The 517,086-nt window shown below is 41.6% G+C and overlaps 2 protein-coding genes across 12 annotated transcripts; both read left to right on the top strand.

Moving 5' to 3' along the window:
- The first annotated feature begins 4,158 nt into the window (after positions 1-4,158).
- LOC139448502 (peripheral plasma membrane protein CASK-like) lies at positions 4,159-487,320 on the top strand. 11 transcript variants are annotated; one of them, XM_071230056.1, is made up of 26 exons: positions 4,159-4,309; positions 23,261-23,348; positions 142,498-142,610; positions 173,835-173,940; positions 223,724-223,801; positions 234,648-234,823; positions 237,281-237,337; positions 241,249-241,424; positions 243,087-243,209; positions 244,393-244,473; positions 245,352-245,451; positions 245,739-245,857; positions 247,063-247,122; positions 399,338-399,427; positions 408,810-408,896; positions 462,276-462,467; positions 469,143-469,221; positions 469,982-470,067; positions 473,283-473,360; positions 476,429-476,527; positions 477,250-477,397; positions 477,920-478,060; positions 478,622-478,702; positions 479,270-479,472; positions 480,781-480,861; positions 485,153-487,320. In XM_071230056.1, the coding sequence occupies exons 2-26, from the start codon at positions 23,281-23,283 to the stop codon at positions 485,327-485,329; spliced, it is 2,799 nt and encodes a 932-aa protein (XP_071086157.1). In that variant the 5' UTR covers positions 4,159-4,309; positions 23,261-23,280; the 3' UTR covers positions 485,330-487,320. The 11 variants fall into 11 exon arrangements, with proteins under 11 accessions (XP_071086157.1, XP_071086153.1, XP_071086158.1 ...); XM_071230052.1 differs by lacking the exon at positions 480,781-480,861 and adding an exon at positions 481,519-481,614; XM_071230057.1 differs by lacking the exon at positions 473,283-473,360 and adding an exon at positions 473,428-473,496.
- On the top strand, positions 18,016-19,161 carry LOC139449033 (RNA-binding protein 25-like). Its single transcript, XM_071230510.1, has one exon. The coding sequence runs from the start codon at positions 18,016-18,018 to the stop codon at positions 19,159-19,161; it is 1,146 nt and encodes a 381-aa protein (XP_071086611.1).
- Positions 487,321-517,086: the final 29,766 nt, after the last annotated feature.

Consider the following 517,086-nt stretch of genomic DNA (forward strand, 5'->3'; position numbering starts at 1 on the left):
ACAGGTCTCCGTTATATTATAGTAGCTGGAATACTGCTGCTAACAGAAAACTCACTCACTCCACATATTTGACCTGCAGACCGGGTGAGTGAGAAGGTTGCGTGGAGCGCGGCTATTTGCCGGAAACGAGAAATCACTTTTGTTATTTACCAAGGACACAATTGTATATGCCGGCTGAGCTCAAGTGTATGTGCATGTTCACGGGATATACAAGTAAAAGCACCTTCCATTGAGATATATGTGCAATGTGATACAAACACGAACTTGCTTAAGATAAATGTGTGACAAGGTACATGGACTTACGGAGGCCTTTTGGGGTCATTTGTGTTTTTATTTTTTCCCTTGAAATTTCAAGATACTAAGTTGAAATTTCAAGATACATACTAAGTTGAAATTTCAAGATAATCATCTTGAAATTGTAAGATAAGTTGAAATTGTAAGATAACTTGAAATTTCAACTAAGTATCTTGAAATTTCAAGGGAAAAAATAAAAATGCTATGTTGAAATTTCAAAATAATGATTTTTAAATTTCAAGATGATAAGTTGAAATGTCAACATACTTAGTTGAAATTTCAAAATATATACTTGAAATTTCAAGAACACTATCTTGAAATTTCATTTAATTTTTTTTTAAATAAATGGCCCTAAACGGCTTCCGTATGGACATGTAACATTTCGTTTTGTTGATTGTACACATGCAATATGGTTTCTGAATCTGAACGGACTATAAAAACTGGACTTTTACAGTCAGTTAACTCCCTTGCCTCGGGAAGATGAGCTTTGCCGTGAGTACTATCCAATTTCAGTTTGGGAGAGAGTGAGTTGAACAGTATTCCAGTTATTCCGGCTGTGTCAGACAAAGCCCACAGTCATACAGGTCTCTGACATTTACCACTTTGGTCTTACCCTAGACTGATATTTAGTCTAAGAAATAAAGTTATCTTTTTTAAAAAATATATATCTACACAATGAACAAAATCAAATCAAAATGGAGCCCAGAACAAATCTTAATTTCAGGAGGCAATCTAGACTTGCCAAATCATTCTAGACTTGAGTTGGCCCCTTTTTCAAAATAAGCAAAATCAAATCACAATGGAGCCCAGAACAATTCTTAATTTCAGGAGGCAATCTAGACTTGCCAAATCATTCTAGACTTGAATTGGTCCCCTTTTTCAATTTATTCTCTAGGGTCTGGGAGACAGACTAGTGGTACCCACGAGCACAGAATGGTCCTCAAAGACCGGACCATAATCATGTAAACAAAACATCTGCATGGGATTCCAAACATAATCGGACCGTAATCAAGGATTCGGATCATAGTCATGAAACATCTGGGATTCAAACCCACGATCCGCGGATCCTAGCAACACTCGGCTACGGCACTGATTACCGGTACTGCAGATCGTGGGTTTGAATCCCAGATTAACAAACACTGGGACAGCGTCATTGACGTATTATTAACGTAATATTTTGTGACGTCACGGAAGCTCGTGGCGTCACATTCGTAACTCCATTGTTATAACTAGTTATTTTGGACAATTTTTAAGTAAACGACTCGTGGTCGTTGTTTATCGTACAATAAAACACTGCAGGGAGAATGAACCATGAGGGGTGCAGCCTCTTTAAAAGATGTTAATAAAATGTACAAGTTTTAAAAATATTTACCTGTATAAAATAGTGATTACTCCGACCTCGGCATTACCACATAAGTCCATTTTATGTTTGTTTGTGTGTAGTTTACGCCGCACTCAGCAATATTCCAGCTATATGACGGCGGTCTGTAAATAATCAAATCTGGATCAGACAATCCAGTGATTATATCATGAGCATCGATCCCCGCAATTGGGATACAATGACATGTATCAACCAAGTCAGCGAGCCTTACCACCCGATCCCGTTAGTCGCCTCTTACGACAAGCATAGTCGCCTTTTACGCAATGCATAGCATTGTATCTCAATCTTTATTCAAATTATCAGTAAAGTTGTTATATGATTTTTGAGTATTAAACAATCATGCGAGTGTTTTCCAAATTTGAGTATAAGGCCTATCGTCAGTGGCCCATATAGCTACAACACTGCAGTCTGTTCATATTGACTCTGGACCAAACAAACCAGTGGCTCATATCATGAGCAATCCACACTGGGTCCGACCCAATCACCCAAATGACATTAGCATCCGAACCACCATATTTAATTCAACTTCGGTAATTTTGAGAGTGAGGTGAAATGAGTTTTAGCGTCGCCTTCGAGAGTACAATGACTATATTTCACTTACATAGCGACGTGCATGCACGTGTGTGCATGGCTTCTTGTACCAGTCCCGACTAATGCTGGTTTTATGGTGCTAGTCAACTGAGATACCATGCTGCAGTTTTAACATAAATACCCCACTTAGACACAAACTGACGCCCCTAAATGCCTAGCGCCAGGCAGGGTAACGTTTAACGTAGTTTGGTAGGACGCGACCAGGGGATCGAACCACCAAACTTCTGTTCTCCGGGCAGACGCTGTATCCACTGCACCACTGAGGCGGTGTGTTTTTAAGGAGTGTGTGAGTGAGTTGGGTTTTACGCCGCTTTTAACAGTATTCCAGTTATATCACGGGGTGTCAGCTTAATGTGGGAGGAAAGCCCGAAGTGATGCAGGTCTCAGACGTTTACCACTTCGGTGAAACCCACGAGCACGGGTATGGTGCTGACAAACCTAGAAACATAATCGGGGCGAACCGGGATTCGAACCCACAATCATAGGTTTCTGACGTGCCCAAGGGACGCAACTCTGCACAGCGAATCGCGGCGCCTTAGACGACTGGGCCACCCGTTCCCCCTGTTTTTAAGGAAAGTGTGAGAGGTCTCACTATCTGTTATTATTCCATATCATATTTTTGGGAGTGATTTTGTTTGTTTCTTTGGTAAATGCCGCATTCTCCAATATTCCAGCAACATGACGATGATCTGTAAATTATCGAGTCTGGACCAGGCAATCAAGTGATTGACATCATGAGCATCAATCCACGCAATTGGGATACGATGTCAGGCAATGAACCAAGTCACCGAGCCTGACCACCCGACCCTTTTAGTCCCCTCTTACGTTATGCATAGGTTGCTGGCGACCTTAGTCCTTTCCTGGGACCCTTACGGGTGAGTGAGCACTGTTTTACGCCGCTTTTAGCACTATTCCAGCAACATCACGGCGGGGTACACCAGAACCGGGCTTCAAACACTGTCCCTCGGTAGTGAGTGAGTGAGTTTGGTTTAACGCCGCTTTTAACAGTATTCCAGTTATATCGCGGCGTGTCAGCTTAATGTGGGAGGAAAGCCCGAAGTGATGCAGGTCTCAGACGTTTACCACTTCGGTGAAACCCCCCTCGGTAGTGAATGGGGCCCGGTTCAGGTCTTTGGTGTGACGGGGGCGGTCGGGTAGCCTAGTGGTCAAAGCGTTCGCTCGTCACGCTGAAGACCTGGGTTCGATTCCCGACATGGGTACAATGTGTGAAGCCCATTTCTGATGTCCCCCGCCGTGATATTGCTGGAATGTTGCTAAAGGCGGCGTAAAACCATACTCACTCACTCACTTTGGTGTGACGAGCGAAGGATTTAAGCGCAATGGAATATATATGAATTATAAAATAGACCGGCACACTTCTACTCTCGACTTAATTTACTCTAAAGACAGGAAAGGGATATATATGGAAACGTTTAGTCATGGAGAAAATTAGGGAGCTATTTTATCCCAGAATGTGTTTATGTATTGATTTTCTTCAGAGACAGCTGTACTTCATTTATTCTAGCCTACAAAAATATGGAGAAAGATTTCGATAATATCATCATCAAACAGTCGGTATATTGAAAACTTATGTTGGGTTGGCAACAAAAATAGTTACTCTTAAAAAATCAATATCGCTGAATCCAAAAGCAAGCTAGTTGAATGAAAGTTCACGAGTCCGCCTGACAGTTGAAAGTTACTCACCGCCGAAGATATACACAAAAAGTAACATTGTCATGCTTCTCCGACTCGTTCGGAATATTATTGTAAGAAGTTTGTTAAATGTATCACTTTACAAAAGATCAAGGGGTAACTGACAGTCGCCGACAAATTGTGCGCAGACCATCTCGACTCGTGAGGGTCACAAGACCTACTTCCGGTTACAAGTCAGTCTATGGCGGAAGAGTACGAGAGAGGGACTGTTTTACCCGACCACCTACGTTGACCAGCTATCTGTGTATTTTGTAAACAGTGCCTACTCATATCTGCATTTAAAGACAAAGTTTGGCATCGGATTATTCTGTAAACTTTCACATTTGCCAGGTAAGGATTTTGCAAGCCTGGAATTTGACCCCAGCCCAGTCCGAAAGAGCCAAGTTTTAGCAGAAGCGTGTCCATACCCCTCGGTCGCGCGCTTGTGTATGAACCCCCGATGCGTGATATATTGATAGGTGATAATGAGTGATATCGCACTGTCACGTTGCATGGAGTAAAGTGGTTGTTATTAACATGTATCGCTCGAAACATGTTTCGGTGTGGTTTGACAGTTCCGTGATAAAGTAGTGTTGGTTTGCAAAGAAGGATCAAGGATTTAGATAAACACAAGTGAGAATGATTTGTTACGTTTTGTCAAAAACAACAAAACTCATTTTCTGAAGTGCACATTTGTGCAGCAGATACTATGGGTGCACTTTGTAGTTGAGGTTGATATTTATTAAACAGCATGTGGTTGTATTTTGAAAACGTGTGAACCGCTGTTGTCAGTCAGCAGTTGCCTCCCTTGGACCAATGTTTTGGCGTGTGTCCATAATGTTTATATACACCAAACAGACGCTCTGTTAAAAGTTTGCTGAAGGGTCGGTATGAAATGAAATTGTTGTATAAGATCCATAATCGTTGCTTATTTCTCATGAACGTGATGAAGTAGCATCAAAAGACGAATAGTCATTACATCATGAACATTAATGTGAGAGAGCTGGTTTTAACGCCTGTTTCAACAGTATTCCAGTTATGTCATGGGGTGTCAGCTTAATGTGGGAGGAAAGCCCAAAGTGATGCAGGTCTCAGACTTTTACCACTTCGGTGGAACCCACGAGCATGGGTATGGTGCTGACAAACCTAGAACCATAATCAAGGCGAACTGGGATTCGAACCTACAATCCTAGGTTTCTGGCGTGCACAAGGGACGCAACTCTGCACAGCATATCACAGCGCCTTATACAACTGGGCCACCCGTTCCCCCCGTTTTTAAGGAAAGTGTTAGAGGTCTAACTAGGTTATTATTCCATATCATATTTTTGGGAGTGATTTTGTTCGTTTCTTTGGTAAATGCCACATTCTCCAATATTCCAGCTATATGACGATGATCTGTAAATTATCGTGTCTGGACCAGGCAATCAAGTGATTGACATCATGAGCAACTGAGCCCCAATGAACATTAATAAAATGTTTAATTGCAAACTTTATTTACAAATCACATCGTTATAACTTTTACCTTTAAACTCATCCTCTAAAGCCCTCATGTCAGTACAGAAATGCCAATTATTGACGCATGTTGGGCTAATTATAGATCGGAAACATATTAAGGTGATGTTAGTTACAAAAAAACTTACAATAATGAAAATTAATTTCTATGTGACGATTTATGTTTACTATATATCAATAATTTTTTATCAATACATCTTAGATATTTGAAGAATCATTTTGTGCATTGCTTTATGAGGATTCTGGCACAGAGCAGTTTGCCTGTAGCCATTGTTCGTTGAACGATGAGGATGGGATTATTTTGATAACCAAATTCGCTGAGATAAGGTCATTGTCCACATGCAAGTCCACACACAGTTTATGTCATCTAGTCCCTGATTCAAGTCTGTCCTTGAGGTTTGTTAACATTACTACACGTTTTGACAAAAGACTTGACCTTACACGATCTGCAACTTCAGCCACTACATAGCATTAGTTTCGAAAAATTCTGTTGGGCCTAAAAGCTCAGCTAATAATAACTAGTCCATGTAATAAGACTGGTATCAGCTTAACATGCTTAAAGGATGATAAGAAGCATGTTTGGACTTGTGAATGAGTGAGTCAAAAAGTCTCAGCCATACAGGGCTAGTAGATTCCAAAGGTTTTGATACTAACTGCAAAGTTTTTAAGAGTCTGGAACTTTGCAGTCTTGTAACGCTATGGTTGTTGTGTTTTGCCTGGCCCAGACAGTGTTGTTTGCAGCCTGCTGTGATTTATAGTGTTATCTGTGATATATATGTCACAGGGATTTACTGGATGCAAAATAGAGTACACAATACAAACATACACGTTGAGAATGGATGCAAATAATTTAAACGGCACAAAGTATGGCTGTTTGAATCCTTATATTAAACTGTAGACTGCATGTTACATGTAACATGTAACTGGCTTTCCTATTGTCAAAAATACACTCCAGAGTTCAGGGTGTCTGTGGATCATGTCTTCAATTCAATATTAAAATCCCCATCTATGACTGGCTAAAGACTTCTGAACACATGCAATGATATGATGTCAGTTTGCTTGTTTAAAGCCGCATGCAGCAATATTCCAGCTATATGATGGCGGTCTGTAAATAATCGAGTTTGGACCAGACAATCCACTGATTGACATCATGAGTATCAATCCACGCGAATGGAATACGAAGACACGCATCTATGCTTGTCTTAAGAGGTGACTAAGATCATGTTGTCAGGCTCGCTGACTTGGTTGATGCATGTCATCGATCCCAATTGCATTGATCAATGTCATGGTGTCAGTCACTGGATTGTCTGGTCCAGACTTGATTATTTACAGACCGCCGTCATATAGCTGGAATATTGCTGAGTGTGGCGTTAAACACAAACAAACCAAAACCAACATGATGTGTGGGTGCACCGTAAACAGTGTTGCAAAAACAGCATTCAACATGGTATAGAGTACTCAAGCTATAAATTATATTGCCCCACCTGACGACTGTATGTTCACAGTGTTTATTTATGGTCTGTGCTGGGATCATCTCTTGGAGTGTATAACATGTATATACAATGATTGTTGCATCATATTGTGGCTGCTAGTGGGGCCGGGAGTTGACTAGGTTGGTGAGTTATTTGCCTTATACCATGATTGTCATGTTTATCTTACCATTTGTTGAAAATTTGACAGAAAATAGGCTGGAAAAGCAGATAAGACGAGTTATTTTGTTTGTGAATACAGATGACCTATGGATTATGGTGCAGTGAAAATGTAGCAAATACGGATGAGTGTTTGATGATGCTGTGAGTAACTCAGTGGTTCATCCTCGTCATCATCATGAAGTTATTTTGTATTTTTGTATATCCTGTCGATATGTTAGTGATGAACGGTTTGAACATGGATTAGTTTTGACTTGCATGATGTCGTTAGCAAATTAGTAGTAGCAATTAAGCCACACTTTTTTCTTTTATGTTTCACGGCTTTATTCCAGCTTGACTACACAAAATAAAATACGATGACATGCATCAACCAAGTCAGCAAGCCTGACCACCTGATCTGAGTGAGTGAGTGTATATTTAATGCCGCAGTCAGTAATATCCAAGCTATATCAGAGCAGACAAACCAGTGATCAACAGCATGAGCACCAGTCACACAATGGATCATGATGACAAACAATTTGTTCCCAGGATGGCACACAAGCCAGGAGACCCATGTATATCTGAACCTATCATGCCTATTGTAAACTATAGGCAAAAGTACAGGGTTGGTTGGTTTGTTGTTTAACGCCGCACTCAGCAATATTCCAGCTATATGACGGCGGTCTGTAAATAATCGAGTCTGGACCAGACAATCCAGTGATTGATATCATGAGCATCGATCCACGCAATTGGGATTGATGACATACTTCAACAAGTCAGCGAGTCTGACCACTCGATCCCGTCAGTCGCCTCTTACGACAAGCATAGTCACCTTTTACTGCAAGCATGGGTTGCTGAGGACCTATTCTACCCTGGATCTTCACGGGTCCATAAGTACAGAGAGCAAGTTGAGCATTTGGTGTATAAATACAGAGTGGTTCTAACAAAGTCACCTCATTTGCATATTTATTAGACTGTGTTACCAAGTTTACCGTTTACTGGATTGGTTTATTGCACCAATAACAGTGTTTACTGTATGATAAATGAATTTATTGGAAAAACGTACGTATGATGTTGACAGCAGTATGACATTCTGGTTGCTGAGCTCAAATTGTATCGTACGACAGACAGTTAAGTCTGTAATTGAAAACAACTTGATGATGTTTGCATGCACTGTTGAAGGCCTTTTTCAGCCAATCAGTGAACAGCAGACTACGGTTGATCATTAGTTCCTTTGAGCGTAACGAAAATAATTGCCATCAGAAATAGTGCACTGAGAATCGTATCAGTGTGAAATTATTCATTAAAATTAATGAGTTTATGTGTTTTAGGTTTAAACTGTACAGCTCACTGCTCTTGATGGCAGTGTCTTGATACATTGTACGCAGAATCGCAGATAACCAGACTGTTCCGCAAGGCAGCAAGCGGCAATTGTGAATATTCATAACAGGGGTTACAGAGTGTGTTGTGTATTACTACGTTTGATTTGTTGTCAGTTGAACCTCATCACTCATTCCTTCCTGGTAAGGGGCGGTGGGGTAGGCTAGTGGTTAAGGCGTTAGCTTGTCACGCCGAAGACCCAGGTTCGAATCCCCATGTGGGTACAATGCATGAAGCTGATTTTCCGGTGTCCTGTGCTGGAATATTGCTTAAAGCAGCGTAAAACTATACTCACTCACTCACTCACTCCTTGATATGCAGATTTCTTTTCCAGGACATCCTTTATGGAGTCCGATCCCCAGCAACCCATGCTTTTCGTAAGAGTGACTTAATGGATCGGGTGGTCAGGCTCGCTGATTTGGTTCATTGCATGTCATTGTATCTGAATTGCATGTATATGTTTATGATGTCATTCACAGGATTGTCTGGTCTAGATTTGGTTATTTACAGACCGGCGTATTGCTGGAATATTGCTAAACTTGCTGAGTGCAGAGTTAAACAAGAAACATACAATCTAACAAACATCGTTCGATCCATAGAGTGTCATGAATATAAAATGGTAATTGTACTTTTTACTTCAACTAATTCGTTTTGCAATATTAAAGGTTGGCAGTGGTATTTTCATGGGAGAAATTTTTTGTGTATTAAAACAATACCATATTCGACGTAATAAGTGCCCTGCTCTAATAAGCGCCCATGGCAATATTTGCTAATATATTGAATAGCCAGTGAACAACCCCAATTAGCACCCCTTCTGATTGATCAATGTACACAAGACTTATTTATTGGTGTATAATACACACTCGTGTGTTATATGCAACCTTAATTATGGGCAATTAAATTCTGGAAAAAATATCTGTCGTGTATAAGACTTTTTTGGTATCATTTCAGGCTGTTAGCATAAACCACAAAATTTATGATCTTTCAACTCAGTTTTTTTTCTCACCTAAATTATATTCTAATAAGGGTCCCCTATTTCTAATTTTGAGTGCGCCCTGGGCACTTATTATGTCGAATACCGTATTTCTACCATTGGCCTACTGGAGTTTTTATTACTGAAGCAAGTAAAATTATTCCATATAATACTCAATTTCTACCATTGGCCTACTGGAGTTTTTATTACTGAAGCAAGTAAAATTATTCCATATAATATCTCAATTTCTACCATTGGCCTACTGGAGTTTTTATTACTGAAGCAAGTAAAATTATTCCATATAATACTCAATTTCTACCATTGGCCTACTGGAGTTTTTATTACTGAAGCAAGTAAAATTATTCCATATAATACTCAATTTCTACCATTGGCCTACTGGAGTTTTTATTACTGAAGCAAGTAAAATTATTCCATGTCAAGATTTAAGTTTTATGCAACATTTCGGAAATTTAGGTTTGGGTTTGATAGTCTGTAAACAATGTAAACAGGACCGTCCCCCCCCTCACACCAAGTCAGTCTATAACTAGTGATGATCCCGGGGTAGAATAGGTCCTTGTACGAGGTGACCAAATGGATTGGGTGGCCAGGCTCCGTGACTTGGTTGATTATGTGTCCGGTAGCCTAGTGTTTAAAGCGTTCGCTCATCACGCCGAAGACCCGGGTTCGATTCCCGACATGGGCACAATGTGTGAAGCCAATTTCTGGTGTCCCCCGCCGTGATATTGCTGGAATATTGCTAAAGCGGTGTAAAACCATACTCACTCATTGTACTGCTGCGCCGTGGATCAATGATCATGGTGTCACTAGTTCAGAGACACGATTATAGAGCTGGAATATTGACGAGTGCTGTGTTGAGAGAAGTGTCCTAACTGACCATAAAAGTCCAGCTTCCACCCTTGCCGAACTTGGCTGGAATTATGGAGTTATATTTTGGCTGGGATAACGAGCCCATGCATAGTCCAATCAAAATCTCGTAATGAAATAGACATTCTGTTTGTAAACAAAATGGATTTCAACGTACAGAATTTGGTCAACTGCGGGATTTACAAATGATGTGTATCGTCAAATGGGCGTCGGCAGATATTTCCCAAATCTTTTCATGTTTTTAATCAAGGTGCTCAAGTGGTTTGATGAACTTTGTGAGGTAAGACCTATTTTATTACAATAATGAATATAGATCTTGATCATCGTTCAGATCGTCTTGACTGGGCTGGCCATTTTGTTTGAAGCAAATGCAAGTGATGAGAGGTGGAATCTGATTGGTCAGCAGGAGGATTGTGCCCAGAAATCCCAGCCTATACCGGCAAGGGTGGAAACTGGACTACTAGAGTCAGTTAACTAACTTGCCTCGGGAAGATGTGTTTAATGAGGTACATGTTTCGAAGAAAATACTGCAAACTTTGTCATTATTAAGTGGAGAAAAAGCCTTTGACGCCTGACAGATACATTTTATCATTTTGCCCTTTGCCCAAGGACAAGCAAGTGTTAAGAGTTTCACAGATGTCTAAACGTTGATTTACAGAAAAAACATGGACTTTCTGCAACTCTTGACCTTAATCCGAATGTTGAGTTTTCGTAAATGTTTTTTTAGACTTCTTGAAGGCCGAGAATAGTTCCTGTGATGAATGTCGTGTCTTGTCAGAACACTGATTTCTTCAGCAGCAGTACCTATGGGCGTCAACTGACACCATCATCACACTATTGTTGCTTCTTAATTTTCCTATTTTGTGAACTTTTCATATATTTTTTCAGGTGTTTTGTGTAATTCCTTCAAACTTTTATAAAGATTTCGTGGAGAGCGATGCACGAGATTGGTCACTGGAGAACACTGAGATGTTTCTTTTCCTGATTCCGGTACCTCAAATTACTCATCTTTCAGTGGCACGTTCATGTGAAAGTAAAACGCTCTATGTATTTTTTTAAGCGGGGTAATATTTTAATATTGTATAATTAAAAGTTAAGAGACAAAATCATTTTCATAATTCTAAAAAATCTCTCTTTTGGTTTGGTTTGGTTTGTTGTTTAACGGCAATAACGCTGCACTCAGCAATGTTCCAGCTGTATAATGGTGGTCTGGAAATAATCGAGTCTGGACCTGACAATCCAGTCATTGATATCATGAGCATCAATCCATGCAATTGGGATCGATGACATGCTTCAACCAAGTCAGTGAGCCTGACCACCCGATCCCGTTAGTCGCCTCCTATGACAAGCATGGTCGCTTTTTATGTCAAGCATGGGTTGCTGAAGACCTATTCTACCTCGGATCTTCACGGGTAACTTCTTTAAGGGCCTGTTGTTTAATTCTGACTGTATTATGAGCCTGTGTTTGTGAATCACTATCAAACAGTGATCATACCAGGTGTTTCTAAACAGGTGAGCATATCCTGACTTGCTGGTGTCACCCACTGCAAACACATGCAAAGCCAAGTCAATTGTTCACCTATACAACACAGGAATGTATGGTATGAGGCTAAATAGGGACTTGCATCAGACATAATGTTTTGGAAATATCCTCCACATAACTACCATAAAGTGTTTTGCAAGCTTTACTAAGCCCTTGAATGTGACTCTGATCGAACAACTTTTGAACAAGAGCTGAATGACACTCTTGGAAATCTCCAAGGAAAGAGGATGCTCGATTGTACCTCAAGAGTTGTGAAATGTAGACACCAAAGGATGGAGCTGCTGCAGTAGTGCTAACATTAAAGGAAAGGTGGCTGCTGGAAAGTTGAATTCAATCCTCTTGTCAAAAAGTCTTGTGGAGAGTGTTTTGTCGCTCTGAGTTTAATGATGCTCTTCGAAATCTCCGTAGAAAGAGTATGTCCATGATATTGTATCCTGCTCCATTTAGCTTCAGGGCTGAACAATCCCAACTTCACCACGCAGTTAACAACCAATTTACATGAGGAGTGGGTGGTGTAACCATTGATTGAATTATCGATCTCGCTTGTCCTTTGTCGATGATATGATTTGATGACGGGATGAAACAGCAGTCGTGAATATCGATCACTCACTCACTCAACAAGAAAAAGGGAAACTGCTGTTTGTCATCAATGTTTCCATTGGCATTGATCCAAACTACGCCTTTCTTGCCGAGGCTAAGTCATGTGGGTGTCCATTAAAATGACATTTGTAAACTTATGTCGGACAATAATGACAAGTACTTCCTTTTACTCGCCGACAACTTCCTGCACTATTTTGAATTGTCATATCGAATGTATCCAATCAAAATATTATTGCAGTTGATCAATGCTCATGATGTCAATCACTGGATTGTCTGGTCCAGAATCGATTATTTACAGACCGCCGTCATATAGCTGGAATATTGCTGAGTGCGGCTTAAACAACAAACCAACCAACCAATAAACTTATACTAAAAATGTTTGAAATTATTGCGAAAGTAAAACACACCTTTAATAAGAGTCATTGGAAAGCCTTTGGATTTTTGGGTTAGTTTACAAGGCCGACCGACCGACAAAAAAGCCCTCAATAATTTCAATGACTTTCGACAAAAAGATTTTTGAATGACTCCATTTTGCAAACAAACAGCCTTGAGATTTCATAACCGTGGAAATAGATATGTAAATGTTTATTCTGAAAAATACAACAATTGATTATCTTCTTTCATTCATTAGTCATGTTAGTAGCAGTACTGATCTGGTAGTTGAAAAATAGTTTTTTTCTTCGACCACATACATTGACTTTTGGGCCAGATCTTTTGTGAACAAACAAGCTCGATCATAGTACCACCAGTGACTGTTACAAGTTGTGTCCCTTCTATGTCCCTCGTGTTGACCAATCAGATTCCATCTCTCATGCCACTTGCATTTGTTCCTACAATATGGCGGCGCCCAGTCAACATGGTCAAGACGCCCAATCGATAATCAAAATCTGTATTGTGATTAAAATGGGTCTTACTTTGCGAAGAGCATGAAATCACGTGTGCACCTTGATTAAAAACATGAAAAGATTTGGAAAATAGCTGTTGATGCCGAGTTGGCTAGTACACCTGTTTTACAAATCATGCAATCAACCAAAGTATGAACCAACTGGTTGTCGATTTCATTACACGATTTTGATTGGATATGCATAGACTTGTTAGTCCAGCCAAAATATAACTCGATAATTCCAGCAAGAGTGGAAATTGGACTTTTATAATTGCCTTGCCTCGGGACGATGCATCCCTGCTGAATGTGGTGAATTGTTGCTCCTGCTATTGGCCACTTGTTCCCTTGGCCTAGAAAACAGGTTAACTCAAGACTTGACTCCAGCATTTGTCGACATTCTCACTCACTCAAGTCTCTTAGGCACACCAGAAACCTATCAATGTGGGTTGGAAATCCCCGATTATGTTTCTAGGTTGGTCAGCAGTTGGGCCGGGGGCACGGGTGGCCCAGTTAGACCGTCTAAGGCGCCGAGATTCGCTGTGCAGAGTTGCGTGCTCGTGGGTTTCACCACAGTGGTGAACGTCTGAGACCTGCATCACTTTCCTCTCACAGTAAGCTGACACGTCGGGATATAACTGGTATACTGTTCAAAGTGGTGTTAAAAATATCTTTCTCACTGACTGCTACATACCCAAGTCTAACCTTTTTGTATTAACCATGATTCCTTTTCTGTTTGTGTAAGTGGTATAGTGTCCTCGTGATCATAGGTATTGCTAGTCTCCGTGTGGAGTTGTGTCCCTTTTAGTGTCAGGATATGTGGGTTTTATTCTATAGCTGGTGATAATCCTTGGTGTGCTTGTGGGCAGGAGACGTACCTCCTGGCCACTCATATGAAACTGATGCTTCACCCACTCCGCTCCACCCCACTCCACTCCGCTCCGCACCGTTCTGCCTCGCTCAACTCCACTCTCCTTCTCTCCACTCCACTCATTTCTGCTCCACTCCACTCATTTCTGCTCCACTCCACTTCTCTCCACTCCTTTCTTCTCCACTCCACTCCCCTCCACTTCTCTCCACTCCACTCCTCTCCACTCAACTCCCCTTTGCACCTTTCTGCTTCACTCCACTCCACTCCACTCCACTCCACTCCACTCCACTCCACTCCACTCCACTATACCCCACCCCTGTGGGCTTCATGACCCACTTCATCACCAACTCCGTCCACTCCCCTCCACACCCTACTGCTCTGCTCCTCTCAACCCTTCCACACTGCTCCACTCCACAGCCTTCCACTCCACTCCGCTCCACTCTGCTCAAGATGGCTCAGTGGAGACAATTTCAAGAAAAGTAAATTTGAGAAAATGCAATTCCTCCGATCCTACTTCAGAAAAGGGATTAAATTCTAATTGATTTATTGCAGCCCAAAGTTTCAATGTCTGTATCTTTTGTCTCCCCCACTGGACAATGGCATTACTTCAATTAGTGGTGAAGCTTCCAATGGGATCTTCTAGTTTGGAGAAGCATCTTTATCAGACATTTTTACACGATTGAGACAGCACTATTTTTTTTGTAAATAAGAGCATGAACGGTGTGATGTCAGTATTTGTTTTCTTTCTTGCCAAAACCGTGTAAACTCACAAATCAATGAATGTTGAAACTTCTGATAAAACATCTTGTGAATGATGTTGTGCAGCACTGTAGGCTGTGATTCACTGTTGTACACTGATGTAGGCTGTTGTACACTGATGTAGGCTGTTGTACAAAGTTGTACACTGATGTAGGCTGTGATTCATTGTTGTACACTGATGTAGGCTGTTGTACACAGTTGTACACTGATGTAGGCTGTTGTACACAGTTGTACACTGATGTAGGCTGTTGTACGCTGATGTAGGCTGTTGTACAAAGTTGTACACTGATGTAGGCTGTTGTACACAGTTGTACACTGATGTAGGCTGTTGTACACTGATGTAGACTGTTGTACACTGATGTAGGCTGTTGTACAAAGTTGTACACTGATGTAGGCTGTTGTACACAGTTGTACACTGATGTAGGCTGTTGTACACAGTTGTACACTGATGTAGGCTGTTGTACACAGTTGTACACTGATGTAGGCTGTTGTACGCTGATGTAGGCTGTTGTACAAAGTTGTACACTGATGTAGGCTGTTGTACACTGATGTACACTGATGTAGGCTGTTGTACAAAGTTGTACACTGATGTAGGCTGTTGTACACTGATGTAGGCTGTTGTACAAAGTTGTACACTGATGTAGACTGTTGTACACTGATGTAGGCTGTTGTACAAAGTTGTACACTGATGTAGGCTGTTGTACAAAGTTGTACACTGATGTAGACTGTTGTACACTGATGTAGGCTGTTGTACACAGTTGTACACTGATGTAGGCTGTTGTACACTGATGTAGGCTGTTGTACAAAGTTGTACACTGATGTAGGCTGTTGTACAAAGTTGTACACTGATGTAGACTGTTGTACACTGATGTAGGCTGTTGTACACAGTTGTACGCTGATGTAGGCTGTTGTACACTGATGTAGGCTGTTGTACACTGATGTAGGCTGTTGTACAAAGTTGTACACTGATGTAGACTGTTGTACACTGATGTAGGCTGTTGTACACAGTTGTACACTGATGTAGGCTGTTGTACAAAGTTGTACACTGATGTAGGCTGCTGTACACTGATGTAGGCTGTTGTACAAAGTTGTACACTGATGTAGGCTGTTGTACAAAGTTGTACACTGATGTAGGCTGCTGTACACTGATGTAGGCTGTTGTACAAAGTTGTACACTGATGTAGGCTGTTGTACAAAGTTGTACACTGATGTAGGCTGTTGTACAAAGTTGTACACTGATGTAGGCTGTTGTACAAAGTTGTACACTGATGTAGGCTGTTGTACAAAGTTGTACACTGATGTAGACTGTTGTACACTGATGTAGGCTGTTGTACAAAGTTGTACACTGATGTAGGCTGTTGTACACAGTTGTACACTGATGTAGACTGTTGTACACTGATGTAGGCTGTTGTACAAAGTTGTACACTGATGTAGGCTGTTGTACACAGTATTTAAAGATTTGCTTGAAACATCTATGTTTTGCCCTTTGACATGTTTGATATCATAGATATGGACCGTTGTTGAAGCGTGTGTCCGAGAATTTATTGGGGGGGGGGAAGGGGAATATTGAATAAATTATTGATCTATTGATAAATTGATAAAATATGATAACTTGAAATGAAATATGTATTTCAGACATTGTGAAATGTGATAGATTTAATAAATGAATTATGTGTGACAGGTTGGTAAATAAAATTACTCATAATTTTGACGTGGCTACGGCTTGGCCTGTACTGGTCTGCAGTGTCTGAAGACTCATGATGTCTTGGCCGGTACAGCCGGGGTCCCTGCCTGCGGTGTTGAAAGAGTTAAATACTTCCTACTCATATTGAGATGACATAACAGACATTCTATAAGCTCACTCCACGAGGGGGTGGTGGTCAGAACTGGGTCAGGTAACTTGGGTGCTACGGTCGGGTGTGTCCTGACCCGCGGAACAACCGGGACTTGTGGCTAGTCAGTCATGTGATATATTGTTTAACAACATTAACAAAGAATATATTTTTCACAGAGCTCCAGTAAAACAATTCCCAATCGGACATTTTGTGCCCAACTCTTGAAACCTACAGCAGGTACCTGAGTAGGGTCGGTTAATATGGTGTAGGGCACTTGGGCAGTAAATTTGAACTTAAATAGACTGAGCAGTAGAGGACAAACTTAGGTCAAATATGTATGAAGCTGAAACGTTTTAGATACGTACTAGTCACTGGGCAATAATATACCCCTTCTGTGATGCAGGTTTCTGTTAAACAAATCGGCAATATACTCAAGAAAATGTTGTCTTGTAACATGATGTAAATTTCCAGTCTTGGTAAGGAGCGTTTACATTATTTGCCCCGTGAAGATTCTTGGTTAGAATAGGCCAACAACCCAGCACTGTAAAAGGCGACTATGCTTGTCGTAAAAGGCGACTAACGGGAGCAGGTGGTCAGGCTCGGTGACTTGGTTGATTCATGTCATCGTATCCCAATTTTATAGATCGATGCTCATGATGTCAATCACTGGATTGTCTGGTACAGACTTGATTATTTACAGACCCCATCAAATAGCTGGAATATTGCTGAGTGCGGCATTAGATAACAAAGAAACAAAACATACAATCTGGTGTTGCAGTTGGCCGGGGATGCTTAATCATGTAAATAAGGTGTATATGATATTTTAATTGTTGTCTTGTAATAACATTTTCTGTATGTTTGGGAGTTTGTTTCTGCAAGGCACAATGAAATCAGCAAGGTTACCTTAAAGGTATGACTCTTCTTTGCTTTATATCGGCGACATAATCAGATAAAAGTGCCTCAGATTCTGATGAAGTAATTTTGTAGAGATAGCTGGGGGCAGATAGGTCGGCTTATTGCAAGATAGAGGATTGCTCATCATTAAAGGAAGACATGTTTTGAGATAAGAAAATTAACTTTGTTTAGTTGATATCATGATGAACCCATTGTTGGAGATTATTGGAGTGGCTGCAGCAAGCAAATTGCTTTTGCTTAGTTTCTTGTTCCTTCTTTCAGTGATTTTACTTCCCCATGGGAGAGAGAGAAGGAGAGAGAGAGAGGGGGAGAGGGAGTAAGAGAGAGAGGGGGGTGGAGAGAAGGGGAGAAGGAGACAGAGAAAGAGAAGGAGGGAGAGAGGCGGGAGTGAGAGAGAGAGGGTGGAGAGAAAGGGAGAGAGGGGAGGGAGAGAGCGAGAGAGAGGGGTGGAGAGAAAGGGAGAAAGAGGGGGGAGGGAGAGAGGGAGGGAGAGAGCGAGAGAGAGGGGGTGGAGAAAAGGGGAGAGAGGGGGAGGGAGAGAGAGGGGGTGGAGAGAAGGGGAGAAAGAGGAGGGAGAGAGGCGGGAAGGAGAGAGAGAGGGGGTTGAGAGAAAGAGAAGGAGGGAGAGAGGGGGGAGGAAGAGAGCGAGAGGTGGGGAGAGAGCGAGAGAGAGGGGGTGGAGAGAAAGGGAGAGGGGAGGGAGAGAGCGAGAGAGAGGGGTGGAGAAAAAGGGAGAAAGAGGGGGGAGGGAGAGAGGGAGGGAGAGAGCGAGAGAGAGGGGTGGAGAAAAAGGGAGAAAGAGGGGGGAGGGAGAGAGGGAGGGAGAGAGCGAGAGAGAGGGGTGGAGAAAAAGGGAGAAAGAGGGGGGAGGGAGAGAGGGGAGGGAGAGAGCGAGAGAGAGGGGTGGAGAAAAAGGGAGAAAGAGGGGGGAGGGAGAGAGGGAGGGAGAGAGCGAGAGAGAGGGGTGGAGAAAAAGGGAGAAAGAGGGGGGAGGGAGAGAGGGAGGGAGAGAGCGAGAGAGAGGGGGTGGAGAAAAGGGGAGAGAGGGGGGAGGGAGAGAGGGGGAGGGAGAGAGGGGGAGGGAGAGAGAGGGGGTGGAGAGAAAGGGAGAAAGAGGAGGGAGAGAGGCGGGAAGGAGAGAGAGAGGGGGTTGAGAGAAAGAGAAGGAGGGAGAGAGGGGGGAGGAAGAGAGCGAGAGGTGGGGAGAGAGCGAGAGAGAGGGGGTGGAGAGAAAGGGAGAAAGAGAAGGAACGAGAAAGGGGGGAGGGAGAGAGCGAGAGGTGGGGGAGAGAGAGAGAAAAAAAGGGGGGAGAGAGAGAGAGAGAAAGGGGAGGGAGGGAGAGAGAGAGGGGAGAGAAAGTGAAAGCGGGAGGGAGGGAGAGAGAGAGGGGAGAGAAAGAGGGAGGGAGGGAGCATGGATGAACAATCATTTACATAATTCTAGTACATATATAATGAATATGTATAAGGACATATAATTTGTCTATTTCAATATACGATTAGTAAGACAAATAAATAAATAAATGAATAAATAGATAAATTAATAACCCACAATCCTACTTTTGAAGTATTTGTTATATCCACTGTAAATTAAATTGAGAATTTGAATAGCACATTTTCCAATTTACATCTGCTCAAATGCGCCCAGACCACTATTGATCAAGTCAAAGGCTTTCTTTAAGAAACAGGTTTTGAGTGTCTTTTGAAGTTTGTCAGTTTTGTTTTTTCTGAATTCTTGTGGCAGATTGTTACAATAGTTACCATAGTGACAATGTAAGAAACTCAAGCACCATATTTTCTGTGTTAAGGGCCAGGGTTCTTATTCATTTGAGTACGCTTCAGATCATCACAGGGTCCAGCTGTGTTCCCAGTCCTCTGAGTATACAGCTAGCCCTACTTGAACCAGACAAAAGTATTTACTAGATCTACATTTTCTGTCTGTTTTATTCAGCTCCAGTTTGTAGCAAAATTGAAGCATTGAAAACTGGTTCAGAATTACAGCCCTCAACTCCTGCTTGTCAGTGAGGACTAGCATCACTGGATTTTTACTTCTCCTCAGCATGATTTAGTTGTCTGCAGACTTGCGTGAATTTCGAAAGTTGGATTGTGAGACATCATCAGACCCACTTCCATGTAATCCTGGGGCTGATTTCAAAATGCTGTCTCTTGTCCCAACCCCTAGAACTATTGAGGCCTGACAAGCACTATTGAGGCCTGCCTTGCACTAGTGAGGCCTGCCTAGCACTAGCGAGGCCTGCCTAGCACTATTGAGGCCTGCCAAGCACTATTGAGGCCTGCCAAGCACTATTGAGGCCTGCCTAGCATTATTGAGGCCTGCCTTGCACTATTGAGGCCTGCCTAGCATTATTGAGGCCTGCCTTGCACTATTGAGGCCTGCCTAGCATTATTGAGGCCTGCCTTGCACTATTGAGGCCTGCCTTGCACTATTGAGGCCTGCCTAGCACTATCGAGGCCTGTCTAGCACTATTGAGGCCTGCCTTGCACTATTGAGGCCTGCCTAGCACTTTTGAGGCCTGCCTTGCACTAGTGAGGCCTGTCTAGCATTATTGAGGCCTGCCTAGCACTATTGAGGCCTGCCTTGCACTATTGAGGCCTGCCTAGCACTATCGAGGCCTGTCTAGCACTATTGAGGACTGCCTAGCACTATTGAGACCTGCCAAGCACTAGTGAGGCCTGCCTAGCACTATTGAGGTCTGCCTAGCACTATTGAGGCCTGCTCCTAATAAAGACAAGCTCAAACTTAACAGACGAAATATGGTATATTGTTGATCTATTGTTGCAAAACTTGTCATCCAAAGGTAATATTAGCATTGAGGTCTCGATACCATAGCTCGGGCTTGTCACAAAAGATGTTTCATGCCAGGTAACAGTGATTGTGCACGTTCCAACTCTGTCTGTAAATATCTGGTAAATTACCTACTCAAGTGATTTGTTTTCTGACCTTTGTGTAGTGAGATAAGTTTGAATGGGAAAGCCATATTTTTCAAATTCAGAATCTTATCAGTTGGCACTCGATGTGTTAAGCACTTTTCCATTTCTCCTGTGTCGGTGTTTCCTTGAGACGAGAGTTTTCATCATCCTGGAAATAATGCAGTGGTTAGGCTATTTATGAATCTCAGCCGTATTTCACACGCTGTTTACTTTTGAAAAAAATAGTCTTTAGTTGTTTGAGCAATATAACCTTCAGCATGTTTCAGGCTGTAAGAGAGGTGTTTACACATCTGGTTCACTTTCATCACTGCAAGGGGCGGTCGGGTAGCCTAGTGGTTAAAGCGTTCACTCGTCACGCCGAAGACCCGGGTTCGATTCCTGACATGGGTACAATGTGTGAAGCCCATTTCTGGTGTCCCCCACTGTGATAGTGCTGGAATATTGCTAAAAACGGCGTAAAACCATACTCACTCACCCACTCACATTCATCACTGCAGAGATGCAAACTGGTTGGCAATGAGGCTTGGGAAAAATGTCTTTAACTTTACCGTTAGGTTCCAGTGTGTGCATCGTGGTGGTTTACAAGTGTGCTGTTTGTTTGTTTGTTGTTTAACGCCACTCAGCAATATTTCAGCTATATGACTGTAGTCTGTAAATAATCGAGTCTGGACCAGACAATCCAGTGATTGACATCCTGAGCATCAATCCACCCATTTTGGATCGATGTCATGCATCAACCAAGTCAGCGAGCCTGACCACCCGATCCCGTTAGTCGCCTCTTATGACAAGCATAGTCGCCTTTTACGGCAAGCATGGGTTGCTAAAGACCTATTCTATCCCGGATCCTAACGGGTCGCAATGTGCAGTAATGGTTGAGTGGGGCTGTGAATTATGGGGTGGGTGGGTGGGGAATTAAGTTTAGTTCAGTTTGGTGATATGTACTGTTGAACCTCATGTCGAACTTTGATGTGTTGAATGTGTTTTCTCGAACTCATTTGGAAGACCCAAGTTTTTAAATTTAGCCTAAAATTCCCCTGATGTCCTCAATCCTGGTTAACCTAAACCATTTCCAAGGTCCCCACGATTTCGACACATTGAGGTTAGACTGTTCTACTTGCATGGAGTCATGTACAATACTCCATGCTAGTGGCCACGTGAAGATACGGAGTAGAATTGGTCTTCAGTAAGTCATGCTGGTAAGAAGTGACTGACGGGAACGGGTGGTCAGGTTCATAGACTTGGTTGATGCACAATCATTTTGAACCTTGAATCAGCATAAAATTATCCTTAGTCTTTCAGCATCTTACTCACCAAGCCTGCTCACTCGTTCAGTTACTTACTTACTCAGTGGTTGCCGTCTGTGTCAGTTTGGACTCACTCACTCACTCACTCACTCACTCTGCTGTCTGTCAGTTGAGACTCACTCACTCACTCACTCTGCTGTCTGTGTCACTTTGGACTGACTGACTGACTGACTGACTGACTGATGATGTCAATCACTTGATTGTCTGGTCCAGACTCGATTATTTACAGACAGCTGTCATAGAGCTGGAATATTGCTGAGTGCGGCGTTAAACAACAAACAGACAGACACAGACAGACAGACTCACTCACTCACTCACTCACTCACTCACTCAGCATACATGACATAACACCTGGAATTATTATCAGTCACGTGTCTTTGTCAGCTTGAACTGTTTCTTCTCACTTCAAGCCTGTATGCCTTAATACATCACTGACTTACGTTCAACTTGTTCAGAGTGGCGTGAAGAACCAGCTCATTGCCTTCCATGAAGCTGATCATGCTGATATAGGCATTGTTGTTGAGGAAAGATGAAATGTTTTGTACGTATACAATGGTGGGTGGGAGACCCGGTGGTTAAAGTGCCTTTATTCACTCTCTTCCTTCATCTGAAAAGGGGCAAGAAGTGGTCTGAAACCGTGGAAAAGTCTTTACGAACAATAAAAAAGTGTCATGGGTTCATCTTTCTGATGCTAGTTTGATTTGATTTGAGGTCAGTAGTGAGGTCAGTCAAGTGTAGAATTATAACAAAGTTTGTTTGAAAATAACATTTCGATGTTTTATGACAACTCGTCGTGAGTGTTACACCATGTTTTCTGATATTGTCCCTTTAAAGCTTGGGTTGTATACTCCCCAGTGAGCTGAGAATGAAAATCGAATGCTCACTGATCCATTGACCGGGGTAATTATGTTGTAGCACTTTGAGCATCCACTTGGTGAATGGAATCTGGCGCATTACAAATGCTCTTCTTCTTCTACTTCTACTTCTTCCTTCTTCTCCTCCTCCTCCTCCTCCTCCTCCTTCTTCTTCTACTTCTTCTTCAACACAAGGTTGACTTTTTCAGTATTAACAGAATATAAATCAGTAATTGAATTCAATTGAAAAATTTATAAATTTCTCTTTCTGTTTACCGTTTAATACAAATGGCAAGAAACAGGTGTTATAGCTCGACCTTCGGTGGTCATAGCCTGAAGTGTTGTCAATACTCTGTTTGAATATAGTGTTGTAATGGATGTTAAATAAAAGTGAACATTTTTGTTTTTCAGTCCATGTTTGACTAGCTGCAATGGCGGAGGACACAGCGGCTGAGGTGCTGTTTGACAACAAGTATGACCTCTGTGAAATCATCGGAAAGTAAGTCAAACATTTTTACAAAGGGTGTAACGATTCACATCTGGCATGCAATCTTGAAATTGTTTTTTCAAAAAGTTGAATGATTGTGCTATTAATGTAATACTTCAAAATTGAGACCACCTCCGTGGTCTAGTGGCAGAGCGTCCGCCCGGAGAGTGTTAGGTCCGGGGTTCGATCCCCGACCGCGTCATACCAAAAGACGTTTAAAGATAATACTTGTTGTTACCCTGTCTGGCGCTCGGCATTAAGGGGCTAAAACAAGGACTGGTCGGCTCGGAGTCGGTATACTGTGTCTGAGTGGGGTATTCATGTTAAACTGCGGCATGGTATCTCAGTGAGCTAGCACTATAAATCGGCATCAGTCCGGACTAGTACAAGCAGCCACACACACACACACACGTACATGCACGTCGCTATATAACTGCAATAATCTTGGACGCGACGTTAAACCCCATTTCACCTTTTTCAAAATTGGATGTCTACTATTAACAACAGTTCAAGATAAAACCTTAAAATGAATTGAAATGTTTGTTAGAATCGGAAAAGTAGCTAAGTGGAATAAGTGAACACCCGTGAAGATCCGGGGTAGAATACGTCTTCAACCCATGCTTGTCGTAAGAGGCGACTATGCTTGTCGTAAGGGGCGACTAACAGGATCAGGTGGTCAGGCTCGCTGACTTGACTGATGCATGTCATCGTATCCCAATTGTGTAGATCGATGCTCATGATGTGAATCACTGGATTGTCTGGTCCAGACTCGGTTATTTACAGACCGCCATCATACAGCTGGAATATTGCTGAGTGCGGCGTTAAACAACAACAAATTAAAACAAACAAATTACGGTTAAGACATAATGAAGGTAGGAGGCTTAACATCGTCTTTTTTGTGATCGAGGAATAGAGGATGAATATAATTTTGAACTTTTGATACTATTAGAAATAAATACCTACAGGCAATGTACAAAAGACATATCACTGATGTATTATGCATAGTTTTTAATTGCCACAAATGAACCTGAACAAATAAAATCCTCACGCTTGATTATTTTCAGAGAGTAGCTTTTTTCAATTATGAGCAATGCCACTACCATACTTGTATATTGATATTTGTATCTGGGCCTGTGGCCTTAATACTGAATAAAGTATTGATTGATTAAAACAGCTGCTTGCTGGAAGCATTGACCAAAAAACATACGCCATCAAATTTTCTGAATCGTTGCACCCTATTTATTTATCAGATATTGGATTACTGTTTGAATATTACTCCTTTTCAGCTTTTTTAACAATACGCAGCATGGTGTCATTGAGCAATGAATTATATAGGCGGCGGGCATGCATTTGTTGGATGTCCTTGAAGAAGACCTGTTGTGATTGGGCAAAGAATTGTATGTGGGGGGCATTTGATTGGATGCCTTTGAAGAAGACCTGTTTGACTGGGCAATGAATTGTCAGCAGGGGCATTTGATTGGAACTCTTTGAAGGAGGAGTGTTGTGATTGGGCGATGAATTATCAGTATGCGCTTGTGACTGGATTTGTTTGAAAAAGGCCTGTTGTAGTTATGGTGTGACTTGTGGCATATGATTGGGTGTTGAAATGGGCCGGGGGCACGGGTGGCCCAGTCGTCTAAGGTGCCACGATTCGCTGTGCAGAGTTGCGTCCTTTGGGCACGCCAGAAACCTCTGATTGTGGGTTTGAATCCTGGTTCGCCCCGATTATGTTTCTAGGTTTTTCAGCACCATTCCCGTGCTCGTGGGTTTCACCGAAGTGGTAAACATCTGAGACCTGCATCACTTCGGGCTTTCCTCCCACATTAAGCTGGCACGCCGTGATATAACTGGAATACTGTTAGAAGCAGCGTTCAACACAACTCACTCACTCACTGAAATAGGCCATCTGATTGGATTTCTGTGGAATATGTTTGTAGGTTAATATTTGCTTCTTTGAGAAATTTGTTTCGCTATGTACATTTATTCTATACAGTAAACTATGTGTGTAACAAACATACTTATAGCAAACTGATGGATATAACAAACTATTTTTTGTCCCGGCCATTTGCTGTATATATGCTGTATATATGCTTATAACGAACTACGGTTATAACGAACTAGAATTAGTGCTCCCTTTGTGTTCATTATTATCGTAGTTTACTGTACTTTGGTAGAGTGATTATGAAGTGTATTCAATATGGGGGTGATTTTATATATCTTACTTGTTTTTATGATGTAACAGCATTGATGAAGATACAATGTAGACAACACGGGTCTGTATCAACCAAGGGTGGCAGAACATGGACCTGTACATTCTCAGCCATGGGAGAACCATGCAGTTATGTCACCCCCTACACCCTAACGCACACACACAATGCATGCAACACCCACGCACACAGACACACGCTTGCATTCACGCACCTGTGTGATATTGCTGGAATATTGCTAAAAGAGGTGTACAAAGCAACTCATTCACTTACTCACTCGACTGTAACTGTTCTTGGACCGCCTCCGTGGTCCAGTGGTAGAGGGTCCAACTGATAGTGGAAGGTCTTGGAATCAATCCCTGGCTGTGTCATACGAAAAGACGTAAAAAAATGGTACTTGTTGTTACTCTGCCTGCTGCTCGGCATTGAGGGGCTTAAACAAGGACTGGCTGGCTCAGTAGTTAAACTGTGGCATTGTATTTCAGTGGGCTAGCACTATAAAATGGGAATTAGTCCGTATGAGTTCAATCAACCATCCACATGCATGCACTATACGTGCAACAATCTTGAACGCAATGTTAAACCCACCTCACCTCACCTCACCTCACCTCACCTCACCTTGTGTTGCTGACGTTGACAAGCTCCATGACCCTTTAGAGATGGGTCAGTGTAAGTCTATAGTCAGTCAAGAGAATTTGCTTTGCATATCTGGGTACAGATCTAAAACTGTAGCTAAACTGTGACAGGCCGAATGGCTCCCAGAATAATCTTCAAGGATCCAAACAATAATGGGAATGCACTTGTCTGAAGTCTGAGAGGCCAAACAGCATCTTTATCTTATAGCAGCATCATTAAACCTGTATTCCAGTTCTCAAACTGCCCCATAATGGTCAGTACATTGATTTCCCAACAACATAATGTCTATTCTTCTAGCAGCAGAAGTAGTCTGCTATTATTACATATGTCTTGAAAGAACCTGCCATGAAGAAATTCTCCAAGACTTCCAGGAACCATTTGGCACTGAAATCAACATGAGCAAAGAATTAGTTGCCAAACCAAAAGTTGGTACCAACTTTGATAGCTTGTATGATTGCAGCCACCCAGATAATCTAGATAATCTATTTGCCATCAGGTAAGCATTTTTGCTGAATCAGCGCTTCACACTGTAATTGATACCTTTCAACCTCATGGCTCGACGGTGTAAAATTTAAAGATGTTAATTCCTTCTATTGAATGGTAGGAAATTACTAGCCATGATGATAGAGAGACATGCAATCAGCGTTGAAGTATGGATCCAAACGAGCTTCATGAATACAACGATTCAACAGAAACAAACTGGCAACAGTTTATACCCCATATGATATGAGACTTTGGGGGCGGGATACAAGCAGCCAGCCAACCTTCTCGTCTCAGGTTGCAGTGTTTTTACACGGGTACAACAGGCGATATTGATCTTAACACATGTCAAATTTGGGTTTGTCAATCACATTTTGCAATCCGTTCTACGGACCACGGATTATTTTAAAAAATATGATTTATTGCATTTTTTGGTTGAGGGCACATCAATCAGGCTACCTCCACAGAATTGGGAGTGATGGCATACTGGTGGATTTGGCTTTTGTTTGAAGCCATCACAGAAAGATATTGATTAAAGACAGTGTTTGAATTTGATGATTGAAATTTTCAAAAAATGATTTGAAAAATAAATCTTCTAAATTTCAGTTTAGGTTTGATTGATCTTGGCTGGGAACAGAGGTTCAGTTACTCTGATTGAAAATTTGAAATAATCGGGTGTTATTTTCTCTACGTATGTTTCAGGGAAAATATTTGTGTCAAATAGGAATAGGAAATAAAGAGAATAATTGTTGTTAACTCATAACGACAAAGCAATTTGTCTTAAGCATAAGAAGTCACTGATAAAAGCAGAGTCTGTTGTATGGTACAATGAAATAAGAAATAGATTTAAAGATGAACTGCTTTCTGCCTATTTTTCATTATTTACTTCTGCTCTGTGTGAGTTTTCCTACCTGTAATATTTTGATGATAACACCAAAGAGTAATGTAATTATCATTTCTCAGTTATTTCTTTGATCTGAGGATCTGAGGAATTATTTGTCGATAAGGTAGGTGGGTTTCCACACAGTTCTTGCTGAGCTGTTGGATATCACTTGATAGGGCTGTTGGATATCACTTGACATAGTTGTTAGATATTACTTGACAGAGCTATTGGATATCACCTGACAGATGTTGGATATCACTTGAAAGAGCTGTTGGATATCACTTGACAGAGCTGTTGGATATCACTTGACAGATGTTGGATATCACTTGACAGAGCTGTTGGATATCACTTGATAGAACTGTTGGATATCACCTGATAGGGCTATTTGACATTACTTTATAGAGCTGTTGGATATCACTTGAATAGCTGTTGGATATCACCTGATAGAACTGTTTGACATTACTTGACAGAGCCTTTGGATATCACTTGACAGATGTTGGATGTCACTTGACAGAGCTGTTGGATATCACTTGACAGATGTTGGATATCACTTGACAGAGCTGTTGGATATCACTTGACAGAGGTGTTCGATATCACTTGATAGAACTGTTTGACTTTACTTGATAGAGCTGTTGGATATCACTTGATAGAGCTGTTTGACGTTACTAGACAGAGCTGTTGAACATTACTTGACAGAGCTGTTGGACATCACTTGACAGGGCTGTTGGATATCCCTTGATAGAGCTGTTGGACATTACTTGACAGAGCTGTTGGACATTACTTGACAGGGCTGTTGGATATCACTTGACAGAACTGTTGGATATCACTTGATAGAGCTGTTAGACATTACTTGACAGGGCTATTGGATAGAGCTGTTGGACATTACTTGACAGAGCTATTGGACATTACTTGACAGGGCTGTTGGATATCCCTTGATAGAGCTGTTGGACATTACTTGACAGAGCTATTGGACATTACTTGACAGGGCTGTTGGATATCCCTTGATAGAGCTGTTGGACATTACTTGACAGAGCTGTTGGATATTACTTGACAGAGCTGTTGGATATCACCTGACAGAGCTGTTGGATATCACTTTACAGAGCTGTTCGATATCACTTGATAGAACTGTTGGATATCACTTGACAGCTGTTGGACATTACTTGACAGCTGTTGGACATTACTTGACACAGCTGTTGGACATTACTTGACAGCTGTTGGATATCACTTAACAGCTGTTGGACATTACTTGACACAGCTGTTGGACATTACTTGACTCAGCTGTTGGACATTACTTGACAGCTGTTGGATATCACTTAACAGCTGTTGGACATTACTTGACACAGCTGTTGGACATTACTTGACTCAGCTGTTGGACATTACTTGACAGCTGTTGGATATCACTTAACAGCTGTTGGACATTACTTGACACAGCTGTTGGACATTACTTGACTCAGCTTTTGGACATTACTTGACAGCTGTTGGATATCACTTAACAGCTGTTGGACATTACTTGACACAGCTGTTGGACATTACTTGACTCAGCTGTTGGACATTACTTGACAGCTGTTGGATATCACTTAACAGCTGTTTTACATTACTTGACACAGCTGTTGGACATGACTTGAGAGCTGTTGGACATTACTTGACAGCTGTTGGATATCACTTAACAGCTGTTGGATATCCCCAGTAACCTTTGCTGATCTGGTCCGGTGTTGGTGACATGGTTGCTGATTATGCCAGCCACTCACAAGCCTGGTCTAGACTCTATTATTCACGGGCCGCTGTAATAGTATTGGAATAGTGCTGACAACGGCACAGTGCAGCAGTCACTCTAGCTCTATCTAACCACGTCCACGACTTAAGCTATGGTTTACAACCCAAGTGAGATGACGGACATCGAACATTATCTTAAATGGATGACACAACCATCCCATGTCAAACGTTTGATATCGCCCAGATGACAAGGGTATATGATACAATATACCTGATGTGCAGCCACCGACGATCAATATGCGGTAATCTCAATATGATGACCAACACCGATGAGTCTCAATCACATTGCAGATTGTATTACTTCCACAATGTGGTCGTCCTCCGCCTTGGTCAGCGTCCTTATAATGATGTTTTGTTCATGATTTACATGATATGTTATGGTCTCCTTCCAATAATAAAACACGTAAATAAGGGGGACAGAAGATGTACACTTTCATCGGCCACACAAATTGAAAAATTAATTGTCAACGGTTAATCGAGCCGTCCACGATAAATGAATGGTCCTTTTGAAGTCGAGCATATATCAAGAGTTTACGTTAGTATACAATGGTAAAATGGTATTTTGGGATGTTGTATGCAGACAATGGAGCTGCTCGCTAGTCTCGTTGAGAAGTTGCAGACGAAAGCATATGCTCAGTAGCATGAAGGTTAATGTTCCTCTGAAGACACGAGGGCAAAGGTTAACTCCCTTAGCTGTATCAGGAGCTGCTTTCTAGTCAGGAAGGGAAGTTACATCTCTAGGTATACACCAGGTTGCATAAAGGTTAACATTCCCCTGAAGACTCAAGGACACAGGTTAAGTCCTTAGCTGCACCAAGAGCTGCTTTCTAGTTGCAGGTTGTCTCCCTTAGCTGCTGCAAGAGCTGCTTTCTAGTTGCAGGTTGTCTCCCTTAGCTGTACCAGGAGCTGCTTTCTAGTTGCAGGTTGTCTCCCTTAGCTGTACCAGGAGCTGCTTTCTAGTTGCAGGTTGTCTCCCTTAGCTGTACCAGGAGCTGCTTTCTAGTTGCAGGTTTTCTCCCTTAGCTGTACCAGGAGCTGCTTTCTAGTTGCAGGTTGTCTCCCTTAGCTGTACCAGGAGCTGCTTTCTAGTTGCAGGTTGTCTCCCTTAGCTGTACCAGGAGCTGCTTTCTAGTTGCAGGTTGTCTCCCTTAGCTGTACCAGGAGCTGCTTTCTAGTTGCAGGTTGTCTCCCTTAGCTGTACCAGGAGCTACGGATTATGGGTTTGCTCCTGTGGATTCTGGATCAGAATAGACCTCCAGCTTGCCTACTGAGATTAGGATTATAAAACTCTGTGACTTCATAACACAATAATGTGGATTGTCATTCAGGCTTTCAGTCACTGGTTGGGTATACGTTGTTATTCTCCAGCTGCCGTTTATTCTCCGGGCACTTTGGTAATTAGTTAATATACTTTTTTAGTGAGAGAACGCTGAAGCAAACTGTTGTATATTCAACTCGGGGATATGGCGATCAGCATGACCGCCCTCCATCAGCCACCCATTTTCCGTTTCCGGAAACTCCAAAACCGTTGAACATTTCTTGATGAAACTTGCTATACAGATCGGTCTGATAGTGAACTGGTGATCAACATGAATTGGGATTTTGAAAAATGCTGAACAGCATTATATTTTTCTTCACTAAAGTGAAGGTATATGAACCAAAAGTGGGTTAAAGTTGCAAAACTACATCCCGGATTGCACCAGACCGAGGGAGATGTCATCTCCTGATGGCTCTTATTCAATATATACATGATGCAACAGGTTGGATAGACATGATAGAAACAGTTTGTTTGACATGTTTATGTACGAGTTAAAGAAATATGGTATTCACAACTGGTTTTATGTCGGTTAATGCGATGACTCAATTGGTTGCTGAAATGGGATGCTTGTCATGTTGTGGAACAGGTGGGCTGTTGACAAGGCCAGCGAGGTTGATGAGTGACAAGCTGTCTGTCAAACCTCCAATCACTGTCCCTCTGCATTTCACAAATGGAGCACAATGTTACCCTATGCGTTGATTTCACAATGTTGCACTGTTGATATCACAAGGTTATACAATGTCTGTGTTCATTTCACAATGTGGCATAATGGTGTGTTGTGTTCACAAAGTGGCATAATGGTGTGTTGTGTTCACTATGTGGCATAATGGTGTGTTGTGTTCACAATGTGGCACAATATGTGTTGATTTCAAAATGTGGCTCAATGGTGTGTTGTGTTCACAATGTGGCACAATATATGTTGATTTCACAATGTGGCACAATATGTGTTGATTTCACAATGTGGCACAGTATGTGTTGATTTCACAATGTGGCACAATATGTGTTGATTTCACAATGTGGCACAATATGTGATGATTTCACAATGTGGCACAGTATGTGTTGATTTCACAATGTGGCACAGTGGGGTGTTGTGTTCACAATGTGGCACAATATATGTTGATTTCACAATGTGGCACAATATGTTGATTTCACAATGTGGCACAGTATGTGTTGATTTCACAATGTGGCACAATATATGTTGATTTCACAATGTGGCACAATATGTGTTGATTTCACAATGTGGCACAATATGTTGATTTCACAATGTGGCACAGTATGTGTTGATTTCACAATGTGGCACAGTGGGGTGTTGTGTTCACAATGTGGCACACTATGTGTTGATTTCACAATGTAGCATAATGGTGTGTTGATTTCACAATGTGGCACAATATGTGTTGATTTCACAGTGTGGCACAATATGTGTTGATTTCACAATGTTGCACAATATGTGTTGATTTCACAATGTGGCACAATATGTGATGATTTCACAATGTGGCAAAATATGTGTTGATTTCACAATGTTGCACAATATGTGTTGATTTCACAATGTGGCACAATATGTGATGATTTCACAATGTGCCAAAATATGTGTTGATTTCACAATGTTGCACAATATGTTTTGATTTCACAATGTGGCACAATATGTGTTGATTTCACAATGTGGCACAATATGTTGATTTCACAATGTTGCACAGTATGTGTTGATTTCACAATGTGGCATAACGGTGTGTTGATTTCACAATGTGGCACAGTGGTGTGTTGTGTTCACAATGTGGCACAATATGTGATGATTTCACAATGTGGCACAATATGTGTTGATTTCACAATGTGGCACAATATGTTATGATTTCACAATGTGGCACAATATGTGATGATTTCACAATGTGGCACAATATGTGTTGATTTCACAATGTGGCACAATATGTTGATTTCACAATGTTGCACAGTATGTGTTGATTTCACAATGTGGCATAATGGTGTGTTGATTTCACAATGTGGCACAGTGGTGTGTTGTGTTCACAATGTGGCACAATATGTGATGATTTCACAATGTGGCACAATATATGTTGATTTCACAATGTGGCACAATATGTTATGATTTCACAATGTGGCACAATATGTGATGATTTCACAATGTGGCACAATATGTGTTGATTTCACAATGTGGCACAATATGTGTTGATTTCACAATGTGGCACAATATGTGATGATTTCACAATGTGGCAAAATATGTGTTGATTTCACAATGTTGCACAATATGTGTTGATTTCACAATGTGGCACAATATGTGATGATTTCACAATGTGGCAAAATATGTGTTGATTTCACAATGTTGCACAATATGTTTTGATTTCACAATGTGGCACAATATGTGTTGATTTCACAATGTGGCACAATATGTGATGATTTCACAATGTGGCACAATATGTTATGATTTCACAATGTGGCACAATATGTGATGATTTCACAATGTGGCACAATATGTGTTGATTTCACAATGTGGCACAATATGTGTTGATTTCACAATGTGGCACAATATGTGATGATTTCACAATGTGGCAAAATATGTGTTGATTTCACAATGTTGCACAATATGTGTTGATTTCACAATGTGGCACAATATGTGATGATTTCACAATGTGGCAAAATATGTGTTGATTTCACAATGTTGCACAATATGTTTTGATTTCACAATGTTGCACAATATGTTTTGATTTCACAATGTTGCACAATATGTGTTGATTTCACAATGTGGCACAATATGTTGATTTCACAATGTTGCACAGTATGTGTTGATTTCACAATGTGGCATAATGGTGTGTTGATTTCACAATGTGGCACAGTGGTGTGTTGTGTTCACAATGTGGCACAATATGTGATGATTTCACAATGTGGCACAATATGTGTTGATTTCAAAATGTGGCACAATATGTTATGATTTCACAATGTGGCACAATATGTGATGATTTCACAATGTGGCACAATATGTGTTGATTTCACAATGTGGCACAATATGTTGATTTCACAATGTTGCACAGTATGTGTTGATTTCACAATGTGGCATAATGGTGTGTTGATTTCACAATGTGGCACAGTGGTGTGTTGTGTTCACAATGTGGCACAATATGTGATGATTTCACAATGTGGCACAATATATGTTGATTTCACAATGTGGCACAATATGTTATGATTTCACAATGTGGCACAATATGTGATGATTTCACAATGTGGCACAATATGTGTTGATTTCACAATGTGGCACAATATGAGTTGATTTTACAATGTTGCACAAAATGTGATGATTTCACAATGTTGCACAATATGTGATGATTTCACAATGTGGCACAGTGGTGTGTTGTGTTCACAATGTGGCACAATATGTGATGATTTCACAATGTGGCACAATATGTGTTGACTTCACAATGTGGCACAATATGTGATGATTTCACAATGTGGCACAGTGGTGTGTTGTGTTCACATTGTGGCACAATATGTGATGATTTCACAATGTGGCACAATATGTGATGATTTCACAATGTGGCACAGTGGTGTGTTGTGTTCACAATGTGGCACAATATGTGATGATTTCACAATGTGGCACAATATGTGATGATTTCACAATGTGGAACAGTATGTGTTGATTTCACAATGTGGCACAGTGGTGTTTTGTGTTCACAATATGGCACAATATGTGTTGATTTCATGATGACACAATATGTGTTGATTTCACAATGTTGCACAATATGTGTTGATTTCACAATGTGGCATAATAGTGTGTTGTGTTTACAATGTGGCACACTATGTGTTGATTTCACAATGTGGCACAATATTTTACTATTGTATATTTAAAACCATGTGTTTATTTCATCTGATTTAATTGGTAAATCATCATGTCTAGGGATGTTTTATCTCAAATTTCAAATTTCCCTGAATTCACTGAGGGGATACAATGTTATTTTTTGTCTGCGGAAGCCAAACATGTTTTAATGTAAATGTAGGGATTGTGTATGTGCTGGTGATGTGCTTCATTCCGATTCACTCCATAGACGGGGTATATAAATTAGCATTGATTTTGAAGGCGTGTACTTGGGGTCGCGTTATAGATGGGGTCGCGTTACAGACACCGAATTACAGTATGTGTTGTATTTATACAGCTGGTGTTAGATCGTAGTCCATAAATGTTGTCTGACCCAATCATATACCGGCTGCTCTGATATACCTGGAATATTGCTGACTACGGCATAAAACAATATGCACTCCTCACTTCTGTTTCTGTTTTTGAACATGCTACACTTATATTTTAAGAATGATAATTGAGAAAATTTGGGCATTTATGTTGTTTTGTCCAATTCATAGGCTAGTCTAATGTAGCTAGTGTATTACTTGCCGGTACTGGGGCTAGGATCGATTCACTGAGACATGTGTCAGTGCTGGTCGAATTGCTTGATGTGTCACACGGACATACTGTAGTGATGCCAAATTGTGTCCTTTGGTTCGAAATCTGTTTGTGATAAATACAGCACGTCAATCAATCTGTCGACCACAATGCCTTGCTGAAATTTCCCGTAGTCTTAATTTTTTAAAATGTTTTGATTGTTGTTATTTATGCATTGATGGCAATCCCTGTCGCTATATGAGTTTTACTATTGTACTTCAGATGGGAGGTATGGGATGCAAATTATGAGGTGTAGATTGTCTGTAAATTGGAGAATTATTCATCCTTGGTGGTAAATTATTCGTCTGTGGCGATATTATCCACAGTAGCGTGTAGGGGCAGGATGTACAGAGTAGTAATTGGTGTGGTTTGTGACTTCCTGTTGCTGTCGGCGCTGGGGGCTGTTTAGAGGGGCGGAGGTTCATGGCTTCATGATCTGTGTGCAACTGCCTTGGATTCTCTTAATCTCTCACTCACTGTGTGCTCACTCACTCCGTGCTCACTCTTTCACTCACTCACACACTCGCTTCCCTACATGCATGCTCACTCACTCACTCACTCACTCTCTGAAACCCACACACACACACACACACACACACTCACTCACTCACTCACCCAAGACTCACTCACTCACTCACTTTCACTCACTCACTTTCACTCACTCACTCACTCACTTTCACTCACTCACTCATCCACTCACTTTCACTCACTCACTTTCACTCACTCACTCATCCACTCACTTTCACTCACTCACTCACTTACTCTCAAACCCACTCACACACACATTCACTAACTCACTCACTCTCTCTCACTCACTCACTCACTCACTCACCTGTGTACTCACTCACTCACTCACTCACTCACTCACCCACCCAAGACTCACTCACTCACTCACTCACCCAAGACTCACTCACTCTCTCACTCACTCACTCACTCACTCACTCACTCACCCAAGACTCACTCACTCTCTCACTCACTCACTCACTTTCACTCACCTGTGTACTCACTCACTCACTCACTCACTCACCCACCCAAGACTCACTCACTCACTCACCCAAGACTCACTCACTTGCTCACTCACTCACTCACTCACCTGTGTACTCACTTTCACTCACTCACCCTACCACTCACTCACTCACTCCATGTACATAGATAATTTAGGATTTTGTTGTGGCATGGAGACGTTGCCATCCAATCTTGACATCAATTTGTTACAAACAAGCTCTTCCCTTCAAGATAAGTGGATTAAATGAGGACTTATTTTCACTAAATCCTTCTCCCTTAGATGTTGTGTGAGATGCATGTTCACTTGTAATTACAGCTCTGGGATGTGCAGGCATCGTCTTGGATTTCGTGATTAATGTTAAATCCCCAGGGGTATTAATTGAATTTCGATTGTTGTACATGTTTCAATCAGAGCAGGAACAAAAATGAGAGTTATCTCCCCTTGGTTGTTTGGAAGCAGGCAGAATGGATTTAGGTGTTTGGGGCAGTAATTCATCTAAGATGTTTCGAGCTCAAGACCACGAAATACTGATTTCAGTGGCATTTATCATTGGGTGATGCCATATCGTAGAATGGTACATGTGATTGAGGGTTTCCCTCAAGTCAGCCGAGGAGCCCTCTCTTCAATTAGTGTGGTAGTTCTTAAAAGGTCTTGTCAGCGTATTGTTTGCAGTTCATGTTGATGAATCCACAGTGTGAGTGACTTTGCTAATGCATCGTAATTTTTTTTAAAAACAGCCAAGCCTGATAGTGTTGATTTCAACCAATTGCTTCAAGAGATTGAACACTGACCGCACTCTTGGTGTTATTTTTAAAAGATTTTGAGATTGCAATAAGTCTTGTTCTCCTCCGTGTGAGTGAGTCACGTGACATTCAGGACCCTGAGTGGCGTGGTTTCTTCTGGTGAAGATTTCTTTGGCATAAATTGGAGTTTAATGCAGAAATTTGGTTATTGAGGTTTGAATAGGTTTAAAAATCTCAAACCTTTGGTTCTGGTTAGGTGTGCTTTGAAGTGATTGGAATTCGGCTGGTTTGATCTTGGGATTCTGTTTTGGTGTTGGAGAAACAGGTTTGGAGGGAATCATTAGCAGTGGCTGAGTGGTTCAAGCATTCACCAGTGAGGCTGGCTTTCATTGATGAAATTCTTAGTGCCAGGTCCCACTCACTCACTCACTCACTCACTCACTCACTCACTGTGTGTGTCATCGTATCCCAATTGTGTGGATCAATGCTCATGATGTCAATCACTGGATTGTGTACTCACTCACTCACTCACTCACCCAATTACTGACCCAATCACTCAAGTGTGTCATCGTATCTACTGTCTGTCAGTTTGGACTGACTGACTGACCGATGCATGTCATCGTATACCAATAGTGTAGATCGATGCTCATGATGTCAATCACTGGATTGTCTGGTCCAGACTTGATTATTTTCAGACTGTTGTTATATAACTGGAATATTGATGAGTGCAGCGTTAAACAACAAACAAACAAACAAACAAACAAAGCCTGTATACTCTCTCTCACTGACTCACTTGTTAGACAAACAAACATTCCACCTATAGTGATTCCACTAGAACAGGTTCCAGCGCTCCTGCTTGTTAAATGAACATGAGGCTCTGGTGGTTATGACGAGGATGTCACTGAAACCCAACAGCTGATCAGTCAACATGCTATGGCTCCTGAGATGCTACATGCTTAATACACCCACAAATTCTTCCACTTACTGGGGGCGGTCGGGTAGCCTAGTGGTTAAAGCGTTTGCCCATCACGCCGAACACCCGGGTTTGATTCCTGATATGGGTACAATGTGTGAAGCCCATTTCTGGTGTACCCCGCCGTGATATTGCTGGAATAGTGCTAAAAGCAGTGTAAAACCATACTCACTCACTCCACTTACTGGACGGGACTGGGTGCCGTTGTACAAGGCGATCGTAGATCTGGACTGTCGTAAGCCTATGTTAAAGTATGGGAGTCATCTTGCTCTTTGGAACAAGCCCAGACTTTAGATAGGGGCATTGGATCTTTCTATTCTTAGCTAATGATCTTAAAAGGTAACAATACTCCAACTCACCAGTGCCTCGTTAATTAGCCCATGTAATCACCAGATGCCAATTAGCGCTGAACAAAAGTCAAACCAGTGGCGATTACAGTCCATAATAAGCAAATTATGAATCTGCAAAAAAAAAGCCGTCAATGTTTCAATCCTTTCAAAGTGTGTTGTTGCACTTTTAGCTGTTGAGATTATAGCATTAAGTGATTTATACCGTGTCTCTGCCATATTTGCTGTTTCTCGGGTAGGCGGGTTTGATATATTGACTTTTTGAAAAAAGTTTTGCAACGCTCCCAACAGAAGGTCAAACTAATACTTTGTGGTGTCGTCTTGACATGTGACTAGGTGGTCATGTGACCAGATAACACGAGTGTGATTGAAGACCAGAGGCGTAATCATATGTTACCAGGGTCAGAGCAGGATTGTTTCCACATTGCTCCAGATTCTTGTTGTATCGGCATATTGTATGGATAAACTCGCCTAATATGGACCATGTCTATTTATAGAAGAAAACATTCTTCAAAACATTGTTAAACTTCTGTTTACCTGCAGGAGCATGGGTGGCCCAGTCATCTGAGGCGCTGCAATTAGCTGTCCAGAGTTGCCTCCCTTGGGCACATCAGGAACCTATGATTGTGGGTTTGAATCCTGGTTCGCCCCGATTAAGTTTCTGGGTTTGTCATCAGCATACCCAAGCTCATGGTTTTACCGAAGTGGTAAATTTCTAAGACCTGCATCACTACGTGTTTTCCTTTCACATCAAGGGGACATGCCGTGATAAAACTAGAATAGTGCTCAAAGTGGCAATAAACCCAACTCACTCACTCATTGTTGACCCGATACTGTATCAGCCATTACGTTCCTAAACAGGAATAGGTCATTTTGTGTCAGCAGCAAATAGAGTTCCTCCCAATCCTGCATTGTCATTGGCTAATAATAACACACTTAAATTTTCTCGTCTCGGTTATGTTTACGTTGGTTTGGCACCAAAATCTGAATGTCTTTCAATGATGGCGGCGCAATATCATACCAGTAATCATCAGTTCTACAAACGAACAGTACAGTACTTATTGGTTTGAAAACATATGTCTCGTACTGTACAGCTGACCAGTACTGTACTCATAGGATTGAAAATTTATCTGGAGTGATGTTTGTTTGTTTGTTTATTTGTTTAATGCACACTCTCCATGTTCAGCTAGTAACTGAATCTGGAACAAACACTTCAGTGATTGATATTATGATCAACGATCCATGCCGTTTGGTGCTATGACACACAATCGACCAAGTCATCCAGACTGAATACCTGATCTATTAAGCCGCTGCATACAACCATCGTTTGCTGGGAAAATTCTGACCTGGTACAGCTGTAGATGTACTGCATAACTAGTTTGTCGATTTGGAATTATCGTGATTTGAAACGACAAGCTTTTGGAGAAAGTTATTATCTTTTGTGCACTTTGCCAGCCTCTATAAGAAGAATGACTGGTTTCAAGATATTTTGTTGTATATGTCTATGTGATATACAAGTTATATCACCATTGTGCCAGAAAGTATTGATCCACAATTACCATTTAGACTGGTTGTATCAGCTGATTATACTCCCTGATGGTCACATGACCAAAGGTAAGCGAATGAATATATTTATATATGCGTGTATATATATATATATATATAGTGAGTGAATATATTTGTGAAACACAAGCAATTTTGCAGCAGTTTGCAGCGCACCAAAGATAGGATTTGGAATGATTGATAAAAGTATCATATTTTCTTTTCATGTGTGTATTTTTGAATTTTGTAATTACATTTTGATGCTGTGACCTCTGTTATGATTATATGGAATCTAAACAAGAATCTGACGCGTGAAGATCCGGGGTAGAATAGGTCTTCTGCAGCCAAGGCTTGCCGTAAAAGGCGACCATGTTTGTCGTAAGAGGCAACTAATGGGATTGGGTGGTCGGGCTTGCTGACTTGGTTGATGCATGTCATCGTATCCCAATTGCGTGGATTGCAATCACTGGATTGTTTGGTCCACTCACTCACTCACTCACTCACTCACTCACTCACTCACTCACCTTAATTTACTGTGATGGATGCCGAATCATTTCTTTCAGTCTACAAATTTACAAAAGAAGGGAAAAAAACAAAAGTACAAAATTGTTCAATAATTCAAACTGTTTTACAGTTAAAACAAATATGGTACTATTGTCTTAAAAATTAAATGGTTTTATGGATATGTCGCCAGGACCGAATAAACTGTAAAACCTATTACCACATAATGGGCAAATATCTTTTGATGAAATGCCAAATGGCTCTAACAAGTATTTTGTGAACTCCGAGAAAAATGTTGCACAGTGATAAAAAAAACATAAGATAGGCTCCCTAAGGGGCAATTCTGCACATGCAATTTCCGTGTCATTACTCAATCTACACGAGTGCAGTTGTTGTGAGGAGGACAGTTTCTAATCAACTGGCGAATAATTTCTTTGCTGAAGTTGGGGAAATCAATGTACACAGTTATTTCAACAGACTCATGGAAGTGGGAAGATTAAGCTTGTTAGAGTTGTCTCCCTTCCTTGCATCAGCTAAAAAGCTCCTTCCCAGCGCCTGACACCTTCGTTACACTCTCGGTAACATCGCTGCCACCAGTGTGGGCGTGGCCATTACAAGAATCTTGAAATTTGCCCTCTAACCCCATATTAGTAACGTTTATACTTTTGTTTATGTCTTTGAGAATGCCATCATATTTCATTTTGAAAAGGTTTACGACTGACCATGTTTTCCAGATGAATTTACTTCGTTGTTTTAATAATCAGATTGGTTCGAGATTGCAGACTAACGGAAAATCAACCAACTTCTCCCTTACATTCTTACTATATCAATTAAAGATGATTCTTTTTATGAAATAGAAATTGAAATTGAAATTGACAAACAAAGTAAGTAATTTATCAGCGGTAAGTGTATTTGGCGTCATGACAGTCGTCACTTGTTTGTAAACATAACGGCCATTCAGTTGCGAGTTCAACTCCAAGCATGGTTGGAGCCACCTATCACAGTGGGGAGGTTTCACTGGTGGCAGCGATAATATAGAGAGCTCCGCGAACGGACTATTGCTGTGAGGAGCTTGCATCAGCTCACACTGTACTGGGGTACTGAGTTTAGATCTTTACTGTGAGTGTCACACATCACTCCCTTGTGATGATAAATGCTTAAGAACGAGTAATTAAAAAAAAAAAAATTAAAATTAAAATTAAAATTAAAAAATAAACCAAAAAGGATGGGAAAAGAGTTTAATTATTGTTACTTTTACTTAAGTTGTAAAATAATTGCAGGCCTCTTGGAAAACTAGTGATGAACCACATAAAACTGTTTTGGAGAAAATTATGTTGATACTTTGCAGGGAGAAAAACTCTGAAATCAGTTTTGGGAGAAATAAAATGTTTTACTTGTCAACTGAAGTTTATTCTATCTTATCTTATAAAAAGGATCCAGGATGGTAGGGTAGCCTTGTGGTTAAAACGTCGGCTTGTCATGCCGAAGACCTGGGTTCGATTCCACACATGGGTACATTGTGTGAAGTCCATTTTGTGGTGTCCCCTGTCATGATATTGCTGGAATGTTGCTAAAAGTGGCGTAAAACCATACTCACTCACTCACTACAAAAAGCATCCAGCATAAAGTGTTCATAAAATTCTATATATGTGAGATGTTTAAAGATACCAACTGTTTCAAGATACAGGGGTTTATCATGGTCTTCCCAAAATGCAGTCATCCTATTTCCTGAAGCTTCAAGAAGTCACAAAATGTGGAAATGAATGTGGAATTCCCTCTTTTGTTGGAAGATTGTAGAAAGGGTGTGAAAACATACTCACTCACTCACTCACTCACTCACTCAATCTCACTCACTCACTCACTCACTCACTCACTCACTCACTCACTCACTCACTCACTCACACACTCACTCACTCACTCACACACTCACTCACTCACTCCACAAGATATAAGATGTCAATTTACAGCAGTTGTCCCAAGGTTCTGCCCTTTAGGAATGTTAGAAACCTGTGATCGTGGTTTCTAATCCTGGTCGCCCTGATAATGTTTCTAGGTTTGTCAGCACCAAACGTGTGCTTGGGAGTTTCACCGAAGTGGTAAACATCTAAGACCTGCATCACTTCAGGCTTTCCTCCCACAAGCTAACAAGCTGTGATGTAACTGGAATACTGTTCAAAGAGGCGTTAACCCAACTTACTCATTCAAGTTACGGCCCTAACAAATTGGACTCTCTCCCTTAAAATCAGAAAATCTGACTGTGAAACAGGACAATGACATATAAAGGTTCAGCCACAACCAGATATTTACACAGATTACCCGTGTCTGTTGTCTAATATATTCGCCATCATACGCAAAGTCAATTAGACGGATTTGATTTTAGGTAAAACAATTAGTAATGGACCCTCAAGGTTTGTCTTTCTGAGAGAGGTTTGTTCTCTATACATTTACCTGATGCTAGTTGTGTGTACTCTTCACCATCAGAAGCGATGCTGTTGATTGGCTGATTGGGATGCTCCAGTCTCTCGGCAAACAAGAATTTATGGCAAGGAGTGCTGTAGTGCCGCATGAGGACGATAACGTTATCGGCACCGAGGAGTGATCGTTACTTTTTTTTAGGCTATTAAGTGACTATTATATGAATAATCCGATTCATTGATTGGCTGCAGTGTGTTGCACCATACTTTAGGGGCAGTGAGGTCTTGTGATATTTGCTCGAGGTTGAATATACCTAAGACATACTGTCATAGCGAGGGAGGGAAAGAGAGAGAGAGAGAGAGAGAGAGAGAGAGAGAGAGAGAGAGGGGGAGAGAGGGGGAGAGAGGGGGAGAGAGAGAGAGAAGAGAGAGAGAGAGAGAGAGAGAGAGAGAGAGAGAGAGAGAGAGAGAGAGATCAAACCTGAGACAATATTTGTTCTCGCCATATTTTAGGGATAAGAATTATATGCAGGATTTCACAGATTTTGTGACATTAAGGCTTTGGTCACTTTTTTGATTCATGCCGTTACAAAAAACACTTAGATCTTGTAGTCCCCGACCCCAGCAAACTTTCAGTGTTTTCTTTAAAACACATTCTCCTCCCTGAAATATGATCACACGCTGTGACTGAATGTACAGGTACAGGACAACTAGCCATGACTGTTCTGTTTGCTACGAAATGTAAGTATATGAATTCCAGGAAATCCCAAGAAAATAGTTAGAAATTTCAGTCTGGAATTGATGTCTCTCCATTTGGGATTTCATACAGTTGACAGTTTGTAAATAATTTATCTGTCTAACTGGTTCAACAAACTGAAAGTGGCTACCTCCCCCAAATAATTTTTTGGCAAAATCTCATCACCCAACACTGAAACTGTATGGTTGCACCGAAGGACAAAGAGAGAAATTAGAACAATTACAATTAGAAGCTGCACGCATTGTAACTGGTCTACCTAAATATGCCCCCAGGCATTCATTATATTACGAAACCGGTTGGGAATCCTTAGTTGTTCAAAATTAATCGTAACATGGCCCCTTCCCTTCTAACAGATATTCTACCCAAAACCGTGGCTGCAAGAAACTCATACAGTCTCAGAAACTCTGAAAACATCAGTGTTCCTCTCACAAGACTAAGACACTCGTGTAAACTCTTTTACCCATCGTCTATCCGATTGTGGAACTCTATTCCGTTATCAGATTGAAATTCTACGATTTCTTGTTTTAAAAATTCTTTACAAAAGCACCACCCCACGTCACCTGTGTACTTCACATATGGAAAAAGAAAATACAATATCTTACGCACAGAACAGAGATACATGCGCAGATGTCGCTCATTTTATGTATCCTCTATAGTGCTGTATGCAGATATATATGTATATATATATATATATATATTGAATTTGAAATTGTGAAATTTTGTAAATACCAGGGAGTGGGCATTCATTCTAAGTTGGAAGAATTTGTCCCCCAATCCCGTTCACTCCTTGTGAATAAATATGTTTAAATCAAAATCACTGTATTGCTGGCTCGGTGCTGTAAAAACTAAAACTAGAAGTGCATCTAGCCACTCATTCTGAAAGAAGGTTAATAACACTTCCAAGACAGAATGGCCAACTGTTTGTATAGATACGGAAAAAATACATTGATGCACAGCTTTGACAGATTTGAATTGTAAATTTGTGAATCCCCTGCTGTGAGCTATATTGAATTCTTTTTCTAGTCGTTCTTTCTAAATGAGTTGTTACATGTTTATGTAATGCATAAACTTGCATAAACTGATTGAGGGACTGTGTCAAAAACATATTAGCTATTATGCAAGGATAATCAGTAATTGTTTTAAGTTTTTAATGTCAAGATTTGCTTGTCTGGACTACAGAATAAAAGAGCAATTTGTCCAAGAATATCTATGAAAAATGTAGATTAAGCTGATGTTGAATGTGTGTCAGGAAATTGTACCTGAAAACTGTCTATACATACAGCTTGATAAGACATTGTTGGAGATTGTCTGATGGAATAGGTTTGGACTTATTCTTGGGATGACTGAATTAATATCCCCAGCATCCCGTGCTCGTCTCCATGTAGGGATTCCGGGGCAGAATAGGTCCCCAGTACCTCATGTGTTCCCTGTGTGAAAGTATCCCATGCTTGTCTATCTGTGGGGATTCCAGGGCAGAATAGGTTCCCAGAATCCTATGCTTGTCTCCCAGTGGGGATTCCAGGGCAGAATAGGTCTCCAGTACCCCTGCTTGTCTCCCAGTGGGGATTCCAGGGCAGAATAGGTCTCCAGTACCCCTGCTTGTCTCCCAGTGGGGATTCCAGGGCAGAATAGGTCTCCAGTACCCATGCTTGTCTCCCAGTGGGGATTCCAGGGCAGAATAGGTCTCCAGTACCCCTGCTTGTCTCCCAGTGGGGATTCCAGGGCAGAATAGGTCTCCAGTACCCATGCTTGTCTCCCAGTGGGGATTCCAGGGCAGAATAGGTCTCCAGTACCCCTGCTTGTCTCTCTTTGGGAATTCCAGGGCAGAATAGGTTCCCAGAATCCCATGCTTGTCTCCCTGTGGAGATTCCAGGGCAGAATAGGTTTCCAGAATCCCATGCTTGTCTCCCAGTGGGGATTCCAGGGCAGAATAGGTTCCCAGAATCCCATGCTTGTCTCCCTGTGGGGATTCCAGGGCAGAATAGGTCTCCAGTACCCCTGCTTGTCTCCCCATGGGTATTCCAGGGCAGAATAGGTCTCCAGTACCCCTGCTTGTCTCCCCATGGGTATTCCAGGGCAGAATAGGTCTCCAGTACCCCTGCTTGTCTCCCAGTGGGGATTCCAGGGCAGAATAGGTCTCCAGTACCCCTGCTTGTCTCCCCATGGGTATTCCAGGGCAGAATAGGTCTCCAGTACCCCTGCTTGTCTCCCCATGGGTATTCCAGGGCAGAATAGGTCTCCAGTACCCCTGCTTGTCTCCCCGTGGGGATTCCAGGGCAGAATAGGTCTCCAGTACCCCTTCTTGTCTCCCCATGGGTATTCCAGGGCAGAATAGGTCTCCAGTACCCCTGCTTGTCTCCCCGTGGGGATTCCAGGGCAGAATAGGTCTCCAGTACCCCTGCTTGTCTCCCCGTGGGGATTCCAGGGCAGAATAGGTCTCCAGTACCCCTTCTTGTCTCCCCGTGGGGATTCCAGGGCAGAATAGGTTTCTTAGAATCCCATGCTTGTCTCCCTGTGGGGATTCCAGGGCAGAATAGGTCTCCAGTACCTAATGTCAGATATACATCATAAGATCTGTCAATGTTGTAATATGGACTATTATACACAGTTCCTGTATATCAAATACACAACATAAGATCTGTCAATGTTGTGATATGGACTATTACACACAGTTCCTGTATATCAAATACACAACATAAGATCTGTCAATGTTGTGATATGGACTATTATACACTGGGTTCCTGTATATCGGATACACATCATAAGATCTGTCAATGTTGTGATATGGACTATTATACACTGGGTTCCTGTATATCAGATACACAACATAAGATCTGTCAATGTTGTGATATGGACTATTATACACTGGGTTCCTGTATATCAGATACACAACATAAGATCTGTCAATGTTGTGATATGGACTATTTTACACTGGGTTCCTGTATATCAGATACACATCATAAGATCTGTTAATGTTGTGATATGGACTATTATACACTAGGTTCCTGTATATCAAATACACAACATAAGATCTGTCAATGTTGTGATATGGACTATTATACACTGGGTTCCTGTATATCAGATACACATCATAAGATCTGTTAATGTTGTGATATGGACTATTATACACTGGGTTCCTGTATATCAGATACACATCATAAGATCTGTCAATGTTGTGATATGGACTATTATACACTGGGTTCCTGTATATCAGATACACATCATAAGATCTGTCAATGTTGTGATATGGACTATTATACACTGGGTTCCTGTATATCAAATACACAACATAAGATCTGTCAATGTTGTGATATGGATTATAGTACACAGGGCTGCCTGGCTATCAGATATATGTCATCTTAATGCACTTGTTTCTCCAGGCGCGGTAGGCTTCGTTGCATGGGCCCCCATTAACTTGATAAAACAGCCTCTAAATCAGCCTTGTGTTGTACGGAAGCATTGATTGGGTAGAGTTTGTAGGATATAAAACAACGGAATCCAATAAAACATACGCTTATTTCCTGCGAATGCCAATATCCGGTGGCTTGTCTACATTAATGCTATACATACATGCTTTGTGAAAATGTAACCAAAAAAGGCAAATCCATAGTTCTGTAAAGTTTGGCACTGGAATAACTTCATTTCAATGCGAGGAAGAATATTCTGCTCCAGCTCTAGAGGAGATGCCGAACCTGGAATTAGTGATGAGGATGATTGGTAACTTTGGAAGAACGGCTGTCCATGACATATAGAATATTCATCTGAATCGTGTTCTCAGCTGATTGGTTTCGGAGGCTGTTTTACCAGCAGACATGGGGAAGTGGGACGACGTGCAGGTCAGCGATCTGGTCATGTGAGTCGTTTGTACATCTTTCTGATTCATTAATTACTGGGGAACTTTGTTTTGTGTAAGCAGACGAGGTCTTGTCTCAGTTTGTACGTACGGATTGACGGATGACGGGAGCTCTTCGTCTTCGCGTTTCGTTTCTCCTCATGATAATCATGGGATCAGACAATTCCATAACTGTGTGAAAGTGCTGATGTCTGATCTGCTTCACTTTTGGCTTTTTTCTCCCACATTAAGATGTCATGCCATTGTTCAACTGAAACTATATTGGTTTCCTCCCACGTCATGCTGACATGTTGTGATATAGATGAAATACTGTTGCTTGCTCACCCACAATGCCCTGTGCAGAGTTGCATCCTTTGGGCATGCCAGGAGCCTATGATTGTGGGTTCGAATCCTGGTTTGCCCTGATTATCTTTCTAGTTTTGTTAGCACCATTCCTGTGTTCATGGGTTTTGCTAAACGTAAACATCTGAGACCGACATCACTTTAGGTTTTCCGCTCACATGATATAATTTGAAAACTTTTCCAAGAGGCATTAAACCTCACTCACTCACTCACTCACTCACTCAGAAAATAACACTGACCGACCTAATTAATGGTTGATTGGTTTAGGCTGGCCAGTGATAACCATTTGTTGATGATTAACTCCAAACTTTAGTTAAATCCAAGATTTTGAAAATATTGAAATAGATCTACCAAAGATCAGATATTACAGGTTTTAGATTGTAATTTGTTTAATTTTTTTAGCTATGTAGCTTTCCCAATAATTGAGTGAGTATGGTTTTACGCTGCTTTTAGCAATATTCCAGCAATATCACGGGCGGGGGACACCAGAAATGGGCTTCACACATTGTACCCATGTCGGGAATCGAACCCGGGTCTTCGGCGTGACGAGCCAGCTTTTCCAATAAAGGTGATAACTTTACCTGAAATGACCATCAACACTAAAATAAAAAATATTGTTGAAACAGTGGACGACACGAGGCCGGTGATGAAGAAATGAATTTGTTGTGGTGTTAAATATATCAGTAGTAATTTAATTTTCAGGATAAAATACATACTTTTATAAATAATTATAATTGATTCTAGGGCATTTGATTAGCTATGCAATTTCTTTCATGTATGTTTCCATAATCCTTAAAACAATTAGGCCACACCCACTAAAAGAATACTGATTCCTGATTGGCTGATAATAGAATGGGTAGGGTTTGTATCAATGCACTGAATGTGGTTTTGATTTTGTACAGTTTATAGTATTAATGATTAAGTGAGCTGTATGTTTTGTTAACTTATATATTTAAAAAAAATTTTAGTTGAATATTTTTTTGCGTTTATGGAGGTACCGTATACTAATGATATAAGCTTAGGTAAACATTTGATTTCTCTGGTTGGGTTGAGAGGGAATGAATGAAAATATATAAAAAAATGTCTGAGAGTCTTCAAAACTTAAGTTGTATTTTCATAGTAATTGTATAATGACATGTAAGATTTGCTTTTTAAATTCAACGCAACAGTTAATTTTAATTTATATTTGTAAAATAATAATGTAAAAATATTCTGACTTTGTGTGAACCCCATTTTGTAATTGTCAAGAATGCTGAATTGTGAGAGAATTGTGTGGATGTGTAAGAGTTACTTCCCTTATACCATTACCCCATCAGGCAAAAAGCATGAATGGAAAGCATATGTCCTTAGACCTACCAAGGTATTGTAGGTTCAATATTCAGTAGAGTACTTGACACATGGATGACTTTCGACGATTTTCTTTATTTAATTTTGTGTGTGTGTTATTTTGCATAAATGCTGACTTCTGTCTGTGAAAGGGCATCTCTGCAAGTCTATAAATTCAAAAGTTATGTTAGAACATTTTAAGAACAAAATATACTGTATTCGACGTAATAAGCGCCCAGGGCGCTCTCAAAATTAGAAATAGGGGGCTCTTATTAGAATATTATTTTGAAAGAGTTGAGTTGAGTTGAAAGATAGATTTCATGGTTTATGCTGACGGCCTGAACTGTTTATATACGACAGATATATTTTTCCAGAATTTAATTGCCCATAATTAAGGGTGCATATAACACACGAGTGTGATTATACATGAATGAATATGTCTTGTGTGCATTGATCAATCGGAAGGGTGCTAATTAGGATTGTTCAGTGGGCGCTTATTAGAGCGGGGCGCTTATTATGTCGAATACGGTAAATAAAGTATTCACAAATATATTGTTTATTCAATGTTCATCCAATTTTTAAAATTGCGAGGTGAGAGATATTTTTTTGAAATAATTCTTTAAACAAACTGTTCTAGTTATCTGTGTAAGTTGACAGTCAATGGATGTGATTCCCAAGAAGCATGAACTGTGTGTAGGGTGTATTTAATCAAGTGAAGAAAGAGCGAGTGAGTGAGTTTGGTTTAACGCCGCTTTTAACAGTATTCCAGTTATATCACGGTGTGTCAGCTTAATGTAGGAGGAAAGCTCGAAGTGATGCAGGTCTCAAATGTTTACCACTTCGGAGAAACCCACGAGCACGGGTATGGGGGTGAACCGGGATTCGAACCCACAATCATAGGTTTCTGGCGTGCCCAAGGGACGCAACTCTGCACGGAGTTAAGAAAGAATGGAACAAGCATAGGCATTTTCTTCGTCTGTACACAAGAAATAATGTCCCATACGGTTTGGAGTCCAAATTTACTCCCTGGGTACCTGACCCCTATTACCCAACCCTTCCCAGGTACCTGCTGTAGTAGGTCTCAAGAGATGGGTACTAAATATCGGCACTGGAACTGTTTTACCACAGCCCTGGCGACCCGTGAAGATCCTGGGTAGAATAGGTCTTCAGCAACCAATGCTTGCCATAAAAGGAGTCTATGCTTGTCGTAAGAGGCCACTAACGGGATTGGGTGGTCAGACTCGCTGACTTGGTTGATGCATGTCATAGATCCCAATTGCGTGGATCGATGCTCATGATGTCAATCACTGGATTGTCTCGTCCAGACTCGATTATTTACAGACTGCCGTCATATAGCTGGAATATCGCTGAGTGCGGCGACAACAAACCAACCAACCATTGGTCCATGACTTCAGTTGGTCCTGACATTTGCTGGGCTGGATGTTTCGTGAGGAAAGTGACCGTACTGACCTGTATAATGTGGAATTGTATACCAACTATACTCAAGAAAATATTGTACACAATACACTACATTACTTTTAGTTGTGATTAGTACTCGGGGAACTATTGGCCTTAAGCTGACTGTTGGCTGTATGCCCGAACATTGTCACGACCAGGCGAAGACGTGTCACTCCCTGACTGAGTGTCCATCATCAGCCAATGACAACAGTGTTTTATAGCCATTAGTCAATTGAACTGTCCTATGTTCCAGACAAAAGGCAATGAATAATTGAGTCCTTGCAAGTCATCACCAGCTATTGTGTTCATAACACTCTTCTTGTGTTTGTTTCGGTTCTATTATATTGGTAGTTTTATGGAAAGAGTATCAAAATAAATCTATCACTAATATATAAAAATGTTCATTTTTGTTCATTCTCTTTTGTTTGATGTTATGTTATTAGTTGTATGGTAGATAGTGTCAAATGAGAAGTATTTAAGGCTCATTTGCTTGTGATTGTGTTTGTGACGTGTGTGTGTGGTTCTCTTTCATTACTGTTGTATTAGTAGTTGTCAGGTAGATTCAGTCATATACTACTCAAACGCGTTAAGGACCACACGATTGTTTTCATATTACAGGAGTATAATACCTCAACGTGAATTGGTACAAAACTTGTTTGTATATCATTACAAATGGTTGCAGAAAGCTTTGTCATCAGTTGTGAGGGTGTGGAACTCTCTCACTCAGTCAACCATTCAGTCAACCACTCACTCACTCTCTCACTCACTCTCTTTTACTCACAACCACCCAGACATTCACTCACACAACCACTCACTCACTCACTCACTCACACAACCACTCAATCACTCACACAACCACTCACTCACACAACCACTCACTCACACAACCACTCACTCACTCACTCACACAACCACTCACTCACACAACCACTCACTCACTCCCTCACACAACCACTCACTCACACAACCACTCACTCACTCACTCACACAACCACTCACTCACACAACCACTCACTCACTCACACAACCACTCACTCACTCACTCACTCACTCACTCACTCACTCACACAACCACTCACTCACTCACTCACACAACCACTCACTCACACAACCACTCACTCACTCACTCACACAACCACTCACTCACACAACCACTCACTCACTCACTCACTCACACAACCACTCACTCACTCACTCACACAACCACTCACTCACACAACCACTCACTCACTCACTCACACAACCACTCACTCACTCACTCACTCACTCACTCACTCACACAACCACTCACTCACTCACTCACACAACCACTCACTCACACAACCACTCACTCACTCACTCACTCACACAACCACTCACTCACTCACTCACTCACTCACTCACTCACACAACCACTCACTCACTCACTCACACAACCACTCACTCACACAACCACTCACTCACTCACTCACACAACCACTCACTCACTCACTCACTCACTCACTCACTCACACAACCACTCACTCACTCACTCACTCACTCACTCACTCACACAACCACTCACTCACTCACTCACACAACCACTCACTCACTCACTCACTCACTCACTCACTCACTCACACAACCACTCACTCACTCACTCACACAACCACTCACTCACTCACTCACTCACTCACTCACACAACCACTCACTCACTCACTCACACAACCACTCACTCACTCACTCACACAACCACTCACTCACTCACTCACTCACTCACTCACTCACTCACACAACCACTCACTCACTCACACAACCACTCACTCACTCACTCACACAACCACTCACTCACACAACCACTCACTCACTCACTCACACAACCACTCACTCACTCACTCACTCACTCACTCACTCACTCACTCACACAACCACTCACTCACTCACTCACACAACCACTCACTCACTCACTCACTCACTCACTCACTCACTCACTCACTCACACAACCACTCACTCACTCACTCACACAACCACTCACTCACTCACTCACTCACTCACTCACTCACACAACCACTCACTCACACAACCACTCACTCACTCACACAACCACTCACTCACTCACTCACTCACACAACCACTCACTCACTCACTCACACAACCACTCACTCACACAACCACTCACTCACTCCCTCACACAACCACTCACTCACACAACCACTCACTCACTCACTCACACAACCACTCACTCACACAACCACTCACTCACTCACTCACACAACCACTCACTCACTCACTCACTCACTCACTCACTCACACAACCACTCACTCACTCACTCACACAACCACTCACTCACTCACTCACTCACTCACTCACTCACTCACTCACACAACCACTCACTCACTCACTCACACAACCACTCACTCACTCACTCACTCACTCCCTCACACAACCACTCACTCACTCACACAACCACTCACTCACTCACTCACACAACCACTCACTCACTCACTCACACAACCACTCACTCACTCACTCACTCACTCACTCACTCACTCACTCACACAACCACTCACTCACTCACTCACACAACCACTCACTCACTCACTCACTCACTCACTCACTCACTCACACAACCACTCACTCACTCACTCACACAACCACTCACTCACTCACACAACCACTCACTCACTCACTCACACAACCACTCACTCACTCACTCACACAACCACTCACTCACTCACTCACTCACTCACTCACTCACTCACACAACCACTCACTCACTCACTCACACAACCACTCACTCACTCACTCACTCACTCACTCACTCACTCACTCACTCACACAACCACTCACTCACTCCCTCACACAACCACTCACTCACTCACACAACCACTCACTCACTCACTCACACAACCACTCACTCACTCACTCACACAACCACTCACTCACTCACTCACTCACTCACTCACTCACTCACTCACTCACTCACTCACACAACCACTCACTCACTCACTCACACAACCACTCACTCACACAACCACTCACTCACTCACTCACTCACTCACTCACTCACACAACCACTCACTCACACAACCACTCACTCACTCACACAACCACTCACTCACTCACTCACTCACACAACCACTCACTCACTCACTCACACAACCACTCACTCACACAACCACTCACTCACTCACACAACCACTCACTCACACAACCACTCACTCACTCACACAACCACTCACTCACTCACTCACTCACACAACCACTCACTCACTCACTCACACAACCACTCACTCACTCACTCACACAACCACTCACTCACTCACTCACTCACACAACCACTCACTCACTCACACAACCACTCACTCACTCACTCACACAACCACTCACTCACTCACGCAACCACTCACTCACTCACTCACACAACCACTCACTCACTCACACAACCACTCACTCACTCACTCACACAACCACTCAATCACACAACCACTCAATCACTCTCACACACAACCACTCACTCACTCACTCACTCACACACAAGGTATAACACCTGACATTATTCACTCTGACGATTCATGACTTTAACCAATTCATCACAAATCGTCTGTTATTAGTCTGTCCTCATCGATTGTCTGAATGATGCTTCTTCAAAATTAATGACTGTACGACATCTGCCTTTGGCTGCCAATAGGTGGCGCTGTCGAAGCCCTCGCCAGCCCTGTCTGTCCTTGGCTTTGATTCTCATGAAAATAACTTCAACAAAGGGAACAATGATATTATTAATGATCAGATCAAACAGATATGGCAATAACTCATTAGCCCACTTTGTCATTAATTACCTCCCCTTGTGTGGAACACTGCTTGTCTCCATGACGACGTTTAGCCTCATGTCAACAGTTCTGACTCTTCAACATCTGTTTTGGCAGGAGCTGTTTTCATAACAAGCTCATGCCTCTTGTGTTAATTTGATGCGTTCTTGTTCAAGTTCCGGAATCCTCTTTTGTGTGTTATCTCGACGATATTGGACTGAAGACTAGTTTTATATCTGAGATCATTGGGACTCAAAGAAGGCTTTATTTCTTCATCGCCGCTTACTGTCAATATTGTTTCTTTTTCATAGTTTTGGATCAGATTAGGGTGGTTTGGAGTCTGAGGTCCAGAATCATGGTTTGTTTTATTGTTGGAAATAGTATTGTTGTAATATTTGGTGCACGCTCTGATAATGAATCTGGGAATTAGGCAGGATGTTTTCACAGGTCTTGGGGTGGTCGGGTAGGCTAGTGGTTAAAGCGTTCGCTCGTCATGCCGAAGACCTCGGTTCGATTCCCGACATGGGTACAATGTGTGAAGCCCATTTCTGGTGTCCCCCCGCTGTGATATTGCTGGAATATTGCTAAAAGCGGCGTAAAACCATACTCACTCACTCACTTTCACAGGTCTTGATGGTAAGAAATGTTGGAGGTAATTTCTCTGAATGATCAATAGCTTTTTTATAGACATCAGGACATGTTATTTTTCGTTTCAGATTTATATTTTATTGAAGGGTTAAAATGAGGGCTTAATTTGTGACTGATATTTTTCAAACTTTGTTTGAATTCATACTTCTTTTTTTCAAGTTAAGCATTACGTTGTATGCTGTATTTTATGATTGACATATGGAATTATCTGTTGAAACTTATAATGTCAGGTTCCTTGAAATTGAATGCAGGAAGTCCCTTCCCAAAGGGGAGGGGTGTAGCCTAGTGGTTAAAGCATTAGCTCGTCATGCCAAAGCCCTGGTTTGAATCCCCACATGGGTACAATGTGTGAAGCCCATCGCTGGTGTCCCTACCGTGATATTGGTGGAATATTGCTAAAAGCGACGTCGAACCATACCCACTCCCCTTCTTAAAGGAGGTGGGATAGTTGGGTGGCCGAGTGGTTACGGTGTCCACTCATTTCACAACGGTCCAGGTTCTGTGGTACAGTTAGTGAAAACAATTCCAGGGGTCACCTGGCGTGTTGCTGGCTTTTTGTTTGTGTGTTTTCGTTTTAGTACTCAACAATATTCAGCAACGGCTCTGAACGTACGCGGTTAATTAATTGGTGTCATAAAATTTTCACTTCCTTGACTTTAGTTATTTTCTAAATCATCGCCCACTGAGACATGTTGAAACAACAGAGATATTAACTAAATTTGACGTTTTGTAAACAAGAAGTGAAATGACACGAAAAGTCACACTTTTTGAATGAAGCGTTCTGTCATCGAGTGCTGTCTTTTTAAAGTATTTATGTGCCTGGTTATTTTCGGAATGGACCTCAAATTTGTGCAAACAGTTTACCCTTTAAAAAATTACTTTTCAATTCACTCTGAGTAGTCCAGCCCTGGGTTTTGAATTGAGGCCGTAAACTGTGAGTGTGTGTTAGGTTGGCAAGATAAATGTTGGATATCCGGTTTAGACAGATTTTTCCGAATTGGAGGCCTGTTTCTTTCGAGAGTGCATCTGTCTGTGAATACTGTTTATTCATTTTGGTTTTTGTGTTTCAAAGATATGTGACATTTCCTCATGTAAAGTCTATCTATATGAATCAGTTGTCTCTCATTCTCTCTCTTTCTCTCACTCTCTCCTCTCTCTGCTCTCTGTCTTGCTCTTTCTCTTTCTCTCTCGCTCGCTTGCTCGCTCTCTCAGGTTGTGCAATCAACTGACTCACAGAATTATCACCACGATGCTGAAGGCAGATGTAACAAAAGCCTTTGCCGAGGAGAAGTAAGCATTTGTGTGAGGATTCAGGAAGTTGTATTGTCCACAAATCAATTATTTCAAATCTTGCCACTTACTCAACAATGCGGGATGGAAGTCATGTGACCACAGTGTGACTTTGTGACCACACTGCAGCCTGATTCTGCATGATTGATAATTAGCATCTCTCTTGTGTAAGGGAGATAACCCGGTATTGGCAGGTCTGAAGCTGGTTCCTGTGGGTAATTTCATAAAGAAAAGTTACAGCTTTGTAATGAGGGCTTCAAAGCAGAGAACTGAATCGCAGTAATTGGTCCTAGCTAGTTTGGCGAATTCATGTTTGATATGTGGGGAGTTCGTTGATCCAAGACTTAAGGGGCGACTGTCTTTGGTAGTCAGGTCTCTGTATTTCATGGTTGTCGTCAGACATAGGAACTTTGACATTTGCCTTTTATTCACAATGGATGTTTCGACTGCCATAACCTGTATGCAGCCACTTGCTGCACTTGTAGAAGAGGCGCTGTTAGCTGCACTATTCTGTGATGTTAGCTGAAGATGAAATAATTTCAACCAAAAAAGCATATGTTAATGCTCTAATTAAATACTGAAATTATTTTTTTGTTCATGATTCCAAACCCTGAGTGTTGTAAAGTGTTTTCCATTTGGCTCAGCAAATAAAAGTCCACACAAGGATTCATCTAGATCTACTCAGCCCCAAGCTCCTCAGTAAAAATTGCCAGATTAGAATTAAAAATTCCCAATTCATGTCAATAGTCCCACCAAATTTTGTGACTGTGAAGAGGTGACTTGTTTTTCACCGATAGCGGGACCAATAAATAGGGGGAGGGTTTAATACTCACTTTAACATTATTGTAATGTTAATATACCTCTGAATTTTTGACCGCCTCCGTGGTCTAGTGGTAGAGTGGCCGCCCGGAGAGCGGAAGGTCCGGGGTTCGATCCCCGACCGCGTCGTACCAAAAGACGTTAAAATATAGTACTTGTTGTTACTTGTTGGTACTTGGCATTAAGGGGCTTAAACAAGGACTGGTCGGCTTGGAGTCAGTATACTGTATATAAGTGGGGTATTCATGTTAAACTGCGGCATGGTATCTCAGTGTGCTAGCACTATAAATCGGCATCAGTCCGGACTAGTACAAGCAGCCACACAAACACACACACGTACATGCAAGTCGCTATATAAGTGCAATAATCTTTGACGCGATGTTAAACCCAATTTCACCTCACCTAATATACCTCTGGATTTTGGAAACTTGGAACTTAAAAAAAATCGCAATTTTAAACAAAATTGTGATTCCCCCCCCCCCCCTAATTGCCTTCCCAGGGCACTTATTTTAGAATTCTTGATAAATCCCTGCTATGTTTTGAGTGTAAAAGCAACTGAAAGTGATTGTTGTTAGGAGCCAAGTTTTTAGCACTGACTCCATGTATGTCATTGTGATTGATTCGAATAGGACCCAGCACCCCAGGCTAGTTGTAAGAGTTGACCAACAACAGACTTTTTTGTGTTTTTATTTAGATTGGTGTACAGATTTGTTTATCTCAGGTTAGTTAGGGCGAATAAATAAAATCAAAACTAATTTCAAATATATTGTTTTGTTTTGTTTTCCTCTCTCGATTCGTCATAATTATTTGTGTTTTAATTTTTTTACAATATTTTTTTCAACAAGGTTTGATAATAGTATTTTAAAACATGAATTTTATTTTCGTAATGACAGTTATCATATAAGATATTTTCCTTATTTCTTGTTGGCAGAATACAGAAAGTGAGTGAGTTAAAATTTAACGTTGCATCAGCATTACAAAAAATACGGTTTTTCATAGAGATATATCAATATTGGGACATTTCAAATTTGTAGAGTCTGCAGATTTGTAATCCAAGTTTAAAGAAAAGTCTGGCCAAATGAGGATCGAATGGTTACAATGTCTGGCCTGTCTGAGTGAAAGGTATCATCGTGACATTGAACACTGGGTTCTGCATCACATACACATTATGTCCATTTTGAGTTCATTTGACACCCCTTTTAGCAACATTCCAGCAATATCAGAGCAGGGGACACCAGAAATGGGTTCAAACATTGTACCCAGGTGGGGAATCGAACCTGGGCCCTCGGCATGACGACGACCACTTTAGTCACTAGGCTACCCGACTGCATCATTGGTCTGGGACCTGTGAAGATCCGGGGTAGAATAGGTCTTCAGCAACCCATGCTTGTTATAAAAGGCGACTATGCTTGTCTTAAAAGGAGACTAACAGGGTCGGGCGGTCAGGCTCGCTGACTTGGTTGATACATGTCATCGATCCCAATTGCGTGGCTCGATGCTCATAATATCAATCACTGGATTGTCTTGTCCAGACTCGATTATTTACAGACCGCTGTCATATGCTGGAATATTGCTGAGTGCGGCGCTAAACAACAAACCAACCAACCATTGGTCCATGTCTTCAGTTGGTCCTGACATTTGCTGGTCTGGATGTTTCATACGGAAAGTGACCGTACTGACCAGTATAATGTGGAATTGTATGGATAGTTCCATAGTTCGTAACTCAGCAACCATTTTATCTTTTCTTTATCCAAAAGTGGAGAAAACTATCACGTTTTCTGTGTCTCAGAGCCAAAGTTTGTTTCCTGTAAAATGGCTGGTAGCTGATTAATGATGGTGATGGCAGGAGCTGATAGTTGCATGTTTTCACAAGGTGGCCGTTTTTAGTGGCCTACGGTGTCCGTGGAAACAGCAGAGATGGATGCAGATTGTATTTGTTTTTCATCAACTTTGTAGACAGCGGAAATGACCAGATTGCCTAAATGGTGGAATTCGCTCTGATTAGATGGCTGACAATCAGTTGCTGCAAATAGCATAGAAATTGCCGATGGGACGTTAAACAATATTCACACACCTTGCACTTACCATGCAATCAAAGGCTACTTTAGGATGGGGGAGTGGATGGTGTTGTGTGGGGGCTGGAGGTATTATCTCCCCACACAAACGTGAGGTGAAATGGTGTTTAATGTTGTGTTCAAGAATATTGCACCTATATAGCGATGTGCTTGCACGTGTGCGGGAATGTTTCGTGGGGGCTGGGGGCTGTTTGTATTAGTTCAGGCAAAATGCCCATTTTATTGTGGTCACCCCACTCGGACACATTATGCGGACTCTCGGCCCTCCCGCATCCATTTTGGGATCTCTGGGCAGATGCTTCATCCTCCAGGCCATGGATACGAGGGAGATATTTTCACGTGTTATTTCTGGAGCATAGCTCAGAAACTGTTTAATATTTTATTACCAAATGTTGCATATCCATCAGACATGTGCTAGACTTGTTCGTTTCCCTAACCAGGGATTTCTGACTATATATTATGAATGTTTTGTTCCATTAGAATCCTAAGGCAACACAATATATTTTCATGTCATGATAGCACTTGTGTGTGTTGGAGATATTCATATGTTACTTAAGATATATTTAGTTTAACTCTTTATGATAACATGATTTGGCCATCACATGACTTACGATAACATCATGAAGATCAACTGTTGGCCATCACATGACGTGGGATAACACCAGGAAGATCAACTGTCGGCCATCACATAACGTGTGATAACATCAGGAAGATCAACTGTTGGCCATCACATGACGTGGGATAACACCAGGAAGATCAACTGTCAGCCATCACATAACGTGTGATAACATCAGGAAGATCAACTGTTGGCCATCACATGACGTGGGATAACACCAGGAAGATCAACTGTCAGCCATCACATAACGTGTGATAACATCAGGAAGATCAACTGTCGGCCATCACATAACGTGTGATAACATCAGGAAGATCAACTGTCGGCCATCACATAACGTGTGATAACACCAGGAAGATCAACTGTTGGCCATCACATAATGTGTGATAACACCAGGAAGATCAACTGTCCACCATCACATAACGTGTGATAACACCAGGAAGATCAACTGTCGGCCATCACATGATAACACCAGGAAGATCAACTGTCTGCCATCACATAACGTGTGATAACATCAGGAAGATCAACTGTCGGCCATCACATAACGTGTGATAACATCAGGAAGATCAACTGTCGGCCATCACATAACGTGTGATAACATCAGGAAGATCAACTGTCGGCCATCACATAACGTGTGATAACATCAGGAAGATCAACTGTCGGCCATCACATAATGTGTGATAACACCAGGAAGATCAACTGTCCACCATCACATAATGTGTGATAACTACCAGGAAGATCAACTGTCTGCCATCACATGATAACACCAGGAAGATCAACTGTCGGCCATCACATAATGTGTGATAACACCGAGGAAAATGAACTCTCCATCATCAAATGACTTATGATAACACCATGAAGATCAACTGTCTGCCATCACATAACGTGTGATAACACCAGGAAGAGCAACTGTCCACCATCACATAACGTGTGATAACATCAGGAATATCAACTGTCGACCACATGACATTGGATAACACAGACATGGGATAACACAGACATGGGATAACACTAAAACATTGACACAATACAATGTCATACATAGAGGACATGCTAGTTCAGATACCATCATCCTACTTTTTTGTCAAACTGTGCCCGGGGGAACGGGTGGCCCAGTCGTCTGAGGCGCCGCGATTCACTGTGCAGAGTTGCGTCCCTTGGGCACGCCAGAAACCTATCTTTATAGGTTCGATTTCCGGTTCACCCCGATTATGTTTCTAGGTTTGTCAGCACCATACCCGTGCTCATGGGTTTCACTGAAGTGGTAAATGTCTGAGACCTGCATCACTTGGGGCTTTCCTCCCACATTAATCTGACACGCCGTGATATAACTGGACTACTGTCAAAAGCGGCGTTAAACCCAACTCACTCACTCACTCAGTCAAACTGTGCCCATGTCTCTGATGTGTAGACATAATGTGATCAGTTATATGGCTGTCTTGAAGCCTGTCTCGCCTGTAGCAGCCAGGAACTTGATTGTCCAGTTGACAGACACAAATGAATTGCTTTGACATATTTTATCTCTGGAGAATGTCTCTGTGAAGATGCCTCAATTGACGTTGGAAGCGGAGCATATTGTGTCTGTCTATGCAAGTGATGAAGCCATAGGACTAATTGACTGAATATTGTTGAGTGAATATTGTTTAATGCTTCAAGAAAGATGCTCAATCAAAATGGTGATATTTCCATTAATGTGAAGTCTTATGAGGCAGTGTTGAAGGTCACTCACTCGTTAAACAAGGGGAGGTAACTACATCTGTTACTAAACTGGAATTCCACGATTGCACTTTGGTTGTCATTATCGGTTATAAAAGCGACAACCTTTTCTATAATCATGGGAAATCTCTGGTGAAAGCTGAGTCCATTGTACAATTATCAAGAAGTGTGTTATGTGTCACTGTTAGTCTGTTATACAGATCCTGAAACAAATACTGTAAATCGTGAAATTAACGCGAGCGTGAATTAAATGCAAAAAAATGTGAGTGGTCTTTGCTCGCCTGACTGACTGACTGACTGATATAGAAGATTTAACGTGCGCTTTCCGACTGTAGCGTATTTCGCACACGGGCCTGGCCAGACCATTTAGTGTATTCCGAAAAGGTTGAAAGTGGTGTGTGCAACCCAAGAGGGGGCTTTTAGGGGTTGCTTAATCATATTGAATTTTTGGAATTTTTAAATTTGGAATAAATGCCGAGGTGGGTGGAGGAGGGAACTAAGGGAGCCGGGTGAGGTGGGTGTTTGTATGTTTATTGGATTTTGGATTGGTAGATTAATTAGTTTTTAGATGCGCTTAATTAGGTCTGTTTTGGTTAGGAATACGCCTAGGGCCTTGAAGTTTTCTAGTTTATTTTGAGGGTTTAGTATTTCATCTAGAGTAGGAACCTTATTTAGATTGAGGGTGGTTTGTAGTGTGGTTCTGTGTGTTTGGTAGTGGGTGCCGTGGATGAGTGCGTGTTCTGTGGTTTCGGGTTGTTTGCAGTGGGGGCAGTTGCCTGTTGTGTGCCTTTTAAGTTTTTTTAGGTGGTTATTTAGGTTAGTGTGTCCTGTTTGGAGTTTTGTAATTAATCTGTCAATTTTTTTTGAGGGGTGTAGGATTTTAGGTTTCGCTAGTGGTTTTCTGAGCACTTTTTTGATTTGGCTATTTGAGTTTTGATATTGATAATGCCATTTTTTGGTTATTTTTTGTTTGTTTACACTTTTAATTTCTGATTTTGAGATGGGTATTTGTAGGCTTATTTCTGGTATTTTGAGAGATAATTTAGCTGCTTTATCGGCGCTTTCGTTGCCGTAAATTCCTACGTGGGCGGGGATCCACAAGAAGGTTATTTGTTTGCCTGCTTTTGTTAGGTTGAGAATTGAATTTTATTGTTGTTTTTAGATTGTTGGTTAAGCAGGGCTGAGGCCATGCCCATAAGTTCGGCCGTGAATATAGATTGGTTGTTAGGGAGTCGGTAAGATTGTGTGGATATAACTGGTTGTGTGGTATGGACTCCGAAGCCTGTGTGGTTGGAGATCGGGTCTGAAGATCCGTCAGTGTATATGTGACACCAATTTGGCCAATTTCCGTGTATGTATGCGAGTGTGGTGGTTTTAGCTATGTTTCGGTCGGTTTGTTTATTTATTTGGTTTGCTAGCGTTGTGTCTATTTTGGGTATTTTGAGTTTAGGGGTGAAGATATTTGATTTTTTGCAGTTTTGTTTAAGATTTTGAGTTTGGTGTTCATTGAGGTAGTTAGTTATTCTTGGGTGTTTGCGAGCTAGAGCTTGGTTTCTTCGGCTAATGTTTTGGTTAATTAAGTTTTGGATGAGAGGGTTTGTTTGGGACGCGGCCCATAAATTAAGGCTTAGATGCTCCCCTTAATAAACATCACATTCATATCAACAATAAGATGGATGGATGGATGGATGGGATTGGAGATTTTACGTGGGCTTTCCGACTGTAGCGTATTTCGCACACGGGCCTGGTCGGGCCATTTAGTGTAGTTGAAAGGGGAACAAAAGGGTTTGAAACCAGAGAGGGGGGTTTAGTGGTTGCTTATTTAATATTTTGAATAAATTTGGAATAAATGCCTGGGGGGGGGTGTGTGGTTTGTGGACTAAGGGAGTTTGGTAGGGTGAGTTTATTGGTTTATGTGGTTTTGCTGGATTATTTTTAGATGCGATTGATTAGGTCTGTTTTAGTTAAGTATACGCCTGGGGCTTTAAATTTTTCTATGTTATTATGTGGGTTTAGGATTGCTTCTAGGGTAAGAGCCTTATTTAGTTTTAGGTTTGTTTGTAATGTTGCTCGGTGGGTGTGGTAGTGGGTGCAGTGTAAGAGTGCGTGATCTATTGTTTCTAGGTGTGTGCAGTGTGGGCACTTCCCGGTTGAGTGTTTTTTAATTTTTAGGAGTTGGCTATTAAGTTTGGTGTGGCTTGTTTGGAGTTTGATAATTCTATCGATTTTTTTGGAAGGGTGGAGGATTTTTGGTTTGGTAAGGTTTTTTTTGAGGATTTTTACGATTTGGGTGTTTGTTTTTTGATAGAGGTTATGCCATCTTTGAGTGATTTTACGTTTGTTGATGCTTTTGATCTCTGATTTAGATATTGGTAGCTTTAGGCTTATTTCGGGTATTTTGAGGGATTGTTTGGCGGCTTGGTCAGCGTTTTCGTTTCCGTATATTCCTACGTGGGCTGGGATCCAGATGAATACTATTTGCTTGCCTGCCTCTGTTAGGTTTTTTGCGCTTTTGAGTATTTGGTTTATGAGTTTAGGCCGGTTTTTGGTGTTTTTATTTTGGAGGGCCTGAAGTCCACTTAGTGAGTCTGTGACTATGAGAATTTTTTTAAGGTTTTTAGTTTGCTGATTATGGAGGGCTGAGGCCATGCCCATTAGCTCTGCTGTGAAGATAGATTGATTGTTTGGGAGTTGGAAGGATTGTGTATTCCTGTTTGGTTGTGCTATGTGGACTCCGAAACCTGTGCGGTTTGTGGTCGAATCTGAAGATCCGTCTGTGTAAATGTGACACCAATTTGGCCAGTTTTGATGTATGTAAGCTAGTGCGGTGGATTTAGCTATATTTGGATTGGTTTGTTTATTTATTGAGTTTGCTAGAGATGTGTCTATTTTGGGGATTTTAAGTTTTGGGGTGAATATGTTTGATTGTTTGCAGTTTGGTTTTTGGTTTCCTATTTCGTGTTCGTTTAGGTAGTTGGTTATTCGTTGTGATATTGGAGTAAGTAGAGGGTGTTTCCTAGTTAGAGCCTGGTTTTGAGGACGTATGTTTTGGTTTACAAGGTTTTGGATGAGGGGGTTTGATTGGGACGCGGCCCAGAAATTTAGGGTTAAGTGTTGCCTACGTAGGTTTAGTGGCATTTCTCCTGTAAGGGCCTGAAGTGAAGTGAGAGAGGTGCCATGTTGGGTACGTGTGACTAGTTTAAGAGCCTGGTATTGTATTGAGTCTAGCTTTTTGGTTAAGGTATCGTTTAGAGTATCGTAGATGGCACAGCCGTAGTCTAGTTTGGATCTAATTAGAGAAGTATAGAGTGCGAGGAGGGTTTCTTTAGAGGCACCCCAGTTGGAGCCGGTGAGAATTCTTAGTGTGTTTAGGTCCTTGCTGCATTTGGTGGTTAGGTTTTGGACGTGGGCATCCCATGAGAGATGTTCTTCGAAAATTAGGCCTAGGAATTTAGTTTGTTTTTGGAACTTGATTGGTTTGCTGTTTAGTTTGAGGTTAGGGGTGGCCTGTCTCATACTTTTATGTTTGAATACTATTCCTGTAGTTTTTTCAGAGTTGAGGGAGAAGCCCCATTTATCTGCCCATTGCTGGATTTTGTTTAGGGATTTTTGGAGTAGATCTTGGGATGTTAGCATACTTTTGGAGCGGATCCAGAAGGCTCTGTCATCCGCAAATTTGGAAGTATTTATTTTAGGGGATAGGCCCTCAAAGAGATCATTTATCATTATGTTAAATAGTGTGGGGCTAAGAATACTGCCTTGGGGGGTGCCATTTTCTAGGGGACACTGGTCCGACAAGGCCTGGTCTATACCCACTGTAATTTTGTGGTTTTTTAGAAAAAAATTTTGGATGTAGTTTACGATTTGACCTTTTAGTCCTATTTTTTTGAGTTTTTGGATTAGCCCGTTGTGCCATACCATATCAAATGCTTTTGAGAAGTCCAGAAATATGCCTGTTGTGTATTGTTTGTTTAGTTGTCCTGTTTTGATATCCTGTTCAAGACGGGCGAGATTATCTAAGGCTGAGCGGCCAGGAGTGAAACCGCTTTGGTCTGTGCAATAAGACATTTTGGTTAGCAGAAATACCAACTTTGACATACGCTAAAAACAAGCAACTTTGTATTCCACATCACTGTTTATTGAGCAGCACTTGTAACAAGTATATAAACAATGTTATTCAAGCACTGATTACATCCTTTGAATTGTCAGTGCTGGGGCCAAGACAAGAGTTCTACTCATTTATGTCATCACTGATCACACCTGCAAGTCCAGACAGACGCCACCCACGCAACTTCCTTAATGCCAGTTAACAGAATAAACACAAAAAGTATATGTTGTTCTTAGGAAAACACTGTGTTGTTTCAGCGGAAGTACTCTACTCAGCGCTAATAAGCGGGACTATTTGGTGTGTGATTGGATTAAGGTCAGGTTGGATTAAGGTCAGGATTCTCCTGTAAACCTGACAGAAGACATTTTATTTGTATAGACTGATTCTGTAGAGGGGGGGATGTCGCATTCATATTGAGTCACATCTTTGCTAGGGGTCAGTGGTCGCATTCTTTTGGAGACACATTAGTTTCACGATTTACAGTATATCCAATACAGCCCATGCAAGTCTATTGTATTTGGCAAGGCTAGATCACTCCCGTATCAGGTATCTGAAAATGAAAGTCTCTGGTCTCTTTTTAAATATAATTCATAACTATTATTTAACAACTATTTATCTGTAAAATATGTTCATTTCAGAGACTAGATGTAAGTCTAGAGTCACTGTCAAATAGTGATGACATCAGGTGTTAATGATGTGTGAGCTTATCCTTCCTCAACCAGTAGCATCCATCACAATCACTTGCAACTGATATAACGTTAAAAGCCGAATGAGAACGACAAGATTTGTTTATGGAAAGTCTGTTAGCAAGCACAAGATAAATGATACCAAATTGAAAAATTTGCTCTTCTGATCCAAATGAGAACCAATCTTATAACAGTTGTCAGCGAACGTTACCATCCTTTAATTGACAGGTCTGGTGTAGTAGCATACATATTTCCTGTGCTTTTAGGTACTACTTTCCTCTCAACTGCTCTTATATTTAGTCTCACCTTTGCTCATAAGTGTGCATCAAGACCTGTATATGTCTGAAACTATTCCTGGAAGGATTGTAGTCTACAATATTTCAGTCTGTCAGTTGGGTTTTCTGGTACTGTCCTTTCAGAACACTTATTTTCCAAATTATGGATAAGGTTTTTGATGCTTAAAACAAATGTAATGATAAAAATTGTCTTGTTTCAATAAGTTGTGTACCTTTATGATGATAGTGAACACACACATGAAGTTTTAAGTTTCGTTGATACTTGGTCAGAACAAATTATTATGTCAGCCGGAAAATGATTAGTTTGTTTGTTTGTATGTTGCGGTTTGCATCAACTAAGTCAGCGAGCCTAACCACCCGATCCCGTTAATCGTCTCTTAACAAGCATAGTCGCCTTTTAGGCAAGAATGGGTTGCTGAAGACCTGTTCAAACCAGTATCTTCTCAGAGCTAGCTGGAAATGAAGACAAAAAGATAAGTTTCGTATGGACCCTAATTTACAAAATTTATATGGGATTACTGTTCAGAAACCTTTTAAAAGTATTGTTTTAGGTTTATGGAAAGACATATACAAATCCAGAGGTGTGTTCAGTGTGTGTGGTGGTTTGGGGGTTGGGGTGTGTGTGTGTGTGTGTTGGGGGGGTGTTGGAGGGGTAGGGACCACCCCTTCGTCATGATCTAATCATGTTGATGTATTCTGAAAACATGGAAGTAAATCATTTTGTGACATAAATAACAATTGATCGACTAATGTTTTGCTTACAAACTTTTCCTGGAATTATATGCTATCATGTGTGTTTTGTGCTTCACTCATTTTAGCCATTCTTGTCTTGTCAAAAGTATAACAAACAAACAAGGCTTGTGTTCAGCTGTTAAAACATGTGTGATCATTTTCATACATATATGTCAGAGATTTTGTAAATAATAACTTGCTGTTTCCAGTTGGCCCAAAAGATACCTTATATATCATCGTTGAAGCAAATCTGTCACAACCACATCCTTGTACAGCTAAGGGACACAACCCAGTAAGGTTAACAACACTGGACAAGCTGTGTCATGTTATAAAATGGAAAAGTACTTTTATGTAAAAACATAGGCACATATGTTTACAAAGGCAGCTTGTTTACCATATAGTGGGTACAAAATGTCCATTCATGTCCCGTGAAGATCCGGGGTAGATTTGGTCTTCAACAACCCATGCTTGTCGTAAATGGCAACTATGCTTGTTGTAAAAGGTGACTAACGCTATCGTGTGGTCAGGCTCGCTGACTTGGTTGATGCATGTCATCAATCCTAACTGAGTGAATCGATGCTCATGATATCAATTACTGGATTGTCTGATCCAGACTCGATTATTTACAAACCTCCGTCATATAGTTTGAATATTGTTGAGTGTGGCATTAAACAACAATCCAACCAACCAACCATTCATGGTGTCCAGACAATATTGATGCAGTTCTGTAAAAATGGTCTCAGTTCCTTTGGAATATTATATGTGGCACTTGAAACACTTTTTGTTTCCTATTTACAAGTTATGAGTCGTCCCGCATTTAATTCACGCTCGCATTAATTTCAAGATTTGCAGTATATCAAAGTCTTCCTGTTCAGAGATTAGGTAGCAGCAAGTAGAGCAGCAATTACCATCAATGAAAATCAGTTCAAGAAACAAATGTGAGAAAGTCACCAATCAACATCATCGTCAAGCAATAAAAAACCTTGATGAAGAGCAAGTGGCATTTGTTGTGGCTAGATGTCAAGTTGGCTGTGACACGGTTGTCAAACCGGCAGCCATGTCCAGTTGCCAAAGGTGGCGATGATCTAGACCCATTAACGCAGCCACGGAGGTTGTGTGGTGGTCGTGAGCTGATAGCTGTTTCCTAATGAGATCATAATTGCTCCTAATGCCCTGGAGAGAGAGAGAGTTATGTTTGTAAGTTTGCCACTAGAGGGGAATACGGCTTCGTAATTACCCCACTTGTATGAGAACTATTATTGCCTGGCTGTCATGGTCTGTTATTTTGGGATATTCTTTTAAAAAATATTTCTTTTTCACGATTATGGAGGCAATGTTTGGAGAGTTCGTTGTGGATCTGTGATGAAAGTGATAGAAAAAGCCACCAGTGTCATTGGTTCATAAATACAGTTAGATAATCGAAGCAACCTATGACGTAATAGGGATCATTGCTAAAATGGTTAGAATTATCATTAAGCCGCCCCATGTCATCAGAAATGAGTGGGCCACGGTAACTTGATAATGCCCTCATATTGCTTGATGACCAGCCATTATCACGCCCATTGTTAGGTGACGTCATAGGGATTGGTGACGTCACGTTCAATTGTGACGTCATCTGGTTTGTTTTTTGATGTTTCCATATCTGTAAAAGTGGGTCAGTGACATTCGTGTTGATTGCAGTAAATGTTTCAAAACCGATAATGTTGTTTCTTTTTATTTGACAACGAATTTTATTTATTTTAGCTATAATAATGGTAATGATATTTTTCAGAGCATTATCATTTGCAGAAGCTTGAGGTCTTCCATTAACTGCCCGACAAATTTACTTTGGATAACAACTGAGTCCTGTCTGTTGGGTGTTTCTAAACCAATGAGTGGAAATATTTCTAAATGACCCTGCTATGAGCCAGGTGAGGTGAAATGGGGTTTTAGTGCCAGCCCACTGAGATACCATGCCGCAGTTTAACATGAATACCCCACTCAGACACAGTATACTGACTCCGAGCCAACCAGTTCTTGTTTTAGCCCCTTAATGTTGAGCGCCAGACAGGGTAACAACAAGTACCATCTTTTATCGTCTTTTATCGTCTTTTGGTATGACGCGGCTGGGGATCGAACCCCGGACCTTCCGCTCTCCGGGCGGATGCTCTACCACTAGACCACGGAGGCGGTCTGACCCTGCTGTAAGCTAACATCAGATGACCAATGTCCATCTGTTTTATCCTGCTTGCTGTGGTTGGTTGGTTTGTTGTTTAACACGGCACTCGGCAATATTCCAGCTATATGACAGCGGTTTGTAAATAATCAGGCTTTTTATTTCGAAAAAATCTTTATTTCAGTATAAATTAGCACCTAAGACAATAAATAGATCTTAATTGTGCATCCCCCCTTTTCAAAAAAGCTGTATCGCCCATGCACCCGATCCCTTTTTTTGCCTCTTACGACAAGCACAGTCTTCACAACAGTTTACAAGGGTGGAAACTGGACTTTTATAGTCAGTTAACTCCCTTGCCTCAGGAAGATGTGGGTTTCCCTGCACCAGAGGTGTTTTAGCACCATTCACTATGCTATATATATTTCCTCAAACATAGAAATTATGTTCTTTATGGTTAAGATTTGCATTCGTCTCTGCAAAGGCATCTGAAGTTTTGCAAACGGGAGTATTATGAGCCGGTATTTATCGGAATACAATAACTCATGTTGTCAAATGATTCTTCATGGTTGACATTTGTCTGACATGGCGGCAAACAACTTACTTGTTACAGCACTGCCCTCTAGTGTCAATCTGTCTTGTCGGAGGATGGGGTGATATTTGCATCGGTGGATCTGTTTTTGTGGTTGCTAATCTCATATTGAGATGCATACGTGGCTGTTTTCTATTGATCACACAAGTTGATGTCTACACATATCGGCCCTGGATCTGGAGCTGGTGGGCAGTGAATTAGGGGGCACTGTGTTACCAGTCTGCATGGAGAGTCGGGTATTACCGCTGATGTACATACTCTTGCAACTGATGCAGTTAGACAACTGATACTTCCAGACTTCCATCTTGGTCATCTCCAAGATTCTGAAACACTCAGCGCCAATCCATGGTAAACAGAAATAAAAGGCGACTGTTCCTGCTGTGAAAGGCGACTGTGGATGCTGTAAAAAGCGACTGTTCCTGCTGTAAAAGGCGACTGTGCCTGCTGTAAAGGTGACTATGCCTGCTGTAAAAAGCGACTGTGCCTGCTGTAAAGGCAACTGTGCCTGCTGTAAAAAGAGACTGTGCCTGCTGTAAAAGGCGACTGTGCCTGCTTTAAAAGGCGACTGTGCCTGCTTTAAAAGGCGACTGTGCCTGCTTTAAAAGGCGACTGTGCCTGCTGTAAAAGGTGACTGTGCCTGCTGTAAAAGGCGACTGTGCCTGCTGTAAAGGTGCCTGTGCCTGCTGTAAAGGCGACTGTGCCTGCTTTAAAAGGCGACTGTGCCTGCTGTAAAGGCGACTGTTCCTGCTGTAAAAGGCGACTGTGCCTGCTGTAAAGGCGACTGTGCCTGTTGTAAAGGCGACTGTGCCTGCTGTAAAAGGCGACTGTGCCTGCTGTAAAAGGCGACTGTGCTTGCTGTAAAAGTTGACTGTGCTTGACTTAAGAGGCGACTAATGGGATCGGAGTTGGGTGATGCATGTGATCGTATCCTAATAGTGTGGGACCTGTGAAGATACGGGGTAGATTAGGTCTTCAGCAACCCATGCCTGCTGTAAAAGGTGACTATGCTTGTCGTAAAAGGCGACTAACGGGATCGGGTGGTCAGGCTCGCTGACTTGGTTGATGCATGTCATCGATCCCAATTGCATGGTTTGATGCTCAGGATATTAATCACTGGATTGTCTGGTTGGGGTACCCGGATAGTAAATGTAGACTAGTCCCAGCCCATGTTTGTTTGTTGTGTAATGCTGCACTCAGCAATATTCCAGCAATATTATGGTCTATAAATAATCAAATCTGGACCTGACAATCAAGTGATTGATATCATGAGCAACATGAGAGAGAGAGACACAGAGAGAGAGAGACAGACAGACAGACACTAATATATATATATTTATATAAGTGCAATAATCTTGAACGCGATGTTAAACCCCATTTCACCTCACCTATTATCTGCATGACCCATCAATGATGAGTATAGTTTGTGATGAGATACAGTTTCGGTTAATGTAAGCATCATATATAGAAGTGTGGCACATGTGACAATGAACAACGGAGTTATTACACCCTTGAGAATAGACCCGGGACATCTACATGCTATTGACGGGGAATTCCCCATGAGAACAGTCAATGCTTGTATTCCTTATTCCACCTCTAAATCCCACATTAGCTCTGCCTGTTACAGAATTATTCAAATGGGGCCGCGGTAGATTCTAGGGTCCCCATTTCAAAACACTTCGAGCAGGATGTTTTACGACAAACATGTTAAATACATATGGATGCTGTAGTGCTATCTTCAAACTGACGTTGACGACTATGTTTACCATGGTTACCATGGCAATGAGTTGCTTACAGGAATAATTACAGAAATTGTTGTCTCAGCAGATCCTCGTCTGTGCATCTCGTGATGGTGTGGTCCATGAGGACTTGAGTAATAGAGTGTTATAATGCCAAGTGGTCGCTTGACTGTGGTTCCCTTGGTACCATCATACTGTTGCCATGACGATGATTTATTCCTGGTCATAATTACACAAATTAAGGTTTCCCTAGATTAGCTATTGACCTGAAGCTCAAGTCAGTATGATGGTGGAATATATCATAAGGTCATTGATTTCATTTGTCAATATCAGTTGAACAAGTACTTGCTGTGATTTTTCAGTTGGTTGTCGTTTTTGTTTATTATGTAAGCTTCCGAACCACATCAGGTATGAAAATGTCTTCTCATTTGTAAACATCTGCAGATTTTCTGCAATTGATAAACTTGGCTTCAATAACTTTGAGTTTTGCTGCAGATATTCTTTGAGTCCTGTTTCAAATCAACAATTTGACCCATTTGCAGAGTTGTGTCCCTTAGTCTTGCCATGATCTGCTGATAGTGGGTTTGGTGAGCCAGATCCAACCTCACGGTATTGCCTTCAGCAAAGTGGTGATTGTCTCTTACCTGCATCACCCTGGACTCTCTGCCCACTAATCTGTGTGTGTGTGAGTGAGTGAGTGAGTGAGTGAGTGAGTGAGAGAGATGGCAATTTATAGTCGTAGCCCACTAAGATACCATGTCGCACAGTATAATGACTCCGAGTCGACCAGTCCTTGTTTTAGCCCCTTAAAGCCGAGCGCCAGACAGGGTAACAACAAGAACCATCTTTTAACGTCTTTTGGTATGACACGGCTGGGGATCGAACCCACGACCTTCTGCTCTCTGGGTGGACACTCTACCACTTAACCACGGAGGCGGTCTGGTGTTTTTGGGGACACTGATGTAGGTGATGTAAGCCAAGTGTGCTCACTGTTGTTTACGTTCATAAATGCAAAAGCATATGAAAGTAAATTATTATTAATAAACGGCCCTTGAAGATCCGGGGTAGAATAGGCCTTCAGCAACCCATGCTTGCCGTAAAAGGCGACTATGCTTGTCGTAAGAGGCTACTAACAAGATCGGGTGGTCAGTCTCGCTGACTTGGTTGATGCATGTCATCGTATCCCAATTGCGTGTATCAATGCTCATCATATCAATCACTGGATTGTCTGGTCCAGACACGATTACTTACACACTGCCGTCATATAGCTGGAACATTGCCAACAAACGAACGTTATTAATAAAATGTCAACAGTCAGAACTTCACAGACTGCTTATTTAATCATGAACACAAAACAAAATGTGAAATCAGTCATATCTTTCAGTGCAATAATGCCACACAAGCTCTCCCATTCTTAAATTAGCCAATCAGCATGATCAGTAAGCAGTAGTCATGTGGACTATGACAGTCTTAGCAGGCTTGTGTCTTGAGCCTTTGTTGTGAAATTACTGGTACAAGGTCGCATAAGACATTAGATGTAATGCATCAGAATTTGACACTTGTCATGTTAAAGAGTCTTAGTCAAAGATTAAAAATCATCAGCTAAAGTAGGATTCAATGGATGAGAATTCTTTAATACACCAGAAAAAAAGTAAGTTAATATTATTTTCAAACATGTACCCTTCATAGACAAACAGGTTATCAGTAATAAGTGGCCTCTTTGAAAGGGTAAGACAACACAGTGGTGTGCTCATAGATCATTATTACCCTGGACAATGGATCGGCATGCATTCCAATTATTTCTCAGCTCCCTGGGGAGTATACAAACAGAGTTGCCTGTTAGGTGCATACCAGCGGGTACCACGCACTACTTGGTAGACGAGGCACATTTCATGGATTGGTTGTTGCTGTATGTAATCTATATTTGGGACAAATTGCTTCAATGAACTTACACCTGGGAAGATCCAGGTTAGAATTGGTCTTCAGCAGCTCATGCTTGTCGTAAGAGGCAACTAACGGGATCGGGTGGTCAGGCCTGCTGACTTGGTTGATGCATGTCATCGCATCCCAATTGCATGGATTGATGCTCATGATATCAATCATTGGATTGTCTGGTCCAGAATTGATTACTTACAGACCTCCGTCATATAGCTTGAATATTGTTAAGTATGGCGTTAAACAACAAACAAACAAAACAAAACACACAAATAAACAAATGGCTATAAAGGTACTGACGGGTATAAGGTCTGATCAATCAATTTCTTTTTTAAAATATAATCCAAGAAATACTTCTCATAAGGTTATTTTGTCTATTTGTGTGAGTGAGTTACAGGTACTGTCAGTGGCGCGGGACATGCTTGCCTTTTTTCGAACACCTGGTGTCTTCTCTGATTTTCAGTGATCCACCCATTCATATCATTGCGAGCATTACGTGTCTTTTTGTGCCCAGTGGGATGTTTTGGCAGATGATCCAGACTGGATGTTCTCTGGACCTTATATATATATACTGTGCATAATGCACACTCAACATTTTGGGTTCATGTTTTTTTGTGTTCATTTAAGACTTTGCTGGAGTGAGCTGGAGAAAACAGAGGTCAAAATGTAAATCTAAACTGTAAATGGCTAAAATGTAAACTGTAAATGGCTAAAATGTGAACTGTAAATGGCTAAAATGTAAGTCGCTAAACTGTAAACTGTAAATGGCTAAAATGTAAACTGTTAATGGATAAAATGTAAATTGTAAATGGCTAAAATATAAACTCTTAATGGCTAAAATGTAAACTGTAAATGGCTGATAGTGATGGGCAGTGTAATTACATTGGTCTGGCCTAATGTGGATGTCCAGGTCAGTTTTTTAGATCCTTGGGTAATATTTAATCTCATGAAGCCAAGATGTCACAATGACCTATTGACTTCTGGTAATCATGTGTGTGAATATCAGCTCTCCATCACAGCAGATATCGATAGTGCTGATGTGAATATCGGCTTTCTATCACCAATGATATCACCAACGCCTCACCCTGTCAATGAAGAAATTCAAAAACATGACAACACATGCGATATAAAAAGAATAATTGTTAAACCATGGCATACGAGCCAAACTCAAATTAACACCATCTTGCAAACTATCGAAAGACAGCAAAACAAGGTTAACTCATGTACAACATGGGGAAGAAATTCTGCACACAAAAAAAATATATGGCTTCCATGGAAACCAATATTGCCTGTCACCATGGCGGCGCTGACCAGCTGACTGGGGTGGGGTCGGGGGTGATGATGGGGGGAGCAAGGGCAGCCAACATGAAGTCACCATTGGGGATGTCTGAAGCGAAACCTGTCGCCATCGCTTGGTGTTTGCTGCAGGCCTTGACTGAGTAGAAGCCATGCTGGACGCTTGTGTTGGTGTAGCGGTTCTCGGCCGTCACTCAGACACCTCTTGGAAAGTTATTAATGGAATTATTACATAAAGATTGAAGAAAAAAGCGGAAATTGATCCTCTTCTCTTGAGATTGTGTTCTGGGTTTGTGAGGTTTGCCTGTTTGAGTGATACGTACACCATGGGTGTCTGTTGTAGCTATCAGATTTATCTTTCTTAATGGGCAGGCACTTTGCTTTATATTGAAAGCTTTGGCCTTTACGTAAAATGACTTTGTTATTTACACCTCTTTTGAATTATTGTCTCATGGAATTTTGTGTTCATCAAGGCTGTCAACTTCAGCCGTTTTGTGTTGCATGAAATTGATTATGTCTCAAATTTGGTGCTCTCTTACATTAAAGGCCAAAAATAACTTTCATGTTGAAGCCTATATATCGGTCCATCCTTCAATCCACCTTTCCACACATCCATCACCCACCTTTCCATCAATCCATCCATCCATCAATCTCTCCATCCATCCATCCATCCATCCATTCATCCACCTTTCCATCCATCCACCCACCTCTCCATCCATTCACTTTTCCATCCACCCACCCACCCTCCTCTCCATCCATCTATCCATCATCCATCCATTCATCCATCACCCACCTTTCCATCCATTCATCCATCCACCCTCCTCTCCATCCATCTATCCACCCACCCACCTTCCTCTCCATCCATCCACCTTTCCATCCACCTTTCCATCCATCCACCCATCCACCTTTCCATCCATCCATCCATCTATCCATCCATCCACCCATCCACCTTTCCATCCATCCATCCATCATCCATCCATTCATCCATCCACCCTCCTCTCCATCCATCCATCCACCCACCCACCCTCCTCTCCATCCATCCACCTTTCCATCCACCTTTCCATCCATCCACCTTTCCATCCATCTTTCCATCCACCCACCCATCCATCCATCCACCTTTCCATCCATCTTTCCATCCATCTTTCCATCCACCCACCCATCCATCCATCCACCTTTCCATCCACCTTTCCATCCATCCACCTTTCCATCCATCTTTCCACCCACCCACCCATCCATCCACCCACCTTTCCATCCATCTTTCCATCCATCCACCCACCCATCCTCCCACCCATCCATCCATCCATCCATCTTTCCATCCACCCATCCATCCATCCATCCACCTTTCCATCCATCCACCTTTCCATCCATCCACCCATCAATCCACCCATCCATCCACCCATCCACCTTTCCACCATCCATCCATCCACCTTTCCATCCATCCACCTTTCCACCATCCATCCATCCACCTTTCCATCCATCCATCCATCATCAATCCATCCACCACCTTTCCATTCATCCATCCATCATCAATCCATCCACCACCTTTCCATCCATCCACCTTTCCACCATCCATCCATCCACCTTTCCATCCATCCATCCATCATCAATCCATCCACCACCTTTCCATTCATCCATCTTTCCATCAATCCATCCACCTTGCCATTGATCCATACATCCATCCATCCATCCACCTTTCCATCCATCCATCCATCCACCTTTCCATCCATCCATCCATCCATCCACCCATCCACCTTGCCATTCATCCATACATCCATCCATATACCTTTCCATCCATTGTTCCACACAGTCACCCAACCAACCACCCACCCACCCATTTCCAAACATCCATCCATCAGTCTATCATCCCCATCAACTTATAGAACTATATGCTCATTGAATAAACAGATAACACGAGCAGTACAGGAATAGCTAATCCTATTTTGCAGGTAATCCTCTACAAATATCCCCCATGTGAAGGTGATTCTGTCTGATTGAAGTCGACAGGTCTTGTATCTGATGTCTGCAGCCTGTTTTCATAACTGACAAAAGTGATTTCCTTTTCTCCAAATACCCTGCGAACTGTCAGAGTAAATCTCGGTACATGCGCATTGACATTCGGATTCTCTGACCAATAACTAGTTAGTATATGGATTCTTAACTCCCTTCAGACTTCATCCAACATGAATCTGAGTTGATGGAGGCAGAAGTCAAGTCTTTATCCACCAGCCAGAAAGCCCGGCATTGTGCGTATTGCACAGAGCTGCTACTTTTAACTCGTGTGTAATCATGGTATTAACAGAGGAAAGTCATGTTTTAAAGAAGTATGGCTTTAGTTACTTAAATGAACAGATTTGGCTTGGGCTGTCATACAATCCTACAGGGAGCATTGGTGGCTCAGTCGTCTAAGGCACTGCAATTCGTTGTGCAGAGTTGTGTCCCTTGGGCACCTGTGATTGTGGGTTTGAATCACGATTAGCCCTGATTATGTTTCTAGGTTTGTCAGCATCATACCCATGTTCGTGGGTTTCACCAAAGTAGTAAACGTCGGGGAGCTGCATTACTTCCGGCTTTCCACCCACATTAGCTGACATGCCGTGAAATGTCACTTGCCCACTTGCTCACTGTCCTACAGTATGTGTGGGGGGCATGGGTGGCCCAGTCGTCTGAGGCGTGCGATTCGCTGTGCAGAATTGCGTTCCTTGGGCACGCCAGAAACCTATGATTGTGGGTTCGAATCCCGGTTTGCCCTGATTATGTTTCTAGGTTTGTCAGCACCATACCCCTGCTCGTGGGTTTCACCGAAGTGGTAAACATCTGAGACCTGCATCACTTTGGGATATTTTCCCACATTAAGCTGACATGCTGTGATATAATAACTGGAATACTGTTAAAAGCGGTATTAAACCCAACTCACTCACTCACTCACTCACTCACTCACTCACTCACTCACCAGATTGGCAACCCATGAAGATCCGGGGTAGAATAGGTCTTCAGCAACCCATGCTTGCCGTAAAAGCCAACTATGCACATCATAAGAGGCGACTAACAGATGACTTGGTTGATGCATGTCATCGATCCCAATTGCGTGGATCGATGTTCATGGTGTCAATCACTGGATTGTCAAGTCCAGACTCAATTATTAACAGACCACCGCCATATAGCTAAAATATTGCTAATTACAGCATTGAACAACAAACAAACAAACAAACAAAACCAGATTGGTTTTGCAGCTGTCAGAAAAGAATGACTAGAATTTCAGTGGAAAGTCTTTTGCAAGTCTTAGTACAAAATAATTGACATTGAAACTTGTCAAGACAGGTTTGCTTGGATAGAGTAGATCTTAATGTTCAGCTACTGTCGCTCTCTAGACTATTTCCACCTTTTATCTGTCGTACATGTCTGAGCTCTCGTGGTCCGTGTGATAGGATCGGCTCGTTATCTCGGCGCCAGGATGATCAGCTCACCAGGGGGACATGCCTTGTGGCAGATATAATATACATGTGTCTCAGAAACAATAGGAGCATGATGGCTCTACTGTTAAATAACTGTTTATTTTATTGTTGAATGCATAGAGAATGGAATATGATTTATATGCAAATGGTGCTTTTTTAAGGTAAAGGTTTCACAGGAAAGAGTCGAAATGGGACTATGTAAGATTCAGATTTTAGAAACAATGGCTGGATGCTACAGCCTCTTCAAAATATATTTGTTTTATTTTGCTGACAATAGGATTATTTCATAAGAGTTTTCAAGGTTGTTTTTTTTGGTGTTGACCAAGAAAATCAGTGGTCATTTAAAACATCATTATTGTTTGTTGTTAAACGCCACACTCAGCAATATTCCAGCTACATGACGGCGGTCTGTAAATAATCGAGTCTGGACCTGACAATCCAACTCAACTTCAACAGTTTCAATTGGGATCACTCTTAATTCTAGGCAGGTTTTCAACAGGTGGCCAAGTATGTTTTTCTAAGGAGCTACAATTAACTGTGCAGAGTCGTTGCCCTTTGTTATGCCAGGATTTGCTAATCATGGGTTTGAAATCCAGGTTGGTCTGATTATGATCCTTGATACCTTTGGTTTCATTAATTGCTAAAGCATCTATGACTTACACTCTGGGATTTCTTCCCAAGACAAAATGTTGGGACGTGACCAAAATTACATCTGATTGATTTTATTGTTTTCCATGGTTAGTTTAATTTGCCGGGTGGAGAAAATCGACTTTTTAATCACAGGAAAGGAATTGAGAAACATAAGAGAAAACATACATAGGGATACATACTGGCACTAACTCGATAGCCTGAAGGGCGGTCGGGTAGCCTAGTGTTTGAAGCGTTCGCTCGTCACGCCAAAGACCCGGGTTCGATTCCCGACATGGGTACTATGTGTGAAGCCCATTTCTGGTGTCCCCCGCCGTGATACTGCTGGAATATTGCTAAAAGCGGCGTAAAACCATACTCACTCACACACACTCGATAGCCTGAGTCAGTTTGTCTAATGTTAATGGTAACCAAGGGTTGGTAGAATTTCATGCTTGTGTAAAGGGATCAGCATGTCCATCCACTGTCCGTTTTCCGTTTCCTGAGCAGAACTCCTAAACTGTTCAAAATTTCTTGATGAAACTTAGTCCACAGATCAGTCTGGTGGTAAACTGGTGCCTTTTGATGAATTGGAATACTATAGTGTATAAGTAACCAAGCTCCATTTCCAAATTGCAGTGGGGGGATATGTCATCTCCTGATAACCCTTGTAGTGTATCACTATTCCAGCGGGTAAATGTTACAGGATAATTTGCTTCCATGACATATTATCAAAATGGAAAATGATAAAAAATAAAATGACATGTCTATTTGTATCGGTCTAAAAGATTAAACCTTGACAGGCGAATAAGTATGAAAATTGGTCCCTAATTTGAAATTGCGACCTTAACAAAGTGAACTTTTAAATTTTCACAAAATAATTAAAACTGTGACGTGAGGTGATTGCTTGGAGCAGCCTCTGAGGGGAGTTGTTCACATCCTGAAATTGTTAGTTGACAGATACAAATGGACAGGACGAAACCGAAATTGAGCGAGTGGAAGGAATGAGTTGGGAGTGCAACGAAAGCTGTGCACTATTCCCCCGAGAACTATATCTCTATTAAATCACTATAGAATCATTTCCAACATGTCAAGTTACAATAACTAGCTATTACTGCGTATTGCATTTCCCATGCAACTACTTGTATTCATGGAGTGACATGGCCAAGATTCGCATCCTGTGAAGACTCCTTCATGAAGATTACGATCAGTCTGAATTATATTTCATCCAAAAACGATGTCAAACAACTGTAGGTGGGTTGAGGAGAGCATGATGGGTATTCTCCATCAAGTCCCCCCCGAGACCATCCCCGTAACGAGTGTTCTCACCCCGACAGAAATCTGGAGCCGTGTGAGGCTTATATCAGTATGGCTGTGGTGGTCAGGAAGACGCAATATTTACACAGTGGTCAGGAAAGCACTATTTGCATGAAGTTTACTCTCTGGTGATTTGTGAGCAGCATTATATTTGTGGCTGTGTTATTGACTTACGGCTGTTTTTATGTGATGGTATTAATGAAATGTCTGTCGCTATAGTGCTGATGATCATAAACCAGTATATGGTCATTTTCTGATCAGTTTTAAATGCTTTGATGGGAGTTGTGTATTTGTGAGTGTCTCTCTGCTGGCGTATTGAAAGGTTCATTTTGACCTTAAGCTGTCAATATTATTGATGAAAATATAGTACGGAGTGAATATGTGGCTTATGTGAGATGAAATTTGTATTATTTGACATTTTGGTTGTGTTTCGTTTTGAACATCTTTTAGGTGGTGTTTCTGGCTTGGAATTGGTCCCCAACACCCTATGCTTGTTGTGAGGGGTGATTTTATACATGTTCTGTCATTGTACCTTGGTAGCTCTTATGGCTGCTTACAATATTAACCCTTGTTTTGTCTGGTGCAGATATTACAGGGTGTGGTGTGAAACTAGGACAACAAAACAACAACAAAAACAACAAACTCTTCAGAGAATTTTTTCATAATTTGATTAGGTGAAGGTGTCTTTCTGTTATATTCTGATCTGTTATGATCTATTATGATCTGTTATGGTTTCTTAGATCATGACTGCTTGTGGTCAAAGCGTGCATTTCGTTTTTTGTTTTTCTAAGATCCGGGGTAGAATAGGTCTTCAGCAACTCATGCTTGCCGCTAAAGGCGACTATGCTTGTCGCAAAAGGCGACTAACAGGACCGGGTGGTCAGACTCGGTGACTTGGTTGATGTCATCGAATCCCAGTTGTGTGGATTGATTTTCATTATGTCATCACTGGATTGTCTGGTCCAGACTCGAGTGCAGTGTAAAACAACAAGCAAACAAAGTTAAGTGGCATAAAATGAGGATCATTTGGCCACAATGTATCGTCTGACGGTGCTCATACTCTCAAGCTCTAGTTTATCTAGCCCAGGAAATACCCACAGACAGGCTTCATCTAAGATACCGGTTGTTCCTGTCTACCACTCACTTGTCAGAAGGGAACACAAACATATGATCTTGACTACCGGTAGTCGGACTTCCATTTTATGTGTAAGCCTCGGTGGCAGAGTGGGTTAGATCGCTGACTTTGTGTGCTAGCGATTAGGTGCCTCACTCTGGAGTGTGGGTTCGAATCCCAGAAGAACTCAACCTAAAAGGCACTAGAATTTGTACTTTACTAAGAAAGTGTTAGGGGCGGTCAGGTAGCCTGGTGGTTAAAGCGTTCTCTCGTCACGCTGAAGACCCAGATTTGATTCCTGATATGGGTACAATGTATGAAGCCCATTTCTGGCGTCCCCCGCCGTGACATTGCTGGAATATTGCTAAAAGCGGCGTAAAACCATACTCACTCACTCAGTGGTACTACTGCAGTTCCAGGGAAAAATACATGATCCTCACTCACTCTCTATGTCAAATGTTTAGGAAAGTGCTTCAGATCATATAGCTATTCATAAGGTGAGTGGGGGCACGGATGGCCCAGTCGTCTAAGGCGCGGTGAATCGCTGTGCAGAGTTACATCCCTTGAGCATGCCAGAAACCTATGATTGTGGGTTCGAATCCCGGTTCGCCCTGATTATGTTTCTAGGTTTGTCAGCACCATACCCATGCTCGTGGGTTTCACCGAAGTGGTTAAGTTAACGTCTGAGACCTGCATCACCTCCCACATTAAGCTGACATGCCGCTATATAACTGGAATACTGTTAAAAGCGGTGTTAAACCCAACTCACTCACTCATAAGGTGAGCTTTATCAACTTGTCCATTTTCTCGAACACGGAACCATACATAACGTGATTTAAAGAAGTTCATGCCTTTGTTCATGATATGAGTGAAAAGTTGGAAGGTGAGCTCCAGGACCTTATGCACTCAAGCAGCAGTGATGGACAGAGTCGTGCCCTGCTGCCATGCAATGTCTAAAAGGTCAGTGTGTAGAATTAATCGTTGCAGGTAGCTCGGCGAATTATTGACGGGATCGCCAATAGCTGTCACTCACTTATATGGCTGGGCGACCCGAGCAACTCTGCTTCCTGGCACTGGTCCTGCCTATGCCTCTAACACAATCTCAAGTTTAACTCGCGATTCAATAACTAGTCGTTCATTTTCAATTTGACAGGAGTGATCTTGTGATGTAAAATCAACAAAAAATCAAGCTACTTTAAGTGATATTTACTTTCCTGTCAGCAAATTCTGAAGCTTACTTGAATATCTCTGCTAACATGCCTATCAGTGGTGATATAACATATACTTACGTCAGCCACGTTACAGGGTACTGTATTCCTCACTTGGCTTGAGAACATAACCCAGTGTATGATATTGATCTGTTCTGCCCAGTTGGTTAAAGTACACGGCCCAAAGGTTGATATTCAATATCATCAAGTACGTTTAAAAACATGACCCAGTAGCTGATATTGTATCATGAGGCCCAGTTGCTTCGAGAACATGGCCCAAGCGTTGATGAGATTTTCTATCATCCAGCTGGTTTAAGAACAGGACCTGAGGGTTGATATTGTTTTTTTTTTATCATTCAGCTAATTTGAAATACATGACCCAAGGCTTGATACTGTTTTCTCTTGCCCAGCTTATTTATTAAACATGACCCAAGGGTTGATATGGAACGTATCCTGTAACATGTTTAGAAACATGACCCAAGGGTTGATACCGTTTTACCTTGCCCAGATGGTTTATAAAACATGACCCAAGGGTTGATATTGTTTTATATCATCCAGATGGTTTAAAAAAGATATAGCCCAAGGGTTGATATAGTTTTACCTTGCCCAGATGGTTTATAAAACATGACCCAAGGGTTGATACCGTTTTTTGTCATCCAGTTGGTTTAAACACATGACCCAGGGTTGAAAATGTTGTATATTTTCAGCTTGATTTAAAAACATGACCCAACGTTTATGTATTATCATCTTGGCTTAAAAACATGCCCCATTAAGAGTTGAATTTATTGAATTTGGCCCAGATGGTTGAGTAATATGACCCAGCGGTTGATAATGCTGTATATCCTCCAGCCTGTTTAAAGACATCACCGACATGGTTGAATAATACGACCCGCAAGTTGAAAGTATTGCCACGTAGCAACCTGTTGGTTCAATACATGACCCTGATGTTGAGTGGGAAAATTACACACATTATCTGAAAGGAGTTTCTTGTTCATGGATTGTAAAATGTATGAATTCCAAGAGGGGCAATTTCATCTAATTTCGTGCTACTGCTTCGGAAGAAATCAGCCTGCCGCACAACAGAATTGGCGCTTTAGTTTCAGTTCCTGTTATGTCGATCCTGGGACAATTTCTGTGTAACAGCGTTTGTGACAAGAAATTTATATCAACTGAATTGACCGCGTCAGGGTCAGTAGCTGTGAAAAAAATCCTGTGTTCACATTAGGCTAGCATAACTGATGATTACTGGAATCAATGAAACTGTTTGGTATGACAACATGTCCCAGAGCTTTCAAATGCTGGAAGATCTCTTGGAACACTGTTCTGTTAGCAGGGAGATATGAAGTTTTGATTTGTAATCCATTTCTGAGAAACCTGCCAATCATTCCTCCTTCAATATAATGTTAGTGTTAGCTGTCGGAGATGCAGGGGAGCCTTGGCTATTGCCTCCTGGGTTACAAACTACTCATGGTTTGGATGGGGTTTCTGACAATCAAGAATGTTGTAATATGACTGGCATTTCATTGTTCCATTTGACTGACTTTTTTAGATTCATTTGCAGTTCTTAGATTCATAATCATTTGAAATATTTCTGTCGTTTTCTGGGGCAGAATAGGTTCCCAGTACCCATGCTTGTCTCTCTGTGGGGATTCAAGGGCAGAATAGGTCTCCAGAATCCCATGCTTGTCTCCCTGTGGGGATTCAAGGGCAGAATAGGTCTCCAGAATCCCATGCTTGTCTCCCTGTGGGGATTCCAGGGCAGAATAGGTTCCCAGTACCCATGCTTGTCTCCCTGTGGGGATTCAAGGGCAGAATAGGTCTCCAGAATCCCATGCTTGTCTCCCTGTGGGGATTCAAGGGCAGAATAGGTCTCCAGTATCCCATGCTTGTCTCTCTGTGGGGATTCAAGGGCAGAATAGGTCCCAAGTACCCATGCTTGTCTCCCTGTGGGGATTCAAGGGCAGAATAGGTCTCCAGTATCCCATGCTTGTCTCTCTGTGGGGATTCAAGGGCAGAATAGGTCTCCAGAATCCCATGCTTGTCTCCCTGTGGGGATTCCAGGGCAGAATAGGTTCCCAGTACCCATGCTTGTCTCCCTGTGGGGATTCAAGGGCAGAATAGGTCTCCAGAATCCCATGCTTGTCTCCCTGTGGGGATTCAAGGGCAGAATAGGTCTCCAGTATCCCATGCTTGTCTCTCTGTGGGGATTCAAGGGCAGAATAGGTCCCAAGTACCCATGCTTGTCTCCCTGTGGGGATTCAAGGGCAGAATAGGTCTCCAGTATCCCATGCTTGTCTCTCTGTGGGGATTCAAGGGCAGAATAGGTTCCCAGTACCCATGCTTGTCTCCCTGTGGGGATTCAAGGGCAGAATAGGTCTCCAGTATCCCATGCTTGTCTCTCTGTGGGGATTCCAGGGCAGAATAGGTCCCAAGTACCCATGCTTGTCTCCCTGTGGGGATTCAAGGGCAGAATAGGTCTCCAGAATCCCATGCTTGTCTCCCTGTGGGGATTCCAGGGCAGAATAGGTTCCCAGTACCCATGCTTGTCTCCCTGTGGGGATTCCAGGGTAGATTACGTCCCCAGTACCCCATGCTTGTCTCCCTGTGGGGATTCCAGGGCAGAATAGGTCCCAAGTACCCCATGCTTGTCTCCCTGTGGGGATCCCAGGGCAGAATAGGTTCCCAGTACTCATGCTTGTCTCCCTTTGGGGATTCCGTTACAGAATAGGTTCCCAGTACCCATGCTTGTCTTCCTTTGGGGATTCCAGGGCAGAATAGGTCCCCAGTACCCCATGCTTGTCTCCCTGTGGGGATTCCAGGGCAGAATAGGTCCCAAGTACCCCATGCTTGTCCCTGTGGGGGTTCTAGGCAGGAAAATTCCCAAGTACCCCATGCCTTACTGTAAGAATGTAGGACAGAATCGGTCCTTTTAACCTCAGAAACTAGTTGTCTGGTAGCGAAGTTCCCCGAAGTTCAAACTCCTTCACAACAGTAACAATCGTTTTTACATCTACAAAAAAAATTGTGTTTCTTCAAATCATTTCCCTGAAGTCAGTTTTGTCCTTTACATCTTTTTCTCCATTTTCACTCTGTTGTGCTATCTTTTCATCAACCTTTTTGTTGATTAATTCACTTAAAATTTATTCATGGTTAAAAATCTGAAGGAGATTAGTGTGAATGCAAATGTGATCTGGAGAGTGACAGGCCCCTGGCCTGACTGGGAAGACTGCCTTTGTGGGGCCTGGGTTCCGATTGGACTTGCAGCACAAATGATGGTTTCCTGCAGGACTCCTTTGAACATCTGAGGCCAGTGGAAAGTGTGGACTTTGTCAGCATCGGTAATTGGATTAGGTATGTTTCTGTTAAAGACACTTTGAACAGCTGTGAGCCTTGCACAACCAGGGCAGCCGAGATGTCTTTAGGCTAGAATAGGTTTAAGTGTAAATCGGAAAGATTGGGGTAGCGCCAAGTGGTGTGTTATGTTGAGGATAGAAGACTTTGTGGATGATGATGATGATGATGATGGTGATGGTTACAATGATGGTGGGGTAGTAGGGTAGCCTAGTGGTTGAAGGGTTCGATTCCCCACATGGGTACAATGTGTGAAGCCCAAGTGTCTAAAAGTGGCGTATTGCTAAAAGCAGCGTAAAACCATACTCATTCACTCACTAAAATGATGGTGATGATGATTGTTATGATGATGGTGGTGGTGATGATGATGGTGTTGGAGATGACGACGATGGTTGTGATGATGGTGATGATGATCGTGATGACGATGATTATGATGATGGTGATGACGGTAACGATGGTTATGATGATGGTGACGACGATGGTTATGATGATGGTGATGATGATTGTGACGACGATGATTATGATGATGGTGATGATGGTAACGATGGTTAAGATGATGGTGACGACAATGGTTATGATGATGGTGATGACGATGATTATGATGATGGTGATGATGGTAACGATGGTGATGATGATGATGGTGATGATGGTGACGACGATGGTTATGATGATGGTGACGACGATGGTTATGATGATGGTGATGATAATTGTGATGAAGATCTTGATAACACAATCCTGTAATCAGTATTGTGAGCAACGGTCCATGCCTCAGGCTAGGAGGACATGCCACAAACCAAGTCACCGAGCCAGACCACCCAATCCACATATGTCCACCCTCATGACCAGCATCAGTTGCTGAGGACCTAATCTCAGCAGAAAAACCCACGGGTCCCCAATACTCACTCACACAGCCTGTGCTTGTAAGTATGACTTGGTTGGTACGGAATCACCTTTCAGCAGTCGTGGTACCTGTCGCGAGTTTGCCTGTTCCCATAGTGACTGAAATACTGGGTCAGTCGGGTAGCCTAGTGGTTAAAGCCATCGCTCATCATGCCAAAGACCCGGGTTCGATTCCCCACATGGGTCCAATTTGTGAAGTCCTTTTCTGGTGTCCCCTGCCGATATTGCTGGAATATTGCTAGAAGAGGGCGTAAAACTCACTCACTCACTCACTCACTCGATGTTACCCTGTCTGGGGCTTAACATTAAGGGGCTAAAACAAAGACGGGTCGGCTTGGCGTTAACACCTCTGCGTCCGAGAAGGGTATTCATGTTAAATTGTGACATGGTCTAGTTCAATAAAACTAGCATTATTCAGCACTGGCATAAGCAGCCACACAATATACACGCAATAATCTTGAGTGTGACTTTAAAACCATTTCACCTCGCCATATGTTACATACGATCTCAACATGAATTCATAAACCCTTAATCCTACAGTAATTGTTGGGATTTCTTGAAATCACGAACTCGCTCTCTCAATACGTTATAGACATGAACCTCCAGTGCAATCATATCTTCCATAGTATTTTGTTTTAAAAATAGATGTAACAGTGAATTTTTCAGCACTTATTCCAATAGTTGTCATGGGAATTGTAGAGGCTTGAAGACATTTATGTGACATTTGCCTGAAACTATTTTAAGACCCATATTTACCGAGCTGAGACATGCAGACAATGCCTTTACAAGGATGAGGTTGTTTCCCATTTCACTCGCGAATATTAATGGATGTGAAACGATGAACTTTCGCTAGAATTCCCCGGACATTAGGGCTGTTGCTGGGAGTCTGTGAGAGAAGTAGTTTATTAGTTTTTTAACACAATTCAGTTAAGATGTTTTGCTCTCTAGTCTTCAGCTTCCTTGAATACCTTCTCAACAGTTTCCAGTCAGTGTCGTAAGGGGATACCATCTCAGGAAAATAACAACATTCGTTGTATAGAAATTATTTCGTTAGCATGCACGTTTCACGTAAAAGGTTTGGCATTAAGGGAGTGCTGGACTTGCATTGTTTATTTTTTAACCCCTTGGGGTATCAAGTCGTGAGTAGGGCTGGTTACTGAGAACCTGGGTGAAAACTGCGTCAGAATTATTTGTTGAGAGATGCTTTGGAGATGAAGCAGACACCACTGGATAATTCGTGTAGGGGAGACCTGTGAAGATCCGGGGTAGAATAGGTCTTCAGCAACCCATGCTTGCCGTAAAAGACGACTATGCTTGTCATAAGAGGCGGCTAACGGGATCAGGTGGTCAGGCTCCCTGACTTGGTTGATGCATGTCATCGATCCCAATTGCGTGGATCATTGCTCATGATATCAATCACTGGATTATCTGGTCCAGACTCGATTATTTACAGACCGCCGTCATATAGCTGGAATATTGCTGAGTGTGGCGTTGAACAACAACCAACCAGCCATGAAAAAAACCTATTTGATTCCCTACGTTTTGAAACCATTTCCTGGTAACTATACAATCGTAGGATTCGATTGGCTGATTAAGTTTGACCAAACAATGTGTGTTAAGTGGAGGACAATACACACCTCAATTCCTTTAAACCCCAAAGTTCTGAATTTTCATTTCATGTTTAGAAATAACACCACTGGTGCTAAAAAACCATTCAGACAGCGACGTGTGAGCAAAACTTTCATCCATGATCAAAGAAGTTTGTGTCGATGTGAAGTGTTTTCCTAACATGGGATAAATGAATAAAGTATTCTGGAGATTCATTGTGTGATAATTTGACATCTGATTGCTATCTCAACAAAATAGTGCTGTTTGATTTAATATCAGGTTCCTCTTTTGTTAGCAAATTGGATTGTTCTGTACGTGAACTCTTCAGTTAGACATAAATAATTCACATCTTGGAGAGATGGTGCTGCAATTAAAATCACCTCTTTGTGGAATAAAAGCCATAATTTCATAAATTCACAGATAAGATTTAGTGTGCAAACTTTACAACTTGGCCGAGGTGTTTTTGCTTTTCATTGCTGAAGTGAAATGCTGAAAGGGTTTCTTGAAGCAGTAAGTTGTCTTTGGAATGCTTTGCTGCTTGCTGTGATCGCATCCAGCTGTTGAATAGAGAGGTGACGTTGAACCTCTTTTGAACCCGAGGGTCATTACGACTTGCCTGCATTTCTTTCATTGGTGATATTTTTTGTGAATTATGGTGCGTCAAACTTTAGTTGAGATTGATTTGATTTGGTTTGTATAACTTAGATCTTAAAGTGTTCGTTTGTCACCACGATGGCCCAGGCTTTTTGAAATCACAGACAGAAACAAAGACACAAAGAAACACACACACACACTGTCACATGCATGCATGCACTCACACAGAAAACACATTCAAACACACAGACAGACAGACAGACAGACAGAAACAGACATATTTTTTTAGACACAAATTAACACACACAGATGGCCACAGAGGGTCACTGTCGAGACACAGATGCACAGACGGACACTGACGACACACAGATGCACAGACGGAGCACTGACGAGACACAGATGCACAGACGGGCACTGACGACACACAGATGCACAGACGGGCACTGACGAGACACAGATGCACAGACGGAGCACTGACGAGACACAGATGCACAGACGGAGCACTGGTTGCAAGAGACAGCTGGAATGAAGCAGGAGCCAGTGACTTGCTTGAGTTGATGCTCACAATATCAACCATTGGATTGTCTGGTCCAGACTTCGTTATTTACAGACCGCCATCATATCGCTGGTATATTGAGGAATGTGGCATTTAAACAAGACACGAACAGACAGACACTGAATATAGCCAAGATATTTCTAGATGAGACTGCTCACACAGATCCAGACTCCAGATTCTATAAGAAGGTTTGTTGAAGTCCAGCATTTTCCACACAAACTCTTTCTGCTCAGTCCAACAATTAATAACTCAAGGCTGGAGGTGTTGATGTTTACTTGTAATTTAATTATTATAATATTAAGAATAAACATACAGTTCATTTATTAATATTTCAGGGGGCACGGGTGGCCCAGTCGTCTAAGGCACCGCGATTGGCTGTGCAGAGTTGTGTCCCTTGGGCACGCCGAAACTATGATTGTGGGTTTGAATCCCGGTTCGCCCTGATTATGTTTCTAGGTTTGTCAGCACCATACCCGTGCTCGTGGGTTTCTCCGAAGTGGTAAACGTCTGAAACCTGCATCACTTCAGGGTTTCCTCCCACATTAAGCTGACACGCCGCAATATAACTGGAATAGTGTTAAAAGCGGTGTTAAGCCCATCTCACTCACTCACTATTAATATTTTAAGCGCCCTCATAATGGTTCTAGTAATATGTTCGTGAAGGTAATGACTTCATATCAAGATGTGAGAGGTCTGAAAGAGCTGTTGCGTGTGAAATTTTACACCAGTGTAATTGTTGAAGGAAATCAGAGCAATCATTTATGTCGGGGATTGATTACCGATAATTGTGGCATCTCTTTGAGGAAGATTAAAATTCTTTGATCAGAAGCGTTATTAAATACAAGAGTTGCCCTGTGCACATTCTGATTCTACAAATCAGACATGCGTGTGATAATAGGAATATCACATGATCAACATCAGTAAAATATGTTATAGCTTCCTTATATCACCGGTCGGTAGGGTAGCCTAGCCTTCACTCGTGACGCCAAAGACCTGGGTTTGATTCCCGACATGGGTACAATGTGTGTAGGCCATTTCTGGTATCCCCTGCCATCATCTTGCTGGAATATTGCTCAAAGTAGCGTAAAACAATACTCACCCACTCCTAAAATCACATGACTGTCTCATTGTTTGTTGTTTAACGTCACACTCAGCAATATTCCAGCTGTATGACGGCGGTCTGTAAATAATCGAGTCTGGACCAGACAATCCAGTGATTGATATCATGAGCATCAATCTACGCAATTGGGATACGATGACATGAATCAACCAAGTCAGCGAGTCTGGCCCCCCGATCCTGTTAGTCGCCTCTTACAACAAGCATAGTCACCTGTTACGGCAAGCATGGGTTGCTGAAGACCTATTCTAACCCGGATCTTCACGGGTCGCGTCTGATTGTACTCATGTGGAATATGCAATATATATATAGCAGTATCCTGCTCAGACTAAAAAACAAGATTCCCTTTTAAATAATATAATGTTGTTAAACATGGCACCTGTTAATTACAGGTGTAACAAAACCTCAGTTGTTGGCAGATATCTGACAGGTGCAAACATCAAATACACGAAAATATCATTCATGTGTTTGCTACCAACATTACAGTGTCACTGTCAGTTCAATCCAAGAAATCAATACATAGGTTGTATGTCACACAGGCTAAATAAAATTGATATATGAATTGGTTCTGATGTTTGTGCTGCTGTAGATCCCTCGAAGATCCGGGGTAGAATAGGTCTTCAGCAACACATGCTTGCCATAAAAGCCAACTATCCTTGCCGTAAGAGGCGACTAACGGAATCAGGTGGTCAGGCTCGCTGACTTGGTTGATGCATGTCATCGATCTGAATTACATGGATCGTATTCATGAAATCAATCACTGGATTGTCTGGTCCAGACTCGATTATTTACAGACTGCCGTTATATAGCTGGAATATTGCTGAGTGCGGAATTAAACAACAAACAAACACATCTGCTGTAGACAGGCTGAACATTGTGTTCCTTTCTATAATACCAGTATTATCTTTTTTGAGCGAGTGAGTGAGTATGGTTTTACACCGCTTTCAGCAGTATTCCAGCAATATAACGATGGGCAACACCAGAAAATGGCTTCACACATTGTACCCATGTCGGTAATCAAACTCGGGTCTTTGGCATGATGAGCGAACACTTTAACCACTAGGCTACCCGACATCGCCATCCCATATAGATATGTCAATATATGACACCTCCCTTATATCACATGGATACTGGTATATAATGATTTTTATTCTAAAAAAAATTCCTCCAGGGACACATTATGTGTTTGTGAAACTATTTTTCCCACATGCAGACAAATTCTGAATTAATCAACCATGAAAACAAAAACATAACTGTTTCATGAAAAAGATCATCAAATATTCATGGAGCATTAAGAACAAGGACTTGTTTGCCAGGTTTCATTAAAAAAGCCTTGATCCTAAACAATAAAGTACATGGCAAAAAATGAAAGCCTTGTGTCCAAACTCTTGTCACAAACCACGCAAGTCTTCGTCTTGAACATGTATGTATGTTGCCTACATGGGCCTAGATGAATGGACGAGGAATATGCAGGCTATAGCCTGCGGGGAATATTGATCTGTACTGATCGAAGATTGTAGGCGATTTTATCACTGTATTGTTTTCACTGGGTCTGTATCAGATATGAATTACTATCAAAGAAACATCAGCTATCAATCTATACGTTTTCTGTCGTCGTTCAGGAGGAACCCATTCCTTGTCTTGTTTTTGAGCTTTCACAGGAGATAAAAATGTGCTGTCAGGATTAATGGAACAATTGATTATACAGAAGAGAAATGAAACTAAACTTGTAAGAATTCAAGGTATAATTTTTGTAATACCTGTTCATAAGAGACTGCTTGATCTATTTTCATAAAGTGTTAAAAAATTTGAAAAAGAAATGAAGAATTTGAAAAATGAAATGACATCAATTTTTCTTCTTTTTGAAAAATTTAGAGTAGGCGCTGTTACTCATGATTGGCCTCTCCTATAAAATGAAAAAAATATTGTGATGTGGTTCAAAAGTTCTGAGTTTTTGGAACTGTATTTAGAGAAATGGATGAGAAATACTTCCTGAAGATGCATTTATGGTGTTTTTTTGAGTATTTTAAAACTTTTATAGTTTTGAGGAAAAGTACAGTGATTGGCTTGTGAAGTGGATAAAGTGTTCACTTGTTTCACAGCAGAGTCTGGTTTGATTCCAATATCAGAATAACATGTGAAGACTTCTTTGGGTCCCAGCATCTGCTAGAGGGTTGTCAGTGTGTATTAGTGAGTGACTGAGTGAGTTGTGTTTAACGCCACTTTTAACAGTATTCCAGACATGTCATAGCGTGTCAGGGGGTGGTCGGGTAGCCTAGTGGTTAAAGCGTTCGCTCCTCACGCAGAAGACCCGGGTTCGATTCCCAACATGGGTACAATGTGTGAAGCCCATTTCTGCTGTCCCCCGCCGTGATATTGCTGGAATATTGCTAAAAGCGGCGTAAAACCATACTCACTCACTCACTCACTCATAGCGTGTCAGGTTAATGTTGGAGGAAGGCCGAAGTGATGCAGGCCTCAGACGTTTACACAACCTAGAAACATAATCACAAGAAACCCGGATTAGAACTCTCAAGGCTTCTGGCTTGCCCATGGCTTGCCCAACTCTGAGATACCATGCTGCAGTTTAACATGGAAACCCCACTCAGACACAGTATACTGACTCCAAGCCGACCAGTCCTTGTTTTAGCCCATTAATGCCTAGTGCAAGGCAGGGTAACAACAAGTACCATCTTTAACACCTTTTGGTATGATGCAGCCCAAAATCAAACCACCGGCCTTCTGCTTTCGGGGCAGACGCTGTATCCCCGTCACCATGGAGGCGGTCCAGACTAAGTTTAAATAATTTTACAAGCGGCAAACTATTATGGAGTGTAATGTGTAACAGAAAAATCAATGAAATTAAAATTGGAGGATATTCGTGTTTAGAAGCCTCACAATTTATAAACATCCTTGACTTATGTTTGTGAATGAAAGTAATTCAATAATTTTATGAGAGTTTTATTAGAGGTTTCATGAGGCTGAGTCAACAACCAGAGAACTTGTTGAAAGAAGTTTGTATTTCATACTTATTGAACATTGTATGAAATTTTGACTGAGCTATTTTGGAATATCAATACGAAATCAATGGTGTCCATACGTTTCACCAATCTTTCTCAGAAGCCCAAATTGAGCCTTCATATTTCAATATGGTCATTAATCGGAGACTTGTGGCTTCGAATTTTCCTGCATAAACCTTTGGACTTTCTAAAGAATGAAGTCGATTTCTGTTGGATGTGATTACAAGAAGTCCTAACTGGAGGGGAGATATTGGTCGTATTGCTTGGCGGTATTGGTCCAGGGGTGGATATTGGAACATGTAGGGCTCCATACAAACTGCAGGAAGTCTTTAAGTAAGGAGGAATGCCTCAATTACAAGATACTGGAGGGACTGCATCAAAGGACGGGAATGACAGTAACTGGACTTAAATTAGTTATTTCAAAACAGTTTGGTAAAGGTTAAGATGAGAGAGATCGTGTGTGTTAATCAGGTCCCAGTTGAATGTATAAATGATAAGGAGCAGGAGGGAGTTCTCTGTCAACACAATCTGTCCGGGGTGTGTTGTGCCATGTCTTCGTTGTGTAGAGGGTTGTGATGTCTTTGGTTGTGATGAATGAAAGTTGTGCTGCTTTAGAAGGAATGGTTAGTAAAAGTTAGGATGAGCACCGTTGTGCGAATTCTGCCTATCAGACAAAGAAAATGCTATTTGCATCTATGAATAATATACCATTGTTAATGTGACCACGGGATTAGACAGAATATTGTAGATGCGTTAAGCAATATTATCACATCCAAATTGCATAGATTGATGCTCATGATGTCAATCACTGGATTGTCTGGTCCAGATTCGATTGTTTACAGACTGCCGTCATATAGCTGGAATAATGCTGAGTGTGGCATTAAAAAACAAACAAAAACTTGCCTTATTGAATGATTTTTAGCAGGGAATACGGTTCATTAATACTAACTTTGAGAGGATAGTTTAGTTAATTTCTTCTAAGTTGTGGGGGCACGGGTGGCCCAGTCCTTTAAGGGGCTGCGATTCGCTGTGCAGAGTTGCGTCCCTTGGGCACGCCAGAAACCTATGATTGTAGGTTCGAATCCCGGTTCGCCCCGATTATGTTTCTAGGTTTGTCAGCACCATACCCGTGCTCGTGGGTTTCACCGAAGTGGTAAACGTCTGAGACCTGCATCACTTCGGGCTTTCCTCCCACAATAAGCTTACATGCCGTGATATAACTGGAATACTGTTAAAAGCTACGTTAAATCCAACTCACTCACTCACTTCTAAGTTGTGTCAGATGTGTAAACTTTTGTGATGGATTATAGTGTAAAGGGTTCCATGCTGGTGGGATATCATTGGTATCACATAGCACCACCTGTCATAGCACCTGGAAGTACTGCCTCTGTCTCTAAGTAACACATCCATCACACAACACTAGCTGAGTCACCAGACACACGAGCCCTTGCATGTCAGACATGTATATATACTCAACAACAAAAGTTCCTAGGACACCAATATTTAAGTGTATTTTTGAAACAAGTAAACACAGATATATCCAACAGGACTTTGTGCGACGCCTGGTCCATTCCATGAGACGAAGGTGTGTTGCTTGAATCGTAACCAGAGGTGGACACACGCGCTATTGATTTGTAAATTGACATTTTGGCATGTTCATGTTTTTTTTATGAAATCACCCATTTTCTGAAGTCAGTATGGCAAATTAAACCATTTGAACACTTACAGGAGTCTTTTATCTGTCGCAGACCAAAATTGTTTCCGATTTGGTAAAAAACATAACTTTGCATTAAATCTTATTCAATGTCACAGGAACTTTTGTTGTTCAGTATACATTCTTAAAGCATCAAACAGTACTGAAAAGATTGGTTAGGCTTTGATAAATGTGACTACAAATTATTCAAGAATAACTCGGCTCCTAGCATTGTAGTGAGAGATTGATGAAGTAAAACCATCCTTTATGGCGATACTAATATTATCGCCAATCCCAGGCAATAAGTTTGTTGTCATTTCAGTATAGAATTAAGACAAGCCGTGAGATAAAGTGATCGGCTAATGTGGGAGTGATACAGGTATTTATGTACCACATATAAAGCATGCATGTTTCTGGCTGAGAGTATCGTACAGAGAGCTGGTCAATAATCAATGACTTCAAGGATGCTATCTGTCGCTTGACGAGAGCTTTTCCAAGTGAAGGGAGAAATGTTTGACAGTGTCACAGTTATAGAATTTAATTGCCGACTTCCCGCCTGCCATAATGAGTCAATTATGTTTCATAGGTCGCCATCGGTTTATTGCACACAGTTTGGGGTAGGAATTATTGGACAGCTTGACCTGCTTTTGAATGAGTCAAATAAACATTATGAACTTACCATGTGTAGGATTTAATTGAGCTGCTGGGTAGATGCTATGCGACAGTGCATCGCGGTGGTCATGAGGAATAACAAGCAGAACTGTTGAACCAGTATACAGCGCTGAGCCGGTGCCACTGTGAGAGACAGGTAGTTATACAGCGTATTGCACAGGGCGAAGTGTTCAGCGCCAGTCCTTCCTTCACTCCTCCGTGAAGCTTCAGCCTTAGGTGTCAGTCGAGGATACCATGGCCAAGTGATGATGTGATTTCCGTTGAGCAGCGCCCAGGAGTTTTTACTAATTATTATGGTTGTATCGAAATTGGAGTACCGTATGTGCGTGGCAGATTGGCAGAAGTTTATAACTGTGATGGATACCGCGTCTTTGATGGATTTCCGTCGCCCCCCGGCCCCCTGCACGTGTTCGGAGACGCTCCACACCTGTCTTGGGTAGGTGGAGAGTAGTGCTGGTGTTAGCATTGCACATTGTAGAACACTTGTCATCCCTATGAAGTTGTCACTTACAACATTGTATTGTCATTACAACATTGTATTGTCACTTACTACAGTGAATTGTCACTTGTTCTACATTGTATTGTCACTTACTACATTGTATTGTCACTTACTACATTGTATTGTCACTTGTACTACATTGTATTGTCACTTACTACATTGTATTGTCACTTGTACTACATTGTAGTCACTTGTACTACATTGTATTGTCACTTACTACATTGTATTGTCACTTGTACTACAATGTATTGTCACTTGCGACATTGTATTATCCCTTACTACATTGTATTGTCACTTGTACTACATTGTATTGTCAGCTACAGTTGCTGTCATGGTGTGGGATTAAGTGATCATACAGAATGGTTTGAAGTAATTGTTACACTGTATAGATCATCAAAATTTGTATATATGTTTATTGTTGTGTGTTGTTGTGTTTGTTGTTTAACAACGCACTCAGCAATATTCCAGCTATATGACGGCGGTCTGTATATAATCGAGTCTGGACCAAACAATCTAGTGATTGACATCATGAGCATCAATCCACGCAATTCAGATGCGATGACATGCATCAACCAAGTCAGCGAGCCTGACCACCCGATTCTGTTAGTCCCCTCTTACGACAAGCCTAGTTGTCTTTTACGGCAAGCATGGGTTGCTGAAGATCTGTTCTAACCCGGATATTCATGGATGTCCAGCTATATGACGGCGGTCTGTAAATAATTGAGTCAGTTGGTGTTATTTTGTATAATATTATTGTGCGATGTAAATTTATTCATATAATAGAGGCAGACGAACATGGCAAAATTATTAATTTGAAAAATGAATTAATGAAGTTAGTTTAAAACATTGATTGTCACAAAACATAACTGCTTTCTTTAATTAATATTTGAGTTGTTTTTCATTTCTGAGAGGATACATATTTCATGACACTATTTGATATTCATGAAATTCAATCTGCTTCTGTCTAATGGAGCTTGATGTTATATAAATATTTATTGTTAATTGACATGAATAGTTTTAAGTACCGTCAGCAGGAATAGGTTTTGCCTTTAATTCCCAGAATATTAGGGATATAGTTGTGTATGTATTTCTCTTACATTCTCTTGTCAAGGTGAAGCCCTGTGTTCAATTCCCGACATTCACACCGTCTCTGGTGTCCCTGCTGTGATAGTGCTGGAATATTGATAATTGAGTGAGTGAGTTGGGTTTAACGCTGCTTTTAACATTATTCCAGTAATATCACGGCGTGTCAGCTTAATATGGGAGGAAAGCCCAAGTGATGCAGGTCTTAGACGTTTACCACTTCGGTGAAACCCACGAGCACGGGTATGGTGCTGACAAACCTAGAAACATAATCGGGGCGAACCGGGATTCGAACCCACAATCATAGGTTTCTGGCATGCCAAAGGGACGCAACTCTGCACAGCGAATTGCGGCGCCTTAGACGACTGGGCCACCCGTGCTCCCAGCATATTGGTAAAGGAGGTATGAAACCTCACTCACTCACTCACTCACTCACTCACTCACTCACTCACCTATTACATCATTTCATTCAAAACAAAAGTTAATAAGTTTACGTTCCGAAAAGTTTGAATCATCTATTAATAGACTGGGAAATCCCAAAGAAGATTCTGCGATTGAGTAACATTACACCATGTGTTGTATTATTGTCAGTCTTCATAGCAGATGTGCGTTGTAGGGTTCAGTTTTGTCAAACTATGACAGTGACTAAAATGGTTTTTTTCATTGGATTTTTTCTGTTCAGAGACTAAATCTCTCAAATGACGTGGTTTTAATTGGTTTGTAAGATACAGTTTATGTGTACATGAAACCATATATGGCTATCCAATAACCTGTATAGTTTGTTGGTTTGAATCTGGATTCAAATTGGTGATGATAAACAATGTGTAAACTGAAATGGTTTCGGAATAGATGTTACAACTTGACAATATGAGAAAATGCAACATTGAAGCAATGGAACTGTATCACTTGCAGAGGAAAGAGTTCAGTTCCCTTTTTGGAAAGATGGCGTGACGTAGATGATCACTTGGCGGAAGATACAGTTTACTTCAGCAACCCATGCTTGCCGTCAAAGGCGACTATGCTTGTCGTAAGAGGCGACTAACAGGATCAGATGGTCAGGCTCGCTGACTTGGTTGATGCATGTCATCGATCCCAATTGTGTGGATTGATGCTCATTATGTCGATCACTGGATTATCTGGTCCAGACACGATTATTTACAGACCGCCGTCATGGGACAAGTATAATGGGCTGCATCAGTTTTCTGCATAGGATTACAATTGTCATTACCTACCGCCTCTTTGGTCTGGTGGTAGAACATCATACCAAAAGATGGTACTTGTTGTTACCCTGGCTGGCGCTCGGCATTAAGGGGCTAAAACAAGGACTGGTCGGCTCGGGTCAGTATACTGTGTCTGAGTGTGGTATTCATGTAAAACTGCCACATGGTATCTCAGTGCGCTAGCACTATTATATGGGCATTTGCCCGCACAAGTTCAAGCAGCCACACACGCATGCTATATTAGTGATAAAATCCACCTCACCTCACCTCACCTCACCTCACCTCACCTCACCTCACCTGAACCCCCCTCCCAGAACTATGTTTTACGAGACTCATAGACGTATTGAGGGAATTAAGCCACAGTGTATATCTGACATGACCAGCAGAAGGCCGTATATCCAGGATTTGTAGGTAATGAGCTGTTGTACGGAGAGTAGCATCTGTACCCAGAACATAGCGATGGAGATGGAATCATACACTGCCTACTGATTGGCGGACAAGGTCGGATCAAACGCCAATACTGTATGTATATATGAATAAGCTACAGGGCCCTTTGGCATTTCTCTGTGTCAACTGTGGCATCAAAGACTCTTTGTCAGCTGGACATAAATTGTTATATTCAATATTTATGGATGGAATAATATATTTGTTGGCAGAAAGCTGGGACAAATTATGTTTTTTTTATCGGTTTAATACGAGTAGGCATTATGTGAAAATAGAACTGGTAGAATTCATTTGTGTTTATCATCCCAATCTGGCTCCCAGGGAGCTATCAAGCGATATCTCCATTGTAAAGAAATTGCATCAGAATGCTTTGCAGACCATTGTGACATCACTGGTTACCATGACGTAACAACCAAATGACATCACTAATGGCTCTGCTACTGAAGCTGTTAGCAGTACCTTTTGAGACACTGCTTATTACTGTCTACAAACTGAAAAAGTTTGAAGGTTGATGTTGGATGATAAATAAAATTTCAGCCTTGTGTCTTTTAATATCAAATGGGGCTGTCGGGTAGCCTAGTGGTTAAAGCCTTTGCTCGTCATGCCGAAGACCCGGGTTTGAACCCCGACATTGGTACAATGTGTGAAGCCCATTTCTGGTGTCCCCCGCTGTGATATTGCTGGAATATTGCTAAAAGCGGCGTAAAACCATACTCACTCACTCAATCAATAGACACTCTGGTGGAAACTTGAAAGGATACGTCAAATGATACAAAGAGATTCATACGGTACATGTTTAATGTCTTAATATGTATATTCTGATACGCTGTCTCCGTGATACACAATTTGGTACACTGTCCTAAATGTTTATAATTATATCCTTCGTGTAAATCCCAAGCTATTTAAAAAAGTGGTGAAACCTAGCAATTCTTTCTGTTTCCGCCTCTGACTGAACACATTACCAAGTAAATGTATTTTAATGCACCTGTATGCGTTTCCATGGAAACAGATATTAACATGAGAAAAGAAAGTTGATAACCAGGTAATTATCCATCATGTCCATGGCCTTCTAAATGTCACTCAGCTCCTCGGGTCCTTGTAATTAATGTCTGGTTGTTATGATTGACTCAGTTTAGTTCAACACGAAGGTTCCAGGGCTCAATGATTATCATGGCGAGTGCCCGTGTCAAGTAACATTTTGTATTGGGCAAGTTTGTTCATAAACGGACCTTGACCATGATATATGTGGTTTGTGCATCTGGTAGAAGAACGGCAATACTGTTTGAAAGGAAAATGGGGAAAAATTATTATTTTGTACCATGTACCTTGACCACGATATATGTGGTTTGTGCATCTGGTAAAAGAACAGCAATATTGTTTGAAAGGAAAATGGGGAATAATTATTATTTTGTACCATGTACCTTGACCACGATACTGTGGTTTGTGCATCTGGTAAAAGAACAGCAATATTGTTTGAAAGGAAAATGGGGAAAAATTATTATTTTGTACGATGTACCTTGACCATGATACTGTGGTGTGTGCATCTGGTAAAAGAACGGCAATACTGTTTGAAAGGAAAATGGGGAAAAATTATTATTTTGTAGATTTAAAAATAAATATGTGCATTTGGTTAAGGAATGGCAATATTGTTTGAAAGGAATATAGGGAAAATGTTATTGTATATATTTTTTAAGACATGCTTATAATATTGGTAATTTATTGATTTAAAAACAGGGGTGTGCTTATAATATTGTTATTTGATCAACTTATGAAAAAAATGCTTGTAATATTGTTATTTTATTGAAAATTTTAAGATATGTGCTTTCCGAAAGTGTGTTTTAGTATGGCAACTCTCTTTACAAGAGGTGTTTGACAAGGTAGTTAGCTGGAGTGACGTAATTATCTTGAGTGAAGCATTTGCAGTTAGTTGCCACATGTGACTCACAACAAGCAGACCCGTGAAGATCCGGGGTAGAATCGGTCTTCAGCAACCCATGCTTGCCGTAAAAGACGACTATGCTTGTCGTAGGAGGCGACTAACGGGATCGGGTGGTCAGGCTCTCTGACTTGGTTGATGTATGTCATTGATCCCAATTGTGTAGATCGATGCTCATGATATCAATCACTGGATTGTCTGTTCTTGACTCGATTATTTACAGACTGCTGCCATACAGCTGGAATATTGCTGAGTGCAATTCTATCCCAGACTCTCCACAAGAGAGACTAGAATTGGTTGCTGGGAACAAATTCTAACCTAGATTCCTTCCCTACAGGAGAGACCAGAATAGCTTGTTGGGACCAATTCTATCCCGGAATCTCCACAGAGAAGACCAGTATAGGTTGCTGGGACCAATTCTATCCCCGATTCTCCACAAGGGAGACCAAAATAGGTTACTGAGGACAAATTGTAATCCTGAATCACCAGAGGGGTTGATATTTTGGGCAACATAAGGATATGATGACAATCAAATCACCAAGCCTGCAAACCGATGAAATTAAGTGTCCACTTACGATTGGCATAGTTTACAGGAGAACTGATTTAACCCAGATTCCCCCCTGGGGTTCTACCATGACAAAGTCAGGACATCGTGGGTGGTCATCATGATCGCTAGCTGTCTCAGTCACTGTACCATTCCCATCAACTTATTGTGTGTGAATTGGGTTTGACATCATGAGCATCAATTGCATGATCGATGCTCATGATGTCAATCACTGGATTGTCTGGTCCAGACTGGATTATTTACAGACCGCTGTCATATAGCTGGAATATTGCTGAGTGTGACGTTAAACAACAAACCAACCAACCACAGCAAGCAGGATATAACAGATGGACATTGGTCATCTGATGTTAGCTTATAGCAGGGTCAGACCGCCTCCGTGGTCTAGGGGTAGAGCGTCCGCCCGGAGAGTGGAAGGTCTGGGGTTCGATCCCCGACCGCGTCATACCAAAAGACGTTGAAAGATGGTACTTGTTGTTACCCTGTCTGGCGCTCGGCATTAAGGGGCTAAAACAAGGAGTGGTCGGCTCAGTCAGTATACTGTGTCTGAGTGGGGTATTCATGTTAAACTGCGGCATGGTATCTCAGTGGGCTAGCACTAAAACCCCATTTCACCTCACCTGGCTCATAGCAGGGTCATTTAGAAATATTTCCACTCATTGGTTTAGAAACATCCAACAGACAGGACTCAGTGGTTATCCAAAGTAAATTTGAAATACCCAGTGCTCTTGCTTTGGTTGTTTGTCCAACGCCGCACTCAGCAACACCCCAGCTATATGACGGCGGTCTGTAAATTATCGAGTTTGGACCGGACAATCCAGTGATTGATATCATGAGCATCAATACAGCGGCATGGTTATCAGCATTATAAATTGGCATCAGTCTGGACAGTACAAGCAGCCACGCACACACACACACACACACACACACACACACACACACACACACACACAGCACACACACACACACACACACACACACACACACACACACACACACACACACACACACACACACACACACACAGACACACACACACAGACACACACACAAACACACACACACACACATGCATGCGCGTCGCTACATAAGTGCAATAATCTTGGACATGATGTTAAACCCCATTTCACCTCACTTCAATACATGACATGACAGATGAATTTTAATAATATGAAAGAATTGGGGTAGCATTTAAATTCTTTTGAGTAGTATTTATAGACAAATCAATGTTTATCAGTCTCATTGACCGATAAACTTCAATACCCTTGATTTGTGAAATTATTTAGCTCTTCTCTCGCAGTCACTGCACATGGCTCAATATGACAGCATCTGTCCAGAATCCGCTAGTTGGCTCACAGCAAAGTTAACTAGCGATGGTTTATTACAAATGTTATGATTGAAGAATAAACAAATGAGAAAGTTATTCTGCCCATCTCCCGGACCAGTTAGATTATATATGCTTTGTCCTCATCATGAACTAATCACATGGCCTCGCTGATGATCTTTGCTGATCATATCTCCATCTTGTGCTGCGAGGATTCATGTAATTTACCATCCTGCCTGCTGAATGATTCCTAATGAGAGTGAATTAATGGAATGTTTTTGCAAGGACTAAAGATCTATAATTATGCCGATCAGCATTAATGTTTTCCTTTTTCTGCTCATGTTTGATTATTGGTTTCAAGTGTATGTCGTGATGTCATTAGAGATGGCGGTCGACAGTGCATCAGCTGCTTGGTGGGTCTCTGGACGGATCAGGGTGCTGTTGTACAAAGCGATCTTAGCGCTAAGGTGATCATAACTCCCATACCTTAACATAGACTTACAAAGTCGCAAGAACGTAAGGTTCAAGAAAAGAACATGGGGTTTAAAACAAGAACATAGGGTCTAAGGCAAGAACATAGGGTCTAAGGCAAGAACATTGGAGTCCAAGACAATAACAGGGGTTTAAGACAAGAACATAGGGGTTCAAGACAAGAACATGGGGTTTAAGGCAAGAAGATGGGGTTTAAAGCAAGAACATGGGGTTTAGGGCAAGAAGATGGGGTCTAAGGCAAGAATAAGGGGATTCAAGGCAAGAACATGGGGGTTGAAGGCAAGAATATGGGAGTTCAAGACAAGAATATGGGGGTTCAAGACAAGAACATGGGGGTTCAAGTCAAGAACATGGGGGTTGAAGGCAAGAATATGGGGGTTCAAGACAAGAACATGGGGTTTGAAGGCAAGAACATGGGGGTTCAAGACAAGAACATGGGGGTTGAAGACAAGAATATGGGGGTTGAAGACAAGAACATGGGGGTTGAAGGCAAGAACATGGGGTTCAAGACAAGAACATGGGGGTTGAAGACAAGAATATGGGGGTTGAAGACAAGAACATGGGGGTTGAAGGCAAGAATATGGGGGTTCAAGACAAGAACATGGGGGTTCAAGACAAGAACATAGGGGTTCAAGACAAGAACATGGGGTTTAAGGCAAGAAGATGGGGTCTAAGGCAAGAACAGGGGTTTAAGGCAAGAACATAGGGGTTCAAGACAAGAACATGGGGTTTAAGGCAAGAAGATTGGGTTCAAGACAAGAACATAGGGGTTCAAGGCAAGAACATGGGGGTCCTAGGCAGGAACATGGGTTTTCAAGGAAAGAATATGGGGGTTGAAGGCAAGAATATGGGGGTTCAAGACAAGAACATGGGATTTAAGGCAAGAAGATGGGGTCTAAGGCAAGAACATTGGGTCTAAGGCAAGAATAAGGTGGATCCAAGACAAGAACATGGGTTTAAGGCAAGAAGATTGGGTCTAAGGCAAGAATAAGGTGGATCCAAGGCAAGAACATAGGGGTCCTAGGCAGGAACATGGGTTTTCAAGGAAAGAATATGGGGGTTGAAGGCAAGAATATGGGGGTTCAGGACAAGAACATGGGGTTTAAGGAAAGAAGATGGGGTCTAAGGCAAGAATATGGGGGTTCAAGGCAAGAACCTGGGGTTTACGGCAAGAACATGGGGATTCAAGGCAAGAACATGGGGGTTCTAAGCAAGAACATGGGGTCTTAGACAAGAACATCGGGTATCAAGGAAAGAATATGTGGGTTCAAGGCAAGAACATGGGGTCTAAGGCAAGAACATGAGAGTTCAAAGCAAGAACATGGGGTCTTAGACAAGAACATGGGGTCTTAGACAAGAATATGGGGTTTCAAGAAAAGAATATGGGGGTTCAAGGCAAGAACATTGGGGTTCAAGGCAAGAACGTGGGGAATCAAGACAGTGAGTGAGTGAATGTGGTTTTACGCCACTTATTATGTGACGAGCTAGCACTTCATTCACTGGGCTACCCCACTGCCCCTCTGTAGATGGGAATTTCAAAACAATATTAAAGAAAAACAACCATCACCACCTTGAACTTTGAGTGTTTTTCTTCCTGGAATAAACAAATACAGTAATATGTGTAACATGCAGTCTACAATTTGGTAAATTCATTAATTCAAACAGCCATACTGTTTTACATCCCACAAAACTTTTTGTGTTCATTCATATTTCATAGGGGTTTAGGACGCACTATTTTCCCGGAAAAACCCAGTCAGTGTGTCACATGCTTGGGTTGGGTGGGGGGACAGTGGGTGAAGCTCTAGTCCATGCTGGGAACCCTGGTTCGCTGACAGTAACATTACTGACAGGTTTTGTCTGAGCCAGGTCTGATATTATGTTGCTGGCTGCTTTCATATAATAGCTGAGACTCTTTTGGAAGTAACACCACTTTCACTCACTCACTCACTCACTCTGCTGTGAACCGTGAAGATCCAGGGTAGAACAGGTCTATGCTTGTTGTAAGAGGCAACTAACAGGATCGGGTGGTCAGACTCGCTGATGTGGTTGATGCATGTCATCGATCCCAATTGTGTGGATTGATGCGCATGACGTCAATCACTGGATTTTTCTGTTCCAGACCTGATTATTTACAGACCGCTGTCATATAGCTGGAATATTGCTGAGTGGCGTTAAACAAGGAAGCAACCAACCAACCAACCAACCACTGTGCTGTGTTCCTCAAAACTACATGTAGTGATCTGGCTGGTCCAGACATTATGACACCGTGCATGGGTACCAACTGTGACATGGAACCTGTCATGTTATTGATGGACTGGGGCGGTCGGGTAGCCAAGTGGTTAAAGGGTTTGCTCGTCATGCCAAAGACCCGGGTTCGATTCCCGACATGGGTACAGTGAGTGAAGCCCATTTCTGGTGTCCCCCTCCGTGATATTGCTGGAATATTGCTAAAAGTGGCGTAAAACCATACGCACTCTCACTCACTCACTATTGATGGATGACTGATACATGATTTCACTGGTCATGTGTGATATAGCTGACTTTGCGTAATACCAGTGAAAGCTAATTAGGGTATGTAGGCTGTGGGAAGCTGACATTGCTCCAAACCTGTCAAACCTGATTAAAATATGTAGGCCGTGTGTGATATAGCTCACCTTGAACAAAACCTGTTAGATTAGGGACAATGGCAGGCTCGGACTGATTATGATGTGCAGGCCGTGTGATATACATGAAATACAACTGATTAGGAGGATAATGATAATACTAGACCTGTGATATGGCAAACAACTCTACACTGCTCAGTGGATCAGGGTGCATTTCTCCTGAATTATCACCACTTTCTCTCTTTCCAACCCATTCTCTCTTTTGCTCTCTCTCTCTCTCCCCCATTCTCTCTCTCTTGCTCTCTCTCTCTCCCCCATTCTCTCTCTCTTGCTCTCTCTCTCTCTCTCTCTCTCTCTCTCTCTCTCTCTCTCTCTCTCTGTCTCTCTCTCTCTCTCCCTCTCTCTCTCTCTCTCTCCCTACCACCCACTGACCCATGTCAATATTGCTCCGAAGCCATGACCATGTTCCTTGTCATCAAGTAGTCTCTGTCCTCTAAAGGGTCCTAATATTGATTGTCTTTTAAGTTTATTGATGGTCTTGGGGAGTGTTAAACAGGCCTAACATAATCGTCACAAAGTTATTGAACTTTTTGTATTTAATCCTTCATTTCAGCAGTTAAGAATTTTCCATTTTGTTTTTCAATTTGGAGGCTTATTGATCAGGTATTAAGCTACTTGACTTGTCCCACTCTCACTATTAAGCTTTCACAAATCCTGTAGTTGTGTTCGGACATAATTGTGTCACCATTGATACTTTCAATTAAAAAGAAGGAAGTGAAATGTTGATTTGTCAAATTGTCCAGGCTTTAGGGGGGCTAGGAAATATTTTTTATTCTTTTTACTCTGTATGCAGTGTTGGCTCTAAGCTTTGCATTAATACTACCTCGGTCAGTGGATCAGTGTGCTCTTGATTAATCATTCTCAATCCCTGGGGACCGCCTCCGTGGTCTAGTGGTAGAGCCTCTGCCTGGAGAGCGGATTGAGATTGGGGGTACAATCCCCAGCCGCATCATACCAAGTGACGTTAAAGATGGTACTTGTTATTACCCTGCCTCAGCATTAAGGGGCTAAAACAAGGACTGGCCAGCTCGGTATCAGTATGATGTGTCTGACATTAAAAGATGGTACTTGTTTTTACCCTGCCTGGCTCTTGGCATTAAGGGGCTAAAACAAGGACTGGTCAGCTTAGCATCAGTATGTTGTGTCTGACCTGAAAAGATGGTATTTGTTTTTACCCTGCCTGGCTCTTGGCATTAAGGGGCTAAAACAAGGACTGGTCAGCTTAGCATCAGTATGTTGTGTCTGACCTGAAAAGATGGTATTTGTTTTTACCCTGCCTGGCTCTTGGCATTAAGGGGCTAAAACAAGGACTGGTCAGCTCACTATCAGTATGTTGTGTCTGACGTTAAAAGATGATACTTGTTATTACCCTGCCTGGCTCTTGGCATTAAGGGGCTAAAACAAGGACTGGTTGGCTCGGAGTTAGCATACTGTGTCTGAGTGGGGTATTCATGTTGAACTGCGGCATGGTATCTGTGTAGACTTGCAGCATGACTTGAACATGACATTAAACCCCATTAAACCCCATTTCACCTCATCTACCTCAGCTCCCTGGGGAGTATACAACCCAAGCTGCCTGTGAGCAGTAGAAGGTTAGCAGGCATATTGCCATCTCATCTTACTGGGTACCCAGAGGCATATTTCCAACAAAGTCACTTGCCTAAAGAGACATCACATGTTCAATATGTGTTTCAGCTTGGGGCTGGACCAAAGCCACAGATGCTTGTCGTAAGAGGTGACTAACTGAATCGGATGGTCAGACTTGCGCAAATGGTTGATGCATTTCATCGATCCCAATTGCGTGGATCGATGCTCATGATGTCAATCACTGGATTGTCTGTTCCAGACTCGATTATTTACGGACTGGAATATTGCTGAGTGCAACGTTAAACAACAAACAAAGAAACCAAAGCCCTAGAAACTCCTAGTGACCAAGCTGGCGAACATGGTCACCCATTCAACGATTCTCCGCGACCGACATTACTTAATTTCACCTGATTTGCGAGCTGTACACAGGACCACGTGTCACCACACTGTTAGACAAGTCAGACTTATTACTTGACGAGTTTATTTGCCTATGTTTGACACTGGGTTTTCTGAATTTTGTAGTGTAGGCGACTAACAGGATCAGGTGGTCAGACTTGCTGTCTTGATTGAAGCATGTCATCGTAACCGAATTGCGAGGGTCGATGCTCATGATGGCAAACAATGGATTGTCTGGAGACTTGATTATTTACAGACCGCTGGAATATTGCTGAGAATGGGATTAAACAACAACAACAACGACAAACAACAACAACAAACAACAGCGTCTCAGGTGGTCAGGCTAAGTGATATGGTTATTTGAGTCATTGTATGCTGACAGTCTGGACCGCTGCCCATAACATCAAAAACTAGATTGTCTGGTACAGTTCCAGTTATTTGCAGGCAGGGTCATTCAGCTGGAATATTGCTGAGTGCGGCATTAAACAAAAAAACCCAACCCAACCAAACCCTCATTCTTGTGGGTTTCCTCAGCGTGGTAATTGTCTACCACCTGTGGCACGTTGGGCTTTCCTCCGACATAACGCTGACAGGACTTGATACATCTGATATGGGTTTTTTATCAGAAAGTCTATTTCACTGTCCTCCATCATTGTGACTGGTCGAATGTGTTTCGTGTTCGACGGACGCTGTCACTGGTGAATGATCACCGTGGACAAGCATGGAATGTATGGGTTAATTTCAACAAACCAAGCTGTTCTGAAGTTGTCAACTATAATCGACTGTTGAAGTTCCTCCTGAAAATTGAATGTGTCTGTGTGTGTTGATGTCATATGCATCAAATGTATGACATTGCAATAGTGTAGCACTAGAGGTGAAAACCTATGGTTATTATTTTGTAAAGGATAAAACACGCCTCCGAGATTTTGTTTGAAACTGTAAAACTGCGAGCGAGGGTTAAGCCTTTGACTCTCGGGGTTTTCCCTCAAGTGCTTTTAAATTTTCAACCAAAACCGCAGGTTCATGTTTTATCCAACTTATGAACTGTCTAAATGCAAGAAATATCAGAAAAAATAAGGAAACATTGCCATACCTTATAGTGAAACAATACAGTGTATCATGGTATAAAAGGAATTTGCTCAAAGTGTGCAAGAGAAAACCACTTGCAGCATGGACTAGCTGGAGTCATGACATGTTAAACTGAACAACTTCTCATCACCTGCCTCGGTAGCTCAGTGGGAAAACAGTGGGATACAAGACTTAACATGATATTTGAAGTTGCGGGTTTGATTCATGTTACAGACATTTCATGTTAAAAAGAACTGTGACTCTTAACCAATCATCAAACACAAATGTGTTAACATCGAGAGGCAAGCCTATAAAATGTTAATTGTCAAACCTAGGTAGTACAATTGAAATGTATTCATCAGGTCCTGGGCATAATCAGAGGTTTATGAGTCTCGCTTGCTCACTCACTCGACATTCTCTTGTGAAGCCCAGTGTTCAATTCCTGACATTCGCACCGTCTCTTGTGTCACCTGCTGGATATTGCTGGAATATTGATAAAAGAGGTATAAACCTCACTCACTCACTCCCACACTCACTCACTCACTTCCACACTCACTCACTCACTTCCACACTCACTCACTCACTTCCACACTCACTCACCTATCCACTCACCCACCCACCCACCCACTCACTCACTCACTCACTCACTCACTCACTCACTCACTTCCACACTCACTCACCTATCCACTCACCCACCCACCCACCCACTCACTCCCACACTCACTCACTCACTCACTCACTCACTCACTTCCACACTCACTCACTTCCACACTCACTCACCTATCCACTCACCCACCCACCCACCCACTCACTCACTCACTCACTCACTCACTCACTCACTCACCTATCCACTCACTCACTCACCCACCCACTCACCCACCCACTCACTCACCCATCCACTCACTCACTCACAAGAATCTCCTAGACATGCTTCTGAGAGTCGATCTTCAGTGTAACAAAACGATGACTGGCAGAACATGGTCGGTGATTGTGTTAGCTCCCAACTGGCCAACCCAGTTAAGGCTTGAATCAATCTTTATAAAGTTGGTGTCAAGAGCAGGGGCCATAGTCTCTGATTATCTGTTTTCAGTCACTATCGGGCAAATTGGGGAGGGATGGGAGGGGGAGGAGGATACTGAAGAGGTGTGTTGGGGGAATGGGACGAGAGAGATGTGGATGAAGAATAGCAAGGATAGAGAGATGGGAGAAAAATGGAGAGAGAAGGGGAAAAGCCTTGGTTGGACATTTGAGTTGATTAGGGAAGGTGATGGATTAGGTATATTATGGACATTTGAGTTGATTAGGGAAGTTGAAGGATTAGGTATATTATGGACATTTGAGTTGATTAGGGAAGGTGAAGGATTTGGTATATTATGGACATTTGAGTTGATAGGGAAGGTGAAGGATTTGGTATATTATGGTTCTGTACTGATGTACAAAACCTTCCCAATGGCGTGCTGGTTTTCTTGGGGGAATTATTCAGCAAAGAGCTGGAGTCACAGGAGACTAATTACAAGTTTATTTACAAGAAACATGGACAATATCTTTACTATAGCTGTGGATGCCACAGAGAGTCGGAAGAGAGAGGTCTGCTTGGTATCAGCGCTAAGCCCCTTCTGCTTAACATTTTGCTTCTGTATGTATTTAACAAAACTTAAAACAATAAGGAATATGATTGGTTGATACATGATGGGGTGTGCCCTATGATTAATGAAAGGCCAGACAGAAGGGAATACTTAATCCTGTTAATCCTGTTGGACTTGAACTAATCTTGTTTGTTCGTTGTTGTTTAATGCCGCACTCAGCAATATTCCAGCTATATGACGGTGATCTGTAAATAATCGAGTCTGGACCAGACACTCAACTTTCTATTCATTCTTCCACTTTTCTTCTCCCAGGTATATTGAGAGAAAGAAAAATGGAAGAATGAATGAAAAGTTGAGAGAGTGCAGAAGGAAGTAGTGCAACTTTTACACTTAGTGGTATTGAAGCTGATTTATTTGGTCAGTTTGTGTGTAAATCTGGACAGGTTTTTATCAAGACCAGTACATATTATTTATTTTATCCAGACTGATTGAAATCGATCCTGTTTTATTTTGGGTTCAACAGATCTTTTGAAATATATCATGATGTTATTACTTTCATCAGATCATCTGAAATAGATTGTGATGGATTCGACTTCAATTTTCTCTGTACATCACTCCAGAATGTTGTCGGAGGCAAAATTTGATTCCTGCCCAGTTATTTGTTTTCTGTAGCATGTAGCCATGTTTCCAAGTTTACCAGTTTGACGCATCAGTGACAAAAATACAATTCCCCATTTTCACTTTACCTTATGTTGCCGTGAAAAATTCAGTTGAACAGTTGACTTGCCTTTGCATGTATTTGTGATGGTGCCACCAGAGCGGCAGGATACGCTTTTCGCGAACACCTGATGTCATCACTGTTTGATAGTGGTTCATGGTTCAAGTCTGAATAGTACAATGGACTCATCATTTAGCAGATATTTCTTATTAAAATGAAAGGGGGCGGTCGGGTAGCCTAGTGGTTAAAGCGTTTGCTCGTCATGCCGAAGAACCTGGTTCGATTCCCGACGTGGGTACAATGTGTGAAGCCCATTTCTGGTGTCCCCCGCCGTGATATTGCTGGAATATTGCGACAAGCGGCGTAAAACCCCACTCACTCACTCACTCACAGTAATATGAAAGGGTTTTGTCTGAATTGTTTGATAGGCATTACTTACAAGTTGACGGATGACAAGATAGACACAATTTTATGGATAACAACTTCTTTAATACTGTAAAAGGCGACATTTCGGTATAGATCCTTATACCGTTGTCAAGCAAGACTGAATGAGGGACATAGTGCAGAATATATATAGCAAGTGGAGTATTAAAGAAGTGAAAAATTCAGTTGAACAATTGACTTGCCTTTGCATGTATTTGTGATGGTGCCACCAGAGCGGCAGGATACGTATTAAAGAAGTTGTTATCCATAAAATTGTGTCTATCTTGGGTTTTGTCTGGTTTATTGACATGGGATCTTAGCCTCACCAGAGGGATCTTGATGGAAAGATTGCTCTCTGACTTAGGATAGTTGTAGAGCTAAAACACAATAAATGATCTTTTTTTGTACTTGGACCGTCATGGCTCTTAGAATTTACTGTAATTGTTGTGCCGAGGTAGCCTTGGTCATGTGGGTGTTGTGCCACAGCATTCAAAGTGATCTTAGCACAACAGGGATCACATGGTCCGGCTCGCTGACTTGGTTGATGCATGTCATCATATCCCAAATGCGTGGATCGATGTTCATGATGTGAATCACTGGATTGTCTGGTCCAGACTTGATGATTTACAGACCACCGTCATATAGCTGGAATATTGCTGAGCGCGGTGTTAAACAACAAACAGACAAACAAATGGTGATATTAATAGATTATTGCTAAGTGATCTTAGATCTACAGTTTACTGTTCCTGGAGATGGGGACCGCCTCCGTGGTCCAGTGGTAGAGCGTCAACCTGGAGAACGAAAGCTCCGGGTTCGATCCCCAGCCATGTCATACCAAAAGTTGTATAAAGATGGTACTTGTTGTTATTGAGTGGGGTATTCATGTTAAATTGCGGCATGGTATCTCAGTGTGCAAGCACTATGAATCGGCATTAGTCTTGACTAGTATACGAGCAGCCACACACACAAACATGTGCATGAACGTCGCGATATAAGTGCAATAATTTTGGACGCGAAGTTAAACCCCACCTCAACTCACCTCACCTCACCTCACCTCACCTCACCTCCTGGAGATGGGTAGTGGTAGCAGGGTGGAGCAGGACCCTGGGTGTGTTCGTTTGTCATGATCTCAATGACATTGGGATCTTGGAAGGGCAGTCTTTTAGATGAGAAGAATTAAACGGTTGATTAAGTATTCCTGTCGTGCAGGGACACTAACGAGGGACACCAGCGAGGGACAAGAGGAAGACCAATTGCCAGTCCGAGCAAGCATTCAAGTCATTCAAACCCACTTTGTTGTCGGCCATCTCAGATGTCGTCCATTCGTCCAGGGAGCGAAGTCGCGATGATTTGTTAAAATACTGGTCTCCACCGATCCATTATGTGTGAATCTTTAATAGGTAGCCCAATCTCATTCAAATCCGGGGGCACGGGTGGCCCAGTAGTCTAAGGCACTGCGATTCGCTGTGCAGAGTTGCGTCCCTTGGGCACGCCAGAAACCAATGATTGTGGGTTCGAATCCTGGTTCTCCCCGATTATGTTTCTAGGTTTGTCAGCACCATACCCATGCTCGTTGATTTCACCGAAGTGGTAAACGTCTGAGACCTGCATCATTTCGGGCTTTCCTCCCACATTAATCTGACACGCCGTGATATAACTGGAATACTGTTAAAAGCGGCGTTAAACCCAACTCACTCACTCACTCACTCATTAAAATCTGATCTTGTACTCCCAATATGATACGGCATCAGACCAGTTCTGGGATTGGGACACCAATGTGATGAGGGTCTACAAGAGCATCACTGTAGGGTTCCACCAGTAGCTGACTTGGCATTGTGTGGCTGATATCAGTGTTAGAAATTGGCACTAGTCCTGTGGTCCTTGCCAAACGGCCCAAGAGGTAAGGTATCATAAGACTTGTAGAAAGTTGCCAATTTTAAGTTTTTTCTCTATGTTATCATAATAAGGACCAGTGGGCTCAAAATGTTGTTTCTGCTGCTGCTTATATGTTGTTCAAGGTGGCCGAAACAACCACTCACTTTTAGTGCGAGGATGCTCAGGTCATTGACCTCTGGGGAAAAACTGATATAAAAATGAATGAAAAGAAAGTTGGGGATGATGAATATTTAGGGGGTATCATTCTGTGGAGTAGTCTGATCTCACAGTTTCAAAAGGCGACTACGCTTGTCGTAAAAGGCAACTAATGGGATCGGGTGGTCAGGCTCGCTGACTTGGTTGATACATGTCATCGATCCCAATTGTGTGGATTGATGCTCATGATATCAATCACTGGATTGTCTGGTCCAGACTCGATTGTTTACAGACCACCGTCATATAGCTGGAATATTGCTGAGTGCGGCGTTAAACAACAAACCAACCAACCATAAATGTAATCCGAAAATATTCATGTTCCCCAACTTTTTTTGTTCAGTATCTATCAGTTTCCTGATGCTAATATTTCTGATGCCATTATTTCAGAAGTAACTGTGTCACTTGACTGAAATGTGCTGACATCAATCTGAAGCTTTGCAATGGGTCAGTTCACTTTGTTGGCATCTTACGTGCCAAGTTTAATGTCATCTTCCAATGTTATTTAGGGAAGTTGATTTCTCTGCTTGATGAGATGGGTATGTTATTGGCGCCAGCGTGGTGTGAATACCATTCTGGATGAATGTTAAATTCTTAGTTTAGAAAGCTACTTCGAAATAGTTCTATGACCATCGTTTAATGGTTGTGACGTCTTGTTGTGTGATCTTGAAATAAGTGTATTTGTGAAGAAACTTACCAGAATTCAAATTATGTGCGTTGACGTTTGCAGTCACGGTTATTGTGCTTCATGGACTGGTAGCTTCGTGAGAGACAAGGTCTTCAAAAGGGGTTTAACATCATCTTCAACGTTATTGCTCTTATACAGTGATGTGCATTCATGTGTGTCTATGGCTGCTTGTACTAGTTTGAAGTCATGCCGAGTTTATAGTGCTAGTCCACTGAGATACCATGCCGCAGTTTCAACATAAATACCCCACTCAGACACAGTTTTCTGACTCCGAGGCAATCAGTCCTTGTTTTTTTCTCTTTATGCCGAGTGCCAGGCAGGGTAACAACAAATACCTTTTAGTGTCTTTTTGTGTGACGTGGCCAGGGATTGAACCACCGATCTAATATATATTCAGGAGACAGACCCTCAGTTCTCTAAGGGGGCGGTCGGGTAGCCCAGTGGTTAAAGCGTTCGCTCGTGCCGCCGAAGACCCGGGTTCGATTCCCGATATGGGTACAATGTGTGAAGCCCATTCATGGTGTCCCCTGCCGTGATATTGCTGGAATATTGCTAAAAGCGGCGTAAAAACATACTTACTCACTCAGTTCTCTAAGATGCAGGAGAAGTATGTTTGCAAGAAAAGTAAGCACTATTATTCAACAGAATTGATCTTGGCAGTCATCATTTACTTTTTTATTAAATGCAACTGTTACAGCATGGATGATTACTGTCATTGATCGTGTTAACATTCGGACACTTTCTTTAAGTCCATACATACATTCACAAAACACAAATTGAAAAGTATGAATTTATGCAATGACTGTTTTGCAAGTATGTCTCTGTAATGGTTAAGTAAGTATATTGTACCATCTCACTAATGGAGGAATCTGTAGTTTATCATTGTAAAGTCACAACGCTGACATTACACTTTTATCTAAGGGACCGACCTGGTATTTTATTGAGAAAACCCAGAAAGTGTCCGCCACAAAATTTCATTGTTGCAAGGTGTTTTTATACAAAAAATATTTAGTCTCAGAGTTTTAATCAAAATATAAATCTTGTCTTGCAGCCGTAACTTAAAAAATATCTAGTCACCATACGAAATCTCCGCCCCCCTCTCCCAGGCTAATCAAATGATCACTCCCTCAAGTTTGTGTTGAAGTACAGTTCCGTATATCGCTGTCTATAAAGCGGCCCAATGTATAAGGCGACCCCCCTGTACAATCCTTTAAAATCGATGATAATTTATATACATCGTCTTTTAAGCCAATCGGAATGAAGCATACATACACGATCCCTACATTTGCAATAAAACGTATTTGTTTTCCGCAGAAAAAAATTACATCGTATCCCTTCAGCGAATTCAGGGAAAAAAACAGATCATAAGAATTAAACTTGGTCATTACAAATTTAAAAATTGTGATAAAAAACACTAGACATGATGATTTAACGATTAAATTGAAATTGTATTTCCGGGTCTGAAAAGCATTGTTTTATATGCAGAGGTTAAGATAAGTGTGTGTATTGCTTTTCATACCCCTTCACTTGATGCAGTGAATGACGACACTCGCTTCTTATCAGAATGAATGATTGTGGCAGTGATCTTGTCTTGCTTGAACAGCTGATGTGTGTTTTCTGTGGCTCCAGGAGGAGTCGTTGTACACAGGAGAGGGGATGATACAGAATTCCTTGTTGTATATAGTCTTGAGAAATACATTTCACATGGAAAAAGTTGTCCCGAATTTATAAGTTCATGGACAATTAGCAAGAAAGTTCCTGGACAATTAACTAGAAAGTTTATGGTCAATTAACAAGAAAGTTCATGGTCAGTTAACAAGAAAGTTTATGGTCAATAACAAGAAAGTTCATGGTCAATTAATGAGAAAGTTCAGGGACGTTTATCAAGAAAGTTCATAAACGTTTAGCGAGTAAGTTCTGGGACTATTTCAGGACAGAGCCTGGTGAGGAATGGATCCGTTTGACTCCAAATGATGATTGGACAATGATTAGGAGTGTAAGAACAATAGGGCCAGTTTGGATCAGAGAGGAATGGATCCGTTTGACTCCAAATGATGACTGGACAATGATTAGAAGAGAAAGAGCAATAGGGCCAGTTGGGATCAGAGAGGAATGGATCCGTGAGACACCGAATGATGACTGGACAATGATTAGAAGAGAAAGAGCAATAGGGCCAGTTGGGATCAGAGAGGAATGGATCCGTGAGACACCGAATGATGACTGGACAATGATTAGAAGAGAAAGAGCAATAGGGCCAGTTGGGATCAGAGAGGAATGGATCCGTGAGACACCGAATGATGACTGGACAATGATTAGAAGAGAAAGAGCAATAGGGCCAGTTGGGATCAGAGTGGAATGGATCTGTGAGACACTAAAGGACCATTGGCTGGCTAGTTCAGATCAGAAAGGAATGGATCTGTGAGACTCCGAATGATGACTGGACAATGATTAGAAGAGAAAGAGCAATAGGGCCAGTTGGGATCAGAGTGGAATGGATCTGTGAGACACTAAAGGACCTTTGGCTGGCTAGTTCAGATCAGAAAGGAATGGATCCGTGAGACTCCAAATGATGACTGGACGATGATTAGAAGAGAAAGAGCAATAGGGCCAGTTTGGATCAGAGAAGAATGGATCTGTGAGACACTAAATGACCATTGGCTGGCTAGTTCAGATCAAAGTGGAATGGATCCGTGAGACACCGAATGATGACTGGACAATGATTAGAAGAGAAAGAGCAATAGGGCCAGTTTGGATCAAAGAGGAATGGATTCGAGAGACACTAAATGACCATTGGCTGGCTAGTTCGGATTGGAGAGGAATGGATGCGTGAGACACCGAATGATGACTGGATAATGATTAGGAGAGAAAGAGCAATAGGGCCAGTTGGGATCAGAGTGGAATGGATCTTTGAGACACTAAAGGACCATTGGCTGGCTAGTTCAGATCAGAGTGGAATGGATCTGTGAGACACTAAAGGACCATTGGCTGGCTAGTTCAGATCAGAGTGGAATGGATCTGTGAGACACTAAAGGACCATTGGCTGGCTAGTTCAGATCAGAGAGGAATGGATCCGTGAGACACTAAAGGACCGTTGGCTGGCAAGTTCGGACACCGAATGATGAGTGGAAGAGGATGAGGAAGGAAAGTGGGGAAAGGAAGTTCATTGAGAATTATGGGTCCCTTTGGACGCCCGATCAGGATTACCCATTGCAGGAAGGAAGCAAGACAAACGTCATGTCACACCACTTCTTTAACATGTCAGGGATGTCAGTTTGAATTGTGGACTTCTGCATCTAGGTTGGAGCAGGACGTAGGATTTATTAAGACATCTATAAATAGCCTGTCTGAGATGGATTGAAGTTTGTCCGGAAAACGACTTTCAAGATCACACATTTTGTCACATTGGCTGAAGGGCAGTGACAAGATCCATACCTGCCTACACAGTTTGCTGATAAATTCAGGAAATGAGTTTCTGTGAAGTATTTTTTGTACCATGTGCTTGTAACCCACCTTTCCATGGGTTAGATCTTGAAACGAGTCTTGACTTTGTTGATTGTGCCTGATTGTCTTTTGTGATAGGCGTTAAGAAGTCTTAATTTAGATGATTGTATGCGACGTCCATGTTTAAAAATCTTTGAAAAAAGTCTTGATTTTTTTTTAATGAATTCAATTTATGATTAGTGTATTATTATCAATTTTATATTTTTCCATTTTTTTGTTTATAAAAAGTAGCTGTTACACAAAATAGGCTTCAGCCCCGGTTAGCAGAAAGCCAATGACATGAAAAGAATGTTTCACGACTTTTCAGGACATCTGAGGATTTTGACTAAAATAACATAGTTCTCACTCCAACATTGACTCTAGTTATACAAATATGTCATATATGCATAGACTATTAAAGCTTTTATATTATTTTGCAGTGTATTAATTCTCAAACCTTAAGTTCTAAAGTGTAAAACTAAATTGAAAGTAGAAGCTGTTTCTAATTTTCGAAAAGTTTATGATAAGGTGTCCAAGCTCCAGAGGATGTTTGCTGATTACCTGTCTTGAAAGCAACATCTTTAACTGAAAAAAGTAGAAATCTTGATTTTGTTGAATTGTTCATGACATCCATGTTTACAAGTTGTGATACGAAGTTGAATGTTTCCGAGTGTCTGTCTTGGGCAGAATGGATCCCCAGTACCTGATTCTTGTATTAAAATTTGAGGATTGGGTGGTCACAATGATCGACATGGATGATTATGGGTCATCCTCATCCATTTGTGATGTTTCATGCTCATGCTATCCACCACTGGTTTGCCTGCCCAGTCGCGATACTGCTGGAATATTGAAGCCAATTTCTGGTGTCCCCCGCTGTGATATTGCTGGAATGTTGTTAAAAGCGGTGTAAAACCATACCCACTCACTCACTCACTCACTCACTCACTCACACTTCAGGGGTAGCTGACATGGGGACAATGTGTGAAGCCAATTTCTGGTGTCCCCTGCCGTGATATTGCTGGAAAATTGTTAAAAGCGGAGTAAAACCATTACTCACTCACTCACTCACTCACTCACTCACTCACTCACTCACTCATATAGCTGAAATATTGCTGAGTGCCTCGTTAAACAACAAACCAACCAACCAACCTGCCACCAGTGGCTGGTGGCACATGACACGAACAGAGACACATTAACCTTTAAAACAGCAAATTTCAAAATGAAGATTAAAATTTGGAAAAATGGTTTTCTGCACATTTGAGAACTTCTCAGATCACATAGCATTTCATCAAAGGTTGTTTCTGTTTTCAAAATGAAGATTAAAATTTTAGCAAATAATGATGTCCTGAGAAAAAAGGGGTATGAGTTATTTTTGTTTTTGTTTTGTTTGTTGTTTAATGCCACACTCAGCAATATTCCAGCTATATAACGGCGGTCTATAAATAATTGTGTTGACCAGACAATCCAGTGTCTTAACATCATGAGCATCGATCCACCCAATTGGGATACGATGATATGCATCAACCCAGTCAGCGAGTCTGACCACCCGATCCTGTGTCGCCTCTGACGACAAGCATAGTCGCCTTTTATGGTAAGCATGGGTTGCTGAAGACTAAAATAGGCCGTAACTTCTTTCACAGTGCACTTTTCCATGGGATCTATTCAGTATTCAATAGACCATATGAAGAACTGGTGGTATTTCAGAAGGCTGTATCTTGTCATTGATCATATCCTCATGTGCAAATACCAAAGGGGTCACTTTATGGAAAGTCAATGCAATGAGTGGTTTGTATATGGGCCTCGCAGTGCTTTACGGTACTGCTTGTCAAGTGCCTGTTATTGCCCGGCAATGAGGGGAGAATCTGATTGGTCGCGAGATAGATGTTGCAGATTGGTCCTTAGCGGCATCGGGAAGAAGGCATCGGTTATATACAAAAGACATAAACTGTGAAATTTGTTTCTGCTTGGGGGCAGCGATGTCATCGCCTAATCAAACATCATTTGTGCTGCACATGATGCCAAGCCTGAACTGTGTCGACCAATCAATGGACGCAGTGAAACGAGCGAATTGTCGGCAGCGACCAGGCTAGGTTATATGTGTAATGGGTTTTAAGAGGTCAAGTCATTTTATCTTTGAAAAATGTCAGAAAAAGTAAACAATATTCAACTTTGATCTTATCATTGGGAACAATGATCTTTTGATGATTTTCAAAATACATCTAAAAGTGGTTTTCTGCACATTTGAGATCTTCTCAGATCACATAGCATTTCATCAAAGGTTGTTTCTGTTTTTTGTGTCTGAATGAAGTTCAGGGAGGATAAATTACCATTAATTAGTGATAATAGATGGGGAGGATAATGAAATAAATGAGTCATGGCCTTTAGATGTTTAAATATTGTGTAAAACTGATTTCATCTCTACTGTACAGGAGTTCTCATACTTGTAAATATTCTCCTTGTATAACAAATGATAGAATATTGTATTAGAGTGAATATTGCTTATAGGCCTACATCGACATTTTTTAGCTTTTCATGTCCGATAGTATTTGTGAAAATAGAACGTATTCTCATGTTGGGAGTCAAACCTAGAAGGTGGCACAGGTTGCCGTTGTGCAGAGTTGCATCCCTTGGGCACACCAGAAACCTATGATTATGGGTTCGAATCCCCATTCAGCCCGATTATGTTTCTAGGTTTGTCAGCACCATACCCGTGCTCGTGGGTTTCACCGATTAGGTAAGCGTGAGACCTGCATCACTTCGGGCTTTCCTCCCACATTAAGCTGACACGTTGGATATAACCGGAACACTGTTAAAAGCGGTGTTAAACCCAACTCACTCACTCACTCATAATAAAACGTATATGATTCACAAGATAATCGAGTTGTAAATATTGCTAGAATCTGATCAGACACAACACATAAGATAATAACATTGTACGCCAAATCTAGGCCTTCTTCAAGTGAGGAAAAAATATTCAATTATTCAGCTAACTCCAGAGGCAAATGATTGAATAAGGAGTGTTCTTTGCCAAGTTGTGAATACTGGAAAAGATCCTCGAGGTTTTCGCAAGTTATAGCCCTGAGTCTCTGTACTCGACAACATTCTCGTTAAATCTATCCGGATCTCTTCTAATGATTTGCTTGGTTTGGGTAAAGAACTCCAACAAAAAACGCCCAACAGCAACATTTTCGACGGAAGGATTGGATGAAAAAATGCCCCTAGGACAAAAACATAAAAGAAGACTAAAGTAGAAAATGAAAATCTTTTTGACATGTTTGAACTGAATAAATGACTATTTGCTTTGTCTGTAATCTTTGTCGTATTGATTTGGTATGACAACACAACACATGATGATATTGGAATATATCGGGGAGATGTGTTGATATTGGGTGCGCAGGAATTAGGCAGGGCCCATGATGCAATGTTAATTATTTCTAGTTGCTGGGACTTCCTGTCTAAATGTAAATATTGGTGCAGTATATGCTTGTGCTTGCCATGTGCGTTGTGAATTAAAATTGGTTGCACTAGTTCACAGAAATTCATGATAATTATTTTATTTAGTGTGGAAGGAAAGTCATGTAGTTGGTATGAGTTCAACTGATGTCATAAAGATTTGCAATATTTTTCCGTTTTGTGTGGAAATAATGTTTAGTGAGTGATAGTGAAACAGGCTTTACATTGTGTGATGGAGGTGAGGTGAAGTGAAATGGGGTTTAACGTCGTGTTCAAGATTATTGTACTTATATAGCGACGTGCATGTACGTGTGTGTGTTTGTGTGGCTGCTTGTACTAGTCCGGACTGATGCCGATTTATAGTGCTAGCTCACTGAGGTACCATACCACAGTTTAACATGAATACCCCACTCAGACACAGTATACTGACTGAGCCGACCAGTCCTTGTTTTAGTCCCTTAATGCCGAGCGCCAGACAGGGTAACAACAAGTACCATCGTTTAACGTCTTTTGGTATGACGCAGCCGGGGATCGAACCCAGACCTTCTGCTCTCCGGGTGGACGCTCTACCACGAGACCACGGAGACGGTCTTGTGTGATGGAGGTTGGCCGAGTGGGGAAAGTGTCTGCTTGTCACACTGAAGGCCGGGTTTGATTTCCCACATGAGTACATATGAGACAAGGGAATTTGTTTATTGAAAGGTATTGATCCCCCACATTCAGGGACATGGTTGCCCAGTCCTCTGAGGCACTGCAATCCGATGTGCAAAGTTGTGTCCCTTTGGCACACCAGAAACCCATTGTCATGGATTCGAAAACCAGGTTTGCCTCGAATGTTTTTCTCTTTTGTCAGCACCATATCCATGCTCGTGGGTTTCATCAAAGTGGTAAACGTCCGAGACCTGCATCAGTTCAGTCTTTCCTCCCACATTAAGCTGACAAGCAGTGATATAACTCAAATACTATTCCGAGCGGCTTCAAACCAAAATCACTCACTCACTCACTCAACCACTCACTTAACCACCTACCCACCCACCCACCCAAAATGCAGTTTCAGGTTTTACATATAAAATTTTTAAAAATCGTTCGCTTGACTTGCTGCCTGGTCTGAGAGTAATGTGTTGTAGTTCCCCCTAAACCATCTGGCTCCACTTTAGGAGAATTGTTTTCGTATGCCTTGAAGCACTAGACTGAAGAAATATACCGTCTTAAACAAAACCCATACACGCCCCTCAAGGTTTAGCATCTTGTAGGGAGGGAGGATGATGTTCTCCTGTGTCCAGCCAGGCTCCTTTGTAAGCAATTGTACGGCTCAAATCAGATTACCTGCCGTCTTTAGTGATAGCAACTTAATTCTTGGACACTTTCAACTGCATTTTCTCCAAGAGAATGCACTAATTGATTGGCAAAGATGTGAATTGAGTTTAAGGGATGAGTGGAGGATTGGAACAGGAAAAGGAGAGGCTTTTGTCACCAAATATAATTTGTATCTTCATTGCCAGGAGAGTACTCCAGAGTACGTCAGCCATCTTGGGAAAGTGATTTGTGCCCATGTTGTAATGAATCTTGGGAACCAAGTCATGGAATAGTTAAAGACAATTACATAGTTTAATGTTCTGATTTGATTCAGTTCAGTTTGTTCAGTGAGTTATGGATTTGTTTGTTTGTTTGTTTGTTTAATGTGGCATTCAGCAATATTTCAGCTATGTGATGGTGGTCGTTAAATAATGAAGTCTGGACCAGACAATCCAATATCCAGTGATATCATGAGCATCAATCAACGCAATTGGGAAATGATGACAAGCATGAGCCAAGTCAGCGAGTCCGACCAGTCGATCCTGTGAGTCGCCTCTTACGACAAGCATATTTGCCTGTTACAGCAAGCATTGGTTGCTGATGACCTATTCTTACCCGGATCTTCACGGGTAAGCTGGATGATGGGTTGGCAAAGCTTGTGTTTGTCTATCCAAAAGATATGAGTTTGATTCCCCACAAGGAACAATGTCTGAACTCCGTTCTTGATGTACCCTCACTCATTCAGCGGGCTGGGGGTAGCCAAGTGGTTGCTCATAAAGCTTTCGTGCTTGATGCCAAAGGCCCGGGTTCAATTCCCACAAACCCAGTTCTGGTGTCCCCTGCCTTGATATTGCCCATTGAGCAGGTTCAGATACATCTTTGAAAACAGGATGAAGTGAAAATGTTGACTTAACAATTGTAATGTATCGACAGCATCAGTTGTCACACCCTTCGAGTCGCTGGAAGGGCGGTCGGGTAGCCTAGTGGTTAAAGTGTTAGCTCGTCACGCCGAAGACCCACATTCTATTCCCGACATGGGTACAATGCGTGAAGCCCATTTCTGGTGTCCCCCGCCGTGATATTGCTGGAATATTGCTAAAAGCCGCGTAAAACCATACTCAATGACTCGAGTCGCTGGACTTCAGTGGGGTTTGTTTATGGCAGCATTGTGTCACACGTCACGTTAGTTGCTGGCCCTGAACCTTGGAACTATGTATTATCAACTATCCCCTGAAGAGGTTCCAAATCCCTGTTCCAAAGGCTGTGCAGAACATACTTTTTGAGTTGCACATCATATTTATAGAGTTAATCTGTTGTTTCTACAAATCAACACAAACTTGTATTATTACTTGCCCGTGAAGAGATCACCCGTTTAATAAACATACAGCTGTATTACACATTGTGTTATACCAAAACGCGTGCTTATGTACTCTCAGAACACGTTTCGCGAAAAAATATTGAAAGCTCTCAACATCCCTTGGCTTATTCAACGACATTGCGTATGGAGATGATAGATCACTGGGAGGAGCTTGTGCACACTCGATGACCCCAGCAACCTTGTTGCTAGGCTGACGTCACATGGCATTGTTTCGCCGATGGATCTTGCAACAAAATTCCACAAATTACATTATCTTAGGTATTGTGACGTGATTGTAAACTTTGAGGTGCAAGGCCCCTTTCCACAAGGCGATCGTACTCTAGCGCAACGACAGACTAACTAAGTTAAAGTATGTGAGCTGCGATAGCCTTAGCGCTACGATAAGTTTGTACGGATGCCTGAATTCTAAAGGTGGACCGTTGTATGATATTAAATTCATACGTTTCAACTTTTGACGTGTTTGAAGTATTATTATGTTGAACTCAATTGGATTATACCATGGATCGTGTAGGTGTCAGCCTATTCACACTCAACAGTATAATTCTAAAAATGTTTTAAATGGCAAGTAATAAAAAAAATACTAAACTCGCTCCCGTGTAAAACCAATTTTATGAAACTCGTGAATAGTTGTTGTATCTGACTCGCTTTCGCTCGTCAGATACCAGAACTATTCACTCATTTTATAAAATTGGTATGACAAGGGAGCTCGTTTAGAATTCTATATATATTAGTCAGGCCAGTTTAGTTTCATTCGGAGTAGCACTGTCACCGCAATTTTCTTTGCAGAGTTATCTCCCTTAGTCTTGCCAAGATCCATTAATGATAGGTTTGAATCCCAGATCTGTCCTGATAATGATCCCTTGTTTGTCAGCACCATACCAATGTGGTTTGGTTGACTTTGGGATTTCCTCCCTCATTAATAAATAACTGAAATATTGATAACAGTAGCATGACATGCAACTAACTCTCTCCAAAACTTGCTGCAGTCTTACTAAATGTGGCATTTGCTTGTTTCATTCTCACTCACTCATTCACTCACTCACTCACTCACTCACCCAATCACTCACTCACTCACTCACTCACTCACTCACTCACTCACTCACTCTGATATGCCCATAGAAATACAATGAAATCGCTTGTTATAACTACGGACCTCGTATTTCTACCTGCCCCGGGAGTCGGGAAATGGCAAATTTCCACCTCCGGGGTGGCATTGATTGGTCATGTTGCTTAAAATACGGAACACAAGAGTTTTGACCAGCACTATACGCATTCATACACATTCATACAAATATAGATACACATTCAAGCCAGATTAATTGGTTTGATACGGTTACTTGATCCGAATCAAAAGGAATGACCGCCGTGTTGTGACAGCAACTACATGTGAGTTGACAGTGTCGCCTCAAATTGGATTGCCCACTAATTAAGAATATAAACTTCGCTTGTGGTTCTCTTTTATTGCATGCATGCGCTTCTAAGATCAAAGGATGTATAGTGTGAAAAGTTAACTAGTTGAACAATCATATTTCCGGGACTTGCCGCGGATGTTTTCAAACAGATTATTAGAACTCCATTCAGCGATAAACGGTTGATTATGCAATGAGAAGCGTTATGTGCAAATGAACAACGAACAACAATACAATTATGTCTGTGTAAAACTCTCAGTATTAAAAGCGTACATAAATTTTGGGAGTCATGCGTTACCGCGCGTAGTAACCGAGGTAGCGCTTTATCGAAGAGCACAACAGCGAGGGATCACTGTAATTCTAAAAACAGAAGCCTTACAAATTCAACTGGAGTATTCTGTTAACTGTAGGGGGCACGGGTGGCCCAGTCATCTAAGGCACCGTGATTCGCTGTGCAGAGTTGCGTCCCTTGGGCACTCCAGAAACCTATGATTGTGGGTTCGAATCCCGGTTCGCCCCGATTATGTTTGTAGGTTTGTCAGCACCATACCCGTGCTCGTGGTTGTAAACGTCCAGGAGACCTGCATCACTTCGAGCTTTCCTCCCACATTAAGCTGACACGCCGTGATGTAACTGGAATACTGTTAAAAGCGGCGTTAAACCCAACTAACTGTTAACTGTAATAGGTGCGCATGCACTTTAAATTTCAAAAGGGGGCTTATTTAAACAAAACATGATGTAAGAGATACCATTTGATATCAACTTGTGAGTTATATATGCATGTTCAATATTTTGTACAAATATGTACAAAAGTTTGAACAGTCGTGTAACTTTTTCAGCCTTAATGCTGTCACTTATAAATATTACTTGCTGGTTGGTCTGAATGCTGGTAAGTGAGTGCTTATTGAAACAGGGTGCTAAATATGGAAAATACGGTAATATTGTGCAATAGATTTAAACAAATTAGGTAAACTCAGCAGAATACACCTCCAATAGAATAGTATGGTGTCTTTAACCAGTGGTTCTTTTTAAGGGAGATGATGTCAGCGGCTTTATGTCTTTGACAAGAGAGTCTTGGATTTAATAACTAATAGGAAGTCTTGTGTTGGATCTTAGCTTGTTTGTGCTCTGAAAAAATATTGCGTCTCAAAGCATAGAAAAGAGTCGTGTTATTTGAAAGGTTCAGAATTTCGTCAAATAGAGATTTTCTCAAGGGAGGCTCTTTTTTTATCAGATTTCAATTGTCTATAAAAAGGCTGTTTTAAGAAGTGAAGTGGCGATTGCAGAAGCAGTTTATGGGAAATTGGTATAGATTGACGTATAATGGGGTCGTATGGAGGCCCGATTGCAGGTCTTTGTCTTTTAGCGAGAGGTGTAATTGATTATTGATTGGCAGTGGAATGACAGACACCCAGTCAAGCATGCTGGCAGAACAGACACTTGTAATGGAACTACCCCAAAACGTCCCCAGCACATGGTGCTTCTTGCTCTCAAGATCAAACTGGTGTAGCTGGCAAACTGTCTTTTTCGCGATCCTGTCATGTCGTCCTCGATATGGTCTCATCATGTTAACTGGAATTTTAATTTACTTAATTACATGATCTGAAAGACCTTGATGGTTTGAAGTTAAGTTTAGGCAGCTTGGAGATGATTGATGTCAACGGGGAGTTAGTGTTATAATGAATAGCGTTATAATGAAGGGGCCTGAGTGAGAGAGGTTGATGGCGATTGGTCCGATGAGACTTTCTTTCACATGAAGGGATAATGTTGTTAGTGGAGTAGTAAAGTGGGTGTTAACTCCGATATCTCACCTTTCATCATACTCACACGCTATTGATGGGCAAATTTGGTAGATTTGATGATCTGTGGGTCAGCTTTCCTGAATAAAGATTTAATCTGCGTGCCCTTTCTCTGATGGTTCCCGAGTCAGTGCTGTATAATATTTCTTCTAAAGCAGTATGGTTGAGGTAACATTTAATTGGTTCTTAGTGAGAATGTGTTGTGTGGAGAATAGTATTTATGGTTATTTTAATTTGATATAAGTTGTGAGTAAATTTCTATTGGTGAGGCATTAGGGATTCTCTTATTGAGAATGTGTTGTGTGGAAAGTTGTATTTATGTTTATTTTAATTTGATGTAAGTTGTGAGTAAATGTCTATTGGTGAGGCATTGGGGATTCTCTTAGTGAAAATGAGTTGTGTGGAAAGTAGTATTTATGGTTATTTTAATTTGATATAAGTTGTGAGTAAATTTCTATTGGTGAGGCATTGGGGATTCTCTTAGTGAGAATGTGTTGTGTGGAAAGTTGTATTTATGGTTATTTTAATTTGATATAAGATGTGAGTAAATTTCTATTGGTGAGGCATTATGGATTCTCTTAGTGAGAATGTGTTGTGTGGAAAGTAGTATTTATGGTTATTTTAATTTGATATAAGTTGTGAGTAAATTTCTATTGGTGAGGCATTAGGGATTCTCTTAGTGAGAATGTGTTGTGTGGAAAGTTGTATTTATGGTTATTTTAATTTGATGTAAGTTGTGAGTAAATTTCTATTGGTGAGGTATTGGGGATTAAAATGCTTGTGCTATTATGATTTAGGGAATTTAGGAGAGTTCTCATCTATATCAATCATAATATTTTTTATTTGTCATAATTTCTGGAAAATATAAGAATTTGAAATAAAATGACATTTATGCTATTGCCTAAATTTAAGTTAAAAGTGTCCTAAGGTTTCGGGTGTAGTGGATGGAGTGTATATGGCTGAAATTATGCCGATGCGACGTTAAATTTTAACTCTCTCACTTGATAGGGTGTCTGCCTGGGCAGCGGAAGGTCAGGGGTTCGATCCCTTGGCTGTGTCATACGATGGTACTTATTGTTACCCTGCCTGGTACTCGGCGTAAAGGAGATAAAAGCAAAACTGGTTGGTCCAGAGTCAGTATACTGTGTCTGAGTGGGGTATCCATGTTAAACTGTGGCATGGTATCTCAGTGGGCTAGCACTATGAAACCGGCTTTAGACCAATTTAGTACAAGCACACACAGGCGTGAACATTGAAAGCAATGTTATGTTAAACCCCATTTCACCTACCTCGTCTCAGATGTGAGTGAAATACCAGTGATTCTGATAATGAACCATTAATGACCGTGATGAAAATTTGAGTTGCTACTGGTTTGGAAGTGTCATTAGTTGTTAGGGAACTACAACTAGTGATATTAGTGTAAAGCAAGTTGTGAGGAAGGTGGCACAAGTTGTGGAATGATTGATGTGAGTGTCAGTCGAGTTTTTTTAGCTACTCGTTCATTAGTGACTGAGCAGAACAGTGCCTCAACTCACAGGAGAGTATTCACTGCTGTGTGGTTTTACAGCTGACTTGCAGGGGGTATTCTGCTGACATATCGCATTAATTACCCATAATTCTCATTCCTCTTGTTGGTTCCCTTTGGGTTTTCTTCGGGTGAAGGGTTCCCGATGCCCCATACTGAAATGATGATCACATGGACAAAATGGATGCTTGAATGGCTGGTACTTGGGTGGGTGATCTGGCTTATCCCTGTCCTGCCAGTTCTACAGTGACGAGATAAGTAGTAGAGTCAGTACACCTCTACTACGTCCTCTACGACCACTACGACCACAGTTGTCCCCTCAGCCTGTCCTGCCAGTTCTACAGTGACTGCTTTAGCTAGTAGATAAGTAGTAGAGTCAGTACACCACTACTACGTCCACTACGTCCACTACGACCACAGTTGTCCCCTCAGCCTGTCCTGCCAGTTCTACAGTGACTCCTTGAGCTAGTAGATCAGTAGTAGAGTCAGTACACCACTACTACGTCCTCTACGACCACAGTTGTCCCCTCAGCCTGTCCTGCCAGTTCTACAGTGACTAGATAAGTAGTAGAGTCAGTACACCACTACTACGTCCTCTACGACCACAGTTGTTCCCTCAGCCTGTCCTGCCAGTTCTACAGTGACTGCTTGAGCTAGTAGATAAGTAGTAGAGTCAGTACACCACTACTCCATCCTCTATGACCACAGTTGTCCCCTCAGCCTGTCCTGCCAGTTCTACAGTGACTCGTTGAGCTAGTAGATAAGTAGTAGAGTCAGTACACCTCTACTACGTCCTCTACGACCACAGTTGTCCCCTCAGCCTGTCCTGCCAGTTCTACAGTGACTCGTTGAGCTAGTAGATAAGTAGTAGAGTCAGTACACCACTACTATGTCCTCTACGACCACAGTTGTCCCCTCAGCCTGTCCTGCCAGTTCTACAGTGACTGCTTGAGCTAGTAGATAAGTAGAAGAGTCAGTACACCACTGCTACGTCCTCTACAACCACAGTTGTCCCCTCAGCCTGTCCTGCCAGTTCTACAGTGACTGCTTGAGCTACTAGATAAGTAGTAGAGTCAGTACACCACTACTATGTCCTCTACGACCACAGTTGTCCCCTCAGCCTGTCCTGCCAGTTCTACAGTGACTGCTTGAGCTAGAAGCTAAGTAGTAGAGTCAGTACACCACTACTCCATCCTCTATGACCACATTTGTCCCCTCAGCCTGTCCTGCCAGTTCTACAGTGACTGCTTGAGCTAGTAGATAAGTAGTAGAGTCAGTACACCACTACTCCGTCCTCTACGACCACAGTTGTCCCCTCAGCCTGTCCTGCCAGTTCTACAGTGACTGCTTGAGCTAGTAGATAAGTAGTAGAGTCAGTACACCACTACTACGTCCTCTACGACCACAGTTGTCCCCTCAGCCTGTCCTGCCAGTTCTACAGTGACTGCTTTAGCTAGTAGATAAGTAGTAGAGTTATTACCACAGATTGCTACCTTGTGTGAGTGGATGTTCTATCCTACTGTGTTTGACCACCATTAACTCCGCTTAATCACCCTCACCTTCATACTCCTGAGATAGATTCCTCCGCAGGGACCAGAAGTAATTGTGTAGTGTATTGTGGACATGTTGTGTGGCTGTATGGGGACAGGGATCCTTGCCCTCACTGATCAATGGACAACCCTGGCTCCACACACAGCAGCCGTGGAACGAGGATTACACAATGATGTCCACAATGCCAGCAATCACCTCGTCCACTGAGTGACATTATTAATACACACCACGGTGCTACTCACATGAAGTTGAAGACACCCAATTCTTTCCTATTACAAGAGTTAATCTGTCATGGCTACAGATTAGCTTCAGTTATATGAAGGAATTGGGTGTTCTTTAACTATTGAAAAGGAAATACTGTAGCTTATGTATGGACTGCCATTCTCCATCCGTGTTTGTCCTTGTGTAATAGGTAAAGGATCATTGAACTCTGAGGGGCGGTCGGGTAGCCTAGTGGTTAAAGAGTTCGCTCGTCACGCCGAAGACCCAGGTTTGATTCCCAACATGGGTACAATGTGTGAAGCCCATTTCTGGTGTCCCCCGCCTTGATATTTCTTGAATATTGCTAAAAGCGGTGTAAAACCATACTTACTCACTCTCTCATTGAAGTCTGACGAACGATTTTGATTGGACTGTGCATAGACTCGTTAGTCCAGCCAAAATTTAACTCCATAATACCAGCCAAGTTCGGCAAGGGTGGAAACTGGACTTTGTAGTCAGTTAACTCCCTTGCCTCGGGATGATGCCAGGAACCTTCTTGGTGATGAAATAGAGTGGTAAGATTGATTACATGGTTTGCTGCTTACAAAATAAAATCACTGGAGTGTCTGGTTCAGGTTAGATAAGTTACAGGTCACTGTCATATTTCTGGAATATTGCAGTGTTGAAACCATCTCTATGTTGCTGACTTCAATATAAGAGAACAAACACAACCTCTTGAGTATCAAGTTGAGACTTCAAATTTACATGCAGGGAAATCCCAGAAATTAACTGACCCGTGGCCATGAAGATCTGGGGTAGAATAGGTCTTGAGCAACCCATGCTTGTCCACCGCGAAGATCTGGGGTGGAATAGGTCTTCAGCAACCCATGCTTGCCGTAAGAGGGGACTAACAGGATTGGGTGGTCTAGCTCTCTGACTTGATTGATGCATATCACCGTATCTCAATTGCATGGATTGATGCTCATGATATCAGTCATTGAATTATCTGGTCCAGACTCAATTATTTACAGACCGCCGCCTTATAGCTGTAATATTGCTGAGTGTGGCGTTAAACAACAAACCAACCAACAACCAACTTAATCTTGCCAACTTCTTTCTTTTTACACAGCACACATTTTAAGAGACTAGGATTACTGGGAATGTGGCTTCTAACCAATTGCTCTGCATGCTGGGAATCTGACACTTCCTGTGTGCGTGTGTGTGGTTTTCCCTTCTTCTCTCATGCGTATATCATTACACAGGCAAATCAGTATTGACATACTCATACACTGCATGGTGGGAGCTATGGCCATTATACCACCATGTAATACCAGATGATATCAACAATCTACTGATATCGTCTACAGAGAATGAATCATGTATTGACTGAGATTATGTCTTCTGGTGCTCTATGGATATTTTTAACATGAGTGGATTGAACGCAGTCCTCGGAGGCTTTTGGTAATTTACCGAATATTCACAAACACAATCACTTCCTATGAAATATGGAATATAAAAACTACATGCTTTAATGATTACAGTGGCAGGGTCGTAATGGAGTCGGATGGTTCCTGGGAATATTATGTCACTCCGTGCAGGACGTCCCTCACTTTAATATCTGGCTTTGCACTAAATGAAATGGACAAGACGATTATTTTGTCTGTTTAACTACAGCTGTTCTGCAGTGTGATGCAGTGTTGCCAGAATGGTTGTTTTCATATTTTGTTTAAAGACATGATATAGATGAGTGAGTATGGTTTTCGCCTCTTTTGGCAATATTCCAACAACATCACGGACACAAGAAATGGGGGGTATCGAACCCGGGTCTTTGGCGTGACGAGCGAAGGCTTTAAGCCAGGCTTTTTTTATTTTTAGGATTACGTTTTTTTCAGCCCCAAGTCCAGGGTTGGAGGAAGGAAAAAAAAAGAAGAAAAAAGCCAGAGGCATTTTTTTAAATGCAGAATGCCTCTGGCATACTTTATGAACATATTCTGTGCTCCATAGACCACCATTTGTGAAGATAAATGAAAATTCTGCCACTTACAACACAGACAATTGTCAAGGGAGGTTATTCATGTTCGGCTTCGAGATCAATAAAGATCGATTATGTATCTTTTTACTAGTTTACAACGGTAAGTTCATATGTTTTTTTTATTAAAAGTTGATGATAACAAATTAAATAACTGACTCTGGGGCTATCAGCAGGGGAAAAAAATGGAAATCTGATATATATTTTTTTGCAAATTTTCTAAAAAATTAGAGTCGGCGGGTCCGTAATCCGAAAAATATAAAACACCTGGCTTCACTACTAAATAATGCTACCCTACTGCTCCTAGATAAATATGAATAATATTCGGCATGATGAGTGAATGCTGCCCCACATCCCCAAGATAAATATGAACAATATTCAAATAATAACCCAGTGGTTACAATGGCACAGCTACCAGTTTCCACCATACTGTTCAGGGTTCAATCCCTACCTAGTGTATATGTGTGTTGTTACGAGTCGATTCCCAAATTGAAATGTGAAGTATATATGTGTGGCTGCTTGTACTAGTCCGGACTGATGCCGATTTATAGTGCTAGCCCACTGAGATACCATGCCACAGTTAACATGAATACCCCACTCAGACACAGTATACTAACTCCGACCAGTCCTTATTTTAGCCCCTTAATGCCAAGTGCTAGACAGGGTAACAACAAGTACCACCTTTTAACGTCTTTTGGTATGACGCGGCTGGGGATTGAACCCTGAACCTTCTGCTATCCAGGCATACATTCTACCACTAGACTACAGAGGCGGTCAATTATATTGAAACTGGAATAGGTCTACAGTCATAAAATGCTGTATAATGGGTTAAATATGTGGAAGCAGCAGCAGCAGTAGTAGTAGTAGTAGTAGTAGTAGTAGTAGTAGTAGTAGTAGTAGCAGCAGTAGCAGTAGTAGTAGCAGCAGCAGTAGTAGCAGCAGCAGCAGTAGTAGCAGCAGCAGCAGTAGTAGCAGCAGCAGCAGCAGCATAAAATAAGCCCAATTACATGAGTCAGTGTGGCGGTCAGGTAGCCTAGTGGTTAAAGCGTTCGCTCGTCACCTCGAAGACAAGAGTATGATTCCCGACTTTTGTACCATGTGTGAAGCCCGTTTCTGGTGTCCCTGCCATGATATTACAACGGAGGAACCTTTCGAACAAAGTCACCTCTCTTAAGAACACACCACATGTAACGTGTGTCGGTGTCATCCCAGCCCATGAATCAGGTGAGCTACAGCTTCTGTGAGTCAACCGTGGTAATCGCAGGAAGTCCGCTCTAATACAACACACATCTTAAACTTTTGGATGATGTGTCTCTGCAGGAATGACTTTCTGCCTTAGTTAATATCATTTGTTCAGTGTAAATGCCCTTCTATTAGCAAGGCTTGAATGAAATACAGCATTTGTATGCACTGCATGTAATTGGCAAATTCTTACTATCTTCTCTTGCGCTTTCGTGCTAAATTGTCAATTTTCTTCCCTGTGTGGTGAAATATATTTTCCTGTGAAGTTGAAATGGTTTAAAGAGTAAAGGGTTGTAGGCGAAAAAGTGTGTAGTTGGTTAGCTCACTGAATGAGGGACCAAATGCTCGTTGTTTAATTAGACTTTGCAGTTGTTGAATATTTAGCTCACCTGAACAGAGATCTGATGTTTGTCCAGACATTGGTGAGATATGATATTAAATTTGAAGATGTATGACTGGCATGATGTGAAATAGATGTTGATGTTAACTTTGTAGATGTGTGATAGACATGTTAACTTTGTAGACATTAATGTTATATTTCTAGTTTGTAACAGACATGTTGAAGTTGTCTTCAGCAACCCATGCTTGCCATAAATGGCAACTATGCTTGTCATAAGAGGTGACAGGCTCGTTGACTTGGTTGATGCATGTCATCGTATCCCAATTGCATAGATCAATGTTCATGATGTCAATCACTAGATTGTCTAGTCCAGACTTGATTATTTGCAGACTGCTGTCATATGCCTGGAATATTGCTGAGTGTGGCATTAAACAAACAAATAAACAAACAAACAAACAAACCTAAAGCCGTGTCCTAGCTTGTAATGGATATGGCTCTATGTCCATCTTCCTTTTTGTACATCGTCAACATCAGTGCCAATTAACTCGCATCGGTCAAGTAGAGGAGCAGGATGACTTGGTCAAATACTGCAAGCATCACAAGTTTACTAGAGATCACAGATTTATGGCAAATCAATTCTTGAGCTGTTATGATTGATATGGAATTGAACTTATTCTGACTAGTTGGTGTGGAAGACTGGCCATAGGTGATAGCTGCACACATCTGTCATCTGGACATGGCCTGAATGCTGCAGTCGGTCTCTTTGTTTGTTTGTTTGTTGATTAACGCCGCACTCAGCAATATTCCAGCTATATGACGGCGATCTGTAAATAATCGAGTCTAGACCAGACAAGACCTGACCAGACAATCCTGTGATTTACATCATGTGCATAGATGTACACAATTTGGATACAATTTGCTTGGTTCTTTCCCAAACCCCAATATCTTCTTGAGACGGAGAAAATTTGTGAGTGACAATTCAAACCTGGTTGGTGAAAATCTATTTACATGGGGTAGCCTTGTGGGTCAAGTGTTTGTGTGTCACATCAGAGGGCCAGGTTCAGTTCCCCACATGGGTACAGTGTTCCCTGCCATGATATTGCTGCTATATTGCTCCCTCCCTCTTTCACTCGACCGACTGAGACCCACCCACCCACCCACCCAATCGGGGTGGTTGGGTAGCCAAGTGGTTAAAGCGTTTGCTCGTCACGCAGAAGACCCGGGTTCGATTCCCTACATGGGTATAATGTGTGAAGCCCATTTCTTGATATTGTCCCCTGTGTCCCCTGTTGTGATATTGCTGGAATATTGCTAAAAGCGACTTAAAACCTCACTCACTCACTCACTCACTCACTCACCCTCTCTCTCACTCACTCACTCACTCACTCAAACACCAACCCACTCACTCACTCACTCTGACCCAATCACCCACACTTTGATCGTAGCTGTGTTACAATCATTCGTTGATTCTTGTGTGTTACTTTGCATATGCAAGCTTCCAGACGGCCTCCGTGGTCTTGTGGTAGAGCGTCCGCCCGGAGAGCGGAAGGTCCGGGGTTTGATCCCCGGCTGCGTCATACCAAAAGACGTTAAAAGATGGTACTTGTTGTTACCCTGTCTGGCGCTCGGCATTAAGGGGCTAAAACAAGGGCGAGAAGGACTGGTCGGCTTGGAGTCAGTATACTGTGCAGCATGGTATCTTTGAGGGCTAGCACTATAAAATTGGCATCAGTCCGAACTAATACAAGCACACAAACACACAAGCGCATGCATGTCGCTATATAAGTGCAATAATCTTGAACGCGACGTTAAACCCCATTTCACCTCACCTTGCAAGCTTCCATGGGATGCCATTAATAACACCGTACATTCTGCAGATACAGAACTTGTCACCAAGATTCAAAACATTGAGGTGTGTTGTTCACATAATAGGAACAAGTGGCTCATTTAACACTCAGTTAACCAAGTGCAAAATGGGATACGATCACTTGCCTCTTCATAATGGTTCTCACCATGTCCCTTAGAGGTCCTCGGACACTAATCTGACTGTGATCGGTTGTGTGCTGATAGTATAACGCAGTTGTCGATGCTTTATGCACTTGGTGTTCAACCAGAGTCGGCATCATAGAGACGTAAAGGGTTTATCCTATTTAGTGGTGTTTTGAACCCCTTTATGTCGTATTCATTGTCCCTTAGATTCTATTGAGTGCATTATCGGTGAGTATTTGTGTATATCCGTCCAGTGTTAGTTGATATTGAATCTCACAGTAGATTTGACAGAGTGCTGCCCAGTAATTGTCAAGTTGGTGATTGATTGGAGAATAAAATGGGTTGGGAGAGGCATCCCGGAAGTGCTCGATTACAGAGATGGCGATAAGCAGCTGGATACCTGTATTGCATTGTGGGACACTTGATGCCGGAACATCATTTAGACACAAGACGGAACCCAAGCTTGATACAGTGAGTGAGTTGATACTTAACGTCACATCGGCAATATTTCAGCCATATTGTGACCGCCCTTGATACAGTTTGATACTGTCAACTGTATGAAGAAAATTGCTTAAACTTTGAAGAAATGTTGTCATATCCTATTGTTTTCGACAATGTCCCTTCACCGGATGAGGCAGCATTGAGAGTTACTAAAATAGGGTCAAGTTTTTTACATCAAGAGCTGAGGGATAGAAAGGGATTGGAGTATTTTGCAGGTTGTCGTTCAACAGGGGCAATGATAGAAATATGCCACTAAACATATCGTGTGCGTGCGTGCGTGCGTGCGTGCGTGCGTGCAAGCGAGCGAGAGAGAGAGAGAAAGAGAGAGAGAGAGAGAGAGAGAGAGAGACAAAAATTGGCAAAAATACGATTACAAACCTCTGTTTGAACTTTATATCCTCACTGACCACCTCCGTGGCCTAGTGGTAGAGCATCTGCCTGGAGAGCACAAGATCGAGGTTTGAACCCCTTCCACGCCATACCAAAACATGGTACTTGTTGGTACCTCAGTGGGCTAGCACTATAAAATGGACATTGTCTCTCTCTCTCTCTCTCTGAATGCTCTGCCATGCTTTAAAAGTTGCATTTGAATTGAAATGAACTGAAAGTAAATTTGACTGTCATGATCAATTTTGTTCGAATAATGGTGTTTACTTTTCTCAAAAACATCCTTGTCTCCACTTGTCGTGTGATCTCTCACTTCTGTGAAAGGAACAGAAGAAAATACCATCTGCAGCAAATATTCCAATGATGCAGGTTGGGTTAACTGAAGATGAGGACTCCATTTGTTGACGCACAAGGTCACGAGGTCTCCGAACGTTCATTAGCATTGTTGGCAACTGATTGGATCTGTACTAGACATTGCTTGGATTGGTCGTGTGTATTGTCTTCAGTGATTAGATTATGTGAAACTGGCATTGCTGGTGTCGCTGGGATTTATAACTTTCCGGGGAAGAATAGGTCTTCAGCAATCCATACTTGCCGTAAAAGGCGACTAACGGGATCGGGTGGTCAGGCTCGCTGACTTGGTTGATACATGTCATCGATCCCAATTGCGTGGATCAATGCTCATGATGTCAATCACTGGATTGTCTGTTCCAGACTCGATTATTTACAGACCGCCATCATATAGCTGGAATATTGGTGAGTGCGGCGTTAAACAACAAACAAACAAACAAACAAAACAAAAAGCACTGGCTTCTGTGACGTGTTCACCTCAGCTGAATGTTGTTGATGGGGTCGGCCTTTCCTCAAGGTATACCCTTTACAAAGTAGATTATGATCCCTGGGGCCGTTGTACAAAGCGATCTCAGCGCTGAGGTGATCGTAACTCCCATACCTTAACATAGACTTATGATAGTTGTAGCGCTAAGGTTGTTTTGTGCAACGGCACCCTGGTCAGCTAATTTCCAGGTGATATATGTAATGTGCAAATATCTGATTTGTTTTTTGTTCTTTGAGGTGTGAAAAACAGATGTGCAAACTGTATGAATCCGTGAAATAATAGAAGTATTTCCCTGCTGTGGGCGTGGCTTCATTTTTCCATTCATTGGCCAATTGAATGCAATAACATGTGACTAGTTCAGCTAATCAGAATGCAGGAATTACAATGAACAAAACAAACCTTTAAATATTTGTTCTCCACCTCTATGTTGCTTGTGGTGAGACCCAGCTACAGTGGGGATCGGGTGGTCAGGTGATGTGATGATGTTTCGCCCCGTCATTGTGGTTGTTGGTCTTGTGACATTGTTTCCATTTACAGCATCATAAAGCTGGAATATCTCTGACGGTAACCTGAAACAACAATCAATCTCAAATTTTGTAAAAAATTGGATGAAGGTCGCTTTTCAAGATTATTGCTCTCATATTGGAAATGTCATATTCACTAAGCATTTGTAGGGGTGCAACGTTACGTAAGGCTATAACATTATACGATCTTCATCCACTGATCACAATATGATACAATCTTGATACTCTGGTCATGATGCTAAACGCATCTCGATACACTGATCACGATATGATATGTATCTCGATACACTGATGACAATATATGTATCTCGATACACTGATGACAATATATGTATCTCGATACACTGATCATGATATGATATGTATCTCGATACACTGATGACAATAAGATGTGTATCTCGATACACTGATGACAATATATGTATCTCGATACACTGATCATGATATGATATGTATCTCGATACACTGATGACAATAAGATGTGTATCTCGATACACTGATCACGATATGATATGTATCTCCATACACTGATGACAATAAGATGTGTATCTCGATACACTGATGACAATATGATATGTATCTCCATACACTGATGACAATACGACACCCAGGAATAGCAACACAAAGGTTATAAACTACAAGACTCTAGCTATTCCAGGAAAAGTGAAAAAGTGTTGACCGACTTCCTTGGTAACTGTTCTGAGACCATGGGAATCTCAAATGATCCCAAATGGCTGATTTGAAGGACACTGTTGGTTTTAGAAGCTCATGTGTATCCTTATTTACATCTCAAGGCGGTATAAATGTACACAGATTGACACAATGTGCACATTTTTTTTAATGTATATTCCTCCATAAATGGAAAAACAGATTTTAAGGCAATTCTTATAAATAAATTACTTCAAAGACTGCTTTTGTAATCATGAAAACAAAAAACTGAAGAGAACAATGCAAAATCAGTGACATTATTCAGTCCCGCCAAACCGTATCAACCAATCAGAAAAGATTAGACCAGTTGTAAATGTGGATTAATTGTTTTTTTTCGTTTTTGTGAACATAACTGATTTTTTTTCCGTGGTTAGCCAATCAAATGTCATTGAATAAAATACAATTTGTTTATTCTTTTGTAAAGTAAAAAATCTGTATTTTGTTTCCACATGTATTGTGGTACAATCTGAATGTATCATGTATCATGTATCATGTATCGCATCTAAGGCCATGTAGCATGGTTATTTAGAGGTTTGGTGTGTCATTTAATGCCTAATTATAAGCAATAAATGGACCCCTAAAAAGTGTTTATATTGCTGGAGACAAATTTTAAGTGCGCCTCAGTTTGTGTTGCGTGGTGTGCAGTTTTGTTATAAGAGTTGCTTCCCTTGGCATATGTCTACCATGCCAGTTGTAATAAACGCTGAAGTTTTTATCTGAGTTGTCTATGACTATCCAGACATGTGTACAACACACAGAGCACATAACAGTTTGCTCTGCAGAGTTGCGTCCCTTGGGCACACTGAAAACTGATTCTGGGTTTGAATCCCAGTTTGCCCCAATTATGTTTCTAGGTTTGTCTGCACCATACCCGTGTTCATGTGTTATACCGAAGTGGTAAACATCTGAGACCTGCATCACTTCGGGCTTTCCTCCCACTTTAAGCTGACACGCTGTGATGCACATTTTGAAACTGGAATACTGTTAAAAGTGGCGTTAAGCCAAACTCCTTACCCACTCGGACCGCCTCCATGGTCTAGTGGTAGAGCGTTCGCCCGGAGAGCGGAAGGTCCGGGGTTCGATCCCCAGCTGCGTCATACCAAAAGACATTAAAAGATGGTACTTGTTGTTACCCTGTCTGGTGCTCGGCATTAAGGGGCTAAAACAAGGACTGGTCGGTTCGGAGTCAGTATACTGTGTCTGAGTGGGGTATTCATGTTAAACTGCAGCATGGTATCTCAGTGAGCTAGCACTATAAATCGGCATCAGTCCGGACTAGTACAAGCAGCCACACACACACACACGTACATGCACGTCGCTGTATAAGTGCAATAATCTTGGATGCGACGTTAAACCCCATTTCACCTCACCTCACCCACTCACTATGTCTTCTGTGTCAGTGTCCGAGAAACACTCGGAAACTCTAAGGTTAATGGCTGCTCTGGCTGCCCTTTAAGAAATGCCATCATCTAATTTGATTCAAAGTCAGAAATACATCTTTCATTAATCTGTATTGAAAATGGATAGCTTTGCAATATATGTGTATTGATCTGAGTGAAGATTGGTTTGATATTCACATCATGATTTAAGAAAGGATATGATATATGCCATGATATTGATTTTAAACACATTTAGTTTTACAAGCTCCTTCCCAGCGTGTAACACCTTCGTTACACTCTCGGTAACATCGCTGCTACCAGTGTGGGCATGGCCATTACAAGAATCTGGAAAATTGCCCTCTAACCCCAAATGCTGTAACGTTTATAGTTTTGTTTATGTCTTTAGAAATGCCATCATAGAAAATTTAGAAAAGGTTTACGACTGACCATATTTTCCATATAAATTTACCTTTTTGGGGTTTGATCAGATTGGCAGACGGCAACCATCACTTGTTTTTAAACATAACGGTCGTTCTGTTGTGAGTTCAACTCCAAGCATGGTTGTAGCTGCCTATCAAAATGGGGAGCTTTCACTGGTTGCAGCATCCCTTGCAGCAAACCTATGATTGTGGCTTCGAATCCCCATTCACCCCAATGATGTTTCTAGGTTTGTCAGCACCATACTCGTGGTCATGGGTTTCACCGAAGTGGTAAACGTCTGAGACCTGCATCACTTGGGGCTTTCCTCCCACATTATGCTGACACGCTGTGATATAACTGGAATACTGTTAAAAGCAGCGTTAAACCCAACTCACTCACTCACTCGCTAATGACGTATTGCTGTAAAACGTAACAGGAACATGCGTACATAATCTTGAAGAACCCACAGTTTGATGACATGAAGCTCAAGGAAGCATGACAAATTACACATGATACAGGGATTAGTGGTGTAGTGTGGTAAATTAACTTTAGAGGTATTGGGTGTGTTCAAAGATGGATTTTGTGTGGCCATGTAAGGGTTAATCAGACTCAAATTTATATTTTCTTATACTTACACTTGTTGCATGTTGACATAAATATCAGGTTTCATTTTTCAAATAATAGGTTGCATTGTGCATGTTTTATATAGGTTATTTGAGCCCTGGTTTGATGTGGGATTGAACTAACAAGCAGCATACCTGAAGTAAAGTATGGAACTTGTCCGCCTTGAAGATACTTCTTATTCCTGATGGGGCGGTCGGGAAGCCTAGTGGTTAAAGCGTTCGCTCGTCACGCCAAAGACCCGGGTTCGAATCCCGACATGGGTACAATGTGTGAAGCCCATTTCTGGTGTCCCCCGCCGTGATATTGCTGGAATATTGCTAAAAGCGGCGTAAAACCAAACTCACTCACTCACTCATTTATTCCTGGTTCAGACTAAGGTCAATACTGCATGGGGGAAATATAACAAGATTTGAAGAAGATCGGAGCTTGTTGTATTGTTCGCTCCTACAACTGGTCATTGTCTTGCACAAGATTTATACAAGGCACAGGAGTCGGGTTCAGGATTGATGAGCTATAAAAAAATCCTTTAGTATTACAAGAGCACACTGTATTATTATCAGAGATAAATCTGTTTTAAGGATGAGGCCCAGACCCTCGTTTCATGTGTAAATTATTGTGTTTCAGGGGGCCTTTCAGTGTGGTACGAAGATGCCTCCACAAGGAGACCGCCCAACAATTTGCCGTCAAGATTGTGGATGTCGCCAAGTTCACTTCCAGCCCTGGCCTTGGAACAGAAGGTGAGTGGGAGGCTGCTTGTCTCATCCTGCCTTAGGCCCGACTTATTTGCATCTTGTTTTGTGTTTTGTGATTGCTGTCAGGTTTGCAAAATCACTTTCAAAATACATGCTGTGAAAATATTGTTATTTTAGAAAAAAAATCTTTTAAGTCTTTTGTTTCAGGGGTTTTAGGAAATTAATTTCATATCAACCTCCACGATATTTATTTTTATCATTATGCTTCCTGTTGACTAAAAATGATCTGTAAAAGTAGTGATTGGCCTTGGGCTGAAGAGATGTAAGGCTGCATGGGATTTTATGCCAAAGAATTAAACACACAAGAAGCCAATATGATCTTGGGTTGGAAGCCTGATTTCTCGGGTTAGAATTGGTCTTCAGCAACCCATGCTTGTCTCCCTGTGAAGATCCGGGTTAGAATTAGTCTTCAGCAACCCATGCTTGTCTCCCTGTGAAGATCTGGGTTAGAATTAGTCTTCAGAAACCCATGCTTGTCTTCCTGTGAAGATCCGGGTTAGAATTGGTCTTCAGCAACCCATGCTTGTCTCCCTGTGAAGATCGGAGTTAGAATTAGTCTTCAGCAACCCATGCTTGTCTCCCTGTGAAGATCTGGGTTAGAATTAGTCTTCAGCAACCCATGCTTGTCTTCCTGTGAAGATCCGGGTTAGAATTAGTCTTCAGCAACCCATGCTTGTCTCCCTGTGAAGATCTGGGTTAGAATTGGTCTTCAGCAACCCATGCTTGTCTTCCTGTGAAGATCCGGGTTAGAATTGGTCTTCAGCAACCAATGCTTATCTCCCCCTGTGAAGATCTGGGTTAGAATTAGTCTTCAGCAACCCATGCTTGTCTCCCCCTGTGAAGATCTGGGTTAGAATTAGTCTTCAGCAACCCATGCTTGTCTCCCTGTGAAGATCTGGGTTAGAATTAGTCTTCAGAAACCCATGCTTGTCTTCCTGTGAAGATCCGGGTTAGAATTGGTCTTCAGCAACCCATGCTTGTCTCCCTGTGAAGATCGGAGTTAGAATTAGTCTTCAGCAACCCATGCTTGTCTCCCTGTGAAGATCTGGGTTAGAATTAGTCTTCAGCAACCCATGCTTGTCTTCCTGTGAAGATCCGGGTTAGAATTAGTCTTCAGCAACCCATGCTTGTCTCCCTGTGAAGATCTGGGTTAGAATTGGTCTTCAGCAACCCATGCTTGTCTTCCTGTGAAGATCCGGGTTAGAATTGGTCTTCAGCAACCAATGCTTATCTCCCCCTGTGAAGATCTGGGTTAGAATTAGTCTTCAGCAACCCATGCTTGTCTCCCCCTGTGAAGATCCGGGTTAGAATTAGTCTTCAGCAACCCATGCTTGTCTCCCCCTGTGAAGATCTGGGTTAGAATTAGTCTTCAGCAACCCATGCTTGTCTCCCCCTGTGAAGATCTGGGTTAGAATTAGTCTTCAGCAACCCATGCTTGTCTCCCCTTGTGAAGATCTGGGTTAGAATTAGTCTTCAGCAACCCATGCTTGTCTCCCCCTGTGAAGATCTGGGTTAGAATTAGTCTTCAGCAACCCATGCTTGTCTCCCCCTGTAAAGATCTGGGTTAGAATTAGTCTTCAGCAACCCATGCTTGTCTCCCCCTGTGAAGATCTGGGTTAGAATTAGTCTTCAGCAACCCATGCTTGCCGTAAAAGTCGACTTAAATGCTTGTCGGAAGAGGGGACTAACGGGATTGGGTGGTCAGGCTTGCTGACTTTGTTGATGCATGTCTTCGTATCCCAAATGCATAGATCAGTGCTCATGATGTCAGTCACTGGATTGCCTGGTCCAGACTTGTTTGTTTACAAACGGCCGTCTATAGCTGGAACAACATTCAACAACAACAAACAAAATATCATCGCAGTTTGCAAGACATGCATTGGGTGCTGGGTACCTATCCTGACCCAGAAGCTGTGTCTCTTTGTTGGATGCGTGTCAGTTGTCATGGAAACAGACAAGAAAACCTTATAAAGATTCTTCTATTTTTGCTTCCGTCCCAATGAAAAAACATGTGAATCCCAACAGTGACATGAGGATTTATGTTTCTCAATATGTTTAAAAAACAGCAGCGCTGTGAAGAACGTTCCATCATAATGTCACACTGTGTTACAATGAAAGACAAAAACATCAATCAGAGTTTCAAGAAGAGTTTTATCCTGGGAGTCAAGAAAGACATGAAGATTATTACTTTTGCTTACTGCAAGGTAGTCGAAGCTTTGGTGCATGAAATATGTGGACAGACCCAACTTAAAGAGTGGGTGAATGAGTATGGTTTTACGCCGCTTTTAGCAATATTCCTGTAATATCACTGCGAGGGAACCAGAAATTGTCTTCACACATTGTGCCCATGTGGGGAATCGAACCCGGGCCTTTGGCGTGACGAACGAACGCTTTAACCACTAGGCTACCCCACCGCCCCCCTAACAAAGAGACCCACCATTTAGTATACTGTGGGATGGTTGCTGTGGCATTTTTGTTTGAGGCAAAATATTTTTTCAGTCTCTGCTTAAAAAGTCAGTAGGTGTCATCGGTTCCCATCAATAGTGTCGGATAAAGTCGAGTGTCTGATTAATGAGACTTGATTGCAGATATTATGTCCCTTACATGGCCAGTCCTAAATCCTAGATTCAGACAAATTTACAACTTGTAAGCCTCTTGTGGAAGGTTCCAAAGATATTTTTGCTTTGTAAAGTAAGCCACAAAATCCAGATTTACAGCGAGATGATCTGGACAGCAGTGGTCCTTGGGACAGTTTGGATGTGGCATGCTCACACATGACCTTCTTGTAATCTTTTCTTATTGTGGGAGATTTTAATACACCAATAAGGATTTGAGAAATCACATGAGACTTGTTATCTTTGTTCTTGCGTGTGCTGGTATTTAATGGGACTGTGAGGATTTAGTTGGTCTTAGAATTAGTATTGTAATATCATCAGTTATAAGCCCATGGGAGAGTACCTGTTGAGGTTGTAAGTTTAGATCAGATATACAGCAGCACTAATGACGAGATCAGATATACAGCAGCACTAATGACGAGATCAGATATACAGCAGCACTAATGACGAGATCAGATATACAGCAGCAGTAATGACGAGATCAGATATACAGCAGCACTAATGACGAGATCAGATATACAGCAGCACTAATGACGAGATCAGATATACAGCAGTACTAATGACGAGATCAGATATACAGCAGCAGTAATGACAAGATCAGATATACAGCAGCACTAGAGACAGTCATGTTGTTTAACTGGTTTTATGAAACGGTTACTTGGAGAACCTTGGTAAGCCCCCGAGCCATTTGTTCCAGATCAGATCAAATACACAAAATGAAAGGAACCTGACATGAGTTGTATAATTCCGGTCAGTGTCGTGAAGCTATCAAATCATGGTCTCCATTTCAATGTCCACTTCATCTTCCACGAAGAGACGGCCATATTGAAAAAATGAAGCGATTATGTTTGACCCCACTGAATGCGTTCTGACACACAGTCAAAATTAACCATCTGTCATCATTACTTTCTAAAACTCATCTAATAAATCCTCAACCGTTCTTGGTCCTTGTGCCAAACATATTCAGAGAAGTTTATCAACATGAAGAGAATTTTCCAAGAAAATGATGACAAATTACCTTCCTATGGTTCGCCATGTCAAGATAAAGTTGACATTTCAGTGAAAATTTTAAAAGATACTTAAGGTAAGAATATTTGCTTAAATATTTTGTGGTATTGAAACCTAACCTTCAAGAGACTTAAAGACTTGTCACAAAAAATGCAGTCTTGAAATATAGTTATTAACCCTTTATAACCAGTGCTGTATCAATAATATCAGATTTTGAAATATAGTTATTAACCCTTTATAACCAGTGCTGTATCAATAATATCAGGTTTTGAAATATACTTTTTAACCCTTCATAACCAGTGCCGTAACAGAGACATGATTTTGAAATATATTGATTAACCCTTCATAACCAGTGTGGCTGTGATAATGTATGATCTCGAATACATTTTATTAACCCTTTTGTATCAATAATCCCATCTTGAAATATATTTTGTGAACCCTTTACGAGTGTGCAGTATTAAGAATATCAGATCTAAAAATGTTTTTTTTATTAACTCTTTGTAACCACTGCTGCATAATCAAATTTTGAAAAATGTTTATTTCCCCAATATAACCACTGCTAACATTAGTGGTGTATTGGTGAAGTCGGATGTTGAAATCTAGTTATTAACTGTACTAGTAATGGTGTATAGCGGGTCATCATAACCTTGTGGATAGTTGCTCATGACATCAATCACTGGTTTGTCTGTCCAGACTCAATCGTTTAGCTGGAAATATTGTTCAGTGCTGCGTTAATCAACAAAGAAATGAGTGATGATTATCAATATCCCATTTATTTTGCATGATAATAGGGGCAAACTGGGATTCGGACCAACAATCATAGGTTTCTTGCATGCCCAAGGGACACAACTCTGCACAGCAAATTTCGACACCTTTGGACGACTGGCAACCCGTGCCCCTGATATGGGTTCAAATCCCTGATTTTTTATCCCCCAGGTATATATGGGGATATAGCGATCAGCCAGTCAGTCTGTCTGTCTGCCCATCCGTCCGTCCATCCATCTGCTCGTCTGTTTGTCGGTAATCATTTCCTTTACCGGGGCAGAACTCGAAAACCTTTCAGTGAATATGATCAAAACTTGGCAAATCTATCAGTCACATACTGAAGTGGTGCCTTTTGACATTTGGGGATTTTTCGATTTTAAATTTTTATGGGAAGGAGTTGGACAGAGACTCCATTGGGGATGGGGTTCGTTTCCAGTGCAGAATTCGAAAACCATTCAGTATATTTGATCGAAACTTCAAAGATGTATCAGTCACATGCTTCTGATGACTTGTGTTACTGATTATGATTCTCGGTTCGTCATCACCATTTGTGAACAATTTTGTCCAAACAAAATCAACTTACCATTTGTATCCATAACCATAGACAGTAGTAGTTTACTTTCATTTTCCCCTATTCCGCTCCCTGCTCCCTCTGAAGCTGATCGACCGCCTCCGTGGTCTAGTGGTAGAGCATCCACCCGGACGTCATACCAAAAAAACGTTAAAAGATGGTACTTGTTGTAACCCAGTCTGGCACTCGGCATTAAGGGGCTAAAACAAGGACTGGTTGGTTTTGAGTCAGTATACTGTGTCTGAGTTGGGTATTAATGTTAAACTGCGGCATGGTATCTCAGAGAGCTAGCACTATTAATCGGCATCAGTCCGGACTAGTACAAGCAGCCACACACACACACGTACATGCATGTCGCGATATAAGTGCAATAATCTTGGACGCGATGTTAAACCCCATTTCACCTCACCTGAAGCTGATCACATTAACGAGGACCACAAAAGTACTATGACTGATGCGACAGCCACTGCTGAAAAGGACGCTGTTAGAGCATCTGTCGTTGTTGGCTTGCCGTGTCTGGCGTGGGATTGGCACAAATGCCAGTTCTTTTGAATGATGCCTGCAAGCCAACATCAATCTATCTCATACTTCCGGATTGTGCCAAAAATAGTCTTCAAAAACGCCTCATCCCAGATTATTGGCTGAAATGAGTATATGGAGGATTTTATGACTGCTTCGGTGGTTGATGTATTGTTTGCAGTTCCATAAAATCCTGACAAACAATGGATGATGTTTGTGTTCAGGTCTGAAAGAGTGAACAGACTTGCTGTCATTGAATCAGTTGATTTCAGTGTTTCTAAATCCAGGGAATGATTGTGAAAATATCAGACATTATTAGATGACCATGTGTTGTGAGGACCAATGTTTTTGAAAAATTATTTACATATATGTGTTTCATGAGTGTACACAAAGAGGTAATCCTTCTTAATATGAGTCTGAATTTTAGTTATTACCTTGAACCTAATGATATGTAACACTCAGTCACTCACTCACTCACTCACTCACAAACCCATACACTCACTCACTCACTCAGTCACAAACCCATACACTCACTCACTCACTCACTCAAACCCACCCATTTACTCACTCATTCACTCACTCACTCACTCACAAATTCACTCACTCACTCACTCACTCCACACACCCACCCACCCACTCACAAACCCATACACCAACTCACTCACTAGGCAATTCCTACACCAACTCACTCACTCACTCGAGATTTGAGTTTGTTACATGTAGCTGTAGTAATGTACTAAAACAACTCAATGCTGTCATGTACATATGCACACCCACACCAACTCACACACTCACACACTCACACACTCACACACCCAAGCATGCACTCACACACCAACTTCACCTACCCAAAGTTTTATATCAGGACATTGGAGAGTCGTCATATTACAGTTGACAAAGTACACCTAAACCAGCCATGACTGTAGCACAATGTATGATATCCACTTTAGCACAACACACACAAGGTAAAGATTTCAAAACTTGATCCTGTCCCTTTAATACCGAGTTCTCAGCCTACTTATCAACTCCGAGTCCAATCTGGTTTTGTATTTCTAGACTGATGGCATTCTCGCACCGACATTTACAAATGGCTGAGTTGTGTGCGTGCGTCTGTACAAACAATCACGATGTATACCAGGGTACCCTGCTGCTTTTATTGTCTGCGATTACCATCATTGGCAGAATGTGATATGCTTATGTGACACCTGTCAGCAGATCTGGATAGAATCCGATCATATCTGAACATCGATGGATATGTTCAGGTGGTAATCTTCAAAGAGCTGTCAGCTATGTTGTCAAGGGATAGGTCAGGTTTAGGTGCACAGTTAAAGTTCCTTAGCTGTCATCAGAATGACAGCACTGTGAAACATATCAAATCCCAGACCATCTACAGTGAGAGATCATCAGTGAGTGAGTTGGGTTTAACGCTGCTTTTAACAGTATTCCAGTTATATCACGGCGTGTCAGCTTAATGTTGTAGGAAAACCCAAAGTGATGTAGGTCTCAAACGTTTACCACTTCGGTGAGACTCACAAGCACGGGTATGGTGCTGACAAACCTAGAAACATAATCGGGGTGAATGGGGATTCGAACCCACAATCATAGGTTTCTGGTGTGCCCAAGGGACGCAACTCTGCACAACAAATTGCGGCCCCCGAGAGATCATCAACTGTGAGTCCATCGAACACAAACAGGCAGTTGGTAGCAAGCAGTGCTGAGATACAAAGTGACAATTGGAATGTTTTAAAGCTGCATATAAAATTAATTTTTGTCTCAAGAGTGAATGGTGGTGGGGCTTTTTTATTTTCTGTATTTGAATAAAAAAAAACTTGAGGCAAGAGGAATACTTATTATTTTTTACCCACCAAGAATACAAATAAAAACAACTTGGCACACATTGATTCCAGCTCTTTAATACCATGTCGTTTTTGGATAAGGGATTCACATGCTTCATATAACGTGGGAAATTTGAAATATAATTTTTATGTTGGCAGCAAAAGTGACTGACATGCCGGATTTAGAGTGATGCATCGATGCCTAGGAGATCACGTTAATAAAGTTCGAGATAATAAATGCCAACTGTAACGGTTCTTGGGGAGAAAAAGAATTGTGCCCCATAAATGACCGAGAGTTAGTAGTAATTTCGATGACATGGACGATACGGCATTAGAGATTGGCAAATCCTCCAAGTCTTGTGCACAGCACTAACGGTTGTCAAAATAGCATTGTGTCACTGGAGATCATTCCATTTTTTTTTCATTCTCAAATTTTGTTCCGTTTCAGTTCTATTTTTATGGTAATTGAAAATAACCAGAAATTTAACCAGTACATATGTAAGTTGCAATGCAGCATTATTCTTTTAAATATATAATTTGATCAAATTTGAATTTTTACAAATTGAAAGTTTTTATTACGCCTCTATTCAGCCAAATTTAACACAAGTAAAGTTTAATCTCTTCAAGGATCGAAATACATGCACGTGTGAGTTTTTAAATCAGGATGTGATCAATAAGCTGATGTGCGCAGTTCGGTTTTTTATCTCCTGTTTTAAAAATTAGAGATCCCAGATAGGTTCAGATTGGAAGTTCAAGTTCTGACATTTCCAGCAATACTAGCTCACGACCATTATTTTGCTTAAAGTGGATAAAATCTTTTTGGAATAATCATGTAATATTCCAATGTCGTTCTCAATCAATAAGATACAAAAGTTTAGCTGTGTGATTTGCGACTGCCACCGTGGTCTAATGGTTGAGTGTCTGCCCGGAGAGCGGAAGGTCCGGGGTTTGATCCCTGGCCGCGTCATACCAAAAGAGGTTAAAAGATGGTACTTGTTGTTACCCTGTCTGGCTCGGCATTAAGGGCCTGAAACAAGGACTGGTTGGCACGGAGTCAGCATACTGTGTCTGAGTGGAGTATTCATGTTAAACTGCGGCATGATATCTCAGCACTAGAGCTAGCACTATAAATCGGCATCAGTCCGGACTAGTACAAGCAGCCACACAAACACACGTTGCTATATAAGTGCAATAATCTTGGATGTGATATTAAACCCCATTTCACCTGACCTGACCTGTATGATTTGCTAAAGGCAAGGGGACACAGTCGACCCACGTGCTGCTAAGAGTTACCTCCCTTATAAAGCTGCCATCATCTGCTGTTCATTGGTTTCATTTCCAGATAAGTCCAAATAAGGATCCTTGGTGTGTCAGCATCATACTATTCTCATTCGTTTTCATTCTCTGATAACAGCCACATTACTTTTAAGTCTTCATCCTTAAGGGCAGTTGTTAGGAAATGTGGATTTGCCATAATTTTTTACCAGCCTTCATTCATATGAGCAGTTGTTAGGAAATGTGTCTGCGCTACACTGCATCCCAAATCCAATCGCTGACTTGGTTGATGCATGTCATCGATCCCAATCCCGTAGATCGATCCTCATAATATTAAGCACTAGATTGTCTGGTCCGGCACCGGCAGGTCATAATTGAGGCTAGGGGCACGGGTGGCCCAGTCGTCTTAGGCGCCACAATTTGCTGTGCCTAGTTGCGTCCCTTGGACACCACGCCAGAAACCTATGATTGTGAGTTCGAATCATAGTTTGCCCCGATTTTATTTCTATATTTGTCAGCACCATACCCGTTCTATTGGGTTTTACTTCTGGCTTCCTCCCACATCAAGCTGACACGCCGTGATAAAACTGGAATACTGTTAATAGGGGTGTTGAACCCAACTCACTCACTATTAAGGGTGGTCAGGTAGACCAGTGGTTAAAGCGTTCGCTCGCCATGCCGAAGACCCGGGTTCGATTCCCGACATGGGTACAATATGTGAAGCCCATTTCTGGTGTCTCCCGCCGTGATATTGCTGGAATATTGCTAAAAGCGTGTAAAACAATACTCACTCACTATTATACTTAAAAATTTATGTCAGCATTGTTAGTGTTTATGGAGCATAAATGTGAAAAAAATGTTCAAACTGTGAACCCTTGTGGATTTACACAGCATATTCAATGACATTGCGTGTAGAGATGATAGATCACTGGGAGAAGCTTATGCACACTCCATGACCCCTGACGTGACAGGGCATTGTTTCGCCAGTTTGACTGGAACAAAATACTACAAATTACGTCATAGGGTATGATCACGTGTTTGAAAAGTTTGTGGTACTGTATTCCAAAGGTAGGCCAATAATTCCCTTGTTATACTTACAACAAAACCCCTGAGTTACCACACCTTGCACTATCAATGGCCAAACCCTTTAATATTTTGATTGGTTTGTTGTTTAACACCGCACTCAGCAATATTCCAGCTGTATGACGGCGGTCTGTAAATAATCAAGTCTGGACCAGGCAATTGGGATACAATGACATGCATCAACCAAGTCAGTAAGCCTGGCCACCGTTAGTAAGTTGCCTCTTACAACTAGCATGGGTTGCAGAAGACCAATTATAAACCAAATTTCAGAAACTGTAGTCCATCGGCGGAAGTGGCCTTATTTTTTTTCGCTTCACGGAAACATACACACCCATACAATTGCTTGGTGTGCCATTTAAGTGCAGTGGAATCACTATTTATTGTTGATTAACAGACAGTAAAACGACAAACAGCACCCGGGCGACTGCGTAAAGAGGCATAAAATAGCCTTAGCTCCATTAAAGGGAGGTTACTCTTCTGCCCCCAAGCACCTGCCCTGCCAAATGCTGCACCTGAGTCAGATCAATGAATTCTGTGGGAGGGAATCAGATGTTTAAAGTCCTCGCTGGGAACGTCAATGATCCTGGTCTTGATAAAAATCAATTAGTTAAAAATAGCCTGTTTCATGTTTGAGATTTTTTTCTCTCTGAGAAGAAAATGCGTTTGTGATCACTGATTTTGAATTTGTTTGAGAAATGATAAAGATTTTAATGTTGTGATACATGCTTTGTGCTAATTGGCATTTATCAGGTGTTTAGAAATACTTTTTGCAGTTTGTCATTGGTTTTCGATGACTTCATGACATTTGTCAAAATGACGTATTGGAAATCAACCAATTAATAGTTGTAAGCAGAAAATGGGTCTCAAAACCCCCCACTTTCATGTGAAATGAAAGGGGAATAAAAATACAGTGTTTTGTTATAGATATTATCATTGGTACATGTCATCATTTACTGTAAAAAGCGACTTTCGGTTAGTGTTGTCAATTCCTATTCGGAAATACGTCAACAACTTCATATGTGATTTCACTCAGCAATATTCCAGCTATGTCATGGCTGGACTGGACCAGACAATCCAGTGATTGATATCATGAGCATCAATCCACGCAATTGGGATACGGTGACATGCATCAACCAAGTCAGCGAGCCTGACCACCCGATCTCATTGGTCACCTCTTACCACAAGCATAGTTGCTGAAGATACATTCTACCCCGGATCTTCACGGGTCTTTAACCACAGTACCGCCAGTACAGTATAGCAATGTTTAATAAAAATAATGATAAAAAGTCCATTAATAATGTGCCAAATTCCACTCAAGTGAATATCCCAGCTATGTCATAGCAGGACTGGACCAGACAATCCAGTGATTGACATCATAAGATCGATCTACGTGATTGGGATACGATGACAGTTGCTAGGACAAGCATAGTCGCCTTTGACAGCAAACATGGGTTGCTGAAGACCTATTCTACCCTGGACCTTCATGGGTCAAGCAAGGGTTGCTGAAGACCTATTCTACCCAAGATCTTCACAGGTCAGGCATGGGTTGCTGAAGACCTATTCTACCCTGGACCTTCATGGGTCAAGCATGGGTTGCTTCACCTATTCTACCCTGGACCTTCACGTGGGACAAGCATGGGTTGCTGAAGACCTATTCTACCCTGGACCTTCATGGGTCAAGCATGGGTTGCTTGACCTATTCTACCCTGGACCTTCACAGGTCAAGCATGGGTTGCTGAAGACCTATTCTACCCTGGACCTTCACGGGTCAGGCATGGGTTGCTGAAGACCTATTCTACCCTGGACCTTCACAGGTCAAGCAAGGGTTGCTGAAGACCTATTCTACCAAGGACCTTCACAGGTCAAGCATGGGTTGCTTCACCTATTCTACCCTGGACCTTCACGTGGGACAAGCATGGGTTGCTTCACCTATTCTAACCTGGACCTTCATGGGTCAAGCATGGGTTGCTGAAGACCTATTCTATCCCGGATCTTCACGGGGATATTCTGATTGAGGAAAGAACAAAGAATGCTTCTTGTTTTGGAAGAACTTTCAAACACTCCAGTTGACTCGAGTTATATTAGCAGACAATAACACAAGGCCTAACCTGATCTAAAGTCCTGCAATGAACAGATTCATGGTCATGATCGGTTGTTCATCTCTTTCATCTTCCACTTGGGCAGTAATTGATGGGTAATTCAATAGGAAGTGTATCGCCATGGAACAACTCCAATTAAGAAACTACCATAAAAGGTTTCATGGCATCCGTGTAAAAGGTAACTGGACTGAGGTGTTGCACATCAAAGAATACTTTAAAAAATACATTTTTCATTTTATTTAAGTAGGTGTGAGACACTAAATTTCACATTTATTTCAAAATTAGAAAGTTGGTAATTTTGAAAATATTTCGTTTTTAAGCAATTTCAAAGTTTTGAGAGAACAAAGGGAGTAGTCATTTGTTTGATGTTGATTTTTGACTGTTGAAAAAGGTCACCCCTTCTGCATGCATGTAATCTTTTATGCATCTTGACGTAAATACTAGTGCATGTTAGGTGAAAATGGTCCCTGCGAAGCCATGTATTAAAGCTGAAAAGGTCAAATGTCACATTTTGTTATTTAAAATTTTAACAGGTTTCTCATTTGTTTCTGAAAGATCTCTGACCTATTTGTACTTGACATCTATTCTTGTGGCATGTTTTAAAAGTGCATGTACATGGCTGTCCCCCAATACTACGTGGCCGATGTGTATGATGGCATCAGGCTTGAGGGCTGGGTATGAACTGGATATTGTTCACAGGAAATCATGGGTGATACTTGACCACCGAGAGCAACTTCCAGGAACCAGGAGGTGTGTGATATGATTTCTGGCTCATCAGAGATGGTATTATCTTGTATCTGCTGGCGGTCAGGGGATGGGACTCCCGATCTCGACACCAACCCCCCGGACAGTGCTGTGGTCAGTCAGTCAGAGATCAATAATCCAACTGCCAAACCACTGTCTCTCATGTGGGGGAGGAGGGGTTGCCTTGAGTTATGGCAGTAGTGCAGTGTGGCGGTGCTCTGTCGCTCACTCACGCACTCACTCACTCACTCTCAACTACACTTCCTCACTCACTCAAACACCCACCCACTCACATAACTGAACTCTCATTCACTCACTCAGTCACTCATTCACTATCAACTATACTCGGGACGGTCAGGTAGCGTTAGCTCGTCAAGCCGAAGACCCGGGTTTGATTCCCGACATGGGTACAATATGTGAAGCCCATTTCTGGTGTCCCCCCGCCGTGATATTGTTGGAATATTGCTAAAAGCGGCGTAAAACCATACTCACTCACTAACTCCACTATACTCTCACTCTCTCACTCACCCACACACCCACCCATTCTCTCTCTCTCTCTCGAAGCCCGAAGTGTTGCAGGTCTCAGACGTTTACCACTTCCGTGAAACCCACGAGCACGGGTATGGTGCTGACAAACCTAGAAACATAATCGGGGCGAACCGGGGTTCAAACCCACAATCATAGGTTTCTGGCGTGCCCAAGGGACGCAACTCTGCACAGCGAATTGTGGCGCCTTAGACCCCTGGGCCACCCGTGCCCCCAGCCTCAATTATGGTCTGCCAGTGGTGTTCCATGGTGTATGCTGAGAAGCCATCATGATAGGATGTCATACAATCGACCAGTCGCAGAGCTGGTCCACACAGTCACCATCTAGTCTCTGAAATGAACAGGGGCAGTCGGGTAGCCTAGTGGTTAAAGCATTAGCTCGTCAAGCCGATGACCCGGGTTTGATTCCCGACATGGGTACAATATGTGAAGCCCATTTCTGGTGTCCCCTGCTGTGATATTGTTGGAATATTGCTAAAAGTGGTGTAAAACCATACTCACTCACTCACTCACTGAAATGAACATATTTTACAGAAAAAAACAGTTGTTAAATTATAGTTATGAAACATAATAAAAAGGAGCCCTGAGACATTTTTCATTTTCAGATACTGCAGTAATCTAGACTTGCTAAACACTATAGATTTGCATGGCCCGTGTTGGATATATTTGTTTCAGGGTCTGTATGACAGACTAGGGACCCAGCCTAAGTCAGAATCCCTACTTGGCCGAGGGCTATAGATATGTAGTCTAGAGCTCTGGAACCAAGTTACTGCCAGGAGAGTAAGCACTTTGGTGGCGATTTGGTCACAGATAAGTTGCCTTGAAGAGATCTGTACCAGGTCATTGCTTGTCCAGTGGACACTTCGATGCCATTTTGGTGGAGAAATAATGATGTTGTCTGCGAGAGCTGAATGGGGGACCTATATTTTGGCAATAATTCCTATGTAGGTTGTGATTGTGATATTATCACGTTGGTCACAAGATGTGTTGGGGCTTTTGAAAGGCTTTACATGCTTGTCTACTGTCAATGTTTTTGTGTGATTGGTTTGGTTTGCTTGCTCCAGGCCTGAACACAATCTGCAGATGTGCTGATTCAGCTGAAACACATCTTCCCGAGGCAAGGGAGGTAACTGACTATAAAAGTCTAGTTTCCACCCTTGCCGAACTAGGCTGGAATTCCTGGGCTCGATGGGAGTGCCACCAGTGGCTATTACCAGTTATGTGGCTTCTATGCCTCTCCTATGGACCAATCAGATTCCACCTCTCGTATCACTTGCATTTGTTTCAAACAAAACGGCGGCGCCCAGTCAAGACAATCTGATCGATAATCAAGATCTATATTGTGATAAAACGTGTTTAACATTGCGAAATGCATCAAATCACGTGAGCAACTTGATTTAAAACATGAAAAGATTTGGAAAATATCTGTTGACAAGTAGTTAGCGGTGCACATGTTTTGCAAATCCTGCAATCGACTGAAATCTGTTTGACAGTTTACGAACCGGATTTCGATTTCGTTGGGCGATTTTGATTGGACTATGCACAGACTCGTAACTCCATAATACCAGCCTAGCACGGCAAGGGTGGAAACTGGACTTTTATAGTCAGTAAACTCGCTTGCCTTAGGAATATGCTGAAACATGGCAGAGACGAAGGGTAGAAGCTTTTCAGGAACAAAATCTAAAAAAACCAACATAGATTACAATTCTCCTTCATTTTTGAACCAGAAATATACTTGCAGTGGAATCTTGTGAAAGCAGACTATTTTATACCTCCATCATACCAATACCATCTCATTTCATAGAGACCGCCTCCGTGGTCTCCTTGTTGACCGTCTGCCTGGAGAGTGGAAGGTCCAGGGTTTGATCCACGGCCGCGTCATACCAAAAGACGTTAAAAGATGGAACTTGTTGTTACCCTGTCTTGCACTGGTCTGGTCTGGTCGGCTCGGAGTCAGTAAAATGTGTCTGAGTGGGGTATTCATGTTTAAACTGCAGCATGGTATCTCAGTGGGTATCAGTCTGGACTAGTACAAGCAGCCACACACACACACACACATGCATGCACATTGCGATATATGTGCAATAATCTTGGACGCGACGTTAAACCCCATTTTACCTCACCACCATTTCATAGAGGTAAAGATGAAATCAATTTCCACCATTGTTATATTAAATGTGTCGAAAACGTGACAAAAAGATTTTTGTCCTAAACTAAAACATCAATGGCCATGACTATGCATCACTAACATGGCTGGTCTCGGAGTATATGCTTACTCCATCAAATAAAGGAGTAAGTATATACCCCTAACAGCTGTTGTTCTCATAATAAAGAAGTTGACATCATTAAATTCTCTTCTTATGTGTATCCCTTCTAAATGCCTTTCAAAGACTTGATGGCTGGTTTCGTAAAGAGCTAAAAACTCAAATTGAATCACAATAACTTCATTTTCGTGTTAACCACATGGGATGAGTAAATGAGTCAAATATAGTGATGGAATAAGAGATTAATGATGCTATTCTCAGTCTGTGCTTCTGACATGATCACTGGGACTGAAATTGGTAACATCGCTAACATCCAGCTGCGTCTAAATCCAAGTGAGTCTTAGCTCACCAGAACGACATGCACTTGGTTTGTACCTGGTGTCCCATGCTTGTGATATTGTGAGTGAGTGAGTATGGTTTTACGCCACTTTTAGCAATATTTCAGTAATATCACGGCAGGGGACACCAGAAATGGGCTTCACACATTGTATCCATTGTGATATTGTAGGAATAATGGCAAAAAAGGTGGATAACAATTGTTTTGCTGTTCAACACCACCAATCTCAATTTCGCCTCATGTTTCTGGGTTTGTCAGCACCATACTCGTTCTCATAGGGTTTTGCCAATGTGGTTTCATCACTTTGGGCTTTCCTCCCACACCATGATATAGCCTAAACACTGCATGAAACCCAACTCACTCACTCACTCATTCAGACATTCACAGCAGGCCTCTGCCATTTCTACTGGACACAGACCAACAGACCATCGGTTTAGTTCACTAAAGCATTCACTGATGATTGGTCGACTGTTTGAATCAGCAAATTGTTTAGTAGTTTGCCCCAACTTATATAGGTGAGCTACGTCGCCTGTCTGTGCTGTTTATCCTGAATGCAAATTTGATATGTATTCCTGAAAGGACATTTGCTGTCAGGATGCTAGAGACCAGCTATGATTGATTCGCCTTTAAGGAATCAGTGGCAGATATATTGTGTTTTAACATCTGCAAGCTTGCAGTGCAAAGCTAATGATCTGTGTGGCCCCGAGTTTAATGTCACTCGTGGTTATTTCATTTATGATGATTCAGGGGTTTCTCTATTAACTGATACCATCATCCAGCAGATCCGATAGTGGTGTGTTCGGTAAGTCTCTTCCCACTATTCCGTGAACATGTTTCTTTACCATCCAGTAGATCAGAGAGTGGTGTGTTGGGAATCTCTTCCTGCCATTCCATGAACATGTTTCTCCACCATCCAGTAGATCGGATAGTGGTGTGTTCGGGTAGTCTCTTCCTGCCATTCCATGAACATGTTTCCACCATCTAGTCGATCTGACAGTGGTGTGTTCGGGTAGTCTCTTGCTACTATTCCGTGAACATATTTCTCCACCCAGTGGATCAGATAGTGGTGTGTTCGGTAAGTCTCTTCCCACTATTCCGTGAACATGTTTCTCCACCATCCAGTAGATCGGAGAGTGGTGTGTTGGGGAGTCTCTTCCTGCCATTCCATGAACATGTTTCTCCACCATCCAGTAGATCGGATAGTGGTGTGTTGGGGAGTTTCTTCCTGCTATTCCATGAACATGTTTGCACCATCCAGTGAATCGGATAGTGGTGTGTTGGGGAAGTCATTTCCCACTATTCCATGAACATGTTTCCACCACCCAGTGGATCAGATAGTGGTGTGTTCGGGTAGTCTCTTCCCACTATTCCGTGAACATGTTTCTCCACCCAGTGGATCAGATAGTGGTGTGTTGGGGAGTCTCTTCCCACTATTCCGTGAACATGTTTCTCCACCCAGTGGATCAGATAGTGGTGTGTTGGGGAAGTCATTTCCCACTATTCCATGAACATGTTTCCACCACCCAGTGGATCAGATAGTGGTGTGTTCGGGTAGTCTCTTCCCACTATTCCGTGAACATGTTTCTCCACCCAGTGGATCAGATAGTGGTGTGTTGGGGAGTCTCTTCCCACTATTCCGTGAACATGTTTCTCCACCCAGTGGATCAGATAGTGGTGTGTTTGGGGAGTCTCTTCTCGCCATTCCATGAACAAGTTTCCACCATACAAAACCATCAAGTGGATCTGATCTCATTAAACTCAGATGTTTCAACCAAGTCATCAAGCTTTTCACCCAATCCATTTCATCCTCCTATCTACTGGTTGCTAAGAACCAGATGTAGCCTGGAATCCCAATGAAGGCTGTATGATGTGAAACATTAGTTTGTTTGTTTGTTGTTTAACACCACACTCAGCAATATTCCAGCTATATGACAGCGGTCTGTAAATAATCAAGTCTGGACCAGACATTCCAGTGATTGACATCATGAGCATCGATCCACGCAATTGGGATCGATGACATGCATCAACCAAGTCTGTGAGCCTGACCACCCGATCCCGTTTGTCGCCTCTTACGCCAAGCATAGTCAATTTTTACGGCAAGCATGGGTTGCTGACGACCTATTCAATCCGGATTTTCCGGGGTCTTTTAAGCATTAAGATGACACATTGTAATATTCACAGAAACTCACCCTAGTGCCTATTATATATATATCAGTTATGTCAACACAAGGTTTGTTGAGGAATTTTTAACTTTTATCGACAAGAGTTTATACATTTCATGTCAAGGTGAGATTATATTTATCATCCCAAATCATTCTTCCATCTTTTTTTGTTTGTAAACAGTAATATCAGTGTCTTGGGTGGAAAGAGTACAGCTAACCAGCTTCAGTGGCAGTAAGATTAGTGATGTCATTTGATTGTGCCGTGATGTCATTTGATTGTGCCGTGATGTCATTTGGTTGTGCCGTGATGTCATCACAATCGTCATAAAAGACATGGTCATCAATGGTTTCATGAGCCTAAAAAAATGATGAAAGTCCAAATTATTATTTTAAACAAAATTTATCGTTCGAGATGAGATTAGCTGGACATTAGGAGAATTCACATGAAGTGATATCATTTTATCCAACCTTATAGCTTGGACAGAGGACTTCAAAATAATTGTTTTTCACTTGCAATACACAGAGGAAAAAGACATATGCATGTTTCTTTAAGATAAGATATAAATATCACAGTAATCAATTGATGGAAGGAGAACCGCTCCCTTGGTGCGCTGAACTACACAGGGAAAATTGACTAAATGCCAACACTGCCTTTCAGAAAAGTCATCACGCCCCGCACATTAGTGGTTCATAGTGCGGAATGGCAATTTGGAGATGTTCCTGAAAGTGGCCCTGTGATGAACGCCGTACGGAATCAGTTGCTCACTGTCCCATGGACACCCAGACAGCCATTGGAACGTGAATACTGTCTTAACTATCAGTATTCTGCCAGCCACCTGCCTCATGGGTTCTCCATAGCTAGGCAGGAAAAGCCTGTTGGAGAGACAGACCTCTGTGGTCCAGTGGACAAAGTGTCTGCCTAGAGAGTGGAAGGTCGGTGGTTGGATCCCACGTGTCCTGGGTTCTCCATAGCTAGGTAGGAGAAGTCTTGTTGTGGAGACAGACCTCTGTGGTCCAGTGGACAAATTGTCTGCCCAGAGAGTGGAAGAGGTGGTTGTTACCCTGTCTGTCACTTGGGATTAATTGGAGAATATGACTCATCAGTTCAGAGTCAGTATACTGTGTCTGAGTGGGGTGTCCATGTTAAACTGTGGTGTCTCGGTGGGCTAGCACTATAACACTGGCATATGTCCAAACTAGAACAAGAAGCTCTCTCTCCCCTCACCCCCCTCCCCCCCCCCAAACACACACACACACACATTGCGCCATGCTCTTACATTCTCTCATTAGGTTAATTTGACTCTGTAGACTTCTTCTCTGAATTAGCAAGACTGAGTAGACTTTGAGTAGACTTTGGCATGTATTGTTCTTCAAATGATGAGATCATTTTGTTTTCAAATTATTGGATTTTAGGGTTGTTTTTTGCTCCAGTATTAATACAGAAAATACTTGAATACCAATGCCATCTGCTACCTTTGTCATGTGACTATTTTTGTTGACATTTGTCTACAAACCCAGTTGAACTAAAAACCCACATTTTTATTTTCAATGACTTTTGACTTTTGAAAAAGGAAAAAGTTTTATGGAGTCCATTTTCAGCCCTTTTAAAAACACTGGTATACTTCAAAAAGAAGGAGGAAGTTTGAGTCAGAATCCATTCAGTAAGAACATAATCAGAGCCACTTTTGCATGAGTGCACTTCTCCTGTTTTCAGGGATATTTTTCCATGACACACGAAACTGATTCTCATTATTTTTGAAGTCAAGTAAAATATTATGGCAATTCTTTGATGTTGACATAAATAAGATAAGTACAAATATATCTCAAGAGACACTAAGTCCATAGAGTTCAGAACCAGAGCCTGCCAATGATTGAACAAAAGATACAATGTCCAATCTCAAGTTTAATAAATTGCAGAATTGTGAAAGTTTCCTGGACACCTGGGTGCCGTTGTAAAAAGCGATCTTAGCGCTGTGATCATAACTCCCATACCTTAACGTAGACTTGCGTCAGTCGTAGCGCTAAGGTTGTTTTGTACAACGGCACCCTGGTCTTGGTTGGTGGGGAGAGGTCTATTTTGAGTTGTATTCTATAACTTGTATACCATCAGATTTTGAAGGAATCATTTCCTTCTCAACCAATGGTGAGTTTTTCTCATGTCTGCTTACCGCTGTTATATAGCTGGAATATTGCTGAGTGCGGCGTTAAACAACAAGCAAACAAACAAACATCATGTCCGCTAAGCAGAGGTTGTTAAAAGCATATCCTTCAATGGACTTCTTCCAAATGTCTCTGGAGAATTTCTTTGGTAATATTCATATGGTCAGAGGTCAAGGTCATGATAAGAAAGAAATTCCGAAGAAGAGTTTGCTGATTGCACTTTCTCAGATTCATAAACAGAAATGGCAGAAAAGGCTGCTTCTTGTTCAGTGGTACTGGCAAACACTTTCAGTGCTGTCCTTTTCACTTGGTTTACAAAAAATTAAGCTTCTTGACCCACTCCGTGGTTTTGTGGTGGAGCATCAAACTGGAGAACGGAAGGTCCGGGGTTTGATCCCCGGCCACATCATACCAAAAGACGTTAAAAGATGGTACTTGTTGTTACCCTGTCTGGTGCTCGGTATAAAGGTGCTAAAACAAGGACTGGTCGGCTCAGAGTCAGTATACTGTGTCTGGGTGGGGTATTTATGTTAAACTGCCGCATGGTCAGGGTTAGAATTTAATTTTTTTAGGCACAAGCAAATTTTTGCTTGTGGTTTTAAAAGTTACAAGCAAAATAAAAAATCAACAAGCAATTATTTTTTCTCAACTCAAAACTTCCAAATATATATCACAAGATTGCATGATCATGATTTATGCTGCATATAAATAATGGCTGATTATGCATGTTATGACATTCAGATAACAAAGTAATTAAATTACACTCATAAAACATTTATCAAAGAAAATATCTGCATGTGTGTAAAACATCTTTGCTACCACATATTATACACCATTTCAAGTTCCAATCCTATTGTTTATAAAATATGTTATGTTTATCACATTATTTAGATAATGCATTTACAACTTAATTATGTTCGTTGTAAATAAAGAAAATGTAAGCTAACACATTCATAACGTCCAGATTAAGGACCAAGGAAGCGCAAAATTGACGATTTTCGCAAACAGAATCTATAAGATTTCATAAAAAACGCAATTGGAAAAATATTTTAAAAAGAATTGTAAATAGATCTGGTATCTGCCATCACCCATTTCCCGATATCTGCGGCTGTTCGTTCAGTAACATGAAGAGATACCTCCGTTTTCGAATAACATGGTCGTCGAAGACTGCCATGTGACACATCGCTAGAAAGCTTCGATAAAATTGGTTTCTAATGACGCTTTCTTTGCCGAAATCTGCTACAAGGTTCGTGACTGGTCAAATCTGAACACGTGACCTAAGTCAGCCAATCAAATTACATCTGTGGTCTGATAAATTTCAGAATTTGACGAAAGACTTTTGTTAAATCATGTTATTCTGAACGTTTTAAGCAGGAAATTGCGATCTATATTAAAAATATGGAACTTCATAGATGTATCGTGCCAGGTTACGAGCTGTGACAAAGATTTTTCATGCTTATATTTTTGCATTAAACATCGTCTCCGAACCTAGGAAATTGAGACGACGAAAGCCGAGATGTCATTTGACTTACATTACACACGATCGCACGAAAAGATGGAAATAATAACTTAAATGTAAGTTTGACAACTTTAAGATATATTTTTAAAATTTTATCTGTTACTTTGTATAACATATAGCTTGAAACGTCTTTACATTGCTCTTTTACATGTTCGATGTGGATCCCGTTGTCGAAAAGCGTTTTCGAGATTTTATTTTCAATAACATTGCGGGACATAGTGAATAGTTTTTTAATTTATCGATAAGAAATGATAAATTGAAATGGAATACGTATTTCAGACATTATGAAATGTGATAGATTAAATAAATGAATCATAGGACAGGTAGGTTAATAAAATTATATACTATTTTGACGTGACTACGGCTTCGTCAGTCAACCGGCCTCCGGGTGTCGTCTGGGATTCGAGGATGGCATGTCATCTTAAAATATGAAACGACCTTGGGTCAATTGAATAAATTACCGATGACATAGTTTTTACGGCATTTGATTGGTCTCCCGAAAATAGACATACGTCATTTGCATAATATTAATCTCCGTGCTATATGTTCATTGGTCAAAAAGAGCTCGGAATAGTCCGTGTTCACGAAAGTTGAAAAGAAGTAAAAGTTTTTCCCGGAAACGCGAATGGGGAGGTAACTCTAAATTGGAGGTAAACAAATCAAGGAAAATCTTCGCGAAATCAAATGTTATCACAGTGAATTTAGAAATTTAGGTATTTCTCAACCAATTGTTAAGCGGAAAAAAGCAAGACGCAAAAAATATCGTCTTTATTTTGATTTATAGACGCAAAATCATAAATTAAGACGCATTTTGCGTCTTAGCGTCCCTTAATTTCGAACCCTGATGGTATCTCAGTTGGCTAGCACTATAAATCAGTATCAGTCCGGACTAGTACAAGCAGCCACACACACACGTGTATGCACGTTGCTATATAAGTACAGATTCTTGTACCTTTTTGTAAACTTTGGTGGCTGAGTGGGTTAGATCGCTGACTTTGTGTGCTGGCGATTAGGTGCCTCACTCGGAGAGTGTGGGTTTGAATTCCGAATGGGACTCGACCCTCAAAAGTACGAGTATCTCTACTTTACTCAGACAGTGTTATCCTAAATATGACATTTGTTACATCTGACCGCTTTCTAATGGCATTAACTATAAACTCAATATGTTGTTTGGCTATGATGCTGTGAGCATCCTCAAAATATCCCCTCATCAGCAGGCAGGGAGACAAAGAAAACAGTCTTGATATCAGGTGATATCAGGTGATTGCTGCATGTTTGCCTTCTGCGGGTTGGAGAAAGCTCCATGTTGTGCCAGAAACGTCTCACCTTCCTGATATTAATAGCCATGAATTGTCTTACTTGTCTTAGGAAAGATATGCTGTATATCTTGAAATTAACGCGAGCGTGAATTAAATGCGAAAAACGCAAGTGGTTAAACATCGCATTTATATCAACAATATGACATTTTGGATAGCAGAAATATCAACTTAGATATATGCTGAAAACAAACAACTGTGTATTCCACATCACTGTTTATTGAGCAGCACTTGTAACAAGGATATTAACAATGTCATTCAAACATTAACTACATCCTGTGAACAAGTTGTTCTTACTTATGTCATCATTGATCACACCTGCAAGTCCGCCACTGACACAACACGGACAGCCTCCGTGGTCTAGTGGTAGAGCGTCCGCCCGGAGAGCGGAAGGTCCAGGGTTTGATCCCCAGCCGCGTCATACCAAAAGACGTTAAAAGATGGTACTTATTGTTACCCTGTCTGGCGCTCAGCATTAAGGGGCAAAAACAAGGACTGGTTGGCTCGGAGTCAGTATCCTGTGTCTGAGTGGGGTATTCATGTTAAACTGCGGCATGGTATCTCAGTGAGCTAGCATTATAAATCGGCATCAGTCCGGACTAGTACAAGCAGCCAAACAAACACACACACGTGCATGCACGTCGCTATATAAGTGCAATAATCTTCGATGCGACGTTAAACCCCATTTCACCTCACCTCACCTCACAAAACACAGTGTCTTTGTTCTTTGTGACTGTGTCAAAGGCTGACACAAGCCAGCACACATGGATAGGCTTCATCACACTAATTTTTAGATTGACAGCGTTTGTTTTGTCACCCGTCTTTCAGTTTGTTGACACTTTCTCTGCACTTTCTTCCTTTGAACTTCCTTAATGCCAGTCATCAGAATAAACAAAAAAAAGAGTCTGTTGTTTTGAGGAAAACACTATGTATTGTTTCAGCGGATGTACTCTACTTAGCGCTAATAACGGTGCTATTTGGTATGTGATTGGATTAATGTAAGCTAAGTTGGATTAAGGTGAGGATTCTCCTGTAAACCTAACAGAAAACATTTTCTATATGTGCGAGGGGCGTTCAATAAGTTTTGCAACTTCAATATAAGACCAAGTCGCAGAATATCTTTTGCACTTTTGCACCCAGTGGTGGATCCGTGTTTCATCACCTGTCACTAGACGAGAAAGAAATCCGGCTTCATCAGCAGTTTGGAGATCGAGGTGGACTCAACAACTTTCACCTCTCTAATGGCGATCTTGAGCTTTGAGGTTTCTAGGTACCCATCTCGCAGATACCTTGGACAAACCAAGATGCTCATGAATAATAGTTCCAACTGTTCCAACTGATGTTTGGAATTCCCTAGAAAGTTCAGATACTTTCACTCGTCGGCCAGACAAAAATCTTCTTTCTATAGCAGCAATGGTTTCCGGTTGGGTGGCATCTGAAGGCCTGTCTGACCTTGGGTCATCTTCTATGGACTCCCTACCCATTTTCAACTGTAGAGACCAACGGCAAACTGTGGAATAGTCAGGAGCATCCTTACCCATCACTTTACACATGCGATCATGGATTTCTTTTGCTTTGCATCCCTCCTTGGTAAGAACCGTCTCCGTGGTCTAGTGGTAGAGCGTCCGCCCAGAGAGCGGAATGTCCGGGGTTCGATTCCTGGCCCAGTCATACCAAAAGACATTCAAAGATGGTACTTGTTGTTACCCTGTCTGGTCTTCAGCATTAAGGCGCTAAAACAAGGACTGGTCGGCTAGGAGTCAGTATACTGTGTCTGAGTGGGGTATCCATGTAAAACTGTGGCATGGTATCTCAGTGAGCTAGCACTATAAATCGGCATCAGTCCGGTCTAGTACAAGCAGCCACACACACACACACACACACGTACATGCATGTTGCTATATAAGTGCAACAATCTTGGATGTGATGTTAAACCCAATTTCACCTCACCTTGCCTCACCTCCTTGCTAAGGAACTTACTTATTACAGCGCGTTGTTCATGTTTGAGAGAATCCATGATTGTGACCACCCTTAGGTGGGTGAATGGAGCCATCACATCTAACTTATTGTTGTGTCTGGAACTTGTTATGACACGTGTCAACCTGATGTTATGACTAGTGTCACACCTGCCACAAGTTGACATTGTTAGTATAAACTCAAATGCCCAAGTTGCAAAACTTATTGAACGCCCTTCATATAATTCCACTGATGCATTTTTGGCTAGGGGCCAGTGGTTGCATTCTTTTGGAGACGCATTAATTTCACGATTTACTTTATGTTGTCTGTGATAAGTACTGGCTGGGGATGTAAGTAATGTGCGATTCTTGGCAGTTTGTGTTGAGACATCAAAGCGGAGGTTTCATATAGCTTCTGATCTTCCTGAAACATACCCTCCGTATCGGTTTCACCAAAATGGTAGATGTGTATGACCTGTGTCACATTGACTTGAATCACACGTTGAACTGACAGGCCAAAGTAGTGTAAGCCCCAACTCACTCACTCACTCACTCACTCACTCACCCTCTCACTCACTCACTCACTCACCCACCCACCCACCCACCCACCCACCCACCCACCCACTCACTCACTCACCCACCCACCCACCCACCCACCCACCCACTCACTCACTCACTCACTCACTCACCCACCCACCCACCCACCCACCCACGCACCCACCCACTCACTCACCCACCCACTCACTCACTCACTCACTCACTCACTCACTCACCTACCCACCCACCCACCTACCCACCCACCCACCCATTCACTCACCCACCCCACCACCCACCCACCCACCCACCCACTCACTCACTCACTCACTCACCCACCCACCCACCCACTCACTCACTCACTCACTCACTCACTCACTCACTCACTCACTCACTCACTCACCCTCTCACTCACTCACTCACTCACCCACCCACCCACCCACCCACCCACTCACTCACTCACTCACCCACCCACCCACCCACCCACTCACTCACTCACTCACTCACTCACCCACTCACCCACCCACCCACTCACTCACTCACCCACCCACTCACTCACTCACTCACTCACTCACCTACCCACCCACCCACCCACTCACTCACCCACCCCACCACCCCACCACCCACCCACCCACCCACCCACTCACTCACTCACCCACCCACCCACCCACCCACCCACCCACCCACCCACCCACCCACCCACTCACTCACTCACTCACTCACTCACTCACTCACTCACTCACTCACTCACTCACTCACTCACTCACCCAACCTACCATCCACCCACCCACCTAAGTTATTAGGAATTAATGATCCATACTTTTTGCTCTCTGCATTTTGGGCAAATCTTAATTTGACTGCTCCAGTGCTCTTTGAGCAAACAGCTTGATTGGTTCCCATTGCTGGATTAATGGCCAGCTTTGATGCTCGTTTGCTTCATTAGCCTCCGCTGCCGTTTTGTCATCATTTGTTTGATAAGAACATTCTCAATTAAAAGTGTAATAGTGTCATATGTTTATTGAATCACGTATCAAACTCTTGTAATGACAGCATCAATATTAATATGAAATTGTTCATCTGATAGTCTTGTCATATTTCTTTTCAAAGTTCCTTGTGGAAAACAAGGGCAGCATATTATGACAGCTGTTATTCATGTCAGTTTCTTTTCTTAATCTCATCACTTCTCGTTGACCTTGAGTCAAGATGACAAGTTGAGTTATCTACTTCTTGTGCAAGCCTAACATGACACCAATGGTGCCAGGACTTTCTTTCCTCCGCCACTGGAGAGCTCCAAGTAGCTTTCATCACACTGTAGCAGTTACCTTATTTCCTCTGGCACTGAAGAACTCTAAGTAGATGTCACCATACAGGAACTGCCTCTTGGAGTGGACCGGAATTACGATGCCGTGAGGGTGGGCTGAAGATGATGAATGCTCACCAGAATATTGGCATCGATTGTGTCTAGGTGTTCTGTTCCTGTCATCACTGAGACAATGATGGACGTTCGAGTGTATAATTGAAGATATATGCGGGATGGGACTGTAGGTATTGCCTAGTTAACGATGCCTTGTCTGTAATCTGCTACCTGTAACCCGTCCGATCGAGTGCCCGTCACGTCCTTGCTTCGATCGAACCTGGTGATCGATCACACACCCTGCTGATGATTTCTGAAATCAATTAATGGTAAAAGATGAGTTCTAAGAGATGCAGAGGCTGCGGTTGCGCAGATCAATCTTTTTAACACATCTGGTACTTACTATGTGTTTTGTATTGATTTTGTCTGTTAGTATTGATTATGTGGTTCAAGGTATTGTCACCCAACCCAACAGGAGTAGATGTTCCATTGCTCATTTCAACCTGGAGGTCACTTTGGACAAGTTGTTTTTGCAAAATAACTAGATTTTGGAAGAAAAGAACAAGGAGCTCAAGATTTTAACTTATCACAGACAGACGGACAAGTGGCCGTGTCTAACCCTGCCCTCACTGAGTGAGGGTTCACAACCTGCTCAGATGTTCACTGTGTTCACAAACAGTTTTCGTTCACTAGTCCGTATAATAATAACATACAGCAAAGCCCTTAAAAATGGCAAATTTCTAATAGTCCTCATGAAACCATAACTATTAGGCAGTTTGGCAAAGACTATTGGACAAGTGCCAATTTCTATCGCTGGTTCATGCTATCAACCACTGGTTTTCCAGGACCAGTTGAATTGCAGGCCTCTGTGACAAGTCACTCTTTGCTCACAGAATGGTTCATCAGTTTCCTGGCCCTAATGCCTGCAACAAGATGAAACTCTGTCAAACATCGAGAGCATGGAATGGTGGTCATGCTTTCAGTCATTGGTTTTTCTAGTCCAGACTCAATCAATGGTTAACGTGTTAATGCTGGAACATTGTTGACTGCAGCGTACAACAACATGCATTCACCCCATCACAGCATTTCTCTACTTAGTGGCTCCTTGAATATCCGTGGTAGCTATAGAATAGGTCTTCAGCAACCCATGCTTGTCCCCCGTGAAGATCCGTGGTAGCTATAGAATTGGTCTTCAGCAACCCATGCTTGTCCCCCGTGAAGATCCGTGGTAGCTATAGAATTGGTCTTCAGCAACCCATGCTTGTCCCCCGTGAAGATCCGTGGTAGCTATAGAATAGGTCTTCAGCAACCCATGCTTGTCCCCCGTGAAGATCCGTGGTAGCTATAGAATAGGTCTTCAGCAACCCATGCTTGCTGTAAGAGGCAACTATGCTTGTCGTAAGAGGCGACTAACTGGATCGTTTGGTCAGGCTCACTGACTTGGTATAATGCATGTCATCTTATCCCAATTGCGGGGATCGATGCTCATAATGTCAATCACTGGCTTATCTGGTCCAGACTCTATTATAAAGCTGGAATATTGCTGAGTGCTGCGTTAAACAAGAAACAAACAAAACAAACAAAACTTAGTGTGATCTCATCTGGTGAAGATTAGGTTGTTGGTTCGATTCTAGCCTGTATCAAACCAAAGATTTAAAAAAAATGGTACTTGTTGTTACCCTGCCTGGTGCACTGCATTAAGGGGATAAAACAGGGACTGGTCGCCTGGGAGTCGGTATGCATCCATTTGATTTGTAGGGGTGACTTTATTTTAGAACATTATATTTTTTCCCAGCTCTATCAAACAATTTATTTACTGAGCACAATCAAACAATCTTATAATTTTCACAATTAACACAAAAAATTGATGTTTGGGTATTATTTTCACCACTGCCAACAAACAATTTTACACACACCCCCACCCCCACCCCCACCCCTAGAAATCGAATGGATGCTCCCTAAGGTTTCCCAACGATTTAAAATTTAAAAAATTGTTAATCATATGTCGAACTTGTGATGTGCTGATCATCGATAATAATTGAGATATGATTGGTCGTAATGGCTGTAGAAGCCCATAATCGATATCTGGGGGAAAATATCATTTAATATTTAATGTTCATTTCATGATCGACCGTTCATTAAAGCTGCATATAGGTGCAATAATCTTGAATGCAACGTTAAACCCCATTTCACCTCACATTGAAGAGAAATTATGTTCCATGGTCTAGTGCCCAGTACCAGACATTGTGATTAATACAATGTGGGATCTGAGACATGGTCTCGGAGTGATTAGAGTCATCATCAACCACAAGATTGGTCTTCCTCATACAATGTCAGGTTGTAGACAGGTCATTTTGTGCTTAATGACTTGAATCAAGCTTGCTGCGACGACGCATTGGCCCGAGTCTTACAGCCATGAAGATGACCATCTGTGGTCAGCGATGCTCGGATCATCGTGCTGACTGGACATGGTCTTCTGTGAGAGGCTGAAATGGCGCCAATGGACGTTAAAAATGGGCAGTGTTCCTTGGTTGGGTGTCGGGTAATTAGTCGCCAATTATTGGCAGATTATCATAGAGCCAACAACTTGAGTTGGCCGTTCAATCAATCAATCTGGGTTATCTATAAGTAGGTCAGGGGCCTAGTTAATTATTTTTATGGGGCATTGAAGCAGATAAAACTCTTGTACGTTATTGACGGGGGACTTCCTGGCAACCTATTTAAAGAGATTCCAGGATGCACTGGTAGCACACGTTTCTGCACACTGACGGGATACCCTCTTTGGTCATGGACAAGGTGTCTCAGCTAGGATAAATAGGACTCATATTTTTCTGGCCGCTATACACTGTATTTTTTCCAGTCTTGTTCTGACATTTTGATTGCTGCCGTGTTGGAAACTAAAGTAGTCATTTGGGTGATCATAGGGTCTGAGGTTCTATTTATCATCCAAAATCAGTAACCAACTTTTTCAGCTTGTAAACGTTAGTAACCAGTGTCTTGTGTGTAAATAGTACAGTTAACCTGCTTCAGATGCAGACATGTTAGTGATGTCATTTGATTGTGACATCATGGAAACCGATGATGTCACTATTGTCTGCAAAGCATTGTGATGCAATCGCTTGATCTCACCCAAGCCATATCTCCTGTGGAAGCCAGTCTAGGATGATAAAATAAAATTTGATTTTGGAGCCAAAGTATGTTAGAATCCCAAGGTCAGCCAATACATCCATTGTTTCCAAGTCTTTCCCTCCTTGATGCCCCAAACATGGACTTTGCCTGGCAGTGTTACATGTGGCCGTGAAGATCTGGGGTAGAATAGGTCTTCAGTAACCCGTGCTTGTCGTAAGAGACGACTAAGGGGATTTGGTGGTCAGGCTTGCTTACTTGGTTGATGCATATCATCCCAACCTAGCGCAGGTAAACGCCGGGAGTAACCATGACTCTCTTAACCTCACAACCTGTGCTCTTGGGTTTCACCAAAGTGGTAAACGTCTGAGACCTGCATCACTTCGGGCTTTCCTCTGATATTAAGCTGACACGCTGTGATATAATTGGAATACTGTTAAAAGTAGTTATAAACCCATCTCACTCTCACAACCACGATTCATATTTTATTCTGGTATGTACGGTGGCCCATAAGGGACATGGAGTCTGTTTTTCCATATTTTGATATTTCACTTACATTTATCGTAACCTTTTGCAAATTAACACGATTTGTCTTACAAATATGTGATAAATCATGTTTAAAGAAGATATTGAATCGCTGAAAAACGAAACGAAAATGTCAAAAACTAAAATGAAAATACAGAAAACTATTTCCACCGCGGTGATAATATTCCCACTGCGGTGATAATATTTCCACCGCGGTAAAAACTATTTCCACCGCGGTGATACTATTTACACCGCGGTGGAAATAGTTTACTGTGTATTCATTTTAGTTTTTGACCTTTTCGTTTTGGTTTTTGACATTTCAATTTTAGTTTTTGACATTTTCACTTCACATTTCAGCGACTCAAAAGCTACTTAAAAGTACATTTTCTATGTTTTCAGATGTTTTTATACATGGTTTATCACATATTTGTATGGCAGATTGTGTTAATTTGCAAAAGGTTCAGATAAAAGTAAGTTAAACATCAAAATATTGAAAAACAGACTCCATGTCCCTTATGGGCCACCGTAGGTATGGGACCGCCTCCGTGGTACTTTTTATATTTGTAGATTATTTCAATTTGGAATATGTCAAATACTAAATATTCCTGCTTCAAGCAAAAAGTTTGTATTACTAATGTTTTCCAGGTTGGAATAGATTGCGTTTCGCCCAGTAGGCAAAATACAGACAATAATTGAAATTTATCCTTGTGTAAAAATTTCAAACCACCTCCTAGGGCTTTGCCCTATTAAGACTCAATTTCCAAATTATCCAGCTCAACAGGGTACAGTGTTTGATGAAATGGAAGGAATGGAATATTCAAGTGTATAAACCATCCTGATGAGATGATACGGAGGCAGAGATAACTCAGGTGTAATGCTGCTGCTCTTGTGTTGTAGATCTGAAGCGAGAGGCCAGTATCTGTCACATGCTGAAGCATCCCCACATTGTGGAGCTCCTGGAGACCTACAGCTCGGAGGGCATGCTGTATATGGTCTTCGAATAGTGAGTATTGTTTGTTATCACATAGGATATATATGTTCTCCATGCCTGAGTCCAGGTGTGTGGTATTGGACATGGTCAGTATTGGTTGTTATCACATAGGATATATATGTTCTCCATGCACTGTCCATGAGTGTGGTATTGGACATGGTCAGTATTGCTTGTTATCACATAGGATATATATGTTCTCCATGCACAGTCCAGGTGTGTGGTCAAGGACATGGTCAGTATTGGATGTTATCACATCCGGGGCAGAATAGGTCTTCAGCAACCCATGCTTGTACCCCATGAAGATCCGGGTAGAATAGGCCTAAAAGGCGACTTTGCTTGTCGTAAGAGGAGACTAACGGGATTGGGTGGTCAGGCATGAGCTACGTATCTATCATTAAGATGCTCATGATGTCAATCACTGGATTGTCTGGTCCAGACTACGTTATTTACAGACTGCCGTCATATAGCTGGAATATTGCTGAGTGCAGTGCTAAACAACAAACAAACTAACATTCATCTGGACACGTTTCTCCTGGATGACTGGCATGACTTAAGGGGGGGCGGTGGGGTAGCCTAGTGGTTAAAGCGTTCGCTCGTCACGCCGAAGACCCGGGTTCGATTCCCGACATGGGTACATTTTGTGAAGCCCATTTCTGGTGTCCCCCGCCGTGATATTGCTGGAATATTGCTAAAAGCGGCGTAAAACCAAACTCACTCACTCATGACTTAAGGTCACACATGAAAAGTCGCACTGTAAGGTTTTTGGTTCATAAAACATCAAGACTTTTCCAGCATTTACGCTTTATCAAACAAAACAAGCATTCTAATGGAATTGTACAACATCATTAGTATTTTAAATTAGATACAGAAATTCTACAATCTAGCTATATTCAATTGCCTGTGAGAAAGATACAGAGAGATCGGTCTGATAGTTCGTGTCATCCCTGGGCAAGGGCTATGCTAATGCAAGCACCTGATTTGATGTAAAGATTCAGCGTGGCGAAGTGAAGCCAGTGGATAATATTTGGTATGATACCTAGACTTAATTAGCGTGACTTAATTTGCTTGTAGAGGCTTGGCCATCAGTGCTTCATTCAACGTATAATTTAGGGCCATGTTTGCGGAAGTGTTGATGAATGAACATGACTGCATGGACAGATTACTCGATCAGAAATAATTCTCCATCATACAAAACGTCTGTCTGGCCAAAGACATCCCAAGATAGGAACAATAGTTTACCATTATGGTCTTTGAACACACAATGCCATTTGGAAAGCGGTCAAATGTAACAAATGTTATATTTGGGATAACACTTTCTGAGTGAAGTACAGATTCTCGTACTTTTTTGGGTTGAGTCGCATCCGAGATTCGAACCTACACTGCCAGGGTGAGGCAACTAATTGCCAGCACACAAAGTCAGCGATCTAACCCACACAGCCTTGGTACTGAGGCTTCCACAAAAATGAAAGTCCGACAACTTGTAGTCTAGATCACGTACGTTGAGTACCCCTCTGACAAGTTGAAATTGGCACAGCTCCCATGGCTGAAAGCTATGAATTCACAATGCCATTTAGAAAGTGGTCAAATGTAACAAATGTTGTATTTGGGATAACACTTTCTGAGTGAAGTACAGATTCTCATACTTTTGGGGGTTGAGTCCCGTCCGGGATTCGAACCCATCCTGCAAGAGTGAGGCTCCTAATCGCCAGCGCACAAAGTCAGCTATCTTACCTACTCAGCCACCAAAGTCCGACCCCAAAAAGTACGAGAATCTGTACTTTACTCAGAAAGTGTTATCTTCAATATAATATGTGTCACATCGGTGTGTTTTTCAGAGTTATGTAAGAATTTACATCAATATTTGCGTGGTTCAACTGCACCTCGTCCTTTGCTCTTTACCTTATTTGCATATTAATCGTCCATGTCCTGTCATCGAAGCCTAATGGAGAGCTAACGATATATACAGTCACTTTGAGACGAAAAGAATTTGTCATGCACCTCACAGCATTATGTAGTAGAATATCTATATAATTATGCAAAACAATACCCGTCTCTGAGGTAAAAACCCATGACTGAAGGAATCGGTACTTACAAACCATGAATCATTATCATTACCAGTCAGGGATTCAAACCCATAACATGAGGAAACCACTCAATTTCCAAGTAACCTGAGAACATTCTGAAAAACTGCTGCTAATAAATGGGTCAAAGGAAATTCATCCATCATGACATGTTGATAAGAAATTTAGCATCCTATACCAAGGACACAAAATTACTACAAACTCGCATCTGCTTGGAATCAGTGTCGGCTTCAAACAAAGCACAGTCGCCTTTAGGAAAAGGTAAAATGAATATATAGAAAGTGATTCCGTGGCATTTGATTGGCTATGAAGAATTTTTCCACAAATTGAAAAAGTGAAAGCCGATTGGCTGATTGGCTGATTGGTTGGTAAGCATCTCCGCACCAGTCAAGGGAGTTAACTTCCTGAAAAAGTCTAGTTTCCACGCTTGCAGAACAAGGCTGGAATTCTGGAGTTACATTTTCGCTGGACTAAGAAGTCTATGCATAGTCCAATCAAAATCCTATAACATCAAGGATTTGAACTTGCATATTTCAGTCGACTTCACGATTTGTAAAGGATGTGTATAGTCCACTTTTAACCTCCTTGCCTCAAGATGGCTGATATCGGAATGGGCAGGGTTTGGCTTGTATTCTTACACTGATGGTACTTGTTGTTACCCTGTCTGGCGCTCGGCATTAAGGGGCTAAAACAAGGACTGGTCGGTTTGGAGTCAGTATACTGTGTCTGAGTGGGGTATTCATGTTAAACTGCGGCATGGTATCTCAGTGATCTAGCATTATAAATCGGCATCAGTCCGGACTAGTACAAGCAGCAACACTCAAAGACACATGAGCATGCCTGTTCCTATGTAAGTGCAATAATCGTGGACGCAATGTTAAACCCCATTTCACCTCACCTCCGTGATTAGCACGTCAGCATATACAGTGGATACCTTGTAGAAATGTCACTTTTTCACTTTCCACTCCAGGCCCACAAACCCACTGCTCTGTAATTCTTGAGCAGCATTGATGTGTAAGCTTGAAGTACGTTATTGGGATGTGATTGTAGTACATGTGACCCAAGAACCGAATGCCCATTGGCTCCTCGCCTTTTCTAGTGCTCTTATATCTAAAATAGTCTTTTGCTGATGGCTGTTGCTGTGGCAATGCCCTCTTAGTCAATCCTTCCAAAATGAAACATTCACTGAAACTAAAAAAATGATTTGTTCTGAGGGAAAAGTTTTCAGAATGCTATATGAGCATCATTGTGTCTTCGTCATCACTGTTGCTGAAGTAGGAAGGTGTTTTTTCCTGACTTGTTCTGATTGGTTCATGATGTAGAACAGTTGACCAATGTTTGCTGCTGTTGTGTGCCGAGAACACGACACTGTTGTTGAGAGTGGAAGCGTATCAGCAGTGGCTGTAAAGAGCTGCTGATGATTACATGACAGGAAGCCTCACAGTGTGAGCTGATGCTGACTGTCACACATGCCTGTTTGTGTGTGTGTCAGTTGAATGGGAGATAAGTTAGTCCAGTCGGTGACAATCCAGTACCTCATGGATGTCGTCTTGGTATCTGGGGTGGAATTGGTGTCCAGTACGTCATGGTTGTCTTCCTGTGGGTATCTGGGTTGGAATTGGTGTCTAGTACGTCATGGTTGTCTTCAAGTGGGTATCTGGGTTGGAATGGGTGTCTAGTACGTCATGGTTGTCTTCCTGTGGGTATCTGGGTTGGAATGGGTGTCTAAGAAGTCATGGTTGTCTTCCTGTGGGTGTCTGGGTTGGAATGGGTGTCCAGTAAGTCATGGATGTCTTCTTGTGGGTGTCTTGGTTGGAATGGGTGTCTAAGAAGTCATGCTTGTCTTCAAGTGGGTGTCTGGGTTGGAATGGGTGTCTAGTACGTCATGCTTGTCTTACTGTGGTATCTGGGTTGGAATGTGTGTCCAGTATGTCATGGTTGTCTTACTGTGGGTATCTGGGTTGGAATTGGTGTCTAGTACGTCATGCTTGGGTGTATACACACAGACAAACAAATAAACAAATACACAAACAAACACACAAACACAAACATCCCAGAAAAAATGTCAACTATTACCCTTTCTATCAAATGCAGTCCCTTGGGAAGAGAACAAAAGCCTTCTCCGAAGTGAAGACATGTGCATGTGACTGTATACCAGATATCTAGCTGCATCCTGAGATGATGTTGATCTTGTAGCTACCGACACAGTCAGTCTCTATTACAATGGATTGTAAGGCGACTACTTTTGTCATAACAGGCGACGAATGGGATTGGGTGGTAAGGCTTGCTGACTTGGTTGATGCAAGTGATTGATCCCAATAGCATGGATTGATGCTCATGTTGTCAATCACTGGATTGTCTGGTCCAGACTCGATTATTTACAGACCGCCGTCATATAGCTGGAATATTGCTGAGTGCGGAGTTCAACAACAAACAAACAAACAAACAATGTATTTAGGTGCCCAGATATTAAGAATCTTGAGTTAAAGTCAGGGATGTTAGTGAGCCCTGCTCACTTTTCCCCTTGTTATTATTGTTATTGTTATTATTATTTTATATGATGATGATGACGATGATGATGAATATTCTAAATAACTTTTAGGACAAACCTCTCCAAGACCCCCTAGGCCTCTGTGTCAGGTACAACGATATTCTGTAGTGAATGGCCGTCATATAGCTGGAATATTGCTGAGGGCGGCGTTAAACAACAAACCAACCGTAGTGTAACATGTAACCTGAATGTGAGACATCTTGTTATCAAGGTCCCAAATAATGCTACAATCTCAGGCCATCTATTTCATACATTTCTAAAGCCGTGTCGCTGTTGTTGCTGTTGTTGCTGTTGTTGCTGTCAAGGTGCACCAGTTTCATATATTGACCCACTCAAATATTGATTCCAACCATGTGCCAAAATAAGCCCATTGACAATTTGATGTGTGGATAATGTTGATGCTCGGTGCGTGAATTGTGTCAATGAATTATGACTGCCTCCCAGCCCAGTCACACGACTATGGGTACCCCAGAGCGCTGTCTTGCCGCGGACGTATTTTGACAAGAATTTTAACGTAATGCTCATCGATTGGATTATGTTTTGATTGGACATTATTTTCGGAAGATGTTTATTAGCTTGGGTTTAGTCATCATGTAGTGATTGAAGCAATCCGATTAGCTGCCATTTAAATTTTCTGGTTAAGTGTTTTGGATAGAAAATATTGAAGTTTGTATTTTTTGCAGTGTTAATATTTACAAAGTGTGAAATATGGATTAGAGGACAAACAGGCAAGTGATGTGTCTTGTCGTTTGTCACCAAACACCTTGATTAGGTTATTTCAAATATTTAACTTCAAACAATAAACATGACGTTTTTAGTTTATTGGAAATTGAATTTATTTAACAGGTGAATAATATTTGAAATTCGATGTAACAGAATTCGAGTGTTTACTTTAATTTCATCTCAAGTTTTTCTTGGACTCAAAATACGTGACATTGTTTTACTTCTATTAAGAATCTTGCAATTCCGTTGGTTAATCCATACCATTTAATGAAACAATACATTAAATGTAGACACCCAAATCATGTGACTCTGATCTCGAATATTGACTTGTCACATGATCAGTGTTGACCTATCACTTGATGAATAGGTGGTCAGGCTCGCTGACTCGGTTGATGCATGTCATCGTATCCCAATTGCATGGATCCATGCTCATGATATTAATCACTGGACTGTCTGGCCCAGTCTCAATTATTTACCACTATGATGAAACCCACAAGCACGGGTATGGTGCTGACAAACCTAGAAACATAATCGGGAGAGAATGGTTGTGGTTTGATCACATTTTCAACCAGATTGTGGCAGTGGTCATTGAACTCATGTGAGGAAGTGAATCTGTGTCTTCAGAGAGGGACAGATCCGTGGGGTCCTTGGTTGGACTTGTCCCCAGCAGTCCATGCTATATTGTTGGATAGTTAATTCTTAGAGGTAGATGACTGGCAAAGTAGACCCAGTGTATGGACAACAACTTCTTTATTTTATAAAGTAGACACAATTTATGGATGACCGTTGTCAAGCAAGACTGACTTATTAATGCTGATCGAATTCTTTATTTTTATTTTTCGCCTTTGCAGTAGTATTATGAAGTTGTTATCCATCAATTGTGTCTCCTTTGCAATCTGGGCTAGTTGTAAGATGCAGCTTAGTGTATTGGGAAGCATGACTGAGGCTCACTGACTTGGTTGATGCATACCAATGTATCCAAGATGTGTAGATCGAAGCACATGCATGATGCCAATCACTGGATTGTCTGGTCCCAACTTGATTGTTTGCAGACTGCTGTCATATAGCTGGAATATTGCTGAGAGTGGCGTTAAACAACAGACAACTAGCACTAGATTGTCTGGTTCAGACTCGATTATTTACAGACCGCTGTCATATTGCTGGAATATTGCTGAGTGCGGCATTAAACAACAGACAAACAGACAACTATCACTAGATTGTCTGGTCCAGACTCGATTATTTACAGACCGCCGTCATATAGCTGGAATATTGCTGAGTGCGGCATTAAACAACAGACAAACAGACAACTATCACTAGATTGTCTGGTCCAGACTCGATTATTTACAGACCACTGTCACATAGCTGGAATATTGCTAAGAGTGGGGTTCAACAACAAACAAACAGACTGAGGTCCCCAGTTTGTCCGAACCAGACATGTTGTATTATTATAACCAAAATGACCAACGCAAATTGAGGAAAACCTATGAAAAATGAGGAAACTGTTTCCTTCTTATTGTTCCCGTTTTTCTTTCCAACAGTATAGCTTCTGTTTGACGACTGATTTCAGAATTGGATGCTTCTCTAATGAAATGTTATGTTGGTTGGAAACACATCCCGACATTATCCCACCTTTGTATTCTCTGTATTGGATAACTAGATTATTCCATGGGTGGTGTACGATCTCAAACGCCTTCCAGCAGAAACACTGTGCCCATTGTGACGTAGTCGACAGTTGCCGTCTCCTTTCCTTGGAAGTAGCGATCTCGTGACTGTATTAACAGACTGTCAAAGATTCCCTTTATAATCAACGACGCCATTGTTCATGAACAAAGAAGAAGTTATAAGATGAAAGTGTGGAGTTGATTAAACCTTAATGGAACGGTAATGATACCATGTGGCAGCCTCAGAAATTTGGTATTTTTAAAGACTAGTCTATAGGATGTTGGTTGGCGGACGGATAGCCTGGTGGTTAAAGCATTGGCTCGTCACGCCGAAGACCCAGGTTTCGATTCCCGACATGGATACAATGTGTGAAGCTTATTCCTGGTGTCCCCTGCTGCGATTTTGCTGGAATATTGCTAAAAGCGGCGTAAAATCATACTCACTCACTCAGTGTAGGATGTGTGTAAACCTTCTTTTTCTCATCTCCAGAGTCTGTATTTTGTCCTTTTTCAACGAGACAAATATGTTAACTACAGTCAAGGCGACTATGCTTGTCGTAAGAGGCGACTAACGGGATCGGGTGGTCAGGCTTGGCGAATTGGTTGATGCATGTTATCGTATCCCAATTGTTTAGATTGATGCTCATGATGTCAGTCACTGGTTTGTCTGGTCCAGATTCGATTATTTACATACTGCGTCTTATAGCTGGAATATTGCTGAGTGCAGCATTTAAAACAAACAAACAAACAAAACTACAGTCAAGCCCCATTGTCTCGAATTTGGGGGGGTAGGTGGAAGCTGTTTGAGAAGCAAACTATATCATTTGATTGTTGACCACCGTGACATGACTGTCTAAGTGTGTTGATGGTCATCTTATGGTCAAACAGACACTGATAATCAGTCATTAACAAATAATGAAAAACAGCTTCACTACCATTGTACCATTCAAGGGTAAAATAGACCCCATTAGGGGGCCTGGCTTGGATGGTCACAATTTTGTGTCCTGGCCCAGTGACTCCATTCCGCCATGGTGATTCCATTGCCATTTCCGAAGTGGTAAATGTCTGAGACCTGCATCACTTTGTGCTTTCCTCCCACATTAAGCTGACACACCGTGATATAGCTGCAATGCTGTTAAAAGCCGTGTTAAACTTTTGGGGTATTTTCCACAAACCAAACTATTCATTTTTCCCACCAGTACCTCCTGATTGTTCCCCAGTACCTCTGATTGTCTCCCAGTACCTCCCCAGTACCTCTTGATTGTCCCCCAGTACCTCCTGATTGTCTCCCAGTACCTCCTGATTGTCTCCCAGTACCTCCTGATTGTCTCCCAGTACCTCCCCAGTACCTCCTGATTGTCTCCCAGTACCTCTGATTGTCTCCCAGTACCTCCCCGGTACCTCCTGATTGTCTCCCAGTACCTCCTGATTGTCTCCCAGTACCTCCCCAGTACCTCCTGATTGTCCCCCGGTACCTCCTGATTGTCCCTCAGTACCTCCTGATTGTCTCCCAGTACCTCCTGATTGTCCCCCAGTACCTCCTGATTGTCTCCCAGTACCTCCCCAGTACCTCCTGATTGTCCCCCAGTACCTCCTGATTGTCCCCCAGTACCTCCTGATTGTCTCCCAGTACCTCCCCAGTACCTCCTGATTGTCCCCCAGTACCTCCTGATTGTCTCCCAGTACCTCCCCGGTACCTCCTGATTGTCCCCCAGTACCTCCTGATTGTCCCCCAGTACCTCCCCAGTACCTCCTGATTGTCCCCCAGTACCTCCTGATTGTCCCCCAGTACCTCCCCAGTACCTCCTGATTGTCTCCCAGTACCTCCCCGGTACCTCCTGATTGTCCCCCAGTACCTCCCCGGTACCTCCTGATTGTCCCCCAGTACCTCCTGATTGTCTCCCAGTACCTCCTGATTGTCTCCCAGTACCTCCCCGGTACCTCCTGATTGTCCCCCAGTACCTCCTGATTGTCTCCCAGTACCTCCCCAGTACCTCCTGATTGTCCCCCAGTACCTCCTGATTGTCTCCCAGTACCTCCCCGGTACCTCCTGATTGTCCCCCAGTACCTCCTGATTGTCCCCCAGTACCTCCCCAGTACCTCCTGATTGTCCCCCAGTACCTCCTGATTGTCCCCCAGTACCTCCCCAGTACCTCCTGATTGTCTCCCAGTACCTCCCCAGTACCTCCTGATTGTCCCCTAGTACCTCCCCGGTACCTTCTGATTGTCCCCCAGTACCTCCTGATTGTCTCCCAGTACCTCCTGATTGTCTCCCAGTACCTCCCCGGTACCTCCTGATTGTCCCCCAGTACCTCCTGATTGTCCCCCAGTACCTCCCCAGTACCTCCTGATTGTCCCCCAGTACCTCCTGATTGTCCCCCAGTACCTCCCCGGTACCTCCTGATTGTCTCCCAGTACCTCCCCGGTACCTCCTGATTGTCCCTCAGTACCTCCTGATTGTCCCCCAGGACCTCCTGATTGTCCCCCAGTACCTCCCCAGTACCTCCTGATTGTCCCCCAGTACCTCCTGATTGTCTCCCAGTACCTCCCCAGTACCTCCTGATTGTCCCCCAGGACCTCCTGATTGTCTCCCAGTACCTCCCCGGTACCTCCTGATTGTCCCCCAGTACCTCCTGATTGTCCCCCAGTACCTCCCCAGTACCTCCTGATTGTCCCCCAGTACCTCCTGATTGTCCCCCAGTACCTCCCCGGTACCTCCTGATTGTCTCCCAGTACCTCCCCGGTACCTCCTGATTGTCCCTCAGTACCTCCTGATTGTCCCCCAGGACCTCCTGATTGTCCCCCAGTACCTCCTGATTGTCCCCCAGTACCTCCTGATTGTCCCCCAGTACCTCCCCAGTACCTCCTGATTGTCCCCCAGTACCTCCTGATTGTCTCCCAGTACCTCCCCAGTACCTCCTGATTGTCCCCCAGGACCTCCTGATTGTCTCCCAGTACCTCCCCGGTACCTCCTGATTGTCCCCCAGTACCTCCTGATTGTCCCCCAGTACCTCCCCAGTACCTCCTGATTGTCCCCCAGTACCTCCTGATTGTCCCCCAGTACCTCCCCAGTACCTCCTGATTGTCTCCCAGTACCTCCCCGGTACCTCCTGATTGTCCCCCAGTACCTCCTGATTGTCCCCCAGTACCTCCCCAGTACCTCCTGATTGTCCCTCAGTACCTCCTGATTGTCTCCCAGTACCTCCTGATTGTCTCCCAGTACCTCCCCGGTACCTCCTGATTGTCCCCCAGTACCTCCTGATTGTCCCCCAGTACCTCCTGATTGTCTCCCAGTACCTCCCCAGTACCTCCTGATTGTCCCCCAGGACCTCCTGATTGTCCCCCAGTACCTCCCCAGTACCTCCTGATTGTCCCCCAGTACCTCCTGATTGTCTCCCAGTACCTCCCCAGTACCTCCTGATTGTCCCCCAGGACCTCCTGATTGTCTCCCAGTACCTCCCCGGTACCTCCTGATTGTCCCCCAGTACCTCCTGATTGTCCCCCAGTACCTCCCCAGTACCTCCTGATTGTCTCCCAGTACCTCCCCGGTACCTCCTGATTGTCCCCCAGTACCTCCTGATTGTCCCCCAGTACCTCCCCAGTACCTCCTGATTGTCCCTCAGTACCTCCTGATTGTCTCCCAGTACCTCCTGATTGTCTCCCAGTACCTCCCCGGTACCTCCTGATTGTCCCCCAGTACCTCCTGATTGTCCCCCAGTACCTCCCCAGTACCTCCTGATTGTCTCCCAGTACCTCCCCAGTACCTCCTGATTGTCCCCCAGTACCTCCTGATTGTCTCCCAGTACCTCCCCAGTACCTCCTGATTGTCCCCCAGGACCTCCTGATTGTCTCCCAGTACCTCCCCGGTACCTCCTGATTGTCCCCCAGTACCTCCTGATTGTCCCCCAGTACCTCCCCAGTACCTCCTGATTGTCCCCCAGTACCTCCTGATTGTCCCCCAGTACCTCCCCAGTACCTCCTGATTGTCTCCCAGTACCTCCCCGGTACCTCCTGATTGTCCCCCAGTACCTCCTGATTGTCCCCCAGTACCTCCCCAGTACCTCCTGATTGTCCCCCAGGACCTCCTGATTGTCCCCCAGTACCTCCTGATTGTCCCCCAGTACCTCCCCAGTACCTCCTGATTGTCCCCCAGTACCTCCTGATTGTCTCCTGGAGCGCCTCCTTGGTCTAGTGGTAGAGCGTCCGAAAACAAAACGGAAGGTCAGGGGTTCGATCCACAGACGCGTCATACCAAAAGACGTTAAAGGATGGTACTTGTTGTTACACTGTCTGGCGCTTGGCATTAAAGGGCTAAAACAAGGACTGGTCGGCTCGGAGTCAGTATACTGTCTGAGTGGCATATTCATGTTAAACTGCGGCATGGTATGTCAGTGAGCTAGCACTATAAATCGGCATCAGTCCGGACTAGTACAAGCAGCCATACACACATATACATGCACGTCGCTATCTATATAAGTGCAATAATCTTGGATGCGATGTTAAACCCCATTTCACCTCACCACACCTCAAGTAACACGCAGGCAGGATGACAGATGCCGTTACTGAGATGACACCTCGAACTTCATTCAGGCGCTCGTATCACCCACTTGGTGTATAAACTCTATACATCTTTGATGGCTAATAATTGGCCCAAACACTTCTCTTATCACAAGTCTGATGAACATGTCAGAGAATTCCCCAAGACCTGACAGTAAATCAGCCTCATACTAGTTTACCTGATGAATTGTGACTGTGTTGGGACACTCTTAACAACGTACCGTATTCGATGTAATAAGCGCCCAGGGCGCTCTCAAAATCAGAAAAAGGGGGCTCTTATTGGAATATTATTTTAGTGAAAAAAAACAGAGTTGAAAGATAAATATCGTGGTTTGTGCTGACAGCCTGAAATGTTTATGTACAACAGATATATTTTTCCAGAATTTAATTGCCCATAATTTAGTGTGCACATATCACACGAGTGCGTATCATACGCGAATAAATAAGTCTTGTGTACACTGATCAATCGGAAGGGTTGCTAATTGGGATTGTTCACTGGCCAATATATTAGTAAATATCACCGTGGGCGCTTATTAGAGCGGGGCGCTTATTACGTTGAACACGGTATAGTATTGTATTTACATCAAATGAAATCCTGTTCCCTGCATGGCTAGTTGTAAGACAGCAACATTGTGGCAATGGTGAATCTCCCCTTGTATTTGAGCCAATGACATTCTGACAATGGTGAATCTCCCCTTGTATTTGAGCCAATGACATTCTGACAATGGGGATACTCCCCTTTCATGTGAGACATTGATATGGCGAGATTCTTCAGGTCAGTGGCACTGAATCTTATCTAGGGACTTGAGATTTCCTCCCTAGTACCAATGATTGGCAGGAGTAGAAACAGCCACAAACATCAAACAAATAACTTGTTGCTTTGTGGTGAAAAAAACAAATCCCTTGCTAGTTTCAAGCTGTTTTCACCTCTCAGGCAAAACATAACTGATGGTATGGACAAATAAATCTGGATAATGTACCACTGGCAGATTGCGTCAGTGATTTCTTACCCATCTAACACAGGGGCAGTTAGTTATTGAGTTCGGTAATTTCTCCCTTCATGCTACGATCTCGTAAGTCTAAGTTATGGGGCATTTTTGCTTCCTGTAATGTGTTCCCTGAAAATGATGATATCACAAGAACTATGTATGGAATTCAAGCCCATGTAAAGCTTGTATTAATCAGGTTTCTATGGGATAACATCTCCGCCAAGTGATTGCAGCAGCAGCTTCTGACATTCTCGTGATCAATGTTGTTAAAGCTTTAAATATAGACTCAATTTTCGGAACGTCAAAAACGTTCTTCAAGGATCATGGTCGTGACATACATAACTGGCCTTTAGAAAGGTCAGCGTTGTCTTACGATGTTTCTTGTTCAAGAGAGGTTTTTTGGCGATTTATGAAACATTTCCCTTTTTCCTTCATATGAACGTATGGATATCGAGAAGAAATATGCCCAAAGTTTGAAACTAATTTGATATTGCCGAGCTTGCTTATGGCTTCCTAATTGTAACAAAATGATGGATGGCACATTGTATCCTGTAGCTATTCAGGCTATTTCTAGCATATTTCCCCAAGCTTATGTAATATTAAGCTATATTTACCTTTTTTGACACCAGACCTGCTACTGATCGTGAAGGCCACTGTGGATTGTGTGGTTATGCTGAGGATATACTTCACAGTCAATCCATCATTTAGGGGGCGAATTATTGGTAAAAAGAATCCATGTCCATGATATAGGATTCCCATAAGGTAATGGAGAAGGATTACGGTGATGGTTATTGCAGTGTGATATATTGATAGGAGTGCTGAGTGAAAGTTCCGTCAGTATCTGTGGTGACTGCAAAGGGAAGCAGTTGTGTGGAGCATATGAGGTCAGTTTGACTGTAAGTGTTGTTGCATGTTGAGTTTGCTTTCTAGGGAAATCGTACGTTTTTTGTTGTTTTGGGTTTTTTTAACGCCCCACTCAGCAATATTACAGCTGTGTGACGGTGGTTTGAAAACAATCAAGTCTGGACCAGACAGTGCTATGTTTGACATCATGAGCATCGATCCACGCATTCGGGATGTGTCAACCAAGTCAGCAGACCTGACCACCCGATCCCGTTAGTCGCCTCTTACGACAAGCATTGTTGCTTTTTACATGAAGCATGCGTTGCTGAAGACCTATTCTACCCCGGATCTTCACGGGTCGAGTATGTATGTAAGCACGTTACACCATTGTAATCAATGATCAATTAACAATTACATCATATACATGTGATGATGAGGCAATATTGCCTATATCATATCACGCCGTACACATTGTTACCATCTGTGTTCACTCTTATTCTTATATTTCAGTGTGGTACTGCATTTTTTAACCATTAATATATGTCCGTACATGTTGTTGTAATAGTGACGGTTGCAACCATTTAATAACACTGTTTATGACATGGGTGCAACTGTCAGCATGACATACATACCGTATTCGATGTAATAAGTGCCCCGCTCTAGTAAGCGCCCAAGGCGATATTTGCTAATATATTGGCTAGTGAACAATCCCAATTAGCACCCTTTCCGATTGATCAATGTACACAAGACTTATTTATTCGCGTAAATACGCATTCGTTTGTTGTATGCTCCCTTAATAATGGGCAATTAAATTCTGGAAAAGTATATCTGTCGTATATAAACATTTCAGGCTGTCAGCATAAACCACAAAATTTATCTTTTAACTCTGTTTTTTTTCACCAAAATTATATTCCAATAAGAGCCCCCTGGTTCTAATTTTGAGAGCAACCTGGGTGCTTATTACATAGAATACGGTATATATATTCTAGCACTGCTAAATGGATATCCTCATGGAAAAAGGTGATATGGAGTTATCACATGGTTGCAACTGTTGCTATGACAACAACATATCTTAAAATGTAGCACTGCTATATCTATATTGAGCTAAAAAAGTATAGATGTTAAATATTTTCAGGATATCTTAATACCGTGAAACTGAGTTTCATATTTACTTTCACGCATAAAAAATATATTAAAACTGTTTTTGTTTACCATGTATGATAACAGTTCTACATCTGTAGTAGTGAATGCTGCAACCATATGATAACAGTCCTACAGCTGTAGTAGTGAATGCTGCAACCATATGATAACAGTCCTACAGCTGTAGTAGTGAATGCTGCAACCATATGATAACAGTCCTACAGCTGTAGTAGTGAATGCTGCAACCATATGATAACAGTTCTACATCTGTAGTAGTGAATGCTGCAACCATTTGGTAACAGTCTGTCTCACCCAGTCATATCCACCTGAGTATTTCTGCTGTTACACATTATCCTACAGCTGTAGTAGTGAATGCTACAACCATATGATAACAGTCTGTCTCACCCAGTCATATCCACCTGAGTATTTCTGCTGTTACACATTATCCTACAGCTGTAGTAGTGAATGCTACAACCATATGATAACAGTCTGTCTCACCCAGTCATATCCACCTGAGTATTTCTGCCTTTACACATTATCCTACAGCTGTAGTAGTGAATGCTACAACCATATGATAACAGTCTGTATCACCCAGTCATATCCACCTGAGTATCTCTATTGTTACACATTATCCTACAGCTGTAGTAGTGAATGCTGCAACCATGTGATAACAGTCTGTCTCACCCAGTCATATCCACCTGAGTATCTCTGCTGTTACACATTATCCTACAGCTGTAGTAGTGAATGCTACAACCATATGACAACAGTCTGTATCACCCAGTCATATCCACCTGAGTATCTCTGCTGTTACACATTATCCTACAGCTGTAGTAGTGAATGCTACAACCATATGATAACAGTCTGTATCACCCAGTCATATCCACCTGAGTATTTCTGCTGTTACACATTATCCTACAGCTGTAGTAGTGAATGCTACAACCATATGATAACAGTCAGTATCATCCAGTCATATCCGCCTCAGTATCTCTGCTCTTACACATTATCCTACAGCTGTAGTAGTGAATGCTACAACCATATGATAACAGTCTGTATCACCCAGTCATATCCACCTGAGTATCTCTGCTGTTACACATTATCCTACAGCTGTAGAGCTGAATGCTACAACCATATGACAACAGTCTATATCACCCAGTCATATCCACCTGAGTATCTCTGCTGTTACACATTATCCTACAGCTGTAGAGCTGAAAGCTACAATCATATGATAACAGTCTGTATCACCCAGTCATATCCACCTGAGTATCTCTATTGTTACACATTATCCTACAGCTGTAGTAGTGAATGCTACAACCATGTGATAACAGTCTGTCTCACCCAGTCATATCCCCACAAGTATCTCCCACTCCTTCACTCAATTTCCGAGGATGATTATGGGGAGGATTAAATGAAGCCGTCAATGGCTGAGCGTTGACTGAGAGGTATGGAGCGACAGCGCTGTCAATAGATGCTTAATATGCTCAACACTCATCCGTGTGCGTTACGGATGCACAGACGCTGTCTCCATTGTGTTCTCATTCTATAATTGTTGCTATGGATGCACATGGATATTTCAGCAAGCAGGAAGTGTGATATACAGCATTTATGGCACGTGTGTCGTGGAGTTTGGTGGACAGGCAAGTTATTTATTTACATCGTGATTGATATTGAACGTAACGGCACCTCTGTGCAGAACATTGAAGTAGAAAACTTGTCCCTATCTTGGAATCACAGTGTGGAGTTATTTCTGTATCTGTAAACTGACATTGATGTATGAATTCCATTCCTTGACTACAATCAGAATAGTGCTATTTTGGTCCTAGTAGTTATTGACAACAGGACTCGGTGGTATATGTACTAACATGTGGACTCAACTGACACATGCATGGACTCACCTGAGACGTGCATGGCCTCACCTGAAACTTGCATGGACTCACCTGAGACATGCATGGACTCACCTGAGACGTGCTTGGACTCACCTGACACATGCATGGACTCACCTGACACATGCATGGACTCAGCTGAGACGTACATGGACTCACCTGAGACATGCATGGACTCACCTAAGACCTGCATGGACCTACCTGAGACGTGCATGGACTCACCTGAGACGTGCATGGACTCACCTGAGACATGCATGGACTCACCTGACACATGCATGGACTCACCTGAGAGGTGCATGGACTCACCTAAGACATGCATGGACCTACCTGAGACGTGCATGGACTCACCTGAGAGGTGCATTGACTCACCTGTGACATGCATGGACTCACCTGACATGCATGGACTCACCTGACACATGCATGGACTCACCTGAGAGGTGTATGGACTCACCTGACACATGCATGGACTTACCTGAGACATGCATGGACTCACCTGACACATGCATGGACTCACCTTAGACTTGTATGGACTCACCTGAGACATGCATGGACTCACCTGAGACTTGCATGGACTCACCTGAGACATGCATGGGCTCACCTGAGACTTGCATGGACTCACCTGAGACGTGCATGGACCCACCTGAGATATGCAGGTACTCACCTGACACATGCATCGACTCACCTAAAAACCCATGTACCTCGAGTTATCCTGCTGTAACAAATTTATCTTACTGACATGTTTTAATGTGACATTGTGAAAGAATTAACACAAATTCAAAATTGATAAAAAAAACAGCTGTGAGATTGATCCGAGGTTAACTTGTGCTATGTCACATCACTTCCATTGACTCAGATAAAGTGTGCTTTGAAGCAGGGTATAAAGGATATATTCTGCCTTTAAGAATCCATGCGCAGCCTGTATTGCATGGGCGGGGTATAAGAGATTTATTCCCCCACTGAGAAATTTATTCCCCTCCAAGGCGAGTTGCACAGCATTTTATCAACATCTCCTGGACCAATCAGATCTCATCATTTAGGGATGATAATGCCTGTTGAAACACTGTATTCCAAGCAACAGGTTATGCTTGTATTATGTAGCGCCGGTCATCAGCTGACAATGCAGGTAGGACCTGAGCTGGGGAGGAAAATAACAAGCCATTGTGGGTAAATAGCATTATTGCCCAGGATACCCCTAGTCAGCACTGAACAGTTACAAGAGAGAGCAATTCCACTAATGAGGGAATTAATCATATTGGTCCCCATTCAGTTATTGGAGGGAATATTTGGAAGGTTATTGTCCTCTATACTATTATTATGGGAAAGTCAATATCAGTGTTTCAAGTAATCAGAGCACTGGCGTTTATGCATGTCTTCAGGCAAGCCATGTTGCATGATTGGATCAGATGGACATATTCCTCTGTGAGCTGTAATCAGGTATATGCATTTGTGGTTTTTGCTTCTAAAAATCAAATTACTAAATTTGTCTCGGGTGATTGTCATTCTTCTGGTAGTATAATGGATTTGTCATTGCCAACGCTGCTATGTATTTATGGTGAGGTAAAATGGGGTTTAACGTTGCGTCCATGATTATGGCACTTATTTTGCGATGTATGTGTGTGTGTGGCTGCTTGTACTAGTTCGGACAAATGCCGTGTTTATAGTGCTAGCACACTGAGATACCATGCCGCAGTTTAACATGAATACCCCATTCAGAGACTTGCCCACTCCCTAAACAGACTCCAAGCTGACCAGTTGACCAGTCCTTGTTTGAGCCTCTTAATACTTAGTATGAACAAGAACCATCTTTTTATGTCTTTTGGTATGACACGGCTGGGGATCGAACCCTGAACCTTCTGCTCTCTGGGCGGACGCTCTACCAGGAGACCACAGAGGCAGTCTGCTTTGAATTGGGCTGAGTGAGCACATTGTTTGGAGAGACGTTGTTGTTGTTGTGAAATTTGTTTGATTATATTTGACTTGGAAAAACAGTTTGAAGATGAAAAATTAGAATTATTGAAGCCTGCACAGAAACATCCTGAATTACATCATTCTACAACTGTCGTAAACCTATGTTGTAGTGTAGGACAGCGTGGCAAGACAGCTAGTGGATCGGTGCTCATGATGTCAATCACTAGATTGTCTGGTCCAGACTCGATTATTTACAGATGGCCGTCATATAGCTGGAATATTGCTGAGTATGGCGTTAAACAACAAACAGACAAAAGTAATCTTTAACGCTATGATAAGATCCATTTTTGCCTCACCACTCCTGCTGTGAACCACTCCTGCTGTAAACCACTCCTGCTGTGAACCACTCATGCTGTGAACCATTCCTGCTGTGAACCACTCCTGCTGTGAACCACTCCTGCTGTGAACCACTCCTGCTGTGAACCACTCCTGCTGTGAACCACTCCTGCTGTGAACCATTGCTAAGTTCCTTTCATGGGCTGCCATGATATAGGTGTAGTATATGACAGTGCCATAAAACAACATTCACTCATCAAATATCCAACTACCAGTAGGCAGATATTTTATGTCCCTGGACACAATTATCTACCCTCTTCCACAAAGTGATCTTAGCGACATGATGAAAGACCTTGTTTAATGGGGGATAAAGAGCGTCTTATCGCTAAGATAGCTCTGGTTAGCGACGTAACCTTGGACTGTTATATTTCAATTATGCAAAGTACCCAATCTTTTAACCCTTTAGGTATTGCAGTGTAATTAACTGTGTGTTTCTTTGCAAATCGTTCTGTCCATGCTTGAAGCAAGTTGAGAACGCCTCCGTGTTAGAGCGACCTCCCGGAGAGCGGAAGGTCCGGAGTTCGATCGCCGGCCACGTCACACCATAGTATGTTAAAAGATGGTACTTGTTGTTACCCTGCCTGGCGCTCGGCATTAAGGACTAAAACAAGGACTGGTCGCCTGGGAGTCAGTATGCTGTGTCTGAGTGGGGTATTCATGTTAAACTGCGGCATGGTATCTCAGTGGGCTAGCACTATAAATCGGCATCAGTCCGGACTAGTACAAGCAGCCACACACACACATACGTGCATGCACGTCGCAATATGTTAAACCCCATTCCACCTCACCTAAAGCAGGTTTAATATGATGTGTCACTGTTTATCCCTTTCTGAACCCAAGTTAGCCGGACAAGGAGTTGCCTTGGGCGTAGTTTCACGGAATTGAAAGATCATAGTCCTGTTCGCTGTTAACTCTTTCAACACCCAGTGAGTCAACCAGATGTTTTTTCTACTATCACACCGAGTTCCCAGAGGGGTGATAGATGAAATTATCAGCTTGTAAACATCTTAGCTACAGCATGTTATACACCATTTAAAAGGTATAATCCTAATATTTAAATATGAAAGTTTTTAAAAAAATGTAAAATTAAGCACCAGGGAAGTGAAATTATGATGATTTTCGGCAATTGTAAAATTTTATAATATCCACTAACTTATTTTTTTAAATTTTCATTGTTTAAATAACCGGAAAATGAGAAAAAAAGAACTGTAAATACTTTATTTCACACTTATTTCCTTGTTATAGTGGGTTTCGCTATAGTAACATGAGAAAATACTGGGAAATATCTCCGTTTTCGAAGCTTTGTATGAATAACACGGGCAAATATTCCTTCGATGTTTGATGTTGTTGGAAAGCCCTGAACATCAATAGCGTTACTGTAACCTCACCAGGAATTGTTGTAACTGCGATTTTATTGGATAGAAATTGGTTTCTAATGATGCTGTTTTGCCGTAATCTACTTTATTCTATTGGTCAAATTGTAGCACATGACATGAAGAAAATCAAATTACTGCAATGGGTACCGTCCTCATGCATGATATATTTCAAATTTAGACTTTGCTGAAATCGTGTTATGCTGAACATTTTCAGCATGTAATCGCAACCAATGTTAAAAATGGAACTTCTTGAACATAAGGTACCAGGTGATGTCTTGTGACAATTGAGTGAGTGAGTGAATATGGTTTTACGCCGCTTTTTGCAATAATCCAGCATTATCACGGCAGGGAACACCAGAAATGGGCTTCACACAATGTACCCATGTCGGGAATCAAACCCAGGTCATCGGTGTGACGAGCGAACACTTTAACCACTAGGCTACCTGACCGCCCCGTCTTGTGTCCGAGTCTTAAAGTCAAGGTGACAAATGCCGAGATTACACGTTAACATGGAAATATTAACTTAGATGCATGTTTAAAATATTGTTTTTATTTTATACAGTCAAGTCCTGTTAATCCAACATGGCTGGTTGCATATGATTATGTTAGATTAACGAGTATGTCGGATAAACGAATTTAAGCTGTATCAGTGTTTGTGATCGAAAACCGGACAACTTCAAGATAGATAATGAAATAAACACGTAACAAAAAAAAATGAAAAATGAAATATTCATATTGTTATGTTACATTGTTTGCGGAATATGTTTTCTAATCATGCAAACTCTAAAGCTTAACACAAAACTCGGCTACGAGCTGTATGAAAGCATAGTCTGGAATGGAAGTCGCCAGTTTGAAACTAGAGCCTCAAAGCTCAAGAAAGCTGCTTTCTTAGTGGCTAATGACGACTTCCTGTTAGTCATTTCATTGGTCGGTCGAAGTTCACAAATGTTCGTTCTGACGTGACCTGTAATGAGATGTCCTCAGCGGTAGCGAGAACTTGTATCTAATGTTAATAAGATTGAGGTAATCTAAGCATGTGATTAATCCTGTTTTCTTTATTCAAAGCATTAATTGTTTATTGTTATGCAAGTTTATCTCTGCAGCCGTTGTTATATGCTGCTACTAGCCGACTCGTCTCGCATCAAAACACGGGCTGGGTACTCTCGGGCAGATGACCACTGATCACTGTGTCGGATTAACGAGGCTGATTAATGAGTGATTTCGGTAATTGGTTGCAAATTAGGTGTGTTGGATTCGGAGTGCGAGAATGTCGGATTAACAGGTCTAAATAGCACTGATTTAATCGGTTCCCATCATTAGTGTCGGATAAAGCCGATTGTCAGATTAACGAGACTGATTAATGAGTGATTTCGGTAATTGGTTGCAAATTAGGCGTGTTGGATTCGGAGTGCGAGTCTGTTGGATTAACAGGTCTAAATAGCACTGATTTAATCGGTTCCCAACGTTAGTGTGGGATAAAGCCGATCGTCGGATTAAAGTGTGTCGGATTAATGTGAGACTTCAGTGTATAAAACTTTATTTAAATCTTTTAATGAGTTGCTTGAAACGTCTTTATTTTACCCTTTGCAGTGTTTATTATGGACCCATTGTTGAAGTACGTGGCCCAGAAGAATTTCAATAACGTTTTGGGGAATAGTTCCCAGTCCATCGATAAAATATGTTAAATTGAAATGAAATTTCAAAACAATGTATTATGAAAAGTGATAGATTTAGTAAATGACTGAAAAGTTCAGGGCCCCGTTCCACAAAGCGATACGACAGTCATAGCACTAAGATCACTTTGAGGAACGATGCCCAGGAAACTGTCTAATTATTTTCACGTGGCTACGGCCTGCAGTATTAAAGGACTCATCACATCATCCCCTGCTTGACGTAAAAGGCGACTATGCTTGTCGTAAGAGGCGACCCTGCTTGTCGTAAGAGGCGACTATGATTGTCGTAAGAGGCGACTCTGCTTGTCGTAAAAGGTGACTGTGATTGTCGTAAGAGGCAACTCTGCTTGTCGTAAGAGGCGACTCTTCTTGTCGTAAGAGGCGACTCTGCTTATCATAAGAGGCGATTAACAGGATCGGGTGGTCAGGCTCGCTGACTTGGTTTATACATGTCATCAATCCCAATTGCGTGGATCGATGCGCATGATGTCAATCACTGGATTGCCTGGTCCAGATACGAGTATTTACAGACTGCCGTCATATAGCTGGAATATTGCTGAGTGCGCCGTTAAACAACAAACAAAAAAACAAAAACATATCATGGTTAGTGTACCGGCCAGCAGGGTTGAAAGAGTTAAACTATGCAAATAACTATTGCTAAAATTGCCAAGTCTTCAGTCTTTGAAACAGGGCCTGACATCTTGTATCCACATATGTAAAGCATGGCTTATTGATGGATTGTGTAACACTATAAATAGCCATGTTGCACTGTCTATCGATGCGAAAATGTTACAGGTTTTGACAGTCTCAAACAGAAAGTAACAAAGTTGCAAAAAGTGGCAGTTAGAAGTCGTGTGGTGAACTTGACGTTCTTCAAGTGCGTGCGTCGTGTCTTGCAGACCGTGAGTCCCACGGAGACGGAGGAGGGGATATCTCTCAAGGGTTAATATCGACAGAAAGCCAGGATGCTCAGTGATCTCGGGGAAATGAGGAGACTCTTAAGTTGACAATGAATATCATGAAGATGGAAATTAGGTCTCAAATGCTTTTTGTAATTCTTCAGGTTTAAAGTTAATATGCTGTGGTTTCAATATGCACCTTGTCTAAAAATAGGGCTGTGAGAGATGTAATTTCCTCTGGGCCCCCAGGCTGCTCTAAAGAAGCAGGAATTGAACCAGGCTGCAAAGTCGGACCTGTAAGCCTCGAAACAAAGCGCCATCTGGAGACAGGTGTTCAATTAGTCTGATGCCTTGTGATGATGGAACCTTCACCGTCAACGCCTTTAAGGTTTCCTATGCTTGGTCTGGCTGTATCTCAACAATATAAATCTCGGGAATAAGCCAGCGTGGCTTTCGATGATGTTATCGTTAAGATGAGTTCAGTGTTAAACATGGCACATGTGTTTCATGGCAGTAGATAACATGGAAGAAGCTTTTCGAGTAATAATATGTTTTCTGGTGCAAGATGATGACAGTCCACATTTTTTTTTTTTTGTGTGTGTGTTTTATGGATTTGGACGACCAGAGCCAAAGTCCACAATCCTAAAAGAGATAAAGAATAAAGAAGCACTGCTGGTATTATTAGCAGTATTTCATAATCTTCGTTTATTTGCACTGTTCTATATTTGATGGATAAAAAACAGTGAAATATCTGACCACTAAAATCATTACAAAAACGGAGTAACTATTTATTATTTTATTTTTTATTTAATCAAATGCATTTTTATATCTGCCCATTGCAATCTTCAGCAGAAAACCATTTTTGAAAAGCTTGTTAAACATCCGGGGCGGTCGGGTAGCATAGTGGTTAAAGCGTTCACTCGTCACACCGTAGACCCGGGTTCGATTCCTGACATGGATACAATGTGTGAAGCCCATTTCTGGTGTCCCCCACCATGATATTGCTGGAATATTGCTAAAAGCGGCGTAAAATCCAACTCACTCACTCACTACAATGGGTGAAACCCATTTTGGTGTCCGCCGACTTGACATTGCTGGAATATTGCTAACAGTGGAGCAAAAACAAACTAACTACTAAACATTCTGAGCTTTAAGAGAGAATTACCATATATGTTTCCCACTAAAATGACCATCCCAAACCAATTCATGCTGAATAAAATAGATATGATAAACTCAACAAGGCTGAATGGTTTGCGGAAACTCATAAACAATGAACGGAGGTGTCCTGACATGAAGCCTGTGTTCATTTTCCCCTGTGGGCATTCCGGGGCAGAATGCGTTGCCTGGTATTGCTCAGAGTAGGAGATTATGGTGGTGTATTCTTTCATATCTCATTCTGCCTGGAGATCGGCAGGCATCAGGGTCATTTCAGCCAGTTGGTTATCCTGTGGTGTTAGTCTTCATGGTTTGGTCAGTTTGTTATCCTTTGGTGTTAGTCTTCATGGTTTGGTCAGTTTGTTATCCTGAGGTGTTAGTCTTCATGGTTTGGTCAGTTTGTTATCCTGAGGTGTTAGTCTTCATGGTTTGGCCAGTTTGTTATCCTGTGGTGTTAGTCTTCATGGTTTGGCCAGTTTGTTATCCTGAGGTGTTAGTCTTCATGGTATGGTCAATTTGTTATCCTGTGTAGTAAGTCTTCATGGTTTGGCCAGTTTGTTATCTTGTGGTGTTAGTCTTCATGGTTTGCCCAGTTTGTTATCCTGAGGTGTTAGTCTTCATGGTTTGGTCAGTTTGTTATCTTGAGGTGTTAGTCTTCATGGTATGGTCAGTTTGTTATCCTGTGGTGTTAGTCTTCATGGTTTGGTCAGTTTGTTATCCTGAGGTGTTAGTCTTCATGGTTTGGTCAGTTTGTTATCCTGTGGTGTTAGTCTTCATGGTTTGGTCAGTTTGTTATCCTGAGGTGTTAGTCTTCATGGTTTGGTCAGTTTGTTATCCTGAGGTGTTAGTCTTCATGGTTTGGTCAGTTTGTTATCCTGAGGTGTTAGTCTTCATGGTTTGGCCAGTTTGTTATCCTGAGGTGTTAGTCTTCATGGTTTGGTCAGTTTGTTATCCTGAGGTATTAGTCTTCATGGTTTGGCCAGTTTGTTATCCTGAGGTGTTAGTCTTCATGGTTTGGCCAGTTTGTTATCCTGTGGTGTTAGTCTTCATGGTTTGGCCAGTTTGTTATCCTGAGGTGTTAGTCTTCATGGCATGGTCAATTTGTTATCCTGTGTAGTAAGTCTTCATGGTTTGGCCAGTTTGTTATCTTGTGGTGTTAGTCTTCATGGTTTGGCCAGTTTGTTATCCTGTGGTGTTAGTCTTCATGGTTTGGCCAGTTTGTTATCCTGAGGTGTTAGTCTTCATGGTTTGGTCAGTTTGTTATCCTGAGGTGTTAGTCTTCATGGTTTGGCCAGTTTGTTATCCTGAGGTGTTAGTCTTCATGGTTTGGCCAGTTTGTTATCCTGAGGTGTTAGTCTTCATGGTTTGAAATTGGCTGTATCCTCCAAGCAAGAAAACAAGATATGGCCAAGCTATTAGATGAAGTATTTATTGTTTTATGCCACACTGGAGTCATAATTATTAAAATTTTAGTTAATATGTTTAAAGTTTGTACATTTGATCAACATCCTTAAGAGGCTGAACGTAATGTTGATTTCTCATATAAAAAATAAACGACTCGTGGAGTGTTTTATTATACGATAAACAACTCCCACTCATCCTTTTTGTCTTTAGTACTTAATTGTGAAACACTACATTCGCCCATAAAGACTTGTTGGAAATGTGTTTGCCTTGTCACCCGATCCCATTAGTCGGGCAGCATAGTCGCCTTTTACGGCAAGCATGGGTTGCTGACGACCTAATCTACCCTGGATCTTCACGGGTCTTGTTGTGTTGAGTTGCTTCATATAGGAGTACCCGTGCTGGAATGTTTGTTTCAAGGTTTTTGAGCACCCTGACCTTGCTTGTGGCACTCACTCACTCACTCACTCACTCACTCACTCACTCACTCACTCACTCACTCACTCACTCAAGGGGTGGTGGGGTAGCCAAGTGGTTAAAGTGTTCGCTCGTCACGCTGCAATCCTGGGTTTCATTCCCGACATGGGTACAGTGTGTGAAGCCCATTTCTGGTGCCCCCCCGCCGTGATATTGCTGGAATATTGCTAAAAGCAGCGTAAAACCTCACTCACTCACTTTATGGTAATTTCGGCTAAAGATATAGCGACCTTTTCTTGTCACACGATGGATTGAGTGGTCTGCCATTTGCCTAGATCGATGCTCATGATGTCAATCACTGGATTGTCTGGTCCAGACCCGATAACTGACACAGACTGCCATCATAAAGCTGGAATATTGCTGATTGTGGTTTTTAAGAAAACCCAAACAAATCTCGTTATCCTCAAAGACGTTTTTGCGAGCATGACATCCGTACATCCTAGCTGGCAATGTGACCGGGAGAAAAGCACAGATTGTAATGTTGACTGCTTAACAAGAGGATCGCATTAACGTTAATACCAACATGCTGCAATAATACTCCTTTGTGGCCAGGCGATACCTTGTGGCCAACTATAGATTTCCTCTGACACAGTACGCCAACAATACAGGGAAAGTAATTATATCTAGCCAGACAGTATCGGCTGCTCTTGTTAGGGCTGGTAATTTGGGTGTTAATTCGGAGCCCATTTTGGTCTACAGACTTGCATGGTGTCCTCATTAGGATTCCGATGCCTTGGCACTTTCCAGCCAACCGATGAAGAACTGGCTTCTGTTCTTGTACACCTGGTCACATTGTCATTGGACTGATCTGATAGATTTGTTTTGTCACTTTGATGGTTATAGGAATTAGGGAGCATCCATTTGATTTGTATGGGGGTGGGTGGGACTTTTTTTTTTTTTAACAATCTACTTTTACCCCAACTGTATCCCCCGAACTATTTTTTGGCTGTGGGGTAGTGTAGCCTAGTGATTCAAGCGTTCATTCGTCATGCCGCAAGCCCATCTTTGATTCCCCACATGGGTACAATTTGAAGCCCATTTCTGGCGTCCCCCGCCATGATATTGCTGGAATATTGTGAATAGCAGCGTAAAACAATACTGACTCACTTTACTTTCGGGTATTTTCCACAAAACAAACTATTCATTCCCCACCCCACCCCAAGTACCTCCCCAGTACCTCCTGATTGTCTCCCAGTACCTCCTGGTTGTCTCTTAGTACCTCCCCAGTTCCTCCTGATTGTCTCCCAGTACCTCCTGATTGTCTCCCAGTACCTCCTGATTGTCTCCTAGTACCTCCTGATTGTCTCCCAGTACCTCCTGATTGTCTCCCAGTACCTCCTGATTGTCTCCCAGTACCTCCTGATTGTCTCCCAGTTCCTCCTGATTGTCTCCTAGTACCTCCTGATTGTCTCCCAGTACCTCCTGATTGTCTCCCAGTACCTCCTGATTGTCTCCCAGTACCTCCTGATTGTCTCCCAGTACCTCCTGATTGTCTCCCAGTACCTCCTGATTGTCTCCCAGTTCCTCCTGATTGTCTCCTAGTACCTCCCCAGTTCCTCCTGGTTGTCTCTTAGTACCTCCTGATTGTCTCCTAGTACCTCCTGGTTGTCTCTTAGTACCTCCTGGTTGTCTCCCAGTACCTCCTGGTTGTCTCTTAGTACCTCCCCAGTTCCTCCTGATTGTCTCCCAGTACCTCCTGATTGTCTCCCAGTACCTCCTGATTGTCTCCTAGTACCTCCTGATTGTCTCCCAGTACCTCCTGATTGTCTCCCAGTACCTCCTGATTGTCTCCCAGTACCTCCTGATTGTCTCCCAGTACCTCCTGATTGTCTCCCAGTACCTCCTGATTGTCTCCCAGTACCTCCTGATTGTCTCCCAGTTCCTCCTGATTGTCTCCCAGTACCTCCCCAGTTCCTCCTGATTGTCTCCCAGTACCTCCTGATTGTCTCCCAGTACCTCCTGATTGTCTCCCAGTACCTCCTGGTTGTCTCTTAGTACCTCCCCAGTTCCTCCTGATTGTCTCCCAGTACCTCCTGATTGTCTCCCAGTACCTCCTGATTGTCTCCCAGTACCTCCTGATTGTCTCCCAGTACCTCCTGATTGTCTCCCAGTACCTCCTGATTGTCTCCCAGTTCCTCCTGATTGTCTCCTAGTACCTCCCCAGTTCCTCCTGGTTGTCTCTTAGTACCTCCTGATTGTCTCCCAGTACCTCCTGGTTGTCTCTTAGTACCTCCCCAGTTCCTCCTGATTGTCTCCCAGTACCTCCTGGTTGTCTCTTAGTACCTCCCCAGTACCTCCTGATTGTCTCCCAGTACCTCCTGATTGTCTCCCAGTACCTCCTGATTGTCTCCTAGTACCTCCTGATTGTCTCCCAGTACCTCCTGATTGTCTCCCAGTACCTCCTGATTGTCTCCCAGTACCTCCTGATTGTCTCCCAGTACCTCCTGATTGTCTCCCAGTTCCTCCTGATTGTCTCCTAGTACCTCCCCAGTTCCTCCTGGTTGTCTCTTAGTTCCTCCTGATTGTCTCCTAGTACCTCCCCAGTTCCTCCTGATTGTCTCCCAGTACCTCCTGATTGTCTCCTAGTACCTCCTGATTGTCTCCCAGTACCTCCTGATTGTCTCCCAGTACCTCCTGATTGTCTCCCAGTACCTCCTGATTGTCTCCCAGTACCTCCTGATTGTCTCCCAGTTCCTCCTGATTGTCTCCTAGTACCTCCCCAGTTCCTCCTGGTTGTCTCTTAGTTCCTCCTGATTGTCTCCTAGTACCTCCCCAGTTCCTCCTGATTGTCTCCCAGTACCTCCTGATTGTCTCCTAGTACCTCCTGATTGTCTCCCAGTACCTCCTGATTGTCTCCCAGTACCTCCTGATTGTCTCCCAGTACCTCCTGATTGTCTCCCAGTACCTCCTGATTGTCTCCCAGTTCCTCCTGATTGTCTCCTAGTACCTCCCCAGTTCCTCCTGGTTGTCTCCTAGTACCTCCCCATTACCTCCTGATTGTCTCTTAGTACCTCCCCAGTACCTCCTGGTTGTCTCCTAGTACCTCCCCAGTACCTCCTGGTTGTCTCCTAGTACCTCCCCAGTACCTCCTGATTGTCTCTTAGTACCTCCCCAGTTCCTCCTGGTTGTCTCCTAGTACCTCCCCAGTTCCTCCTGATTGTCTCCCAGTACCTCCTGATTGTCTCCCAGTACCTCCCCAGTACCTCCTGATTGTCTCTTAGTACCTCCCCAGTACCTCCTGATTGTCTCCCAGTACCTCCTGATTGTCTCTTAGTACCTCCCCAGTACCTCCTGGTTGTCTCCTAGTACCTCCCCAGTACCTCCTGATTGTCTCTTAGTACCTCCCCAGTTCCTCCTGATTGTCTCCTAGTACCTCCCCAGTACCTCCTGATTGTCTCCTAGTACCTCCTGATTGTCTCTTAGTACCTCCCCAGTTCCTCCTGATTGTCTCTTAGTACCTCCCCAGTACCTCCTGATTGTCTCCCAGTACCTCCTGATTGTCTCTTAGTACCTCCCCAGTACCTCCTGATTGTCTCCCAGTACCTCCTGATTGTCTCTTAGTACCTCCCCAGTACCTCCTGGTTGTCTCCTAGTACCTCCCCAGTACCTCCTGATTGTCTCTTAGTACCTCCCCAGTTCCTCCTGATTGTCTCCTAGTACCTCCCCAGTACCTCCTGATTGTCTCTTAGTACCTCCCCAGTACCTCCTGATTGTCTCTTAGTACCTCCCCAGTACCTCCTGATTGTCTCCCAGTACCTCCTGATTGTCTCTTAGTACCTCCCCAGTACCTCCTGATTGTCTCTTAGTACCTCCCCAGTACCTCCTGATTGTCTCTTAGTACCTCCCCATTACCTCCTGATTGTCTCCTAGTACCTCCCCAGTACCTCCTGATTGTCTCTTAGTACCTCCCCAGTACCTCCTGATTGTCTCCCAGTACCTCCTGATTGTCTCTTAGTACCTCCCCAGTACCTCCTGGTTGTCTCCTAGTACCTCCCCAGTACCTCCTGATTGTCTCTTAGTACCTCCCCAGTTCCTCCTGGTTGTCTCCTAGTACCTCCCCAGTACCTCCTGATTGTCTCTTAGTACCTCCCCATTACCTCCTGATTGTCTCCTAGTACCTCCTGATTGTCTCTTAGTACCTCCCCAGTTCCTCCTGATTGTCTCCTAGTACCTCCCCAGTACCTCCTGATTGTCTCCCAGTACCTCCTGATTGTCTCTTAGTACCTCCCCAGTACCTCCTGATTGTCTCCCAGTACCTCCTGATTGTCTCCTAGTACCTCCTGGTTGTCTCCTAGTACCTCCCCAGTACCTCCTGATTGTCTCTTAGTACCTCCCCAGTACCTCCTGATTGTCTCTTAGTACCTCCCCAGTACCTCCTGATTGTCTCCCAGTACCTCCTGATTGTCTCTTAGTACCTCCCCAGTACCTCCTGATTGTCTCTTAGTACCTCCCCAGTACCTCCTGATTGTCTCTTAGTACCTCCCCATTACCTCCTGATTGTCTCCTAGTACCTCCTGATTGTCTCTTAGTACCTCCCCAGTTCCTCCTGATTGTCTCCTAGTACCTCCCCAGTACCTCCTGATTGTCTCCCAGTACCTCCTGATTGTCTCTTAGTACCTCCCCAGTACCTCCTGATTGTCTCCTAGTACCTCCTGATTGTCTCTTAGTACCTCCCCAGTACCTCCTGATTGTCTCTTAGTACCTCCCCATTACCTCCTGGTTGTCTCCTAGTACCTCCTGATTGTCTCTTAGTACCTCCCCAGTTCCTCCTGATTGTCTCCTAGTACCTCCCCATTACCTCCTGGTTGTCTCCTAGTACCTTCCCAGTACCTCCTGGTTGTCTCTTAGTACCTCCCCAGTACCTCCTGGTTGTCTCCTAGTACCTCCCCAGTACCTCCTGGTTGTCTCTTAGTACCTTCCCATTACCTCCTGATTGTCTCCTAGTATCTCCCCATTACCTCCTGGTTGTCTCCTAGTACCTCCCCATTACCTCCTGGTTGTCTCTTAGTACCTCCCCAGTACCTCCTGGTTGTCTCCTAATACCTCCCCAGTACCTCCTGGTTGTCTCCCATTACCTCCTGGTTGTCTCCTAGTACCTCCCCAGTACCTCCTGGTTGTCTCCTAGTACCTCCCCAGTACCTCCTGGTTGTCTCCTAGTACCTCCCCAGTACCTCCTGATTGTCTCCTAGTATCTCCCCATTACCTCCTGGTTGTCTCCTAGTACCTCCCCATTACCTCCTGGTTGTCTCTTAGTACCTCCCCAGTACCTCCTGATTGTCTCCTAGTACCTCCCCAGTACCTCCTGATTGTCTCCTAGTACCTCCCCATTACCTCCTGGTTGTCTCTTAGTACCTCCCCATTACCTCCTGGTTGTCTCCTAGTACCTCCCCATTACCTCCTGGTTGTCTCTTAGTACCTCCCCAGTACCTCCTGGTTGTCTCCTAGTACCTCCCCATTACCTCCTGGTTGTCTCTTAGTACCTCCCCAGTACCTCCTGATTGTCTCCTAGTACCTCCCCAGTACCTCCTGGTTGTCTCCTAGTACCTCCCCAGTACCTCCTGGTTGTCTCTTAGTACCTCCCCAGTACCTCCTGGTTGTCTCCTAGTACCTCCCCAGTACCTCCTGGTTGTCTCCTAGTACCTCCCCATTACCTCCTGGTTGTCTCCTAGTACCTCCCCAGTACCTCCTGGTTGTCTCCTAGTACCTCCCCAGTACCTCCTGATTGTCTCCTAGTATCTCCTTAGAACCTCCTGGTTGTCTCCAAGTACCTCCTGGTTGTCTCCTAGTACCTCCTCAGTACCTCCTGGTTGTCTCCAAGTACCTCCTGGTTGTCTCCAAGTACCTCCTGGTTGTCTCCAAGTACCTCCTGGTTGTCTCCTAGTACCTCCTGGTTGTCTCCAAGTACCTCCTGGTTGTCTTCAAGTACCTCCTGGTTGTCTCCTGGTTGTCTTCAAGTACCTCCTGGTTGTCTCCTGGTTGTCTCCTAGTACCTCCTGGTTGTCTCCTAGTTCCTCCTGATTGTCTCCTGGTTGTCTCCAAGTACCTCCTGGTTGTCTCCTAGTACTTCCTGATTGTCTCCTAGTTCCTCCTGATTGTCTCCTAGTACCTCCTGATTGTCTCCTAGTACCTCCTCAGTACCTCCTGATTTTCCAAGTACTTCCTGGTTGTCTCCTAGTACCTCCTGGTTGTCTCCAAGTACCTCCTGGTTGTCTCCTGGTTGTCTCCTAGTACTTCCTGGTTGTCTCCAAGTACCTCCTGGTTGTCTTCATGTACCTCCTGGTTGTCTCCTGGTTGTCTCCTAGTACTTCCTGGTTGTCTCCAAGTACCTCCTGGTTGTCTTCAAGTACTTCCTGGTTGTCTCCTGGTTGTCTCCAAGTACCTCCTGGTTGTCTCCTGGTTGTCTCCAAGTACCTCCTGGTTGTCTCCTGGTTGTCTCCAAGTACCTCCTGGTTGTCTCCTGATTGTCTCCAAGTACCTCCTGGTTGTCTCCAAGTACCTCCTGGTTGTCTCCTGGTTGTCTTCAAGTACCTCCTGGTTGTCTCCTAGTACCTCCTGGTTGTCTCCAAGTACCTCCTGGTTGTCTTCAAGTACCTCCTGGTTGTCTCCTGGTTGTCTCCAAGTACCTCCTGGTTGTCTCCAAGTACCTCCTGGTTGTCTCCAAGTACCTCCTGGTTGTCTCCTGGTTGTCTCCAAGTACCTCCTGGTTGTCTCCAAGTACCTCCTGGTTGTCTCCAAGTACCTCCTGGTTGTCCCATTGTAAGGATTATGTGGTCCTGTGTACAGTGCACAGGTCACAAATCAGAAGTGAACAACATTGGTCCTGAAAAAAGTGGTTGGATGGTTGACTGTTGGGCAGCTTGACTCCTGGCAGTGACACAGGGATCCATTTTCCGGGGTTATAATCATGTAGCGCCATGAGCATTCACTCGGAATGGAATCTGGCACATTATAAATGGACTTATCATTAATAACAGGCCGTCAGTGCCCCTGCCTGATTCCTTGTGGGGCTTCCAATGCTGAACAGATACCACTACTTCCCTATGGGGATTCCAATAGAATGGCTTCCCGTAACCCATGTCTGTTGCCTATATAGATCATTGACCTGACAGGCAAGGGGTTAGCTGGTCACAATTTGTGACCTGGCTTATAGGTTTAAGAGAAAACATGTCTGTTGCCTATATAGATCATTGACCTGACAGGCAAGGGGTTAGCTGGTCACAATTGGTGACCTGGCTTATAGGTCTAAGAGAAAACACGCCTCTAAGGTTTGGGTTGAAAATGTTAAGGATTTCCCGACTCCTGAGTATTTACATTTTCAACCAAAACCGAGGGGTAGTGTTTCTCTGGCTTAAATTTATAAACTGTCAAAAGAGCTGAATTTAAACAAAATATCCAATTGACATTTGAGGCAGGGGGACACGGGTGGCCCAGTCGTCTAAGGCGCCGTGATTTGCTGTGCAGAGTTGCGTCCTTTGGGCACGCCAGAAACCTATGATTGTGGGTTCGAATCCTGGTTCACCCAGATTATGTTTCCAGGTTTGTCAGCACCATACCCGTGCTTGTGGGTTTCACCGAAGTGGTAAACGTCTGAGACCTGCATCACTTCGGGCTTTCCTCCCACATTAAGCTGACACGCCGCGATATAACTGGAATACTGTTAAAAGCGGGGTTAAACCCAACTCACTCACTCACTCACTTAAATTTGCGGCAGTATAATGAGACAATTAATAGTTAAGGATAAAAGGACTCCGAAGTTTTGGTTGAAAAGGTAAAAACATAACCGAGGGGTGTTTTATCCAACTTATGAACTTTCTAAATGCAAGACATACCAGAAAAAATGATAAAAAATTGGATACCTTTTCGTGAAACAATACAATATGTCGCTGTATAAAGTTAATTCGATCAAAGCATGTGAGAGGAAGAACTTTTCAGCACTTGCCCCAGTGGGAAAACAGTCAGTTACAATACTAAACATGCTATGTGAGGCTGCAGGTTCGATTCCTGTCATCCAGAGTGAAAACTTTTCATTTACTGTCCTCAATTTCAGAACATTGAAGGTTTAAAACACCAAGTACAAATTTCATCAACTACTGAACACATCAGGTCTTAGTAGGAAAAAGTAAAACCTCATGCCAGGTCTTGCTAGGAAAAAGTAAAACCTCATGCCAGGTCTTCCTAGGAAAAAGTAAAACCTCATGCCAGGTCTTGCTAAGAAAAAGTAAAACCTCATGCCAGGTCTTACTAGGAAAAAGTAAAACCTCATGCCAGGTCTTACAAGGAAAAAGTAAAACCTCCTCCCAGGTCTTTCGAGGAAAAAGTAAATCCTCATACCAGGTCTTACAAGGAAAAAGTAAAACCTCCTCCCAGGTCTTTCGAGGAAAAAGTAAATCCTCATACCAGGTCTTACAAGGAAAAAGAACCCGGGAAGATCCAGGGTAGAACAGACCTTCAACAACCCATGCTTGCCGTAAAAGGCGACTATGCTTGTCGTAAGAGGCGACTCAAGGGATCCGGTGGTCAGGCTCGCTGACTTGGTTGATGCATGTCATTGTATCCCAATTGAGTGGATCGATGCTCATGATATCAATCACTGGATTTTCTGGTCCAGACTTGATTATTTACAGACTGATGTCATATAGCTTGAATTTTGATGAGTGCGGCATTAAACACCAAACAAACAAATACCAGGGAAAAGTAAAAACCTCCAAAGAGGTTATTACAAGATAGGAAGATGCATACAATACAATAGGCAATAGTGGCAGCAGGTTTATAGTTTGTAACCACTGTTACAGCTGCCATGATTTAGCCAGAGCTACAGATAAGCAGCGTATTTGCATAAAATAACCCCTAAATATATTCAAAACCCAATTACTTTCAATCAACTTGCGTACAGAAATCTAGCATTAAATGAAAAACTCAAAAGTATAAAAACAGCACGCATAAATACCCAATGAAGCTTTTTCAGCATGCGTACAAAGGAGCTAATTTCCAAAGCACAATTACAAGCTTATTTACTTTCCGATTCAAGCCTATATATTTAGAACAGTTATATACATCTACTACATTATTTCATTTTTTTAAATCTTAAAATGTTCACTAATTTTAGAAAAACCCAATAGCGTGATGAATAGATGAGTGAAAAACTATTGGCGACCCAATGGAAAATGTTATAACCCAATCAAAATCGAAACCCTAGAGTAAAAACTCAATTGCTCCAAGAGCTATCTGCAACTCTGTTTTGCCCTGATATTTCTGGACTATTGCTTACTGTGATACGGGTGTGGTGTGGTGTGGTGTGGTGTGGTGTGGTGTGGTTAAAGCATTCTCGGTCACACCAAAAACCGAGGTTCCAACATGGGTACAATGTGTGAAGCTCATTTCTGGTGTCCCCCGCCATGATATTGCTGGAATATTGCTAAAAGAGGCGTTAGACAATACTCACTCACTCACTCATTCACGATGGCGGTGAAACAGGACGACTGTGAATGGTGGGATGAGAGTGGCATTGCAGCCAGTGAGGATGTCCTGGCATGTTTTCTGGGAGCAAACATTTGGTACAAATTAAGTCTTCAATTTGATTTGGTATGGACGTAACTTCGTTATGGTGACAGTTATTGGGGATGAGTTATAAATAATTTTTCTTTTGACCACTAGATCGCTGTGTATGGTTGGCTTGCAATCATACGACCATTGATTACCATGGCCAACAGTTTTTCATTCTAAGGTTTGTGGATACGGCTGACCGGAGTCAAACATTGCAGTCAGAAAATAATTTTAATTAGAGCGTCACTCGAGTTTCTTTTGTAACGAATATATTGTTACTAGTCGATAATAGTTTAAAACTCAACTCTTTGAAATTTTTATCAAAAATTGATATCTAAGGAGACAAGGTGTGATTCTATCATCAAAAATCATTCTTCCAAATTCTTCCAATTCAAAGTCTTGAGTGTAAAAATACAGCAATTATTTATTGTGACGTCATGGTAACTGATGACATCGATGACCAAAGCATTGTGATGTTATTTCATTGTAGCGATACCAGAATTTCTTCTATGGAAGCCGGTTTTGGATAATAGATTGTTTTACCTGTCCATATTGCATCATCTTTAATAACTGATCAGAAGGATGAAAAATGATTCAGCTTAAACAACTTACAAAAACTGACTTCTACCTCTGGATGATACTTCAACAAAGGCTTCTTATATGTAGGTCTTCTAGAACATCCAGTACAGAGACTGGCAACAATGCAGTATAGAGTCTGGCAGCAATGCAGTATACGACCCATGAAGATTCCGGGGTAGAATAGGTCTTCAGCAACCCATGCTTGCCGTAAAAAGCGACTATGCTTGTAGTAAAAGGCAACTAACGGGATCGGGTGGTCAGGCTTACTGACTTGGTTGATGCATGTCAGCGGACCCAATTGCGTGGATCGATGCTCATGACATCAATCACTGGATTGTCTGGTCCAGACTGGATTATTTACAGACCGCCGTCATAAAGCTGGAATATTGCTGAGTGCGTTGTTAAACAACAAACCAAACCAGTATACTGGGTGTAACTTACAGGACTTGCACAAATTGGTTCAGACTGCCAGCTTTCAGTGGCATTCATTTCACAGATCTCATGTGCCTCTTCGATCCTTTGGGTCAGTTGTGTTAGGGCAGGTTACCCCAACTCTATCCTCAGCCCTTGGATCCCCTTTCTGATCAGCCACCTCTTCACGATCTTTGTGGTAGGGCACCATTTGCCCCTTTACGATCCTTAGAATTAGACACTACTTTACGATCCTAAGAGTTAGGCACTACTTTACGATCCTTAGAGTTAGGCACTCCTTTATGATCCTTAGAGTTAGACACTACTTTACGATCCTTAGAGTTAGGCACTCCTCTACGATCCTTAGAGTTAGGCACTACTTTACGATCCTTAGAGTTAGACACTACTTTACGATCCTAAGAGTTAGGCACTACTTTACGATCCTTAGAGTTAGGCACTACTTTATGATCCTTAGAGTTAGGCACTACTTTACGATCCTTAGAGTTAGGCACTACTTTACGATCCTTAGGGTCAGGCACTCCTTTACGATCATTAGAGTTAGGCACGCCTTTAAGATCCTTAGGATAAGGCACTCCTTTACGATCCTTAGATTTAGGCACTCCTTAATGATCCTGAGGATAAGGCACTCCTTTATGATCCTTAGATTTAGGCACTCATTTACGATTCTTAGAGTTAGTTCCAAGTTATGGGGTGGGCTATCCATCTCTTTTAACAAATTAATCCAATGTGATTTGAGGAAGATCTATATAAATTTTATCAAGTCCTAGTGGAAGAAATGGCTACAACAGATGGACATAAAGGTAAACAGTAAAGGTAAACAGTTGGGTGCTGATGACTTGGTAAAGGATCACTAATTATTTTTGATAGCTCCACTGGTCCCAAGGTGAAGCGTTGGCTAATCAGATTAACTCATTAGCTAAGTTTAGCTTCAAGCAGTCAACTTAGTTTGATTCTCGATGCAGAGCTAATTAAGATCCTGGAAAGTGCGCCCGGTAAAATTCAATAATCGCCAGAAAAGAAAACCTTCTCTTTTTTCATGATACTCTAAGAGTTGCAAACAACATGCTCCGAATCAGTGATTATTTCTCCCACTTCCAATGGTACTAAACAACTTTGGACCATGACGTTAAACAAATATGGACCTGTTTGGCCTCCTTTAGCTGATTGGTTAGAAAAGAATCTGTAAACTTATATATAGAAAAGGTATAGTCTTATACTCAAACAAGAAAATTGGTTGAACATTTTTGAATGTTTGACCATTCTTGTCGGACTGTAGACCAACTCAGCTTATTGCGTGTCATTGTAACCTGATGGCGCCGATTTTTGCTTATGTTTTGTGCTTTGCTTTGTTCAGTATTTATTTTTATAAAATTGTGGTTTTTGTTAAGATTCAAATTTTCTTTAATGAACATGATCATAGTGAATAAAAAAGTTTGGGATCCAGAATATTTTTATGGAATTGTGTCTTCAGTCTTCACTTCAAAAATATATTCCCCAAAAATTCATGATTTCTAACTTTTTTGGTGTAGTATAGAACCACGTCCCAAAAATTGGACAGGAAAGGAATATGCCAACCATCTTAATGTAAACAGGGGCATGGGTGGCCCAGGCGTCTTTGGCGCCGCAGTTCGCTGTGCAGAGTTGCGTCCCTTGGCACGCCAGAAACCTATGATTGTGGGTTCAAATCCAGGTTCGCCCCGATTATGTTTCTAGTTTTGTCAGCACCATACCCGTGCTCGTGGGTTTCACCGAAGTGGTAAACGTCTAAGACCTGCATCACTTTTGGCTTTCCTCCCACATTATGCTGACACGCCGCGATATTACTGGAATACTGTTCAAAGTGGCTCACTCTTCATGTAAATTATCATACTTAAGAGTCAGAACTAGGGCTTGGACGGGTAACTCAGGTACACGGGTCGGGTGGGTACTGAGTATGACCCGGGTACCTACAGGACTACCCAGACCCGTGGTTAGTCACGTGATTTATTGTTAAATGACAAAAGGTATCTAAAACTCTATGTTTAAACTACAAGTCACTAATGTTCGCAGTTCATCCTGACTACTACGCCCATTCCTTCTGACTTTTATATGTTTGAATAAAAATAAAACTTCAGTGTATACACCAGATCGTTTCATACATGTATCTTAACACATTTTACCAGAGCTACGGTCAAACTTTTCCCAATCGGACAGTTTGTACCTACCTCTTGAGACCTACAGCGGGTACCCGGGTAGGGTCGGGTTACAGGGGGATGGGTACCCGGGTAGTAAATTTGGACTTGTCACAGCCCTAGTCAGAACATATACCTGTGCCCTAACACTTCTAATGCTTGGTCCTGAGTTGATTATTAACTGGCTGCTGTTCCATAAGACCCATGAAGATCCGGGGTAGAATAGGTCTTCAGCAACCCATGCTTGCCGTAAAAGGTGACTATGCTTGTTGTAAAAGGCGACTAACGGGATCGGGTGGTCAGACTCGCTGACTTGGTTGATACATGTCATCGATCCCAATTGCGTGGATCGATGCTCATGATATCAATCACTGGATTGTCTGGTCCAGACTCCATTATTTAAAGACCGCCGTCATATAGCTGGAATAGTGCTGACTTGGTGTAAAATAGTTTCCCTCTCACTTGACAGCGTAAAACATTCTCTTGGTGAGTCCAGGAAAGAAAATTGAAACAGTGGAATGCGATCAAGAGGATTTAATGTATTGGTCCACTGGGAAAGAGCACCACTTGCTTGTGTCCAGGGCATTCTTCAACGAGATATAAATGACATATTTGACATCCCGGCTTGTGTGTGACAGGAATAGATCCTGGATCAAGAAAACAGCACATTATGTTTAACTCACAGGTTTTTTAAACTCAGTTGACATTTTACTCGTCTCAGGATATTTTTTGGAGCGTGGATAGATTAGTGGATTTATGTCTGGCTGATGGAAGGCTGCAACGAATACGCTGTGAGGCGAACACAATTCGTATCACAAATATAGAGTAACCAATACGATTATTTAACTCATGAATACAACAAGTCGGCAGCTGATGTATTATTTTTTATATTCAATGAAACAATAACATAAATTATTTGACATGGTTTGTTATATATATTAAACATTTCTATACTGCACTTATCCAGGTACTAGTATCTGCTCAGATGCGACAATGACCAGTGACCACAATACTGTTAAATTAAATAGTATAAGAGTGTTGTCTTTGAAGAAATCTATGCATATAATGTTCTTATGGATATTTTTATGTAAATGCACATAAATATTCGATTCTAGTGGCCACTAATAACAAATTCAATTCATGAATGGATACAGTTTGATTCACCGAATAAGCGAGTGAATCGTAACAGCCCTTGTCAATACTAAGGGTTGTTAATGACATGTTTGTTAATGACATTAGTGTTAATGACATTAGTGTTAATGACATGTTTGTTAATGACATGTTTGTTAATGACATGTGTTAATGACATGTTTGTTAATGACATGTTTGTTATTGACATGTGTGTTAATGACATGTTTGTTATTGACATGATGACATGTGTGTTAACGACATGTGTGTTAATGACACGTGTGTTAATGACATGTGGGTTAACGACATGTGTGTTAATGACATGTGTGTTAATGACACGTGTGTTAATGACATGTGTGTTAATGACATGTGTTTTAATGACATGTGTGTTAATGACATGTTTGTTAATGACAAGGGCTGTTTATAATGTGCTTGTTGATGTCTAGGGTTCATTTGTTACCAGGGTTTGCTGATAATGATGGTTAGTGTTTAAGGGATTTGTAAATTGCTAGTGAATACTGATTAGGGGAACTAAGCAAGTCTACATTTTGTTCATACTGTCAACCACTGGTTTAACAGCTCCGGACTGGAACACAATTGGGAAACCAGTGTGTTGAATTTATGCAATGTCACAGTGTCTGTTTTAGTATATCAATTTATTCTGGCTGTGGTATACAAAAAAACATTTAAGTTATTTGTTGTTACCCTGCCTGGCATTTGGCATTATGGGTCTAAAACAAGGACTGGTGGCTCGGAGTCAGTATACTGTGTCTGAGTGGGGTATTAATCATTACATTAGTGCAGTAAACTTGAATGCCATTTCACCTCGACTCACCTTGACTCATCTCACCTTGACTCACCTCACCTTAATTTGACTCACCTCACCACACCTCGACTCACCTCAACTCACCTCAATCAACTCACATCACCTCGACCCACATTGACTTACCTTGACTCACCACCTCGCCTGACCTTGACTCACCTCAATCGACTCACCTCTGATTGACTACTCCATACTACCACTGTCAAATCTCCTGACAATATTCTGAAATATTTCAAATTCGAATAAGCATCATGCAAGAAATACAGCGAGCTGTAATTGATGAAGTTGTTTCATCTTGGGGTGTTTGGGCATCACTGCCTTTGGCGTCAAATAAGACATTGAATCATTACAGTCTGCCGAAAGGACGTCTTATTTCTAGCGCTGTCGATTATCAGGCAACAAGCAGTAGAGATGAAGGGCAGGAGAGTCTTTGAGAAACAATGCCATTGGTTTCTTTGATGAAAAAACATCTTCGACTAGAATAGTCAAGATGATTATTTTCTAAACCAAATAACAGAAAAATCAATCATGTATTTATTTTGGAATTCCTTGTGTGAAGAATAATGATGTTCACTATTCAATGCCAAGGATGCAAACAACGCTCTCTAGTTCACTTAATTAGTTGGTAATGATTTCATAAATATGATTTCATAATGTGTAATAGACAGATGTGACCTGATTTTGTAAAAGTTAATGGTTTATGTTTAAAGCTTGTGGCAACCTGACGTCAGTTGAATGCAGTGTTGCAAATAATTAAAGGTGACATTATTTATGTTCTTGGTAACATCTTCCATTGTTAATGATGACATCATCCATTGTTCAAGGGGACATTGTTCATGACATCATCCTTTGTTAATGATGACATCTATTGTTCAAGGGACATTGTTCATGACATCATCCTTTGTTAATGATGACATCGATTGTTCAAGGAGACATTGTTCATGACATCATCAATTGTTCATGGCATCATCCATTGTTAATAATGACATCAACCATTGTTCAAAGGAACATTGTTCATGACATCATCCATTGTTCAGGGGCACACTAGGCCCAGTCGCCTAAGGCGCCACTATTCACTGTGCAGAGTTGCGTCGCTTCGGTCAGAAACCTATGATTGTGGGTTCGAATCCTGGTTCGCCCCGATTACGTTTCTAGGTCTCTCTGTTGCCAGCATTGCTTTGTTGGACCTTTGCTATATTCACAGGACAATGTGCCACCAGTAAACCAACCCACAGTGTACACTTAGAATTCCTTCATATAGTGACCCATGAAGATCCGGGGTAGAATTGGTCTTCAGCAACCCATGCTTGCTGTAAAAGGCAACTATGTTTGTCGTAAAAGGCGACTATCAGGATCGGGTGGTCAGGCTCGCTGACCTGCTTGATGCATATCATCGTATCCCAATTGCATCGATGCTCATGACGTCAATCACTGGATTGTCTGGTCCAGACTTGATTATTTTATAGCTGAATGCGGCATTAAACAACAAACAAACAAACAAACAAACAAACAAAACGCACGCCTAAGGGGTGGAGCTGTTATACCATCTGCATGGCAAACTGATTGTTAAGCAATTGTGTTTACGATGATCCGTCGTTATGATCCATCAATTTACTCTTACTTCTTCAATCTTATCCCCCGAAAGTATTCCCAACCAATTTTGCTTCTCTATTCTAAAACTATTTGGTACCTCCCATAATGATCTTGTTGAGATGTGGCTCTGATTTGAAAGATCGTTGCCTGGGTCAAGACTGACATTCTAATTATCTGTAAATTAGTGTAAGAATGGGATTGTATGAAGTTGGTCCCAGTGGTGTATTTAGCTGCAATATATCAACATAGGGCCGCTTGGATGTGCTCTTGGTCTTAATTGTTTCAATTTGTTAAGAAAGTTGGGTTAGCGGATGAAAGACTTTGCAGAGACACGGGGACTGTTTTAGCCTTGTTCTGAATTGTTGCTAGGTGAACAGTATGTTATTGCTTTGCCAATAACTGGTAAATGTGACATGTTTACTTCTTTGAGATGTTATTGATTTGTTCTTGCCTCTCTGATTGGACTGATTGAATCTGCTCGTGTGTATTTGAGTGAGTGAGTTAATTACGATTAAGTCATGCCGCTTGTAGTGTGATTACGTGGACGGGCGGATGATAATGTCAGCAGGACCGCTTCTCTCGTCTTTTGAAAGAGCGTCTGTCCGAGAGCGGAAGGTCTGTGGTTTAATATTAACGCCAGATGTGTCGTACCAAAAGATGTCACCTGGCCAGGCGCTTGGCTTTATGGGGATAAAACATGTACTGTTTGGCTAGGAGTCCGTATACTGTGTCTGCGTCAGCTATCCAAGTAAACTGCGGCATGGTGTCTCGGTGGACACGTGCACATCTTTAGCCTAATTTTACCACATTTTGGTAATTTTAGCATGGGCCGTTGACCATATAAGCTGTGGTTGGTGATATATGTTGTTGCAGAGTGATGATGCTCAAACCTTAGTAATATTGTACTCATCCATTCCTTAGCAGCAGGGGGCACGGGTGGCCCAGTTGTCTAAGGCGCTGCGTTTCGCTGTGCAGAGTTGCGTCCCTTGGGCACGCCAGAAACCTAGTGGTAAACGTCTGAGGCCTGCATCACTTTGGGCTTTCCTCCCACATTAAGCTGACATGCCGCGATATAACTGGAATACTGTTAAGAGCCGTGTTAAACCCAACTCACTCACTCACTCACTCACTCCTTAGCAGCATGTGTACAGAGATTTTGTTGACAGGACAATGACAACAAAACCAACAAACAAACAACAAGAAGCCCAGAAACCTATGATCATTTCACTCTTCTTGCATCAATTAAGGGGTGGGGATGGGGGGTAGGTTAGTGGTAAAGTGTTCGTTCAGAAAGGTCAAGGCCCGAGTTTGATTCCTTAAATCAGCCAAAACCAACACTCACTCTTGCATTAATGCTTCTAGCCTGAGAGACCCATGAAGATCTTGGGTTGAATAGGTCTTCAGCAACCCATGCTTGCTGTAAAAGGTGACTATGTTTGTTGTAAGAGGCGACTAACAGGATTAGGTGGTCAGACTCGCTGACTTGGTTGATGCATGTCATCGATCCCAATTGCGTGGATCGATGCTCATAATGTCAATCACTCGACTGTCTGGTGCGGACTCAATTATTTACAGACCACCATCATATAGCTGGAATATTGCTGAGTGTGGCGTTAAACAAACAAGCAAACAAATCTAGCCTAAGAAAATATGAGATTGCTGTCTAAAGACAGACAGAACAAGCTTTTCAGTCATTTTATATCAAAGACAAGATAACAATTACATCTAAAAACAATGTTTTGTGGTGAAAAAAATATCCATCAATTACAGACTGGTTTTGTTTCAATTTGAATTCAGTGATTTTTGTTAGTTCTACAGGTAACAGCCTGACAAAGTATAATTGGTTTATTGCCCGAAGGCTGACATTGATTTTGTTGTCTCAGGACATAAGTGTATTTTCTGATTCAGAAAATATTTTGTTGTCACGTTAATATCAGTGTCACCTCAATCATACTGACATCAGTTAAGATTCAGGGTCGAATAGTCTTCAGCAACTCATGCTTGCCGTAAAAGGCGACTATGCTTGTCGTAAGAGGTGACTAATGGGATCACGTGGTCAGGCTTGCTGACTTGTAAGGTCGTTTGGTGGGGTGCAGATTTTGGATTTTGGTGCAGTGGATATTGATTATCCTTATTGATAGTTTCATTGGTGGTGTTGAAATGCAGCATTTAGATTACATGTGTCTGGTGTTACATTGCTGGTGTTAAACTGTTGGTGTTATATGCAGTCTTTTTATGACTGCAGATTGCTATTCTGGGTTATAGTACTGTCAGGTTACACTGGGTCAGACAGGCATAACTTACTCAAGACTTACGACAATTGACAAGCATGGCTTACTCAAGACTTATGACAAGCAAAAAGCGTGTCATTTTCTAGACTTTTGACAAGTGTGTCCTACTGAAGACTTATGACAAGCGAAAAGCATGTCATTTTCTAGACTTATGATGAGTGTGTCTTACTCAAGACTTACGACAATCGACAAGTGTGTCTTACTCAAGACTTACGACAATCAACAAGCGTGTCTTACTCAAGACTTACGACAATCAACAAGCCAGTCTTACTCAAGCCTTAGACAATCGACAAGTGTGTCTTACTCAAGACTTACGACAATCAACAAGCCTGTCTTACTCAAAACTTACGACAATCAACAAGCCTGTCTTACTCAACACTTTCCACAAGTGTGAATTACTGAAGACTTATAATGAGCGTGACTTTCTCACGACTTACAAGTGTGATTTTCTTAAGGCTTACTGCAAGGGTGATTTACTTAAAACTTATGACGAGCGTGACTTTCTCACGACTTTAAAAAAGTGTCCATTACTCAAGACTTACTCAAGACAAGGGAGAATTACTCATGGCAAATGACAAGCATGACTTCCTCAAAAGACCTAATCTGTCTCTGTTTCATCCACAACACCTGTCTCACTGAATGTCAAACTGTTTCCTCAGAAGTGTGAGGTGTCTGTTTAAAGATGGGATAAAGATTTTATGTTCTCGTGTCAGAATTTTCATAATAAAAATGAAAGTTAACCAATAGGACAGTTTTAAGTTTGAATTTCTATTTTTCCAAAGATTATTCCCAATATTCATTGCATTAACTACAAGAAATTAGGCAGGCTTCAAAAGTCTGAAGACTCCTCTAGCGGCCATGTTTAATCCTTTGTGAGGCAATGTCCGTCATGATGGATGGGAACAGAAGGTTTTTAGGAAAAGTTGAACCTGCGGCCAAATCTATTGAAATGCATGTGACAGAACGAGCGCTGATGACGAAGAACCCGCCGTCAAGGACAATTCCTATAATGGAGAGGAGGATGCTAAAATAGCCCTGTCAGAGCGAAGAGGGAAATGCTTCGTTGGACTTTCGACATCATGCCAAAGAATTCTACCCCAAAAAAGAATGAAATTTGAATTCGTTGTTTTTGTCTGGTTTAAGTCTTGAAGGCAATTTTGACAATCCCAGGGGGGTTTAATCAAATTTGCAACCGAGTCACATGTTGTCTTTTATCCGTGTTCAAAGGGGGGCGTTTTTTAGAGGAAATATATTTGAAGGTTGGGGATGGTAACCCTCCACAAGGCCGTGCTGCCTCCTCAAGCCCTTGATTTACGATACGTGTATTTCTGAACGTAAGTTGAAGACTAGAAAATCCATTTTAAGACCGCTAATGTTAGAATCTGTCAGCTGGTTTCATCAGGAGCTTTTTTTCTTCCGACTTAAGACGTATGTACTTGATTTCGGAATTAATGTCATCAGGATTTTGAGGTGATGCTGTTGTGGCTAATCATCTGTACCCGTTGGCATTACAATTAGTTTCAGAATAAAGTTTGTGATGCAAGGTCAATTATGAACATGAATCTTGTTCCAGTTTTTACCTATGCAAGCATTTGGGCTGTAATTCCAGGAACTCTTCAAACGGAATAAAAAAATTTTACATGGACATCATTATTCTACTTTTTCATTTTGTTTCTTTTTTGGGGAGAGGCACAATCTTTGGGTATTGACACAGTTCAGGGGGGAGACATCATTGTCTTTTGTTATTATGGTACACAACACGGCGGCCATTTTGAAAAAGCAACCTTGGGTCATTCCTCTGCCATTTCTTTTTCATTTGTAATTTAATTTGGTATTTTTAAGTTGGATGTGAAATACAACACATAGGTTCCAGGGGTTTTGTTTTTGCAGTGTTTTGAATTTAGGCCTTGTTTAGAAATTCTCTCAAAAAACTTATTAGCCTCTGTAACTTCTTCTCAGCAATTGTCAGACTGAGGGAGCTGAACTTTTGCACGTGTCTTCCTTCTTTTTATAAGGACCCGTAAAGATCCGGGGTAGAATAGGTCTTCAGCAACCCATGCTTGTCGTAAAAGGCGACTATGCTTGTTGTAAGAGGCGACTAACGGGATCGGGTGGTCAGGCTGTCTGACTTGGTTGATGCATGTCATCATATCCCAATTGCGTGGATCAATGCTCATGATGTCAATCACTGGATTGTCTCTTCCAGATTCGATTATTTACAGACCGCTGTCATATAGCTGGGATATTGCTGAGAGAGGCTTTAAACAACAAACAAATTAACCTTGTTGGATTTGTTGACAATATGCATCTTTTTTCAAGATCCTTTTGTGGGTAGTGAAATCAAACATTGTTAGAATTGTCCATGTGTCCGTCCATGTGTCTGTAAACAATCCAAATCTGAAGGCTAATAAGCAGCAGTTTGTGCAAATGGTTTCAGAGTTGCATCCTTTGTTTCATCAACTCCTGTTTCAGCAGCAGGATAATTGGAAGTTTTTTTCATCAGAATCACTTGGGAATATCAGTGATATTCTATTAAATAGATTGAATTTTAAACCTTGGGTCTCAATTAGTTTTGCTGCCAAATGTACTGGAAATTAATAGTATGACATTTCTAGTTTTTGTTAAGCTGTGAATCAATTTTGTGAATTTACGGAAAAACATTGCTGATCTTTTTAACGACTAATTGATCAATTCTATAATTATTCTGACAATGTAGACACTAAATGTCTTCTCACACATGTAGATAGTATTGATTGTCCACCCACATTATATTGACAACTGGTTATGCTATTGATGTATGGTGACCAGCCTTGGAGATCACTTAATGTCAACATTCCCTGTCAAGATCAGGGGTATAATTGGTCTTCAGGAAACCATGCTTGTCGTTATGGGCAACTAACGGGATCAGGTGGTCAGGCTTGCTGTCTTGGTTGGAGCAGGTTATTGTGTCCCAATTGCATGAACGATACACTTGGTGTTGATCACTGGATTGTCTGGTCCAGTCATAGCTGGAATGTTGCTGAGTGCGGTGTTGAGCAACAAACAAACAAACAAACAAACAAACAAACAAACAAACAAACAAACAAACAAAACAATGATGTCAAGATGAACCCAACACTGCGAGGGCACCGGCGCCCATTGTATTGGTATGTTTATTAATCTCAGCAGCAAGCTAAACGAGTGAACTGTCATGCACTTGTCTATATTCAAGGGTTGTAATATTTCCAATTAGTTTCCAGTGACTTTTCGATTTTCCCATATGTAGTCACTTTGTTACAAGTCAGTATTCCAACAGTCTGATGTATACTCCTGTACTTTGTCAATGAAGTGACTTTCATGCTGTGACTGTCCCTACTCCTTAACGACCCGTGAAGATCCGGGGTAGAATAGGTCTTCAGCAACCATGCTTGCTGTAAATGGCGACTATGCTTGTCCTAAGAAGCTACTATTGGGATCGGGGGTTCAGTCTCGCTGACTTGGTTGATGCATGTCATCGATCTCAATTGTGTGGATCCAATTGCATGGATAGATGCTCATGATATCAATCAATGGATTGTCTTGTCCAGACTCGATTTTTTTACAGACCTCGTCATATAGCTGAAATATTGCTGAGTGCGGCGTTAAACATCAAACAAACATAACATAACATAGGCTTACAGTGTAGATTTATGATATCGATAGATGACACAGACTTTTTGTAGTCTTTTGGCTTTATACCTTCTCCTTGTGACTGTCATGACTCCCTCAGCATAAATATTTCTAAATTTGTGAAAAATACTCTCTGTTCTAAAGTTAACCACTGTTGCCATTTGATCACGTTGTATTTTTGTATATATGTATGTTATTATGTTGCTCCTAATGTTGCTCATATATCACCGGCTGTTTGGTTGAATTCATAAAGAAATACTAAAGAAACATCGCCATGACAGTTAAATAAAGAAGTTATTGTCCATAAATTGTCTCTACTTTCTCCCTTAGCATAGACTTACAATATTTTTAGTGTTATATATGTTGGTCCTTTCACTGACTTAACTTCGAAGACTTGCAAAAGACTTGCAAAATTCTTAGAGCTTCATATCGCTTACCTTTGGAATTTGAAACGGAAGTTGCTGACTGTTCATATTTTATAAAGAAGTAAAATATGTCTTTGTGGCTCAGTCTGAAGTTTGAACAAAAAAGGAAGGTCCAATAAACAATTAACAGATTACTGGAAAGAAAATTGCTTTTTAAAATAGCGGAGACGTGAGACACCTGAAGCCAGCTTCTGAAGACCAATGTTCCTGGAATAGTCGCACGAGCTTGATGATCATATTTTCTGCTCATTTTGTTCAAAGAAGTTCGCATGTCCCAATTTGGTTTTAATGGTTGTTTGGTCGAGGATAACTAATGTTCGTCTGAATCGTGTTGTTGCCGATATAATGAAGCTGCTTGCAGCCTTCTGCTTGAAACACACCTAATGACAAGTTTCTCGAGTCTTTGTGACTACACGACTGGGGAGACCAAGTGGGTTCTTTTTCAGGTTTTGTCAAACACTCGATTTTAATTCAGGCGTTGTGCAATTAGAAGCCGGCTACGAGAACAAAGGGAAATACAGTGCACAGGAGACTTCCATTCTGATTTTCATTCTGACTTTTTGGGGCGGTCGGGTAGCCCAGTGGTTAAGGTGTTCTGTCGTCATGCCGAAGACCCGGGTTCGAATCCCGACATGGGTATGATGTGTGAAGCTCGCTCGCTCGCTCGCTCACTCACTCACTCACTCACTCACTCACTCACTCACTCACTCACTCACTCACTCACGTGTATCTCCCTTTGTTCTTGTAGTCTGCTTCTTCTTGAGCAACGGCTGAATTAGAATTGAGGATTTGATGAAACCTGAAAAAAGACTTTGTCCCATAGTCAGCTGCAACAGCCTTGACGTTGTAATTAATGTTTCTTTGCCTAATTAGGGCAACTATTAAATTCTAGATTAAACAACATCATTAACTGACTTGAGTCTCTAATTTGCAGAATAGACCAAGCTTTATCACCCTTTAAGGATTATTTTCTTAGTGATGTGACCGCATCCGTGGTCTAGCCACGTCATACCAAAAGACGTTAAAAGATGGTACTTGTTGTTACCCTGTCTGGCGCTCGGCATTAAGGGGCTAAAACAAGGACAGGTCGGCTTGGAGTCAGTATACTGTGTCTGAGTGGGATATTCATGTTAAACTGCGGCATGGTATCTCAGTGGGCTAGCACTATAAAATTGGCATCGGTCCGGACTAGTACAAGCATGCACATCTATATATCCAATAATCTTGGATGTGATGTTAAACCCCACCTCGCCTCACCTTGGTGATGTAAACTTTGTGAAGGAAGCATGGTGTTGTGTTGTGACACACCCCTGGAATAAGAAGAGAAAATATTGATACATTGATATTGCAGCCATCAACTCGCAAGAAGTGCTTGGAGAGGCAGAATCAGATAGTTCTTAGAATGGTGATAATGATGAAATATGATTTCTATTTTTGATTTGTTTGTTTCAGTATGGATGGTGCTGATCTATGTTTCGAAGTCGTTAAACGGGCATCGGCTGGATTCGTCTACAGCGAAGCAGTCGCCAGGTAGGTTGTGAGAATCTATAGCAGTGGTAGTCGGGAGTTACCTTATTTGACGTAATAAGCGCCCAGGACGCTCTCCAAATTAGATCAGAATGCTCTTTATAGAATATTATTTTGGTGAAAAAAAAAGTTGAAAGATAAATTTCGTGGTTTATGCTGACAGCCTGAAATGTTTATATACGACAGATATATTTTTCCAGAATTTAATTGCCCAAAATTAAGGGTGCATATAACACAAGAGTGCGTATTATACACGAATAAATAAGTCTTGTGCACATTGATCAATCGGGAGGGGTGCTAATTGGGATTGTTCACGAGCCAGTATATTAGCAAATATTGCGTGGGCGCTTATTAGAGCGGGGCCCTTATTACGTTGAATACGGTAAACATTCCTATTGCTGGCTGGAAAATGCTGATGCGACAAATAAACTAGCGATTTCACTTTTTCTTGGAGGAATATTATATGTGAAATGACAATACGGACTTAACTTGATACCAGGATGTGTATCATGATACTGCAGTTGTTGGAGCATCTTGATTGGACATTGAGAATTTCTTATTCATTTTATGGATCTAAAAATTTCAAACTTCAAAGAGGCCATAAGGAGAGTGTCATCCAACTGATTTGTCACAAAAAGCAAAGTCAAATTTTTAATGTTGTATTCTATTTCATCACTTTGATATATCTTTAAAAAAATAAGATTTGTGTATATTTATTTTGGATATAGTACACCACTTAATGTAAAAATGCCTAAACAAACAAACATTTGCTTTGAGTCTGAAGAATTTTTGTTTGTTATAAGATGATGTAAGATTATTGAATGATTGCAATATAAATATTCCTTTGTCTGTGTGAGACTCATTGTCTTCACCTGTGTTATGGGTATGATATGTACATGTGAGTGGGTGAGTGAGTGAGTGAGTATGGTTTTGCGCCGCTTTTAGCAATATTCCAGCAATATCACTGCGGGGGACACCAGAAATGGGCTTCACATATTGTACCCATGTCGGGAATCGAACCCGGGTCTTTGGTGTGACGAGCAAACACTTTAACCACTAGGCTACCCGACCGCCCCGATATGTACATGTATACAACAGAGCAATATTAAACCCATATGAACATCCGGGGTAGAAAAGGTCTTCAGCAACAAGTGCATTTCATAAGAGGCGACTATGCTTGTCGTAAGAGGCGTCTAACGTGATCGGGTGGTCAGACTTGCTTACTTGGTTGATGCATGTCATCAATCCAAATTGCGTGGATCTATGCTCATGATATCAATCACTGGATTGTCTTGTCCAGACTTGATTTTTTACAGACCACCGCCATATAGATCGAATATTGCCGAGTGCTGTGTAAAACAACAAACAAACAAACAAACCCATTACGTAACATAGGCTTACAATGTAGATTTACGATATAGACAGATCACAGAGACTTTTGATAGTCATTTAGCTTTATATAATGCTTGTCATAAGAGGCGACTTGTGGGATCGGGTGGTCAGGCTCGCTATCTTGGTTGATGCATGTCTTTATATCCCAATTGTGTTGATCCATACTCATGATGTCGATCACTGGATTGTCTGGTCCAGACTTGATTATTTACAGACCACCATCATACAACTGGAATAGTGCTGTGTGTGGTGTTAACCTTTAGCCTGCTTTCATAAGACTTTCATCTGAATGAAAGAGTTTTTCATTTGTCATTTTCCGTTTAATACAACTAGAGAAAAACGAAAACAAAGATCATGAAATCTGACAGCAATATTTTAGTAAGTGCAAAAGTCACCAGATGTGATGTCACTGACAGGGTTATAGGCTGCTGATAATCTTTCATCACAAAACATTTACAGTACATTTGGAAAAACTTCGCCTGTCACATACTAAATGAACACAAATCACTACATTATATCTGCAGTCACATTAATATGAGTCAACAATTCGACTTTAACATGTAATTGGCATACTATTAAATCCATTTGACCTTGTATGCTCCTGTGTCCCAGGAACAGTTGCAGTGAGTGAGTATTGTTTTACGTCGCTTTTGGCAATATTCCAGCAATATCATGGCGGGGGACACCAGAAATGGGCTTCACACATTGTATTCATGTCGGGAATCCAACCCGGGTCTTCGGTGTGACGAGCGAATGCTTTAACCACTAGGCTACCCGACCGCCCCAGTCACAGTTGTAGATTAGCAACATACCTCATGCAAGTTTCTCAGTATCTTTTATTTGAACTTCTGTTGATATATCAGTGGATGTTATAAATATAAAGGGTGAGGTGAAATGGCGTTTAATGTCGCGTCCAAGATTATTGCACTTATATAGCGACGTGCATGCATGTGCGTGTGTGTGTGTGTGGCTGCTTGTACTAGTCTAGACTGATGCCGATTTATAGTGCCAGCACACTGAGATACCATGCCGCAGTTTAACATGAATACCCCACTCAGACACAGTATACTGACTCCGAGCCGACCAGTCCTTGTTTTAGCCCCTTAATGCCGAGCGCCAGACAGGGTAACAACAAGTACCATCTTTTTACGACTTTTGGTATGATGCGGCTGGGCGGACGCTCTACCATTAGACCACGGAGGCGGTCGAATATAAAGGGAGATGATTCACGTAGCTGTGATGTACATGCTGATGATTTTTTGTTGTTGAAATAATTGTGTTCCCCGCAATACGTCTAGAGATATTGTCGATATAAAAAAAATGAAAATGGGTTGACAAATGCCTTTTAAGATAAGTCATGCCTTGCCTAATTTGATAAGATATGTGTAAATGTGTGGTGCATATATATTGATAAAATACATATTTTCCGTAGTGTCACATGAAACTGGAGATATTTTAATAAATTTAGCTGTTATGACACATTTCTACATTCTAGAATGATTTTAGAACAACTTCACAAAAGATTAATGAAAATACCTCCATGGTTGCGTATTGATGATAGTTGTTTTAATGCTTAGTTATTTACAGCTGTTAACACCTCCACCATGACACTAAATATTGATCAATGCATCAGCACAGTGTAACTGATCAATCTTTATTGATTACCTTTCATTTGAACTGCAATTGTGTGAAAAAGTAACTATTTTGATGTCACTATTTAATTTTGATAGTCCTTGAATAATAGATATATATATAGATTACATCAATAACATATACACATTCAAAACTCATATTGACATTCATGTCAAATTATATAATAATTTTGGTTTTCAATAAATAAAAAAATATATAGATAACATCAAAAATATATACATTCAAAACTCATACTGACATTCATGTCAAATTATATAATACTTTTGGTATTCAATGAGTAATAAAAAAAATTGATAACATCAAAAATATATACATTCAAAACTCATTGACATTCATGTCAAATTATATAATACTTTTGGTATTCAATGAGTAATAAAAAAAATAGATAACATAAAAAACATGTACATTCAAAACTCATATTGACATTCATGTCAAATTATATAATAATTTTGGTATTCAATAAATAATAAAAAAATACATCAAAAACATGTATGTTCAAAACTCATATTGACATTCATGTCAAATTATATTATAATTTTGGTATTCAATAAGTAATTAAAAAATGCATCAAAAACATGTACTTTCAAAACTCATATTGACATTCATGTGTAGTAAGTGGCTTGTTTCCAAACAATGCTAAAATAGAACTAATAACAGATTTTTGTCTATCAATCAAAGTTATGTCCAAAAATTAAATCAAATGATCACCAGCACTCGATCTGACATCTTTGTTCAGCTGACTGGCTTCTCCAACCTCCTACCCAGAGTTCCATGCGACCAGCATAGTACCTCTGCCACAGGCCAGTGCCATGTGACGATTTGTCACATCTTACACAGTCCATTCAAGATATTGCATCTGTTTTTAATGTGTTTCATTTTTGACAAGTCTACATATCTAGACAAACATCATAGAATGGTTAGACATGTGAAAATCTGGGGTAAAATGGGTCTTCATCAATCCATGCTTGCCATAAAAGGCGACTATGCTTGTCGTAAAAGGCGACTAACGGGATCGGGTGGTCAGGTTCACTGACTTGGTTGATGCATGTCATCGTATCCCATTATATTAGTCACTGGATTATCTTGTCCAGACTTGATTATTTACAGACCGCCGTCATATAGCTGGAATATTGCTCAGTGCGGCGTTAAACAACAAACCAACCAACCAGTCATAGAATGTAGATTTTGTATAATAAACAACTACCACGGGTCGTTTATATCTTATATGAGATGTCAACGTTATGTACAGGTTAATTTAGAATGTTGATAAAATGCACAAGCTTTAAAAATATTTACCTGTATTTTAATAATGATGACTCCCTGATTACACTCCGGCCTCAGAAATGTCGGAGAAGTCCATTTTACGAACAGGTGGGTTAAGTTTGGTGTACCTCAATCCTCTGTACCTTTTCTCCGACAACCGATTGTCGTATCTCTCCATCTTTTGGATGTGATCATTCAGACACTGGCTCATTTTTATGAAACCTGTACAAGAATTTCACAATCTCATTAAAATCAGATCTTAGTTCTCGCTACCACTATGTAGTTCTGCCGACATCCCATCACAGATCCCCTCACAACAACCTATCATCTGACCAATCAGAGCGTCGCTTACCAGATTGGGAAAATGACAGTTGGAATGTGTTTTAGAACTAATCATTAAACGTCGAAAATGTTCACACGGGGTATTCCGAATGACTGTCAGTTATGGGCTGTACGACTGGTTCCGTCAAATCACCGTTTATCTTCCTTCAATGGAATAAACATTTGAAACAATAGAGACTTTCCACAGCCCATGGGAAGCACTGCCTTATAATCTTATACATCTATTAGACATTTCAGTATTTTATTTTGTTTAGATTTCAAATTTCGAATCCAATATTTTGTCAAAATAGTTTAGAATGGTATGGAAATTGACAGTTTTGAAAACTGCTTTCTGATTGGCTAATGCCGACATCTTAGTAATTTCATTGGTAGGTCAAAGTTCGTGAAAGGTCGGTCAGATGTGTAATGGGATGTCCTCAGATCTCTGTGTAGAAGTAGCGAGAACTAAGACCTGATTTTGATGGAACTAATGAATTTCAGTAATGATTAATCACCATGCTCTCTCAAGTTGCGAGAAGGAATTACGTTCGAAACACAACCCCATCCATGTGAACATCAGTGAGGTTTAATGAGAGCCAAACATGCAAAACCTCCTCTAACAATGTTGTAGGGTGAAAACAGTTTTACCCAGACGACATGCAGAGCTAATACTGTCTTCCTGACAACCTAACAAATGAGAGACAATTACAAACTAGGAAACCACGAGACTGAACATTAACTGGCGACAGTACCCACTTATGGAACAGGAAAGTGGCTTTCTTAATATTGCAGGTTATTTGATCGAACAGAAAGAAAATCTCAAAACAAAAGGCAATTTGGCAAGCGAAAATGGCCTGGTCAAAGATGAAAGTTATTGTCATGGTTCAGAAATGATGTTTTTAGACTTTCAACAGAGCTTTGATAGTTTTTATGCAAGCAAGGGACATACCAGCGGGTTTGAAGTTCTCTTGTGAGCTAAGAAGACTCTTTCACAACTGTAGACCAATCTCATTAAAATCAGATCTTAGTTTTCGCTACCGCTAAACAAAGATCTGAGGACATACCATTACGGGTCACGTCAGAACGACCTTTTGCAAATTTTGACCGACCAATGAAATGACTGACAAGAAATCGACATTAGCCAATCAGAAGGCAGCTTTCTCGAGCTTTACAACACTAGTTTCAAACTGGCAACTACACTTTGAAACATATTTTGGCGTATTCTTGATTAAAAAAATTAAAACTAAAAAGAAGAACATTCTGGAATGGCTTATAGATGGCCTAGATTGTATGGATATAATCATAAAACCTGTAACTGTCGTTCGGTATACCCTGTATTATATATTTTGTGGTTGCATGATTAGAAAACACATTCCGACTGTCACTTTCATGATCTGGTAAGCGACGCTCTGATTGGTTGGATGAAAGGTCGTTCTGACGTGACCCTTAATGGGATGTCCTCAGATCTTTGTTTAGCATAGCGAGAACTAAGATCTGATTTTAATGAGATTGAACTGTAGACTGTCTCACAGTCTCTGAACCATATTATTTTCCCTTCCGAGAAGCCTTTAATATAAAGCTATGGTCCTAAAGTGAAGCAAGTCTCCATTTTTACCAGGTTCCTATGTCACACGGGCTCCATTTCAGTTTAGATGTAGTTGTTTGTTTTTATCCAAATTATATAGTTTCAGAGACTAAGTGTTGGTCTGGCACCATGCCAGCATTGTTGTTTGTTTGTTTTACACAGTGAGCACTAGCCAAGCTAAGTCACGGCAGCCGTTAACAATGTTTCTTGGCCAACCAAACCAGCTATTATATACTATTCGACCCGTGAAGAACAAGGGTAGAATAGGTCTTCACAGAGACCATATACCGATATGGTCTCTGGTCTTCAGTAACCCATGCTTGATGTAAAAGGCGTGTTGTTAAGAGGTGACTGACGGGATCGGGTGGTCAGGCTGGATATCACTGGAATGTCTGGTCCAGACTCGATTTTTTTGTACAGAAAAAATCATATAAACTACGATTATAACGAACTCAAAGGGACTACTAATTTTAGATCATTATAACCATAGTTCATTATTAGCATTTATAAAGCATAACTACAGCAAATAGTCGGGATCAAAAAGTAAGTTCATTTTATCTGTCAGTTCGTTATAAGCATGTTTGTTATAACCGTAGTTTACTGTAGCTGGAATATTGTGGCGTTAAACAACAGACAGACAGACAGACAGACAGACAGACAGACACCAAGATTTCAAAACAATTTTGTTCAAACAGTTACGGTTCTAAGGTATTGTGAATATTACCCATGGTCTATACAAGGCCATATGTCTTACTGTAGACACAAGGAGGGGAAATTGCTGTGACCGTGACTGACCACTTCAGGTTTTGTTTTTTTTATCAGCGTAGCATTGGTCCCTTGTCACTGGTCATGAGAGGTAACGATAACTGTAATGTAATGATATCAGTCACTGGTTTGTCTGACGTACATGTGTCACCCATTGGAATATTTCTGACTGTGGAGAAAAACAACTTCCAAAATCTTTGGACCTTTACACAATAAGCTCCTTCCCACCTCTTCTTCTCTCTCTCTCTCTCTCTCTTCCCCCCCCCCCCCCAACTGCTGTGCTGTGATATTTCATCTCTTGGTACTTGGAAGTATTAACCTGTGACTGGCTGTGATATTTCATCTCTTGGGACTTGGAAGTATTAACCTGTGACTGGCTGTGATATTTCATCTCTTGGGACTTGGAAGTATTAACCTGTGACTGGCTGTGATATTTCGTCTCTTGGGACTTGGAAGTATTAACCTGTGACTGGCTGTGATATTTCATCTCTCGGGACTTGGAAGTATTAACCTGTGACTGGCTGTGATATTTCATCTCTTGGGACTTGGAAGTATTAACCTGTGACTGGCTGTGATATTTCCTCTCTTGGGACTTGGAAGTATTAACCTGTGACTAGTTCCCCCTCAACTGCCATGCTGTGATATTTCGTCTCTTGGGACTTGGAAGTATTAACCTGTGACTAGTTCCCCCTCAACTGCCATGCTGTGATATTTCGTCTCTTGGGACTTGGAAGTATTAACCTGTGACTAGTTCCCCCTCAACTGCCATGCTGTGATATTTTGTCTCTTGGGACTTGGAAGTATTAACCTGTGACTGGCTCCCCCCTCAACTGCCATGCTGTGATCGTGCAGACACAAACCCAACCGACTCACTCACTCATTCTCTGTGTGTACTGGTGTGATGATGGAGTAATGTGATTCAGGCTGGACAAGGACAAATTGCATTCATAAGGAGTAATGAGTTGTCGGAAATTGAACTCTCATCTTCGCCTCTCATCGACTATGGCTATTAATGTCGCTGTGTGTCGCTGATTGTGAAGTCGGCATAGATATCAATTAGGGCAAGATGGGAAAGATGGTATAGATCATTGGTTCTGACAGAGCTCCTTCAGTGGAAGCTGCTTGCCTTAGGAACTAAGTGTTGGAAGCACTGTTAGTTAATACCAATCAATTATCTAACATTGCTGATATTATATGGGTAACATGTTGGTAGGCGTGCACTTTTTATCAGTTGTGGACCGAGAAGGTTGGAGGTTATCAAGCTTGAAATCAGAGCAATCAAGATATGATGTATACTGCTGAAAAGAAGTTAAGAACACCTTATTAGGGGGTAGTGGGATAGCCTTGTGGTTAAAGCATTTGTTCGTCACGCTGAATACCTTGGTTCGATTCCCCACATGGGCACAATGTGTGAAGCTCATTTCTGGTGTCCTCTGCTGTTATGTTGCCGGAATATTGCTAAAAGCGGCGTAAAACTATACTCACTCACTTTCTCTTTTGAGTAGTATGTTTCAAGGTTCATGCAGGCTTGGAAAAGCCTTGAATTTTAGTGTCAACCTGGAAAAGCCTTGAATATCACCGAAATAGCTTGAAAAGCCTTGAATTTGAACAAAATGGTCCATGCTTATAAATAAGAGTATTAAAAACACAAAACTATTAAAGTATTCGACGTAATAAGTGCCCCACTCTAATAAGCGCCCACGGCGATATTTGCTAATATATTGGCTCATGAACAATCACAATTAGCACCCCTCCCGATTGATCAATGTACACAAGACTCATTTATTCGTGTATAATACTCACTCGTGTGTTATATGCACCCTTAATTATGGGCAATTAAATTCTGGAAAAATATATATGCCGTATATAAACATTTCAGGCTGTCAGCATAAACCATGGAAATCTGGGTTTTTCGACAAAATAATATTCTAATAAGCCCCCTATTTCTAATTTTGAGAGCTGTTATTACGTCGAATAAGGTAGGTATGCGCCAAGGTTGTTTCAAGTGTGATTTATCACAGTAATATGTTGGACACTTTGCCAAACACCTTGAAGAATTCATTACATTGATAAAAAAAAATAAAAATTTGTTGGTTGTGAAATCAATCTTGTTTGAAAATTTGCTTGTTCAGACTTACGACTCATATTTAGTTTGGCCTTATGACTAATATGTACAGTATGCCTTGAAAAACCTTGTGAAGGCCTTGAATTTTAGTGTTCCATTTCTGTATGAACCATGTAATTCTCAATACTTTAGTGGGCGGTTGGGTAGCCTAGTGTTAAAGTGTTGCTCGTCACGCCGAAGACCCGGGTTCGATTCCCGACATGGGTACAATGTGTGAAGCCCATTTCTGGTGTCCCCCGCCGTGATATTGCTGGAATATTGCTAAAAGCGGTGTAAAATCATACTCACTCACTCAATACTTTAGTCGTGAAGTTAGTGAGTGAATAATGTCCAATGCAGTAGTCAGCAATATTTCAAGCACATCACAACGGCGTGTGAATATAGGATAGAACAGACAGTGATGATGCTGTAAGCAGTGTCCAATGGTGTTTGGGTATGATGCCATGCAGTCAACCAAGTCACCACGCCTGACAGCGTATCGATCCATTTCAGTTGTCTATTAGGAGACCAGTGAAGATCCGGGGTAGAATAGGCCTTCAGCTACCCATGCTTGCTGTAAAAGGCAACTATGCTTGTCGAAAGAGGCGACTAACGGGACCAGGTGATCAGACTCGCTGGCTTGGTTGATGCATGTCATCATATTCCGATTGTGTGGATTGATTGTCAGTCACTGGATTGTCTGGTCCAGACTCAATTATTTTCAGCCACCGTCATATAGCTGGAATATTGCTGAGTGTGGCGTTAAACAAACAAACAAACAAACAAAAAACAAACGTCCCTTAGGACAAGATGGATATTGGGTTCCAGGGTATTTAATATAGAATGGAGATATTATACCCTGGATAATCGAGGATGGTGGAAGCCATGCTTGTGTGTTCTGATCATTTAAACAGCAAAAGATAACTCCACTTGAACATACATGAAATATAGTACAAATTATCTATTGTGACATTACCCAATAATTGCCACATGATTTAAGTACTTTGGTGACCATTTTGTTTCTTAAGCAGAATATGTTATCTCTGGCGGTTGCTTGATTCAAGGAAGAACATGGTGCCTTGATTTAGGAATATTCTGGAATAAACTGCAAGTTGATGAAAATCAGGTTAAGCATGTATGTCTGACTTGCGAAATATAATCGGATTGGTCAAAAGTTTGAACAGCACAAAGGATTTAGCAAACCAATGATTGACAGCATGAGCAATATAGTTGAGGTTGGGGTTGTCAGGGTTTGAAGACTTGCAGAAAACGAGGTAAACACTGTGACCAACCAAGATAGCTCCACAAAGTGGAATGGGGATAGGAATGGGCGCTGTCCTTCCATCCGTCCGTCACATTTCGTTTTAAAAATAACCAAAAAACCATAATAGATATCTTCACCAAAATTGGCACATGGATAGGTCTAGTGGTGAACTGATGCCTTTTGATAGTTTGGGATTTTCAAAAAAATTGTTTTTGAGTTTCCATGGCAATGACTTGAGACTTTGACTGAAAATGGCAGAAGTACTCGTTCCGGAGCAGATCTTGAAAACTGGACAAGTCCTATTAGCAGGGGATATGAGCACTGAATGCGGGAAGGTAACTTTGAAAATGAGCAGGCAATAGTTATGGAAAACCTGCCCGACTGTCTTATTGAGTTTTAAGATTATTTCAAACACTGAATGATGTAACTCACTATTTGTTAGTTACTGCGTAGCACGTCATTGGATATGTGTTTACCATATGACCTTATTTTCCTTCTGCAGTCATTACATGCGGCAGATCCTGGAGGCGCTGCGATATTGCCATGCCAACCAGATCATACACCGAGACCTCAAACCTCATTGTGTCCTGCTTGCTTCCAAAGAAAATTCAGCACCTGTCAAACTCGGCGGATTTGGGGTTGCTATGCAACTTCCTGAAGATGGCAAAGTTTCTGGAGGTAAGGGACACAACTCTGTATGATTATTCTGAAAACAAGGCACATAACTCTGTATTACTATGTTTGCACCTGAGATATGCATGAAAGTAGGAATTTATGGAGTCATAACAGTTGAATTTAGGAGGATCGGGGAGTTTTTGACTTCATATCTGTAATTAAGTGCATGGTGAATTAAGAATTGACCTGTGATTGCGAAATAGAGGTATAAATGTAAATAAAAAACGGTGTGCACCCGGGGTTTAATGAGCATAAAACACAAACTCAAAATAATATTGAAGTCAATTGTTATATCTAAATAAGTCAATAATAATATCTTAGATTAATCAGTAACTTAAAAAACTATAATGAAACTTTAACGATGATAAAAATCAGTGACATTGAGTGAGTGAGTGAGTGAGTATGGTTTTATGCCGCTTTTAGCAATATTCCAGCAATATCACGGCGGGGGACACCAGAAATGGGCTTCACACATTGTACCCATGTCGGGAATCGGACCCAGGTCCTCAGCATGACGAGCGAACGCTTTAACCACAAAGCTACCCGACCGCCCCCGGTGACATTGACCACAACTAGGGCTGGGACGGGTAACTCGGGTACTCGGGTCGAGTGGGTCCTAAAAGGGCCCAGGTACCCACAGGACGACCCGGACCCGTGGTTAGTCACGTGATATAATCTTTAATGACAAAAATTATCTAAAACTCTATGGTTACACTACAAGTCACTAATGTTCCCATTTCTTTCTGATGATGCACCTTCCTTCTGACTTTTATATATTTGAATTAAGATAAAACTTCATGCAGTAAACTTCAGTGTATGCATGACCAGATCGCTTTACACGTGTATCTAAATACATTTTGCCAGGGCTACGGTCAAACTTTTCCAAATCGGACAGTTTGTACCTATTTCTAGTTATCTACAGCGCGTATCCGAGTAGGGTCGGGTCATAGGGTGATGGGTACCTGGGTAGTAAATCTGGACACGTCCCAGCCCTAACCACAACAAACCCTCTGTCAGTCTGGGAAAAGTACACGCATACAAATTGTTTGGGTAGCTAGTCAGATGCCATGGAATCACGCATCTCTCCCTGGTGGTTTGTGTCATGTGATGTGTTGTAAAATTATTATTGTTTTTACTAATATATTTATTTTCAAGATTAATATTCATAATCACATTTATTTACTAGTTGCATGAAGTCTATTGAGCATGAATTGTAGATACTTGTTGCATGGGAATCTTCGAGCCACAATTATATAACATTTCTGTCTGAATAGGACACTGGGCCTGGGATGTCCTCTTGACCAATGTAAAGAAAATGAAATAAACCGTCTTTTTGTCATGACCAAGATATTCAATTGAGGCCTCAGTTCTTTGATGAACTGGGGGCAAGGGTGGCCCAGTCGTCTAAGGCGCCGCGATTCGCTGTGCAGAGTTGCGTCCCTTGGGCATGCCAGAAACCTATGATTGTGGGTTCGAATCCTGGTTCGCCCCGATTATGTTTCTAGGTCTGTCAGCACCATACCCGTGCAAGTGGTAAATGTCTGAGACCTGCATCACTTCGGACTTTCCTCCCACATTAAGCTGACACGCCGTGATGTAACTGGGTGTAATATACTGGGTGTAATGGGGATAAGTTTTCTCAGAAACTAATAAAGTTACGTGGAAGAAACTTTGCATGCTTATCTGGGAGATTCTTGTCAAGACTGAGTTTGAAATTTGTTACTGTAACTTCCTTTTTTACTGAGTTAAGGCCCTTGCTACATGTTTTAAGATTTTGTTCCGACACAGTTACTTTTGTTTTAAAAGAAGATTTAACAGTTATTTGTGAACAATGGGTAACACTTTTTATACTTTTATTATATTGAAGTGTGAACATACTTGTGAAGTGTAAAGTGGTGCTGTGGTAGTGTTGACCATTTTAGCACAACAATGAGGCAATAATCTGTCAACTTTTATAGCACAACAATGTGGCAATGATGTATTGACTATTAATAGCACAACAATGTGGCAATGTTGTGTTGACTAACAACAGCACAACAATGTGGCAATGTTGTGTTGACTATTAACAGCACAACAATGTGGCAATGTTGTGTTGACTATTAACAGCACAACAAGGTGGCAATGTTGTGTTGACTATTAATAGCACAACAATGTGGCAATGATGTATTGACTATTAATAGCACAACAATTTGACAATGTTGTGTTGACTATTAATAGCACAACATTGTGGCAATGATGTATTGACTATTATTGCATTGTGTTGTAATATTGATTATTATTATTATTGCATAGCACTGTTGTATTGATTATTACTGGATAGCACTGTTGTAATGATAATTATTGCATAGCACAGTTGTATTGATTATTATTGCATAGCAATGTTGTAGTATTGAATATTATAGAACAACAATGTAGGAATGGTGCATGTGCATGTGTTGATCCTGATGTTGGTGGTTGCAGACTCCCTATTAAGCCTTGATGTTGAACCCCTGTTAGACTTACGGGATGATATAGTGGGTAAGAGGGCTTCCTTTGCCTCTAGACTACTAGAGTAACCTCCCTTTCTTCTCACATTACTAACACAGACGTAGTGTTCAGGTTTGGTCTGTGGCAGTGGGATTTATGGCACTCCAATTTTCTGTGCAGAGTTGCTTCCCTTGGTCATGCCAGGAACTGCTGGTCCTGATTGGGATCTCAATCTGTTCTTGTGTGTGTAGGATTCACCTCTGAAATGCTGACCTGTGAAGGGGCAGAATAGGTCTTCAGCAACACATGATTGCCATAAAAGGCGACTATGCTTGTCGTAAAAGGCAACTATGCTTGCCATAAAAGGCGACTATGCTTGTCTTAAGAGGCGACAGGCTCGATGACTTGGTTGATGATGCGTGTCATTGTATCCCAATTGCGTGGACCGATGCTCATGATGTCAATCACTTGATTGTCTGGTCCAGACTTGAATATTTCGAGACTGCCGTCATATTGCTGGAATATTGCTGAGCATGGCGTTAATCAACAAACAAACTTACAAACAAGATCCTTGTCCAGGATCCTGGTGATTGTAATTCACTTCAAGTAGCATGACATTCAACAACACATACTAACAAGTCCAGGATCCTGGTGATTGTAATTCACTTCAAGTAGCATGTCATTCAACAACACATACTAACAAGTCCAGGATCCTGGTGATTGTAATTCACTTCAAGTAGCATGATATTCAACAGCACATACTAACAAGTCCAGGATCCTGGTGGTTGTAATTCACTTCAAGTAGCATGACATTCAACAACACATACTAACAAGTCCAGGATCCTGGTGATTGTAATTCACTTCAAGTAGCATGATATTCAACAACACATACTAACAAGTCCAGGATCCTGGTGATTGTAATTCACTTCAAGTAGCATGACATTCAACAACACATACTAACAAGTCCAGGATCCTGGTGGTTGTAATTCACTTCAAGTAGCATGTCATTCAACAACACATACTAACAAGTCCAGGATCCTGGTGATTGTAATTCACTTCAAGTAGCATGACATTCAACAACACATACTAACAAGTCCAGGATCCTGGTGATTGTAATTCACTTCAAGTAGCATGACATTCAACAACACATACTAACAAGTCCAGGATCCTGGTGATTGTAATTCACTTCAAGTTGCATGTCATTCAACAACACATACTAACAAGTCCAGGATCCTGGTGATTGTAATTCACTTCAAGTAGCATGTCATTCAACAACACATACTAACAAGTCCAGGATCCTGGTGATTGTAATTCACTTCAAGTAGCATGTCATTCAACAACACATACTAACAAGTCCAGGATCCTGGTGATTGTAATTCACTTCAAGTAGCATGTCATTCAACAACACATACTAACAAGTCCAGGATCCTGGTGGTTGTAATTCACTTCAAGTAGCATGACATTCAACAACACATACTAACTTGTCCAGGATCCTGGTGATTGTAATTCACTTCAAGTAGCATGTCATTCAACAACACATACTAACAAGTCCAGGATCCTGGTGATTGTAATTCACTTCAAGTAGCATGTCATTCAACAACACATACTAACAAGTCCAGGATCCTGGTGATTGTAATTCACTTCAAGTAGCATGACATTCAACAACACATACTAACAAGTCCAGGATCCTGGTGATTGTAATTCACTTCAAGTAGCTTCTATTACTTTGCTGGTGCTCTTCCTTTTGTTTTTGTTCAATAATGATTGTAAATATAAGTTGTCATGGAAACATAAATATATACCTCTTCCAAGATGATTATTGAATTTTATTAAGGTTCAGGTAAGAAGAGTTTCCTGTAACATTCATGGCCATCCTTGTATGGTCATCTAGCTGTTTCCATCACTAACCTTGTGGTTAAAGCGTTCGCTTGTCATGCCGAAGACCCGGGTTCGATTCCCGACATGGGTTCAATGTGTGAGGCCCATTTCTGGTGTCCCCATCCGAAGTATTGCTGGAATATTGCCAAAAGTGGACTAAAACCATACTCACTCACTCACTCACTCACTCACTCACTCACTCACTAATATTCCACTGCATGCCCCTGTATTCTTCCCCACATCTGTCACAATGACTGACACACATATGAATCAAGGATACAATAACTAGATAGAGCTGTAAGGAAGAGAATTTTATGGATGTCAACTTCTTTATCATGAGGAAAACAACGTTTCAGAGTATATGTTTACTTCTTCATCATCTGAATGATACAATTCCATAAAATTCTCTTGCTTATGTGTATCATTTCTAAATGCCTTTCAAAGACCAGATAGAGCTGATTGATAGAGCTCAGGACCTGTGTCTACATGATGATTCCAGAGTAGAATAGCGACTCAGGACCTGTGTGTCTCCATGATGATTCCGGGGTAGAATAGTGACTCAGGACCTGTTTGTCTCCATGATGATTCCAGAGTAGAATAGTGACTCAGGACCTGTGTGTCTCCATGGTGATTCCAGGGCAGAATAGCAACTCAGGACCTGTGTGTCTCCATGGTGATTCCAGGGTAGAATAGTGACTCAGGACCTGTGTGTTTCCATGGTTATTCCAGGGTAGAATAGTGACTCAGGACCTGTGTGTCTCCATGGTGATTCCAGGGCAGAATAGTGACTCAGGACCTGTGTGTTTCCATGGTGATTCCAGGGCAGAATAGCAACTCAGGACCTGTGTGTCTCCATGGTGATTCGTGGGCAGAATAGCAACTCAGGACCTGTGTGTCTCCATGGTGATTCCAGGGCAGAATAGTGACTCAGGACCTGTGTGTCTCCATGGTGATTCCAGGGTAGAATAGTGACTCAGGACATGTGTGTCTCCATGGTGATTCCAGGGTAGAATAGTGACTCAGGACCTGTGTGTCTCCATGGTGATTCCGGGGTAGAATAGTGACTCAGGACCTGTGTGTCTCCATGGTGATTCCGGGGTAGAATAGTGACTCAGGACCTGTGTGTCTCCATGGTGATTCCAGGGTAGAATAGTGACTCAGGACCTGTGTGTCTCCATGATGATTCCAGAGTAGAATAGTGACTCAGGACCTGTGTGTCTCCATGGTGATTCCAGGGCAGAATAGTGACTCAGGACATGTGTGTCTCCATGGTGATTCCAGGGCAGAATAGCGACTCAGGACCTGTGTGTTTCCATGGTGATTCCAGGGTGGAATAGTGACTCAGGACCTGTGTGTCTCCATGGTGATTCCAGGGTGGAATAGTGACTCAGGACCTGTGTGTCTCCATGGTGATTCCAGGGTAGAATAGGTACTCAGGACCTGTGTGTTTCCATGGTTATTCCAGGGCAGAATAGTGACTCAGGACCTGTGTGTCTCCATGGTGATTCCAGGGTAGAATAGTGACTCAGGACCTGTGTGTGGCCATAGTGATTCGTGGGCAGAATAGTGACTCAACAGGGATTCCAGGTCACAACAAGTCTCAAAACCTGGTTTAATCTGCACTAGAATTACCTGCACCCGCAGTCTGTTCAGGCACTCACTCACTCACTCACTCTCTCACTCACTCTCTGACAAGCTGCAGGAGAACCTTGCCTCCCCAGTGTGAGGTGTCACTGTTCTGAAAACATATTCAACACTGTTGTCAGAACCGAGCCTTGAGACTGTTGTCTTTTTACGTTTTTTTGCTTCTTCTATTAATAGATTAGTGAAATATTAACATTTCTGTTTATTTCAAATGTTTGTAAAAAACTTACAGTCTGAGATTTTGTTTCATATATCTCCCAATTGTGATGTAATATCTTTGGTTTGACAACTTTTTGTGTTTTGACCGCAGTTGATCTAATATAAATAACTTATCAGTCTTTCTATGTACATACTTGAATTTGCTTCATATTATTGAAATGCAGGTAAAAATAATTGTTTTTTTTAAAATATCAGCATGTTGAATTTTTTTCTTTCTGTAGGCCGAGTGGGTACACCCCAGTATATGGCGCCGGAGGTGATCAAGCGCGAGCTCTACGGGAAGCCCGTGGATATGTGGGGGGCTGGCGTCATGCTATTCATCCTTCTCAGTGGTTATCCCCCTTTCTGTGGAACCAAAGAGAGGCTCTTTCATCTCATACTCAAAGGCAGCTATCACGTAAGTAAAGTGTATTGGAAGTTTGGTGTTTACTCTCTTTTTTTTTATCAAAGTTCATCTGGTTGATGTCTTCCTGAGCAATTCTTGACAATATGTAAAGCTCTGTCATACCTTCCTGCTTCAATGCCATTCCAAATTGTCTGAGAAATAATTTGAAAGGACCAGTGATGCAATCATGTCAAATATATCTGGTTCGGGAGCTCAAAGGCCGCCTCCGTGGTCTTGTGGATAGCGTCTGCCCGGAGAGCGGAAGGTCAGGGGTTCGATGCCTGTCCACGTCATACCAAAAGACGTCAAAAGATTGTGCTTGTTCTTTCACTGCCTGGCGCTCAGCTAAGGAGATAAAACAAGAAATGGTTGGCTCAGAGTCAGTCTCATGTGTCTGAGTGGGGTGACTACGACATGGTATCTCAGTGGGGTAACAATATTAAGCTGGCATTAATCCGGACTAGTACAAAGAGCAACACACACACACACACACACACACACACACACACACACACACACACACACACACACACACACACACACACACACACACACACACACACACACACACACACACACACACACACACACACACACACACACACACACACACACACACACACACTCGTTCGCCCCGATTATGTTTCTAGGTTTGTCAGCACCATACCCGAGCTCGTGGGTTTCGCCGAAGTGGTAAACATCTGAGACCTGCATCATTTCAGGCTTTCCTCCCACATGAAGCTGACACGTCATGATATAACTGGAATACTGTTAAAAGCGACATTAAACACAACTCACTCACTCCAACAAACACTTGCGCACACACACATGCATGAATGTCGCTATGTTAGTGCAATAACCTTGAACACAACGCTAAGCCCCATTTTATCTAAACCTCAGGCAGCTGAAGAGTATTATGAACACACTCCTTCATAGGGATCGCCGCCAGTACCTCGTGCTGGCCAATAGGTGATCATATCATGGTTCATTGCTCGATCAGCCACTGGTATATTGGCCCTGTCTTAATGTTTACAGACCACTTTTGATAGAGCGAGAATATTGCTGTTACTTAATTGAGCAGTGCTAAACTCAGCGATCAGACAATGCCATTAGGGTAGCCAAGTGGTTAAAGTGTTTGCCTGTCACTGCGACCTCACTCTGCGTCCACCCTGTGGGGATTCTGGGTTTGAATAAGTCCCCAAAAACCAAATGATTCAGGTGGTCGTGCTCGGTAACTTTGTAGATTGTGTGTCTCCGTCCCTGATGGTGTGAATCGTTGTTCACAATATACGTCACAGGATTGTCTGGTCATCACCAACATATTTGCTGGCTGCTGTGATATAGCTGAAATTTTTGAGTGAGGTGTTAAACAGCAAACAAACAAACAAACAAACAAACAAACTCTCCTCAGACCAGTGGGGTAGCCTAGTGGTTAAAGCGTTTGCTCGTCAAGCCAAAGACCTGTGTTCGATTCCTCGCATGGGTCCAATGTGTGAAACCCATTTCTGGTGTCCCCCGCCGTGATATTGCTGGAATATTGCTAAAAGCAGCATAAAACAATACTCACTTCTAAGTTCAACTGAATTGTGAATGCAGACAGTTTACCCCCAAGTGGGACTTCTATGCTGATTTTTTAGTTCTATGTTGAATTTTTTGTTCTGTGCTTCAATGCAGATGAGACCCAAACAATGGAGTGGTATATCAGAAGGAGGCAAGGATTTAGTGCAACAGTTGTTAGAGCTCGACCCCGAGAAGAGAATAACTATTGACGATGCCTTGGAACATCCATGGATAAAGGTAAGAGTTCTCTCCCTTATACCAGTCAACCTGGCACATCAAAGTCTAAAACGTTATGGGATTTATTGTTGGAACAAAAGCCGATTCCAATTCCCCTCACGTCATGTGACTTCCTGGGTCTAAATAAATATTTTTTTAATACTTTGTTTCCTAATGTATCTTCAGCAAATATCTTGCATCTTAAACCTTTTCTTAATTTTAATGAATAAAGTTTGTTTGGTGTTTTGTTTTTAAGTATTTTTACTGAATTCTTTAACATGAGGTTGTCAATACCCTGAGCACCTTACAGAACAATTTCACATATTTGCTTCAATACAATTGACTAAATATTGATTTTCGTGCTTTTCGATTCTAAAGAAGATCGAGATGGGATGCACATAAGAGAGGCAAATAAAGAGTTTTTTATATATTCTTGGAAAAGAAAAATGTTTCGTGAATGGATTCAAGAATACAGAAGTGTTTTGTAAATATGGTCAAGCAACGAGTCAGAAACAGGCCCTGAATCAGTGGTGAGGGATTGTTTGGTCATGTCTGGAGAAATATATTACAAGTAATTACATGGCATTTGATTGGCTAACCCAGTATTTGCTTTTGCATTCGGTTTCCGTGAAGAAACAAAAATGATGTACCTCACCCACTAAGGACTACTGTTTCCTGATTGGCTGATAATAGATAGGGGCGGGGTTTGTGTTGCATTATGAATGATGTCACTGATTTCAGACAGTTTGTGAAGTTATTGTTGTGACACATTTATTCAAACGACTTGACTTCAATATGTTTTTGCATTTATTGAGATATAAATGTTAAAAACAGTATGCACACTTTGCATATTTTTGTGGAATTACACACTAAGCAATACCTTTTATTTAAAAATAATCTGACTCGCCCATAATTTATATTTATACTCCTTAAGACGATTGACTGAGTGAGTGAGTGAGTGTGTTTACATTTAAAGAAGCCATGTAAAAGCAACATTGCCATGTTTATCAGGCTTGTTCTCAGTCGATATTCCTTGTTTTATGATGAAATGACTTGATGCCGGATATCGACCTGTGAGGAGGCCTAGATAAATCCCTGTACATTTCCAAATATGTACCTTCTCTGTACCTCGTGCGTACCTCGTGTGTACCTCGTGCATAACTCCTGTGAACCTCCTCCTATTTTCCCTGTATCTTTGTTTCAGGATAAGAAGACAACTCCAAAAGTTCATCTCCATGAAACAGTGGAAGCACTGAAAAAGTTCAATGCAAGGAGAAAATTAAAGGTGATAGTAACTCACTTGAGACTTTTCTGAATTTAAGTCCATGTCCTGTCCTGATCTCACAAAGGATATCAAATGTAACTGGATGATTAAAAATAACGTGTATATTCCTGAGGATGACTTTATGGGATTTTATGAATGCTTCCAGCTAATTCTTATGTGAAATGATTGCGTTGTTCTTGACTGGATTATTGATACATAATGATGATAGTTATAACACTGAGAGTGTGACTGCATGCAATGGAACTGATTTATAATATTACTGGGCCTACCCAGTACATTGATGTGTGATTTGTTTGTTTGATTGTTTGTTTGTTTGTTTTTTGACGCTTCTCTCGAGTCTAATCGAGTCTGGACCAGGCAAACCAGTGGTTGACATCATGAGCATTGATCCTCGCGTTTGGGATCGATGACATGCATCAATCAAGTCAGCGAGTCTGACAACCTGATCCAGTTAGTCGCCTCCCACGACAAGCATAGTTGCCTTTTACAGCAAGAATGGGTTGCTTAAGACCTATTCTACCCCAGGTCTTCTCGGGTCTATCAACATGAATATCCGGGTCTTCAGCAACCCATGCTTGTGTCGTAAGAGGCGACTAACGGGATCGGGTGACCAGGCTTGGCTGATGTACGTCTTCGTATCCCAATTGTGAAGATCGCTGCTCATGATGTCAGTCACAGGATTGTCTGGTCTGGTCTATCTACAGACCACTGTCATACAGCTGGAATATTGCTGAGTTCGGCATTAAAACAAACTGATGCATGATATGATTATAGATATGTCCTACAATGTTTCTGTGGACTGACAAGAGTGGTCACAGTGTTTGTCACATTGATCTCTTCGAGTGGAACAGTGTTTTGATATTCTGGTTTCTTGGCAGGGGGCCATCATGGCAGCAGTGTCAAGTTCAAAGTGGACCAACTTTTACAATGATCCAACTCCGGCAGAAGAAAACAGCGAAGAGGAAGTCACATCTGCAGGTGAGAACATCAAAGTGATTGAATGAAGCTGGGATGACTTAGGGTACCCGCACTTGTAATACACTGGCTGTCCAAGGCGCTGTAATTCATAACTTCACACTCTGTTGAGGAGCTGTCGGGTGGCCTAGTTGTTAAAGTGTTCGCTCTTCACGACGAAGACCCGGGTTCGATTCCCGACATGGGTACAATGTTTGAAGCCCATTTCTGGTGTCCCCCGCTGTGATATTACTAGAATATTGCTAAAAGCGGCGTAAAACCATACTCACTCACTCGTACTCTGTTGGCAGCAGTGTCCCAGGTCCTAGACTCGCTGGAGGAAATCGAGTGTCTGGCTGATTGTACAGAGCAGGAGAAGGACTTCTTCGAGAGCGTCTTCCAAGATACAAAACTACATTCTCTTCTTGAGGTAAGGCACCTTTAATCTGTCCCTTCAGAAAGATGGTTGTACAATTTATTGGCTATTTTTGAAGCCTGATATCTCTAGATGTAGGCATATTCTCTGCAGTTTCGATATAAGGTACTGATCACATTTGAAATTAGTAAAGTGGTCATTCATTCACTCATGATTTTCTGGATTTTATTCTCCAGAAAAGAGTTATTCAAGCTAACACTTTGGTTCGCCTGTCACTGATGTATTCATTGGTTGCAGTGGCTGTTATTTTGGCCAACCGATGCCTATGCACCACATCTTGTTCTTTTATGCCAGCAACTAAGAAATATCAGGACTTCAATCCTGTCAAGAGACACTTTGATTTCAGGACCAGCTTGAGGAGAAACAATATTACATGCAAGAAATTGTTGATTTGAATGCATGTTGATTATCTTGACTGCTGTGTGTCATAATTCAAGGGAGTTGATTGTTAAATATAGCCATTATGTCTTCAACTGCATGCACTATTTCCCTCTGTATTTATTGCAAAATATGGCCATTGTGAATCAAGGGAGATAATCCCCATGTACACAGCGTTCCCGTTTACCGGTAATTACCAGTTTTTCACCAGTAAAATTAGGCTTGATATTTCAGGCCGTAAGCATAAACCACGAAATTTATCTTTCTATTTATTTTTCACCAAAATGATATTCTAATAAGAGCCCCCTATTTCTAATTTTGAGAGCACCCTGGGCACTTATTACGTCGGATACGGTATGTCCAGTCTCACAGTGAATAAATGCTACGGGGTTGAGGTCTCAATTGCTATGCCTTGTATTAGGGAGTGAATATTGCTAAAAAAGGTGTAAAACCATACTCACCCATCCACTATTGTTCATATTACACATGTGTCCATTGACACATATGTCAATCAACAAAAGACGACTTATGCACGGTAATGGTATCGTCTAATACAGTTCAATAATGTTTTGATTTCCAATAACTATTGAATTATTTAAATTTTATGTAAATATTTTGATTTTTTTTCAGATTCAGCTTATTGATGTTTTAGGAATGTGTGTTTGTGTCTGCCATGTTTGATATTAATATGTGTACGTACTTTATAATCAACAAAATTTCAGATTGTGTGACTGTTTTCAGCATTATATTACAGAATTTGAATACACAGCCAAATTATAGCCAGCATGACACACTGAACATAGTTTTTCCATTATTCATAGCAGGAAAAAGAATTTTTGGAAAGAGTTCTGGAAGATACAAAACTACACGCTCTTTTGTCTGTGAGTACAGGTGCATCATGGGAGTTAACGTTTGTTAGCGTTAGTTTTGTATTTTCGATAACCTGTTACTCTCTTTGACCCTGTGTGGAGAATTTTTTCAATCTGTATTTCCAGTTTTAGATGACCCATATTTTGTTGCTAATATGACCTAGTTGTCTGAGTTACTTTGGGACTTCAGCCGCCCTAATATATCGCGGTCTGTAATAGGATGTCGTCTGCAGCATGGTCGTCAACATTAGGACTTTACTTCTTTCACTCACTCACTCATGTACTGATGTATTCAAACATCTTCCTGAGGCAAGGGAGTTAACTGACTATAAAAGTCCTGCTTCCACCCTTGCTGAACTAGGCTGGAATATTGGGTTATATTTTGGCTGGACTAACGAGTCTATGGATAGTCCATTCAAAATCATGTCATGAATTCGACATCCGATTTGTAAACTGCCATGCAGATATCTGGCAATTGCAGGATTTGCAAAGCATGTATTCTGTCCATTTACCGTCAGCATATAGATTCCAAATCTGTTCATGTTTTTAATCAAGGTGCTCACGTGATTTGATGCACTTCGCAAAGTAAGACCTGTGTTTTTAAATTTATGATCATGATTATCAATCAGATCATCTTGGCTGGGCGACACCCATTTGTTTGAAGCAAATGCAAGTGATATGACAGGTGGAATCTCATTGGTCAGCAGGAGGGACATAGAAGGGACATAACTCTTAATAGCCACTGGTGACGCAATGATCGACATTCCAGTCTAGTTCGGCAAGGGTCGAAACTGGACTTTTACAGTCAGTTGACAACCTTACCTCTGTAAGGTGGTATTGAGATGGTATATTTGAGCAGGCCTTGATAAATTATTTAATAATAAATAAGATCCAATCCTATCCGAAATCCTAGGAAATGAAATGATCGAGCCTCAAAAGCTCACTCCAGCCAAGAAAAAAACACTGAGTCCTCCCGCTCCCAAGCTCAGGATGCCATGAAAGCAATAACTTTAATAACACAATAGCTGTGTCATGCACTCGAGTGTCCATTAGGAGATTGAGAAGCAAGATGTGCGCCATCGGGTGATAAACCGTCACAGTCATTCAGTCGTTTCCGTGATCGACAAGAAACCTGGACAGTCGACCACTAAGTGTCCCCTCAGGCAAATAACACAACAAGCATTTGCACAATCTCATTAAAATCAGAACTTTGTTCTTGCATCCGCTAAACAAAAATCAGGGAACATCCAATTACGGGTCACATCATGACCTTTCATCCGACCAATCAGAGCGCCTTTCCAGATCGTGCAAGGAACAAGCTGAACGTGATTTCCCATAGTACAACCTTGAAAAGATTAGCACGACAGTAACAGGCAGTTATAGGCTGTATGACTGATCATTGTTAAAATCGTCTATCTTTTCCTTTAATGGGATAAACATATTTTGAAAGGAAGAGACAATCTCGACCATCTGTTTGACATTCCAGAATTTGCTTTCAGTTTTAAAATTTTGGACAGAGAACTTTGTCAAAATATGTTTCAAGGTGTGGTCTGGAATTGAAATCTCCAGTTTGAAACTAGTGCCATAAAGCTCAAGAAAGCTGCATACTGATTGGTTAATGTCAACCGCTTGTTGGTCATTTCATTGGTCGGTGAAAGTTAGTGAAAGGTCGTCCTAACGTGACTTGTAATGGGATGTCCTCAGATCTTTGTGCAGCGGTGGCAAGAACGATGATCTGATTTGAATGAGATTGGCATTAGCACAAACGTATTATAGTGATTTTGTCCCAAAGTAATTTCCTTTCAAATTGTTTGATTTAAGTTGGATGTGATCTTGAGTGTCATTTAGGAGTTTGATATGTAAATACTGACAAAATAGTATTGATAATCGTCTTCTTTAAAAAAATAGCGGGGCAGCAGGGTAACCTATTGGTTAAAGCATTCTCTCGTCTTGCCAAAAACCCGGTTTCGATTCCCTAGATGGATAAAGGTGGCATAAAACCAAACTCACTCACATAATTGTAGCAACGTTTCAGTGTGTATTCTAAAACCATTGTATTGTGGGTTCGAATCCAGGTTCGCCCTGATTATGTTTCTAGGTTTGTCAGCACCATAACCGTGCTCGTGGGTTTCACCAAAGTGGTAAACATCTAAGACCTGCATCACTTCGGGCTTTCCTCCCTCATTAAGCTGACACGCCGTGATATAACTAGAATACTGTTAAAAGCGGCATTAAACCCAACTCACTCACTCACTCTAAAACCATTGTGAACATCACTGAAACCTTGCTACAATTGTGCAAGAAGGTGATCATCTGTACTATTTTGTCATTGATAACTTAGATAGTCTTAGACAGGAGCTCCCCTAGACAAGCATCTTGAGATGTAGCCTTGTATTCATGAACAGACAACCTCACCCAGTCCTGGCCTAATCGCATCTAGTGTATAGCGGTGTGTGGAGCATGTTTCTGTGTCCGAAATTACCGTACACTCATTTGTCATAATACCATATGTTGTCCTATGCTCAATCTGAGTAGCCTGTGTATGCTCAATATGAATAGCGTTGTATATGTGATATGAATAGCAATGTGAAAAGAGGTCGGTGGGTGGACATGGGTTGAAAGCATTTGATGGTGCGAACAAAGGTCTGGGTTCGATTCTACACATGTGTGCAATGAGTGTTCCCACCATGATATTGCTTTGCATGGCTAAAGGGGGGCACAGGTGGCCCAGTCTTCTAAGGCGCCGCAATTCGCTGTGCAGAGTTGCGTCCCTTGGGCACGCCAGAAACCTATGATTGTGGGTTCGAAACCCGGTTCGCCCCGATTATGTTTCTAGGTTTGTCAGTACCATACCCGTGCTTGTGGGTTTCACTGAAGTGGTAAACGTCTGAGACCTGCATCACTTTGGGCTTTCCTCCCACATTAAGCTGACACGCCATGATACAGTGATCGCTCGCTATTGCGCTCTTCGATAAAGCGCTACTTCGGTTACTACGCGCGGTAACGCATGGCTCCCAAAATTTATGTACACTTTTATTACTGATAGTTTTACACAGACATAATTGTATTGTTGTTCGTTGTTCATTTGCACATAACGCTTCTCATTGCATAATCAACCGTTTATCGCTGAATGGAGTTCTAATAATCTGTTTGAAAACATCCGCGGCAAGTCCCGGAAATACGATTGTTCAACTAGTTAACTTTTCACACTATCGACCTTTGATCTTAGAAGCGCATGCATGCAATAAAAGAGAACCACAAGCGAAGTTTATATTCTTAATTAGTGGGCAATCCAATTTGAGGCGACACTGTCACACACATGTAGTTGCTGTCACAACACGGCGGTCATTCATCTCGTAATCGCGCTTTCGTAACATCGCCTGTTTTTTTCCGTAGTTATAACAAGCGATTTCATTGGATTAAAATTTGTTTCTAATGACGCTTTCTTGCCGAAATCTACTACAAGTTTCGTGATTGGTCAATTTTGAGCACGTGACCTCAGGCAGCCAATCAAATTATAGCTGTGATACCAAGCTCGTGTTTGATAAATTTCAGAAGTTGGCGAAAGATTTTTTGTTAAATCGTGTTAATCTGAACGTTTTAAGCAGGAAATCACGATTATATATTAAAAATATGGAACTTCGCCAATGTATCGTGCTAGGTTACGAGTTGTGACAAAGATTTTTCATGCATATATTTTTGCATTAAACATTGTGTCCGAGCCGAGAATTCAAGGCGACGAAAGCCGAGATGTCATTTGACTTACATTACACGCAATCGTACGAAACGATGGAAATAATAACTTAGATGTAAGTTTGATTACTTTTAGATATATTTTTGTTGATTTTATTTATCACTTTGTATAATATATTTAAAGATTTGTTTAAAACGTCTTTATTTTGCTCTTTGATGTGGACCCGTTGTCGAAATGTGTGTCCGAGAATTTTATTTTCAATAACATCGCGGGAAATAGTGAATAATTGTTTAATTTATCGATTAAAAATGATAAATTGAAATGGAATACGTATTTCAGACATTGTGAAATGTGACAGATTTAATAAATGAATGATATTACAGGTAGATCTAGGTCCATAAAAATATATACTATTTTGATGTGACGTGAGATAAACACATATTGATGATTTGAGATTTTCCGAGCGCGCGCCTCGGCCTCGGTTAAACGGCTCATCGTCTATAACGCCCACCAGTTATTTGGACCCCATTGGTAGCGTTATAGCGAGCGATCACTGTATAACTGAAATATTGTTAAAAGCGGCGTTAAACCCAACTCACTCACTCACTCACTGCATGGCTAAAGACAGTACTGCCACACTTTATGAGTATAGCTCTGTGTATGCTCTGTCTGAGTAGCATTAAATATGCAACTGGATACATTCGTGTGTGTTTCCTCCGTGTACCAAGACTGGTGGATGCTCGTAACCGGAAACCGTCTCCAGTTTTCTCTGCGTTGATACTTTGTGGTGCATTTTCCAGACGTACATGAAATGTTGTTTTTAGTCGTCCTACATGTGCCAACTTGCATAACCTTTTGGATAATGTCAGACTAGATTTCTTTTTGGGGATGACGTGACCTCCGTGGTCTAGTTGGAGAGAGTCTGGTTGGAGAGCGGTAGGTCGGTGGTTCAATCCCCAGTGGGGTCATTCCAAAAGACGTAAATAGATAGTACTCGTTGTTACCCTATCTGGCGCACAGACACAGACAGACAGACAGACAGACAGAAAAACACACACACACACACACACACACACACACACACACGTCGATATATAGAACACATTTTGGATTTATTTTTTTTTATTCCTTTTTTCATTCCTGATGAAGTATGGCCCATGAATAGGCCCCATTTTACCTTTTGGCTCAAATAGAACAACTGTTTCAAGATCATCTATGGCCTGGCTTGCCATATAACTACGGAACATGTGTGCTGTCTTCATCCCTGTCAAAGGACACATTATCAATAGCACTATAGTTTAAGTCCTAAGGAACATATAAAATGGTATCCTCTTCAGCTGAAGGGGCGGTCAGGTAGCATAGTGGTTAAAGCGTTCACTTGTCACGCCGAAGACCCAGGTTCGATTCCTGACATGGGTACAATGTGTAAAGCTTATTTCTGGTGTCCCCCACCATGATATTGCTGGAATATTGCTAAAAGTGGCGTAAAACAATACTCACTCACTCCTTTGCTGACGTACCTTATCCCTAATCATAAGAGTTATTGACAAGAGATATGACCCATGCATGGAAATTTGAGTCAGCTTTATCAATGCATACATGAACTTTATTTGCAATTCTTTGAAGATATCTTCACTGGTGCATGCCGTTGCCATCGTCATACTGTGATTTTTGTTACGATATCGACAAGACGTCCAAGTGATGTAGAGTGTTGTAACCATTAGATGCAGCACAGCGGAGGGAGCGCGACCAGATCAATAGGAGTGGTGTCGTTGTCTGGACAGATAGTTGTAGGCAGTACACATTCATGTATACACGACCACATGGTCGTTATGGTGAAGTTACCCACACTCATGTACACACAATCACAAGGCCGTTACAGCAGAGCTAGCTTGGATGGCCTTGTGTTTGTAGACAGTACACACTCATGTACACACTATCACAAGGCCATTACAGCAGAGCTAGCTTGGCTGGCCTTGTGTTTGTAGACAGTACACACTCATGTATACACTATCACAAGGCCGTTACAGCAGAGCTAGCTTGGCTGGCCTTGTGTTTGTAAACAGTACACACTCATGTACACACAATCACAAGGCCGTTACAGCAGAGCCGTAACAGCAGAGCTAGCTTGGCTGGCCTTGTGTTTGTAGACAGTACACACTCATGTACACACAATCACAAGGCCATTACAGCAGAGCTAGCTTGGCTGGCCTTGTGTTTGTAAACAGTACACACTCAAGTACACACAATCACAAGGCCATTACAGTAGAGCTAGCTTGGCTGGCCTTGTGTGAAATTGCTGGAATATTGCTAAAAGCGGCATAAAACCATACTCACTCACTCATGGGTGGTCCAGTCTTATAAGACACTGTAATGCGTTATGTCCCTCGGGCATGCCAGGAACCTGTAATTTTGGGTTTGAATCCTGGTTTGCCCCGATTATATTCCAAGGTTTGTCAGCACCATACCCATGCTCGTGGGTTTCACCAAAGTTGTAAACGTCTGAGATCTGCATCACTTTGGGCTTTCTTTCCACATTAAGCTGACATGCTGCGATATAACTGGAATACTGTTAAAAGTGGTGTTAAACTCAACTTACATGTTTAAAGTCATACATGTACAACTCAAAATTTAAAGAACACCCAATTTTTTCATATGACTATAGTTCATTTGTCATGGTGTGACTAGTCATTTGAAAAACTTTGGGTGTTTTTTTTAACTTTTTGAGCAGTATAAATCAAGATCAGAATATGTGCAGAAGAAACTTTTCAAAAAGTTTTGTCTGAGCTATCAGTAGGGGCTCAAGTTTTGTCTGAAAAAAAGATATCTTTTGCCATCAAAAGGAGTAAAATAAATCTTCATGCCAAAAAATTTAATAAGACTTCTTTTAGATGTGAATATCCTCATTACTTGAGCTTAGGAAGCTGAAGTCAGCGTCCATGGTGCGGACAACCTCATTGCAGCCAAACCTGACATGCTAGGCCATACTTCCTGTCTTAACATGACTGATGTCTGAATCCGCAAATCCCGATATAATTTGATTGACAGTGGGTAAATTGTGCCAATTTAGTCTGAAGATAGAGTGTTCCGTTCCGAAGCAACCATGTCGAGAGACTAATGGACTCAGAGACGATATTCTCAGCGAGATTTATTCCTGCTGGTGTCATATCCCTGTGTAACCTTAAAGATGTCTGTGGGATGTCTGCTATAGCTCTTGGAGGCTTGTTATTATAAAAAGTTCCAGGTTTGGATCTTTTGTTTGTGAAGAAACTGACAGGTTTACTTGAGAATTTAAAAACATTCAGAAGTGTTCTGTAGAATTTTGCGGGCCTTTTACTCCTTTAGTAGTGTAAAAACATATTCCCTCACTCACTCTGCAGGAATCAAATGAATGGAGCAGGCATCTAGTGAACCAAACCAGCTGTGAATATATATGTTGTGTGATATTTAAGGGAGGTAACAATGGTTCGATAGGGATGTGACATTGATGTGATATATCAAAGGGAGGTAACAATGATGTGATATATCAAAGGGAGGTAACAATGATGTGATATATCAAAGGGAGGTATCAATGATGTATCAAAGGGAGGTAACAATGATGGGTTATATCAAAGGGAGGTAACAATGATGTGATATATCAAAGGGAGGTAACAATGATGGTTTATATCAAAGGGAGGTAACAATGATGTATCAAAGGGAGGTAACAATGATGTATCAAAGGGAGGTAACAATGATGTATCAAAGGGAGGTAACAATGATGTATCAAAGGGAGGTAACAATGATGGGTTATATCAAAGGGAGGTAACAGTGATGTGATATATCAAAGGGAGGTAACAATGATGTGATATATCAAAGGGAGGTAACAATGATGGGTTATATCAAAGGGAGGTAACAATGATGTGATATATCAAAGGGAGGTAAAACTGATGTATCAGAGGGATGTAACAATGATGTGATATATCAAAAGGAGGTAACAATAACAGACTCCCTACATAATCCTCCAAAGAGTAATACCCAATTTCTGAAAATCAACTAAATCTATGAAAAAACTCTGTTTGTGAGGTGATATTTCATCGAGATTATTGAAGAGTCCCCTTTCATTCTGGAGCTGGTAGTATAAGTGTGAAGAGAGGCTTGGTGAGGACAGGTAAACACCCTATGGGGAATTGTGGGAAATGGAAAATATGCTGAGGAAATTGGAAATTTTGATGTAAAACTCTTACAACGTTAGCTTGTATTGACCTCAACACTCCATGGACAAGAAGTCATTTAAAATTTACTATTTCTGATTTCTTGTCAATATTTCACAAGAATCAACAAATTTCATCTTTGCCATGTATACGCATCTTCGACAAAAATATGCCTCTTGAGTAATGTGGGGAGAGTCTTTGACATTTCTTTTCTGTTTTGAGACGGTGATGAGAAACGTTATGTTAAGCTGAAAGAAAATAGCGATTTTCCACTTTGTAGATAATAATGATATTTGACTAAACGGGAGTTTTCTTGTTATTATTCAGCCAAGTGTGAAGGTCGTGTTGTGGACACTGATGAAAGGAGGTCGGGTGATATGTTTCCATGTTTTATCTGAATAACAACTAGGTGCCAAAATAACCTCATGAGGATTTTAGCCATAGTTTTTTTAACATTGTGTAATCACAGATTGAACATAAGTCTCCAAGGTCTTTGAGAAATGATCTGTTGATTCATGTTGTTTGAAGAAGGTGAAGGTGTCCCCATTTGGGTCAGCCTTGATGGGATGTGGGTCTTGCAGTGACAAATGGATGAAAAATTGTTCCAACTTTGGCAATGAATATGTTGTCAGTGACAAACCAATCTTTCCAAGTCGCCTTCCGAGTCTTTTGTATTCATAAAGACCAACAAAGTATCCATGACTTTGACAAGTGGTATTAAGATGTTTAATGAAATCTTCTGTAAATGTGCATACATTTAAAAAAACATGAATTATTCATGTCTGTTTTCAGAGCTTTTCTTCTCAAAGAAGATACTTTCGTTTCAGTAAATGAGGAAATGGCTGGTCTAAGAGCTTTGGTTGCTATGGTTATATTAGAGCTGATGACTGTTTTTTAAGCTCACCGTGACAGAGTTAAGGAATAACTATAGAGTATGTTCACAGTCAGATCTTAAATTTGATCCTCTGTATTCAAGATAGGTGTGAATACCGCTTCAGGACCGCTTCCGTGGTCTAGTGGTAGAGCGTCCGCCCGGAGAGTGGAAGGTCTGGGGTTTGATCGCCGGATGGTCATACCAAAAGACATTAAAAGATGGTACTTGTTGTTACCCTGTCTGGTGCTCGGCATTATGTCTCCCCCAGAATGGAGGGAGACATATTGTTTTTGGCACGGTTCCCGTCGGCGTCGGCGTCGGCATCGGCGTCGGCGTTCCCACCGTTTCCGGGCCATAACTCAGAAACCGTTTAATATTTTTTCGCGAAACTTTGTATACACAGCACTGAAGTGGTGCCTTTTGCTATTTAGAGATTTTTGACATTTTTATTTTTTCTCGTTTCCATGGAGATAACTTGAACATAGACTCTGAATGGGGGTAAGCTTTGTTTCCTAACCATAACTCAGAAACCGTTTAATATTTTTTCGCGAAACTTTGTATACACATTAACCCAGCACTGAAGTGGTGCCTTTTGCTATTTAGAGATTTTTGACGTTTTTATTTTTTCTCGTTTCCATGGAGATAAGTTGAACATAGACTCTGAATGGGGGTAAGCTTTGTTTCCTGACCATAACTCAAAAACTGTTCAATATTATTTCATGAAGTTGTAACATATTAACCAAGTCCTGAAGTGGTGCCCATTAGTTGTTTGAAATTTCTAGGAGTTCTATTTTTGTCTCTGTTATTTAGTAATGGAGGGTGGGAATGAAGAGATGGGGTTTAACGTGAAGTAAACGAATGAATGGGGGTTAGGGGAGTGGGGGAAGACATATGTTTTTACGAGTAAAAACACTTTCTAGTTAAGGGTTAAAGCAAGGACTGGTCGGCTCAGAGTCAGTATACTGTGTCTGAGTGGGGTATTCATGTTAAACTGCAGCATGGTATCTCAGTGGGCTAGCACTATAAATTGGCATCAGTCCAGTCTAGTAAAAGCAGCCACACACACACACACACACACACACACGTGCATGCACGTCGCTATATAAGTGCAATAATCTTGTACGCGACGTTAAACCCAATTTCACCTCACCTCAAGATAGGTATCACAATATCGTCAGAGAAATTGAGCGAAGTAGAATGTAACCAACCAACAATCCCCTGGAGAATCAAACCTGGACCTTCGCCGTGATGAGTGAACGCTTGAACCACCAGGCTACCCCACCGCCCCTTGTTACTGGTCGTTGGAAGAAGACAGACAGACTCAGACAAAGCCCTCATGTTGCAATGGGAGTATCTTGACCAGATGACATACAGAAAACAATATGACTGTCAACAGAAACACATTTGACAATCTGCCGTTTAGCCTTTTTTTAGCTTGGAATTTGTTCAGAGTAAATGACACATGTTTTCTCATCATGGGATGAAAGCCAATATTTGTGTGTCATCTTGACTTGATGATTGAAGCAGGAATAGCAGTAGGCTGTTAGAATGGTCGTACATTGTCATCTTGCTCCAGGAGCCTTAGGATGATGTTCCTTTGATTGTCATCTTGTGGATGTAGGTGGCATGAGAAGAGCTTTAGGCTGAACCATTGACTCGGTCAACAGTGTTCTGTCCTCAGCTGAATTAGTGTCACACTCTATTAATCAGTCTGACTTAAAGGTAAATTCCCTGTGGAGACTCTTTCCCCTGCAACCTGTGTTGGTTGTAAGAGGCCGCTCTGTGGTTTGGGTTGTCTGGCTCGGTGACCTGGTTCATAGCTTGTGATACCGTTGGATGTGCTCATGACATCAATCACTGGTTTGTCCAGTTCATACACAGTTATTGGCAGGACAACGTGACGTTAGAACACATGTGTTGACTGTTTGAGATTGGAATCGGTCATGCATAAATATTACAGAATATTAGTAGATGGGGTAGACTAGTGGTTAAAGCATTTGCAGGGTTTGATTATGGCTATGATGGCTTGATGTCCCATGGCTAAAGTGTTCCGAAAGCTGTGCAAAATCTAAGTCACTGTCTTAACTCATAGCAGTAACTTATTATGTGACAGGACGGTCGGATAGCCTAGTGGTTAAAGTGTTTGCTCATCATGCCGAAGACCCGGGTTCGATTCCCGACATGAGTACAATGTGTGAAGCCCATTTCTGGTGACCCCCGCCATGATATTGCTGGAATATTGCTAAAAGCGGCGTAAAACCATACTCACTCACTCACTATCATGTGACATTCTTAGCACTGTAATTGGTCCAACAAAAAAGTGTTCCAACTTCAGATTTTTGGCAACAACCAAATACCACATAAACTCCAGCTCATTTCTCTATTGTACATCAGTTGTTACCCAGGCAATTACTTGAGCAGGACAGACATGCCATTTTGATCTGGGGAATAACTTTTCGTAACTTTCAAAGAGACATTACCAATTCCAGAAGGGATGGTTCATGGCGGCAGTTGCCTCCTTGGCGGCACCAGAATAATCTGTGAAATAACTATGACTGACATTTAAGTCTGCATTTGAATTCCACGCAGCATTTGTTTGACGGATTGTTCATGGGTGGTATCGTAGCTAGGGCTGACAGATCTGCCTCCAGCAGGGAGTGGATTACTTCAAGGTCTGGCAGAGGTGTTGTGAGACCTGATCAGAATGAAGATGACATGAGATGTTTTTTAAAACCCATTGTTCTTGTCTTCTGTTTTGGAAGCATGGAGAACTGCGAATACTCTTGCAATGATTGTTTGATTCCTGGGCACATGTCATTGTATGCGAAGACGTGCAGCCAGTCTTGGCAAGCAGTTGCTGGGAAGATACTTTAGTGCAACTTCCTCTGTATGATTAATATTTGTGCTTTTCCAATATCTGAAGCATGTGCTCTCAGTGCACTTTTATCTAAACCAATCGGATTGTGGTTCTAGTCGCCTTTGGCGATCTCCATGTCTGGACGCTCAGATTTGATGTGAAAGTATCAGTTTTGACAGATTATCAATAAATATAAAAGGATTCAAGAAAATTGAACATGTTCTTCCATGAAATTGACCCCATGTAGGAGAGTGTTATTTATGACCGGGGGCATGTAGTTTGTGTCTTCGATCATGAGTGGGGCACAGGGCTGGTGACACAGTGGTCTGACACAGAGTTGTCTCCCTTTGGTGCCAGGATCCAGTGGTCATTGGCAAAATTCCAGATTGTCTGCTGTTCTGGTCCTTGGTCTGTCTGACGAGCACTACACCTCTCCATGGGTTTATCAAATGGAGTAAGGTCAGGAATCTGTGACATTTTGAGCTTTTCTCCAATTAAACTGACACACCATGAAAACCTGACGTAGCTGTTTTATAATATGGCACATGCAGTTTGCCTCACTCACTCATGCCATCCCTCACATTTTACACAAAGCCATTTTAGTGCTATGATCAAGTCTATGTTAAAATATGGGTGTTATGATTGACTTGCTCTTATAATCATCGTATGTCTATGTTAAAGTATGGGACACTCTCAGAACAATGATCATGCTAAGCCTGTGTTAAAGTATGGGAGTTACGATCAACTTAGTGCTACAATCATCGTAAGTCAATGAAATAACCTGGGAGATAGGATCGACTTTGTGCTACGATCATCGTAAACCCTGTGTAACAGTCTTGGAGTTTTGATCAACTTGGTGCCACAATCATCTAAAGCCGATGTGATAGTCTGGGAGTTACGATCGACTTAGTGCTACGATAATCGTAAGTCTATGTAATAACCTGGGAGATAGGATCGACTTTGTGCTACGATCATCGTAAACCCTGTGTTACTGTCTTGGAGTTTTGATCAACTTAGTGACACAATCATCTTAAGCCGATGTGATAGTCTGGGAATTATGATCAGCTTTGTGCTAAGATCATCGTAAGTCTGATTTGAGATGGACTTGGTGCTACTATCATTGCAAATCTATGTTATAATCTAGGGGTTATGGTCGACTTTGTGCTAAGATCATGAGCCTGTGTTATGGTCTGGGAGTTACGATCGACTTTGCGCTAAGATCATCATAAGCCTGTGTTATGGTCTGGGAGTTACGATCGACTTTGCGCTAAGATCATCATAAGCCTGTGTTATGGTCTGGGAGTTACGATCGACTTTGCGCTAAGATCACTTTGTGGAAGGGGACAAGGAGTGGGACCAGGAATGATCCTCCCTCAGGTCAGTGTACATGACCCAGTAGACCTGTGAAGATCCGGGCTAGAATAGGTCTTTAACAACCCATGCTAGCCGTAAAAGGCAACTAAGCTTGTCATGGGAGGCGACTAATGGGATTAGGTGGTCAGGCTCGCTGACTTGGTTGATGCATGTCATCGATCCCAATTGATCGGATCGATGCTCAAGATATCAATCACTGGATGATCTGGTCCAGACTCGATTATTTACAGACTGCCGTCATATAGCTGGAATATTCCTGAGTGCGTCGTAAAACAACAAACAAACCAACCAACATGAACTAGTAAAGCAGACAGACTCTCTCCCGAGGGCACAGATGGAACCTACTGCGACCTACTTAACATCAGCCTTTAATCTGCCATTCTCATACATATGCACGCACACATTTGTTGGGATTCTAGCAAATTAGCAATAATAAGATTAGTGATTAATTTATCTTAATATTGGACGACGTTGGATTTCAATTTATCTCTGTCTGCATCTTGGATGAGGACACTAACAGGGTCGTGGACGACATGATGTCTGATGTTGCCGTCAGCGTTCCATGCGTGTATATATCTGGCAGGTAGCTTTGGAACTTTGGATGAGAGTTTTCAATTCACTTTTTTTGTATCACGATACAAAGGTGGTGGAATAATAATTGAAAAAGATATAAGTACGAACTTGAAAAGAGTGCCCCAAACTTGAAATGGTGGTAACAAGATCGCATCTAGCATCACTGTTTCGTATTTTTTAGTTTAGTCTATCAAATAACGCTGAAGTGAAATATCTCAAGCTTTTGAAGATCAAAAGTTACCATTAAACATGAAAAAGCATCTATTTGAATTGCAAACATAAAGCACTTTAGAATCTCCTTATGAAGTGTTTTGTTAAAGTAGATGTTGAAAAATATTTTACGTAATTTGTACATTTCTTTCACTTAAACATTACTGTAGGAGGTTTTGCTGCATGTTATCTTGGCTTTGAGTGATGTTCACAAACATCATGGAGTACTTACAAATGAATGTCTGTAATATTGATTGGTGTTTTATTCATCTTCCAAACTAAGAGTCTTGCTCTGTGCTGTCGAGATGTGCTGGCCATGATGTCAGCTGACAGGACTCGACACTCTATCATGCCTGCAAATACTGACACAAGAGGGATACAAGTTTATCAATCAATGCAGTTCCTACATTTAGACATTCCTTATGTGGCTTTATTGGATGAGAGTGTCAAAAAACTGCTTTGTGGAGTCTTTAATCAGGGCTTAAACAATGGCATCCGAAATCAGACTCTGACAACTTTCTTCTTCAAACTTCCTGGATTTTGATTGAACTTGTATTGTCCAAACCAAAGTAGAATGTTTCTCTGTTAAGATTCTCAGGGGTCAGTTGTCTTTGGTCTTTGAAATAAAATTGATGCCATCATTATATTACCGTCCTTGATCTTTACAAAGGATATTTTCGTTTGGAACAACAACAACAAATTACAGTTGCAGGCTGTGAGGTCGCCCCTGCATCTTCCTCGTGATGGTGATAGATCTGGTGAATTGATCATTGGGACGTTGTGTCATTGTGTGTGATCCATGTAGGTGTTTGATTCTGGTGTAAGAGCCATGTGTTTGATCCTGTCAGAATGTTTGATCATGGTGTCAGTGTGTTTGATCATGGTCACTGTTTGATCCACAGAAGTGTTTGATCATGGTGTCAGTGTGTTTGATCATGGTCAATGTGTTTGATCCACAGTAGTGTTTGATCATGGTCACTGTTTGATCCACAGAAGTGTTTGATCATGGTCATTGTGTTTGATCCACAGAAGTGTTTGATCATGGTCACTGTTTGATCCACAGAAGTGTTTGATCATGGTCATTGTGTTTGATCCACAGAAGTGTTTGATCATGGTCACTGTTTGATCCACAGAAGTGTTTGATCATGGTCACTTTGTTTGATCCCCAGAAGTGCTTGATCATGGTCACTGTTTGATCCCCAGAAGTGTTTGACCCTGGTCAGTGTTTGATCTTTGTTGAGAGAGAAGGCTGCCTTGAGGACTTAGACTTAGGCGGCTGGACAACGACCTTTAACGACCATTGTCTAGTCTTCCCATGAAGTTAATGGGGGTCGTCAGTAGATGGCAGGGATTGACTGTCTCAAGACGAGCAGTCAGTGCTTGCTGCAGAAATCTCCTTGTTGTGTCCTCTAGGGAGGAATCGGAGCTTCTTTGGAAAAAGTAATGGTATAATATCTTTTTTAATAGCTTGATTACTGAATGTTTGGAATAGAATTTTCTTAAGTTCTTTAAGAAATCTGTACAGTTTTCAGTGCTCTAGATAATAATGAAAGAAACTTAAAGGTATACAGGTAGGCAAGTTAATTACAGGTATTAAGGTAAGCTAGTTAATTACAGGTATATAGGTAGGCCTCTTAATACAGGTAGGCTAGTTAATTACAGGTATAAAGTAAGGCTAGTTAATGCAGGTGTAGCGTAAGCTAGTGCAGGTATTTCCCACAATCCAAATGGTTGATGTCATGCCTGATGACAAATTATGGAGATTCCATTGTGTAATAAGAATCTTACATTTATTTTGAGTTTATGATAATTGTTGTTATGAAGATCTGATAAAGCTATTCTGAAAGAGATGATCTTTCCATTTGTTTGATGATCAGGGTCTCAGAGAATATCACTTGCAATTATGTCACAATTTCAAACTGCAAAATCCATTTCTTTACAGTTGGATTATTTGTGTTACCATGGTTACAATGCTCGTCAAACATGTAACAATCTGTCACTCTGCCATCTCTACTTTCGTCTTTAAGGCAAACAGAACAGCCATGTTTCTCTGTTGAGATGGGCTGATGATAATGAAAGTACAATGTACTGAATTGAATTTCACACAACCACATGAAGAAAAGCCACCACATCTACAGTGTTGGTCACATTTTAACATCCTGTTGTATTTCATGTTATGCAATCAGGGATGTGTATTTGGCTGTAGATGTGGAGGCACAGGTTGTCAAGTGCAGAGTTGTCTACCTTTGCTGTCAGGATCTGCCGTGTTGCTCAGATTCCAGATTTGTCCTGATTATGATCCATTGTCTGTCAACCTTTCCGGGGGCACGGGTGGCCTAGTCTTCTAAGGCGCCGCGATTCGCTGTGCAGAGTTGCGTCCCTTGGGCACGTCAGAAACCTATGATTGTGGGTTCGAATCCCGGTTCGCCCCGATTATGTTTCTAGGTTTGTCAGCACCATACCCATGCTCGTTGGTCTCACTGAAGTGGTACATGTAAAACCTGCATCACTTCGGGCTTTCCTCCCACATGAAGCTGACACACCGTGATGTGACTGGAATACTGTTAAAAGCGGCGTTAAACCCAACTCACTCACTCACTGTCAACCTTCCAGAGCCCCATTCCATTCCGCGATCTCAGTGCTGAGGTGATGGTGACTCCTGTCCTCCTACGTAGACTTATGTAAGACTGTGGTAGTTCTACCATTGCTGTGTGAATCAGGCTCGAGTGATTTTGAGTTTCACCAAAGTGGTGCACAGCTAAACATCTAAGGCTTGAATTACTTCGGGCCATCTTCAACTGTTGATCTGCAGCGATGTGATCGAAATACTGTTCAAACAAGCATTTTAAACCCAACTTGTAGCCTTGTGGTTAAAGCATTTGCTTGTCACCCCGAAGACAGCCGTGATATTGCTGGAATATTACTAAATGCGCTGTAAAACCATACTCCTTCACTCACTCACTCACCCAACTTGCTCACTCACTCACTCGGGACTGTCGGATAGTCTAGTGGTTAAAGCGTTCGCTCATCACGCCGAAGACCCGGGTTCGAATCCTGACATGGGTACAATGTGTGAAGCCCATTTCTGGTGTCCCCCGCCGTGATATTGCTGGAATATTGCTAAAAGCGGCATAAAACCAAACTCACTCACTCACTCACTCACATTTCCTATGCCGATAAAGGATCCATATGTTTAATATGAAACATCAACAACAGAGAATAACCAGTCTCAATTATCTGCTGAAACCGACTTCATTGGGCGTAAAAGGCATAATAGCAGTGAAACTTTTATGAATGGATCACTGAAAATCAGGGATGACACTGGGTGATTATGAAAAGGGTAAGAAATGTATTTCTAATTCTTTTCCTTCAGCTTTTTGGCTTATGTAATCAGATATAAAATCATTAACATAACGTGAATCTGTACTTGCATAAGGATAGCAAACCATCAGTCTCTGTCAAAGTGACCTGACACCAGGAATTGAAGTATTTTATGTGTGTGGAAGTCGGTCACTCATGTCATCTTCGAAAGAGAAATCAAAATAGATTGATATTTTTTTTTATTGTTGCAATTTTGCCATGCTCTATTAGGGACACTGGAGGTGAGGTGAAATGGGGTTTAACGTCGCGTCCAAGATTATTGCACTTATATCGCAAAGTGCATGTACATGTGTGTGTGTGTGTGGCTGCTTGTACGAGTCAGGACTGATGCCAATTTATAGTGCTAGCTGACTGAGATACCATGCCGCAGTCTAACATGAGTATCCGACTCAGACACAGTATACTGACTCCGAGCCGACCAGTCCTTGTTTTAGCCCCTTAATGCCGAGCACCAGACAGGGTAACAACAAGTACCATCTTTTAACGTCTTTTGGTATGACGCGGCCGGGGATCGAACCCCGGACCTTCTGCTCTCCGGGCGGACGCTCTACCACTAGACCACGGAGGCGGTCAGTGATACTGGAAATACTCAGTGCTAATCCTGCACTGGACCCGTGAAGATCCTGGAAGATTAGGTCTTCAGCAACCCATTCTTTCTTATATAATACTTGACGTAAGAGGTGACTAACGGGATCGGGTGGTCAGGCTCGCTGACTTGATTGATGCATGTCATCGTATCCCAATTGGATCGATGCTCATAATATCAATCACTGGAGTATCTGGTCCAGTCTCGATTATATACAGACTGACATCATAGAGCTTGAATATGGCTGAGTGCGGCATAAAAAAACAACAAACAAACAAACAAACAATAATCCCACGCTGATCTCATGTGACTGGTTCTCTGAGTTGCCTGCTGTAATTGTGTGATGATTTGATGAAAGCCCTGTTAGTATTTTATTCTTGAAAAAGATATTTAATTGTCAAATTTGTGAACAAGAAAATCTGACTGTTTAAGCTCTAAGAGGTAAGAAGATCTTGAATGGGCTTGATAAGGAGATACAGTGTTGTATCATTCGGATGTTTTCTAAGACAATACACTAAACCTTCTTGTATTTTCTTATTATTTGGACTATGGTTCCAAGTCAGAGGCAAGATAGGTTCTTTAGAACTTTCATCTGTTTTACCTATGAAGTCAAGTACAGTTGGCGAAAGATTGGTTTTATTGGTTGCCAAACACGAAAACAATGTGTGTTAGAGACATTATCGCCGATTTCTGAAAAAGTTTCAGGTCAGAAAAAAGTTCATAGAATAATAACTAGAATATGACAATATACAAATTTATGAAATCTTATAACTTTGTGTTAACCAGATTAGTTCCTAGTTTATTGTGTTGAATTTATAAAATAATAAATTCTTAAAGTTATTTTTTTTAATTTTATAACTTGATGTTTACTGTACTAGCTGCTTAGTTAATGTGTGAGATGCAGGGGTGGTGTAAAAAACATGAATCACGTCGACAGTTTATGTTTTGTGTTAAGGTAATAAAGTTCTATAACACATGTAGTGCAGATTAGACAGAGATCAGTCCCGATTTCATTAATCTGGAACTGGCAAATGTGGTCCGGAAGTTGGGACAGGACTTCAAAGACAGGGAATGGAAAGTGAAAGATGCTCAGGAGAAGTGTAGGAGATAGCACCTCGCTGAAAGAAGGATGGTTGTACTGCACAATGTTTCTCTGACAAGAGTAGCGTACTGTATACTCGTTAAAAGCCGTGATCGGAAGAAGGATTGGAATCCATGGAAACGAGAGAGAATGAGCATCATATTGAGGCGACAATGTTGGAGTGAGGTCGGTTTGTGTATGTTCTAGACGACAGGTGAGACTGGTTCGTTAGCACCTGGATCCTGGACCTCAGGTGAGATTACGCTGGTGTATTGGGAGTTACCTTGACCTTCCTGTTGATGTAAGACGGAAGATAATTATCTTTGGGTTGTAACTGTTGTGATTTGGTTTACAGTGAGGACCACTTTCCTAGAGAACATAAACTGAATGTTTTCATCATGTCAGTTGATACTGTTACAACTGTTGGGGTAGAGGGAGATGTATCGTCATGAATATTTCTCAGATTTTCCCATAGTTTCATGACAAATTAATTCTAAAGAGAGAGCTGTGATTAAATCATTATGAGATAAATTTATTCATAAAAGAATAAATAACTTTCTGCTGTTTTAAAATGAATTCAGATTAAAGTCTCTGCTTCAGACGATACACATTTTTTAAGAAGTTGTCTATTTTCTTTCCGAGTCAAACAAAGTCAACATCAAATGTTAAAAATTCCTAATTTGGATCTTATGGTTTCCCAGCTCATGTTACAAATTAATTGATAAAACAAAAAAATTATTTTTTGGCCTTGTGGAAGTAACCTGTTTTCACTTATAACAAGACCAATAAATAGGAACAGGTTTCAATCCCTGTAAGTTATTGCATTAAATGTAATTTCAAAATGCATCTGAATTCAAGAAAACGTGAAATTTTCAAAAATCCCCATTTTTAACAAAATAACAATTTATTTTTCAAAATTTGCTTGCCAGAGGCACTTAATCTCTTTTTTTTCATGATCCAAATAGTTCTTCTACTCTAAAGTGAAACAGAATTTTAAATATTAATTTTTTTTTATATTGTGGTTTATTAATGTTAATTCTTGAAACAATTTGTTTTTTCAGTTTTCATATACCTTGTTATTACTGTTGAAAAGATAATCAATTGAGCACCTTTTCCCTTGAGCAATAACGTATGATGGATTCTCTGTCAGAGAAAGCTTTAAAAACATAACTTTCTGTTGGCTGGATAGATTTGTGATCCAAGGTCCGTGGGACCGAAAGAACATGAGTATGACCGAACTTACTCTCCCAAAGCTTTTAACATCAATCCATGATTTCATATCAAATTAAAGTGAAATAATTTTTTCAGCTTTGATAAAGAAGTAAATGTTTGAATGCTAGCTTAAAAAACAGCTATGAACATGTGCAGTGATTAGAATCAATACAATAACATTGTGTGTATAACTTCGTAGACATGTCACGTCAGGTGAAATGTGGACGAGACCAGAGTGATGTTATCGAACAAAGCTATATTATCTTGACAGCGGATGCGAATTGATGTTAGTTTCCAAAGAACTGTTGTGCATTAGTGATCTATTCAGACATCGGTGTAATTCCGTAGGTTGACAATCTAAGAAAATCAAAATATAGTACTGATGTGTGTATATCCATCGATCTCTGATGGAGAATAGGTTTGTGGTATAATGACGGGTGTTTTGTCACAGACAGGGGAGAGAGGTTCTTGTCCCCGTGGACTGATCGCTGAGGCTAGGTGACCTGTAGTGGTGGCACCAGATTGGCAGGTGAAGAAGCTGCTGGCTGAAGACACAGCACGGGAAAGCAGTTTTGGACAATTGCTGAAATTATTGATCATCAATTTTGATGAAGATTGGACAATAATTGTTTGATCACTGTGATTTTCTCAAGTCAGATGGAACTGATGTCGCCGCGGCTCTGATTGTTTCTTTGAAAACGGACAGATTTAAACGGCTGTGCACTTAAACTTGCTGCCTGCCCATCACATTTTCATGGAGTGTGCTGAAATGACATGACTGTTTTAGGCAACTCGGCCAATGTCATCAAACAAACCCCCAAATTTATCACAGCTATCTTGAAGTTCCCTTTGAAAGATCAGAATCGTCAAGTGAAATATTTCCGGAAAATTCAATTTAAATCCATTATTGTTACCATGGCAACATGAAAAACATTTTAGTAGTTGAGGTTGCGGAAGATTGATCCAGATTGTCGTTACATAAACAGTTCTCCGCGAGGATGGTATTGTGACAAGTACATACTCCAGCGTGTAAGTCCTGTCACCGTTACTATTGACTACCGTATAAACTTCAGAGGATTTTCACTGTTGTCAGACAGCCATTTTGGATTTGTGGTTATTTTGGTGTGTGGCAAATTGACATTTTAAATCCCGACTGCAACGTCTTAGCGGATTAGTCGTTTTGCCCTGATGACATCTAATGAGCCTGGTGACACAGTAGAAAGGCTTCTCACAAAGTTCTTACATCGAGCGTTCAGTGAGAAGATTATCCCATATATACTTTTAGGACATTCTAAAAATATCTTTTGGAGACTGAAGACCTCGTGTTTAGAAGTCAAGGGAGTGTTTATGACTTGAGCTGATCGGACAAGAATTTGTCTTATTGTGAAATATTTAAACTGTCAATTTGCAGTATCTGTTCAAATAATTCAATTGAACAGAGACATCCATCAAAACTGAATCGTCATGGAAACTGATAATTGAGTTGAATTGAGAGACACATCTGAAGAAATCGGGAATCTGTAGCATTATTTGATGTAAACTAAATACATTGGCCGCAAGGAGGCTTGGACTCGAGGTTTCTTCTGACCAGAGCTATGGAGAAACTGCAGAAGATTTGTAAGAAAGTCTTTCTCCTGGTGAAACTCCCCTGGAAGAGGAGAAAGAAGAGGAGAAAGGCGAAGGTAATATTGTTTAAATCCGATTCAGCCTGTTGTGATTTTCTCAATGATTGCATGCAAGCTAACATTAAATAAACGGGAAGTAATTTCATTCTTAAACAGGGTCTGAATAGTCCGGGTTTAGGATCTAACAGATAATCTTTATGTAATGAGGCCGTCACAGATAGTCAGATCTGAACCTTAACTGAAATTGGCCACGGGGCCAGTGGGACTTGCATCCCTTAAAGGGTTCCATCAGATCACTTGTGTAATCATTTGATTGTAACATCTTCAAGGACAAGGGATTCCGAAGAATCATGTGAGTGTAATGAGGGTTTGTCTGATTGTCTTGCAGAGACATATTGTCATTGAATAACGGATCAGATTTTAATAAGATTGAAGAGAGAACGGTATGGTTGAACTATGAGAAGGCTTAGTGTGCCATTGATGATGTCATAGGCTGGGCCGCCTTGATGCGGTAACTGCTTGCTACTCCTTAGTTTTATCCCGGTGTTCCCAGAAGATGATATTCATCCCTACGTTACGTTTTGGCAAAAATTCCAAAATTGGAATTAATAGTTTAAAAGTTCAGGTGATTATTTTATACAATGTTTTAGTTTAGGATGAGTAAAGGAATGTTTACATTACTGTATTTTGATAGCATCACTGGATTATCTTGTCCAGACTATTATTTACAGCTTGCCATCATATAGCTGGAATATTGCTGTGTGCTGAATTAAACAATTAACAAAATATTATTGTATTTTACGCAATTTAAGATTTCTGAACTCAGGAAATAAAGACTGTCACACACTTAGCAGCAATGTCTCGGTGTATCACTGCTCTGAAATACATGTACAAGGTACACACTTGGTTCTTATGTATCGTGAAGATGTCCGATTTTCTATCACATACGTTGATCATACCTGATTACGTTTACCCCACATACTCATTAATCCGACATAATCATATGCAACCAACCTTGTAGGATAACAAGACTTGACTGTACTTGAATATGTGTTTTGCTATTAAACAAAGGAACTATTAGATCACAAATAGAGTATTACATCTTAGAAGATTCCAGCATCTGGGTTCCAGCCCATGCTTCTGTTATTAAAAAGGGAGACGGCAACAAGCTTCAAGAAGTTATGGATTATGTGTCCAGACTAAATGAAGTCCGGCGCCATCGGCAAATGACCTACAGTAGTCAGAGGACAGATAATCTGTAATTCCACCGACCTACAGTTGTCAGAGGACAGATAATCTGTACTTCCACATTTAGAGTTGGCTGTTCTGTGTGGAGAGAATTTCACCCTTGTGTCTTTTGGTATCAAATATATCTCACCCGTGAAGATCCAGGTTAGAATAGGTCTTCAGCAATGCTTGTCGTAAGAGGCGACTAATGGGATCGGGTGGTCAGGCTCGCTGACTTGGATGATGCATGTCATCGTATCCCAATTGCGTGGATCGATGCTCATGTTGTCAATCACTGGTTTGTCTGGTCCAGACTCGATACTTACAAACCGCCGTCATATTGCTGGAATAATGCTGAGTGCGGCGTTAAACAACAAGCAAAGAAACAAAAATGAAACATATCTTGATAGGTTTATAGAAGTTTAAGTTTGAGGCTTTCAGTTTGTAAACAGCAATAAGCAGTGAAAGTGTAAAATGTACTGCTAACCATTTCGGCAGCAGAGAGATTAGTGATGTCATTTGATTGTGACGTCATGGTAACCAATGACATCACAATGACCTGTAATGCATTGGGATGCAATTTCATTGCAGCAGTATCTGCTTGGAGAGATCCTTGATCTTGCCTTAGTGCCATCTCCTGTGGAGGCCAGTTTGGGATGATAGACTAAGACAATGTTACATTTTTAGATAGAAACTGAAATGGTATGAGATGGGTACCTTCAGAGAAACAGCACTAAAGGCAGGCTATTGCTAAAATGTTGTGATGTAACTAATTTGTGATCCCATGAACAGAGAATGATGTGATGTTTGAAGGTAGAACCAACTTTTTATACATAGATGACATCTTGCCCCTTGAAAGTGCCTATTTTTTTTCACACTTTGCTACTTGGAGTCTGGTAGACTAACACTTAGTTTCTGAAGATGTATAATTTTGATGGAAACAAGTAAAACCTTTTAAATTGAAAAGGAGCCCCAGTGAGATGGGAGATACAACCTGAACTTGAGGAAAATCTAGACTTGCTTCATTTGGGAATTTGGTAAAACAGGAAGGGCTGGGCTGAAGGGAAAATAATAGGGTTCAGGGACTGTGAGACAGACTAGGAGTGTGGTCGCTTAATGGTTAAAGTGACCATGTCTTGACTAGATTGGGTTTAATTTAAGATTCTTTTTTCCACAATTCCAACTGATCATTATGCCATGTAGATTTAAAAATGAAAAAATGACGAGGACATCTCCTCCTTGAGGCAGTTTATATATATGTTTTCCATCAGTAGGAGGGGCGTTGGGGTAGCCTAGTGGTTAAGGCGTTCGCTCTTCACACCGAAGACCCGGGTTCGATTCCCGACATTGGTAAAATGTGTGAAGCTCGTTTCTGGTCTCCTCTACAGTGATATTGCTGGAATATTGCTAAAAGCGGCGTAAAACCATACTCACTCACTCACTCACTCATTGGTATGAGTGTAGAACCCTGACATCACTTGCAACAAAAGGGAGATAACTCAAGTTACATTTCACTAAAAAAAGGAACTCTTCCTCCAACTTATAATTGTGTGTTCATAGGATACATTCAGCGACAGGAACTGCGGTGAAGCTTGCAGATTGTTCCGACACATGTTATCAGCTGTAGGGATTCGTCTGGAGTGGATCAGTCCTATGCAGTTAGATCACTTAGGCTTTGTAATTCCCTAGCTGGAAGAGAAATGGTTGCACACTCAGCCTTGTTTTCTTAGTCGAGACGCACTGACAAGCTGCCAAATACCTATTTGGTTCTACTGTTTACCAACATCATTAAAGATGATTCGTGATGTACCAAAGTCATCCCTGAGGGAAACACCAGCAACTGCTGGATTTGTCCTGCTTCTTGCCCTGCTTCTTGCCCTGCTTCTTGCCCCGCATGTACATAGCCAGCCTGTTGAGATGCTTGGGAAAAATAGGTTCAAGTTTGACATAAATTCAGAACACTAATTACTTATATATATTTTAGACCCTTATCAAGCATACGTAAATCAGTATTGTAGAATGTGGAAAGACTGTAGGTATCAAAGTTAATGTTTAGTGTGTGGAATACAGTTGATATATCACAGTCAAAGTTTAATGTGTGGAACACAGTTGATATATCACAGTCAAAGTTAACTATGTGGAATACAGTAGATATATCACAATCAAAGTTAAGTATGTGGAACACAGTTGATATATCACAGTCAAAGTTAAGTATGTGGAATACAGTAGATATATCACAATCAAAGTTAAGTATGTGGAATACAGTATATATATCACAGTCAAAGTTAAGTATGTGGAACACAGTAGATATATCACAGTCAAAGTTTAGTGTGTGGAATACAGTAGATATATCACATTCAAAGTTAAGTATGTGGAATACAGTAGATATATCACAGTCAAAGTTAAGAATGTGGAACACAATAGATATATCACAGTCAAAGTTAAGTATGTGGAATACAGTAGAAATATCACAGTCAAAGTTAAGATTGTGGAATACAGTAGATATATCACAGTCAAAGTTAAGTATGTGGAATACAGTAGATATATCACAGTCTAAGTTAAGTATGTGGAATACAGTTGATATATCACAGTCAAAGTTTAGTGTGTGGAATACAGTTGATATATCACAGTCAAAGTTTAGTATGTGGAATACAGTAGATATATCACAGTCAAAGTTAAGTATGTGGAATACAGTAGATATATCACAGTCAAAGTTAAGTATGTGGAATACAGTAGATATATCACAGACAAAGTTAAGTATGTGGAATACAGTAGATATATCACAGACAAAGTTAAGTATGTGGAATACAGTAGATATATCACAGTCAAAGTTAAGTATGTGGAATACAGTAGATATATCACAGACAAAGTTAAGTATGTGGAATACAGTTGATATATCACAGTCAAAGTTAAGTATGTGGAATACAGTAGATATATCACAATCAAAGTTAAGTATGTGGAATACAGTTGATATATCACAGTCAAAGTTAAGTATGTGGAATACAGTAGATATATCACAGTCAAAGTTAAGTATGTGAAATACAGTAGATATATCACAGTCAAAGTTAAGTATGTGGAACACAGTAGATATATCACAGTCAAAGTTAAGTATGTGGAATACAGAGAAAATATTTAAACCTGTAGTGATTAACGAGCATCATTCTGCAACTATCGTCTGCTTGATAGAGTGCATTCAAGTTATGTTATAAAAAAAACATTAATATTTTTTAACTCACAGATAACAACATTAATTTTTAAAATTTGACATTTATGTTATATATTTCCATGAATATCCATTGTATTCTCCTTAGGCAGCTGCAGAAGTCATTGGGATGAAGTGATCCATGGACTGGGGTAATAAAGCTATTGCTCATTTGGCACCAACTCTTCATCTGTATATGATGACTGTTTGTAGCATCATTCTTGTTGAAAAGGGAATTAGCATCTAGTGCCACTGTTTGGTAATTTCTGAGTTGGGATCAGTGTTGTTGGATATATTGTGGTGTGAACGTTAGGTTCAAATTTTGTGAACCAATTCTTGAAGCAATTACTCCATATTCAGCAACCCATGCTTGCCGTAAAAGGTGACTATGCTTGTTGTAAGAGGCGACTAACGGGATCAGTTGGTCAGGCTTGCTGACCTGGTTGATGCATGTCATCGAATCCCAATTGCGTGGATCGATGCCCGTGATGTCAGTCACTGGATTTTCTGGTCCAGACTCATTTATTTACAGACTGTGTCATACAGCTGGAATATTGCTGAGTGTGGCATTAAATAACAAACCACAAATTCATGTAAGGAAGCCATCAGTGATATAGATGATATGTTTGTTTCTTACAAAGAAATTCGTCCCTGTTAGTTTGGTGCTCGACTCCCAGCCCAGCACAACTTGGTGTTAAACAACAACAATTAGTCAGAGATCTGAAATGTTTCCAAACTCCCTTCTCCCTTGTGTTTGACAGAACCCGTTCAGCCTCAACCTCACTGGATGATAAACTCAGGTATTAGGAATTTGATTCCACAGGGTGGCATATGCAAAAAAACGGATGTTTTTCCATGTTTGTTTTCAAGGGGAGTCTGGTATCCTGATTTCCATCTGTTCTGCAGTCTCCCCACTTGAGGTTAGCAAGGTGTATGTTCCCTTGGACTGTGTCACCCCGCGGAGATTCCCACCCCTTCATTCACACATCGTAATTTGGTACAATTTCCTATATTCATATGCAGGTTATGCTTGATACACATACATGCATCACATAGTCAGCCAGCTGCTGGTTGAAGAGTAAATATACCAGTCACGTACAGGATGTGTGTTCACACCTCCAGCCGCCGACCAGTCTTTGATTTCATGTATATTTGAGTACTAAAAATAATAACGGTTCTGGAAAGGTATGTCGGAGCGACAGATGTTGTGTGTGTGTGCATGACAGTCAGAGTTGGTACGGAGCCTGCAGTGGAGATGTGCTCGCAACATTTGGCAAAATGTTCAGTGAAAATGCTGAAATTGAGGAAGGGAGGGTTTAACGCGAGAATGCTGTGATTGTGCTTAAGTTTACCCGATGGAACTATGGGATAGGATACGATGAATCCAGAAAGCTCCAACTCACTATATCATCAAATCTACACCCTCCTCTGGTTCATGGGGCCTGGTTTCAAGGTAAGGTCTATTGTGTTGCTAACGGTAACTGGCTTTCCTAATGATACATTTACAGGTCTGTTGGTGGAGTTGGTTTTAAAAACATGCTGATATATACCAATATTGAGATGTTTGCCAGTCGCAGTATTGAGATGTGAAGGAAAATTGGAAATTTACCTGTAAGCTGCATTAATCGTCAGGAATGTTATCGAGTGGAATCTAGTTTAGAATAATTACTTTTATGAGTGGTGTATTTTGAGCTTGCATGTAGTTGATGTACCGTTTATTGCCTAGGGCTGGAATATTGTTGACAAATGTCGACTGGTGTTGACATTGTAGACGATGACGTATCTTGTGCTGATTGTGTTGCTGGGGCATATTGTTGGTTGTTATATTGTATGCGAGGTTGATAACAGGAATTATTACCTGTGTCCTCGCTCACACAGACCTTGAGTGACCTTTGTGACCGGATGACCAGCAGAGGTTACCGTGTTCCCATTCACCCATTGTGTCTCTCAGCGTGAACACAACTTACCGTATTTCCTCTCATAAGCGCTGGAGTGCTGATTTTTTTGTGCAGCTTCCAAACCCAGTGGGTAATGGAGATTGAGTTATTAGAAACCTGGTACTTAATATTTGGGACCTTCGTTTCTAAGCATTTGTTTACTCCAGAGAGAAGTAATTTTAATCTAACATCCCTCTCTCAGAGACCAGTGCGTACTGTGTTCATAGCTGCTTCATTGTTAACAGTTATTGGAAGTCGGTACCTTTTACAGATCTGGGACATAATGTGTGTGTATAAACATGAGAGTACTCGACGTAATAAGTGCCCCACTCTAATAAGCGCCCAAGGCGATATTTGCTAATATATTGGCTAGTGAACAATCCCAATTAGCACCCCTTCTGATTGATCAATGTACACAAGAAAAAATATGGAAAAAATATCTTGTACATTTACATTCAGCATAAACCACAAAATTTATCTTACAAGATTCTAATGAGGGCCCCTTCTAATTCTGAGACCTGTATTATCACGTCGAATACGGTATGTGAACTTTCAAACATTGTGTTAATAATCCTACGTTTTAAGTAATATTATTGACACACTATTATAATTTACATAAAACACAATGCACTCCTTATTCAGGTGAGCTACATGTGTTAGTTTTAACTTTATCTTAGGGATCAAAACATTAGTCCCTCCCTGTGGGTTTTTCAAGTTTGAAGAGGCTCTCATAGTCTATGATATGAAACACAGTGACAATAGTCATTGCTTAAGAATATTTTAGACACATATTTTGAATTTACTCTTCATGTGAGCAGTGTGGCCAATTTAAGGGAAATCCGAGTTAGACTAGGTCTTTAATAACCTTTGCTTGTTATAAGAAGCCATTTCGCCCGATTGTGTTTAAAGGTTTGTCAGCACCATACCCATGCTTGTGGGTTTCACCAAACTTGTAAACGTCTGAGACCAGCATCAATGCAGACTTCCTTTCCAGCTAACATGACGTGATATTACTCAGGGATACTGTTCAAAGTGGCGTTCAACTCAACTCAACTCAACTCAACTCAACTCAACTCAACTCAACTCAACTCAACTCAACTCAACTCAACTCAACCGTACCCAACCCAACCCAACCCAACTCAACTCACTCACTCACTCACTCACTCACTCACTAACTCATACACTCACTCACTCAAGTAATCGACACAAGTGATTGACATCATGAGCATCGATCCACACAAATGGGATACGATGACATGCATCAACCAAGTCAGAGTGCATCATCACCTTTCGTGGAAATAGTCACTTGTCTCGTTGCCATGACATTCTCATTGGAGATCTCCTATACCTACAGACCCACCTTGGTCAGGTCATTGGATAACAATAATAATAACATGTATACCGATCCAGGTGATCCTAGTCTGTTAAAGCATCGATCATTCAATGAGCTACATATTGTTGCAATAAATTAGTCAACACCTCAGAAACGAGGCTTTCCTATTGATCGCCCAGCTGGCTGGAACACTATATAGCAATGTCTGACATTAACAAAGCAATATGCTGTTTGACTTTATATGGTCTCATGCAGAATGTCAAGCACCTGTCCTCGGGGCACAGCTTCCTGACAGTTAGAATGACGGGGAAATTACCCAGTAGAGTCTGTGTAATGAGCTTTTCTTGTAAGATCTTCCAAAAATAACAGATATTCCCTTAAGTGCTCCTAGAAATTTATGATCGTAATTGCATTTTCAAAAGATAACGGCTGTTGTGGTGTATGGTGGTTTGATTGATAGGAGTGAATGAGTGGGTTGGTGGATGGGTGGGTAAGTGAGTGGGTTGGTGGATGGATGAGTGAGTGAGTGGGTTGGTGGATGGATGAATGAATGAGTGGGTTGGTGGATGGATGAGTGAGAGTGGGTTGGTGGATGGATGAGTGAGTGAGTGGGTTGGTGGATTGATGAGTGAGTGAGTGGGTTGGTGGATTGATGAGTGAGTGAGTGGGTTGGTGGATGGATGAGTGAGTGAGTGGGTTGGTGGATGGATGAGTGAGTGAGTGGGTTGGTGGATGGATGAGTGAATGAGTGGGTTGGTGGATGGGTGGGTAAGTGAGTGGGTTGGTGGATGGATGAGTGAGTGAGTGGGTTGGTGGATGGATGAATGAATGAGTGGGTTGGTGGATGGATGAGTGAGAGTGGGTTGGTGGATGGATGAGTGAGTGAGTGGGTTGGTGGATGGATGAGTGAGTGAGTGGGTTGGTGGATGGATGAGTGAGTGAGTGGGTTGGTGGATGGATGAGTGAGTGAGTAAGTGGGTTGGTGGATGGATGAGTGAGTGGGTGGGTGGGTGGTTGGGTGAGTGAGTGGATTGGTGGGTGGTTGGGTGAGTGAGTGAGTGAGTGAGTGGGTTGGGTGTGTGGATGGATGGGTGAGTGGGTTGGGTGAGTGAGTGGGTGGGTGGATGGGTGGGTGAGTGAGCGAGTGAGTGAGTGAGTTGCTTCTGCCACAATCAGCAATGTTTCAGCTGTTTAGTGAGTAATCAAGTCTCGGCAAACATGTGGTTGACAGTATGAGCAATGGACGACATGGTCGGGGTATGATGATGGTCAGGGTACGATGGTGGTCGGGGTACGATGATGGTTGGGGTACGATGGTGGTCTGGGTACGATGATGGTTGGGGTCGATGGTGGTCGGGATACGATGATGGTCGGGGTACGATGGTGGTCAGGGTACGATGATGGTCAGGGTACAATGGTGGTCGGGGTACGATGGTGGTCGGGGTACGTTGGTGGTCGGGGTACGATGGTGGTCGGGGTACGTTTGTGGTCGGGGTACGTTGGTGGTCGGGGTACGATGGTGGTCGGGGTACGTTTGTGGTCGGGGTACGTTGGTGGTCGGGGTACGATGGTGGTCGGTGTACGATGGTGGTCGGGGTTCGATGATGGTCAGGGTACGATGGTGGTCGGGGTACGATGATGGTCGGGGTACGATTGAGGTCGGGGTTAGGTGACTAACTGAGACCATCTTCATTAGCCTGTTCCTATGACAAGTGGCTGGTACTGCCAAGCCAACATAAGTCAGGACTACTCCTAGAAGTCACACAGAGAGAATCTGAGTGATATCAGCTGTCTCAACATGAGTCAAAAACGTTCAAAACTCGGAGACATTTTTCAGTTTGTAAACAGCAAACCACTGACTTAAGTTAACCAGCTTCAGTGGCGAAGAGATTAGTGTTGTCATTTGATTGTGATGTCATGGCAACCGATTGTGATGCACTTTGAATGTACTTACATCTCCTTGGAGGCATTGCTTCATCACCAAGTGATATAAAAATTATGATGCCCATTCCCTACCAACTTCAGTGGTGAAGAAATTTGTTATGTCATGGTAACTGATTGTGATGCATTTTGGTATCGCTTCATCTTAGTAACCCAAGTGATTTAAAAATCCCTGAGGCCCATTCTCTACCGTTATCATCCTGTTATTTTGCTTTTTACAGTGTTACACCCTACTCACTCACTCACTCACTCACTCACTCACTCACTCACTCACTCACTCACTCACTCACTCACTCACTCACTCACTCATGCTATGTATAATTTTTTTTTTTATAAAACTTCAAACTATAATTTTCTGGACATGTAACACTGTATATATTGTAAGGAATTTGTGTGGTGTTCTACTCATAGAACACACTTATTTGCGGGTCATAACACACTTGCATAAATGCTAAACTTGAATAAACTTCTGTCCAAAACACACCAAAGAAACTGAATGCCTGCCAATTATAAATGTCTTGTCAAACATTGAATGGAAAAAGAAACACTTGAACAGAATTGTAAGAAACTGGATGCAAATTCCTCTCGGTAAAATAAAAGCCTTTCTAACAAATCATGTCAATTGTAATTATGTAAATGCCTAACAAATTCAAGTTTTGTTTGTTTGTTTGTTTGTTTGTTGTTTAACGCCGCACTCAGCAATATTCCAACTATATGACGGTGGTCTGTAAAATAAACAAGTCTGGACCAGACAATGCAGTGACTGAAATCATGAACATCGATCCACGCAATTGGGATCGATGGCATGGATGACAAGTCAGTGAGCCTGACCACCCGATCCCGTTAGTCACTTATTCAAGTATTTACGGTATGTCCCAGGAGTACATGGATGACAAGTCAGTGAGTCTGACCACCCGATCCCGTTAGTCACTTATTCAAGTATTTACGGTATGTCCCAGGAGTACATGGATGACAAGTCAGTGAGTCTGACCACCCGATCCCGTTAGTCACTTATTCAAGTATTTACGGTATGTCCCAGGAGGACAGTATAAACATCCTCTTCCAGTTGGCTGGAGGAAAGATGCAAACCTACAGCCAACACTAATTGGGATGTATTACCTGATTGGAAGTGCCTTGCCTCTGACGAAGATAACCCGTGTGTTGGATGGTGGAGATAAACCCGGCTCCAGTGTTGGAAGTGAAGAATTAATGGTTCTTGTTATAGTCCTGCTCCCAGTTCCACAAAGTGATCTCAGCACTACGACTACCGTAAGCCAGTGTTAAAGTATGGGACTTATGATCACCTTGGCGCTAAGATGGCTTTGTGGAACGGGGCCCTGATGTGTAAAGTGAAAGGTTACCTTGATTAGCAACCCATGCTTGCCATAAAAAGCAACTATGTTTGTCGTAAGAGCGACTAACAGGATCGGTTGGTCAGACTCGCTGACTTGGTTGATGCATGTCATCGATCCTAATTGGATGGATCTGTGCTCATGATGTCAATCACTGGATTGTCTAGTTATTACAGACTGCCGTCATATAGCTGGAATATTGTTGAGTGCCGCGTTAAACAACAAACAAACAACAACAAAACAAATAACATGCTGCTTAGTTATGCAGTGAACACAAACTTGGTAGATTCTGTGTTAGAAAATGTCACTGCTGGTCGGTAGAGGCTTCCAAATGGATCGGGTGATCTGGCTGGGTGACTTGGTTGTTCACAATATCAATCACTGGATTGGCTGTGCTCCTGGAGATTTGCCAGGATCCGCTGAAATTCCCTGACTATGATCCTTGGTCTGGCAGCACCGGATACCTCACTCACTCACTCACTCACTCACTCACTCACTCACTCACTCACTCACTCATGCTTGACATAAGAGGCGACTGACTGTATCTGGTGGTCAGGTTCGCTGACTGGGTTGATGGATGTCTTCGTATCCCAACTGCGTTGATCCATGCTCATGATATCAATCACTGGATTGTCTGTTCCAGACTTGATTATTTGCAGACTGCCGTCATATAGCCGGAATATTGCTGAATGCTGCATTAAACAACAACAACAACACATACACACACTCATAACAACAACACCGGCGTGCACGAGCACGCAATCACACACGCATGCATGCTGGCACACACACACACACACACACACTCTCCCACACACACCATCGCCCACACACACACTCAGCCACTCAATGTCCACCCCAGCGTGGACACACAATGGATACATGATCCCCCGTTTTCCCTTTCTCTCATATAATTTGATAACAACAATTACTCCTTTCCCATATAGCTGGAATATTGGCCTTAGAATAGAAACTTTTGGATATTTTTGGTCAAAATACAAACCAATTTCAAAGATGATTGATTTTACCTCAGGAAGTATTCCGCCTCATTTGTCACCCGATTAGCTCCTCCAGGAGACATGGGCTGGGAACAGTTATCTCCCTTAGACTGTGAGGCACGTGTCGATCTGTATTCCGATCAGGGGTCTCAAGTGAAGTTTTCAACTGGAATTGTTTGGAACAGGGACAGCTATGTTGCAAATTGAAGCTGAACTAAAGATGTTGATATGCATGGAATGTTTGAGCGTGAGCCGAAATAGAGAGACGTTGAAACCAGTGTTCCTTTTCTAGGATAATGAATATAAAGTATTTATTCATAAGGATAAGTGTTCTGGCAAATTTGCAAATTGGGATATCATATTCTTTTGTCTACAATTAGAAAAAAAATAACATCAAGATCCTTGTTTTCTTAGAATCATATTTTAAGATTTATTATGTTCAGAAGCAAATTAATAATAAATGTTTGTGTGTCCATACCATGGCTTTGACCAAGTTAAAAGACGTTACATAAAATTTATGGAATATTTTAACAGGAATGTATGTGCCATTTTTGAAAAAGGAGTTTTATTTGGATTTTGTGAGGGATAGTTTGGTTTTATTATAAAGTAAAATATTTAAAGTTGAATAGAGGTTAAATGGATTGTTTTTTTTAAATCTTGTGTGGTATTTTCAATTTGATGGGTAGGTAAGTATAGACGGAGTATAACTGACCCCACATTGAGAGTCTTGTCTAGTCACTATTTGCTGTCAATCTTTGATGTGTTTACAACCTTTGAATATATTTTCAGACTTAAATGAAACTTGTTTTCAAGAAATTTGATAGATATTGGCTCAAGACGATCCTAGGAATTTCTGATTTTTATATATTGCTTGACTTTGTACTCACATTTGAATGAAATTGGTTTTTAAGTGTTTACTGGAGAGGTATTGATATGAAACATCAAGTACATGTGGGAGACTTTCATCTCCACATGACCTAATGAATTTAACTTCTTTCTGTATTTCAAAGAATGATTTTAGACAGCTGCAATTTAGATCATATGTAATGTTGCCACGACGAAGATCTTATAAGAATTCAATCATGCCCACACAGGAAGGCCAGATAGATATAAGCTCACCGGAGACGTATTCCCCGCCCAGTCAATACGGTTTATAGATAGCAGCTCTGGGCCTATTACATGTGATGCTTTATTGTATTCATAACTGATCAGGTGCTCTGTGTTATGATTGTGTAGCTGAAGAGATAGCGCGTCTGCTCCTGACGTCTGCCGCGGCTGTCTGCTACAAACTGAACGTGGCAGATAGAGCAAGCATCAAGCTCCTTTGCCCTTTAACACAGATCAATATTGGACATTAGATGTTTTGCTTTCCCTCATAATGTGGCTATATCCTCCCGTAGCCTACACTTGTATGAAGGAAACAACATTGTGACACTGTAGCTCACCTTGTGTGACTGACGCTTGTTTATGTCCTCTACAGATCAATATTGGACATTAGATGTTTTGCTTTCCGTCATAATGTGTCTATATCCTCCGTAGCCTACACTTGTATGAAGGAAACAACATTGTGACACTGTAGCTCACCTGGTCTGATACTGCCAAATCATTTCATATTTAAAAGCCTTTACAGATGGATATTGGACATTAGATGTTTTACCTTCCCTCATAATGTGTCTATATCCTCCCGTAGCCTACACTTGTATGAAGGAGGGGCGGTCGGGTAGCCTCGTGGTTAAAGGGTTCGCTCCTCACGCCGAAGACCCGGGTTCGATTCCCGACATGGGTACAATGTGTGAAGCCCATTTCTGGTGTCCCCTGCCGTGATATTGCTGGAATATGATCCATTATAAATTAACTACCGCAATAATATAGCGTATCATCCTACACGGTCGCTCAATTTAGCGGGTCACTGTTACCACGTTCTGAAGTATACCCTTGATCTGCCTGGGTATTTTTAGTTTGACACAAGGTCAGGATATTTTCAACCAATCAGCAAGCTAAATTAATTACGACTATATCCGACTTGCTTGATATGTGGCACCTGTTTGGCTGAAGCAAAGCTACGGACCATGCCGAAAATTAATACATGCAAAACCGACAATAGATATAGGTCAAGAAACCGGTTTGGGTATTTGTCATAAAAAGGGAGAGAATAATGAAACTGGTTTGGTTTAGCAAACGGAAGTGTTAATCAACATGCTTCGCTGTCTTGTTTGGCAACAAATACCTTCGCGCAAAGACGTACATCTTTGATTTACGATAAGTGTGTCAATTCGATATGAAATTAATATAGCCCCAGTCACTGCATCCACGAGACCCACACATGTTACGCAGGAGCGTTCAAACTTATTTTTGTGCGTCCAAGACGCAAAAACGCGCTCTTCAGCCAACACTGCTTTAAGGTTAGTTAGCCACCCAGGCTAGCGTTCTGCAGATGTTCTTAGCCCTGTAGGAAATACTCTAGCCACGGGCTAACGGGCAAGCGTTAATTTCGAACCCTGCGTCTAAGGCGCCGCGATTCGCTGCTCAGAGTTGCGTCCCTTGGGCGCACCAGACACCTATGATTGTGGGTTCGAATCCCGGTTCGCCCCAATTATGTTTCTAGGTTTGTCAGCACCATACCCATTACTTTGGGCTTTCCTCCCACATTAAGCTGACACACCACGATATAACTGGAATACTGTTAAAAGCGGCGTTAAACCCAACTCACTCACTCACTCACTCACTCACTCACTCATACACCCACCCACCCACCCACCCACTCACTCACTCACTCACTCACCCACCCACTAACATAATAAGATAAGATTGTTGGCATACTTTTAGGTTTCTAAGTTACAGTTAATATTTCAGCCATTAAATCTTCAAATCCTGTATTTCCAACATAATGTCCTTTTGATTAACTCTGATGATTCTCATAATGATTTATATCCGCTTCATCGTCGGCCAAGTCTTGAAGGTCTTCAAACAACTTAATTATAAGGTTTCTCCGTCCCAGACACTAGGGGATGGCTTCAGCAACTGGTTTGAACTGGATTCATTGGTCGGAAATGATTCAATGTTAAGTGGTCATTGCACTTTCTGGGGTGAATAGTACCGGCTGTCTTTCATGGGTTGGGAATATCTTGTTGGCGTACCCTTTGTTTTGTAAATCTTCATCTGAAGGAAAAGTTTATTTTTAGCAAATTCTGCCAATGTTGAAAAATTTCAGAAAAGGTCACTTGAAGGTCAGACAGGCTTCAGTAACTGTTGAGTCGAAACTGAGATTTTATCACAAGATTAAAGGCCTATTTCAGTCTATCCTATTTAAAGAAAATTCATTTTGGTTCTAATTTGTGGCTGTTTAAACATGTTCTTTTGCCAAATAAGCATGATCGATCAGTGAGACAGAGGGGATTTCCACAGGCGCTAATGAAATGGTAAGAAGTTTATTGACTCTTTTGCTTCAAACGTTTTACCCCTGTGTGCATGGTGTAGACAAATATACTCAAAAAACTCATACACCGCACCGCCAAGGATTTTCATTTTCTCATCTCTTGTGGATAAAATTGTTTCCTGAATGAAAGATTACGTGGCTTCAGAGGATCTGAAATATTGTGGATTCAGCAGAAATAATGAAGATATTGGCTTAGATTGATCTAGGTTTTCTGTTTCCTTTTTTTGAATTGTTAAACATTTACATGTCATTGAAATGGAAAACGATACATTTGAAGCTGGGTCTGATAATCTTCACGTTGGGAAATTATCAACTAGCTTGGTGATTTGTTCCGCCGCCAGACTTGCCGATATTTGAGATTGTTATGTTGAAAAATGGAAACAGCTTGTATTGATTTATGAAAAGAATTTATTGTGAAATTAGAACGTCAGCTTGATGAAAAATGCTGCATCCACAAGCGGAGAGGGTGTTGAAGCAGACGCGGTTAAGAAGCAGGCGCGTTGTAGAAGCAAATCTGTCGGACAACAAGATGGTGGTCTCATTGATTAAATTTCACGGAAAAACAACTGAGTTGATTAATCGTTGCTGTCATTATCTCTCCATTACAGCAGGTAAACTATTTTGTTCCTTGCGTAATCCCCACTTGCAGCTATCTTCGCAACTACTTTCCTTACAACTGTTGCTATAGCTACAAAACGGAGGCTTCAGACAGAATTTGATGACAATTGTTTTACAAAATGCGATCGTTGTATTATGGAAAATAGCAATAATACTTCTTCATTATCTGACAAAATATATTTTTCAAATGTTTTGATTTGATATTATTTTATTTCATTTTATTGATTTTAATAATTTTACACACAAAAATAGGTTTGATGTTGAAATTCTTCAGAGCCTGTAAACACATTGAGGTGAAGGAATGGTGATATGTAGTGCAGCGGAGGATGTGGTTGCTTGCCCGGCATCACCGTGGTGGAGGTTTGTTCCTGCAGGGGTGTGCCTTGATATAAGGAAATACTGTTCAAAGCAGCATTTAACCAAATTCACTCACTCACTTCTTCAGCCGTGTATCCAGAGATAGAATTTGTCACAAGCTTTCTTCTCTGGGTTTGTTTAATGTTAAGAGTACTGAAGAATTTGGCTTTTTGTAGGGTGTCCTTATATGTATGATTGTTTGTTTGTTATTTAATGACGCACTCAGCAATTCTCCAGCTGTATGATGGCAGTCTGTAAATAACTGAAACATATGGGATCAAACCCTAACTCACTCACTCACTCACTCACTCACTCACTCACTCACTCACGCAGACAGTTGAAGGAAGAGTGCATGTTGATATTAACAATATTCCAGCAGTATCACTACGGGGGACACCAGAAATGGGCTTCCCACATTGTACCCATGTCGGGAATCAAACCCAGGCCTCGGCGTGACAAGCGAACGCTTTAACCACTAGGCTACCCGACCGCCCCTGGTACATGAATATTGCTAAAAGCATTGTCAAAACATATGTACTCAGTATGTGAAATATTTTTGGAGCCTGAGTAGCGCACTAGGCCAGCTAGATGATACTCTCCAGCCGATTACAGATTGAAGTCACCAAGGTTTTTTTTCACACTTTCAAATACCAGAAGGTATTTGGTTTAAGAGAGAAACAATATTTTTCATGTTTCAACAAAGCTAGAACTTCAATCTCAGTCACTGTCAGTCACCTGTCAGTTGCAGAATTAGAGACAAGGGACCATAGAAGCATGACAGTCACTCACTCACTCACTCACTCACTCACTCACTCACTCACTCACACACTCACACTCAACTCGATCACTCACTCTCACTCGATCACTCACTCACTCACTCGATCACTCTCACTCACTCACTCACTCACTCACTCGATCACTCACTCACTCACTCACTCACTCACTCGATCACTCTCACTCACTCACTCACTCACTCACCCACTAGGCTCCTCTATCCACTGTGTTCTGTGTTGGTGTATTTTCAAAGTGTACAAGTTCCAGTGCCAATATTCACAGGCATCGCCACAACTTTGAAAGTTTGCATTCACATTTGTATTCCCTCCATAGCACCTGCATCAGACCTCAATCAGACTTCACCACACACTCACACAAAAACCACAACAAAAGCAGCCCAAGGTCTGAACCCCACTGATTCAATTTACGTATTGACATCCTTCACTTCTCGTCATCAACATTAGTAATACCCCAGCGTTCATTCTTTAGACATGTAACGAACTGAATTCAGAATAAGCCAACTTTGCCGTTTCCATCTCCGTATGCATGTAAAGTCCACTGTTTCATCACTCAGCACGAGGTATTAGCATTTAGAGGGTTAATGTCTGTCAGATCAAAGTGATCGGTCGCTCTCATCTCAACAGAAGTGCAGAGCTGTTATGCATTTCTGACATGAAAAAAATTCAAAGTCACAAATTTTGTGATTAGGACATGAAGCAGAAGACTGACATCCTACACAAAAAAACCTAGACAAGAGAGTGTCTCCCGCGCTCTCTCGACGCTCACTGCAAATCTACTTGGTCTAGTTAAGGTCAAGACCATTTCTTTCTTCAGGGGATTTTGGGACAAAAGGGCTGTTTTCGAGGTCTCCGATACCACCAATTAAGTTTTGAATCAATCTGGAGAACTCACGGCCTGGTCCTGATCCAACTATTGCGTGAATGACTTCAGACAGACGACACAGCCTCTCCATTTAAAACGATTCCACATCTTCTATCTAACCAAAAGCCCCAATTTCCTATCTCTGCATGTTTTTGTGGGGAACCCAGCAATCAGCCACAGATCCTGAAAATCGGCTTTTGGGACCTGTCCCAATTACATGTGTTGTGGTCTACGGACTAAACTGGTCTTGCTTGTAAGGCAGTGAAAAAAATTTGTGCAGTCACATTTCCTTTTAACAGTTAGAATGTCTTGAGATTCGACCCTGTTCGTCCGTCTAGGTATGCTTGTCACTAAATTTGCTCCTGTCCGGACCGATCGAATCCATGTTCATGAATAGTTAAATTGGAGCAGGATTAATGAGGAACCCTCTATACTCCCTGCATAATAGGCAAGGACTGGGAGGTGTTTGCTTAGGGAACGCTACTGATGGAGATACAGTCATCATCACACAACTTGTCCTGCAGAAGACCATTGTCTCAGATAAGCTGAGATTGATGGGAAATTGCCCCACATGTTTTAGCCTTTAGGTATTTGCGGATCGGAAAATGTTGGTATCTGTCTCCAACTCTTTATAGGCCCCATTGTTTTTCAAAGTTCATATTTCTTTGATACTTTCAGCTTCTTTGACTAAAAGGGGTGGACAAATCGTGGCAAAATTAATTCTTGTACTGTGGAGATTGTAAGAGGAAGAGCACACGAGACCAGTTATAACTGATTTCATTGTTTGTTCAGCCTTTTTGGGAAGGTCGGGTAAACTAGTGGTTAAAGCGTTCGTTTGTCATGCCGAGGACTCGGGTTGGATTCCCGACATGGGTAAAATGTGTGAAGCACATTTCTGGTGTCCTCCGATTTGATATTGCTGGGTTATTGCTAAAAGCGGCGTAACATTATACTCACTCACTTACTCAGCCCTGTGTAGATTCTGAATAGGTTACTTGCAACCAGTGCTTGTCATAGGAGGCGACTTGGTAGATCAAGTGATCAGGCTTGGTTGATTGCGTGTCAATTATTTATAGACAGTTATCATATAGCTGGAATATTGCTTGGGAGGGCTTTAGAACAAATATTGTTTGTGCCTTTGTTGAGGAAATGATGTCTCTCAAGAGGAAACCTGAAACATTCAATCCCTGATCAGTGGTGATGAAGAAGGAAGAAGAGTCCTGTAACCTGACAAGATGTTTGTGATCCTAGATTCTGAAAATTTCCTCAAATTCTGATGACCTCTTGAACTGTTTATCGGGCACGGGTGGCCCAGTCGTCTAAGGCGCCACGATTCTCTATGCAGAGTTGCGTCCCTTGGGCACGCCAGAAACCTATGATTGTTGCTTCGAATCCCGGTTCGCCCCGATTATGTTTCTAGGTTTGTCAGCACCATACCCGTGCTCGTGGGTTTCACCGAAGTGGTAAACATCTGAGACATGCATCACTTCAGGCTTTCCTCCCACATTAAGCTGACACCCTGTGATATAACTGGAATACTGTTAAAAGCGGCGTTAAATCCAACTCACTCACTCACTCACTCACTCACTCACTCACTCACTCACTTGAACTGTTTATCAAGTGAAAAGGGTAATAAGTTACAGCAAGTTAGTGAAGACAATATTCATGGGAGTAAGTGCGGCTCGTTTATAGGATACATGCCAGGGCAGCTTGTTACGACAGTTTCGCGTGTCAGGTACATACAGAGATGGCTTGGATCAATAGAGGAAACCACATACTCTCTGCCCTTTGGTCTGGCTAGGAAACGAGGAACACATCAGACAGACAAGGACAATGTAGGACAATGTAGGACAAAGAAGGAAAAAACCCAGACAAACAAGAACACTGTAGAACACAAATGGAAAAATGGACATCAAACATGGACAATGTAGAACAAACAAGGTCAATGTAGGACAGTCATAGACAATGTAGGACAATTATGGACAGTGTAGGACAATCATGGACATTGTAGGACAATCATGGACAGTGTAGGACAATCATGGACAATGTAGGACAATCATGGACAGTGTAGGACAATCATGGACAATGTAGGACAATCATGGACATTGTAGAGGGACAATCATGGACATTGTAGGACAATCATGGACAATGTAGGACAATCATGGACAATGTAGGACAATTATGGACAGTGTAGGACAATCATGGACAATGTAGGACAATCATGGACATTGTAGAGGGACAATCATGGGCAGTGTAGGACAATCGTGGACAGTGTAGGACAATCATGTACAGTGTAGGACAATCATGGACAATGTAGGACAATCATGGACAGTGTAGGACAATCATGGACAATGTAGGACAAACATGGACAATGTAGGACAATCATGGACATTGTAGGACAATCATGGTCAATGTAGGACAATCATGGTCAATGTAGGACAATCATGGACATTGTAGGACAATCATGGACAATGTAGACAAATATGGTCAATGTACTGGTAGGACAATCATGGACAATGTAGGACAATCATGGACAATGTAGGACAATCATGGTCAATGTAGGACAATCATGGACAGTGTAGGACAATCATGGACAATGTAGACAAATATGGTCAATGTACTGGTAGGACAATCATGGACAATGTATGACGACAATGTAGGACAATCATGGACATTGTAGGACAATCATGGACAGTGTAGGACAATCATGGACAATGTAGGACAATCATGTACAGTGTAGGACAATCATGGACAATGTAGGACAATCATGGACAGTGTAGGACAATCATGGTCAATGTAGGACAATCATGGACAATGTAGGACAATCATGGACAATGTAGGACAATCATGGTCAATGTAGGACAATCATGGTCAATGTAGGACAATCATGGACATTGTAGGACAATCATGGTCAATGTAGGACAATCGTGGACAGTGTAGAAAAATATGGGCAATGTACTGGTAGGACAATCATGGTCAATGTAGGACAAGGAAGATAGACACTGTCACTCCTACTTTGTAGTCTGGAACATGGCAACAACCAGAATCAAACGTAGCACTCCATCATGACACTCTCCACCTCTGGGCCACAGTACATCCTCCTTGTCAAACTTGATAACTTCCTCTATCGTTCTACTGATGTGCTGCTGTCATTATTATTTCTGGAGAATCCATGGTACAGGGACCAAGCAGCCAGGGAACATGTATAACCATTGTGTCAATACAGCAGTAAAGAAGATTGGATCAGGCAATTAGTACAATTTGTTCAGTGTCATGGAAATTGTCTGTAAATATTTAAATGAGTTTTAGATAAGGTGTCAAAGTTTAATTATCTGGCTTTGCTCCAACCTCAAACATCAACACCAAGGAGAAGACTTGAAGCTTGTACTTCTTATTGTTTCATCCGTCACAGCCACCACATCAACTGTCAGCTGATTGAAAGGTGCTTCTACGGCTTCAGTGTCTTTAGGGGCACGGGTGGCCCAGTAGTCTAAGGCGCCGCGATTCGCTGTGCAGAGTTGCATCCCTTGGGCATGTCAGAAACCTATGATTGTGGGTTCGAATCCTGGTTCGCCCCCATTATGTTTCTAGGTTTGTCAGCACCATACCCGTGCTCGTGGGTTTCACCGAAGTGGTAAACGTCTGAGACCTGCATCACTTCTGGCTTTCCTCCCACATTAAGCTGACACTCCGTAATATAACTATAATAATGTTAAAAGCGGTGTTAAACCCAACTCCCTCATTCTGTGTCTTTAGGGAGTGACAATTTTTTATTCTGGCAGGGAGGAGGGGGATGTGATTTATGGGGGAAAAACGGAAAAAATAATGTGCCCCCAGGCTAAAAATATATACAAATTTTCAGGGGACATTCTGAAAAAAGTGTCGTGATCATATTGATTTTGGCCCTCCTATTTGCAGGAAATGTGTGTCTTTTGAAGGATTGACCAAAAACTAAAAGTCCGTCCCAGCACCCCACACCAGCTGCATCTTAATAGTAAATACTATCGACCCGAGAAGATCCGGGGTAGAATATGTCTTCAGCAACCCATGCTTGTCGTAAAAGGCGACTATGCTTGTCGTAAGAGGCGACTATCGGGATCGTGTAGTCAGGCTCACTGACCTGGTTGATGCATGTCATCGTATCCCAATTGCATGGATCGATGCGCATGGTGTCAATCACTGGATTGTCTGGTCCAGACTCGATTATTTACTGACCCGTGGTCATATAGCTGGAATATTGCTGAGTGCAGTGTACAACAAACAAAGAAAAGTAAATACTCAAATAGTATTTATTTTGATCATGTGACTCTTGGAACGGTTCCTGAATCAATTTCAGTTCCCTTTTCATCTTGTATTTAATTTCAGTAGAATGTAATGAAATCTGTGATTGATTATTATACCCCCGACCTAAAAGGGAGGGGTTATATAGTCAACCAATGAATTCTGTCCGTCCTGAGAACATTTTTGTGTATGACCAACAACTTGAAAACTACGGCATGGATTCTTTTAAAATTTAGCGAACAGTTTCAATACTGATAGAAGAGATACAGTTCAAAGTTTGATTTTGAGATGTGGATTGTCTGAGAAAATATTGCTTATTGATGTTTTGAACTTCGAAATATGTTGGGAGTCAAAGTCAGGGGTATTAGTGAGCCCTGCTCACTTTTTGCTTTGTTTTCCAATTGTTTTATTAATTATACGTAAAAATGCCATTGATCAGTCTATTGCATTTACAAACCAATAATACGTCGTAAATTTGCAATCAATTCCAAATGTTAGGGTTGTTGTTACCACCCTGTAGTTATTGGTGAGTTTTTAATTAATCATGTTCGCCATATGTCTGACATTGCCAGAATGACATCAGTTTTAACTCTGACATTAAACATGTCTCCGTATCCGCTTCCTATTAATTAAAGTCCCTTTTCCCAATTCCAGTATAGATGTAATCAAGAAAGCGTTTCATTTACTTTCCGCAGTCTCAAATTTGATAATAAGTTGTGAGGACGATAGTGTACTATCCCACCTTTGGGTCTTACTGGATGAAGTAGCTGTGGTATGCTGTAAATAACATTACTGATTAAGCCAGACGGATCTGTGGTCAGTTGATCTCAATGAAGGTATCAACTGTTTTACAGATGGGAAAGAAATAGCCTCTAAGCACAGCCATTAGAGCCGAAAGGCCCAGCGTGTTAAGGTTGATGTATAGAAGGTTGTAAGTTCTGGTGACCGGTTGTCGATGCTGTAGCTGCTGTAGCAGATGGAGTGGTGGCTGGTTTACATGGTAGTCACGGGGTAGCCAACCAATTAGCGCATCGATTCCTAATATTTACCAGCCAGACCCAGTCTGATTGGTGAGGAGAGTCTGGTGATTGCCAGCATCTGTGGCGTCGGCTAAACATGGCGATACTGTTTGATTGTTGATACGTGGCTTAACTGTTTGACTCTTGACCTGCTCACCTTTCACTTAACCGTTTGACTGTTACCTATGTGTTAACTGTTTGTCTGTTGACCTGTGCGTTCTCCATTAATTGTTGACCATATATTTACTGCTTGACTCGACCTGTGCTTTCTTGTTGACCATATATTTACTGTTTGACTCGACCTGTGCGTTCTCCATTGATTGTTGACCATATATTTAGTGTTTGACCAGACCTGTGCATTCTCCATTAATAGTTGACCATATATTTACTGCTTGACTCGACCTGTGCTTTCTTGTTGACCATATATTTACTGTTTGACTCGACCTGTGCGTTCTCCATTGATTGTTGACCATATATTTAGTGTTTGACCAGACCTGTGCATTCTCCATTAATTGTTGACCATATATTTACTGTTTGACTTGACCTGTGCTTTCTCTATTTATAGGGGACCTACATATTTGCTGTTTGTCTGTTGACCTGTGCATTCTCCATTAATAGTTGACCATATATTTACTGCTTGACTCGACCTGTGCTTTCTTGTTGACCATATATTTACTGTTTGACTCGACCTGTGCGTTCTCCATTGATTGTTGACCATATATTTAGTGTTTGACCAGACCTGTGCATTCTCCATTAATAGTTGACCATATATTTACTGCTTGACTCGACCTGTGCTTTCTTGTTGACCATATATTTACTGTTTGACTCGACCTGTGCGTTCTCCATTGATTGTTGACCATATATTTAGTGTTTGACCAGACCTGTGCATTCTCCATTAATTGTTGACCATATATTTACCGTTTGACTTGACCTGTGCGTTCTCCATTAATTGTTGACCAAAATATTGACTGTTTGACTGTTGACCTGTAGCTTATCCATTTACTGTTGACCTGTAGGTTTCTGTTTGACCTGTGGCTTGGACAGATATATTGGCGGGCCATGGGTTAATGATTTGACTGTTGACCTATGGGTAACAGTTTGACTGATGGATCAATGATTTGATAATATCTCTGTGGCGGTTTGCATATGTTTTCTTTAAACTTAATTATATTAATTAATAAACTGACTAATCAGAAATAAGGTACAAAATATGCTATAAAAAAAATACTAAGCGTCAATTATGGGAACTTGTCCATTGGATTCAAATGGCTGTGATAACATTGCCTGAGAACCTTCAGTATGTGTTCCACCTTTGACAGTCAACTAACAATCAAACAATCAAACGGCATTTTATTACAAGGAGTCTGAACTGTTATTAATCCATTGCTGTTATGTTTACTGTGGGTACCTCAGCATCATGTTTACTCAGTCTCTGTGATTCCTGCAAGTCTGCTGGAGTATCTGATAGCAGCTAGGGAGATATCACACGTATCCCATGCAAGCGTGGATGTGATTGTTACAGACATGGACACATGGTCTCCCGCAGATTGTCCTGTAAGAAGCAGATGAATTGCTTTTCTGCGTAAAAATTGTTGTGATTTTTCCCGCCCAAAACATTCTTTGCAGGATGCGGTGGAGTTCTTCACGTCGCCAGTTGTCATGGTGCATAGGGCTGTTTTTGGATGCTGAGAGTGTAAATAGTTACATTGTGTTTTTTGTAAAAAGAAAATATGAAGCAAGATATATCAGAGGTTTAACAGTCTCTCTGTTAAGAGGAAGAAAGGTTTTAGTTTCAGTGAAGGAATATTTTTGTTCGACCCACAGGGGACTGAAACTAGAAGGTCTTAAAAACAGAGAATGAGGAATGATTCTGCCATTTATAGGTTTTAATTGTTGTTATTCCAAGGATTCCAAACCGTTGCCCAAAAAAACCAAGCTCTAGGTAAATATGGAATTTTGGTTGCCTGTTGAATATTTATTGTTGAATGTGAAAGGTAGTTATCACTTTGTTGATTTATGAAGAATGAATGCGTGAATTGAAATTGATTTTGTTAAATATGATATTAAATCTTAAATATAGTGGTTGGACATTAAGATCAATGTTTAACAGGTAAGTAAGGATAAGGTATATGGATGAACAGCTTTTTTATTACAATTAGGAGCGACATTTTGGTGATGTAGAGAGTATGGTCATATTACGGTCATAAAGACGTAACCAGGGTATGTAAGGATAAGATGTATGGATGAACAACTTCTTTATTACAATTAGGAGTGACGTTTTGGTGTAGGTTCAAAACTTGTTTTCAAGCAAGTGATTAACAGTGTATGGTTGACAAGAATATATTCAGGTTGGAGGCAGTGTTTATACAGTAGAGTAGATATCATATGTAGTTTCAAGGCAGTGGAGAAGCCTGTTTTGTACACAAAAGGGTTGTAAACACACTGATCGGCAAAGTCGGTAATAGTGAGTGAGTTAAAATTAACGTCGTATCGGCATTATTCCAGCCACATAGCAACGAGACCAAGTTCATATATTTACAATTCAGTCATTTATGCCAGTAATATGACCATACTCTGTACATCACCAAAACATTGCTCCTAATTGTAAAAAAGTTGTTTATCCATGTATCTTATCCTTACTCTGGCGGTCGGGTAGCCTAGTGGTTAAAGCGTTTGATCACAACGCCCAAGACCTGGGTTCGATTCCCGAAATGGGTACAATGTGTGAAGCCCATTTCTGGTGTCTCCCGCCGTGATATTGCTGTAATATTGCTAAAAGCAGCGTAAAACCATATTCACTCACTCACTCACTACTCTTTACTTACTTAGTAAAGCTCGAAGTGATGCAGGTCTCAGACATTTACCACTTCGGTGAAACCCACGAGCACAGATATGGTGCTGACAAACCTAGAAACATAATTGGGACGAAGCGGGATTCGAACCCACAATCATAGGTTTCCCCCAAATCGGTAATTAAATGTTACCTTTGTAAAATAATGTTTAACATTGTCTAGAGACCCAACCAAAACCATTTCACCCGTGTGTGTAGACCATGCATCCGACCTGTGAAGATCCGGGTATCAAACAAACAAAACAAACCATGCAAGCATAATACTTTCGGTTGTTTTAATATTTCACATCGTTATGGACATTTGTAGCAAGGGAATTATGGCACTGACCTTAATTCAGCTCTGTTATCATAGGATGAATATTGTATCTTATTTCAGAGTAAATGTTTCCTTTCCCCGACACTGGGATAAGTGTGCTGCAAGTATTTGCTGTGTGATTGATGCATAAACATAGATAAGAACTTGAATAAAAAAGCAAAATGAATGATAACATTTAGCTTCTATCTTTAGAAAGTTTTGAGACAGTTTGGACACATTCTTGTCTAGAATAGATGAGAGTCTGTGTAATGATTTCAAAGCTGTATGTCTAAATATAATTCTGAAAGCTTTCATTGGCAAAGCTATCAATCTTTAAACGTCTGAGACCTGCATCTATTTGGGCTTTCCTCCCACATTAGGCTGATATGCCATTGTATAATAGGTTACTGTTCAAAGCAGCATTCTCCCTCCCTCCCTCCCTCCCTCACTCCCTCACTCACTCACCCAGCTCCCTCCCTCCCTCACTCACTCACCCAGCTCCCTCACTCACTCACTCACCCACCCAGCTCCCTCCCTCCCTCACTCACTCATCCAGCTCCCTCCCTCCCTCACTTACCAAATCCCTCACTCACACTCCTTTCCTCATGCACTCACGCACTCACTCACTCACTCACTCACTCACTCTTGCTCACTCCTCTCGCTCATTCTCGCTCACTCACTCACTCACTCACTTACTCACTCTTGCTCACTCCTCTCGCTCATTCTCGCTCACTCCTCTCGCTCATTCTCGCTCACTCACTCACTCACTCACTCACTCACTCAAAGGCAGAAACAGTCCCCAGTACCCCTTGCTCCTAATAATAGGATGGTTAAATTGTGTAGCCTGGCTGTCATTGACTGGCTGCATACTTCATCTATCAGTCACTGGCTAGACTGACCAGTTAAGATCCGGGATAGAATAGGTCTTCAGCAACCCATGCTTGTCACAAGAGGCAAACATGCTTGTTGTAAGAAGCGACTAACAGGATCAGGTGGTCAGACTCGCTGACTTGGTTGAAGCATGTCATCATATCCCAATCGATCGATGCTCATGATGTCAATCCCTGGATTGTCTGGTCCAGATTCAATTATTTACAGACTACAAACATATAGCTGAAATATTGCTGAGGGCGGCATAAAACAACAAACGAACACTGGCAACCCGCCCCCACTCAACTATTTGCAGACAGCCATGATATAGCTAGAATATTGCCGACTGTGTTCATAAACAAACATTCACTGCCGTGGTCAGACCTGGTGATCAATGCTTCTCCCGCTGCAGTTCTGTAGCCGAGGAAAATAAACTTGTCGTAATATCTGTCCTGCCACTAATAAGTGTCCTGTATTTATTCCTGGAGAAGGTAATTGCACATTGGCCTCCTCAATACTGGGACTTGGGGCAGTGACTTCAATATATCTTTGTATTTGTGGAGGTATTAGCTTCGGAATGTAGTGCACACTTTCACCACGAAAATATATTTTATCTACAATAGTTCAACCAAAAACAGTTGTATATATCAAAGCAGACAAAAATGACAAGATTGATAAACATATCAGGTTTGCGGTTTCATTCCTTCTCCGCCTTCGGTTTCAAAGGGTAGTTTGGACAATGAATATGCATGAATGTCGCTAAATGTCCCACTGCCGTCATATAGCTGGAATATTGCTGATTGCGGTGTTAAACAACAAACGAACTAATTGTCCCGTGCGTGACGATACACGTGAGCAGAAAGGGAATTCCCTCGACTGTAATATTGGGATTTCCATACATTCCACAGTGGGCGTGGCGTAATTATTTTACATTCTTTGGGAAATGAATACAATAACACGTGACCAATTCAGCTAATCAGAATGCAGGAATTTCAATGAACACAACGAAAATTTAATTATATAATATAATAGTCAACAATTATAATTTCACAGACTGCTTTTTCAACGCTGACAAAAAATTACGAGACAACAATGTGAAATCAGGGTAATTTTCCAGCACAACACAAGCCTCACTCCCCACTCTAATATCAGCCAATCAGGAAACAGGTGTGGCCTAATTCATTTTAAGCTCTATGGAAACGAAAACGCTAAAAAACATACTTAGTGTTTAAATTTTCTGTATTATTTCACCATATTCACTCAAGACTTCATGGACTCTTTCCCTAAGGTTGATATAAGACTTTATCATACCTCCATGTCAGAATGATGTCTGATTGGTCCACGTGATCTTGATAAAATACAATGTATTCCACCTTAGAGAGAAATAAATTTCTCAGCGGGAGAATAAAGCCATTATACCCAGCCATGAACAAGTAAGTGTGCACGTGGATTTCTGAGAGGCAGGATAAATCAAAACAACCCGGTATCGAAGCAAAAAGCCACATACTTTTTCCAAGTAAAACAAGGACTGGTCGGCTTGGAGTCAGTATACTGTGTCTGAGTGGGGTATTCATGTTAAACTGCGTCATGGTATCTCAGTGAGCTAGCACTATAAATCGGCATCACTCTGGACTAGTACAGGCAGACACACACACACACACACACACGCACACGTACACATGCACACACACGCACATGCATGCATGCATGCATGTCGCTATATAACTGCAATAATCTTGGACGCACTGCACCGTTAAACGCCATTTCACCTCACCTCACTGATTGACACCACAAAATATATTTATGATCACTAATGTTTCAAGAATAACAATTTGTCTGATCCTGACTGGAATCTTGCTGATTATGGCATAAAACAGTGTTCACTCTTTGGTATAATAGGTCTCTGTGGTGTTAGTTCTTCCTCACTCACTCACTCACTCAAGTACACCTCCTTCACTTCCTGCAGTGACAGGGGCGGTCGGGTAGCCTAGTGGTTAAAGCGTTCGCTTGTCACTGAAGACCTTGATTCGATTCCCAACATGGGTACAATGTGTGAAGCCCATTTCTGGTGTCCCCTGCTGTGATGTTGCTGGAATATTGCTAAAAGCAGTGTAAAACCTAACTCACTCACTCCTTCAATGACATTTACTGATGCCTTGGTGTGGAAAACTAGACCTAGTTTTCAAGTTCTAAGTGAAGATTTAGCAAGTAATTGTGCTATATCATTAAATGGGAGCTTTGATAAAATCTATATGCATCTTTCTCTGATTATGATTTTCTTGCGCAATTTGAACGTTCCGAAGAATGCAAAATCGACTTTAACATAAAACCAAGCACCAGGGTTCCTTTGGGGTCAGATTGTTCTATAGAAATTTTTTTTAATCTGTTGTGGCAGTGTGTAATCCGTTGTGAGGAGTAATGATTTGGCATGCCTCGTCCAGGGGTCTTGTTTGGCGTTTCCAAAGCCCCTGATCATGATGGCTTCAAATATTGCCAAGTCGCCCAGCTAATGGTCCACTGTGTTTGAACAAGGCAGATACGAGAAGTGTTCTACAGATATTCTGTTTTATTCCTAGCTTGGGTTTCTTCAGTATTTACAGATGTTATCAGCACTGCTGACGGACATTGCCAGCCAATTTCCATGGAAAGGAATTGGGGTATCTACTGTTAGAGGATTAGATTATTTGTCGGGAGAGTTTCAGGGAGTCAAATCACTGTTGTGGAGTTGCAGAATTCAACATCACACTAGCATCGGCTACATAGTTCACTTTCGTATCTCCCAGTAACAGTTACAGTGTTCTACTAGACAGGGGATAGTCGTATATGCTTCAGCGTTACGTTTTGTTTAACCCCAGTCTAATACAATGTTTTGCTTCACCAGTTCAGTGTTTCTGCTTCATATGCTACCCCCAACCAAGTCCAGGTTTTGTGCATTGCCCAACCAAGTCCAGGTTTTTTATATTGCCCAACCAAGTCCAGGGTTTGTGTATTGCCAAGTATATGTATTGCCCTACAAAGTCCAGTGCTTTGTATATTGCCCAACCAAGTCCAGGTTTATTGTATTGCCCAACCAAGTCCAGGTTTATTGTATTGCCCTATGAACCAAGTCCAGGTTTATTGTATTGCCCAACCAAGTCCAGGTTTATTGTATTGCCCTATGAACCAAGTCCAGGTTTATTGTATTGCCCTATGAACCAAGTCCAGTTTTATTGTTTTGCCCTATGAACCAAGTCCAGGTTTATTGTATTGCCCTATGAACCAAGTCCAGGTTTATTGTATTGCCCTATGAACCAAGTCCAGGTTTATTGTATTGCCCTATGAACCAAGTCCAGGTTTATTGTATGTGATGTTACCGAGAGTGTACCAAAGGTGTCACGCGCTGGGAAGGACCTTGCCCCGAATCCCCAAGGGGAGACAATCAGGGGAGGAAGAAATTTATTTTGGCTGTCATCACACCATAAAGTCGCTATATATTCAACTGACATCCTCTTCACTACTAACTATCCCAGGGGCGGTCGGGTAGCCTAGTGGTTAAAGCGTTCGCTCGTCACGCCGAAGACCCGGGTTCGATTCCCGACATGGGTACAATGTGTGAAGCCCATTTCTGGTGTCCCCCGCCGTCATATTGCTGGAATATTGCTAAAAGCGGCGTAAAACCATACTCACTCACTCACTAACTATCCTACACTTAGTCTTTAGGTAAACACTATCCTCATTCTAATGCAACTGCGACTGCGCAAGGCGGGAATACATCTCTGTGCGCTGAGTGAACACCCCAAGATTTCTTTATTATTTGTTTATTTGAAATTGTCATCCTTGCAGCTTTGTGAACTTTGATCAGATCCTTTCAGATAAGGATACATTTTCAGAAATTCCGAAATTACAAACTGATCTGAATAAAGACTACATTTCAGACCTGGTTTACATATCTGTGAAATTGTCAGTCTTCATACAGCAGGATTGTTTTGACTCCAAATAAATGGGAGAAAAGCGGTTCGGAGATTATTGATTTGGATAATTACTGTTTGTAACTTCTAAAAAGAGATTTAGGAGAAAAGTGTTGGGTGGTCAGACTGGCGGTTGACCTGTCTGCTCAACTTCCTGTTGTGTGTCCCCAGCTGATTAAATGACGGACTTGCGACATTGACCGACCTGAAGGTGATAAAATGAAATAAAATCGCCAGCAGTGGGATGACGCCTTTGTCCACATTTGCATGGCACTTTAATGAAATTGCACATTTTTCCCAAGTGATGGATGGATTCATGTTTTTTTTCATCCAATTATTTGATAGGGATTGTGTTAGTTTGGTTTCATCCTGCATAGGTAAATCAAGTTTTAGAAATTTATGTCACGTCTGCTTCGCCACGTTGATTAATTGAGGCTGTCGTTGAAAGTTCGTTTGTGGGCGCAGTTTGGCCGCGAATCGGTTTGGGTAATTTTTGTTGAAGATTTTTGTTTGTTTTGTGAGAGAGCTTGCCAATATTTCAAACGACCCTTTCTTCCCATTCAGATGATTAACACTAGTCCCTGCATAGCTTTTACATCCCGCTGTAGCTTGATGGACATTTAAGCGCCTCAGCAGCCTCCCCATCATTTGCAATGTTGCATTATGGGACTTATTACCGTTAACCCATGCATCGGTTTCACATCCTAATGTCTTCATGCTAACATTTTCGTACAGCTTTGCGGATGTCCTATAATCCTCCCCATGCTGTTTGGCATTATGGAGCTGAGTTAAGTTAGCTGTACATGTAAGCTGTTTACCAACTAGACATTTCATTGGATCTTTCGGAACAGTTTAAAAATACCATCATGCATTGCAGCAGTGTGTTACGAATATTGTTTTGTGTCGGCCGTTAAGATAGTCTCCGGTGTACAAATATACCACAAACCTGATAAGAAAGAGAATTTATGGATGTCAACTTTTTATTAGGAGGAACACGTTTCAGAGTTATATAACTTACTCCTTCATCGGGTGACGTCATTCTGATGTGTTTCCACCACAGCTCTGTTTGTTTGTTTGTTTGTTTGTTTGTTTGCTACACACAGCAATATTCCAGCTATATGACGGCAGTCTGTAAATAATCAAGTTTGGACCAGACAACCCAGTGATTGATATCCTGATCATCAATCCACACAATTGGGATATGATGACATGCATCAACCAAGTCAGCAAGCCTGACCACCCGATCCCAATAATCGCCTCTTAAGACAAGCATAGTCGCCTTTTATGGCAAGCATGGATTGCTGAAGACCTATTCTAACCCGGACTCACTGTATGAGTATAGTAACAATGTTCTTCAGCAACAAACGATGGAGGCCAATTATGTTCTGTGTAAACAGTCTTGGAGCCGTGTCAGAAAAATACATTTATTTTGATCTATGATAGTTGTCCTCTCGTGATGGGCATTAATGCCACACAGCCAATAAATACTCGCACATTATTCATGAAGTTTAGTCGGCTACTGCTCACAATTATCTCCTGTTGTTTCTTGGAGTTTTTAGATGCTGGTTTGACGTCCGAGAAGTGTTCTGGTGGCGGTAGTTATTCCTAACCACTAAACACAGCGCCAAGTTTGGAATTTTTTGTCGTGATGGAAAATGAATGGAAGTTTTAGAATTCAATATTCGGCTGATTTAATTTAAAAGTTTGATATATTCTGGCCTGAACTGAAACAGTATAGACTTGTTCCCACTTTCTTATGGTGTTATTTATATGTTTTTTATGCATCAACTCTGAGTTACACATTCAGTGTTGGCTGTGGGTCAGTTTGGCTTGTATCTGGTGGGTTAATTCCCCAGATACATGATGGTGGATGCATCAACTCTGAATTACACATTCAGTGTTGGCTGTGGGTCAGTTTGGCTTGTATCTGGTGGGTTAATTCCCCAGATATGTGATGGTGGATGCATCAAGTCTGAGTTACACATTCAGTGTTGGCTGTGGGTCAGTTTGGCTTGTACCTGAGGCGTGTTGATGAAGCGGGTGGGCATTCCAGGTTAGAACTAGTTCCCAGCAGCCTCTGCTGGTAGTCCAGAGAGACTTAGTGGATCAGATGGTCGGGCTTGGTGACTTGTCTGATTGATTGATTGAATTATGCACTGCGCAACCTTACTGATAAAAACATGGCATTATAACCAGGAATTATGCACTGCGCAACCTTACTGATAAAAACATGGCATTATAACAAGGAATTATGCACTGCGCAACCTTACTGATAAAAACATGGCATTATAACCAGGAATAATGCACTGCGCAACCTTTCTGATAACATGGCATTACAAACAAGGTGGCATTATAACAGATTTATGCACTGCGCAACCTTTCTTATAAAAACATGGCATTATAACCAGGAATTATGCACTGCGCAACCTTTCTGAAAATAACATGGCATTATTATCATGGGTATATATAATAGTCAGGGAGGACTTGATGTAATACAGAGAGTGTCCTGCAGAACACTGGTATTGTACATCAAACAGTGTTCTCTTCCGAAAACTCTACCCATGCACAAGGCCTTTCAAAGGGATGAAGTGATCCTACAGAAAATCAATACAATTTCATGTTTGACATTTTAGACTGAAAATAGTTGATAGAGGCTGCCTAATGCAACTGGTGAAACAGGGGAGTGGTCAGGACGTACAAAATCGGGACTGGGATGCAAGCGGAATGAGGATTTCTATTATCATGGCAGTGCCGTTGTCTGCGGCGATTTTCTTACAGACGCTTCCTTACAAAAACAAAAGGACCAAGAGTGTTGGGAAAATAATAATCTAATTGAATTGTGGACATAGTCTGTTAACTTCATTTTGCGAAGTGCTGTCAGGGAATTACCTGTTTAGCTCTGTTCTGGTCTTGTTCTCTCATCCCGCCTCCGAATCCCCGAAGAGTACTCGGGTTTCACCCACAATTGTTAGATTCCATTAAAGAAGACAATCTCGAAGAGAACAATTGTCTCAGACTGGCCCTGAGGAATTATATCATTTCCATGGAAATATGTCCTCCACCATTTCGTAAAATTCGTCAGGAATAGACTATTTGCTCTTGTTCCCTGGAAAGAAATGATCTTCAGCGATGTGCTTCACAAATGGTGTACTGAGGTTCAGATAACTCATTGGAGAGACGAACATTCTTCCCCGAGCCAATATTGCAAATCATAAATTTGTTTTAGGGTTTTTGTTCTGTGAACATAAGTAATTTTGTTTCTGCTGATATGGTTGTTGTAGGTTTTTTTTGTTTTGTAATGAACTGTCTATGAAGCATCATAGTGAGTGTCCCTCTTTGAGTTCCAGCCTGGGTTTGTGGCAGCTTGTCAAGATTATTTCTTGTTCCTCCTACTGTGTTTTGGGGCACCAATGGCCTAGTCGTATAAGGGCTGTTCCTTGTTCCTCCTTCTGTGTATGGGGGCACTGATGGCCTCGTCGTCTAAGGGCTGTTCTTTGTTCCTCCTTCTGTGTATGGGTGCACCGATGGCTTTGTCGTATAAGGGCTGTTCCTTGTTCCTCCTACTTTGTATGGGTGCACCGATGGCCTAGTCTTATAAGGGCTGTTCCTTGTTCCTCCTACTGTGTATGGGGGCACCGATGGCCTAGTCTTATAAGGGCTGTTCCTTGTTCCTCCTACTGTGTATGGGTGCACCGATGGCCTAGTCGTCTAAGGGCTGTTCCTTGTTCCTCCTACTGTGTATGGGGGCACCGATGGCCTAGTCGTCTAAGGGCTGTTCCTTGTTCCTCCTATTTTGCATGGGGGCACCAATGGCCTAGTCGTCTAAGGGCTGTTCCGTGTTCCTCCTTCTGTGTATGGGGACACCGATGGCCTAGTCGTCTAAGGGCTGTTCCTTGTTCCTCCTTCTGTGCATAGGGGCACTGATTGCCTAGTCGTCTAAGGGCTGTTCCGTGTTCCTCCTTCTGTGTATGGGGGCACCAATGGCCTAGTCATCCAAGGACTGTTCCTTGTTCCTCCTACTGTGTATGGGGCACCGATGGCCTAGTGGTCAATTCACTGTGCAGAGTTGCAGCCCTTGTATATGCCAGAAACCTATGGTTGTGGAATAACCCCCATTATGTTTCCAGGTTTGTCAGCACCATACCCTCGCTCGTGAGTTTCACCGAAGTGGTAAATGTCTGGGATCTGCATCACTTCGGGCTTTCCTCCCACATTAAGCTGACACCGTGATTAAACTAGAATAGTGTTCAAAGCTGTGTCAAACCCAACTAAATCACTCTTCCTGTGATTGTCCTTTGTGCCTCCACATATGACTGTTTTTTGTATTTTAAAAACAGTGTTCAGCTACTCCTCAAGGGCTTGTGAGATAGCCCAGCGGATGAAGTGCTTGCTTAGCAAGCTGTAAACCTCTGTTCTAGTTCCAGTCTTGTATTGATTTAGACCTGCATCACTGCAGTGACACACACACTCACTCACACTCCCACCCAATAGAAATAGCCAGATTCAGCATAAAACATGCCCTGACCGTGGTTTCAAGCACCTTGCCCCTCACGTGCCGGGTTATTGCTCTTCCATTGAGGCTGAAGTAAATGAGGCATTATTTCATTGAATGGGACACGCGCTTCTGCAGAAGAAGTTATAGAAAGCCCCGAAATAAATACTATATTCAAGAATTCATTATTGTGAAGTCTAAAAACAGCCCATTCTTCCATTTATCGGTGTACTAGTGTCCCTCGTAAACCCAGCACACCAAACAGAGGCTGCCGTTGATTGCGCTAATGCCGTTTTACGGTGGATTTGCGGCGCTTGATAGACTAGTGCCAGTTTTAATACAATTAACGCGTTTGTTGATGACTTCCATGCCTCCAACTTACAGAACATTATGTACACAGGCTTATTGGGAAGTTGAGAGGATTTGAGTCGAAAGAAGTTTGTGTCAATATCGTGGCAATTTCATAATGGACGACACACTATCTATAGGAGCTTCCTGTGCACTGTAAATTGAGAAAAAATTACCCCTTCCTGAACCAGCTTACTTTTTGATCAAATCATATTTGTAACTCATAAATTCTGCTTGACAGAAAGTTGTTGTGTGTGTTCAAATGGAATCTTTCGATGTAACTCCAAATCGGTTTCTTTAGAAAAATCATGAAAATTGATGTAGTCTCGGACAGTGATGAATGGGTTGAGGGAAAGGAAAGGATTGGTTGGAATCAAAAGCATCCTCTCTGCTCCTGTCGACCAAACTTTCCCTAGCTTTTGCCTACAGTCTGACATCCCGTTCCTTTGATTGTTGAATGGAAGCTTTGCCCCACATGGTCCTTGAACCGAGCCAAGCGGGAACCACCAGTCCTGCAGTTACTGCTTACAAAGTCGACTTCTCTATGAGCTGATGAAATTGGCTTGCTGAAAAGTAGTTTCTTCTCATTCAGATAGCATAATGATGCGTTCTGAAAATATCACAATTGGCCAGTAAAGACATGCATTTGCAATTGCTTTCTGACGTCCTGGATTTAAGAAACTATTGTGTATGTAATCATGTTCCTGGCTGTTGTCTGACTGCATGGGGTTAGAGGAACGTTGAGCTGGAAGACTTGATAACATGATGGGTGTATCAATTGGACATTTTATAGTGGGTTATTGGTTGAGGTTAATGTTAGGGTCTTCATTTGGACTATATCAATATATGCTGCTCCAAAGACGTTAAAGAACCCCTGAGTCGGTTTTTGTGTTGTGTGTATGATCTGATGCCGGTGCCACTGGGGATATTGCTGCAAGGTCTGAATGACCTGTAGAGAAGATGCTCCATTCCTCATCACATGTTGGTCAGTTGACATAGGACAACCTTTTTCTTAAAGGTTGTTTGTTTGTTTGTTTGTTTGTTTGTTGTTTAACGCCACACTCATCAATATTCCAGCTATATGACACGGTCTGTAAATAATCAAGTCTGGACCAGACAATCCAGTAATTGACATCATGAACATCAATCCACGCAATTGGGATCGATGACATGCATCAACCAAGTCAGCGAGCCTGACCACCCGATCCTGTTAGATAATTCTTACAACAATCATAGTCGGCTTTAACGGCAACCATGGGTTGCTGAAGACCTGTTCTATCCTGGATCTTCACAGGTCCTTTGGTTCATGAAAACAGGACTGAATACGAGCCTTGGAAGTGCTAAATCTTAGACTTTGGGCATGAGTGTTACTGAGTTAAAATTGAATGTGGCATCTGCATTATTTCAGTCACATAGCAACCTGTGACTTTTTAACATAGTAATGTTTAGATGGGACTTTCCAACAGAGGAACATCACCACATATACAGACTGGCAATTCCTTTTTTTGCAATAGTTGGATTCATGTCCTTGACCTTCCAATAAGGTGTTCAGATCTATGTCCTTGACCTTCCAATACCGAGTTCAGATCCATGTCCTTGACCTTCCAATACAGAGTTCAGATCCATGTCCTTGACCTTCCAATACTGAGTACAGATCCATGTCCCTGACATTTTCAGATGGAGTTCAGATCTAGCACTATAAAATAGCATAAGTTCAGATAAGTTCAAGCAGCCACACACTCAAGTGCATGGCTCATTGCCTTTTAAGTAAAATATTCTTGAATTGGCTGTTCAAAAACATTTCACCTCCCTACCAATTTATGGTGATGATCTTCAAGGTCAAGGTAAGGTTTTTAGGCATGAGCTTAAAAAATATCCAGTGTGATCCAGGCTTCTGGCCCAAGATGCTGCACTCCTTCCTTGTATTGTGCAATGGCAATTACTTGATGAAGTCTAACAAGCACAACAATTTTGTCAGCCGGACGCCCCAGAACACAAGCATTGTTATAAATTCATTACAAACTTCGAGATCATCTTACTCAATAATCAAGGAGTCTTAATGACCTCTGATTGCCCATCGCCATCTTCGGGGATGCTTTCAAAAGTCATCTCGGGGTAACCATGGGATATTCATACAGGCATAATTGTCCAAATTACATCGTTTGATGCGGGAACTTGTGATGGGGAATGGTTGTATTGTGTAGCGAAATTCCTCATCTGCGAGCAGAAGTATTCAGGAAACTGCTACACTGTGTCGGTGGCTGGAAGACAATGAGAGACCAGCTACTGCGGAGCGTGCTTCATTAAGCCAGTCTCAATCCTCCCTCCACTGTTTTATCTGAAGTACTTTCGGCAACATTTACAACCAGTCTATGCCCCTTATTAGATTCCTGGCGTTATTTACCATCAATGGGAAAATTGTGTGGAGTTATTCCAATTATGTACAGGTTCTAGACAATGGTGATTAATGGTGTCAGGTGAGGCAAGAAGTCTAGAATAGATAAACTCCAACTTTTAAACTTATCCTCCCTAAAGTGTTATTGGGTACACTCAATACCAGTGTAATCTTATGTGACGAGGGATGCTTTTCAGTTGGGGAGATATTCACGAGATGTGAATGTCAGAGGTTAGAATTAAGTTTGGATAGACGGGATAACTTGAAGATGGGTAGAAATTATTTTGTTGGTCATATAATTATAATGTGTCATACCTCTTAAATTGTGTTGAGGTGAGGGTAAACATGGAAGACCCGTGTTCGATTCCCCATCATGCAATGTGTGAAGCCCATTTCCGGTGTTCTCCGCCATGATTTCGCTGGAATATTGCTAAAGCTCGTAAAACCATACCTTTTAAAACTGTGTTCATCTCTGAAAATAGAAACATTGTTTTCATATAGATAAGAACTTGAAAGATTAGTTGGAAATATTTTATACCTGAAGTGAGTAGGAAATATTTTAAAGGCAGATTGCAATTTAGGTACTGATGTTTTATGCAAATTATGCGAGTGGCAGATGCTCCCCGAAGAGAAGAATCTGCATACCCAGGTGTCAGCACTGACTTTCTGTGATCAATTTATTTAATTTTCTAAGAGGCGAATAACGGGATCGGGTGGTCAGGCTCACTGACTTGGATGATGCATGTCATCGATCTCAGTTGTGTGGATCAGTTCTCATGATGTCAATCAGTGGATTGTCTGGTCCAGACACGATCATTTACAGACCGCTCTCATTGGCTGGAATATTGCTAAGTGCGGCGTTAAACAACCAACCAACTAACCAAATTATTTAATTTTCACAGCTATTTTGTCTTTTACTCTCAATGGAATCAGTTTCGGTGGATAATTGAGACTGGTTATTCTCTGGCATTGACGTTTAATATTTGAGATCCCTTAGTCCTGCAGAAGTGTGTTAAAGTGTCATGAGCTAACAGCCAGGGCTGTACAATGTGTGAAGCTCATTCTTTGTGTTCCCGGAGGGCCTGACAAAAAGTTCTTGAACCTAACATGTCCTGAAGGGCTAAAAAATAATAATTTGTAATCATCCTGCAATATTTTCACTTGCCCTGTGAAATTTCCTAAAATTTTATGTTCTCAGTTTTTATTAAATCATCAAAGATATATATAATAAAAATAAAATAAAATGCTCCATCTACATTCATCTCTGCACATTCAAACTTATTCAACCTTGTGAAGGGCACAGTTCCTTTTATTTTTTCGGCCTGTTTGTGAATTACCGTATTCAACATAATAAGCACCCCGCTCTAATAAGCGCCCAGGGCGATATTTGCTAATATATTGGCTAGTGAACAATCCCAATTAGCACCTTTACCGATTGATCTATGTACACAAGACGTATTTATTCGTGTAACATCACACTCGTATGTTATATACACCCTTAATCATGGGCAATTAAATTCGGGAAAAATATATCTGTCGTGTATAATACGCACAGACTTTTCTTTTGTGAAATTTACGATAAGTCAAACTGTTTTCTTTTCACCAAAATTTTATTCGAATGTTTTAATTTTGGGAGCGCCCTGGGCGCTTATTACGTCGAATACGGTAAGTCATGTTTTTTGTCCTTAACCCCACCATTCCCTATCAAAAAGGTCTGTATGGTATTTCCCTTACAAAATCAATCATCAGCTGTTTGCTATCACTTTGACATTTGAGCATCAGTAACGAGTCGCTGACTACAAAAATAATGTTTTAATTATCTCCCCTTAAAAACTAGTTTTGATACCTGCTGCGCAAATGCACTTCCTGTTTATTTCTGTAACAGACAGTTGCCACGCATGTTGCTGTTTATCATATGAGTGACAAGTATTTCGTTATTACTTTGATCATGCAAGGGATGAAAACATACTTTAGGTTAGAATTTATCTTGTAGATTTTATCGAAAACGATTAAAATATATGTACTCACCAGTAAACAAGCGTTTCTTCAATTCTTTCCCACCCTGCCTATGCTACCATTGGTCAATACGAGCAGACAAGTGGATTTTTCGAGTCCTGCCTTCATCTTTGTGGAATTAGGCTAAAACATCACTCACCCACCCACCCACCTTCCCCGCCCTGACTCCAAGCAACCTGCTTCATTCCCTGGAGTGGCCTGCCTAGCTAATATTGCTAAAAGCATGGGTAAATATCACCCACTCACTCATTCCATCGCCATGTGTTATGTTGTCCCACTCAAGAATGTTTCAGACCCTGAGAAAGGAGCTGGCAACGTTTTGTTGTTTTTTGCTCTTGAAGCAGGTCTTTGATGTTTTTGCATGGTACTGTAGTTGCAGAGGATATTGAACAAATGAGATGGAGCTACCTGAAACCGGGATGTTGGACATGTCTACTGGGTGACTGGGCTCTGATTTTGCTCAGAAAATATCGGGAGATAAATCAGACCTTGGGAAAAAAGTCAATTGTCGGCGGGGAAATGAAGGCGCCTTGATTTTCATGATGGCTTGCATTTTATTCGGTCCTTCATTATGCTGTCACTGCTAATTCAGTGTCAACCGTCGTTGCCGATAGCAACCTTGACCCCTGCAAGAATCCCCAGGCAAACTGGGTCCTTGTTTTTCACACTTTTCCCAGTTGGGAAATCGCGAGAAATTACTTCCCAGTATTTCATATACAGAGTAATGGGTTGCATTACATGTTGCAAGTGTCTGTGAGTGTCTTTGTGTCTGCTTTTTCTAGTCCTGATGGTCGGTCTGTCAGCCTTGGTCTCGCCGAAGACCTTGGTTCAATTCCCAACATGGGTACAACGTGTGAAGCCCATTTCTGGTGTCCCCTGCCTTGATATTGCTGTAATATTGCTAAAAGCGGCGTAAAACCATACTCACCCACTCAGTCTAGTCCTGACTTACGTCGGTCCACAAAGTACCATGCTGCAGTTAAACATTGATACCCAACTCAGACTCAGACTCCGAGCTGACCAGTCCTTGTTTTAGCCCTTATTGCCGAGTGCCAGGCAGGGTAACAACAAGTACCATCTATTAACACCTTTGGTATGACCCTGACAGGGGATCGAAACACAAACCATCCTCTTGCACGTCAAATGCTCTATCCACTACACCATGGAGGTGGTTCGATCGTTGGGATGAAGCTGCGAATTTTGCTGACACAGCAATAAACACCTTTCCCTCACATCCTCGCTCTAAGGGGCGGGGGTAGCCTAGTGGTTAAAGCGTTCGCTCGTCAAGCCGAAGACCCAGGTTGATTCCCAACATGGGTACAATGTGTGAAGCCCATTTCCGGTGTCCCCCGCCATGATATTGCTGGAATATTGCTAAAAGCAGCGTAAAACCTCACTCACTCACTCACTCACAGCCTCGCTAAGTTTTTATAGTTTCATTGTCTGCCACCCACACCTGCCAGACATGGAAAACATTTGCATATGATTGCACTTATCGTGTTTGGTTAAAGCTAAGTCTGTTTTATTTACAGATAACACAAGATCACTTTCTTACAATCACACAGATTCCGTCACAAAGATAGCTGTTTTCGTAAGAACGGTAATTCTGAAATAAGACTGCGCAGGGATGTTGCACAAATTTCCTTGATGAGTATAGATTCCTGATATAAGCAATTATCTTCATAGTAATGTGATACAACCTACCAATCGCAGTCTTATTTTTTAGAGAGGCAGGGAGATATAGTGATTTATATCACGCAGGGAATTACGTTTTATTATCATATAGTATCCGGCTGGTGTGTTTGTCTGCAATAGACCAGGAACTGTTTGCATGCAGGAGAAAGATGATTGCTTTAATCATCTCTGAAAAGCAGAGAGAAAATTATAAAACAGCTTCCTTGCAGCCCAAAGTTTTTTTCCCAGCATGAGGAGAGCATCCATTGGAACATCTTGAAGTTCTGTGCTTCAACATCATTAGGAGATAGAACCAGGTTGAGTTCGGTCCATAGAACATTAATGATAATTTTGGACATATTTATCCTGAATCTTTCAATTCTGGGTTTTCAGGAATTCCACATTCCGAGCTATGAAGTTTGTGATGCTTTTGAAATGTCAAATATTTTAAATAAAACGAGATGAAATTATTTGCGTACAACTGTGCTGATCAAGTTCAGTGAGAACTTTAAGAATCTTTGTTTCAATGCCTGCAGGCAGAATTTTCGCTCCACACACTCACTCACTCACTCACTCACTCACTCACTCACTCGGGGGCACGGGTGGCCCAGGCTAAGGCGCCGTGATTCGCTTAGCAGAGTTGCGTCCCCTGGGCACACCAGAAACCTATGATTGTGGGTTCGAATCCCGGTTTGCCCCGATTATGTTTCTAGGTTTGCCAGCACCATACCCGTGCTCGTGGGTTTCACCCAAGTGGTTAACGTCTGAGACCTGCATGACTTGGGGCTTTCCTCCCACATTAAGCTGACATGCCGTGATATAACAGGAATTCTGTTAAAAGCGGCGTTAAACCCAACTCACTCACTCACTCCTTGAGAAACTTCTCCAAGATCCACATTCCTTCACTTGTTCATAACCATCCCAGAATACAATGAAAGAAAGCAGGTTAGTGGTCGAAAGGTAAGAGTTAAATCAAGGGCATTCTTCTTTTGAATGATTGGTGTGAAATTGGATCGAAAACTGTTGACAACTAATCCCATCTAATGATGAGAGTGCTTAGCCCTGTGATGAAAGCTGGAATCATCATCACACAGCATGTATTTTGCTCGGATTGTTTTTAGTAGGTGTCCCTAGCAAATCTTCAGCACCAAGTTTTGCTTATAATGTCCACCGTTTGGGAACATACCGTTTTTGACGTAATAAGCGCCAATGGCGATATTTGCTAATATATTGGCTGGTGAACAATCCCAATTAGCACCCCTTCGGATTGATCAATGTACACAAGATCTATTTATTCGTGTATAATATGCACACGTGTGTTATATGCACCCTTAATTATGGGCAATTAAATTCTGGAAAAATATATCTTTCGTATATAAACATTTCAGGCTGTCAGCATAAACCACAAAATTTATCTTTCAACTCTTTTTTTTTCACCACATTAATATTCTAATAAGACCCCCCTATTTCTAATTTTTAGAGCACCTTGGGCCCTTATTACGTCGAATACGGTAATCCTATTTAATTTGATAGAAAATATGATCAAATTCTGTTCACTTCTAGCTTCATCATGTGTGAAGAATGTGATTTCACTATCTCTTTAAAAGTAAATCAGGATTGTTTTTCACTCTATTTGATGTGTCCACATCAAAGACAGGCCAGTGTCATGCTTAGTTGGAGGAATTGCTGTCATGAAGCTTCCGCAGTATGTTTGTAAAAGACTCGACCTCACAGGTTTCATGTACAATAATACACTGTTTGTGGTTTGCCTGTACCAGATCTGAACTCAGAGGCTTTGTGTAGGTGTATAATTCATGGTTTGTCTGTACCAGATCTGAACTCAGAGGCTTTGTGTAGGTGTATAATTCATGGTTTGTCTGTACCAGATATGAACTCAGAGGCTTTGTGTAGGTGTATAATTCATGTTTTGTCTGTGCCAGATTAGATGTAGATCTATCATTCATGGGTCATCTTTACCAGATCTAAACTCAGGTTTCATGTAGAATAATTGTTTATGGTTAATCTGTAGTTTGGCAGAGGCTTTGTGTTAGTATACTATTCATGGTTTGCCTGCACCAGATCAGACTTCGGGTTTCATGTAGATCTATCATTCATGGTTTGCCTGCACCAGATCAGAGCTCGGGTTTCATGTAGATCTGCCATTCATGGTTTGCCTGTCCCAGATCTCAACTCAGGTTTCATGTAGATCTATCATTCATGGTTTGCCTGCACTTGATTCGAACTTGGGTCTCATGTAGATCTATCATTTGTGGTTTGTCTATACCAGATCTGAACTTTATCCTTTAGATATCATTCATGGTTTGCTTGCTTCAGGAACAACTTTTTGAGTAGGTTTGAAACTTCTTCCCTGTGTCTACGTTGTTCCAGCTGAAGTGTTGATGTGATAGCACCGAGCAGCTCCAGCTGATCCGACATCTAGCCGAACGTTGCCGCCACCGAGACTTGTTTGTCGTGTTGATCCTCCAAGAGGACTGGACATACAATTCAATTCCAGCAACATTCCGCAATTAGGGACATTTTTTCCCCACCGTATTTGTCTGCTTGTTGGGTCCAGCGCCTGCACCGACAGGGATGGGCCTGTTTTCGCAGACACTGGTTCAGCTTGCATCATTTTTCACAGCTGTCGGGCTGCTGATGAAATAAGGGAGCCAGGAGAATAGAGGAGGTATTGAACTGGAGGTTTGAGCAAAAGATTAAGCAATAGGTTGCATGAATCAAGGAACAAGGCCAAAGGAAAGAAGGCGATTCAGCATTAAAATCTTCAGAATAGGGATCGGTTGGAAGTTTACAAGAACCTTCTCAGCTGGATGTTGTGTAGGAAGGTTGTCTGGTGGGTCATGCTCCTTATCAGGATATTAACCCTTTCAAGCTCATTACCTCGGTTGCAAATTCTTCAAAGACGTTTCTGTTGATAGCCTCACAGAACAGTCCGACATGACAAGAGCTTTTTCTCGAATCTGTCGAATATGAATGGCCACTCATTGGGTTCCGTTTCAACTTCTGATCTAGATGACCGAATTCCTCAAGCTCTGAATAACCTGTTCTAATAGATGTTCTTGCCTGGTATGTGTCGGGAACGGCGCTAACCTTTTGCTGACAAACCTTGTTTCAAACTTCGACTTCAATAGCTTCACTGTTCTAAATTGGCTGATCGTGAATGAGTGAAATAGAACAGCCCTCCCAGTGGGGAAGCTGACATCAATAATTTTCTCACTAATTTCTCACTAGTCTACACTGAGATGCCAGCAAGCTGTGGAATCCCTGAATGTTTATAGGTGGTGGAGACAGGACTTGACAATAGCCTTCTATACATATAATTAATTCAGGATAGGTTTTGGTTTCTCTGGAATTCTCTTTGTTCTGCTTGAGTTGGTAAATTGGAGACGCTTGGTAAGATGTAAGTTAAAATTGAAGGAGTGACCTTTGAGCTGTTTTGTGTTGAAAGTGGCAGGCCAGCTGAGTGGGAGGTGTTTTAGGCTCGGTGTATGTGTTGACAAGCGGGGTTTCGGAAGCATCCTGTTAAAAAGCAGGATTCTGGAACCAGTTGCCCCGGAGATGTTGCGTGGGGATGTTGTGAAGTGCTAGCAGGTTAGAATGATTGCCTGGTCACATAGTGCCAGGGCTGTCAAGCCTTTGCTGAGATGATTGAACGAATACTGTATGTTTTGCTGTTTAACACTGAATTTAGCAACATTCCAGCTCTGTGATAGAGGTCTGTAAATAAACGATTCTGGACCAGACAATCCAGTGATTGACATCATGAGCATTGATCTACACAATTGGGGTACAATGAAATGCCTCAACCAACATAGTGAGTCTGACATACTACTTGAAGACAACTACTCTTTGCTATATTAATTGTCGGAGTTGTTTTGCATAAATTTGTTGCTCGTCAAGCCTTTCTTCGGAGTATGTCAGAACTGTCAAGCCTTTGTCTGAATCTGTTAGAACTGTCAAGCCTTTGTCTGAATCTGTTAGAACTGTCAAGCCTTTGTCTGAATCTGTTAGAACTGTCAAGCCTTTGTCTGAATCTGTTAAAACTGTCAAGCCTTTGTCTGAATCTGTTAGAACTGTCAAGCCTTGGTCTGAATCTGTTAGAACTGTCAAGCCTTTGTCTGAATCTGTTTAAACTGTCAAGCGTTTGTCTGAATCTGTCAGAACTGTCAAGCCTTTTGTGAATCTGTCAGAACTGTCAAGCCTTTTGTGAATCTGTCAGAACTGTCAAGCCTTTATTTAAATCTGTCAGAACTGTCAAGCATTTGTCTGAGTATGTTAGACCTGTCAAGCTTTTGTTGAAGTATGTCGGGGACTATCAAAACCTTTGTTGAAGTATGTCAGGACTGTCAAGTGTTTGGGAAAATGTTAAGCCTTTGTTGAAATATGTCAGAGCCATCAAGCCTTAGTTCTTATATGTCAGAACCATCAATTTCTTTTAAGCATGTCAGACCTGTCAAGCCTTTGTTCTTGAAAGTCACAACCTTCATGCTTTGGTTTCAGCATAACAGAACTATCAAGCCTTTGCTTAAGAAATTCAGAGCCATCAAGCCTTAAAAAAGATATTATTATTATTATAATCATTTTTATTATTATTTTTATTATTATTGTTATTAACAGTAGTAGTATTCCTTTGTTTGTGTTCTGGAAGGCTTATTCCTATAAAAAGTCTGGCTGTTATGATATGGCAGCAATTTTCTTTTCAGAGAACTCTTTAATGATTTTATTTAGTAGGAATAATAACATAAAATGTAATGTTATATTACCTCTTCCATACAGGGGAATAAACCTTGATCATGAAACACATCTTGTTCAAGCCACACTCCAGAAATAGCCTTAGTAGTGATAGCAGAATTAATGAACCTACCCAGACCATCAATAACCTGAACAGAGAAATCGTTTTAAGGGTGGAAATTGAAATGTTGATATGGAATGTGGATTGTTGGGTTAGCATGTCGTACGTTGTCTCATTGCATCCGAGCCTGGTTGAGTGGGTCAATACAAGCGTACATGGAAGTTAATTATGTGCTTCACATAGAGAAGATCAAAGCAAGCAATCTGTCTTTCAACCTGCTTAATGATAGAGGATCCTTTATAAGGTTGAGAAAAACAAAGTTGACGTAACCGGCCTTTAGCATATACCCGCTCACGGCTAAATGATGAAGCGATTAATGCGTGTTTACATTGCGAGAATTAGTTGAAGACACCACAGACTCGGACATCTTTTGACGAAGTTCAGAGGTCTCTTGAAGCATTAAAATTATAAATTAATTTCATTGGTTAATATTTCTGAAGGCAGTTCGTGTTGTGACTTGGTTGTATGCTGTAGTGTACAGTCATTATTTTCACTGATTGTTTGTCTGCTTGAATCAGTGTTTTCCTCGGATATGAAGTGATTATCTGCGTGTTCATTTAAGAGCTATGGAACCTGGTTGTGTGTACTTGAAAAGGCCATAATGCATATTTCCTGCCAGGCTCCTCCATCTTCAGGAAGCATTACCTGTTATGACCACTTTGATTAATGAGTTATACCAAGGTTTATATGGTGCAGTGTTCCTTCGTGGAAGCAATTTGATCAATAAGTGGTATATAAATATTCCGATCCATTCGCGTGAGCGATGTAATCAGTTCGACTGGAAATACCAACACTGTGTTTAAATGTGTGAAATATTGCATAATTTATTTTATTTATTTTTTTAAATATTTAGGTCTGGGCAGATGTCATTTGAGTCATGCGTGTTAATGTAGACGTGTTATATCGGGCAACAAAATAACGTAGATACGACTAGACATGTAAATCGGTCGCGATATCCCAGGATGCCTCCCTCATAACTAGGAGGCAATCCACAAGTTACTTCCTACTCTTGTTGAATTATTCAATCGGTGACATTTACTGTTTTGGCACAGATTCTCAAATGCCATCAATTTTATTCGCCAACCTATTTCAGTGTATTGTATCTTTGGCTGAGGTATTCAAACGATGTTTGAATAAATGCTTTTGAAATTATCTGACATCTCCAATTTGCAATGCAGCCGTATGCATGGATTATGGGGAATTTGGGCGTGCTTTGTTGCACAATGTGGTAATAAAAACATGCCCCTGGAAACAAACAACATAAAAATGAAAATTGTGAAAATGGTATAGAAATGTAGTTGCTTCTTTTGGAAGTGGGATTCCTGTTCGACCCACACTCAAGAAGAATCATCAAATATAAATGTAGGAATAGTACGCTCTCACAAATGCAGGAAATTCAGTATTTTATTTAAAATATTTTGGATTATGTTGAGTAGTTGTTAAGAAAATATTTTTCATCACATTTAAAGAAATTATCACCAGTATGTGTTGGTCAGGAAGATAACAGACAACTGGTCTATTACATGTTATGAATCTATCTCCCTAAGGACTAATGTAGAGTCATAAATAATAATGTTACAAGTCAACAGGATCCAGGTATTAAAAGACACTAGTATCAGTAATATCCGTAATAATATTGTCAAGCATTGTTGGGGGGAAAAAAAAATATTTGAATTATTTAAATGTCTGTTAATCCCTTCACATGCACTCTCATAAATCTGGTGTTGACAACTTGAACATAAGAAATGAATATTTCCAGAAAGACCGGATCTGTTCCTTTAAGTTTTGTGGACATTTCTAGAAAATGTTGACAATATTAAAATTGACATGAGACTCCAGTGCCCTAGTTTTGTGTTGGAGGCTGGATATTTGTGAGAAGTGCACAGAAGTGAGAATGAGAAGTGAATATATTATTTATACCACTCTAAAGGTGATACACGTTGTAGCAGTTTTTCCACCCTCCCTGTACCGTGGCTTGTTGGGAGTTCTGAGACAGTCGTTGTTGCAACAAGACAGAGACACGGAATTATGTAATCAGGATGTGCCGACTCAGAGTGATGAGCAGTTCCGAGTTGACATGAAATGGATGGTGAATATATCAGTTATCATATAACATCTCACGCCGAAGCGGACAGTAGTTGGATGTATTGCTCCCCATGTGAAAGCATTGATATCTCCATGCTATTTGGCTGTATCAGTGGAGATATGCTAGGTTGTAAGGAATTACTCCGTCCACCGTCCGTCGTGGGTGGTTTTGCTCCCAGAACGTTGAAGGCAGCGGGAGAATGTGGTCCGGATCAATAAGAGGGGAACAAGGTCTTCAAAACTAGAGAGCGTCTCACGTTGATACACCTGGCTTTCGCCTGCATTACAAAACAGCTCATCGAAGACACCGTCTTGCCCGAAGGAGCACAAACACTGTCTATTGCGTCTGCTCGGGATGCGTCCGTCGTGATGGCAAGACTGTAAAGGCATCACCTAGACTGATTACAAAATATCGAGCTTTCAGATAGAGACAGGCAACCCGTTCATCCAATCTGACAACTTTCGAAATTGTGTTTTCGCTTATTTGGGAAGAAAATATAGTTTGGAGGTGGTACAATTTGTGTAGACTATCTAGTGCAGAAGGCAATGGGTTAGGAAACAAGATGAGATCTCCTAGTATGTCCAATTGGATACTAAATTGCAGGCTATGCTTACAAAGGCCTCTTAAATGGCTGTTTCCTATTGATTATGACAGGTTGGTGGTGGTGAGGAATATGTTATCTCCACACACACCCCTGAAGCTGCTTTATTAAACTTTACTCACTTCCATTGATCAAGATGCACCATTTTTACCCTTTTTTCCTCAAACTTGATACAACCTCATTGATTATTTGTAAATCAAATTTTGAGGGGGCAACTTTCTTACCGTGCAAAGAGGGCACTCTCAGTACTAGCTAGACAACAGCGTACTATGGTGGTCCCATCAACCTACTGCTATGCAATAACTTTTATGTGGCGATGCTTCTACTCTATCTAGATGGGATCTGTACCTTCATCTCACTGGCTTAAACTCACAATTTGGGCTCTATGCAAACCAGCGCTGTTTCAGCTGGTGACCGAGCATGTATGAGAGAGTTTTCAGGGAGCTAGTACCAGCTATCTGATCAGTGTTGGATCTACCTTTATCTTTCATTGGCAGCTGGTCAGGAGATAACATCTTCTTCACAACTGCTTTTGTGTGTGAGTTCTGCTTCCAGACTTCAGCTGGTGACACTTATATTCCTCTAAACGGCCATGTGGTAAAGTTCAAAAGTGGATTATTTGATGGTGTATGTGAAAAAATCAGGGATTAAAGGAAATCAAGTTTTTTCTATTTTCAAAGGCTATATTTCCTGGAATGTGGCTTTGAAAGTGTTTTATACAAGGTTTCTGCTCGATTGATGACTGGTTTAAAGATTTTTGCCTTAAACCCAATAGCAATATTATATTTCCAATCTCAATTGATTTTCAGCCGTGGCTTTGCCATCATCAAATGTGAGCCACTTTGTGTGTAAATAGACCGTGTAACAAGTTTATAAAGTTTACAATATGGATGTGCAGTCTATGTGGTGTTGAAGGTTTTCGTGAAAAACCTCTTCGGAGTCCTGCATTACACTCCCGGAGGGGAAATGGAATATATACCGACAACTTTGAGTGAAGATGCAAAAAGCTTGATTGTTTTTAGTCGAAGGAAGTACATTATTAATAAGGTCACCATTGATCCTGAAAGAAAATCGTTCAAAGCCATGTGAAAAAGTGTCTATTTACATGTGTTTAACACAACTGCTGATGTCTCTATGCAAGAAGGAATATACGTACTGTGATCGTCGTTTGTGATGTTTCGTGTGTTTCTTACAATAAGTCAATGAGCGGTATGATGGTGAGCCACCTCCACAACATGATAGAGAAAGATCGTTACCGTGTCTACCTGGGGGGAGGGCGGGTTCACACCATGCCCCTTCACCTTCGACCCATGGACACCCTCCTTATCAAGAAGGGCTGGGCTCTTCCGAACAACCCCCGCCGGATTCTCCACTACGACATGTATGACAACCAGTGTTGGGTAGGTATAGTGTAGGTCATAAATAACTCCCCTTATTGCTGCATGAACTGTTGTGCTGTTTTGTTCAGTATTTTTGTCTCATGTTCATCTTACTTTCATCAGAGAATATTGAAAGGTGCTGAGTTATGTCCCTTAGCTGTGCCAGTATCCGCTAATGTTGGGTTAAAATCCTGCTTGCGCCGTTCAATGATCCTTGTTTAGGATAAGATTCAAACTATTAAAACAAGAAACAGATCTGGTAAAGTGTTCAAGAATTCATTCAACCTTGTTATTTCAAGTATTTCCATGAAGTTAATCTATGATATTTATTTCCATGAGTTCATTCAAACAGCATTTTGTCCACTTGTTAAAATTGTATGCATATCGATGTAGTCGTTAATGATTCGCCTAATTACATCGAGTACATGAGACTAATCACAATGGTAGATACTTTAATCTTAAAGGGTAGGGAATGGGTGGCCGAGTCGTCTAAGGCACAGCGATTCGCTGTGCAGAGTTGCGTCCCTTGGTCACGCCAGAAACCTATGATTGTGGGTTCGCCCCGATCATATTTCTAGGTTTGTCAGCACCATACCCGTGCTCGTGGGTTTCACCAAAGTGGTAAACGTCTGAGACCTGCATCACTTCGGGCTTTCCTCCCACATCAGGCTGACATGCAGCGATATAACTGGAACACTGTTGAAAGTATAAACCCAACTCACTCACTCACTCTTAAAGGGTTTTTTATCAAGAAGTTAATACCAGAATGTGGATGGTAGGCCATCTGTTGAGGACCTTGCTGTGATGATGTTGTGATCTTGTGATTTAATGGTTGATGAAGGAGACTGAGGTCATATAGGACTTGCTGTTGTTTTATGTTGTATTTATTGTTGTGTAACACCATGAGGAGATGCTTACCATACATATTTGAACATATTTGAATAATAATATAATAATAATATAATAATATGTGGCCAAGCATTTGGAACCTCATTGATATTAAGGGACATTAAAAAATTGAGTTCCTATTTTGTACTAACAACGACTGTCTCAGAACTCCCTACAAGCCACGGTACCAGGAAGGTGGAAAAACTGCTACATGTATCACATTTTGAGTGGTATAAATAAAATAATCACTTCTCATTCTCATTCAAATATGCATCACGCACGCACGCACGCACGCACGCACGCACACACACACACTAGAATATTGACTACTACTTGTTACGGCCCAAATTTCATGACATGGAGGGGACTTAGGTGGCCCAGTCGTCTAAGATGCTACAATTCACTGTGCAGAGTTGCATCCCTTGGGCACGCCAGAAACCTATGATTGTGGGTTCACCCCAATTATGTTTCTAGGCTTGTCAGCACCATACCCGTGCTCCCGGTTTTACTGAAGTGGTAAACATCTGAGACCTGCATTATTTCCGGCTTTCCTCCCACATTAGGCTGACACACTGTGATATAGCTGGAATACTGTTAAAAGCGGCGTTAAACCGAACTCACTCACTCATGAACGACATAGAAGTGGCCAAATGGTCTGTGCTATGCAGAGTTATCTACCTTGCTGCTGGGATCTGTCAGCCAGTTCATTACCCTGAATACAGTTCCAGGTTAACAACCGCAAACCCAAGCTGTATGACTTCAGTCAAGTTGGATGTCCTCCACCATTTACATGACAAAAAGTGGTATGATAAGCTCTCTCTTCCCCCCCTCTCTCTCTCTCTCTCTCTCTCTCTCTCTCCCTTCCTCTCTCTCTCCCCCCCTCTCTCTCTCTCCCTCTCTCTCAAACTGGTATAAGCTCTCTCTTCCCCCCTCTCTTTTTCTCTCTCTCTCTCTCTCTCTCTCTCTCTCTCTCTCTCTCTCTCTCTCTCTCTCTCTCTCTCTCTCTCTCTCTCTCTCTCTCCCTCCCTCCCTCTCCCTGTCTCTCTCTCTCTCCCTCTCTCTCTCTCTCAAACTGGTATAAGCTCTGTCTTCCCCCTCTCTTTTTTCTCTCTCTCTCTCTCTCTCTCTCTCTCTCTCTCTTCCCCCCTCTCTCTCTCTCCCTCTCCCTCCCTCCCTCCCTCCCTCTCCCTGTCTCTCTCTCTCTCTCTCAATATTGTGTCAGAGTATCCCACTGGTTTAAACGGTGTCCCACTGAATTGATGGGGTTGATACCTCATCAGTGTTTGTAGTGGAATCTGGATGGCCCTGACCCAAATCTCATTGTCTTAGCCTGTCTCCTCCACCCACTCACCCCCAGAAAGGTTCCTCATTCCGGGAACATCATGCAGCATTCATCAGCACATGTGTTATGCATTAGCAGCTCGGAATATAGATATGTTTTCAGGACAAGGTGCCAGAGGTGACTACATTGCCAGCTAAGCCACATAGTATGCAAAAAACAATCCAAATCAATGAATATATACTTGGAAGTACAGTTTAAAGCAGAATTAGCTTCCCCCAGTGAATGGGCCCTGTGCCATGGAGGGCAATATTATAGTTATACCATAGTAGCCTTTAATGAACATGGGGGTCAGTGTGACAGAGTCATTCTCTACTCAGAGTTATGTACCGTATTTGAGGTAATAAGCGCCCAGGGTGCTCTCAAAATTAGAAATAGGGGGCTATTAGAATATTATTTTGGTGAAGAAAAAAAGTTGAAATATAAATTTCGTGGTTTATGCTGACAGCCTGAGATGTTTATATTTGACAGATATATTTTTCCAGAATTTAATTGCACATAATTAAAGGTGCATATAACACACGAGTACGTATTATACGCGATTAAATAAGTCTTGTGTACATTGATCAATTGGAAGGGGTGCTAATTGGGATTGTTCACTAGCAAATATATTAGCAAATATCGCCATGGGCGCTTATTTGAGCGGGGCGCTTATTGCGTCGAATACGGTATTTTGTGGTTCCTCGCTAAAAGCATCACTGACATATAGCAGCTCTTGTTATCAGCTAATCCCTCAATTTTACCCTTTTAAGTTACACTCCATCCTGTTTGCTTTATTGATGTATACTTGTTGAGACTGACGATCCCCTAAGTTCAAGCTGGTCCTGTTTGGCAGATTCAAACTTACTCAGACTGCCAATCCCTTAGACCCCCAAGTCGGTCCTGTTTTCTTGGTGGCAGATTCAAACTCACTCAGACTGCCAATTGTCAAGAGGTTGACCTGAGTACTTAAACTTAGCCAGGCTGCCAATCCCTTTGATACCCAAGTCGGTCCTGTTTTCTTGGTGGCAGGTTCAAACTCACTCAGACTGCAAATTGTCAAGAGGTTGACCTGAGTACTTAAACTTAGCCAGGCTGCCAATCCCTTTGAAGCCAAAGTCGGTCCTGTTTTCTTGGTGGCAGAATCAAACTTACTCAGGCTGCCAATCCCTTTGAAGCCAAAGTCGGTCCTGTTTTCTTGGTGGTAGATTCAAACTTACTCAGACTGCCAATCCCTTTGAAGCCAAAGTCAGTCCTGTTTTCTTGGAGGCAGATTCAAACTTACTCAGACTGCCAGTCCCTTTGAAGCCAAAGTCGGTGCTGTTTTCTTGGTGGCAGATTCAAACTTACTCAGACTGCCAATCCCTTTGAAGCCAAAGTCGGTGCTGTTTTCTTGGTGGCAGATTCAAACTTACTCAGACTACCAATCCCTTTGAAGCCCAAGTCAGTCCTGTTTTCTTGGTGGCAGATTCAAACTTACTCAGACTACCAATCCCTTTGAAGCCCAAGTCAGTCCTGTTTTCTTGGTGGCAGAATCAAACTTCATCAGACTACCAATCCCTTTGAACCCCAAGTCAGTCCTGTTTTCTTGGTGGTAGATTCAAACTTACTCAGACTGCCAATCCCTTTGAAGCCAAAGTCAGTCCTGTTTTCTTGGAGGCAGATTCAAACTTACTCAGACTGCCAGTCCCTTTGAAGCCAAAGTCGGTGCTGTTTTCTTGGTGGCAGATTCAAACTTACTCAGACTGCCAATCCCTTTGAAGCCAAAGTCGGTGCTGTTTTCTTGGTGGCAGATTCAAACTTACTCAGACTACCAATCCCTTTGAAGCCCAAGTCAGTCCTGTTTTCTTGGTGGCAGATTCAAACTTACTCAGACTACCAATCCCTTTGAAGCCCAAGTCAGTCCTGTTTTCTTGGTGGCAGATTCAAACTTACTCAGACTGCCAAATGTCAAGAGGTTGACCTGAGGACTCAAACTTAGCCAGGCTGCCAATCCCTTTGAAGCCCAAGTCGGTCCTTTTTTCTTGGTGGCAGATTCAAACTTGTTCAGCCTGCCAATCCCTTTGAAGCCCAAGTCGGTCCTGTTTTCTTGGTGGCAGAATCAAACTTACTCAGACTGCCAATCCCTTTGAAGCCCAAGTCAGTCCTGTTTTCTTGGTGGCAGATTCAAACTTGTTCAGCCTGCCAATGGACCCCAGCTTGGTGCTCCTTGAGGCTGTGATTTCTCTGCTGTCATGACTGTTCCCCCTGTGAGATGCTGAGGACGATGGGCCCATCAATCACAGCCTCCTGACTTACCTGTAATGACAAGTACACTGATTGCTTCCAGTCCCCCTGGTTCACAGGCCATTGTCCAGGGCCCCATTCCACCAAGTGATCTTAGCGCTAAGTCAATCGTAACTCCTATTCAGAATGATTCTTTAACACTGTCTTACGACAATCGTAGCGCTATAATCGCTTTGTGGAACGGGGCCCAGGCAGGTCCAAGCCTGTGAGGTCACTAATCACTAATGGGGTACGAATAATTTCTGGCGACTGGATTAAGTTCCAAGTGGGGAACTTTGGCTTGCAAGGTGATCAGTAATTCTGATGAGTTGTTGAAATTTATTGGAGTGTGTCGTTGAGAACCCTCTCGTGAGAGTCAGGGTCTTTGATAACCTAGGGTATCATAATCCTGTCCTATCATGGTAATTATCCTGGATGCATACAAATTATCTGGGATTACGTCTTAGCAAAGGGGCACAGGTGGCCCAGCAGTCTTAGGTGCTGCAATTCACTGTGCAGAGTTGTGTCCCTTGGGTGCACCAGAAACCTATGATGAAATCCTGCTTCGACCGATCAGGTTTCATGGTTTGTCAGCACCATACCTGTGCTCTTGGGTTCCACCCAAGTGGTAAAAGACTGGGATCTGCATCACTTCTGGCTTTCTTCCCAAATTAAGGTGACACGCCATGATACAACTCACTCACTCTTAGTAAAGTACAAATTCAAGTACTTTTTGGGTTGGAGTCCCATCTGGGATTCGAACCCCAACTCTCTTCGCCTGCACACAAAGTCAACATTCTAACCCACTCAGCCACCGAGGCTTCCACAAAAATGGAATTCTGACAAATGGTAGTGTAGATCACATACTTTGTGTACCCCTCTGATAAGCGTAAATCGGCACGGCTCCCTTGGCTGAAGCTATGAATACACAATGCCATTTAGAAAGCTGTGAAATGTAACATACGTTGTATTCAGGATTACGCCATCTTAGTAAAGAAATTGCCATTGACACTTTTCAGAAGTCGCTGACTTTCTGTACTCGTGACTTGGTGTCTCAGCCTGGAAAGAGGGGGCACGGGTGGCCCAGTCGTCTAAGGCGCCGCGATTCGCTGTGCAGAGTTCTGTCCCCTGGCCACGCCAGAAACCTATGATGGTGGGTTCGAATCCCGGTTCGCCCCGATTATGTTTCTAGGTTTGTCAGCACCATACCCGTGCTCGTGGGTTTCACCGAAGTGGTAAACGTCCGAGACCTGCATCACTTCGGGCTTTCCTCCCACTTTCGGCTGACACGCCGTGATATTACTGGAATACTGTTTAAAGTGGCGTTAAACCCAACTCACTCACTCACCCTGGAAAGTGTGGGTTTCAAATCCTTGATGGGATTCCTGCCAACTAAGTGCTAAACTTTTTTACTTCACTAAGGTGTAATCCCATATAGAATATGTGGCCCACCAGGAGAAGGGGGACCTTATGGGTTAGGGGGGGATGGGTAACTCGGGTATCCGGGACGGGTGGGTACTGAGTAGGACCCGGGTACCCACAGTACTACTCGTACCCGTGGTTAGTCACGTGATATATTGTTGAATGACAAAAATATCTGGAACTCTATGGTTACACTACAAGTCACTAATGTTCGCATTTCTTTCTGACTATGCACCCATTCCTTCTGATTTTTCATATGGTTGTATAAAGATAAAACTCAAGTCAACTTCAGTGTATGAATGACCAGATTGTTTAATACATGTATCTAAATACGCTTTGTCAGGGCTATACTAAAAATGTTCCCAATCAGACATTTTGAGACATCTCCTAACATCTACAGTGGGTACCTGGGTAGGGTCGGGTAATAGGGGGGTGGGTACCCAGGTAGTAAATTTGGACTCGTCCCAGCCCTGTTATGGGTGCTGGGATACAATTGTGCTGTGATGTCATAACATGTTTGACGTCAGTTAACTTCAGTAAAGATCGCCATGTGTGCGGACTGTACTAAAACATCTTATTTCTCTCTTGTTAGTTCGTAAGGTAATAAAAACATCATATCAAATCTTTCAGCCAACATGTCTACTTTCAAATGAGTAGACTAAGGCCTCGCGATTCGCTGTGCAGAGTTCCGTCCCTTGGACACGCCAGAAACCTATGATTGTGGGTTCGAATCCTGGTTCGCCCCGATTATTTTTCTAAGGTTGTCTGCACCATACGCGTGCTCGTGGGTTTCACCGAAGTGATAAACGTCTGAGACCTGCATCACTTCTGGCTTTCCTCCCACATTAAGCTGACACGCCGTGATATGACTGGAATACTGTTACAAGCGGTGTTTAACCCAACTCACTCACTCACTCACTCACTATCATCCAAAACTGGCTTCCACAGGAGATACCATTTGACTGAGATTATTGTGATATCATCAGATACCATGACATCACAATCAAATGACATCACTAACCTCTCTGTTACTGAAGCAGATTAACTACTTTCTACACTCAAGCCATTGATTATGACTGTTGGGTGGGGTAGCCTCGTGGTTAAAGCGTAGGCTCGTCACGCCGAAGACATGGGTTTGATTCCCCACATGGGTACAATGTGTGAAGCCCATTTTCCAGTGTCCCCTGCTGAGGTGTTGCTGGAATATTGCTAAAAACTGCGTAAAACCATACTCACTCACTCACTCACTCACTCACTCACTCACTCACTCACTCACTCACTCACTCGGGGGCAGGGATGGCCCAGTTGTCTAAGGGGGCGCAATTCGCTGTGCAGAGTTGTGTCCCCTGGGCACGCCAGAAACCTATGATTGTGGGTTCGAATCCCGGTTCGCCCCAATTATGTTTCTAGGTTTGTCAGCACCATACACGTGCTCGTGGGTTTCACGGAAGTGGTAAACGTCTAAGACCTGCATCACTTCTGGCTTTCCTCCCACATTAAGCTGACACGCCGTGATATAACTTGAATACTGTTAAAAGCGGCGTTAAACCCAACTCACTCACTCACTCTTCACAAAGAATCATTTTGGATGAGAAATAGAATGTCACCATGCGTCTTCCAAGCCAAAATATTTCAATACTCACTGATAAAAGTAAGCAATTTGATATTTCTGTTTTTTATCAACTGGCTTTGTTATATATATTTGATCTTGAAAGAAACATGGGAGAGGCTCTCTGCATCTTTGGCATTTGACATCAACTTTGTGACATCAGAAGAGCTAATGTCAAGGAGCATGACATTATGATCGCTTGCCGGTACTTTCATCAAAGCCGTAATTTATGTAGTAGCCAATCAAATATAAGTAAAAGGGGTCATGCCCCACGCATTTGTGTTAAAGTCCAGTGAACAAGTTCTTTCTGTGCCCACGTTGATGACGAGTCCTGACAGAACCATGGTCCTGCTTGTCTGAGATAGAGCTGACGCACACTACGCTTGTTATTCCAATAATAGTGTACAGGAATGGCTTCAGATTGACCTCAGTTGACCTCAGATATAATTGTTCAATGATCTTGTCACTCCCCCGTGCTTGTCCTACCTATACAAACCACAACATGAATGGCTTCAGATTGACCCCAGTTGACCTCAGTTATAATTGTTCAATGATCTTGTCACTCCCCCATGCTTGACCTACCTATACAAACCACAACAGGAATGGCTTCAGGTTGACCTCAGTTATAATTGTTCAATGATCTTGTCACTCCCCCGTGCTTGTCCTACCTATACAAACCACAACAGGAATGGCTTTAGATTGACCCCAGTTGACCTCAGTTATAATTGTTCAATGATCTTGTCACTCCCCCGTGCTTGTCCTACCTATGCAAACCACAACAGGAATGGCTTCAGATTGACCTCAGTTGACCTCAGTTATAATTGTTCAATGATCTTGTCACTCAACCGTGCTTGTCCTACCTATTCAACATGAATGGCTTCAGATTTATTAATGTTACTCAAGATGTTATAGTCAAGAATATTTCTTGAGATTACTCCATGTTTGTCATACCTACAACAACCGATACAATGACAGCTTGGTTTTTTGGCTCCCTTTGAGCTACGTTTGGATGGTCCCTCGACACTTGACAACATTACCTCTTGTTTGTCGTTTCCATGGCAACAGACACAGGATTTACTTCAAATATAATTACCCACTTTAAGCAGTTAAATGATCGCTGTGAGGTGTCGCACCTCGATACTTGCTGACATTTTCCCCGTTTGTCGTTTCCATGGCAACAGACACAGGATTTACTTCAAATATAATTACCCATATTAAGCAGTTAAATGATCGCTGTGAGGTGTCGCACCTCGATACTTGCTGACATTTTCCCCGTTTGTCCTTTCCATGGCAACAGACACAGGATTTCCTTCAAATATAATTACCCATATTAAGCAGTTACATGATCGCTGTGAGGTGTCGCACCTCGATTTCTGCTGACATTACCCCCGTTTGTCGTTTCCATGGCAACAGACACTGGATTTACTTCAAATATAATTACCCATTTCAAGCAGTTAAATGATCGCTGCGAGGTGTTGCACCTCGATACTTGCTGACATTACCCCGTTAGTTGTTGACTGACACACACATTTCTCCGCTGACCAGGAGCACCCCGGTTGCTGATGTCCCAACTGTGTATTTTTCACCCGCATCATTAGTTTCACACCATCCCGTGTCATCCATCATTCAAAATGTACAGGGAAAAAGGTGTGGACCGATATGACGAAGTGGTAGGTGGGAAGTCTTGATGAGGTCGGACATGATGTTCTGCGGAGACTGCCAATCAGGAGGGACATTTCATGTCGAGGGACAAATTGTCTCATTACCATCCTCCAACATGCAGTATATTGCTGCAGGTCTGTCAAAAGTGTTCGTTTATGTCAGATTTAAGAGCATCAACTGGGATTCCAAGGTCACCTGACCAATAAATTGGTTTTCAATATTCACGACAGACTGAACTAAATTATCCAGTTTCCTCGTTCAGCCCATCTTCTCAAACCCATCGAAGTTTGCTTCGTTTTTGAGCCAATTATAGCACACATGTTATGGAGAGGTGACCTTTTAAGTCCTTGGAATCAACGACCACCCTGCTGGCGAGGTTGAATAATTTGACGCATAATTTAAAAATTTCACGTAACGAGGAATTAGAAACTTTTGTGGTATGGGAAAATCGTGAACAACAATTTCAGGAGCTAACGCTTAATACTGTGTGGGGTTATAATCCCCCCCCGTTTCCTACAAAGATGAAAAATCCATCATAGTAATTGGCCTACCTCTTAGGGTAAATTCAAGTCTTATTTCATAATTAGGCAGTGATTTCCTTTGGCTGACATTGTCAGATGTCAATATGACAAGCTGCTGGTATTTTGGTTGGTAATATATCATTCTGAGGTTACAAAATTACGAATTAGGATAAATGTCCATGCATCCCATTTCTGTGACCCAATGGAGGATGTCATGATACTTCCCTGACAACTGATCCTACCTGGTCAGCATTATGTCAAGAAACGTGAAGTAAATCGAAGTTGTTTTGAAGAATTATTTTCATACTTTTTTGATCATTTAATAAATGCAGTATCCATTTTGCCAAGCCAACTGCCATATTTTTTATTATGAGTCAGACACACAGGCTTATGGTGTAGTGTGAATTGTACAATGAACTCTTGTCCTTATTCCTTAAGATTATAGAAAGTGTGTTGTGTCTGTTTCATATTTGGGACCCCAATTATGTTTCTAGCTTTGTCAGCACCATACCGTAGCTCGTTGGTTTCTCCGAAGTGGTAGACGTCTGAGACCTGCATCATTTCGAGCTTTCCTCCCACATTAAGCTGATACGCCGTGATATAACTGGAATACTGTTAAAAGCGGCGTTAAACCCAACTCCCTCACTCAGATTTGGGAAAACCAAGAAAAGTAAAAAGCACTGGGAATATTGTGTTCCTGTGCCATTTCCGAAGATTTTTCAACCAATCAGATTGCAACTTAAATAAACTTAAATAAACTATTAAAAAGATGTTACTGACCCCCGATTCGTTCATGTTGACATGACTGATAACGTATAGTAATATGAAAGTATCGGGTGGTGCTTAACTTCTTTTGAGTAGCATATAAGGAGAAATAAACTGACCGACTCCCTGACCACTGTTGGTGGGGGCACAGGTGGCTCAGTCGTCTAAGGCGCCGCGATTCGCTGTGCAGAGTTGCATCTCTTAGGCACCCCAGAAACCTATGATTGTGGGTTGGAATCCTGGTTCGCCGCAATTATGTTTCTAGGTTTGTCAGCACCATACCCATGCTTGTGGGTTTCACCGAAGTGGTAAACGTCTGAGACCTGCATCACTTCGGGCTTTCCTCCCACATTAAGCTGACACTTGGAGATGTAACTGTATATAACTGGAATACTGTTAAAAGCAGCATAAAATACAACTCACCCACTCACCCACTCACCCACTCACTCACTCACGCACTCACTCACCCACTCACTCACCCACTCACGCACTCACTCACCCACTCACCCACTCACTCACTCACCCACCCACTCACTCACCCACTCACTCACTCACCCACTCACTCACTCACCCACCCACTCACTCACCCACCCACTCACTCACTCACCCACCCACTCACTCACCCACTCACCCACTCACTCACTCACCCACTCACTCACTCACTCACCCCACTCACTCACCCACTCACTCACCCACTCACTCACCCACTCACTCACTCACCCACTCACTCACTCACCCACCCACTCACTCACCCACTCACTCGCTCACCCACTCACCCACTCACCCACTCACCCACTCACTCACCCACTCACTCACCCACTCACTCACCCACTCACTCACTCACCCACTCACTCACTCACTCACCCACCCACTCACCCGCTCACTCACTCACTCACCCACCCACTCACCCACCCACTCACCCACTCACCCACTCACTCACTCACCCACTCACTCACCCACTCACTCACCCACTCACTCACCCACTCACTCACTCACCCACTCACTCACTCACTCACCCACCCACTCACCCGCTCACTCACTCACTCACCCACCCACTCACCCACCCACTCACCCGCTCACTCACCCACTCACTCACTCACTCACTCACCCACTCACTCACTCACTCACCCACCCACTCACCCACTCACCCACTCACCCACTCACTCACCCACTCACCCACTCACTCACTCACCCACTCACCCACTCACTCACTCACTCACTCACTCACTCACCCACTCACTCACTCACTCACTCACTCACTCACCCACTCACCCACTCACCCACTCACTCACCCACTCACTCACTCACTCACTCACCCACTCACTCACCCACTCACTCACCCACTCACCCACTCACTCACTCACCCACTCACTCACTCACTCACCCACTCACTCACCCACTCACTCACCCACTCACCCACTCACTCACTCACCCACTCACTCACTCACTCACTCACCCACTCACTCACTCACCCACTCACTCACCCACTCACCCACTCACTCACTCACCCACTCACCCACTCACCCACTCACTCACCCACTCACTCACCCACTCACCCACTCACTCACTCACCCACTCACTCACTCACTCACTCACTCACTCACTCACTCACCCACTCACTCACCCACTCACTCACCCACTCACTCACCCACTCACTCACCCACTCACCCACTCACTCACTCACTCACTCACTCACTCACTCACCCACTCACTCACTCACTCACCCACTCACTCACTCACCCACTCACCCACTCACTCACCCACTCACCCACTCACTCACTCACTCACTCACTCACTCACTCACTCACCCACTCACTCACTCACTCACCCACTCACTCACCCACTCACTCACCCACTCACTCACCCACTCACCCACTCACTCACTCACTCACTCACTCACCCACTCACCCACTCACTCACCCACTCACCCACTCACCCACTCACTCACCCACTCACTCACTCACCCACTCACTCACTCACTCACTCACTCACCCACTCACCCACTCACTCACTCACTCACTCACTCACCCACTCACCCACTCACTCACCCACTCACCCACTCACCCACTCACTCACTCACTCACCCACTCACTCACTCACCCACTCACTCACTCACTCACTCACTCACTCACCCACTCACTCACTCACTCACCCACTCACTCACCCACTCACTCACCCACTCACTCACCCACTCACCCACTCACTCACTCACTCACTCACTCACCCACTCACCCACTCACTCACCCACTCACCCACTCACCCACTCACTCACTCACTCACTCACTCACTCACTCACTCACCCACTCACTCACTCACTCACCCACTCACTCACCCACTCACTCACCCACTCACTCACCCACTCACCCACTCACTCACTCACTCACTCACTCACCCACTCACCCACTCACTCACCCACTCACCCACTCACCCACTCACTCACCCACTCACTCACTCACCCACTCACTCACTCACTCACTCACTCACCCACTCACTCACTCACTCACTCACTCACTCACTCACCCACTCACCCACTCACTCACCCACTCACCCACTCACCCACTCACTCACCCACTCACCCACTCACTCACTCACTCACTCACTCACCCACTCACTCACTCACTCACTCACTCACCCACTCACCCACTCACTCACCCACTCACCCACTCACTCACTCACTCACTCACTCACCCACTCACCCACTCACTCACCCACTCACTCACCCACTCACCCACTCACCCACTCACTCACCCACTCACTCACTCACCCACTCACTCACTCACTCACTCACTCACCCACTCACCCACTCACTCACTCACTCACTCACTCACCCACTCACTCACTCACTCACCCACTCACCCACTCACTCACTCACTCACTCACTCACCCACTCACCCACTCACTCACTCACTCACCCACTCACCCACTCACTCACTCACTCACTCACTCACCCACTCACCCACTCACTCACCCACTCACCCACTCACCCACTCACTCACCCACTCACTCACTCACCCACTCACTCACTCACTCACTCACTCACTCACTCACTCACTCACTCACTCACCCACTCACTCACCCACTCACTCACCCACTCACCCACTCACTCACTCACTCTCCAACTCTCCAACTCACTCACTCACTCTCCAACTCACTCACTCACTCTCCAACTCACTCACTCACTTCAATCACTCTCCAGCTCACTCACTCTTCAACTCACTCCTAAACTCGTTCCTAATCGTACTCACACACTGAAGGGATGACCTAAAAGTATTCCAGTGTCAGACCCTGGATTGCCTCGGTGAGTTGATACAGGTCTCTAAGTCTGCCACGTTATTCCCATATGCCTTCTGCATGTAATGGTAAAACCTTGTGCGGGTATTTCACGGAACAGTATATTGTCTACTAGAACCACTCAGGGTTGCTGGTACAATGGAGGGTTTATGGCTTCTCCTCGCCTACAACTCATTTCCATATTATCTGGTACTCTGGTTGTCTTGGGCGATTGTTTCCACTCATGTTGAAACGATTAATGGCATCTGACTGGCTTATGTTAGCATTGAGGAAGATTTCCCCACCTTCAGGTATACTGGAAACTTCAGGAACGATCCCCAACCATCCCGGATGCAAAAGCATTGTTGGGATTCTAGGTCAGTGTGGGTCTGTTGTTCCTCATGCTTGTCAGGGGGCACAGTCTGGATTCTGGGTCTGAGTGGGTCTGTTGTTCCTCATGCTTGTCAGTGGCACAGTCTGGATTCTGGGTCTGAGTGGGTCTGTTGTTCCTCATGCTTGTCAGTGGCACAGTCTGGATTCTGGGTCTGAGTGGGTCTGTTGTTCCTCATGCTTGTCAGTGGCACAGTCTGGATTCTGGGTCTGAGTGGGTCTGTTGTTCCTCATGCTTGTCAGTGGCACAGTCTGGATTCTGGGTCTGAGTGGGTCTGTTGTTCCTCATGCTTGTCAGTGGCACAGTCTGGATTCTGGGTCTGAGTGGGTCTGTTGTTCCTCATGCTTGTCAGTGGCACAGTGTGGATTCTGGGTCTGAGTGGGTCTGTTGTTCCTCATGCTTGTCAGGAGCACAGTCTGGATTCCGGGTCTGAGTGGGTCTGTTGTTCCTCATGCTTGTCAGGAGCACAGTCTGGATTCTGGGTCTGAGTGGGTCTGTTGTTCCTCATGCTTGTCAGGGGCACAGTCTGGATTCTGGGTCTGAGTGGGTCTGTCGTTCCTCATGCTTGTCAGGGGCACAGTCTGGATTCTGGGACTGAGTGGGTCTGTTGTTCCTCATGCTTGTCAGGGGGCACAGTCTGGATTCTGGGTCTGAGTGGGTCTGTTGTTCCTCATGCTTGTCAGGGGGCACAGTCTGGATTCTGGGTCTGAGTGGGTCTGTTGTTCCTCATGCTTGTCAGGGGGCACAGTCTGGATTCTGGGTCTGAGTGGGTCTGTTGTTCCTCATGCTTGTCAGGGGGCACAGTCTGGATTCTGGGTCTGAGTGGGTCTGTTGTTCCTCATGCTTGTCAGGGGCACAGTCTGGATTCCGGGTCTGAGTGGGTCTGTTGTTCCTCATGCTTGTCAGGGGCGCATTTGGGATTTAAGAAATACAAGACATGCAAAAAAGAAATTAATTTCAAGATAAATTTGAAATATGCAATTTTCAATTAAATCTCAGAAAAATTGCATATCCAAATTAGGGGCATATATTCATTTGTAGATAAAGGTAAAACTTACCACCTATGTTTAGATTTGGGCCTGCCAGAAATCATGGGATCTCAGTGTGCCCCAATGATGTTCCTAGCTTTGTCAGCATCATACCCATGCTCACAGTTTTCACTGAAGATGTAGGGTAGCCCAGTGGTTAAAGCATTGGATCGTCACGCTGAAGGCCCGGGTTCGATTCCCAACATGGGTACAATGTGTGAAGCCCATTTCTGGTGTCCCCCGCTGTGATATTGCTGGAATATTGCTAAAAGCGGCGTAAAGCCATACTCACTCACTCACTCACTCACTCACTGAAGCTGTGGGGTAGCCAAGTGGTTAAAGCGTTCGCTCGTCACGCTGAAGGCCCGGGTTCGATTCCCAACATGGGTACAATGTGTGAAGCCCATTTCTGGTGTCCCCTGCTGTGATATTGCTGGAATATTGCTAAAAGCGGCATAAAACATTACTCACTCACTTAAAACAGTGTTACACCCAACTCACTCACAGAATGATAGATCGTAATTACAAACATGAAAAGTGTCTGTGTGGCCCTTTCAGTAGACTAGCTAGCTCAAGTGTTTCAGATAAATCAAGAAATGTATTGATCTGGAAAAGAGATCTTGCAGAGGTATCATGGTTAGGACAACGAGGAGAGTCTTGTGGGGTTTGTCCTTCTTCGACTAAGTCAAGGATTGATTCCACCATTGATTAGATGGTTTCAAGAATTCTGTTTAATGGCTGTGAAGGCTCGCAGAGCTATTTTATTCCCTAGTTTCGTATCCATCATTAGGTTATCAAATATAATAAAACATAACTGAAAAGGATAAAAGATATAATTTCTTTCATTTGATTTTGAAAATTGATCTTTTCTTTTTTGCTCTGACTGTTTCATGTGTTTTCATAATATCCAAACGGTTGTTGTTGAGAATTTCAATTTTGTCCTCCCAGATTGATTGAATCGCATAAAATGATATCACTAACGAAAAAGATATCAATGCGCATAAAATTTCTTTTTGACAGTGTGTTTTGGCCCTATTTCATTAAGTCACACTAATCATTGACTAAAGCGCTCTTAAGGCTATCACCCTTGACTTGACGGAAGCATCAATCGAAGTGTAACATCTCTTATACAAAACGCTGCAGTTCAAGCCAACACGACCCTGATAAATTCCTTCTACTTGAGAACGCTTCTCTCATCACCCCCGGCTCGCAACATTTGCATTCTCCCATACATCAACAGGTCCCCCAAACTTGACAAAAGCTGCCACATGTCAGCCAGTACTCCCTCATGGCCCGGGAGATGATGGGGCCAGGAGCCCGGTCAAAGAGATCTGGAAATAGGTAATGCACTAGCGTGTCCTTGCTTTAAGAGGAAATTAAACTGCAGTTAAAGTTTCGGGTGACTTTCGGTGGTTATATTACTTTTGCAAGAGAATCAGTATGCAACTTCAGACACTATTCTTAGGCCCTAGTCTATTGGTTTTTTATTGGTTTTTTTTTTTTTTTAAGGGGTGGGTTGGGGGGTATTTTATAAAAATAGAAGATTTTTTATGGTCACTGCTCTGTGTTTGTTTTATTTGTTTGTTGTTTAACGCCGCACTCAGCAATATTCCAGCTCCATGACGGCTGTCTGTAAATCATCGAACCTGGACCAGACAATCCAGTGATTTTTATCATGATCATCGATCTCCGCAATTGGTATATGATGACATGCATCAACGAAGTCAGCGAGTCTGACCATCCGATCCCGTTAGTTGTCTCTTACGACAAGCATGGGTTGCCGGAATTTTCATGGGACTACACTGCTCTGTGAAATGATCCAACAGCCAGCATCCTAATATCAAAATATTCTGGATTATTTCTTTTAAAAAATGTCCCAGGCCCCTGACAATATTTTTAGATGTTAAGTCACATATTATCACTAAAATCTATTTAAATTGGCCAAGAGTGAGTGAGTGAGTATGGTTTTACGCCGCTTTTAGCAATATTCCAGCAATATCACGGCGGGGGGACACCAGAAATGGGCTTCACACATTGTACCCATGTCGGGAATCGAACCCAGGTCTTTGACGTGACGAGCAAACGCTTTAACCACTAGGCTACGGACCGCCCCGGAGGCCAAGAGAATTTAGGGCAAGAAGACTGAAACATTTTTGGCGTAGATTATATTACATTCCGTCCATGGGTTTAGATACAGATCCAAGAAAATTTCATGGATGAACGATTTGTTCTGTTATTAATGACTAGTTCCTTATTTGCTTTCCTGGGTACTATTGAGTGTAAGTGGTGTATGTTTTCCTCTTTATTTCCAGAAATCTACATTCATCTCTGTGGCATCTTCTGTAGTGTAATACTAGACTGTCTGTAGCTGTGCATAAACTGCTACCATGGTATCTCCTGGAAAAAATCAATTGTGAATCTCACTTTTGAGGGACTTGTGGGTAGAAAATGTAGGTAACAACCCAATAACTGTCATTCTAGAGGGCACATGTCCAACAAATGTCCTCTCAAAGTTAATCTCACGTACACTGATAACGTGTATTTAACGAGGAAGGAACGGGTCTGGGCGTTTGACTGTGTGGTGTCTGGTGTTCCCCAATCTCCGTGAGGAAAAGCCAATATGTTGCTGAAGTTACAAGAACTGTTATGTTTGACTGAAGGTTTCTCGTTATATTGAAAGGTGCCCTGACAAGGATGTAGTGATCCTAACTGTTATTGCTGGTTCCTGGACTCTGCAGTCATGTAGTTGCGACTGGATTAGAAGTTGATTTTTTTTTTTTTTTTTTTTTTTTTTGGGGGGGGGATCGGGTGGTCAGGCTCGCTGACTTGGTTGATACATGTCATCCATCCCAATTGCGTGGATGGATACTCATGATGTCAATCACTGGGTGTCTGGTCCAGATTCGATTATTTTACAGACCGCTGTCATATAGCTGGAATATTGCTGAGTGCAGCGTTAAACAACAAACAAACAAAACAAAGAAGTTGATTTTTGGAGAAAAAAATTCAGTTATGTTCTGATTAAAGTATCAGTTCAAATTGTGTGTTGCAATTATGCTTTGGAAAAAAGTAGAAATAATGTTCATGGGTAAAGCGATATTCACTCACTCACTCACTCACTCGGGGGGGGGGGGGGCCATGGGTGGCCCAATTGTTTATTAGTTGCCGCAATTCGCTGTGCAGAGTTGCGTCCCTTGGGCATGCCAGAAACCTATGATTGTGGGTTCAAAACCCGGTTCACCCCGATTATGTTTCAAGGTTTGTCAGCACCATACCCATGCTCGTGGGTTTCAGCAAAGTGGTAAACATCTGAGACCTGCATCACTTCGGGCTTTCTTCCCACATTAAGCTGACACACTGCGATATAACTGGAATACTGCTTAAAGCGTGTTAAACCAAAACTTACTCACTCACTTTATTAAAAATGAACCCACTTGGTCTTCCACGAAAGGTGAAACTTCAAATACTTTTTTCGTGTTTGAAAATCAGAGTTGCTTGGGTGAATCTGATGTATATTTCTTCTTGTCAACGTCATTTAGCTGGAACATTGCAGAGTGCTACGTTACACAACAAACAATCAAACAAACAAACAAACAAACAAACAAACTCTTCCCTCATTTGGCAGAAAAAATCGGCAAAATCCAGTTATAATTGCCAGACTTCAGGTCAGATATGCTGTGAACTGGAGTAATGGTCACTTCGGTACCACTGGGAGATATTTTCTATTGCTGTTGTTTGTTGTGATAGAAATCATTTAGTCGAGAATGAGATGTCGGTCTCTAACTGTCTCTCTGAGGGTTGGCAATGTCATCTTCGATCTCATTTGTACATAGTATCCTAATATCACGCCAGATCTCTGCCTATATGTGAAGGCAATCGCTGATCATAACAGACAGGAAATAGGGCCGCTATTGGGGCTGTTGATGGTGAACTGCACAGTGGAAAAATATATTTAACATTGTCATGTGATATTAACACCTCAATCCAAAAAAAAGAAACTAACTTACAACCGTTAGCATTGCTTGTACATGGAATTGGCAAGTAGCATAATTTGTGAATATTAAATTTATGATGTACTGTTGTAAGGTACCCTCTTCGAGAGCCTCATAGTTTAGCCAGTTGTAACAGTTGTATTGGGCAAGCGATTTACTGGGGGTGTGCCAAACTAGAGTGAATGTGATCAAAACTGATACATTTTGCTTCACTGGGAGAAGTGCTACATCAAGTTTATGTGCCTTTTCTAAATAAATAGTAGTTTGATTAGTTATATATAATTTTATGATCGATCAACTTCATGATATTAGCACATAATTTTGGCTGTAAGTAGAATTTTATGAATTTTCTCGGCTAATAAACCCTTCTATCCGCTCTGCGTTGGTCCTTTGGCAAAAGGTTGCCTAGAACACTTAGTACCCCCGCTGATCATGCTGCAATGTTCCTGATGCTAGATCAGTTGATTTGATATGTAACTCTGTCATGTTACGATGAACCATTTATTGCTACAGTAATGCTTACAGTGTAGCACTTACTGTTTCATCGTAGTTACGATGTTGCACTTACAGTGTCCATAGTTACGATGTAGCACTTACAGTCTCCATAGCTACGATGTAGCACTTACAGTGTCCATAGTTACGATGTAGCTCTTACTGTCTCCATAGTTACGATGTAGCACTTACAGTCTCCATAGCTACGATGTAGCACTTACAGTGTCCATATTTACGATGTAGCACTTACAGTCTCCATAGCTACGATGTAGCACTTACAGTGTCCATAGTTACGATGTAGCTCTTACTGTCTCCATAGTTACGATGTAGCACTTACAGTCTCCATAGCTACGATGTAGCACTTACTGTCTCATCATAGTTACGATGTAGCACTTACAGTGTCCATAGTTACGATGTAGCACTTACAGTCTCCATAGTTACGATGTAGCACTTACTGTTTCATCGTAGTTACAGTGTAGCACTTACAGTCTCTCCATAGTTACGATGTAGCAGATACTGTTTCAACGTAGTTACAGTGTAGCACGGGTCTGTCCTAAGAATTGTTTGAATGTTTTACGGAGCATATCCAATCTTGAGTAATCGTGTCAGCTCTCTCACAATCATGGTTTGGCAGATCTACAAGACGTATTAAATCAGGAATACTTTGATGTGAGGAGTGCTTACTTTGGATCTACACTATCAGCCAGCTTGTGTATAAAAAATATATTACGCCATGATAATGTTGCTGTTAATTGAAGCCATATTTTTGGCACCTGGAAATTATGACAAGAAGCCACTGGTGTGCTAAGAATTAGGTGCAGTTTCAGAAGCCACACCACATGGACCGATATGTTGCAGTGGTTTTTTAATCTAGTTAGCCCTAAGGGGAGTCTCTTTTCAAGACAAGTTGTGTTTGTTTGGTCATTTTTTTTAAACAAGTAAATTTTTCTTTCTTCCAGAATCACATAATGAAATGTATCCAAATTACAGTGACAGCTCCTCTCATCTGGCAAAGTATTTTTTAGAAATGGAAAATAGAACAAATGATTGTATTCCTGTTTTTTCGCCGACCATATTCCCCATGTCTTCCTTCTGTCCTCGCTTAAGGCATTGCACTACAGGACGGTCTGGTAGCCTAGTGGTTTAAGCATTCGCTCGTCACGCCGAAGACCCGGGTTCGATTCCCAACATGGGTACAATGTGTGAAGCCTATTTCTGGTGCCCCCCGCAGTTGTATGGCTGGAAAATTGGTAAAAGCGACGTAAAACCATACTCACTCACTCATTACACGACAATACAAACATGACGTTTAAAGTGCTGTGTGTATTTGAACATTTAGGTGAGATCAATGTATTTTCTTTGATTAATTAATCCAGGCATTGTTTGTAAGTCTGATGGAGTCATTGGGAAATTGTGTACAATAAAAGAGACAAAACCCTTTTCATATTCATTGGAAATCGCTTGATTGTATGATTCACGCGATATGAAGCGCATCTGTTAATGAATCACTATCAAATATGGAGGATATCAGGTGTTCGCGAAAAGGTGAGCCAAGCCAAGCCATTCTTGGTGCCTAGAGTGTGATGTGACTGAGTTCTATAAATCCTGAAATTCTTTTGTCTTGGGTCTCTTTTTGAGGCTTGGTAATGTACCATGATATCGCTGATGTTGCTCTACTCACTCACTTACTCACTCACTCACTCACTCACTCACTCACATCAACCCTCTTACTCATCTACCTGTTCACATGCCCTCACTCACTCACTTAGATCCCGATCCGTGAAGATCCAGGGTAGAATAGATATTCAACAACCCATGCTTGCTGTAAAAGTCAACTATGCTTGTCGTGAAAGGCGACTTATGGGATCGGGTGGTCAGGCTTGCTGACTTGGTTGATGCACGTCGCCGATTCCAATTACATGGATCGATGCTCATGATGTCAATGACTGGATTGTCTGGTTCAGACTCAAGTATTTACAGTCATATAGCTGGAATATTGCTGAGTGCGGCGTTAAACAACAAACAAACAAACAAACACTTGGATCCCTGTGGTGATCGGGTGGTCAGCCTTGCTGACTTGCTTAATGCTTGTCATCAGATCCTAATTACGTAGATAGATGCTCATGATGTCAATCACTGGATCGTCTAGACCAGATTATTTAGAGACCGCCAACATGTGATTCGAATATTGCTGAGTGTGGCAACAAACTTGGACCAGTCTGTATTCGTCGTGTCAAACGGTCAAGATAGTCACTCCAATCTTCAAGATCAAACATGTCGAATATAAAAAATTAATCATCGTCTTCATCATCCAGGAGAAACTTCATTACGTTATTTCACGTCATGTCTCTCCCGCAATTACGGGCTCCATATGATGAAGATGATGATGATGGCAGGTCAGAAGGCCACCAGTTTTCATCAAGCATCACGGAACATCAGGAAGATGTTTTTCACTACAACAATAGTAAAGATATTCTATTGTGGTTTTCTTAATCATGATCTGTGTGTCGTGTGTAGTACCTCTCGAACAATCACGTTGCTTATTACCGCCCATTGTTGGTTGGTTTAACAACAAATTCAGCGTCTGATTAATTGAACCTGGACGATTTCACCCCTGGCTTTTCAGCCTCCATTTCTTGGTTTCTTCATCAAAAAGTCAGGGCGGACTATTTGTTTTTTGTTTAATGGCTTTTCTTGGACAATTAAGTGCCAAGAAGAAAAAGGACTAGAATGAAAAATAAAACAACTGTCCAAGTTTGTTTCCTGAAAGTACCCTCAAGAACACAAAAACATAAATACGTTGAAATAAGTAACCTAGCAACAAAAAACTTGCATTTGTGTTTTGCTTTATTATTTATGGTTCTGTATTTTCTAGGGCAGGTTCGTCGCTAAAACACAACCGTCGATCACCCTAAACAGTATGCTTACCTCTAGACACAAAAGCTCAGACTTTTTTCATTGCCTGTTAATACAACTGTGGAATTTGCAGTAATCAATAAAACATTATTCTATATACAGCTCCCACCGAGCAAATTTCACACTTGGTGCCATCTTGTTAAATGCAGTGTACCATTGATTCGGACTCGACAACTTGGCACCTTAAACACCTTCCACCGAGCTGAAGTGATCAAAACGAGGAGACCATTTCAGTTTTGTAGTGCAATATTACCAGTCAAATTTGCTGAAGATGATTTTGCCATGTTAATGATCTGGTACCCTTGTACAAGAGCAGTACAATTGGTTAATTCCCAGTGATTGGTCGGAGGAGATGTACTTGGTGCCCTTGACAGTGCTGATAGAAGGCAGACGATATCACTCATTTTCCACCGGCCGTTCCTTCAGTCCCAGGTTCCTGGCTATTCAAGTTTCGCTTGAATATTGTCCTGAAGGTATTATTATATCCCCAACCATTAAGGATGGGGGTATTAAGTTATACCAAAGAATTCTGTCCGTCTGTTCAAGGAATTGGGGCGGTGGGGTAGCCTAGTGGTTAACGCGTTCGCTCGTCACGCCAAAGACCTGGGTTCGATTCCCGACATGGGTACAATGTGTGAAGCCAATATCTGGTGTCCCCAACTGTGATATTGCTGGAATATTGCTAAAAGCGGCGTAAAACCAAACTCACTCACTCACTCCAAGGAATTCTGTCCGTCCTTCTGAGGAAATCTTTTTGTGCCACCCATAACTTGTAAACTACTGAATAGATTCTTTTCAAACTTTGTGAACACTTTCTATACTAATAGGAGAGGTGCAGTGTGAAGTTTGAGTTCAATATTTGGATTTTCTAAAAAAATACAGCCTGTTTTCATTTTATACTTAAGAGTTTTTTTTATTGAAACCAGAAGGAGAATTTATTCTCAAACATCTAAGTCTCAAACAAGTAGCCTTTGTTTCCCGCCAAAACTCTACAGCTAATGAATATTTCTGTATAAAGCCCTTATCTTTCCTGGCTAATTTGCTCTTATTGTTGTTTAGATTTGCAAACATATTAATAGTAACAACTTGAACTAATGTATCCAAAAAAGGAGGGGAGAGACATGTTTTTGAGTAAAAACACATTCTAGTTCTGGAGTAGAATTGATCCCTGGACATCAGGTTCCTGTGGGTGGTTAAGTAGTGGATTTGGTCCAACAACTGTCAGGTGGTTCTGATGTAGGGGGCGGTCGGGTAGCCTGGTGGTTAAAGCGTTCGCTCGTCACACCGAAGACCTGGGTTCGATTCCCGACATGGGTACAATGTGTGAAGCCCATTTCTGGTGTCCCCCGCTGGGATATTGCTGGAATATTGCTAAAAGCGACGTTAAACCTCACTCACTAAGTAGAATTCGCATCAAACCTGCACGGAGTAAATGAGCTGAAATGAGCTGAAACATGCTGAAACATGCTGAAACATGATTCTTGAATAGAATTAATGCAAGTCACCATGTCTTTTTTTGTGATTCCTTCGTTAAATTGTTTCACGACGATGTTCTTGTTGGTACATTAATATCTACGACTTTTTTCAATTTGGGCGTTTCATCCTCCAGTGGACTGACTCAGCATGATAAATCTGAAGTCCTGTTGTAGCGGAATTAAACCCAACGCATTCTCACATTCATCGTCAGTTCCTACATCTTCATCGACTTCCTCTGTTGAATAAAGTTGACCCAAGTTTGAACAGAAGATCATATCCATCACTCTAATTAGACAAATTGACTTCTGCACTCAGCTAGAATGGTGTCAGCTACTGCCATCAAATTTTGATGAGATGCCTTTCACAGCAACAATGGAGTGGTTTCAGACGGGTAGTACCCGTTGTCCATGGTTAGTACGTGTATCCGTTTACAATTCCCAATCAATAGCTGCAGTTGAAAACATTTGATTAAACTTTCATGTGGCCCAGCATTCCTTGTGTAACGGATCTGTCACTGAGGAGTCGAGGTCGGGAACGGCTCTGCACAAGTATTTAGAACATAGTAGGTCCCTGTTCCCTGTGTCGGCCTATGTCAGTGGTTAGTCCATGGTTGGTTTGGTTGTTTTTTTGTGTTTAAAAACACTCAATATTCCAGCTTTATGACGGCGGTCTGTAAATAATCGAGTCTGGACCAGACAATCCAGTGATTGATACCATGAGCATCGATCCTCCCAATGTGGTGAGTGAGTGAGTTTGGTTTAACGCCGCTTTTAACAGTATTCCAGTTATATCGCGGCGATGTGGGAGGAAAGCCCGAAGTGATGCAGGTCTGAGACCTCGCAATGTGGGATTGATGACATGCGGTACCAAGTCAGCGAGCCTGACCACCCGGTCCCATTAGTCGCCTTTAGACGAGCTGGGTTGCTGAAGATCTATTCTAACTCGGATCTTCAGGGGTCATGTCGTCAGTGACTTTATGGGATCCATATACTTGGGTGCATGCTAACCAATGTTCAAAATAGCTGCATCTCCTGCAAGGGATGAGGAAGATGAGGTCTGGGAGCATCCTGAATTATCCAGCGTGATATGTCAACATTCTTTAATGATAAATACTCAGGACCCATGTGTTAGCTTGTATTTGTTTTTTATCCCGATTCGAAAAGAAAAAATGCTAAAAACAGTCATCCAATCAGATTATACTCATCAGCGAGAGAAACTCTGTGTGATGTTAGAGATAGGATGGATGGTTTTGACATAACTCAGTGAGCAAGACTAGAGTGGTGAATGGGTCAGGTATTTATGGAAATAGGATAGAGATATGCCTGGACAATTGAGGAATGGCCAAAAGGAGTCCTGATCTTCCTTGTCTGTTGAGTTCAATGCCCGTTGAGTTCAATGCCCATTAAGTTCAATGCCCGTTGCGTCCGATGGCCGTGCCAGGATCTCAGAGTTTACCCAATCATCATCTGTAGCTCCAGAAACATGCTCATGGGTATCACCAAACATATTGTCTAATTCTGCGTCACTTTGGTTTTTCCTCCCACTTAAAGCAAACACTATGATAGGACTGAAATTATGAATGTTCAAAGTGGCGATAAAACCAACTGCCCTATGTTACTAACCTTCATTCATTTGTTTGTATGTTTCAAGTTGGACAAAAAGGTTTTATGGTCACATTGCAGAGTTCGCTCATTTCGTTCTTCATTCTTTCTGACTGGGGGCGGTCAGGTAGCCTAGTGGTCAAAGCGTTCGCTCGTCAAGCCGAAGACCTGGGTTCAATTCCTGACATGGGTACAATGTGTGAAACCCATCTCTGGTGTTCCCCGCCGGGATATTGCTGGAATATTGCTAAAAGTGGCGTAAAACCATACTCACTCACTCACTCTTTCTGACCGTCAAGAAAGGTTCTGCCGCATCAAAAGATTAATTTGGTTTCATGTTTCATTTTTGTTTTTCATGTATTTTCTATCTTTGATTGAAAATATTCCAATGTCCCATTACAATGTTACTTCTTTTATCAAGCCATAAAAGGCGACTTATGGGATCGAGTGGTCAGGCTCGCTGACTTTGTTGATGCATGTCATCATATCCTAATTGTGTAGATGGATTTTCATGATATCAATCACAGAATTGTCTGGTCCAGACTCGAATATTTACAGCCGCTGTCATATAGCTGGAATATTGTGGAGTGCGGCATTTTGCAACAAACAAACAAACGTTTATTCTGAATAGACAGCAGTTGCGTGCTGTGGAAAAAACATTTATTCATTAATGTCACATAATCATTTGCTTCTTGGCAACACAAAATCCCTTCTTTTGTGAAGCGATTCATTCAATCATTCTTTCCGAAAAAGACGAAAGATTGTTTTTGCAACATTATAAGCTATCATTCAACGGAGATATTGATAAATTGCAAGTGATTCTGTGGCATTTGATAACCAACGGATTCTTCGGTGTTTATGTTTCCATAAGGCGAAAAGAAATGAGGTCCCTCCAACTAACCGTTTCCTGATTGGCTGATAATAGAATGGCCAGAGCTCGTGTTGCATTATTGCCCTGAACGCTGTCATGGATTTTGTATTGTTGCCAACATTTTTGTGTGTTAATGATTGAATAAGCAGTCTGTGAAGTTATTATTTGGGACATATTTATTTAGAAGAATTGACAATATGTTTTTGCGGACTTGCACAGTATGTGCACCGGTTTTAACGTTTATACGTTTATAAATGCAACAAGTATTGAAGTCAGGTCCTTTTTCAGACTTGCATGTTTCTATACACTTCTCCATGAGAATCTAGGGACATGGTTAGTGTTGATGTTTATGTATTCAAGTATGTAGGATCGAGACGAGAGCACGGCCGGATCAATACGCTCCCCATCTTGCCTCTCAGACAGGACAAGCTCCGCACACTGTTCCTGAGGAAGCAGACCCTGCTGTTTGGGCTCTAAACATTACAATAAATACATGAAACACGACTAATTGATAAATCGAGTTAGGGTGCCAGTGATAGTCCTTTAGTGCGACGTGAATTGATTAACAATTATCTCATGCACATTTATGCTCGACTCTTGATTTCAAAGCGGATTAGTATTGTCAATGGCAATAAAAGAACAAGAGTGATTGGTCGAAATTAGTATTGTTGATTGTACAGAACGGTATTTTATCAATAGGGCAAGTTATTTTTGCTGAGCTCGGCAGTATTGACAAATCTTTGGAATATGTGGTAAAGTAGGTTTAAATATTGTTGGAAATAGCCAAGTCTAAATATTGATAGTAACATCTGAATATGGGGAAGAATTGCGATAGTTTGATGTATCAATATTGATCAGCAGAACGCTTTGTCGTGTAATACAGAGACTGGGTATCGATTGACTCTACATGTTTGGTTTTTACAAGGAAGGGGGACCAACGGTCCAGCGTTATTTATACGCACAATCATGTTAATTACCATAGTTATTAGACCGGGATAATTAAGTCGGGAATCAATGTGAATAACGGATTTCTCGATTTTGCCCAAGCCATTTCGTACATGGTTGTTGTTGTTGTTATTTAAGCCAAAGTCAGATATTGTGATGTGTGATAATCACGATTTATTTACTTTGGTTTATTTTCCATGTGAATAAACAAATATTGATTGTGTATGTTCAAATATCTTATGCATGCAAAAATTGCTGAGTATTGTGATATGTGATGATTGAAGAATATTGACTTCTTTTTTTTGGTACTGTGAATGAATCAACAATGGTTAGTTTCTTGAAGCATGTTTTTTTCATAAGCATACACTATTATCAGGTTTTGCCTTGAAATATTGTTGAGAAGTAATTTAGTTCATGTTCCATGCTGAAACAAGGTGGCACAGATTGTAAAAGGCGCCGCAGTTAGCTGTGCAGGGTTGTGTCCCTTGAGCACACCAGAATCCTATGATCATGGCTTCAAATCCCAGTTTGGAGGTTTGTCAGCACCTTACCCGCGCTATAGGTTTTTGTCCGTCTTGAAGCTTACATGCCGTGATGTAACTGGAAAACAAAGCAGCGTTAAATCCAACTCACTCACTCACTTACATTTGGAGTGAGTGAGTATGGTTTTACGCCACTTTTAGCAATATTCTGGTGGATGCCAGAAAATTGGTTTCACACAATGTACCCATGTCTGGATGTCTTCAGCGTGACTAGCCAACGCTTTAACCACTAGGCTACCCTACCGCCCCACCGCTCCCTCACTGTATTCGACCGCCTCCGTGGTCTAGTGGTAGAGCGTCCGCCCGGAGAGCGGAAGGTCCGGGGTTCGATCCCCGGTCGCCTCATACCAAAAGACATTAAAAGATGGTACTTAATGTTACCCTGTTTGGCCCTCGGCATTAAGGGGCTAAAACAAGGACTGGTCGGCTCGGAGTCAGTATACTGTGTCTGAGTGGGGTATTCATGTTAAACTGCGGCATGGTATCTCAGTGAGCTAGCACTATATATCGGCATCAGTCCAGACTAGTACAAGCAGCCACACAAACACACACACGTACATGCACGTCGCTATATAAGTGCAATAATCTTGGACGCGACGTTAAACCCAATTCCAATTCCACCTCACCTCACCTCACTGTATTCTCAAACTGAATATTGCAACATATGGATATATGGATTAAAAAAAGCCACAGTCTATAAAATAAATGAAACTATTTGGAATAGGTTTATAAGCCTCATTACGTCATCCTTGGTGTAATGGGAAGATAAAGATTCAAGGAGAACAAAATTGCATCAACTATGGACTTTTTCTAAATAATTAAATCAAATGCATTGTGTCTGCCACTGCAGACTCCCTATTAAGATAAGGTCTTCTCGCAAGTAACTATGTGATCCTGTACAGAAATACTGACTGTTCTAAACTAAGTCACTCAGCATCTATTTCTTGTTGCGAAAAAACTTCAACTACTTCCAGCCAAAAATGGCCGCAGACCACAATTATTTTCCTTCTTTGCTATCCACAGTAACATGACAATGTACAGTAATTAGTAAGAGGCGACTAACGGGATCGGGTAATCAGGCTCGCTGACTTGGTTGATGCATGTCAATGATCCCAATTGTATGGATCGATGTTCATGATATCAATCACTGGATTGTCTGGTCCAGACTCGATTATAGCTGGAATATTGCTGAGTGGGGCGTTAAACAACAAACCAGCCAATCAACCAACAGTAATTATTTTCAGTCAAAGGATGTTCTTCTGTTGGTTATTGTGGGTGCAATGTGTGAAGACCATTTCTGGTGTCCTCCACTGTGATATTGCTGGAATATTGCTAAAAGCAGCATAAAACCTCACTCACTCACTCATCAGGGCCACTGTGGTTTGAGGCCAAATAACAAAAAAATATGTTTGATTTCCTCCCCCTCCCCATTAGCTACCGGTAATTAGTTTGCAACCAATCGTAGGCATGAGGCTTATAATTTGAGGGCGTGGATGAATAATTGATGTATTTGTCAAAAATAACCAGCAATACATCAAAGTTATACGCTATTGGTATTGATATTTTAAATATGAATGGTAAATTTACAACGAAAATGTCATTTGAATATATTCTGGATAAAATAATAGTTTCAGATACTATTCCTCCAAAATTCATTTTTAGTTATATTATTGAGGTTTTTTTAGCTGAATAGATCTGAGAGAAAATGTATACAGTTTATTTTTATTGTTGGCTTAATTTATGAGTGAGTGAATGAGTATGGATTTACTCCGTTTTTAGCAATATTCCAGCAATGTCCCAGCCGGGGACACCAGAAATGGGCTTCACACATTGTACCCAGGTCGGGAATCGAACCCAGGTCTTTAGCATGACGAGTGAACGTGAAATTTAACCACAAGGCTAGCCGACCGCCCCCCTGAATTTATGAGTGGATATATACATTAAACTTAATGCATATAAAAAACAATGCCAAGTAGGACAGGAAATACAATTGAAATGGTGAATCAATGTGTCTTCTGATGTCTTATCACAAATTTTACATTTTCATGGAAGATTTTTGTTATCTCCTGTTCGTTCACCTGAAGTGATACGATGTAGTTTTTGACTGCGCACAAAACCTGAAATAGCAGTTTTCCTGAAACTTGTAGCCAAGAATGGAGGATGCGGACTTCAAGTAGATTCATTTTCAGTTGAAATATCGTAATCAATATTACAAGCACGGGCAAGAGGGGACTTGTGAACGGGAACGTTATGTCATCAAGTCCCAATTGTGTAGATCAATGATCAGGATTTTAATCAATGGATTGTCTGGCCTGGATTCAATTATTTACAGACTGCTGTCTTATAGCTCGAATGTTGTTGAGTGCAGTGTTAAACAACAAACAAACAAACAAACCACAAATAAGTGACCCGGCTTGTAATTGGCTGTCGGTGAGGATTCGGAATCAATATGGTCTGTCGCACTAGCTGAGATACCACTCATTACGCTTTGGGCTTAATAATTACGCTTGTGAGCCTAAAACTTCGCTGTTACGTTTATCCTCACCAAATTACGATTTTTGACATTTATTTCACGAATTATTTACATGGATAAAATATCACGGAGAGCAAATTGTTAATGCACCCAATCATGTGACACATTCTATAGGGAGCCAGTTGCATGTACACCGATATTTCTTTGGAACTCGGAACACCACATTGTGTTTCTGCAATACAGTTAATATTATCACATGATGAATTTTAGGAATGTGTGGAGCTTTGACCGCATGTTTAGGCACGCCATTTTTTGTCGCCTCGCTAATATAACAGGAGGTTTGGGGGGCTTCCCACGCACAACAGCTTCAATTAAATGCTTTTGTAAGTGATTTATGATCTGTAATTACCAAAATAATACAAAATATGTGTTTGTTTGAAATGAGTCCCATATGTATGTCACTAATGAGGAAGGGCACGGGTGGCGCAGGCGCCGCGATTTGCTGTGCAGAGTTGCGTCCCTTGGGCACGCCAGAAACTTATGATTGTGGGTTGGAATCCTGGTTCGCCCAGATTATGTTTCTAGGTTTGTCAGCACCATACCCATGCTCGTGGGTTTCACCGAAGTGGTAAATGTCTGAGACCTGCATCACTTCTGGCTTTCCTCCCACATTAAGCTGACACGCCGTGATATAACTGGAATACTGTTAAAAGCGGCATTAAACCCAACTCACTCACTCACTAATGAGGTTGTTGTATGGTCACAATGGAACTTCTTTTTTCAAGTGCTATTTTTTATGTTGGTGTCCATTTTGTTCAATGTTTGGATTGATATTCAACTTCGAGGTTTAGTCATATTTAAACATACAGACGCAAACAGTCGGTTTTTTTAGTATTTTGAGCCTTATTGCCCATTTTTAAAATATTAGGGCTTGCGTGTGCGGCTATGATTACTAGCATCAATGCATGTGTACCCATGCTTCACGTACATATAGGGGCGGTCAGGTAGCCTAGTGGTTAAAGCGTTCGCTCGTCACGCTGAAGACCCGGGTTCGATTCCCGACATGGGTACAATGTGTGAAGCCCATTTCTGGTGTCCCCTGCCGTGATATTGCTGAAATATTGCTAAAAGCGGCGTAAAACCATACTCACTCACTCACTCACTCACGTACATATATGCCTAATGAAAATGTCGAAGCGAAAACCAGCATCATGGCATGGTTCTCTCAACATTACTCTCTTTCACATGAAATTACACTTTTTTTTCCCCACTGATTATTCCAAAGCTTCAATTAGAGTTGGCATCTCTGCACTAGCATCTCCTGGCATTAAACAACAAAAAAATAAACACTGAACATCCAGTTATGTGTGAAGCATATTCAGCCTGAAGCTATTCATCTGTATCAATGTGTATAAATATCCAAATATATTTGCTGAAAGAAAACAAGTAGTTAAACGTATGACACAAAGCAGTTAATAAATAGCTATTTTCTGTGAGTGTATATTCAAGTTCTTAAATTCAACAAAATGAATTGATTTTGAATTATACTGAGAGCTGGACAGAAGTCTTGATTTTCATGTTCGTCAATTAAGCCCCTCCAACAAAGGCAGTTCGTAAAATGTAAGTGCAGCAAAAATGGAACATAGAATTTGCATCAGTATTTGATAAGAAGCCCGCATAACCAGGGCTGTTTAGTGTGGAATGGCCTGTTTAGAGGTGTCAATGTGGAGTATTTGAGACAAGATTACTCGCTGCAATCCAGCTCCATTGAGACCTGTGTGATGAAATTTTTGTCCAAAAAAGTGTTTCTTTCGTTAGGGACACTTAGTTTTTCTCAGGGAATCTTCTATTTGAACTGAGTTAATCTGGGATCATTGTGGGCCATGTCAGGCAAGTCCCAGCTTTAAGTGGAAGGGATTCTCCCGAGACCTCGAGTTTAAATCACCTTTGTTGGAAATAATTTTGATGGCAATTTGTATCGTGAAGTAGTTGATTGGGAGACATGAGGTGATGTCAAGTCGTGGGAGACGCGTGAACACGATACTATTTCCCCGTCAGTGACTCTCATGCTGTTCCCAAGTCGATATCTGTGGAAGAAGACTGATAGAGTTGTCTCCCTTGTCGAGTGTTTGCGATGGCGTTCTGTGTGAAGGAATGTTATGGTCGTTTTATTTTGTTGACATGTTGAATATATTTGAAAAGTGTTGAATATTTCTTTGCTTGACTCATGATTGCAAAGTTTCTGATATTTTATTGATTATTCAAAGGTTTATAGATAGCGTTTTGTATTGGATCCTGGGTTTTGAGCCTCTGATCCGTCAGTGCATTTATGGTTTTTAATCAAAATGAAAATTTCAAATGGAACCGTGCCATGCATTTCTGCTTTATGATATGTAGCAACATCCTCGTGGGGCACCCAGATCACAATCAGTCCCTACTTCTTATCTGCCTGGTTGTTAGTGGGGGGGATGGGGGGGGGGGGGGGGATGTATGGTTGATGATCGCAGCTGTGATCCCCACTCACTCACTCACTCACTCACTCACTCACTCACTCACTCACTCATTCACTCACTCACTCACTCACTCACTCACTCACTCACTCACTCACTCACTCACTCATTCACTCACTCACTCACTCACTCACTCACTCACTCACTCACTCACTCAGTTGTAACCTTGTCGGGATGCCCATTTCATGGCCGTGCATGTTCTCCACCAAAATCGTATCACAAAGCTTTGTCCCTATTGTGGTGTCACCGGTTGCCATGATGTTAATATATTTGATATCAAAAGACACTTGGATGAGGTTCTCTTGTCATTCTGCTTAAGTCTGCGACTGGGAAGTATTTCTCTCACAATCAGATAACTTGGTCTTGATCAGTGTGACATGATGTTGAAGATGTTGCTGTGGTGTCAGGGAGATACAGGTCGTACCTCAGATGTGTGGATGCACGTGGAGTAGTGGAAGCAGTTCCTTGTCCTGGCCGTCACTTACCAACTCACTCTCTCACTCACTCACTTACCCACTCACTCACTCACTCACTCTTTCACAGACTCACTCACTCTTTCAGACTCACTTACTCACTCACTCACTCTTTCACAGACTCACTCACTCACTCTTTCACAGACTCACTCACTCTTTCACAGACTCACTCACTCTTTCAGACTCACTTACTCACTCAATCACTCTTTCACAGACTCACTCACTCATTCACTCACTCACTCACTTAGTCAGTTACCCACCCACTCACTCACTCTTTCACAGACTCACTCAGTCTTTCACAGACTCACTCACTCACTCATTCATTCACTCACTTACCCACCCACTCACTCACTCTTTCACAGACTCACTCAGTCACTCACTCATATACTCACTCACTCATTCACTCATAGACTCATTCACTCACTCAGTCACTCAGTAAGTCACTCACCCACTCACTCGCTCTTTCACTCACTCACAGACTCACTCACTCACTCACTCACTCACTCACTCACCATGCCACCCACCCACCTACTCACTCACTCACTCTTTCACAGACTCACTCACTCTTTCAGACTCACTTACTCACTCAATCACTCTTTCACAGACTCACTCACTCACTCACTCACTCACTCACTCACTCACCATGCCACCCACCCACCTACTCACTCACTCACTCTTTCACAGACTCACTCACTCTTTCAGACTCACTTACTCACTCAATCACTCTTTCACAGACTCACTCACTCACTCACTCACTCACTCACTCACTCACTCACTCACCCTATCATCTTCAGGATTCATCAAAATACATTAAATTCTAACTAAAGTATCTGTGACAGAGACTGGTACTGAGAGACGTCTGAAGACTTAAAAGCCACATGACAGGCCTGACAAAGTGCCTGTTTCCCTCCTCTTTCCTCAACATGAATCTTCTATTTCAATATGAAATTTTAATCCAGTTTGGTTTCCACCTCCCGACTGAACGAAGCCGGCACCAACTTGCCGCCTGAATAAAGTGCCCCAAAAATGGCCATGATAAACATGCCTCTCAGTTGGAAATGGTATTTTAATGAGAGAATTTTGCCACTTTCATTTATTGAGGATATGATGCCAGCCAAGGTCTTTGACACAACTACCCTGGCTTGACATATGAATAACCAACAAAGGGCCCAGGCTTGGGGAAACTGGTAATGTCATATTGACCTGCTGGTTAATAACAACATGGCACTGGCATTTATGTGCCTCCGTGGAGATAATGAATTTTCCCTTTTGAACAATAATACCAGGTTGAAACTCAACTTGCAGGTTTCGGCTTATGTGCTTCGTGGAATATGTATCGAGATTCTGGAGGCCCCCCTGTAGCCAATTCAGTAGGATTATACCGATAATGGCACCGTGACAAGAATTCACATGGTTAAAGGGAGGTAACTGCGCTTATCTTTGCGTGCCGTTCTCTTCTCCCACAATCTGTGAGCTGAGGTGGGGATAAAAGACGTCAATTTCTCATCCCTCGATTAACTTTATTGGAAACTAAAATAAGCGATGTGTGAGACATTGGCAAATAAAACGTGTCAGTTATTGGAAATTTGAGATTGGAGAATGTTTTAAGGGCAAAGTTATGCTCCTCGATTATCCAAAAAGAATGATGACTGGTGCTTTGATGATCATCATGACAATTATAATTGTTACTGTAATTGCAAGGAGGGTAATAAATGCTGGGAGTATTGAAATAGAACAAATTAAGGTAAAAACGGGGATATGTGATGGGGATGAGTTGTTTCGGAAGGAGAATTTCCAGATCTCTGAGAGATGGGGTTTATGTGCACAGTGTCATGTAAGCAAACAGCACTAATGAATACTGGTCAGATTGTGTATGTTGTGTAAGTTCCAAACCTCGGAAGAGCTGCTGAATATGTGCACAGTGTCATGTAGGCGTACAGCACTGATGAATACTGGTCAAATTGTGTATGTTTGGAGATACACGCTATATACAATGTACACTGCGCTATCAGTTTTATTGCCCTCCTGTGGGCACTCGTGATTGGTTGAACTTCTCTTCTTCACTCACATGCCGTGTGTTCTTCCCTTTATCCCAGAAGTCTTATTGGTCTGTGTAAGACCCCTGACGGACCACTGACCTGCACTGTCCCAGGACGTCATTATCAATAGTCACATAGTCGGATACAGCTCATATATCATGCTCAGGCTGTAATGTCTGGGAAGGGAAATGCCACAAGAGCTCCCAAGAGCTTCATGTTGAGCAGCCAGGAAGGTTGGTTGGATGGAAGAAAAGGAAGTAGATAGAAAGAGATCATTACCATCTGCATCCATTCCATCTCTTTATAATGAGGACCCTTTCTTGCTGCATCTATTACATCTCTTTATAATGAGGACCCTTTCTTGCTGCATCTATTACATCTCCTTATAATGAGGACCCTTTCTTGCTGCATCTATTACATCTCTTTATAATTAGGACCCTTTCCTGTTGCATCTATTACATCTCTTTATAATGAGGACCCTTTCCTGTTGCATCTATTACATCTCTTTATAATGAGGACCCTTTCTTGTTGCATCCATTCCATCTCTTTATAATGAGGACCCTTTCTTGTTGCATCCATTCCATCTCTTTATAATGAGGACCCTTTCTTGTTGCATGCTTTACATCTCTTTATAATGAGGACCCTTTCTTGCTGCATCCATTCCATCTCTTTATAATGAGGACCCTTTCTTGCTGCATCTATTACATCTCTTTATAATGAGGACCCTTTCTTGCTGCATCTCCTTATAATGAGGACCCTTTCTTGTTGCATGCTTTACATCTCTTTATAATGAGGACACTTTCTTTATGCCATTACATTCCACAACTTAATAACGAAGCCCCTTTCTTAATGAATAACATCCATCACTTATTAATGAGGAACCTTTCTTAATGTGATTACATCTATCACTTAATTAAAAGGACCCTTTCTTAATGTGATAACACTCAATCATTTAATAATGAGGACCCTTTCTTAATGCAATTACATTCCATCACTTAATAATGAGGACCCTTTCTTAATGCAATTACATTCCATCACTTAATAACGAGGACCCTTTCTTAATGCAATTACATTCCATCACTTAATAACGAGGACCCTTTCCATTCCATCACTTATTAATGAGGACCCTTTCCTAATGCAATTACATTTCATTACTTAATAATGAGAACCTTTTCTTAATGTAATTACATTCCATCACATAATAATGAGGACCCTTTCCATTCCATCACTTAATTATGAGGACCCTTTCTTAATGCAATTACATTCCATCACTAAATAATGAGGACCCTCTGTTAATGTAATTACATCCATCACTGAATACCGAGAACCCTTTCTTAATGCAATTACATTCCATCACTTAATAACGAGGATCCTCTCTTAATGCAATTACATCAATTTATAACGAGGATAGCCAGGAATGTCTTAACAGGTAAAAAATAATAACATTTTTTTAGCTATTAGCTAGTTTTGCTTATTGATATTATTTCATTGCCTGATGTTTGTGTTGTCCTGGGCTCCTCCTGTCAACCTCCTCTGACCCCTCAACTCTGAAGCTATGAAAGTACTTCTTTCATTGTGTTGTAGCCATCTAAGCTGCTTCAGGCTGTTACAGTCATGGATATTGATAATGCGTAGCTTTCGCTTTAATGGACAAATTACTCAACGAAAATTGTTTTCGCGTGATAATTTTGTGCAGCTGAGAAAACAGTTCATCACTGTCAGCCGATAACACTGTTATGTTTCGGATGAGATGTGAGGGTTGATGAGAATGATGAATGTCAGATGATATAGGTCAGTTTATAACATTGTTATTGTTATATGTTAGATAAGAGATACACATACGTCAGTCATTAATACTGTTCTCTGTCAGATGAGATGTTCGTCAATACCAATGTTATGTATCAGTCCTTGCGTCAGATGATGGCACTGTTTTATCAACTGACAACCATGTTATATTCTGTTGGTGATAACACTGTTATTTGTCAGGTGATAATGCTGTTATTTGACAGATGATAACACTGTTATTTGTCAGGTAATAATGCTGTTATTTGACAGATGATAACACTGCTATTTGACAGATAACTCTGTTATTTGACAGATGATAACACTGCTATTTGACAGATGATAACACTGTTATTTATCAGGTGATAACACTGTTATTTGACAGATGAGAACACTGTTATTTGTCAGGTGATAACACTGTTATTTGTCAGGTGATAACACTGTTATTTGACATATGATAACGCTGATATTTGTCAGGTGATAGCACTGTTATTTGTCAGGCAATAATGCTGTTATTTGACATATGATAACGCTGTTATTTGTCAGGTGATAGTGCTGTTAATTGTCCGGTGATAAAACACTGGTTTATGTGAGCTTGATAAGGTTACATGGCCTGGTTCTGCCAGACATTGATGCATCAAAACAAAATAAAATCTTCCGTGTCTGTCATGAATGACCATCAACAGCCGTCATGGGCTTCAGTGGCAAATCAAGACAAACTTCCTCACTTTATAGAGAGATGGAAGCAAGAAGGTCCTCATTATACAAAGATGGAATGGATGCAGCAAGAATCAAGTGAGTGAGTGAGTGAGTGAGTGAGTGAGTGAGTTTGTTTTTTCGCACGCTTTTAGCAATGTCCTCATTATAAAGAGATGTAGTGGCTGCAGCAAGAATGTCCTCTTTATAAAGAAGTGAAATGGATGCAGCAAGAATGTCCTCATTATAAAGAAGTGGAATGGATGCAGCATGAATGTCTTCTTTATAAAGAAGTGGAATGGATGTAGCAAGAATGTCCTCATTATAAAGAAGTGGAATGGACGTAGCAAGAATGTCCTCATTATAAAGAAGTGGAATGGATGTAGCAAGAATGTCCTCATTGTAAAGAAGTGGAATGGATGCAGCAAGAATGTCCTCATTATAAAGAAGTGGAATGGATGTAGCAAGAATGTCCTCATTATAAAGAAGTGGAATGGATGCAGCAAGAAGGTCCTCATTATCAAGAAGTGGAATGGATGCAGCAAGAATGTCTTCTTTATAAAGAAGTGAAATGGATGCAGCAAGAAGGTCCTCATTATAAAGAAGTGGAATGGATGCAGCAAGAATGTCCTCATTATAAAGAAGTGGAATGGACGTAGCAAGAATGTCCTCATTATAAAGAAGTGGAATGGATGGAGCAAGAATGTCCTCATTATAAAGAAGTGGAATGGATGTAGCAAGAATGTCCTCATTGTAAAGAAGTGGAATGGATACAGCAAGAATGTCCTCATTATAAAGAAGTGGAATGGATGCAGCAAGAAGGTCCTCATTATAAAGAAGTGGAATGGATGCAGCAAGAATGTCCTCATTATAAAGAAGTGGAATGGATGCAGCAAGAATGTCCTTATTATAAAGAAGTGGAATGGATGTAGCAAGAAGGTCCTCATTATAAAGAGGTGGAATGGATGTAGCAAGAAGGTCCTCATTATAAAGAAGTGGAATGGATGCAGCAAGAATGTCCTTATTATAAAGAAGTGGAATGGATGCAGCAAGAAGGTCCTCATTATAAAGAAGTGGAATGGATGTAGCAAGAAGGTCCTCATTATATAGAAGTGGAATGGATGTAGCAAGAATGTCCTCATTGTAAAGAAGTGGAATGGATGCAGCAGGAATGTCCTCATTGTAACGAGATGTAGTGGATGCAGCAAGAAGGTCCTCATAATAAAGAAGTGGAATGGATGCAGCAAGAATGTCCTCATTATAAAGAAGTGGAATCAATGCAGCAAAAATGTCCTCATTATAAAGAAGTGCAATTGATGCAGCAAGAAGGTCCTCATAATAACGAGATGTAGTGGATGCAGCAAGAAGGTCCTCATTATAAAGAAGTGGAATGGATGGAGCAAGAAGGTCCTCATTATAAAGAAGTGGAATGGATGGAGCAAGAAGGTCCTCATTATAAAGAAGTGGAATGGATGGAGCAAGAAGGTCCTCATTATAAAGAAGTGGAATGGATGCGGCAAGAAGGTCCTCATAAGAACGAGATGTAGTGGATGCAGGGACAAATGATCCGTTTCTATCTACTTCCTTTTCTTCCATCTGACAAACCTTCGATTGAAATGTGAAGTTCCTCTAAATGATGAATATGCTGTTGGTGAATTCTGACACATACATTCAGATGTTATTGATGTAGATGGGTCTGGTTCGATAAAACAAGTGAAGATGTGCAATTGATTTTTGGGAGGACAGAACGTGGCGTTATTACATCAGTGATGGTGTACATGGCGGCAGCAGACGTGTGGTACGAAGACATATTCACTGCTTCTGTCATCTTGATGTTGGTACTGTCTGGCAAATATAACAGAGATCTTTTCCCACAAATATTGACACCAAAGTTTTTATTCAAATATGCTGTTCAATAATGTTAGAAGTGGTTGAATGATACACAATTAGAAAGACAATAAAATCAAATGAGTAAAGTTTGAAAGTTTTGCCCAGAGTGAGTGAGTGAGTGAGTGAGTGAGTGAGTTGGGTTTAACGCCGCTGGTAACATTATTCCAGTTATATCACAGCGTGTGAGCCTAATGTGGGAAGAAAGCCCCAAGTGATGCAGGTCTCAGACGTTTACCACTTCGGTGAAACCCACAAGCACGGGTATGGTGCTGACAAACCTAGAAACATAATCGGGGCGAACCGGGATTTAAACCCACAATCATAGGCTTCTGGGATTCATTCCACTTCTTCTGCCCAAGGGACTCAACAAGCATGGCGTTAAACAAACAAACAAACAAAACTAGGTGAGCTTCAGTGCCAAGTTTTATTAACCAGGGTATTGGCTTATTTAACAGAATTCAATATCAGTGAAAGGAATTCAATATTGATTTAAGAATATAACGCAAATCCATTAATGCTGTTGTGAAGAGTATTTTCAAAATACTGTATTCGATGTAATAAGCGCCCACGGCAATATTTGCTTATATATTGGTTAGTGAACCATCCAAATTAGCACCCCTTAGGATTGATCAATGTACACAAGACTTATTCATTCGTGTATAATATGCACTCGAGTGTTATAACACCCTTAATTATGGGCAATGAAATTCTGGAAAAATATATCTGTGGTATATAAACATTTCAGATTGTCAGCATAAACCACGAAATTTATCTTTCAACTCTCTTTTTTTTTTCACCAAAATAATATTCTAATAAGAGCCCCCTATTTCTTATTTTGAGAGCGCCCTGTGTGCTTATTACGTGGAATACGGTAATATTTCCCTAGACAGAAAAGTGGCATCTTCATCTCAGTTCCTTCTGCATCTACAGCTTTGTGTAATATAGGTCCTTCCCTAATCTTGATTATAAAGACCTGTCTTGTGTGTCGTCTGTCTGTGCCAATATTATTCCTGGGATCAGTTTGACGTCAATATCAGTTTCTCATTGACACTGAGAGCACTCTGAGAAAAGCCGGAGCAAGTCAATAATTGTCAATGTAGATTATGGCTTAACTTGTCTTATGGGTGTCTAATCCACAACCTTGAACCACGGATCCTGATGTTGTTGCTGACGTTTGTGGGGAGGTCTTTAGAATCTCTTCTTGCGAAGATTGGGGATCAAATGGGCAAAATGGCCGCCGCCGATGAACGATTTGGCTGATGATATCGGCCTCTGGCTTTGTGGATTCTTGGAGGTTAATTAATTAATTAAAGCAACCAAACCCTTTCAATATTCAATAGAAATCTATGAGCATCATAAACACATGCAAAGGCAGGTCAATTGTTCAGCTGAAGTAAAAATAGGGAATTGCATCGGACATGATTTTTGTCACTGATGCGTTAAATTTGGAAATGTCCTCCAAATGTCTTCCATAAAACTTTTCGAAAGCTTTACTGAGGCCTTGAATGTTGTAACCTTGATCAAGCAGCTTCTGAGCAAGAGTCAAATGACTCTCTTTGAAATCTTGGTGACGAATCCCCTTTCCTATTGTGATGATAAGTGTTAAAATGGGCAAAACGGTTGCTGATTATGAATGTTTTTTGTGAAGACCTCAGCGTTTTCCTGTGTGATTCTTGAAAGTCTAAGGAATCCCTTGTTTCTTGTAACGCCCAGTCACTCACTCCGCCGCCACCACCTAATCACAGGACCGCCTCCATGGTCTAGAGGTAGAGCGTCCGCCCAGAGAGAGGAAAGTCCGGGGTTCAATCCCCGGCCGCATCATACCAAATGACGTTAAAAGATGGTATTTCTTTGTTAACCTGTCTGGCGCTCTTCATTGAGCGGCTAAAACAAGGACTGGTCGGCTCGGAGTCAGTATACTGTGTCTGAGTGGGGTATTCATGTTAAACTGCCGCATGGTATCTCAGTGGGCTAGCACTATAAATCGGCATCAGTCCGGACTAGAACACACACACACACACACACACACACACACACACACATGCACGTCGCTGTAAAAGAGCAATAATCTTGGACGCAACGTTAAACCCAATTTTACCTCACCTGACCTCACCACCCAATCACACACTCACTCACTCACTCACTCAATCGCCAATTATGAAATGATGGAGCACTGCTACAGTGGTGTAGAAGCAGTAGGGGTCCAGGCAAATATCCTCTACATTGGGACACCCTTTCAGCAAAAATGAAGATTAAGTTCCATTGGAATGTATATTCATTTCGCCTCCTTTTTTTTAAATGACTTCAGAGCCGTAATTCTCAAAGCAATATTGGTTCCACAGTAGTCATAAACTCTGATTTGCAGGAATACTGTTCCCTCTGGGGGTTGCGCCCTGGGAGAATAATGAGTGGAGACATTGGCATACTTGTAATGTTGGGAGAAGGATGATCTGTTAATGATACTTTTCAAGTATTGTCATCTGAACACACGACCGGCATCCCACATCCCACACAACCTTTGATGCCGAATCTATTGGCCGTAGAAGTGCATCTCATGACCTTTAGATACGTGGAGTTTTCAATTTTGACACCTTAATTTCTTCAGTTTAAAAAATATCAATATCTGTATTTTGAACACCTTAATGTCCTCGATTAGGAAACATCAAGGTCCTTTCTTTGATCATTCTTTGACCTTCATTAGGAAACTCCAAGGTCAAGTTGGAGACCTTTTGGTCCTTTATTACGCCCCCTCGATGGACATTTCTTTTGTCCTTGATAAGGATATCGCATGGTTTGGATCAATCAATTTATTCTTAATCTATAAGTTTATGAAGTCCTCTGGGTCTTGAGGGCTTTAAGGGCCCTTGGGTCAGGATCTCGTGTCTGGAACAAGTTGTCTGCTTTTGGGGGTCAGAAAATGTCATACCATATTTTCTTGTGTATAGAACCTACCCCCACCCCCACACACCCCCACACACAACCTCCACACCCCCAAATTTCAGCTGTGTACCGAGGGATGCTTACCTGTTATTGTGCTATCTGATTAGAAATAGTGTTCATTGTATACCTGGCAAAGTGTTTTGTATTCTCTTTTATTAATTTTATTCAAAATTTTATTCCATATTGTTCACAATAATTTTGTCAAAATCGTGTGTGCACTGATCGGCAGAACACACCAACTCACCATTCCTTACAGCTACCACAAAAAGATCATTACCACAGACACCTTAGTTGTCAGAGAATGGATATATACCGTATTCGACGTAATAAGCATCCCACTCTAATAAGCGCCCATGGCAATATTTGCTAATATATTGGCAAGTGAACAATCCCAATTAGCACCCCTTCGATTGATCAATGTACACTTATTTATTCGTGTATAATACGCACTCGTGTGTTATATGCACCCATAATTATGGGCAATTAAATTCTGGAAAAATATATCTGTCGTATATAAACAGTTCAGACCATCAGCATAAACCACGAAATTTATCTTTCAACTCTGTTTTTTCCACCAAAATAATATTCTAAAAAGAGCCCCCTATTTCTAATTTTGAGAGCGCCCTGGACGCTTATTACATCGAATACGGTATATCACAATACCATACTGTCACTCATTAAAGTCATAGTTTATGTTAGACAATTATATGTCAGTATTTTCCAAAATCCACATGTATGTTTTTTTTAACTTTTAAATAGATGTAGTACAAGTTGCAACTTATAACAAGATATTAGAATATGTTATTCCAAGTATTGTTTCAGATACATCCGATTTTGCATTAAAATTGTTTTTAGTTAAATAAATTGGAAAGGTTTCCTGGTTGATTGGGAAGAAAATGTATGTGCAGCTTATTGCTATGTCTTGCCTATTTTGCGAGTCAAATACACTATAAGTTGTAGCAGGATCGCTCGTGGTACCTGGGGTTTATTGTGTCCAGCGAATGAGGGATGCATAAAACACCATGTATCCTGAGTGATCCTGCTGCAACAAATTTATCTTGCCGACATGTTTTAATATGACATCATAAAAGAAGTAAAACAAATTCAAATTGATAGAAAACAGCTGTTCAATTGAGCTGAGGTATAAAGGATCTATTCTGCCTCTCAGAAATCCACATGCAGCCTGGCTTGCTCATGGCGGGGTATAAGAGATTTTGTCCCCCGCTGAGAAATTTATAACCTAGGGGGAATACACGGTATTTTGTCAAGATCAAGACCAATCAGATCTCATCATTTTGACATGGAGGTATTATAAACGATATTTTTTATCTCTGCCTATAAAACAATGCCTAGCATAACAAGAAATACAATTGAAATCTTTAGGAGAGTTAATGAGTTACGTTGATTTTGGGACGTAAAAGAGTTAAGGAATATTACCATGATAGCCATATCTGATGAAAGGTCACTTGTACTTGGTAAAGTACCGGGTGTTAACGACTCATTTTGTATTCTGACAGTCGACAGATAATAGGCCTATACTCCATGACGTACCATGCTGTAAAGCTGCAGAAACATGGGGGGCATGATGAACAGGGACCTCTAATACATACCTTCAGTCATGACAGGTTAGAATGGACATGGCAGCTTTACCATTGTTGCATGAACAAGTCTGATTATCCTGTTCACGACTATGTGTTATGAGATATTATCCCGCTAGTGGGATATGGATTATCACCAGCCACTGGAGCAAGAGTGATTCCATCATTATTGATTTGTGTCTTGTTATCACAGCTTGGGGTCAATATTCACAACATTCAAGTGAGAAATACTCATATCCTACTCCATTCACATACATTTTCAAGATCTAGGTTGGAGCTTACTGTGGGGGTAGTTCAATTCGGTCCAAATCGGGACATATATCGCAAGTCGATATTACATGTGCAATGAGAGATTTGACGGCTTGTCATGAGCGTATCTGACAGGAACATTGTGACTGGCAATACTGATTGATTGCAGTCGCAGTGATTGATAGCGGCACGTGGCTGGTTTCCCACAAGGCCGTGTTCATGTGATCTGTTGCGTTTTCTCTTCTACCACTTCCAGCCATACGACTCTCCAGTCATTGGATCAGACTGTCTAACTGATGTGTTAGCCGAACGGGATTTATACTTTTAGCTGTTGTAACTTTCAATTCCAATTATTGTAATTGTCGACATCTATCATGACGACTCCATGTTGCTGCTACGGCCCGTGAAATAGACTCGTTTTGTGGAATTTCTTCGGAACTCATCGCATCAATTTTATGAAAATCCCACCAGAGAAGCTCATAATGACGACAAATGTCACCATCGTCGGCCAAAGATCAATTCAGTAATCGATTTTTCTCTACCATTGATCGGAGCCCATCGTTTGGGGACAACTTCGGGGCAGAGAGTATATCGGCAGTGGTTATTCGACAAGAACATTGTAATCAACTGAAATTGGCCTAAATTTATCCCATTGACTTGTGAATGTTGAGGGAATCGTTCTGGTACCTCTTGTGAACAGAGACACCCAGGCAGGCCGTGCATCTGTGTGTGGAGTACTAATGTGGAGAAATGCTACAAGTATTCACACTTATTGATTTCATGTTTTGTCTCGGAGAGGATTACTTTTTGAGTACGATGGTGCAATTGCCATTATTGACCACAAACATCTTTGTGTAACCTCTGACTCGCAGCAATGTACTCTTTAAGATCCTTCGCCCTGGGATTTTAGCGAGAACATCATCTTTGTGTGGGTCCGAGCCTGCATCATATTTGAAGAGGAAATTTCTTTAGGAGTCTTCAGTCGGGGAATACGAGCATACGGTTAACTGTAAAAACTAGAGGAGGGCAAATATTCCTCTCGATTAGTTTGGTTTGATTTTATGTTTGAAGAATGACACTTGTTTCAGGGCATGAGTTTATACAGATTTCGGATTTGAATATAGCAGGCTGTTCCATATAACCTCTTTGAACTGGGCTGCCGAAATGAGAGATCAGCGGCGCTAAAGAAAATTCCGAATTCAGTGTCGTGTTTCACAGAATTGTCATTTTCAACTCATTTGTCTTATTTGTGTGCATCATTTTGGCGGGATGATTTTGAATAACAATGTGAATTATCCCCTTGGTAAATAACAGATGGTGATTTATGTCCTACAGAAACCTCCGCTGAATACAAGCGTTGATTTTATGGTTAAAATATTGCCTCTTGCCACTATATATTAATCGTGGATTCATCATTGAGGGAGACTGGTGACATTTCAGAGTTTAATTCGATAACGGTAATCAGACCGAGCAGATTGGCTCAACGTCTTATTTCCTCAGGGGAGAGAACTGTCATTTATTTTCTTGTTACGACCATTGTTGACTAATTTGGACTATCGGACATCAGTTTGTGATGGACACTGTGATTACCGCTATTGTCTGATGGATTTTCATATTTCTGACAAATGGCATGCTCCAGATCGGTCATTTCGGTTGAGAGTGAAGGAATGCCGGTGTTAAGCGTCCTGACTGTTGTACAGTGCCTGGGTGCTATGAGCTGTAGCATGCCAGGGACGAGGAGGGGTGCCAGCAATGATGCTGCCATATCTCCCTGATGGTATGATAACATACCTACTGATCCACATCACAGAAACATTCCTCACAACATTTTCAAGATGGATGGTGCACAAGTGTTATTCAAGTGGAACATTTATGGATAATTCCCGACAGGAAAGTCGTTTGTTATTAGCAGTCATTATCTGAAGTTGTCATGAATAATCAGTAATTCTGTACGGGACTGAGTCCTACTGATAAATGTGCTTTGATGGCAATGGATATTTCCCAAATGGTCTATGATTTTAAGTTAATGTTTGCATATCTGAAAACGATTTGAATAATCTTCACTTATCCATCTCCTGTTAGTTTGATGGTTCTATGTTATGGCGTTATTTCTGGGGAAAGATGGACATTATGGGAAATATTTGCTTTAGCATCAGCAGATAGTTTCTAAATGGGCCTTAATTCACAGTGGATGTTAGCTGAAATTCCTAGGACAATTTTGCCTCATTTGGTTACATATACCAGCGCTGTGGGTTCCCGTTCCCCCAGTTAACCATTTACCATACATATCAGCTCTAGAACTCTAACCACGGCTCGGTTCATACAGAGGTGCTATCATGTAGATGAAAGATTTGTTTTATAGCGATAAATAGCAGTTGATTGGTGGGGCGGCCTGCGTGGAGCATGCTGTTGCCTCTCCCAGGAACAACTCACAGACCTACAGCCTTGCAGCATCGCCGACTACTGCCAGACGATATCAGATAGGGAAAATATGATGTAGACTATTTCAGTGGACTCGAACTGAATTTATTTTTACAATTTGACCGCCCTCTTCCTGTTGTAATCTACTGGAGTAAGAATACTGGGCTCTAGGATCATACTGAGAATACTGGGCTCAAGGATCATACTGAGATGAAATAGACTGGAGGAGCTCGAACTACATCCATCTTAGAGAACAGCTGACGTGTTGTGGGGCTAATTGGAAGTTTGGTTTTAATTGAGTTTTCCCTAAAGTAAACAAGTGTGAACGGTTCACCTGCCGAACATCACCGTCTGTCAGATAATTCTACCTTCATTGATGGAGAGCTGGAGAAACATACGTTTCTGTCGCACTAGGAAGTGAGATCGACTCCTCTCAACTCCATCGCTCACTGCAAAGTGTCGTCTGCTCAGTGACGAGTGCCGTCTGCTCTTTTCTGCCGACAGACGTCTTTGTTTTGTTGGAGTGAGTGTAAGCTTGTTGACGGCAGCCAAGGGATCTGTTTGTTGATGTGGAATATGCTTGTTTCTGGATGTGTTGAGTTGTAGGTAATCAATTCTGCTTTGTTCGACAACGACTGGCTTGGGATCGGCATGTGATCCATGTTGTTGCTTAATCGTTATGATCTAACAAGAGGTGTCTGTGATCGGTTGAAGAGTCAGTGTGTGTCCACAGTTCTTTCTTGCTATCAATATATCGATGGATAAGGAAGAGAGCGGAGTTTGGGATATCAGACAAGTTGCGTGAAAGAGGGTGACCAATATCTGTCTGTCGACAACGTACACTTACCGAACCTGGACTCAAGTCTACAGCCCCAGAAACCAATTTATCCATGCCTGGTTGGAATAGCAAAAGCTGGTAATGTCACTTCTTGATGTGTGGAATTGATAAATCCTACTCTTCCCTGTGCCAGTGTCTGAGTCCGAGTTAATCTTCCAAAGAAGTCAAATGCTTCGAAGGTGAAAATCTTTTTGTGTGAGTTATCTCCCTGTTTGACAGTTTGGGAGCCTCGTCAGTGTCGTCCCTCCACCCAGATGTCATGGTGTTGCTACATTTTCTGTACCAACATTGCAAGAGTTTAAAGAATCTCGTGTCGTGTTGTAAGAGGAGGGATAGAGTGAAGTTGGACAAGTCGGCCGAGGCGGCCATGAGCGGCAGCAACCCGGTAGAAACGTACCTCCAAGGCCGCCATGAGCGGGCCATGGTGCGGCTGTGTGCTCTGTTGTGGATACTGAAGCTGGAGGAGGAGAAACTGGCCCAGCAGGAGGGACTAGACAACCTCCAGCCCTTCCAAATAGCACAGGTGGGGCACGTTTACCTTGTCATATGTAACACAGGTGGGGCACGTTTACCTTGTCATGTAACACAGGTGGGGCACATTTACCTTGTCATGTAACACAGGTGGGGCACGTTTACCTTGTCTTGTAACACAGGCTGGGCACGTTTACCTTGTCATGTAACACAGGTGGGGCACGTTTACCTTGTCTTGTAACACAGGCTGGGCACGTTTACCTTGTCTTGTAACACAGGTGGGGCATGTTTACCTTGTCATGTAACACAGGTGGGGCATGTTTACCTTGTCATGTAACACAGGTGGGGCACGTTTACCTTGTCATGTAACACAGATGGGGCACGTTTACCTTATCATGTAATACAGGCTGGGCACATTTACCTTGTCATGTAACACAGATGGGGCACGTTTACCTTGTCATGTAACACAGGTGGGGCACGTTTACCTTGTCATGTAACATAGGTGGGGCATGTTTACCTTGTCATGTAACACAGATGGGGCACGTTTACCTTGTCATGTAACACAGGTGGGGCACGTTTACCTTGTCATGTAACATAGGTGGGGCACGTTTACCTTGTCATGTAACACAGATGGGGCACGTTTACCTTGTCATGTAATACAGATGGGGCATGTTTACCTTGTCATGTAACACAGGCTGGGCACGTTTACCTTGTCATGTAACACAGGTGGGGCACGTTTACCTTGTCATGTAACACAGGTGGGGCATGTTTACCTTGTCATGTAACACAGGTGGGGCACGTTTACCTTGTCTTGTAACACAGGTGGGGCACGTTTACCTTGTCTTGTAACACAGGTGGGGCATGTTTACCTTGTCATGTAACACAGGTGGGGCACGTTTACCTTGTCATGTAACACAGGTGGGGCTCATTTACTAATATCTTGACTTGACAGGGCACATTTACCAACATCTTGGCTTGATGGGGCACATTTACCAACATCCTGGCTTGATGGGGCATGTTTACCCACATCCTGGCTTGACAGGGCACATTTACCAACATCTTGGCTTGATGGGGCACATTTAACAACATCTTGGCTTGATGGGGCACATTTAACAACATCTTGGCTTGTTGGGGCATGTTTACCAACATCTTGGCTTGATGGGGCACATTTACCAACATCTTGGCTTGATGGGGCACATTTACCAACATCTTGGCTTGATGGGGCACATTTACCAACATCTTGGCTTGATGGGGCACATTTACCAACATCTTGGCTTGATGGGGCACATTTACCAACATCTTAGCTTGATGGGGCACATTTACTAATCTCTTGGCTTGATGGGGCACATTTACCAACATCTTGGCTTAACAGGGCACATTTATCAAAATACTATCATGTATGTTGATTGGGCGTGTCATTTGCTGATATATTGTCAGGCAGAATGGTGATATCTTTATGTGTAAGATGATTATATCTCCTCATGAATAATAATAGTAATAGCTTGTCATGAATGAAGATTTGTCCTTCAGGACCGTTATTTCTGGTCGTATTTATTGTTCATGATGGTGATGATATCAATGGAAATGACATCTTAGACAATGGTTATTGATTATGCTAGATCGTGATATCTTGTCTCGCAATTATTTTTTAGTGCATATGATAATCATATGTTATACTATGTTAATGACTTGTTCTTGTTGCTGACTATCACAGATGCAGGTGTTATATCGTATATCACGCAAACCAGCCATGTTGTAACAATCATCTACTTTGGTTTTTATGTATGTTAACCTGTAATATTACCTTTGCAAAGTACCCCAATGTTTAACAATAGTTAATTTCCCTGCCTTGGTAACCATGTGGTACAGCATTTATCTTGATGTGATTGTACCCATGTGGTACAGCATTTATCTCGATGTGATTGTACCCAGGTGGCACTGCATTTATCTCGATGTGATGTACCCGTGTGTTGCAGCATTTATCTCGATGTGATTGTACCCATGTGGTACAGCATTTATCTCGATGTGATTGTACCCATGTGGTACTGCATTTATCTTGTGGTGATTGTACCCATGTGGTACAGCATTTATCTCGTGGTGATTGTACCCATGTGGTACAGCATTTATCTCGATGTGATGGACACATGTGGTACAGCATTTATCTCGATGTGATGTACCCATGTGGTACAGCATTTATCTCGATGTGATGTACCCATGTGTTACAGCATTTATCTCGATGTGATGTACCCATGTGGTACAGCATTTATCTCGATGTGATTGTACCCATGTGTTACAGCATTTATCTCGATGTGATGTACCCATGTGTTACTGCATTTATTTCGATGTGATGGTACCCATGTGGTACAGCATTTATCTCGATGTGATGTACCCATGTGGTACTGCATTTAACTCGATGTGATTGTACCCATGTGTTACAGCATTTATCTCGATGTGATGTACCCATGTGGTACTGCATTTATCTCGATATGATGTACCCATGTGGTACTGCATTTATCTCGATATGATGTACCCATGTGGTACAGCATTTATCTCGATATGATGTACCCATGTGTTACAGCATTTATCTCGATGTGATGTACCCATGTGGTACAGCATTTATCTCGATATGATGTACCCATGTGGTACTGCATTTATCTCGATATGATGTACCCATGTGGTACTGCATTTATCTCGATATGATGTACCCATGTGGTACAGCATTTATCTCGATATGATGTACCCATGTGGTACTGCATTTATCTCGTTGTGATTGTACCCATGTGTTACAGCATTTATCCCGATGTGATGGAACCCATGTGTTACAGCATTTATCTCGATGTTATGTCCCCATGTGGTACTGCATTTATCTCGATGTGATGGTACCCATGTGTTACAGCATTTATCTCGATGTGATGTACCCATGTGTTACAGCATTTATCTCGATGTGATGTACCAATGTGGTGCAACATTTATCTCGATGTGATGTACCCATGTGGTACAACATTTATCTCGATGTGATGTACCGATGTGGTACAGCATTTATCTCGATATGATGGTACACATGTGGTACAGCATTTATCTCGATGTGATGGTACCCATTAGGTACGTCATTTATCTCCATATGATGATACTCATGTGTTACCACACACATCGTCTTGACACATTAATCTCCATGTGTTAAACAACATTATCTCCCAGTCACAACACTGACGTTTTGGAACACTCTACATCTGTGTTGCTCTTGCACTGTGCATGACCTAGCTCTGGTATAACTATTGTTATGACACGTATTGTTGTGCTGTTAGCATAGCCATGAGTTTTCCCATATATCACCCAACCACTGGCGTAGTTTAGTGGTAGAGCGTCCGGGGTTCACCCCCAGCCAAGTCATATCCGATGGTACTTGTTGTTACCCTGTCTGGCGTTGGCATTAAGGGGCTGAAACGAGGACTGGTTGGCTCGGAGTCAGTAAACTGTTCTGAGTGGGGTATTCATGTTAAACTGCAGCACACACACACCCTGACACACACACCCTGACACACACACCCTGACACACACACACACACACACACACACACACACACACACACACACACACACACACCCTGACACACACACACACTGACACACCCTGACACACCCTGACACACACCCACACCCTGACACACACATACACACACACACACACAGGTCTTCGGCAACCCATGCTTACCGTAAGAGGCGACAGTGTTTGTCGTAAGAGGCACAAACGGGATCGATTGGTCAGGCACACTGACTTGGTTGATAAATGTCATTGTATCCCAATTGTATGGATCGATGCTCATGATGTCAATCACCGGATTGTATGGTTCTGACTTGATTATTTACAGACTGCCATCATTTAGCTGGAATATTGCTGAGTGTGGCGTTAAACAACAAATAAACAAAACTATATGTGGAATAATCTTGGACATGACCAATTTCACTTCCTTGCCTTGCCCCACCTCACCTCACCTCACCTCACCTCACCTCACCTCACCTCACCTCACCTCACCTCACCATCATTTAGCTACTGTTATATAAGATTTATTGCCCTGCGTATAAAACCGAACTATTTGTAATAACATGTTTCATCTTACCATATGTTTTTTTATGTTATAATCACATTGTCACAGTTTATATAGCTGCTGTAAGTTCAAATTACACTGTTTCAATGCTATAGCAGTGTGTTATAATCTTTATTGCTCTTCTACAGCAAATGTAGCCATTGAATAGCTATGTTAGCAATTATTTGCCAGACATTACTTAGAAGTTGACGGATGACAAAGTAGACACGATCAGTAAATAAAGAACTTGCTGTCCATAGATCGTGTCTACTTTAGCTATGTTTTCGTTGATAGCATTATGTCTGTGTCTGGGTTACAGCCTATAGGTTCTTATCACAGAATGCTCGATGTGGTGTAACAGGCATCTCCTGCCTATCTGGTGTGCTGTGCATTCCACATTCCTACACCTGTTTGTATGTTTCTGAGATAGACATGGGTTGAGATAGATAGTCTGGTTCTGCTACACCGCCAACCTGTTGGCTTGATATACCTGTCCCTTTCTTGATATCTTCATATGACCTGAACCAAGGTCAACATTCAGCTCAATATGACCTGCACCCAGGTCAACATTCAGCTTGATATGACCTGCACCTAGTAACCCGTGAAGATCTGGGGTAGAATAGGTCTTCAGCAACCCATGCTTGTCATAAAAGGCGACTATGCTTGTTGTAAGAGGCGACTAACGGTATCGGGTGGTCAGGCTCGCTGACTTGGTTGATGCATGTGACCGATCCCAATTGCATAGATCAATGTCATGTTGTCAGTCACCGAATTGTCTGGTCCAGACTTGATTATTTACAGACCGCTGCCATATAGCTGGGATATTGCTGAGTGCAGCGTAAAACAACAAACAAACAAACAAACAAACAAACCTGCAACTAGGTCAAGACTCAGCTTGATATGTTTGTTTGTTGTTTAATGCTGCACTCAACAATCATATTCCAGCTTTATGACGGCTATCTGTAAATAATGGAATCTAAAGCCAATAGCATGACTTTAACAGGTCTAGTGATTAAAGTGTTCACTTGTCACGTAGAAGGCCACAGGTGTGAAGCCCTTTTTTTATGTCTTCTGCTGTGGTTTTGCTGGAATATTGCTAAAAGCAGCCTTTAACAATACTCACTCACTCTTTTTAATAATAACAGCTACTGTGGTCACAGTGGTACTTATCATGGATGAATTGATAGAGGCAAACAAGAGATCTCGCTTGAGATTTGACGAACAAAGTAAACCACTTCAAAGAAATAGATTAGAATTTATAAACTGAAAAACTCAATTTTATTCCCTATTTTGGGCAGTCAGTCGTGAAGATTGCGAAGTGAAGCAAGTTTAAACTATTAAGCCAACAATCACACGATCCTAATAAGATATAAGATTCATGAAAAATACAAAAACAGTTCATGTGCTGATAATTGACTTTTACTTCAGGCTTTTCTCATTTCCACCAGGTCTACATCAAACAAACAGTTTTTGTCGGACAGGGATACGTTATTGACCAATCAGTCAATATCCCATAAGCTCTCACGACAGCACTAGCACCTAGAAGTAATGAAACATGTTCGCGTCCGAAATATCAGCATTGCCTGCATTTATCCCGCAGACAGGCAGATCCCTGTGTTGGAAGTGCAACTGCAAGAAAACACAACTCATTGAACTTTACAATCTTGTCAAGCCAAAAGCTGTCCAAAAGGTATTCTTCTGATATCCAATCTTATCCCGCAAAACCCTCCCGGGCTAATTCACTTGTATCAAGTTTGGCAACTGGTGCTTTGTTGTTTCCATGGATACCAGGTTCTTTCCCTCGAACTTTGGTAAATGTTTCTTTAAAAATATATTATCTCCCAAGCACCTTATCACCAGGGGCAGAATTTACACGGAGCTTATTTAATTAAGTTTATAGCGCCGCAGTCCATAGATCAACCTCACAGAAATGCACACTTTGATAAATACGGACATGCAAGGCGGGAAAAAGTCATCCTTGGCTTTATAAGAGTTTCAGTGAGGAGGACTATTGTCAGGGTGGATGTTTGCGAGGGGCTTTGCTCTATGCTGCTTTGAAACTCAAGCAGTTAGTCCTGTATGGAAGCCTCGCCCAGGGGTACTGGGCGGTTATAATGGCTTGTTAAGCTTTCGTCTGTCAGGGGGCGCTGTTCTTGAGGCTGCTTCAAAGGAGTCTGCTTTCTTTGCCTCGATTACGTCTTTTTGCAGTTGGTTTGTGTAATGCCACCACACCATTACGTATGTCACAGTTGTGGTGTTTGCTGCCGAGGCCAGATCTTATGTTGAAGCTGATTGGATGAGCAGACGACACGGAATACTTTCATCTTGCAATGCGTGTCTGTAATAATCTGTCAGTGGTATTTCTGGAGTGGTCGTCGTGGTTTTCAGTTTCTTTGGCAGTTTTTTACGAGGATGATAAGGACACTATTAAAGGAGTGGGCTTTGGTTTTTTGTTCAGATTGGGGATTTCATGTGTTAATTTGCTCTTTTGTCGTACCTGGTACTGAGTATTGAGAGAAAGCGTTAACAAGCATTTGCTGTCTGCGTGCTGTGGAATATTGGTAGATATTAAAGAGATATTGGTAAATTATGTTGGTGTTCTCTTTGATGATTTAAAAACTGACCTTGTGGTCATTGGGTAGCCCTGAGGTCAAAGCGTTCACCATCCACACCTAAGATCTAGGTTTGAATCCCATGTGGAGCCCATTACATAGTGAGGATCCCGTCCACATGGGTCTGGTTTAGAGGTAGAGATCATCAGTAGTGGAGTACATTTACTAGGTATTCATTATCCACCCTACAACCTCTTTGATCCTTTCAGTGATATTGATGAAGCCGAGAGTACCAAACAACTGCCACTTTCTCCAGTGTGCTCAGCCTGTGATTTCATAATTGATTCTCCATCGGAATGTATGTATTGGTACAGGCTACCATAACTCTGTATGCAGGACTATTGGGCCAGCAGTTCACCAATAAACTGAGATTATTGCAGGAAAGCTTTGATGTACACCAGCAGATTAATGATGTTTTGAATATGCTCTGCAGACTTTTTTCAAATTATACATTTGCAAGTGTTTTCAAACAGAGCTCACCAAAGTGCTTCTAAATTATCTCAACCAATCTGTCTGTATCAAAGGGCATTCTAAATGGTGTGTATTGACGGTGGTGTGGGACGTCTGCTGCAAGACCATGTGACCTGGAGAAACAACATTGTCCAAACACAGGCGGCCATCTTGAAGTTACATTGCAGTGACTGGTAGATGGAGGGACTTCATTTGTCGATGAAATCAATCGTGATGGAGACAAATTACATCATTGCGCTGGGCTTGCGTGCATGTTTATACATGGAAATTACAAATGGAGGTTCTCCGAGGCAGTTCGGTTCCCCTAAACCTCCATGTCGTCCGTCTCAAGAAATCAATGGTTTCATGTTCAAATTCCTGAACCTCGGTAGTTGGCGCTTTCTGTTTGAACTTGTATGTTTTCTGGCATGCTAACTAAGAACCCTACGTTTCTAAGCCAGCGTTTTCAGTTCATTTGTTTGTTTGAATATCCTGAAGTTCCACATTAACCTCAAGACTAACATCATATTTCAGGGGAGATTGAGCTGCAGTCATCTATGAATTGAATACATGGGAAGGGGTAGCTAGTATCTGTCTTTGTAATCTCCTAAAACACGTGAAAGGGGGCAGAAGTTTCTTTCAAGGAGCTTTATTTGACTTGTATTGATGTTCTTCACCGGCTAGAAGTCTTAAAGGCAACTGTAGAATTAAATTGATATGCATGGAATTGCAGTGAGTGTAGACAGATCGAGAGAGTTAAACTGTCTGGTCCGCAAACATGATTTGTTGGATTGATTCAGTGGTGGATCGGGGAAGTGATGTTTCATGAGGCCAATGCATGTCTTTGTTTTCTTCCACTGCGGAACGCCTCCGTGGTCGAGGGGAGTGTTTGCCCGGAGAGTGTGTGCATGCACACACGCACAGGTTTTGTATAAGTGCAAGGTCACTTCACGTCACCTCCACTGCGAGTGTTACATGCACTTTCTGCAGCAGGTGGCCCGTGGTGAATTACGTAACCTGCCACGTGTATTCTTACCTGGGAGGCAGAGACAAGTGCTCACAATGTCAATCACTGGTTCGTCTGTTTCATGTCTGGTGACACATTGCAGGCTATTGTGAGAGGCTCACCTCATCACTCACTCACTCACTCACTCACTCACTCACTCACTCACTCACTCACTCAAGCCCTCACTCACTCTCACTCAAGCCCTCATTCACTCACTCACTCAAGCCCTCATTCACTCACTCACTCAAGCCCTCATTCACTCACTCACTCAAGCCCTCATTCACTCACTCACTCAAGCCCTCATTCACTCACTCACTCAAGCCCTCATTCACTCACTCACTCACTCAAGCCCTCATTCACTCACTCACTCACTCACTCACTCAAACCCTCATTCACTCACTCACTCACTCAAGCCCTCATTCACTCACTCACTCACTCAAGCCCTCATTCACTCACTCACTCACTCAAGCCCTCACTCATCCATTCATTAATCCACACATTCCTCTCCTCATCCACTCCTCCACAAATCCACATGAGACCCGTGAAGATCCAGGTTAGAATTGGGCCCTTAGTCTGTCTTACAGACCCTGATACAAATATATATCAAATACAGCCCATGCAAGTCTATAATGTTTGGCAAGTCTAGATCACTGCAGTATCACTGGGCTCCTTTTTATTATATTTTTATTAAGATAACTGAACAACTGTTTTTATGTACGATATGTTCATTTCAGAGACTAGATTTTAGTCTATTGGGCCCTCATCAACCCATGATTGTCCTAAGAGGCCATTAACAGAATCGGGCTGGGTGGTCAGGCTTTCTGACTTGGTTGACACATGTCATCATATCTCAAATTTCGTAGATTGAGGCTCATGATGTCAATCCCTGGCTTGTCTGGTCCAGACTTGATTGTTGACAGACTGCCGTCATATATCAGGAATACTGTAAGTACAGCGTTATACCAAAATAAACCGAGACGTCATCCACTCACTCCCTCTCACAAATGATCAGTGCAGTAGGTTACTGAGAAGATGAGTTTACAATGAGGAGCTTCTGGACAACTTCCTCCTTGATGACCTGGTGTTTATGAGCCCCTTTGTGTATTCATGTATCTAGGACAGTTATCTCCCTTGGGAACCCGAGAGGAGTATCAGGCAAACACTGGATCATTTGGCGTAATTGTCGGGGGTGAGTTTCACTGGCGTCCGTCCTTGACCAAATCAGCAAGTCAATAAGTGCTCCCTTATGATGGCTAGGCTTCACCTTTAAAGATGTCTGTGTGCAACAATGTTCTTGGTATCTGTAACTTGTAATCTCATCCTCATGACAGTAATGTCGATCAAACTCAGTGTTCTGGGTTTAACAAGGATCGAGGATTCTGGGTTTCTACAAAATGGAGGATTCTCGGTTAATTTGACATGGACAAAAATGGATGGTTCTGGGTTGACAAGAACAATGATGGATGGTCCTGGACTGACAAGAATAATGATGGATGTGTTTCTGGGCTGACAAGAACAATGATGGATGTGTTTCTGGGTTGACAAGAACAATGATAGACGGTTCTGGGTTGACAAGAACAATGATAGAAGGTTCTGGGTTGACAAGTACAATGATGGACGGTTCTGGGTTGACAAGAACAAAGATGGACGGTTCTGGGTTAACAACAAAATAGAGGATTCTGGGTTGACAACAAAAATGGAGGATTCTGGGTTGACAAGAACAAAGATGGATGGTTCTGGGTTGACAAGAACAAAGATGGATGTTTTTCTAGGTTGACAAGAACAATGATAGACGGTTCTGGGTTGACAAGAACAAAGATGGACGGTTCTGGGTTGACAAGAACAACAGTGGACAGTTCTGGGTTGACAAGAACAAAGATGGACGGTTCTGGGTTGACAAGAACAACAGTGGACAGTTCTGGGTTGACAAGAACAAAGATGGATGGTTCTGGTTTGACAAGAACAACAGTGGACAGTTCTGGGTTTTCAAAAATGGAGGAGGAGGCCAAACTGTGTTGGATAAATATGGTCATGTTTTATTGAGGAAACTGAATATAGAGGCGTCAAAGGATGCATGACTAGCACTAGATCATGCATTTATATTGTTCACTGCAATCATGTTGCAAGATTCCATGACAGGATACATGGCTGTGCACAAAAAACACTGGTCACCATGGTAACGTACGCTAAAGTGTGCTCAAGGACAAAATTGAGAAAGAATATACAGGGCCATATTCCTGATACACTAACAAAACTCACTTTCTAATGGACTGAGATGGTTATCAAGAGAAAAGGATCCAGCTTTCACTTGGGAAATGTCAGAATTTTATCGCTCATGTTGTAAAGTTTGGACATAACAGTGTATCCTCTTTGAGGCATATATTGAGTTATAGTGCTGTAGAGAATAGATTGCATCTAAGAGATCCAAATTGTTCCAATCCTCTGTGTCTTCTGGGGCCCACTGAGTCCTTTCAATGCCCCTTTAGAATATTGCTTAATATTGCTGGGAATTGTATGGAATATTGCTGAATATTGTAGAATCATGCTGAAATATTAATGGATTTTTACGGGAAGTTAGTTTGAACATTGCTTAAAGCAGGATTGTTGAGCACTGAGAGAAAACACAGGGATGAAGTAGCCAATCGGGTGTCCTTCTGACCTGGTGGCATCATTTGTTCACATTCTCTCAACCACTGGTTCTTACCGACGCCAACCCCCCCTCCCCACCTGTTTCCAGAGCATAACTGGAAAACCTTTTTCCTCCAAACATGGAACATGTATTAACCAGGGGCTGAAGTAGTGCCTTTTTTTGCTATTGTTGGGGCCAGGGGATTTGTCATCTTCTGTTTTGGTCAAGACTTTGCTGGCTTCAGGGATATCCTGAGATAGAACTCACCGATGCTTGCCTCACTTGCTCATTCACTGTAGGGGCAGTGAGTTAGTCTCATGGTTACTATCGCTAACAGCAGCATAGAACCACACCCACCTTCTGTAAAATTGCTGAGGTTTCTTTAAGCCTGTATTATACTGAATGTGTCATCCACAGGTGCCATTGATTGTAGCTCACTCATACATTGTCCAAGGGTTCCAGGCCCTTTCTCAGATGGTCATGTTCGATGCACCTTCGGAAAGCGATAAGCACTACGACTCTCAAAACAGTAATGACAGACACAGGCTATGAGACGAGCCCAGGAGCTTTTATCACGCCACTGGTCAGGATATATTCTCACTGAAGAGAGTTTACTTCTTTTCTGAGCTTGATTTATTAATATTTTTATCAGGCAGTCAAAGTCTTAAGGATATCCTCAACAGATTTTCTTGAAATACTGATGCCATTTTATCTGCTGAGGGATTTGGTTAAAGTCAATTGATGGGTCGAGCTCAGAAGTTGACAAATTCAGGATGACTTTAAATCAGGCATGACATCATCCATTCTGGAGCAGGAGACTGCTTTTAGTGAGGTGCGAATAGCGTCTAATTAATGGCATCACGATGTCCTCTTCACTCTTCCGTTGACATTATCGCCTTTTTTCAATCAAAATCATGCAAGCCATGAAATAAGGAGAATCGGGACAGTCCCGAGTTGGCAACAAGAAGTGTTTCCATGGGTGGGGGCTCTGGGGTTCAGGGAACCAACATCCCTTTTGAGTGGTTGACCTTTTGATCATGTGACCTGGAGCTCGAGGTCAGCCTTCAGTGGAGGTTGTGGGATTAACGAGGTGGTCAACCTCATGGATGTGCTGGAGTTGCTAGAGTTAATATTTGAGATTGTTCTTCTTTCCTTTCACAGGATGATTAGAAAACATTGGAGATACACCTGAGATGAAAATAATTATTTCTTTTATTTCTTTGAGACATATACGAGGTTTTTTGTTTAATGCCACACTTAGCAAATTCTAGCTACATGACAGCGGTCTGTAATTAATCGAGTCTGGATCAGACAATCCAGTGATTGACACCATGAGCCACAATCCACGCAATTGTGATACGATGCAACCCATGCATGCTGTAAAGGGCGACTATGCTTATCGTAAGAGGCGACGAACGGGATCAGGTGGTCAGGCTCGCTGACTTGGTTGATGCATGTCATCGTATCCCAATTGGTGGATCGATGCTCATGATGTCAATCACTGGATTATCTAGTCCAGACTATTTACAGAGTGTGGCATCAAACAACAAGAAAACAAATTCAGAAAGATTAATTATGTACAATTACATTTGGCAAGATTGATGTGTTTCGACCTCAGAGAAAAGAACACAGACTTGAACTGTGAATATGCATGTGTTTATTTCTTCCATCAAATCCATGATCTGTAAAATCTTTTAATTGCCAGATCTGTAATAGGAATTGATTTTCCTCCATGCTTTATGTACTCCAACTAATAGTTTTGGGGATGAAAACCACCATTAGCCAAATCGGCAGTTTCTTCTGTGTTTTGATCATTGTGGTTACAACGCTTTATGATTGTCGAGCACCACGGCAAAACAGTGCAATGGCTGCCCAACAACTGGAGTAAGCCGACATTTCGACAATTATCAAACGGACATAAATCGTTCGTACTGGTTCAGTGGCAATCACAAACTTCAGTCTTTATGATAATGGCTATTTTACCATTGTCATTAGGCCGAGATTAGCATCATAGAACAGCCTGATTACGCGCCGCGAGTGATTCGGGGTTACTTAGTTTTGTCCTGTGTTGTACTTACATCCAGAGTTTGTGCTTAAATGGATGTGTAATCATGCTAATTGCTTCACTTGGCTCCCGAGCGTGAACAAACACACGCAGATAATGACTCTGAATGTTCATGCCTTCTTTGCATTGATCTTTCCGTTCCCAGAGGACTTCTCAAGGACACTGTGTTGGTCAGCCGATCCGATCTCTTGCAGGAGATCCTTGGAGATCCCTTGTTGTCATTTTTAGTTTCAAATGTTTTGAGTCGTTGAGATGGTATTAAATGCCTTGAAATGTTTAGATTGCATTTGTGCCGATCTTGACTCCCTCCCTTGACAACTGGCAGAAGACCTTTTCATCTTAACGGAGGTTATGGAGATTCCATGTCAAGTGTTAGAATGTTTGTGTTAGATTGAGACTTGTTCTTGATGGTGCTTCATGGGAAGTCGGAGCACAGCTGGAGCAGACTTGTGGCGAACATGATCGGAGAAATCTGGTGGCTGTAGATGAATTAGTAGATTTACAAGAATAGAACTTCTATGAATAGATAATGTTTCTTGCTGTTATATAGATAACAGAAACCTGCTCTGAATACATAAAAAACGATTTTTATAATTTAGAAATATTCTTGATGTTGTTGATGTTGATGAAGTTAATAACACCATGTAAATGTTATGTTTCCTTTTGTAGAAGAACGATAAAAGCATATCTTTACTATTGATAGATAAAAGCATATCTCTACTATTGATAGAAAAAAGCATATCTCTACTATTGATAGATAGAAGCATATCTCTACTATTGATAGAAAAAAGCATATCTCTACTATTGATAGATAAAAGCATATCTGTCCTATTGATAGATAAAAGCAGATCCTTACTGTTCATAGATAAAAGCAGATCCATACTATTGATAGATAAAAGCAGATCCGTACTATTGATAGATAAAAGCATATCGCTACTATTGATAGATAAAAGCATATCTTTACTATTGATAGATAAAAGCATATCGCTACTATTCATAGATAAAAACAGATCCGTACTATTGATAGATAAAAACAGATCTCTACTTTTCGTAGATAATTACAGGATATTTGCACAGTCTTCATTTTGATCAAGTGTATGTCCCAAGAGGAATAATTTTCAGTTTGTCTGAGCTTTACCAAGGTCCTGATAAGTTTGTTTTTTTATTTAGTGACCGACATGAATGGTGATTTATAAGAATGGTGCTGTGTGAGGCGAACTACAAGCACACACACAGATCATCAAAAGTAAACAACATCCATTCATATCTGCAACATCGATGCATCATGGTGCTGAGTTGGTGCTGATGATAATGTTGTATTATGTATCTACCTTTTTTAGGGTTTTAAATCAGGATAGTAATAAATCCCAATTGGTCTGTGTAAAATTAATCAGGACCTCAATAAACCTTTGTTTGTTTGTTTGTTTGTTTGTTGTTTAATGCCACACTCAGCAATATTCCAGCTATTTGATGGTGGCCTGTAAATAATTTATTCTGGACCAGACAATCCAGTGATTGACATCATGAGCATCAATCCATACAATTGTGATACAATGACATGCATCAACCAAGTCAGAGAGCCTGACCACCCGATCCCATTAGTCGGCTCTTAAGACAAGCAAAGTCACCTTTTACAGCAAGAATGGTTTGCTGAAGACCTATTCTACCCCGGATCTTCACAGGTCCAGTAAACCTTGGAAAAAGTTAATGATTTAACCTCATGGCTACTATCCAAGCATCCTTACAATGATGAACAAGGATGTTTATCATGATGATGATGATGATGATGATGATGCATTTTAACATTTGGATGCCTCTCATTGCGTACCAATAACTTGTGTCATTAAACAATGGCTTTTAAGAAACATTTCTAACACAAATGTTATACACTTTCAGAAAGAACAATTTCAAGACAAATGCTTTTAAGTTCCCCAAAGTTCATTTCTTTGGAAGAAACTTTTTCTTGGGTGATCGTTATCCCGAATTCCTTGACGTTTTCAGACTTAAGAAATTCAATTAGTTCTCCAAGAAAGATTTTTAAAGCACTTAAAAAAGTTTTGAGAAGAATGGCAGAATCGAAGGAATCTTGCGTTAGTCTTCAGTTTTATGTGTCTCTTCAGTAAATTGATTCTAAAGGACTTGGGAAGCTAAGGAGCAAATCAATACCCCAAAGTTCAGGTATTGAGAATTTCTGATTGGAGGAAATTCTCTGAAGTAGGGGATTTGCTGGAAGTGACGGAGAAGAGGGTGTCTGTAACAAAACCTTTGCAGGGGCACTACAACCCTTACAGACAGTTATGTGCAGTACGTCACATCTTATGCACGGACGTGCATGTGCATGTGTCATTTGATGCTGCATCATAAAGATGGCGATAATATTCCTGTTTTTCTATTCATATCGGCTCATGTTTAAAATTCAGATATTTTTTACATTTAGATTGAAAGTATTTATTACAATTCATTCCTCCACTGCTGAAGTGAAAAAGCTTTGATGTGTTGTGTGTTTTTCCCTTGAGGTTAGTGTTTAGCTTCAGAAATCAAATTGCCATTCTCCGAAGATTTTTTGCAGAATGTGAGACGAAGTCATGGGCCATTTCTTCTCGAATGTTATTGATTTGCAATAACTACAGTTATAAAAATGTAGGGAAGGAAAAAAAAATATGGATTTTTGCGAGGAATAAAGTTCAAGCATGGAAAACTTTACTGTCATGCTCTGTGTTTCAAGAGATTGGTTCAAGCCCCAAGTTGTTGCAAACATGTTTCTATTAATCCCAATAAAACTCGAGGAAATTGTGTTTTTCCAATAAATTTTGCCTCATAGTTGTCTGTATGGGTTGATTGCGGTAATGAATGCGGCGTTGCTGACATTATCAGGCCTGTTTCTACAACATGGCAGCAAATGACAGTGTCGCAGCAAATGGCAGTATCGCAGCAAATGGCGGTATCGCAGCAAATGGCAGGACCACAGCAAATGAAGACATAAAGGAGTCTGGACGTGTAGCCTTTATGGGCCGTTGGAACATCAGATAGGGCTGTGAACTGTGCTTGTAGTAGCAGTAATTATGTTGGCTTCCTGTTTATTGGGACAAGTTCCTGCATGGGTAGAAAACTTTACAGCAGTTTTGATCCAATGTGGATGCACTTCCATGACACAAGCCATTGTGAGAAGTCGTGTTAGGGTTCAGCAATTTTATTCTTTTGAGACTCCTCAGAAATGCAGTGTAGAATTCTATAGAACTGTTTGTAACTTTGACAAATCCATCACTTGCTGCGTCATATAGCTGGAATATTGCTGAGTGCGGCGTTAAACAACAAACCAACACCACATTCATAAAATCATCTTCATGATAGATAGATAGTCTGAGGGGCGGTCGGGTAGCCTAGTGGTTAAAGCGTTCGCTCATCACTCAGAAGACCCGGGTTCGATTCCCAACATGGGTACAATGTGTGAAGCCCATTTCTCTTGTCATCCGCTGTGATATTGCTGGAATATTGCTAAAAGAGGCGTAAACCATACTCACTCACTTACTCAGATAGTCTGAATTTGAATTTGAATTTAGGATTGTTGATTACCTTAAATTCAGTTGTGGAGACTTTTCACATTTCTAAGTCATGAAGATTGCGATCTCTGAACCGAAACTTTGAATTTGAATGTTTTTGATTCACTTTACTTGAGATTGTTGAACAAAGAATTTTTTGGGATAAATGTGTTATTTTTATTTCATTTTGAAATGTTCAGGATATAGCTCTGTTTTAAATGTAAATGTATGCTTGATCTCAAATGTCCAATTTTATTAAGAGGGTTGTGAGGTATGTCTGGTAATATTGTAATTACTTATGATTCATCTAGCTGGTATTTTTTCTTTGTGCCAGGGCAATTTCATTTCCGATTTTAAGCGGACTCAAAAAGTCAGGATTGACAACGTGTGAGTCAGCGAGCACTTTTTTACGTTTTGGTTAAGGATTTTACCTACCAAAGCCAAAAGGCACCATTTAGTTAATAGAATAAAATTAGTGAGCCCAAGTGCTCCATCTTTGATAGATGAGAAAAATGTGAAAAACTATAAAAATCGAACGGAATATTTCTGAAAAGGAATTGATCTAATGTTCTATGTATACTCTCAGGGAGTCCTGCATATTACAGGAATGTTTGCGTTTAATTTGATCAAATAAACAGAAGCGGCAAAACCATTTCATAATCATAACAAATTACTGCTAAAAGCAGAGTCGATTGTATGATTAACCAATCTAGATGAGAAAAATAGGCATGTCTTCCTCACTGTTCTTCACAAGAGAAAAATAGACCTGTGAAGATCCGGGTTAGAATTATAAGGTCTTCAGCAACCCATGCCTGCTGTAAAAGGGGACTACGCATGCAACAAGAGCCGACTGGCGGAATTGGGTGGTCAGGTTGGTTGAAGCATGTCATCGATCCCAATTGCGTAAATGATGCTCATGATGTTAATCACTGGATTGTGTGGTCCAGACTTGATTATTTACAGACCGCTGTCATATAGCTGGAATATTGCTGAGTGTGGCGTTTAACAACAAACAAACAAACAAACAAACAAACAAACAGACAAACAATCACTTGATTGTGTGGTCCAGATTTGATTATTTACAGAGTGCCGTCACCAAGCTGGAATATTGCTGAGTGTGGCGTTTAACAACAAACAAACAAACAAACAAACAGACAAACAATCACTTGATTGTGTGGTCCAGATTTGATTATTTACAGAGTGCCGTCACCAAGCTGGAATATTGCTGAGTGTGGTGTTAAACATCAAACACACAGCATCATGTCACACTAAGTAATACGTATTGAGCTACAGAACATATATCTGTATTGACTAACCCAAGCTAATTGGTTGGAAAAATCCGTAAACCATAACATCAGAAAAGTGTGACCTTAAATTATCACAGAATTATTTCTTCTAAACAAAACAATGTGACATAGCAATTTCAACTTTCGAATTTAGTATTGCATACTTTTCTGAGACAAAATTGTGAGAGTTGGCCCTCCCAAAAATATTTGAAGATATTTTATATTTTCTCATTTGAGTTGTTTATATCAATTTATTTGTAAACCAACCGTTCGAGATTAAAAAGCCTTCTCACACTACTATGAGTGTGATGATTGAGCCTGAAACGAAGCGTCTCTGTCCGTGAAATCCATTTCAAATATTGCTTTCTTAAAAGCCATTCAATGTACTGTTGGTAGTCGAGAGAGACTTCATCTGCAATAAACTTAAACACACTGGAGGATTGACAAATGTTGTTAATCTGAATGTCAATACCATAGGGAAGCCTTCAATGTTGTCTCAGTCAGGCAACACCTTGTTAATTTTTCGTTAAAAAAGCAGCTGGTCAAAGAAATTAATTAAACATTAAAATATTAATTTCTATCATGTCTCCCACTAGTAATATAGACCCTCTGATACAATACAAAATGTTATATGTAAGTTCCATGTCTACATCACTATCAGTGATTCAAGAAGCCACCAACAGTTTTAACTCACTCACTCACTCACTCACTCACTCACTCACTCACTCACTCACGCACGCACGCACGCACGCACGCACGCACGCACGCACGCACGCACTCACTAAATGACATTTATTTATATTTTTATTTTGACTGACCTTGTCTGCAAAAGCTGGAATAAATCCGTGAAACATAAACTTATTAAAAGTGTGGCCTCACCGATGGCGTCTGATCGAGTTATAAGTCGGTGCCTTGTTCTGTAGAGATGAAGATCCACCAGCTGGGTGTACACACCACTTTACATCTGTGATCTACATGCAGCTGGTGGGGTTATCTACAGATCTTGCAGATCATGTTTGCTCGTGTTTAACAAGTGGCCTTAAATAAATGAGTCTTTGTGAATAGTCTGAGATGGATACCCACCTGAACAGCACCCAAGGCATAAGTAAAGCTTTGAAAGTGTTATATGGTGAACATGTGAGGACGTTTCCAAATATGATGCATCAGTGACCAAAATGATACCTGATGAATTTACACTTTTTGACTGGCCTTTGCATGTGTTTGTGACAAGTGCCAGCGGTGGAGCAGGATACACTTACCTGGTATATCATCATCATTTGATATTGATTCATAAACACATGCTAGGATATAATCGTAATTGTACAATCGACTCGTCGAGAGATTTATTTTCTTTATGGAAAAGGGATTTGTCAGTTTTATCTATAAGTAGGATGTATTTGGGATCAAAATGAAAGGAAAAGTTTACGAGAACCTATACCCCCTGTGTTCATCTATTGATACATTGTTGTAGCGGGCATTGATACAGACCAATGATATTTAAGTCGTCACCAATGAACGGCTATCGGGCTGTAGAAAATCATGAAGCATTAATAATTCAATCAATGGTAACACTCCTGTTGTGAGGATGAAGCATCAGACACTACAGTGTTTGTGGAAGGAAGCCATTATTGACTGCAGTGTGTAGGTGTGCGGACAGCATGGCTATCCATCAAGTCGTGAATGTCCAGTTCGGGGACATAGAGTGGCAGACATCGTCCAGAGTGGTCAGGTCGCGATCAACCAGACAGACATGGTTGTGGTAAAGGTTTGATCTCAGCCATTGATATGCCGACATTACTGAGGATGTACTTTTGTCACAGCCATTGAGACTTGGACATTATTGCTGATGCTGACTATGTAGGGAGACATGGTTGTGGATGACGCTTTGATGGGGGGACACGATAGACATTCTGCTCCAGACAGGGAGCTGGTCTCTGATCCTTAATTGATTTCAGATCTCTAACAAACATCGACATGAGTCTGACATGCAAATTACGGCCTGTGTTACATTTGTGTTCATACTGGTTGGTCACTGGGGCCTTGCTGTTGTCACAAGAGGGGATTATGTGGATTGGTGGTCCTGCTGGGATGTTTGGCTCACTTAGCTCTCCTAGAGACAGATTAGTATGCAGTTAGTTGGTTTGTTGTTTAACGCCGCACTCAGCAATGTTCCAGCTATATGACGGCGGTCTGTAAATAATCAAGTCTGAACCAGACAATCCAGTGATTGATATCATGAGCATTGATCCAAGCAATTGGGATACGATGACATGCATCAACCAAGTCAGCGAGCCTGACCACTCAATCCTGTTAGTTGCCTCTTATGACAAGCATAGTCCCTTTTTACAGCAAGCATGGATTGCTGAAGACCTATTCTACCCTCATCTTCATGGGTATGCAGTTGTATTTAAATTTTCTGTGCTCACTTGTGAAGTACAGATAGTTGTTTGGACTGGAAGTGGTGATCCCAGGTTTCATCCATTGTCACAAATCGTTGCAAGAACCTTTCTGGATCAGATTCAAACAGAGTTTGATAATCACGGCACATGTTGTGCGTGGTGCTTTGTTTTACTGGATGTCAGAAGCTTATGGAACCCACAAGCTGATACTTTCTTCATTGCCAAATTTTCTGTGATAAAGGAACGTACTCTCTTCTGGGAAATACCTACTGAACTGGCAAAATGATGATCAGTTATCTCCCTAGCGTGATATCCAGAGCAAGGGACCGCCTCCGTGGTCTTGTGGTAGAGCGTCCGCCCGGAGAGCGGAAGGTCCAGGGTTCGATCCCGGGCCGCGTCATACAAAAAGACGTTAAAAGATTGTACTTGTTGTTACCCTGTCTGGCGCTCGGCATTAAGGGGCTAAAACAAGGACTGGTTGGCTCGGAGTCAGTATACTGTGTCTGAGTGGGGTATTCATGTTAAACTGCGGCATGGTATCTCAGTGAGCTAGCACTATAAATCGGCATCAGTCCGGACTAGTACAAGCAGCCACACACACATACTCATGCATGCACGTCGCTATATAAGTGCAATAATCTTGGACGCGACGTCAAACCCAATTTCCCCTCACCCAGAGCAAGGGGTGGGGCAGGGGGGGTTTATTCCAGGCTCTCCGTTCCCTCCCCCAACTCTTCTGCCCACCTCTTTCAGTGGCATCTTCATTGAAGGTATTTCATGTTAAGACCCTTTTCTGCAAGTACTTAATTACTGCCAATTTTTCAAATTTGTCAAATACCCAAATGTCCGACCCTTCTTATTTTACTGACCGTTCACAACAAAACAATTTGCTCAATTCACTCAAATTGTTATGGATAGCCTGTGCCTGGATGTCGACAACAAAAGATTGAATTATGATGCAAATCCTTCCATATGAGGAAAAGAACTTACCAATCAACCCTCGTAGAAATGGTCCGCTGTGATAAATGAATGGCATACTGTTCAAAGACCCAACATTACCCCACTGAACACTGTCAACATGAAGCCCTGATAAGAAATATATTTTACATGAATTTACACAAATTATTTAAATCCACATTTACAGTTATTATAGCCGTGATTTTCGGATCAAGCAAATTTCTTGTCGTGTTAATAATGGTGTTGGGGATAAGACAAATATGGCTGTGATATATTATGGCTTGGAACAAAATACCATGCGTCTGAGAGCAGGTATTAGGAATGACAAGAAAATCACCTCGGTCTGTTGACTGATGCCATGTAGTTGGTGGAATCTCTTGGAACGAGATTTCCAAAATGTCAAACTGTGACAGAGACAAGGACGGCTGTCTGACTCCACTGATCCCTGTGTCCAGATTCAGGCCGACCAATGACAACCAATGAGAGCAACCAAACTGGCGAACATGGCCACACTTTGAATAGAAAGAGCCACACTAGTTCCAAACATGACACAGTCCCCATGAAGAGGGTATCGTAGTGATTAAAACCTGCGACATTTTCACTGGAACCAAACTCCGTAAATTATGCGGTCTGCAACACACCAAGGGCACAAGCATTCAGGCGGTGTGTGAGACGTGTCAGGCGGTGTGTGAGATGTGCCAGAATGTGTGTGTGAGACGTGTGCCATGCTGTGTGTGTGAGACGTGTCAGGCAGTGTGTGTGAGACCTGTGCCATGCTGTGTGTGTGAGACGTGTCAGGCAGTGTGTGTTAGACCTGTGCCATGCTGTGTGTGTGAGACGTGTCAGGCAGTGTGTGTGAGACGTTTGACGGCCGCAAGTCTGTTGTCAGCATAAGGCTTATTGTGTGGTGATTCAGGATTTACTTTAGTCTTAAAGATTCCAGATAATGCTCGTCTGTGATGCCACCTTCTTGGAGAGGAAATTGACTTTCTAATAGACTGCCTTGTAGCTGAACAAGAGACATCTCCACTTGTAATGAAAAATTCATGAAGAAATTCTTAAGTACCCATTTGAGACAATTGCATTAATTTGACCAAATTTGTCCACCTTGAGCATATGACCTATCAGCAGGGAAGTAGTTACTGGAAAGTGACGTATTCATACCTTTAAAGCTCTCTCACTCCCTCTTCTTTGTGTTAATACTCTGGCCTAATTTCTTTGAGTTTCTTTTGGCCAAGGACGACAGAAACTAGTGAAATTCTAAGGCAAACGTTCGCAGGGTTCAGGTGATATATGTTGTTGCATAGCAACCATCATTGAAATTGCCAGCCATCTTGGATTTAATAGTCATCAGAGGTAGAGCACCTCCGATAGTATTGATATATCCTCGAACATGGCGTGGTGCATGGGAACCGTCTCCGCCGATAAAAGGCTCTCACTGATGGAATTATGTTCCAATGATAAAGCTATTCCTTAACGACTCCAGCAGTGTCGGAGAGACTGAGTGAATTTTGCTTAACATTTCCATTAACAGTAAATGTTACAGCTGTTCCCGGTAAAAGTGTTACATTACAAATAAAACTGTGTCCCCTCCTGACATGTGTCAGTCAAAAGGTTTTCCTTTACAATTCTGCTTACTATTTATACCCTGCTTGAATGCTTCATTTGCACTGGGAGAATTTTATGTTCATCCAGTTACCAGGGGCGGTCAGGTAGCCTCGTTGTTAAAGCGTCCACTCGTCACGCTGAAGACCCGGGTTCGATTCCCGACATTGGTACAATGTGTGAAGCCCATTTCTGGTGTCCCAGATATTGCTGGAATATTGCTAAAAGGGGCGTAAAACCATACTCACTCACTCACTCATCCAGTTACCATCGTATAACCAAGATATGTACGGTCATACAGAACTGATGTTTGTTGTTTAACACCACACTCAGCAATATTCAGCTATATGACAGCGGTTTGTAAATAATCGAATCTGTACCAGACAATCCAGTGAGCCTGACCACCCGATCCTGTTAGTTGCCTTTAGGCAAGCATGGGTTGCTGAAGACCTATTCTACCCCAGATCTTCACAGGTCGACTGAGATATGCAATCATGTTTTACTAATATATATAATATGCTGTATACAATATGTCTAACATCTATTCTGTATCTGAGATATTGATGCTATAACTGAGCCATGATGTCCACGATATAGCTGTGGTATATTACTCAAAAGAAGTTAAGGACACCCAATGTGAAGATCCGGGGTAGAATAGGTCTTCAGCAACCCATGCTTGTTGTAAAAGGCAACTATGCTTGTCGTAAGATGTGACTAACAGGATCGGGTGGTCAGACTCACTGACCTGGTTGATGCATGTCATCGTATCCCAATTGCGTGGATCAATGCTCATGATATCAATCACTGGATTGTCTGGCCCAGACTCGATTATTTACAGACTGCCGTCATATAGCTGGAATATTGCTGAGTGCGGCATTAAACAACAAACAAACAAACAAAAACATGACTATTCTGTGATGGCATGGAACTCACAGCCTTGCAATTGTGGGTGTTCTTGAACTTTTTTCAAGTGGTATATTATTAATGCTATCACTGGTCTATGGCATCCATTCCTGAGCATGCATAGAACATAAACGTTGTAACTGAGATATATGGCATCTATTAAATAAGATATATAATCTCATGCTTTAACTGCCTTGCAACTAATAGCGCTCTTACTGTCAAGCTGTGTAGATATCAAGTCCGATCTGAAATTGGTGGAGCATTTTGAAAAGCTGTGTTGCATGATAGAGCGTTATTGTCTTAGGAATGAGCTGTTTTAGTTGTTGGCCTCTGCAACCTTTCATATCAAGTGTTTGGTGTATAATCTTACAAATTATGGAATGGCTCGTGATTGAAGGCCTGCAGGTTTTGCATCCGAGCCAAATGTTTGCTCAGCTCTCTCGTACTCCGCGAGGAGGCAGCTCACGCATAAATCTCTTGATTCAGTGCCGCTGATAAGATTTTGAAGTGCATCTATTTACTAATCAGACTCGCCTTCCTCGCATGAATTCACTAACAGTGGGGGCAATTTCTGGAATCTGTTTGTGCATCAGCCTCAATCGCTTCGATCAAAAGCGGTTGTGACACGAGGGCGTTACCCTATATAATCATCTCTTGTATAAATTGTCATGCCCATCAGTGGATCAGGGCTCCTGGATTCCATTTAGATCCCAGACTCCGTAGCTTCATCGCGTCCCGCCCGAGCTGACATTGATACATGCTTGGTTTGGATGTTGTGGACACTTTGTAGGGCTGGGACGAGTCCAAATTTACAACCCAGGTACCCGACCCCTATTACCCTACCCCTATTACCCTACCCTCCCTGGGTACCCGAACCCCTATTACCGAGCCTACCTGGGTACTCGACCCCTATTACCCTACCCTCTCTGGATACCCGAACCCCTATTACCCTACCCTCCCTGGGTACCCGAACCCCTATTACCCTACCCTCCCTGGGTACCTGACCCCCTATTACCCTACCCTCCCTGGGTACCTGACCCCTATTACCCTACCCTCCCTGGATACCTGACCCCCTATCACCCTACCCTCCCTGGGTACCCGAACCCCTGTTACCCTACCCTCCCTGGGTACCCGACCCCTATCACCCTACCCTCCCTGGGTACCTGACCCCCTATCACCCTACCCTCCCTGGGTACCTGACCCCTATTACCCTACCCTCCCTGGGTACCTGACCCCTATTACCCTACCCTCCCTGGGTACCTGACCCCTATTACCCTACCCTCCCTGGGTACCTGACCCCTATTACCCTACCCTCCCTGGGTACCTGACCCCCTATCACCCTACCCTCCCTGGGTACCCGACCCCTATTACCCTACCCTCCCTGGATACCTGACCCCCTATTACCCTACCCTCCCTGGGTACCTGACCCCCTATCACCCTACCCTCCCTGGGTACCTGACCCCCTATCACCCTACCCTCCCTGGGTACCTGACCCCCTATTACCCTACCCTCCCTGGGTACCCGACCCCCTATCACCCTACCCTCCCTGGGTACTCGACCCCTATTACCCTACCCTCTCTGGATACCTGACCCCCTATTACCCTACCCTCCCTGGGTACCCGACCCCTATTACCGAGCCTGCCTGGATACCTGACCCCTATTACCCTACCCTCTCTGGATACCCGACCCCTATTACCCTACCCTCCCTGGGTACCCGACCCCTATTACCCTACCCTGCCTGGATACCTGACCCCTATTACCCTACCCTCCCTGGGTACCCGACCCCTATTACCCTACCCTCCCTGGATACCCGACCCCTATTACCCTACCCTCCCTGGGTACCCGACCCCTATTACCCTACCCTCCCTGGATACCTGACCCCCTATTACCGAGCCTACCTGGGTACTCGACCCCTATTACCCTACCCTGCCTGGATACCTGACCCCCTATTACCGAGCCTACCTGGGTACCCGACCCCTATTACCCTACCCTCCCTGGATACCTGACCCCCTATTACCGAGCCTACCTGGATACCCGACCCCTATTACCCTACCCTACCTGGATACCTGACCCCTGTTACCCTACCCTCCCTTGGTACCCTACCCCTGTTACCGAGCCTGCCTGGGTACCCGACCCCTATTACCCTACCCTCCCTGGGTACCCGACCCCTATTACCCTACCCTCCCTGGGTACCTGACCCCCTATTACCCTACCCTCCCTGGGTACCAGCTGTAGGTCTCAGACTTGGGTACAGAATGTCAGATTTTCCCGGAACCCACAACACTGCTGATGTTGCCTGAAGCTTTATCTTTTCGCAAACATATAAAAATCTAAAATAGCGATAAAACCCAAGAAAATACAGAGGGAATGCATGCATAGTCAGAAACAAATACACGGTCTCGAAAATTGTGGATTCTTAGTAGGGTAGGAAAGAAATGTGAACATTATCAACTTATAGTGTAGCATGGCATTTTATTGTTATTGTCATAAAACAATCTATCACGTGACTAACACAGGTCCGGGTAGTCCTGTGGCTACCCTGGTCCTACTTAGGACCACCCAACCCGAGTACCCGAGTTATTCGTCCTGCCCCTAACACTTTGGATCGATGTGCTTTGTTTCTGCAGACATTTTCAGTAGACTCAAGTGGCTTGAACAATAAAGTCGAGTGTTAGACTTAACATGCACTGCAGCTTTATTCCCCTGACACCGATCTCCTTTACCTATGATGGAGATGCCATATATTTCAGAGTCAGTTTATGGAGATTTTAGCTGTGATTTATTAACTTTGAACTGTCAAAACTTTAAACCGTTAATTTTGTCAGATGATAAACTCCCAGATTTGCCAATGGCACTGCTCCGAAACTTTAAGAATTGCATTTTTTTATCCCACATCAACTATTGAACTGCTTCCAGTGAGATATGTTTGAAGGTTTCAAGGAGAGTATTGTATTGTGTTCACTGATTCCTAAAAACAAGTGTTGTTGAAGTAGAAATTAGGGGCGGTCGGGTGGCCTAGTGGTTAAAGCGTTCGCTTGTCATGCCGAAGACACGGGTTCAATTCCCAACATGGATACAATGTGTGAAGCCTATTTCTGGTGTCCCCCGCCATGATATTGCTGGAATATTGCTAAAATCAGAGTAAAACCATACTCACTCACTCACTCACTCACTGAAGTAGAAATTCCAGATGACAAGATTAGGTCCCCCCTGCTCACTTTTCAAAGAAATTTGATCATTTTAGCAGACAGTCAGTTGTAAACAACAATGTGGCGCCATCACTGCCGTCTGCTGCCGATGTTGGTGGCCAAGTCGCCCCGGAATGCCATATGGAGTTGCCTCCCTTTGGAATGTCAGGAACCTACGATCATGGGTTTGAATCTCAGATTCATCCTGATTGTTTCTAGGTTTGACAGCACCATGCCCATGCTTGTGGTTTTCACCAAAGTAAATGTATTTGATGGTTTTAGCTTCCGCTTTCCTCCAACATAGACCTGAAATGTCATGATATGACTGAAATACTGAACCCGTGAAGATCCAGGGTAGAATAGGTGCTGATTTGATTACTGGGTTTGCTTTGGTTTTGCTTGCTGCTATCGCCTCACTCAACATTTTTCGAGCTATGTGACAACAGTCTGTAAATAATTGAGTCTGTACTAGACAATCCACTGATTGACATCATGAACATCGATCTCCACAGTTGGGATATGATGACATGCATCTTTCAAGTTAGAGAGCCTGACCACCCGATCCTGTTAGTCGCTTCTTTCGACAAGTAGGGGTTGCTGAAGACCTATTCTTACCCGGATCTTAGCTTGGGACAGGGTTTGCATTGCATAGGATCTTCAGCATCCCACGCTTGTGGTAAAAGGCGACTATGCTTGTCGTAAGAGGCTACTAACGGGATCGGGTTGTCAGGCTCACTGACTTGGTTGATGCATGGCATCGTGTCCTAATTGCGTGGATCGATGTTCATGATGTCAATCACTGGATTGTCTGGTCCAGACTCGATTATTTACAGACCGCCATCATATAGCTGGAATACTGCTGAGTGCGGCATTAAACAACATGAAACTGAAACAGCATGAATGGGAAATATTTTATTCCAGTTTGGTAATTTTTACTGACATTTTCTGGAGAATATTGGCCCCGGAGCCGGTCTAAATGAATCCCTGAGTATGTAGCTCATTCAAATAGGGCAGAATTCGGTTTAGACTTTCTGGCAAATTTAGGGATGGATTAAAGTTCATGTTTCACATGTTATATCAGACCTCTCTGACTGCCTGCCCCTCTTGACTGGCTGATAACAGGGGGGATATGGCAGGATGCTGTCTGAATCCCTGATTCCTCCTCCCTGTCACTTCCGTGATGAAAACTAGTTTCAGGCCGTGATTAATGAAATTGTAGTTTGAAGATTGAATGATAAATAATTCATAATCTGGCCTGAACTTGTTTTTCTCTCAGCCCTAAATGAGGACACTTTTTGTGTGATCTGTCAGACATGCTGTATACTGCTGACAATTTGATTTTTTGAGTGAAAGAAATTCCTAGATTGATGGAACTGGCGTGATGGACAATTTAAGCTGAGGAAAGTACTTTGGGATGATGGATGTTAAATATTTGAAAAAGTGGGCAGATTGATGATCTGTGGTTGATGAATGATGTTAATATTTGATGTGTGATGTTGATATGAGATGTTGTGAGGGATGAACAAGTGGATGCCCGTTAATGTTATTGGCACTGTAGTCTTCCTAACTCACCAGACACATTGAGTTGCCAGGATGTAAGGGTTGCGTATTCAGGACCGATTCACAGATCCAGTTGTAAAGGGTTTGATAGATCTTAGCTCCGGACGTTCTCGTATTGATTTGTGCCAATAATGACGGCATGAGATTTCACAAGAAAGAAGTAGCTATTTCCAACAGAACTGTGTAAGGACATATATTTGTCTTCAATTAAGATTTGATTACTGGGTTTGCTTTGGTTTTGCTTGCTGTTATCGCCTCACTCAACATTTTTCGAGCTATGTGACAGCAGTCTGTAAATAATTGAGTCTGTACTAGACAATCCACTGATTGACATCATGAACATCAATCTCCACAGTTGGGATATGATGACATGCATCTTTCAAGTCAGCGAGCCTGACCACCCGATCCTGTTAGTCGCTTCTTTCGACAAGCATGGGTTGCTGAAGACCTATTCTAACCCGGATCTTAGCTTGGGACAGGGTTTGCATTGCATAGGATCTGAAACTTGAATTACCCTTGATTTCTTTAAGACAAAGATCAAGGTTTATGAAAACAGATGAATATTTTGAAACACATCTATGAGTATACAGAGTCAGTGTCTGGGTGGGGTATTCATGAATATAAACCTCATTTAACTTCACCTTAATATTTAACTGAAAAGCTGTTCAAAGTGTTAAACCTAGACTTGCACAAGTCTCTAAGGCAATAATCATTAGTTTAATTCATAATTTCTAGATTATAAGAACAAGTTCTCCCTAAGAGAGACTGGAATCCCATATCTAGACTTGCCTATTAGGAGGAAAGAATTACTACACATCCATGGACTTTTCTTTCAATACAGCCTTGGAGCAAGGCTAAGTTAAACCCAGCTCACTTAATTATAATCAAAATATATGGGTTCCCAAATTGTTCACTGACTTGTAAGCGAATAAATGGTCTCAATCATCAGTTGGCAACTCGCACGAACACTTGTGTTAATTACTGCTGTTTTGGAAATACAATTTGGAATTGGAATAGTTGTTCTACAGCTGGCTGCACTTTATAAATTTTAAAAAGGAATTTGTTGAATTTTTTTCTGAACAAGTTTTTAAGTGAGACTTTAATCAATATGAAATTCTGATTGTAATTTGATCCCGTGGTACCACTGAGGCTTGGATTTTGTATGAAGACATTTAAAGAATGATCGCATTAGACCAAACAACAACCGTTTATCATATTTGTGTCCATAACATTCTCAATTCACAATTACGGACATCGCATAAACTCATTAATAGACGCTCCACAAACCCTCAACCACCATTTACGGACCCCACACCAGTGTAAGCTGATTAATCTGCAATGTCATGTGACCCCAGGTCACGAGTCATTCAGGTCAGTGATTGGCCAGAGGAAGGCAGTGACCAGAGGCCATGGGGTTCTTGTGATGGACAGGCCTTCCACGGGGTCGGTCCAAGTTAGTTTGTGGATCACCGTTTGTGGGAATGATTGAGTGAATGAATTGGTTGGCAGCACTATCACAGAGCATGTATTCTCAGTTCTAAAGGGTTGTGAGGTAGCCCAGCAGATCAAGTGGTTGCCTCTCACAGCAATTACCGTATTTGACGTTATAAGCGCCCAACTTCACCTGCTGATTACCAGTACTTCCTGTTTGGAACAATGGCCGTCGATGATCATTTTTACTCATCATTAATGTGGAGTTGGGCTATCACAAATACATAGATATGTAAGTCAATACGCGCAAGCATGCAGGTAGTATTATATATAAGAGACGTACATATCTAAATGGGTAAAATACTGAGATCGGTCGATTTTCTGCCTTCGACAAACCACAAAATTTATGATCTTTCAATTCTGTTTTGGTTTTTTTCCTCACCAAAATTATATTCTAATGAGCACCCCCTATTTCTAATTTTGAGAGTGCCCTGGGGGCTTATTACGTCGAATACAGTACATCAGTTGTTGATATACTCAAGGAATAAAATAAGGGGACACATTGCAATATTGCAGAGTAGTGTTTATTTTACCCCCGACCTAAAGGGCGGAGTATGTACTTATTCCACAGAATTCTGTCCATTCTTCCGTCAGTCTTTCCGAAAACATTTTTCTTTGTGATCTATAACTTGAAAACTACTTCAAAGATTTTTTTCAAACTTGGTGAACATTTTCTATACCAATAGTTTCCAAACCAACGGAAGAGGTGCAGTGGAAAGTTTGATTGCGATAAGTGGATTATGTGAATTTTTACATGTTTTGAAGTTTTGTGACCTATAACTTGAGAACTACTTCATGGATTCTTTTCCAATGCAAGGAACACTTTGTACACTAATATGAGAGTTGCAGTGGAAAGATTTTTCTTCATGTTGGTTGATACATGTCATCCATCCCACTTGCGTGGATCGATGCTCATGATGACAATCACTGGATTGTCTGGTTCAGACTCTATTATTTTACAGACCGCCGTCATATAGCTGGAATATTGCTGAGTGCGGCGTTAAACAACAAACAAAACAACAACAAAAAACATTAGAGGAGGGTGGTGGTTGACATGAAATGATAGCCGTCTCATTTCAGAAACTGATTACTTACATTTTCTTCTAACAGGTTAGTAACATTTTCAAGTTTCAGGGAAGAATGTCCTTGGAAATCAGTAACAGAAGCATGCAAGCATTTTGTTGTTGTTGCAAATGTCTGGCAGTGCTATACTGATACATGTTACTGGCGCCATATTTACCGCGGTTTTGTCTGTTTCAGCTTTATGACAAGATCAACACGAAGTCCCTCAGTCCCACACGTCGACCATCCTCTGAAGCAGTACCTCGAGCCAAGGAGGTAAGGGACATGGTAACTAGCACTTCCATTGCTTAGCACGACTTCTTACTTCCTAGCTAGAATATGTGGCTAGATGCGACAAGTTGATAGATTAGCTTTGTTTGTTTGTTGTTTAACGCCCACTCAGCAATATTCCAGCTATATGGTGGTGGTCTGTAAAGAATCAAGTCTGGATCAGACAATCCGGTGATTGACATCATGAGCATCGATGAATGCAATTGGGATACCAAGTCAGCGAGCCTGACCACCTGATCCTGTTAGTTGCCTCTTACAACAAGCATAGTTGCCTTTACGGCTTCTTACATAATGAAGTTCGAGGTCCACTCTGATTGTCTCGAGGGCACCTGTCTAGGGAATCTGACAGTGTTGTATGTGTCATGATATATATTCATCGTATATCACAAATAAAGAGCACTGTATATTCTGCATGATTCATCTCTGTCTATATACTACCAATAATGTAGATTGTGTGTGAATAGGTCAGTAGGAAAGTAGCATTTCCAACTGATGTGGCATGTATAATGGGTGTTACGGGCCTCTTCGTGTAAAAGAAGATAAGGAGACTTTTTACCTTACTAATAACTCTGTTTTCTTGCCTGAGATGATTTAATGTGTGTTTTTGGTTTTGAATTAGATGGCATTGTAGATGGAATGTTGTCATGTGTACTTTGTTATGTGGTGTTTGTATAGGTATGCTTCTGTTTATGTTGGTAGTTTACCATCTCTCTCTCCCTCTTTCTATCTCTCTCTCTCTCCCTCTTTCTATCTCTCTCTCCTCTCTCTCTCTCTCTCTCTCTCTCTCTCTTCTCCCTCTTTCTATCTCTCTCTCTCTTCTCCCTCTTTCTATCTCTCTCTCTCTCTTCTCCCTCTTTCTATCTCTCTCTCTCTCTTTTCTTCTCCCTCTTTCTATCTCTCTCCTCTCTCTCACTCTCTCTCTCTCTTTTCTTCTCCCTCTTTCTATCTCTCTCTCTCTCTTTTCTTTTCTTCTCCCTCTTTCTATCTCTCTCTCTCTCTCTCTCTCTCTATTTTCTTCTCCCTCTTTCTATCTCTCTCTCTCTTGTGGTAGAGCGTCCGCCCGGAGAGCGGAAGGTCCAGGGTTCGATCCCGGGCCGCGTCATACAAAAAGACGTTAAAAGATTGTACTTGTTGTTACCCTGTCTGGCGCTCGGCATTAAGGGGCTTAAACAAGGACTGGTCGGCTCGGAGTCAATATACTGTGTCTGAGTGGGGTATTCGTGTTAAACTGCGGCATGGTATCTCAGTGAGCTAGCACTATAAATCGGCATCAGTCGGGACTAGTACAAGCAGCCACACACACACATACACGTGCATGCACGTCGCTATATAAGTGCAATAATCTTGGACGCGACGTTAAACCCAATTTCACCTCACCTTCTATCTCTCTCTCCTCTCTCTGTCTCTCTTTTCTTCTCCCTCTTTCTATCTCTCCCTCTCTCTCTCTCTCTCTCTCTTCCTCTTTCTATCTCTCTCCCTCTCTCTCTCTCTCTCTCCCTCTTTCTATCTCTCTCTCCCTCTCTCTCTCTCTCCCTCTCTCTCTCTCTTCTCTTCTCTTCTCCCTCTTTCTATCTCTCTCCCCTCATTCTCTATCTCACTCCCCCTCTCTCTCTCTCTCTCTCTCTCTCCCCCTCTCTCCTTCCCCTTCTCTCTTTCTCTTTCTCCTCCCTCTCTCCCCTTTCTATCTCTCTCCCTCTCCCCCCCCTCTCTCTCTCTCCCCTCATTCTCTCTCTCTCCCTCTCCCCCCCTCTCTCTCTCTCCCCTCTCTCTCCCTCTCCCCCCCTCGCTCTCTCCCCTCTCTCCCCTCTCTCCCCCTCTCTCCCCTCATTCTCTCTCTCTTCAGTAAATGATTTGTTATGGCTCAAATGTTTTGCATACAATCTTTGTGTCATATTCTGTACATATATTTGCCGTACATTACGCCCACCTGGTCCAGTCCACCTGATAGAACACTGTCTATATATACTGCCAAGAATTTAGATTGCATGTTAAGAGGTCAGCTAGAAGATAGCAATTCCAAGTTATCAGGCATGTATAATGTCTTTGCGATTTACTTCCACCACTTCTGCCGTTACCACCTCCGTCTCACACCAGACAAGTGCGAGTAGAGACTGTGGGAAACACCCAGCAAAACCACATTATTTTGGTGTCAGCCAAGCTCCATTGCCTAATTATTTTTATGATAATCAATAACGATGGCTAGCAACTTGGCGGCAGTGTATGCAATATCTTCGTGATGTGTCGTCCTGCGTTGGAGAATAATTGCTAACTTGAACTTGAAGCAAAGAAAACAGTTCTATCGGAATCTGAAAACACTTGCGGTATTGCTTCATGGGAGGACGATGATCAGCGAGGAGAAGGGAGAGGAATCTATGTGTTTAATTACAAACCTTAATAATTGATGAACGTGGTAGGGGAAAGGCTTTGAACTTGAATATGTGCTTGTTTATTATTTATACAGAGGGAATCATGAGGGTGTTGTTTCCACACACTTTGGTTGCGAAGGTTAAAACTTTTTTTAAGTAATCATTATCACGTTTACTGTTAATCATTTCCATCGTATATTTCAAAGGCAGCCTTTGTTCTTTTGAAAACAAAATGTTGAACGTAGTTCTTATTTTATATCTGGAAAATATTTTTTATGCAAGACTATTTTTAAAGTGTTGTTTGTATTTTTGAGGTAGAAGTTCACTTCACATACCTTATTATATCATAATAGTGAGTGAGTATGGTTTTACACCGCTTTTAGCAATATTCCAGCAATATCACTGCAAGGAAAACCAGAAATGGGCTTCACACAATGTACCCATGTCGGGAATCGAACACGGGTCTTTGGCATGACAAGCGAACACTTTAACCACTAGGCTACCTTACCGCCTCTACATATCATAATAATTTTGGGATGGGTGCACTGATGGCCCAGTCGTCTTAGGCGCCGCAATTCGCTGTGCAGAGTTGTGTCCCTTGGGCACGCCAGAAACCTATGATTGTGGGTTCGGATCCCGGTTCGCCCTGATTATGTTTCTAGGTTTGTCAGCACCATACCCGTGCTCGTGGGTTTCACCGAAGTGGTAAACGTCTAAAACCTGCATCTCTTTGGGCTTTCCTCCCACATTAAGCTGACACGCCGTGATATAACTGGAATACTGTTAAAAGCGGCGTTAACCCCAACTCACTCACTCACTCACTCAAACTGGAATACTGTTAAAAGAGGTGTTATACACAACTCACTCACTTACTTAAGTCAGTCACAGTTACAAAAATGAACTAATGTTGTTTGAATGTTTTGTTTGCAAACATTCATCCAGAAAAAAAAAAATGTTAAAAAGTTTCTGAAATTAAAAATATCTGATCTTTTCACCATTGTCAACAATAGCCAAAGTTAAGCGCTGATGATTTTGCTGAAATAAGCTCATGATCACAATCTTCGACACAAAGCTCCAGTTCAATCGCTGCATTTTTGATTGAGCGAAAACCTTAATTCCTCATCTAAAAAATGTGCCATAATTAAGCCTGAACCCATATGAACTTCCTATTCTCCCCAAATGGCAGTGCTCAGACTTCATGGAACAATGATGGTAATGTTCTTTCCATGTTTGAAGAATATTTGTTCAATTTATTAAAGAACGATAAACAAAATTGTCAATTCATGTCACAAATCAAGGCCATGCCTTTTCCGACACATCCATCTTTATTCGGTGCTTCAAATCCCGGCTTTGTGTTTTCTGAAAAAAATATCTTTTAGATTTATATTTTTACAATATTTCTTTGAAAATAGAGGAAATTGTGTTTTTCTTATCCAATAACATGTCATCACATTCAGAGACCTGCGAAGTTGAAATTTTCATGAGGGGTGCTGGGCACGAGATGTTTTAAACATATTGTTTTTTACAAAAAAAGTTTATTAAGATTTTTTTTTTTGTGCATGATATTAAAGATCCTTACTCTGGAAAAAATAGTGTCATTGAGGCGGACTGAAAGTAGTTCCCGAACCTAAGTGAAATATCAATGTTATATTTGGAGATATAGGATTTCATCACCAAATACCCCCAAAAATATTTTTTTATGATTTGACTGAAATCAGCACATTGGGAAACGGCAACGTCGTACATAGTGAATACCGTATTCGACGTAATAAGCGCCCAGGGCACTCTCAAAATTAGATATAGGGGGCTCTTATTAGAATATCATTTTGGTGAAAAAGACAGAGTTGAAAGATAAATTTCATGGTTTATGCTGACAACCTGAAACGTTTATATAAGTGAGATACATTTTTCCAGAATTTAAATGCCCATAATAAGGGTGCATATAACACACAAGTTCGTATTATACGCGAATATATAAGTCTTGTGTACATTGATCAATCGGAAGGGGTGCTAATTGGTATTGTTCACTAACCAATATATTGGCAAATATCGCCATGGGCGCTTATTACGTCGAATACGGTATGTTGTGGATGTGAGAGAGACTTCTGGGAAGCTGTGCCTCCAGGGAGAGTGTGAGTTGGATTCATTATAAAGTAGATGGCTTCGTCTCACGGTCCCCGTATATCATGGTGCATCCAATTAGTTCACACCTCATCATTTCTTGTTTCAGTATATTGATGTTTTTGTCTCACTTAAGCGGAATACCGGTTGACAGTCCAGGAAATGCATGATAAATCTTGTCATTTTCTGGGGTTTTTTTTGTGTAGGTTTAGTCTTTCTTCATTTCTTGAGGAGACAGGGCTAATACAGTGGTGTTTGTAAACCCAGTATTTGCTATGCAGAGTTGCCTCCCTGTCTGTATCAGGATCTGCTGATAGTGGCATACCAGGATCCGCTGTTAGGGGTGTTCCAAGAGGTGTCAGAGATTGGACATTTTAGAATTGATGTATCATTATGTATCAGTGTGTGGATAAATAATAAAATTAATAATTCTGTGTGTGTATAGATATGTAGATATGCAATTAATCAATTTAAGTCTAAATATGAACTAAGGCTAATCCATTAAATGTTTAAAATTGAAATTTCTGAGTTTTTATTTTCCTTCGTATGGTAGTCTTAATAAGTGTAAACATGTCTGTGGACAGGAATAATTGATTCAGTATTTATTTTCATAAATTTTTATCAATACATCATTGACATTAAAAAATTACCTCTACATTGATATCGTGATACCTGTGTTTGTGAGCGTCACTAAAGTGTATGATTAATTGATTGTTTGTTGTTTAACGCCGCACTCAGCAATATTCCAGCTATATGACTGCGGTCTGTAAAATAATCAAGTCTGGGCCAAACAATCCACTGATTGATATCATGAGCTTCAATCCACACTATTGGGATACGATGACATACATCAACCAAGTCAGCGAACCTGACCACCTGATATTGAGCTGACCATCCAGGACATCAGAATTCTAAACGAGCTCTCGTGTAATACCAATTTTAGAAAACGAGTGAATAGTTCTGGTATCTGATGAGCTAAAAGCAAGTCAGATACCAGAACTTTTCATGAGTTTCATAAAATTGGTATAACACAGGAGCGGGTTTAGTATTTTATTTATTACTTGCCATTTATAAAAAAAATTAATTTCCCCATCATGTGTGAATTGGCAGACATCTGTGGAATCCAAAGCTTATCCAATTGAGTTGAACAGAATTATGCTTCAAATACATCAAAAGTTGACTCATATTAAATTTATACCATCCAAGGGCCCACCTTAAAAATTCAGGAGTCCATTCCATTATGCTTTCATTGCTAGCACTAAAGTTATTGTAACTCCCATACACAAAGTTTGCAATCACGTCACAATGCCCTATGATATATTTTTTGTAATTTTGTTGCATAACTCCATAATACCATCCTAGTTCGGCAAGGGTGGAAACTGGACCTTTATAGTCAGTTACCGTATATCACTGTGTATAAGGCGACCCCACGTATAAGACGACCCCCCTGTACACGCCTTAAAAATCAACCCAAAATCCTATACTCCGTGTATAAGGCGACCTGGAATGAAACACATCACAAGTCTGACTGATATACCGGTAGAAGATTTAACGCGCTCTTGCCGACTGTAGCGTATTTCGCACACGGACATCACAAATTAGTTAGTTAGTTACTTTGGAGATTGAATGTGCGCTTTCCGACTGATGCGTATTTCGCACACATCACAAGTGCGCACACAAACCTTATATATGCAATAAAAATATGTTTATCTTGCGTTGTTTTTTTTTCTACAATGATAGGTCGCGTGTGTAACTCCGGCACACGTCGCCATTTTGTGTTTACACGGTACGACACCAAATTGGTGCCCGTAAAATAAAATTCATTTATGAAGTAATAACATATAAGAGACAATGGTGAGTAATTTAATCGCCAATTAACTATGTTGTAACTAACTAGGCTTATGTTTGCTTCACATTCAGCGTTTTTATTCCAAAATCACTTGTACACACCGTCTCCAACACTTGTTAATACAACTGTAAAAACAGCGGGAATTGATTTCAGCTTCACCGGTTATCACATGTTAGGTCACATGTGCAATATGCAAATGATTACCGGTACTTCCGGCTCTCTACTCACGGATGTTGATTGTTTTACCGTGTCAGCTGGTTTGACAATCTGCATCGAGGAGAGGGTCATTTCAACTTTATTTGCAGAAATTATTAAACTTTATTCAAGGAAAAGAGATACAAATCATGTTTATGTATGGAAATAGTTATTGGAACAGTTATTTAGGACGAAATGCGAAGTTTTATTGTCAAATGCTGGGCTGGCTATCGGACGCCGGTTGACATCGCCAGTGGAAAAAAATGTGAGATCTTCGACTCCGTGTATAAGACGACCCCCCTTCTTAGCTCCCTCATTTTAGGTACGAAAAACTTGCCTTATACACAGCGATATACGGTAACTCTCTTGTCTCGGGAAGATAGTGGCAGAGAGATTACTGATGTCATTTGATTGTAATGTCATGGCATCTGATGATGTCACAATGGCCTGCAAAGCATTGTCATGCAATTTCATTGAAGCTTCAACTTGTCTCATAGGAGATATCCTTTGATCTCACCCAAGCCATATCTCCTGTGGTAGCCTGTTTGGGATGATAGATATATACTTGCCTTGACCATGTGGCATAGACTCAGGGATTTTATGAATCTTCCCTCACTTGGTATCACTGAGGCCTAATGTCATGTATAGGATGTGTATTTGTTAAACACTGACCATGGGCCCATCTTAGCATCTATGTTTCTGTTACAAACTGTACTAAATGAGTGTGTGATGCCCTCAAATGGGTATTATTCTGCCCTTGAATCTCCCTTAGAAGGACCTTTGGACCTGTGAAGATTCCGGGGTAGAATAGGTCTTCAGCAACCCATGCTTGCCGTAAAAGGTGACTATGCTTGTTGTGAAAGGCGACTAACGGGATCGGGTGGTCAGGCTCCTGACTTGGTTCATGCATGTCATCGATCCCAATTGCGTGGATCGAAGCTCATGATGTCAAGAACTGGATTGTCTGGTCCAGACTCAATTATTTTACAGACCGCTGTCATATAGCTGGAATATCGCTGAGTGTGGCGTTAAACAACAAACCAACCAACCAAACCGAAAGAAGGAGCCAAGCTTGCATGTTCTGTAACACAGAATAATAGTGGGTGTGACTCGTCTGTGACTTAACGATCGACTTGTCTAACTAAATACGCTGACGATGCATAATTGAATCAGATCCGACCACTTGTCTGGTACTTAAGTTGTTCGCAAGCATTGACTTCTGTCTAGACACAAACAGGAGACTGGCACGAGATAACGCAGGTCAGGCTTAATATAAAGGATTTCTTGTTTTATCAGTTTTGGTTGGTAATTATGTGATACAAAACTTAACAGGTGTGTCTAGGTATCACTAGAGCCCAGACGTTTTGGTTTTATTTTAGGAAAAATCGTGAAGCACTTTCACAATGCAATGTAGTTCTACATCTCGTGTAAGTCTATGTTTTAGTGTGGACTTAAATAACCCTGGTGGAGAGATTGTTCTGTGCAGGAGAACCCCTATCAGTTTGTGAGAATGTTATTTTCAAATCTCCTTGAAAGAATGATCTTAATAGCTGCCATGTGCTCCCAATTTTAAGCTGGTGTTGCCAGTTTTACAGATTAATGTGAGTGAGTTCGGTTTAACGCCGCTTTTAACAGTATTCCAGTCATATCACAGCGTGTCAGCTTAATGTGGGAGGAAAGCCCCCAAGTGATGCAGGTCTCAGACGTTTACCACTTCGGTGAAACCCACGAGCACGGGTATGGTGCTGACAAACCTAGAAACATAATCGGGGCGAACCAGGATTCGAACCCACAATCATAAGTTTCTGGCATGCCCAAGGGACGCAACTCTGCACAGTGAATCGCAGCGCCTTAGACGACTGGGCCACCCTTGCTGTTAAAAGCGGCCTTAAACCCAACTCACTCTCACTCACTCCAAATGGAGTGAAATACACTGTCACATTCTGGGAGAGATTTTATGAATACTTCTATCAATTTCTCAGTTTTCACTCTGTATCTTTACAGCCAGGACTCTTTTTGTGAAGTATTTGTCATAGTATGCCACTTGGGTGCTTTGAAATTTGATAATCATACATGAGTTAAGTTTGTTGTCATTGATCAAGCAGAAGAGAACAAACTCAGTTCAAACATTGATGAAGCTAAAACATTGTTTTTTATAATAGTTACTAGGCAATTGTGTTCTCTTTCACACTGCAGTTTTCTGTAAGAAATCTGTAATGTACATGAGAAAATAAATAAATAAATGTAAATATTGGTCTTACGTACATGTTGTACTACTAAGTATTTTAGGAGTGCTTCTAGCAATGTCGGGGGCACATATTGGAGAAGGGCACGTCATACATTGAATACGGTATTTGGTGTTACTCTGAAGTATTTTATGAGTGCTTCTAGCAATGTCGGGGGCTCATATTGAAGAAGGGCACGTCATACATTGAATACGGTATTTGGTGTTACTCTGAAGTATTTTATGAGTGCTTCTAGCAATGTCGGGGGCACATAATTGAGAAGGTCATGTCATACATTGAATACGGTATTTGGTGTTACTATGAAGTATTTTATGAGTGCTTCTAGCAATGTCGGGGGCACATATTGGAGAAGGGCACGTCATACATTGAATACGGTATTTGTTGTTACTATGAAGTATTTTATTAGTGCTTCTAGCCAGGCCAAGGGGCACTTACTAGAGCAGGGCACGTCATACATCGAATACAGTATTTGTTGTTACTGCTTCCAGCTAGATTGAGGCACGTATTGGGGCAGAGCGTATATTACATCAGATATGGTATTTCCTGCTACAGTGAAGTATTTTATGAGTGCTTCAAGCTAAGATGCGGTTCTGCTGTTACAGGTGCTGCGCTTGCTGCAGGACTCCTCCGACACCTATGCATCTGAATGTAACGAGTTGAAACAGCTCCTGCATCAGCCCCACCTAATGGTGAGTACATAGCCAATCACAGACAGCCACTGTTTGACTGACAGATACCTTTATCCAATTACATGGAGTTGTCAATTGATTGTCATGCACACATACGATTTTCAGAGTGGGTTGGTCAGACCATGGCAGTACACACAGAGAAAAAGACCTGCGGCCTAGCGTGTCAAAGATCATGGGATCTTCATACGCATACACGGCACTTACTTTTCAGAAATGCATCCCATACAATCTTTAATACATCTGTGTCTAGTTCTCTATGTCCTGGACTGTCAGTTTGTCTTTAGATACATTACTTGTTGAGACGTTTACAGGAAACGTTTTTTTGCTATATGTTTCCACAAAATATCCTTCGTTTATAAGAACGGGGAGCAAAATGATTTCGGTCAGCCAATTTTGTTTATGTTTGATGTTAGTTTGGCTCAGTCATTTAATTTTCTTTTTTTCAGTCAAAATTTAATATTGAAAATCTGTATTTCATTGAAAATATATATTTTTGGCAATTTTAATGCATTTTTTTTTTTTTTGTCTCTTGCCATTGTCATTCTATGTTCACCAGGAAAATTTGAAACAATCGGGCCTATGAGCAGTGATTGTTGCAAACTTCTTCATCAGTTTGCTGTGTGGAGTGAGGCTAGTTTGTGAGACAACTGATTGTCTGGAGCCCCCTGAGGGATGTGTATATAGAATTAGTGGTCAGGGTACCAACACCTGAGGCAAACACATATGAGATTAGTGGTGCAGCTAGTATCACCTGCAGCATGCGATTGCTAGATTCCCCACACCTAGGTGTCCCTGTTATTTTCATGTACATGAAACATTCATTGTGTGATGCACCCGTGAAGATACAGGTAGAATAGGTCTTCAGCATCCCATGCTTGCCGTAAAAGGTGACTATGCTTGTCGTAAGAGGCAGCTAATGGGATCAGGTGGTCAGTCTCGCTGACTTGGTTGATGCATGTCATTGATCCCAATTGCGTGGATCAGGGGTCCGGAAAATTTAAAATCCCAATCGGACATTTACATTTATGCCACGCCCCCTTCAAACAGCGTGTTTTAGTACGACTTTTTACACACAAATTACAAGTTGTTACGTATTCATAATATGATGAATTATGAATTGTTTCAATTTAAATTGTTTAATTCACTGGACAATTAATAACAAATAATATCATTTTAGATATATATGGAAAACATACGTTTGTTTCTGTTATAATAACGATCTGTTAACGTTGTGAACGGTCTAATTAATATTCATGAGTCTGCTCAAGTGTACGCATCGTAACATTTGGATCGAGACTATTATCCCATATTTGGTTATCACGTGACCTCACGGGAAAAGTTTTTTTTTTAAACTAAAGATTATTTAAAAACAAGACAGATAATATAATCATAAATCCTAAACTATCGTTGATAGCAATAGTTATTTGAATACTTTTTCATCTGTACTTAATTATTGACCATAAAAAAATTGGATATCGATCGTCACAGAAAGCAAAATGGCGGTCAATCAAGATTCAACGTACGACTAGCTACTGGAAACAATAAAATCTGCAAATCCTCATTGTATGTCAACCAAGTGAAAGTCGTTAGCCACGACTTACAAAATGATCATTCAGACTTTGAGGGTTTGGCAGATCCGCTTGACTGATCTGCATCGGTCGACTGGCTGTCGTCACGCTTTCGCTTCTTGTCTGAGGTTACGTATAGTAGCATTGTGAGGATAATGAGGTACATCAATGATGCAAGGTATTTATGTACAGTTGTAAACACCTTTCACGCAAATTAACAAGATGTTCTCAGTAATTAATCCTCGATTAATCAGTGTCAACTCAATTTATTGCCTATTACAGTGCTTGACTGATTGGACTATCATTGTCGGTACGATGTATTTACAGCAATCAAAACAAACAAAGCTTGTCAGTGTAGATAATCTTCATTGTGTTACAACTGCAGACAGAAACTGCTCAGTCCTAACTGTTGATCATGTCCGGTCAAAATTTAAGAATGTCCGAACAGAAAAATTTAAATGTCTGGTAAGCAATATTTTAAACCGGACATTTGAGATTCCCAATCGGACATGTCCGGCGCATATGACGGTTTCCGGACCCCTGGCGTGGATCGATGCTCATGATATCAACCACTGGATTGTCTGGTCCGGACTGAATTATTTACAGACCGCCGTCATATAGCTGGAATATTGCTGAATGAGGCGTTAAACAACGAACCAACCAACCAAATCATTGTGTGATGTATAAGCTGCCGCCAGACTACACACATTACAAATCAGTTGTGTCAGATAGGAAGAGTGAGCTGTTGATACTGACCAGCTGAAATGTCTGTAAGACAACTGATTACAGAGTGTCTGGATCCTCTGAGGGATGTGGGTATAGAATTAGTGGTAAGGATACCACCACCTGAACAAGACGTACATGAGATTAGTGGTACAGCTAGTATCACCTGAAGCGTACAGTTGCAGGATTAGTTGTAGGAAAGCAGCACCTGATCCACATAATCTTAAGTCGTTCTGGCTTCATGGCCCACGTGATTAAGATGTGTTTGTATGCCTCCAGACACTGTGAAAAATGTTTATCTGTAATAGGACATCAAGGCTGCGATTATACAGACAGCTGACTACAGTAATAGTGATTACCGTATTTGACGTAATAAGCGCCCATGGCACTCTCAAAATTAGAAATAGGGGGCTCTTATTAGAATATAATTTTTGTGAGAGAAAAAACGGAGTTGAAAGATAGTAAATTTCTTTGATTATGCTGACAGCCTGAAATGATACAAAAGAAAAGTCTGTTAGTATTATACACAACAGATATATTACCCAGAATTTAATTGCCCATAATTAAGGGTGCATATAACACACGAGTGCGTATTATACACGAATAAATAAGTCTTGTGTACATTGATCAATCGGAAGGGGTGCTAATTGGGATTGTTCACTAGCCAATATATTAGCAAATATCCCCATGGGCACTTATTACGTCGAAATACGGTATGTTTATATCACAGCTAACCCACATTCCCTTATTTGTGATATATGTGACCCACCATGATAGAAGGGACTTCAGGGTGCTAGGACACAATTGTGATATGGCGTCATACTTACTTCAGTGATGATCGATATGTGTGATCTTGTATCTCTGTAATAAATATGAATTGAAGCTTTTGAATCATATTTTTGTGTTCTGAAGGAACTGTAGTTTTAAAATATAATGATAAGTCAAAATGTGATTTTTCACCCATAAGTCCCCGTAACTCATGATGTCAATCCATCTATGACAAAACTCTGTGAGGTTTTTTAGCTTTTACCCTGACTGGGGCACAGCCGGGGTTTTACGCAACACGCAAATGTCTGTCCAGTACGCGCAAATGTAGAATGGACGCAGAAAATATACTGCGTCACAGGACACATAAGAATATTCATGTACCTACAGCACATCAAGAGCAGTTCTGGGTGTGTGTTATTTCACCCATCAATGACCACTGTCCACATGATCATTGATTTAATCCAGGCTCTGAAGTAATTATCTAAATGGACAGTACGCTACACCCTGTCAAAGCTTGACAGGTCCCTCATATTGCCTGCAACGACCCTTAAAATGAGTTATTGGGAGTCCCCAAACCCCATTTTGGGTTGTCAAGGTTAAATTCTAGGTGAGGTGGTTACAGGCGGGATTGTGTCATCGAAACACAACGGTGGGGTCATTTTTCTTGCAGTCAGCCATATCTCTGCCTAGCCATTTATGATATTGCTGACTTTGCCATAAAACAACATTCACTTACTCCCTTGGCGATAAAAGGAATCACTGTAAGGGTCAAGGCCAACTATTCTGAGACATCGCAACTTGGTCTTCAGATTGGTGAGAGTGAGTTGGGTTTAACGCCACTTTTAACATTAATCCAGTTATATCGCAGCATGTCAGCTGAATGTGCCACCCTGCAGATTGGTAAACTTGAGGCATGCCGGGATTCATTTGTCAAGGATTCGGATCCCAAAACTGATTATAGTGTACAGTAAAACCCAACTTCAAATTCACACACTCGTTGCTGATAACTTTGATATTGAGGCCAGTGCAGTTGAGTTGCTTTGTCTGGGAGTCCCATGATAATAACACAAACATCAGCGTGGAACTCTGATTGACAGATGGTATTGTTGGCCTCCGGAATCCTGCATCTACGTGGCAATTATGTAGAATTACAAACTCGAATTCTCATGAATATCCATTTTCGTCCCAATATCTGTATTGTACCGCTCGCAAAATCATTAATGTTCTCTAACAACTGCAGAGACAGAATGAATAGCATAGCTGTCTGGTATAGTCCGATTTCCAGTTTATACTAAGGTTGAAAGAGTTGTCTCCCTTGCTGTAAGATAATCAATGGCTCTCCTCTAAGAGAGATTCACACAACTGCACGGTCATAAGAGAGTACAACTAAGGGGCAGTAACTCTTGTCACTTTAGGTGCCTGAGTCTGGCATTGACTTGTAGATATGGAATCTGCGTATGATGAACTGTACTTAACTATAATTGAAGTAGTTAGAGCCCTTCTAATAACGACGCTGAATTATCGTGATTATTGAATGTATGATCAGGACTGAGGCTGGGACGGGTAACTCACGTACATGGGTCGGGTGGGTACTGAGTAGGACCCGGGTACCCACAGGACTACCCGGACCCGTGGTTAGTCACTTGATATACCGCCCAGGGCACTCTCAAAATTAGAAATGGAGCTCTTATTAGAATATCATTTTGGTGAAAAACAACAGAGTTGAAAGATTGTAAATTATGCCGACAGCCTGAAATGTTTATAAACGACAGATATATTTTTCCAGAATTTAATTTCCCATAAATAAGGATGCATGTAACACACGTATTATACACGAATAAAATGTACATTGATCAATCGGAATGGGTGCTAAGTGGTATTGTTCACTAGCCAATATATTAGCAAATATCGCCATGGGCGCTTATTAGAGCTAGTCGCTTATTAAGTCAAATAAGGTATTATTAAATGACAATAGCAAGCAAACTCCATAGTTACTATACAAGTCACTATTGTAGGCATTTCTTTCTGATTATGCACCCATTCCTTGTGGCTTGTATCTGTTTGAATGAAGATAAAGTTTCAGTTAACTTCAGTGTACGCATGACCAGATCTTGAGACCTACAGCGGATATCCAAGTAGAGTCGGATAATAAGGGCTCAGGTCCCTGATAGTACATTTGGACTCTTCCCAGCCCTATAGTCCAAGCTCCTCACAGTGATAGTACGTTCGCAGAGCTCTCTATACTATCACGGCCACCAGTCAAAACTCCCCACTGTGATAGGTGGCCACAACCATGCTTGGAGTTGAACTCGTATTGAACAACCGAATGGCCGTTATGTTTGCAAACAAGTAACGACTGTTGTGATGCTGAATACACTTACCCCTGATAAATTACTTTCTTTGTTTGTCAATTTGAATTTCTATTTCATTAAAACTATCATCTTTATTTGATATAGTAAGAATGTTAAGTAGAAGTTGGTTGATATTCCGTTAGTCTGCAATCTCGAACCTGTCTGATTATACAAACAACAAAGTAAATTCACCTGGAAAACATGGTCAGTTGTAAACCTTTTCAAAATGAAATATGATGGCATTCCCAAAGACATAAACAAAAGTATGAACGTTACTACATTTGGGGTGAGAGGGCAAATTTCAAGATTCTTGTAATGGCCGCGCCCACACTGGTGGCAGCGATGTTACCGAGAGTGCATCGAAGGTGTCATGCACTGGGAAGGAGCTTGCCCTATAATCCTGACTTGTTCAACAGTATTTTGTCCCTCATCAGAAGAGCAAGTTTGAGACCAGTATTGAAATTTAAGCAAGAGTATAAAAATAAGTGTCCAACCATTATCTTGCTAAAGTATTTGTTGCCATGGTAACTGAAGGCAACTCAAGCTTGTTAGATTGGCAACGTTTGATGTGTCAGTACAATATATGTTTGTTTACACTATCCAAGATGCATGTAATATCTGTGACAGTTATTAGTAGACTTGTGATATTGGATCAATTTTAGTGTCCTTGATTTTTAAAAATTTGATATTTTTTATATCAGTGTACAAAGAATATGACACATCTAGTACTAATGAATGAATCAATTCCTGTACTAATTATTTCCTGTATTGATTAATCAGTATTTGTATTGATGATCTGAAGTAAAGCAGTGAAAGAAAAGAGGCAAATGGATTCAAGGCTTTCAGGGGCCCCCTCTTTCTCTTTCTTTCCTTTTCTTCTCTTCTTCCTCTCCCCTCTCTATCTCTCTTTCCACCCCCTCTCTCCCCTCTTTCTTCCCTCTCTCTTTCTTCTCTCTCTTTCTTCTCTCTTTTTTCACCTCTTTTTTCTCCTCTCTTTTCTCTCTTCCTCTCTCTTTCCCCCTCTCTCTCTCCCCTCTTTCTTCCCTCTCTGTTTCTTCTCTCTCTTTCTTCTCTCTTTTTTCACCTCTTTTTTCTCCTCTCTTTTCTCTCTTCCTCTCTCTTTCCCCCTCTCTCTCTCCCCTCTTTCTTCCCTCTCTCTTTCTTCTCTCTCTTTCTTCTCTCTTTTTTCTCCGCTTTTTCTCTCTTTTCTTTTCTCTCTTTTTCTCCTCTCCCCTTCTCTCTGTGTCTCTCTCACTCTCTCTTCTCTCTCTCTTCTCTCTTTTTCTCCTCTCCCCTTCTGTCTTTGTCTCTCTTTGTCTCTGTCTCTCTCACTCTCTCTTCTCTCACTCTTCTCTCTTTTTCTCCTCTCCCCTTCTGTCTCTGTCTCTCTCTGTCTCTCTCACTCTCTCTTCTCTCTCTCTTCTCTCTTTTTCTCCTCTCCCCTTCTGTCTCTGTCTCTCTGTCTGTCTCTCTCACTCTCTCTTCTCTCTCTCTTCTCTCTTTTTCTCCTCTCCCCTTCTGTCTCTGTCTCTGTTTCTCTCACTCTCTCTTCTCTCTCTCTTTTCTCTTTTCCTCCTCTCCCCTTCTGTCTCTGTCTCTCTCTGTCTCTGTCTCTCTCACTCTCTCTTCTCTCTCTCTTCTCTCTTTTCCTCCTCTCCCCTTCTGTCTCTGTCTCTCTCTGTCTCTGTCTCTCTCACTCTCTCTTCTCTCTCTCTTCTCTCTTTTTCTCCTCTCCCCTTCTGTCTCTCTCTGTCTCTGTCTGTCTCTCTCACTCTCTCTTCTCTCTCTCTTCTCTCTTTTTCTCCTCTCCCCTTCTGTCTCTCTCTGTCTCTGTCTCTCTCACTCTCTCTCTCTCTCTCTCTCTCTCTCCATGAAACATGGTACAGGAGGAAGATCATTTTGTAACATTTAGCAGCATCTGGTACAAAACATTTTCTTATGTCAATAGCAATTTGACAGCAATAGAAACTAAACTTCGACATAGTCCCAATTTTGTAGCTACTGCCACCGTAACAACTACTGACACAATCAATCCCAATTTCTTTCAACTAATCCTATTACCCTTCAGAGGGGGGGGTTGTAAATTTACAACCCCCTTAAAAAATCTATTTTAAGCAAGCACAGCATCAATAATTCACAAATAATATGTTTTTGTAAATTCCGATTTTGGGGTTGGATGTTTGGGGAATAGTTCTTTTCCAACAGTATGGTATATGACAGATTAGTCGAGACTAACAAGCTCTCTGTTGTGTCTATGCCAGCACCCCCAGGTGACCTGCTCGCCTGTAACCTTTACGCCACTGGGAATATGATGTTGTATTCCACTCTGACCTTCCCACCACTACGCTTGGTTAAGTTGGTCATGGTTGGCAGGGAACACTGTCAAATGTTTCGTGCGTGTTGCAAAATGAGCACTTTTGCTCAATCCCTTTGACAATTTATGAACATGAATATGTTTTAAAAAAATTAAAAATGTGCTCTGTTGGAAGGAGTCTGGTTTATTGTCAGAAGAATTTAGAATAAATAAAAGATTTCTTTTTTATTATTTTTCACCTGGGAGGATGTTTTTTGATTTTATGTTACTTTAAATTGACAGTCTCCTTTCATGTCCATTTAGGGGCGGTTGGGTAGCCTAGTGGTTAAAGCGTTTACTCGTCACACAGAAGACCCGGATTCAATTCCCGACATGGGTGCAATGTGTGAAACCCATTTCTGGTGTCCCCACCATGATATTGCTGGAATAATGCTAAAAGCGGCGTAAAACCATACTCACTCACTTCATGTCCATTTCCAACTTGCGACAAACATGTGTTTTTCAATGTATGGGGTGGTACAGACGTTGGTTGTTTGTTTGTTTGTTTGTTTGTTTGTTGGTTACGCTGCCCTCAGCAATATTCCAGCTTTATGACTCAGGTCTGTAAATAATCAAATCTGGACTAGAAAACCCCGGGATTGACATTATGAGCATCAATCTATGCTACTGGGAAATTGGGAATCAATTGGGAAAATTGGGAATCAAGTCAGTGAGTCTGACCACCCGATCCCATTTGTTCCCCCTTATGACAAGCATGAGTTGCTGAATATCGATTCTAACCGGGAACTTCATTGTCGGTCATTGTACAAATTGGTAAGGTATAGAAGCTACTTCTAATGGAAGTCCATGTCAAATTGCCTGACTATTGTGTGTTTTCATAAAGTGTAGGAACTTCAAGTCATTCAGTCACTCCACCCACCCTTCCATCCTCTCCACTCCACTCTTGGGTGGTGGGGTAGCCTAGTGGTTTAAGCGTACGCTCGTCACACCGAAAGCCCGGGTTCGATTCCCAACATGGGTACAATGTGTGAAGCCTATTTCTGGGGTCCCCGGCTATAATATCCACTTCCACTCCGCTTCCACTCCACTCCACTCTACTTCTACTCCGCTTCCACTCCACTCCTCTCCATTCCACTCCACTCCGCTTCCACTCCACTCCACTCCACTCCACTCCGCTTCCACTCCACTCCACTCCACTCCGCTTCCACTCCACTCCACTCCACTCCACTCCACTCCGCTTCCGCTTCCACTCCTCTCCACTCCACTCCACTCCGCTTCCACTCCACTCCACTCCACTCCGCTTCCGCTTCCACTCCTCTCCACTCCACTCCACTCCACTCCACTCAGGTCCACTCCACTCCACTCCACTCCACTCCACTCCACTTCCTCTCCACTCCACTCCACTCCGCTTCTACTCCGCTTCTACTCCGCTTCCACTCCACTCCACTCCACACAGGTCCACTCCACTCCACTCCACACAGGTCCACTCCACACTGCTCCACTCCACTCCACACAGGTCCACTCGCTCCGCTCCACTCCACTCCAGTCCACTCCACTCCACTCCACTCCGCTTCTACTCCGCTGCTGCTCCACTCCACTCCACTTCTACTCCACTCCACTTCATTCCACACAGGTCCACTCCACTCCACACAGGTCCACTCCGCTCCGCTCCCCTCCAGTCCACTCCACTCCACTCCGCTTCTACTCCGCTGCCGCTCCACTCCACTCCACTTCTACTCCGCTTCCACTCCACTCCACACAGGTCCACTCCACTCCACTTCATTGCACACAGGTCCACTCCCCTCCGCTCCACCCCACCCCACCCCTCTCCACTCCACTCCACTCACTAGGTTACATTGTGTTTCATCATTGTCCTTATTGAAGACCATCCTTCACTCACTCATCCACTGCCATGATGTCAGTAATATTTGAATTAATGATTACAACTTTTAGCGAGTGTCCTCGCGAGCAGAACGCAGCAAGGTTTGACTGATTGCCTTACAGTCAAAAATACTATCAACCTTACGACTAATTTCACTTTTTCAACCCACAATGCATTTGAACAATCGATCTATGTGTCACATCTCGTGCATGTTTTGTCTCAGGGGACACGGCAACAGTGCGATGGAGGAGGTAATTTGTTTTTTAGCATTAGGAAATGGAAGGTCTTGATGACCTTCACCTTTGAAGGGTCGTCATTTATCCATCCAATTAAGAATGAAGTAAATGCCCTCTAGCGGAAGGGACTGATCACTCAACCAGAAAACGAACTCTTTGACTGAAGGTATGAACGTCGCTATAAACCATTCCACTTGAAAGTGTTCCCTAACAGAATTGAGGTGGTATTCTTGGCGTTATAAAGTTTACCATAAATCCTTGAATAAATTGCATGACTTGAATAAACATCTCCTGTGGTGTATTGTCAGTGCCGGGGGAGTTTAGTTCATGGAGGGCTTCGTGGTTACTTGTGAACAACCGTTGCACACATGGAATTGGGAGATTTTTATATGCAAAATATAGCAGACAAGTCTTTATCATCCTAAACTGGCTCCCACAGGAGATATCACTTGGGTGAGATCAAGCGATATCTACATTGTCGATACCGTGCAATGAAATTGCATCACAATGCTTTGCAGACCATTGTGACGTCATTGGTTACCATGACAATCAAATGACATCACTAATGGCTCTGATACTGAAGCTGTTAGCAGTACTTTTTACGCTGAAGGCACTGCTTATTACTGTCTACAAGCTGAAAAAGTTGAAAGAATGATGTTGGGTGTTAATATAATCTCACCCTCGTGTCTTTTAATATCAAATATATCAACACTCGTTGATAAGAGTGGTTAAAACTCATCAACAAGCCTTGGAGCTTTTTCACTTTTATCAACTCGTGCTGATATATTTGATATCAAAAGACATGAGGGTGAGATTCTCTATTTATCATCCAAAACTAGACTCACAGGAGATATCACTGCAGTGAAATTGCATCACAATGTTTTGCAGACCATTGTGATGTCATTGGTTACCATGACATCACAATGAAATGACATCACTTATCTTCCTGCCACTGAAGCTGGTTAGTTGACTTTTTACACACAAGAGAAGAGTTTACGAGCTCAACGTTCATGTATACAAGGGTTGGTGGGGTAGCCTAGTGGTTAAAGCGTTCGCTCATCATTCCGAAGACCCGGTTCAATTCCCCACATGTGTACAATGTGTGAAGCCCATTTCTGGACTTGAATTAATTTTGCTAAAAGTGGCTTAAAACCCAACTCACTCACTCGTATACCTTTCCGAAAAAAAACTGACTATTTATTGGAGGATTGATGGTAAGGCATGTATTCAGTGGCCAGTGCTTGTCTGCTTGTTCAATCGGCTCAGTCAGACTGCAAGGGGTCTCGATTATAACACTGTAATGGTAGTACATTGCTCCACTGGTCTGGATATAGCTCGTGGGAGGGACAGATTGAAGGGATTACATGCTTTGGTGGATTTGGAAAAATGGGGAAACGTTTTTTGCCAATTTGATGATATGTTCTGGATGATAAGCCAGCCATGCTTGTATGTTTTTGATTAACAGAAGAAGTTCTAGAACTTACTTGACCCTCAGGGACTCTGATTGCCTTATGGTTTAAGGTGCCACATTTGTCTTGCAGTGTAGTATGAGATCTGTGACAGCCACACTGGATTGGGGGAGGGGATGGGGGGATGGAATACAGATTCTTGATGGTCCTTAGTCTGTGGGCACTCACTCACTCACTCACTCACTCACTCACTCACTCACTCACTCAACCACCCAACCACCCACCCACCCACTCACTCACTCACTCACTCACTCACTCACTCACTCACCCACCATCCCACTCACTCACTCACTCACTCACTCGCTCGACCCATGCTTGCTGTAAAAGGCAACTATGCTTGTCGTAAGAGGTGACTAATGGGCATTGGGTGGTCAGGCTCACTGACTTGGTTAAAGCATGTCATCGTATCCCAATTGTGTGGATCTTGCTCATGATGTCACTCACTGAATTGTCTGGTCCAGACTCAATTATTTACAGACCGCCTGCATGTAGCTGGAATATTGCGGCGTTAAACAAGACTCACTCCCTCACTCACTCCAACACAATCAGTCCCTCAATCACTACTTTTCATCAATAATGTCATCTTAATGACAGAATGAAATTGAAGATAATAACTTCACAGTATCAATGAGTTATAAGCTGCAAATGCATCAGAATCAAAGTCTTGAGCTCATTTTGTGGGTTTGTTGGTTTTTGTTCACCGTGGAAGGCCCTCCCCTCCACTGCTATTGCTTTCTGAGATCAGCTATTGAAGGGCTTCATTGATTAATTCTCAAGTTTCCTGGCAGACACAAGTCTTCATACATGACGCTTACTTCAATGAAATTACCTTGATGCTATACTGTTGATTAACTCACCATTCCACCTGAAGAGATCGTACACTCTCCACCTGAAGAGCTCGTACACTCTCCACCTGAAAAGATCGTACACTCTCCACCTGAAGAGCTCGTACACTCTCCACCTGAAGAGATCGTACACTCTCCACCTGAAGAGCTCGTACACACTCCACCTGAAGTGCTCGTACACTCTCCACCTGAAGAGCTCGTACAGTCTCCACCTGAAGAGCTCGTACACTCTCCACCTGAAGAGCTCTTACACTCTCCTCCTGAAGAGCTCTTACACTCTCCACCTGAAGAGCTCGTACACTCTCCACCTGAAGAGCTCTTACACTCTCCTCCTGAAGAGCTCTTACACTCTCCACCTGAAGAGCTCGTACAGTCTCCACCTGAAGAGACCGTACACTCTCCTCCTGAAGAGCTCGTACACTAACAGAGAGTTATTTGAGGGAATGTTTTACAAACAAAGAATCCAGTCTCATTAGATCACCCCTTAATTAATTCAGACAAAGTGTGAGATTTCTTGAAGGCCATATGTCCAAGTGTTGGAGCAAGTCTGATCGAAGACGAGGTCCGTCAATATCAGAAATGGTTTATTCTCAATTATCTTGACTCAAGAGTAATAGTATTATGACCTCAATCGAGTCTTGTTTTCCGTAGCTATTCATTTTGTTTACATGGCTCCTCCAAGACATTCCAGTTGCCGCTAACAGAGTTACCATTGATTCCAGCTCCACCATCGGGGCACGACGAGAATCGGAGAGATACTCCAAATTGGAAAATTCCATTTTTAGAAAACGTGATGTCATTTTGAAGATTGCACAAATATTAATGTTCCAAAATGAATCTGATTATCTTTTCAAGTTTGAGAGATTTATTAAGAATGATTGACATGCAGAAAGTTGATATGGTTTAATGCCCCTTGTAATCTCTCTAACTGTGGAGGTAAGTTTTATGTCTTTGAGATGCCATCAGGAATAATTCAGTTGCTGCGCTTCAAAATCAGCCATGAAAAGCAATATAAACAGACGAGAACTCATGTACACAACTCTTGGTTTGAGAACTTTATCGTACGTCCTTCAATTGAATTTGCTTCGATCCGCAGTTGAGAGTATATGAGGCCAATGGGAGATTGCAGTTTTCGGCAAATATCAATAAACCAGTCGTATGACACTGTTGCTACTTAATTTAGTCACTTGATTAATTCCTACGGATTTATGTCTAGTTTTATGTGATCTGTCTGGTTTTGATAGATCCAGTCAGGGTTCCCCCAGAGCCAGGAGCAGTTGTTGTTGGGCAGTTCTCAGGACCTTATCAATATTTGGATCGTCTTATATTTCTGAGATGTTTTAGGAGATTCTTTGAGATCCCGTCAGGTCATGTTCGTATTTGTTCCAACATTTCATTGGTTGTGCAGTGGTCTGAGTCAGTCCCTTTGTTGATGTGATGCACTGGTTGCTGGTTTAGATCCCAGATTCACTCTGTCGTCCTTGGTTTACCTGTCCCATATCTGATGGTGTTGTTATTGTTGCCAGGATGCACTGGTTGTGGGTTTAAATCCCAAATTCACTCTGTCATCCTGGGTTTGTCTGCACCGTATCTCATGGTGTGTTGTCATTGCTGTAATATTGCAGACTTCATGGTAAATATCAGATGAACTAACTCACCCAGCATGAACAACCCCTTGCTGACCAAGACACTCACTCACTCACTCACACACTGACCAAGACACACACTCAAAAACCAAGACACTCACTCACTGACCAAGACACTCATTCACTGACCAAGACTCTCACTCACTCACTCACTCACTCACTCACCCACTCACCAAGATCCTCAATCAATGACCAAGACACTCACTCACTGACCAAACCAAGACACTCACTCACTGACCATGACACACACTCTCACTCACTCACTCACTCACTCACTCACTCACTCACTCACTCACTCACATAGACACAATCTCATCCAGCAGTACGCTCACTCAATCATATTCACACTCACTCAACATTGAAACAATCAGTCATCTAGACACAAACTTGTTTGCCAATTAACCAGTCACCAACCCTCTCTCACTCACTTAGACCAAACATCACTTACATGTCACGTCCATCTACCTCTCTTTCGCTTGCTCTCATCTCTCCCTGAATACATGACTGTTTCTTTCCAAAGCTTTGTCCGACTATCGATATGAAAATCAATGTGAAAACTCTTGATGAGTGACTTGCCGCACGATGTTGAGGTTTCCTCGACACACCGCGGGGGACAACGCACTCTCTGAGCATACATCGTGTGTCACCGTGTCAGGTTTGTCCACCGCGCTGTGTTTGTCCACCCTGATGAGAGTGTTTCAAGATGAAATTGCAAATATGGACTCACTGCTCGTTGTGTTTGGGGACATGATTAGAACATATGGCGAAGTGACGACATTGAGGGAGGGGACGTTAATGAATGACTGTCTAGTTCTGGGGAAATGTTGATTTGAAATTAATAGTTGTCGGAAGATGTCACGTAGATGCTGCATTATCTGGCTATTTGCTGGCTGATAGACTTTGAGTTGTGTTAGCGGATTCTTGAATTACACTTGAGTGTCGGCAGAAGTGACGGTTGGTCCTGATTGGATATTAGTTGTTGTTGTGTGCGGCTGTTTGTATCATGTTCCTGTTTTGACCCTTTTATTGGTGTTTGTCTGGATGGGGATTCCAGGGTAGTATTGGTTCTTGGTAGTATTGGCCCATGGTAGTATTGGTCCCTGGTTGTATTGGCCCCTGGTAGTATTGGTTCTTGGTAGTATTGGTTCTTGGTAGTATTGGCCCCCGGTAGTATTGGTCCTCAGTAGTATTGGTCCCAGGTAGTATTGGCCCCCGGTAGTATTGGTCCAAAGTAGTATTGGTCCCAGGTAGTATTGGCCCCCGGTAGTATTGGTCCAAGGTAGTATTGGTCCCAGGTAGTATTGGTCCCAGGTAGTATTGGTCCAAGGTAGTATTGGTCCAAGGTAGTATTGGCCCCCGGTAGTATTGGTCCAAGGTAGTATTGGTCCAAGGTAGTATTGGTCCAAGGTAGTATTGGTCCCAGGTAGTATTGGCCCCCGGTAGTATTGGTCCAAGGTAGTATTGGTCCCAGGTAGTATTGGCCCCCGGTAGTATTGGTCCAAGGTAGTATTGGTCCCAGGTAGTATTGGTCCAAGGTAGTATTGGTCCAAGGTAGTATTGGTCCCAGGTAGTATTGGTCCCAGGTAGTATTGGTCCAAGGTAGTATTGGTCCCAGGTAGTATTGGCCCCCGGTAGTATTGGTCCAAGGTAGTATTGGTCCAGGGTAGTATTGGTCCCAGGTAGTATTGGCCCCCGGTAGTATTGGTCCAAGGTAGTATTGGTCCCAGGTAGTATTGGCCCCCGGTAGTATTGGTCCAAGGTAGTATTGGTCCCCGGTACTATTGGCCCCCGGTAGTATTGGTCCCCGGTAGTACGGGTCCAAGGTAGTATTGGTCCCCAGTAGTATTGGTCCCCGGTTGTATTGGTCCCCTGTAGTATTGGTCTCTGGCAGTATTGGTCCCCGGAAGTATTGGTCCCTGGCAGTATTAGCCCCCGGTAGTGTTGGTCCATGGTAGTATTGGTCCATGGTAGTATTGGCCTCTGGCAGTATTGGTCCCCGGAAGTATTGGTCCCCGGTAGTATTTGTCCCTAGTAGTATTGGCCTCTGGTAGTATTGGTCCCCGGTAGTATTGGTCTCTGGCAGTATTGGTAAATTCCAGTGCCTTGACGACTCAGAAGACCCAAGTTGATAAGTAAAAAACATGAAGGATTTGCGTTTTTCTGTTGCATGAATTCCAAATTTAAGAGATGTATCAAATATGATTCTTGTTTAAGCACTTTGGAATCTGGTTGAAATAGTGTTTGAATTTTTTTTGTGTATCAAAGATCGAAAATTCAATTATTAGGGTAGCCCCGTTATTAGGTATAGTGCAAACTCACATTTATACTGCTTTGATCTTTTGCCAGTTGGCCAATTCATCACTGATGATGGAATATTTTGTCAGCACATTTCTTTTAATGAAAACATTAAATTTGGTTTTCTGCCAGATGATATTTGATGAATTGTTGTCATGGGAACATCATTTACGGTATTTTGAATAAAGTCTGGATTGGATATATGTGTTGGAAACGTTCTGCAGACATGAACCACACTTGATCACCTTAGTATTTTGCAAAGATTACAAGGATTGAGTGTAGCAGAAGGATCTAAAGCACTGAAATAGAAAACAAAATATTATTCATAACCACTAGGCAGATAGAAATCCAGCTACTTGGTCAGATCAGTTTCAGTCGGTGGGCTGTGATATACAGGCATGGCAGGAGCACTGCTCATTCTCAAAACAGCAAACAACGTATCAAATTGTGTCTGTTTTATAATTAGTAATGTATAGTATAGTTATATACAACGCAGATATAACAAGATTTAGGTATGTGACAAAGTCAGAGGCCGGAGTATATGACATGGTCGGAGTATGTAACATGGTTGGAGTATATGACATGGTTGGAGTATATGACATGGAGTATATGACATGGTTGGAGTATATGAGATGGTTGGAGTATATGAGATGGTTGGAGTATATGAGATGGTTGGAGTATATGACATGGTTGGGGTATATGACATGGTTGGAGTATATGACATGGTCGGAGTATTTGGCCTGGTTGGAGTATATGAGATGGTTGGAGTATATGAGATGGTTGGGGTATATGAGATGGTTGGAGTATATGAGATGGTTGGAGCATATGACATGGTTGGGGTATATGACATGGTTGGAGTATAGGACATGGTTGGAGTATATGACATGGAGTATATAACATGGTTGGAGTATATAACATGGTTGGAGTATATAACATGGTTGGAGTATATGACATGGAGTATATAACATGGTTGGAGTATATAACATGGTTGGAGTATATAACATGGTTGGAGTATATGACATGGAGTATATAACAAGGTTGGAGTATATAACATGGTTGGAGTATATAACATGGTTGGAGTATATGACATTGAGTATATAACATGGTTGGAGTATATGACATGGAGTATATAACATGGTTGGAGTATATAACATGGTTGGAGTATATAACATGGTTGGAGTATATAACATGGTTGGAGTATATAACATGGTTGGAGTATATGACATTGAGTATATAACAAGGTTGGAGTATATAACATGGTTGGAGTATATGACATTGAGTATATAACAAGGTTGGAGTATATAACATGGTTGGAGTATATAACATGGTTGGAGTATATAACAAGGTTGGAGTATATAACATGGTTGGAGTATATGACATTGAGTATATAACAAGGTCGGAGTATATAACAAGGTTGGAGTATATAACATGGTTGGAGTATATAACATGTTTGGAGGTCGGAGTATATGCAAGTATACAACAAGGTCCTAAAATATGACAAATGCTGAGCATATGGCAAAGTCAAAATCTTTTAGGAGGTAAACCTACTGTGTTTTCAATTAAGAGGCTCACAATCATATATTCATCCAATATTCAAATAAATAAATGAGACAAAAACCTGAAAACACTGATTTGTTTCTTATACACATGTTTTATACAACTGAATTAAACATTACTGGCCTGTCTTTGGTGAACCATTACTTGAAGCTTGTGTCTGAACTACGTCACACCAGAGGTGATGGAAGACGTGCTGAATTGATTTTGGTCAAATGGCCATTACCTTGATGTATGTTTCTCTGTGGTTCTGTGGGTTTTAGAGTACGTGGGATGAACTTCCACACCCTCGCCTCGGGAGGGGGGGTTGCGGTATTGGGTCGTAATGGGGATTCCAAGTTCATTACGGATCGGAGCTCTGGTTGCCGCGGTGACAATGACCCTGTCCATCATGTTTGTTTTCTCTCGGAGGTCATTATTGAGGCCCCTGGATCTCCTCTGTCAGTGACAACTAAGGGAACGAGCTCCACGGTGCCCAAGTCAACAGTGTAGCTAAATCTTTCAGTTTTCCTTCAGATTTAATGTGTTCGAATATTGTGTGGAATCCGTCTCGCAGAACTGCGATCTGATTTACACATGGCCAGCATGACTCCATGTGTTAATTTTGTTTGGAGATATTCTCTAATGAATTATATTTGATACTGCCATAACACTGAAGACCTGTCAGTTCCATTTCAAGTTGGAGAATGAATAGCTAAGAGCTAGACCATCCAATCTGTTTGGTCGCCTGATATGACAAGCAGAGGTTGCTTGGGATCAGTTCTACCCCTGAATCCACATAGGGTTTGCCTGCCATGACCCATCAACTGATTCGCTGTAGATTTTCAGTGGTTCTATCCCCTGACAGTCTCATGGTGTAGTGGATAGAGGGTCCGTCTGTAGAGCAGAAGGTCATGGTTCGATCCCCTGACAGTCTCGTGGTGTAGTGGATAGAGTGTCTGCCTGTAGAGCAGAAGGTCGTGGTTCGATCCCCTGACAGTCTCGTGGTGTAGTGGATAGAGCGTCTTCCTGTAGAGCAGAAGGTCATGGTTCGATCCCCTGACAGTCTCCGTGGTGTAGTGGATAGAGTGCCTGCCAGGAGGGCAGAAGGTCGTGGTTCGATCCCCTGACAGTCTCTATGGTGTAGTGGATAGAGTGTCTGCCTGTAGAGCAGAAGGTCATGGTTCGATCCCCTGACAGTCTCTATGGTGTAGTGGATAGAGTGTCTGCCTGTAGAGCAGAAGGTCGTGGTTCGATCCCCTGACAGTCTCTGTGGTGTAGTGGATAGAGTGTCTGCCTGTAGAGCAGAAGGTCGTGGTTCGATCCCCTGACAGTCTCTGTGGTGTAGTGGATAGAGTGTCTGCCTGTAGAGCAGAAGGTCGTGGTTCGATCCCCTGACAGTCTCTGTGGTGTAGTGGATAGAGTGTATGCCTGTAGAGCAGAAGGTCGTGGTTCGATCCCCTGACAGTCTCTGTGGTGTAGTGGATAGAGTGTCTGCCTGTAGAGCAGAAGGTCGTGGTTCGATCCCCTGACAGTCTCGTGGTGTAGTGGATAGAGGGTCTGTCTGTAGAGCAGAAGGTCATGGTTCGATCCCTTGACAGTCTCTGTGGTGTAGTGGATAGAGTGTATGCCTGTAGAGCAGAAGGTCGTGGTTCGATCCCCTGACAGTCTCTGTGGTGTAGTGGATAGAGTGTATGCCTGTAGAGCAGAAGGTCGTGGTTCGATCCCCTGACAGTCTCGTGGTGTAGTGGATAGAGGGTCTGTCTGTAGAGCAGAAGGTCATGGTTCGATCCCTTGACAGTCTCGTGGTGTAGTGGATAGAGTGTATGCCTGTAGAGCAGAAGGTCGTGGTTCGATCCCCTGACAGTCTCTGTGGTGTAGTGGATAGAGTGTCTGCCTGTAGAGCAGAAGGTCGTGGTTCGATCCCCTGACAGTCTCGTGATGTAGTGGATAGAGTGTATGCCTGTAGAGCAGAAGGTCGTGGTTCGATCCCCTGACAGTCTCGTGATGTAGTGGATAGAGTGTATGCCTGTAGAGCAGAAGGTCGTGGTTCGATCCCCTGACAGTCTCGTGATGTAGTGGATAGAGTGTATGCCTGTAGAGCAGAAGGTCGTGGTTCGATCCCCTGACAGTCTCCGTGGTGTAGTGGATAGAGGGTCTGTCTGTAGAGCAGAAGGTCGTGGTTCGATCCCCTGACAGTCTCGTGATGTAGTGGATAGAGTGTATGCCTGTAGAGCAGAAGGTCGTGGTTCGATCCCCTGACAGTCACCGTGGTGTAGTGGATAGAGTGTATGCCTGTAGAGCAGAAGGTCGTGGTTCGATCCCCTGACAGTCTCTGTGGTGTAGTGGATAGAGTGTATGCCTGTAGAGCAGAAGGTCGTGGTTCGATCCCCTGACAGTCTCCGTGGTGTAGTGGATAGAGTGTATGCCTGTAGAGCAGAAGGTCGTGGTTCGATCCCCTGACAGTCTCTGTGGTGTAGTGGATAGAGTGTCTGCCTGTAGAGCAGAAGGTCGTGGTTCGATCCCCTGACAGTCTCTGTGGTGTAGTGGATAGAGTGTATGCCTGTAGAGCAGAAGGTCGTGGTTCGATCCCCTGACAGTCTCTGTGGTGTAGTGGATAGAGTGTCTGCCTGTAGAGCAGAAGGTCGTGGTTCGATCCCCTGACAGTCTCCGTGGTGTAGTGGATAGAGTGTCTGCCTATTAAGCAGAAGGTCGTGGTTCAATCCCCTGAAAGTGTCTGTTGTGTAGTGGATAGAGTGTCTGCCTGTAGGTAGTGGTGGTTCGATTCCCTAGGCGTGTCATACAAAAAGACATTAAAAGATGGTACTTTATGTTACCCTGCCTGGCATTTGGCATTAAAGACTGGTCGGTATCCATTATTAGCTGTAGCAGGGTGTGTCAGTGGACTAGTACACACACACACACACACACACACACACACACACACACACACACACACACACACACACACTAAAATGTCATTAAAAAGTTACAAAAGTAACTAAAAGGTGCTCCATTTCACCCGTCCGGCCTCTAAACAAAACAGAATTAGAAGTGAGGGACGGATATATATCCTTGAGTCTATGTCACCCTCGTGTGTGTGGGTACATAGTCAGCATCAGTTTTGAATTTCTTCTGTTTTTCTTCTTATAATTGCGCACCAGTATTGATTTTGGATGTGAATTGTATTCCTCTAACTGAAGCCAACTGATACATTTTTGAATATGTGTCGTCAAGTCCAGTTTCAAATTACTGCTACATTTTATATCCTTTGCCCATTAGGCTCCAAATTGCTGCAGAGGAACATCAACAAACGTTGATATAACATTTTAACGTAGAAGTCTTTTATAAACAGTTGTTGGAAGTCACCCCAAATAAACTGCTGAAGCTCTGATGCTCCATGCATCGGTATCTTACTCCATTAGCTTATAGTTGGTATTGTGAAAATATTGATTTACTTCTTGGGCTGTGGGTTGCTTTTTCGCTAACTTTTCATAAAATCTCAGCTCTAAGCTGTTCTATTAAGTCAATTTTGAGGGATGAAGTTTGTTGTGTTGACGAGTCGTGTCAATGAAGTGGATGAGTTTGTACTTTTAATAACATCGGGAAGTAGTGGTATCGGGAAACACGTCTCTGGGCTTGTATTTCACGAGCCCTTGCTGTGATGCTATGTTTTAGGAAGGGAAATTTTAAAAATTTAATCTAATTTTAGAAATCATGGGTTGTTCGACTTCACGGAATTTGATTCTTGTTTTTTTTGTTCAGAGTGTTTTTTGTGTTAATCTTCAACTGGAGTGGACTGTGTGTTGGAGCTCGGCCTTGATTTGTGATGAGTCATGTTATCCTATGAAAAGCAGGGTGTGATTGCTTTAACTGCGTTGTGTCAGGAACCAATCAGATCACCAGTGAAATAGACGTGATCATTTCACCTCTGAGGAAATATTTCCAAGCATCTTTTGAAATTTGGAAAAAATATACATTCGTCTTAAAATTACGTGAGATTAAATAACGACATGACATAAAATACAGCCACAGGGCTGATGAATCGGAAATGGTTGTGAAAAGAACGAGTAGATTTTATTTTATTTTTGACATTATTTTAATTGGAATATTGGTTAAAGTTGGAGGTGTTGAAATGGTTAATTACATCAGGGGTATGGGTTTAAGTAGGTTATCGGCTGGGTTAATCATTTGGGATATGCAGTTGGAAAGGAATGAAACGGGAAGGTGGTATAAGACACCATTATGGGGTACCTATTAAGTTGGGGGGGCACGGGTGGCCCAGTCGTCTAAGGCACCGCAATTCGCTGTGCAGAGTTGCATCCCGTGGGCACGTCAGAAACCTATGAATGTGGGTTCAAATCCTGGTTCGCCCTGTTTATGTTTCTAGGTTTGTCAGCACCACACCCGTGCTCATGGGTTTCACCAAAGTGGTAAACATCTAAGACCTGCATCACTTCGGGATTTCCTCCCACATTAAGCTGACACGCTGGATATAACTGGAATACTGTTAAAAATGGCATTAAACCCAACTCACTCACTCACCTGTTGTGTTGAATATTTGAGGTGTATGCATCAAGGTCAGCCTCTCTAAACTTACTGGGAGTGTTAGACAACAGTTTATTGAGCAAGTAGACATTGCATGGTGTTTATTAAAATGAGCTCCTGCTAGGGTAACACATTTGTCTACTTCCCTATGGGGGCTGTCGGGTAGCCTAGTGGTTAAAGGGTTTGCTTGTCACCTGAAGACTCAGGTTCGATTCCCGACATGGGTACAACGTGTGAAGCCCATTTCTGGTGTCACCCGCCGTGATATTGCTGGAATATTGCTAATAGTGGTATAAAACCATACTCACTCGCTAATAATATCAATCACTGGATTGTCTGGTCGAGACTCGGTTATTTATAGGCTGCTGTCATACAGCTGGAATATGGCTGAGTGCAGTGTTAAACAACAAAAGCAAACACATGTCTACACACACACATACCCAGAAGATTATTACTGGAATATTAGTGTAAGCTGAGAACTAGTTCCATGATGGAACGATATTGCTACTCAGACCAAGTTTTGTCCCAGGAAATGAAAGCACTATTGTTTAGTAATTGAGATGATTGTCTAAACATCTAAACACGATCAGTCCTCACAATCATGTGACTTGAGGCATGAGAAACACTTTCGATCACACCAACTTTGTCTTGTGTTCGGTACCCACGAGGAGAAGGAACCAGCCATATTGGATACAAGACGTTAGTGCAGCCAGATTCTTTGCGACTTCGATCACTTCACATTCGTAACGACCTCGTTTTTTCTCATCTGTGCAGCAGTATGCCAAAGAAATAACAGCTTTTGATAAAAGAAATGCAATTACATCGTCTCTGGTTAGATGGGTTGCGAAGCAAGCACCTGTCGGTGGGAATGTGGAGTCTCAGGGGGCTGATTGTGACGGCTTCAAGTCATTCAGATACCTCATCCATGACAACATGGTCCTCGAGACGATGGCCAGGAGTGTGTCATTACTGGGTGCAAATGAAGCAAGATTGGCCTGTCCTGGAGACGGCGCTATGTTCCTGGTTACCAGGTGTGTTTGATGTGTTTACGTTTCTTTCATCTTGGAGAAACAGATGCTGATTTAGTTTTTTGGGTATGTGAAAATAATTCCTGTAAGAGTACTTGTTGTTTACAGCTTGAGGTTTATTGGGTTGTTTTTTTCGGACATGTCAATCACTTGTCCGGGCAGTAGGATGCACATGTCGTGATAAGTCATTTGTGGAAACAAATATGATAAATAAAACAGGAAAAACATGTTCTTAACTGATAAGTCCCCATCTTGTTGCTGAAGTTTAACACAGTGTATGATAAGCTGAAAAGTATACAGAAGTATTTTTACGTAACCTCTTGCAAATAAAACAAATACTTAGAACTGACAAACAGTGTCTGTCACTATCGTGATTCATTCTCATATATGTGTGCTTGTTAAACTGAAGACCCGGGTTCGATTCCCCACATCGTGTAAAGCCAATTTCTGGTGCCCCCCACTGTGATATTGCTGTTATTGTGCTAAAAGCAGCGTAAAACCATCACTCACTCACTCATTCACAACTCACAACTCTCACCCACAACTCTCTCTCTCTCTCTCTCTCTCTCTCTCTTGTGACTTGTGATATTGGATCAATTTTAGTGTACTTGATTTTTTGAAAATTTGATATTTTTAATCAATGTACAAAGAATATGACACATCAAGTACTAATGAATTAATTAATTCCTGTACTAATTATTTCCTGTATTGATTAATCAGTATTTGTATTTATGATCTGAAATAAAGTGAAAGAAAAAAGACAAATGGTTTTAAGTTTTTCAGGGGCTCTCTCTCTCTCTCTCTCTCTCTCTCTCTCTCTCTCTCTCTCTCTCTCTCTCTCTGTGTCTCTCTCTTCTCTGTCTCTCTCTCTCTCTTCTCTCTGTGTGTCTCTCTCTTCTCTGTCTCTGTCTCTCTCTCTCTCTCTCTCTCTCTCTCTCTCTCTCCTCTCACCGATTCCCTTCATTAGCATTGATGACTTATATTCCAAATTATCAGTGCTAATTACCCCAGGGCTCCTGGTTGCCCATTGTCCATTACCTATCAGTGATAATGTAAGCCCTGACTTCCAGCTGTCCATCGCTATCAACTATCAGTGCTAATTACTGTAAAGTGTTGACTTTCCTTGTCTATTGCTAATCACCTATCAGCGCCAAGAAACTGTTGGCATCCCTTGTTGAGTTTCCACCTTTGTTATCTTATTACTTTTGTTGTTCTTACAGGTGTATATATATATGCTCTCATGGCATTCATTCACCTGATGAAGGAGTTAGCATGTACTCCGAAACGTTGTGTTCCTCACAATAAAGAAGTTGACATCCATAAATTCCCTTCCTGATGTGCATTACTTCTAAATGCCCTTCAAAGACTCAAGTACAAGAACATCTCGCCTGCCTCCGTACCATAAACTGGGAAATAACAGTTTTTGGGTTTATGATTTTTTTATTCAGTTCAGTTTATGATGTTAGATATTTTAACATAAAGTAACATGACTTTTAATATTATGGTAATTAGGTGTTAGTTACACACCTATACAGCAGATGGCAAATTATAGTTGGCTAGTCACGATACAGGTGAACAACAGGTGATGAAACTAGCAGGCTACATTTGCCATGCTTATTGGCATCATTAACGAAGTGTGAAGCTAAATTGTTCATGCTCAAAATAGAGAGACATATTGGCAACGTTTATGTTGACGGGGAATTAGCTCTTTGGGGAATCAAGGACCAAATCGACATCACTGTCCCGGACTGTTTTATGCACAACGTAAACAATAAACAACAATTACACAATGAGCGGAATACCTGCTCTGACAACACGAACACAGCGATGAGCGAACCTTCCAGCTCAGGCGTACAAGAGGTGAGCGGAGCTCCAGCTCAACCTCTGGATGTTTCCTACGAGAAGCACATCCTGCTCAAGGTCGTCCCTACACCAGCACTCGGAATACCAAGCTGACTACAGTGTAATGGTAGCACATATATAGTAATGAACAACAATGGACAGACGATGACGTTGCTCTGGACATGGGACTTCTGGGGGTGATGAACCGACACAGCTCAGGGGATGAACAGTTATGGCAATAAATGTCATACTATAGATAACAGTATTTAACGGGAATTGATATAGTAGCCCAGGTTGGCTGACAGTCAATATGCAATGAAATGTTGGTGAGGATTAACAACGGGGATTAGCGCCTAATACATAATGACAATTAACTTATGGAGACATGCACATGTCATGGCTACAGGGTAACTAGCCTTTTAAATCAAATGTTCTTCAGAATGAGTGAGTGAGTGAGTTGGGTTTAACGCCGCTTTTAACATTATTTCAGTTATATCACGGCGTGTCAGCTTAATGTGGGAGGAAAGTCCGAAGTGATGAAGGTCTCAGACGTTTACCACTTCGGTGAAACCCACGAGCACGGGTATGGTGCTGACAAACCTAGAAACATAATTGGGACGAATCGGGATTCGAACCCACAATCATAGGTTTCGGGCGTGCCCAAGGGATGCAACTCTGCACAGCGAAATCGCGGCGCCTTAGACGACTGGGCCACCCATGCCCCCAAATGTTCTTCAGACAATGGTTGTCGTAAATCAGTTGCTATGACAATATTAACAAGACAGTTTATTTGCCAAATTTTCCATTTCCTGATAAACTGTCTGATTGTATTCTTTGTGTGTGTGTATGTGTGGGGGGGATAGTTGGCATCATCTGGTATATCTCAGTAGCTCCGGGACCTAGCTTTCACTGCCCCTATCACATGCCACTGATTAACCTCCACCAATATATCATGATCTAACATCACTTGTCTAGGACATGTCTAAATTCAATGAGAAAGGTCCCTATGACATTTGGAATGTAATTTCAGATGGGGCAATTTTAAATTTTATCCCAAGTTATCTGTCATAGAAAACGTGTGTGTGTGTTTGATGGGGATGGTGAATTTGTATGGGTGAGTGCGAGTCTCTGGGTGTGTTTTTCACAGTTAGTTGGGTCACATCAATTTAATTTCTTCTCTTTCAGATTTGTTTTGTTCTGTCTACAGACATGGCTAAATCTAAAAAACGAAAATGATTTGACACATTGTACCCATGTGGAGAATCAAACCCAAGCCTTCGGCATGACGAGCGAACGTTTTAACCACTAGGCTACCCCGCGGCCACCAATTGTTATGAAGAATGGGTAGTGATAAAAAGTATGTTGGGAAAAGAAACCCCTTTTCTTTAGTGGAATTCAGCTGTAAATCACATGGCTCTTAGTTTTAATATTGTTTTTCCAAACAAGTCAAGATAAGTTGCTTGATCTGAAATTTCTCTGCTGTCATGACAACCTAGACAAAGTTGAACAAACAGTCTGAGGTGCTGCTGTTTGCTGTGCAGAGTTGCCTCCCTTAGACGTACCAGGAACCTGTGTGTCATAATGACATTTTTTGCTCAAAATGTCAACCACTGGTTTGTCTGTCCCTGATTGAATATTTACAGACCTGTTTAGTGAGGATTCAGTGCTTATAAAGATGTAGCAAGAAGACCAAGAGTACAAGGATGGAATATATGTAATATAACACCAGGCTCAAGAAACTTCAATCTCAACTGCACACAGATGCTCTTTCATACTTTTCGTAATGTCATCGAGAATTTAACATATAAACAACTTATTCAGACTGCAGATCTTTCACAATCTTCCATAATGTTATAATACTGTCCCCAGGGAGCAGAGCTTGCCCGTATATCACACAGTATATCAGTAGGAGCTGATTATGGGGATTAAAGCCTCTCTGAATCCACCTTCACTGTTATGCAAAATATAACGCAGGAGCTAAATCAATCAGTGAATATTTTTACGACATTGGTCCAGACATTTTATCGAAATTTATTTTGCTTGGTCGTAAAAAAGAATTAAAAAGTTACAATGAAATAGAAAAGTCTTATTACCTTTTCGGAAAAGTTGGTACAATTTGATTTCCCAAAGTTGTCAAAGAAAATTTGCATTTCATATAGGCACTTAGAAATCTGACAATCGTTTGTAAGTTTGGCTGATGACTGCATGAATATTCAATGGCTAGTTTCATTTTTGTAATTCAATAGTTAATGTGTCATAAATCTTTAGACAGTGTGTTAATGCTCTGATTGTTGTATATATAAATATTTGGCTGAAGTTTTTAATGACCTGGGCCCCGTTCCACAAAGCTACCTTAGCGCTACGGTGATCTTAAGTCTCACAATAGTCGTAGTGCTAAGGTCGCTTTGTGGAAAGATGCCCTGAAATGGTAACTATGGAGATGCTGGCAGACTGGCAGAGCAGAATGTTGAGGCAGTTGGTTTGGGTGGGGAGAGTGGTACAATGAGTAGGTGGGGAGGGCGGTAGAAGGAGTAGGTGGGGAAGGTGGTACAATGAGTAGGTGGGGAGGGCGGTAGAAGGAGTAGGTGGGGAAGGTGGTACAATGAGTAGGTGGGGAGGGTGGTGGAAGGAGTAGGTGGGGAGGGTGGTACAATGAGTAGGTGGGGAGAGTGGTACAATGAGTAGGTGGGGAGGGTGGTAGAAGGAGTAGGTGGGGAGGGTGGTGGAAGGAGTAGGTGGGGAGGGTGGTACAATGAGTAGGTGGGGAGAGTGGTACAATGAGTAGGTGGGGAGGGTGGTAGAAGGAGTAGGTGGGGAGGGTGGTACAATGAGTAGGTGGGGAGAGTGGTACAATGAGTAGGTGGGGAGGGTGGTGGAAGGAGTAGGTGGGGAGAGTGGTACAATGAGTAGGTGGGGAGGGTGGTAGAAGGAGTAGGTGGGGAGGGTGGTACAATGAGTAGGTGGGGAGGGTGGTACAATGAGTAGGTGGGGAGGGTGGTAGAAGGAGTAGGTGGGGAGGGTGGTGGAAGGAGTAGGTGGGGAGGGTGGTACAATGAGTAGGTGGGGAGAGTGGTACAATGAGTAGGTGGGGAGAGTGGTACAATGAGTAGGTGGGGAGAGTGGTACAATGAGTAGGTGGGGAGGGTGGTGGAAGGAGTAGGTGGGGAGGGTGGTAGAAGGAGTAGGTGGGGAGGGTGGTACAATGAGTAGGTGGGGAGGGTGGTACAATGAGTAGGTGGGGAGAGTGGTACAATGAGTAGGTGGGGAGAGTGGTAGAAGGAGTAGGTGGGGAGGGTGGTAGAAGGAGTAGGTGTGGAGGGTGGTAGAAGGAGTAGGTGGGGAGAGTGGTAGAAGGAGTAGGTGGGGAGAGTGGTAGAAGGAGTAGGTGGGGAGGGTGGTAGAAGGAGTAGGTGGGGAGGGTGGTAGAAGGAGTAGGTGTGGAGGGTGGTAGAAGGAGTAGGTGGGGAGAGTGGTAGAAGGAGTAGGTGTGGAGGGTGGTAGAAGGAGTAGGTGGGGAGAGTGGTACAATGAGTAGGTGGGGAGGGTGGTACAATGAGTAGGTGTGGAGGGTGGTAGAAGGAGTAGGTGTGGAGGGTGGTAGAAGGAGTAGGTGGGGAGGGTGGTACAATGAGTAGGTGGGGAGAGTGGTAGAAGGAGTAGGTGGGGAGGGTGGTAGAAGGAGTAGGTGTGGAGGGTGGTAGAAGGAGTAGGTGGGGAGAGTGGTAGAAGGAGTAGGTGGGGAGAGTGGTACAATGAGTAGGTGGGGAGGGTGGTAGAAGGAGTAGGTGGGGAGAGTGGTACAATGAGTAGGTGTGGAGAGTGGTACAATGAGTAGGTGGGGAGAGTGGTACAATGAGTAGGTGGGGAGGGTGGTAGAAGGAGTAGGTGGGGAGAGTGGTACAATGAGTAGGTGGGGAGGGTGGTACAATGAGTAGGTGGGGAGGGTGGTAGAAGGAGTAGGTGGGGAGAGTGGTACAATGAGTAGGTGGGGAGGGTGGTAGAAGGAGTAGGTGGGGAGGGCGGTAGAAGGAGTAGGTGGGGAGAGTGGTACAATGAGTAGGTGGGGAGAGTGGTACAATGAGTAGGTGTGGAGGGTGGTAGAAGGAGTAGGTGGGGAGGGTGGTGGAAGGAGTAGGTGGGGAGGGTGGTACAATGAGTAGGTGGGGAGAGTGGTAGAAGGAGTAGGTGGGGAGAGTGGTACAATGAGTAGGTGGGGAGGGTGGTACAATGAGTAGGTGTGGAGGGTGGTAGAAGGAGTAGGTGGGGAGGGTGGTAGAAGGAGTAGGTGGGGAGAGTGGTACAATGAGTAGGTGTGGAGGGTGGTAGAAGGAGTAGGTGGGGAGGGTGGTACAATGAGTAGGTGGGGAGAGTGGTAGAAGGAGTAGGTGGGGAGGGTGGTACAATGAGTAGGTGTGGAGGGTGGTAGAAGGAGTAGGTGGGGAGGGTGGTAGAAGGAGTAGGTGGGGAGGGTGGTACAATGAGTAGGTGTGGAGGGTGGTAGAAGGAGTAGGTGGGGAGGGTGGTAGAAGGAGTAGGTGGGGAGAGTGGTAGAAGGAGTAGGTGGGGAGGGTGGTAGAAGGAGTAGGTGTGGAGGGTGGTACAATGAGTAGGTGGGGAGAGTGGTACAATGAGTAGGTGGGGAGAGTGGTAGAAGGAGTAGGTGGGGAGGGTGGTGGAAGGAGTAGGTGGGGAGAGTGGTACAATGAGTAGGTGGGGAGGGTGGTACAATGAGTAGGTGGGGAGAGTGGTACAATGAGTAGGTGGGGAGGGTGGTACAATGAGTAGGTGGGGAGAGTGGTACAATGAGTAGGTGGGGAGGATGGTACAATGAGTAGGTGGGGAGAGTGGTACAATGAGTAGGTGGGGAGGGTGGTACAATGAGTAGGTGGGGAGGGTGGTACAATGAGTAGGTGGGGAGAGTGGTACAATGAGTAGGTGGGGAGGGTGGTACAATGAGTAGGTGGGGAGGGTGGTACAATGAGTAGGTGGGGAGAGTGGTACAATGAGTAGGTGGGGAGGGTGGTACAATGAGTAGGTGGGGAGGGTGGTTAAAGGAGTAGGTGGGGAGAGTGGTACAATGAGTAGGTGGGGAGGGTGGTTAAAGGAGTAGGTGGGGAGAGTGGTACAATGAGTAGGTGGGGAGGGTGGTTAAAGGAGTAGGTGGGGAGGGTGGTTAAAGGAGTAGGTGGGGAGGGTGGTGCAGTTGTTAGGGTGGGATTGGAGGGGTGGGGCTTAGATGCAGTGGCGGTGGGTGGGGTGAGAATGAATGGGACCGGCAGGATGATGGGTTGTGGGGTGGGGGGGCGTCATACTGATGCAGTGTGGGAAATGATGGTCAGGGGCAGACATTAATATAATTATAACCCAGAAATATATCGTACTGTTTCCTACACACATGATCATCAGTTTGAGTGTACCAACAGAAGAGAAAGTATAACCTTATTGGCTTGCCTCTCTCTGGAGGCTATAACTGTGACAGTTGGAGAGACTGACTATTACAATTTGCTGTTCCCTCACACGACTGCCGGTAAGTACCCCAGGCTGGCCTCCAGCACTCCCTGTCATTATAAGTGTCCCTGTAGCCCGATGCTGATGTAGAGATGAACGCTACGTAATGTTGTCCCGGCCTCAGTGATGGAGACAGTTGTAGTTATTCCCACACAGATATAGTCCCAGTAGCGCTGACCGGTCCCAGGAGCGTTGGCTGGTCCCAGGAGCAGACTGAAATGCAGCAGGTAGTCAGGCTTGTAGACTGACGTCTATTCTCTCAAATGAATATCTTACAGAAAAAAACAGTTTTGAAATTATCTTAACAAAAATGAGCCCAGATACTGCAGTAATCTAGACTTGCCCACTATTATAGACTTGCATGGGCTTTATTGGATATATTTGTTTCGGAGGCAGACGGACTATCAGGCTCGTTGTCTGTCATACAGACCCTGAAACAAATATATCCAATATTTCCCTTGCAGGTGTATAATAGTGGGAGAATCTAGATTACTCTGAAAATGTCGAGTCTCTGTGCTCCTTTTTTTCCTAATCTATAGGATAATTTAACAACTGTAATTTCTGTAAAATATTTGTATTTCATGGATATGATATTAGTCTATCAGGCTCAGTGTTTTCACTGATTGTTTGTCTCCATATTCTGACAGCATTAGGCGTTCCTCATACTAATATCAGTCATTGGTTTGTCTTCCGCAACCCATGCTTGCCGTAAAAGGCGACTAACTGATCAGGTGGTCAGCACCATGCTCATGGGTTTCACCGAAGTGGTAAACGTCTGAGACCTGCATCACTTCGGGCTTTCCTCCCACATTCAGCTGACACGCCGTGATATAACTGGAATTCTGTTAAAAGCGGCGTTAAACCCAACTCACTCACTCACTAGCACAAGCATACACACTCACACACACACACACACACACACACACACACACACACACACACACACACACACACACACACACACACACACATTGCTATATAAGTGCAATAATCTTGGACGCGATATTAAACCCCATTTCACCTCACCTCACAGCTTGTTGCGCTTCAGTTGAGAGAGTCAGGCATGTTATCACAATGTAATTGATACGCAACTGTATCGTAACATGTTATTTTTCACTATCTCACACAGCTTGTGTTTGAATAATTTCCACTTTAGATTATCTATTTATTATCAGTTATATTTCAATCTGCAGATATATTTGGGATATAATGAGTATTGTTGATGATATAAATAAAGCAGGATATAGATGCTATAGACATCTGTCAGCTGTTGTATGTGATGTGTATCGGACAGCTGTGTCCCTGCCATGGTTGTCTTGTCACCTGGCTCTCGGGCTGTGTTGCTCGTATCTACTAGATCTGAAGGATCGAACTAAACGCATCTTGTGGCACAGTTAAGCAGCCATCGTTGGTTGCACGCAGTCGGTGGATGGTTGACTATGTTTAGCAAGCATTCCATGAGACGTGATTTGAGCATGCCTCGTGTTTTTGTTTTTCATCATCATCATCATCATCATCATCATCATCATCATCATCATCATCATCATTATTATTATCATCATTATTATCATTATTATTAGATATTCATATTCATATTCATATTCATATTATTGTCAGTATACAGACAGTTGGATATCCCACTGGACCAAGTACTTACTTGCCATGCAGTTTGAATCCTCTATACCAGTATTGTTCATTAAAGCTCTTATGCTTTTGTTCCATTAAAGTGTGTCTAATACATTAAATGATGTATGGTCTACCTGAATTTGAAAATTAGGGTCGGAGTAGGCAAATTATCATTTTTATAAATGAGTGAGTGATTATGGTTTTAAGCCCCTTTTAGCAATATTCCAGCAATGTCATGGCAGGGGTTACCTAAAATGGGCTTCACCCATTGTACCTTTATGGGGAATTGAACACAGGCCTTCAGCATGATAAGTGAACGCTTTAACCACTACGCTACACCACCGCCCCTTATATAAATGAAGCTGATTTAGCTCTTTTTGGTGTTAGTGGATGAACTTGCCTTAAATTTAGTTAAGATATAAATGTATGAAACTGTCTTTTCTGTTTTGAAATCTTTTTGGTCTTATGTTTGTGTTAGAAATTTATTACAAGTTTTTTTTTTAAAAGACAGGTTCCTTAAATCCATCAAGAAGCATTTTGACAAAAACTAAATTAATAAAACAGGGAACAAGATTGATCTGGGTTGAAGAACTGCAGGGTAAAAGTTTGTGATGGAAAGTGCAATGAAATTGTTCTTGTCAGCTCCAAAAACTAGATTTGTGGGGGAAATCAATACTGAATACAATGCCACAGCTAGTGTTATAACTGTTATAGCATGTGAATACATTGCCAGAGCCAGGGGGATGAAGACTATTATAGCATGTGAATGCATAGCCAGAGCTGGTGACATAGACTGTTATAACATGTGAATACAATGCCACAGCTAGTGTTATAACTGTGTTATAGAATGTGAATACATTGCCAGAGCTGGAGTGACATACACTGTTATAACATGTGAATACATTGCAAGAGCTGGATTGACATAGACTGTTATAACATGTGAATACATTGCCAGAGCTGGTGACATAGGCTGTTATAACATGTGAATACATTGCCACAGCAAGTGTGCTATATACTGTTATAACATGTAAGGCTAACTAACAGCAAGCATGATATGGACTGTTATAGCATGTGAATACAATGCCACAGCAAGTGTGACACATACATGTTATAACAGGTCATGTGACATATCACAGATGCAGTCTTGACATATCATCCACTATACATGACCTACAACAAGGTCATGCTTTTGCAATTAGCCAAGTCTACAAACCTCACTTTTTCAGATGTCTCACTTTTTTTCACATCCTTGATTTCATGTCTGCAGTTTTTTTCTGCTGAACAGGGAGAAATTGCCATGGTTACAAGACATTTCCTTAGGAAAGTGGTAATCTCAAAGAAAATTAGATGACATTAAATGTTGTTCACGAGGGTGTGTTTTTTGACTGCCACAAATCAAGCATTACACTGTGAGTTGACAGCAGGTGATTTCTGTAACAAGCCCTCTGATTGGAGGAAATGCACGTCTGCTGCTTGCAGTTCTGTTCCCATGTTAGTGTCTGCTGGCACTGACTGAAGTATTGGCAAGATTTGATCGAGGCTGCTGCCGCCGCCGCTGTGAAACCTCGTCTATTGTCAGGATAATCTCCGTCCACTGACTTCAGGACACTCGTCATTAATCCATGTCCATCTTGACACAGGATCATTTATACACTGTTCAGTCCAGCCCCCCCAAAACAGGATTTGATATCAAGCACTGACGTGCTCCAACACCCAGTGTATCATCTGTTTGTTGTGTTGTGAGGGATTCACTCGATCAGGTAGGTGGACTAAGCGTGAAACGGCTGTGTAAATCATTACTTCTGCTCCTGTTCCTCAGTGGAAATATCCCAATTCAGCTGACAGGCTACAGCTCTTTTGTGGCGTGAGAGCAGCAGGCTTAGACATATGACTCGGTTCTCTAGTTGTGTCATGTTTCAGATGTAAGGGTGTTACATGAAGAATATGGCCTGTGTTTTTTGTATAGAGAGGTGTGCGCTGTAGAACTTGCATATTGTTGGGTTGTGTGGTATCACTATTTATTACCTCTGTCGAGTAGGAAGATGATGTACGATGTATAAATATGATGTATTACAAGGTGATATTGCACGGTGATGAGGATGATGTATCATCTGATGTAACAAACTGAGACCTGGTTTTATACACCCATGGATATCAGAAAGCTATGTGATAAGGCCAAGGGTCAATATTCCTGTTAAAGTGCAAAGGGATAAAACCATAATGGCGTAGTTCAATGAAGTTCCTGGTGCGTATGTAGAAATAATATTTTGTTACTAAAATGCCTTATGACATTGTCTGTTGGCACACTTAAATTGCAAAGGGCACATGTAAATATCTTTATGCACCCAGAGGCACGTGTCTACCCCTGTGGTGGAACGTGGTCTTGTATTGTGTGATGTGGGTCCTGCTGTTCCCATTAACCACCTGTTTGCCTGTCTCCATAGATGTCTAGTGATTGGTTTTGTCGTGTTTCCAACAGTATAAAGCCCAATTCACTCACTAACTCTGACATGTTCATAATTGAGAAAACAAGCAGAATAAAACCAGACTTCTTTCAAAACTTGTTTACAATTTCGCCGACTTCCAAAAATGTGTGTTTTTTAATTCACTGGTCGTAAAATATAAAAAAACTCATTTGCAGTTTCTGTCGATATAGATAAACTATTTAAGTTACTATAATTATAATATAATAATGATTTCAAAACACAATTACTTATGACAAAAATATTTGAAATTGGTTTTTTTTATTTCATTTTTTTGTTTCGACTCACTGACCTGAATTTTTTTGGAAATAATGTAAACTGAAATAAAATTTAAAGAAATCTGGTTCTTGTTCTTAAGGCTAGAATGAAAAGGAAAGAAGTTCAATTTGGTTTTTTTTGTCAATGGTATGTATTACTGACATGTTTAACTGTCGCCTTGACGAAGCAGTTTGGGGACAAATTGATAGAAGTTATGGGAACTATTGTGTGACATTTGATTTCTGACATTTCAACATCAGTGCGTTTCTATTTCCAATAGAACATTGACATTTCAAATGACGTTTCATTTCAACAGTTCTGATATTGTCATTACCTTAGCTCTTGTATCAGACGTTTTCTGCCATCTTCTTCATGTTAACATATTTTGGTAATTGATAGGACTGGGACTGGCAACTCGGGTACTCGGGTCGGGTGGGTACTGAGTAGGACCCAGGTACCCACAGGGCTACCCGGACCCGTGGTTAGTCACGTGATATATTGTTTAATGACAAAAATTATCTGACTATGCACTAGGGCTGCAATGAATACGCTATGAGGCGAATATGACTCGTATCATGAATATAGGGTTACGAATACGAATATTTATTCACAATAACAATAACAAGTCAGCAGTTGATCTATTATTTATTATATTCAGTGAAACAATAACAACATAAATTATTTGACATAGTTTGTAAATTATTTATGTATTATATATTCTATGTTCTGCACTTATCCAGGTACTAGTATCTGCTCAAATGTGACAATGACCAGTGACCACAATACTGTTAAATTATGAGAGTGGTGTCTTTGAAGAAATCTATGCATATCCTATATTTTAGGGATATTTTAGGAGATTAGGTGTGTAAATGCACTTGACTGCATATTTAAAAATATTTGATTCTAGTGACCACGAATAACTAATTCAAGTCATGAATGGATACGGTTCGAGTCACCGAATACACAAGTGAGTCGTAACAGCCCTACTATGCACACATTTCTTCTGACTTTATGTTTGCATAAAGATTAAACTTCAGTCAACTTCAGTTGTTTTATAAGTGTATCTAAATACATTTTGACAGGAGTATGGTCAAACGTTTCCTAATTAGACATTTTGTACCTATCTCTCAAGACCTACAGCGGGTACCAGGGTGGTCGGGGAAATAGTGGGGTGGGTAACCGGGTAGTAAATTTAGACTCGTCCCAGCCCTAGTAATAAAACATGTCTGTGTGTAACTGTTCAGCAGCCTCTCCAGACAACATCAGATTTATCAGTGTTCATACGATTTAGGGATTTGCTAAAAAATATTATTTAAGATATTGATATCTATAATGTCCTATATATAACTTTTTAAGGAAACAGATCCTGTTAAGAATATCCTGAACGACTTCAATGCTGTATATTGTGTCCTGTACAAACATGACAGTATTTCGGTGGTTGTTTGTCTTTGTGTAATTGTTTGGTTTTTCCTGTTATTATTCTCTTTTTGTCTAAGACGTGTTATTGGCTGTGCTGAATTGCGTCCCTTGGGCACGCCAGAAACCTTTGATTGTGTGTTCGAATTCCGGTTCGCCCTGATTATGTTTCTAGGTTTGTCAGCACCATACCCGCGCTCGTGGGTTTCACTGAAGTGGTAAACGTCTGAGACCTGCATCACTTCAGGCTTTCCTCCCACATTAAGCTGACACGCAGTGATATAACTGGAATACTGTTAAAAGCGGGGTTAAACCTTAGCTCACTCACTCACTCACTTATTCTCTTTTTTTCTCCTGTTCGCTCTCCCCCTTTTCTTTTCCCCTCCCCCCTCCCATGAAGTGGGAGCGATAAGGATATTTCTATTTATTTCTGAAAAACTCATTTTTCCCATGAAATTAAAGTGGACTTTGGTTCAAAATTAATGAGGATTGGGTTTGTTTCCAGAGCAGAAGTGAAAACACTGATCAATATTTCTTAATCAAACCTTGCCCATATTAGTCCAAAGAACAGGTGCCTTTTCCATTTGGAATTTATTTTATTTTTAATTTTTTTGGTTTCCATGACAACAAGTTAGACTTTTGTTCACATCAACGAAACATTCTTTCTGGAGCATAAAACAAGAACCATTTGTATTTCTTCATTGATCAGTCATTCTTGTGCTTAACTGGCGATGTTTTACGTTTTAGTATTTCTTTGTCATTCTGAGTGGTTGATTCTTCAGAACAAGTTGCAGGAGGTCTGAGACTGTGCCCTTGGTAGACTTTGCACTTAGTAGTTTTTCATATATGGCTTTGGTACCTGTGTGTCCTGGGTTAGGATAGGTCCCCAGCACTCTATTGTTTGTTGTGAGATATGATTCCATTGGACTGGGTGGCCAGTACCTGTGTGTCCTGGGTTAGGATAGGTCCCCAGCACTGTATTGTTTGTTGTGAGAGATGATTCCATTGGACTGAGTGGCCAGTACCTGTGTGTCCTGGGTTAGGATAGGTCCCCAGCACTCTATTGTTTGTTGTGAGAGATGATTCCATTGGACTCTGTGGCCAGTACCTGTGTGTCCTGGGTTAGGTTAGGTCCCCAGCACTCTATTGTTTGTTGTGAGAGATGATTCCATTGGACTGAGTGGCCAGTACCTGTGTGTCCTGGGTTAGGATAGGTCCCCAGCACTCTATTGTTTGTTGTGAGAGATGATTCCATTGGACTGAGTGGCCAGTACCTGTGTGTCCTGGGTTAGGATAGGTCCCCAGCACTCTATTGTTTGTTGTGAGAGATGATTCCATTGGACTGAGTGGCCAGTACCTGTGTGTCCTGGGTTAGGATAGGTCCCCAGCACTCTATTGCTGGTTGGGAGTGCAGTGCTAGTTGTTTGTTGAGTCTCTTTCATCCCATCCGGGCAGTGGGGAGCCATGTGGGTAAGGTGTTTGCTCATCATGCCATAGGCCCAGTTCAATCCCTCACCTGGGCAAGATGAGTGAAGCAAATATTTGGTGTCCTCTGCCAGGATATTGCTGAAACATTGCAAAAAGTGGCAAAAAATCATAATCACACTCGCTCACTCATCCCACTCTAAAGTGTTGCTATGTAAAATGTACTTTCTATTATCTGAAAGTAATGGCAAATATGCTACAAGATGTGCCTCAGTTTATATATCAAGAAATAATTTCAATGTACATGTGACTGGAATGTTCGTTCTCACTGGGATTATTTAGCCTGTAAGGTATTCAAAGTTTGATGACCTGATAGGATTTAGCGAGTCAAATAAATACCCTAATTGGCCCATACGGTTGATTAGCTGTCTATAGTACGCCGACAGTGGGATTCTGATGCAGTTTGGGATCATGGGAGATTTCATTTTGGCCTTAATGATGGATCTCGCATTTGTCCCAAGCTCTCGTTAGACACGTTGTTGTACCCAGCGAGCAGGCCACTGTGTAATGGAGGGTTTATGTCAGGTCGTTGCAGATCTGACGTTGCTGACGTTTATGTCTCGTGTGCAATGTTTTGATGTTAGGTGAACTTAATTGCTTTTAGATGAATCCCAAATGTTAAGTACTGTGATAGAGGCCGCATTGTATGTCTAGCCAGCCCTGGATTTTCTGTCATGTAAACAAATCTGTTGTTATAACCTTGATGTGCATGTGGAGATGATGTTGGCGCTGTGTCAGACAGTGTTAAAAATCCTGTTGGTTTTTGGCCAAAGTTTTTTTAAATATGTAGATCTATCAACTTCGAAAATTCAAATGTCCATGTTATCTTTGCACACACAATATTCGCTGATTTCATTGTAAGTAGTTGCATTGTGTATTCTCTCCTGTCTATCTCGGGTGTCCTCCGCCATGTGATTGGAGGAATATTGAAGTAGAGCAATGCTCACGTTTCTCTCTCTCATGATAAAGTCATTCTGTGGGATTCCAGGTTAGAAAGGGGCCGTCGGAAGAAAAGGGACCGTGTGAAGCCCATTTCTGGTGTCCACCGCCGTGATATTGCTGGAACATTGCTAAAAGCGGCATAAAACCATACTCACTCACTCACTCTGGGTTAGAAATGGTCTCCAGTAACCGATGCTGGTCAGTCTGGTGGTCAGGGTCGTGAATTGGTTGATGACGAGTCATCGTACCCCGACAGAGTGGGACATTGTTCACCACATCAATCACAGGATTGTCTGGTCCAGACTCGACAATTTACATGCTGGAATATTGTTGAACATTGCTCCATGGCCTAGTGGACAGAGTTTCTGCCCAAACAGTGGCAGGTCGGAAGTTCGATCCCTAGCCTCTTCATACCAAAAAATTATAAAAGATAGTACTTGTTACCTTGCCTAGTCCTCAATATTATGGGATAAACCAAGGACCTGTTGGATCGGAGTCAGTATACTGTGTCTGAGTGGGGTACTTCAGAGTCAGTATACTGTGTCTGAGTGGGGTACTTCAGAGTCAGTATACTGTGTCTGAATGGGGTACTTCAGAGTCAGTATACTGTGTCTGAATGGGGTACTTCTGTCCCATGAATGTCCACGTTTAGAACAGATCTTTAGCAACCCATACTTGCCATAAAAGGCGACTATGCTTGTAGTAAGAGGCCACTAACGGGATCAGGTGGTCAGGCTCGCTGACTTGGTTGATGCATGTCATCCATCATATCCCAATTGTGTGGATTGATACCCATGATATCAATCACTGGATTGTCTGGTACGGACTTGATTATTTACAGACCACCGTCATAAAGCTGGAACGTTGCTGAGTTAAACAACTAACAGACAAGCTTATGTTAAACTGCGGCATAGTATCTCAATGGGCCAGCACTATAAAACGAGCATTAATCTAGACTACACGTGGGTACATATTTGTAAGTGCAATAATATTGAACGCGAAACCCTGATTCACATCATCTGAATTCCCCACATGGGTACACGAGCACAAGGCCTGTATAACATTTTTTGGTCCCTGTGTTGTGATATTGCAAGAATATTGCTAAAAGTGACGTAACACCACACACTTAAACCTCTAGCCATTTTTGATGTTGCTATTAACACTCCCGGACATTTTAATAAAAAAAACAGTTGTCTGATGAAGTTCACAGAGCCAGGAGCCATTTTTGGAGTAAATATATATATATCATTTATGGGCTCTGTTTTTTATTCCACCATATACTTAGTGGGAAAATCGATTGATAAAACTCAATCCCAGGTCCAAGGCCGGGGAACAAAGGGTGTTGAGGTATTGCTATAACGCTAGTTTCCCCATGGAGTTGTCCAAAGACTTGTCTTATTGAACTCATTTTCTTGCAATCAAGAAGGGAATTCAATAACCATTGCAATTCGCTAAAACTTGCTTCCTATCAAGGTGAAAGCAAGATCCGCTAGTTGTGAAATTGCTAGAATACATGTTTCTTTGATAAAATCCTAACCCCCTTTATGGGTATCTGGGATGAGTGGAATTGTGTAATTTCAGTTGTAGAAGGGGTTTTGTGAGGGCCACTTTTTTATGGTGGCAAATGGGGCCGCATTACCTGGCCTGGTGGTAATAAAGACTGTCTGAAGGTCGTATCCACTGGGCAGGATATATATTCTTTATGCCAGCATCAATAGCGCCGATGTCGCTCCACAATAGCCACCAAGCAATCAGTCCAGAACACCTACCATGGAGACGGTTCTCGTCTCAGCAAGATTTACTTCTTTGATGAAATTTCTGTCTGTCGCTATGTGTAATGATTTAATAGTATAACTGTTATATTCTTCGTACGATTTAATGAAAGCCTTTTGTCATTGAGCCGTCATCTTAAGTGTGCTAGACATTGTGTATTGATCAAATGTTCTTAGATATTGCTGCAAATCTTGGAATATTATTTCTCATTTGATGTAAAGAATATTTATTCAGAAAATAACAGCATTGTTGGGGGAAACACTGATTACTTGATGTTTGGTAACCATGACAGTTTAAGGGTTTTAGGTAGTGATTAAAGCGTTCACTCTTCACAGCACACTCAATTAGAGGTACAGTGGGAAAAGAACACTTTGGTAAAACCCTTCCAGCAAACCCATGGTTCTATAGGATTCCGCTCTATGTGGAAAGTCTTCAGGATTTAATACTCTATGCGATGCACCTACATAAATGGTTGATTTATGGAAAAATGAGATTGGTTCAGTATTCTTAACATACATCATAAATAAATGATGTAATTTCCTTGTGGTAGTTGTCGTTACAAACATTTCAAAGTAGTGGTTAAAATTAAGTGGTCACAATTGATAAATTTACAGCCAATTTTTCACAAATTCTGTGCTGTCACATTCAGAATTATTGTTCAAGTGCCTTGATAGTTTTGTGTTGTGTGAACATAAAGTTATGCTGCTGCATGCATGGTTCTATAATGCTTCAGCTCTTCTATGACTGAAGATGCTATTTTCCTGATGATTGTAGATGCTATTTTCCTGATCATTGTAGATGCTGTTTTGCTAATCTTTGCAGATACTATTTTGCAAATCTTTTGGATTCTATTATCCTGATCTTTGTAGATACTATTTTCCTAAACTTTGAAGATGCTATTTTCCTGATCTTTGTAGATGCTATTATCCTGATCTTTGTAGATACTATTTTCCTAAACTTTGTAGATGATATTTTCCTGATATTTGTTGATTCTATTTTCTTAACCTCAGATGGACCTTCAGCATTACCTACACTGTTAAATTGCAACATCTATCATGTTGGCATATTTTCATTTGGTGAAAACTGAATTAAAATTACATATTTAACTTTCTGCACTAGTTGCATTTCCTGGATCTGTCAGAAATCTGATTGTCAAAACTTCATTTCCTGTGTCTTTGATAAGTCTTTTAGTCATTCCGGGCGGTCTGGTAGCCTAGTGGTTAAAGCGTTCACTCATCATGCCGGAGACCAGGGTTCGATTCCCGACATGGGTACAATGTTTGAAGCCCATTTCTGGTGTCCCCCGCCGTGATATTGCAGAAATATTGCTAAAAGCGGCGTAAAAGCTCACTCACTCACTCACTCACTCTTTTTGTCATTCAGCTGACACAAGATAGTAAACAGAGGAAATTAAATCCTGAATGGAAAATCCAGTGTTACTTATTGTGTGATGTAGATCTGTGAAATTCTTGTTTTTTAGCATAAGCTTTTGAAGTAGGTTGAGTTCAGCTGAAGCAACCTCAGTCACTGTATTTGTCCATGGAGATTGCAATACAAAGTTGGTCCTCAGCAACATATGTTGGTTGTAGGAGGTGACTTAGTGGATCGGGTTGTCAAGCTGGGGGACTCGGTAGATTGTATGTCAGTGTGTTCCAGTGGTAAGGGATGTTGCTCATAATATCAATCACAGGTTTGTCTGGTCCAGCGATGGTTATTTACAGACTGCCATGGTATGGCTGAAATATTGGGGAAGGTGGGGATGTCATATCCTGACGACTCTTGTTTTTATTTTTAATTTATATACCGCCTCCGTGGTCTAGTGGTAGTGCGTCCGCCTGGAGAGCGGAAGGTCCGGGGTTCGATCCCCGGCCGCGTCATACCAAAAGACGTTAATAGATGGTACTTATTGTTACCCTGTCTGGTGCTCGGCATTAAGGGGCTAAAACAAGGACTGGTCGGCTCAGAGTCAGCATCCTATGTCTGAGTGTGGTATCCATGTTAAACTGCGGCGTGGTATCTCAGTGTGCTAGCACTATAAATCGGCATCAGTCCGGACTAGTACAAGCAGCCACACACACGTGCATGCACGTCGCTATATAATAATCTTGGACACGACGTTAAACCCCATTTCACCTTACCTTTAGTTCATATATATTTTCAAGTTGGATAAGTAGCCAAACTCCATTAAGGGGTGGGGGGGAGCTGTCATATCTTCATTACTTTTATTTATAAAAAGTCAATATAATCAATCAAAAGGTTGGTACAATGACTGATGAGAACCACGTACTGATATGGAAAGACGATTTTGCTTACAGTGAGAAGGATTTAACCGTGAATGGAAGATCTTATTGATTGTAGAAGCATTAATTGTGTTTCATCTCTTCCCGATCTTCCCGACCCTGACCGTCTGTCAGAACATGCACGGATATCTCTCTCCTAATATTAGTTTTGATTTTGTAAGAAAAATTACAAACATTTTCTTTGTTCTGATCGACTGGTTCATGTGCTGCCCCGACATGTAGTATTAAGCTGTTAGGGCAATATCATTTCTTCAAAGTCGTTAGCGTAGATCCTTTACATGCAGGATTGGGCTAATTTGGGAGGAAAATATCATGTCTCGAACAATAAATGAACTGTTTAGCGCACAGATGACATTTGTCCATCATTATGTTGTTTTTTCTTTGGGAGAATTATCACTTGCTGTGTCGGATGTTGAACATTAAATGCCTCATGCTTTCAAAAGTAATCACGATCGATCTGCGGCCGGCTGCTAAAAGGCTGTATCAACATTGATTTTGTACGCCGGGTATCACAAGGAGGTTGTGTGAGGCCGCACTGCTCATGCGGGGAACGGAGGGAGTACTTTGCCTTTAATTAGTTTCGAAGGTAATTAGTGCTTTTATCTCATTAATTCTGTTTGCATGAAGAATTGGGTAGCTTCATTACTGTCCTAGACTCGTCCCTGCTGCTGCGGTGGAGGTTTGGCTGTTGTTAACGATGCTCGTTGATGAGTGCACATCGCCGTATGAGATGGCATATCTACGAGTTATCGATTCCTTCTCTTTGCGTCGCTCTCTCGGCCTTCAGTGCCTGATATCTAGAGTGAAAATATTTGTTAAATAATCAGACATGTTTTTACCGAGTCACACTGCAACATTTGGGTGTCTCGGCCAATCTCCATGAAAATGTGATAAGATGGTTGCCTTAGAAAACGCTCCAAGTTCTTTAAAAAGACAGGCAGTGTTAACAGTGATTCTGACGACAAGATGAACTCACGCGGTGTTAAGATCAGCATGGCCGACCGTTCTGAGTCAGTGTGAATCAGAATTAGATTTAGGGAATTCTTCGTAGTTGGAGGGCCATACACAGAGTTCAGTCCCCAGTGGAGAGTCTGCCTATCCTCTTTCACATGGTACTCATTGTCGTTTGTTCAAGCTGGCTGTGAAACCTGTATCATAATGAGGTTTATACCATTGATGTCTTTGTTGATAAAGGAATATATTTTCGTGTTTATCCCTAAATGTCCAGTAAAATGAAAGCCCTAGAGAAATTGATGTATGTTTGCATGATATACAAACCACATTAACCAGGCGAGTGCAGTTCCCAGTGAAATTGTATATCATATGTTGTATATGGTATACATATCATGAATTTGTATTGCACACATTCGACCTCCCCTGTGGTCTAATGGTGGAGCGTCCGCCCGGAGAGCGGAAGGTCCGGGGTTCGATCCCCGACCCCGTCATACCAAAAGACGTTACAAGATGGTATTTGTTGTTACCCTGTCTGGCGCTCGGCATTAAGGGACTAAAACAAGGACTGGTCGGCTCGGAGTCAGTATACTCTGTCTGAGTGGGGTATTCATGTTAAACTGCGGCATGGTATCTCAGTGGGATAGCACTATAAATCGGCATCAGTCCGGACTAGTACAAGCAGCCACACAAACACACACACGTACATGCACGTCGCTATATAAGTGCAATAATCTTGGACGCGACATTAAACCCCATTTCACACCACCTCACCTCACCTCACCCCACCTCACCTCACCTCACCTCAACTCACCTCAGCTATTGCACACATTCCAATTGTTTACAGCTCAAGTACGCTTAGACACACAGATCCTATTTGTCCCAGGGTTGCTGGATCAGTGTGCTATCCGTTTTCATTCTCAGCTCCCTGGGGAGTATACAACCCAAAATGCCTGTGAGGTGCTTGCAGGTTAACAGTCACCATCTTCTTCCACCGGGTACCCATTCACTGCTGGATGAACAGAGGTGTATTTCAAAAAAGTCACCTAATTACTCTCTGCAACCAACGTTGCTTAACTTCACCTGATTGTGACCTGTGCGCTGTACCAAAGGCCATAAGTTGGTTGGTTTGTTGTTTAACGCTGCACTCAGCAATATTCCAGCTATATGAATTAGCTATTAGTCTGTAAATAATCGAGTCTGAAAGGGACAATCCAGTGATTGATATCATGAGCATTGATCCACACAATTGGGATCAATGACATGCTTCAACCTAGTCAGCAAGCATGTCCGTATTAAGGAATGTTGACTCAGAAATGTCATGCAGAATATATACTGCTCAATAGATGCTAACAGACACAAAGCTGTTTCAAACTCAGAATGGATTGGTGGGGTAGCCTTGTGGTCAAAGCGTTGTCTTGAGGACCTGGGTTTTATTCTCCACGTGGGGACAGTGTGACTAAGACCCCTTCTGACTTGTCCCCTGCTGGTGGTCAAAGGGTTGGCTGGAGGACCAAGCTACATCGGTTCAGTGTGACTTAGACCCCTTCAGACTTGTCCCCTGCTGGTGGTCAAAGGGTTGGCTTGAGGACCAGGCTACATCAGTACAGTGTGACTAAGACCCCTTCTGACTTGTCCCCTGCTGGTGGTCAAAGGGTTGGCTGGAGGACGAGGCTACATCGGTACAGTGACTAAGACCCCTCGTTTTGTCCCCTGCTGGTGGTCAAAGGGTTGGCTTGAGGACCAGGCTACATCAGTACAGTGTGACTAAGACCCCTTCTGACTTGTCCCCTGCTGGTGGTCAAAGGGTTGGCTTGAGGACCAGGCTACATCGGTACAGTGTGACTAAGACCCCTTCTGACTTATCCCCTGCTGGTGGTCAAAGGGTTGGTTTGAGGACCAGGCTACATCGGTACAGTGTGACTAAGACCCCTTCTGACGTCCCCTGCTGGTGGTCAAAGGGTTGGCTTGAGGACCAGGCTACATCGGTACAGTGTGTAAGGCCCCTTCTGACTTATCCCCTGCTGGTGGTCAAAGGGTTGGCTTGAGGACCAAGCAACATCGGTACAGTGTGTAAGACCCTTCTGACTTGTCCCCTGCTGGTGGTCAAAGGGTTGGTTTGAGGACCAGGCTACATCGGTACAGTGTGACTAAGACCCCTTCTGACTTGTCCCCTGCTGGTGGTCAAAGGGTTGGCTTGAGGACCAGGCTACATCGGTACGGTATGTAAGGCCCCATGTTAAATTTCCTGGCTGGAACAGTGCTATACATACTATACATGCTATACATGCCATACATGCTATACGCAGCGTGAAACTCAGTTCGGTCTGCCGTCAAACTCTGCGTCAGACTGTAATTTTTAATCCATTTGCCAAAAAAACCTGAGTGAGAACGAGTTTCCATGAATGTGTAAGATGAAAACATTATCTTTAAGAGGATCAGATGTGGTGGCATGTAATTTTAAGGGTCAAGAAGATTTCTTTGAGAAAATTTGAAAGATGGCTTAAATTTGGTTAATTTGGAGTGAAATCCCATGATGTCTATTGATTGTGGATGGACTTGGAGAGGATCAGTCCTGACCCTATTGCCAGGTCAGGTGTAGGGGAGAACTGCCCGCACACAAATCCTGCATTGATTGGCTGAGAATGTAGTGCTTGCATAACCACAGCTGGCAATGATACGGACATGTGTCACAGGATGACGCGAGAATCTCCTCCTTGACTTCCTGGTGTGGTTTATGGATCTTTGAAAGTCACATTGTCAATATCAGTTGAAATGGAATGGAGATTGATAGAAACTATTTAAATTCTTGGACAAAAGATGTAATTTGTAGTGAGTGAGTATATTGAGCAATATTTTAGCAATATCATGGCAGGGGACACCAGAAATGGGCTTCACACATTGTAACCGGGTCTTCGGCGTGACAAGCGAACCTCCCCTGTAATTTGTAATCAAGGGGAATATGTTTTGAGGAATAGATGTGTTGTCCTTTTGCTCAAATATGTGAAAGTGCATAATATGTTTTCCCTGATCAGTATTTAATAAGTCAGTGAGTGAATTTGAACAGTTTTTCTGTTTATGATGGCATGTCAGCTTGATGTGGGAAGATGATTGTCTTGGACATTTACCACTTTCAGTGAAACCCACGAGCACACCAGAAATCATAACTGAGATTCGAACCTATGATCATAAGTTTGAGTAAGATGTATCCCTGCACGGCCAATAACAGCGCCTTCGTTAGCTTGTGCCCCAGGGTTGGGCGTGAGATGGGCTTAGCACTGCTGGAAAAGTATTCAAGTCAGCTTTTGGTGGGAGGAATGTCAACATGAATAGGTCATAGACATTTAATGATTTGAGCAAGTCAACATAGGACTGATTAACCAAAGATCAGAACCAGATCAAATCTGTGAATATAATTTAACAAGCAGATCCTGGCATGGCTAGGGGAGTTAACTGCTCATCCTGTTTTAGCCGGCTTGTATCTATCATGTCTTTGAAAGACAATGTAATTGTTGGTGGCTATTCCATGAATTATATGAATTACCATGAATTGTAAAGAAAACACTGACAGATATGGTTCAAGGCCCTGCTTTTCAGGAAGCAATCGTAATTCCAAGAATTGGATACAAATTATGGAACATATACCTGTTTGAAGATGTCCAACATGGTGTCCAAACACAGGTGGCCCAGTCGTCGAGGTTTGTCAGCACCATACCCATGCTCACCAAGGTGGTCAATGTCTGAGACCTGCATCACTTCAGGTTTTCCTCCCACAACAAGCTGACACTCTGTGATGCAACTGGAATACTGTTAAAAGCAGCATTAAACCCAACTCACTCACTCACTCACTCATCAAGTTCTGTATCAGTTGGCTTCCTCCCAGCATCCAGCTTACACTCTGTGATACAACTGGAATACTGTTCAAAGCTGCCTTAAACCCAACTCACTCACTCACTCATCAAGTTCTGTATCAGTTGGCTTCCTCCCAGCATCCAGCTGGCAGGCTGTGATACAACTTCAAAATGTCAAAAAACAACTAAGCCCTCCATTACGCTATCACGTCTCTTTTCTGATGCAAAGCACTCTGCCACAACACTATTGCATTTTCGGAACTTTGAAGTTCATGAATTGACAGTTATGCTTCCAGTATTTCTCTAAAAGATTCTATCTCACCGAAAACCCCGCCATGTTACATTATGATTGTGGCGAAACACTTGGCTGCTCTGAGGGAGCCAAAGATTAGACAGTTATCTGTGTATAATATGAGTCACATTGGCAGGCCAATACCTTCTAATTTGTTAAGGAAACCTGTGGATAGTATTACCCCGCCGTCAATCCAATAACACTCTCAGATGTATTTAATATTGTGAAGCTTTTGAACATTTCTTCAATGCCATTAGGAAAATGGGTCAGGCCAAATTCGGGGAGAAAACTATTGGAAATCATTGGATCTTAGAGAATGATCGCTTGCAGATTTTGAAACATTCTTCAGACAGATTTGTTGGACGTCACTACAGGTCTTCGCAACATCGACAGCAGCATTGGTGAGGTTGCTTTCTGTGTCTGATAAAGAAGGTTTGCCGTGACCTCACTGGTCTCTGATCTTTCCTGGCCAAATAGTGGACCGACCACCTACCAGGGTCTTCACTTGGGCTTGTTGACCAATTCAATATTTTCCTCCACAAGTACACTTTTCATTCTTTGACTATTCCTCAAGAACATCACAGCCTCGCCTGCCAATAGGTTGTTTGTGTCCATTGATTTTGGCTAGCAGTGTCATAAATCTGGATTAGTCGTCAGAAACACAGGCAACTTCAGATATGTATGCAGCCATTGGTCAGACCGTGAGATAGAATCATTATGTCAGAATCAACACACAAATTATGGTGGCCCTACTTTCTAAATATGAATAATGTATTTGGTTTCTTCATGTATGGCTTGGTATGGTTTCTGCAGAGCTAGAAGTTATGTATCAACCTCTATGCATGTTTAATTGTCACATTCAGTGTTGAGTAGGCCAGTGGTTAAAGCGTTTGCTCATCATGCTGTGGGTTTGATTCCCAAAATGGGTAACTTGTATGAAGCCCATATTTGGGGTGCCTGGCTGTGGTAATATTGCTAAAAGTGGCATGAAATGATGCTCACTCACTCACTCACTTACTCACTCACTCACTCACTCACATTCCCTCTATATTGTAATTAACTGTTAGTTTTCATATTGGCGTTGTCCTGACTGACTGACTGACTGACTGACTGACTCAGTCAGTCACTCACTCACATTCCCTCTACATTGTAATTAACTGTTAGTTTTCATATTGGCGTTGTCCTGAAGACAGTCCTGTGCTCTTATGACAGTGATTGAGAGCACCTATTAGTTACATTTCAAGAACTAAGTGCCAGGGTAATGGACACCGTGTCACATGACTGCCAGACTATTGCCGTGATCAGATATGTGAGAGTGAACCTCCGTCCATTGTCAACATCATTGAGTGTTTAGGGACCAGGCATGTATTCAGCTGTTGACTGTCACAGTTAATGAGTCAGTCAGTGAGTATGGTTTTACGCCGCTTTTAGCAATATTCCGGCAATATCACGGCGGGGGACACCAGAAATGGGCTTCACACATTGTACCCATGTTGGGAATCGAACCCGGGTCTTGGTCATGACGAGCGAATGCTTTAACTACTAGGCTACCCTACCCCCCCTCACAGTTAATAACTGCTGTCAGGTGGATGACCTCTTTAGGCCCCCCCCAAATTTTTTTGTTTCTGATAACAGCCCCAACCATCTTCTCACTTGAGACCTGAATTCAAAAACATCTGTGACTATGTCATGACAACTGATAATAATGTATATTTTTAATACATTATCATCGATAGCAGTCGTAGCTCTAGGGTCATCGCAACTCCTACACTGTAACATGGACTAAGGACAGTCGTACCTCTAGGGTCATCGCAACTCCTACACAGTAACATGGACTAAGGACAGTCGTAGCTCTAGGGTCATCGCAACTCCTACACTGTAACATGGACTAAGGACAGTCGTAGCTCTAGGGTCATCGCAACTCCTACACTGTAACATGGACTAAGGACAGTCATAGCTCTAGGGTCATCGCAACTCCTACACTGTAACATGGACTAAGGACAGTCTTAGCCCTAGGGTCATCGCAACTCCTACACTGTAACATGGACTAAGGACAGTCGTAGCTCTAGGGTGATCGCAACTCCTACACTGTAACATGGACTAAGGACAGTCATAGCTCTAGGGTGATCGCAACTCCTACACTGTAACATGGACTAAGGACAGTCTTAGCCCTAGGGTCATCGCAACTCCTACACTGTAACATGGACTAAGGACAGTCGTAGCTCTAGGGTCATCGCAACTCCTACACTGTAACATGGACTAAGGACAGTCGTAGCTCTAGGGTCATCGCAACTTCTACACTGTAACATGGACTAAGGACAGTCGTAGCCCTAGGGTCATCGCAACTTCTACACTGTAACATGGACTAAGGACAGTCGTAGCTCTAGGGTCATCGCAACTCCTACACTGTAACATGGACTAAGGACAGTCGTAGCTCTAGGGTCATCGCAACTCCTACACTGTAACATGGACTAAGGACAGTCGTAGCTCTAGGGTCATCGCAACTCCTACACTGTAACATGGACTAAGGACAGTCGTTGTTCTGAGATGGCTTCGTAGAAGGGGGGCCCGTGAAACACATATTTTATTTTAGCCTTAGGACCAAATAGATTGTCCAGTTGTTAGCTGCCTGAGTTAATGACTAGTGTTACACTGATGTCCTCTTTAGTACAAATGAAGGGCTGTCGTTGTCCCAGACAACCAGGCTTGTAATCAGTTCTTGATAGCAAGATGGCCGAACAGATAATTACGGGGCAAGACTGCCGTGTCCATTCATTATTCTTTGTAGGTCCAACACATGACAAACCCCTCAACACAGTTCAAAGGACTGTAAAAAGGGTGTAGAGCATACTACACTTTGCTTCAAGAATCTTGAATTTTGCTGTAGTCAGCAATAGTGGAAGCATGTCTCTGGTCCCTAGGGTCAAGATTATTGCACTTATTTTATGACTTGTTTGTGTCTGTGTCTTTGTCTGTGCAGACTAATGTCGTTTTTATAGCGTTAGTCCACGGAGAGGCCATGTTGCAGTTTAACATGAATACCCCACTCAGACACAGTATACTGACTCTGAGCTGACCAGTCCTTGTTTTAGCCCCTAAAGGATGAGGGCCAGACAATGTAACAACAGAACGCCCAAGGACACGATGGCCCAGTCGTCTCATGCACCAGATCTAGAACTCGTTGTGCAGAGTTGTGTCCCTTGGGCTTGCCCGAGACCAGTGATTGTGGTTCAAATCCCAGTTTCCGATTGTGTTTCAAGTCTTGACAGCATCATGACTGTTTTCCTCGGTTTAGAACAAGTAGAATAGGTCTTCAGCAGCCCATGCTTGTCCCCCGTGAAGATCCGGGATAGAATAGGTCTTCAGCAACCCATGCTTGTCCCCCGTGAAGATCCGGGGTAGAATAGGTCTTCAGCAACCCATGCTTGTCCCCAATGAAGACCCGGGGTAGAATAGGTCTTCAGCGACTATGCTTGCTGTAAGAGGCAACCAATACGATCAGGTGGTCAGGCTCCGCTGACTTGATTGATGCATGTCATCATATCTCAGTTGCGTGGTCAATGCTCAAGATCTCAATCACTGGATTGTCTGGCCAGGACTCGATTATTTACAGACTGCCATCATATAGCTTGAGTATTGCAGAGTGCAGCTTTAAACAACAAAGAAACAAACAAACATAAAACTGTGGAAATGTTGAAAGCTTTGTTTGAAACATGCATGTCAAGAATATATTACAATCAGTGATTATGTCCTTATCTGTGTTTGAGTGAGCTGTTGGTTTCATGCTAATAAACATCTGAAAGAAACACTTATAAATCAAAAGGGGGCACGGGTGGCCCAGTCGTTGCTGTGCAGAGTTGCGTCGCTTTGGCACGCCAGAAACCTATAATCGTGGGTACGAATTTCGGTTCGCCCCGATTATGTTTCTAAGTTTGTCAGCACTATAGCCGTGCTCATGGGTTTCACCGAAGTGGTAAACACCTGAGACCTTCATCACTTCGGGCTTTCCTCCCACATTAAGCTGATGCGCCATGATATAACTGGAATACTGTTAAAAGCGGCATTAAACCCAACTCACTGACTTGCTATAAATCAAAACATCTGGTAACATTAACCCTTCACATCCCTATACTGACTGCTGTCTGATAGTGCTTCCTTGCTACTGTTTTATCTTAGGGACCAGTTCAAAAGTTTGGTTTCCAAAAAGAATCTGATTTCTATTTTTTATACAGTAACTAAACTATATATAGTATATATATATATAAACTATATTAACTTTAACTGTGTATAGTAACTGTTTTATCTTAGGGACCAGTTCAAAAGTTTGGTTTCCAAAAAGAATCTGATTTCTATTTTTTATACAGTAACTAAACTATATATAGTATATATATATATATAAACTATATTAACTATAACTATATATAGTATATATATATAAACTATTTTAACTATAACTATGTATAGTAACCGGTCTTTAAAACGAGGTAGTGAAAACTTGAAGGAATAATTTCTTTTGAACGGGTCCCTTAATCCTCAACAAACAGCATAACACAATGTTCATACCCTTTACCTGAAGACTACTGCTGAATGATGTATTACATTTCCTTAGCAACTGATTACAGTGGGCCAAGTCGTCGTGCAGTAGTACATTATATTTGCTGGTAATCGCTTTTGCTGAAACAAATGTCAAACATTTCATGCAGAAATCAATGATTAATGTGCGATATTTACACAGGAGTGTCAACTAGCTCTTAGGGAAGTAGCACGCAGCATCAATACCACTGTGAATGCACCAATCTGCAGACGACATTTCCCAACTTCCCATGTCGACAGAAGTGCTAGATTGAGGTATTGAGGGGAACTATGGGTATTTTCCTGATTAAATGGTCCATGCTCTATCAGCTAAAATCAATTATTCGTGTCCCAACCTTAGTATCAGGGTTGATCAGACTGTAAGCTTGTTAGCAATTTGAGATGAGCGAGGGAAGGTTGTGTGTCTGTCTGCCAGGAGACACACACTTGTAGCTAGGTTTGTGGGGAGTAGTTTCTTCTTTTTGCAGCAGCTATGTAATACTTTTGTGATGTTAGTGCCCCCCTTTTCATATTTTCAGGTTCACTGAATGATTTGGAGGACATTATATCCTTTTGTTTGAATCTTCTTAAACTTGGGATTTCTCGATAAAAACACATTGTTCTTAAAAGTGCATCAATTGGTCTGCATTTTTTTTTACGGAACTTCATGGATTCCTGGACTGAGGACGCATCAATCTGTGAACAAGACTGCATCTTGAACATTTTCCATGAATTTTCACTACAGTGTCTTCTTTCTTTCATCTGTGGGAAGATTTGGACAATGCATCACTATATATGTGCTTAAACTAATTATTTCACAGAATGTTGCCATGGAAACTGATGTCTGAATACAGAGTGCTGTGTTTCATTTCAGGCCCTCCTACAAGCACATGATGTTGTAGCCCATGAAGTGTACAGTGAGGATGCTGTGCGGGCTACACCGCCGCCACAGCCGCCGTACCTGAACGGAGACACAGAGCCTGAGCTTACAGAGAACAGCATCGACATGGACAACTTGACACGCGTCCGCCTCGTGCAGTTTCAGAAAAATACGGATGAGCCAATGGTATGTCCTTTCTCTTCACTGTTCAGCATACGGGTACGACAGGACTTCATAGCTTGTCCCCTGCAGACCCCTATGCTTGTACCCGTAGATATTCCGGGGCAGAATAGGTCCCCAGTATCCCGTGGTCGACCCCTTTGTGATTCCAGGGCAGAATAGGTCCCCGGTATTTAGAAACCAATTTCTATCCAATAAAATTGCATGTTACAGCTATGAAAATACTCTAGGGGAGGTTACTGTCATAATAATGGAAGTCTTAGGCTTTCTAATGATACAAAAGATCGAATCGAAGAAATCGTTGCACGTGTTATTCATACAAAGCTTTGAAAACGGATGTATTTCCCATTTATTTTTTATGTTACTGAGCAGAAAACATCTGGGATATGGGTGATGACAGAAAATATTCAAAATTTGTTTTAAAATAATTTTACGATTTACGAAGAAAATATTGGATATTATGAAATTATACAATTGCCGTAAATCATCAAATTTTCGCTTCCTTGGAGCTAAAACTGGACATTAGGGATGTGTTAGCTTACACTTTTTATTTAAAACAAACTTAATCAAGTTGTACTGTAAATGCATTATTTAAATAATGTGATAAATATATCTTTCATATTTATAAACAGTAGGATGAGACCTTTCAAACGGTGTAAAACATGTAGTAGCAAAGATGTTTTACAAGCAGATATTTCCTATCCGATAAATCTATCACACAAGAGTCTCTGGGAACTCGGTGTCACAGCAGTAAAGCTTTTGGTTGAGTGGTGTTGAAAGAGTTAAATGTGCTAACTGATTGTAATTGCATGGCTATTAGTGATGTGAGACTTCCACCACCTGGTCAGCCATTGCATCACAAGTGTAGGAGAAGGTTATTATACCCCGCCATGAAGTGGAAGGGGGATATAGGAATGAGTGCTGTCCTTCCGTCCTTCCTTCTGTCCGTCCATCACGTTTCGTTTCCGGAGCAGGACTAAAAAACCATGAGAGATATCTTAACCAAACTTGGCACATAGATAGGTCTAGTGGTGAACTGGTGCCTTTTGATAGTTTGGGATATACGACCTGATATGGTGTATGATAACACTCACTCACTCACGCACACACGCATGCATGGTATACTCTGTCTCTCTCTCTCTCCCTCTCTCTCTCTTTCCCTCCCTCTCTCTCTCTTTCCCTCCCTCTCTCTCTCTCCCCCTCCCTCCCTCTCTCTCTCTTTCCCTCCCTCTCTCTCTCTTTCTCTCTCTCTCTCTCCCCCTCCCTCCCTCTCTCTCTCTCTCCCCCTCCCTCCCTATCTCTTTCCCTCCCTCTCTCTCTCTTTCCCTCTCTCTCTCTTTCCCTCCCTCTCTCTCCCCCTCCCTCCCTCTCCCCCTCCCTCCCTCTCCCCCTCCCTCCCTCTCTCTCTCTCACACTCTCTCTCTTTCTCTCTCTGGAACTCTGGAAACAGAATACATTGTGTTCAGCCAGCTGTTCTCTCACATCAAGCTGACACTACTGATATCACTGACAAATATCTCTCTCTCTCTCTCTCTCTCTCTCTCTCTCTCTCTCTCTCTCTCTCTCTCTCTCTCTCTCTCTCTCTCTCTGTGTGGAACTCTGGAAACAGAATACATTGTGTTGAGCAGGCTGTTCTCTCATATCAAGCTGACACTACTCATATCACTGATTTTTTTCTCAAATTGGAGTTAACCCAAACTCACTCTTTCAATGACTGAGCGTGACGTAAATTTTCATGCACATGTATTCAAAGCCAATTTTATTGATTAAAAACCTGCCTTGGTATAAAAAACTGGGGTATGATTAAGATAAAGTAGGGCTGTCCATGGACAACATCTGTATGTGAGTGCAGAAATATTATTCTGACATTTTAACGATGTATTTGTCAGAGGTGGTTGCTGAGAATGGACATCAAACCCTATTTGTTTGATCTGCTCATTGTCTACTATGTTAGTTATCATAAAAGTAATTTAGTCTAAAAAACATTAATATGTTTATTGATCCGCTAAATGTGGAAAATTCCTGGTTTACCCTATTATTATCTCCATTATAACTGAAAATTCTTTTTGATGCCAAGCATCACCGGATGTCTTAGTTGTAAGGAAGAATAATTGATTGCTAGTTCCAATGGATTGGAGAGAAAGTTGTCCGTTACATGCTGCGGAGTACTAACCTGTTAATCCTGTCTGTGGATGAGGCGTGTATTGCGTGCTGCTGTGGCCTTCGGGATCAGACTTGACCGAGACTTAACCACTGTTTCTTGTCGTGATTCTCATAAACTGGGATCAGTAAACTGATTTACTTCACTGACGTAAATGCACTTAGTGATGTAGTAAATATGGGAGAAGGGTGGCCATGGTGATGGGTCGTGTTGTGTCAACATCAGCATCCATCATTGGGGCTGGGAGAAGATGAGCTTACCTTGGTAGCAACTCACTCACTCACTCACTCACTCACTCACTCACTCACTCACCCACCCACCCACCCACCCACCCACCCACTCACTCACTCACTCACTCACTCACTCTCCTTTCAGTGACTTGCCCACAGAAAAAACTTCAACGACTCATTCACCCCACATCCCAAACTTACTCACTCACTCACTCACCCACCCAACATTCACCCATCCACTCACCTCACTCACTCACCCCCACAAGAACCCAAACTCATTCACCCCAAACCCATCCATTCACTCACTCACACACTCACTCACTCACACACCCCCACAAGAACCCAAACTCATTCACCCCAAACCCATCCATTCACTCACTCACACAAAAACCTATCTCAACTGTTAAAAGATGTGTTAATCCAAACTCATACTTTTATAAATGTCACCGCCTTCATGGTCTAGTTGTAGTCTCTCTTCCCCGAGAGCAGACGGCCTGGGACCAATCCCCGGCCGCGTCATACCAATAGACGTTAAATGATGGTACTTGTTGTTACCCTGTCTGGCGCTCGGCATTACGGTGCTAAAACAAGGACTGGTGGACTTGGAGTCAGTAAAGTGTGTCTGAGTGGGGTATTCATGTTAAACTGCGGCATGGTATCTCAGTGGGCTAGCACTAAATAATCAGCATTAGTCAGGACTAGTACAGGCAGCGACATGCACATGGCTATATCTTGTGCAATAGTCTTGGATGAGACGTTAAAAGCCATTCACCTCACCGTACTTATATAATGTCAAGAGACTGCAAGATTGCACCTTCATCGAACAGGAATTGGTGTCTGGGACTTATTTGTTGAGGTGTTTGCTTGTCAGGATAGAAGCCTTGTTTTGATTCCACATATGTGCATGACACGAACCCATTCATCTTGCCTTAGCCCTTGAGACAGATACAATACTGCTATGAATAGAGACCAACTCAAAACTCCCATCACTGTTGTCTAACAAGCTGGTTTTAGCTGACCCTGCAAGTTTACTGGTACTTTAATTGACATGTAATGGCAAGCTGCCAATTATTAAGAAAATCACTTCAATCACTTTGTGAAAGCCTGATAGAATATTTACAGTTGAAATGACTACAGAAAAGGATTCAATCAATAATAAACACATTTCAACTGCCAAAAAGTATTCATATTAATTTTGAATGATTTGGTACGAACATGTGAAGTGGACTTAAAGAACTGGAACCATCCCTTAGAGGGGATTAATTACTGTGTGATGGGTCTTAATAACATTGCAAAACATCAAATTTCAAACTGATTCATTTAGTGTGGCAATTGTATTGAACTTGTTTCTGGCCAGAGGGATGCTAGGAAGTATTCTTAATAAGGAGGAAATCTGAACGTATAATGAAGGTTCTTGTAGAGCACGGAATTGGTCCTTTGATGACTCAGTATTGACGAGCTTATTCTCCTGCCAGGAATATTGTCATTTGTAGGGTAATTAGGAGAATATCTGATGATGGATAAATCTAATAATTGTCTGAGTCCATGCTCCAAGCTACAATTCCAAGTTTTGGTAGGACATTGGCGCCAATAATGGTCAGCACTTTGGAGTGGGACAGGGTCGTAATGCAGGCCATACAAGACAAATTAGGCCGTCATTGTGATCGGAGAGTCGGAGCAGATATGCATCTCTATTGGCTTTCGCTACTTTTGGACGAGTTTGCCAAATAAAATTATGACTAGGTAATCAGATTCTGGATGAAACTTTGTTACAAATGATGAACTTGTTGTGGATAGAGTCTCGACTTATTGATATTCAGCTGCTTATGGTTCAAAATTGATAAAGCAATCGTGATTAAGTTGTTTATTGTTGTTGTTTTCTATTTTTCCAAAGGGTTATTATTATATAAATAGTTTGAAGAAATCAATGTTTTTTTAACATATTCTAAATATTCCTTGAGACAATACCGTATTTGACGTAATAAGTGCCCAGGGCGCTCTCAAAATTAGAAATAGGGGGCGCTTATTGTAATACAATTTTGGTGGGGGAAAAAACAGATTTGAAAGATCATAAATTTCGTGGTTTGGCGAACTCAGAAAACCACCGCTCTCAGTATTTTACCCCTTTAGATATATATGTCCCTTACAAATAATGCTACCTGCATGTTTGCACGTATTAATTTACATATCTATGTATTTGTGATCTGACTTGACTTTTTTCTCGTTATTAAACAAATACTGAACAGAACTCTCCAATTCCTTAAAAAAAAAATAGTATATTTCTCTTCAACAAATATAACTGTACAAATTGACCATAGAACTCAACTATTAATGTCAGTAGACCTCCTCCTACAAAGAGTAGAACGTTTGTGGTTCGATCCTCGTCCACATCATACCAAAAGATGTTAAAAGATGGTACTTGTTTCTACCCTGCCTGGCTCTGCATTAAGGGGCTAAAACAAGGACTGGTCGGCTCAGTCAGTATACTGTGTCTGAGTGGGGTATTCAAGTTAAACTGCGGCATGGTATCTCAATGGGCTAGCACTACAGACTAGTACAAGCAGAGAAACATATATCCTTGTCCCACTAAAGTAACCATCAGATCAATAGATGGTTCATATAGTGAGACAGGCTTTTATGCCCCACAGCTGTGTCACAAGATAGTTATTTCCAGATGCTGTATACAAGAATGTAATATAGTGCTGTGAGTAGGGGAATATAGACACGTATCGCCCATCTCGGCATGTTGTAACTTATATTGTCTGCACTGTCCACCAGCTGGGGTCTTCATGAATACACAAGCTATTAACTTGTTGATGTAGATAAATCTATTTGTGGGGAGAGGTTACCTGATTATATAGACTCGCTGCAATCACTTCCTCTCCTGGGATGCAGACTCGTCTAAAAGTATAGCAACATTGCTATTTTGAGTTTAATTGGGATTGACTGGGAGAGCCAAAATTATTGAAGTTATTATGGTTATATTTTACTTAAATGCACATTCTGATAGGTCATGGAAATATCTATTAAACCAGTTGCTGTAATTGTGGAAATGGGTTTAAAAAGGAGACATGCTATTTTGATTTGCTATTTTATGCGTAAGTAGACTTATATAATGTGTTTACCTTATTTCCCAAGGAGTTGAAATGGAGTAGGTCATGATTAACTTGATTTATCATCCAAAACTTGCTCCCACATAGATATGGAGATATCGCTAGGGTGAGATCAAGCGATATCTACATTGTAGAAATTGCATCACAATGCTTTGCAGACCATTGTGACATCATTGGTTACCATGACATCACAATCAAATGACATCACTAATGGCTCTGCTACTGAAGCTGTTAGCAGTAATTTTTAAACTCAAGACACTGCTTATTACTGTCTACAAACTGAAAAAGTTTGAAGAATGATGTTGGATGATAAAGAAAATCTCACCCTTGTGTCTTTTGATATCAAATATATCAACACTTGTTGTGAAAAGTGGTAAAAACTACTCGCAAACCTCGGAGTATTTCCACTTTTATCAACTTGTGTTGATATATTTGATATCAAAAGACACTTGGGTCATGTGGGTGAGATTCTCTATGTACCGACATTTAACTGTGCTCCAGATAAAAGTGTCAACAGTACCTCATGTCCGTCTTTCTGTGGGGATATTTTGACCTCCACACTGGCTGATAGTCAACTCCAAGCCTGCAGCAAATGTCAGTAAAAATATCAAATGAAACAATTCTCCATTAGTGTCAAAAGAAGTTAATGAACACCGACTTTTCATATAATTTTAGCTAATCTGTCATGCTAATAAATACAATGGGAAGTTACCTCTAAAATTAAGAAAACAAAACTTTTCAAAAATAACAATTGAACTAGATGTTTGTATTTAATGCCACACTCAGCAATATTACAGCTATATGAATGGGGTCTGTAAATAATCAAGTCTGGATCAGACATTGCCAATGATTGACATCATGAGCGTCGTTCCAAACAATTGGTATTCGATGACATGCATCAACCAAGTCAGTGAGTCTGACCACCCAATCCCGTTAGTCGGCTCTTACGGCAAGCATGGGTTGCTGAAGACCTATTCTACCCCGGATCTTCACGGGTCTCAACTATTGAACTAAATAGCAAGTGAACAATATAACAAGTGAACTAAATAACTACTTAAAGGTTTGGTCCGAGATAAATCCCTGCTGTTAAAACTTGCTTAGAAACTTAGAGCCATTCTTTGCTGGATTGCGTTAAAGTGTTGATGCGTTAATAGTTAATTTTTATTTTTATTTTCAGGGTATAACATTGAAGGTCAACGAGGAAGGAAGATGTTTTGTTGCCAGAATTATGCATGGTGGAATGATCCATAGGCAAGGTGAGTTGTCTCCCTTTCTTGGCCTGAGGTAAGTTATCTCCCTTGGTGATCCCATGGCAGAGAGAGTTATCTCCACCTGTTTCTGATGCAGGCTTTCAATTGGTAGAGATACAATAGAGACCATATGATTCTCTTCCTGGTTCTCAGTTTGACATGGTATGAAACATTGTTATACATGGCAATAGATTACCACAATTTTGTAAATATGAAATTACATAGCAGTTTTGATAACATCTATTATATTTGGTGATGACAAAAGCTCCAAGGTCGGTATATGAAGAGAAGCAGGGCACTAACTGTCACTGCGCGGATTCTTTCTTTTCATTCACTGAAGCCATCATTCATTTAAGATAATTATTCATAGTGTTTATGGGTGATTTGTTTTCTTTCGACATCTGAGTGGCAATTTCTTTTTATAAGTGAATATTTTAAGTAGTACATATCTAGAGTTACTTCCCCTTCATGTACCCTTGTGGCTATATCCCCTGGCAAGAAGACCTAACTGCTGTCACATATGTGTCAATATGTATCAACATGTATCAACATGTATCATTGCGTATACACAGATACTGTTTTGGCCAATACTGCTCCATCTGGAGATTGTTGGGTAGCCGAGTTGTTAAAGTGTTTGATTGTCACGAACAAGGCCCTGGTTCGATTCTGCACATATGTACAGTATGTGGAGCCTATTTGTTGCTGGAGTATTGCTAAATGTGGCGTAAATCCACTCACTCACTCGTACCTTGTGTATATGTTTTAGGCACGCTTCACGTCAGCGATGAAATCAAGGAAATCAACAACGTCAGTGTCCAGAACCAACCCGTGGAAACCCTGCAACGCATGCTGGTAGATATAAACTATATAGCATACTTTATCACCATAATATATATCAGATATTATATGCTGACCCAGAAGATCTGGGGTAGCATAGGTCTTCGGCAACCCATGTTTGCCGTAAAAGGCGACTTACATGATTAGGTGGTCAGGCTCTCTGACTTGGCTGATGCATGTCATCATATTGTCTTGCGTGGATCGATGCTCATGATGTCAATCACTGGATTTAGTCTGTCAGCCGGGCACCCATATTTGACTAATCGGTACCATTCAAGGGGGCAAATTCTAACTTTGTTTTGTCAAAAGGGAAATATCCCTGCTTCATGATAGCAGTCTGTAACTGGTAGCTTTATATAAAAAATATGTCCACGAGTACGTCCACCATTGTGAGACAAACTAAAATCTTGTCATTCCATGAAACGGTGTTCTCTTTCAACAAACAATTCAAGGACAGTATAACCAGACTCGATTATTTACAGCCCGCTGTCAGAAAGCTGGAATATTTGCTGAATGCAGCGTTGAACAACAAACAAAAAAACAAGATAGCAAGCCCGTAAATGATCCAATAAATGTTCCTCATCTGTGTCCATGTCATAAATATCATGTATTAGAAATATGACACCTATTTTATGCCCATCAAAGCTTACTTGATAATTCTTTACCTAATGTAGGATGTTTATGATATGGGAACAGACTTGGGTAATAATTTCTATTTCTTTCTGATTGTCTTAATTCTCTTTGAGGATGTTATTGAACCAGACAAACATCATTTTGGTGGTGTATTGTTGCTGAAGATATTCATATTATTAAGGTTATTGAAAATAATTGTGAAGTCTTTAATATATTGAACAAAAAAGTCAGGGATCATGAATATGTGACGACTGAGGACCCAATTTCATAAAAACATCCCCAAACTAGTCCTGATCCCTAAATCTGTTTTTTAAGTATATTTTTATATGCATGTTTAGTTTAAACTGCCGATACTTGCTACTAGGTTCAACTTCAGCTAATGTTTGAAATCAAAACCTTTTGATGTCAATAGATTTAAACTGCTTCACGTTATAGAAATGCCGTTTCTCATTAATCTGAACCATGAGTCCCGTATGTTTTGATCGTTGACTTCATGATTTATGTTTGATGGCCTGTTCTTTCTTTGATGTCTTTCCAAATAAAGAAATGAAAACCGTCTTTCAAGGATTTTCAAATCAGATCAGCTAATGGCTATTCCCTGGTTGTCTTCATGTTGCAATGATCAAAATGGATCTTCAATTTAAGATTAAACTAACCTGTTTTGTGATCTTTTCATCTCTAATCAAAGGTTTGTCTTCAAAATGATGATAATTTACTATGAATTACTCATCATTTTTAGATCATCATTAAAAACCGTCGCCTGGCAACCAGATGGATACTCCCTATTTTGAAGTAATAAATCGATACAATTTGAGTTTTAAACAAGGTCAGAAGGGAATTCATTTGTTCGGAGCCTTCTGCCCTGCGGAAGTTAGGTCAATAGTTTCTGGAGCCATACCAGTGCTCAGACCAAGCTCTTCTGGGAAATCTTGAAATCCTTTGTCCTCGGCCAATGGCAGGCAGTGTAGCGAAGGAGGTATTACAGTGGTCGCTGCAAACCACGGCCATATTTCACAGGCAATTTCTCAAATGAGAAATATTGATTATATTTTTTTATTATGTTCTCTAGTTATATGAATTTGTTTTTTTAGGAGAATACAAACTTTGATGTATGTTTACATCATCCTGAACAGAGAAAATAATTTGATTTTCAATAATGTTGATTGACATTAGTCATCGTCTGTCATATTCTATTTTGTATGGAGGAGCAGATCGCATCCATTGAATGTATCCCATTTGCATGTAATATTTCTCCTTTTTTATATGATCCTGTGAGCCATGTGTTTTCCATGAAGTAAAGGCATATCTCTTACATCATGATGTCTATGTATCTACAAATCATCCATAGTTGACATTCAGGGTCTGGAACGTTGAAGGTTCCTCTGAAAATGTCACTTGTCTGTTGTTGTTGAGGATTTAAGAGTAATGTGCACTGACATCTTAAAAGCAAACTGTCAGCCTGGTAAACAAGGCAAATGTGTTGCTGTCATCAGGGACTTGAGACTCTTTGAGGGGGTGTTCATCATCCATTGGTACATCGCTTCATGAGGCTATTGTTAACCTGCCCACCTGAACTGAATGTTAGAGTGAGATTATGTTATCGTGCATTATCTGTCGTCCGTCCTTCCAAATTGTAAGCTTTTAAATGCTCATAAATGCTCAACTTGCATATATGATCCTAGCAGTGATGCCTCCAAGCAGTGATCACAAATGTCTTATCTGAATTTCAACATGGCCACCTAGGCGGCCATGTTGAATACAGAATGTTTGCCTGTTGCTGAATCATCATATCACTGTGAAAGTGGTGTGCAGGACGCATGTGGTTGTAGCAAAAACATCTGGTATGTTGATTTTTATTTCGGACAGCTTTTGTATAATAGAAATGCAAGTATCAATATGTAATAAAACTATGGAGTGAGGCTTAAACACTTGCTAAACCATCACCTTTTGTTTGATTTAATCCTAAGGTGGCAAAGTAGCTTTACAGAGGCACTCAATAGCCTCTTTAGAATACCATCAGAGAGCCTCTTTCTGGTGCCACTCAACAAGCCTTTTAGCATGAGCCTCTTAGCATGCCTAGTAATACCACTTAAATACATTCTCTATAATACCACTCAAATTGCCTCATTATAGTGCCACTAAAATATCCTCTCAATAATACCATTCAAAGAACATCTTAATTATACCACTCAAAGAGCATCTTAGTTATACCACTCAAATTGCCTCATAGTGCCACTAAAATATCCTCTCAATAATACCATTCAAACAACATCTTTATTATACCACTCAAAGAGCATCTTAGTTATACCACTCAAATTGCCTCATAGTGCCACTAAAATATCCTCTCAATAATACCATTCAAACAACATCTTTATTGTACCACGCAACGAGATTCTTTATGGTGCCAGGCAAAGAGATTCTTTATGGTGCCAATGAAAGAACTCCTTATATATTCCACGCAAGAGCCTCTTTATGTTGCCATTCAAAGAACATTTTAATTATACCACGCAACAAGATTCTTTATGGTGCCAAACAAAGAGACTCTTTATGATTGCTAGGATTTTGATATCACGATCTGTCTCCTGGTGTATTTTTAGCGAAACTTGCGAGGCTCTGTTACATTTAAAGTGGTGCCATCTGTTGGTGGAGCTCAGAAAGTAGAGTCTGGAATTGAGGTAGGTATTTGGTGACCCCACACATTAAATGTACTCTGTTCTCAACTCATGCATTTTGTTATTGCAGAAGGAAGCTCGCGGCAGTATAACGTTGAAGATTGTGCCTAGTTATCGAATAAACCCTGCCCAGTGTGAGGTAACCCCTATCCCAGCATGCATTGCACCCAATATGGCTGTCGTGGCATACAGTGTCGTGTAGCCTCATACTTAGTCGTTTGTATGTCCGTATGTGGCAATTGTGGCAAAAACAATATACTCCAACTTGCACACACCACCCTTTTGATGCAGACATCCCAAATCCATTGCACAGGCCTGCTGAAACCAGTCTTAATTACAATATGAAATAAAATTATAACCTATTTATCATCAGCTAAACATTTCAAAATTGACATTTAATTTTTTCTGAATGGCAATTTTTTTTATGAACTTTCGAATGCAAATAATACGTGTTTTATTTGAGCAATTCCACTATCATCATTATCACTAATTTCTATCTTATACTTTTAAATCTTTGTAAAAAAAAATTATTAATGACTTTCTATGTGCAAAAAACAATCATTTTTGGAATTATTTTGAGCATTTACCCATTTCCACATTCCCTATAGTATATGCTACTTCCCTGACTTCATATACTACTTCCCCATCACCATATACAAGTTCAGCACACACTTTCGCATTGGTCTTTCCGTAGTGGTGGTGTTTATTTTGTTTTCATTCTTTGATGAGGGTTGCGTTTTTTTACATTTCAATCTCTTCAATTTTGTCTTCTTTGTTTTTTTTCATAAAGGTATTGGGTTGAGAATGTTTATTCCGTAATGACGCGATAAGGTAAACGTTATGACAGAGGGACTATCACTGCCTCAGTGAACCGCCTCCAAAGAGTGTTACAGATGTTTTTAATACGGAAAGAGATCTGTGAAGATCTGAGTAGAGAATTGAGATTGATGCTCATGATGTCAGTCACTGGATTGTCTGGTCCAGACTCGCTTATTTACAGACCACCGTCATATAGCTTGAATATTTCTGAGTGCAGTGTTAAACAAACAAACAAACAATACGGAAAAATGTAACTAGGTGCTTGCACGTTGTTAGTCAATGTCATCTCTTGAATGAATACATTTAGATAAAACAACACTCACCACCCACATGTAAGCAAGTCAGTGAGTGTGCCTGGTCCTACTATCCCAACACAATGTGTTATAAACATTTATACTGCACAGTGTGTTGGGTACCACTGTTTCCCACCACTAACTCCACTAACAAACTAACAAGCCATTGGTTTTGTGCACATGGGGAATAACAGGTCTGTTCAAAGTATACACTCTTTGGTCCATTAAACTTATTTAATACACTTCTCCTACATTGATATTAAGTTGTACTGAACTCAAGCAAAGCAGGCTAAATAATGTCTTTCAGTATATGGTTATAACATTGTCACACTGTATAAACGGCTGGGTAACTGTCACATTGTATATAGCTGTATGCAGTACGGCCAATAATGGTCATGTCAGATATATCGATATGCAGTGTATAACGGTCATGTTAGATATACCGATATCATAAACATTGTATAACGGTCATGTTAGATATACCGATATACAGTGTGTAACGGTCATGTTAGATATCCCTGTGTGCAGTGCAGTGTGACCCGTGAATATCCGGGGTAGAAAAGGTCTTCAGCAACCCATGCTTGCAGTAAAAGGCGACTATGCTTGTCGTAAGAGGCGACTAACAGGATCGGGGGGGTCAGACACGCTGGCTTTGTTGATGCATGTATTAGTATCCCGATATTCTACATTGATGCTCATGATGTCAATCACTGGATTGTCTGGTCCAGACTCGATTATTTACAGACCGCTGTCATATAGCTGGAATTTTGCTGAGTGCAGCGTTAAACAACAAACAAACAGTACAGTGCATTGTCCATGGCTGCATTCAGTGTTGAAGTGTGGTATTGTGTGGGTCTGTAGCAACTGTGAGCTGGGTCAAGCTGACCTGTGTAGTGTTCTGTTGGTAGTGCTGGTCATTGTGTCATCATGCCCATCTCATCAACATCACAAATATTATTTCACTACAAAAAAACGTATTTCTTAGTTTTAACTGCTTTATGTCTGTAATTACCGTGCATCAGTTCACGAATACGTACAAGTACATGTGTCATCATTTGGAGGTCGACTAGAATAGAAACTGGGTTTTTGCTACGTGTGACCTAGCTGGCTGATTGTGTGACATTGTACCAAAGTGTGTATGTCGCTGCTCATAACCATTGGTTTAGACCCATGAAGATCCAGGATAGAATATGTCTTCAGCAACCCATGCATTCCGTAAAAGGTGATTATGCTTGTTGTAAAAGGCGACTAACGGGATCGGGTGGTCAGACTGCATGTCATCGTATCCCAATTGTGTGAACCGATGCTCATGATGTCACTCACTGGATTGTCTGGCCCAGACTCGATTATTTACAGACCATCTGTCAGTGTGGCGTTAAACAAATAAAACTATATTTGGTTGACATGACCCAGAACTGATTCTACATCTGGGATGTAGCTGCTAAATGTCATTCCCTCCCTCACTCACTCACTCACTCATGCGGCTCAGTGACTGTTCTTTGCTTGCACAGGAATGTCTTCAGTATGTGTTACGATAAGAGATGTACTTTTGTAATGAGGACAGTTTTGTCAGTTTTGATTACATTTGTTGAGAGATAATAGTTCAATTCACAGAAATAACTCTTTACCTTTTTATGTGGATCTGATCCCATTTACAGAACAATGGTATAATTTTGTTTAATGTCATTTAATAAATTTGTTTAATTAACATCAGTGAGACATCACATGTATTCTTCATGTATTTGGTAATCTGTATAAAATGTCAGAATTTACTTTATGTAACGATAAGATGTTACTTTGGAGCATCAGGTACCGGTAAGTATCAAGAGGTATCTCCCCTAGATCACAACTTCCTGCCGAAGATAACTGTTTTCTCATATCTCGGTGAGAGCGCTGTTTAATGATGTGAGTTATCTCCCCTTTATCACCACTTCCTGCATAAGATGCCTGTGTTTTCAGATCTATGTGAGAGCGATGTTTGATTACGACCCACGCGATGATGACCTGATACCGTGTTCACAAGCTGGTGTTCCATTCAAAGTCGGCGATATCCTCCGGGTAAGAATACACAAAATATAATATTTACAAAATCTCTTTTTGACAAGTATAATATTAAAGAAATCTCTTTTTGATGACTTAATAAATAATATTTTTAACTGAAGCGTGCCAGGAACCTTGGATCACCAGTTCAAATCCCATATTGACACTGATTATGATTCTAGGTTTGTCTGTACCATAGCCTAGTTAAATCTTTCACTTGTTACGTCGAAGACCCGGGTTAGATTCCCCACATGGGTACAATGTCTGAAGCCCATTTCTGGTGTCCCCTGCCGTGGTATTGCTGGAATATTGCTAAAAGCGGCATAAAACTATATCTTGTATGATGCGACAGATTTGTATCAGAAGGTGAGACTCGGGAACTTTAACAAACATGTGATGCTCATAATATCAATCACTTGCCTGGCTTGTTTGTCCCAGGGCTAAAGTGAAAGTAACTCCCCTACTTTAACATAGCCTTATGACATTTGTAGCACTACGGTGGCTTGTTTGCCCAGGACTAAAGTGAGAGTAACTCCCATACTTTAACATGGCCTTATGACAATTGTAGCTCTGCGATGGCTTGTTGCACCATGGCCCTGGCTGATGTATTTGAAGGACACCATGACAGGTTCATGATATAGCTTGAATGTTACTGACTGCTTCATGAAACACAGAGGTGCATCAGTGAATGTTTGCAGTGGGTCGTCCTGTACATAGACTAAGTTGACTGTGTCTTGCAGGTGATAAGCAAGGACGACTCCAACTGGTGGCAGGCCCGCAAGGCTGACAGTGCACCCACAGAACCAGCAGGCCTCATTCCATCGCCGGAACTGCAGGAGTGGAGGACAGCCTCACTGGCTATAGAGAGAGCAAGGAGAGAGCATTCAGGTAGGCACTGCTTGCTGTAGAGAGGTCGGAAAGAGCATTCAGGTAAGCACTGCTTGCTGTAGAGAGGTAGGAGAGAGCATTCAGGTAGGCACTGCTTGCTGTAAAGAGGTCGGAGAGAGCATTCAGGTAAGCTTTGCTTGCTGTAGAGAGGTCTGAGAGAGTATTCAGGTAAGCACTGCTTGCTGTAGAGAGGTAGGAGAGAGCATTCAGGTAAGCACTGCTTGCTGTAGAGAGAGCAAGGAGAGAGCATTCAGGTATGCTCTGCTTGCTGTAGAGAGAGCAAGGAGAGAGCATTCAGGTATGCTCTGCTTGCTGTAGAGAGGTAGGAGAGAGCATTCAGGTAAGCTCTGCTTGCTGTAGAGAGGTCGAAGACAGCATTCAGGTAATATCTTGTGCTATCCAGAAATGATTCATCTTAGCATTGAAAGACAGGCACTGTTTCCCCAAGTCTGATTTCTTATGATAAATGTATTGTCACTGTGCTCTGTAACAAACACATCAATGTGTGCACATTGTTTTCAGTCCACTGCTCGTGGTTCGGTCGGAAGAAGAAGGACAAGTACCTGGCCAAGCACAATGCGGTGTTCGACCAGCTGGACCTGGTGACGTATGAGGAGGTGGTGCGGCTTCCGGCCTTCGTCAGGAAAACTCTTGTCTTACTAGGTAGTTCATCCCAGGAGAGTTTTACCCATCAGGATACACCCAATAGCTAATGTATTTCAACAGTGTCTCTGACCTGGTCATGTACAGAGACACATCTCTGGTAGGAGTGTTGTTTTTTTTATGTAATTTTTTTTTTCACACTGTTTTCAAAGTTCACTGTTCTACAAAGAGATGATAACTTCTTTACCAAAACTCAGTGAAGTGATTCTTATACCCATGCATACTTGCTGTGTACATGGACGTCAAGTAGTATTTTGAGAGCTCCTGCTGTGTATGTTCATAGAAGAAGACATGCCTCGCAGGTTTTGGTTCAAATGTTAAAACGAAAGGGAACGGGAGCTAAAAAAACGCTCATAAAATATTTGGCCAAGAAATATATGCTTAACATGGTACCCTCTAGTGAACCATCAATTTTCAACCAAGTTCCTTGTGTGATCTAACTTTTTGGGGAAGTATCTGACAATAAACATGAAAGTGGAAGGAGTTGTTTAAAGACACGACGATTGGGGCTGGTGTTAGAAGGTATGATGTTGAATATTCCAATGATGTTGTTGTTCACAGGTGCTCATGGAGTTGGGAGACGACACATAAAGAATACACTAATCACAAGTCATCCAGATAGGTTCGCCTACCCAATACCTCGTAAGTCATCCAGATAGGTTTGACTACCCAATATCTCGTAAGTCACCCAGATAGGTTTGCCCACCCAATACCTCGTAAGTCATCCAGATAGGTTCGCCTACCCAATACCTCGTAAGTCACCCAGATAGGTTCGCCTACCCAGTACCTCGTAAGTCATCCAGATAGGTTTGCCTACCCAATACCTCGTAAGTCACCCAGATAGGTTTGCCTACCCAATACCTCGTAAGTCACCCAGATAGGTTCGCCTACCCAATACCTTGTAAGTCACCCAGACAGGTTTGCCTACCCAATACCTCGTAAGTCATCCAGATATGTTCGCCTACCCAATACCTCATAAGTCACCCAGATAGGTTCGCCTACCCAATACCACGTTAGGCATCGAGATAGGTTCACCTACCCAATACCTCATAAGTCAACCAGATAGGTTCGCCTACCCAATACCTCGTAAGTAAAATATATTATATATCACTATTCTGGTGTTCCCCCCACCACTGTGGCATTGCTGGAGGACTGTTCAATCATTTCCTTGTAGACATCTGATCACTGACTAACACTGCTGTGCTTCAGATACAACCCGCCCCCCTCGGGAAAACGAAGAAGATGGCAAGAACTATCACTTTGTTACCCACGAGAAGATGGTGGCCGACATTGCTTCCAATCAGTATCTGGAATACGGCACACACGAAGACGCCATGTATGGCACCAAGCTGGAGACGATTCGCCAGATTCACAAACGAGGTCTCATGGCTATCTTAGACGTAGAACCGCAGGTGAGCAGTTGTTGGGTCGAGTATTCACTCAATGCTGTTGGGGGCGGTATGGTAGCTGTTGGGGGCGGTATGGTAGCTGTTGGGGGCAGTATGGTAGCTGTTGGGGGCGGTATGGTAGCTGTTGGGGGCGGTATGGTAGCTGTTGGGGGCGGTATGGTAGCTGTTGGGGGCAGTATGGTAGCTGTTGGGGGCGGTATGGTAGCTGTTGGGGGCGGTATGGTAGCTGTTGGGGGCAGTATGGTAGCTGTTGGGGGCGGTATGGTAGCTGTTGGGGGCAGTATGGTAGCTGTTGGGGGCGGTATGGTAGCCGAGTGGTTAAGGTGTCTGCTCTTCCGCCGAATACCGGAGTTGGATTCCCCACTTGGATACAAAGTGTGAAGGACTTTCTGGTAACCAACCCTCTGTAGTATGGCTGGAATATTGCTCGAGGTGTAAAAATTACTCTCAATGCTATCATGACGTTATAGTTATTCTTACATCTACAAGTTTATGTTGCTAACACACCCCATTATGACAGGAGTTGAAAATCTTACAACATTTTGGTTTTAAACAAACTTGCCGCTGTATGGGATGGTCAGTATTGGTTCTTTGGAACACGAGATGATTTGGCCAATGGATGTCATATCTTTGGGGGGTTGGGGGACTAAGAATGTCAGTGCGGAGATGAAGTTTGGACACAACTGTGGTAGACATGGGAAGATGTCTTTGGCACTGTTAACATTAGTTCTTTATGAGCATGTTCATTTTGTGCAGAACGGTGTAAGCACTTGAGTCTTTCATATTGTGGTGAAGTACTGTTCAAAGTATCCCGGGACGTGTCATACCAAAAGACGTTACAACATGGTACTTGTTGCCCTGCTGGGCATAAGGGCCAACAAGGACTGGTCGGCTCAGTATACTGTGTCTGAGTGGGATAGTCATGTTAAACTGCTACATGGTAGTCTTGACTGCGACATTTAACCCTATTTTACCTCAACTCACTCACTCACTCGGGGCGGTCGAGTAACATAGTGGTGAAAGCGTTCACTCGTCACGCTGAAGACCGGGTTTCGATTCCCGACATGGGTACAATGTATGAAACCCGTTTCTGGTGTCCCCTGCCGTGATATTGCTGGAATATTGCTAAAAGCGGCGTAAAACCATACTCACTCACTCACTCATCACGCCCAAGGCCCGGGTTTGGATTCCCCACACAGGTACAATGTGTGAAGCCCATGTCTGGTGTTGTGTCCCTGCCATGATAAAAGCAGCGTAACACAACACACTCACTCACTCACTCTCTCATAGGTACATTGTGATCTGTTTCAGGCCATTAAAGTTTTGCGGACAGGAAACTACACACCTTTCATAGTCTTTATTGCAGCTCCAACACTTCCTGCCATACATCAGGTACTCCAGCCAATCAGCTGCCACCTCCTAGTCACTGCGGGACTGTCGTCGTCTTTAGTGTCTGCGGGACTGTCTTTGTTTAGTTGATATTTATGCATAGTTCACTCTTGTTTATTTTGTATTAGTTTTATTTTCACTTTATTATTTCTGTGTTCATATATAGACAAATTGCACTGTTAGTGAGAATGATGCAAGAATTTTGCAATATATAAAGGAAATTAATATCTGACATGGTGTTGCTATTTTTTGCAAATGGAAAATTACAATATATGTTCAAACCTTGGCGCTATGACTACGCTTGGGCTACAATTCATAATCATTGGACATTGGCAAACAGGTGCCCTGGTTTCAAAATTGTATTATCCCGTAGACTTTTACTCCAATTTTACAACTTTGAACACTTCTTGTAAGGACTAGAACATTTTTCACAGCACGTGAGTTGATGTGTTATATTGCAATAAATATTTTTCTATTTCTCGTTTTTTTTAACCTAAAACTGTCGTAAAATACATTCTCATGTTTCCGAATTAAGGTGCATCTTGTGTTTATGTGAGCATGTGTTTAGATAGTTCTCCCTGTGTGATATATGACTAATATTTGGTTGAGCTCTTCTGCTGTTTGGTTCATTATTTTGGCATGATCTCTTCTGATTCTCAGGCCTTGAAGGTTCTCAGGACTGCCGAGTATGCGCCTTTTGTCGTTTTCATTGCTGCGCCAAGGGCCATAGATTTAAAAGAGATGAAAAATGTCAATGTAAGTTGTGGGACGCTAGTAGGTGGATACTGATTGTCTACCACATCTCTGGAATCATAAATACAGATAGATAATGACACTAAGATATAATACCATATTATGAATATAAGTTGTTGGTAGGTAGTATATAGGTAGATACTGATTGTCTGCAACATCTCTGGAATTATAAATACAGATAAATGGTGACGCTAAGATATAATTCCCTATTATGAATATAAGTTGTTGGTAGGCAGTATATAGGTGGATACTGATTGTCTACCAGATAGTTTCAAACATGAAAACTGATAGATGGTGTTTCTAAGATATAATACCATATTATGAATAAAGTTATTTTAAGATAGTATATAGGTAGATGCTGTTTGTCTTCCAGATATTAACAAACATAAATAAAGATAGATGATGTTGTTCTTTACATAAGTATGAAATAAGTTATTGGACTTTAGTATGGGATCAATTTAGATATCTACCCTTTCTACAAAAACACAAAGATAGTGCTGCTTATTAGAGTAAATACCAAATAAGTTGTTAGACGCTAGTATGCGACTGATATAGATTATCTACCTGATTTACAAGAACAAATATAGACGGTGTTTCTGCAAGGAATCAGTTTGTCCGATATATTAGAAGTGTTAAGTTCAGAGTGTGGGGTCTTTAATTAGCAGTGCTTTACCAAGTGCGGTGTTTGTTAGTGTTTAATGGTTCAGAGACAACCATTTAACACATATTTTGTAATCAGAGAAACTATCTATATGTTACAGTGAATATTCATGGTTTTCTGAAAGGATTTGCCAGATCTCAAAAGAATCCCGCTGTCAGGGCTCCAACTAGACTCATGATTCTGTTTCTAAGTCTTTATTTTCGCACACATTTTCTAAATTATTCGTGATTGGGATTTGAATGGGACAAGTAAAGGGAGATAACTCCACTGCATCTCTCTCCTGAGCATCAGTCATGGGTCATACATATCAGAATGTTGGGAAGTTGCATCTCAGTTTAATAGTTCTGTGCTTAACTTCAAATATTGGGAAAGCTATTTAAATGAAAGGATATGTTTTGTTTCTGCTGATTCCCAAAAATTGAAATGTGGAAGAATAAATAAACAAAAAGCAGTTTATTTGTGTTAGCTATAATAAAAATTTGTTGAAAATGTATGTTAAAAACCTGTTCCCCTCACTTTACTTCCTTACCTACTTAACTTCTCTAGGAAATAAAAAAATACATGTATTTGATATTTTTAATAATTTTAAAAATATTTTTACGACCTACTGACTTGAATTTTGTTAAAAAACACTAAAAAAAGATAAAACGATCAAATTTGTATTTGACAATGATTGATGATCCAGATGATTGATCGCTATGACCCTTGTATGATGGAATTAGTTCTGCCCTTATGACCCTGACCTTGTGATGATTCCTCTGTGATTGTAGGACATCTTCCCAGTAACCTACCCATAATCCCATGCAGTGTTTCCTGTGTGTTGTCGAGCCTCCTTCAGGAAATAATTGATACAGTTGTGTCATTAAGACAACAGTCAAAGCATCAACCATGGCACATCAGTATGAGAGTTACGATTATCTTAGCGCTAAGATCACTTTGTGGAACAGGACAATGGCCTATGTTTTGTTTGTTTGTTGTTTAACACTGCACTCAGCTATATGATAGCGGTCTGTAAATAATCGAGTCTGGACCAATGTTTAACATTAATATGATTAGTATACATTGAAAAACAAATTGTTCAAATTTACAATTTTCTCTATATTTGTGGAGTATATATAAATGTCTTGTATTATCATACAATGGACATTTTAGAATATAGTGAAACTCATCTTCAACCATATTCAAATTACAAAAAATGACAAATTTGGTAATGCCGTAGTTTGTGCCTGTGTTCAATGTCAGCTTGTCCCGGTGTCGCCCAGTGGGACAACATGCATTGTGTATGCATGATAACTACACTGTGTAACATTGTATGCATGACTGTGATAGTTGTGTCCTGTGTGAGTCGGCCATCCTTGTTGTCCCAGCATGAGATCAGTAGGAGGTATATCCTGTATCAACCGTGAGTCCTGACTAGCATGAGATCAGTAGGAGATATATCCCGTATCAACCGTGAGTCCTGACTAGCATGAGATCAGTAGGAGATATATCCCGTATCAACCTTGAGTCCTGACTAGCATGAGATCAGTAGGAGATATATCCCGTATCAACCGTGAGTCCTGACTAGCATGAGATCAGTAGGAGATATATCCCGTATCAACCGTGAGTCCTGACTAGCATGATATCAGTAGGAGATATATCCCGTATCAACCGTGAGTCCTGACTGGGCATGCTGTACACTAACTGTGTCACTGTTTCCAGTGCCCATGCATGGCGCCATTCGTCATGTAGAAATCAGCGATCAATCAGCATATACCACGCTAAAAAAGTTAAGGACCACCCGATTCTTTCATCTTACTATAGTTAATCTATGATGACAGATTGACTAAAGTAGAATGAATGAATATTGCCATGACAGACTTTAGTAATATAAAAGAATCTTTTGAATAGAATGTCTAAAATTAAATACATTTTCATGAAGTGCTATAAAACTGCCAAAACAAGAATGGGTGAAGTCATGGCTATTCACTGTATAAGTTAATTCTAAATTGTATATTAAGTACATTCTAATGAACAAATGTATTAGTTTATCATCTCTAAAATTGTGATTAATCCAAGATTGAATTTTAAATTGAGCACCAATTGTGAAATCCTTTCATTTATGTCAATTCCACAATCCGTAAAGACAATGATTGATCAATTACTTTACTCAACGTAAACAAATTCTGAATTTCATCATTCCGTTTCAAAGAAAGAATATTTTCAAATATAAACAAAATCGAAATGTTAAAAAAAGAAGTAATGCTTTTTTGTTACCAAAGTACCGGGTTACCATGGTGATGAGGGGATGCATGTATGTGTCTTCGGAATGTGATGTGAGATGGAAATAATTTGTGTTAGAAACAATTTACTTTATTTCATTGAAGATTATTTTATAAAATGAGAATTTTCTTGTCTGTTTTCATCAATCTGACATTTGCTTTCTTAGCTGAATTCATTTCCTATATTTTTAAGGGAAATCTTTATATTTTGTAGATATGCTTGTTGTAAATTTTAGAGTGACCGTGAACGTTTGACTTTATATGTCTTAACGCAACCAACAAAGATTGTTTTCAAAACTTTAATTTTGAACATTTTTTTATTTCTGCTGAAATATAGGGCATAAGCTGTAATGAAACGGAGTAGGAAAACACAATATTAACCCTTCCATGAAGGTTTGAACTGATTATGTCAGAGGTTGTTAAGATGCATATTTAATTTAAATTTTTGACATGATTTCAATTCCAGTATTCATCTCATTTATTGAGAAGTTTTAGGTTTAAAATTCTTAATTGTAACGAATTGTTCATCCAAAATGAAATTTGGAGAAGTTTGTAAAAAGTATTTATGTTAGCCCTAAGCCTATGTCAGCTCTTAGATGTGGAGAATTCTCTGTTTCAGGATGGCAGTTTGGAGCGACTTGCGCGAGAAAGCGAACTTTTGGAGAAGGCATACGGACATTATTTTGATTACAAGATTGTGAATAATGACATTGACGAGACAATAAGAACACTAGAGAAGGCGATCGAAGACGTAAGTGCAACGCAACAATGGGTGCCAGTCAGTTGGGTCTACTGAATGTCCAAGAGTCAATCAAACCAAATATGGATGCCTTATTGTACAGAACGCCGAGTTGTGTGGACGTAACGCCATGTGCAGCGCCGTTCATGCTGTTAACATGTTGTGTCCTACGTAGGACGCGGGCTGTAACGGCAGCAGCTGCATCGACAGGATCCGCATTGTGTCGCACTCAGCCCGGCAATCTTGGTTAGTCATCTTCTACAGACCAAACTTCACAAGTGATTTTCAATCTGATTGGAGCAACAGTTTGCCACAGCTCGACTGTGATTGGTGGAAATGAATAAGGAAATAGGATTGGTCGACGAGATTTGTGTTCTCGACACCCTATTGATACAAAATACAGTGTGATGTTTGATTGGTTGTAGGAAAGAAGCTAAGATGTTCTGATTGGTGAAAAAAGTATATTGCTTACCTCTGATTGGTTGTTGGTTAGGGATCTACTCACTGATTGGTGGATTCCAGTTAATTCTGAAAGCTGATTGGTGGAGCCTCTGCTCCTGGAAAGAAGAATGATATACCTGATAATAAGCTGGACTTCCAATTTACTAGATTGAGTAGTTTATTCCAGTAAATAAACATGTTTACAAGAGTTGATTGAATGCTTGTCACTGTTGTTTAATGCAACAAGAAAGGTTTAATGGTGTCTGCCTCATACTGCTGATGTTCTACTACTGAACACGAGACATGGCTGAGTGATCTTACCGTATTTAAAGCTTTAGGTTTTAACAAATTGCTGGGGACTTGTTAAGTCCTACTTTAGGTTTGGCAATAACTTAGCTGCCCCGGCCATGTTTTGTGTCCTACTGCTTCCTCCATAGTGTGTAAATGATTCGATGTCATAAACGAGACTTTGTCAGCAACGTCTTAGAACAGGTAATAATGGGGAAGTTGGGCTTGAAGTGGGCGTTGTCTTTTTAGATGATTCTCAGGTGAGTGAAAGTTTCACCTGGGTGTGAATCTAAGCTTGATAATATGGAATTCAGATGTAGGGTCTAGGCAGGTCTAATATGGTATTCTGAAACCATCACAATAGGGAGATATCTTTTCCAGAGTATATTTGTAAGTTGTGATCATAGGCTGGTGCAAGTGATTTTTTTATTTTGATTCCCCCCCCCCCCCCTTTTTTCAGCACAGGTGATCAGGAATGGTTTTAGATGAATTTTTTCAAAAGTTCATCTACTGATTAGAATCTTCACCAAGACTGGCCAACTGACCATATTGAATAATCCAGATGTTGTATGCAATAAAGGAACTTGATTTGTTGCATGCCAAGATGGACTGGACTCCCAATATGGCCGCCAAGGTCACGTTGTCCTTGTGAATGGGCCATTTTATTGTTTTATTTTACATCTTACACTGAGTACCTGTTTTAAGAAATAGAGTTGAGTAGTTCTGGATTTCATTTTCATCCTTCCCAATTTGACCTACCGTGAATCCTTGAATAGATGCAAACCTCGAAATAGATGCTTGCCTCATATAGGGGTGGATCTTAGTGTTCGTAAAATGTCAAGTACCATCAGGCTTAATCTTGCTACAATTGTTTAATGGAGCTGCATAACTTGAGAATGATATACGCCAGAAGAGGTGGGGTTCGTATTTGATGATTTACGGTAGTGCAACCCAGGTCAGTTTGGTAGCATCGCCAGAGATCTAAGCCTATTGCGTTCAATCTGGTTTTACATCCCCAATCACACAAACTTCTCATTATTTTATACTGGCTTCAGTCTTACAAAGCTTTTGGTATGGATTGTGTAATATTTTTTAAATGTTTCTTTCAATGTGATTCATTATAAGAAATTTATTTCTATAGAGTGTTAAACATGCCAGCCCCCCCTTGCAATAACGTTGTATACATTGGATTCATTTGACCCATGTCCCTACAGTTCATAGTCCCTACATCCCTTAGGGAGTCTGACGAGAGGGCTGGGGCTAATTCAACCCATTTCCTAGTCCCCACTTCCCTTCAGGAGTCTAACGAGAGGGCTGGGGCTAATTCAACCCATTTCCTAGTCCCCACTTCCCTTCAGGAGTCTGACGAGAGGGCTGGGGCTAATTCAACCCATTTCCTAGTCCCCACTTCCCTTCAGGAGTCTGACGAGAGGGCTGGGGCTAATTCAACCCATTTCCTAGTCCCCACTTCCCTTCAGGAGTCTGACGAGAGGGCTGGGGCTAATTCAACCCATTTCATAGTCCCTACTTCCCTTCAGGAGTCTGACGAGAGGGCTGGGGCTAATTTAACCCATTTCATAGTCCCTACTTCCCTTCAGGAGTCTAACGAGAGGGCTGGGGCTAATTCAACCCATTTCCTAGTCCCTACTTCCCTTCAGGAGTCTGACGAGAGGGCTGGGGCTAATTCAACCTATTTCATAGTCCCTACATCCCTTAGGGAGTCTGACGAGAGGGCTGGGGCTAATTCAACCCATTTCATAGTCCCTACATCCCTTAGGGAGTCTGACGAGAGGGCTGGGGCTAATTCAACCCATTTCATAGTCCCCACTTCCCTTCAGGAGTGTGACGAGAGGGCTGGGGCTAATTCAACCCATTTCCTAGTCCCCACTTCCCTTCAGGAGTCTGACGAGAGGGCTGGGGCTAATTCAACCTATTTCATAGTCCCTACATCCCTTAGGGAGTCTGACGAGAGGGCTGGGGCTAATTCAACCCATTTCATAGTCCCTACATCCCTTAGGGAGTCTGACGAGAGGGCTGGGGCTAATTCAACCCATTTCATAGTCCCCACTTCCCTTCAGGAGTCTGACGAGAGGGCTGGGGCTAATTCAACCCATTTCATAGTCCCTACATCCCTTAGGGAGTCTGACGAGAGGGCTGGGGCTAATTCAACCCATTTCATAGTCCCTACATCCCTTAGGGAGTCTGACGAGAGGGCTGGGGCTAATTCAACCCATTTCCTAGTCCCCACTTCCCTTCAGGAGTCTGACGAGAGGGCTGGGGCTAATTCAACCCATTTCATAGTCCCTACTTCCCTTCAGGAGTCTGACGAGAGGGCTGGGGCTAATTCAACCTATTTCCTAGTCCCTACTTCCCTTCAGGAGTCTGAAGAGAGGGCTGGGGCTAATTCAACCTATTTCCTAGTCCCTACTTCCCTTCAGGAGTCTGACGAGAGGGCTGGGGCTAATTCAACCTATTTCCTAGTCCCTACTTCCCTTCAGGAGTCTGACGAGAGGGCTGGGGCTAATTCAACCCATTTCATAGTCCTGACATCCCTTCAGGAGTCTGACGAGAGGGCTGGGGCTAATTCAACCCATTTCCTAGTCCCTACATCCCTTCAGGAGTCTGACGAGAGGGCTGGGGCTAATTCAACCTATTTCCTAGTCCCTACATCCCTTCAGGAGTCTGACGAGAGGGCTGGGGCTAATTCAACCCATTTCATAGTCCCTACATCCCTTCAGGAGTCTGACGAGAGGGCTGGGGCTAATTCAACCCATTTCCTAGTCCCCACTTCCCTTCAGGAGTCTGACGAGAGGGCTGGGGCTAATTCAACCCATTTCCTAGTCCTGACATCCCTTCAGGAGTCTAACGAGAGGGCTGGGGGTAATTCAACCCATTTCATAGTCCTGACATCCCTTCAGGAGTCTAACGAGAGGGCTGGGGGTAATTCAACCCATTTCATAGTCCTGACATCCCTTCAGGAGTCTGACGAGAGGGCTGGGGCTAATTCAACCCATTTTCTGTTTGCATTTTGAGAATTCTATTATTTTTTAACGTGATCATGAATATTTGTATAGTCAGGGCTGTCTACATTTCCATATTTTTCCCAGAGGTGTTCACATCTTTCATTTGTTCATACCATGTTTCCACACTTCAATATTTCTATGATTGGAACACATCCAATGGGATGTTCCAGAGCTGCTGTCAATAATTACCGTAATTCTTCTGTTAATACGGACATGATAAATAAATATTTTGCTGCTGTTTGCATGATTAGAATATTGTCAAATATATGAAATTAAGATGGTGTAAGATTATCAACTTTATTCGAAGGCTCAGCATTTCAATTTGTCGATTAATTATAAATATATTTTGGGGATTGACTTTTTGTGGTTGACACTCTCATGCATATGAAAGATAATCCAAACATGCTTATCAAACTATGTTCACTTTTAAAAAGTGATAAAAGCAGAAAAAGATATATGTATATTTTAGATTAAATACGGTAATTAGTTGTTTGCAGGAGTGTGAGTCTTGGTCCTGCCATTGAGGTTGCTAGTTATTGTTTTCATTGATTCCTGTAGTCCTGGATGTAGTTATCTCCCTTGTTTGTTTTGTTTATACTTGTCCTCGGGGCAGGGCTGTCATTGATTGGACGTTTCAGTAGTGATATATCATGATATAAACTAACAGGTCAAATAGTGGTGCTCAAAACAAAATTACAGAGAACTTTTCAAAGTATGATCAACATGAGCTTGTCATTAGATCATTTCACACATTCTGACACTTGTCAGAGGGGTACACAAAGTGTGTGATCTCGACTACAAGTTGCAAGACTTTCATGTTTGTGGAAGCCTAGGTGTGGGTTAGATCGCTGACTTTGTGTGCCTCACTCTGACAGTGTGGGTTCGAATCCTGGACGGGACTCAACTCTAAAAAGTATGTGAATCTGTACTTTCCTGAGAAAGTGTTATCCCAAATATCACATTCCTTACATCTCCCCAGGGAGCTGAGAATGAAACTGTGTGCACACTGATCGACTGACCGGGGTAATGATGTAGCACTTTAAGCATGCTTGAGGGTGTGGATTTGGCACATTATAAATAAGCCCATAATTACTATATGACATTAACGTTTACCACTTGTCTCACAAGGGCAGAATACAAAAATTGGGATGATGGTCGGGGGAAGAAACTTATTCACCTGCCACACTGAACGCCAGGTTTCCTTCTCTCCATGAGGGACCTGTGAAGATACGGGGTAGAAGAGGTTGTCAGCAACCCATGCTTGCCGCAAGAGGCGACTATGCTTGTCGTAAGAGGCAACTAACGGGATCAGACGGTCAGGCTCGCTGACTTGGTTGATGCATGTCATGATATCCCAATTGCGTAGATCGATGCTCATGATGTGAATCACTGGATTGTCTGGTCCAGACTCGATTATTTACAGACCACCATCAAATAGCAGGGATATTGCTGAGTGTGATGTTAAACAACAAACAAACAAAATCTCTCCATGGGTACAATGTGTGAAGCCAATTCCTGGAGTCCCCTGCCATAAAATGGTTGGAATATTGATAAAAGAGGCATAAAACTTTCACTCACGTACTCAATGTGGAACCATTGTTGACCCCAAATTCTCACGTTTAGCCAACATTTAGTGGGTAATAATGGTATTTGTAGCGGGTTTCTTCTTTGTGGACTGCTACAGTTCTGTAGAAACGTAGTCTATCGATATCCCGCCTTTCAATGACAGCTCTGCTTGTGTTGTTATGTTTTCTCTGTTGGTTATTAACTCTCAACAAAAAGTAGCACATCCGTTTTGTGGACAAGATGGTTTTAGTAGACATGTTTTATTATGTTGCTGGGAGTCCTCCTGATTTTCAGCTTTCCTCAGTGAATTGTACACTTTAAATATGCTGGATTGCCAGATACAGACAAATCAGAGGAGGCTTTGTTTGATGAGGAGTCAGTTTTTGATAATATCCTGGCTTTTGTTTACCGATATGTTTCTCTATCCATAGGATCTGTGGTGAAAATTAAGATAAATTAAACAACTTTATTAGGTCAAGGTCATATGGGTAAGCAAAAAAAGAGACAATAAATTCACCCATGTTGATAAACTTTGAGAGTTTTTTATTGTGTAATTTGTTGGAACCTAGCTGAGAGGGACAAAGGGGTCCCGGGATGAACTACTTTTCCACATATGTGAAATGTTTGCTTGGCTCATTAAACAACATGTTATTAGGAACACAATTTAAATAGTGTTCCCTTGTGTTATGCTTTCTTTTGTGCCAATTGTGTTGAATTCAGACCAAATACACCTTACACTTTCTTTGTAAATATTAGATGATAATTTCTTTACTTTTATGGAAACCGTATTTCCTCTATTGAGAGCCCGGGGCCTGACTTCAGTTCACTTTAAACACCAGCCATATCAGATGCTGACTCTTGTCAGAGGCCTGGCTCCAGTTCCTCAAAGCAATCTTAACGCTAAGGTGATCGTAAGTCCCGTACTTTAACATAGGCTTACGATCATTGTAGCTCTAAGATGGCTTTGAGGAACAAGGCCCTGGTTCCTATTTCGGTTCTTATTCCTGGTTTCTTCATGTCACAGAGGGGATGTATTGGACTCGAATCAGGGAAAACCATTTCCTGTAGATGACATGGAACTTTATTTGAGACCTGGCTCTTATTACAAAACTACCCCTACACTCGGACCTTTAATACAGCCTGCTCTTAATAGAGGAAATTCTGTAATTAGTCCTTTTTCAATTGGAGAGAAAGAAACTACAAAATGGCAGTTTGTATGTCATATTCATTACTTAAAGATGGGTTACTTAATGGTGATAATTTCCTTGATAACATTCATACCTGGCCTGTTTAATACATGGCAATATTACATGGCTATAACTCAAAACATACGATAATATTATATATAATATGCAATTTTACTACATGATGCAGTATTTCAGATAAAGTTTATGAAGTCAAAGATATAGATATTTATTCTATACAATATATCCCAAGATATAAACTTTCTCTGTATTAGATGCACTGAAAGTATATATACTCATGTAAAATATTCTGATACATTCAGTTTCCTAGCACCTCAAAGTTCCAAGTGGGTTGTATGACGTTTCACAAAGTACGATGTGTTTTCTTACACTACAATACTTACAATACTAATCCCAGCAAACAAGATTATCAGAGTACCTCCATACCTTGTGACAAACCTACTCTAGTCCTTCTACTGAAATATTTAATTTTAGGCTTTCATGATATAGCTTGAAACAAACATTTGCCTACCCCTCAAACCCAAATTGAAAATCTGTTTTATACAGAACCTTATTCTTTAATACCTTGAACACACAAAGTGCATTTTCCCTTATTTACCTTTGTTTTTTAAAAAGGCATAGGTAAAGTTAATAAAGGCGACTTAGAATCGGTCCCCAGTATCCTGTGTTTGTCGTGTGGGTAAATCAGATCTGGGTGTGTTGTACAAAGTGATCTTAGCGCTAAGGTGATCGTAACTCCCATACCTTAACATAGACTTACAACAGTCGTAGTGCTAAGGTGATCGTAACTACCATTCCTTAACATAGACTTACAACAGTCGTAGCGCTAAGGTTGTTCTGTACAACGGCACCAAGGTTCCGTTACTTGGTGGATTGGGTGTCATCATGGTACTGGGCGTTGCTCATGATATCAATCACTGGTTTGTCTGGTCTAAACATATTTACTCACCTCCTGCTTAGATATTGCTGACTGTGACTTTAAACAATAAAACATAAGGTATGGTTGTCCAAGGCTTACCCAACTTATCTGGCTTTGTTGCTTGTGAAGAGTAATTTGTGATTGGTTGCTGGTATATTATTTTTGTAACCATAGCGATCATATCATAGTCTCACAGCAGTCATATTTCTGGGGTTTCTTCTTCAGGTGTGGGCCAGGTAATTTGTTTTTTATCAATTTGAGAAAATGATCCAGGCTATTTTGTTAGTAAGGGAAAACTGACATGTTATATCAGGAAAAAGACAAGCTATGAGAGGAGTCTAAATAAAAATACATATAAACTTGAATGGTTTTGTTGTTTGTCCCTATTGTGTGTGGATATTGCAGGGCTGCCCTGGCCATACAAGAATGATCCCGTTTGTTGAAGTAAGGGACACTCGTCACCCAACCTTCGTAAGTCTGTGTGAACGTATGGGTGTTTGAACACTCTCAGCACAGAGACCATCGTAAGTCTGTGTGAACGTATGGGGGTTTGGACACTCTCAGCACAGAGACCATCGTAAGTCTGTGTGAACGTATGGGGGTTTGTACACTCTCAGCACAGAGACCACCGTAAGTCTGTGTGAACGTATGGGGGTTTGTACACTCTCAGCACAGAGACCATCGTAAGTCTGTGTGAACGTATGGGTGTTTGTACACTCTCAGCACAGAGACCATCGTAAGTCTGTGTGAACGTATGGGGGTTTGGACACTCTCAGCACAGAGACCATCGTAAGTCTGTGTGAACGTATGGGTGTTTGTACACTCTCAGCACAGAAACCATCGTAAGTCTGTGTGAACGTAGTTCGATCCCCGGCCGCGTCATACGAAAAGACGTTAAAAGATGGTACTTGTTGTTACCCTCTCCAGCGCTCGGCATTAGGGGGCTAAAACAAGGACTGGTCGGCTCGGAGTCAGTAAACTGTGTCTGGGTGGGGTATTCATGTTAAACTGCGGCATGGTATCTCAGTGAGCTTGCACTATAAATCCGCATCAGTCCAGACTAGTACTAGGAGCCACACAAACACACACACGTACATGCACGTAGCTATATAAGTGCAATAATCTTTGACGCGACGTTAAACCCCATTTCACCTCACCTCACCTGTGTGAACGTATGGGAGTTTGGACATTCTCAGCACAGAGTGAGTGAGTGAGTTTGGTTTTACGCCGCTTTTAGCAATATTCCAGCAATATCACGGTGGGGGACACCAGAAATGGGCTTCACACATTGTACCCATGTCGGGATTCGAACCTGGGTCTTCGGCATGACGAGTGAACGCTTTAACCACTAGGCTACCCGACCGCCCCTCAGCACAGAGACCATCGTCAGTCTGTGTGAACGTATGGGTATTTGGACATTCTCAGCACAGACCATCGTCAGTCTGTCTGAAGATGTGGAAGTTTGGACACTCTCAACACCCGACCATCTTATGTCTGTGTGAACGTATGGGGGTTTGGACACTCTCAACACCCGACCATCATAAGTCTGTATGAAGATATGGAAGTTTGGACACCTTTAGCAAAGATACCATCGTCAGTCTGTGTGAAAAAGGGGTGGTTCAATCGTTCACTTGACACGCTGAAGACCCAGGTCCGATTCCCGACCTGTGCAATGTATGAAGCCCATTTCTGGTGTCCTTCGTGTGATGATGCTGGAATATTGCTAAAAGCGGCATAAAACAATACTCACACATTATGTGAACGTATGGGATTCCGGACACTCTCAGCGACCGACCATCATAAGTCTGTGTGACAGTAACGGATTCAGGACACTCTCAGCAACCGACCATCGTAGGTCTATGTGAAAGTATCGGATTTTGGACACTTTCAGCACATGACCATCATTAGTCTGTGTGACAGTTTGAGAGTTTGGAAACTACCTTCATTAGTCTATGTAAAACCCAACACTTGACCAGTACAGAAAAAGGGCATCACGCCTTCTGAAAATGTAACAGGGTCACCAGAACCTTCAGTTTTAGACTCAAATTCTGATATGACAAAAGCAGAGGAAGAACTACATGGGCAGAAACCCATGCCAACTAAGAGATTGGGGATTCAGGTTTAGAATTGGCCTTGTGCTGGTCGTTGCTCACAGTATCAAACACTGGATTGTCTGGTCCAGACTCAATTACTTACAGACCGCCGTCATATAGCTGGAATATTGCTGAGTGCGGAGTTAAACAACAAACAAACAAACAAACTTGGCAGAAGTCTCACTGGTACCTGTTATATACCAGCACCCTAGTACATTATCTCAGCACTTGTGTATTAAATATATTTAATCCCTAACACAGGAATTGTGAACAAACATGAAAACAAGGAAATTTAAGTGAGAGCAAGTTTGTTTCATTTATGCCTGGAAATCCACGTCTATAAATGAGTCATTTTCAAAAAATGTCACTTTTTGAGTTTCCAAGTTTACAAAATCCAATGGTTGATATAATATCTTTTTTTGGTTTAAATGGAGTTACAAATACCTGAAGCTGTCAGTAACATCAAATGGAAGTCTTAATGAAGCTTTTAAGAAAGAGGAATAACCAGTTACCATGGCAACTGAAACTTGGCATGTCTTTCCCATAACAATGTTTGTGTGAATTATTTTGGTTTGAAATTCATGAAAATGCAAAAAGCACATACAAAACATATTTATTTCTTCATTTTTTTGTATATTAAACTTGAAGTGAGGATGAAGGGCATTTATTTAGTCTCTTAATGACCAATATGTACTCAGTGTCAATTCTATGAAATACTGTTACCCCTTCAACATAAATATTAAGATTTCTAAATTTTCAAGATTTCTTGGAGGTTTTTTATTTGATAAACAAAGATAAACTATGATCACCTTATGTCTCATTGTTGAAACTAAAGACATATTTAGATATATATATTTTTTATATGAGTGGTTATAGGAAAGACATGCATGTTACAGGATTGACTATGTTTGTTACAGAAAAGACATTGCAAATTCATATCATCAGTATGAAGAGAGTGGTAAAGATTATCTTAAATGTTTCTCATGTATATAATAATGCTTGCAAAAGTAATACCAGTCATTATCTTTTTCAATGATATTTATAAACTTATTCCAACTTTTAAAGGATAAATTCTAAAATCTGTTACAGTATGGACAAAAGTTTGTTTCATGACAGAACAAATTACCATACAATGACATTTTAGATCACAAAGCAGTTTCCGCATTTTTACTGTAATAGAAAATGTGTTACTTTGAATAACAATGCACATGTTTGTGATATTTATATTTTTAAATGATTAATATGAAGAATGTTACCTATGACCTACATTATAACTGTTTCAGGAAAGACTTAAGACGTTACAGTACTGACAATGTGAAAAGAAGTTTTGGTCAGCCTAGTTAGTTCACTATCATAAGTAAACAAAGGTTTACCAAACAGGGGTGGGTACCACTAGATGTAGTTCTAGTTATATTTCCATCTCATTGTGAAATCTCCAGATTGATGTGATAGAAGACAGTTATGGTGAAGACAACATTTTGTTACATGAAAGACATTTAGAGAATAGTTTTCATGTGTTTTTATGGTTTGTATGATCAACAATCAAATCCAAAGTTTTTGAGGTTGAGTATTAATTTTTCTAATATTGTGAAACACTGAAAGTATTTGGTAAAAGAATCGTGGTATACTTGAGACAATAAAGACTTGGTCAACTTGTAGAATGAACAATTCAGAAAATGTCAGAAAACACATGACCTACAATTAGATGAACACAACTTTCAACTGCAAGTAAGAAACTTAACTACAACCTGGAATGCAACTCTTGAAACATCAAGCCATCTAAGAAGAAAGTTGAAAGACTATAGCTGTCTTCCCAAGACATTATACCCCTTCATAGTGGCTTTTAACTGTAGACCAAATGTTATTGTCAACCTCACAATGAGATGATTCTGGAGTCTTCTGTAACTTTGGGATGATTGTCTCCGTCACTAGCCCCCTCATATTCAGCCTTCACCTTCTCTCCATCACTAGCCTCATATACAGCCTTCACCTTCTCTCCTTCACTAACCTCCTCATCTTCAGAGACTACTCTCTCTCATTTCTGCTGCTCTGTCAATTGTCCCAAAAGCAGTGTACACTGCCACATGATGGTGAGCCGTTACCATTTGATAACACAGTACAAGGATACAGCTCACCATTTGTCATTGCCATGGTTAATTAAGTTGTACAGTTTCACTCTGAAATTCCACTTTGGAGTTGCTTGTATTCCAGTCAAGCACACATTGCTATTCAGTAAACCTTCATGAAATCAGCATGAGTGAATTTCAAATTATTTTCATGTAATGAAATCTATACATTATCATATTTGAGTGTTTGTCTTTGCCATAACATCAACAGATCAAGAATATTATTAGACCTTTTCAGAAAACAAAGAAGCGTGGAGAGTTGAATTTTAGTGCAGTGAAGAAATGTTTTTCTCCAAAACTCGTATTCTAAAACTTGTTTGACCTTTTAAAATAAAAAATACCCATAAGCAATTAGGAACTTCATGATCACTGCCATGATTCTATATTAAATGTAAAGTTTGTCTTTTCTATAACCATGGTACCATATTAACTCCGAAACCATAAACACTTATTTTAAGCAAGCTTAGGAACAAGTAACTAAAATCTCATTGATCCCTTTAGTACAATAAATCATCAATCATAACAGAGAGTAGTTACGGTTACTTTGATTCTGATTGTCTTATGGAAATGTAGAATGTCATCACTGAAGCAAAACTGTCTTTGCCGTAACACATTTCTTATAACAATTAGGTGTTTCAATAATTTTGCATAAAATGATGAAGTGCAAGGTTATCCTACAAACTGCTTGATTGAAATAATTAATTAGAATACTGAAAAAGAACAGAGTAATTTACTTTGTTTTTTTATAACTTTTCAATTGCAAAATGTTATTACAATAACAAAATATGTCTTTTCTGTAACACATTTCTTATAAAAATCTTATGTTCTGACAATGTTGATCAAAATAAAAAAATACAATTTTGTCTTTCAAACTGCTGAGTTAAAATATTCAGTTGGAATGTTGAAAAAGAACAGAAAGTAATAGTTTTCTTACTTTATAGCTTATTAAGTGAAGAAAGTCATTACCATCACAAAATCTGTATCAGCTGTAACGAAATTTAGTGTAACAGGAAAGACTGTTACAGGAAAGACAAATCATTAGATAAAAAAATATATTGACTAATTAATGGTCCCTTCATCATGTTCATGAAGCTGAATGTTCACACAATTTTCTGTTCATGAATTGGCACATAAACTTGGAACTTGAAATAACTATTTTGCATCTGTTCCATTGAATCATAGCGTTATGGGAAAGACATGAAATCAAAAAATACTCCTCAGTTCCTTAAAATTATATACTCTTCACGTGGAGATCGAAACTACATCGATGACGTGCAAAGTTAGATTGCCTGTTTTGTACACTGCGCAAATATATCACCTTTACCCAAATCATTTTGAGTTGAATGAAAACATTCCCACCCCAATTCAATAACAACCACCATTTATCTTACCTTACATGAGTGTCGGATTCTGATTTGCTGACGCATTCTATCATTTTCACATGTAAGGGACATTTCTTATGTCACCTGCTCGCATTACATTTGCAACACACCAACTGCAATTATATTATCTCTAATTAATGATGTTAGTTATTTACAATATTTTCCGAATGAAATATATCTAGGGGGAATAACTCTTGTTTTGTTTTGACGTCTGCTATTTGTCCATGAATGTGAAAAATGAATTATGTAGATAAATGCCTAACTGTAGTTATCTTTCCGTTTCGGGTCAAATCATGCATGCATAAGACATACCTGCAATAAAATTAGGTGGCGGCAAGATGCATTCCTTGTCTACCGGTCCCTCGGGTGACGTGCGACACACATGTTCCTCTGAGGCAACCAAATGGATCGGCTGGTCAGACTGGGTGACTTGGCTGTTTGCGTGTCGTCGTATTCCGACGGCGTGGATCGTTGTTCACGATATCAATCACCAGATTGTCTGTTCTAGACTTGATTATTTACAGGCCGCCGTCTACTGTAATATTACTGAATGCGGTGTGACGTCAAAATAGTGATCAATATGACCTCCAATGTAGAACTGAACCCAATCTCAGGTTCGGCTATTTCCGCCAAGCCTGGAAAAAAGACCATCAGCGCCCTCTGTTGGCAGATTGAGCTAAACATTGCAGGGCTTGTTTACTTCTTTAGCTCTTCTTACGGGATGCCCACATCTTGCTGGTTTATGAGTTTTGTTTATTTGTTAGTTGTTTTTTAACGCCGCTCTATAAATAATCGAGTCTTGACCAGACAATCCTGTGATTGACATTATGAGCATCGATCCACGCAGTTGGGATACGATAACATGCATCAACCAAGTCAGTGAGCCTGACCTCCCAATCTGGTTAGTCGCCTCAAGCATAGTCGCGGCAAGCATGGGTTGCTGAAGACCTATTCTAACCTGGATCTTCAAGGGTTACCTGCTTATGACGTAGCATTGCAACACACTTTCTACGCCTATCAAATATGCGAGTTTGGCATACTGGTGAAAAGAATAATGTTGACTCAATACAAAGGGACTTAAGTTTTTTGTTCGCGCATTATCTTCGCTAACACCAAGAGGTTTTCCTTTAATTTTGTCATGGTGGAATGGATACATATTGCGTTTTCACGTAGAGCTGCGCGATCGGTTTCATAGTCTTGAAAAAACAGAACGTTTTACTCCAATAAAGATGGTAGATTGACGCATATGCAAGACGTGAGCGAACGTAGACAATGTTTGGCATTCAGATTCTAGGAATTGTATGCCAAGGGCGGATGCAGCATTTTTGAAAGGGAGGGATCCAAAATATCCAAATCCTACCTCGGATAATTTTTCTGCCTCACTGATAAAGGGATAAAATTAAGACTGCCCTTCAAGATTGTTTGTACTCATTACTACGTTCCGTTACTGAAACATTGTTTGTTTGTTGTTTAACGCCACACACAGCATTATTCCAGCTATATAACGGCAGCCTGTAAATAATCGAGTCTGGAACAGACAATCCAGTGATTGACATCATGAGAATCGATCTACGCGATTGGGATACGATGACATGCATCAACCAAGTCAGCGAGCCTGACCACCCTGTCCCGTAAGTCGCCTCTTACGGCAAGCATGGACTGCTGAAGACCTATTCTAACCCGGATCTTCACGGGTCCTGTGAGATTAGGCCTCAATAAAAAAAAAAATACAAACATTACAAGTTACTTCAATTGAATCCTTAGCATAAATAGTTTTCACAAACTGGTCTCTATCTGTATATAGCTAAATACACAAGTGAGTGAGTGAGTATGCTTTTAGCAATATTACAGCAATATCACAGCGGGGGACACCAAAATGGGCTGCACACATTGTACCCATGTGGGGGAATTAAACCCAGGTATTCGGCGTGACGAGCGAACACTTTAGCCACTAGGCTACCCGACCGCCCCTACATACATAAGCGACAGTTTAATGAATGTCTGCCGTATGTTCACAGGACACAGTAGAGATAATACTCCGGTTTATTTAGGGTGATTTTTTGCATTATTAATCTGATTACTATTTATGTGTCTGAATTTCTTTTTTCCAAATCAAATTAGAACGTTATAATGTCTGCTAACATAGTTAATACAGTTTTTTTTATAATAAGGTCGGTAGTCTATTATTTAAGTGTAAAATACAAAGTTGGTCGTATTCGATTATTGGCCTGTGTGGACCCACAGTAACATTTAACAGGTGCCCGCCTGTGTGGACCCACCGTAACATTTAACAGATGTAACAGATGCTCCACTAGCATACGCTTTCCTAGAAAAACATCCACAGTCAGTCCTTATAATTAAATTCGACATTGAAAACATGTGTTATCTACAATAGTTTAACCCAAACCAGTTGTATATAACAAAGCAGACAAAAATGACGCTATTGATAAACATTCGAGGTGTAGGAATACATACAGTGGTCTGACATTAATCAGGTGATTGTTTAATTTACGCACATAGTTTGACACGCCCACAAAATCAGTAGCCAATCAACGGAGAGTAGGATCAAAACAATATTCATAGGGCCTGTCAGTCAAGGCAAACGGCGGGAAGAGCTGCAACAGTCAGACTGTAACGAACCGGAACGAATACGTCCGGGTGAGGCGGCTGTTTCAAATGACATGACATGACATGACATGACATGTCAGTTACAGCCAGATTCAAACATTAGTTCCCCGAGAACTAGTCTGTCATACAGACCCTGAAACACATATGTCCAATACAGCCCATGCAAGTCCATAATATTTAGCAAGTCTAGATTAGCGCAGTATAATGACCTGATTCCGCAAAACACAAATGTCAATCTAGTATAAAATTATTTATGACACCGAGCCTGATAACGACGCTTATGAAGGAAAACATTCACAAATAGTTTCCCTGATTGAGTCAAGTGGTACATGCTCATTGACCTGTAATTGTTGAGCTTGGCCCCGTCTCTCACATCACAGTATAAAAGCCCGCACAGGACAAAGAGACGATATCTGTCAACCATTTGGCATACACTATTTCAAGTAATTTTTCATTGGTCGCTATTTTTAGACGAAGCACTCCCCTTCTACAAAAGCCTCCACGGAGAAACGTCACAAACTACATTTAGTCATTATTTGTATGTGCCGCCATCAAGTGCAGGGAAGACATGCAAAACTTACATTGTACTTAATTGTAGGAAATTTAATTTCCAAAATAATTATCTTCCTACATTTTACGTACATGCTATCAATGTGTAAGAGAAATAATAGTAAACAAAATCTTACATATTCTTTGTCAAACATTTGGCTGTTTTTCGAAAATACCTCCTAACTGTGCTCTGCCAGAAACATTTTTATTATACACTTGTGAGAAGACTTTGAGCGAATAACATATTCTCAGATACGTGAAGGAGATACTATGTAGAAAATTTATATGTATGACATGTGTAGAGCCGCGCATACAATATAAATGTTGCAATGAAAATATTCCTTACTTTGTCCTTCCATTTTGTTTTTCCACTCCATGATTCAGAAGTGGGTAAGTGTGCAGACACTGGCACAAAAACAGGATTAGCTCATAAAATATATGATGTACCTCTGCTAATAGAATATAAATGAGTTGTATTTGGTGGCCATATTTTTATTGAATGATTATGTTTACTATGGTGAAACCTCTTTTGAAAACATTGGAAAAGAATAGCAATAACCCATGGTAATATTATATCAAACTACAATCAAATGCATTACAAACATTAAAAGCAACGAAATAAATCAATGTCCGTTTCTCAACAAATGGATGGTTTTGTAGTCATTCACCCACACATCACTTCTAAATTTGTACAACATTGTAGCTGAGTGACAGCAGTATGACGGTGACATTCCCTTTCAAAGTGTTACAAATAATACTATATGTAGTCTAAGCTTTCACCTCGGTGCGGTCAGATGTTGATTTTCATTTACATTAATCAATATGGATGGTATTTGGTAACTATTTACATAAATCAAACCTGTGTGAAGTGATTGAAGTAAATTATTATCAATAAATAAGTAAACTATAATAACCTCACAGCCATTTTAACCATTTAGTGGGCATGGTCTAATTGTTTTAGGTTTATGAGAATACAAACGCAAACAAAATCATTTCTTGGTTAGCCAATCAAATGCCATAAAATCTCTTGCAGTTTATTTTCGGATGTTGTGCAGTGTTTGACGTTCTAACATTATATTTTAAGCAGCACACGGGGTTTTAAATCAGTTTCATACAGATAGTTTGGTGAATTAATGTGTTAATCAATTTTAATATTGCAGTAATTTATTTGCGCTTTTTCCGGAATGTTTTCTCAATCTCCATGAAAATGTTGGTACAATGATAACACCACGAAAACTATTTCACGACATCCAATGATTGAATTCATGGGGAAACCAGTCAGAAATACTTACAGTGGTTTCGTGTCACTAGTGATGCTCACGATGGATTAATAGTGGTACACAAGTGATCACTTGATATAGGATCATTTGAATTTGAAGCTATTTCAGTTTCAACTTTTTCAAGCTTTGTTTACAGTGACCATGTACACATAGTTATTTAGCATGGCTACACATTCTTGATTTTCATTGTTCACTGTGAACATTGTGACAACTCCATAATAGGCGAGGCATGGTTCAAGATTTAGCACCCTTACACTAAGGCCAAGCTGATGGCTGTAATACAACATAATTTAGTCCGTGACCCTTTTGATGAATGAAAAAAACAAATTATTAATATTATAAATAATATTTCTGCATGGTCGATTCTCAGGCGTATTTATCATAATGGAATGAATATATTATACCCTGGATAAGCGAGGATGATATTTCTACAACACCTCATGTATGTTCACTGTGTTATATATAATAAAAGTATTGAGGTTATTAACTGGTTCGAAAATACATTTTTTTTAAAATATTTTGTATGCACTTAGAATTCAACTTACGGGTAACGACTGTACAGTAAAGAACAATTCGTCATTGTTTTTATCTTATCTCATCTTGAAATTACTTGGATGACAACTTCCCGGATCTTTCAGCGCGAAGTCAATATAGAGACGGAGCCCAGCTAAACGCGCTGAGCCTTACATGGCGGGCTGCACAGGACCCCTAGCTAAACGCAAGTTGACGACGCGCACAGGTTGTGTATGTATACACAAAGACGCATGACGCTAAATTACTCTGCTTATAGTATAAATCCGTTCTGGAAAGATCCACTCGTTTCTGTAGGCTGTGGATCCAATCCGACCACGACAGCACTTGCTATTGTCAACTGGTAGTTCAATACTTTGCTGTCACTGTCAAATATTATGAATAAATCTAAAACATAAAAACATAAAACAACACCTAAACGCAACAGAAAAGGTGTCACATATAACGTAATGGTCAACAAAGACATTTCATACACCTCCACACTTGCTGTCGAAGTAAAGCACTTATGGGGCTTGAGTCACCAGCGCCAAACACATTCTGTTTGTGGCAAGAGCTGACAAAAAGGACGATTGGGTGTAACTGGTTGTCTTCACTCCGACAGTGTGGTTCGTTCTTCACATCATCAAGCCCTGGTCAGCCTATCCCAGGCTGCATAATGCATCCCTGTGATATATAAGTGTATACTGCCCATTGGGGCCTAAAAGATCATTCAATCACTCACGTATGTTTATAAATACACCATGCCGTCTGCGGCGTAAAAGATCATTCAATCACTCACGTTTGTTTATAAATACACCATGCCGTCTGCGGCCTAAAAGATCATTGAATCACTCTCGTATGTTTATAAATGCACCATGCCGTCTACGGCGTAAAGGATCATTGAATCACTCTCGTATGTTTATTAATACACCATGTCGTCTGCGGCCTAAAAGATCATTGAATCACTCACGTATGTTTATTAATACACCATGCCGTCTGCGGCCTAAAAGATCATTCAAACGCTCACGTATGTTTATAAATACACCATGCCGTCTGCGGCCTAAAATATCATTCAATCACTCACGTATGTTTATAAATACACCATGCCGTCTGCGGCCTGAAAGATCATTCAAACGCTCACGTATGTTTATAAATACACCATGCCGTCTGCGGCGTAAACGATCATTCAATCACTCACGTATGTTTATAAATACGACTATGTTTTTGCGACTCAAATAAATCAAAGTTAATTGAGAAATATATTAAGTAACTTTATTCACTAAGCTGCATCCATCTGCAGAGACTTTTAAATTTCCCTTGTCGCTACATATGTTAAGGATTTATACCCCCTACTTCCCTCTCAAGTGGTGCTCACACAAGTTGAGACTGCTATTTGCAAGTAGAGAGTAGAATGTCTATTGTTGACAAATGTTAAGACGGTGCACTTTAGATACGGTATGAAATGAAGAGAAATCTTACCCCCCCCCCAAAAAAAATGTTTGAGCCATGACATTAAACCTGCCCCTACTGTGTGCTAACCAAACATATTTCTTGAACATGTTTCTTTCTTGTAAGCAGCAGAACCTCTGCACTTGTACACAGCAGACGTAATTCAAAATTAACATATGTATCCCTTTTCAACAACATCAGTAAATGAGCAATCTTGTGACTGGATTTCTGTTCGATCACTTGATTGTGTGGCTTGTGTACATACTGCTGTCGCTTGGCTGGAGTACTGCTGCTCCGTGTCAGGCAACACACACACTTTATCAACTGTGTGAGGAAAGGACGGGCTTACCATTATCGCGAACACCTGGTGTCATCACTGATTTTCAGTGATCCATTCATTTATTTTCCATCGCTATTTTGCCTTTTATGCCCGATTGAACCTGTTTCGTGGGTTACTAGAGACTGGGTATTCTCTGGTGACGTTTTATATTAGCATTTTGAATGATAAAGGGCCTTCAGACTATGATGTGTGATATCCTTTTGAAATTTGGGTGATATATACTGTTTTGATATAATTCATATTAATGTCGAAAACAAGAGACGGAGATTAAGACAATAAAAGTTATCAATATGCTTTCATGTAAATGTTGTCATTAATGGCTATGTGTTTGTACAACATAATCTCACGTGTACGACTTCAAGGACTACCGTTTAAAGGGCATTTACGGTAGCAACTACTGCACTCTGAGTGGGCGGAGCTTATAGAAGTAATCTGAAACTGTAACACCGCCACCTTGCGGGCTATTTATAGTCAGGTGGGGCTTTAAGGTTTCTTTCAGGTAGGAGAGTATACGTGTATTATACTGTAACATATCAACGTTATGACTAGTGTACGATGACACACAATGAGCCCGAGTACCATAATGCCATTGCAAGCAGAATCCACACAGGGTGGTATGTAATAAAACAGCAATATGTGAAACAGATCGGGTTTTGATCCAGCATTGGCTACAGAGTGTAACACAGAGCTAAACACAATCAACTGGAAAGTGACACTGGTTGAGTGACACTGTTACATTTAAGAAGGCATATATCCTTCTGTACAGTTCATACCAGATTAAAGTACTCATAACTTCCGGGATAGAACACTTTTCATCCCTCTAAAGTACGCATCATGTCTCCTAGTGGGTGCACTGCCTGCCTGCAAAACAAAAAGGAATCTGTCCCGTGAAGATTCCTGGTCAGAACGGGTCTCCAGCAACCCATGCCTGTCGTAAGAGGCTAGTAACGGGATCAGTTGGTCAGGCTCACTCACTTGCTTTATGTCATAGTAACTCATTTACGTAGATCGATGCTCATGGTGTCAATCACTGGATTGTCTGTCCAGACTCGATTATTTACAGACCGCCGTCATATAACCTGGATATTGCTGAGTGTGGCGTTAAACAACAAACAAATAAACAAACTGCTGAATGTTCAATCAAAGCTTCATCCCATGATCTCACCTATCATGTTAGATACTTCAATGAGAAGTAAATCGATCACCTTAATGCATAATGGCTGTCCTCAACATGTTATCACCAATATAACACTTACTGTCCGTCTTGTTCCCGAGCAGATGCAGGTACCATTTCATGTGGACCATGTGCTTCATCCAGGTGGAGCGCCAAACTATACAGCGACGGAACACAATAACCCCACAGGGAGATTATAAATATATATTCTTTGCCAAGGCAGGTAGGAGTGCCAGTATTTATAAAGAGAGTGTTATTTCCTCCTCAGAACGTCATTTACACTATATGTGTAGGATAAAACACGTCCGAAGTTTTTATGTGATTTAAAACCCTCACCCGAAGGTGTTTTATTTTATTTATAAACCAAAAGAAAAATCTGAAACAACAATTTTGTTTCAACTCTTTCCATAAATTTTACGAAACGGACGTAAAATATCTCCGGCTGGCGTGTTATGTTCTTGAAATTGAGATTCTTAAAAGCTTTGTGATTTTGTTGGTGTTTCACTCACTAGAACAGAAGGTTTGGTAATCAAAGGCAGGAATAAGGGTGTTTATGATTATCTTGAAATAAGCAGGATGAATTCGATATTGTAAAAGTTATATATTCAGAAATGTTATTCAACAAAATTACAAGATTTCGACTATATAATTAAATGTTTTGAATGGATCCGTTTGCTACTACAAACTATGCATGCTAGAATACTATTTGTAAATAATCACATACAGGGTTTTATTATTTAGTTTTCACTGTTGGGACGGTGAAAAAAATATCGGTAAATAAAATTATGGTACATAGGGGGTACACAACATTAGTATCATTGGAAAAGCTCCGTCTCCCGTGAAAACAAATGTATCGTTTTCATCTTTACGCAAATAATAATATGATAGTCCCTTAGGAAATATACTAAGCATGAATATTGTTTGTCGATTAATCGCATCCTTCATAAATGACCAAACGAGACAATTTTACGCCATTTCAAGGCACGCCGTAGATAGCAGTATGCAACATTAGTATCGCTGGAAAAGCTCTATCCCTCATGAGAATAAATGTATCGCTTTCATCTTTACGCAAATAACAGTGTGATAGTGTCTTCGTATATGTACGAAGGATGAATATTGTTTGTCAATTATTACGCGTCCTTCGTAAATGACCAAGCGAGACAATTTTACGCCATTTCAAGGCATGTCGTAGATAGCACCTATGCAACATTAGTATCGCTTATCGCTGGAAAAGCTCTATCTCTCATGAGAATAAATGTATCGTTTTCATCTTTACGCAAATAACAGTGTGATAGTGTCTTTGTATATGAACGAAGGATGAATATTGTTTGTCAATTATTACGCGTCCTTCGTAAATCACAAAACAAGACAATTTTACGCCATTTCAAGGCGCGTCGTAGATAGCACCTATGCAACATTAGTGTCGCTTATCGCTGGAAAAGCTCTATCTCTCATGAGAATAAATGTATAGTTTTCATCTTTACGCAAATAACAGTGTGATAGTGTTTTAGGATATTTTCGAAGAATGAGTATTGTTTGTCAATTTTTACGCGTCCTTCGTAAATCATCAAACGAGACAATTTTCCACCATTTCAAGGCATGTCGTAGATAGCACCTGTGCAACATTGGTATTGCTGGAAGAGCTCATTCTCTCATGAGAATAAATGTATCTTTTTCATCTTTATGCAAATAACAGTGTGATAGTGTCTTAGGATATTTTCGAAGAATGAATATTGTTTGTCAATTATTACGCGTCCTTCGTAAATCATCAAACGAGACAATTTTTACGCAATTTCAAGGCGCGTCGTAGATAGTGCCTATGCAACATTAGTATCGCTTGAAAAGCTCTATCTCTCATGAGAATAAATGTATCGTTTTCATCTTTACACAAATAACAGTGTGATAGTGTCTTCGTATATGTACGAAGGATGAATATTGTTTGTCAATTATTACGCGGCCTTCGTAAATCACCAAACGAGATAATTCTATGGTATTTCGAGGTAAGCATGTATTTCCCCCACCTAATAGTAATTTGTGATTGTTTGCCACCACCTTAGCAGTGCTACTAATGACTCTCAGAATGAATTGTTTTTATGCATGTTGAACAAATTTTGATAATGTCCAAAATCAAATGTCATCTCATTTTTTGCAGTTGATATATTTTAAGTAAATTTGACAAAAATATTTACGGTCATGAAATTGAGCACCAAAATATTTCTCTGTTTCTAAAGATAAAATGCTTGAAAATGTTTGACTTATTCCAATTCTGTCAGAAATGAAAGGTAAAATACCTTGATTTGTGGCTTTGTTTTGTTATTTGTGAAGAGGCAATTGTACCAAAACATGTCAGCAACTTCACTGACATCAATGGATATGGTGGACAGTGTGTACTGTTTTGTGCTGGTACAACTTTAAAAGTCATCTTCTTGATACACTCAGTTAATTGAATCAAGTAAACTCACTGTTATTTATAACATAGTAGTTTAATCCATGCATTCTGTTGATCTCTTTTCTGCATGTTCCTGTGTGAATTATTAACTGTTTCTGTTAATTTATGTCAGAGATGTAGTGAAGGTTCCGTAACGAGACATTATAACGGGGTTGTGCATAGTCCTCAATATACCACTATGTCCGGAGTCTTTTGAGCGACGTCTTTGTCACGAGGAGCCATGTGATTGACAGATCATAGCACGTGAAAACTTTGAAATAGACATACCCTGGGTCGTCTCTGGCAGAGGTTTGTCCATATTCAACATTTTGCTCATTAGGCTACAAAACATGAATTGTAAGTTGGTTTGATACATGTTTGTTTGGTAATTATATAACTGTACTCGGGTGTATTTAACAAATTGCAACAAATTCTAAATCATAATGTAGTGATATCTGCCACACACCAAAATCTTACATGTTAAACAATGTTGCCTGTTTATTTCATCTCCATTTTACACAGTGTATTTTAGACAATAATAGGGACATTTCAAACTATGTCTTAAATATTTACAATCTGTGCTTCATGTTTCAGAGCATAGTGTATTTATTACTTGCCTGTTATCACATATACACATACACATTAGGTACTGGTAGCTTTGTTTGGGTATTCAACATTGCTCTATTAGGTCTAGTCTATTGTATGTTTGTAAAGCCATGACTAGACCTTTCACAACAGCAATTCCGCTAAAATGCTTTGATGTTCACTTCTAGTGTGCATCTTGCATGAACTACATAAAACATACCAGTCACCAGTTATTTCTGAAATATTCTGTGTATATAGTTAACTGTGCAAATAACTTTGATTTGTGTGAAACTATGAGGAAATGCGCGTACTTCTGTCGTGGAAAGACATCTGTAGATTTCTATTATAAGGCGATGGCAGGGAATCAAAACAGTGGAAATAAGATGTTCCCCGTCGACCAACCGTAAGTGCCACACCGCTTCAGTTTTATTAATGACATTTTCTCTTATTTCAGGTATGCAATCATTTTTTATATTTATTACAATTAATAAGAAATGCTTTTATCAATTTGTAGTCTGCAAACTGACGTACATCAATATTCCCCACACTCGATTTACACGTGCTTATCCTCAACACGATGTACTATGAATTTATACATTTTATGCAGGGTTATGCATTTTGGGAAAAGTAGCTCCAATAGTTTTCAGAATTCTAATTTCGGGAATAAATGACAGACAGATTGTAAGCTATGACAGAAATGAATGTGCATCATCGTTGTGTTTCTTTATGCGTGAATTAGTCACGTGACACCTGCGTGACTCTTCTTAAGTAGTATTTGAGCAAGGTGATCATATGGTTTGTGTTTTTAATATGTAGCATAATAAGTACATGTTTATAGCTGTCTATGGTTTCCAGTTCTGTTTCCCAAATGTAGCATTGAATCTTTTCGAAGGGACACCTATACTTATATACACCACAGAGTACGGAGATGGATGAGTGAGTGATATTTTAAGAAGCAGCAGGCAGTATCTCAGGCCGCCTGTGAACACCCGAGTCTGGGCAAGACACACTGGCAGTTCAGATAGCATGTTAGTCTGCCATACAGATCCTGAAACAAATATATCCAAAACAGCCCATGCAAGTCTGTAGCATATGGCAATTCTAGATTGCAGTATCTGAAAATGACGAAAGTGTCTTGTCTCCTTTTTATTATATTTTATAACGATAATTTAACCACTGTATTTTTCTGTAAAATATGTTCATTTCAGAGTCTAGATGTTAGTCTTAGAACGCGTGAGCATCCACAATTATCCTGATCAGGGTACAGAAAATAATAACACACTATCACCAACGTGACACAAGCATCCCTTCCCTGTTCATAGTTGCCCAGCTCTTAGGACAAACGGTATCTGAAAACAATATACAGATATAGATAAAAGTAAGGTGTTGTGAGTGAACAAATATTGTTTGGCATCTCCTTACACGTCTCTTTTTGACTATTAAAGGTAAATGTGTGGTAACATAAATCATTCTTCCTATAAAGGAAATAATAGTATAAGTGCAAATCCGGCAAAGCCAGTCAGTGAAACCGGGGCCTTTTGATTGAAAACATTTCTTAAACATTTACTGTTTTCCAGGCCAAGCTGAGATTTGACTTGGTGCCACTGTTCGCGGTGTCACTGCCAAGTTTGTAACATGCAAGGACAAAGGTAATGACGTCATGTTTTTGAGCTCTGACGTCAGCATCTTCAGGCCGTCGGTGAAAGATTGAGATCAAGATGTACTGTTGGAGGTCTCAAACGGACTAGTATCCGTCTGCGTTTGGCGCAACGAGGTGTTGGTGCCAGTTTGTATAAGCTCCACACGCCGATGTATCGTTCCCTACACATTCAATATGCTTTCCCTGCCGCAGGTAGCATGCAAAGTAATGGAGCTGTTTTTCTGAACCGGAAGGAGAGCTAGTTGGCCCCAAACTTAGTACGAGACAGGGCCAAGGTTTCGTCACTGACAAGAAATCGGGCTGGACTGGACTGAGAACAAAAGCTTGGATCTAACGGCTGACGACCAACCCAAATGTCCTCATATTATACCAGAGAGGTTGTGACCCTTTTTCATAAACATTTCAGATGTAATAATTGAACATGGAACATACTGGATATATTTACTTGCATAAATTATATAAAGAGATGGACTCAAACACTTCAATTATATTTTACAATATCATGTTAATTATTCTGTGTGACAGGTACAGAAAGTAAAAGAAACTACTAGATCTAATATATTTATCACACTGAGTGTCACACATATATGTATCAAACAATAAATATATATTATCGATAGTAAAACTTAAATTAGGCCTACTGCAGTATATTAAAAAGAAAATGCAGACATCATATCACTAGGTTAACTGTATAATGATTGAATATAATGCACCCACACCTCTCTATATCCCATGAGAATTGAAATGAAAAATATATATTATAGAGACAAGGACAAAATTAATGTACTATTTGTATCTAGAGTGTTGTGCCATCCAACACGACCTTGAACTTTCTTGGACCAGAAAATGGCGGCCAGGAAGTGATTTTTAGAAAGGATCTTGACGCTGTTTGCTGTTTTATAAGCAAAATGTGATATGGCATAGGATACCTTAACAACCCGTGGATACATAAGGTGGTTTCTTAACTATTAATACTTTTTAAAGACATTTTACATGTATAGATTAGTAAAAATTGTATTCGACAAACAGGCACTCATGGGTGTTATGAAGCGGTCGGGTAGCCTAGTGGTTAAAGCGTTCGTGTTATAACGGACTATACTCTAATAGGATTATCTTCAATGGATTATTGGAAACACTGTAAAAAGGTAAGAATTTATGGCTAACCCTAGCCCAAACCAGGCTAACCCTAAGGATCGAAAAGGGATCGGTAAAGGCGTGTCAGTTCCCTAAGATCGTAAAGGGGTGTTGGATCGAAAAGACGTGTCAGTTCCCTAAGATGGTAAAGGGTATTTGATCGCCTAGGCGTGTCAGTTCCCTAAGATCGAAAAGGGGTGTTGGATCGAAATAATTAACTGGGCACAGCAAGCAGTAACCTCAATATGATATGTAAAAACACATTGTCATTTAGAGCTGCTTGTAGAATGACAAAATAATCTCTTCATAAAAAATGGTAAAAAATACCCTCAGTACTTCGAAAATCTTTAAGATATATCTTCTCTGAAACCACAGGCCTAGACATTATGCTATGATGTGTAATTTTATAATGGCACTTATTTTTGCCTGAAGATTGTAAGGAGTAACTTACTTTGTTATAGGATTTTACGTAGATCTAAATAAATTTTGATTTTTTTTTCAAATCTTCCCATGTACTACAGAGATGTTGAATATGTAGTGTTAATGCTATGTAGAAACACAATGGGACTCAACGCTGTTCATGTCAGTAAAATATAACAAAACACTTTTTTTAAATATTAGTCTTAAATTATCTTTTATTGTTGGTACACTGAACATGTTTTAAAAATCCTTTTGTAAGATATGGCCTGGACTGGCCTGGAAAGATGAAACACGTTGTGTTTTTTATAAATATATAAATTACATTTTCTAAGAAATGGTAAATATCTTTTGGAGTGTTTGAAGTTAACAGATGTCCTTAATGTAGTGAAAATGTTTTAGAATGTTTGAAGATAAGGGACCCCATCATGTTTCAGATTTTAACATGAGGGCTATGACATGGACCCCTTGCTTTTCATGCTTTATTTTGAACCATGTTTTACTTCTCTGGAACTGTGGTGCTGCTTAAGATTAGTCTTTAATCATTGTTCTATTAAGTTCCTTTGAATATTACATTGTGCTCTCCCATCAAATCAACCACATTATACTAGTTTTGTTGGTGGTTTAACACCAACCACACTCAGCAGCATCCAGCTTCATGACTATGGCCTGTACCTAGTCATGACCAGGCAATCCAGTGATTGATATTGTGAGCAACAAACTACTCCATGTTTATAACAATGACCTGACTACACAGTTGCCACTGTTGGGAACGACCTGAACATCTAGTCCATTTCCTTGGTTACAATGACCTGACTCTGTGGGGTACAAGGACCTGAACACCTGATTTACTGTGTTGGGTACAAGGACCTGAACACCCGATTTACTGTGTTGTGTACAAGGACCTGAATACCCGATTTACTGTGTTGGGTACAAGGACCTGAACACCCAATTCACTGTGTTGTGTACAAGGACCTGACCACCTGATTTACTGTGTTGTGTACAAGGACCTGAACACCTGATTTACTGTGTTGGGTACAAGGACCTGAACACCTGATTCACTCTGTTGGGTACAAGGACCTGAACACCTGATTTACTGTGTTGGGTACAAGGACCTGAACACCCAATTCACTGTGTTGTGTACAAGGACCTGAACACCTGATTTACTGTGTTGTGTACAAGGACCTGAACACCTGATTTACTGTGTTGGGTACAAGGACCTGAACACCCGATTCACTGTGTTGTGCACAAGGACCTGAACACATGATTTACTGTGTTGGGTACAAGGACCTGAACACCCGATTCACTGTGTTGTGTACAAGGACCTGAACACCTGATTCACTGTGTCGTGTACAAGGACCTAAAACACCTGATTCACTGTGTTGGGTACAAGGACCTGAACACCTGATTCACTGTGTTGTTCACAAGGACCTAAAACACCTGATTCACTGTGTTGGGTACAAGGACCTGAACACCTAGTTCACTGTGTTGGGTACAAGGACCTGACCACCTGATTCACTGTGTTGTGTACAAGGACCTGAACACCTAGTTCACTGTGTTGTGTACAAGGACCTGAACACCTAGTTCACTGTGTTGGGTACAAGGACCTGAACACCTGATTCACTGTGTTGTGCACAAGGACCTGAACACCTGATTCACTCTGTTGGGTACAAGGACCTGACCACCTGATTCACTGTGTTGTGTACAAGGACCTGAAAACCTAGTTCACTGTGTTGTGTACAAGGACCTGACCACCTGATTCACTGTGTTGTGCACAAGGACCTGAACACCTGATTCACTCTGTTGGGTACAAGGACCTGACCACCTGATTCACTGTGTTGTGTACAAGGACCTGACCACCTAGTTCACTGTGTTGGGTACAAGGACCTGACCACCTGATTCACTGTGTTGTGCACAAGGACCTGAACACCTAGTTCACTGTGTTGTGTACAAGGACCTGAACACCTAGTTCACTGTGTTGTGCACAAGGACCTGAACACCTGATTCACTGTGTTGGGTACAAGGACCTGAACACCTGATTCATTGTGTTGTGTACAAGGACCTAAAACACCTGATTCACTGTGTTGTGCACAAGGACCTAAAACACCTGATTCACTGTGTTGTGCACAAGGACCTAAAACACCTGATTCACTGTGTTGTGTACAAGGACCTAAAACACCTGATTCACTGTGTTGTGCACAAGGACCTAAAACACCTGATTCACTGTGTTGTTCACAAAGACCTAAAACACCTGATTCACTGTGTTGTGCACAAGGACCTAAAACACCTGATTCACTGTGTTGGGTACAAGGACCTAAAACCCCTGATTCACTGTGTTGTGCACAGGGACCTAAAACACCTGATTCACTGTGTTGTGCACAAGGACCTAAAACACCTGATTCACTGTGTTGTGTACAAGTACCTAAACACCTGATTCACTGTGTTGTGCACAAGGACCCAAAACACCTGATTCACTGTGTTGTGCACAAGGACCTAAAACACCTGATTCACTGTGTTGTGCACAAGGACCTAAAACACCTGATTCACTGTGTTGGGTACAAGGACCTGAACACCTGATTCACTGTGTCGTGTACAAGGACCTGAACACCCAATTCACTGTGTTGTGCACAAGGACCTAAAACACCTGATTCACTGTGTTGTTCACAAGGACCTGAACACCTGATTCACTGTGTTGGGAACAAGGACCTGAACACCTGATTCACTCTGTTGTGTACAAGGACCTGACCACCTGATTCACTGTTGTGTACAAGGACCGGTACACCTGATTCACTCTGTTGTGTACAAGGACCTGAACACCTGATTCACTCTGTTGTGTACAAGGACCTGACCACCTGATTCACTGTGTTGTGTACAAGGACTGGTACACCTGATTCACTCTGTTGTGTACAAGGACCGGTACACCTGATTGACTCTGTTGTGTACAAGGACCTGAACACCTGATTCACTGTGTTGTGCACAAGCACCTAAAACACCTGATTCACTCTGTTGGGTACAAGGACCTGACCACCTGATTCACTGTGTTGTGTACAAGGACCGGTACACCTGATTCACTCTGTTGTGTACAAGGACCTGAACACCTGATTCACTCTGTTGTGTACAAGGACCTGACCACCTGATTCACTGTGTTGTGCACAAGGACCTAAAACACCTGATACACTGTGTTGTGCACAAGGACCTAAAACACCTGATTCACTGTGTTGTGTACAAGGACCTGAACACCTGATTCACCGTGTTGTGCACAAGGACCTAAAACACCTGATTCACTGTGTTGTGCACAAGGACCTAAAACACCTGATTCACTGTGTTGTGCACAAGGACCTAAAACACCTGATTCACTGTGTTGTGCACAAGGACCTAAAACACCTGATTCACTGTGTTGTGCACAAGGACCTAAAACACCTGATTCACTGTGTTGTGTACAAGGACCTAAAACACCTGATTCACTGTGTTGTGCACAAGGACCTAAAACACCTGATTCACTGTGTTGTTCACAAAGACCTAAAACACCTGATTCACTGTGTTGTGCACAAGGACCTAAAACACCTGATTCACTGTGTTGGGTACAAGGACCTAAAACCCCTGATTCACTGTGTTGTGCACAGGGACCTAAAACACCTGATTCACTGTGTTGTGCACAAGGACCTAAAACACCTGATTCACTGTGTTGTGTACAAGTACCTAAACACCTGATTCACTGTGTTGTGCACAAGGACCCAAAACACCTGATTCACTGTGTTGTGCACAAGGACCTAAAACACCTGATTCACTGTGTTGTGCACAAGGACCTAAAACACCTGATTCACTGTGTTGGGTACAAGGACCTGAACACCTGATTCACTGTGTCGTGTACAAGGACCTGAACACCCAATTCACTGTGTTGTGCACAAGGACCTAAAACACCTGATTCACTGTGTTGTTCACAAGGACCTGAACACCTGATTCACTGTGTTGGGAACAAGGACCTGAACACCTGATTCACTCTGTTGTGTACAAGGACCTGACCACCTGATTCACTGTTGTGTACAAGGACCGGTACACCTGATTCACTCTGTTGTGTACAAGGACCTGAACACCTGATTCACTCTGTTGTGTACAAGGACCTGACCACCTGATTCACTGTGTTGTGTACAAGGACTGGTACACCTGATTCACTCTGTTGTGTACAAGGACCGGTACACCTGATTGACTCTGTTGTGTACAAGGACCTGAACACCTGATTCACTGTGTTGTGCACAAGCACCTAAAACACCTGATTCACTCTGTTGGGTACAAGGACCTGACCACCTGATTCACTGTGTTGTGTACAAGGACCGGTACACCTGATTCACTCTGTTGTGTACAAGGACCTGAACACCTGATTCACTCTGTTGTGTACAAGGACCTGACCACCTGATTCACTGTGTTGTGCACAAGGACCTAAAACACCTGATACACTGTGTTGTGCACAAGGACCTAAAACACCTGATTCACTGTGTTGTGTACAAGGACCTGAACACCTGATTCACCGTGTTGTGCACAAGGACCTAAAACACCTGATTCACTGTGTTGTGCACAAGGACCTAAAACACCTGATTCACTGTGTTGTGCACAAGGACC

Source organism: Haliotis cracherodii, unplaced genomic scaffold (assembly GCF_022045235.1).
Source record: "Haliotis cracherodii isolate W230 unplaced genomic scaffold, xgHalCrac1.p SCAF_7, whole genome shotgun sequence".
Lineage (NCBI taxonomy): Eukaryota > Metazoa > Mollusca > Gastropoda > Lepetellida > Haliotidae > Haliotis > Haliotis cracherodii.

What these genes read in the sequence shown, in the direction of transcription:
- LOC139449033 (XM_071230510.1), top strand. Translation starts at nt 18,016, where the DNA reads ATGGGAGAGAGAGAAGGAGAGAGAGAGAGGGGGAGAGGGAGTAAGAGA.
- LOC139448502 (XM_071230052.1), top strand. Translation starts at nt 23,281, where the DNA reads ATGGCGGAGGACACAGCGGCTGAGGTGCTGTTTGACAACAAGTATGAC. An exon ending in AACTACACGCTCTTTTGTCT is followed by an intron (nt 247,123 to 399,337) that starts GTGAGTACAGGT and finishes TGTCTGTTTCAG; the next exon opens with CTTTATGACAAGATCAACAC. An exon ending in CCAAGGAGGTAAGGGACATG is followed by an intron (nt 399,428 to 408,809) that starts GTAACTAGCACT and finishes CTGCTGTTACAG; the next exon opens with GTGCTGCGCTTGCTGCAGGA.